We start from the raw sequence: 484,769 nt of genomic DNA, 5'->3' as shown, positions 1-484,769 counted from the left end.
CAGTTGGCCCTCCTGAAAACATGGAAAAGTTGATGTGGCTCCTAGTAGCGTGCTTGCTCTGCTCTTCTCAGCTCAAGCGGAGGAAAGATCTTAAAACTATAAGAAATGGAGGCCCAGTAAGGAAAAACAGACAAGCAAATCATTACAAGGTAATGTGAGAAATGCAAGGGAGTCAGTAGAGGGCACTGTGAAGCCCACAGGAGGAGGAAAGAGCCCAGCCAGTCTTAGGAGTAGTCAGGAACAGCCTCCCAGATGAAGGGGCGTCCTAAACTGACACGTGAGGGGTAAGTAGACAGGAGAGAGGTGGGCGGGGTGAGGGGGGTAGAGATGGAATAGGGGAGGGGGAAGGGCCATGTAGGTTGCAGAAGTTGGAGGAGAAAGAAGAGCATCTTACCAACTGTGTGCTCTGTGACGCCCAAGAGAGGTGGAATGAGGTGGGTGGGTGGGAGGCTCAAGAGGGAGGAAATATATGTATGAAAGTGAAGTCGCTCAGTCGTGTCTGACTCTTTGCGACCCCATGGACTGTAGCCTACCAGGCTCCTCCATCCATGGGATTTTCTAGGCAAGAATACTGGAGTGGGTTGCCATTTCCTACTCCAGGAGGTCTTCCAGACCCAGAGATTGAACCCATGTCTCTTGTGTCTCCTGCATCGGCAGGCAGATTCTTTACCACTGAGTTACCTGGGATGGCTCAGACCAACTAAGCAATTTTGTTTTCTAAACAAAGCAGGCTTTGCTTTCTTAAAAAAAAAGCAGACCAACGAAGTGACTGTTTTCTAAATAGCTACAGACTGCACACCCAACATTGCTTGCACCTGGGGAATGACTGCTCCTTCCCCTCCCCGTCAGCAGGCCACCGAGACATTCTACCCTTGTAGTAGAAGGAAAGCCTAAGGAAGCTTAGCAAGGTGGTAGGAGCAAGCCATCTGCGAGGTAAGGGGAAGCTGAAGCGTGTGGTGATTGTAGCAGAATCGCATCGGTTAAGGCTCTCACAGGTTGCAAGGAAAAGGCACAGAGGGGGTGAAGTTACGTTGCACGGAGGCGTGGGATCCAGAAGGAGCATAGGAGACCACCTCAGCAGCTGACCAGTCACTCTGGGTCCCTTAGAAAACTGAGAGGGACGACAGGCCTCAGAATTGGATGGACAATCTGAGTTCATGTAAGCATCTGTCCTCACTAGGAGAGCGTCTGATTGTCTGAGTCTGCTGCTATTCGCTGTACTGAGCATCCCTACTGGCAGGAGTTCCACTGTGCCCTCTCTGAGGAAGAAGAATCTCTGCTTTTACCCTAGCTACCTTTGTACACCTGCCCCATTGGCTTCTGCCAAATGGCACAAACCACAAACATTTTACGTGGAAAATGCTTTGTTTGGGACTGCTTTCCTCAGAAAGGTCGAAGGGCTTGCCAAGAGTACAAAGCGCAAAAGAATGCTTTCCAGCTCAGGAGAAATAGTTTCAATCAGCTGCCGTGGAGAGTGAGAAAGAACCGAGAGGAAATACAGGATGAGGGACCCAGAGGAGGCTGAAGACCGCAGGTTCCTCTTGCTAAAGTTAGAGTCATTTTTTTCTATTATGACTTCAGGAGGGGAGGGAAGGCAGATGGTTACTGTTCTCTAAATCAAGAGCTGGGAAACTTCTTCCATAAAGAGCCATGTAGTAAATACTTTAGGCTTTCTGTCTTGCATACTGCTTATTTTTACAACCCTTTAAAAAATATGAAAACCATGCATAGCTCTCAAGAAGGTCAAAACAAATTGGCCTGAGGACCATATTTTGGTAACCTTTGCTCTAGATAGTTGACAGGATCTTAAACGGAAGAGGAATCACATGCAATCTACTAGAGATAATACAGTTACTTCTTATCGTGCCAAGGCTATTTTCTTGCAAGAGGCTTGACAAGTCATTTTGAAATGGGTATGTGAAAGAATCATTTTCTTCCTACCTGTGTGAAATAAAAGTCATACTCTTATTGCAAGACAAGAGAAATTTGAACCAAAAAATCTCTGCCCTTTGGCATCCTCTCACCCCTCACTGTACATTGTATATGTGTATTATCCATCACCAGACCTCCCCATTGGCAGGACTACCTGCTCATCTGTAGAGAGCAACATTTTCCCAGCATCAGCAAGACACTCCTTGGAAGACAGCATTCCTTCTTGAGCTTGTAAGAAGTCACACGACCCACCACGATGTGGCTCAGATCTGGATTATGTAAAGTGTCAATAATAATGTCATTTGATGTAACGCCCTCTGTCTCAAAAAACGCACTTCTCAGAGCTTTCTGAGATGCTCTTCCTGGATTAAAATCCTCGAATTTGGCTCAAGTAAAATTTCCCATTTCTTTCTTAGACTGACTGATTAATTTTTCTTCTATATGAGTGAGAAAGAAAAGGGACAAATGGGCAAGCCTACGACTAAGTAGGCTTATTTTCGAAAAGAGCTAAGGCAGGTGCCCTTCAGATGGGAGGAGAATTAGAGGAAGTTATATGATGTCTTTTTTGTGTCCTAGATTTTGCTCAATGCATCTTTTCCTCTTTGGGGAATTTATGGATTAGACAAGAAACAGGTTTTTGGGAAATGGTCTGAAAAACAATTCAATGAAAAGAAGCAAATATATCCCATGATTTAAGACTCCTAAAGTGTTTAAGAAAATTAGAAACACAAGCTCCAATCTAGATAGTGAATAATCTCAGTGAGAATGGAAAGAAGAGAGAATCTGAAGGACCAATGTGGATACAGAGTTTCCCTAGGAATTCAGAATTTTTGAAGATTTATACGAAAGGTGAAAGACAATACATTCTTCAAAATGAATACAACATCAACAAAAGCCTACATGAACAGTGTTTCCAAAACTAAAACCAAGAACAAATCAAAAGTTGTATTTGCCCCCTTCAGAAGCTGAAGGTTTTGGTTAGAAGTCGTGGTGGGTTGAGTGGAGGTAGTGATTAGGCTGGGTCAGGGCCAGCCATGTATTTGGAGGACCCAGCACAAAATGAAAATGGGAGTCCCCTTCTTAAAAAATTATGAGCAATTTTAAGATGGCAACAGCAGGGCAGTAAACCAAGCACAGGACTCTTCCAAGTGACCACTCAGGTGCACGTTGAGGAAGCCAGCCCTGGGCTGACGACACAAGCCTGATCAAACCCTGGCTCAGCCCAGCCATCTCTGCTTTAAGGTTGTCAAGGGAGCTATGCAAGGTACAATGTAGAAAATACTGCACCAGGCCGCGTGCTCAGTGTGTCCGACCCTTTGCCCCCTCATGGACAATAGCCTGCCAGGCTCCTCTATCCACGGGAGTTCCCAGGCAAGAATACTGGAATGGGCTGCCATTGCCTCTTGCAAGGGATCTTCCTGTCCCAGGGATCAAACTCTAATCTCCTGTGTCTCCTGCATTGTAGGTGGATTCTTTATCACTGCGCCACCGGGAAAGCACACCACACCAGATGCTCCTTCATTTTTCAGTAGTTCCTGTAACTGCCTTCACAGGGCTCTCTGGTAAACTCAGCAACAGGACACATTTGAGGCTCAAGACAGAAATCTCTCTGCCAAACGGGAACTGAGAATGCCTGAGAGTTTATGTAAACAGAAGAGAGGAAAAGAGCAAATGACTGAAGGCACCAGCTCAATTAGAGAGAAAAGCCAGCTCTAAAGACTTCTCCCTGTGGCCAAAGCATCCTGTTCACTATTTACAACTCCAGTCAGATCAGTAGCATCTCTTCTAGGAGGGGATCAAAATTGGAGGTGAGAAAAGGACTTTCTTCAGTTCCTTTACCCCATCCTGAGGGAAAGGGCTCTTAAAAAGTATATTTGAATTGAAAGAGGAACAGGAAAAGCACTGTTCTTTGTTGCTTTTGTCAGGGGAGTGTGTAATTTCCTCGGTTCTGTCACTGCAGTAAAGATTTTAAATAGCAGTGTTACAGCTCCATTACAGCTCAGTTTTATTAGGGAAAACAAAGAATAGTACACCCTCGAGGCATGAGGGTGGGCCAACCCCAAAGGAGAGGCCTCAATCCTTCTACCCTTCCTCCTTTTAGACATTTGTCTCCTCCCTCCTGAGCCTGCCTTATGCAAATTGGGCTAGCCAAGTGTGTTTGTTTCACCTGAAGTTCTCATGCTGGTCCACGGATTTCCTTTTTTTTTTTATCCATTTTTGCTGGCTTTTTCCTTTGTCTTCTAGCCACCGCCATTTTGGATTCCTTTTTCCTATTCTAACTACCTAGCACTTTGATAAAGCAAGCATAAGTGCTAAGAGATAACAATAAGTAAGGAAAATAGCCAATTGTTTTTCTTCATCTTTTCTGTAAAGCAAGGTTTAGTAATCTGCAAAGTTTTAAAAAAGAAAAAGCAATGGAAACTTAATAAAAATGTGTAAGAGCATCGGATAATAATGCAGATGTTTTAAATGAACACTTAAAATGTTTTAAATGCAGACGCTTAAGTGTATGGAATTAGACAATGTGCATTCCAGGGATACTGTAGGAATTGGTCCTTGTGTTCTGGGTCATTGTAATTGCTCTTTGAGAAATTATAGGACATGTGAGGAGAAACAAAAAAAACTGGGGAAAAAGATCTCCAATTTTGATAAAAAGAGGAAAAAATTTAATTCTCAAAACAGGGACTGGTAATGTCAAACCCAAGTTCATGTGCCCGATGCATAGTGAGATCAAAACAGACCAAGATGTCAGAGTTTGGAGCAGAGAAAGGCTACCTGGCAGTACTCTTCATTCCAGGGGGAAAAGGGAAGTAAGCAGTTACAGGGGGAACTGACTTTGGGTTGGCTCATTGGTTACCAGGGAAACTAGCAGAGAGGCATGCCCCTCACTGCCCCTTTGTTAAGCTATCAAGGTAGAGATGTTCTGATCTCAACATAAGAAGCTGCGGCCAGAACAAGTATGTAGAATGGTCAGTTGTGAGTAGAGTGTAGGTGAAGCAGGCACTGGTTGACAGGTAATGTAGGGAGAGAAGAGAATAGTCATCTTGGGTGGCCTGATCATACACATGGGAACTCTCCAAGTTCTACCAGCCTGACAGTGAAGACACAATAGCAAATCATCAGAGAGACCTGGCATTTTAGATCTAATTCAGGTATTTTGGAAACTTGAGACACACGTTTTTGAAAGTATCTGTGAACTGGATTTAATTTCCCTATAGAGAAGGAATAGAAATGGTGATAGGATAATGATATTAGAGATCAATAGGAATGAAATTATTACATAAATTTATGCACAAAATAAGTTAAAGAACTCTGAGACTAGCATAATAGTAATTCCAGCCTGTGGTATATGTGTATGAGCTGTAAAAAAATGTGAATCTTCCTGTAATCCAAGAAATACCAAAGTGGTGATGATATAAGTATAAAAGTGCCCCACCTGCCTTCTTTCAGATTAAAAATTTAAAAGTTCACTCCCAGGTAAAATCCAGGGGGAAAAGTCATCTAAGTTTACCGTTCAACTGTTCACCAAAAATAGAGGGGCGTCTTAGCTTTTCTCTTCAATTAAAGTCCAGGTGCTGTGTACACGTTGGGTGGAATTAGTATGTGGAGTTCAATGTTGCTTTTCTTTTTTTGGTTGCACTGGGTCTCTGTTGCTGCGCGCCGGCTTTCTCTGGTTGTGACTAGCAGGGCCTACTCTTGTGGTGGGGCGCAGGCTTTTCTTGTGGTGGAGCGCAGGCTTCAGGCAAGCAGGTTTCAGTAGGTGCAGTGCACGACTCTTGGGTCCATGGGCTTCGGTAGTTGCAGCACACAGGCTCTTGTGGTGCGGGGCTACCTGCTCCGAGGCATGTGGGATCTTCCTGGACAAGGGATTGAGTCCCTGTCCCCTGCACTGGCAGGCAGATTCTTAACCACTGCACCACCAGGTAAGTTCCCAGTGTTGCTTTTCTTGCTCAGTGATTTTAGTGAAATTCACTAGTCTTGCATGGTTTATTTTTTCTTTTTTCTAAACTGCATTCCCATGCCTACTGAAGGCATGCCTCTAGTATTGGCTATTATGGTATTTCAAAAAGTGTTTGAGACATTTCTTTATATATAACCCAAAATGGTGATGTTTTGAACAGCTATTGCCTACTGCATTCCTTAATTCTTTCTGCTATTTGTCACAACTGTTATTTAAAGAACCAAATAAGTATTGCATGAAGATGTGCCCTTTTTCTCTTAGTTTAAATAAACACCAAGGTACCTGGAAAAAAAAATTCAAGTGGAAAAATTCAGTAAGTCTCAGTGTGATCTGCATTCCATTAGGTATGACTATGAACATGAATCATAACTTTTCAGTTGTAATTTTATGTTCACAATATATTTGAATACCTCCCAATATTTTTGAAAGAAATCTTTCAAACATACATATACATATCCACAGATATCTTATGCTCTTTTTATTTTTAAAAATTTCAGCTGTACAAGAAGATGGAAAGACTAGCACAATGAAAGCCTATACATCTTTTACCTAGATTTCAACACCATGTTTTTGATCTCTCTGCCTATAGTATTTTTTTTTAACTGAACAATTTGCAGTGCTTCATGACACTTTTGCTTCTTTTTCTTCCCTTTCCTCCTGAGCTTTTTCTTCTTCTTCTTTTTTTTTTTAATATTTATTTATTTCGCTGCACCAGGTCTTAGCTTCTGCACACGATCCCTTTGATCTTCCTTGCGGCATGCAGGATCTTTAATTGTGACATGTGGGATCTAGTTCCTTGATGAGGGATCGAACCCGGCCCCCTGCGTTGGGAGCCTGGAGTCTTAGCCACTGGACCACCAGGGAAATCCCTCCTCCTGGGCTTTTAATTGTCATTGCTCAAGACCCTTCACCAACTCTGCCTTCTGTTTGCCTCTTGAAGCACGCATTCTAAATGGCTCCAGCTCCATCTCTAATTAAGCACTAAAACATTTTGTCCCTTATCAAAGGACTACCAAGTACCAATAAGAACATGGAAAGAAACTGCTTTGTGTGGGAGAACTCAAGAGAATGTTCTGGCCTTTGGGTGTTGGTTAAAAAACTGTACGCTGAAGCTATTCAGAGGAAGGAATGTAGGTGAAAAGAAAAAATGATTATGCATGTTAGAGACTCAGGAAAAAGATCTGATGGTGAATGAGGCAGAATATCATCTTTCTCAATTATAACATCGTAGATGTCTTCTACCCATGATAAAGTCCTGACTCCCCTATCTCCACACATGAGGTGGACAATTGCAAACCGCATTAACACAGTACACAGTGTAATCCCAAATACACCGTGTACGTTGATCTCAGCTCCTAGTGCTTCACAAAGCTAATCAGTCTGTTTTGCTTGAAAGGACTGCATCTAATCCTTTAAGCATTAGAGAATGGGGTGCTAGTCCAGAAGCAAAAGAGAAAAGCAAGTCCAACTCTCTGTGCTACCTGAAAGGTAGGTAGGTAAATCCTCCATTCAGGAGTCCATTGCTATTAAGGAGGTAATACCTGTGTTGAGAATTAAGCCTAAACTGAGGTGAAGTGGACCTTGAGATTAGGAGAGAAAAAAGAACCAGTACACAGTGTTGATACATGAGATAAAGAACAAGGAAAGAGACAAGCTGAGTCCTTCAGTAAGTTTATGTGTGTGTGTTTTAATGGAATAAGAAAATTGGATATTTAAATCAACAAAATGCAGAAGATAAATTAATGTGTAAAATGGGCATTAATTAGCAATATATTTGTTTATCATTGGAAGAAAGTTTTTTAAAAAGGAACTACTTTAAAGCAAGATAGTTATTTTTTTAATTTACCAAATATGGTAAAACTGTAGCAGTTCGATTTAACAGAAGTAAAACAGATGATGTTATTAGGAAGTCACAAATGCACTGGTTTTAGATTTTGTTGGCTTTTAAAAATAAAACAGTTGCCCTTTTTATTTTCCATTCCACATTACATATTAAATTCCCTCACAAATCTAGTTAAAGGATACCAATCACAATTTTTTAATAATCAAATAATCTTGATGGGGCTTCATTCTTATGAATTTACTAAAATAATTAAGGAAAGAGGAAAGAGTCCTTAAAAAGATATACCCTGTGACTATAATCTACTTTTGATTTAACTAGAGACTAAATTAATTACTAATCTTTTATGCCTGATTTATTATGAAATGGTAGCCCAGTTGTAACAACTTTTTCTGACTTTATATCAAAACACTAACACAGGTGAAATCCCGGGCAGAAGTTTGTCCCTCCTTCATGAATAAGCCATATATCTAGTTCCATTATCAAAGTGAAAAGCCATCTTCTTACCAATATCCCAAGCAAGAAAAATCTCCCTTGTATGTCACTAGAAGTCCCAAGTGCCTACATTCGTCCCAATTCCCATCTGACAATACAGGAAATATATACTGTAATGAAAAATAGTTGGGAGATGAAAAGTGACAGAAAGAGAGAGGTTATTAAGTTGTGTTGATTCAATCATTTAATAGCCAGGAATAAAATAATTATTTTTTATTTGATCAATCAAAAGTAGTAGAGAAACTACATTTAAAAATGTAAAGATAAATACTAAAAAGAGCAGAAAGAGGGAAGAAGTGTTAATATAATAATTTCATCAGTGCTGATAGTATGGGGTCAATTGGCCATGTCTAAAGAAAGAATAGATTAAGTGTATTATATAAATGTATACTTACACAGGTACCACTAAATTGGAGTTTGGGACTAACATTTATACACTGCTACATATAAAGTAGATAATCAACAAGGATCTATTAATAGTATAGGGAACTATACTCAATATTTTGTAATAACCTATAAGGGAAAAGAATCTGAAAAAAGAGTATATATATACATATATACACATACACACATACATATGAATCACTTTGCTGTACATCTGAAACTAACTTAACATTGTAAATCAATTATAATTGTATTCTAAGATAACCAGTAGAACAAAAATGCAAATATGTATTTCCTTAAAAGAAAAAATACCCACCTGCACCCACATCCATAGCCACAGAAGAATACGCAGTCCAAGCAGTGAAAGATTTAAACAGTAACAAAACAAAACACCCCAAATGAGCCCCAAAAAAAACAATTTAGAAAACATCACACAAATTATGATGCAGAATTAAGACCAAACATATGCGAGTATGGGCTTGCCTACCCAACAGGCCTCTTCCCTTTTTTTTTTTTCCTGTGGGGGTGCCCACCCTGCTTTTGTTGTGGGGCACGTACCCAGCCTATGGGATGAGTCACTATTGCTAAGTCAAACATGGGTACTCTGTGTCTTTTTGTCAGCACCCGTTACACCTAAGAGTAGCCAGGAGTTGACTGAAGAAAAACGTACAACCTAAAAGTTTCAAGTTCTGTTTTAATCAGACCTTCCTGAAGACTAGCACTCAGGAGACAGCCTCTCAGATAGCTCTGATCAATGTTCCAGAGAAGGAAAGTAGGAGCCAGGATATATACGGCTTTTTGTTGGGAAACAAAAACACTCCCCACCAAAAAAAACCCCATGTAGTCAAACAGCAAAAGATGACTGCTAATCACAAACCAAACAGGCATTTCAAGTTCATGATTTTGGTGCTTTTCTATGTGTAGGAAGATGCAAAAGTCTGGGCTCACTGACATTATTCCTTAATGTGTCTCTTAGCTATCTAGGGCTAGTGTCCTGTTCTTCTCCATGTTGAACGCTCCTCAGGGTAGGTAGATAGTTGTTTTTTTTTTTTTTTTTTGTATGCACAGGTATATGACCCATTTGTATAGGCAATGAGATTTAAGGGGATATCTACTGCAGGGCTACTGGGAAATATCATTTTTTCTCTCTGATAAGAGACGCCCCAGGAGGATAAAGGCTTTTACCCTATCCTTTGTTTCCTGCCTTCGAAGGTGCTTGTGATGTTAGCTGTGGGAACCATCTTGTGCTCATGAATCAACGAGAATAAGCGCTGGCCGACAGAAGGAAGCAGCCTGAGATCCGATGACACTGCTGAATGAAGGCCAGCTACCGAGCTGCAGGGTGACTCATATCTTTCCTTACAACTCTCATTTCTTCCTTCAGCCCTATAATACAAAGAATCCATGATTAATCTTGCTTAGCAAAATATTCCTCTCCAAAGCTTTTAACCACGTAACGCCTTTGCAGACCATTTAGATATTTCACTTGTATAACAGAAGAGTTGACTTTGTACTAAAAATCTCCCTAGCAGAGAGTCTTCCCAGCTTCGGATTACATAAATGACCTTTAGCTTGTGGCACAGAATTCCAGAACACTGGAAATGGCAATGCAATAACAGAAAATGATTCAGGAAGGAGCTTCTTGAGGTCACACACATGGGTTACATAAGCTGCTCCAAGCAGCTCTTCTTTATTCTTCTAAATGCTCAAGCTCCTGTTAGTCACTGGGTATTACTATTGCTTGGTATTTCTTAACTGATTTCTTATTGATGTCCACTAAATTCGTAATCTCTCTAACAGATCTTTGCTCAAGCTCCCTCTCCACTCAAGGGAGTGGCTATTCATTGACTTCCTAGTAACCCTCAAGCTCCTACAACTATTCTAATCCTTAATTCCCGTAATTCTTCACAGTCACCTTCCCTCCTAGCTCCCTGGATGTCTAATCCACATTCCTTTCTGAAATAAAATTCATCCACAGTGCGCACACCCTGTCGATGCAATCCTAGAGGACTTCACTTCTGCACAGGCTTCTTTCTGGTTTTCCTGCTTCATTGGTGCCTTTCCCCTTTTATCTTGAACCGTGTGACAGATTTCTGTGGGTGATCAATCCCCACTCCCTCCTCACTGTTCCTCCCTCGGGCAATCTAACCCTTAAACTTGGGACATGTGCCCTGGGGTTCTTTTCTCTCTTGTCTAAGCTCTTACCCACTGCATACTTGGCAGTCTGGTTTCTTTCCCCACAGCTACACTGAAACTGTTCCCTTAAAGATCAACAATGACCTCTTTTCAGCTAAATCCATGATTCTTTTCTGGTTCCTCATTCTCTTGACCTCTGTATTGCATTTTTAGAAAACAATTACTCCTACCCTCAAATGCTCTCTTCCTTGGCTTCCGTTCTATTTGCTAGCAGGTCCTTCTCTTTTTCTGTCAGGAGATAGTGAAGGCCAGGGAAGCCTGGTGTGCTGCAGTCTGCGGGGGTGGCAGAGTTGGACACGACTGAGCGACTGAACACCACCAACCTCTCTTTTTCTTGCCTTTGGTTCCTCCTGCTGTCCCTTCACTGGATATTCCCCTTCCCCAGTCCCTGACTCCCTAAATTCTTTATTCTTTCAAGGTCACATCAGCTTCCCTACAGCCATTACTGTTGAGGCCGTCTGAGCACGGAATTGGAAAAGAATTTCCAGACACAGAGCATTTCAGAAGGGAGTGAGTTGATTAAGAACAAAGAGCAGAGATTAAGTGGGCACTGGAAGCACAGTGAGCTGACAGCTCCTGACAGACCAGGGAGAGTCGACAGTTTTCGTGGGTTAATAGCCAATTTTTACAGTCTAAAGACAAAGAAAATTTCTGCTGGAAGGTTGGCGTTAGGTGATTGGTTGGGACGTTATAGCATTGGGAGCCAAGAAGCTTGTTAAGTTATTCTCAGGTGCTTTTTGCAAGGTTACAAAGGGGCTCAGTCAGCTTTGGAGGTGACCTTGGTTCTGGGCTCCACTTCTGAGGCCTTGGTGCAAGGCCTCGCATCTGTGGCCTTGGGGCAGGACTCAACAATTGCCTCTGTGCTAACGAAGGTCTGTGCTACTTTCTCATAGGAACTGTAGTCCTCCACTGTTCAAGCACTTCAGTTGTGTCCAACTCTTTGCAACCCTATGGACTGTAGCCCTCTAGGCTTCTCTGTCTGTGGGTTTCTCCAGGCAAAAATACCGGGAATGGGTTGTCATGCCCTCCTTCAGGGAACCTTCCTGACTCAGGGACCGAACCCAAATCTCCTGCATTGCAGGCAGATTCTTTATCGCTGAGCCACCAGGGAAGCCCAAAGGCCCCCGCTGCTTATTGCTTATTTACTCTTGGATATTTCACTGGTACTTCAATTTGAACATATCTCTTGTCTCAAACCGGTGCCCCTTCCCATTTTCCTGCCTCTGGTCATGCCACCATCATTTTCTTAGTCTCTGCTGTTTGCCAGAAACAACAGAAATTTAAGGTGGCTTCAGTTCAGTTCAGTCGCTCAGTTGAGTCCGACTCTTTGCGACCCCATGAATCGCAGCACGCCAGGCCTCCCTGTCCATCACCAACTCCCGGAGTTCACTCAAACTCACGTCCATCGAGTCGGTGATGCCATCCAGCCATCTCATCCTCTGTTGTCCCCTTTTCCTCCTGCCCTCAATGCCTCTCATCATCAGAGTCTTTTAAACAGCGGTAATTAATTTTCTTAACTGCTCTGGAGGCTAGGAGTCTGAAACCAAGGTTTTGGCAGGTTTGCTTCTCTTGAGGGCTCTCTCCTTGGCTGGCAGACAGCTGCCTTCTTGGTGTGTCTCCATATGGTCTTCTCTGTATCCACACACATCCCTGTGTCTCTCCCTTTTTTAGGACACCAGTCCTATCGGATTAGGGCTTACCATAATGACCTCATTTAACCTTAAAAACATCTTTAAAGGCTTTACCTCCAAATGCAGTCACATTCTGATGTGTGCTGGGAGTTAGGACTTCCATATATGAATTTGGAAGGAACATAATTTAATTCATTATAGTCACCCAGGCCATAAAACTTTGTTGTCCTCTTGACTCATCTCCATTATATTTTATCCAGACATTTAGTCTTCTAGATTTTTCTTATTAAATGTCTAAATCTATTTCTTTACCACCATTTTCAGTGCCATTCTCAGATCCTAATTAATCTAAATTTCCTTGCCTTGTTTTTAGCCTTATAATGACTCACCTTATCTTTTCTTTTGGTATTTTTATCAAAGCCATTCATGTGTGTAAGAAACATAAATACTACTAACAAAAACGAACAGGCCTTTGCCCTAACCCCAGGCCCATCACCCAGGTGTAGCCTCCATGTTGAGCCAAAGACTGTACCAAGAGTACATTTTTTCCTTAAGATCCACTGTTCTTAGAGACTAGCAGCAAGATAGTTTGTGACACATACGTACTCCAAAAACTAGGATAGATTTTTTTACTGAATAGTAGTATATTCTTGTCATGTGTTCAGTATATAGTCATCGTATATGTTTCCTAAAGGTCCATATGTAATTTTTAAAAAGCAGGGGAAAGGAGCCACTGTTAACAGTCCCTGGGCCATCCAAAATAAAGTGCTCTTAACAGCCATACAAATACATCCTCTGTCACTGCAAAAATCTGCCATATTTTAGTTCACTTCATATTTGGACATTTTCTAATTATTCTTACAGCTCCTAGTGATTATTTTTTCTATTTTAGGAGGTATACTAGTTTCCTAGGGCTGCCATAACAAATTACCACAAACTAGATGGTGTAAAACAGCATACATTTATTCCCTCACAGTTCTGGAAGTCTGAAATCAAGGTGTTGGGAAGGGCATGCTTTCTCTGATCTCTAGGGAAGAAGCTTTTTTCTTCCCTTGAAGGTGACCTATTTTCCCTCATCTCTGAGTGCTTTCTTCTCTTTTCCTTAGTACATCTAATGTTATCTTGCTTATCTTTCAGCATACTTTTTCAGTCCAAAGATTCATGGCTATCATTTTTTTGGGCACATTTTCTTCAGTGATTTCTATGGCAACTTCTATGGTTGCACTTTCTCTGAGCTTTCTTTCTGGAACTCCCATTGGTTAAATCTTGGATCAATATTGGACTTCTACTTCTTTATTTTTCACTTTATTTTTTATTTGTCTTTTTTTTTTTCTAACGATATTTCTTTCTAGAAAACTTTTCAGTTCGGCAAGCATATTTTTAATTTCCAAGTCATTGTTCTTGACTTTCTTGTTTTCCATTGGTTTCTTATTTATAGCACCCTGTTTTTTACATTAGGTGTTCATTGTCATCTAGAATACCTCTGAGGATATTAATTGGAGGTTTGAAAAAAATCTTTTCCTGTTACCTAAATTGGTTCTTGTGAGGTCAGCTTTTATTTTTGCTTAGTCTGTTTTGTTTTTTTTAATCCTAGTTTATGCAGCTAATTTCCCTTGTGTGTCCAGTGATGTGGGGGTGCTTTTAAAAAAATATTTGAAAAAGAGGAAAGAGGCTGACTATTTTTCTCTACTGTTATATATCAGGCTGTTAGTTAACTGCCCAGAAAACAGAAGAGATTAACAGGAAGTTCTGTGTTCATGAACACAGCTTGCTAACTAGTTACAAGGAAAGGATAGGGAAGGAGCCAGAGAGAGCAGGGTTTACTTAGTGTCTGCTACTCATCTTAGCATTAGTTCATCAGTATTTACAGATATTTCTGTTTATTGTCCTGTTCTCATTTCTCTTAGCTTTTATAGCTTTATTTACTTAAAAAATTCTTTACTGGCCTTTCAAATTGTGTTTTGTAAGGGAGGGGAGACAAAATGTGCTCAGGCTGCTATTCTGAACCAAAGCATCTGTCTCCTGAGGCTTTCTTGATAGCTCAGTTGGTAAAGAATCCACCTGCAATACAGGAGACCCCAGTTCGATTCCTAGGTCAGGAAGATCTGCTGGAGAAGGGACAGGCTAACCACTCCAGTATTCTTGGGCTCCCCTTGTGGCTCAGCTGGTACAGAGTCTGCCTGCAATGCAGGAGACCTGGGTTTGATCCCTGGGTTGGGTAAATCCCCTGGAGAAGGAATAGGCTCCCCACTCCAGTATTCTGGCCTGGAGAATTCCATGGTCTAAAGAGTCAGACACGACTGAGTGACTTTCACATCTATCTTTTAAAAAGTATTTCCTGCTCTTTCTAAGTGGGCATCTTCCACTATATTTAGGTTAATATCCTTACTGTCTCATGGATACACCAAGCTAGTATCAACCTTCATGCCCTCAGTTGTGTTTCTTTTCAAGAAACTTCCTTCTTCTCATCCCTCTCTTCTCCCACCTAAGCCTAATGAAATTCTTCCCCGTTTTGAAGCTAATTTGAGTACACTTCCTCCATGAATCCCATCTGTTTAATCCAGCTTTCATGGACCCCCACCCCTTCATCTTTCTACTATCCAACTCTGTACCTGTCACTCACAATTCAGCTTTAACTCTAAGTATGAACAGAAGGGGGCTCAATAATACTTTTGGTTAAAACCTGTAAGCATAAAGCATAAGAAGTGGAAAAGAAAAGAGCAAAATTAGGATAGAGAAATAAAGGAACTGGGGGAAGAAGAAGAGGTTAAACAATAAAGAAAAACTGTGGTGCAGTATAGGTACTTTCTAACTTATTCCCCTGGTTCTTAACTGTGTTCCCAAAATAAGGATAATGATGTTACCTGGCCAAATCTTATTTTCCAAACTTGTAACTCACGTTAGGCCTTCAGTAAATATTCAACTATTAGGCAGCAAGTAAGTACTAACCTCCACAGATTCGAGCCTACGTGAAATTAGGGTAAGAGATAGCTCAGACGATAAAGAATCTACCTGCAATGCGGGAGGCCTGGGTTTGATCCTTGGGTGGGGAAGATTGCCTGGAGAAGAGAATGACTATTCACTCCAATATTCTTGCCTGGAGAATTCCATAGACAGAGGAGGAGGGCTGTAGTCCATTGGGCAGCAGAGTCGGATATGACTGAGCAACTAATTCTTTCTTTTCAGAGGGGAAATTAACTATTTTCTTATGCTCCCCTCCACCCCCTGAAAAGACCTCAAAACTAATAGAATTTCTCCTTCCTATATCATTTCTGTTTAAAAATTATGTAAATGTGACTCTCTTGCGGATGGGAGAGTTGTATGTATCAGAGTGGGTGCTGTGAATAAACCCTACTGAACTGTGGAATTTTATTGCCCCATATTATCAGTTACCTTAGATAGTACACTCGTAATGTCGAAACCTGGAGACCAGACCTCTGGTGTGCTGCTTTTAGGATTATACTGGAGAGTTTCAGAACTAGATCTCTAGGCATGGATTGACTTAAGTCTAAACTTGTTCTGTATAGATGCTTATCGTGCATATTAAACTATTAGTCATACATATGACCTATACACAATGAAGGCCCATGTCTGATAGACATTGATGAAGGGAGACAAGATATTTGAGAATTCCTGAAACAGGTAGTAGGCTTACCAGCCATGACTGTAGTTACAGAGAAACACCAAGCCAGAGGTGTTTCCTTCCTCCAGGACACATTGTTGCTATTTCTTGGTCCATCTCAGGGATATCTGACACAGACCCACAGCACACAGTGTCTCAGGATTTGTTCAGCTTGGACCAGGTGTCTCCAATTCTATTTCATGGTAGTGGAAACAGAAAACTTCATTTTTTTAACCTCAATATCTGCTCCATCTTATTTTTTTTCATGATTATTATCAGTTAAGTTCAGTCACTCAGTCGTGTCCAACTCTTTGTGACCTCACGGACCACAGGACGCCAGGCCTCCCTGTCCATCACCAACTCCCGGAGTTTACCCAAACTCATGTTCATTGAGTCAGTGATGCCATCCAACCATCTCATCCTCTGTCGTCCCCTTCTCCTCCTGCCATCAATCTTTCCCAGCATCAGGGTCTTTTCAAATGAGTCAGTTCTTCGCATCAGGGGGCCAAAGTATTGGAGTTTCAGCTTCAACATCAGTCCTACCAATGAACACCCAGGACTGATCTCTTCTACGATGGACTGGTTGGATCTCCTTGCAGTCCAAGGGACTCTCAAGAGTCTTCTCCAACACCACAGTTCAAAAGCATCAATTCTTTGGCACTCAGCTTTCTTTATAGTCCAACTCTCACATCCATACATGACTACTGGAAAAACCATAGCCTTGACTAAATGGACCTTTGTTGGCAAAGTAATGTCTCTGCTTTTTAATATGCTGTCTAGGTTGGTCATAACTTTCCTTCCAAGGAGTAATTTTTTAATTTCATGGTGAAATGAAATTAAAGTAAGTAGTGGTTGGGCTTACTCCTTGGAAGGAAACAGTTATCATAGTAGTATAAAAAAATTTCAGTGGTTTCATAGTTAGGACACCAAAAGCACAAGTAGCAAAATTGAAAACAGATAAAATGGATTTCAACAAAATTTAAAACTTCTGTGTTTCAAAGACCACCATCAAGAAAGGGAAAACCCATAACCTGTAGAATGGGAGCAAATATTGGCAAATCATATATCTGATAAGGGACTTGTAGCTAGAATAAAGAACTCTTACATCTCAATAATAAAAAGACAAGAAACCTAACTCCAAAAATGGACAAAATCTCTGATTAGAAATTTCTCCAAAGGAGACAGAAGAATGGTCAAAAAAATGTTCAACACTATTAATCGTTGCTGTTGCTGCTAAGTCGCTTCAGTCGTGCCCGACTCTGTGCAATCGCATAGATGGAAGCCCACCAGGCTCCCCCGTCCCTGGGATTCTCCAGGCAAGAACAATGCCATTTCCTTCTCCAAGGCATGAAAGTGAAAAGGGAAAGGGAAATGGCTCAGTCATGTCTGACTCTTAGCGACCCCATGGACTGCAGCTTACCAGGCTCCTCCATCCATGTGATTTTCCAGGCAAGAGTACTGGAGTGGGGTGCCATTGCCTTCTCCGATGAATCCTTAAGGAAAGGCAAATGGAAATCAACATTGAGATACCCACTTCACACCCAGTAGGATAACTATAATAAAAAAGACAGATAATAACAAGGATGTGGTGAAATTAGAGCCCATATACACTGCTAGCCAAAATGTAAAATGGTGTCACCACTTTGTAAAAATAGTTCGGCAGTTTCTCAACTGATTAAAGTTAACATCTGCCCCTATAATTTTACCCAAGGGAACTGAAAATAAATGTCCACACAAAAACATTTACATAAATGCTCATAGCAAAATTATTCTTGATAATCAAAAAGCAGAATAACCTAAAAGTCCCAAAACTGGTGGATGGATAAACAGAATATGGAGGAGCCATACAACGGAATGTTATTAAGTAATAAAAAAAAGTACTGAGACATGCTACAACATAGATGAACCTTGAAAACATGAGGCCAATTAAAGAAGCCAGTCACAAGGACCATGTATTGTATGATTCCTTTTATATGAAATTTCCAAAACAGGAAAATCTATGGAGACAGAACACAGAGTAGTGGTTGGGCTGGAAGAGGAAGGAGCCAAGTGATTGCTACTGGGTATGGGGTTTCTTGTTTGAGTGTTGAAAATGTTGGAAATTTCTGGTGATGGCTGTACAACTCTGTGAATATAGTGAAATCAATTGAAATGTGTACTTTAACTCAGCACATTTTGTGATGTGTGAATTATATTTCAAATAAAGCTGTTATTAAAAAAAAACTCTTCTAAGGAGCTTTATTTTGGGGGGCTCCAAAATCACTGCAGATGGTGACTGCAGCCATGAAATTAAAAGACGCTTAGTCCTTGGAAGAAAAGTTATGACCAACCTAGATAGCATATTCAAAGCAGAGATATTACTTTGCCAACCAAGGCCCATCTAGTCAAGACTATGGTTTTCCCAGTAGTCATGTATGGATGTGAGAGTTGGAATATAAAGAAAGCTGAGTGCCAAAGATTTGATGCTTTTGAACTGTGGTGTTGGAGAAGACTCTTGAGAGTCCCTTGGACTGCAAGAAGATCCAACCAGTCCATTCTGAAGATCAGCCCTGGGTGTTCTTTGGAAGGAATGATGCTAAAGCTGAAACTCCAGTACTTTAGCCACCTCATTCGAAGAGTTGACTCATTGGAAAAGACTCTGATGCTGGGAGGGGTTGGGGGCAGGAGGAGAAGGGGATGACAGAGGATGAGATGGCTGGATGGCATCACCGACTCAATGGGCATGAGTTTGAGTAAACTCCGGGAGTTGGTGATGGACAGGGAGGCCTGGCGTGTTGTGATTCATGGGGTTGCAAAGAGTCGGACACGACTGAGCGACTCAACTGAACTGAAGGAGCTGATCATGCATACAAATCAAGCCCAGATTAAGAAGACATGAACCTTTTCTATTTTAAAAATATCTTTCTTTAAAACCAGTGTCCTCAGTTCAGTTCAGTCGCTCAGTCATGTCTGACTCTTTGCGACCCCATGAATCGCAGCACGCCAGGCCTCCCTGTCCATCACCAGCTCCCAGAGTTCACTAAGACTCGCGTCCATTAAGTTAGTGATGCCATCCAGCCATCTCATCCTCGGTCATCCGCTTCTCCTCCTGCTCCCAATCCCTCCCAGCATCAGAGTCTTTTCCAATGAGTCAACTCTTCATATGAGGTGGCCAAACTACTGGAGTTTCAGCTTTAGCATCATTCCTTCCAAAGAACACCCAGGGCTGATCTTCAGAATGGACTGGTTGGATCTCCTTGCAGTCCAAGGGACTCTCAAGAGTCTTCTGCAACACCACAGTTCAAATGCATCAATTCTTCGGTGCTCAGCCTTCTCCACAGTCCAACTCTCACATCCATACATGACTACTGGAAAAACCATAGCCTTGACTAGACGGACCTTAGTCGACAAAGTAATGTCTCTGCTTTTGAATATACTGTCTAGGTTGGTCATAACTTATCTTTCAAGGAGTAAGCATCTTTTAATTTCATGGCTGCAGTCACCATCTGCAGTGATTTTGGAGCCCAAAAAATAAAGTTTTGACACTGTTTCCACTGTTTTTCCATCTATTTCCCATGGAGTGATGGGACCGGATGCCATGATCTTCATTTTCTGAATGTTGAGCTTTAAGCCAACTTTTTCACTCTCCTCTTTTACTTTCATCAAGAGGCTTTTTAGTTCCTCTTCACTTTCTGCCACAAGGGTGGTGTCATCTGCATATCTGAGGTTATTGATATTTCTACCGGCAATCTTGATTCCAGCTTGTGTTTCTTCCAATCCAGCGTTTCTCATGATGTACTCTGCACAAGCAGGGTGACAATATGCAGCCTTGATGTACTCCTTTTCCTATTTGGAACCAGTCTGTTGTTCCATGTCCAGTTCTAACTGTTGCTTCCTGGCCTGCATACAGATTTCTCAAGAGGCAGGTTAGGTGGTCTGGTATTCCCATCTCTTTCAGAATTTTCCACAGTTTATTGTGATCCACACAGTCAAAGGCTTTGGCATAGTCAATAAAGCAGAAATAGATGTTTTTCCGGAACTCTCTTGCTTTTTCCACAATCCAGCGGATGTTGGCAATTTGATCTCTGGTTCCTCTGCCTTTTCTAAAACCTGCTTGAACATCAGGAAGTTCACAGTTCACGTATTATTGAAGCCTGGGCTTGGAGAATTTTGAGCATTACTTTGCTGTTGTGTGAGATGAGTGCAACTGTGCGGTAGTTTGAGCATTCTTTGGCATTGCCTTTCTTTGGAATTGGAATGAAAACTGACCTCTTCCAGTCCTGTGGCCACTGCTGAGTTTTCCAAATCTGCTGGCATATTGAGTGCAGCACTTTTACAGCATCATCTTTCAGGATTTGAAATAGCTTTACTGGAATTTCATCACCTCCACTAGCTTTATTCGTAGTGATGCTTTCTAAGGCCCACTTGACTTCACATTCCAGGATGTCTGGCTCTAGATGAGTGATCACACCATCGTGATTATCCGGGTCATGAAGATCTTTTTTGTACAGTTCTTCTATGTATTCTTGCCCCCTCTTCTTAATATCTTCTGCTTCTGTTAGGTCCATACCATTTCTGTCCTTTATCGAGCCCATCTTTGCATGAAATGTTCCCTTGGTATCTCTAATTTTCTTGAAGAGATCTCTAGTCTTTCCCATTCTGTTGTTTTCCTTTATTTCTTTGCATTGATCGCTGAAGAAGGCTTGCTTATCTCCTCTTGGTATTCTTTGAAACTCTGCATTCAGATGCTTATAACTTTTCTTTTCTCCTTGGCTTTTCGCTCCTCTTCTTTTCACAGCTATGTGTAAAGCTTCCTCAGAGAGCCATTTTGCTTTTTAGCATTTCTTTTCTATGGGGATGGTCTTGATCCCTGTCTCCTGTACAATGTCACGAACCTCATTCCATAGTTCACCAGGCACTCTATCAGATCTAGGCCCTTAAATCTATTTCTCACTTCCACTGTATAATCATAAGGGATTTGATTTAGGTCATACCTGAGTGGTCTAGCGGTTTTCCCTGCTTTCTTCAATTTAAGTCTGAATTTGGTAATAAGGAGTTCATGATCTGAGCCACAGTCAGCTCCTGGTCTTGTTTTTGTTGACTATATAGAGCTTCTCCATCTTTTGCTGCAAGGAATATAATCAATCTGATTTCAGTGTTGACCATCTGGTGATGTTCATGTGTAGAGTCTTCTCTTGTGTTGTCGGAAGAGGGTGTTTGCTATGACCAGTCCATTTTCTTGGCAAACCTCTATTAGTCTTTGCCCTGCTTCATTCTGTACTCCAAGGCCAAATTTGCCTGTTACTCCAGGTATTTCTTGACTTCCTACTTTTGCATTCCAGTCCCCTATAATGAAAAGGATATCTTTTTTGGGTGTTAGCTCTAAAAGGTTTTGTAGGTCTTCATAGAACCGTTCAACTTCAGCTTCTTCAGCGTTACTGGTTGGGGCATAGACTTGGATTACTGTGATACTGAATGGTTTGCCTTGGAAACAAACAGAGATCACTCTGTCGTTTTTGAGATTGCATCCAAGTACTGCATTTCGGACTCTTCTGTTGACCATGATGGCTACTCCATTTCTTCTGAGGGATTCCTGCCCGCAGTAGTAGATATAATGGTCATCTCAGTTAAATTCACCCATTCCAGTCTATTTTAGTTCACTGATTCCTAGAATGGCAACGTTCACTCTTGCCATCTCCTGTCTGACCACTTCCAATTTGCCTTGATTCATGGACCTGACATTCCAGGGTCCTATGCCATATTGCTCTTTACAGCATCGGACCTTGCTTCTATCACCAGTCACATCCACAGCTGGGTATTGTTTTTGCTTTGGCTCCATCCCTTCATTCTTTCTGGAGTTATTTCTCCACTAATCTCCAGTAGCATATTGGGCACCTACTGACCCGGGGAGTACCTCTTTCAGTATCCTATCATTTTGCCTTTTCATACTGTTTATGGGGTTCTCAAGGCACGAATACTGAAGTGGTTTGCCATTCCCTTCTCCAGTGGACCACATTCTGTTGGACCTCTCCACCATGACCCGCCTGTCTTGGGTTGCCCGGCAGGCATGGCTTAGTTTCATCGAGTTAGAAGAGGCTATGGTCCTAGTGTGATTAGATTGACTAGATTTCTGTGAGTATGGTTTCAGTGTGTCTGCCCTCTGATGCCCTCTTGCAACACCTACCATCTTACTTGGGTTTCTCTTACCTTGGGCGTGGGGTATCTCTTCACGGCTGCTCCAGCAAAGCACAGCCTCTGCTCCTTTCCTTGGATGAGGGGTATCTCCTCCCGCCGCCCTTCCTGACCTTCAATGTGGGATGGCTCCTCTAGGCCCTCCTGCGCCCGCACAGGCACCACTCCTTGGGCGCGGGGTTGCTCCTCCTGGTCGCCGCCCTGGCCTTGGGCGTGGGATTGCTCCTTCCTGCCGCAGCCCCTGGCCTCGGGCGCCGCCCCTGGCCTCGGACGAGGGGTAGCTCCTCTCCGCCTTTCTGAAATCCTGAGTTTTATCCTTGGGAGTTTTCTGCAGTTATTACTATGTGATTCTGAAAATCAGGGAAGCACTAGCAAAATGCTGTATTTATTAAGGCTTCTCTGGTAGTTCAGACGGTAAAGAGTCTGCCTACAATGGAGAAGACCCGGGTTTGGTCCCTGGGTCAGGAAGATTCCCAGGAGAAGGAAATGGCAACCCACTCCAGTATTCTTGCAGCCTGGTGGCCACACCCTATGAGGTCGCGAAGAGTCCAACACGACTGATCGACTAACACACACAGTAATAATTTGGAAATCCAGAAATCTTTTAGTTGCAAACAATTTATTTTGAAGGGTGGGTATAATTAATCTTTTGGTTCATGGGTTATAAAGCGGGGGGAGTCATTACAGGTAATATATTTTGATTTTACCGAGTGAAGAGCAATAATTTGGGGAACCAGTAGAGTTCTAAAATTTCATCACAGAGTAGCTCATAAAAGATTATTTAGCCTTTGCTTTCGTTGAATGTTGACCTTTGCGGATTTCTTATTTATATACCTTCGTTTTATAGGTACATTGGAGCTCTGAAAAATGGGACCAATTGCTCTTTGGAGCCACAGATGTGATTCGAAGACGTGTGGGTCCGTCCTACACATACGCTCTTCATATTTGGAAGAACCACCTAAGGGACAGGTCCCAGGGTGTAAGGTCCTGAGTGGCGAAATGCCATAGAAATTGTGTTCTCCATTTAGAGTTAAAATGATGCACGGGGCAGGTTCGGCAGTTTTCCTCCTAAGCGACAAGAGCAACGCTCCAACGGCGTCTTTGACCTTCTTCGGAGCTTGAGGACCGCCCCCCTCCCCCACCTTCTCTGCGCACGTGGAGAGGTGGGAAACAGAGAGCCACGTGGGACCAACATAAGTCATTTTTGGCGGCTTAGCCGTTTCAAGTCCAGGTATTGGAAACGAACGCTCAGCTGCACGAGACCGCAGGGCAGACCCAGAAAAGGCCTGCCAATCAGTGGTTGAGAATCAAAACCGCGACGAACGGACGTCAGGATCTCCGCCTCCCCTCCCGACAAACACTTCCCTTTTCCTCCTCCACCCCGCCCCACCTTCGCATTCTCTCCGCCCACCGGCTCTGCCCACCCGCTCCGCCTCTCCCGCGCCCCGGCCGAGTCCGAGGAGGGCACGAAACGAGGGCAGGGCGATTCCATCCGGGTGCTCCGTCGGGGAGGGCGTAAGGGCGTGGCTTTATGACGATTGCGGGGGCGGGGCGAGGAGCCAACTCGGGTGCCGGGCCCACCCGACAGAGAGGGCGGAGGGAGATTGGGTCGTCCCTTTTCACGCCCCACAGAAACTGCATTCTGGACAAGAGGGGGAGATGTTTAGTCTCAAACTCCCCTTTTGAGGCGGGAGTGTTAACCAAGAAGCTTCAGCTCGGAGAGTCACCCATTTCAAAGCTTTCTCACACCCTCTGCCCCTGCTCTTCTCTCCTCCCTCCTTGAGAACCATGTAAACCTCCCCGCCAGCCGGTCTTCTCTCCCCCTTTGCCCCTGCGCAGATGGTGGCGGCCCGCGCGGTGCGCAGCCGCAGAGCGTTCGGGGCGGTGCCGGTGAGGGGCGGGTGACGCAGCGGCCGTCGCTGCCATTTTAAGTTGTTTGTTCTCGCTTCTCGTCTCAAACGCGACTCTGCCCCGGACCTGGGAGGCGTCGAGGCCGCCGCTGTCGCTTCCGCAGCCACCGGTGGGGGGGAAACCAGGCTGTGCCACCGCGGACGCTCACCCTCCGCTTCGGCTTCTCCCCCCTCCGGGTCTCCTCGACCTTCTTTCCGAGAGCCGGAACTCGGTCCGTGCCGAGAAGAAAGACTCCAGAGCAGATGCTTGAACTGAAATAACTTTTTATTTTGGGGGGTTTTCTTCGCTGACAGATCCCCTTTAGCGCAGGGCTCCCCCCACCCTTCCTCTCTTCCCCCTCCTCGGCCAGTACAAATCCAGCCCCCCCCTCCCCCTTCCTCCTCGTTTCTCCTCTTTTCTCTCGCCGTCGCCGCCGTCCCCGCGTTCTTCCCGTCCGCCGCCGCCCGGGGCGCCGAGCCAGACTATGGGTCCCAGGTGGGGGCTGAGCGGCGGCAGCAGAGCGGGCGGCCCGGTCACAGTGCGCACTGCAGCGGGGATGGAGGGGTTCAGTTGGCTGGTGGTTTTCTCTTGACATGGCTCCTGCCCGTGCAGCGAGCAGCGCCCCCACCGCCGCCGCCTCTTCCGCCGCCGCCACCGCTCCGCCCGCAGGCTGCGGCTAGAGGGCCCGAACCCCGCCCGAGAGTCGGTCCGCCGGTCCCGGTCTCCGCGGGGACTGGGAGGGGACTTCCCCGTCACCCACCCCGCCCCAGCCGCCTCGAGTCCATCTCCCCTGTTCCTTCCGGAAGCCAACTAACGACCCCGCCCTAAACCATCCAAACTCGGGAAACATGGTCTGTTCAACGTGAGAGCTGAATCCGGAATCCCGGAACTTTTTCTTTTTTTAATTTTTTCTTTCCTTGGGTGGGGTGGGGTGGGCATACTTTAAAAAGTAATTAATATTAACGCAACTATTTTCTTTTCTTCCCACTGATCCTTCCCCTTTTCCCTCTCCCGCCTCCTCTACCTGGGCGGGGATTGTTTCCACGATGAAATGAGTGAAAACCCGAGTGATCCACTGTCTCCCGTGGTGCGAGTGAGTCGCTGCCGCTGAAGGCAAAGGGTGGGGGTGGGACCTCCGGGGGGTGGAAGGCAGGTGGTCCCCGGGCACTGCCTGGGCTTTGGGAAAAAGAACCCGCCACCTTTGCCTCAGCAATGCTCACAGGAAGATAAGTCTCACTCCCCACGGTCTTGCACGCGGGCAGATTCATAGGGAACGGTCCCTCGGGGAATGTAGGACTCATTGCAGGACTTGGGGTGTTGGGATCCCGGGCATTAATCAGGTCTAACCACAGAGCCGGAATCATTATTATATCGTATTATATATACCCCTTTTTCTTCTGCCATCATGATTCTCCTTGGCAGCAGCATTAGCAGCCGCCTGATGGTGAAAATGTGGGTGATGGGGAAATTGGTAATGACTCCGCTGTTTTTTCTTATGGCTCCTTTGGGCAACAGCTGCCCGCCCCCGGTATACACTGTAGTTGATTGCAGGGAAACCCTGAACCTCTCCCCTTCTTTCTCTACCGATTTTGCACTTTTCTCTTTGCTCACCACCAAGTGTAATCAATAACACGCACTGATAATACATAGCAATAGTGAAATCTGAAATAACTAAGAGTTAATTAGGTACTACAGCCATGAATCTGGCTGGGTAAAGTTCAATTGGATATTTCAGTTTCATTCACCTACCCTGTTTTGGTTTTGGGGGGAGGTTATTTTGGTGGCTTTTTTTTTTCCTTTTTGATATTTGGAAAGTAAGGATCACAGTCCCCATCCTCATTTCTTTTCATTACTCCTCTAAAAAGAGGGAAAAATCCGGATGGATTTTAAGGATTGGACTGGTGTCAACTGTGTTTTATTGCACACCTAAATCCTATTAATAGGTTTATCCGTTCCCCCACCTTTATTTTGGCAGTTAAGCCAAATGTGTTTTCCAAAAAGTTAGTTCAAGTATTTTCTCTTTCCTGCCTGCCTTCCCTTCCTTTTTCCCATCTGACCCCAACCATTCTTGTCCAAACATGACTGGACAGCAGCTTTTGTTTCTTGACCCTGTAATATGACAGTCTCCTAATATTGCCAGAAGGTGCAGTTTTGGGGTTGCAGTCGTGATTTTAGCTATACAATCATATTAGGGAAAAAAATGACTTGTTTCTGTTGTACTTGAGTCTTAAGAAAAAGTGCCCATAGTTTAGTGACAATTTCCAAAGGCTTTAGTACCACCTGTATTTCAAAATGGGGGACCCAAACTCCCGGAAGAAACAAGCTCTGAACAGACTACGTGCTCAGCTTAGAAAGAAAAAAGAATCTCTAGCTGACCAGTTTGACTTCAAGATGTATATTGCCTTTGTATTCAAGGAGAAGGTAATTTAAAGTTCTTAATGTGATTTAGCACAAGGTTTTTTGTAAGTGTATGGTTAGGGTTAAAGAGTGGTGGAAAAAAGTCTCCATTTATATGCTTTAACTTTGACCCTTAAGGTAATTAACCTCAGTCAAAGCAGTTAAGGTGTAACCATGAATGAAAGGCTTGAGTGCTCATTGGTTTGGAAATAATATAATTTTAAAGCTGAGTAGGATCCCCTTTAGTTAACGTGGGGTCAGTAGCATTGTAAAACTCGCATTTTTCTTTTACAATAAATTTTATTTAGGTGGAGTTACATAGAGCACTTGGTTACTGAATTTAAAGATTATGTAGGTATCTAGAATGTTTGAAAGTAGTAATTGGAATCAAAATGTTTACTTGCTAAAAGCTTTCTGGTTAATCTCCGTGCTGTAGTTTACCTTTTCTCATGGCACATCTAGTGAAATAGAATGCACTTTTATTTTTAGGAGTAGTTGATTACTGCAATGGTTAATTTGTGTTTAGAAGTACAGCATGACCAAAAGAAGTGTACAGTTCTTTTGGTGTTAAGAGTTAATCCCACAGTAAAACAGCAAAAAATGAGTTGTGAGTAGTCATGAAAAACATGATAAAAACTTTTGGCAACTGAAAATAATGGACAGTTTCTTAGATAATCAATTTCTATTTGACATGAGGTTAGGTTTTGAATATTAAGGAAACACTGCTTTGATTTTGTGCTTAAGTTGTGAGCTAATTTCACATCAAAAACACCATCTTGGCATGGTATATCTTTAATTTGAAAGTATCTCACGTATTTATTCCCACTATTAAAGTTACTAGTATTTAAGATACCAATACGAGTATAGCTGCTAGGTATAGCATAAAATGTGGTTTCGAAATCGTTTGTTTTGAAATGATTGTCTCCAGATTGAATATCACGGATTTGCTTTTTTCTTTCTTCGTTAATTGCAGAATTGATAAGACCAGATTTTAATGGACACTATTACAGTGTAGGCTCACTAGAAATACGAGATAAAAATAGACTAGATTTCTGAATTTATCAGATGCTGCAAATTGTGCCATCTAGCTCTTCTCACACCTGTGGAAATCTTTGACTGGACAGTATCCAGACAGTTGTCTTGAGCAGTTCATGAATTTTATAACCTAAATTGATGAGTTCTTGATCTTAATTAAGTTTGAAGGTTTGGTGGACATTTTTTTCCTTTCCTTTTGAATATTGACATTTGTAGTTAAATGATACCCAGAAGGGATAATGGAAATTGACCCTAGAGCCTTGATTTTAAACTGCTGAGAGTTTGATTTTGCTGTATGTAGAACCAGTTAAGAGAACTTGGATCAGGAGTAAATCACTGTTTTGTTTTTTTAACTGCAGGGGTATCTGGTGTTTTTTTCTCATTGTTTAAGAAATACTGTGCAAAATAAGTTCTTGGTATGGTTACCATACTGCTAAAAAAAACATGCAGTTAAACATTCTGATAATAGCCTATTTGTGTGTGGTTGGGAAGTAAGGGAGTTGAGGGAAGAATAGTGGGATCCACCTAGTTTGAAAATCTGTGTTTTCTGTATGGAAATAGCTTCAGTTAAGAATTTTGCTGTGTTAGAATAATGCTACAAAACATTGTATTATGAACTCTGGGTGTTAGACAATGTGCTACCAGTAAGTTAACACGCTGTTTTTTTTTCCTTTTAGAAGAAAAAATCAGCACTTTTTGAAGTGTCTGAGGTTATACCAGTTATGACAAATAATTACGAAGAAAATATCCTGAAAGGTGTGCGAGACTCCAGTTATTCTTTGGAAAGTTCCATAGAGCTTTTACAGAAAGATGTGGTGCAGCTCCATGCTCCTCGATACCAGTCTATGAGAAGGGTGAGTTCTGCTTTCAAGTCTTGATTGGGTAGGCTTTTGTGAGTTAAACTTGGCCTTTCTTTTTTTTCTTCCTAAGAATGGGTGGTAAATGGTGATCGTAAATGTTTTTAAAAACGGAATTTAAATAAAGCATGTGTAACTTTCTTAGGCATTACTCTGTTGGTAATAGTGTACATTGTTGTGATTCATGTATTATATTACTGAGATTTCCTTTTTCAGGGGAGAATAAAACATCTTGCCCCTTGTAAATAAGGAAATTTTGAGGCGGTTTGTCTAAACTTCTGCAACTCGTTGAAAGTTACTGTGGGCAAAGTAACTTGAACAAGAGGGCCCCATCATTAGTAGGCTTGGGGGGCAGCTGGAGATAACCATGTAGTGGTCTGGAAGAGGTTAATTGGCCTCAATAATCGGCATATGATAAAAATAGCGTTTCACCTGTAATAAGGTGATTTAGAAGTTCCAGGACACCTTTGCTTAATTAGGCTCTGATTTTGAAGAGTGGAAATAATGGTACAAGAACTTAAAAGACAAAAAAATGAGAGGTTCAGTTGCAGTTTTCACAGTGCCCTGATGAGTTTAGATCTCAATATGATGAACCTTGGACTGATTGGTTATATGTGAACTCTACAAAATAAAAATTAGAATTCGGTCATAAACTATTCAGATTGTATACAGTCCTATTACTGTCACCTCTTAAAAGACATAATATGTGGTAGACTCTTAACATGGATTTGCAGCAACTGTCAGGGCCCACTTATAAGTGTGTTTTTTTAAATAAATAATATACAGTACTACTCAGTCCACAGTTGGTTGAATCCGCAGGTGAAGAACTGCAGGTATGGGGGGCTAGCTGTAAAGTTACATGCATAGTTTTTGACTCTCATTAGTGTCTCTCCTGCCCAGGTTGTTTAAGGGTCAGCTGTATAGTGAACTTTTTGCACTTGAAAATGTTTTTGTAGTCAGACCCTGTAATTTGTGATATTGCTTGTTATGGCTTTGTTTATTTGAAAGTAATGTTTTGTGTGTGTGTGTGGCATTTTACAGGATGTAATTGGCTGTACTCAGGAGATGGATTTCATTCTTTGGCCTCGGAATGATATTGAAAAAATTGTCTGTCTCCTGTTCTCTAGGTGGAAGGAATCTGATGAGCCTTTTAGGCCTGTTCAGGTATTTTATTCTAAAATAAGTGTGGTGAACACATAAATAAGTTGAAAACTCAGAGAATAGGTTCCAGTTTAAGAAATTCCTTAGGAATATGCTTTCTGATAGGTTTTCCTTCACGAGTCCCTCCTGGCCTTTTGACTGTTGTAAGAATGGACAGCATTTGGATTACAGAATCTCTTGAGATTGAAGTGGTTCTGACTACCCAGTGTGTCTTTGAAATTATGGTCAGAGCAAATGTTTTAAGGTAGACATTTATTGATTTATAGTGGGGCCCATAGATAAACTTTAGAAAATCTCTTCCCCTCCACCATACTCGCTTCTAAAATATTTTGTATGTAACTCTGGTTCTCAGAGGAATCTCATCTAAGAAATGAATGAAGAAACCCTTTCCTAGGAGTTGATTTGCATATAAAGCTTCATAGGAGAAAAGAATTTGGTAGTGGTTCTTAACTAACTTTCCTTGACATTTGGCTATGTTTGACTTGTCATTTAATGTGCTTGACTATTCCTAATGTTTTATTTAAGGGAATTTATGTGTGTGTTGATATAGTTTTATTTATAGTATATCTGTGTGTGCATGGTTGTAAGTACAAGAGCCACCAAAATGTTAATTGTGGTTAGTTTTAGGTCAGATATAGGTATCTTTTCCTTTTTTACTTAAATATATATCTATGCTTAATAAATGTCTACAATGAACATACTTAGCAATCGGACAAACTAAGAAGTAATTAAGTTTATTTAAAGACTAAGTATACCAAACTAAATTTTAGAAGGCTTATTTTGAACTAATTGCTTAGGACTATGAAAATTGCCATTGAAAAAATTTTGCTTTTATCCATTCTAACGAAGTGTCTTTATAGTGCTTTTGGGTGTAACAGACTAATTGGTATCCTCCTCCTGTCCCCAGGGTAATGTTGCTACACATTAGCTCAAATAAGTTGTCATTTTTCTAAGGTTCATTTGACGGTAGGCTAGATAGAGGTGAACGTCCTCTGTGGGTTTTAGTTGATGACATCTGACTAAGATGAATGCGCTGGAGAATTGAAGCTGAATATAGAAGACAGAAATGGAAAAGGCATGTTATGTTATCAGGGCAGGTCTTACACCTTAATGGTGCTGCTCTCCAGAAGCACTGTTAGGTTTTTGCTTTTTTCAGTTCAGAATTTCCCATTTGAAAAACTTAGATCTGCTTATCACAGTATATATTTTAATTTCTAGTACCCTGTCTTTCAGACCTTGTTTTAACAAAATAGTTGTATTAAAATAGTCTTCTCAAGTATTACTTTTTAAAAAAATCATGGCTGTTATATTGAGTGTTGACTGCTAGGCTGTCTTTCAAATAAAATTTGATGTATACTGAATCTCAGTCCTTAAACTAGGTAGATAGGAACCTCCTTTTGCAAAGAAGCTGTCAGATAGGTAAATAATCCAAGGTCATGCAGTTAAGTGGTAGTCAAGACTTAAGTCTAGACTGACTATAAAGCCTGCGCTCTTAACTCACTACCCGGTACTGGGGAAAGTTTCCTGAATGATAAAACCTTAAATTATGGACTGAATATAAGCAGTAGGGTACAGGATTATCTAGGATATAGATAATATTTTTATAATTAGCGGTATAAAAACAAACATACTTCTTTGGAGTAATTTTAATATAAATATCCTGAATCAGGGGAGAAGGCAATGGCAACCCACTCCAGTACTCTTGCCTGGAAAATCCCATGGACGGAGGAGCCTGGCAGGCTGTGGTCCATGAGGTCACTAAGAGTCGGACATGACTGAGCGACTTCACTTTCTTTTTTCTCTTTCATGCATTGGAGAAGGTAATGGCAACCCACTCCAGTGCTCTTGCCTGGAGAATCCCAGGGATGGTATATTTTAGAATAGTGAATTGTAAAAATGATTATTAGCCCATTTGGTTCAAACAATCTTTGAATCTTTCTCTGGTGGGCTGCCGTCTATGGGTTCTCACAGAGTCGGACACGACTGAAGCAGCTTAGCAGCATCCTGAATGAGAAACCTTAAATAAAAATAACAGGGTTTATTCTCTCAAGATTAGTGAAGGAAAGGCAAACTTTAATTCACACACCTTTTTTTCTGACTCAAAGCATTTTAAAAGCAGAATACTTCAGTAGTGAGATTTAGTAGAAACCACAGTAAAGATTGTTTTAAAATACTGAGTTCTGCTCTGTTCATAGTACTGTGAAGCACAGGGAGTGGTGTCCTCTTTCCTCTTCGTTCCTAATGCTTTTGCTGCAGGTTAGCTCTTCATCCCGCTATTACAACATTCATTACTTTCCTTCCGGGAATTGTTTCTTACATGCTGCCTATTAGTTTTCTTTTTTGTGTGGACCATTTCTTCCCAAAACTCTGGATATTCAGACAGGATAGGATTGATGTGCCACAGAAACACAGGCAAAGCCTTTTTCAGTCTCACTTGAATTTCTTGTCAGTGTGTTATCTACTGGCCTTTCCATCCACCCTGATATATGCCATAGTGAAACATTTGAGGCTGTCTTTTTTGAGCAGCATCCTGATTTTGACACACTTGTGTTTGTGTAGGTTCTGTTTCCTAGAATGGCATTTTCCAAATTGGTTACCATTTTTATTTTCCCCAGGGAAAATTACTGTCATCTTTCAAGGCCCAATCCAAAATCATCTGCCAATACTGGCCTCATTGTCTACTGTTGGTTATTTATTCTTTCTTCTCATGGTGCTTTTAACAGTAAGAACCCATTTTAAGATTTTTTTTTTTTTTTACAAATAACCACATCGTATCCTGGGAAAGGTTTGAAGTAAGTTAGGGTTTACATTTTTATGTTGCTTTTCCTCTTCAGCAGTATGTGAGTCCCTTAAGATTGAGATAATCTAATTTATATTTGTCAGTATCTAATAACATGCTTTTTGTATCGAGTTCAATACATATTTGAATTGTGCAAAAGTATAATTCAGTATTTTATGTAGAGTCATCTGTAGGGGATACCATGTTTTATGTTATGGCTTATGAGAAAAACTGCTGGGTAGTAAAACCCTAGACAGCAAGATCTGATGCTTTTTCTATGTTAGTATTTTCTACTGTCTTTGACATAATGGGAGAATAAAGATTGTTTGAACTAAATGGGCTAATAATCATTTTTACAATTCACTATTCTAAAATATCAGATTGTTTAAGGTTTCCAGGTTTCTTGAATTCCCTGTTAGCCTGGTCTTTTCACCTGTCATTGGGCCTCTCCATAGACATTTTGTTGGATAATCTTCCTCATGTTAAAAGATCAAAAAAATGTTATGACTGACTTGATAACTGTTTTTCATAATGTAAAAAACTTTACTGATATGTGAGACCTGGAAGTATATTTCAGATGTGGGTTTTACATTTCATTTACTCCTCTTAACTGATGGGTTAGAGCCGTTTTATTTTATAGGTGAGGAAGCTGAAAAATAGCAAAGTTAAGGGGTTTGCACAGGTCATGTAAGTAGTGAGGTGTGCAGCTGGGATTGGAATATAAATAGATTTCTTTCCAAGAGCCATCTGTAGCATTCTTGTTATATAAGAGAAAGATGGGTGGTATTATTGGACTAAGTACTAAAGCAGGAGTCTTGAGCTGAGTAGGTCTGAAAATCTCATTTAATGGTATTTGGCTTAAAAGGAGTATTAAAGTTTAGTCACTTCGGTATAGTTTTACTTGAAGGTCAAATTATGAAGTGTAAACAATAGAACTTTCTGTGATGAAGGAAACTTGTGTATCCCAAGAGATTATTTAGAATGGTGGCCAGTAGCCACCAAATGAGACTATGGATCATTTGAAATGCGGCCAGTACAACTAAAGAACTGAGTTTTCAATTCCACTTAATTAATATGAATGTAAGTAGCCTCTATTGGTTACCATATTAGAGAGCACAACTGTATGCATGTGGGTTCAGTAGACGTTTTAGGTAGTGTAACATGGTTGCAGTTACATGTAAACGTCTTATTTCTTAGGCCAAATTTGAGTTTCATCACGGTGACTATGAAAAACAGTTTCTGCATGTACTGAGCCGAAAGGACAAGACTGGAATTGTTGTCAACAATCCTAACCAGTCGGTGTTTCTCTTCATTGACAGACAGCACTTGCAGGTAAACTTTTTTTTTTGGTAAACCACACAAGGGCTCATTTTAAAAGTTTACTGGTTAGTAAATTGTTTTCTGTATGTTATTTAATTCTGATTTGCCCCTTCAGTATTGCATTATTTTTGAAGTTATTTAAAAACCAAGAAACAGATTTCCTGATCTTAACCTGGAACATTGATTCCCAAACTGCTGCATGTTAGATCTACATGGGGAGCTTTTCTAAAAGTCATGATTTCAGTTTGCAGTAATCAGAATCTGTATTTTGAATAAAATCCTCAAGAGATTGATAACACATTTATGTATTGAGAAGCACTGGCATAGATCTTTTAAATATCTAAAAGGATGAAAGCACATCTGTATTTAAAAGGTCCACATGTATTAAGTACTTCCAATTTAAGTAGCAATCCAAGTATTCCAAATTGATTTTTATTCTGTAAAATGTTTATTCTTATCGGCCTAAGCCTAACAAATGTCATCATTTAGAATTCATAGTGGGTAATAGATACTTTGTTAATTGTTAAAAATAGCATTGTAATTTATTTAGCATTCATTCAACAGATGAGTGCTAAGTGTCAGGTATTGTATAGCAGTGAACAAGTTAGAAATTCCTGCCCTATGGGTTGGCATTTCATTGTGGGAAACCTAGAAGTAGGTAAGTAATAAATACTACTTTTTTTAAAGTACAATATTAATTGCATTGTGTAGAACATTTTTGTTTTTGTTTGAGCAAGTCTGTGCAAGACAAGGTACTAGAGAATTAGAAATGGGAGTCATACTGCTACCTTCAAGGAGCTGATAGGCTATTTGGGAAGATTGTACATTTTGTACCTTATAGAAAGTGTACTTACAAGTAAAAGAAACTGGGAGTTAAGAAAATTAATTTCGCTGGAAGCATGTGATAAAACTGATAGAAAAGTATACAGTTTAGGTGGGGTGTTTTTTGTTCGGGGCCTTTTTTGTTTTTAGCTTCTTATTTACCTTACTGCTCCTGGGGTGAATATTTTTTGGTTGACTCTTTTATCCTTTTTAATTGCTTATAGTGTACTTTCGTTTGAGTTACTGAGAAAATACTGTAGAGCAGGATATTTGACTAGTGTCTACAGTTGACCCTTGAATGACACAGGTTTCAGCTGCCCTCATCCACTTACACGTGACATTTTTTCAATAAATACATAACTGCTCAGTCCAGTTGGCTGAATTCATGGTTTGTTCAGTCAGCTGATGTGTAACTGTATATATGGAGGGAAGACTAAATTATACATGGAGATTTTCAACTGCATTTAGGGTCTGTGTTCCAATCCCTGTGTCTTAAGTGTCGTGTCATCTGTACATAACATTTTATGCATTCATGACATTACCTTTTTCCTTTTTTGATACTTTTAGGCTATGTGGTTTATCTGTGAATTTGTTCAAATTTTCACAAATCTCAAATGTTTTCTAATATGTTTATCGAAAAAATTTACTTATATGTGGCCCTGAGCAGCCCAAACACATGTTGTTTAGGGGTCAACTGTATTATGCGCCAAACTCAATACTAAGAGCTTTCTGTGTATGAGCTCATTTAATCCTCATAACAGTCTTTTGATGTATAGATCTTACTATTCCCATTTTATAGTTAAGGACATTAAGAAATTTGATTGAAATCATCTAACAGAGATCACCCCTTTATATTCTAACATAATATATATGATAAGGGCTAGACCAAAAAAATTTTGAATGGGTGGTGGTATAGAAGCTCATGCCTAGAATTCAGATTCTAACATACATGCAGTAACTTACTGGCCATGAGACCTTGGACAAATAACTTCTGTGATCATGTTCTTTTCTATAAATGTAGTAAATGAAAGTCCTAGGTTTTAAACGTTAAAATGAAAAAATATATATGTATGGGTTCATTTATGTACATAGGTATATAGACTGCTTCAGACATTGGCAAAGTCCACCTTCTGTTCCTTTTGCCTTTTTTTTTTAAAGAGGTGCTGTAGTGAAAAGATGGAAAACTTTGAAGGCAGTTATGGGTTCAGACTTCATCTTCCACTTACCAGCCGTAGTTTTTTGTGAAAGTACCTAGCACTTGTTTATCAGAAGTTAGATGTTAAAATGGTAACTGCTTTGTTAAAATACTCAACGAGTGTGATTTATCTGTTAATACTTTGGTCTTGTCCTTACCTCAGCATATGCTTAAATCTCTTAACCTATTTGATTTCTCTACCTTCTTCTCTCAACACATCTGCTGTCTTTCTGTATACAAACGTGATTGCAAATTATTCAAATCTATCTTCATGATATGCCTTTAATCCTAATTTCTTGTAGCTACTAGTCTGATTTTCGTACTTTAAAGTCTGCATAAATTCTGTGAACATTTAGTATCTTATTGACTCTTTTTCTGTATTTCGTATGTGAAGGTTCTGTCCCAGCTAGACTAAGTCCCCTGTGAATAGGGACCGTAATTTCTTGCCTTACTCTATATGCTTTGTTACTGTGTTCTTAAGTGCTTAATAAATTGTGGGAGATTTTCATGTGATAATTGGCCAGTTACGTTGAGGTCCTTCTTAAGAATATTCTACAAATTTTTTCCCCTGCCAGACTCCAAAAAACAAAGCTACAATCTTCAAGTTATGCAGCATCTGCCTCTACCTGCCACAGGAACAGCTTACCCACTGGGCAGTTGGCACCATTGAGGATCACCTCCATCCTTACATGCCAGAATAGAGTGCTGACCAGCAAAATGGAGAAGATCAGAGAGTGCAGCAGCAATTTTTTTTTTCTTACCACTTGATTCTTTCAGAGTTAAAGAAAAATGGACTCATGCACAGAACACTATGCATTTTGAAACTTGTTCATCCTGGATTTTTTTTTTTTAATCATTTGTATCTCAGAACTTAAATTAGATGTCTTCTGCACGGACTGTGTGAAAGAAGATGCTTTGCATATTTGCTGCACTGCATCAGCATCTTACTAAAAATGTGAAATGAAAGGACTATTGTACACTGAAATGCTTAAATGTTTCTGAAAGCACAAGGTGATACTCATTTTTGATGGTCTTTCCATTTGTGCTGGTGTTGGCCTCTTTGACAACCTGTCATCAGAATTTGGAGGGTGAGAAGTGAATGTAACAGGTATAAACAACGTTTTTAAAACTTACAGCTTTGCTATAATCACTGTTGTTCAGAGCAGTGTCAGATTCATTCTAATGGCCAAAAGTGGTTGTTTAAAAAAGAAAAAGAAGATACAGCCATGGGAAAGAAATCTTTAAAAAGCATCTCATTGTAGGCAGTCTTGCCTCATATATTACTGGGTCATGTTTGTTTCCTGGTACTCATAAATGTATGTATTTTATTTCCAGATCTCTTTCCCCAAGTTGCTGTTACGAAAGAGGATTCTGCCGAGTGTGCACACAGTTACACACGTTAAAGCAGATCTGGAGTCTGAAGTAGCTAAGTGGCTATGAAACAGAAATACATTCATAGCTGCAGAAACCACAATAGGTAGAGGACTTTCCTTTTGGTTTGTTTTTTGGTTTTGAAAAGAAGAGATTTTTATTATAAAGGAAAACAATTCCAGTGAATTGTGCAGAAATACTGGTTTTTACACCACCCTAAAGGAAAACTTAGGGGTTTTTTTGATGTAGAAAAGTTATTAAAGTTGGGATCTTAAATTGTGCGGGGAGGAAAAAAAACACCATCGAGTGTCAAAGTTCTAAAAGCAGAACTCATTTTGTGCAATGAACATAAGGAAAGACTACTGTATAGTTTTTTTGTTTATTTTTCTTTTAAATGAAGAAAAGCTTTGCTTAAGGGTTGCATACTTTTATTGGAGTAAATCTGAATGATCCTACTCCTTTGGAGTAAAACTTAGTGCTTACCGGTTTCCAGTTGTATTTAGCTTCTGGTTGGAATTTGAATAAATAAAAACCTAAATAAAATAGGTGAAAGTTCCCTGACTATTCAGGTGAATACACAAAACTTGAAGTGGTAACTTTTCTTCTAAGTCACCTGGGTACCTGTTATTGAGACCTTAGCCCATGGCTAAACCGTAAACTCAGAAGCAAAGTTGGGTTTGTAATTTCAACAGGAATGGGAATCAAAGACATTTTGTCAGCTTTTAACAGTTACCTTCCTGGCCTTATACATGGCTTTGTGGAAAAGACAAAAATACTCTTATTCACAATGCACTTCCATGTTTTCTGATCAATTGACAACTGGAATCTATTTGAAATGAACACTTACTGATGGTCAGGGACTGTTCTAAACTCTACCTAACTGCCCTGAGTGTAACTAGGTGCAAAGGTTTAGGAACTTGCCCCCATCGTCAAGTTTTGAAGGGTTCAGGCCAATTTTTTAAAAAAAAACCAATGTCTTTATTTGGTATTTGAGTGATTGCCTTTGTGGTTAAATTTGGATTAGGTATCCTGGTCATTGCCCATTGTGAGTGATGTTACACCCCCTGAAGTTAATATCCAGAAACACACTGCTCGTGTGCTCTTTATTGATGTCCACGTCCATTGGTGAAGGTGGTGTCCTATTTCCCCATTTTGTAGTTACTATTTTATATTTATTCTACATGTGCCAGCATTCTGTTAACAAGAGCTCTCCTGTCTCAGCCATTTATTGTTACCTAAACAGTATGGATTCACTTCTTTTCAGAGCCATATTGTTTATTTGTAATTGGAAAAGAATTGCTTTACAATAGTGTGGGTTCTGCCATACATTGGCACGAATCACCCATAGGTATACATGTCCCCTCCCTCATGAACTTCCACCTCCCACCCCTCTGTTATTACAGAGCACTGGGTTTGAGCTCTCTGTGTCATACACTGCTATGTAATTTTCACGCCTTGTTTTATTGAGCACTTCCTGACTTTCAAATACAAGATAGGTTCATCTTGTTATTTCCCTATCCCACCCCCCCAGCTCTGAAATCAGCTCTTTCTCCAAGGATCCCAAGTTACTTTTCATGGGCAATACTAGATCTGGGTTTCCTATGTGCTCACTGCTAATATCAAGTCTGCTTCTGCCCTTCAGCAAACAGGGCTATATGTATTCTGATGTATTCTACTACAACCAAATAATCATCAACCTTTAACTGTTAACTGTTTCCAACTTCCAAAGGAAATTACTCCCTTTCTTTATGATCATCAGTTGTGAAATGTTAGAACTAAGACCCTGATGCAGAAACCAGTTATAAATACCACAGTTGACAGAAATTTGAGAAATTGACTAAACAATTTGTGAAGTTGGGTCTTTCTAATACCAAGCATTAGGAGGTTGAAGATCTGCATGGCTTTATCCTAGGTACTAGAAAAGGGAATTCTGTACTCCCCACTACCACCACTATAAAATATACTAATCCTGAACTGGGCTATTTATCCCACTGGGCTATTTATCACTAATCTGCTTTGCCTGAAACTTTATTGAGGACTGCTCACTCTTATTTTTCAGTGTGGCCTCTGGTTCATCTACTTTGAAGTTCCATAATGATGGAATTGGGGTTTGTTTTTTTTTTTAATGTACCATTTTAGAGCTGAGAAGGACCTACAATTTAAGGATTAATCATTAATTTGACCTTTAGCTTAATCATTGATTTGACCTTTAGCTTGATACTAGGTTTTAGTTTTAAGGTAGTCATACCTCAAATGGCCCTGTGAGCTTTGCTTTACCTGTTTTCAAAACACTCTGAGCTAAAAGTGTTTTCATCTAAGTATCACGTATGATTACAGACTAAAACTTAACTCGAAATCAAAGAATATAGACAACCCCCCGTCCTGTATTCCACTTGATCTCTGGCATCTTCCCCAAAGACTATTTCTTGGCTACTTCTAGTTGTGGTAATTTTGAAAATTACATTTGTCCAAGTCAGGTTTACTCTGGACACTCATTGCTGGGCTTCTTCACGTATCCTTCAGATGGTCTGTTTCCCATGTGTTTGGTATGTCTGCCTTGTGCTATTAATTTTCCCGTGGCCTTGTTAGTCAGATCCACAGAAGCAAATGAAATTGATCTTCCTTCCTTCAAAACATGTGCTGTAATCAGTATGTCTTCCCCCATTTTAGCAGGTGATATGTACCTTGAAAGGAAATATTTAAATTTAGTTAACAATAGTTTTTAAAAGGTTGAGTGTATCTCATAACAGCCTTGTTATTTTTTTTCCTAGATAGTTCAAGAATAATATCAGTAAACTTTCTGTCCTTTCTAATTTGAATGGCAGATCCTGAACCAAGTTCTCTCTCACTGATTCCTTACATGCACACAAGTTTGTTTTCCCATAAATACAGGGGTTTTCAACTGCTCCCCAGCCCTGCGGCCCTTCTTTGTTTTTAGGTTTCCTACTTCATATTTATTTGGGGCTAGTGAAAGATTCCCCCAAGCTTTCATTTAATTTGCTTAACTTCCAATGTGAGGTAATACTTGCTGTTTTGTTATCAATATGCAGAAGTTACTCAGCTCTAAAATGATTTTAAAACAACTAATGGCAACCCACTCCAGTACTCTTGCCTGGAAAATCCCATGGATGGAGGAGCCTGGTAGGCTGCAGTCCATGGGGTCGCTAAGAGTTCGACTCGACTGAGTGACTTCACTTTCACTTTTCACTTTCATGCACTGGAGAAGGAAATGGCAACCCACTCCAGTGTTCTTGCCTAGAGAATCCCAGGGATGGGGGAAGCCTGGTGGGCTGCCGTCTATGGGGTAGCAGAGTTGGACACGACTGAAGCGACTTACTTAGCAGGAGCAGTAGCAGCATAAGGAATTAATATCAGGCCCTCTTGGATCTCAGGCAGCTCCTGATGGCAGCCAAAACTTCGGCCACACAGACTTTAAAGGCCAAAATTATGTTTGGCTTATTAAAGGTGCTTTATGGTTGTAACAGCAGTATCTTGGAAGATCATGAAGTGCCGTGCTAGGTTGGAAGATCTCTGCTCCTAACAGTCTTGAGGCAAAGCAGGGTCATCAGGCGGTCTTAACCCTCAGGACACGGAATAAGGGAAGAACTGAGTATGTGCTTCAATGCCGTAGCAGTTCTTTTTGTTCATTTTAATCTCAAAAGACCCTTTGCATTTTAGTCTTGTGATTTGCTTATTGCATGCTCATTTCCATAGTAAAGACAGACTAAATGTTAAGTTAGCCTAAGGAAAGATTTAGATTGAAACCTGATGACTCACATCATTTACACAGCAGCAGCAGCAGCATGTCAAATAACATTGGCTTTCCCACCCTAACTTCTGCCTCCCCTTCCAACAAAAATGATATCTTCTGTAGCTTAGGTGGAATAATTGATCGTCTTTTCCAACACCACATTTCAAAAGCATCAGTTCTTCCAGTGCTCAGCTTGCTTTATAGTCCAGCTCTCATCCACACATGACTACTGGAAAAACCATAGCTCTGATTCGATGGACCTTTGTTGGCAAAATGATGTCTCTGCTTTTTAGTATGCTGTCTAGGTTGGTCATAGCTTTTCTTCCAAGGAGCAAGCATCTTTTAATTTTGTGGCTGCAGTCACCATCTGCAGTGATTTTGGAGCCCAAGAAAATAAAGCCTGTCACTGTTTCCATTGTTTCTCCATCTATTTGCCATGCAGTGATGGGACTGGATGCAATGATCTTAGTTTACTGAATGTTGAGTGTCAAGCCAGCTTTTTCACTCTCCACTTTCACTTTCATCAAGAGGCCCTTTAGTAGTTCTTCGCTTTCTGCCATAAGTATCTGCATATCTGAGGTTACTGATATTTCTCCCCGCAATCTGATTCCAGTTTGAGCTTCATCCAGTCCAACATTTCACATCATGTACTCTGTATATAAGTTAAATAAACAGGGTGACAATATACAGCCTTGACGTGCTCCTTTGCTGATTTGAAACCAGTCTGTTGTTCTATGTCCAGTTCTAACTGTTGCTTTCGACCTGCATGAAGATTTCTCAGGAGACAAGTGAGGTGTTCTGGTATTCCCATCTCTTGAAGAATTTTCCATAGTTCATTGTGAACCACACAGTCAAAGGCTTTGGTGTAGTCAATACAGCAGAAATAGATGTTTTTCTGGAATTCTCTAGCTTTTTCTATGATCCAGTGGATGTTGGCACTTTGATCTCTGGTTCCTCTGCCTTTTCTAAATACAGCTTGAACATCTGGAAGTTCTCAGTCCACGTATTGTTGAAGCCTGGGCTTGGAGAATTTTGAGCATTACTTTACTAGCGTGTGAGATGAATGCAATTGTGTGGTTGGTTGAGCATTCTTTGGCATTGCCTTTCTTTGGGATCGGGATGGAAACTGACCTTTTCCAGTCCTGTGACCACTGCTGAGTTTCCTGATGGCATATTGAGTGCAGCACTTTCACAGCATCATCTTTTAGGATTTGAAATAGCTCAGCTGGAATTTCATCACCTCCACTAGCTTTGTTCATAGTGATGCTTCCTAAAGTTCACATGACTTCCCTTTATCACTGATTATATATTCCTGATTATATTATTATTACTAATATATACTGTACTTAGAAATCCCTTTAGTTCCAGATTCTAAACCCATGGAATGTTTTTAAGGCAAATCTGTAGCTGCACTTGGGGATGACCAGCTAAGGGAAACTCATGCTCTATTTCTGTTACAAATGTGTGTAGTCTTAGTTGTTTGAAATGAGTTATCACATTGAAAAAAGTTATTTGGGGTGCAGTTTGCATACGTACGTTATGTTCATATCAATACTGACTCCGGCCATACCCCTTTCTGTGCACAGCAGAGCAAGCGTTGATATGACGTCCACTAAGGTGGCTGTCATGCCGCCATGGAGAGTGCCCATTTGATTGGTATGCTGCTCTTCTACTTTCATTTCACAAATCACTTTCCCAGGGGCAGCAGAAACAAGAGTCACCTAAGTGTTAAAAAAGAAAAAAAGAGAATTTTGAATATTCGGTGGTATTAGAAAAGCACAAACAGCTCTACCAAGAACTGTCATTGGATTAAACCAAGCCACCCCCAAAAGTTGATTCGGAAACTGAAAATCAAGTTACTAGTCTCTCTTGATAGCAATGAACTCTGGAGTAAATTGTTTTGAAATAAAAAAGGAATATTTAGGGAAAAACGAGTAGTTTTCACTCCTCTGCAGAAATCAAACTTTCCATCTGAGCTTTTGAGCTCTATGTACAGCAACCTGGCATCTCTTAATGTCTTCTCAGAAATTTTGCACTAACAAAGTCAGGTGGTCCTTGTGATCTGTTAGTCCATTGTAGATTTAGGTTAAAGCGTCTGCCTCCAATGCGGGAGACCCGGGTTCGATCCCTGGGTCAGGAAGATCCCCTGAAGAAGGAAATGGCAATCCACTCCAGTATTCTTGCCTGGAGAATCCCATGGATGCAAAAGCCTAGTAGGTTACAGTCCATGGGGTCACAAACAGTCGGACACAACTGAGCGACTTCATCTTACTAGTTACTGCACAAAGTAATTTTTAGAATGACTTCATAATGAATGGTTTAAAACAATTTTTAAAATAGGCTGGGAGAAACTCAATACATTATGAGAACAAGCTTATACCACAAACCTATTTTAGTATAAAAAAAGTTTAATAGAATCCAGCAAAGTTAAATTGCTGCTTTTAAGGTCCTGCCCCGTTTATAGTATCATAATGAAAAAATTACATGAAAGATAAAATGAGGAACAATGAAATTAAAATGTTATATCAAACATCTTTAGAAAGGAAACAAAAATGACAGAAATGTTTCTTATATCCTATTTAATTTACTAGGAAAAAACATCATAGATAACATTTAGAAGTTGGAACTGAACTGTGAATGGAATGTGTTGCATCCAGTGCAGTAATTCTTGCTGTCACTAGAGGTTTTCAGACAGAACATGGATGACTGTGTGAGGTGTCTGCTGTATTTTGGGGAGGGAGGGGTGTCTCATGCATTAAACGATTCGATTCTAGAGAACTACCATTTATTGAGCACTTTCGTAAGTCAGGCACTGTGCCAGTCTTTCCATGCACTATGTAATAAGGGAGAGATGGTTTCCATTTTGTAGTAATTTAAATTCAGACTGGTTTACTCTCAAGATCACCACGGATATGACAGAATTGAGATCCAGGTCTAAGTCTATCCACCTCCCAGTCTCCCCTGTCGCTAACCGTAGAATCTCTAGATATATACAGCGGCTTTTATACTTCCACCAGGAAGGCATTTTGGAACTTCACAAACTAACTTGTTTGCTGCTGTTTATCCCCTAGAAGGCGCTGATATAAAACAGAAACAGAACCATAAAATACAAACCATTCTAAATAATATGTCATGTTTTGCTTAACAGGTAAATCAATGGAAAAGTGAATGTTAGAATGGGATCATTATCATTCAATAAATGATCTAGCCATCAGATGTCCTTATAAACTAATAATGCACAGCAAGGAGACCCAAGATAAAAACTCACTAGGGCATTTACTAGACTGTGAAGCACTGCAGTCTAAAGATGAACAAGATCCAATCTCTGCTCTTAGGGGGTTTCCAGTCTACAGGAACAATACATGCACACTGCAGTTCAGTGAATGACTGCCGACAGGATAAATACAGGTTGCTGGTAAGGATCTTACTCATCCAAGTATGTTTTCAGGGAAGAGACATTAGGAAAGGCATCCTGTGAAATTATTTGCAGACTGAAGGATGGGCTGAATTTAGCCAGGTAAAGACAGTTTGAAAAAGCTAGGCAGTTCAGGAAAGCCTCAGAGTCACCAAAGGTGGGTGCGTGTGTGCGTGTGCATTTTGTCACATCTGACTTTTTGCAACCCTACAGATCGTAGCCTGCCAGGCTCCTCTGTCCACGGGATTTTCCAGGCAAGCATACTGGAGTGGGTTGCCATTTCCTTCTCCAAGTCACCAAAGGTAGTTTAGTGTCATTTCAAGGTACAGTGTATTTAATAGAGATCAGCTCTTAGTGTTCCATTTGATTATCTAACTTTGGCTGGGAGGACAAAAAGTAAAGAAATGTCAAGTTGACTTTCTACTGAAGAATACTGATTTTAATACTGATCTTCTCCCCCATGCTGGTGGCGCAGATGGTTAAGAATCTGCTTGCCCAGGGGAACCAGATAACAAACTGCCAACATTCCCCGGCTCATAGAGAAAGCAAAAGAATTCCAGAAAAAACATATACTTCTGCTTCACTGACTACACTAGAGCCTTTGATTGTGTGAATGACAATAAACTCTGGAAAATTCTTAAAGAGATGGGAATACCAGACCACCTCATTTGTCTCCTGAGAAACCTGTATGCAAGTCAGGCAGCAACAGTTAGAACTGGACATGGAACAACAGACTGATTCAAAATTGGGAAAGGAGTACAAGTCTATATTGTCAAGTCTGTACCTTCTGATTCCTTCACCTTTTGTCCACCACCCACTCCTGCCTCTGGCAATCACCAACTGTTCTCTGTATCTCTGAGCTCCGTTTGTCTTTTATTTTTCTTAGCTCTACATAAAGTGAGATCATATGGAAAATAAAAAAGAATCTGCCTGCAATGCAGGAGATCCTGGTTTGATCTCTGGGTTGGGAAGATCCTCTGGAGAAGGAAATGGCAACCCGCTCCAGTATTCTTCCCTGGAGAATTCCATGGACAGAGGAGCCTGGCAGGCCATAAGTCCATGGGGTTGCCAAGAGTTGGACATGACTGAGCGACTAAACCCACCCACCCAACTTGAAAGGCCAAAGGGTATACTAAGATACAAGATTGGCTGCAAGTGCATACTGGAATAGAAATACTCTTGCACTAGTCACTCTGATATGGCAGAGAAATACTTTTATGTGTTACCAATTCTTTTTTTTTCGACCCTGTTGCACAGCTTGTGGGATCCTAGTTCCAACCTGGGACTGAACCCAGGCCCTCAGAGGTGAAAATAGAGTCCCAACCACTGGACCATCAGGGAATCCCTAGTGTTGCCAGTTCTTGTCTCCCTAAGTAGAATAAGTAAACCAATGGAAGATAACAATGAAGACTGCTTCTTCTTTCAAATCAGAAGACTGATTTGCTACCCAACTTCCCAGGACTAAGAAACATGTCTTGTGGGGGAAGAAACCAATGGAGAACTACCGCTCTGTTGAACAAATGGGGCTGAAGAGAGGACACTGTTTTTTAAAAAAAAAAGATTTTGGTTTCAGTCAAGATACAGGCTGTAGGGAGCACATGTATTTATTTGGTTATTAACTGTGGCTAACTGTGTTAAAGACCATGCTCAGAAATGTATATGCATGTCTTACAGGCCCTGAGACACCATCTCAGTCCTCACAAATCTTTCAAGTAGACAGTGTTTTTGTCTCCATTAGACTCAGGTCCACTAAGTAAACCTGCTTCCCTTGAGTGAAGTCACTCAGTGGTGTCAACTCTTGGCGACCCCATGAACTGTAGCCTTTCAGGCACCTCCGTCCATGGGATTTTCCAGGCAAGAGTGCTGGAGTGGATTCCTATTTCCTTCTCCAGGGGATCTTCCTGACCCAGGAATTGAACCCAGGTCTCCCGCATTGCAGGCAGATGCTTTACCATCTGAGCCACCAGGGAAGCTTGAAAAGAACACTGAAAGATAAAGGTAAAAATGGAGGCAGTGAGAGGCTACTTTTTGGGGCTCCAAAAATCACAGCAGATGGTCACTGCAGCCATGAAATTAACAGATACTTGCTCCTTGGAAGAAAGCTGTGACTAACCTAGACAGCATTTTAAAAAGCAGAGATATTACTTTGCCAACAAAGGTCCATCTAGTCAAGGCTATGGTTTTTCCAGTAGTCACGTATGGATGTGAGAGTTGGACTATAAAGAAAGCTTGAGTGCCGAAGAATTGATGCTTTTGAACTGTGGTATTGGAGAAGACTCTTGAGAGTCCCTTGGACTGCAAGGAAATCCAACCAGTCAATCCTAAAGAAAGTCAGTCCTGAATATTCATTGGAAGGACTGATGCTGAAGCTGAAACTCCAATGCTTTGGCCACCTGATGTGAAGAACTGACTCATCTGAAAGGACCCTGATGGTGGGAAATATTGAAGGCAGGAGAAGGGGATGACAGGATGAGATGGATGAGATGGTTGGATGGCATCTCCGACTCAATGGACATGAGTTTGAGTGAACTCTGGGAGTTGGTGATGGACAGGGAGGCCTGGTGTGCTGCAGTCCATGGGGTCACAAAGAGTCGGACATGACTGAGCGACCAAACTGACTGAGGAACCAGTAGAGACTGTCAGAGAAGACCAAACACAAAAGTTAACAAACGGGTGCCAGGGGAGGCAAACAAAGCACTAGGGAACAGCTGAGAAGAATTTAAATATTCCCTGAAGATTTAACCAGCTGAAGTACCATTCCACTCATGTTCACTGGCAGGGTGGTGATGGTGATGAGAGATGTGCTAAGCAGGGTTATAAGCAGTATTTTTCCCCAAAGGCTGGTAAATGGCAGATTTTATAGAATCATTCTAGAATGCCTACAAAGGTAGATGCTATGAAAGTCTATATTCACAATAATCATGTTGGCAAGGTTTCTCTCTATTACAGCTCCTCTGCTGCTTTCAACCTGGAAAAGGGGCTAATAGGGAAAGACCTTCCTCACCACCTATAGACTGAAGACTAGGGTGATGTCTCTTCACTCCTCCAGATCTTCTCTCAAGAGGGAAAGCACAAACTTGGGGAGAATTTCGGCAGCTAATTGAGTATGTAGAACTGGAATAGAGTCCTTCCCAGGAACAAGTGATGCCCTGCACGAATGTAAATATGATGAGCCCATTATGATAAAATCACAAATCAAACAGCAACAAAGAAGTCTAATCTGTTCCCTGAGAAACAGTAGTCCAGGTATACGTGTTGGCATATCACATTGATAAACTTTAATATCACTGTCCTTTTGTGGTAGAGCCAAAGCCTCAAAGTTTTTCTACTAAGTATAAGGTCTATTCTTACTTTCCTAAGCATTTCTATTGTCTTCAAAGGCTACTTACTGTTCTCAACCCTGTATGTCCTCGGGGTTCAGCCTTAAGTCCTTAATGCTTCTCTCTAGTCTGTGCTGTTCCTCTTGAGACAGCTCACTCACCTACACTTTACCTCTCATTTCCACAAGGATGACTTGATACAATCTAACCTGGCTTCTGAACTGCCTGCCCTTATTTCTTGGTGTGTTGGATTTCACCTGGTTATTTCCAGATCTCACCTGAGACTCCTGAAGTATATACTTTCACATGTGTTATTATGGTGGTGGTTATTATACTTCCACTGGCAATTAACTTAAACATGATAAGGTGAAACATGTTCTTTACTGCAGAACTAGTTGAAAGCTTTTGGAGAAGGCAATGGCACCCCACTCCAGTACTCTTGCCTGGAAAATCCCATGGAAGGAGGAGCCTGGTGGGCTGCAGTCCATGAGGTCCCTAAGAGTCGGACACGACTGAGTGACTTCACTTTCACTTTTCATTTCATGCATTGGAGAAGGAAATGGCAACCCACTCCAGTGTTCTTGCCTGGAGAATCCCAGGGACGGGGGAGCCTGGTGGGCTGCCGTCTCTGGGGTCGCACAGAGTTGGACACGACTGAAGCGACTTGGCAGCAGCAGCAGTTGAAAGCTTTAATATATAAAAGGGATACAATGGCTTCATTCATACGAGGTACATAGAGTAGTCAAATTCAGAGACACAGACTATAGATAGCGGTTGGCAAGGCTGGGGAAAAAAGAGAATGAGAAGTTACTGCCTAAATGGTAGAGTTCCAGGTCTGCAAGATGGAAAGTGTTTTGGAGATGGATGGTGGCGATGGTTGTACAACTATGTGAATGCAAAAATTACTACTGAATTGAATACTTTAATATGGTTAAGATGGTGAACCTTATGTTGTGTGTGTGTGCACTCAGTCGTGTCTGGCTCTTTGTGACCCCAAAGACTAGCCAGTCGGCTCCTCCACGGGGGTTCTCCAGGGAAGAACACTGGAGTGGGTTGCCACACTCTCCTCCAGGGGATCTTCCCAACTCAGGGATTGAACCCAGGTCTCCTGCATTGCAGGCAGATTCTTTACTGTCTGAGCCACCAGGGAAGCCCCATGTGGTAAAATATGTGTATTATACCACAATTCTAAAAACGGGGATACATCCGTGCTTTCTGAAATTATTTGGAGGACTTTTTTTTCCCCCTCAGGGCACATCTGATGGGACTGTTCCTTGGAACCCACTTTTTTCCTCTCCTCGATGATAAACTCCTGGAGGGTGATGAACTGTGACGGGGAGAGTGGTGTGTGTGTGTGTGTGTGTGTGTGTGCACACTCTCAGTCGTGTCTGACTCTTTGAGACCCCATAAAATGTAGCCTGTCAGGCTCCTCTTGTCCATGGAATTTTCTAGGCAAGAATACTGGAGTGGGTTGCCATTTCCTCCTCCAGGGGATCTTCCCAACTGAGGAATCGAACCTGCATCTCCTGCATTGGCAGGTGGATAGTTTACCACTGTGCCACCTGGGAAGTCGATGGGTATTTCTTTAAAATCTCATAGTACTTAGTTTGTTGACTGATTTAAAAGTGATCTTATAGCAAGATCAGGACTTTGAGTGTTAGTCTTTCTGTATCAGTGTTTCATAAAAGATAGGTTTTGTGGGTGTTTATAAACACGGATAAAACAGAGGTTTTTTTTTAAAGAGGACAGGCTAAAATGAAGTGCAATGTATGATCTCATACATTGACTTAACATCTATACCAGAACTAATTGTCAATTTGCTTTATTCAACAGATCATTTGTAGAGGGACAAAAAATCACCATCATTTATCAGATTCTATATGCTATCTCCAAACGTCTGTCCCAAAAACAAAATCCTCTTTGGAATATTATCAGCCAAATTTTCCAGTGTTTTTGTACTTGATTCATTGACTTTGTGGGAGTGGGTAATGGGGCAGACTTGACACAATAGTTCTGTACATCTCACTTGCTTCTTACACCCAGAAACATTATTCCTTCTAGTCTTTACAAAACCAATGGGGTAAGAGGACAAGTGTGTCTGAGAGACCATGTACATCTTTTACTCCAGTTTAACAGTAATCTTGCATTTTAAAATCCTGTACTAAAAGAGCATTTCTTGCCTTGAATCTCTGGTGTCATATTTAAATCACCAAAAGGACAATTTTTTGACGTAAAGTGATTTTATCAGTCAAGATCCCATAAGGCACAAAAACTACACTTCTTTTATTCAGAAAGAGACTAAAGAATTATTAACCAGAGATTTAGAGAAAGAAATCATATGACTTGAACAGCCAAGTCCAAGTCCAGTGCAAAGTCATGGTTTATATGCATATAGAATAAGAGTAGCAATTTATCTAGTTTTGACCTAGATCAAAGTGAATGATTAAGAGCATGGTTTTAAGTCAAGTTTTCAAAATCTCAACGCTTTTGATATTTGGTCTGGGCCATTCTCTGCTGTGCGGACAGGGGGAGGGAATCTGTGCACTGGGGATGTTTGGCAGCATCCCTCCACTCTGCTCAACCACCCCCAACTGAGAACCACCGGTTTAGATCAGATTAGCTTAAAACTCACAGTAAAAGAAACCATGTTCATGACTAGATTTACAGATCACTATGCATAAACCTATTTAGCCTGAGCAAATCTGCCCACAGGAAACAACTGCAAAATCCATTTTTGATCAAATAAACACACAGAGCACCTACCATGAGACCAATCTGTGCAGTTAATAGGATAGTCACCTGTCAGTCGTGAGCACTTGAAACACAGCTAGTATGAGCTGAGATGTGCTCTAAGTGTACAGTTCACACGAGATTCCAAAGTACAGAAAGTTAGCCCTCTTTGTATTGACTACATCTTAAAATATTTATGATGTTAAACTATTTTCTAAAATTAATTTAACATTTCTTTTTAATTATACAATGTTGTGATTATAAAATTTTTATTATAAAACACCTCCTTCCAAAGAGGGTCGTGAGGCCCTAAAGGGGGAACTTTCCCCCACTTACCACTCCTCCCAGTTTACTTTATAAATCCCAGCAGGAAAAACGAAGATTATATCAGCAACAAGCTAAGAAACCTCTGCAACTCAACCAATGAGACACCACTAGGAACCAACTCTCCTCTCTTCCAAGGAACTTGTTCAAAATAGCCCCTCCCAACTGTCTCCTATTCTCTCTATAGAAGAACAGCTGAGGACTTGCCCATGGTTAGCCTCAGTTTGCAAGTCCCAACGTGTAACTCCTCTTCCATTCCTGAGATGAACCCATTTTGCTGACTTATAAAACGGACAGATTAACGTAGGCACACCTACCACATAACTCTACTCCATCAAAGCAGTAATCATTACTACTAAGGTGAATTTAGGGACTCAATCCAAAAGAATCTAGCCAGAGACTACGTATCCAGCGTTTACCCACGAACCAAGAAGGGCGTTTTCTTTCCCTTCGTGAGAAACCGCGCCTTCGCCTCTAATACCTTTTCCAGGTTTCTATCGAAACTGTTAAATTTGCCTGAGTGCGTTAGACGCTCCACCAGAGTCTTTGCCTTCTTCATCCAGATCATCGTGGACCGTTCGCCGGCTCCCAAGCGCCACTTAAGACTGAGTCTTGGAAGAGCAGGGGAGCCTCGAAGTTCCCAAAAGAACAAGGTCAACAGCCTTCTGGACCCGAAGAGCGTTCCGCGTCCGCCGTCGAGAGCACCCGCCACCACTGTCCCTCACACCGACAGCGGGCGCACTGACGTCTAGCACCTCGTCACGGACGTTCCAGCCGCGTTGTGACAGCGCACGCATGCGCCGTTTGGCCCTCGCCATCCCGGGCCGACTTTCTCGCTGCGCAGGCGCTCTGCCGTTCCGAGAGGCGAGGGTGATTCCCAGCGGGTGGTGGTTGATGGGCCAGCACCGCGGGCGCTGGGCCCCTGTGCAGAGTCTGGCGGCTGGCCGTCCCCGCCCCCTCCACCATCCACCCCACCATCTCCGGGCCAGGTTCAAGGTGCGGGGAACCGATGGAGCGGAACAGCGGTCCGGAGGCTGGGCCGGAGGCGGAGCTGGAGGAGGGGGAGCCCGAGGTGAAGAAGCGGAAACTCCTGTGTGTGGAGTTTGCTTCGGTCGCGAGTTGCGACGCCGCTGTGGCTCAGTGCTACCTGGCCGAGAACGACTGGGAGATGGAAGTAAGCTTTCGCTGCTTCTCTCTTGCCAGCTCTTCACTTTGGTGATGCAGGCGTACGTCCCATCCCTGTGTCTTTGTTTTGCAGAGAGCGCTGAACTCCTACTTCGAGCCGGCCGTGCAGGAGAGCGCTTCAGAAAGCCGTCCCGAGTACCCCTCTGAGCCCAAGTCCTGGTGAGTGACGACGGGCCAGGGACCCGTTCGGGCGGAGGCAGTCGGGTACCAGGTTGCGTTGGGCATCCGGGACCTGCCATCGAGTCAGGCGGCGGGTCTGAGTAGCCGGAGAAGGAGGGTTGGTGTAGAAGAGACCTGCCCCAGTTGTGGGGCTCGCGCTTCTCCCGAGAAGTCCAGGCTGTGTCACTTCGGATGTACTTTGGAGTCCTAGGGAGAAATATCAGAAATGTAATTTTTTACTCCAGGTGTAGGGCATACCTAAGCGAGCGTTTCGAAATGGATGAGACACAAAATCCTCTACTGAAGAATGGTAGCTTGGAAGTCTCCTTGCTTCCCGTTGTTGTTTGTTTACTCTCAGCTGGCCGGCCAGGATAATGGTTTTTGCTCTTAAAGTCCGTATGCCTTACAGGTTTCCCCACGATTTGACCACTGCCTCTCCTTTTCCTACCCCTACAAAACTTCCAGGCGTGTCAGTCAGTCAGTTCAGTCTCTCAGTCGTGTCCAACTCTTTGTGACCCCATGGACTGCAGCACACCAGGCTTCCCTGTTCATCACCATCTCCCGGAGCTTGTTCAAGCTCATGTCCGTCCAGGCAGTGATGCCATCCAACCATCTCATCCTCTGTCGTCCCCTTCTTCTCTTGCCTTCAATATTTCCCAGCGTCCGAGTCTTTTCCAGTGAGTCATTTCTTCTTATCAGGTGGCCAAAGTATTGGAGTTTCAGCTTTAGCTGAATATTCAGCACTGATTTCCTTTAGGATTAACTGGTTGGATCTCCTTGCAGTCCAAGGGACTCTCAAGAGTCTTCTCCAACTCTGCAGTTCAACAGCATCAGTTCTTTGGCGCTCAACTAACTTTATGGTCCAACTCTCTCATCCATACGTGCCTACTGGAAAAACCATAGCTTTGACTAGACAGACCTTTGTCGGCGAAGTAATGCCTTTGCGTTTTAATGCTGTTTTGGTTAGTTACAGCTTTTCTTCCAAGGGGCAAGCGTCTTTTAATTTTGGAGCCCAAGAAAATAAAGTCTTTCACTGTTTCCATTGTTTCCCCATCTATTTGCCGTGAAGTGATGGGACTGGATGCCATGGTCTTAGTTTTTTGAATGTTAAGTTTTAAGCCAGCTTTTTCACTCTCCTCTTTCACCTTCATCAAGAGGCTCTTCAGTTCCTCTTCACTTTCTGCCATAAGGGTGGTGTCATCTGAGGTTATGATATTTCTCCTGACAATCTTGATTCCAGCTTGTGCTTCATCCAGCCCAGCGTTTCTCATGATGTACTCTGCATAGAAGTTAAATAAGCAGGGTGACAGTATAGAGCCTTGACGTGCTCCTTTCCCAATTTGGAACCAGTCTGTTGTTCTATGTCCAGTTCTAGCTGTTGCTTCCTGACCTGCATACAGATTTCTCAGGAGGCAGGTAAGGTGGTCTGGTATTCCCATCTCTTGAAGAATTTTCCAGTTTGTTGTGATCCACACAGTCAAAGGCTTTGGCGTAGTCAATACAGCAGAAGTAGATGTTTTTCTGGAATTCTCTAGCTTTTTCTATGATCCAACAGATGTTGGCGATTTGATCTCTGATTCCTCTGACTTTTCTAAATCCAACTTGAACATGTGGAAGTTCATGGTTCACGTGCTGTTGAAGCCTGGCTTGGAGAATTTTGAGCATTACTTTACTAGCGTGTGAGATGAGTGCAATTGTGCAGTAGTTTGAGCATTCTTTGGCATTGCCCTCCTTTGGGATTGGGATGAAAACTGACCTTTTCCAGTCCTGTGGTCACTGCTGAGTTTTCCAGATTTGCTGGCATATTGAGTGCAGCACTTTCACAGCACCATCTCTTAGGATTTGAAACAGCTCAACTGGAATTCCATCTCCTCAGCTAGCTTTGTTCATAGGCCCACTTAACTTCACATTCTAGACATATCAAACTTTTCCTTTCTCCAGTGGGTCTTTTTTTCTTGCCTTTCAGCTCTTATAAAGATATTTATCACCTTTGCCTAGAACCTTTTTCTTCCTCCTTTGTTGCTTTTCTTATAATTGTACTAGGGTATATATGTATGTCCTTATCTTTAGGTGTGTGTGTTGGCGCACTCAGTCGTTTCCAACTCTTTTTGACCCGATGGACTGTAGCCCACTGGGCTTCTCTGTCCATGGGCTTCTCCAGGCAAGAATAGAGAGTGGGTTACCATTTCCTTCTCCAGGGGATCAGTGCATTCAAAATACTTATGCAATTGTTTCTGAATAACAGGTAAAGCAGGTAAATGTTAAATAAGTAAAATGTTAACATTTATTTGTATGAATGGTGAGTAGAATTCTTTTTACTCTTTTCTGAAAGTCTGAAATTATTTCCAAAGAAAGTTTATAGTTACAGTGGTGAGTATTTTGCAGTATATTCAAATATTGAATCATTATATTGTGTACCTGAAACTGGTATAATGTTTTATATACATTATACTATGTGACACAGAAGTGATACGGTGTTCTCCTCAGTGCGGTAGATCAGGAGGCACCTGATATGGATTTGTCCCCAATACTGGTTAATTATATTTTGATTAAAACAAAAAATGGGGGGGAGTTCCCTGGTGGTCCAGTGGTTAAGACTTGGAGCTTTCACTGCTGTTGCTGGGTTTCAGTCCTTAACTGGGGAGCTAAGATCCTGCCAGCTGCATGGCAAGGCCATAAAATAAAAAACAATTTTCTAAAAGAAGTTAAAATACTGGCATTCAATATATTAAAATTATAAATACAAAACCCTAGTTCTTAAATTTGTGTATCTTTTATAAATGTTTAAGAGTCACCTTTTAGTAACGTTTGTCCCTCCACTCAAATGTCCAGGCCTTGGTGGGAAAGGTGGAGTCAGGCAGGCCTGAGGCCTGGAAGCCACGCATGTGGTCTCTCCAGCATGGCAGTCACAGAGCAGTCAGACTGCCATGTGAGAGCTCAAGATTCTTGGACAGAGGTTCCAAAAGACTGGAGTGAAAGCTGCAAGGCTTCTAATGGCCAAACCTCAGAAACCCTACAATATCCTTTTCACTGTGTTCTGTTGATGAAGTAAGTCACTGAAGCCCAGATTCAAAGAGAAGGGTGTTCATTGGATTTCACCTCTCAGTGAGGCGAATAACAGAATTGTAGCCATTCCTTATCTGGCACAGTGAAACCATATTTCAAATATGATTTAAGATGAATCCAAATAAATGTGGAAATCTTATGTACTTAATCTAATTTGGGGTTGTAGTCTATAAAGTTATTTTAATGACCTATATCATTGGGGGATATCAAGTTGGTTCTAAGTGAGCAGACTTTTGCATAACACAGAATCTAGTTTTCTGTAGTCATCAGACTCTTGGTCTTCCATAGGCAGATAGTTTTAGGACTCTTAAAATGTACTTACCCCCCTGCCCAACTTTGCAATGAGGAAGACTAAGAATAAATGTGAAATCCACAATTGATCATGAATTGCAATAAAAATAACATAAATACAATTTCAGCAAGAGAATTTTACTTACCTGTAAAACGAGGGCTACAAAGATTTGAAAAATGATTTTTAAGTTAATCAGTTTCTAGATTATTTGCAGAGTTGTGTTTCATTCTGCTCTTGCCAGTGTTGACCTAACCAAGGAAGAAACAAATGATTCCATTAGTTCTAAAACCAGCGCATCTGAAGATAAAAATGTCCAGCAAGAAGATGGCAGCGTATTCTCTTTCATTACCTGGAATATTGATGGACTGGACATGAACAATCTGCTAGAGAGGGCTCGAGGGGTGTGTTCCTATTTAGCTTTGTAAGTATTATTACATCTGTTTCATGATAGTGATAATGTGTCTTACCTGCCTACAAGGAGGGTAGTAGATCAAGGTTATGGGCTTTGCAATTGGTCTTGACTTCAGATCCAGCTGTCAGAGGAAATATCAGAAAGAATCGGCAGTGATTGCCTCTGGGAGCAGGACTGTGGGTTGGGGTTCAGAGGGAACACTAACTTTTGTTTGAAGCCTTCTGGTACTGTTTTACTTACTAAACTTGTTATATAATTATTATCGTGAAAAGAAAATTGCCAGTGTGATCCGTATCTGCCACACACTGGCTCTGTGACCCTGTGGAACCACTTGAGAGCCACTTCAATTCTCTGGAGCTCGGAGCTCCGTTTTCTTCATCATGAATAATAACTGTTTCAAGAGGACAGAAAGAGACAACACTTCAGGCATCTATTAGAGTATAAGACAATTGGAAGCTCTTAATATTACTGGGTGTCTACGATCAGTGATTCCAGTTCTTCTGACTTTAAAGAGTTGTCATATATATATATTTTAATTTGATTTTACAGTATTATGTGTTAAGTAACACAGATCTTTCTCATTTTATAGTTATCAAAGATCAATGTAAACATCAAATAGTAGGTGTCCTAGAGGACTATAATTTTGTGTTTCTTTTATGCTGTGGTATTTTCCTAATAGGTAGCTGCAAATGAAATGGTATACCTGGTACTTATCATGAATTGATGTGTTTAATTAGGTACAGCCCGGATGTGATATTTCTACAGGAAGTTATTCCCCCATATTATGCCTACCTAAAGAAGAAAGCAAGTAGTTACAAGATTATTACAGGTGACAATTTTTATGTTATTTAATTTGTCTTTTTTTTTTTGAAAAACAAGTCAAGGAGAGAGATAAATCAAAGTTAAACAATTGGAACATAGGGGGAAAAAGCACAAATAAAGTAAGCTTGAGACAAAGAAGTCACACTCTCTGATACTAAAAAAATCATAGGGCCTTTCAGTCTGGAGGTTCATAACCTTCGGTTCTAGAAAATTCTTTTTTCTCTTTCTCCTTTCCTCCCTCTGTCTCCCTCCTCCCTTCCTCCTGCTGCCTTGCCCAGCTGCTGTCTTCCTAGTCTGCTGCCCTCCTCCGTGCCCCTCCCTCTCCAGTCCTTCCTCCCTTCTCTCCCTTTTCTTCTTTTCCTGGTTTCCCTCTATTCTGATAAACCAGTCACCCCTTCTCCATCTGCTTTGCTCTCTGAGAAACCTGGAAGCTTTTATTCACTGCCCCTCCACTTCTGTTCTCTTTTCTTCTTGCAAGTTTTTACTTTCTAAATTTTTTATTCACTTACTATGATTTTTCTGGTGCTTTCAGAGTTAAAAGTAAGTTCCTATCAAGTTGCCTTAATTTGTCTTATACACTTGCCTTTCAAAATTTTTTCAAATTTTTATATTTGGTATTAGCACTGTTGACTGTTTGGGGCATTTATGTAAATTCATTTTTATTTTTGTATTTCTTCCATATTTCCAGCTACATTTTTGTATTTCTTCCATACTTCAGTTATGTCGGGACTTGGTTGGCCATCTTCAACTATTCTGAAGTAATAGTTTACTCTTACGATGTAGATCCATTTGAATTCTGTACCTGTTTGTTAAAATAGAATTTTTAGTAGGGAACTTGGGTAAACTGCAAATACCCCTGACCTCTCAGTGTACATTCTTTTCCACAAACACTTGAAGGTCATGAAGAAGGATATTTCACAGCTATAATGTTGAAGAAATCGAGAGTGAAGTTTAAAAGCCAAGAAATTATTCCTTTTCCAAATACGCAAATGATGAGAAACCTTTTGTGTGTGCATGTAAGTAATTTTTTAAAATTGACTTAAAGAGAATGAACTAATTTTTTCATAGCTCCCTGATGATGTCTTAAAAAAAATATAAAACATTGTATTTAGAGAAATATTTACTCCTCCCAGATTCTTTTAAATAGCCTTAAAGAACGTTATATATTAAATTTTTTAGACACATTTCAAATATAGACAAATTTGTAAAAATAAGATCCTTGATTCATTAGATATTTTCTTAATATATGAGTTTGCTAACATTCCACATTTGCTTTCTAGTTTTTTTTTTTTTTTTCATTAAAGGCACTGTAGTTGGTACTGTGTTGCATTCTGTGAGTCTTTCAAAAAGTAGCCAAATAGGTCTTGCTCTCATAGAATTCCTCTATTAGCAGGGGAGAGATTATATGTATAGTAACTAAAATAAAGGAAAGGCATAAATGCTGTAGGAGAGGTGTAATCATGTGCCTTGAAAGCTTAGAGGAAGAAGAGATGACTTTTAGCCACATTGTTTAGTGACGGTTTCACGATGGAAGTTGTATTTGAATTGGGCCCTGAAAAATACGTCAAATATAGACATTAAGAACATGGTGGCAGAACCACCATGAGCAAACTTGTGCAAATTGCAAATAGCAGGGTATGTTTATATGAAAGAGGGCATGTACAGCTCGAAATGAGCGTTCTATTCAGTTGACTGTAGAGGGTACAAAGAGGAGGGATAGTGTGATGAGAGGCTAGTAAAGTAGGTTGGATCCAGATTATAAGAGATCATGAATGCCCAGTATAAAAGAATTTGGACTTGACTGTGCAGGCAATTAGTGGAAATATTGACAGATCTTACATGTTGGTATCTTCATTGCAAACGGTATGTGATTCTCATTCATTCATTGATCATTTAACTGACATTATTTGAAATTAGCTATGTGTCAGGCTCTCACTACTATAGTAGAAAACAAAAGAGCCTTCTTTGCTTTGAAGTGATTGAACAGCTTTGTAGGAGAGAGGTAATGGGGCTGCAATTTAATCTGCGGGACCTTATGAACAGTCTACAGCGTGCTGTAGGAGGATAGAAGAGGGAGCCACTGAGACCTGGGACATCGGGAAAGGGCTCACAGTGGAGCGGACATTGGGGTTAGGTCTTGGAAGTATTAGTGGGTACTTGCTCAGTATTCTTTGGGAGTCTTCTTTGACCTTTTAGAGATAAGCTCATTGCTGATGATACAGTTTCACTTTAATAAATATTACTATGTAACCAATCAATTGAATAATTACTGATTCTGCTAACAAAGTTCAGTGTTAACAGTGGATCATTTTCCCAGCTCTCATCATTTATTTATCCTGTTGCAGGTGAGTGTGTCAGGAAATGAACTTTGCCTTATGACTTCTCATTTGGAAAGCACCAGAGGGCATGCTAAGGAACGGATGAATCAGTTGAAAATGGTTTTAGAGAAAATGCAAGAGGCTCCAGGATCAGCTACAGTTATATTTGCTGGAGATACAAATCTCAGGGATCAAGAAGTGAGTGATGAAGTCAGTTCAGTGTTTATGGGCAGTTTGTTGCTGTGGAAATTCATTTAGATTTTCTTGTGTTTTTGGTGTTTTTTTTTTTAAATTTTGTTCATGGCTACACTGAATCTTCATTGTGGCATGTGGGGTCTTTAGCTGCAGCATGCGAACTCTTAGTTGAGGCATGTGGGATCTAGTTCCCTGACCAGGGATCACTTAGGGGCCTCCTGCATTGGAAGCGCAGAGTCTTAGCCACTGGACTACCAAGGAAGTCCCCTAGGTTTCTTTTGACTAAAGCTATTAAAACTAGGACCTTCATTTGTTCATTATTTGTAAGTGGCCTTGCAGATGCAGTTCAGTGAATAATTATTTAGACTGTACTACTTGCCTTGCACAGGGAAAGCAGAGGCAGAAGACGCTGTTACGTTATTAGTGAAATATATATATATATATTGCATATGAAAAGGACAACACAAAACAATATATGTTGATTAAAAAGGGGTGTAGAGAAAATAATATTAGAAGAGTTTAGCAAAGGTCGCTTTATTTTCAGTTTCTCTAGTTGCAGGGTGAGAAGAACAAAGATTTGACCAGCCTACTTTTCCCTAACTCTTCCTACTGAGATTTTCTTTTTTCAACCTTTATTTTTTTTAACCTTCATGACATTGGATTTGGCAGTGATTTCTTAGATATGCTACCAAAAGCACAGAGAACAAAAGAAAAAATAGGTAAGGTAGACTTAATCAAAATTAACTTTTGTGCATTAAGGGATATTATCAGTGGAGTGAAAGGCAATCCATGGAATGGTAGAAAATATTTCCAAGTCATATATCTGATGAGTGAGTGATATTCAAAATATACAAAGACCTCCTACAGTTCAAGAAAAAAAACCTCATTAAAAAATGGGTAAAATACACATGGAATTCTACTCTGTTATGTGGTAGCCTGGATGGGAGGCAAGTTTGGGGGAACATGGATACATGTATATGTATGGCTGAATCCTGTCTCTGTTCACCCGAAACTATCACATTGTTAATCAGCCATATCCCAATACAAAATAAAAAGTTAAAAAGGCAAACGATTAAGATATTTCTGCAAAGAAGACATACAAATGGCCAATAAGTACTTGAAAAGATGTTTAATATCATTGGTCATGAGAAAAATGCAAATCAAAACCAAGATGAGATACCACTTCACAGACATTAGCATGACTATTGTTTTTTAAAAAAATAACAAGTGTTGGCAGAAATGTGGAGAAATTGGAACCCTATGCCATAGAACTGTAATGTTAATGTCATACATTTTATGTATACTTTACCACAAGAAAAGTTTCTTTTAAATCCTAAAGTGAATGGGAGGAAAAGTAAATGTTAGTAAATTTCAAATAAAACTGCAGCTATTTGACATTATTAGATCATATAAAATGGTATACGTCTAAATTTAGGTTACGTCTAAATAGCTTAGAGTAACAGTTTTGCCTTCTCTACACTTATGTTCATTTTTTATAAACTGCTAATAACAATAACTGAGGCCATGGGTTGTCAGTCTTCTGGGTTTTATCTGATACCCACAATTAGGGATCTATTTATGTTAGAAGAGAAAGGGCAAATTTCAGACCTCTCTGGCTCTCTTGATATCTTTACATTGCCTACTTACTATCATGCAGTAAAATACTTGTATAAAATATCTAGTTGTACCCGGTTTTGCATTTGTGCATCAACAAATAATCTGTGGCATTCTGACTGGACAAACTGTACTTAGATGCAGTCATGGTAAAGACCTTTTTAATTTAAGGGAAAAAAGACTGAAAAGAGTTCTTTCTTTTTCTTTTCAGGTTACCAAATGTGGTGGTTTACCCAACAACATTTTGGATGTCTGGGAGTTTTTGGGCAAACCTAAGCATTGCCAGTATACATGGGATACACAAATGAACTCTAATCTTGGAATAGCTGCTACTTGTAAGCTTCGTTTTGATCGAATATTTTTTAGAGCCGCAGCAGAAGGTGGCCACATTATTCCCCAAAGTTTGGACCTGCTTGGGCTGGAAAAACTGGACTGTGGTAGATTTCCCAGTGATCACTGGGGTCTTCTGTGCAACTTAGATATAATATTGTGAACTGCTTTTCAAATACTAGTTTTAAATGTTTGAAGTGATTTTGTTCTGTGATTATAATTTCAATTAAATTTCTATTTGTTCTGGAAAGGTAGTTTACCCAGGAGGAATTATAAACTGGATCATTGTAACAGAAGGAAAAACTACTGTGATTTTGTTTTGTGGATTGTGTCCTCAGATTTCAGAACTAAATCTTAATGTTCATTTCAGCTAAAGCATACCTGCGTTGAAAACATGAGGCCTCTTAATGCAAGGTCACAATGGCTACCAGAGCTTTTAATAGTGCTCATAGCTGCTGGCTGGATTTCAAGCAGCGCCACATTTTGTCTGTGGACTAGCCTTTATATTAGATTTATTTTTTAAATCAGGTACCAAAATAGTTATATTTTAAGTAAGTCTTCAAAAAAAAAAGGTTACAGAGTCCTTGGGATTGGATCTTTTAATACTGTTTCATAAATCCAGATAATCTGATAGTTATCGTCCCATCAGATTTTTTGTCAAACTTGAGTTTGTAGTTATGTCACTGAACAGAGGCAAAGTTAGGGTTGATAATGATTAAAGCCAGTTTTCCAGAGGCATTGGGCTTTTTTTCTAAGGGAAAAATGTGTAAAGAGAAATAGACATTTAGTTTTACTGCTTGTAAAACTGAATTTTTCTCAGGAGGTGAATAAGGAACACTTCTACGTGTGCTTTAAGGAAACATTTTTTTTTTCCCCATAAGAGGGTATACTCTAAATAAAGACTTTTGCTTGTTTGTAGTCTGTGTTAACATGCTTTTGTGCTCGTGATGGAATTGAAGTCATTCCCTGCTTCCTATTTCTGGCTCCACAGCTACTGCAGCTTCACCTTTGTGTGGAAGAAAGCAGCTTTTTCATTACTTCTCACTCTGCCAAGAGTTACCAGGAATTGACTTCCTCAATATACAGAAAGGAAAACTGGTGGTAAATAATTGGAATAAGTGGCAGAACCTTGTTTTCATCAGGAGTGTCAAAATTAAGATCCAAAACACCTTTAAAAAGACAAACTGAATGTGTACATATGGTTTGTCACAATAGAAAAGAGGTGTATATGTTAATTGTTTAAGAAAATGAGAATTAATGCTAAAATTTTAGCATATATTATGGAAGCAATAGTTCATTTTTTGTGGGAAAAGGATGTTTGGGGCACAAACTGCTTATTCACTTGAAAGAAGAGTTAGAATAACTCTACCACAGTTCATATTACCAAAAAAAAATCTGGATAAGTGACAGGCTACATATAAAAAAAAATGTAATACTATGTGTTCGATTAAATAATTACTAAATTGTTTTAAAAACTGGAAAGGAGTATCATTTCCTTAATATGACTCAACATCCAAGTTAAATACCTTCCCATTTACTGCTTATAGTGACAAAATCTAAAAAACAAGTTAGAAGTTAATAAAAACAATAAAGCTACTTTTCATCTGCTTTCCATAGGCAATAGTTCTTAATGCAAGAATAAAGACACTACTACTCAGTACCTTTTTTTTAATGTTTATTTTTAATTGATGATTGGTTTACAGTATTGGTTTGATTTCTGTTGTACAACAACATGAATTAACCATAGGTGTACATACGTCCCCTCTCTCTTGAATCTCCCTCCCACCTCCTGCCCATTCCCACCCTCCTAGGTTATTACAGGGCCCCTGTTTGAGTTTGAGTTTTTACTTTGAATCTCAGGTTTTCTCAGTATAGTAGCTTCGTGTACCTTATTTCCGGTCTTGTTGAAATTCCAACTCAGAATCTTATATATCAATGTGGTAAGCAGCATCTTTGTCACTGATATGGAAAGTACTTGAATCATGCTAGACCTGTTTGTCCCACCTTCAAAAAAATGTTCGTCCTTGTCTTTTATTGTGCAGTTTCGTAAGAACAGATGTCCCAACCAACAGCATATAAAGATCAGATAAAGTCTGGAAAGCTGTACTAAAAGTACATCATTTTATCTTTAGTATTTATGATAGTGTCTGGCATGTAGCAGGAGCACAATAAATGCTAAAGAGAAATGATAGTGGCCTCTCATTTGTGTCTTACAGAGGCAGCTAATATTTTCACAATTCAGTATGAAAATAGATACTATATGTATTGTGAAGTGAAGTTGCTCAGTCGTGTCCGACCCTTTGCGACCCCATGGACTGTAGCCTACCAGGCTCCTCCATCCATGGGATTTTCCAGGCAAGAGTACCAGAGTGGGTTGCCATTTCCTTCTCTAGGGGATCTTCCTGACCCAGGGATTGAACCCAGGTCTCCCGCATTGCAGGCAGATGCTTTACCGTCTGAGCCACCGGGGAAGTTCCCCGATTATATGTATTACATATGTGAAAATAGATACTCATTGTAATGACTCTGAGTTTAAAAGTCTAGGCTAAACTTGCATGTATATGTAAGCATATATATATATATATATATATGTAAAAAAAATTTTTAAACCCATTACTTAGTTTTTAGTTAGAGACTCCTGGGAATAGCCTTATTGTCTGAATACATCAGATTTCTTGATGTGGGGAGAAAGGGCACTCGGGGGGTACAATGGAATGCCACTGTAAGAAGAGAAAGGACGGAGTGTCTTGTAAGGTTTGGGTTTCCTCTGAAGGAGGGTCTTGGAATCAGAGATCGGTCCTGTTGGGTTACTCTTTTTCAGAGCCATGTTGGGAGAAGCAGGGATTAACTATGAATTGGGCGCTGTCATGAGGGAAGGAGAATTCAGCAATGGGGTATCACTAGTTACTAACAGAAATAGTGAAGAAAAGGGGGTTGGCTGGTAGGAAAGCAGTCATTCTAAGAGGAGGTTGTTATGTCATTTTACAGCTATTGCATGACTTTGGGAGAAATATTTCCTGTTAATTTCACTTCTGGGTTAATCTGTACCTGTCCTCCCAGTGTGATCAACTGGTGTTTCCACTCTTTCAGTCCTGAATAGTTTTTGTTCTTTGTGCACTCCTCATATCCCCACAATCATCTTATACAAATGCTATTACCATCTCTATTTTATAATTGACAAGAAAGGTTTAGCAAGTAACTCATTCAAGGCCCAGCCATACCCAGGGCATAGCCTAGAAGGGGATTGATTGTTCATCAAAAACTACTCAGGACTGAGAGTGGAAATAGTTGATCAGGCTGGGAGGACAGGTACAGATTAACCCAGAAGCAAAATTAACAGGAAATAGTTCTCCCAAAGTCATTGCTTCCAGTAGCACTGCTCTAAACTTAATAGTCATGGGAATGTACAAGGAAGGCCTCAGCAGTGCCCTGGCTTCGTTTTCGGTCCTATATTACCATACCTCGATGTGTGCATCTTTCTTACAAAGAAACTATAAATGCAAGGGAGAATCTTTCATAGGAGTTCTATTGTTGCAATGATCACCTTCCCATAATGCAATACTTCCTAACACCGGTTTCCTCGTTTTAGAAAGCAACACGTGCTCAAAATTCGCGGGAAGCCTAAAGAGGCTCCCGCTGGAGGAGCAGGACGTGTGCGTCTGGGGTGACTTTGCTTTGGGGGAGGCATTTGCAAAGGGTCTTTGACCCAAGTACTGTGCTCACGCCTCCCTTGAACCTGGCCCGGGCATTTGGAAGAGGTACTTATCCTCTCAGGCTGTTTAGGACCAAGGTGGCCTGAGGGGTTGGTGAAGGAAAGGTGGAGCAATGCAGGCCACCCTGCTGCCCGAAAGCCTTCTGCTTGGTCCCCTATGTGGTGGGAGTCTGGGTGGCTTGCGTACCCATCTTTAGAGCACGAGCTGGGAGCCTAGAGCTGGGTAAAGACTGCTGCCTTTCCATCCCTGGGGGCACGGGTGCGCGTGCGCGCGCGTCGCCGTGGTAACCACGCAGCAGAAAGGCGCTGAATCACGGGCGCCCGCTATCCCAGCTCCAGCAGAAGCTGCAGCGAGGGGCGGGCGGGGGCCTTCCTGGTTGCATCTTGGCTAGACCCGTGCCAATCCCGGCGGGACTGGCTGGCCTCGCGCAGAGAAGCGGTGACCACAGTCGCTGTCACTGCTGGAGGTACGAGCGCAGCGGTAGCCTCATGCCGTCTCCGGTTTGGGCAAGAGTCTCTCCTAGCCAGCAGCGCCTCGATAAAATACCCCCTTCCCAACCCTCTGGCCGAGTAATGGGAAGAGAGGGCAGCAAGTAGGCAGGTTATGCCAAAGAAAAATAAAATCAAGACGCCCTGAGTTAGGAGGTGAGTTTCTTAAGGTTCTTCTGGCCATCTAGGAAAGGGCTTATTCTTGATTGCTGCACCGAGTGATTGTTTCTTAGTAGGGTGGAGTCGAGAAAATTTGCATCTTTTCCCAGTCTCGTGAATTGCATTTCTTAGCCCTGTAGAAGCGGTTTTCTTTAAACTTCGTTTGGTATTATTTATGTGATCGTTACTATCATTTGCTAAATTCATTTTGTCTGTGTATCTTAACCATAATTTGAAGCTAAAAACCTTTCATGGCTTTTTCCTCCTTCCCTTTGAACTTCCTCCACAGAGTGGATATTCATCACTACATTATTAATCAAGAGCATAAACTTCGTTTGTGAAAGTCATTATTCTTTCCATCATTCATTCTCTTAAGTATATGGAGTGAGAAAAGAATATGATATACACACTCATCCATTTTTATTGCTAGATTTCTCATCTAAACATTTTTGTTTGTGGGTTAAATGTTAGTGTTTTTCCAGGACTTAAATAGAAAAATTGAATGATATCTTTGATAATAATAGAAAATGTCAATTTCAGACAACCCCCTCAAAAGAGCAGGAAATTGTGAGGGGAGTGTTAGTGTTTATTTCTTTATTCCTGAAATGTATGTTCATTGTCCAGATGTTTCAAATTGTTCATTACAAGAAGACCACAATCATGGAGACTCCTGAAATTATGCCAAATGTAAAATTTTATCTTGTGCTTATTATTATAGATGATTTTTCATATAGACAAGAGAAACTGGAAATATCAGTTCAGCTGTAGACTTTTGTTTCATATGGAAAGCTGAATTCCTCTTTGAATTTGAAAAATTTGAAAAAGAGAAATACAAATATATATCAAGACTTTTTTAGGACCTCAGGTGATAGATTCATCACACCTTTGCCATCTAAGGTGCTAATTTAGGAAATTAATTTCCTTTCAGAATAACAAAAATAATTCAGCCGAACTCACTATGCAATGAAAATACTCAAAAGAGAGCTTCAGTAATTTTTAATTGTAAAAGAATGGATATGCTGTTAAATTTTCTTTATTTTTTCTAGCCAAACAGAGAAGATACATTTTCTTTAAATAAATTTGTAGAATCAAGCATGACTATTTCTGGGGCAGTGATGTAAATTGCCAGGTCAGATGGCCTGGGTTTGGTCATTGCTCTTCCACTTAGTGGCTGTGTCACATTTGACAAATTCCTAACTTCCTCTTAGACTCAATTTTTTCATCTGTAAAATAGGGATAATAATAGGAACAACCTAATGGAATTCCTATAAGAATGAATTAAAGCAATACATATAAGAGCTCTTTACTCATTGCCAGGCATGCAGTAACACTTCAGTAAAAGGTGAAAGTCAAAGTCTCTCAGCTGAGTCCGACTATTTGCAACTGTGTAGTCCATGGAATTCTCCAGGCCAGAATACTGGAGTGGGTAGCCTTTCCCTTCTCCAAGGGATCTTCCCAACCCAGGGATCGAACCCAGGTCTTGCGCATTGCAGGCAGATTCTTTACAGTTAAGGCACAAGGGAAGCCCACTTCAGTAAAAGTTAGTTGTTATTATTGTTCTCAACATAAATTTTCTTTTCAAAAAATATTTTCTATGTCTTCAGAATAATTTGGCACTAAAAATAGAAATATTTTATTATGACCAAAACTTGTTCTAATTTGTAATATCAAATCATCAGAAATGCATAAATATTTCTTTGTAGCATCTTTACAACAACAATAATAAATATAATCACAATCTTAAAGGCATGTCAATTCTAGGTAATTATATTTGATACCATAAGGAAGGAGCTTCACTGTAATGGGCCTGGAGTAATTGGTGAATTATTGCTCTATTTATTTTTTTAAATGTGTATTTTTAGACACTATTCATGTGAATTCCATAGTGAGAAGCTTTATTTCTGTTAAGCAGTAAATATGGTTGGACCAAAATAGCATCTATTTTTGCATCATTTGGCAGAGTCTTTTAACCATAGGTGGTGGTTTCAAAATAAGTCTTCTTAAATGACACACAGATAGATTAAAGATACGATGTTTGACTGTAACCCCTTCCAAATAACATTGGTAGAATATGTTACCTGTTGGAAAGTGGTATTATGTCTAGCCTGCTGTGCATTCTTTTCCTTAAGTTCATAAAAGCAAGGGATTCTAGGAAACATCTGTTTAATTTAAGCAATGTAGCTAGAGACAGGATAATTTCAATTTCAAAATAAATTTTCAAAGTTAGTTTTCTTCTGTGCTATAATTTAAAAAATTATTAAGTGTGGAGGGTAAATTAACTCAATTTCGCCACCTACAAATTTTATTTTTTCAAATATTTGTTTGGCTGCACTGAGTCTAAGTTGCATGCAAGCTCCCAGTTGCGGCATGTGGGATCCAGTGCCCTAACCAGGGATAGAACCCAGGTCCCCTGCATTCAGAGGCAATGCCGGGGACCACATTCCCTACACCACCAGGGAAGTCCCCACCTACAAATCTAAAGTGTTAGTGTGTGTGGTATGTTTTTTCATGTGATGGGGAAGTACGGCTTACTCCTCTCTAGGATAAAGAGCCTGTTATTCTAAGGTTGTGATTATCAGCATATTTTACCACTTGTTTTCTGTCCCCCTCATTAAAATAAAGAGTAGGATGTCTTCTGGTCAATATAACATAGTTTTCTTTCTTGAAAATGTCTTCAGTAACCCTTTCTTAAGATGACTTATCTTCAATAAAACTGCTGTCTTTACTATCTCTCTCATCGTATTTCTACTTAGCAGGAGGTTGAAATATTTTGTTAATTCAGTGTCTTCAGCCTCCTTATCTTAAAACTACAAGACGTCCAAATTCTAGGTGCCAAATGCTCAACATTTTATTATCCTGTGGGAAAGACTTCTTTCCCAACACATACGTGTTTAGGATTATGCTGCTAGTTAACTAGTCTTCACTCTGTATCAGAATTTCCTAACTACTCCTGTGTAGCAACTGCTCCTCCCAAATCTGGAGAAACTTTTTCTGATCTCATCTTACGAGACCTCTTACCATTCTCACTGTCTTGAAACAAAGTCTTCTCTTGGTTCACAAATAGATCCTTCAGTCCCCTCCTAGGGTTACTCTAAAGCAGATATATGAACATGTCACACTTCTGCTTCAGAATCTTCAGTGTCATGTCCATTAGTGGATAAATGGATAATCAAAATGTGATCCTTACATACAATGGAATATTATTTGGTCTGGAAAAGGAAGGAAATTGTAACATGAGCTACAATATGGATAAATCTTGAAGATATGCTACGTGGTGTAAACCAGATACAAAAGGACAATATTGTATGATTCCACTTATTTGAAATATCTAGAAGAGTGAAATTCATACATATAGAAACTAGAATAGTGATTACTGGAAACTGCCACAAGTGGCTAATGTTATGATTTAATGGGCACAAAGTTTCCATTTGGAATGATGGCAAATTCTGGGGATGGTGATGGTGATCGTTTCACAAGATTTAATCTCTGTCTTTCCAGTTCTGCAGTTTTGTTTCAGGGAGAATAGAAATAGAACTATTTTCAACCTGCTCAAAACTTCTTGTACTTCCAGGATATGAAGATTTCTGTCTTTCATTGATTCCAGAACCTTCTTGGCTGTTTTCTCTTTACATTTTGTTTCTTCCCAATTCTTTTTTTAAAAATTTTATTTTGTTTTGGAATATAGCTATTTAACCCTCCCAATTCTTTTTATTCTTTCCTTTTGGAGTCATCAGAAGATGTATATTGGGCCCTTTTTTTTTTTTTTTTACTCCAGGACTTTATTCTGTCCTTTGCATTTTCAGCTTATTTCTTTGAATTGCGTTTCAGCTTATTTCTTCAGTTAGAGCTTCCATTTCATTTCATTGAGTTTTTTAAAATTAATTTATTTTAATTGGTGGCTAATTACTTTACAATATTGTAGTGGCTTCTGCCATACATTGACATGACTCCAGTGACTTTAATTATACAACTTCTGATTGTGTCTTTTAATTTTTGTCTCCTCTTTTCACTTTAATCTGCTTTACCACTTCAAACATACTTACTCTGTAGTGTCTCTTAGGTACACTTTTTACTTCTGTTTCTTGCTCTCATCTGTTAACATCTGCCACCTCTCCTTTGTACTGGTTTGTTCCCTAAGGTGTATTACTCTTGTTATTACGGTGGTTCATTTTCAGTGGAAGTTGCTTTTCTGGTGGAGTTCTATGTGCTTCGTATCCAGGACTGTCCCTCTAAACAGACTTTTGCTTTGCTTCTGCCTCGGCACTTAGCTTTGTGTTAATAAATGTTTTGTTGTTGTTACGTATATGTATGGTCCACTTAGCGTGGAAATAGAATTTATAAATTGGTATTGTACCAGGTTGTGAAAGGGAAGTCCCCAGAGAGAGGTACATCTTGGCCACCTTCCTCTGTTTTCTTTCAGTCTTGTCATGGCATGCCTCTGGTTTCCTCTAGCCCCTATTCCTAGGATGCATTAGTTCTTCTAGTCTGCAGTGGTGTTTGTGAGGCTCCTCATAATATTTTATAATGTCAATAGATGTTCAGCTACTTTCCTGCTGCATTAGTCTTTGATAATATCTAATTCCTTAATTAATCTAAATTAATTTTGTCCCTGCGTTTGGAACTAATATTGTATTTTTCCTTCCTTCTTTTTCTTTTTAAAAACTATTCCCGTTAAGTTTTTCGTTTGTCTTTTGAACATTCAAGTACATTTTCCTTCTTGTTGGAAACATATATTCATTATCATGCTGGCACTTCTTAAATAGTGATTCCCATCCCACTGTTTTGTTACTCCTAGTTTGTTATAGAGTAGTAGTGAGTGGTGCATGCATACTTAGTCGTGTCTGACTTGTTGTGACCGCACAGACTGTAGCCCGCCAGGCTCCTCTATCCATGGAATTTCCCAGGCAAGAATACTGGAGTGGGTTGCCATTTCCTCCTCCAGGGGATCTTGCCGACCAAGGATTGAACCCAAGTCTCTTGTGTCTTCTGCACTGACAGGAATATTCTTTACCACTGGAAGGGAAGCCCCATTATAGAGGAAGCCCTAATAAAAAGTCATTTTAGCACATATATTTTAATAGATGAGTTTTGATTTATAATGAGTTTTAGAATCTACCATGACCTCTTCTTTTATTCCCCAAATATCCTTTTGCCTGTTTGTTTCTTTGCAAATGAATTTTGCTAAGTACTTTAAAGCCATCTGTTGAGTTTTAGTTCATTTTTTGTTTCTTTGTTAACAGTATTATTATCTTTAATGTCTTTTGTCTTTCCAGATTATACAAGGTTTTCCTCCCCCAGTATTTGTATCTCCTGTTATCTCTCCCAGTAGAGTTTTCTTATTGTATTTTAATAGATTCTCTTCACATTTTGAGTCTTTTTGCATATTTTAATGCTTCTGGCCATGCCTAGAAATGGGATCTCTCTAATTAGTGCTCTATCTGGGTATTTGTCTGCTTTATACAGAGATGCTGTTGCTTCAAAGAACTTTGCTGATCTTCACCAGCCTAGTTGTATTAACCCTTGTGCTGATATTTCTTTCACTAATTTGATGTGTCTAATGATGAGGAAACATCTTGTGTTATTCTCTTCACTGTCTCCTTAATAATCTGATTCTTAAAACATTGTTAAAAGAGTGATTTGACTTTTCTCTTTTTTTTCGGCTTGTTTTCCCTCCTATTTATTGCCTGGTCTACCCTTTGGAGCATCACAGAATCTGTTCACTCGCCATTCCACATGAATGCCCATCCTGTGTTTAACAACCAGTGCTGGATCATGTTTCCCTTAATTCTGCTTGATCGCCTATTAGGAAATCATTTTATACTGTAATTGTAAGGCATTATCTCTGTTGCCAGTAAATTCCTGGGTAGTCCTCTGTTTAGGTTGGCACAGGTTTTTTCTAGGACTAGTTCTACTTCATCCTCTTTCAGTGGAGAAATTCAGACCATAGATTACTGTACTGAAACCCTGCGAAGTTTTTACCTTCCTGGCCTGGCATCTAATCATATCTGGGCTTCCTCCACCACCTCGCTTCCTTGGTTTGTTGGTGAAGATCTGAGACCTTGAGAGCCCTTTGTAGATGCAAGAGCAGTGGGTTGAAGCTTCTTCCACAGGTACTTTCTGAGCTTCTTTATCTTCAAATCCACTCTCCAGGCTCAGGCAGGCCCAGGGTGAAGGAGTGTGACTCATGAAGAGTATATCAACTGCCTTGGCAAAGGCAGTGTTAAAAGTGAAAAAGATCAGGAAAAAGCAACCTTGACTCTTTTTCATTCTTTGTGTTCTTTACCTATTGAAACTTAGAGACTTGCTTTGGAGAAACTGGAAACTAACTTCTGATTGATGAACCACAGAATTTCAGCTAATTCAACCAGAATATTCTATATACCTGTTGTGGATGACACGTATCTGTCTTACTTGTCTCAGATTCTTAGTGGGAACTTCAAATAATATGAAAATAGTATGTAAAACTGCCTTGTGAATAAAAGGACTATTATCAATGGCTATTGTGATGGTGATGATGAATATTACAAACCATTTTTCTTGTTATTAATAGGATAGATTATTAACCTAGAATATTCTACCTTCTTTCTATTTTATTCCTTTTCTTTCATAGGGAATAAATGAATAATTATTTACCTAATGCCAGAAAGTTAAATTCTAAAGGAGAACTCTTTTTTTTTTTTCAAACAAAGTATAGCTGATTTACAATATTGTGTTAGTTTTAGGTATACAGCAAAGTGATTTGAATCTTTTCTTCCAATTCTTTTTCCACTATAGTTTGTTACAAGATATTGAAGATAGTTCCCTGTTCTTTATAGTAAATCTTTGTTGTGTAAAGATCTCTTAGACCAGCTGATTATAGACATGTTGATAAATATTAATAGAATTGAGGACTTGAACAGTCTCAGAATTGATGAACAGTTTGCTGGTTTCAGAAGTTTGGTAATCATCACCTGTCTTTAGAATTTGGTATAAAGCAGATTCACTGTCGTTGACACACAAAATCTCTAGTATCTGAGTTTAAACATCGCTGAGCACTGACTGGGTTCTCCCCTACAGTGGGTGGCAGATGGTGTCTGCACTCTTCCTGGCCTTGCCTCGTGCATGCTCTCTAAAGGTGATGATTTAATTTTTAGAGTACAGGACAAAGCATTTATTTAGAAAGCAGTGTTGACCCCATTAGTAAGAATGAAATTTAGGGAGAAACAAAAATGCTGAGCCAACTGAAAGCTAAGCTATTCCCATAATTAGGGAGACTATTTAAAGCTCCAAGATGTACACTCAAGGTTTCACCTTCTGAAAAATTTTCCCTTAATGTAGGAATAGTATCTCCAGAAATACCAATGTCTGGTGTTATTTATAATATGAGGACCCTGAGACAGTGTGTCCATTTCCAGAAGTTCAGAAAAGATGGTTTACTCTAGGAATCAGTACCTGAGTAACTATAACTTCTCTTTACCTTTTCTTTCTTCTCACATACAGCCTTTCACTATCCACCTGTCCTTTGAATTGTTCTCGTGACTGTTTTATCCAGTTACTTCCAGGAAATCACCATGTTCCTCTCTAGTGTCACTTTGACTCCTTGAGTGCAAGATGCTCAGATGGTAGCCCAGGGCCTGCAGTCACCCCTGTGGATAAAGACTGCCTCAGCAAAGACAGCTTTTGTCACAGTAGTGACTGATAAAGCTTGGAGGTTCAGATGGTATAAGAATAATATGACAAAGAGAGCATCTCCAGCAGCTCCCAGGGGCTAAGTCGAAATAGCAAAATACAGCTTATCTTGTTTGAGTTCACTGGCTCTGCAAAGCAAGAGTTCACCAGCCTACTTTTGCTAGCCAGTTAACTGCAAACAGGACCAACTGTAAACACAGCCTGTTCCTGAAAAGCCCGCAGGAAAATACTGTCCAGAAGATCCGTTGAGTTCTTTGAAATGATGCCCTATTTGAGCTGTTTTCATTTCTTTCAGGCAGACATGCTAGAGCTTGTTTTCTTTCTGAGCCTGTAGAAGCATTTCACTGCACCATTATTGATAAAGGCCAAATAGCAGAAACAACCAATCATCCAGCAATAGGGAAATGGCAGCCCACTCCAGTATTCTTGCCTGAAGAATTCCATGGACAGAGGAGCCCGTTGGGCTACAGTCCATGGGGGTCCCAAAGAATCGAACACGACTGAGCAACTAACACTTTCACAAGGAAATGGTGAAGTCAGTTATAATAATCACCTCCATGGGATATTGTGAAATAACAGAAAAGAATAATGAATAAGAAAGTAGCAATGAAGGATAATGAGGGATAGAATGTGAAATGAAAATGAGAGCTATATTTCACTAAGAGAATAGCTTTGGTGAAGTATACGTATACATAATAAATGGAAGGAGAGCCTGGAAAGAGAAAATAGCCGTTCATTAGTATGATTTGATCATAATGTTTTCAGTGTACATTTTGGTCATCGCAGTTAAAAAACAAGTTATTTCATGCACTCGGCCTCCATCCGGGCAGTGTGGCAGAGGTTGGAGACACAGACAACAACTAATAAAAGGCAGTTCTCCTGGGTTTTTGTAATATATCATTTTAAAAAACAAACTTTTCCTTTGATCAGAAATGTTAGCACAGAAAAATGGGAGCCTCGGTGGAACAGCAGTTTCATCACGAAGTTGATCTTTCATAGCGCCTTCTGGCTTTTCATTTCAAAAACTAGCAGCCCGTCACCATGCAGTGTCTGTAACTTCCGGCTGCCGTGTATCATGGTCTGGATTGGAATACCCTGAAGTCCTTCACCATTCACCCTACCTTGGTTCTGACTTGACTGGTTTCCTTTGGGCAGAGATGAAAGAATATCCCCAGTGTGTGAAGACCTGAGTTATTCTTTCTTCTCCTTGTAAAATGGTTGGCTTTTTTTTTTTTTTTTGTCCACCCTTTAACTTAGAAAATGCTGTCTGTTTTAGGTACTCTGTGGGGTCAGTAATGGGACAAAGTGGGAACATTTCACAAAGCGCTTCTGTCGAAAAGGACAAAGGATGGTGTTGAGTATTGCGTTGTGTCCTCCCCAAAAGATAAGGTGAAGTCCCAGCTCCTGGTGCTTGTGAATGTGACATTATTGGAAATAGGGTTTTCACAGATGTACTTGAGCTAGGATGAGACCATTAATCCAGTATGACTAGTGTCCTTGTTAGCAGAGAGAAATTTGCACACAGAGGCAGCCTGGGGGAGCATCATTTGACAACAGACGCAGACTGGAGTGATGTAGTTGCACCCCCGGGAATATCAGTGACAGAGGCAAAGAGGGATTTGCCCGAGTCTCAGAGGGGCTGGGACCCCTTGATTTCAGACATCTGGCCTCTAGAATTGTGAACGAATAAATTGCTACTGTTTTAAACCACCTCGTCTGCTGTGCTTTATAACAGCACCCCCAGGAAGCTAACACAGATGTGAAAAGCAAGGGTTATAGTCAGTAAATAACCACTTTGATGATCACCCGATGGGAGCAGAAATGGACAAGGCATTATCATTATGGACCTGGTCAGGCTTTTAAGCCCCTCCAGGATAATGATGCTTCAGAACTTTAATCTGAGTCAAACACAACATATTAAAACAATTTAAAGAAGAGAACTTCCAGGCTAGAAAACGGGAACATGTAAGGTTGCTCAGAAAACTTTTTTGCCCTGAAAGCCAACGACTTTAAAAGTGGGAAAATTTCCCTCCAGTTAGGTGGGTAGGGACTCCCCAGGTCCTACCATGGGGAGGAGAGCTCTGCTCTTGAGGTACATGGCTTGGGGAATGGTATATGTTTCCTTCCAGGACAGTCTTCACATTCTCTTGGTTCTGCTTTTTTCATAGGCCCTCTATTGCCACTGACACCCTATGAGGACCAATCTCTCTCTCTTTTCTTTTTAGAGATTAAAAAATATATATATAAATATTTAGTTTTGGCTCCACTGGCTCTTTGTTGCTGTGCACAGGCTTCTCACTGTGGTGGCTCTCTTGTGGACACAGGCTCCAGCTGCACGGGCTTTAGTCATGGCAGCCTGCGGGCTCAGTAGTCGGGGCACACGGGTCCAGCCGGTCCTCGGCATATGGAATCCTCCTGGATCGGGGGTTGAACCTGTGTCTCCTGCATTGGCAGGCGGATTCTTCTCCACTGCACCACCAGGAAAGTCCCAGATCTCTATTTCTTAAGAGAGAAGATTCCTGGCATACGCTTGAGATCTGGCTTTCACAGAGGTTGTCCATTGGCCCATCTTGTCTTGGCTTTCATGGGCTCAGGGCTTAGGGCTCCTCCAGTGCCCCCTGAGAGTCCTGTGCTTCCCCAGTTTTTAGAGAATGGGTTTCCTTTATCTCCTCGGTTCCACACCACGTGCTTCCTATCTTCCAGGAATTCTTTGGAGTTTCTGGTCTATTAGTAGTTCTCATTCTTATTTTTCCGGTGTTTTATGATTTTATGGTTTCTTTTCTCCCATCTGTTCATATGCCTTGCCACCTTTCCCCTTTATTTTCATTTTTCAGTAGAAATGTAGGAAAGAGGGGAAATAGATGTTATCTATCCAGTCTGCAATTTGGAACTAGAAAGTTTTCTTTTTCTTCTCAGTTATTGGTGAAGCTGATTTCAAAACTCCCAAGTCCTATTAATCCTGTTAATGAAGCCAATTCCCCCCAAGGAAGATTCATGTGAATATATTTGCTCTGTGGGCTGGGTCTCTTGGTATAATGGTGACCCTTATCTCCAGGATCTGCCTCTTTGGAGAGCTCAAACAGCAAGGGTGAAATGGTCCTTCTCTAAGGAACACCTGGGGACTTGGTCTAGTACTACAGCATCCGGCTTTTCTCAAGCTGCTTTGAGAACAAAATGGGTGTATTAAGAAGCTGTGATTAGAGAACTATAACAAAGACACCTATCCTCCAGCTATCTCCCATACCCTTCTGTCAAAAATACCTAAAATAGCCTTTGGTCACCAGGAACCTCCTGTGACATCCTCATAAAGAAAAAGACCCTAAGGTTTAATCAAGTAATAACAGCCAATACCTTTGCCCAGAAGCTTGGGTTTATAGAGACCTGCAGGGAGGGGATCGATGGAGGGGAAGGGGAGACCCTGACCAAGACTCCCTAAAAGGGATGGTGTTGGTAGTGTAGTCGCTCAGCCGTGTCTGACTCTTGCGACCCCATGGACTATAGCCCTCCAGGTTCCTCTGTCCATGGGATTCTCCAGGCAAGAATACTGGAGTGGCTTTCCATTTCCTTCTGCAGGGCATCTTCCCAACCCAGGACTCAAACCCGGGTCTCCTGCATTGCAGCTGATTCTTTACCGACTAAGCTACAAGGGAAGCCACCCCCCTAAAAGGGGAGATAGGTATAATTGTGTGCTTCTCAGTTCTGTGTGCCAACACTCACTGGCTGATCTTGTTACTTCCATTTCTTGCTTTGAAATGAAATACCAAAGAGAATTGGCAGCAGGAAGATGAGTGCTCTGCATGCACAGCCCCAATGGATAGGGCTAGGTGTAGGGCTAGGTTGAGGATACAGAAAGCAAAAACACAGTTATGGATCGTCAGCATTCCCTCCAGGGTAAAAACTGCAGAGGCCCTCATATTTGGAATCTTCCAAGCTGAGATTACAACCAAGCTCCGAATTGCTGCAGCCTGCCTTACCAAAATGCCCTTTTAAAAGTTTCTGAAGTAGAATTGCATAGTTTTACACAACCTAATGTCAAGCTCATGAAGCCTGACTCTCCTGCTCTCCTGCAGCGTTGTTCAGTTCAGTTCAGTTCAGTCGCTCAGTCATGCCCGACTCTTTGGGACCCCATGAATCACAGCACGCTAGGCCTCCCTGTCCATCACCAACTCCCAGAGTTCACTCAAACTCATGTCCATCGAGTAGGTGATGCCATCCAGCCATCTCATCCTCTGTGATCCCCTTCTTTTCCTGCCCCCAATCCCTCCCAGCAATGTTGTTAAAATATATTAAAATAAATGTCTAATTTTCCCCCAGTGGTATATTATTAATGGAGGAGATACAAAACTGGGTTTGACATCAGTTCATCTGGTAGTGGTAGAATTGGCAGTGATCGGAATCCACTTCATGGTCCACGTTGTTAGTTCTTTCATCCGACCAGAGCTCTGTTTGGTTTGCTCTGGCTGAAGTAGCCAGGGAGCTGCTGCCGTGGGATTTGCACTCCCATTGACAGCAAACTGCGGTGCTCTCCGAATCAGAAGGCATTATTTTAAGTCCCCCCCCCCCCCGCCCCTTGCACATTGAGGCCTCCCCATGGCTCCACCTGACTTGGGGAGAGCGGTCATTGATGGACCCCTTTGGAGACGGACCAGTCCCTGCACTCCACGCTCAGCTTTACCACTCAGGCAGTTCTCCCCACTCTTCTCTTTCCTTTCTGTTTATACTTCTCCCCCTCAGTGCTGTTAGCCAGTCTTGCGGCTTTTAAACCCACTCTGTGGCTCCCCGTTTATACCTCTGGGTCGTCTCTCCTCTCAACTCCAGACCTGTTTATCCAGTGCCCTGATCAGCACTCCACTTGACTGTCTTGAGTTGCTCCCCATTTCAAGTCATTCCAACCCCATTCTTCCAGCTGCTCAGTCATCCTGACCACTTGTCTTCATCTCAGGCCCTCCACCACATCCAACAGCAAATCCCGCAGTCTCTACCTGCAAAATAATTCAGGTATTTTGAGACCCAGACCCTCACTCCTGCCACCTCAGGGCAAGATGCCATCCCCCCACCTAGATAAGTGCTTGGGCTTCTCACTTATTTCTGTGCCTTCTACACTCCCTTCGACATGGAAGCCTCAGCCAACAGAGTTAATGCTGCACCACTTCCCATCTCAGAGGCAATGCCAGAGATCCTTGTATTGACCTATGAACCAGTGTGGCCTCCAGTTGCCTCCCCAACCTTTTCCTTTAGCCATGCTGACCGTCTTGTAGTTTTTGGAATACAAGGCACATTCCCTCCTCAGAGCCATTGCGTTTCAGGTCCCCTCTGCCTAGAACTCTTCTTTCTGTCCACATGTTTCATTGTCTCATCTCTTTAAGACTTGGCTCCAATAAGACCTTTTTTTTTTTTCAAGTTTATTTTCTTAATTGAAGGAAAATTGCTTTATAGAATTGTGTTGGTTTCTGCCAAACATCAACATAGTCAGCCATAGGTATACATACGTCAAATAGGACCTTCTGAGTTCATGAGTTCTTCAGTAGTGTCTAACCTGCTCTTTAACTCATCTGTTGAGCTTTTGATAGCAAAAGTATCTTAATTACTTTTACCCTTGTGCTTGGTGATTTTTCAAATCTGCAGGGTCTTTTTTTTTTTTTTGTAGTAATCTTACATCCTACTTTTCGTAAACATTTTAAGTGTCTTATATTTGTAAGTCAGTATTTTATTATTTTAAAATCTCAGGAACCGGATTCTCTTATCTTTCTTTTCTGTTGCCTTTCTTCCTGATGTCTGTGTGTTTTTTTAATTTGGATCTCTAAGCTCATGTTTATCTGAGTTCTCCCTGAGAGTTGAGGTGAATTCTTCCAAAAAGGATCTGTGATTGTCTCTGCCAGGTATCTGTGGGTACTACCAGCCCAGAACTACTTTAAGGTAATTTCTCCCCTTGGTTTTAATTGAACCAAACTTGTAATGAAAAGTGGAGCCCAGACCTATGAGGAGCAAACCTGTGGATGTCAGTTCTCAGGGGAGAATTATTTCTTCCCACAGAGCATGGTGGCCAGGGTTTTATTTTTATTTTTTTCTCAGTTCATCCTTTCACCCACAAGGATGCATCTCTTAAAGGTTCCTGGTTTTCCAAGGCACCTTAGTTCCAACCCCTCGTCTTGAATGTGCCCAAGGTTCCAACTTCTGTATTGTAGCCATTAGATTCCTGTCTCTATGTTCTAGAAATCAACAGATATCTCAGGCAACTACAACCTCAGCATCAACTTCCAGCTTTCTGTTCATTTTCAGCCTTAGTGGATTTCCCTTCTTTCCTTGTGAGTGCAGTTATACATTTGAAAAGTGTCTGTTCTATTTTCCCCCAGAAATCTCAATATTGTAAGTGTTGCCATTTTGCTAGACATAGAAATCTAGACTTTCCTCATGTATTTTCTTTTTAAAATATGCAACTTCCATGAATTGATAATACTCGACCATGGGCTTCATAGTAATAATACATGGGTATTATATATCCATAGGATATACAATTATATTTACCTGTACCCTAATATTGGATATTATTGTTTTTATACATTAGAAGAAAACCCAGTTAGAGTTTTTTTTTTTCTTTTTTTAATGGAGAGACTCATAAGGCAATATAGAATAGTGGGAAAAACATATTCTGTGGTGTCTGACACACTTGGATTGGGTTCCAGTTCTTGGGCATTTTAGTTTTTCTGAGCCTTGATTTCATTGAATGATAATATGCAGTTGGAGGGATTTAAGAGGATTAAAATGAGTGCCAGGGACAAACAGATGTTAATTGTACTTCATATAGTGTTTACCTGTGAGAATAATCTAGCCTAGGAACATGTCCTGAGAGGAGGGAACAATGACTTCAGCTTGGAGGTTATGTTCAGGAAGCTGAGGAAGGCTTCTTTTTTATTTTATTTATTTATTTATTTTTTACTTTACAATATTGTATTGGTTTTGCCATACATTGACTTGAATCCTCCATGAGTGTACATGTGTTCCGCATCCTGAACCCCCCTCCCACCTCCCTCCCCATCCCATCCCTCTGGGTCATCCCAGTGCACCAGCCCCAAGCACCCTGTCTCATGTATCGAACCTAGACTGGCGATTCATTTCATGTGTAGTAATATACATGTTTCAATGCCATTCTCCCATATCATCCTGCCCTTGCCCTCTCCCACAGAGTCCAAGAGACTGTTCAATACATCTGTGTCTTTTTTACTGTTTCGCATACAGGGTTATCATTACCGTCTCTCTAAATTCCATATATATGTGTTAGTATACTGTATTGGTGTTTTTCTTTCTGGCTTACTTCACTCTGTATAATCAGCTCCAGTTTCATCCACCTCATTAGAACTGATTCAAATGTATTCTTTTTAATGGCTCAGTAATACTCCATTGTGTATATGTACCACAGCTTTCTTATTCATTTGTCTGTTGATGGACATCTAGGTTGCTTCCATGTCCTGGCTATTATAAACAGTGCTGCAATGAACATTGGGGTACAGGTGTCTCTTTCAATTCTGGCTTTGAGGAAGGCTTCTTTGAAGAACTGATTTTTGAGCTGGATATAGGCAGGGTAGAGGAGGTTGTGGATGTTGGAAAGAAGACTGGGAAGAGGGGGACATGGAGGGTCTTGCTATGAATTTGCTCTCCTCTCCCAAGGTGTCTATCCTGGCATATTTCAGGAGTTTGTAATAACACTGGCTCCAGTCAGCATTTGAACCAGTCTATGTATTGGGTTGGCCAAAGAGTTTGTTGGAGTTTTTCCATACCATCTTATGGAAAAACCCAAACGAACTCTTTGGCCTACCCAATAGCATGCACGCAATCACCATCCTCCTAGGAGACCTGCCATGGGCCAGGAGGTGGTTCCTACTTGGTTGAACTGAGTTCACTGGTCACAGCTACTACAGTGATTTTTTTCTAAGATCAAAAGTGAACTGCAGTGAAATGGAAAGAGAAATATATGAATAATATATTTCCTGCTATTCTCCACAGATTCGTTCTGGGCAAACCTTACCAGAAAGTAAGGCAGTTAGGAAGCAAGTATCAGATATGTCGGGTTTTGGCTGTCACAGGATTTCTTTCTTTCTCTTTTTCATACACTTAGCTCCAGCTGAGATGAAATCTGTCAGCTGACTTTGAAAAGTCATTTGTCCCATTTGAACCATGGTAATTCTATCTCTCTGAAATAGAGATTACTGAGTTTAAAAGTCTCAAATTAAAATATGAATGCAGCCCCTTTTTTCAGTGACTTGTTTTCTAACTCTTCCCCTCACTTTGGTTCTTTCCCTGAAACTGAAGTGTTAGTCACTCAGTCATGTCCGACTCTTTATGACCCTATGGACTGTAGCCCACCAGGCTCCTCTGTCCATGCCTGGATTTTCCAGGCAAGAATACTGAAGTGGGTTGCCATTTCCTTCACCAGGGCATCTTTCTAACCCAGGGATCGAACCTGGGTCTTCCGCATTGCAGGTAGATTCTTAACCATCTGAGCCACCCAAGGGAAGCCTCTTTGCCTGAAATGATGGTAACTCCTTGTGGTCTTAGCAAGTTTTTCATGCTTACCTGAAATGATTTCACAGATCCATGGGGAGTCAGCATACTGTCTGAATCTGGGTCAGACTGTTTCTTCTAAGGTGAAGTATAAATGTCAGCTCTTTCTCTCCATAGTGTTGTATATATAGACCTTCTGAGCAGAGATGTATACTAGTTGTAGTTCTAACTAGCTGCCCAGGAAAGCCCAGGCATTTTCTCATAGATTGGGCTGCCTGACAAAATACAGTACAGACATGTCTCAAATATTGCATAATAAAAATTATTTGTTATTTATCTGAAATTCACATTAGATTGGGAATCCTGTGTCTCTTTTCGCTAAATCTGACTGCCTTTCTCATAGCCCGTCCCCCTCTGCGTTACATGCCCAGGTTCCTTTCCTGCATGGAACCTTTTGTGTTATTTACTGAGGTCTTGATGCTCAGTAGATCTAAGCCTCCAGACCGAGCACAATGGCAAGAATATTAAACTTATTTATTTACGTATAAAACATTGAAGACATTCACGTGATTCAAGAGGCACGAAAGACTGCTTGTTGAAAAACATTCTCTCTTCCTGCTCCCTCCCTCATCATCAGGCATTAATAACGGTTTCTTGGTTGTGTTCTAACAGAGATAGTTAATGCCTTTTCAAACAAATTCATATTTATGTTTTTCCACAGCCCATTCTCTTTTCCCACAAATGGTGAATACCATTGATACCGTTCTGTAAGTTGCTTTTGTCATGTAATGTTAGGTCTTGGTATATTACCAGCGCGTGGAGAGCGTCGCTCTTTCTTCTTCACAAATGCAGAGAATTTCAGGGTATGGGCAGCCTTAATTTGTGTAACTACTTCCCTGCTGATGAAAGTTTGGTTGTTTCCAGTCTGTTTGTTAATACCAATATTGCACCTTAGCAATACACTAGTGTGCGTATGATTTCATGAGTGGTTATGTATATTCTGTAGAATAAATTCCTGGAAGTAGAGCTGCTGAAATGGGCTTGGTGCTACTTTGCCCTCCATAGAGATTGGTTTACATTCCCATTAGTAAGAATGAGAATGTCTGAGTAACCAAACTCTCACCCACACCATGAAGTATGAATGTTTTTTCATATGTGACAATCTCATAGATGAAAGAATGGTATCTCTTAGCTTTAATTTATGTTCCTCTTCTTATGAATGAAATTGAGTATCTTTTGAGGTATTTAAAATGCATTTAAAACCTTTTAAATGTTGTATCTATTGATGGACTTTTCTATTAGAGGACACTTTTATGTGTTAGGGAAATTATCTTTGTGATGTAAGCTGTAAATATTTTTCCCATTTCAGTTCTGTTCAGTTCAGTTGCTCAGTCGTGTCCGTCTCTTTGTGACCCCATGGACTGCAGCACGCCAGGCCTCCCTGTCCATCACCAACTCCCAGAGTTTACTCAAACTCATGTTCATTGAGTCAGTGATGCCATCCAACCATCTCACCCTCTGTCGTCCCCTTCTTCTCCTGCCCTCAATCTTTCCCAACATCAGGGTCTTTTCCAAGGAGTCACTTCTTCTCATCAGGTGGCCAAAGTATTGGAGCTTCATTCAGCTTCAACGTCAGTCCTTCCAATGAACACTCAGAACTGATTTCCTTTACAATGGACTGGTTGGATCTCCTTGCAGTCCAAGGGACTCTCAAGAGTCTTCTGCAACACCACAGTTCAAAAGCATCAATTCTTTGGTACTCAGCTTTCTTTATAGTCCGACTCTCACATCCATACATGACTACTGGAAAAACCATAGCCTTGACTAGATGGACCTTTGTTGGCAAAGTAACATCTCTGCTTTTTAAAATGCTGTCTAGGTTGGTCATAACTTTTCTTCCAAGGAGCAAGCGTCTTTTAATTTCATGGCTGCAATCACCATCTGCAGTGATTTTGGAGCCCCAAAAAATAAAGTCTGTCACCATTTCCACTGTTTCCCCATCTGTTTGCCATGAAGTGATGGGACTAGATGCCATGATCTTAATTTTCTGAATGTTGAGCTTTAAGCCAACTCTTTCACTCTCCTCTTTTACTTTCATCAAGAGGCTCTTTAGCTCTTATTTGCTCTCTGCCGTAAGGGTGGTGTCATCTGCATATCTGAGGTTATTGATATTTTTCCCAGCAGTCTTGATTCCAGCTTATGCTTCATCCATTTCAGCGTTTCTCACGTTGTTGACAATTTAACTTTAGAAATGATATTGCTTCCATGAAAAGTTTTATTTATGCATTTTTTTTGTTAGTGGACATGATTTTTTTCAGGCTTCCCAGGTGGCACTAGTGGTGAAGAATCTGCCTGCCAATGCAGAAGATGCAAGAGACGAGTTCCATCCCTGGATTAGGAAGAGTCCCTGAAGGGGAAAATGGCAACCCACTCCAGTATTCTCGCCTGAAAAATTCCATGGGCAAGAGGAGCCTGGTGGGCTATAGTCTATGGGGTCGCAATCGCAAAGAGCATAGTACATGATTTATTCACGTTTTCTATAATGATTTCTGAGTTCATTTCATGCCTAGGCCTTCCTCACTCAGAGATTACAAATATAATCTCCCATAGTTTCTTTTCATTTAAAAAAAAAAAGCAACTTTAAGATACAGTTCACATATCATACAATTCACCTATTTAAATTGTAGAATTTAGTGGCTTTTAATATATTCACAGTCTTGGGCAACCATCACCACAATATATTTTAGAACTTATGAACTTACTGTTTCAAAAAGAAACCCCATATACATTATATGAGATAATAGAAAAATATATATATATTGGTCTCTGCCCCATTGAATTGTCCTGGCATCCTTGTCAAAAACCAACCTCACAGTTTCTTATAGTGCTTTTATGGTCTTATTTATACATTAGGAATTTATCTTGGTATGAGATGTGCGATAGGGATACAACTTACTTTTTTTCAAATGGCTCTCTATTTTTCAGGATCATTTGTTTAATAATCTACCCCCTCCACTGATTGAGATGGCATTTTTAATCATGTCCTATAATCTTTTAAATATTTGGATTCATTTTTTTAATATCTGTCCATTCAGTGATCTATTTTTGTACCTGTACTGTCCCATTTTAATGATTCTTACTTTATAATAGGTTTTGCTGTCTGGTAGGACTAGCTTCCCCTTAATTCTCTTCTCTTTAAGTTTGTTGGCCTTCATATCTTACTGATTCTTCCATGTGATCTGAGGAATCATCTTTGTCTAGTTTTGCATTTGCCCAAATAAATTTCTATTTTATTTTAAAAAATTCACTGTTTTTATTAGGAACATAGAAATTTACTTGTCAATTTTGGAAAAATGATCATATTTCTGATATCGTTTTTTCCAAGAATATTTATTCATGTTTTTGTCTATTTATTTAAGCTTTTTTTGTATTTCTCACCAGAATTTTAAAGTTGTCTTAAAATAGGCAAGTATCTTGTAAATTCATTCTTAGATCTTCGTTATTTTTTTTGTTGTTTGCTATTCTCTTTTATTATATTCCTTTTGTTGTTATTTTCTTTCATTTCTTATTCTAACTGGTTGTTGTTAATGGTAAAATTTTAAGAGAAATTGCATGCAACTTAATTTTCTATTTTTAAAAAATCATTTGCTCCTTGAGGTTTGAAAATAAACATTTTCAAATGTATCTTCTGTGTTCACAGTTGAGATTGAAAAGGTACTTGTCATGCATGCAAGTAATTTTTAAATCATCTGTCACTTTACCTAGTTTTCACCTAAAGAAACATTTTTATTTAAAATGCATTAAACATTAGCTCTTTTATTTTTTCTTTTAAATTCTCTTTTCTTCTAGTTTTATTGACATATATTGACATATAACACTATATAAGTTAAGTGTACAGCATAATGATTTGAATTTCAGACACCATGAATTGATGACCACAGTAAGTTTAGTGACTATCCATTATCTCACACAGACACACAAGAAAAGGGAAAAAAATGCTTTTCCCTTTGTAATGAGAACCAGTGAACCAGTGAAGTTTCTCAGTCGTGTACGACTCTTTGCGACCCCATGGACTGTAGCCTACCAGGCTCCTCCATCCATGGAATTCTCCAGGCCAGAGTACTGGAGTGGGTTGCCATTTCCTTCTCCAGGAGATCTTCCCGACCCAGGATCAAACCCAGGTCTCCCGCAGTACAGGCAAACGCTTTACCATTTGAGCCACCAGGGCAGCTCTTGTAATAAGAAGTCTTATGATTTACTCTTTTAACAGCTTTCACACATAATATACAGCAGGGTAAATTATATTAATCACATTGTACATTACATCCCCAAAACTTACGTTTCTTATAACTAAAAGTTTATACCTTTTGATCACCTTCAAGCAGTTGCCCCTCCCCAACCCCTGCCTCTGGTAACCACAGATCTGACCTTTTTTTTAATGCCTTTGGTTTTTGAAGTATTATTAGCCTCCAATACTATTTTAAATGTGGTGTACAACATAGTGATCGATATTTCTGTACATTACAGCCTGATTCCAAACATTAGCTTTCTTAAAACCTAAAATTGTTAATGTTGGTAGATGAGAAATTAGTAAACTTGAAGCCAAAATATAGTCAAGCTGTGTTTTAAGATTGATGATCTTTCCTCAAGAAGTTTGTAGTTTATTAGAGAAAAAATATACATGAAAAGTTAATTAATCCTGCAAGGAAGTGTTTGCTGACTCTCATATAAATGGTTTCAGATTTCATGGGCATATCTGCCACTTTAAAAATGATTAAGTTGGGACTTCCCTGGTGGTCCCGTGGTTGAGACTTTAAGCTCCCAGTGGAAGGGAGCATGGGTTCAATCCCTGGTTGGGGAACTAAGATCCCACATGCTGCATGTGCAATAAATGTATAAAAATACTCTTTAAAAATGATTAAGTTATTGGACTTCCCTGGTGGTCCCGTGGTTAAGACTCCATGCTTCCAATGCAGGGGCTGCAGGTTTGATCCCTGGTCGTAGAACTAAGATCTCATATGCCATGCAGTGTGGCCAACACAAATTATTTTTTAATTACTATTATAAAGGTTTGGCCTTTTATAGTATTTGAAATCTCCATGAAGCAACTGAGCTTACCTGAACCTAAGTATTTTATAATCCATAAGCTAAAAAAAAAAAGTAATCCATAAGTAATGTCACTTATGGATTAAAATGGCACCAGGTGCCATATAATGGAAAGTGCAATACAAGCAGTGGCTTAAATGAGGTAAAAGTTTATTTCCTTCTCAGAAAAACTCACAGGTTGGCAGTTGAGGATCAATACATCAGCTCCACATCATCAGGGACCTTTGATCGTTCTAGACCTGGCTTGCCTCCTCAGGGCCTGTACGTGGAAGTAGACAGCTGCTGGGGTGTTAGCCCTCGGGTCCTCTTCCAGCTCTCAGGAAAAAAGAGGAAGAGGGCAAAAGGAGCTTTTTCTGGAAGTCCTCGCCAACAATTCCTTTATATTAATATCTCACTGACCACAGCTTAATCATGTGTAACCCCACGGTGCTGCTGGGGGTGTTGGGAAATAGTCTTTTAACTGGGTTCCCTTGTGTCCCAAATAATTATCTGAAATTTTGTTACCAGGGAATAAGGGGAGGACATTACTGAACAGACAGCAGCGATCTTTGAGCCTCACCCTTCCTGCTTCCTTGACCCTCCTTCCCTTCCTTGGCAAGGACGAGATGTGTTCATCATTACTTGTTGAATACATTTCTCAGAGCTCTCTCTGATATCACTCCATTCCTACAGTTCATTCACTCTCTGACCCCATGCCTGAGCTTTATATCATCCAAAGAGAAAGGACAGTTGGTGTGAGGCTTCTGGGATGGTTATGCTTGGCAGGAAGCTCAGAGATGGGGTGATGCTTATGAACAAAATCAGGCCAGAAGCATCAAGAATCAGAAATAGCCCTTTTACATACATCTTGGTAACTTAAAAAAAAAAAATGCTATGTTACAACAACCAAAGCTTGCTTTATTTTTGAAATTAAAAAATATATATATATTTGTTTATTTATTTGGCTGTGCTGGGTCTTATGGAGAAGGCAATGGCAACCCACTCCAGTACTCTTGCCTGGAAAATCCCATGGACGGAGGGGCCTGGTAGGCTACAGTCCATGGGGTCCCGAAGAGTCGGACACGACTGAGTGACTTCACTTTCACTTTTCACTTTCATGCATTGGAGAAGGAAATGGCAACCCATTCCAGTGTTCTTGCCTGGAGAATCCCAGGGACGGGGGAGCCTGGTGGGCTGCCGTCACGACTGACGCGACTTAGCAGCAGTAGCAGCAGCAGCTGGGTCTTAGTTACAGTATGTGAACTCTTGATTGCTACATGTGGTATCTAGTTCCCTGACCACAGATCGAACCCAGGCCCCCTGCATTGAGAGTGTGGAGTCTTAGCCACTGGATCACAAGGGAAGTCCCCTAAAGCCTTCTTTAAAAATGAAAATACAGTTGTATTTTATTAATACAAAGGGAGGATGTATTTATTGTATTAAAAAATAGAATTTACAGATAAGAGAGGAAGGAAGAAAGGAAGAGACAAGAAATCATCAAAAGGAAGAAATAAAAATTATTCTCACCAGTTTTCACCTTGGAGGGGCATTTCTTTCAGATCTTCATGTGTATAAAGTTGATCCATGCAGAGTTTATATAAGGATCTATGTATTTGTACTATTTATAGCCTTTTGAACTTGTTAAGCCTTATTTTAAAAGCCCTATTTTACTGCTCAGGTTCAGCGCTGCCGTTGATTGAAGTTTTTAGGAAGCTAGTGAGGTTTTCTCTGTGAATTCTTTAATACTTTTCTTTCATTTAATGAGAACATAAAACCACAGGAAGGTAGGCAAGGCAAGCAGCTGAGAGGGCAAGACTCTATCAAGAGAATCCAGCAGTTCAGGGATTGAATAATAAGTAAAAGAGGTCTTCTTCAGTCACCCAGAGTAGAATGTTCTTACTTTCCAAAACGATAGAGGAGGACTGGGGCAGCTACAGGGCAGGTTTGAGATCCAGAGTCTCAAGACTGACCCCAAAACTCAGTTTCCTTTTGTGTAAAGTGGGGATAATAAAACCTCCTATCTCAGAGAGAGTAGTTATAGGGATCAAAGGGGAAAATATATGTCAAAATATGATTTAATCAATGAGGTGCTATATATATATTAAAAGAATAAGGTCAGGCTAGAAATATCAAGAATACCTGCAAAACCTACAAATTGTTAGAGCAGAGAAGACTTGATAACATGAAGTCTGTGTGCCTTTAAATGTTGAGGAAATAGAGATCCATTGTTTGCTTATATTAATGTGCTGAACGAACCTTATAGACAGTGTTGACAGTCCAGTTCAGTTGCTTAGTCGTGTTCAACTCTTTGCAATCCCATGGATTGCAGCATGCCAGGCCTCCCTGTCCATCCCCAACTCCTGTAGTTTACTCAAACTCACGTCCATTGAGTCAGTGATACCATCCATCCATCTCATCTTCTGTCGTCCCCTTCTCCTCCTGCCTTCAATCTTTCCCAGCATCCGCGCCTTCCCCAGTGAGTCTGTTCTTCGCATGAGGTGGCCAAAGTATTGGAGTTTCAATTTCAGCATCAGTTCTTCCAATGAATATTCAGGACTGATTTCCTTTAGGATGGACTGGTTGGATCTCCTTGCAGTCCAAAGGACTCTCAAGAGTTTTCTCCAACACCACAGTTCAAAAGCATCAATTCTTCGGTGCTCAGCTTTCTTTATAGTCCAACTCTCACATTCATACATGACTACTGGAAAAACCATAGCTTTGACTAGATGGACCTTTGTCGGCAAAGTAATGTCTCTGCTTTTTAATGTGCTATCTAGGTTGTTCATAACTTTCCTTCCAAGGAGTAAGCATCTTTTCATTTCATGACTGTAGTCACCATCTGCAGTGATTTTGGAGCCCCCAAAATAAAGTCTGCCCCCGTTTCCACTGTTTCCCCATCTATTTGCCAAGAAGTGATGGGACCAGATGCCATGATCTTCGTTTTCTGAATGTTGAGTTTTAAGACAACTTTTTCACTCTCATCTTTCACTTTCATCAAGAGGCTCTTTAATTCTTCTTTGCTTTCTGCCATAAGGGTGTTGTCATCTGCATATCTGAGGTTATTGATCTTTCTTCCAGAAATCTTGATTCCAACTTGTACTTCATCCAGCTTGGCATTTCGCATGATGTACTCTGCATAGAAGGTAAATAAGCAGGGTGACAATGTACAGCCTTGATGTGCTCCTTTCCCTATTTGGAACCAGTCTGTTGTTCCAAGTCCAGTTCTAACTGTTGCTTCCTGACCTGCATACAGATTTCTCAAGAGGCAGGTCAGGTGTTGACAATAGGAGATGCTTACTATTGCTGAGCATTAAAATTTGGCTCTAAGATAATTGCTTTCCAAGTAGGATATGGTTTTCAAGGTACATTGCACAAGGGCATCTGCCAAAGGGGTTGGAAATTTGGCCCATGGCCCGTTTGCCAGGCTGTGTGCCTTTGGAGCAATGTCTGCCCAGAGATTCACCTTTTATTAATTTGGCTGAAGTTATCCTATGGTACAGCAGGGGCCTGGTCTTGATCCATGGGGTTCTCAGCCAACTGCCCCTGGCTGATAGCAACTCTGTTCTTCTGGGCAGTGTCTTGGCAGCAGGCCGAATGCCATCGCTGGAGGACCAGTTGCTCTCCTGTCTTTTAGGGCATGGTCAATCACCGCAGACGGGATATGGCCAATCTTTTCTTCTGCCCACTTTCCATCCCAAACCACATTTTCATTGCTTCAGAGAAAGGAAGTTATTAGTGGCAGACAGTTTGCACCAGCAGGCGGTCTTCCTCTGGGTTTTTAGGCCTGAAGCTTATGGGACTCTGAATGTTCATGTTCTCTGCTTCACCTTATGGAAGCTTGTGTTCCGATGGCCTCTATTATCCTGACACACAGAAACAACCTCCTGAATATAACCATGGCCACCTTCACTGTGGTTCCTGTCCAGTCTTTTGATGTGACTCAGCTCAGTAACACGGGCCAGGGAGGTCCCCCTCTCTCCTTAGTGGGCACTGGCCAGTGATGCTTGTAGGCTGTGCAGCAACCTGTTCCAAGTGGCCAGTGACAGAGCCATCACTGCAGTTCAGTGGGTAGCCTTCTTGTGGTTTGAACTGTTTCTTGAGAAAGACTCAAAGCAAGGTCCAGTGGTTCCCCAGCCCTTCTTCCATAGGATCCCGGTTTGACTGTGTTGACCGGCTCCTTGTCCTTTCTGGTTTCCTCTCTCGCTCAGTGGTAAAGAATCTGCATGCCAGTGCTGAAGACGCAGGAGACACGGTTCACCCCCTTGGTCAGGAAGAGTTCCTGGAGAAGGAAATGACTACCCACTCCAGTATTCTTACCTGGAGAATCCCATGGACAGAGATCCTGGCAGGCTACAGTCCACGGAGTTGTAAAGAGTCAAACATGACTGAGCAACTAAGCCCAGCTCAGCTTAGTTTGCTCAAACACCTCACCCTAGAAAACAGGACCTGCTTGCCTTGTAAGAAAGGAAATCTCTGACCTCCTAGTCCGTCGTGCCCTTTTTCAGCAATGCTGCTTCTAATGTTCAATAAAACTCATTCTTGCCCCAAATCTAAGAGTGGTTCACTGCTTAGATGCCCTCTACTCCCTCGATTCTTGGATTGTGTACCACTCTTTGTCATCCCTGCTCCCCTTGTAAGTTTCTGAATGAGATGCTTCTGGAAAGGGGACTTGAAGAGGAAAAGTCAGGTGTCTTTTTCTCTCCCAAAAGCCTGAGTGTAAGTGTGCTTGGGGAGGGAACCAGGGATGGGTGGGAGAGAGTGGTGTGAATTTGAACTGAACTCTAGCTGACCATAGTGTATCAATTTGCAGCTCACTGCAGGGCTATGGCACACTCATTCAGTTCAGTTCAGTTCAGTCGCTCAGTTGTGTCCGTCTCCTTGCGACCCCATGAATCGCAGCAGGCCAGGCCTCCCTGTCCATCACCAACTCCCGGAGTTTACTCAGACTCACGTCCATTGAGTCAGTGATGCCATCCAGCCATCTCATCCTCTGTCGTCCCCTTCTCCTCCTGCCCCCAATCCCTCCCAGCATCACAGTCTTTTCCAATGAGTCAACTCTTCGCATGAGGTGGCCAAAGTATTGGAGTTTCAGCTTTAGCATCATTCCTTCCAAAGAAATCCCAGGGCTGATCTCCTTCAGAATGGGCTGGTTGGATCTCCTTGCAGTCCAAGGCACTCTCAAGAGTCTTCTCCAACACCGCAGTTCAAAAGCATCAATTCTTCAGCGCTCAGCCTTCTTCACAGTCCAACTCTCACATCCATACATGACTACTGGAGAAACCATAGCCTTGACTAGATGGACCTTAGTCGGCAAAGTAATGTCTCTGCTTTTGAATATGCTATCTAGGTTGGTCATAACTTTTCTTCCCAGGAGTAAGTGTCTTTTAATTTCATGGCTGCAATCACCATCTGCAGTGATTTTGGAGCCCCCCAAAATAAAGTCTGACACTGTTTCCACTGTTTCCCCATCTATTTCCCATGAAGTGATGGGACTGGATGCCATGATCTTCATTTTCTGAATGTTGAGCCTTAAGCCAACTTTTTCACTCTCCTCTTTCACTTTCATCAAGAGACTTTTTAGTTCCTCTTCACTTTCTGCCATAAGGGTGGTGTCATCTGCATATCTGAGGTTATTGATATTTCTCCCAGCAATCTTGATTCCAGCTTGTGTTTCTTCCAGTCCAGTATTTCTCATGATGTACTCTGCATATAAGTTAAATAAGCAGGGTGACAATAAGCAGCCTTGATGTACTCCTTTTCCTATTTGGAACCAGTCTGTTGTTCCATGTCCAGTTCTAACTGTTGCTTCCTGACCTGCATATAGGTTTCTCAAGAGGCAGGTCAGGTGGTCTGGTATTCCCATCTCTTTCAGAATTGTCCACAGTTTATTGTGATTAGGAAGCCCTTATCTAGCTGTGCTCGCTCCTGGGAGCCTTGTTACGTTAACAAGTACTTGGAGTCCAGACCTTCCTTGTACTGGTTCTTCTTCACCCTTGAGCAAATCAGTGAACTTTTGTGAATCGCAGTTTCATCATCTTCATATTATCTTAAGCACTGATAATAATGCCACCTGGGTTACTGTGAAGATGATATTGAAGAAAGTGACAGGCAAAAACAAGATGCTCATATTGCTCTAGAGCATTGAGTCTAAGATGCTTGCAATTAGAAGGTGCATCATTATTTTAAATACCACAAAGGAAGAAAGAAAATCCTGTCAATTATACCATAGCACATCCCTTTCTTATCCTGTAAACTGTTTCTACACACTGAAAGAGGTTTTGGGGAGGTTGCTTCAGGCAATTTTTTCTCCTCAGTCATTCTCGGGTGAAGGGTGAAGTCGCTCAGTCGTGTCTGACTCTTTGTGATCCCATGGACTGTAGTCTAGCAGGCTTCTCTGTCCATGGGAATTTCCAGGCAAGAGTACTGGAATAGGTTGCCATTCCCTTTCTCCAGGGGATCTTCCTGACCCAGGGATTGAACCCAGGTCTCCTGCATTGCAGGCAGACGCTTTACCCTCTGAGCCACCAGGAAATATATGTGAATACACATTAAGATATTTTAAAATTTCCTGACAGCCTTAGTGCATTGCTGCTGAGTCACTTGTGAAGGCATTTAGTGAGCTGTGTTTTTTCTGTACAATCTTGCCTTTGTGTCGTCGTGTGCATTGGGGGTGTAGCATTTCTGAAAGAGGGCTTTGCATTGCTTTCTTTCAAACCTCTGACGCCAGTTCTCTTTTATTTCCTAGGTTTGGGCTTATAAGGGGAGAGAGCATGAGAAACCCTATGCCCCTTTTTAGGAACTGTTCTTTCTGTTTAAACAAACTTCAGGTGGATGGTTTGCCTGAGAAATGGTTGTCAGGAGGGGCCCTCTTTGTGTGTTTGGTCAAATAGTTATAATGACATAAGACAGGTTGACAGGAGAAAACCAAATTTAATTGCCTATTAAATTTGCAATTTAATAAGAAATCCACATAATGTGAGAGATTCCAGATAAAATGAGAGTCAGGTATAATGAGGTATATTTGTCCTCCTGGACCAAGGAGAAGCAGGTAGAGATCTGGGACTTCAAAGGGAAGGAAGGCAATTCACAGGAAGATGAAAAAGAGCCAATATTTGGAAAATGGATGTTTTCTGTGTCCTAAGGAGATAGTGGGACACAGAGAGGAGTTTTAACAAGCAGACTTTGCTAGGTTCCTCCATGTCTGCCACGCCTAGCTCATATTATACTGCCTTTATTCGTGGTGATAGCTGCCTTCCTCAAACAGGTCCTGTGTCTAAATCCTTTTCGGCAGTTAGAGGGACGGACAGAGTTTCATCCCGAGTCCTTTGGAGTTTGTTGTTTTCATCTTGAAATAATCCACATGCCAGAGTGGCACACCTAGGGGTGTCCTGCCCTGAACCCCACTATGACCCTGGGGTGTTCCCACCAGAGGCTTCCCCTTGCCATGAACAAATGATAGAACTGCGTGTGTTTCTGCATTTACCTATTCTTTTCTTCCTTCCTCTTTCCTGTTTTTCCTTTGAAGTTCTGAGGCCAAATCTGGCTCCTAAGAAGCACAAAGGAAGCCCGCAGCAAAGACCTCTCAAGCCTGTCCAGGAAGCCTGCCTGCACCCGCTGTATGAGGCAGAATGGCACCCCCCACAGGTGCACTCACTTCATTGCTGCTGCTGGTGACCTTTACAGGTAGGAAACCGTTACCCTGGAGACACCAGCCTCACGCTTGAACTTCCTCTCTGACTTAAGCAACTCAGATCAACCTGAGATGGAGGTGCTGTGTGTTTGCTTTCCAACAGACTTATTTCACATATAAAAAGGAAGGCCTCATGCATAAGTGGTTTCTGGAAACAGGCATTTAACTTTTTTGTCATGACTATTTTGGGGAAAAGAAAATCATATTTCGTATATACTAGGAAAACTTCATGTATTTATTTCAAAGAACCGCATAGTAGATCTTTTTAAGAAAGCAAATAACAGGCTTTTTTTTTAATCTTAAATCTTTATTTTCATATAGTCTGTTTACTTATTTTGGTCACACCATGGCATAAAATCCTTGATGAGCATCAGCTCTGGTGATCCATGCCCCAGCTAGGCCAGCCAGACCCCTTTAAACTTACTGAAGACTGAGGATGGAGATATGGCTAGGGAAACTGATTTAATATCCAGGGTTTGTCACAATGTAGTAAAAACACACTGAGGTTTACCTGGGAGTGACCCTTGTTAAAATGTGTCTTCTTAGGCCCCATCCAGACCTACTGAATCAGAACTCCTAGTGGGTGTGACTTAGGAGCCTGAAGCATCTAAATTTTAAGAAGCACAGTTTTAGGTCATACAAGAGCCACTTGAGGAAATACTACAGTCAGGAAAGCTTTCTCATTTCCTGCATATTACTCTCCTCGTGCCAAACGTCCGTCTTATTAACCTCACCACTGCTTAGTATACAAGGCAAAATGACCCTTTGTCCCATGCTTGATGTACTCTGGAAAGTGCTGTCATTAACGTCTGAGCTCTTTTTTTTCTCTAAAATCCCTGCCTTTTCACTGCTTTTTGTCATTTTCTTATGGAGTGTTTTTCATTCATTCAAAATTCCTGAGTTAATTGAGCCCCAGTAATGTTATTTAGGGCTTGTCTGTCTTTTCTCTCTATCCTCTTTACCTTTGACAAGATGCTAACCATTGATTTTGTTGATTTGTCAATACCCGTGGAGTGCTTACTATGTTCATGGATAGGACTGGGGCTTTGTAGAACAAACCTATGAGTGTTCTCCTGTTTCTTCAAGAACTTTCTTGAGTGAGTCTAATAGATGGTTTAGTTGTTGTGATACTCAACTTCTCAAACTTCTTTGTTTACTATTCAGATCCACTCTTAAAGTATATTTATCTAGATAAACAGCCCATTCAGGTGATTTTTTGCAGAACAAAATGATGATCTGCCCTAGAGGCTTATGGAGACCACCACCGGCAACCTGGGGGAAAACTGCTTTTAAGTTTTGTGTTGAAGACTTCTGCCAAGCTTCTCAACCACATGGAACAATTTGCTTGTTCCAGGGTCACAGCCTTTTTCCTGTTTAATGATTTCTTTGACACAGTTTTACACGTTGACTTTTAAGCTTCTGGTGTCCAAAGCCAGAAGTGAAACATGATAGTTCTTATGAATCATATTTTTCAAAAGGAGGTGACCCAACAGTTGTTCAAGGGAAATAAAATGTATCCTGCCATTTGTGTTTGAAAGAAATTTCTAGCTTGGGTCTTCATTTAAAGGGATGTAGTGATATCTTTACAAGCAAAGACAGTATTTTTGAGAGTAGGGCTGGGAGTTGTAGATTTATCTACCTATTTTATCCCCTTTATCATCTCTTGACCTTGATTATAAAGGTTATATACTGTTTTGTCATGTTCAGCACAGAGTATTTTCCCCCTCTCCATATCTGATAAAAGATTAAGCTTTTCTTTAGAAAACAAAAGGCTAAAACTATTAAAGTGATTTTTTTAAAAAATAGATTTGGTTTGAGAAAATATCATTTCAGTTGAAGTAAAGCAGTTTGCCTGCTTATTTACTGGGAAAGATACATATTTATGTCTAATTCTTATTGGATGAGACCAGTTAGACTTTCCTATTGAGTCAATATTTGGTACTGAATGATTCTTAAAAATTTATAGTGGTGATGATGTATATACAGGTGAAAAAAAGAAATGATTCTTATGTTGATGTGGACCATTTTTTAAAGTCTGTGTTGGATTTGTTAGAGTGTTGCTTCTCATTCATGTTTTGGTTTTTTGGTTGGGAGACATGTTGGGTCTTAGCTCCCTGACCAGGGATCGAACTTGCACCCCTGCCAACAGACTGCCAGGGAAGTCCCAAATGACATGAATTCTTGTACTGTGTTTAACCATTTATCTTACCTCTAGTTAGAAGTCATCTCTAATTGTCATTATGAAAAATGTAACAGTTATTATGAGAATGATCAATGATGAGCACTTACTAGAAAGATCTTTTGCTCTTTGGAGTTCAGCAGAACTGCATTCCTGGAACTATATGTGATAAGGGACCAATTTGTTTTTATTTCCAATCTACCACAGACAGACTCTTTGGTAAAATATCAACAAGTTGTCTACTGGAAGAAAAACACTCAATGCAAGAGCTGTAGGTTTCAATTTTATTCAGGGACCTTCCTGAGGACTATAGCCCAGGCAACAACATCTCAGTAGCTCTGAGGGAACTGCTCTGAAAAACTGGGGAGAAGAAGCCCGTGTGTATATTATTTGGGGCAAGAGAATGCATGCCGCCAAGCACACCTCTTGGTACACCACTGCTGCTAGTCACAAGGAACAGGTATCTCTGCTGACGATTTTAGTGCTTTTCTATGTACGGAAAGATGTAAGACTCTGGGCTCATTAAAATTCTTCCTGAGACATGTGTCCAACTATCTAAGGGCCTGTTTTTCCAAAGCACAGAGTGCCTCATCCTGCTTTTCATCCTGAATTCCTTTCTGGGTACACTGTCTGTCAGTGACTGCAGTGGGCAATGACTTCATCCTTGTAGAACCGAATGGTGGGCAACATTCTTTATTTTTTCTAATTAATTAATTTTTATTGGAGTGTAGTTGATTTACAATGTTGTGTTAGTGTCTGCTGTTCAGCAGAATGAACCAGTTATACATATATACCCTCTTTCTTTAGATTTTATTGCCACATAGGTCATTACAGAGTGTTGAGTAGAGTTCCCTGTGCCATACAGTAGGTTCTTAATAGTTATCTATTTTATACATGTTAGTTCTGTATGTGTCAACCCTAGTCTCTCAGTGTATCCCTCCCTCCCTTCCCCTGCTTGGTAACTGTGTTTGTTTTCTACCTCTCTGATTCTGTTTTGTAGATAGGTTCATTTGTACCATTTTTTAGATTCCAATGTCTGCTTTGCTTTACAACATAAAAAAGGAGAAAAGTGATTTTGTCCTTGGGTGCCAGGGAATGACAAATTGCTACCAAGTTTTCTAAAAGCCCCAGATTCTCTTACCATGCCGTGGGCTGGTCCCAGAGTTTGTGGCCTGCCCCTCTGTGTCTGCAGATCACACTTAGGTAGCACCACTCTTCTGCCTACTGATTTGCCAGTTGGCAACGTTTCTGGTTCATTATTTAGAATCGGCTTAAAGCTAGTTGTTCTAGACCTATATTTAGGATGAGTGTTTCTTTCTTTTGATAATTCCCTGTTATCAGAATAAGCTGAGATGTTTAAAAATTCAGTTAACAGCAACAACAATATGACATTGTTCCTAAAGTAAACCTTTATAACTGGATTTTGGGCGAGGAACAAAATGTTACAAACAGTGTAAAAGCAATACATGGGTAGAAAAGAACGCTTCTCTTCACTAAGTGGAGAAGCACCGTATAAAGAGAGAAGATGGAAGGTTAGATGGACACATGGAAGACTCTATGGATGGATGGGTTGGGGTAGAAAGGTGCGAGGACAGGTGTACAGATGGGGGTGTTGATGGGTGGGCTGTACGATAAGGCAGGGGACTTCCTGTAGGAGATGCTGGTGGTTTATTTGCTTGCCAGAAGTGACCTGCCATGTTTCCTTATTGGTGGCTGGCGTGTTTGCAGGTTGTGCCTGGACGCAGTGCAGTGAGGGGAGGACATATTCCAATGCCATCATCTCTCCTAACTTGGAAACTAGCAAAATCATGCCGGTGCCTCACACCACCCCCTTGGGGGACTGCACATCCGCCTGCTGTGACCTACCCAGCTGCGACCTGGCTTGGTGGTTTGAGGGCCGCTGCTACCTGGTGAGCTGCCCGCACAAAGAGAGCTGCGAGCCCAAGAAGATGGGTTCCATCAGGTCTTACCTGACCTTTGTGCTCAGGCCCGCCCAGAGGCCCGCACCGCTGCTAGACTACGGGGAGGTGATGCTGAACAGGGGCGCTCCGTCGGGAATCTGGGGGGACTTACCTGAGGATATCAGAAAGGACCTACCCTTCCTGGGCAAAGATCGGGGCCTGGACATGTCTGAGTACTCAGATGACTACAGGGAGCTGGAGCAGAACCTCTTCCAGCCTGTCAGCAACCAGGAGCCCCGGGGCAGCGCAGAGTACAGGGACTGGGGCTTGCTGCCCGGAGGTGATGGAGGTTTCAACTCCTCTGCTGGAGACAGCCTTGCAGCACCAGCAGAGAAGCAGCTGGAGGACCCAGAGCTCCATAAGCCAAATGAGTCAGCATGGACCCCGGCCCCGAAACCCTCTCCAGAGAGGTTGTTGCTTCCTTTGGTCACTGCCCCACCTCCAGGAGAAGAATTGGAGAGAGAGACTTCTCAGCTCCACGGGCAAGCTGGCAACAGCTCTGGGAAAGAGGTGGGTGTGGCTGGTGTGTGTGTGACTGGGGGTGCTGAGTTCACTTTGGAGGCAGGCTCAGTGGTGCAGGAGGCGCCTCCCTGGATCAGGGAAGATCCCCTGGAGAAGGAAATGGCCACCCACTCCAGTACTCTTGCCCGGAAAATGCCCTGGACAGAGGAGCCTGACAGGCTACAGTCCTTGGCGTCACCAAGAGTTGGGCACGACTTAGCGACTAAACAACACAGCCTCATTAGGCGGAGGACACAAGAAGTTTCCTCTTAAGGGCACCTATTAAGGTATTGGCAAGAAAGATGGCTCTCAGAACCTTCCAGACCTAACATCTTATTCCTCTGTTGGGCTCTTGTGACCAGACTGTTTAAAAGAGCAAATAGTTCTTTTGCCTTCACAAGTCAGCCACCTAGTGATGATTTAGATGCCTCTGCTGGTATCTACGATGAATGAGGGTTTTTTAGAAGTTTTGAAGCCAGCCCATATAATGCAGCATGTATAGACAGAGGCTTTGCAAATCTCTTGTGGTAGGTTTTGTAGGAGCAGAAAAAATTTTTTCTTCTAAGTTGTTTTTTTTTTTTCTTCTGATTAACAGGAGAAACAATAAATCTGTGAAGAATTGACAAGCCAAAGAGGTTTAGGCTTGGGGTAGTAAATTGGTGACAAAATATGTTAAAGATAAGTATCTGTTAAAAAATTAAGCTGAAGCATATTAACATTATTAAGAGTTTGAACAAATATATATGCATTCAAATCAGGCAGCATCCAGTGTAGCAGAGAGAAAGGAGTTCCGAGGAGCTGTACAAAATGAAAGACATTTTTAGGCAGAATGGAGTTGGTAACAAGGAAATTATACAAGGCAGGCAAGTGGGTTGACTATTGCAAGGTTACTTTCCTTTAAGGGGCAGTGGGAGTTTATCAAGCAGATTACCTTAAGATTATTCCTGATTGACTGGTTTAAGCTTCATTTTCTGGGAGAGCTGAAACTGTAAGTCTTGCTTTAGGGACTTGTCATAAGTGACTCTATTTTGGGCCTGTTGTTTTAACACAAGGTTTGTTTATTCAGCCTTCTCAGCCCTAGATTTCTTCTCTCTGGTGGAAAGGTTACCTTCTATCCTCCTGGTACAATGCTTTATTTTCCACTAAAATACAAATTTCCCCCTACAGTCACAGTTAAATTTTTTTGAGCTGCTTTAAGTTGTAGATAATCCTTGAAAGGAAAGGTCCCTTTCCCATGGAGATTTGCCTCTTGCTTTCAGGGGGACAGAGGAGGGTCAGAGTGTTCTTTTTACACCGACGGTTTTCCAAGTACCTTTAATTCAAAATAATCGGTTTGCCAGAGTGTCTTATTGGGGGATGATGTATTCTCAACCCCCTGCAGTTTCTTCAAGACCCAACAGGTTCTGTGGTTGCTAGAAACTCACTAGTGACATGAATCAGTTGGATCGAGGGAGCGAGGTACCAAGGAGAGGACATAAACTGTATGGAACTTTCCATGAAAAACACAGGTGAAAAGAGAGAGAAGACGTACCGAGGCAGAGAGAAGTTTCAAGGGCTAAGAGCAGAAGCTCAGGGAGGTAGACACGGAGGCTGCCCTGTGGGGAGAACAGTTGAGAGTCCAGAGGGTGCTCGCTTGGGAAAGACCGGGACTCGGTGAGATGCAGTGAGCGAGCTGATCAGGGGAAGCCAAAGGCAGCTGGCAATACAGTGACTGGAGGACAGGTCATGGGAGAATTTAGTGTATTTCAAGGTACAAGAGGGCACATCAGAAGATAACATAAACCAATTAAGACTTCTTTTTTTAAAAAAAGAAGAATGCTATTTAAGATATCAGTGCTTAGGTTAGAATAAGTAAGGAAAGCTGGACTGAACTGACTGTGTATTATAATCTCAACCATTACAAATTGCTAAACAGCCTTTTAAGTAGTGATATTATCCGAAGTGGGTTTTTTTTTTTTTCCCCCACTTTGGTATATGTTTCTTTTCAAAGTTTCCATATTTTTCTGTCCTTGTAATTGTCTTAAACACTTTAAGACTTTCCATTAAAATATTAAGTATCACAGGTTAACCGTGTTCTTTTCCCCCACCACTAAGTATTAACACATTTCACCTTTTATGTGGCTAAGTGAACTGCAAAAGTGAGTCCCTTTTCAGTAAATACCAGTGCCCCCTTCTCCAGTTAATGTTTGAGTGACAGCTTTTCTTTCTGTGGGTTTTGCACTCCAACTTCCCCCTTTGGGTCCCCTGTCTTATTAGCCTGAGTTTTACTGACCTGGCTGTATTTAACCTTGTTTCCCCTCTATCAACTTATCCTTGTAATCGATCGCCTAGGTCCTACTGCCATCCCATGATCCTCCTCCAGCCAGCCTGGAGGTCAGCCCCGCCACTGTGGAGAAGAGCCTGGTTCTCACAGTCACCCCGTGGAGCACAGAGCATAGCATTCCAACCCTTCCCACCAGCACCATCCCATCTGAGCAGCTCAGATCTGCTCCCACTGCTGCCAGGACAGGTAAGTTAAAAAATTCACCTGGAAGAAATGTGCTGAACACATGCTGTGTTCATACTATATTTTATATTTGTATACTATGAATAGTATATTCACAGTAGTGACAACTTTTAAAGTTTGCTCATTCCCTCTGCGCACATTGTTGAGCATCTGTTGTTTGCCAGAAATAGTGCTAGGCGCTGGGAATTTTAAAAAATGAATAGATATTGTCTTTTCCCTCCATGAGTCTATGATCTAGAGGACCAGTCTAACAGATAAATAGATGGTTTGATACATATGGCAAACAGTATGGCAATACAGGATCTCATACAATATGCTGTGAGAGGCTGCTCTGGGAGCAGAGAGGACGCTGAGGTATATAAATACCTGGAACTGAAAATTAGCTGAGTAGTTGGGCTGAAGATAAAGGGCTAGATGTCACTGGTGGAGAGGTGATCGATGAAGGCTGTCCCGGGAGAGTGGGGAGGTGAGCTGGGGAGAGGCCTGAGGGGTGGAACACTGAGCTTGTCGTTGAATTAGGAGCTGGGAGAGCAGAAGGAGCCTCCGGAGCTGACCAGGTGGTCATGGTTGACAGGTAGGAGCGAGCGAGCAGATGTGGACTGACGGAAAGAGAGAGGAGCGGGCTCCACGTTGGAAGCCAAGTGATGAGGGGGCTGTGTTATAGGGCGACTGAAAAGCTCCCATTAGATTTAATACTCAAGAAGTTACTAGAGACTTTTGTCATGTTTCCTGAGCCTTTCTGTGGGTGATATCCTTTCAGGATTACCCTCTCTTCTTTTGGGCTTCCCTGGTAGCCCAGTTGGTAAAGAACCTGCCTGTAATGCAGGAAACCCTGGTTCAATTCCTGGGTCAGGAAGATCTGCTGGAAAAGGGATAGGCTACCCACTCCAGTATTCTTGGGCTTCCCTGGTGGCTCAGCTGGTACAGAATCTGCCTGCAATGTGGGAGACCTGGGTTCGATCCTTAGGTTGGGAAGATCTCCTGGAGAAGGGAACAACTACCCACTCTGTATTCTGGCCTGGAGAATTCCATGGACTGTATAGGGGATGCAAAGAGTCAGACATGACTCAGCTATTTTCACGTTCACTCTCTCGTTATTTACTTTGATCCTGAGCTTCAGTAGAGAGGACAATGCTGGAGGAAATGCTGGATAGTACTATAATGAAAAGGAAACTGGCCTGGGAATTAGCATCCTTGGGTTCTATTAACATCTATTGCCTAGCGAGCTTAGAGGATGAAATGAATTGATCATTTTAAAGCCCTTGGCAGTGTTCAGTCTGGTAAATAAGCAACTGTTGAAATGAATACATTTAAATTAGTTATATATCTGTTGCTGGTGATCCACATAACCTTGGGCAACTCATATTGCCTTTCTAGGGCTCAATTTCTAAAGTGAGGGGTTGGAACCAGTGTCCTTTCTTAGTTCACAATTGCTGATTTTTCTTACAAAGAGGCAGTGACAGGGAAGAGGTGCCAGAGAGGGCAGCAAACCCTCTATAGCTGGTCTAGGAAGGCACTCAAGGGATTGGATACAGACCAGGAGGAGAAACATGGATTTAAATGAGCCACATGTCCCTCTAACATCTCCAAGTAGCTGGGACCTCTAGAGAGCACTCAGCCTTTTTTTTTCAGTCTTTGCTTTTCTCTGTGTGATATCTTGACCTATCTCAATTGTGTTTTACAAGTGAGGCTGATGTCCTGTTGAGTCTAGTCAATTGAATGTATCAGTGTAATCTTGGCTATAGAGCAAGGAACCATTGTTCTGAATGCTGATTTAGCGAGAGTGGATGTGCCTACTGCTTGAGTTAAAATAGCCTTTTTAGCATTGAGGTTGCCTGGATTTATTTTCTCTTGGAAATGTTCCAAGAGCAAGGCCATTGCAGCAGTGCATGAGGTTACTATCAGAAGAACTGAGTGGTGTATGAATAATGATTCAGAAACACTTATGATTATACTCCATCTTTCTATGGCTAAAAATAGCACCTACTAGAGAGTCAAGCAAAGCTGGTGGCAAGAGGGAAAATTAGCCCGGATCCGCAGTATCCCACCTGTTTCTCACAACTCTTGTCACTGACACCTTGCTCAGTCAACCTGAAGCATTATTTTCCCCACAGTGCCTACTCACATAGACAGTTTTAAATTGATGAAATCTACCCTGCAGCCTAATATGGGGTACAGTTCAGTTACTAGTCAGAGGGGAAAAAGTATCTTTGATAAAGTCAGATGAAGAACTATTACAGAAGTGTGTTATTTCATGGATACTTAAAAAATCTATTATAGGGCAGTAATGTAGCATCATTAAAGTATATGATGAAATGGACAATTTCTGATTAACTTTCAGTGAAACAGCTCATGGTGTCTGCTGGCGAGAACCTAGTCATAACTTCACCAGTAGATGAAGTTGAGCTGAAAGCTTCTGTTGTGCCAGCGCCACCTGCAGGTGAGAGTTTGACTTTCCTCTGGGACCAGTGGGTTTCCCTGGTGGCTCAGACCGTAGTGTGGAGAGAGCCGGGTTCGATGCCTGGGTCGGGAAGATCCCCTGGAGAAGGAAACGGCAACCCACTCCAGTATTCTTGCCTGGAAAATCCCACGGATGGAGGAGCCTGGCAGGCTACAGTCCATAGGGTCGCAAAGAGTCGGACACGACTGAGAGACTTCACTTTTCTTTCTTTCTGGGACACTGGGCTTCCCTGGTGGCTCACGAGATTAAAAAATCTGCCTACTCTGCAGGAGACACAGGTTCCATCCCTGGGTCTGGAAGATCCCCTGGAGAAGGGAATGGCTACCTACTCCAGTATTCTTGCCTGGAGAATTCCATGGACAGAGAAGTCTGACAGGCTACAGTCCACGGGGTCGCAAAGAGTTGGAGACGACTAAGCGACTAACACACTGGGATCCGTAGGGGGCCCATTAGCTGGTGTGTCCTTAAGGAGTCTTTACTGGGTTTGTACAACTTGGATTCCTTTTCATAACCTGGAAATGTCACTCTTGAGGCTTTGATAATCATAAGCTTTAAAGTTTGTTGAAATAGTTTAAAATGGAGTAAGAGGATAGGAATTAAATCCAGTACATTTCCTTTAATTGGTCAGAATAAAAAGTCATGCATTTTCTTTTTTTTTTTAAGTCGAGAATTATGTCTTTTAAAATATACTTATCTATTTATTTGGCTGCATTGGGTCTTAGTTTCAGTACGCAGGATCTTTGTTGGGGTGCATGAGCTTTTCAGCTATTGCTCATGGACTCCAGAATGCTCAGTCGTTGCTTTGCTTGGGCTTAGTTTCTCTGCGGCATGTGGGACCTTAGTTCGCTGACCAGGAATCGAACCCACGTCCCCTGCATTGCAAGGCAGATTCTTAATTACTGGATCACCGGTGAAGTCCCAAGTCCTACATTTCCAATGATGCAAACAGAGTGATAATCTTAGGACAGGAGAGGTTTCCATATGCTTGCTTTTTACTTGCAATAAGAGGGCTTCTCAAGTGGTGCTAATGGTTAAGAACCCACCTCCCAGTTCAAGAGACATGAGAGACACAGGTTCAATCCCTGAGTTAGGAAGATCGCCTGGAGAAGGGAATAGCACCCCATTCCAGTGTTCTTGCCTGAAGAATCCCATGGACAGAGGAGCCTGGCAGGCTGCAGTCCCTAGAGTCGGACACGACTGATGTGACTTAGCACGCACAGCCCGCGGAACCTGGAGCGATTCTCCTGTCGGCTGAGGGAGGTCTCATGTGCACACAGGTTTGTTTTCAGACACTGTAGTGATGACAGCTGTTCAAAAACGTGTTGTTTAAAATGCTCTTTCTTCTACTGGTCCAGCACTCTGCTGTTCAGCAAACATTTGACCTTGTGACCTGTCAAATACATTCTTTCTCAAAATATATTCATTCCTCTGGCGTTTGAATATTTCTCATTCAGGTTAGCTCCTTTATTCGTTTCTCCCTGTCACACATGGATCAAAATTTAGGCAAAAATGATAATACTTGGCGTTTTTAATTTATTCCTTTCAGCTGAAGTACATCATGCCTTAATGACTAGTATCACAAAGTAGAAGATAGTTTCGTCTTAACATATAGAGGTTTAATCTGTTCTTACGTCCTTATATAAACCCCTACAACAGATGAATTAAAATCTTCTTGCTTTTTGTTAAAAGGAGAAAAATAAAGGAGAAATAAATCCATAGCACTGTGGATTATACTATGTTAAAATTTATATTGTATAGGCAGGTGTAACAGTCCAGAAGGAAAGTCATCAAGTGCAAATAATGAAATTGGGCCCCTTTTTTAAAAAAAAAAAACTTTCTATATTTTCTCAATTTTTATAATTTATGTGTTCTTATAATAAAGAAATTTTACATTCAAAAGATACATAAACCTTATTATTCCTTACTTGGATGATATTTGAAAGTTGGGTTCAACATGCCTAAATTAATTTCTGCTAAGAGATTGAAGACTCTCACTTTCTTTCCTCTGCCCAGATTATAGTGACTTCTAAGAATTTATAACTACCCATACTTCTCTTTGGCTCTCAGAAACAACTTACAGCTATGAATGGAGTTTAATAAGCCACCCTGAGGACTACCAAGGAGAAATAAAACAGAGACACACGCAGGCTCTTAATGTCTCTCAAGTAAGTAACTGGTGACTGGTTGTAATTGACAGCATACCTAAAAATTCAGTGTCACCTTCTTAGCTGTTGAACCCAGAAGTCTGTTATGGTTAAGATTAAAAGAAGAGCTGTGGACAGAGGAGCCTGGTGGGCTACAGTCCTGGGGCCACAGAGAGTTGGACGTGACTGGGCAACTGAGCACACACATTAATGAATTATATTTCAAGCATGTAGGTAGACAGGCAGATATGAATAAAGGGGCTTTCAGGAACTTTTTCTTCGTTTGACTTACTTGGCATATCAGTCTGGGGAAGAAGGCTGATTGCCCAGGCTGATGTGGGTCTCTGTAGTGAGGTTAAAGCCTGTGTTCCAACCCTTGCCCCTTTGGCAGTGTCAGAGACACTCTGGTCATCTCTGATGCTTAGGCACAATTCTAGGATTGCCAAAAATTCATTCCAGTTCACAAATGGTTTGACTACCAAATATTGCTCCAAGATGTAAGCCATCACAGGAGGAAACATGTCCTCATTTTAGAGGGCCACAGACGATTATGTTGTCTTCATTTCTGAGACCGCACAGCTACGGGTACAACACAAGTTAGCATCACCGTCCCCTTGTCACTGAGCACTGTTTCTCAAAGATTGGCACCTGGACCACTGACAGCTGACCCACCAGCTTGGTAAAAATGCAGGATTCCCATACGTACAACTTTGCGAATGGCTGCCTTTGGCTGGTCCATCTCACGAATGCCTCTGTAAGGCCTGTGAACGTCTGTAATGAAGCTGAAGTCCTTCCCAGGTGATTGTCAGTGTTCTAGAGTACAGGCTTCAGACGTGGCAGTGTGTCCCTAGGTCTCAAGCCTCCGTTCTGTGCTGACTTCAGGAGAACAGCTTCTGGAATATTTAAGGATCTTCCAGGCAGTGGACCCATCCTGTTGTTTGCATGTTTGCTGGTGTAACTTTTCTTTATCTTGCAGTTGTCAGTAGGACGTTATGCCTTCAAAGTAGCGGTTTCTGGTGAAAATGCCTTTGGAGAGGGATTTGTAAATGTCACCGTGAAGCCAGGTAAGCTTGTGGAAGAGAATAGCCTCCTGTGGTACAGGTCTCCCTCGCCTTTTGGTGCCTGAACTACATGGTAATATATTATTTACTTTTACATTGGACACCATTGTAGAGACCATGCAAAGATGACATTGTTTTTTTTTTTCCTTTCTGCTTTCTTAGTATAGTTCTTAGTACTCAATTGACACTGCCATGCAGGGTTGCAGGCTTGTTGCTTTCTCTTCTTAAGTGTTAGTCACTAAGTCTTGTCTGACTCTTTGTGACCCCATGGACTGTAGCCTGCCAGGCTCCTCTGTCCATGGGATTCTCCAGGCAAGAATACTGGAGTGGGTTGCCATTCCCATCTCCAGGGGATCTTCCCCACCCAGGGATCGAATCTGGGTCTCCTGCATTGCAGGCAGATTCTTTACCATCTGAGCCACCAGGGAAGCCTCAAGTCAGTGGCACATTGTCTGTGCCTTAGCCTCCTCCATCTGACACTCTTCTACCTTGGTTCGCTGTGACTCAGCTTGACCTTAGGTGAAAGAGCTTTTCAAATACATTTAACTGAGCGCCTCAGGGGTCAAGGAAAATGCATGCCATGGGCTTTCAAGCCCCCTGGTCCTTTCAGGCCAACACGAGCCCATAGGTCAGTGCAGTTGTGTGAGTTAGAAACAGTGGCCCTTTGTCAGGGTGGGCACAGTTCTGGCTCTGTGCATGGAGCGTGGTGTGGTCTTGAACCTCCTCCATCCCCTGCACTGGACATAAGGGCAGTGGACCAACTGGGTGCCAACCCCTGCTCCAGCCTCTACCTCAGGGGTGATGAGGGAGCCTTCAGTCAAAGATTGAAGATCCAGTTAATCATAGGAGCTGGAGCCATACTCCAGGGCTCCTCTTCTGCAGCTGCTGCTCAAGCTCTGTCACCAGCGCCTTGGTTGTTATTACACGTGTTCATTGAGCCTGGGGATTTTGTACAAAAATCTAAACCCGCAGACATGCTCCTAAAATGTATGGAAACATCCCAAAACATTAACAAGCCCTCTGCACACTCAAGGCCTGTAGGGTAAACACCGTCTGGACAGGATACTGATGACCAGTGTGTTTGAAAGTCAGATGGTTTATTTCGGGGATGGTGTGTACAGAACACAACGTGACTCAGTCCTTGTCATTTTTTTCTGTCTCGCAGCCGGAAGAGTCAACCTGCCTCCCACAGCAATCGCTTCTCCCGAGAGACAGGAGCTCTCCCTGCCGTTGACAGCGGCTCTCATCGACGGCAGCCGTGGGTACCCTGCCCCATGTCGGGGGTCTGGCCCCATGAACCATGAAATGTAATGGGAACTCTCTGCTGAAGCTGAGAGGACTTAATAGATGGGCATCTGTCTGTATATTCAAGTCCTTCAGCTCCTTTAGCACAACTTCTCTGCCTTGGGCTGAGTTTCCCTTCAGTTATGTCTCATTTGTCTATGAGAAAAGTCCTTTAGGGCCTAGCTATTGCATGGGAATTAAAGCAATTAGGAAAGACTCTCCTTTCGATGCAGTCTATGTGATGAGCCTTTGGAAAGTCACTTTTAACAAATGGTAGAAGGAGTGTCTTTAGTGCGGGCAGGTAGAGTTTTGTTCATTTAATTCAGAGTTCATTCCTTCAATTAGTCTATGTGGAAGGGGCCCCAGTGTAACTTCGTGGGTCCAGGCAAATGAGAATAGATGAAAACATATCCCGTGTTTGACACTATATTCAAAATATGTTCAGCAGTATCGGTGTTACTGGTATTTGCATTTATGTCTGTCAAATCACAAAGCTAATAGCAAATCTGGAGAGTGAAGAAATACTTGCCTTGGTTCCTAGGAGAAGAGTACCTGTCAGTCACTAGTGTTGCTCCAAGTCTGCATAGATACGGAAATATCTACAAATCACATTGACACAGTCTTTTGCATCTATTCCAATATAAATGTCTATATTGCCCCCTTAGCAACATGAAAATAAAGCACATTTTAAATGAAAATATTTATGAGAGAATGCATGATGTCTTGATTCCTCTAATTCAGTGTAGCTTGGTTATAGGAAACTGTTCAGGATTAATCTGTCACATGGAAGTTTGTTTCCATAAATGAGTGAGATGAAACTGGCTCCCTTCTAGGTCTAAATTACTGTTATTCTGCATAGTACATTTTGTTTATTCTCTTTTGAAGTAGAGGTGGGAGGTTTTCATGTAGGGTACAGTCTTTCTCTGGATTTACACTTAATGATTAGGGTGGTAAAAGGTGTTTTGTAATTATATAGAAGCACCTCTCAATTCTTTATGAATCTGTCAGTCATATACTTACTTAAATTATCAGTAAGATATCATGTACTGTAGTTAAAGTGAGTTAAAAAAAAAAAAAAGCAATAGTGCCTGTCACTGTGCCATTTAAATTCACAACTGAGTGCAGACACCCTGACTCAAATCTGGTGGAAATCCGGGAGAAAAATCATGATGATAATTTAGGGAGAAGAAGAAATCTTCCTTTTAACACATATTATATGGCCATTGAAATCTTTGCAATTAAATAATTTCAAATAAATACAAATTTAAACACCCAATGATATTAATCATGAAACTGATGTTTTAATATCCTTGTATTTAATTCTAGTTTTCATGTATTTTTCAACCTTTCTAGAAAGTACAGATGATACTAAAATAGTGAGTTATCACTGGGAAGAAGTTAATGGGCCCTCCCGAGAAGAGAAGACCTCAGCTGATTCCGCCGTCTTACATCTGTCTAACCTTGTTCCTGGCAACTATACTTTCAGGCAAGTGGGCTCAGTTTCCAGCACTGATCATTTGACTCTTTCCTTAAACTGATGCATCTTTTCATTTTCATCAGGAGACAGGGCAGATTTGGTTTTGTCAGGGGTTTTGGTTGGCAACCACTTTGTACTCTGATCAGTAATATGAACTACAAGTGTCTGTGTATGGGAAACCTCTGGATTTGGTTGTCAGTAACAGTATGGGATGGCACCTATTTTGCTGTGTTGAGAAACATGAAAGAAAGTTTCTATCTTCTGAGTCAGTGTGAGGCAGAGTTATGTGATTTATCTATTTATCTTTTTATAACTTTTTAAGGTATAGCTAAAGTATAATAAACTGCACATATTTAAGATATAAAATTTGATGAGTTTTGACATATGTATATACCTGTTGCATCATTGTCAGAATCAAGATAATAAACATTTCCATCATCCCCAGAGTTTTCTCATGCCCCTTGGCGATCCCTTCCTCCCTCCGTCCCTGTCTCTGGGCAACCACTGGCTTGCTCGTCCCTGTCTCTGGGCAACCACTGGCTTGCTCTCTGCCACTTTAAATTATCCCAAACTTTCTAGAATTTCATATAAGTGGAATTGTACAATAGGTGCTCCTTTTTGTTTGGTTTCTTTCACTCAGCAAATGATTTTGATATTCATCCATGCTGTTGTCTCTATCAATAGCATGTTCTATTTAATTGCTGAGTACTATTCCAATGTATGGATATACCACAGTTTGCTTATCCTTTCATCTAGTATGGACTCTGGGGTTTTTTAGCTTTGAACTATTATAAATAAAGCTGCCCTGAACATTTGCATACAAGTCTTTTGTGGACATATATTTTCATTTTTCTGGGGTAAATACCCACCAATGGAAGAATTAGGTCTTGTGTTGAGTTTGTTCAACGTTTTAAGAAATTTCCAAGCTCTTTCCCAAAGTGAGTATATTATTTTACATTCCCACTCTTAGTATTTGAAGTTTTCAACCTCCACATCCTTACCAACACTAATGTAATCATTCTTTTAAATTTTATCTACTTTGATGGATGGTGATATCTCATTATGGTTTTAATTTGCATTTTCCTGATAACTAATGATATTAAGCATATTGTAGGGGTTTCTTGGCCATTTGTGTAACTTCATTTGTGAAGCTCCATTCAGATCTTTTTCCTATTTTAAAAATTACATTGTTTGTCTTATTTAGTTGTAAAATTTTTATACATTCTGAAACAAGTTCTTTATGTTATATATGTGTTATTGATATTTCCTCCCAGTATATGAAATTTTGTTCTCTTAACGGTACCTTTTAAAGGGCAAAAGTTTTAAATTTTGATTGTCTAATCTATCAGTTTTTTTCTGTTTCATGCTTTTTGGGTTCTATCTAGGTAGCTGTTGTTTACTCCCCAAATTGCAAAGATCCTGGTTTCTTTCTTTAAGTTTTTGTATTTCTGGGTTTTATATTAAATCTATGATCTATTTTGAGTTAGTTTTATGTACTGTGTGAGATTTTTGAATGTTAAGTCAACCTTACATTCATGGAGTAAGCCCTATTTTATCATGGTATTCTTTTTATATAGCATGGGCTTAAGTTGATAATATTTTTATAAATATTTATAAAATATTTATAAAAATAAATATAAATGTCCTCATGAAAGATTTGGTTTATGCTTTTTTCTGTCTTTCTCTCCCTCTGCATTTGTCTTTGTTAAGGTTTGGTGTGAGGATTATACTGGCCAAATAAAACAAGGTCATCTCCTTTATTTTCTGAATTATTTATGAATAACTGGTGGCATTTTTTTTTCTTGAATGTTTGATGGAATTAACCAGTAAGATCATCTGGGCCTGGAATTTTCTTCTTGGGAAAGTTTTGATAATAAATTTGATTTCTTTAATAGATGTAAGGCTATTTAGATTTTCTGTTTTTTACTTTTTCTTTTTTTAAGTTTTATATTGGAATATAGTTGATTAATAATGATGTTTATCTGTTTTTTGCCTGTGTCAGTTTTTAGTAAATTGTGTTTTTCAACAACTTTGTGGATTCCTACTAAATCATCATGTTTTTTGGAATCAAGTTGCTCATAATATCTTCATATTATCCTTTTAAGTCTTTAGGATCTGTGATGATGACCCCTTTTTCATTTCCAGTATTGGTGATTTATGTTCTCTTTTTCTCTCGATTATTTTAATTAAGGGGTTTGTTAATTTTATTTATCTTCTCATAGAACCTAACTAGAACTGCTTTAATCTATTTGCTTGTTTTCTAATTTGTTCTTTTCTGTTCTTATCTTTACTATTTATTTACTTCTATTTACTTTTGATTTACTTCGTTCTTTTTCTTCTACTAATGACTTCTTAGAGTAGAATCTTGGGTCATTTTTGAGTCATTTATTTAAGGACTCAGAATGTATCCTGACTAAACTTGGTTGTGGAGGAAGGATCTTAGGTGTTTGGTTTCCGGTCAGAGTGAGAACTGGAGTTTGGATCTTGGTTGTATGGAATATGTGGGCTCAGTTCAGTTCAGTTCAGTCACTCAGTCGTGTCCGACTCTTTGCGACCCCATGAATCGCAGCACGCCAGGCCTCCCTGTCCATCACCAACTCCCGGAGTTCACTCAGACTCACGTCCATCGAGTCAGTGATGCCATCCAGCCATCTTATACTCGGTCGTCCCCTTCTCCTCCTGTCCCCAACCCCTCCCAGCATCAGAGTATTTTCCAATGAGTCAACTCTTCGCATGAGGTGGCCAAAGTATTGGAGTTTCAGCTTTAGCATCATTCCTTCCAAAGAAATCCCAGGGCTGATCTCCTTAGAGGCCCAAAATACCTGGGCCCCCTGTAAGTACCTTACCTACAAATATGTCCTGTATTCTTTCCAGAGCTTCATTCTCATAGTCCTGTTTATATCTGTTAAACATGCACTGCTACCCTGAATTAACATCTTTATTGCAGAAAGATACAGTGGCCTTATCTCACTGATCCAGTTGCCACATAACCAGTGAGTTTACTACAGGAGGTCAGTGCAGCTCTTTCTCTGTTTGTGTAGGTCGAGTATCATTTGTATCTGAAAGTGCTTAATTCTAAAATTGGAGAAGGCAATGGCACCCCACTCCGGTACTCTTGCCTGGAAAATCCCATGGATGGAGGAGCCTGGGCTGCAGTCCATGGGATCACTAAAAGTCAAGACACGACTGAGCAACTTCCCTTTCACTTTTCACTCTCATGCATTGGAGAAGGAAATGGCAACCCACTCCAGTGTTCTTGCCTGGAGAATCCCAGGGACAGCGGAGCCTGGTGGGCTGCCGTGTACAGGGTCATACAGGGTCGGACACGACTGAAGTGACTTAGCAGCAATTCTAAAATGGCTTTGCAAGGAGTGTCCTGAAAACACTTAATACTTAGTCCTCTAGGAAAGAATGAAAAAATTAAAAGGCTTTGTATCTGAAATTTGTGAGTGATTTTCTGCCTCTACATGTTCAGGCCTGAGAGCAGGACTTAAACTGATATATTCTGAATCTCAGGTAATAGAGAGAGGCTTCTGTGTTGGCCAGGGTTGTTTTCTTCATCCAGCATCTAGAAGAATCATGAGAAATCCACATAAAAGAAAACCCTATCATGTGACTGTATTGCTAGCTAAAAATAAATCAACAGCAAAAAATATATCCTCAGGTCTCTTCTTTCCTCAGCTTCATCCTCAAGTTTCTGCTCTGAGCTGTTCTGAGAAATATACATAGGCAGACTCAGTTGACCACTTGCCTTAAGATTTGGCATATTCATGCAGTATAATAGCCTCCTGTCCTTTCACTAGGTTGACTGTTACAGACTCAGATGGAGCCACTAACTCCACAACGGCAGCCCTAATAGTCAGCAGCGCTGTGGACTACCCACCAGTTGCCAATGCGGGACCAAATCAGACTATAACTTTGCCCCAAAACTCCATCACTTTGAATGGAAACCAGAGCAGTGATGATCACCAGATTGTCCTCTATGAGTGGTCCCTGGTGCCTGGGAGTGAGAACCAAGAGGTGGCTATGCAGGTGCGTTCTCCATCCTGCCTACAGACTTCTATTTCTCTAGCTGTCTGTTCATCTGTCTCTCAGACTATCTCTTTTTCCTTCTGTCTTTCTTTTTGTCCATCATCAATCCATCCATCTAAAATATTGGTACAAGGGGAAAGCTAAATTCGGAAAACATGTTTTATAAAGTCGCCTATTATAACCATCAGGAGAGTAGCTAAACTCACAAATCTTCTAAATTTATGTCGCTTTCCCTCACTCACTGTATGTAAGCCCGGAATAGCCACTAAGCAGGTCCTAGTTGAAATGTCGACCTTGAATGTTGAAAACTTGACCTTGAGGTTCGTTTGGGAAAAGGCTGACCCAACATTTGCTACAGAAATATTATTTTAGTACATATTAGGATAAACATTAGAAGTAATCTAGTCTAAACCTCATTATCAGAAATTTCCTGTGTATTTTGTTCCTCCTCGTTTTATAAATTGCATGTTGTCGTCTCTAGATTCAGCGGTCTCTTGTTGAGATCTCTTTGTATTTACCTTTTGATTGGTTCCAATCTCTAATGTATCTGTCTATAATAACCTTGAAATGTTGCTATATTTGTATGCGTGTATGTGAGCTGCTTACTTATTGCTGCTAACCAGCTTGGTACCTTTGAAGTTATGTTGTTATTTAAGAGTTTAATGGAAAAAAAGATAGTACCTTACATTGCTCCCTTCCTTTTCTCCTTCAAACACCATCTCACCAGTCCAAGACAAATTTCTTGTTAGTGTTTGTGATGAAGTCAGACAGTCCATGAAGACTGACCTACTTTACTTTTTTGATCTTTCTGGGAAGAGCTTTGTGATTATGATGAATTAAAAATGACCGATTGGATGCATGGAACTTGAGAGAGCTGTGAGTCCTCTGGCTACCCTTAGAGAGCACGTGATGTAGTGTTGATCTCTACCTGAGAGTTGTGGCAAATGCTGTTTGCAGCTGTTGGGTTAAGAATTCAGATTCAGAGGAGTTTGGATACAAACAAGAAGATGGACTATTTTGCATTTTTTCAGTTAAAAAATATTTCAAAATTTCTTTCCCTTAATTTCTGAGAATGATGTGTCCAGAGCTAATGGGGCAGTGCATCCATGTCTATGGGACCTGGATCCACAGGAAGTCACTTGTGCCAGACTGCAGGGCTAAGCTCGTTGCTCTGTGCACCTGCCCACTTGCTGTAAACACTCTCAGATTAGCCACAGTAAGGATGCTGCTGGCTTTTGGTTGACTGATTAAGGTGTCGAAAGGAGTAATGCTTTTTATGAACTGGGACAATCACAAAGATAAGCTCTTAAACCAGACTCCTTTATACTTAGACTAAAAATTCTCAGTAAATTTGTCTGCTCAGTTCCCATTTGCTGCAAGCTTCCTTTTAACTGTGTGCATAGCATTCCTGTAACCATGTTAATTTTGAGTCATGTACTGGAAATTATACTTTCTCTAAGAGCTTTCCAGAAAAAGAAATACTTTGCTCTGTTGAGTCAAAGTAGGGGAAAACCCATTTTTAAAGTCTTAATGTATTTCAAATAACTCCCCTTGTGATAACATACTTGATTTTCTATTATTAAAAAATTTTTTTTCCTTTAAAACTAAAAGAAAAACATGAACAGAAATTTATAGATAATCATAGGATCTGTGAAAGTAAATACATTATGATAGGACTTAAATTTAAAAATCCTTTCCAGGATGCCATAAACTTTAAGCACAGGCAACAGCTGGGAATATTTCCAACAAAGGAGCAAAAATAACCAAAGGGATATTAACCTGGAGGCAACAAGGTTGAACTACTGTCTACTCAAACTGAAAAAAAAATGCCTTATTGAAAAGTTTTGTTGTCCCAGCATTTAAAAAATGTATTTTACATCAAGGACCTACTGTATTGGGCTTCCCTGGTGGCTCAGATGGTAAAGAATCTGCCTGCAATGTAGGAGACCCAGCTTCAATCACTGGGTCAGAAAGATCCCCTGGAGAGAGCAAGGCAACCCACCCAGTATTCTTGCTGGGAGAATTCCATGGACAGAGAAGCCTGGCAGGATATAGTCCAAGGGTAAACTACTGTATACTCAACTGAAAAAAAAAAAAAGCCTTATTGAAAAGTATTGTTGTCCTAGCATTTAAAAGAGTTATTTTACATCAAGGACCCACTGTATAGCGCAGGTGTTGAACTCTAATCAATATCTTGTAATACACTATAATAGAGAAGAATCTGAAAAAGAATATGTGTATGTGTAACTGATTCACTTTGCTAGACACCTGAAACATTGTAAATCAACTGTACATCAAAAAAAAATTAAAAAGAAAGAATACATGCACAAAAAGAAAAATTCAAGAGATGATAATATATGGGGGAAAATAACAAAAAATTATTTTTGATCATGATTGATTTCCTGTGGTTAAAAAAACTCAAATTCTGATAAAGCGGAAACACACCTTGACCTCAACCAAGTCCCTTTATATGAGATAATTACTGTGATGAGTTTAACCTGTGTGTGTCCAGAATCTTTTCTCTGTGTTTGTATGTGTGTAAAGTACATATATTAGTATCTACCACACTGTAGCCATTGTTGCACAGTTTTCTTTGATTCATATTATATCTTTGATATCTTTCCACTTTTTAATGTGAACATCTACTTCATTCTTTTAAACGTCTTTCTTTGCAGCTAGCATCCCATAGTGTATCATGGTGGGCTTGGCTGTTTCTCTTTTGATGATCGTCTGGGTTGTTCCCTTTTCTTTTTTTTTCTGTAGGCAATATGTTAGCATCCATGGGCGAGTCTCCATTATTACACATGTGGGCTTTTCTTTAGGGTAGATACTCAGTAGAAAGGCTGGGTTGAAGAGTGTGTACTTTTAACATTTGAATGGATGCCACCATATTGACTTCCAAAAAGACTATATTAATTTATATTCTTTAAACAGTGTCTGAGGATATACTGTGGACTTTAGATCCCATTTTCCTGGGACATGTATATATTTTTTAAAAGCAGGCTCTCCACATTTAGTAAAATCACTAGTTTTTCATTCTGTCATGCTGATTTCTTGTGCTTCTTTAATATTATTTTTTCTTTTTCATTTCTGTATTTGCTATGACTTAGGGAGTAAAGACACCATACCTTCATTTGTCTGCAATGGAGGAAGGAGATTATACGTTTCAGCTGATGGTGACAGACTCTTCGAAGCAACAGTCCACGGCTGTGGTCACCGTGACTGTCCAGCCTGGTAGGTGAAATAGGAAAGGAATTTAGCCCCAGAGATTAAGACAGAAATGACATCTGGGCTTCTGGGCTTCAGACCAGTCAAATTTGGTGGAAATTCTCTTAAGTAAGTCTTTGAACTGTCAAGAAATTGGGGCTGCAGGAGCTAAATCTTAATATAAAGCCAGTTTTCTTTTGTGGTTCTGAATTGTGTCCTGACGGTGTCCCTAAACTACAGCACAAGGGACAAATGAGAGCCATCTGCAGAGTCACTGTGGGCTCTGATGCCATGCCCCACTCTGCCCCAAAGCTCAAGGGCATTCTTGAAGAGGCTGGTAGTTATGTGTGGCTTGATACTTAGAAGGCTTGTGGCCAGACTTTGGCAATTGACTAGAGTTCCACTCCATGACTTTTGAGGTCTCTTCAAGAAACCAGAGATGTACATATTACAGAAGAGTATTTCTTGCTATCTGTCATCCCAGTCTAAGCTTGGAATATTTAATTCCTGGGTCAGCTAAGAGACTGCATGTATCCCCCCAGGGACAGGGCAAACTCTAGTAGCCACCTGATGCGAATATGAGTAATTTGCTTAAATCAAGAAATCAGAGGATGGCAGACTTCATGCAAAGAGATGTTACTTCTTCACACCATTTCTGTAATTCTAGAAAACAACAGGCCTCCAGTGGCTGTGGCCGGCCCAGATAAGGAGCTGATCCTCCCAGTGGAAAGCACCACCCTGGATGGGAGCAGGAGCAGCGATGACCACGGCATTGTCTTCTACCGCTGGGAGCGTGTCAGGTAGCCCGCCCATCTCATCACCGAGTGCTGGGCTCACACCCTGGCTCAGTGCTAGTACTACCCGTTCTCTGGAGGATCCAGAGTAAGCAATCAACTTGAGATTGTTGAGGAGTCAGGATTTCAGCTAGTTTCTAGAAGAGGAGGGGCACCATCGTTTAAATTCTCCATCAGGTGTAGATGGACAGGATGGGCATTTCTTGACAGTGGAGGGCAGGTGGACAGGGCAGTCTTGGGGTGAGGTGAGCTTCATGACAGAGGAGGTGCAGGGGAACCTGGGTGGGGGTTCCTCATGAGAGTCCCCCGCACCTACACACTCTCAAACCACCTGCAGTGACTACAGCAGAAGTGCGGAGTTCAAGGGGATTCCTGTATCCTCAGACATTTTTTTTTGTACTTTACATGCTTAATCTTGTGGAATGCTAGAGCAGTTCTTAAGAGGTAAATACTACTATTCCCATTTTAAAGGTAAAGCAACTGGGGCTTGCAGAGATAAGTGAGATCACAGGGCTTACAGTTGTCCAGACAGAGCAAGATCCCGGAGTTAACCTGGGTCTTCCCTGGTGGCTCAGAGGTTAAAGCGTCTGCTTCCAATGCGGGAGACCCGGGTTCGATCCCTGGGTCGGGAAGTTCCCTTGGAGAAGGAAATGGCAATCCACTCCAGTATTCTTGCCTGGAGAATCCCATGGACGGAGAAGCCTAGTAGGTTGCAGTCCATGGGGTCGCAAAGAGTCGGACACGACTGAGCGACTTCACCTTCCTGACTATAGAGCACAGTCTTCACAACTCTGCTGTAATTCCTCTCTTAAATCAGTTACCTGGCTTGATCACCACCTCTTCCATATTCTCCTGAAAGATAGCTGAGGATTTTAGCAGATTTTATTTAAAGAAGAAATAGCAGAGGGAATTCCCTGGCCATACACTTGTTGAGAACTGTGCACTTCCTCTGCAGGGGATGCAGGTTTGATCCCTGCTCAGGGAGCTAACTAAGATCCTGCGTGCCACACAGTACAGCCAAAATAAAAAAGAATGAAAGAAGTAGGAGTGGTTTCTAAGGCTCCATTTTCTAAAAACAGATCATTTCACTGACAGCTCAATTAAAAAAAAAACAAAACAAGAACCCCCAAATCCTCTTCCCAGGAATCAGCAGCTTTTGTCTGAAATAGGATTTAGCTTGTGCCTCTTACACAGAACTTGAGAATCTAAATGAGTAAAAAGTTATCTTAGAATTCTCTAGATGGTATATATTATTGTCATTAAAAAAAAAAAGTTTATAACAAACAACATGCCTGGCATCCTCAGACTTTATACCCTAAGCCCATTGTTAATGACTGTCGTGTTTCATAGAGGCCCCAGCGAAGTGGAGATGGAAAACTTCGACAAAGCTATAGCCACAGTAAGCGGTCTTCAGGTGGGTACCTACCACTTCCGTTTAACAGTGAAAGACCAGCAGGGATTGAGCAGCATGACCACCCTCACCGTGGCCGTGAAGAAGGGTGAGTCAGGGCAGAGGGCGGGTGGATCCGCCGGTGGAGGGGACTGGGCGCCTTCTGCTTCTCAGTCTCCCAGACCCCTCAGTTCAGTTCAGTCGCTCAGTCGTGTCTGACTCTTTGCGACCCCATGAATCGCAGCACGCCAGGCCTCCCTGTCCATCACCAACTCCCGGAGTTCACTCAGACTCACGTCCATCGAGTTGGTGATGCCATCCAGCCATCTCATCCTCTGTCGTTCCCTTCTCCTCCTGCCCCCAATCCCTCCCAGCATCAGAGTCTTTTCCAGTGAGTCAACTCTTCACATGAGGTGGCCAAAGTACTGGAGTTTCAGCTTTAGCATCATTCCTTCCAATGAACACCCAGGGCTGATCTCCGTCAGAATGGACTGGTTGGATCTCCTTGCAGTCCAAGGGGCTCTCAAGAGTCTTCTCCAACACCACAGTTCAAAAGCATCAATTCTTCGGCACTCAGCCTTCTTCACAGTCCAACTCTCACATCCATACATGTCCACTGGAAAAACCATAGCCTTGACTAGACGGAATTTAGTCGGCAAAGCAATGTCTCTGCTTTTCAATATGCTATCTAGGTTGGTCATAACTTTGCTTCCAAGGAGTAAGCATCTTTTAATTTCATGGCTGCAATCACCATCTGCAGTGATTTTGGAGCCCCCAAAAATAAAGTCTGTCATTTTTCCATTATTTTCCCCATCTATTTGTCAGGAAGTGATGGGACCAGATGCCGTGATCTTCGTTTTTTGAATGTTGAATTTTAAGCCAACTTTTTCACTCTCCACTTTCACTTTCATCAAGAGGCTTTTTTAGTTCCTCTTCACTTTCTGCCATAAGGATGGTGTCATCTGCATATCTGAGGTTATTGATATTTCTCCTGGCAATCTTGATTCCAGTCTGTGCTTCTTCCAGCCCAGCGTTTCTCATGATGTACTCTGCATAGAAGTTAAATAAGCAGGGTGACAATATACAGCCTTGACGTACTCCTTTTCCTATTTGGAACCAGTCTGTTGTTCCATGTCCAGTTCTAATTTTTGCTTCCTGACCTGCATACAGATTTCTCAAGAGGCAGGTCAGGTGGTCTGGTATTCCATCTCTTTCCGAATTTTCCATAGTTTATTGTGATCCCCACAGTCAAAGGCTTTGGCATAGTCAATAAAGCAGAAATCGATGTTTTTCTGGAACTCCCTTGCTTTTTTGATGATCCAGCGGATGTTGGCAATTTGATCTCTGGTTCTTCTGCCTTTTCTAAAACCAGCTTGAACATCTGGAAGTTCACGGTTCACGTATTGCTGAAGCCTGGCTTGGAGAATTTTGAGCATTACTTTCCTAGCGTGTGAGATGAGTGCAATTGTGCGGTAGTTTGAGCATTCTTTGGGATTGGCAGTGCTAGACTCACAGCAAATCGTAAATGTTGGCTCCTTCAGTAAATGAGTGAATGAATGATGTATTGAAGCTCAGAAATGTAAAAGAGCGTGGCTGGATGGGAAAATCCAGTTGGATATTAGGGATCAGCAAGAGTGTCAGAACACTGGGGAGGGTGGCTGAGCCTCAGGCTCAGCCAAAAGAGACTGTACACGTCGTGTCGTGCTGGAGAGTTGGGACTTTATCGCGCATTTGGGAGAGGCTGAAGCAATTTTCTCAGCACAGTGACATCAATTTGAGTTTTTTCCCAAACGTTTTATTGTGTAAGTTTTCAACCGCATATAAGAGTAGAGAGGATAGCCCTAATGGACCATTATGCACCCATTACCCAGCTTCAACAGTTAGCAACATTTCCCCCTTCTTATTTCATCTATCACATTTTCTTTGATCCTGGTCGAAGCATTTTGAGGCAAACCCTAGCATCATGTCATTTTTACCTGAAAGATTTGGATTTTTAAAAAGATAATGCTTGTGGAGAAGTGGAGTGGACAAAATGGAAAACTAAAAGTAGCACCAGTTGGCTCTATTCTAGTCTCTGGCCAATTTTTTAGGAAGAAAGTGGCCAGTGACCAGTGGGATGTGAATTACTCCTTTGGGTCAATATATGACTACCCTCACCCGTTTTCTATTGACTGATTTATTAAATCCCAGAATCCCATCTAAACAACCCCATCTGCCTCACAGCATCTTCTTTATATCAGAAATGGCTCTTACATTGTTCCTTATATTTGATACCTAGTCAGAACAATGAGGTCTAATTATTTCTGACTCAAGTTCTTTATGGTATTTAGCACAATCAAAATTTGGCATGACTAGAAACATAAATATTTCTGTGGCCAGATAGTATGGACCAGTACAGAATGATCCAGAGCATATTTTAAGCCAAAATATTTTCCTTTTCCAGATTCCAAATGTAAATAAGATTATGGTTTCTCTTTTCAAAAAGGGAAAAACTGTAATGATAATCGAAAACTGTCCAACATATTGGCTGCCAAATTATAAGTAGCTGAGTGCCAAGGGATGTTAAAGAAAGTCTTTAGTTTATCTTATGGGTATTTTGGGTAAGAGATGATGCTTTCTGGATACTTTAAATCTACTTATCTGCAAGATAGAATAGTCATGGATATTTTATTACACATTTATCACAAGTATTTTAAATCCATTTCTTTGCTTTCATTTCTGCTGTATTTGACTTAGAAAATAATAGTCCTCCCAGAGCCCAGGCTGGTGGCAGACATGTTCTTGTGCTTCCCAATAACTCCATTACTTTGGATGGTTCAAGGTCTACTGATGACCAAGGAATTGTGTCCTATCTGTGGATCCGGGACGGCCAGAGTCCAGCAGCTGGAGTGAGTACTTGAAGAGAATTGCCCCTGGACCACTAATCGTTACGTCTATGTTAGTTTGCTAGGGCTGCACAGCAAAATGCCACAGGCGGGGTAGCTTCAACGACAGATATTTGTATTCTCCCAATTTTGGAGACTGGAAGATCCAAGATCAAGGTGGTAGATGATTGGTTCCAACTGCCTTCTTGCTGTGTCTTCACATGGGAGCGGGGCTGGAGAGGGAGAGGAAGTAGGGGAGAGAGAGGGCTCTTGGGCATCTCTTCTTACAAGGACGCTAATCCTATGGGATCAGGACCCCACCTTTATGACCTCAGTTCAGTTCAGCCGCTCACTCATGTCCGACTCTTCGCGACCCTGTGGACTGCAGCACGCCAGGCTTCCCTGTCCATCACCAACTCCTGGAGCTTGCTCAAACTCAAGTCCATCGAGTCAGTGATGCCATCCAACCATCTCATCCTCTGTCTTCCCCGTCTCCTCATTATGACTCATTTAACCTTAATTACCTCATGATAGACCTTATCTCAAATAGAGTCACATTGGAGGGTTAGGACATCAACTGTTGAGGGGACGCAGTTAATTCCATTTCTGTGTCTTTGTTATCATCTCATCTCCCTTTCCATGCCTCCCTAAGATGTTTATGATTCTAGGTTTCCTCTGACAGCTGGGTGCAGGAAGCTGCTATTCAATTTAAATAAATCTGAAGTCCTTTCTGATTTTTTCCCTACCCAGACTTTGACAGAGTCAGAAACTGTAGCCTGGAATCTTCTCATGGGACTCATTCTGCTCCTCAGCTTTCCTGTTGTTCCTATTTTGAGCCACGTGGATTCTTTCCTTTTCTTCCGCATTGTACCAGATAGGTCACTAAACCCAGGATTGCCATTCCCATTGCATAAGTACAGAAAATCAGATGCAGAGATGGAAAGTTGATTAAGTCATCTTTAACCAACCAGATAGGCTTAGGTGTTTCGTTCCTAGCAGGCATTTTTCCACTTTAGAGCACCCTGCCTTTTTGGCTATAAATGTAGGTACATCTTCATTCCTGCCGTTGCTAAGGACTTGAAAGATGAAAATTTACTCTTGGAGATGTACCGAGGGAGTGGTCCCAGGGAAAGAACTGAAAGTGCTTTATAATTTCCAAAGTAACTCTGGAATGAATACTGTTCAGCCAGATGGTGGATTGGCTTCTAAGTGTAGTTATAATAGCTCCCTGATCAGAGCACTTGTTACCGTTGGTTGCACCCTCTTCTGGTAGCAAGTTCAGGGCAGGGGTCTAGGAGATTCTTCTCAAACGTTTTCAGCAGAGATGTCTCTAGGGAGGCTCGTGGGTCATCAGAGAAGGTGAACAGGACACACCACGAGGAATCCTACACACTGCGAAGCTGTCTTTGAAAATAAGACCCAGAAAACTCTTCAGAAAGAGTGCTTCACACTCCAGGTCTTTGCCCTAATTTCAGGAGTTTCTGCCTCTGCTGGGTAGAATTTGGACATTCCTAGAGCCCTTGGGAGGAGAAGGCAATGGCACCCCACTCCAGTACTCTTGCCTGGAAAATCCCATGGACGGAGGAGCCTGGTGGGCTGCAGTCCATGGGGTTGCTAAGAGTCGGGCACAACTGAGTGACTTCACTTTCACTTCTCACTCTCATGCTTTGGAGAAGGAAATGGCAACCCACTCCAGTGTTCTTGCCTGGAGAATCCCAGGGACAGGGGAGCCTGGTGGGCTGCCATCTCTGGGGTCGCACAGAGCCGGACATGACTGAAGCGACTTAGCAGCAGCAGCAGCAGCAGCAGCAGAGCCCTTGGGAAGGTCCTGTAACAAAGTCCTGTCTGAGTCTTGTGTCTCCTGGTGCTTTAAAAGTGAAAGAGGGACTTTCCTGGTGGTCCATTGGTTAAGACTCTTTTCTTCCAATGCAGGGGACATGAGTTCCATCCCTAGTTGGGGAACTAAGATCCTACATGCTGTTAGCTGTGACCAAAATATAAAAAAATTTTAAAAACAAATAAAAATAGCCGTGGAAGAGACACCGAGGATTACCCAGACCTTCGCTAACCTCCCCTCCCCACTTCCTCCTCAGCCTGTCCCTTAGAATCATGCCTCTGTGACAAAGACAAGAGGCTGAGGTTTGGGGTCTGCAGAGGCCTGGGTTGGGAGCTGAGTGCAGACTGTGAACGTGTTATTTCTCAGGATGTCATCGATGGCTCTGACCACAGCTCGGCCCTGCAGCTCACCAACCTGGTGGAAGGCGTCTACACTTTCCACCTGCGAGTTACTGATGGTCAGGGGGCCTCAGACACGGACACCGCCACAGTGGAAGTGCGGCCAGGTGTGCGCTGGGCTTCTGGGCCTGCGTTTGTAGGGCTGGCCTGTGAGCCGGGGTCGGGCGGGGGGGGCGGGGGGGGGGGCGGGGTCTGCCTTTGGGGCTCTTTGCAGGTGGCAGTGGAACCCAGTGTGGGAGGCCAGGCCCACCTGTGGTTTTCTCTACATGTGGTCATCTACCCCCCAACAGATCCAGCCTCTGAACTCTTAGGGAGAACTGGGCCTGACAGCAAGACTTCTTGGTCACTTTGGTTTTCCTACCAGAAGACAAAGAGGTCTTTCAAAGACAAAAGACCTCGTGAGGTGTACATGAGGGCTTCAATCCTGGGAGCGCCAGGAGGGCAGCTCCAGTGAGGTGGCCACACCGAGCCCCGGCATGAACTAGGCTGGGCCCACAGCCCTCAGGGACTGAGTTATCTTTCTGCATCAGGGGAGGTGTGTGAGGTCCCAGAACATTAAGTGAGCCCCAAGGCTGACTAAGCACACCTGTCTATCATCTGGAGAAAAATTAGTAGACAGCGAGCTGATATAAAACAGGGAAGAAGTCCTCACAGATAGTGGCCTCCGTGGTTTTTGGGAGAATTGACCTGAGCCATAGAACCCAAGCGTAGAACTCAACACAGGGGTGACTTAAAGCCCTGTGACTCTTGTGTAGGCCTTGCGCCTCCTGCTATCAAGCCTGGGGTTTTCAAGTGGAAACAAAGCCTGTGTCTTCTCATTTCCCCAGACCCAAAGAAGGGCGGCCTGGTGGAGCTGATCCTGCAGGTCGGCGTTGGGCAGCTGACGGAGCAGCACAAGGACACCCTCGTGAGGCAGCTGGCGGCGCTGCTGAACGTGCTGGACTCAGACATCAGGGTTCAGAAGATTCAGGCCCACTCAGACCTCAGGTGTGAGCCGCACAGTCCAGTCTGATGGTGTTCGGCTCCCCTCTCGTTCTGTGTCTTTGCATACACGTTTATCCCATTCGTATTCTTTTTTTTTTTCCTCAAAGGGCAGCAGCAAGGGCATGATTGTAGAGGTCCTTCCCGCAAGGCTCAGTAAATGTTTGCTGATTGAGAATGTTCTGACTGAAGGAGTTAGGGACCATCAGAGGGAGCTGGGTTTTAGTTCTGGTATCAACAGAGGGCATGCAAATGGTCTGAGGCATGCACGGGGCATGTCTCATAGCCAGATTCCATTCCTGCCTCATGTTCATGGGGCTGAGACTTCTCCCACTCTGAGAGGACCTTGGATTACTACTTTCCTCATAGCTCAGTTGGTAAATCATCTGCCTGCAATGCAGGAAACCCAGGCTCGATTCCTGGGTTGGGAAGATACCCTGGAGAAGGAAATGGCAACCCACTCCAATATTCTTGCCTGGAGAATCCCATGGACAGAGGGGCCTGGCAGGCTACAGTTCATGGGGTCCCAGAGTTGGACACGACTTAGTAACTAAACTACCAACCCCCTCCTGAGGGTCTGTAAGGTTCAACCTCTGCATTGATTTCTTACAGGATTTATCATTTTAATTGAATTTTAAAAAAACCTTTATATACCTAATTTGTGGTATGATTTTTATGGCAACATTTGGAGAGTAATATAGATTTGAATAGAAATTTCTCCAAAGATGATATACAAGTGGCTAATGAGCATCATTAGTTAGTAGGGAAATGCAAATCAGAATCACGTGGAGATACCACTTCATACCCACAAGGATGGCTTTAATCCAGAAGAGACTGTAACAAATGTTGGCAAGTATATGGAGAAATTGGAACACCCATATATTGCCAGTAGGAATGTGAAATGATGCAACCACTGAGGGAAACACTTTCACAGTTTTTCAAAATGCTAAACATAGAATTACCATATGATTCAGTAATTCCACTCCTAAATATATATGCACGAGAAATGATACACATATGTCCATACAAAATCCAGGACGTGGACATTCACAATGGTGTTATTCGTATGGCCCGAAAGTAGATACAGCCCAAATGTCATCGACTGATAAGTGGATCAGTTCAGTTCAGTTCACTCACTCAGTCGTGTCTGACTCTTTGCGACCCCATGAATCGCAGCACACCAGGCCTCCCTGTCCATCACCAACTCCCGGAGTTCACTCAGACTCGCGTCCATCGAGTCCGTGATGCCATCCAGCCATCTCACCCTCTGTCATCCCCTTCTTCTCCTGCCCTCAATCCCTCCCAGCATGAGGGTCTTTTCCAATGAGTCAACTCTTTGCATGAGGTGGCCAAAGTACTGGAGTTTCAGCTTTAGCATCATTCCTTCCAAAGAAATCCCAGGGTTGATCTCCTTCAGAATGGACTGGTTGGATCTCTTTGCAGTCCAAGGGACTCTCAAGAGTCTTCTCCAACACCACAGTTCAGAAGCATCAATTCTTCAGCGCTCAGATTTATTCACAGTCCAATAAGTGGATAAATGATATCTATTCATGCTGCTGCTAAGTCGCTTCAGTCATGTCCGACTCTGTGCGACCCCATAGACAGAAGCCCGCCAGGCTCCCCCGTCCCTGGGATTCTCCAGGCAAGAACACTGGAGTGGGTTGCCATTTCCTTCTCCAGTGCATGAAAGTGAAAAGTGAAAGGAAAGTCTCTCAGTCGTGTCTGACTCTTAGCGACCCCATGGACTACAGCCTACCAGGCTCCTCTGTCCATGGGATTTTCCAGGCAAGAGTACTGGAGTGGGGTGCCATTGCCTTCTCCGATCTATTTATACAATGGAATAATAGTGGGCATTTTGAAGGAGGGGGATATACATGCTACAACTTGGATGAACTGTGAACACATTATACAAAGTGGAAGAAGCCAGGCACAAAATGCCTCATACATATTGCGTGTATATCAAAAGTCCAGAATAATCAAATCCACAGAGACTGAAAATAGATTAGTAGTTGGCAGGAGCTGGAGTCCTGGGAATGATTGCTGATGGGTGTGGAGTTTCTGTGATGATGGAAATGTTCTGGAAATGCACTACTTTGTGAATATGCTAAAGGACACTGAGACACACACTTACTTTAGAACAGTGACTTTTATCGTAAGTATATCATATCTCAGTGAAAAGGTAAAAATGAAGATGCATCTGAAGGTTCTCATGTTGTGTGTGGTTGTGCCTGTTTGTACACATTGCTCTGGGGCCCCCCCAGGTGCCTGCCAAAGCAGGAGATGTAAGAGATGCAGGTTCGATCCCTGGGTCAGGAAGATGCCCTGGAAGAGGGCATGGCAACCCACTCCAGTATTCTTGCCAGGAGAATCCCCATGGACAGAGGAGCCTGGCGGGCTACAGTTCATGGGGTAGTAGAGTCAGATATGACTGAGTGACTTAGCATGCATGCAGTCACACATTGCTCCATTTATCTGAGGATCTGCCCCTCATCAGTTGAATTCTGGGACCAAAGAGCCTTTATTTGTGAAGAGAAGCCGATCAACTCCTTGCCCCCCAGGATACACCTGTGTCCTTGCCAGGCCGCGGAGCTGTGGCCGCCTGCCTTCTCAGCAGGTCCCATGGCTGGAGTGGATATGTCACACCGGGCACTGGCTAACCATGTGGCTGGCCCCTCTCTGTCTCCTCTGCAGCACCGTGATTGTGTTTTACGTACAGACTGGGCCACCTTTCAAGGTCCTCAAAGCTGCCGAAGTGGCCCGAAATCTACACAGGCGGCTCTCAAAGGAAAAGGCTGATTTCTTGCTTTTCAAAGTCTTGAGGATTGACACAGCAGGTATGCCCCCTATCAGAAATATCTTTATTTTCAGAGGTCAAGTAATGTAAATATATAATTGTTGTATATTCAGAATTGGATTCCACTGGGCTAGACATAAGGCTTCCCAGGTGGCTCAGTGGTAAAGAATCTGCCTGGAATCCAGGAGACCCGTGTTCAATCCCTGGGTTGAGAAGACCCCCCCTGGAGAAGGGAATGACTACCCATTCTAGTATTCTTGGCTTGAGAATCCCATGGACAGAGGAGCCTGATGGGCTATAGTCCATGGGGTCCCAGAGTTGGACACGACTGAGTGACTAACACTATGCAGTAGACATGCCATCCAATTAAATGCAATGGTAATATCACAGAAACATAAGTAACTACCCAGATTAAAGGAAAAGATTTCTTGGAGGAGGTGAAATATGATTTGATTCCAATATGGCAGGACTATAGCCAGGTCTCATAGTCTTTTTTAAATTAAGTGGAAATCAAGTTCAGTATTTAATTATCTTTCTAATTAATTTCTCCATGTCAACTTCTATGGGAATATTCTAAAAGAATCAGATTTGCTAATCAGGGCTACATTTTGCTGGCACAGAAAGAAGACGTGTGGACAGCTTCACTTTAGCATCCAGGGATTTGTTTTGCATTTATTTCTTAAGTCGGTTTCCTGCAACACACATTTGTCGACTGTTCTTTCTCTTTGAGGGAACCTGGAGAGAAACAAGTCATGGTTCGTTTCTAAAACTATAGTCTCACGCACTGGTCATTGTTGGAAATTTCGGACTTAAACAGTCAGAATGTTGTTAAAGACAGAGAAGTATTAATGGCTGGAAAATTGATTGACCTGGGACATTGTGGCTTAGGTTGTGAATATGTAGATTATTGGGAATTTTGTTATTCTTTAGTTGCTAAGTCATGTCCAACTCTTTGCGACCCCATGGACTGTAGCCCTCCAGGCTCTTGTCCGTGGGATTTCCCAGGCTAGAATACTGAAGTAGGCTGACATTTCTTTCCCCAGTGACCTTCCTGACCCAGAGATTGAACCGGTGCCTCCTGCGTTGCAGGTGGATTCTTCACTGCTGAGCCATCAGGAAAAGTAAAATTGTTAGTCATGCAGTCATGTCTGACTTTTTGGGATCCCATGGACTATAGCCCGCCAAGCTCCTCTGTCTGTGGGATTCTCCAGGCAAGAATACTGGAATGGGTAGTCATTCCCTTCTCCAGGGCATCTTCCCAACCCAGAGATCAAACCCAGGTCTCCTGCATTGCAGGTTAATCCTTTACCATCCGAGTCACCAGGGAAGCCCATTGGAAATTTAAGATAGCTTATAGTGCCTTCCAGTGGGACCTCTTTTCCCAACCGCTTGCTTGCTGCCTCTTCCTGGTACCAAATCCATTCACGTGTGTGGATAGAAATGTAGTCTTTATCCCAGGTCTCTGTCCCCACCTTCCCAGGGACATGAATACCTTATTATGTTAAAAGGATCATTTCAGTAGACACTGGGGACCGTGATAATATTTGGATAGTAAAATTTAATTTGTCTCAGATGTGGCTCTAACCACAGTTGACTTTTTTTATAATGTGGAGTAAGTTAATTTTTAAGAACTTTTTTCTTGCTACAGAAGTAATCCTTGTTTATTGGAGGAAATTTGGGATACACAAGAAGACAAAAAACTAGAATAATCCTAGAATAATCCTCTAGATTCTAGAGTCCAGAATTCCCACCATTCAAAGATAACTTTTGTTAACAATTTGATGTTTTTCCTTCTAGTTTCCCCATCTCTAGACACATGTAATGCAATCAGGATAATTTGATACATATTTTTAAGTCTGCTTTTTTAACTTCAAACCATATTATGATCATTTTCTCAAATCTTTTAGAATTTATCCCTCAGTAAGATATTCGTGGTCACATAGTACTCCATCCTGGATGTGTTCCACGGTTTATACAACTAATTCTGTACTCGCAGACTGTCAGGTTGATTTTAAGCCTTCAAGTTTGCAGTCATTTGTTACAGCAGCAATTGGAAACCAATGCGGAGAGAGTATTCCCTGGTGGCTCAGACGGTAAAGAATCTGCCTGTAACACAGGAGACCTGAGTTCAATCCCTGGGTCAGGAAGATTCCCTGAAGGAAATGGCAACCCATTCTAGTGTTCTTGCTTGGAGGACCCCAGGGACAGAGGAGCCTGGTGGGCTACAGTCCATGGGGTCACAAAGAGTCAAACATGACTGAGCAGCTGAGCACCCACATACACAATGTAGATAAATGTTTGTGCACCTCCCCAATCATTTTCACTGGATAAATCATTAGAATTTATCATCCTTGGGCCAGAGGGTGCTGCATTTCCGCTACATGTTTAAGGCTTTTGTTTCACAGTGCAGGTGTTCACATGTTTCTGCCATTCACTTCCCAATGAGATTGTCAGTATGAGAGACGATCCCTGGACCACTGTCCATACCGTAAGAGGCACTTGACTCAACAAGGTGCCTCGCTTCTCTCTATGGAAGAAAAAGACACAGCTGAAGCCAGGGAGCCTCCTTTGCTCCATGATGACCTCTGCCTCACTCGCCTCCTTGCAGGATGCCTTCTGAAGTGTTCTGGCCACGGTCACTGTGACCCCATCACAAAGCGCTGTATTTGCTCCCAGCTGTGGATGGAGAACCTGATCCAGCGTTATATCCGGGATGGGGAAAGCAACTGTGGTGAGTCCTGGCATGGTGGGTGGCTCCGGGTGAGGAAGCTTCAGACAACTCATTCTGACCTGTCAGAAAGACCTGCCTGACTGTACAGCTGTAAATTCATCCCTTTTCTCACCCAAAGCCCATTGAACCAGCTCATGTGGTGGTGGCTCAAGATATTCCCACAGTTCACCTTGAGGGTGTGTTTAAGACTTTTCCTTAAAACTTCCTGCTGAGGAAATCCACCTCGGCACAGCAGATGTAGCCAATCAATGCTGAGAAGGTCGCTTTGGGCTACATGGACCCTATGTCCAGACTGTACCTGCCTTGGCTTGAACTGAGTGTGACCTTCTGGAGAAGTGGCCCCTGGTGTGGACCTGGCTGGAATCAGATGAGCAAGAAAGTTGACCCACTCACCAGACTGTCTGCTCAAGCAGGCTCCAAACATTGGAGCCACCATCTCAGCCAGCGTCGGCCTGAGCCACCGCCTATCTCTTCTGAGGAGGAAACTGTGTTTTAATGCCAGTCTGCCTCTAAGAGTCATTTTGTCTTCTTGGGGATGCAGATGGACATAATTGGCAGAAAAATTGGGACAAGCTCCCTGCCGAATTATGTTCCTGTTTCTACTTCTTAAGAATTTGAAAATAACCAGCCCTTGAATCATTATTCCAAGTAGTGTAACGTTTAATGGAGTTAAACCTTGTGTCTTTGCTCCATTGGTTTCTCTCTCCCTGGGTGGTTGCAAAGCTTTTTGCACTGGATTTTTGTAAGGATGTGGAAGAAGTGAAGTGAAGAGGAAATCGTTTCTGAATGACTGTCGGGCTCTATGATAAGTATCTTCCTGTCCCAGGCAGCCATACAAATAAACACCTTATTTGCTTTATTGAAACCAGACCAGAACCAGTTTTGAGGTTCTGTATTTCTGGAATGAATGTTTTGGTGTGCCTTACTTGGGTGTTTAAGAAGCCTTCGTAATTGATGGGTTTATTTTTTTCAGTTTCTTCTGAACCAGTTGGACAAATGTAGGATGGTTTTAAGTTGGTCTTGATTTGTTAGTATTTTACCAGCCCCTGCAGCCAGCCTGGTGAGGTGGTCACAACAGCACAGATGGCCTTTGCTTGTAAGGATTCAGAAATATTCATTGAGAGTTATTGAAATAAAGCCATTTTGCAAAGGGTATGTAACGTGTCCGCTCTGGTTTTCCTCTTTTTCAGAGTGGAGCGTGTTCTATGTGACAGTTCTGGCTCTCGCTCTCATTGTGCTAACAGGGGCTTTAACATGGCTTTGCATCCGCTGCTCTAAGAGGTACCTGGCATACTTATTTATTTCTTTGAAAAAAAAGATGTAGGTTTAAGGGCTGTTGCTTGGGTTTGTGAAACTGCTCAACTTTTGACAATCCCTCTTTTTATGAAGAGAGACTCGACTTTAAAACCACATGATAATACGTTCTCCCCCACAAGGGCTTACATGCCTACTAGTTAAATGGAATAATACTAGAGGCAACTTTTTTTTTCATTGAAGCTGTCATATTTTCTAGAAGATTCAATGCTTCTGTATCAAATCGAATCCTCTTTTCTACCAGTCTCATGTTACTAGAACACTAATCCACTCTCATTAGAGAAAGGAATTCTAGAATATACTGATCCAAACGGGAGGTTTTCATTAGTTTTCATCTGTGAAGCAACAAATCTACCTGAATTCTTTTTCCTAAATGCAAAACTTTAGGTGGGACCATCACCAAAGAGAAGTTTTGCTTTAGGTTTTTCCTTCTTTTTTTTTTTTTTTTCCCATGAAGCTGACTGCTGAGGAGCCCCAGACTTACCTTATGGTCTGAACCTTCCAGAACCCCATGCCCAACCCTCTGTGAGGACATTCATACGAATAATGATTACTCAAGTCCTTAGAAGGCAGCATTACATCCACTTTCCTACATGGAACTCTATGAATGCTCTCCGAAGAAGATTTGATAAACAAAACATAATGTTATACCGTAATAATAGTTATTTTTCAGAGATCACTTATCAATTTTTGTAGTTTTATTTGTGATTACTTTCCCAAAGGTCGAACCAGTGAACCAGTGCATAGGAAGAGGTACTTAGCGGCCTCTATCACATTACCTTTTCCCAGAACCATCTGGGATGAAGGTCACCCTGCTGTGCTTGGCTTTCAAAATTCTACAGCTTTGTGACATTTGTATCAAGTAGATGATGATTATGACAAGAGTGACTGGGCATTTATTAAGTACTTGCCATTATAATGAATGCTTCTAAGTGCTTTCTATGTGTTATCTTATTGAGTTTTCCCATCAATCATATGAGAAAGGAACTGTTCTTATTCCCATTTTACAGGTGGGAACTTGCAGTCAAAGAGATGACAATAAATGGCCTCACAGTCACCCAGCTAGTAAACCCAGAGTTGGAAGCCCATGCTCTTAATCATCAAGTTCTCAGAATATTGCCTTTGTTCTCTACAAATCTTAAACCATAGTGTTGATGTGTATTTTCAAATTATCCTCTAAAGCACAGGGTGAAGTCCATAGGATCAGCCTGGGTGTCTTGATGTGTTGTGAAAAAATGAAGGACTGAGTTATTGCTTATTCCTTTGGGAGAATTTATTATAATTTCTGTTGATTTTTTTTTTTTTCTGATTGCTAGTTATGTCATCTTATCATTCTTGCCTGTTTCAACATCCCAGGGTAGTATAGGTTCAGGGGGAAACTTATTCATCCAGGTTTTTCTGAGGAAGGAATTCCTCATGGAGAAAAGCTTGCTGGGCCAACACACAGAGTTGCTGGAAAGGTCCCTGCACCTCAGCTTGAGGCTTGGGTGAGAGCCTGCTGCTGCTGCTGCTAAGTCACTTCAGTCGTGTCCGACTCTGTGCGACCCCATAGATGGCCTCCTACCAGGCTCCTCTGTCCCTGGGATTCTCCAGGCAAGAACACTGGAGTGGGTTTCCATTTCCTTCTCCAACGCATGAAAGTGAAAAGTGAAAGTGAAATCGCTCAGTCGTTTCCGATTCTTAGCGACCCCATGGACTGCAGCCCACCATGGACGGAGGAGCCTGCAGTCAGGTGATAACAGCAGTGCTGCTCCGACATGTGTTTCTCCAGGATGCATGGCACAAATAAGAAGAGACTCACAGACTTAGAGTACGGACTTATGTTTGTCTGGGGGAAGGATGAGGGGAGAAAGATCGTTAGGGACTTTGGAATGGACAGGTACACACTGCTGTATTTAAAATGGATAACCAGCAAGGTCCTACTGGACAGCACCTGGAACTCTGCTCGGTGTTATAGGGCAGCCTCGATAGGATGGAAGTTTAGGAGAGGATGGATCCATGTGTATGTATGGCTGAGTCCCTTCGCTATTCACCTGAAACTATCACAAAAGTGTTCATTGGTTGGGGCAGTGGTAAAGAATCCACCTACTACTGCAGGAGACGCAGATGCAGGCTTAATCCCTGGGTCAGGAAGATCCCCTGGAGAAGGAAATGGCAACCCACTCCAGTATTCTTGCCCGGAGAAACCCATGGACAGAGAAGCCTGGCCAGCTACAGTCCATGGGGTCACAAAAGAGTTGGACACGACTTTGCGACTAAATAACAGAAATATCAAATAAAAAGTTAAAAAAAAAAAAAAAGGTACATGATGTATGTCAGATTCACCAAACCCAGATTTGGCTGTGACACACATCATTAATAAAGAAGATTGTTTGTGTGTTAGACACTCAGTCGTGTCCTCTGGGCTCCTCTGTCCATGGAATTTCCAGGCAAGAATACTGGAGTGGGTTACTAGTCTCTTGTCCAGGGGATCTTTCCAACTCAGGGCTCAAACCTGGGTCTCCCACATTGCAGACAGATTCTTTGCCATCTGAGCCACCAGGGAAGCCCCACATATCATTAATAAAAGATGCCAATTAATAAAATGAAATAGCATTCTAAAGGCACAGCATTTCCTTTAGTGTCCTCCATGTGTTTTAAATCCTGGATCCCACCTACCTCTCTGAGAATCTGAGTTGACTTTTTTCTTTGTCCTTTTCAGACGAAAAAGGACAAAAATAAGGAAGAAAACAAAGTACACCATCCTGGACAACATGGATGACCAGGAAAGAATAGAGCTGAGGCCCAAATATGGTAAGTCTCCAAGACAGTTTTCCAGTGCCTTGCCAGTGTTTAATCCCGGCGTCTGAGAGTCACTCTGTGAGAACGCAGCTGATAAGTGACGGAGCTTGGGCTCAGGGTCAGGAGTGATTCCACAGTCCCTGTTAACACCCACCGGGGAATCCCAAGCGCCTGCTGCCTCGTAAGTGATGGCTTTGCAGGTGCAGAGCGCAGGGCTCAGTGCTTGGGACCAGAATGATGGATGGCGGAGAGGGAGAATGCTGCTCCCCTCCAGAGGCGTCTGTCCACTTCTCCCTAGGAATCAAGCACCGAAGCACAGAGCACAACTCCAGCCTGATGGTGTCTGAGTCTGAGTTTGACAGCGACCAGGATACAATCTTCAGCCGAGAAAGGATGGAGCAAGGGAATCCGAAGGTTTCCATGAACGGATCCATCAGAAACGGAGCTTCCTTCAGCTATTGCTCAAAGGACAGATAATGGAGCGGTTGGTTGTGAAACAGAAGGACGCCTACAGGAATCCTTTAATCCCAAGAGTCGGTGGGAGTTACAGACAAAACTCACTCTTGTTAGAATAGCGCGTTCCTGTCCTTTCACCCTGGGCTGGAGGTGTGTCCCCATAATTGAAAAGACATGTCTTCTTGGGGTTTTCGAGACACAAAACAGAATGAAAACAATGCTCTTTTCATTGAGATGCTTGTTAGTAGGAGTAAAGGTGGGGTAAGACGCTAAGGTATATGCTTAAAAGAGGTCTGTGTTTTTGTAGCTAACACAGCATTATAGTCCTATGTTAAGAAAAAGATGAATCTGTTTCTGTCTGCAGACCCCTGGGGAAGGTGAGTTCAGTACAGCTGCAGAGAGGACTGACTTCTCTTAGGAGCAGTAATTGCCTTTAAAGATGACTTTCCCAGCGTGGTTTCTGTCATAGGAGTCTTGGAGCCTGAGGTCTGTGTGTATTAAGCTGATTTATCTGCGGTGTGGGTTGCCCTCTGTCCAGCCAGTTTCCTGTGCTAAAGAGACACACGCACAGAGCTGAGGTCTCCTGTTTTGCTGCTTCGAGACAGCCAGCCACCATTTCTGTGCTGTTTCTAGCGAGTAGCTCTAGGAAGTTTGAGAGCTCAGTAAGAATTGTATTCTGAGGACCAGAAGCAACAGAGAGCGAGGTGGGGTTTGCTGACTTGTGGGTTGAAAATCGAAGATAACATTTTAACAGGTTTCCGAGAAAAACAAACTATTGCTGAGGCCTCTCTCAGCTCTAGTTTACAGGAAACAAGAAAAGTGATTAGTAATTCATCAGTGGTTTATCATGTGCAATAGGCCATGCGTTTGGACCTCCACCAATAGGAATAAAGACTCAGCAACTTGGTAATATACACGGTCAGGGATGTGGGCCCCGTGGATGCAGAAGTGGTAAGGGGGAGGGCTGAGTGTATTCTCAAACTCTGAAATACCACCAGTCTTAATGAGAATGGTATGCTTTTGATACTCAGCCCCTGTAGTTACTCTTCCTAATAACTTGACATAGATATCCACTTAATTTGTTTAAAACTGTATTTATTCTGCCATTTTCTACTAAATAGCTTATTTTAAATGTATGAAAAAAAGCATTTCTAATCACAAAGCCACATCCTAGAGCAAGGAACTACAGTGAACTGTAGCCTGAGAACTCAGCTGGCTGCTGATCCTTTGTGATCCACCGTGGTCCTGAGGCTGATGGCCTGGGCGGTGCCCTTGGCGTTCTTTGTGAAGAGATCAGCATGAGAGATGGGGCCCATCGCAGATAGAACCAGGGTTGTGGCGTCAAGCATGACCACATTTAAGCAATATTCTGTTGCACAAGCTTTTGTCACAGGAAAGGGAAACCGGGATTGCTTTGCTATGATTAAGTGGAGAAGCAAGGCCATTAAATCATGAGGTTTAAATCATCAGGACAGGACAATAGAGAAAACAGTTCCCATGGGCCACTGGAAAAAAACGAAGCTTTCCGGTGCTGCTGTTCTCGCTGCTAATATCCATCCTCTTGAGACCGTCTTGTTTTTAATTATCCTGTTTTCTGGGAAATGGCAAAGTAAAAAGCATACAGGTATGATTTTATTTTTAAGCATTTCTTTATGTGTACACTTTCTGTCTAGCCAGCCAGTTCAGTCCTGTTGATGGTGTTAAAAGGAAAATGTGATGCTTTTTACATAAATATTTATCTTCATAAACTTAAAATCTGCCCTACCCAGTGGCCAGTTATATTATCTTTGTGCACAACTGGAAATTTCTGGTACAGAGGATGGCAGCCTAAATATGATGTCGGCAGAGCGCAGTGATGGAGAAGAAGTGATCCTGTGTTAAGTGCTATCTGTGTACATAATATATGTATTTTTCATACTCTATTCATCCTTACAGTCAAGCTGGAAAGGTAGCTATTATTCTCATATTGAACATAATAAAGGCCCAGAGAGTTTAAGTAACTTGCTCACGGTCATGGCCAGTCAGTGGTGGATATAGGAATCGAATGCAGATTTTGTAAGATGCAAGGTCCATGCCTTCCACCCTCCTCCCCTATACACAAAGAACTCCCATGCCCAGTTATTGGAGGGCAAATTCTGGTGTGTCTTTTGGACCACTTGGAAGTTTTGTTCCTAGGACCAAGAATTCCCTCTGTGAAGGGAGCAGAAGGCAAAGGGGGAGAAGACTTCATCTTTTCTGCGGGATCATCCCCGAGGCTGCCCCTCTGGGTGGCTGAGCACTGCTTTTGCCTCTGCTCCCTTTCTGACCCTGTCTCCAGCCCAGCGGGTCTGATCCTTCTGCCACCAGTGGCTCTTGAATCTATGGTGGATCAAACATAAACACCACACCAGCGATCAGAAAGTGAGTCGTCTCTTGTTATCCCACTTCTCATCAGAGGAGCCAAGCGTGAGGTGGAATGCAGCCAGCATTCCTCACTTGTGCACTTTGCATCAAGGGCCTTGGGAAGATGAAGCTCTGCAGGAGCTTAGATGAGCAAAGCAGGGCCCAAGAATGTGGGAGAGGCCAGTGGTAGGGCTCACAAGATGACTATTAGTTGCTGGCTAAAAATATCAATGGTGGAGCATTCAAACCCACAGTATTAAGAGGTCAAGCCTGTGTATGACTAAGGAACCTGCTGAAAAAGACAAAGTGAGGTAAGGAGTAATACCATGTGGCATGCCAACACCACCTCCTTTATGGGCAGAGAGGAGGGGCAGTACCATTCTCTTCTGTGTGTGACCAAACCATCATGGACTTTGGCTGGAGTATTGGTTTTCTTTACTTTGTTTTTTAATGTCTTTTCCCCATGTATTGACAAGGTATCATTTCTAATATAACACTATTAAATGTATGTGCTAATCTGAATAAAGGTGTCTGTATTCTCTGTAATGCGTCCATGCTGTTGTGTGGGTTGGGAGGATATTCATTCTTTATACCTCTGTATAGAGGGATTTCCCAGAGAGGAGGCAGCAGACTGGCCCATGACCTGTTTTCCTGCAGCCAGTGAGTTAACAATGGTTTTTACATTTTTAAATGGGTGAAAAAAAATCATGTTTCTCTGACGCTTGAAACTCACATGGAATTCAGATGTCAGTTCAGTTCAGTCATTCAGTCGTGTCCAACTCTTTGTGACTTATGTACTGCAGCATACCAGGCCTCCCTGTCCATCACCATCTCCTGGAGTTCATTCAAACTCATGCCCATTGAGTCAGTGATGCCATCCAACCATCTCATCCTCTGTCATCCCCTGCTCCTCCTGCCTTCAATCTTTCCCAGCATCAGGGTTTTTCAAATGAGTCAGTTCTTTGCATCAGGTGGCCACAGTATTGGAGTTTCAGCTTCAGCATCAGTCCTTCCAATGGTGTCAGTGTCCCTAAATAAAGTCTTACTGGAACACAAGCACATTCATTCCTTCCTTTGTGCTACAAGAGTAGAAGTGAGTAGTTTAAACAGAGACTGTGTCCTAAGAATATAATGTAATGTAATATAATCCGGCAGAACACCTGAACAATCACTCTTGCCCACTAACCCACTGGGACAGTGGTGTTGTCTGTGGTCTAAATTGTGGCCACTCCTTCCTGGTTAGCTGATAAAATGGATGGATTATAGGTAGATTTACAGACCACCAATTTCCAAACCCACTTCCACTTACTCATAAATAACATACAAATAGAATATAGCCTTTCAATATTCACACCTAGCATGACCAATTTTTTTTCCCACCAGATTTCCCACTAGTTTGATAAAATGAAAATGAAAACCACACTACTTGGCATTTTAATTTGTTGCAAGTTAAGTCAGAGATAAAGAAACTGTAACAGGTGAAAATTTACTGCTGGAAATAGTAGGAAGAAGAAAATACACTTCCAAGCGAAGGCCTAGACTAAGCATGGAACAAACCCACAAATTGAGTGTAAAAAATAAACAGAAACATCAATAGAGTCAGGCTACCAGAAGAGGGCGCTTTCACGCCCTGTGATGATGCAGAGCCGGCCAGGAGGAAGGCCTCTCTTTCCTGATAAGGACTCAGCCAATGAAAAGCCACGAACACTTTAACCCGCCCAACTTCTGTTTCCTCCCCAGAAAAGCATTTTTCTTCTGTTGATGTGCAGGGACTTGACTTGATGCAGCTGGCCATGGTTGCAGATCTCAAGTTACAGTTAGTTCTCTGCTCGTCCTAACTAAACCCATCTTGGCTGGAGCAATATCTGGAAGTTTGTTTCAGGTCACAAGAGGTAAGTGGATCATTTCTCCTAGTAATTTAAAAAATCAAAAGCAGATTAAGAGAATGCATGGAATAAATGGGATGATAAAGGGAGATGGGTATCCAGGAATGCTGTTCTTTTTTCCAAAGAATGCTATTTTTTCTTATTTTGTTCAAAGCCTACTGATGTACCTTGGATTCAGTGAGGCCTACGTGAAAATTTTGAAAATATAAACGAACACTGTATGAAAGTATAAGATATGCTGTCTAAATAATTAACAGTGATTTTATATGAATAGCAGGGTTTCAAAAAATGTCTTCCTCATACATTTCTGTAGCCAAAAAACCCAAACTTTGAAAAAAGTACATAATGGATAACAGTGGCCTGTGTAGCAGAGAGAGATTGGTGAACTTGAGAAAGCTGGAGGATCCTCCTTTCTTAGACAGCCACACCTGCAAACCAGGTAAATTCCAGTTTCATTCAGCAAGCATGTAATTAGCACAAGCCATGGGACAGGCTTAGACTCAGTAAGCCTGTACTCAGTAACCTTAGACTCAGTAGAGTCTAAGCTCCTACCGCTCTCCCTACATAGGCCAAAAATTGAGGGATGGGTTGTTGGGGCAAGAAATAATGATTTTATTCAGAAAGGCAGCAGGCTGTGAATATGGAGGGCTCATGTTCCAAAGAACTATCTTGCTTGAGTTAGAATTCAGGCTTCTTTTATACTAAAAGAGGAGAGAGTAAACTCAAACACTTCCTGGTTTCCATCAGCCTCTGAAGGGGTGTGTAGGTTTCTTCCTACAGCCATTCACAGATGGGCCTGGTCAGGATATTTCCTCTGAGCTAAACAGAGTTATTTTAGGTTAATGCTTATTACCTGGGAAGCAGGGTTCTCAGAGACAAGCCATTACAAGTAATTTAAGCTTAACTTGCTGCTATTTTTTAGTCACTAAGTTGTATCTGACTCTTGTCTGACTCTTCTGCGACCCCACGAACTGTAGCCCACCAGGCTCCTCCATCCATGGGATTTCCCAGACAAGAATACTAGAGTGAGTTGCCATTTTCTTCTCCAGGGGATCTTCCTGACCCAAGGGTTGAACACATGTCTCCTGCGTTGACAGGCAAATTCTTTACCACTGAGCTACCAGGGAAGTCCGATTAACTTGTAATAGAATACTACAAGTTTCTTCCCTGTTACAGTCCCTCCTGTATGAATGTGCTAGGGTACCAAATTTCATAGGCTGGCTCCCTGTCCAGGAGATTCACAGACAAATCAAAGGAGCATTGTTTATACATGTGGCAGAGAAATAATTTTCCCTCTCCCTTTCTGAGTTGTTGGCTGAGACCACTGCCATAAAAGATTAACAAGAGAAAAGCAGACGTTTTAATAAACTTCTCATGTATATTTCAGAGAGAAGTGATAACTGAGAGTGGCTTAAAGCATCAGCTTACATAGCATCTTCAACAAAGAAGAATAAATCTCTGGAGAAATGACAGGCTAGAGGAAAACAGTTGTAGGCTTTCAAGGGTGGAGCCAAAGGCTAGTTAGTAAAATTTGTTATTTAGAGTCCAGGCTGATTGGGCCTGAAGTTGTCTCTGGGAATTAACCTTTATCCCATCCTCTTGATAGAAAGGGGGCACCTTTGTAAATTTGTATCCTGCTTTTGGGGCTTCCCCGGTGGCTCAGTGGTAAAGCATCCACCTACAATGCAGGAGACACAGGTTCGATCCCTGCAGAGGAAAATCCCCTGGAGGAGGGCATGGCAACCCACTCCAGTATTCTTGCCTGGAGAATCCCATGGACAGAGGAGCCTGGCAGGCTACAGTTCATGGGGTCGCAAAGAGTCGGACACGACTGAAGCGACTTAGCACTCTTCCTGCTTTTAGGCAAATAGAGGGGTAACAAAAGACAGAGTGCTCTTCTTTTATCTGCTACTTAATTGTCTTCAGCTCACAAAAATCCTTATGCCAAAGTGGCACATTTTGGGGTGGTGAGTCCTGAACTCCTACAGTCATATTGTGAGGAGGGCATACATATCCAAACTGGTCTAATAAACTCCAAAGTAAACTCAGATGATGAACTGGCAAGAAAAATCCCACAAACCAGAAACCTTCACTTAAAACAGGAAATTCTGTTAATTCAACCTTTATTAATCACACACGCACAACTCCGCTGCCTTGACATACACAGTTATCAAAAACCGGAAAGTGAATTACATGTACATTTTTAAAAAACAAAATGTTTTCACAGTTCCAACTACACTTATCCCCAAGTTTTATCCCGCAAAATACAGCGTGAAAAAAACCCAAAGCATAAATATTATTCAAGTAAAATGCTATCTATCATAGCCGTATATGAATAATTAAAGCCCTGGGCTTCAGCCTGCAGAGAAGGCAGTCATGTGGCACAGTTTAAAGTTAATGATCTAAGTTTACAATAAAACAGATTTATCTGCATTGTGCTTCTGATCTTTACTTTCACTAAGTCTTTCCATAAAAATTAAAGGTAGATGAGCCAACACTTGACATAAAATTATATTTAAAAGCTGCTCAAATGGATAAAGATAACAGGTACAGAGGAGGTGTAAAATGAGAATCCCTGCATAGCTGGGGAAAGTAAACTGAGAATTGTTTTCTCAAGGCCAACAGACTCCCGTTATCTGGGTGATTTCGTATGAGTCATGTGATGATTGCTGGAAAGTTCTTGGTGAGGATTCACTGGAGCAAGACCTGGAAAAGTATTTTTTTACACAGTAGGTGTTCAATAAAATGAAATAATGCCTCATTAACATGGGAAAGTCAGTATCTCCCTCTTGGTTTAGATCAGAGGTTGGCAAATTATTTCTGTAAAAAGCCAAAGAGTTTTGTGGGCAATTCTGTCTGTGGTGCAAATAATTCTGCCTAGGAGGTAGCCACAGATCATATGGTAACTGAATGGGCGTGGCTGGGTTCCAATAACATTTTATTTGGGGCTTCCCTGAGGGTCAGATGGTAAAGAACCTGCCTGCAATGCAGGAGACCCGGGTTTGATCCCGGGGTTGGGAAGATCCCCTGGAGAAGAGAATGGCTATCCACTTCAGTATTGCTTGGAGAATTCCATGGACAGAGGAACCTGGCGGACTACAGTCCATGGGATCGCAAAGAGTTATGGACACTGATATCTGAATTTCAGAAAATTTTCATGTGTCATGAAATACTATTCTTTTGATTTGTTTTCCCTTAACCATTTGGGAATATAAAAACCATTCTTAGTGCTGGGTTGTACAAAAGCAGGCAAGATTTGGCCTGTGAGCCAATCCCTGGTCTAATGGTCCTTTTCTATTTAATGTTAAAACACACATTTTTAACAAATCCATCACATATTCCATCACATAATCAATCACCTTACTGAACAATAACCCCCAAAAATGTTCATTTAAAAAATACGTCTTTCCCCACAATCCAGATCAATTTTACTAAACAGTAAGCTATTTCCTTTTCAACTTACTTTAATTCCAGAATTAATCAAGGATGTTGCAGTGAGTCTCTGGCCCTCAGTTTATGTACCTGGTCAAACAGATATACTAGAAAACAAAATCTGCCATCAAGCCAAAGCATCTGCGGAGTTACAAAATTAACAAATGTATTTGAATGTATTCCTCCAAACATTTCAAGCACTAGTATTCTGGACTTCTAAATACTATTTAGAGCATTTTTATCGTTAATAGAAAACAGATGGACACATCCAAACATTAAGTAATTAAAATGTCACATGAAACAACCCCAGAACTAGTAAGTGCAAATTCACGGTCAATATGATGTGTATGTGATTGTGGACAGGGTCTGAGCAGTGCCTGTCACTAGGTGGACTTCAGCTGATTGCTTAGCTGGGCCTCAGGGGGACGGCTGATGTAACCCAGGGCAAACAGAAGGCAGCTCTGGGACTGGCTGTGGTACCCTCTGTGCACAGGGACATCTCAGACCTTTAGCTGTTTAGCTCCCCGTGGCTCAGTGAGGGGTGCTACTGGTCCAGGAGCAACTGCCTCCAGCACTCCTTTCATTCATGTTTTCCTTCCGCTCCCCAAAACATCCAGAGGATGTCAGTGAAGCACACACACACAGACACACAGACACACACACAGACACACACAGACACACACACACACAGACACACACACACAGACACACACACAGACACACACACACACACACACACACACACACACACACACACGGAAAGGGGGAGCTTCGTCCCTATCTGTTCCACCAGGACCAGCCTCCCCTTTCCTCATGTATCAGGACGTTTAGAGACACAGTACAGAAAAGCCTACTGTTTATTCTTACAGTTTTTCTTTCAGAGCAACAGGAAACAGTGATCGTTGGGCTTTTTGTTTTTAAAAGAAGAACTATAAAAACTCATTGGATAAAAAGCACCTCTTCCAACTGGCAACTATGGAAATTCTTTTCCCTTTTGAGATCACTGTGCTCAAAGTGCTTTCGCGCTCTCTGCAGGTGACGGAGCAGCATGTCACAAAGAGCAGGCTATGGGAGACCAGCCCGCCCTCGGGCTCAGGTGCCGAGCAGGTGGGTACCAGCCTCCCCTCACCTTGGCAAAGCCACTGCTGGAGACCCAAGCCGGGCTGGGAGGTGCCACCCATAACAACGATGACTCCCGCACTGAACATCGAATTTTCACTTTTTGGCAAATACTATATGTTTGCTTTCTCTTAGGTTCCCAGTATCCCATGGAGCTAAGTAAGGCATGAACAGAATCTCCACTGTACTGAGGGCTGGGTGTGGGGGGTAGACAGCATGTCTGTGCAGATAACGCCCGGCCAGGCCGTTACCCGTGGATAGAGCGCCACCAAGCCGCTGCTGCTGCGCTCTGCTTTATGCTTATTTTCTCTCAGAAACATGATGTGGAAAAACAGCACAGAAGTGAGCACAGAATCTTCAAGCAGTTGAGGATGATGGAGCTTTCAGTTTAAAAACTAGTCAAAAAAAAGAGAGGGGTTCTTTCACTTCTCAAAGAAATTCAGGCAATTCTGTGCTATGTCTAAAGTTCTTAAAAAAAAAAAAAAAGAAAAAACACTGATTCAGCCACTGCAGCAACACCTCCGAATACCCAGCTGGCGGGTCTCCAGGCATGCAGTGGCATCCTGCCCAGCCTGTCAGTCACACTCAAGAGATGTCCCCCGCAGCCCCCTGGGTCTTAGCTCCGGAGCCACGTGGGTGCTGGCTATGTCATTGCCCAGGCTGTGGCCCCACCATGATGAGGGGGCTTCAGGACCAGCTTGTTGCACTTTGCTCTGAGGCAGATGGGGTCATGGGTGGGGAGGGTGAGGGCTGGCGATCCAAGGCCTCATCCTATAAACCCACTGCTGGTTCTCAGGGATTTGTGGCCACAGGCTTGTGGCATGTATTGGCCCCAAGCCAGCTAGGGGGAGGGATAGGCTTTGTATCTGCTTATAAGGATTGGATGATTCGTTTTTTAAAATTCCTAGTTCACCTACCCTATGGGTTTATTTAAAATAACAGATGGCATGTCCCCATACATAGGTAAGCCTCCCTTTTTATTTCTTGAAGAATCCTATAAGCCTCCGAAGCACACATACTTGAGCTCCAGATACTCGTCAATGCCGTACTTGGAGCCCTCTCGCCCAAGGCCGGACTGCTTCACCCCCCCGAAAGGGCACTCCACGGAGGAGATCAGTCCTTCGTTAACGCCAACCATGCCGACCTCCAGCCGCTCCGCCACCCTCCAGATCTGGGCCGGGTCTTGAGAGTAAAAATAACCTGTTGTGGGGATAAAAGACACAGATGTAGTCGTTAAAGACGTCATGTCCACAGCTGAGGGTGCCATGGATGACCAGCTACCTAGTCATGCGGGCTGGAACCTTCCTGCTTCCAAGCGGAGCCCCTAGTTGGTTCCATGTATGTCTTCATCTCACAACCTTTAGAAGTCATCTTTTTGCTTCTGTTCCACTCTCGCTAGCTCTCTCACCATCTCCAGCTAGGACTGTAACAACAATGAACCTGGCTCCTATGGCCTCCTAATCAATCCACCCTGCACACATCTGTTAGGTTATCCATGTGATGTTTTTACCCAGACCTTCCAATGACTCCTTCTTACCCATAAATAAGGTTAAGTTCCTGGGGAGTATTCGAACTCTCCCTAATGTGCTTTCAATCAACATGTCCAGCTTTATCTTCCATTATTCCAGTCACCGACCATCTCCACCAAACTTGTCCACCCAGTTCTCCTTGTCCTGGTTTCACTTAACTCCCTAGGGACCCCTCTGCCCAGAACCTCTCTTCTTCAATCTGCACCATCAGAGTCTTGCCCAGCATGGATGCCCTGGTTTGGGATGTGGCTTCCTCCACCATCATCCCATCAAGAAGGGACGAGAAGAATACTGAGCTCAGTGTTACGGGGGCACTCGTGCACACATCTTACTCCAGCGTTAGGCCCTCTGAGTCGGCAACTCGGAGTCTTTGTCGTAGAATAAGGGACTACAGTGTGGACATCCTTTCTCTGGTTACCAGTGGTTCTTGTCCGCCCAGAGAAGCGCCTGTAGAGCCACGGCTGAATCTGTCTTTTTATCTTTGCCGACACTTCCTTCACTAGTGGATGCTAAAGACAGATTTGTTGAGTGTCTTTATGCACACACAGTTTTGTCAGGGACACAGGGTACACACTGTGGCCGCCTTGACCATGTCCAAACTGCAAGAATGGCAGCCACTCCCTGAGGCTCCCTCTGCCTGGGCTGTCTTCCCTTCCTTCATCGCCCCGATGCTGTCTGTGAAGTCAAGCGCTATCTCTTGTTCAGGCTTCCAGGAGGGATGCGAGGAGAAGCACTTGGAATTTCCAGGCATCGAGCCTCTGGGAACATGGGGCTTAAGGGGTGTGGGTGGTTCTCCCCAGAACGGTCGGCACTGCTGTTTCTCCCTCCACCAAGCCCAGCTCCGACCAGGGAGCTCCCATCCCACATCCTGCAGACACAGCAAAGAACCTGGACTGGCACAAACCCACCCTCGCCCCTTGGAAAGCAATGAAACACGTGCTGCAAAGAAGCTGACTTCTCAAAACCCCGGGTGACATTTAAAAGGCACAGCTGGAGAAGTGACTGTGATTGTCGCCAAGCGAGGACAGACACCCACCTGCCAGCCCGACGTCGGCCGCGTTAGCGATCGCCACCGCCTCCTCCTCTGTGTTGAACCTGCCAAAGTCAGGGTGGGTCATCAGCAAAATCCCACAGGGGAAGGAAAACCAGCTGTTTTTCCTTCTGATCTGTTTCCCAAATAAGAGCCAGGGGTCAATCAGAGTTTTGCAAGGAGCAGAGAGGAAAACACCTTCATTCACTGCACATGCTGAGTTCAAGGCTAAGGAGCTTGGATCAATACCGGTTCATCTCTTCTAGGAGAACAGGAGACACACAGGGAGCTACAGTGTGTTCAGAATGTTGAATAAAATGCCTAAGAAAAAGGGTTACTGCTCTTGTTCTCTCTTAAGACGTGCGCCAATCATAACTACTTCAGAAGCAGCCGTGATGTGGGAGAAAGCCAACAGCCAGGGCCTGCTGGGGCCCAGGGTTCCAGTGTTGGCCCCACTGCTTAACAGTGCTGGGGGTCTGTTCCCCTTGGAAATGAGACTACTAGTATGGAAGCCTAATGCAGTCGCTTCCAGCTTGATCATCTTATTTCTGAAACTAGATTTCAGAGGCCTTTTTCTATTGCCCCAGAACTGTAAATGGAGGGCAGAACATTCTATGCATCCCAGCTCCTGAAATCAGAGACCCAGCAACAGCCAGCCCTCTGAAGGCTCGGGCAGAGCTGGCAGACCCCGGTCAGTGCAAGAGGATGAGTGGGAGAGAGAGGAGGGGGACCCCAAGAGAATCACTTGTTCCAAGGATGAGCAGCTCTTGTCTCTCCACTGTAGAGAGCAAGCCGTTCTATCTATCTGCCAGAGAATAAAAACCAGGGCGTCATCCATGTCCTCACTGCCTACATGTCCCTCGAAAATGCACTCATCACAGTATCAGGTGGGACATCCTCGACGATTTCACCTTTTGAGTGTGAACTCCCTGGTGGCTCAGATAGTAAAGCGTCTGCCTGCAATGCTGGAGACCCAGGTTCGATCCCTGGGTCTGGGAGATTCCTTGGAGAAGGAAATGGCAACCCACTCTAGTATTCTTGCCTGGAGAATCCCATGGACAGAAGAGCCTGTAGGCTATAGTCCACGGGGTCACAAAGAGTTGGACATGACTGAATGACTTCACTATTTACACAATAACAACCACACTGATATTAGGTGACGTGCTTTATGTATATTACATCATTTAAACCTTACAGCTGTCCTGTGAGGCAAGTTTTTTGTTTGTTGTTGTTGAGTCACTAAGTCATGTCTGACTCTTTGCAACCTTATGGACTATAGCCCACCAGGCTTCTCTGTCCATGGAATTCTCCAGGCAGGAATACTGGAGTGGGTTGCCATTTCCTCCTCCAGGGACTGAACCTGAGTCTCTCAGGTCTGCATTGGCAGGCAGATTCTTTACCACTGTTCCACCTGGGAAGCCACGAGGCAGGTACTAGTTTTTAGTCCTTTTCCCATGAAGGACCCTGGGGCTCAGAGAAGTTAACTCATTCAAGGGGACACAGGTATAAAGTAGCAAAGCCTGCATTCCTAACCCCTGCATCCTTTTGGAAAATGTCAAGTTCATATTCTAGGTAAAAAATTTTTTACTAAAAGATGAAAGTTCTCCAAGTGGTCCATTCTCCCAATGTCAGATTAATCTGTAAATTTCATTAGCAATGGAGGAGAAAGAAATATTTGGAGAAATAATGACCAAGAATTTCCCAGGACTAAACAGACACCTCAGATTTTAAATAAAGGCCTTGGGATCTCAGATTGAAAAAAAAGCTCACAATATACCATACCTAAGCTACCATGGTAAAATTTAAGAACATCAAAGGCCCTGAGTCTCTGAAGAAAAAAAGTTCCCTTCACAGGAACAAAAAGCAGACATCAGCTTTCTCAATAACAACCCTGAAAATAAGCAGACCAACCAGTGATATCTTGTGAAGCTAGATTTTTACGCAGGTAGATTATTATTTACTTGTGAGTGTGGGATAAAAGGTCCCATACGAACACAGAGTTCATTTCCCACAGACACCCTTGAAAGAAGTCCTGAAGGATGTATTCTGTTATGAAGAAAAATGAGTTCGGCAGGGAGCAAAGTAGAGAATTTGGTAAATTTTGTGGTCTAAATGGGCAATAATGAAAACCAATGTTTAAAAAACCATGCCTTGGTCTTGGCCCTTCCCCTGACACAGCCCCACTCTCTGCTCCTGTCCCTCTCCTGCCGGCCGCAAACGACACAGGAACTGGATTACTCTCCAGGCTTCCTTTTCCTTTCCTACTCTTCCTCCGGTCTTCCTACACGCTGGATGGCCTTACTTGATAACAGGTGCCACAGGCCCAAAAGTCTCTTCCTGAGAGCAGAGCATGTCTCGGGTGACGTTGCTGAGCAGGGTGGGCTCGAAGAAATTTTTCCCAACGTGGTGTCGCTTCCCACCTGTCACAATGGTGGCCCCTTTGGAAATGGCATCACGCACGTGTTTCTCTACCTGTGTGAGGGAGAAAGGAAGAGCCTTTGGGAAAGGGGATCCAGGATGCTTGGAAAATGTTTAAACTGTCAAAAACGGTAACTGGACTTTTCTTTCTTTTTCAAATAGGTTTGAAACCATGTACCCCAGTTCCTTCTAGGTTGGAAGAACCAAATACACAGATATGGAGTCAAGAGGGCAGGTCTTATATACAATGCTGCTTCCTCCCCACTCGTTGGAAGGACTGAAGCTGAAGCTCCAATACTTTGGCCACCTGATGTGAAGAGCCGACTCCTTGGAAAAGACCCTGACGCTGGGAAAGGTTGAGGGCAGGAGGAGAAGGGAACAACAGAAGATGACATGGTTGGATGGCATCACCGACTCAATGGACATGAGCCTGAGCAAACTCTGGGAGCTGGTGATGGACAGGGAAACCTGGCGTGCTGCAGTCTATGGGGTCGCAAAGCGTCGGACATGACCTAGTGACGGAACAGCAGCAACCCTGCTCTGTGGGTTTCTGGCTGTTGGGTCTTACTGTTTGCCGAACGGCCTAATAAACATACACTCGTGTCTTTCCAGGCCTGATGCTCAGCTGCCTTTCTGGGATTTGCTCTCCTTGCCTTCCTGGGTTAGTTCCAGGCTCTTGGATTCCACGCTGTTCTTGTCCCTTCTCTTTCACTTTGTTCTAATATTTTCTCCTCAAGTACTAGTTATTTCGAAAAAAGGTGCACTGAAGGTGGTTTATATTCAGAGTGTTCTGATAACTGCAGGTCGGGCTGTTTTATCTTGCACTGGCTGGTAATGGAATTTGGACCCCAAATAATTTTCCTTCAGAGTGTTGAGTATATTTCAATGAACATTCTAACTCAAAAATAGTTCTCACTCCTTTATGGGTCGATTTTCCCCACTCTAGAAGCTTCTTGAATCTTCTTTGTATGTTCCCGACATTCTAAAATTTTAGCAAAACACACCTGGGTTTTCTCTTTATTCTAATTCTATATACTTGGCAATTGACAAAGTCTTTCAATCTGAAGAATCAAGTTATTTCCCCCTAGCTCTGACAAGTTTTCCTCTAGCATTTGTTTGATAGACCTGTTTTTTCCACTTCAAGTCTTTGTAGAGCTTCTATCACTAAAATGGATACACCCCTGTGTGGGTGTGGGTGCATGTTCAGTCGTGTCTAACTCTTTGTGACTCCCATGGACTGTAGCCTGCCAGGCTCCTCTGTCCATAGGATTTTCCAGGCAAGAGTATGTCCCGTCTTCTCAAAACTCTCGGAGGACAATATTAGATTCCTAGAAATGTCTGATCTCAAAAACAAAAAGCCTTTTTCCTCTCCTTTTAGGTGTTCCAAAGATGAAAGAACTTTGTATTTCAAGATGGTAATTCCTGAAGCAGCAGGATACAGAATTATCACCACTGCAAGAGAAAATTTAGCAGAACGAAAGTGGCAGATCTCATGGGAACTCAGCTAAATGACAAAGCTGGAAAAGCTTATAACCTGACGATGCCACTTGATTCATACAAACTGGCAGAAATTCACTAGTTTTTCTAATTTCTCCATGTTTCCAAAACCACCTTGCTGGGCACCTTACCAGAGTGGTTTTTGATACTGAAACCAGGACACTGAACAGGTAATAAGACAGACTTACCTTTTCTACAGCTTTTGCATTAATTAACGGGCCTTGAGTAGTTCTCTCTTCAAATCCATTACCCACATGCAGGTTTGTTTTAATTGCCTCAGCAAATTTTTTCACAAAGGAGTCATGGATACCGCTTTGCACCAAGAAACGGTTGGAGCACACACACGTCTACGCAGAAAGAAAGAAACTCACATCGACAGTTCATCAGAAGCTACTGACCCAACCAATAAACCTATGATTGCTGCTACCTCTGAATGTAAATGTACTTCCCAGGTGGTTCCTGTCCTGGGTCCCACCTCCATACTCGAGCTTAGCCCTAATGACAAACATGCAAGAGCCTGTACTTCTCCAGGCCCCTCCACAGGCAGCACGCCTCTGTGGTCAAACAGGTAAGCGAGCATAAATAATCTGTGAGCAAAAAGCCACTAGCCCAGGTTTTTTTCAAATGGCTCATATTGGAATGAGAAAGCCAACACAAGAAATATCTCCTTGAGACAGTGATACTCAGCGACAGAGAGGAAAAGCTAGAAGGAAAAGGATTCAGAGGCTAATTGATGTCCTCTAGCTTAGTGAACCTTTCAACAGCTTGGCAGAATCCAACATTTTGAAAATGGACACAAGACCATTCTTTCAGCCTAAATTATTGAAAAGCCCTTTGTTTATTATATTTTCTAGTTTAGACCTAATATTTTCAAGTTATACAATATAAACACATTATTGGAAATGAGGTTATCCTTGATACATTTTCTTCTTCGCTTTTTTCTTAATTGTGTATTTTCTAATAGAAACAGTTTGTAGATAATTTTGTACCCTGTGCATTTTTATTGGCTTAAAGCAATATACCCCAAAGTTGTAGCTTTGTAAGTGTAACTCCTGAAGGCTATACACCTTTGCATTTTGTGTTTCCAAAAGGAAACATACCTATTTCAGAAACAACCAAGCTTATCTAGGTTATGTGAAAGAAGAAAAATTAATTACCAATGGTCAAAACAGGATGAAAACTATTTAATAAAGAATATTATACACTTCACCTTTTTCCTCCTAGATAACTTTCCAGTTTTTATTCCTTTTTTGGAATGCATTTAAAATCGCTTATTGATGGTACTCTAAGATGAAGTGCTTACCTTGTATGAGATAACTTGGAAGGTCCCTGCTGGATCTAATGCTCTGGGATTCCCTAGAAGGTGTGAGTGCAGGCCACCAGTCTCCCGGGGACAAGCTGGACTCTCCTTGGCCCACTGTGGTGTGTGTGGCCCTCTAGTGGAGGCCTGTCTTGGCCCCCTCATTTCGTGAAGAGTAAGACCCAGGCAGTAGGGTTTTGAGTTTTTCAAGGCACCATCTCAGCATTTTCCAACCTTCTTTTCCTTAACACTGTGGGCTCCAGATCCTAACTGAGGCTATTTTGTATCTGAGGAGATGTTTAAACCTGTTCAGCAGAGAAAAGTCCAGCAAGGGAAAACTATGAAAATAACCAGATTCAAAGAGGAGATGAAAGAAGAGAACGATTTGATTGAAAGGCTTCTGCTGTTCGGGAAATTTTCCTCGAAGCCAGTGAGGAAAACACCTTATTTCCCTTCATACCCTGTGAGCCTAGCAGAGTCCCAGACAAAGAGAGGGCACTGACTAAACATCCGATAAAGGACATGCATGAAGAATGAAGGAAGGAACCCAGAAGTGCCCTTTCTCCCAGGAGGTGAGGAAGGGGGTAGGATCTTTGTAAAGCACACAACCCAGAAAAATGCTCCGGGACTCACCTGTCCAGAGTTCCTAAATTTGGAGGCCATGGCCCCAGCGACGGCCTGGTCCACATTGGCACTGTCAAAGACGATGAAAGGGGCATGGCCACCCAGCTCCATGGACACCCTCTTCACAGAGTTTGCTGCGTGGTGCAACAGGACCTGGGAGCAGACAGAGGATGCTTTGAGCGCCCAATCAACAACAGGGACCGGTAAGGCTTTTTTCAAAAAAGTACCCAATAGAGGAGGAAGCCAAGTACACAGCAGTATATATGGGATGACAGTTTGCACAAGAAATGGGGAAAATTATATATATATATTCATACTTGGTTATATTTGATAAACATGGAGAAGATGACAAGAAACTAAAAATAATTATGTATAAAAGGGAGGAAACCAGGAATGGGGTAAGGGTGAAACTTCTGAATATAAGCATGTTTATATTGCCCTGATTTCTAAACCATGTCAGTGTGTGACCTACTCAGAAAATTATAAACAAGCTTAACAATCACAGAGATAGGATAATAAAATCACCCAGAACCCAAGAACCCCTAGTTTGCCACTGATAAAATCCTAAGGTATATCTATCCAGAATTTGGCTATATACACAGAGGGATATGTACCTTTTTAAAAAAAACCAACTTTGTATTTTATATTGAAGTACAGCTGATTAATAATGTGATAGTTTCAGGTGGACAGCAAAAGGACTCAGTCACACACATACATGTATCCATTCTCCCCCAAACTCCCCTCCCATCCAGGCTGCCATATAACATTGACCAGAGTTCCCTGTGCTAGACAGTAGGACCTTGCTGGTTATCCATTTTAAATATAGCAGTGTGTACACGTCCATCCCAAAGTCCCTAAGTATCCCTTTCCCTAAGTCTGTGAGTCTGTTTTGTAAATAAGTTAATCTATATCATTTCTTTTTAGAGTCTTCACATAAGGGATGTCATACAATGTTCGTTTCTCTGACTTCACTCAGTATGACAGTATCTTAAGTCCATCCATCTCGCTGCAAATAGCATTACTTCATTCATCTTAGTGGCTGAGTTATATCCCATTGTATATGTGTACCACATCTTCTTTATCCACTTATTTGTTGAGGGACATTAGGTTACTTCCATGTTTTGCCTACTATGAACATAGGGGTGTGTGTATCTTTTCAAATTATGGTTTGGTCTGGATGTATGCCCAGGAGTGGCATTGCTAAATCATATGGCAACTCTATTTTTCAGTTTTTTAAGGAACCTCCATACTGTTTTCCATAGCAGCTGTACCAATTTACATTCCCACCAACACAGTGGGAAGATTCCCTTTTCTCCATACCTTCTCCAGCATTTATTGTTTGTAGACTTTTTAATGATGACCATTCTGACTGGTGTGGGTAAACCTGTTTCTTTATTGGACTCAAGATAACTATTTTCTTTAGAAGTTTTAAGAAATGCTCTTTGCCAGGCTATTGGTTTTCCCAACTCGGTTTGCTCTTGGGTCGCTTGCCTCCATGTGTGTCCTCTAACTGAGTCTTCTTCACACTCAGCACCCATGATGAGAGCTTGAACCCGACTCTGGCCCCTGCTGCCTACAATCCTGCTATGTCCCGAGGAGTTCTTTCTGTTCCCATTCCTCCTGCTGACCTTCTCGGGACTTCAGCCTCCAAAGCCTTAGAAAGGGAGCATGACTGCCCAGATTACCTTTCTATGAGACATTGGCTCTTGGTCACTGGCCAGCCTCTGAATCTGTTTTCCTCAGGTCAAATGCCCATTCATTGCTGAATTCTCTGTGGGGAGCAGACGAGGCACTCTGTCCCCTCCCCAGGAGGAGCAGTCCCCCTGGAAGGGTAAGGGCAGGCCCACATCTCCAGAAGAGGCTGACCGACGGGGGTTCAGTTAGAGGCAAGATTCTATGTGCCAAGATCCAGAGCTGAGCCACTGATTCTCTGCAAAGATCAGCTCTGAAGAGGCCGTTGGTATGGAGAATGGCTGCTTATCAGTGATTCCTATCACTCTTCCCTTTAAACCACTTGAAGCGAAGCACTGTCCCGTGTAAATAACTTAAAAGGACAGTTGGACTTGGCAGGAACGCAGTCAACGTTTTCCTGGGGGTCTGTCCGTTGGGGACAGTTTGCTGAGCAAAGTAAGGTTAAATAGTGAGTGGCTGGCCTTTGCCCAGCGTCTGGGTACTTCTCTGGCTCCAGTGGCAAAGGTTTATAACCCTTCTTCTCCCAGGCCTCTCTCTTTTTCTCCAACGACTTTGAAACCCTCTGAGAATAAGTTTGCTCTGCATATCCCTGGAGCAGGGTGGTAGCACTTTGTGGATCTAAAAATTCACGCTTCTGAAATGAATACGTGGCAGGCTTCCCAAGTATGAGTTTGTGGCATGTCAAACATGGTTATGGCTGGGAGTCACTAAAATTGGTTTATTTTCTCCTGCTTCTCATGGTGTCCAAAAAATGACCAGTTTCACCAAAACTTTCAGATTAGGTTTTTATTATTTTAATCTGATACGTTTATGTACTTCTCTAATATGAGCATATGCATGCATGTATGTAAACACTAGCAGCAAAAATGTGTACTATCTGGAGAGAAACACCATAACTAAGAACTTTTGCTCTACTCTGCCTTTTTCCTGTTTTAAACATTTAAAAGGATAAATAAAAATGCACTCACAGGCACACAAATGAGGTTTTGAGGAAAGAACTTTTCAACATATAAGGGAGAAGAAAGCTAGAAAAAAAATAATCTTTCTGTAAGTATCTTTATACTAAACACAATTTTTGTTCTAAGGCATCCATTTCTTTAATTCTAGATTATAAAAGAAACACACATTTGAGAGTTATGGGAATATGATGGACCACTTTCATCTACTTCACATGCGGAAATAATGGGAACCTTGTCTACCCTTAAACCTTCAGTTTTGTCAAACAGGAACCTAGATCATGTCACAATGAGGAACACCATCCAAATATTTCTGGAAGATGATCAGACATTATGATATGGGACAGAGCTTCTAACACTCTGCTGGAAACCTTCCTCCAAATGGTGACAGAGACGAAGTAGTAGTTTTGATACTGTATAAAGAGAAGTTATTAGAATGACACTTGTTTCCTTTGAGACTTAATTCACATACCTTTCCAGTGGCTGTCGAACCAGTAAAGGAAATTTTAGACACGAGAGGATCTGTACAAAGTGCTTCCCCTACTTCCTTGGCCTTCTTTTGAGAGCAAGGAATCACGTTGTACACACCTGGGGGAATTCCAGCCTGGTTTGCAAGCTATAAAGACAAACAGCAAACATGTGGCGGCAAATGAGCAAACTGGAAAAACAGAAAAGAGAAATCAATGTTTTAACCCAGAAAGCAATGGCAAAAAAAAACAAAACATAGGCTGACTTTGGGGATAGAATATATTTAGAACTGAAGTAAGATTCTTACTAGTGCTAATGTGGTATTCAGGCTTCCCTGGTAGCTCGGATGGTAAAGAGTCTGCCTGGAATGGAGACCCGGGTTTGATCCCTGGGTCAGGAAGATCTCCTAGAGAAGGAAATGGCAATGCACTCCAGTTTTCTTGCTGAGAAAAATCGCATGGACAGAGGAGCTCAGCGGGCAGCACTCCATGGGGTTGCAGAGAGTCAGACACGACTGAGCAACAATGTGGTATTAATGTACTGCAAGTTTCTGCATGAATTTTAAGCAGTGTTTTATCATGTGCATGTGTGTGTACACACATGTATGTATATTTCCCAGCCCTGCCACTAATAACGCCTAGAGACAGTGACCAGCCAGTAGCAATGATCATCCCTGGTGCCCTAAATGTAGTCTTAAAATATCATTTCCTACCAGAGGAAAAAAAGACGCTTACTCCTTGGAAGAAAAGTTATGACCAACCTAGATAGCATATTCAAAAGCAGAGACATTACTTTGCCAACAAAGGTCCGTCTGGTCAAGGCTATGGTTTTTCCTGTGGTCATGTATGGATGTGAGAGTTGGACTGTGAAGAAGGCTAAGTGCCGAAGAATTGATGCTTTTGAACTGTGGTGTTGGAGAAGACTTTTGAGAGTCCCTTGGACTGCAAGGAGATCCAACCAGTCCATTCTTAAGGCAATCCGTCCTGGGATTTCTTTGGAAGGAATGATGCTAAAGCTGAAACTCCAGTACTTTGGCCATCTCATACAGAGAGTTGACTCATTGAAAAAGACCCTGATGCTGGGAGGGACTGGGGGCAGGAGGAGAAGGGGACGACAGAGGATGACATGGCTGGATGGCATCACTGACTCGATGGACGTGAGTCTGAGTGAACTCCGGGAGTTGGTGATGGACAGGGAGGCCTGGCGTGCTGCGATTCGTGGGGTCACAAAGAGTCAGACATGACTGAACTGAACTGAACCGAACCAGAGGAAATAAAGGCTTTCTGCCGAAATAGTTAATCCCAGGTCTGGGACAAGAAATATATATGATAAGTCTAAAATATCTTGTCATATTAGATAGCAAAGAAGGTCTCAAAAACTATTAAGAGTTATGTTAAAAGATAAAAGAGCCAACTCTAAGAGGCTGCTATTGGCCAAAAGTGGGAGCAATGTGAGCTTCATCAAGGATAATAACCACAAGAAAGTGAAACTAATCAAATACCAACCCATTAAAATCTATTAACACATAATGCTCCTTAAAAAACAAATTGGGAACCTTTGGCAGATGACAGGAATAGATTCATTTATGTGAAAAACTGGTAAATGAATCAAATATGCTGCCTTTCCTCTGTGAATTCACTGCCGGGTAACCACAGAGTTGATGGGAAGCTTTGATTTATAGAAGTGGTCTGGTGAATAAACGAATGAAAAAGGAAAGAATTCAAATGTTACCATTTGGGCAACTCCTAGTGAATTAACAGACTGAGCAGCATCATACAGCAATGGGTGCAGACGTGAAATAGACACGCCCAGACCTTATCCTCCTGACAAAAGGACACAAGATGGGATTGATCCCGAGTCTGATGAGGTGTCTGGATACAGCTGTCAGTTTGGAAAGCGCAGGAGACAGAGGAACATGGTTCCTGATGTGCTGTCTGCAAAGCCCGGCTGATGGGGAGCTCTACTGGTCAGATGTCCAGCTTCCTCAAAAGACAGATTGTAAGGGAAAGAAAAGGATGGAGGGTAATCTGCCGAACAGAAGGAACTCATCAGATGTCTGCAGGAAGTCTGGATCCTACTCTGCGTGACATGAGAAGCCATTAGAGGGTTTTAAACAGAAGAACAAGATCTGACTGAATGCAAATTGAGCTGGAGAGGGAGTGGTTAATAAGAGGTGCCCTCAATGTGAGAAATTCCCAACTTTTAGTCACATTACTATGACTTAATTAAAACGATGGCTAGATACCATTGTTGGGGTAGCCTATAGATGTCAGAAAATTCCCCTTACTTTTTTCTAAAAAGAGGAACATCTGACCTAAAATAATGACTAGTGATTTAAAGCATAGCACCATCAAACAGGAGATGCAGGCAAAGAAGGAGGCTTCGACAGTGCTTCCTCATGTCCCAGCTAGATAACGTCGTTTTTTTGGACCCAGTGCATAGAGGCTCACCTCAGCCAAGGCCAGGGCAGAGAAGGGCGTGTCCTCGGCAGGTTTAACCACCACCGTGCAGCCGGCTGCCAGGGCGGCCCCCACCTTCCGTGTGATCATGGCGCTGGGAAAATTCCACTGGATCAGAAGAGAGAGGAGGTGAGTGAGAGGAAGGGCTGGTCCAAAGGCAGGCGGGTCAAGACACCAGCCCGCAAGTTCTGCACACCTGCCTGGCAGAGGCGTTCTTACATTCAGGAGCTCAGAACACCTGACACCCGCTGGCTCCAGGGACTGTGGAGACAAAAACACCTTCAGAGTTTAAAACACTATAAAATTATCTACCCTGGGTGACAGCCAACTCTCCCTGTAAAGGGCTGGGTAGTAAAGAGGTTTTGTGGGATGCCCAGTTTCTGTCACAACTAGACAACGTGTATACAGATGGGAGTGCCTCTGTCCCGGTGAAACTTTATTTACAAATATAGGCCTGAGGGCTGTGGTTTGGTGACCCTTTGGGGAAAAATACTAGCAAAGGTGATTTTGAAGATGGTATATGATATATTACTTCCCTCTCTAGATATTCATAGATAGCTCCCTGTGGATATTTATAGTCATATTTTGTTTCAACAAAACCTTGTATAGTGCTTATTCTGACCTAAGCACTGTTGTACGTACTATTATACTATTATAATTAAATCCTCATCGCAACCCAATGAGGTTAGTATTTTTCGTATTTGCAGGTTTGGAGACAGAGCAGTTAAGAAACTTGCTCAAGGTCACACAAGCTAGTGGAGGCTGAGTTCTGGGTCAAGCCTAGTCAGTCCAGACAGCGAGGGGAATGTTTCTCTGTGACTGTGGTGAGCAGGGAAGGACAAGCAGTCCTGAGACCAGCTGGCAGACACCGTAGAGAAGTTAATACGGCATCTAGCAGAAGATGGACCCAAGAGAAGCAACTCAGGTAGAGAAAGCTGGTTGCCCCACAAGGATACTGCAGTCCTATCCAGGCAGATGCAGTATCTTATTTCTCAGCCTTTTAACTTTCAGAATATGGCCCAGTGCCTGCTGAAAGGCACATAAATACTTTGAAAGTGTCACATCTTAAGTCTTTTTTTAAAAATGATAAACACCAGAAGATTGTTTTAGATGTACTAGACAACGCCAAGAAGCCTTTAATGCCAAGTCAGAGAAGCCCCAGGGTCCTCCTGTGGGTCATCCCCGTCCTGCAGGCATTAGGAAACACTGGCCACCACCACACCTCTCATTATCACAGACACCAGGAAACACGCCTCCACCTCCAGCAGTGGCATCAGGAAGCCAAGCACAGGTGCCAGAGATCACAGGATGAGCACAGCTGCTCCAGCCCCATTCATCCTCCTCCCCTGGATCTCACTGATTCTGCCACATACCGGGGTGATGACTGCGGCCACACCGAGGGGCTGCTTGAGGACCAAAGCCCGCCTTTCTTTTGTTGGAGTGGAGATAATGTCTCCATAAACACGGCGGGCTTCCTCTGAAAACCACTCCAGGAAGTTGGCAGAATAGAGAATTTCTCCCTGTGCCTCCTTCAGTGGCTTTCCCTAAATTAAATCAGAAGAGGACACACTCATTACCTTCTAATAACGAAAGCGCAATTCTGTGTTTCTCAATTCTTCAAGCAGAGTACAAGAGTCCCATTACAAAACTCACTGGGTGGTGGAGAAATTTCTAGCCTCAGTGTGAGTCTTTGAAAGCAGAATCACAAATGGTGATGGAAGGAAGCCTGCCAGGTCACCCTGAGCCACAGTCGTCATTTACCTCCTTAACAGGTTACAGTCAGGAGGAGGCACCTAGAACGGCCTCTTCAAATTTTTTTTTCCTTCTGATATTTCTAAATGTTGTGAACAGTGGAAAGTAATTTATCAGAGTGACCAAAAAGCTGGTACCTTTGCAAATATACAAAAACAACATAAAAAATCAAAGCAGTCATGTGGGGGAAAAAAAACCCAGAATGGTGGAAAAGCAGTATTCACATAGTTCCACTCAAAATCGATTTCTTGCATATTATTAAAGAGTAAGTTACAACACAGAAATTTTGATTTAGAAAATATGTGTGGCTGATTTAATCAGAAAAATCTGTGCCGAAAATAACAACTGATATCTGATCATGAAGTAAAGAAATCACATTTTCTTTAGCTACCTAACAGTACTGAAGTTAGAGACTCCTCCAAGCTTTCTTCTAAGAACTCTTGGACAGTTTCTTCAAGTACTGAGTTAGGTCCTGAACTTACACTTTCAGCTGTAATTATCTTGGCAAGGTCATCCTTATTTTGTATCATTAAGTCATACCACTTGCGAAGTAAAGAACTCCTCTCCTGAAAAAGAAATACAAAACAGTAAAATGCCACGTATAAGAGAGACTACTAAAGTCTTCAGTTTTCTAAAATATTTGCTGTGCATTCTCATTCTTGGGGAAACATATATTGACCTGTTTTTTTTAAAACTGAGGTATAACTGACATGCAACACTGTATTTGTTCCAGGGGTACAGACCTTTCTTTGGTGAGTAATATCAGAGATTCCATTTTGGGTGTGCTGAGTCATAAATTGTAAAAGCGGAAAAAAAGTTTTGTGGAACGACTGTTACTATTTATAGTAAATGCGAATAATGAATTTCACCACACAAAGGTATTGTTCCTTACTTTTTGCAGTAAAATACACGGAACACAACATTTACCATCTCAATCACTTTTCAGTATGCAGTTCAGTGGCATTAAGTACAACACTTTCACATGGTCTTGCAGCCGTCACCACCCTCCATCACCACCTTTTCAGCTAGCAAAACTGAGTCTGGACCTGTCTCTCCATTCCTCCCAGCTGTGACAACCACCATTCTATTAATACTTTCTGTCTCTATGAATCTAACTACCCTAGGAATTTGATATAAGTAGAATCATACAGCCTCTGTCCTGTGACTGGCTTATTTCACAGTGTCCTCAAGTATAGTTCTTTTTAAGTTTTTTTCCACTAAGGTTTTTACACCCTTCCCGCAGGCCTTACCACCTCTCCTGCAACACAGCACAAAGGGTGCAGACGACACCTGCAGCCGCAAGAGGGCGCCCGGGGGCACCAGCAGCGCGCATGCACCCGAGTCGGGTCACGATCCACTCCCTTCTGACCCTTTCTCTCCATCGCAGTTCCTGCTCTGCTTCTTGGCGCCCCACTCGTAGCCCGGGGCGCGCTCCCCAGAAGGCCCCCTCGGTCGTCACTCCCCGCCCTGCAGGTAGTTCTCGGGAGAGAGGTCATCATCCACACGGGGTCTGGCCTTCCTCTTCCTCGTCTGCTTCCTGAGCTCAGCCATGTGCTCTGGCCACAGGGGGCCCACGATCCCGTGCCCTTTCTCTCTCCTCCTCTTGTACTCCAGGATCTGCTTGTTGAGTGCCTCGTGGTCAATCCCACTCAGATACGAGTGTGCCGCAGGGCCCTGGGTATCACTTGGCAAAGCAGTGTCCAGGGCCTCGGGATCGCTGAAACCACTTTGCACAAAGTCTTGTCATCTCGGGGTCCAAAATCAGCAATTGCCAGTAGCCGATAAATCTCCATCATAGCTGCATATTTTTTGTCCTGAACAAACACTCTGGGCAGCACGTTCCTCGGGGTCTGCTGGGACATCAGAAGATGCCCCATGTGTGCAGCACTCTTCGCAGGACGGCCTCTGGTGTGTGTTCTGGGCCTCAGAGAGGGTCGCCCTCCAGAAGAGGCGGCAGGCAGAGAAGCCTGAAGCCAGAGAGACCATGCAGAGCTCCGCGTTCAGGTTGCACAGCTCCTGGCTCACTTCAGGGGTGCATAGCAAGCCTGAGAGTGCTTTGTAGAGAAGGCCGTTCAGCGCCCCCAGGCACCCTGGTCTTCCTTTCGGGTTCTCCTGGAGGTGCTCTTAATCAAGGACTCCAACCGGGATGGCTTGTAGGTCAAGTGAGAGCCCAAGGAAGGACCTTCACACCAAAACTCCCTCCATACGTAATACAATGTAAATGCTAAGAAAACAGTTGCCAGCAAGGCAAGTTTAGGTTTCGTTTTTTCAGAACTTCGTGGAATTTTTGCAGAACATTTTCAGTCCAAGGTTGGTTGAATCCGAGGATTTGGAACCTTGGACCCACGGTGGAATGTAAACATCACCACACTTCAGAGGAGAGGCCAGGCACAACTCTGTGGATGTACTTAATGCCACCCAACTGTACACTTGCAAAGAACTAAAATGGTAAATTTTACATTATGTGCATTTTCCCACAATTTAAAAATTTTTTCCAAGATAAAAGGATGAACAAATAAACTGGATTAAGTATATTGTGGAAGAAATGATTTCTTAAATATTTTTTTAAAAAGGAATTCATTTATATAATAAAAAAGAGAACCCAGGTCAAGCAAACCACACAGAGGTGCTCTGAAGGAAGGCATCCCCAGAGCTCTTGCCTCCTGCATCTAAACAGGTGTACATGAAGCAAAGGAGACTCTGTGGTTTATTCCTACCTGCCCGAGGGGTTGCCCATAGCAACGAGCAAACCTGGTTTGTCATTCTGTCCTTCTAATCCATTTAGTAGGTGTAAGATTTAAATTATTTTTCTCATACCACTCCTGAGCCAAGAGCCTGAGGCTGTGGAAACACCACCTACTGTCTTTCTCTGGGTTCCTTCCCCTCCCTATTTTGGATAAGCTAACATGCTTTGTTATCTTAGCTCTCAGGGGTGTTGTTGAGTCATCTGAATCTCAAACCCCCAGAGAGGAGGCCTTAACAGCTCTTAAAACAATATTACTACAGTCATTTCACCCTCTCTGTAGAGTGGTGGTGGTGTAGTTGCTAAGTCTAGTCCGACCCTTGTGACCCCATGGACTGTAGCCCACCAGGCTCCTCTGTCTGTGGAATTCTCCAGGCTGCAATACAGGAGTGGGTTGCCATGGCCTTCTCCAGGGGATCTTCCCAATCCAGGGGTCAAACCTAGGTCTCCTGCATTGCAGGCGGATTCTTTACCATCTGAGACACCAAGGAAGCCAGCCACTGAAAGGACGAGAAGCACCAAGAACAGTGCTCAGCTGTGGAGGGCACAAGAGCGGCCCTCAGGGCGTTCCCCTCCTAATTCCTGGAACCTGTGACTACATGTATAGCTTCACAAGGCCAAAGGGATTCTGCCCACGTGATTAAGGTCAGGTGAGAGCGGAGCCTGAGTTATCCAGGTGGGCTCCATATAATCACTAGGAGGACTACAAAGGAAGGCGGAGCCACAGACCACTGACTCAGGGAGGCCTCTGGGGGGTGGGGGTGGTGGTTTAGTCGCTAAGTCATGACGGGGTTCTCCAGGGGATCTTCCCAACCCAGGGATCGAACCTGGGTCTCCCGCATTGCAGGCAGACTCTTTACCAACCGAGCAACGAGGGAAGCCCTGGGATGCCTCTAGAAGGTGGAAAAGCCCAGGAAACCCCAGAGCTTCCCCAGGAAATGCAGCCCTGAAAACCCCTCTTGGACTTCGGACCTCCAGGACAGTAGGTATTTGCGTTGTTGCGTCATGTTAAATCCCTCAGTCTGGGGATGGCTCGTCCCAGCGGCCAGAGGAAGCGAATGCACCAGGTGAGAAGGTGGTCAACAAGCGTCAGCTCCCTTCTCTCTCTGAACCCCTCCAGGGGTGCACAAGGTGGGGAAGGAGGTGGGGGCCATGCCACGGGCTCAGAGAAGCAGAAGTGACTGCAGGCTGTGCAGGCCGACGGGCTCCCTGGCAGAATACAGGAGCCACCACCCCTCAGGAACCCGGGACATGAATGGGCCTAGAGAGGGGAGAGGAGAATAGCTGGAGGTGGGGGACAAGAGAGCCGCCTTACAACCTGCGTTTGCACCCTGCCTTCCAGACAGCAGAGGTGGGAAGCTGACCCTACCACTTCCTTAGTAAGTCACTCCGAGGTCCTCTCGAGAAGGAGGGTTCCCCAGAGGGCCCCAGGGAACCGTCTGACTGCACCTGGAATTGCTCCTGGGCCCCTGAAACAGCCCAGCGGGGCAGGCTGAGTCTGCAGGCTCCGGTGCGGGGCAGGGGGAGCTCCCAAAGGACTTCAGAGGGCCCAGGGCTCGCCTCGGTGCACATGCTTCCTGCAAGCTCGGAAGCTCCTGTCTCCCACTGCTGTTAGCACTCCTGTGCGTTCTCTCTCTAGTTCAGGCGCTCCTGTCAACATCCCCCTTATACCCTCACTTCGCATCTAAGAGACATCTCAGACTCAGTGGGGCCAAAACTGAGCTCCAGTTTCTTGCCTCATGCTCCTCTCACCCCTTCCCCATCCCAGTGTGTGGTTTTTCCTTCTTCCTCCAGTGGCTCTGGCCAAAAGCCCTGGAGTCATCCTTCAGTCCTGTCTTTCACCTTCCTCCCCCTCTCCCGCCCTCAGTCTTGTCTTTCATCTCTCTCTCTCTCCCCTGTTAACAGTCTGTTGGGGAAACCAGCTGCCTTCCACCTTCAAAACATATCTTTTATCAGAACACTCCTCACCGCCCCCACCACGAACTCTAGCGCCGGCCACCAGCATCTCCCATGTAAATCACCACCTCCTAGCGGTCCCTGGACTTCCACCATTGCCCCCACTACAGTCTATTCTCAGCATGTGGCCAGAGCATCCTTTCTGAAGGCAAGTTAGATCTCTCCAAAAACCCTGAAATGAAGCCCCGCCTCACTTAGAGTAAGACCCCACTTAGTCCTTAGAATGGCTACACACCCCACTCCATCCAGCCCTCTCCTAATTCTTCCCCACGTCAGTCTCCTCAGCACACGGGGCTTCTTGCTGATCTACACGTGCATCAGGCACGCTCCTGACTTGGTTTTTGCTCCAGCGGAATTCTCTCAACCCCTTTGGTCTTTGCATCTCATGTCCTCAGTAAGACCTACCCTGATGTTACAGCCTGGATTCAGTTCCCCCCAAATTCACGTAACTCCCCAGTACCTCTGAATGTGACTACATTTGGAGATAGGCTCTGGAAAGAGGTCATTAACATTAAATGAGGTCATAAGAGTGGATCCTAACCCAATATAACTGCTGTCCTCTCAAGAAGAGATTCGGACACTGACAAGCTCAGAGGGAGGAGCATGTGACGATGGGGAAGACGGCCACCCACAAGCCCGAGTGAGAGGGGCCTCAGGAGAAACCAGCCCTGCCCTCATGTCTTGAGAGCAGGCTTGTAGCTTCCAGAACTCTGAGACAAGAAACTCCTATTTAAGCCACTGAGTCTGTGATACTCTGTTATGGCGGCCCTAGCAAATTAATACAGTTGTCCACACTATTTACTTTACATTTTGCCCCTCTTCTCTGGCCTCTGATCCTGTTAGCCTTCTCTACTTTTTCTCATAGCATTCATTACTTCTAACATACTTATTTGTTTATTGTTGTTCAGTCACAAAGTCGTGTCTGACTCTTTGTGACCCCATGGACTGCAGCACGTCAGACTTCCCTGTCCTTCACCATCTCCCGGAGTTTGATCAAACTTATGCCCACTCAGTTGGTGATACCATCCAACCATCTCATGCTCTGTCGTCCCCTTCTCCTCCTGCCTTCAATCTTTCCCAGCATCAAGGTCTTTTCCAACGAGTCAGTTCTTCACATCAGGTGGCCAAAGTATTGGAGCTTCAGCATCAGTCCTTCCAAAGAATATTCAGCATTGATTTCCCCTTTAGGGAAAATTGACTGGTTTGATCGCCTTGCTGTCCACGGGACTCGAGAGTCTTCTCCAGCACCACAATTCGAAAGCAACAGTTGCTCAGCACTCAGCCTTCTTTATGCTCCAGCTCTCGTACCTGCACACGACTACTGGAAAAACCATAGCTTTGACTATAGGGAACTTTGTTGGCAAAGTGACATCTCTGCTTTTTGATACTGTCTAGGTTTGTCATAGCTTTTCTTCCAAGGAGCAAGCACACCCTGTGTGCACCAGGACCCAGGGGAAAGGAGAAGTGACTTGTTTGTTTAGCTATGCTATTTGTCACAGCTTAAATCTCCTCCCTCCCCTCACCTCCAAGTGAACTCCAAGAGGGCAGGAATGTTTCTTTTGTGGAACTGCTGTATCCCCAGAACCTCCCACAGTGGCGGGCATAACAGGTGCTCAGAAAATGTCTGATGGATGAATCAGTGTTAGATTCCCTTGGTACTTGGACCTCATTGCTGCACTGTCTTCCTTCAGACAAAGGATGCTGAAGGGCACGGTAGAAAATGACCTCTGGGCTGACTCCGGTGTCATAAACTAAATGGAAGAGGAAGGAAATCTCCCTGCCTCAACATCGCTGGCAATCTCTCCCCCTCTGACACCACCCCACCCCCAATTCTCTACTCCTGTCTATGTCGGTTAAAGGATGTATCTGCCTATTCAGGCCCCAAACCTGGAGGGTGGTTCTGGGCTTGTCTCTTCCCTTGCCCAAAGCCCCCGATTTTTTCCAGTTCTCTCCACTCCCCAGCTCATGACTTGGCCCCAGCACTCATTACCAGCCTTGCTGTAAACCACCCCATTAGCCTCCTGCGTGGTGTTCCTGCAGCCAGACAGGTACTTCAGATGCTCTGAAATCACACGTGCTCTCACCTTCCCCGAAACCAACCACCCTTCCCCCGCGGTCTGCTGGCTTATCATTGCAGGTTCCTGTTCTGCTCCTCTACCCGACCCTTTATGAGGCTCGAGGGCGGGGCCATACTCCCTAACGCCCGCACCGGGCTTGGCACAAAGCCGACGCTCCAAACTTCTTTATTGTTATTGTCTTTCCACATGGTGTATCCTGGAGCACTGGGGAGGGGAGAGGTGACACAGCTGGTTTCACTAGGGTACAAAGCCCCGATCGCCCCTGCATCCGGCGCGCACTCACCTTGGCCGAGACCCCCCTCCAGCTGCAGAAAGCCTCGTAGGCAGCGCGCACGGCGGCGCGGGCCTCAGGCACCCCGCAGTCGGCCACCAAGCCTAGCTCGGCGCCGCTGGCCGGGTCGTGCACCGGGAAGGTGGCGGCTGCCGAGACCCAGAGGCCGCCCACGAAGCCGTCGGTGCGTAGCAGGGCCGAGGAGAGGCCCGCCGGGCCTCGGGCGTAGCCGCGGATCGGGGCCACTGGGCAGTCGGTACGGGGGTGGCAGATCCGGCTGGGAGGTGCCCGCCGGAGGTGCGGAGCCGAGCAGCTCCGCAGCCGCAGGCAGGTCGCCATGGCCCTGGAGGCGACGGCAGGAAGCAGGCTAGCGAGCGTGCGCACCCGGGACCCAGGCTGCGGCGGGGGCGCGCCGGGCGGCGGGGACGCGGAGCAGCGCCCTATTCCCGCGCCCTTAGCGCCGCACAGCCGCGAACTCCAGACCTTGATTGACCGAGAGCGCCAGCAGCCTCGGCTTCCTGCGCGACCTGGGAAGGATCGCGGATGCGAATGGGCAAGCTCGCTGGTAGAGGCGCCTGCGGACCCGCGTCAGCTTTATAACTATTCATTCCTTAGCCCCTCCGCCGCTCCCTCTCACCACCAACCCCACAACCAGCTTTCCCCGCCGCTGGAATTAGTGCTTGGTCCATGGATGTGCCGACGCCAGCCCCAGTTTCTTAGGACGTGAGCAGGATGCTTCACTGTCGTAGCTCCTGTGCGTTTAGAATTTGGGGCAAGTGTTCTCGGAGGGGGTGCAGTGTGGCCCAGCGTTCTGCTGCCTGGATGCTTGTCTATTTCTGCGTTAACTGGGAGCAGGGATGCCCTTGATATAAGCGCCTTTGGAGAGGAACAGACTTGGAGCAAACTCAGAATCTCTTGTTGACAAGCCGTGTGACCTTCCACAAGCCCTTTACCCTGGGTCCACTGCTTTGCGGGATGGAATGATAACCTGCCCCATAGGTTTGTTGTGAGAGAAGGTATAAGGCTTGGTACAGTTGCTACCTTAAATTCAGCTTAGTGTTAAAATCCATGCTAGCTGACCTGGGTCAAACAACTAGTGAGATTAAAGTGTCCAGTAAAAAAGATGCACAATTTGAGAGTTTCTAGTTAAGTTTTATTTGGGGCAAAATGAGGACTGGAGCCTGGGAGGCGGCACCTCAGATAGCTCTGAGAGACTGCTCCAAAGAGGCGGAGGGGGGAAGTCAGTATATAAGATTTTGGTGAAGGAGGGAGTTCAGTACAATTAAATGCTCATTTTACAAAAGGTTTTCCGCTAGTCGGACTTCCCTGGTGGCTCAGCTGGTAAAGAATCCTCCTGCAGTACAGGAGACCTGGGTTCGATCCCTGGGTTGGGAAGATCCCCTGGAGAAGGGAAAGGCTATCCATACCAGTATTTTGGCCTAGAGAGTCCAGGGGGTCGCAAAGAGCCGGACACAACTGAGCGACTTTGACTTTCACTTTTCTGCTAGTGCGGAGGCTTTGCTGTCACCGTGAAGAGATTTAGTTCTTTCAGCGCCTTTCTAGATAAGAGGAGATGCAAGTATTGGAATCATGAAATCAGTTCTTGAAAATATCCAACTGTCTAAAGACCTGTCCCACCAGACTCCCTGGAGCACAGAGTGCCTCCCACCACCCTGAATTCCCTCTGGGAGTGTTGAAGTTCAACAGCTGTGGCACCAGGGGGTTCAATCTCCGCAGAGGCCGATGGCAAATGCCCTTGTTCGGTCACTGACAATGCTCTTGGCAAGTGCCAATTTGTAGCTGACAAAAGTTAGGCCACCAGGGAGTCAACATCAAGCAACCAAGGTATGATCACAATTAGACTTTGCCTAAAACTCTGGAAGTAGCAAGGAAGCCTCAACTTTGATGAGGATATAAATAGCAGGCCTATACTCAGAGTCTGTGGGTTCAAATGAAACCTAGTTCTCCGAGTTGATTTAGGATCACTAGTCCCAAAACACTCCCTGTATTTCTACTAAGAGGAGAGGCTCTTGTTGGCTTTGGTAGAGCCTGTGGTGTTTCACAGAAAGTTTTCACTTCTCAGGTTCAAAGGATTGTTAACAAAATAAGCCACTCATTATATACAAACAAATAATACCAATATATATTAGAGAATTATCCAGCTTATTTTCAATATACTAACATTAAGAAAGAAATAGAAACAGCAGAGGATACATCATCAAAATGGCTTTTGACCAACATCCAGACTTAGCACTGGGAAGTCCCATGACACAGCTCATCTGGAGTCCCAGTTGGGAAAATGTCCCAGAAAGTAAGTCTGATGTGTGGGTGAAAAATTACAGTTCAGTAGTTGTTCAGTTGCTTAGTCATATCTGGCTCTTTGCAACCGCATGGACTGCAAACTTCCAGTCTTCCCTGTTCTTCACCATCTCCTAGAGCTTGCTCAAACTCATGTCCATCAAGTCGATGATGCTATCCAAGCATCTCATCCTCTATGGTCCCCTTCTCCTCCTGCCTTCAATCTTTCCCAGCATCAGGGCCTTTTCCAATGAGTTGACTGTTTCTATCAGGTGGCCAAGATATCGGAGCTTTAGCATCAGTCTTTCCAATGAATATTCAAGGCTGATTTTCTTTAGGATTGACTCATTTGATCTCCTTGATGTCCATGGGACTGTCAAGAATATTTTTCAACATCACAGTTCCAAGGCATCAATTCTTCAGTGCTCAGCCTTCTTTATGGTCCAACTCTCACATCCATACGTGACTACTGGAAAAACCATATCTTTGACTATTCAGACCTTTGTTGGCATTGCCTCTGCTTTTTAATACACTGTCTAGGTTTGTTATAGCTTTTCTTCCAAGGAGCAAGTGTCTTAATTTCATTAAATTTCTTTTTAATTTTACAGTTCAGGGCTCCTGCTTATAATCCCAGGACATAAACTGGTATCATCATCAATCTGTGAGCAAATTGCAGCTCTGATTTCATGTTAAGGCTATTTGTTTTGTCTTGTAAAACTTGAAATTTTCTTAAGCCTGGGGCTTGGTTGGCCTGATCCCCTCCAGGGAAGGTAGGTCCCCTATCTTATGTATGGGGCCTATCTATCAAATCTTGCACTCAGAGTCAAAGTAGTGTCCAGGCAGGTTAGAAGCAAGGTCAGAAGCCTGCCCTGCTTTGTCTCTGCAACCTAAAAAGACTATTTAGTTTCCCTAACAGTGGGCTCTTCAACTTTTTCTAGATTATTTTTTTTTTTTTTTTGCAAAAGGCCAAGGTTGTACTTTATATTTTGACTTTGGTTTTTGCTGAGTTACTGTCGTTCATTCTTGAGTCGGTCACATTTGTAGCAGAGATGGGTATAGCATTGGGTTCCCTGGTGGCTCAGATGGTTGAAAAATCCGCCTATAATGAGAAAGACCTCGGTTCAATCCCTGGGTCGGGAAGATCCCCTGGAGAAGGGAACAGCTATCCACTCCAGTATTCTGGCCTGGAGAATTTCATGGACAGAGGAGCCTGGCGGGCTAGCGTCCATGGGGTTTCAAAGAGTTGGGCACAACTGAGCTACTTGCACTTTCAAACAGAGTTTAATCTTTCATGTATTATATTCAAGGAATTGTGGGTGAGAGGCAGTGCTGAGTTTGAGTAGGCTCCGGGTGTTGGTGATGGGGAGTCGGGACAGGGAGCCTGGCATGCTGCAGTCCATGGAGTTGCAAAGAGTCGGACATGACCGACCGGCTCAACTGAACTGGACTGGGGAACTGATGTGTTTCCATCTCCTGCCTGCAGAGGGAGCTCTACGGATGGTTGATTTCTAAGGTTTTGGGAAATCTGTTTTGTTGAGCAAACTAAGGTCCAGAATAATGAAGTTGGCTGTGTTGCTTCTCTTGATCCGAAACTACTCTTATTTTTCCAAGGTTCTATTTCAAACGGTTCCCACTCTGCCTAGGGCCCATAGTATTTTTATGAGAACATAAAAATGTTTCCCTTCTTATAAAGTCAGAATTAAAAAATAAGATTTTACTTTAAGTATTAAGATATTAACCTTGATACCAATGAAGCTGTAAAATGTAATTTTTTTAAGAAAAATGTTTATTCTTTTTTTAAAATTTTACTTTATTTTACTTTACAATACTGTATTGGTTTTGCCATAGAAAAATGTTTATTTTTATGAAAGAGGAGGCCCCCACCAAGGCAAAAGTGCCGAGGGCCTAGGAAATTCACCATGTGCCTTGCCTGACTCCCCCACTATTCTGTGCTATTTGCAAATTTCATTCAGAGCAGGAATGATTCCCTCCTGACTCCCATCTTGCTTCTAGGCTGCCCTGACACTTCCCAGAGCTGGCCAGGTGTGTTCACCAGGGCTTGAAAGGATAAGACCATCTGGTGACAGGGACCTTTCTTCCTTTCCCCTCAGCTTTCCCCTTTGCTGAGCACCTCCAACTCCTAGCTTTTACCTTTCTTCATCCTCTCTCCCTTTCACTCTAACGACACTATGAAGATAGCAGCATATTAGATTGTGTAGACGTGAGCTGAAAGTGTCTGCTTTATTTCAAACGTTTCTGGACCTTAAAATTGTATTTCATTTATCTACACAAGGAGATCCAGCTTCACTTTAAATGCCCTACCCAGTGTTGGATTTATACACGAATCTATATTGTTATTAAAAATGTATTGCTGTCTATCTTGAGTGTAAAATTATTTTTCTTATTTTTGAATTCAATAAGGAACATAGTTACACAGTAGAAGTCTTTTGGGGGAGAGAGGCGCTTGTGGGATCTTAGTTCCTGACTAGGGATCGAGCTGGGCCCCAACCACTAGATCACCAGGGAATTCCCTCAATAGAAGTCTTAGGTATATCTTTTAAAAAGGGAAAATTCAAATTCTTTTGAATGATGATGATGTTGTTGAGTTGCTAACTCATTTCCGACTCTTTGCCATGCTATGGGCTGTAGCCCGCCAGGCTCCTCTGCTCATGGGATTTCCCAGGCAAAAAATACTGGAGTGGGTTGCCATGTCCCTTTCCAGGGGATCTTCCTGACTGAGGGATAGAACCAGCATCTCCTGCATTGGCAGATGGATTCTTTACCACTGAGCCCCTGAGGAAGCCAACATGTATTAAACACTTAAACTGTGTACCAGTCTCTATTCTAAGCATGTTACAGTAATCATCTAATCTTCATGACGACCCTATGTGGTGGGCAGTATTATTACTCCCATTTTTTATGGATAATTTTATAAGTAAGAAAACTGAGACAAATAAACTTTTAGTAACTGTCCAATGTTACCCCAATAGAAGGCAGTAGAACAAGGACCCAAATGAAACCCAAGGCCTTGTGCTCAAGCTTATACTTCCTGCCCCCATTCCTTAATAGACCTGCTTGTTTACTTCTCAGCTTGCATCTCTATTTATAGAAAAGGTCTGAATGGTAGACTGATGCTCTTTATTTTATGACAAAGCCACCTGTATTAGGAAAGAGGGCAGAGGGGTGGAAAGAAAAATAATTCCATACACATTTGTCAGATAGTTTTCTTAATATTGCAAGCTGTATTTTAACTTTCCTTTAAAAATCGTATCTTTGTTTTCATGGTTACAAAGGTAATACAAACTTCACAAAAGCTCAAGCAGTATTGTCCTGTAAAGGCCCTATCTCATAACTATCACACTAGACTGCCTAAGCAAGTAATTACCTCTCATTCTGTTGCATACATAAAATTAAGTCATTCTGAACCATAAACACAAAAATTATATGTAATGAGAAACTCGGGATTAGTATTGCTTAGTTACAGATCCCTGAACCTGTTTCTTTCTCTGGAGCTTTGTGGATGGATTTGTTTTTATTAAATCTGATTAGATATCGTTTTCAGGCAGTGCTTCATCTTCCCTGTTGACCCTTTGCAGCCCTCTTACTTTGTCAGTCACTGTATACTCCTGAGTCTTCTGGGCTTGTGAAGTGAAGTTGCTCAGTCATGTCTAACTCTTCGACCCCATGGATTGTAGCCCGCCAGGCTCCTCTGTCCATGGGATTTTCCAGGCAAGAATCCTGGAGTGGGTTGCCATTTCCTTCTCCAGGGGGTCTTCCTGAGCCAGGGATTGAACCTGGGCCTCCCGCACGGCAGGCAGCCTATTTACCGTTTGAGCCACCAGGGAAGTTCTGGGCTTACCAGAGCCACTACCCTCTCATATCGCAGAAGGCAATGGCACCCCACTCCAGTACTCTTGCCTGGAAAATCCCATGGACGGAGGAGCCTGGTAGGCTGCAGTGAAGGGAGCAAACTCCACAGCCTCTGGTGGCCAGAAGGGTCCGGCAGGCTGCACGCATCATGTGGCTGGTGGGGACAGGGGAACGTGGGGTGGGTACCTCTGTCTAGGGATAGAGACCTGCCAGCTGGATGGAGTTCCAGCTGATGGTCCTCGCATATAGGGGAATCAGTTCATGAAGCCAGTTCTTTGTTTGTTTTTTAAAAACAGCTAGAAGTCAGGTTTTTTTGTTTGTGTTTCAGGGGTTGTGCTGCACAGCTCTGGGGATCTTAGTTCCCGCACCAGGAATTGATCCTGGGGCTCTCAGCTAGTGAAAGCACAGAATCCTAGCCAGTGGACCAGCAGCGAATTCTCAGAAATCTAGATTTCTATGCAGATTTTTCCTGTAAAAAAAAAAAATGGCCTAAGTTTATAAAACAGTCCATTTGCCAAACAAAACACTCAGTTTATGGCCTCTGACCTACAGTTTGGAGCAGCAGGGCCGCATGCCATTGGGGTTGGGGAAGAGCTGTTAGCACTGTTTTCCTTGGGGCTTTGCAGGAGCAAAGGAAACTTGGCAGACACCTGAGGGTCTCAGACCATCCCATCTTCTCTTCTCTTCCATTTGGCTAACCTGAGAATGAACACTGTGTCCTCCCCCTCTTTCAAAATCAACTTTCCTGCTTCTAATGTTATGCGTCATTCGAGCTTTAAGATCACCACCATTTCTACAAAGAGTTACACCTAAGTTCTCCCACGGATTAAGTACAATAGATTGCATACTTGTATGTCAGGTGTATTCTGAACCTCTCATTTTCTGAATCCTTCTTTCTTGGTCCAAAATCTGTCTCTCCCCACTCACACTCCCCTCTCTCCTGCTGAAAGTGTTAGCATCTTTGCTTGCAGGAATCTGACCAGGCAGCAGGTTCTGGATAAGCACTATAAAAACAGCCGGGGAAAAAGAGACCAGGAGTAGCTGTTGTTGTGTAATCCCATACAAGTGTCATTATCTGTTGCCAAATACTGCAAGGGAAGCTGGTTCCAACTGATCATCATAAAAGCTTTCCCAGCACTTGTGGCTGCAGACGCCGAGGAAGCAGGGCAACCAGATGTATGCGTGGAAAGATGCAAGAGAAATCGACTCTTGTGAGGTGAGGTGGTCCAATATATGGATTATCAATAAAATCAATATCTTTTAAAGATAAATGTTATCAATATCTTTTTTAAAAAAAAAAAAAAGAAAGCAAAGAATATTTGGAGACAACTTTGCTTGCATCTCCATCCAAATGTCATATTAAAAAGAAATCTAGGAGAAACCAGGGTCAGATGATGGGAATGCTCCTACCGGGAGGCATTGAGATTTCAATTTATCCCTTTTTTTTTTTTCTTTCCTCTCCCAGGTGGAGTTTGTTTGCTGTCCTGGTGAAGTTAAACAGTAGTTAAACAGTTGACTTCACTGGGAAATGATATTATTTTGAAATGAGGCAGGGTTTCTCGTGTCAGTGACCTGGTTAGAGGGAGAGCAGCTGGTCTGGGCCAGGCTTCTAGACTCCGTGCTGCCACAGCTCTGAGCATTGCTCGTCACCATAGGAGCGGGGAGTAATGAGAGCATGTCCGCTTTCAGATTCTGGTCAGGACCGCTGATGCTGCTGGGCTTCCTCTGCCCTAGAAGTTCACCATGTGGCATTTCGACACACATAGAAATAGGTAAGTGGCAGCCTCTTGTCACGGTATGAAGGACAGTGTATCTGTCAGAAACGTTAAGGAGGGGATTTAAAATCTATCCCACGTGTTGACAACAAGTTCCCCTGCTGCCCTGAGCCAGGCGGCAGAGAAAGGGAGAAAGCCCAGGCTGGAGTCGTCCAGGGTTGGGGACTGACTATCGGAGTGAAGTCCATGGAGAAGCAGGAAGGCGCTTTGAACACTGGGTCTCGGGCTGTTTCTCTGCAGGGGGAAATAGGAACTGGATAAACTTGGGTAGGGTGTGGGGGGCGTCCCATGAAGCAGAAGAACTGATAGAAGGGGAGAAGGGAAAAATGGGGGTAGTATGGTAGGAGTAGAGGAATCTATTTTTGTTTTTACATTTCCAAGTATACGTGAAGGACCACATATAGCCACTGGACTGGGTCCCCTGAGTCAAATGGCTTTAAAGATGGTTGGGTTCAGGGAGAGCAAGGAAGCAGGGGAATTTGAATAATCCCAGGTATTAGAGATGCCCAGAATGATGGCAGGATTTGGGGAGCCCAGGGATATAATAATCCGATGCCTATGAGCTCGGGGCAAAGGCTGAGTGATCTGGTAAAGGTAGATGGTAGCACAAAAGGTTGGTTCTTGGATGAAATGTATTCGTAATGTTTTTTCACTCTTCAGATAAAAACAGTAACAATGTTTTAGTTATGCTACCTCTAGAAGGTTCAAAGCAGAACAAGATTATGAATGAAAAATGAAAATTTGGAAAGGGGGCAGGGCGGCTTAAGAGGGAGGGGATATATGCATATTTATGAGTGACTCACGTTGTTGTATAGCAGAAACGAACACAACATTGTAAACAACTATCCCCCAATTTAAAAAAAATATGAAAATTTATCAGGGCAAAACAGAATATTGAGCTCTGTTAGGCAGGAACTATATGATCACAGAATTATGATTTGATGGAATACTAGAGGTCACTGAGTACAGTTCCTTTATTTTACAACAGAGGAAATTGATCGCAGAGAGTTTTCACAGCTAACTCGTTAGTAACCTAGTCTAGAATTACATATCCTAACAGTTGGTCCAGTGTTCTTTCATGAAACATCTATGCTAAAATGTTAGAGTCATTTAACATCTAAAATGTTAGATGTTAGAGTCAGGAGGCAGTGAAAAAGGGAATCGGGCGTAGGTTTTAATACCAGCTCTGCTATAAACTACGTCAGTGACTCTGGGCAACTCACTTTCTCTTTTGCAAAATGAGGGGGCTGAATTTCTTAATGAATTCTAAATTATCTTGCACATCTAAGTTCTGTGAAACTGAAATTGCTAAAAACTCTAGCAGTGGGCCAAAGAGGAACAAATATAAGTGAGGATATTCAACTTTTTAATCTTTAGAGTTAAAAAATTAGCAAGACAGATGAAATTTCAAAATTTTTAAAATTCAGATAATTGCTTGCCTTTCTTCAGTAGGTGCCAAACAAGGGTCTTAATAATTAATATGTTAATATAAATATAACATGTTTATGTGGACATAATTGAAGGCAATTCCAAATCTGCACAGATTGTGAGGATTCTTATACGAAGAGATTAAAACTTTGATAATTATTTGCCAATAACTTACCTGATTTCATAAATATCTTGGTTCTTGTTGTCACTTCTTATATAAGGGCTGTGTGGATGGTTGACATTTGTGTGAGTTAATTAGAATTGGCCTCCTTCATTGGTTTCAGTCTGTAAACCTCTATAATCCTATATACCTGTTATTTCTGTCTGCTACGACTTTGTCTCTTTATGACATAAATGCGTCTAATATGGTAGTGGCTAGATTTTTGTGGATATGACTTCCAATAGAAATAAGGTGTCACTGTCTCTTCACAAGGAGTGTTCCTGTTATTGATACTGAGAAGATTGAGGGTGTGGGTGTGCATATCTTATGGGTGTGGGTGTGTGGGTGGAGCACGTGGCTTTTTGAGACTTTTTTTCTCCTTCTAAGGTAGTCCAATGATGAGAAAACATTTGTAGGTCATTGATTCAGTCCATGGTTTACACCCTGTATTGTACAGATAAACTTGGTTTGTCTACCCCAGTGGGTTGTTGAAGCAAAATATAACTTCTGTTTGAGTTTTTGACATGTGTCAATCATTAGCACATCGCTTAGCCTTTTTCTTTTTTGTGTTTGATTCTCTCACCAAACCTATAAGGTGGATGTTATTTACTTAATTTTACATAGCGGGGAACTGAAGCCTAGAGAGGTAATGTAACTTAGCCAAGGTCGTAAGAGCTAGCTAAGCAGAAACTGTAAGTTTGATTTGTATCATAACAATATAAATATTGTTTGAATCGAACTATTGGCTAATGAAAATTACTAGTACAAACTAAATTTTCACGTCCCACTTCCTTGACAGTTACAAGCACAAAATTATATCTTTTCCTTTTAAAATGATCTTCAGGCAGTTCTGTTTTCAGTTATACTTGGATTTAATTCATTTACATACTCATTCTTTCAGGACATAGAGCCCTGGAGTTTCTCCACCTTCAGGATGGGAGTATTAACTACAAAGAGGTAAGAAGTTTGATTTTTTTCTTTTATTCCTTGGGCATTAGCTTCCTCTCATAGGTGACAAAAGTCCTAACAGATACTGAAATATCTGGTTTCAATTAAAAAGATGAGTCCTTTTTATGTCTTTATAAAATATGAATATTGGGGGTTAAAATATATATCTCCTTTAGCACTACTTGAATATATATAATAATGAAATATTTTATATAAATTATAGTTTGAAAAACATTTGAAAACAGTGTTTGAGAGAATTTCTTAAAATGGTACACCTTATTTCTTTTTGTAAAGAAAAGTTATACGTAAGCCACTTTTTCCCACTTCTTATCTCTGTGTTATGTAAAAATTGCATCATCATGGGAAGAAGTAAGTATTGAGAGCTATGCTTTGAGATTAAGACTTTTCTGCCTACTGTATTCTTGGTACAACTAGCTGATGACTTACCTTTATCCATCTTCAAATTAGTTGAACCCATTCTGGCACTATGCACTCTTTCTAATTCTATAGCTAAATAAAACTGCGTGACAAAGATGATTCTTAAATATTACCTTTGAGAAGAGTGGTTAAATCCTCTATGCCTTCAGAATTGGATCAAATTATTTACCAGTGAGTGTTGGTAATCCAGTATGGAAAGCGGGATGATGCAATGACTGAAATCTAGTATTGTTCATAAACTGCTTGTAGTCATTAGTTTCAACTTCCTTATTCACCAGTTGAACAAGCCCTCTAGGGGAAAAAACAGCGTTTATATTTGTTGTCTTCATTGACCCTTATAGAAAGTTGGTAGGAAAGAAGAGAAGCAAGAATCTGCCTGATTCATGGTGTGAACAATCAATCCTGAGTGTTCCCAGGGTGATTTTCTAGTAGAGGTATTCAAGCTTGCATCACTAACTTAAACATGTGAAATGGACACACATCCTTCCCCTCGGCACTGGTCCTAATCCATACACTGATGTCGTCACTGGGAATGGCTTGAGTGCCCTGAGAACGCACATCTCCCCCTTTTAACTCATGAAGACAGGGGTTATGTTAGCTTTTCTCACATTATCAGAAAACCTCTTTTCAAAGATTGAGGATCTGTTTTATAACTTTGTATGTGGAGTCTTTGGAGTTTCTCTTTCTGTGTATCAAAACCTGCTCTCTGGTGAGTGCTGGACTCATTGGTCCAGTTTGGTGAAAGGATCCAGAGGGAGGCTACCCCAAGGATGCTAGACAGACCCCACTGGCTGGCGGTGCTCAGCAAGCCCTGCACACTTAGGGTCTGGATTCTGTTGGTTCTGGGATTATCTTGCTGATCCATCCTGAGGTGACTGCATTTGTAATGACTTTAACTTACCGTGGCTTCCCTGATAGCTCAGTTGGTAAAGAATCTACCTGCAATGCAGGAGACCGTGGTTCAATTTCTGGGTCGGGAAGATCCCCTAGAGAAGGGATAGACTACCCACTCCAGTATTGGGCTTCCCTTGTGGCTCAGCTGGGAAAGAATCCGCCTGCAATGTGGGAGACCTGGGTCCGATCCCTGGGTTGGGAAGATCCCCTGGAGAAGGGAAAGGCTACCCACTCCAGTATTAAGAAAGTGAAAGTTGCTCAATTGTGTCCGACTCTTTGCCACCCTGTGAACTATACAGTCCATGGAATTCTCCAGGCCAGAATACTGGAGTGGGTAGCCTTTCCCGTCTCCAGGGGATCTTCCCAACCCAGGCCTGGAGAATTCCATGGGCTATATAGTCCATGGGGTTGCAAAGAGTTGGACACGACTGAGCGTCTTTCACTTCTAACTTACCATAATCAAGTTGATAAGAGACTAATGCATAAAGCTGAGAAAATCCGTTTATTAATGTATAAGAACTGTAAGAACCAAACGTATCTCACATTGGTGGTAATTTTGTTGTTCAGTCGCTAAGTGATGTCTGACTCTTTATGACCCCATGGACTGCAGTGGGCTTCCCTGTCCTTCCCAATCTCCCAGAGTTTGGTGGTCATTATTGCCCTGATTTTAGTCCTTCTACAAGAATAAATAGATAAATATATAATAATTTATTAGATAAATAAATAAATGTGGTGTATTAACCAGGAAATTAGAACAATGGTGTTTGGTTGGTTGCTGTCTTTTCTTTGCTCTGCTCCTCCCTCTCTGCCCGTAGAATAGGTTTGGTCGTTTCTGATCATAGAACTAACAGAAACTAATAGTAAACAAATTTTTAAGTTACGTTATTTTGTAAACTTGCCTTTTCGTCATTTACTATATCAGAGAGATCATATATTTGTTCATGTCCATATCAGTAGAAGTCTTTAGAATAATTTTTAACAATTGTGTAATTCTCTGTACCAAAATTTATTTAACCAGTTCCCTATGTTAACTTTTTATTTTGAAATAATTTAAAACTGATAGAGAAGTTGAAAAAAATTAGACAAATACTTTCTGTATGACTTTTACCTAATTCCCCCAATTGTTGATAACTTATCCTATTTGCCTTCTGAGCCGATGTATGCATATGATTTTCCCCTGAGCCTTTTGAGAGTTAATTGCTGAAGCGGTTGTCATCACCCTTCAATGCACTCTTGTGTACAGTAATCCCCTTTACTCTCAGGGGATATGTCCCAAGACCCTCAGTGGATGCCTGCAACTGTGGACAGTTCAGTTCAGTTGGGTCGCTCAGTCCTGTCTGACTCTTTGCGACCCCATGGATCACAGCACGCCAGGCCTCCCTGTCCATCACCAACTCCCAGAGTTTACCCAAACTCATGTCCATTGAGTTGGTATGCCATCCAGCTATCTCATCCTCTGTCATCCCCTTCTCCTCCTGCCCTCAATCTTTCCCAGCATCAGGGTCTTTTTGAATGAGTCAGCTCTTCACATCTGGTGACCAAAGTATTGGAGTTTCAGCTTCAGCATCCGTCCTTCCAATGAATATTCAGGACTGATCTCCTTTAAGATGGACTGGTTGGATCTCCTTGAAGTCCAAGGGACTCTCGAGCGTCTTCTTCAGCACCACAGTTCAAAAGCATCAATTCTTTGGTGCTCAGCTTTCTTTATAGTCCAACTCTCACATCCATACATGACTACTGGAAAAGTACCTCATATATACTGTATTTTCCTACACATATGTACACACTTATGATAAAGTTTAACTTATGAATTAGGCACAGTAAGAAACAACAGTGACTAAAAATAGGACAATTATAATAATATATGTAATAAATATTATGTAACTATGGTCTTCCTATCAAAATAATTTACTGAACAAATTTATTGTCTTTTCCATTTTATCTAAGCACTTAATTGCAGTTTGAGGTGCTGCAGCAATACTAGCACAAATTTCCTTTTCCTTCACAATTTCATAGCTAGAATATTTCTTTCCTTATTAAGTCTACAGCATTCATCTTTTTACTTAGAGAAATTCCTTTACGGCTTCTCTTTGGTATGTCCAAATCGCCAGCACCACTCCTCTTGTGCTTTGGGGCCGTTACTGAGTAAGGTAAGATCTACTCGAACACAAGCACTGTACTACCTAGATCGCAGGTCTGATGATGGAGACTAACAGGCAGGATATAGTGGACAAAGGGATGCTTGATAGAGCAGGATGGTGTGAGCTTTCATCATCATACTCAGAATGGTGGCCCGTTTAAAAATTAGGAATTGCTTATTTCTGGAATTTTCCATCTGAGATGATCTATTTTTGGCTGTGCTGAGTCTTCACTGCTGCACATGGGCTTTCTCTACCTGTGAGGAACGGGGGTCACTCTCTTGGGGTGCACAGGCTTCTCACTGCAGTGGCTTTCCTTGTTGTGGGGCATGGGTTCTAAGCTCATGGGCTTCCGTAGTTGTGGCACGTGGGCTCAGCAGTTGCAGGCTCACAGGCTTAGTTGCTCCGTGGCATGTGGGGTCTTCCTGGACCAGGAATCAAACGGGGTGTCCTCTGCTTTGCAAGGCAGATTCTTAACCACTGGACCACCAGGAGAGCCCCATTTAATATTTTTGAACTTGGGTAACTAAACCAAGAAAAGCAAAACCATGGTTAAGGAGGGACTATATTTCCTAAAAACAAGGACTATATATATGTGTGTGTGTGTGTGTGTGTGTGTGTGTGTGTGTGTACATATACACATACTATTATATACATCTATATAACTACAGTAAGATAATAATGACAATCAGGAAATCAACACAGAAATAATACTATTGCCCAATCCCAGGCTCTTACAGATTTCAACAGTTGACTCAACATACTTCATAGTTCCAGGACTGATACAGAAGCATGTGTTTAGTTGTCAGTTCCCTCTGGGCTTCTCCAACCTGGAACAGTTCCTTAGGCCTACCTTCTCTTTATTGTCCTCAATAGTTTGAAAAAGTACAACCCAGGAACGCTGTAGAACGCACCTTCATTTGGTTTTGTTTGATGTTTCCTCATGATTAAATTCTCCTGCAGGTTAGTTTTGGGCAGAAATACTGTCACCGTTGAAGTGACGCTGTACTCTTCTCATTGTGTTTTACCAAAAGGCCCTTAATGTCAACTTGAACCATTTCTGGTGATGTTAACTTTTATTTCAGCTGTTGTATTTTTCATTCAGTTCTTTATGTCTTCTATTTGAGAGAACTTTTTTCTTTCTTCTTCTTTTTTTTTTTTTTGTTTCAGATGTGTTTGCAATTGTTCACTGAAGCATTTTTCTGAGGGTTGCTATAAAATATTTGTCAGATAATTCAGAAATTCCTGCCATCTCTTTGTGGGCATCTGATGATTGTCTTCTTTCATTCCTTTTGACGTATTACTAGTTCTTGGTATGATGAGTGATCTTTGATTGTAGCCTGGACATTTTAGGTATTAGGTTATGAGACTCTGGCTCTTCTTTAAACTTCCTGTTCTAGTTGTCTTCCGATACCACTCAGGTAGTAGAAGGGGTCAGAGGACACTTCTTCCTAACTGCCAGTGGGGGTTAGAATTCAAGGTTCCTCACTGGGCCTCTCTTGATGCCTCCCTGGCCAGGATGGGTAGGAGTACCTAATGGCTGCTCCTCACTGTGGTCTTTACTGATGTCAGAAGGCAGAGGTGGCCTCTTACCTGAGTGGAGGTGGATGTCCTGATCTCCCCTGGGCCTCTTCTTATACTGACCCCCTCCCCACAGCAGGGAAGGGGAGAGATCCCTTGTTCCAGTTAGGATTGGATGTCCAGACTCTCCTCATGGTCTCACTGATACAATAGGGTAAGGGACAGGATGGCAGGGATGAAAGTCCTGCCTCCCTCCTTAGCCCTCTCTGATACCCCTGCAGTGGGGGAGCCAGGGCACCTCATCGCAGCCTGGGGAGGGGGCAAGCCTAGACTCCCCACAAGATCCTAGCTAGTGGTGAGGAAGTATGGGGCCATAGTTTTTCCTTTGGTGTTTGTCTAGAGCAGAGAAGTTACTGTGCAGAAGTTCTGTCTTGCTAGGCTGTCCCATGCCTGGTTTTGTGGCCTGAGAGTTGCAGGCTTTTGTTTTGTCTATACCCATTGGAGTTTCTAGGCAGCTGGCTTTTCCAATATCCAGTTTGGACTACATGAAGCAAAAAGAAAATCCACAGAACTCACCACAGTGTTACTCTTCAGCTCCTATTCAATGTGTGTACTTTTATCCACCTTTGAGTCATAAGTTATATTCTTTTCGTAGACAGTGTCCAGGGTTTCAGCTGTATTTAGCAAAAAGAACAAGGATAAGTACACCCACTCTATCTTCCTGGAAGCAGAAGTCCTATTGCTGTTAATGATAAATTTGGTTAAGATGGTGTCTGCCACATTTTACATTGGAAAGTTAATAAATATTTTTTACTTTTTAAAATAGTAACTGTTTTGTAGGGAGATATATTGAGGTAATGCAAATATTCTGTTTCTCATTAAACTTTTTAGCATCCATTGATTCTAAACATCCATTGACGTTTGCCAAATATCTATCTGATTCTGTCATTCCTTGTACATTTATAAATTTGGATTCTGCTATAAGGTAAAGCCTCTTCTTCCCCATTTATCTATCTCTTTATATTATATATTCATGGATTCCTATTTTATCAGTGGTTTATATCACATTGTGTGCAGTGCTTAGTCGCCCAGTTGTGTCTGACTCTTTGTGATCCCAAGGACTGTAGCCCGCCAGGCTCCTCTGTCCATGGGGATTCTCCAGGCAAGAATACTGGAGTGGGTTGCCATGCCCTCCTCCAGGGGATCTTCCCAACCCAGAGATCAAACCCAGGTCTCCCACATGGCAGGCAGATTCTTTACCATCTGAGCCACCAGGGAAGCCCTATATCACATTACAAATATTATTTATCTTGATGCTCAAATTGTCCCAGAATTCATTTCAAGTTGGCTTTTGTGTCTGTTTCAAACCCTGAATTCACATGAAAACATCTCCAATTCCAATCCATCAGCACAGGATCTAATCTAATCTTCTCCAGGTTCCTATCTGTAACTCCTTTCTGCAACAGTGAGAAACCTGACCTCCATTATCCTTAATACAAGTTCTGGTTCTGACATGCTTGATCTCCTTGTAGGTAATCCAAGGAGCAAGTCCCTTTAGCCCTGGTACTGGTGGTCGAATCCCCTTGGCCCAGAAACAAATGAAAAATGAAAACAAAACAGGGAAGACATATGGGACCGAGAGAGGATTAATATCCTTAACTGTTCCTGTAGTTCATTGAAATTTCTTTATCTTCAGCTTTGGAAACAGATTCACTTTTAGAAGTCTGTTCTTATTATTTTTTTCATTTTTGCCAATATGTGGAAATGGTATTTTGTTACAGGTTATACTGACAAATTGTTGATTTATTATCAGTGAGGTTAAATATATTTTCAAGTGTTTATTGACTGTTTCTATTGCTACTTCTATGAATTGCCTGTGTCTTTGCTAATTTTTCTATTAGGATATTAATCTTGATGTGAAGAATGACTTTTGTTTTACTAAAGATAGCATCTTACCATGTGTCAAATGATTCTTGTGGTTATTTATTTTTCTCTTAAATTTGTTTCTGGTTCTTTTTACCATGCACAGCATTAAAATTTTTTGTGTAGTTAAGTGCATCAGTCTTTTCTTTCATGGTTTCTGCCTGTATGTTTTGCTTAGAAATATCATTCCCATTCTGAGATTATACAATTATTCACTTAAAACGTGTCTTGTTATTTTCATGGCTCTGTTTTTGACATTTAACTCTCTAACTCATCTTGTACTTAATTTTTGCATAAAGCATGATAGGGATCCAGTGACCTGTTACTGAAAATGTCAATTTCAAGTCAGTGTCACATAGGTTAAGTATGGATTCCCTGCAAGAATGGAGTGTTCATTGCAGTGGGGTTGTGCCAACAGAGTTGTCAATTACTCTATCCTTTATTCAGCTCTATCACGCATTAAGTTATTGTGGTTGAATCTATTTCTTTACTCTTTATTCTGTTTCATTGATCTGTGTCTTTTGGTGCATTTTTATATCTGAAGGACATATCCTCCTTCTGTACTCTTTTCCCCCTGGCAGTTTCCTGATTTTTTTTCTGACACCTTTTCTTAAAATTTGTTTTTAACTGGAGTTTAATTGCTTTACAATGTTGTTCATTTCCGCTATACAACAGCATGAATCAGCTATATGTATACGTGTATCCTGTCCTCTTGAGCTTCCCTCCCACCTGACACCTTTACTTTTTAAAATTTGCTTTAGAATTATTTAAAATTTGCTTTAGCATTATTTTTCCCTGTTAAATAACACTATCTCACCAGGAGATGCAGATTCAACAAGTCTTAATACATATAAAGGGACCATTACAGTGGCTGCTAAGATAAATATTCAGCAAAGTTAATTATTACTTTTAAGTGGCAAAAGTCCAACTCCAACTGTTTTTAGAAAAAAGACTTTTTTCATGTAAGGGTTCATGTAACTGATAAGCCTGGGGCAGAGCTGGACTAAGAGGTCTAAGTGGTACTCTCTCTCCTAGACACTGGAAGACACTGGCCATCCAGAACTCAGTTTCTAAGTTTAAAATCCCTGGAGAGTTGAAGACTTCCTGGCAGTCCAGTGGTTAAGAATCTGCGCTGTCACTGCAGGGGGCACAGGTTCAATGATCCTTGGGGAACTAAGATCCCGGTTACCTGCAAGGTGTGGCCAAAAATAAATAAATAAAATAAGACGGAGAAAGAGCATCAGTTTAAAACAAACAAAACCCCGAAGAGAAGAAAGCATCTTTCTTCTCCCCACAGCTCTAGCTGAAAAGTCTTGGGGGACGTTCTAGCTGAAGTAGCTTTTGTCAAGCAAACGTCTCTGAGCCAAATACTGTAGTGGGCATGGATATGCCGCCCTTGTTCCCCTGTGGTCAGTCTGTCTCACCTGCTCAGTATGGAAGTGGTTCTGTCTTTAGAAGACTGGGGATGAGACACTATTTGAAAAAGCAAAAACAAAAAGTAGGTGCTACTGTATTTCCTTCTGTCTCAAGTTCTTTGAGGTACTTCTTTGTTGCTTCTAGATCTAGCCTATGTTATTAGTAAGTCCCTATTGAAAAATTAAAAAGTTGGATTGCCAGACTTTTCTCTTGTCTATTGGGTCAAAGTTCATTTGCAGATAGTGGAGGGGTTTCCACAAGAGGAAACTCCTCTTACGTGGAGAGGGGTACAAGACCACGTATTAGGGGATTCAGTGCTGAGAAACTGAGAAATGGAGGAGCAGACTCTAAGCTGAGTATCCGGAAAGGACTCCCAGAACAACATACAGAACTGGCCTGCCAGAGCCACTAAGCAGTCAAACGAACACTGTTCCATTCACGAGCTCCATGTCCAACTGTCTCCTATGTGGTTTGGAAAGTAAGAAGCCGCCATCTTGACTGTTGGCTCCGGGACCTCATCACCTCAGCCACGTTCCTTAGTAGCAAAATAGATGCCCTCTACTCTGCCTGTAATCACCTGGGCCCCCTCTACTTCTGCTGCAGAAAGGCCACTTCCATGCTGGCTGGGAACAAACAAGGGAGAAGTGGCCCCTCAGTAGCAGCTGGGGAATGTAGTCTTCATTTTCTAGGCCCTAGCACTCATCTGGGTGTAGCCATAAGGGGATTGGAATGGGATGGAGTGAGCCAGGCCACTAAGGAAGAATGCTGGGAAGAAATCCTGTACCACCAACTTATGCATCATTTTGGAAATGGGAAAGGGTATTTTTGTAACCCTCCAAAAGGTTATAATCTTACCCTTTTATCTATAAAGGATATCATCTTACTGTAAAGCACAGGTAGCAACTATAAACATATGCACACACACAAATAGATATGAACTAATATATGTATATGTGTATGTATATATACACACGTGTGTTGGGGGGGGGCCGTGTTAGTCGCCCAGTCACGTCTGACTCTCTGTGACCCCATGGACTGTAGCTCACCAGGCTCCTCTATCCATGGGATTCTCCAGGCAACAATACTGGAGTGGGTTGCCATTTCCTTCTCTAGAGGATCTTTCTGACCCAGGGATCAAACTTGAGTCTCCTGCACTGGCAAGTGGGTGGCTAGTGGCAAGTACCCCTAGCGCCACCTGGAAAGCCCCAATAAACATGTATGTATACATGTCTGTATTCTTCTCATTTTACTGGTTGTCACTAGGTCATCAAAAAACTCACCACATACCAATTCTGGGTCAGTGAAATAGTCTTGGAGAAATCTTTTTCTTCTGGGTGGACAGAAAAAAGCAAAAGATTTAATTTAAATAGGTGACTTTTTTTTTTTTTTTTTTTACTGCTACTTGATCAGCTCGTTTGGTTTTGGTAGGAAAGAACCTGAGATTACATTTGGTAGGGTGCTGTTTGAATTATATTGATATAAGAGTGAGTTATTTATGCCTGCCTTCCTTCACTTCTTCCTTCCATCACTTCTCCCCTACCATCACATCATTCTAACTTCCCACACCTGGGCCTGCTTTTCCCAAGCTGTTGACTCTTACCCTGTAACCTCTGTATTTTCCTGCTCCCCAGCTGTTACTTAGGCACCAGGATGCGTATCAGGCTGGATCCGTGTTTCCTGACTCATTTTACCCTAGCATCTGTGAGAGAGGTAAGATGAAGACTTACACACCAGATGATGTTGCTTTTCCTTGGTTGATAGGAACAGCTCAGACTCGAACAAATATCAAACAACACATTATATTTTCCACTGTTGTTGATCAATGACTTAGTTCGGTTGTGTTTTCCATTTAACCGAAACTTACTTGCTCAAGGGTAGAAATTCTGAAAGCTTTATTCTAAGCACTCTGAATTACTCTCCTGCTTCGTGGCAGAAGAGAGAACATTTTGAAGGAAATCAAAAGGTTCGAGTTTTTATTCCTTGAATGTTGTCTGTTAGTGTGTGACCTTGAAAAAGCCCCTTCCATGCTGAGTCTCAGTTTCCATGTCTGCCACATAGTCATATCTAAATTAGTTACTATTTAATAGTAATAATTAACGCATGCCTGGCTGCTATACTGAATTGCTGTTGGCATTAACGTATGTTATTTTGTCAAGTGTTATGCAAACCCAAGATAATATTAAGTTAAATGTGCTTCAGTTATACTTTAAACAAAAGTTGTTAGGCTGTTTTTAGTTTAATAATGATCTCAAAAATTTGACTTGAGGGATCTGAACTCTGGGATTTTGCTTTTCATTGCTTCTATGGCATGTGACACTCCACGAAGAATCTGGCACTTGAAGGCTTAGAATAGATGTCCGTTCCTGTTTTTTTTCACTCACCCCTCCTGTGGGAATAAAGAGGCATATAGCACACCCCATTTAAAAATATTATAAATTCAAATACTTGAAAGCTGTTGGAATATCTGCTTTTTTTCTTTTGTGCTGTTAGGGAGGCTGACTGTGATGGAAAAGAAGATTAAAAAAAAACACACCCAAATTAAAAAAGGAACAGCTTATTTCTTTAGCTTTAGGGTACAGAACTTAGCACTTTCAGCTTCTCTTGCATCCCAACTATTTCTAGATGCTATGAGGAGTTAAGGCCCCTGTTTCTTTTGGCTGGCCGTTCTGTCCTAGAGGCTTCCTTTGAATATTGACTCAGGAAGCTAAGAGGCTTGGAGGGAAGGCGGAGGAACGCAGCCACACAGCAGATGGTGGTAGAATATTTCACTGAGAATCTCCAACTTTTTAAAAAAATTGGGGTATAGTTGCTTTACAATGTTGTGTTGGTTTCTGTTGTACGTTGATGTGAACCAGCTATTTGTATGCATAGATCCCGGTTTTTGTATTTCCTTTCCGTTGAGGTTACCGTAAACCCTGAGTAGAGTTCCTTGTGCCATCCAGCAGGTTCTCATTAGTTATCTCTTGTGCATATTCGTGTCTGTATGTCAATCCCAATCACAGTTCATTCCCTGCTTCTCTCTTGGGATCCATATGTTTGTTCCCTACATCTCTGTCTCTATTTCTGCCTTGCAAACAGGTTCATCTGTACCATTTTTCTAGATTGCATGTTTATGTATTAATAAGCAACGTTTTTCTCTGACTTACTTTGTGTGATAGTCTTTAGGTTCATCCACATCTCAACTAATGACCCACTTTCATTCCTTTTTATGACTGAGTAATATTCCATTGTTCAAATAGACACAAGTACCCCCAGGGTTTGTTGAAGCACTATTTATATTAGCAAAGACATGGAAATAACCCAAGTGTCCACAGATGAATGGATGAACAAAGATGTAGTGTGTATATACAAGAGAATCTCCAACCTTTTAAGAAGGAGCTCTGACGGTTGCCTCTGTTTTGTCAGGACAATTCCATGACGTGTCAGAGAGCACTCACTGGACTCCATTTCTTAACGCAAGTGTTCATTATATCCGGAAGAACTATCCTGTTCCCTGGGATGAGGTATGCACAGCCTGTAACCCTAAAAGTACTCCATTCCAGACTTGCCAAGTATTGTTGTTGCACCCGTATAAACTCCATTTCTAACCCCAACCCTTAATCCAGACTCTGAGGGCTACTCACCCTTCTGCCTCAATACCAAACACAGCATATGGGACATAGTAGATAGCTAATTAACAGTTGAACAAATGATATTTCAAATCTTCAGTTTTATTTTCAATAAACAATGTTGTTAAAATTTGGGGCATGTCACGTGGTCATTTTGCTCCCCTAGTAAATAAATCTGAAAGCAGTTTCAAGGCACTCAGAAACATTTCCAAAAAAGTCCTTTGTGGTTCGGGGGTAACTACAACATACCTGTCTCAGATGTTTTGTTAAGTCTCAGTAATGGAAATGAATTCATATTTGTTAATCCTTTTAATAAGATTGTTATAAAATAACTACCTTTCCCCACCCCCAACTCTAATTTGCTTGTTTGCAGGACACAGAGAAATTGGTAGCTTTCTTGTTTGGAATTACGTCTCACATGGTGGCTGATGTCAACTGGCATAGCCTGGGTATCGAACAAGGATTCCTTAGGACGATGGCTGCTGTGAGTATATAGCTTCAGGTTAATGACTTTGTGGGAATGATATTGTCCCATCCAAGATTCAAAACTGACTCTTTTAGGATAGTTAGGGACTTTGGAAAGGGATTGTACACACTTCTGTATTTAAAATGGATAATCAACAGTGTTATGTGCCAGTCTGGATGGGAGAGGGGTTTGGGGGAGAATGGATACATGTATATGTATGACAGAGTCCCTTCGCTGTTCACCTGAAACTCCCACAACATTGTTAATCAGCTATACCCCAATACAAAATGTTTTCAGTGCTAAAAAAATGAAATTAAAAAAAATGTATTAAAAAAAACCTATTTGAGGGAAAGAAAAACTTAGGTTATTCAGATCCATATGGAAATAAGACTCTTTGCCCAATGCAGTATTCATTAGATTTCCATCTCTTCTTGTTCATTGCTCTTACACATTTGCTACCCCGGGTAAATTCATCCACGTGGGCAGATTGACTAATGTGCCCTGAAAACAGCCATGGATGTCATGTTCTGTTTAGTCACAACAATATTTGAGACATTTTATGTTTTATTCAAGCTGTGCATCTTAACAGTAGAGGTATAAACCCCTACTTTCTGGTTCTATTTAAAAGTAAGTTAGCATGCTTTTGTTTTTTTTTCCTTTTTTCTTTTCTGTATGAAGATGCCATATCCCCACTGGAAATTGTGACCTTGCCTGATGAAACTCCCCTCTGGTTATTCACTGATGTTAATACTATTCTGTAAAAAATTTAAACTTGCACTTGGAGACTGTTCATGTATCCTGTTAGAGACAAATGTTTGCAGCAGCTTTATCTGTTAAGACATGAAGCATACAACTCAGCTGCCAGTATCATTTTTTTTAAACAAATAATAAAATTAAATGTTTCTTTGAAAAGTGAGTTCAGTCACTACTACGTGTCCTCAGCAGTCATTGGGTTAGGTTATCACCTCCCACGCCTCACTTCATTGCAGGGTAGGAGTGTGGGCTTCAATTTGTGATATATACTAGATGGTTCTCTTTTTTCCTTCAGATTGATTTTCACAACTCCTATTCCGAGGCACATCCGGCTGGTGATTTCGGTACTATTTACATTTGCCAGAGTTTCTTTCGTGGTAGCTATATTTCACGTGTAGTCACTATTGTACCCTATGTATGTATGCTTTTAGTTTCTTGCCACTAGCTTTCCATTTTAACATTGCAATTGTTTAGAGCACAGGAATTCTTCATTTAATATAGAGATGCAATATGCAAAGATTATAAATATATATGTATATATGTGTATGTGTATCTATATGTATATAATATATAATATTATATATGTATTTTGTAAAAACCAAACAAAAAAATGGGGATTTCCCTGGTGGTTCAGTGGTTAAGACGTCTCTGCGCTTCCACTGCAGGGGGCTCATGTTCAATCCCTGGTCAGGGAAATCCACTTGCCTTAAGGTGGAGCCAAAAAAAGAACAAAGCAACCAAAAAAACACCATTATATTTTATCATTGACTTGTGCCACTATTTTAGAAAAGCATTACTTTTAAAATCAGATTTAAATTAATTTCCTAGTGTCTCCTAATACTTTAGCTTTAAATGGATAAACTCCATCTTTTTCTATATTTAATTACCTTTGAATATGCACAGTATCAGTGAGTAGAGTTTATTTAAATAGAAGAATCTTTATGGTCCATCTTAAAGTAAAAAACCTTTTGGTGAGGTTCTTTATATGAGTTTCTTTATTCTCTGAATTAATTCTCTTTCTTAATTTGTGTGTTTCACTAAGATTTTAAAAGATCATTTTTCTTAAAAATGTGCTTATGCAACTAAAATAATGAACAGAAACCTATAACAGTGTGAAGAACTGATAAACTGGATTGTGCAAATTTATGTTCAAAGAAGCTTGCTATGTATTGTCATTAATTCTCCAAAAGCAAATATTTTTCTCATATCATAGGAGGAGACGTGTTGAGCCAGTTCGAGTTTAAATTTAATTACCTCTCACGGCACTGGTAAGAGCAATGTACATTTAAATATGTGATACCCAAGTGGCAGTTAGGAGCTTGACTCTTTTTTTCCTTAGAAAATAAAACTTACAATGTAATAAGGAGCCTTCTACATTTGGACATGTTGGAAAGTATAACTAAAGATTAGACTAGTCTAAGTAGATTCTTTTAAAAATCTGTGAATTATGCCAAACATATAAAATAATGTATTTTTTATAAATAAAAAATAAGATGATCCACACTGTTTAGCTGCCAGCTCTGTTAAGAAGTAGACCATTGCTGGAATATAGAGGCTCCCTGCCTTTCCTTCTGTCATATCACCTTTTCTCCCACTAGGTATAGCCACAACCTTAGGTTCGCTTAATCACTTAGTCGCTTTTCCCTTAGAGTTTTACTACATGTAGCCATATTTATGGGCTCCCCAAGTGGTACCAGTGGTAAAGAACCCGCCTGTCAATGCAGGAGACATAAGAGACGTGGGTTCGATCCTTGGGTCAGGAAGATCCCCTGGAGTAGGAAATGGCAACCCACTCCAGCATTCTTGCCTGGGAAATTCCAATGACAGAGGTGGGTGGCTGTCCCTGTGGTCGCAAAAAGTCAGATACAACTGAGCACATAAGCAGAGTCATATCTGTATGCAAAATATTATATGGGTTTTTACTTTAAATAGAATTATACATCATGCATTTGGCTTAAAATTAAATTTTAAATTAGAATTTAATTTAAAAATGTTTCTTGTTTAAAATTATTTCCCTAACATTTAATCATATTGATATGTTCGACGATAGTTCATTGATTTTCACCATTGTATGGTCCTCCCTTGTGTAAATCTACCAGAATGACTTGATTCTAGTATTGATGGACGTGTAGGTAGTGTTAAGTGTTTTTGCTTTATACGTCATGTTGCTATGTGCATTTTTGTACATGCATTTTTGCACTAGAGGGGAATCTCTTTCAAGTAAATGGCACCAGAAGTGGAACTGTTGGGCCATAGGATTTAGGCACATTTAACCTAAATAAATAATCCCTGGCTGTCATTTAGAATGGTCTTCCCAACTTGTCCTTCCATCAGCTTTATTCTCCCTCTTCTGCATTCTCTAATACTTGGTACTGTCCAGCTTTAAAATTTTTCTAACCTATTTGGTATAAAATGGTATCTCCTTAAAGTTTTAATTCGCATTTCCCAGGTTACTGTTATAATAAGGTTGAATATTCTTTCATATTTTATTGATTGTGTTTCATTTTCAGTGAGAAACTTGTTTGGTTTTTAGCCTATTTTTCTGTTGGGTTTTCCTTTTTATTTCTGAGTATTCGTGGTATATTCTGGGTTCTAATCTTTTGTCAGTTTATCAATTATTTGTTATAAATATCTTTTAATAGTTTGTGGCATGTCTTTTTACTTATGGTATATCTTGATAAATAGAATTTATTAATTTTAATGTAGTTGAATGTATCAGTCTATTCCTTTGTAATTTGTACTTTTAACATCTTATTTTAGAAATCCTTTCCTACCTTGAGGGCATGAGGTTATTCTCCTACACAGCCTTCTAAATATTTTATAGTTTCATTTTCTTTCTTTTTGCTAATTTATTTTTTAAATTGTAGGATAATTGCTTTACAGTATTGTTGGTTTCTACCATATATCAGTATGAATCAGTCATAGGTGTACATATATCCCCTCCCTCTTGAATCTCCCTCCCACCCCTTCCCACCCTTCTAGGTTGTCACAGTATAGTTTCATTTCTTAACTTTATATCTTTAATTTACCTGGAGTTAATTTTTTGTATATTCTGTGATAGAAATTTTATTTTTTTCCTACAGGGATAACTGATTGTCTCAGAACCATTTATCAGTAGTCTAATTTTATTCACTGATCTGTAATGTTCTCTCTGACATAAAATTCCAAGTGTATGTGGGTCAGTTTCTGGGCTTTCTATCATGTTCTATTGGTCTAATTGACTATTCCTGAGCCATACTGAGTTTTAAAACTAAGACAGCTTTAATGCATTTTGACATCTATCAGGGCTGATTTCCCAACCTGTCCTTTTTCTTCAAATGTACCTTGAAGGAATGTACTTTTCTTCAAATGTATACTCCTCACCTGATTCATGAAATCAGGTGAGGAGTATACCTTCCTTTGCTGTTTTCTGGAAGTTTGTGTAAGATTATAACTTTGATTTCTTGAATGTTTGGTAGAACTCATCTATAAAGCCAGATGTTTTAAAAAGTAGTGACTTTTGGTTTTAGGACTGTACTGGTTTTCAGTTTCTTCTTAAAGAGTTTTATTATTTTTCTAGGACTTTTCTTTTTATTTATTTATTTACTTTTTAACTTTATTTTACTTTACAATACTGTATTGGTTTTGCCATACATTGACATGAATCTACCATGGGGGTACATGAGTTCCATACATTTTGGCATAAGGGAGTTCATAATATCTTCATTTTTTCCCCCTCATTTTTCTTGTACTTCTGTTCGTTTGGTATAATTGTTATTTATTATGCCTTCTCTTATGTTTTCAAACAATTAATCATGGCTAATATTTTTCAGTTTTATTATTGAAAAACTTTTGGCTTTATTGATCCTTTCTATTAATACTATATGGTTTTTTTCTCTTTTATTACTTTTTCTTATATTTGTTTTTTCCTTCTACTCTTTGGTTCCTGTGAACTTTGAGTCTTGACTTTAAGGTCTACCAAATGATTAATTTTTATCTATTAGCATTTATTTAATTATTATTAATTTTTCATCTGTACTTGAAAAGAATGTTAATTCTCCAATTTGTGGTTTAACACTATATATATATATGTATTAGCTCAAGCTTTTTAAATGTACTGCTCAAATCAGAAGATTCATAAGTTTTAAATAATATAATCTTACTACTTTTATCTGGACAGTCTCACAATTATTGAGAAATTCATTTAAAAATCTTCTATGATGATGAAATTTTTCAATTTCTCCTTGTAGTTAGGTCAAAGTTTGCTATACATGTACTTGAACATATGTTGTTAAGTATATTTACATTTTCAAATCTCATGTCTTTCTGATGAATCGAACTTTCTATCTGGTGGCTGTCTTTATATTTTACAATACTTGCTGCCTTCCAGTCTGATTTATCAGATATTACTGTTGGATACACTGTTCTTGTTGTTGTTTCTTCACATGTTTACTAAACAGATGGGAGGTGACGTGACTCTGTCCCTCAGTCTTAGTCTCTGAGTATGGAGAGCTGGAAGCAGGGAGGAATGCTTACGGAACAAAAAAGAACTAGAGCTGGGGGCCTGGCAAGTTGTCCATTCCCATCCCTGGTCCAGCTGCCTCAGAACTAAGGGAGACCCAGAACCAACAGGTCACTCTCAAGGCAGTTGAGGACAACTGGCCTTTGGATGCCCCAGGAAGAGGTGGCGGCAGCAGGGACCTGAGGTTCTCCACCGACTCTCCACACAGGGTGCTCTGCACTGGGTGAGATGCCCATTTCACATTGCGCATCATCCAGGATCTGGTCTTCTTTCAGTTTTATTCAGTGGTGCTTGAATTCCTCAAGGCTTAAGTTACAGTTGTATTTCTCCAGGGAAGGCTTGTCTTGCATTCTGCAGGCTACCTCAAGGCATCATTAACTGGGACCACATTTAAATGATATTCAACCCTAGAAGTTTTTCTTACTACGCAGATAGCATGAATGCAAGACCAAACATTTGTAGGGCTGGGTAGTGGTTACTGATTCTAGGGGCAAGACAGCTTTCCCTCTCTCTATCCATTTCCAAGATGAAGACAGAGGTTTCTTTGCTGTCTTTGTTAGCATGTTGGATTTATTTCTGGCTAATGTTCATGCAGAAGGTATAGCCTTTAATGAGGAGTTTCCTGTGAGAAATGGCCCACTTTGGGTGATTCCTATACTTTAGCTCTCGTCTCTTGTATGCCACACAACTATCCAAAAAAAAAAAAAAAAAGAAATCTCCTAGGTTCCCAGGTTTAGCAGATGTCTTCAGGGCAAAAACTGGCTTTCCCACTCACTTACCTGCCAAAGTTTCCAGCTCCAACTTATTTTGGGCCATTGGAAAATTTCACTTTCTTGCTAACTTGGTGATTCATCTCAAAAAATATTTTTGTTAGGCTTTCTGCTAGACTTCTAAGCTATATTTATGCAGAAGATCATTCTGGTGTGCTTGTAAAGTAAAAAATGGACATCTCAATAGATTCCTTCTTATAGATACACTAAATTAAGTTTGTTTGTATTTATATTTATATCTGGTATAATCTAAGGTTTCTTAAAGATAAAAGATAACAGTATAAACTTAATTTTTAAAATGTGGCTCTTCCTCCAACTGAAATAACTAATACCTCTGAATCAAAAACTTGACTTAGACTTCTCTTTTACTACCTACCGCTGTATATTCTGAAAGTAGGATGTTGGGATGAAGGGTTATTTTGGAGCGTTTTTAAAAAATGATTCCTGAGAATGATGCAACTCGAAAGAATAAAAATATCTTCTATTGCTCTTGGAATTCACAAAACTAAACATTCCTTTTATATGTTGTTGTTCAGTCACTAAGTCCTGTCTGACTCTTGGTGACCCCATGGACTGCAGCATGCTAGGCTCCCCTGACCTTCACTGTCTCCTGGAGTTTGCTCAAATTCATGGCCATTGAGTCGGTGATGCTATCTAAACATCTCATCTTCTGCCACCCCCCTCTCCTTTTGCCTTCAGTCTTTCCCAACATCAGGGTATTTTCCAGTGAGTCAGCTCTTTGCATCATGTGGCCAAAGTATTGGAGCTTCAGTTTCAGCATCAGTCCTTCCAATGAATGTTCAGGGTTGATTTCCTTTAGGATTGACTGGTTGGATCTCATTGGAGTCCAAGGGACTCTCAAGAGTCTTCTCCAACACCACAACTCAAAAACATCAATTCTTTAGCACTCAGCCTTCTTTGTGATCCACGTCTCACATCTGTACATGACTAATAGAAAAACCACAGCTTTGACTATATGCATCTTTGTCAACGAAGTGATATCTCTGCTTATTGATATGCTGTCTAGGTTTGTCACAGATTTCCTTGAAGGAGGAAAGGAGCAAACATCTTTTAATTTCATGGCTGGCTGCAGTCACAATCTGCAGTGATTTTTTGAGCCCAAGAAAATAAAATCTGTTACTACTTCCACTTTCCCCACTTCTGTTTGCCATGAAGTGATGGGACCAGATGCCATGATCTTAGTATTTTGGATGCTGAGTTTTAAGATGGCTTTTTTACTCTCCTCTTTCACCCTCATGAAGAGGCTGTTTAGTTCCTCTTGACTTTCTGCCATTAGGGTGGCATCATCGGCATATCTGAGGTTGTTGATATTTCTCCTGCTTCTCTTCTTTCCTTGGCTATTTGTAAAGCCTTCTCAGACAACCGCTTTGCCTTCTTGTATTTCTTTTTCTTTGGGATGGTTTTGGTCACTGCCTCCTGTACAGTGTTACGAACCTCCATTCATAGTACTTCAGGCACTCTGTCTACCAGATCTAATCCTTTGAAACTATTCATCACTTCCACTGTATATTCATGAGGGATTTGCTTTAGGTCTTACCTGTATGGTCTAGTGATTTTCCCTACTTTCTTCAATTTCAGCGTGAATTTTGCAATAATGAGCTCATGATCTGAGCCACAGTCAGCTCCTACTCTTATTTTTGCTGACTATATAGAGCTTCTCCATCTTCAGCTTCAAAGATATAATCAATCTGATTTCAGTATTGACCATCTAGTGATGTCCATGTATAGTCTTTTCTTGTATTTCTGGAAAAGGGTCTTTGCTAGATGTTCTCTTGACAAAACTAGATGTTCCCTTGACAAAACTAGATGTTCTCTTGACAAAACTGTGTCTTTATTCTGCTTCATTTTGTACTCCAAGGTCAAACTTGCCTGTTACTCCAGGTATCTCTTGACTTCCTACTTTTGCATTCCAGTCCCCTATGATGAAAAGGACATCTTTTTTTTTGGTGTTAGTTCTGAAAGGTCTTACAGGTCTTCATAGAACTGTTCAACTTCAGCTTCTTTGGCATTAGTGTTTGGAGCATAGACTTGGATTACTGCGATGTTGAATGATTTGCCTTGAAAATGAACTGAGATCATTCTGTCATTTTTGAGGTTGCACTCAAGTACTACATTTCAGACCCTTTTGTTGACTCTGTGAGCTACTCATAGTTTCTTATCTTTGTATAAATATTTGATTAGGGTTCCAGTCATTTGCTCTGCAGCCTTGGGCAAATTATTGAACTGTGCCTTAGTCTCCTGTATGTGAAGTAGGACTGTGATAGTATCAATCACCCAGGGTTGTTGGTAAGATTAAATGAATAATGCATGTAAAGTCCTTTGCATGGTGTCTGGCACCTATTAATCCTGGAATCACTGGTAGCTGCTGTGACTGTTGTTATCTTGAACTTCAGAATCAAAACAGCCCTTATTTGATTCTAATGCTTTTCTCAGGTATGTGCCTGTTGAAGATCTCCTGGGAATTTATAAAGAACTCTACGGCCGAGTAGTCATCACCAAAAGAGCCATTGTTGACTGTTCATACCTTCAGTTCTTGGAAATGTAAGTGTAACTGGAGGAATATTTGCAAGTGATTTTATTGTGACTTCCTTAACACACTTTCTGATGCTTTAGCTGCCTGAGTGTGGGTATTGGATTTATGGATTTTGCTTGTTCAAAGTCAGTTGCGTGATAGTGGGTACCTGTTGCTGGAACTTTTTCTTCATTCGTTTCATTTCTTCGTGGAAATCACAACTTACAGTCTAAATTATTGCTTATGTTGCAGGTATGCGGAGATGTTAGCTATTTCCAAGGTAAATATTCTTCAAAATCTGAATTGAAAGTGTTATAGATACCATGAGAAGCACTTGATTCAGTTATTAGATTATTTTTCTTTCTCTTTGCCATAGCTTTATCCCACTTATTCTGGAAAATCCCCATTTTTGGTGGAACAATTTCAAGAATACTTCCTAGGAGGGCTGGAAGATATGGCGTTTTGGTCCACTAATATTTACCATCTGACAAGTTACATGTTAAAGAATGGGACCAGGTGAATTCTTACTCTTTCTTCTGCCAGTCACTCCCTGAGTTGCTATTCCATCCCCATCATAACTCCCAGGTTTTTCAGTTGATCAAATGAGGACAAAGTCTCAGGAAGTGCTGTCATGCCCTAAGGAAGCAGGGGAAGAATGAAAACTGTCACTTCAAAACTCCAACTCACTCCCATCTGGTTGGGTTTGCTGATGTCTCTCCTGTCTTAGGGATGGAGAGGTACATTCTGCCAAGTTCATGACCTGGGAGAAATGGCTCAAGTGGGAAGGAATCCGCTTCACCAGCTGTGCAACATCTGTTTCTTTTGGGAGACCCCATGCTGTGGGCTGGGATGCCCACCTCCCCAAGCTCCAGCAGTCGATACAGCCATCTTTTCCTCTCCACCCTGATTGAGCTCTCAAGGCTCCAGGGTTTCAGAGGACATTTCACTTAAGGCCCATACTCCAAAAGAAAGTCAGAAATGAAGGCATTTGTAAGGCACAGCCTTCTGTTGGAATCTGACATGCAGCCCCGATGGGAGAGCATCTCAACCTCCAGCTCCTTTTCTGCTCTGCCCCAGCACACCCAGGATGAATGTCAACCAGAGACTCAGATGCAGACCAGGGTAGACTGGTCTTGTCCCCAGTTCCAACTGCAACATTAGACATTTCGGCTCTCACAGGATCTGTTCATGGTCTGAGGGAACCGAGGTTCTCTCAGAACCCATTTCCAACCACACCACTCAGGATGGAGCCCCTCCCATGCTGCTGAACTGGGCAGGGTAGGGCTGGGTCTGGATAGGGACCACTGGAGGCAGACCTTCTGCAGGGAAAGGACAGCTTAAGCATCAGCCAGCAGGGGGAAAGAGGGTCTGTGGCAGCTCCTCTGTCCATGGGGTTTTCCAGTCTTCCTCTCCCTCCAGATAGTCTTCATCCTAGAATAAACTCTTATGTAATCATCCCCACTCTCTTAGTGCGTCTGTTCAGTGTTAGGGAGAAAGTTCACATCTTACATTCTATCAGAGCCTTTTTACTTGTAAAAAGGGAGACTTAGCTACCTACTTAATTATTGAATTTGTAAATTTTTGTTTTTAATTTTTATTAAAGCAAAGGTTAGAGGTGCTGCAGCTATTTTTATTTGTTTTTTTTGGCTGTGCCCAGTGGCTTATGGTATCTTAGTTCCCCAACCAGGGATGGAACCTGGGCCCACAGCAACAAAAGTGCAGAGTCCTAGCCACTGGAACACCAGGGAATTTTATTTTAAAAATTAAAAAAAAAAAAGTTATTTGGCTGCACTGGTCTTAGTTGTGGCACTCAGGATCTTTGATCATAGTTACAGCATGTGGGATCTAGTTCCCCAACCAGGGATCGAACCCAGGCCCCCTGCACAGGGAGTGTGAAGTCTTAGCCAGGGAAATCCCCACCAGGCAATTTTAAAAAATTTAGCTTTGAAAGGAATGAGACTGAGAAATTATAACACCAGACATCGATGGGCAGAAGGTGACACAGTTGGGAGTGATTTTCTTTCAGTCTCTAACTCTGAGATGGTTCCTGTCAGCAGGGAGAACTCAGCAGATGGAATTGGGAGGGAAGGGGGAAGCTGAGTCTGGGGGTGACCAGGGGTTTGGGGTGGCCTGTGTTACCATGCTACCACCTGCCTATCCACCCTGATCAAGTAGGACTCAGGCCCTTCACCAGTCCTGTCTGGCTAAGTCATAAACACCTCTACACTAAGACTTTGGGGAGATGGCTTGAAATGTGACACTGATTCTCAGAAAAATTCATGCTTGAAAAGAAGGTAGAAAAACACCTAACTCATCTGGCTATTTCCCTAGTAACTGCGACCTCCCTGAGAACCCTCTGTTCATCACATGTGGCGGTCAACAAAACAACACCCAGGGGTAAGTGGATTCCCAAATGACTCACAGAAAAAAAGCATCTCACTCAGAGGGGTGCTCAGTAGACTCTGAAAGCATGGGCTTTGTAGACAGAGGTTCCAGCTCCGGGGCTGCCATTGTGTGATTTTTAAACAAGTTGCCTAATTATTTTTTGAGCTGCAGCTTCCTCTGGCAAATTGTAAAAATTACATATCCATACTCCCAGAGCTGTGGTATGTGCGTGAATGGATAGAAGCAATTACCACCTTAGTTGGGTTTCCAGGGTGGTGCCAGTGGTAAAGGACCTGCACGCCAGTGCAGGAGATGCAGGAGACGTGGGTTTGAGCCCTGGATCAAGAAGATACCTTGGAGAAGGAAATGGCAACCCACGCCAGTATTTTTGCCTGGGAAATCCCCCGGACAGAAGAGGCTGACGGGCTACAATCCATGGGGTTGCAAAAGAGTTGGACACGACTTAGTGACTAAACAAAACAGCAAACCACATTACCAAGTTGCTCACTAACTAGTAAATGATAGCTAATCATATTATTATCATCACCATTATTGCCATTACTCGTAAACTGTGACCGTATTCTTCCCTGAAAAAGTAATCATCAGTGATACTGGTGGGGAGAAGCCCTTTCAGCTAGTTTCTGAGGAAAAGAGCCAGAGGATCTGATTTGTACCCTAAGGGGTGGTGTTCCCTGCTGGAGTTGGGTACCAACCATTTATTCATGTATGTGATAACTATATTAGCCCTATAAATATTATATTACTAATAAGCTAGAACAAATTATGATATTTCCTCCTCACCAGGAACTAGTTTAGGCGTCTAGAGACCTCATTGTGAATGAGACAGAAACAGCTTCTGCTCTCAGGATGGATGGCCTGGCAGGTGGCCAGATAGATGGGCACTGAACGAGAACTTGTCGGTACCCTTGAGCGTTAGGAAGCGCAAGCACTGGGCACTCAGGTGGTAATTGCTTTCTATCCATTCACGCACATACCACAACTCTGGGAGTATGGATATGTAATGTACCACAGAGTGTCCTAACTCAGCCACAGGAGACTTCCTGTGAAGAGTTGATGCTTCAGCCAAGATATTTAAGGGTGAGCAAGTGTTAGATACTCAAAAAGAAAATCATTGCAATAAAAGATGCTAAGGAGAGAGTTCAGAGCTTCAAGAGAATTGAAAATGTGCAAAAAAGAGTTCAGGTAAGCCCACACTGTTTAAATTATTCGAATTAGGTAAGTTTCATTTTAAGATAACTGAATGTCTTTAGGTTGGGTTTAAGAACTCTAGATTGTTGGGGTCCCTACACTGGCTGATATCTTAGGCCCTCTTTGTTCATCTGTGGCCTATCTGTAAGCATTTCTGAAACCTGCCTGCCTTTTTAGGCATCTGATATGTAGACTTGTTAAAACATATGATTTAAAAATGTATTTTTATTGTATAATTAATTCTCCTATGTCTTTAAAGCAAAATCAGTCCACTTGCATACCAGTTTCCTGAATAGCTATGACCATTTCTGGGTCATTAATATGAATATGTTGATTTAACTTCTGATTTTTTTTTTTCAGTAATCTGGAAAGAATCCAAACTCATACACTTATAGAACTTTGAGGCTAATGAAAATATTTTTGTAAAGACTGGCTTTTTCAACCTTAGAAATGGGTTTATTAAAAGGTGTTGTGGAATATCCTATAGAAGTTTTTCTAAAAATTTCCTTTTTGTGTTGCTGTTCCTTAAACTTGCAGATGTTAAAATTTTATGACCTTTTAACCTGGGGTTAACTTGATTACATCTTAACTCAGTTATTCAGGGTGAGTTGCTATTTCCTCAGTCTTAACTATTTCATTCCTCTCTCTCTCTAGCAGCTCAAAAGTACAGAAAAATGGTTTTCATAAAAATGTGACTGCAGCCCTAACTAAAACTATTGGAAAGCATATAAACTATACCAAAAGAGGAGTCTTCTTTAGTGTGGATTCCTGGACCATGGTAAGAATTTTCTGCTTTTAATGGAGAGGTGCAGTGTGCTTCCTGTGATACTGTGTTTTGTAGGATCACTGGCTGTTTAATTGTTCATTGAAAGTCACCTGGGCATGAGCCAGGCTTACAAGTATTCTTGGTCTTCAAGTCTGGTTTGTTCTGGAGACATCCTATGACGAAGGTCTGAACCTCAGTGGCCTTTGGAAAGCCCAGTGGAGCTCAAGGTGGCCCTTGGGTCACTCCTGCTCTCTCCTTAATGCAAAATGTGTCAGCAGTATTGCAGGTTCATAGTGCAAAGCCCCACACCAAGGGAATACCACTGCCTATCAAGTTCCTCCACGAGATTATCTTAAGTGTCAGCCATTCTGGTGGGGGGATAGAAGATGAAAGGGAAACAGTCTCTGATGTTTAGAAAATTTTAGTCTAATGGGGTTATAAATACAAAACTAACCATTTCTAAGGAAGATGCAACTAATACCATGGTTGGTGGGAGGAGAGACACAACCTATCAGATTAAAAAAAAATTATGTAGCTGCCATCAGAGAAGGTTTCATGCAAAAGCTGGAATCTGAGTTAGGCCTTGAATAGTATGTTTCATGCAGAAGCTGGAATCTGAGTTAGGTCTTGAATAGTAACCAACTAATCGTTTTTCGTCACTGAGCAAGTATTTCTGGTAATGGGTTAGGAAAGTTTCAGGATGTTTGGAAATTTGAGCAGTCTTATTTGCCTGGAACACAAGACAAGAAATCAAAGTACTTGTGAGAGTTGGGAAGGGAAGTTGGCGTCAGATTGTAGAGAAGGGTTTAAACGATTTTGTGACCTGGGTGAGGGTCCCAGTAGAGCCTCCTTCACGGTGTGCAGCCTGTGCAGTCATGTAGAAGGTGCCCTTTGTCATGCTTAGCAGGGCCCCCTACTTGGCTTATTTATTCATTTTAAAGTTTTTAAATATTTGTTTATTTGGCTGCACTCGATCTTTATTGCAGCATGGGGGATCTAGTTCCCTGACCAGGGATTGAACTGATGCCCCCTGCACTGGGATCATGGAGTCTTAGCTACTGAACTACCAGGGAAGTCCCTCCCCATATTTGGTTTAATGTTCTGCTGTTATTGCCTTAAAATTCTTATCTTTTTTAAATATAAATTTTATTGTATATTGAAGTATAGTTGATTTACAGTGTGGTGTTACTTTCAGGTATATGGCTAAGTGATTTAGTTATGCATATATATATATATAGCCTTTCTTTTTCAAATTCTTTTCCTGTATAGATTGTTACAGAGTATTGAGTTCCCTGTGTCCTTGTTGATTATCTATTTTATATACAGCAGTGAGTATGGGTTGATTCCAAACTCTTAATTTTCTCTCTCCACACTGTTTCCCCTCTGGTAACTGTAAGTTTGTTTTCAAAGTCTGTTAGTCCGTTTCTGTTTTGTAAATAAGTTCCCTGTATCATTTTTTGAAGTTTCCACTTATGATATCATATGATATTTGTTTTTCTCTGTCTGATTTATTTCACTTTGTATGATAACCTCTAGGTCCATCCATCTGGCTGCAAATGACATTATATCGTTCTTTTTTATGGCTGAGTAGTATTGTGTGTGTGTGTGTGTGTAAATATATATGTACACACACACCACATCTTCTTTGTTCATTCTTCTGTCGATGGACATTTAGGTTACTTCCATATCTCGGCTATTGTAAATAGTGCTGCAATGAACATTGGTGTGCATGTATTTTTCTGAATTCATGGTTTTCTCTGGATATTTGCCCAGGAGTGGGATTACTGGATCATATAATAAATCCATTTTTTACTTTTCTGAGGAAACTCCATACTTGTCTCCATAGTGGTTGTATCAATTTTCATTCTCACCAGCAGTGGAGAGGAGGGTCAAATTTTTAATAACTTTTGAACAAGCAGCTCTGCATTTTCATTTTGCAGTGAGTTCTGCAAATGGTTGTACCGAGACTTAGACCAGGAAGCTCTGTCCAAACACACATCATGCGTGCTGCAGTTATTTGTATCTGTCTCCTTCACAAAAGGAAAAGTTGTGTAAGAGAAGGACTTTACATTCCCAAGGCCTGGCGTGATGCCTGGCATGGTGATTTCTGAATGAAAGAGGAAGCCAGAAGTGGGCTTCAGGTGAGCAATCCGGGGGCGACCTGCCAGAGAGGTTAGACTGGAAAAACAGAAGGCTGAGTCCCTTCCTGCAGGGCCCTTCTAAGCTGTGCTTCTCTGGAGCCTGGGCGTCCAGGGCTGCCCCATAGCTCTGAGCTGAACCTGCTCTGGGGCAGCCGACAGTTCTCATTTGATCTTATGTCACCTGGGGTGGATTTTGAGTTGTGTTCCCTGAACTTGGATGGATCCAGTGCCTGACCAGTTTGCTTGGGGCCACTCTGGCCTGTGTTTGTGTGTCCGCAGTAACCACACTAAGAACAATTCAGCACCCTAAGCTGGGGGGCTTGCTGCCCACCCCCCACCCCCCCATTTCTCTTGCACACAGCTTCCAGCCCTCCACACGTGACCCCTCATGCCTTCCCAGCTTCTTGGGACTCGAAGCAAATCCAGCAGGCTCTCAACCTGAATATGGTTGGGAGGGTTTCTGGCATCGTGGTGGCATTCCAGTTCATTTGTTTGCGGGGAGAAAAGGCAGATATATATACACAAATATATTTATAGTTCTAGATTTGAGTGGACTTACCTTCTAAAAACTTTTTATTTTTTAACAATTGTTTTGTTCAGTTACATTCTGCACATTAATAGACTATCCTAACTTGGTTGGTTCAGGTTAATCTCAACTGACTCTTTCTTCTCGTGATGGTCCTGACCTTTAGGCTATAACTCCCATCCCTGAGCATATATTACGGGTGTGATTTCACTCTCGTAATTTCCAGTCTTAAGTCTCCTTTCAGGTTGATAGGAGTCAATAAGTTATTTTTCAGCACTTGTGCAAACTTGTTTCTTAGGACTTCCCTGGTGATCCAGTGGCTGGGACTCTGTGCTCCCAGGGGCCTGGGTTTGATCGCTAGTCAGGGGGCTGGGTCCCACATACCACAACTAAGAGTTCAGATGATGCAACTTAAAGACCCACGTGCTGCAATGAAGACTGAAGATCCTGCGTGCCCCAACTGGGACTCAGTGCAGCCAAGGAAATAAATAGATATTAAAAAAAAAAGCTCAAACTTATTCCTTAAAGTCTAATGCCTTTGACACGAAGTGGTAACTTTGTTGATTATGCTGTGTCTTTTTCTGTCTGTAATCATTTAATTTCAGGATTCCTTATCCTTCATGTACAAGTCTTTGGAGAGGAGCATACGTGAGATGTTTATTGGCAGCTCTCAGCCACTGACACATGTTTCTAGCCCCTCAGCATCTTACTACTTGTCCCTTCCCTACACGAGGCTTGGTTGGTAGGTATGAATATATCTAATTCCTGAATATTTTCATCAGTATTGATTTCAAGCGGTCATTCACAAATGTTTAACATGGTACCTGGTAACACTTCATTTTCCAATCAATTCATCAACAAAAACGTGAATTTATTGCTTAATTTATGCTAAAGATAAAACTATCTCCTTAAAATTGATTAAAAATGTTTTTTTGTTAAGCCTTGATTTTTTAAAAAAATATTATTTATTTTTCAATTGAGGATAATTGCTTTATAGAATTTTGTTGTTTTCTGTCAAACCTCAATATGAATCAGCCTTAGGTATACATATGTCTCCTCCTTCTTGAACCTCCCTCCCATCTCCCTCCCTGTCCCACCCCTCTAGGTTGATACAGAGCCCCTGTTTGAGTTCCCTGAGACATATAGCAAATTCCCATTGGCTATCTATTTTGTATATGGTAATGTAAGTTTCCATGTTACTCTCTCTATATGTCTGACCCTCTCCTCCCCTCTCCCCGTGTCCATAGGTCTGCTTTCTATGTCTGTTTCTCCATTGCTGCTCTGCAAATAAATTCTTCAGCACCATCTTTCTAGAGTCCATATATATGTGTTATTATACGATATCTATCTTTCTCTTTCTGACTTACTTTACTCTGTATAATAGGCTCATTCTATCTAATACATAATAGGTTCATCCACTTCATTAGAACTGCTTCAAATGCATTCCTTTTTATGGCTGAGTAATATTACATTGTGCATAGGTACCGCAACTTCTTTATCCTTTCATCTGTCTATGGACATCCAGGTTGCTTTCATGTTCTAGCTATTAAATAGTGCTGCAATGAACATTGGGGTACAAGTGTCTTTTTTCAGTTTTGGTTTCCTCAGGATATATGCCTAGAAGTGGGATTACTGGGTCATATGATGGTTTTATTCCTAGTTTTTTAAGGAATCTCCATACCGTCTTCCATAGTGGCTGTATCAATTTACATTCCCATCAACAGTGGAAGAGGGTTCCCTTTTCTCCACACCCTCTCCAGCATTTATTGTTTGTAGACTTTTTGATGATTGATTCTGACCAAAAAATATGTTTAAATATAAGGAAGTTTGACTTTATTAAATAACCACAGCAAGAAACTATCACTTTATAGAATATTTTTAAAACTTCAGTGTTTTTTGGAGATAGATTATTACACATTTTTGGGCATCTAATGACATTAGGATAAAAGTAGGTGGCTATTATACTGACAGGACTATTATAACTTCATAAGGCAAAAGCCTGGAACACCACAATAATAAAGAGAATTTTAGGGGTTGCTCTGATTTTTAAAGAACAGCTGTTACCAAACTCAACTCAGGTTTCCATCACCTGCTGCACAGCAAAGTCAGTGTACTGACAGCAGGTTGTGGTGAAGGAAAGCACAGCGTTTATTGCAGGGCACCAAGCAAGGGAGATGGGGATAAGCCTCAGGTCCACTCCAATTTGGTCTTTGAGTTAGAGTGTTTTAAAGGGGAAGACCAAGGAAGCTGGGATCAATGTCCTGTGACATTTCTTAATCATAACTTTAGGGGTCAGGATGTTTCTGGTTTGCAATTCTCCAGCCATGGTTTGGGGATCTGTTAGCTTATCCTGCCCTGAAGAAACAAGCTGTGTTTGTACGTTAATGATGACATCTGCAATACCAACTACAGTACATTAACAGTGTTATGGACAGTAGTGGTTTTAGTCATCTTGCTCCGGTTGATTAGTGTTCAGTTAGCACAGGAGGCAATGGCACCCCACTCCAGTACTCTTGCCTGGAAAATCCCATGGACGGGAGAGCCTGGTAGGCTGCAGTCCATGGGGTTGCTAAGAGTCGGACACAGCTGAGCGACTTCACTTTCACTTTTCACTTTCATGCATTGGAGAAGGAAATGGCAACCCACTCCAGTGTTCTTGCCTGGAGAATCCCAGGGACGGGGGAGCCTGGTGGGCTGCCGCCTATGGGGTCCCACAGAGTCGGACACGACTGAAGCGACTTAGCAGCAGCAGCAGCACAGGACTGAGGTCAGAGGGCACAAGGAAGGGAATAAAGGTTTGGATAGAGAGATTAATCATAAACTTGATAAGGGAGCTTTGTTTTAGGGGGACTCTGTTTCACAACCAAACAGCCCAAGGATGTAAAAGTGACTATTTTGGGGGGAGGTTTTTATAAAGTGTCTTTTTAAAAATCACACTTTTAAAATACAAATAACGTTGCAATTTCCTTGGAACAATAAATCAACAGCCCTTCCTCTTCAGGCTGCTAATGTATTCAGCTCCAGCACAAAGAATGGGGGGTGAGTGCTGTCTTTACTGGCCATTCATTTGTGAATAATGAATGGCTCTTCTTGGCCGCCTTCCTGAAAATCCAAATGAGGGCCTTCTGCTGGGCTCCTTGCCACATGGAGAGGGGTGCAGCACAGAGCTCCTTCGTGGGGGCCATTACTGGCCAGAGTCCCACCTTGGGAATACAGACCAGCAGTGTCTCCATGGTGTGTGTCTGACCCCATCCACCAGGCGTCACACCCATTAGAAACTGCTCTTCTCTTTTTCCTCTCTTCTGCTGTTTCTTCTTCTTCTTTTTTTTAAAATTGTTTTTGCCTATGCTAGGTCTTCATAGGCTTTCTCTAGTTGCAGCAAGTGGGGGCTGCTCTTTGTTATGGTGTGCAGGCTTCTCATTACCGTGGCTTCTCTTGTTGCAGAGCAGGGGCTCTAGGCATGGGAGCTTCAGTACTTGCAGTACGTGGGCTCAGTATTTGTGGTGCACTGGCTTAGTTGCCCTGCGGCATATGGAATCTTCTGGGACCAGGGATCGAACTCATGTCCCCTGCATTGGCAGGTGGAGTCCTAAGCACTGAACCACCAGAGCAGTCCCTGCTATTTATTCTTTATGTGGCCATCAGAGCCAAAATAAATAAATGACTTGGTCATTCCAGCCCTAAACGAGACATTTGAACAATTGACTCAGTTTGTCCCTCTCTTTAACCAGCAGGTCATAGACTCTTATTTAGAAACATCCACTAAGTCTCTAATTTTTTCCAATATAAGGCATTCTGTGTAGCTCTGGTAGAAATAAAGTGGTCTACTTACCACCAGCTTGTCTTTGATCAGGTGACAAACTGAGATGAATCGAGCCAGTTGTAAAACAATCTGTGCCATTGGCCCAAGGTGGATTTCCTCTCTGTTCTCAGGTGGAGCCCGGAATTGTGCTTTGTCTGCTCTGGGTTTTGCATGTAGAACAAGAAGCTTTGTGAGGGTGCTTTTTGTGTGTTCAGGTTCTGTGGTCCAGAAATGCTCAGAGGCCTTGATTTGTTCAATTTCGGCTTTGTTTCTTCCCTCCAGAGAACAAGACTGAATCCCGCAAACAATATAACCTCAGTGGTGAATGTAACCTCTGAATATTTTCGGATGGAAAAACCAATGAGCGGAATTTAGACTCTAGAGTCTAGAGTGGAACAGGAGACAGTTCTGCCCAGAGCTCTCAGTAGACGCTGCAGTGGGTTCCCTCTTCTTCTTACAGGGCGATGACGTCGGCTGATCTCAACCAGGATGGATATGGTGACCTGGTGGTGGGCGCCCCTGGCTACAGCCACCCAGGCCGCATTCACGTGGGGCGTGTGTACCTCATCTATGGCAATGACCTGGGCTTGCCCCCTGTCGACCTGGACCTGGACAAGGAGGCCCACGGGATCCTGGAGGGTTTCCAGGTGAGGCCGCATCTCATATTTTCCCTTTCAAAGTTGATAAGTCACTGCCTGCCTTTCCCGGCACACTCTCCAGGATAAATGTCCAATGGCGAGATTGATGATAGTAACAAACAGCCCGGGGCCTGCATCTGTGGAGTGACTTTTATTTTGAAAAGCATGTTCACTTCATTGATCTCATTGTCTCTTTATCTTTTAGTGGTTTGTCCGACACCTTCCGAAATACCCCTACTATTGAGTGCCTTTGAATAACCAATCAAGATGTGATGTCTTGATAATATGATAATATAAAACCTTGTTTTGTTTTGTTGGGGTGTTTTCTTTTAATATAAATATTTTTTATCTTGTAAGAATTTTATTTAAAAAATTAAAAAAAATTATTTTTGGCTGTGCTGGAGCTTCATTGCTGTGGATAGGCTTTCTCTAGTTGCAGTAAGCAGGGTCTACTCTCTAGTTGAGGTGTGTGGACTTCTCATTGTGGGGCTTCCCAGGTGGCTCAGTGGTGAAGAATCTGCCTGCCATTGCAAGAGACGTGGGCTCGATCCCTGGGTTGGGAAGATCCCCTGAAGGAGGAAGTGGCAACCCACTCCAGTATTCTTGCCTGGAAAATTCCATAGACAGAGGAGTCTTATGGGCTATAATCCATGCGATTGCAAGTGAGACACATGCATGCATCTCTTGTTGGAGAGCACGGGCTCTAGGGGGCACGAGCTTCAGTAGTTGTAGCACTCGGGCTTAGTTGCTTCAAGCATGTGGAATCTTCTGGGAGCAGAAATCGAACCCATGTCTCCTGTATTGGCAGGTGGATTCTTAACCACTGGACCACCAGGGACGTCCTCTTGGAAGAATTTTAGGTTCACAGAAAAGTTTTAAAGACAGTCCAGAGAGTTCCCATGTACCATTGACCCAGTTTCCCCTTTGTTAACATCTTACATAATTATGGCATTCTTGTCCAAATTAACAGACCAACACTGGGAAATTACTATTAACTAAACTCCAGACTTTGGTCGGATTTTATTCCTTTGTTTTAAGTGGTTATTCATTACCAGAAAAATCCCACAGCAACTGTACAGATGTTCCATATGAAGGCAGCTCGAGTTCCTCTTGGGAGCACTAGAGACCTGGAGGGTTTTCCTCCTGGACGTCGTTGGTATTCGTCCTTATGTGAGGGATAAGTAAGGAGGGGCCGATTGAACCCTGTTACCCACCACAGATGAGTGTGGGGGCTTTGGTGGCAAACTCCAAATATCAAGCATCAAAGGAGTTGGGGGTCAGACTTTTACTTGTCCCAGACACCCTACTAAACCTTTCATCGTGGAGTTAATGCTGTGAAAAAATAGGATGGTGCTCCTGAACATACTTTAAATAATGAAAAGTCCAGTGGTTTATCATCTAGTTTAAGCTCTGATAGGTCTTCCCTGGTGGCTCAGATGGTAAAGAGTCTGCCTGCAGTGTAGGAGACCCAGGTTCGATCCCTGTGTCAAGAAGATCCCCTGGAGAAGGAAACAGCAACCCACTCCAGTATTCTTGCTTGGAAAATCCCATGCATGGAAGAGCCTGGCAGGCTACAGTCCATGGGGTTGCAAAGAGTTGGACAGGACTGAGGGACTTCACTTTGGCTTTAAGCTCTGACGGAAGGAGCCCCTGAGTCCAAGAGGTGTTACTAAGTTGATGGCAGAGTATGTGATCACACAGTCCCAGAGGGACAGGGACAGCATTTTCTGGGCCCTTCTGACACCACATGAAAAAGCTCCAAAATAAATTAACCTATTCCTGTTGCTTCTTTCTTCTTCACCAAGCCATTGCCCTGTCAGACTATGGTGTAAAGTTTATACACCACAGTGTATAAACAGTATATCCTTTGGGCTCCTGTAGACAAGGAGTGAGAGAGGCAGTGGCTTCCTGTGGATGGGAAACTCCATCCAGGATCCTTGGGGTGAGGAAGGAGGTAACTCCATGCCTTTGTCTCCCAGTGTCCTTAAGTAATGGGGAAGATGCTACATTATGGAGTGCACTAGAGATGGGAATCTTGTAGCCATCATTCTTGGTCTGCAGTTAACCTTTCTGGTCCTTATCTATAAAATGGAAGATTAGGATAGACATCTCAAATTCAGTTCAGTTGCTCAGTCGTATCCGACTCTTTGCAACCCAGTGGACTACAGCACACCAGGCCCCCCTGTCCTCACCAACTCCTGGAGCTTGCTCCAACTCATGTCCATTGAGTCAGTGATGCCATCCAACCAATCTCATCCTCTGTTTTCCCCTTCTCCTCCTGCCTTCAATCTTTCCCAGCATCAGGGCCTTCCCCAATGAGTCTGTTTTTTGCATCAGGTGGCCAAAGTATTAGAGTTTCAATTTCAGCATCAGTCCTTCCAATGAATATTCAGGGTTGATTTCCTTTAGGATTGACTGGTTTGATCACCTTGCAGTCCAAGGGACTCTCAAGCATCTTCCCCAACACCACAGTTCAAAAGCATCAGTTTCTTGGCACTCAGCTTTGTTTATGGTCCATCTCTCACATCCATACATGACTACTGGAAAAACCATAGCTTTGACTAAATGGACCTTTGTCAGCAAAGTAAAGTCTCTGCTTTCTAATATGCTGTCTAGGTTGGTTGTAGTTTTTCTTCCAAGGAACAAGAGTCTTAATTTCATGGCTGCAGTCACCATCTGCAGTAATTTTGGAGCCCCCCAAAATAAAGTCTGTCATTGTTTCCATTATTTTCCCCATCTATTTGTCAGGAAGTGATGGGACCAGATGCCATGATCTTCGTTTTTTGAATGTTGAGTTTTAAGCCAAATTTTTACTCTTCTCTTTCACTTTCATCAAGAGGCTCTTTAGTTCTTCTTCAGTTTCTGCCATAAGGGTGGTGTCATCTGCATATCTGCGGTTATTGATATTTCTCCTGGCAATCTTGATTCCAGCTTGTGCTTCATCCAGCCCAGCATTTCGCATGATGTACTCTGCATATAAGATAAATAATCAGGGTGGCAATATACAGCCTTGACATAGTCCTTTCCCAATTTGGAACCAGTCTGTTGTTCCATGTCCAGTTCTAACTGTTGCTTTTTGATCTGCATACAGATTTCTCAGGAGGCAGGTAAGGTGGTCTGGTATTCCCATCTCTAAGAATTTTTCGGTTTGTTGTGATCCACACAGTCAAAGGCTTTGGCATAGTCAGTAAAGCAGAAGTAAATGTTTTTCTGGAACTGTCTTGCTTTTTCTATGATCCGGTGGATGTTGGCAATTTGATCTCTGGTTCCTCTGCCTTTGCTAAACTCAGCTTGAACATCTGGAAGTTCACGGTTCATGTACTATTGAAGCCTCGCTTGGAGAAGCCTTGCTTGATCATTATTTTGCTAGTGTGTGAGATGAGTGCAATTGTGTGGTAGTTTGAACATTCTTTGGCATTGCCTTTCTTTGGGATTGAAATGAAAACTGGCCTCTTCCAGTCCTGTGGCCTGTGCTGAGTTTTCCAAATTTGCTGGCATATTGAGTGCAGCACTTTAATAGCATCATCTTTTAGAACTTGAAATAGCTCAGCTGGAATTCCATCAAGCATCTGCCTATTTTAGAATGCTATGCTTTTTCTTGGAATGAGTTACCCTGCAGGGGGGCTTGTAGCTTTCTTGTATCTCCAGGCAATCTTTTCTCATTTATCAAGTACCCACCCCGCCTCCCCCCACCCAGTAGAAAGGGGCTGTGTTCTCAGATGCCATTGCACATCTGAGATTAACCAACAAATAAGAGAGAGATTAACCAACAAACAAGAGATGTGGGTTCTGGGGTGTGTGTGTGATGTAGCAAGCATCATTTGTGCAAGACTCTTCATTGTTAGATAAGTTGTGAAAGGATAGGAGAACCTCATGAGTTACCTTTAGGTCTATCTAGGCTGATTCCAGACACCAGGAGATGGAAGATCTATAAAACCCACCTTGGAAGAGAATGATACCTGAATGGGCTGAGTTTTCCATCTGTAAACCATGAAATTAGGGGCTAATAATCCATGTAAAATGCTTGAACAGTGTTTACAACAGAATCAATAGACACTTTGGTAATGATGGAGATGCTTTAAAGCTGTGCTGCTCAGTATAGGAGCTACTCAGTGTTTTGGTTTCTGAACATTTGAATGTGGCCAGTGAGACTGAAAAATTGACTTAAGTAATTTAAATGTTACAGCCACATTTATCTAGTGACTTCTGCACTGGTCAGTACAGCTCTAGAACATCTTGCGTATTCGACAGACATTAGCTGCTGTTAAGTGAGTATTATCTTGGGTACTTTCCAAGAGGAGTCTAGTCCTTAACAAGGATACACAAGACCATTTTCTGAAAACCTAGAGCTTTTAAGGACCTACATTCTTTTTTAAAAAATTTTAATTGGAGGCCAATTACTTTGCAATATTGTGGTGGTTTTGCCATATGTTCATATGAATCAGCCATGGGTGTACCTGTGTTCCCCACCATCTCTCAGGGTCATCCCAGTGCACCAGCCCTTAGCACCCTGCCTCATGCCTCGAACCTGGACTGGCGATCTATTTCATATATGTTAATATACATGTTTCAATGCTATTCTCTCAAATCATCCTACCCTCGCCTTCTCCCACAGAGTCCAACAGTCTGTTCTTTACATCTGTGTCTCTTTGGGACCTACATTCTTCTCTCCGGCACCTTATCTTCCCCTTGAGGCAGACAGATGTGCCAGAAACATCCTTAGGGTGAGCTAGCCATCTGGAGGGTCATGGATGTGTTACAAGCAGGCTACAGTCTGGTTCCTCAGTCCTGGGTGCTCGATGGGGTCCCCAGGGAGTGAGGTGTGCTCTTCGGAAGGTTGTGGCCCAGCCCAGGGGGAGTAACTGGTGTCTCCTCAGCCCTCAGGTCGGTTTGGCTCAGCTGTGGCTGTGCTGGACTTTAACGTGGACGGCGTGCCTGACCTGGCGGTGGGAGCCCCCTCGGTTGGCTCCGAGAAGCTCACGTACACAGTAAGGAGGCTGGTGGGGAGGGGGGGATAGTGGGGGCGGAGGCTGGTGCCCATGGAGCCTCCAGAGAGAAGCAGGCAGAAGGGGTGCCAGGCAGTGTTTGTGGGGAGATGATCCCGGCTCTCCATTCAGGTCCTTGTTGTGACCTCAGGTTACCTGGCAGATCCTGTTCCTGCCTCCCTGGCCTCGGTTTGGCTTCACAGGTGGGATTTCCCAATTCCACCAAGTCCTGCATTCTCCTTCCCTCCTTTCCTCCCCTGGGGATGCTGAGAGATAGTGAGGGGAGGCAGAAATTCCAGCTAATCCACAGCTTCCTGTCATGGGGCAGGGAGGTGAGTCCCTGGATCCTTCCCCTCAGGCACGGAATCCAGCACGTTCCCTCTTTTCCTCCCTGAGAGTAGAGCTCCTGGGTTCTGGCCCACAGGGCTCTCCTCCCCGCAGTCCACACCGTAGCTGAGCATCGTGAGTGGCTGTAGAGTCAGAGGCCCTTCATCACCCTCTCCCGCCGGGTTCACCTCTTTCCTTCTCTCGTCAACTCTTGAGTCGTGGGAACAATTTGTCATCCAGACCCATCGGGCGCCCTTGTGTTAGGACCCATGCTCATCCAGTTCCTTCTACCTGGAAAACCCTTTTCCATGTTTTTTCCCTGTGGGGGGTAGCGCGTCACTTCTTGGAGGGAGTGTGGGCTAGACCTTGCTGCAGGGGACTCTGTCGTCTGCTGCCCCTTTGTAGCTCCTCACACTGCAGTGTCACAGTTGCCCCTTGGCCAGCTTTCGGGGAGGGTAGAGGTTGGTCTTATCCATCACTGTGTCCTCAGTCCTCAGCTCACCGTGGAAAGGAAGTGATTCTAGAAGGAGGAGGGATGGAGAGAGGCAAGTTGTACGATGGGAACAGGTTCGTCACAGTATGGCCTGTGTCCCAAGGCAAGTGAGCGGTACTGACAAGGTGCACCGGTGTTGAGAGAAGTGATGGGCTGGGTTGGGGTGGTGGGGATTCGTGGAAGAGCCAGCAACTGAGCTGGGCTTTGAAAGGGTCGTGGGCAGCTGAGTAGCTCATTCTGCAAATATGTTGAACAATTATGGATGGCAGACCCAGAGCAAGATGCGGGGGAGACTGTGATAAAAATGACAGTTTCTGCTTTGGGGACTCTTAACAATCTGATGGAAGAGGCTGATGCAATGGACTGGACACTGACTTCAGTCAGTAACTGAGCTCCTGACCCTCCAGGGCTCTGCTGGTGATTTATTTCATCATCAGTCATCTTTATCTTGCTCTTGTTTAAGATTCCCAGGTCTCATGATCGCGAGTCTCACAATCATGCTGTGGTTTGTCCTTGTCTAGGGTGCAGTGTACGTCTACTTTGGTTCCAAACAAGGACAACTATCTTCTTCCCCCAACGTCACCATCTCTTGCCAGGTATGTTGACCACCTTCACCGGGTACAGAAAACGAGAGCTCACTGCATCCTAATTGCCTCAAGGCTGAGTTAAAGGTGGTTGGGTTCCCGTTTTCTCCTCAGGATACCTACTGTAACTTGGGCTGGACCCTCCTGGCGGCAGATGTGAATGCAGATAGTGAACCGGACCTGGTGATTGGCTCCCCTTTTGCTCCAGGTGGAGGGAAACAGAAGGGAATTGTGGCTGCGTTTTACTCTGGCTCCAGTTACAGTGACCAAGGTAGTGCTTGCTGGGGTGGGGGTGAGGTGGGTGGAGACCCCCACTGCTCTAGTCTGTGGTGCCTTCTCTTGCATAGGGATTTTGGTCCTATTTTCCTTGTTGTGTGTGGTTTCACCTGAATTCTCTAACATTCTTAGTCTTCCAGATGTTCCAGCAAGTGATGTGGACAGATTTACTGACTATACAGAAGGATCCAGTGTGTCGACCTGGATCCAAAGTTGGGGGAGGAGGGTGGGCAGTAGTTACCCTCATAGTGTCTCAATGGAAGAGTGAAAACACTCAAGCATCCCAGTGACGCTCCAGCTGTCCAACAGGACTTTTTTTTGGGGGTGGGGTGCACGCAGTTTGTGGAATCCTCAGGCAGGGATTGAACCCAGATCCTCAGCAGTGAGAACACAGTGTCCTGACCACTGGACTGCCAAGAGCATTCCCAACAGGTCCTCTTTTTAAACAGCACCCTCCACTCCACAGAGGCTAGCTCTAGAAATGTATTTTTTGTATGAAGCGTCAGTCCCATTTCCGATGCTGGGGCGCTGACATAAGAGTTGTGGCAAAAACAGCCCAATGAACCCATTTCTCATTGTCCTACACAAAGGGCCACTCTTGCCATTCCTGTAGTCTTTCCACGTAAAGCAGAAGGCACTGCTTGTCTTGTGCAGAAAAGCTGAATGTGGAGGCTGCCAACTGGATGGTGAGAGGCGAGGAGGACTTCGCTTGGTTGGGGTACTCCCTTCACGGTGTCAGTGTCAACAACAGGACTTTGCTCCTGGCTGGAAGCCCGACCTGGAAAAACACCAGTAGGTGAGCCCTGATGTGGGATGCAGGGACCAGTGACACAAGGGCTGGGTGCCTGAAGCCTGGGGAGCCCACTGAATGTGGGGTTCACAGGAAGTGGCTCTGAAATTTCCTACCCTTCAAGGAAAAGCAAAGACTCTGGGTCAAGTTGCAAATGTTCCTTTTTATAAGTTTGAGAGAGAGAGCTGTGTTAGTTTGCTAGGGTTGTCTGGGTGGCTTAAGCAGCAGGAATCGATGATCTCACAGTTTCAGAGGTTAGAGATCTGAGATCAAGATGTCAGCGGGTTGCTGTCTTCCAGGGTGCCTCTCTGTCACCTACAACCACCTTCTCCCTGCGTCTCATGCAGCCTCTTTTCTGTGCATCGATCCCTGGTGTCCCTCCCTCTTCTTATGAGGATGCTAGTCATATTGGATCGGGGCCCCACCACGATGACCTCATTTTAGCATAATTAATTACCTCTTTAAAGACTGTCTCCAAATGCTATCACATTCTGAGGTATTGGCGGTTAGGATTTGAACATACGAATTTTGGGGGACACAATCCAGCCCCAAACGAGGTACCCCCATTTTGTCAGTTGGGAAGTAGAATGTGAACCTCTTAACCTGGAGAGCCTTGATATTGGGGTTCATTCTGAAAGCTCCGCCACACCGATGACAAGGACCAGCAGCATGGGGTGGAGGGGGTGCTGTGAGTGGGGAAGATGTGGGTCATCTTTCCTTGGACCTGAGCACCTGCCCAGCGCGGTACCCTGTGTCCCAGCACCTAAGCCCAGTGTGCTTGCTTCCAGTCAGGGCCACTTGTTCCGCACTCGCGATGAGAAACAGAGCCCTGGACGGGTGTACGGCTATTTTCCGCCAAACTGTCAAAGCTGGTTTACCATTTCCGGAGACAAGGTATGGTGGCCCCCTCCCTCCCCAGGGAAGCAGACACCACAGAGAAAGTTTCTCAGCTGGACTGTAGTGATTTACTGCGTTTCACAGGCAATGGGGAAACTGGGTACCTCCCTGGCTAGTGGCTACGTGATGCTGAACGGGACCCGGACCCAACTGCTGCTGGTGGGGGCCCCGACTCAAGGTAGGTCGCCCGCCATGAAACGTCACTGTTTCATGAACAGCTCTGCCACTCCTTGACCGTGTCATATGGAGGGAAAGTTATGAGATCTGGAGGCAGACAGACCTGAGTTTGAACATTTATTTTTCTCATTAATAGCAACCTGGGTTACCTTGGAGGAAGTTACTTTTTACACTCTCTGAATGCAAAATACAGCTTACAGTATCCACATTCAGAGATCTGTTGAAAATCACACGTGAAAGTAACTTGGTGTGTTTTTAAAACTCCTATCCCACCGAGCTTGGAGACATAGCAAATTTTATAAACCAGTTCACCGGGAACAGGTCCACTTTGAGAGTTTATGTTAATAAAACAGTATTTTGTTTACTTTATGGGAAAGTTAAAAACAAAACAAACTAGCAAAAAAATGATTCCCTCCAAGAGTATAAAAGTGGATTATGCTTATTGTAGAAATTTGTGAAAATATAAGGAAATATATTTTCACACCTAATATTTTATCTTGAGCATTTTCTCATTAAGTATTCTAAAATATGATTTTTGATACCTGTATCACTTTTTTTTGCATATGTACATGCCAACGTTTACTGTCGGATGGCCCAGTCTTAAGGCTTTTAATACATACTATCAAATTATTTTTCAGAAAGATTTTTGTTTCATATAATGTATTTGAATAGTAAGCAGAAGTGAATTGGGCAAAGGAATGGTTAAATGCTTCAATGCACAAATTAAGTCAGCAACTTGTTATAAAGCTGTGTCCTAACTCTACAATATTTTTTTGTTTTTTGTTTTTTTGGTTACAGAGTCTAGGTAGTGTGACTCTTGGTTACAGAGTCTAGTTAAACTCCTGCAACACAAATTACTAATTTTGTCTCACCGTTGTTGGTGTCAGAGTGCTGTGAATTAGAGCATCCCAAATTTTCTTAGTCTTGGCCCCTTTACTGCCTTAGTAATTTTCTCTGTTATAAAATACTGTATAAAACATAAAACAGAAAGGTTAATTATATATATCATGATATATGTGATATATAAATGATGCTTTTTGAGACAGTTATATAAATTCACCTGCAGCTGTAAAAAATAATAGGTCACGTTGCATTTTATCCAGTTTTCCCCAATGGCATCTTGCAAACCATAACCAGTGTCACAACCGTGTTATCAATATAGATATAATCCACCAACCTTGTTCAGACGTTCCTCTTTTTACTTATATTTTGCCCATGTAATTTGAGGGGTCCAGGGAAAATAAAAACCTGTTAAATTATCCAGAACTGCAGGTCAGTCATAGGGTTGCAGAGTCGGACACGACTGCGCAACTGAACTGAACAGAGCCTAAAGCCAAGCACAGGGCCTTTCTCAGCACGGGGCCCCGTGTGACTGAACAGGTTGCACACTGTGTGTTTCTGTCCTAACCGCTCCTTTGGGGCACTGGGCCACTTCCCAAACCCTGGCATCGGATCATCCTCATTTTGACCTGCACTGCTTTTCCAGTGGTGCCTGCATTTTATTGTAATAACCCCTGTTATGATAAAACTCCAATTTTGCAAAGATATGACGTCACTGAAAGGACTCTAGGGATCTGGTGTTGAAACTGTGACCTCCCCCAGTAGGCGGGTCATGTGGCATCAGACAGATGTCACTGTCTTACCGGCAAAAATTAAAGACAATTGCAGTATACCCGTGAGTTCACCGAAATGTTTCAGTGTAGAGTTGGGGAATCACAGCTCTATGGACAGATTTGAGTGAAACGTGAAATATCTGACCTCCTTGCAGGGCGAGTTTGAGTAAACGAATAATTAGAGTTAGGCCTATCCACCTCACTCTCTCCCCCCAGCCTCTGGCTCAGCAGGATCTCTGGGTCCGACTGTGGCCACGACACACAGCCGTTTAAATATTCAGTGGAGATTTTACGGTACTTATTAAAAGCTACAAAGTATTTGTGGTATGAAAAAGAATACTTGAAGGCAAGGTGGCGGTGACACTGGGAACTCACACACTGCTGGTGAAATGTAAACTGATGTACTTTTTCTAGTAAGAGGTTTGGCAAAACGGCAAGAGCCTTAAAAATAATATTCATTCCCCAAATCCAATGCTAGATGGATCCCTTCTAAAAAATCTGTTCTCAGAAAATTAAATTTTATTTTAATAAAGGGGGAAGGATCATAGTAATTGATAAATATCATTTATCATAGTATTAATTATAAAACCAAAACGTTGTAAAAGGAGTTTTGTAATCTGCAAAAAACCCCATTAAAATGTGTATGTATGTATGCTGCTGCTAAGTTGCTTCAGTTATGTCCGACTCTGTGCGACCCCATAGACGGCAGCCCACCAGGCTCCCCCGTCCCTGGGATTCTCCAGGCAAGAACACTGGAGTGGGTTGTCATTTCCTTCTCCAAGGAAATGTATGTATGTATGTGTGCTTATATATCACTCTCCAGAAACAAATATATGCATTATATACATTTTCTTCCTCATACTCTTTTTGGGTGTTTTCCACACCTTTTGCAATGATCATATATAGTCTTGGCATTCACAAATCTGACATAGTTTCGCCTGTGTCACGCAAGTCTGTGTCCTCGCTTCATTCTTGTGATGGTGGCAGCTCCTGTTCCGTGGTCTATTTCAGATGTCGTGTCTAAGGTATCATTCCTGACCATGACCCTGCACCAAGGTGGGAGCACTCGGATGTATGAACTGACACCTGACTCGCAGCCTTCTCTGCTCAGCACCTTCAGTGGAAACCGCCGCTTCTCCCGATTTGGTGGCGTTCTGCACTTGAGCGACTTGGATAACGATGGCTTAGGTAGGAAAGGAACGGTGTCTCTGGCCAAGAAGATGGGTCCTCCGATAGGATGACCCCTGTTCTAGCCTCATAATGAATCAAGACCAGAGCCGGATGTACAAGAGTGAGCTGTGCTTCTGGAACACGGTGCCCTGAGAGCCACCCAGATCAATGATGAAACAGGAAACAAAAGCCTCTGACTGCGCTGGAAAGAAATCAGTGTAGACCAGTGAAGGACGCATTATCATTAGTGGGAGGCTGGGGGAGGATCCAGCAGTGGAACAATAGAAAGGATGACAGCAAGGAGTAAGGCACTTCCTTCTGCTGGTTTTCATTGTTCACAGATGAAATCATCATAGCAGCCCCGCTGAGGATCACAGACGCAACTGCGGGACTGATGGGGGGAGAGGATGGCCGTGTTTATGTGTATAATGGCAAACAGATCGCCGTGGGTGACGTGACAGGCAAATGCAAATCATGGGTAACTCCATGTCCAGAAGAAAAGGTAAGTGTTGTACGCAATTCCACACCAAACTGGGAAAGGACGGCTCCTTGCTGATGCCTTGGTAAACTATGTCCACCCTAGAACTCTCAGTTTCTTCTTGGACTCAGATGACCTGACCCATACCTCAGGTCAGAACACAATCACTTGCTTGAAAGCGGCCTGCTTTCCTGCAGTTCTGGTGTTTGCCCCCACAGCTGGAGTTCAGCTGATGTGGTGTCATGCCGGCTCCTGGTCAGGAGCCCACAGCAGGAAACAGGCCATGGCCACTGGAGTGTCATGAAGACTCCAGCTCTCCTTATTTCATCTTTCATTGCTTAAGTTCCCTGGACCTAAAACACTTGGCTGTTATTTTAAACTTAAAATTTAATTTTCAAATTGGAAAAAAGAAAGTTTATTGCAAAACTATTAGAAAATGCAGTTTAAAGAAAATGAAAGTCTACCTAGAATTCTACTCTGCAAGATGTCTAGTAACCTTTTGATGTGTATCCTGCTAGAATTTTTTTTCTATGAATTTAATTACTACCATTTATTGTGCATTTACTCTCTCTGTGCCTGGGCTTCCCAGGTGGCAGTAGTGGTAAAGAATTTGCCTGCAGGAGACGTGGGTTTGATCCCTGGATCAGAAAGATCCCCCTGGAGGCGGGCATGGCAACCCACTCCAGTATTCTTGCCTGGAGAATCCCATGGACTGGCAGGCTACAGTCAAAGAACTGGACAGGACTAAAAGTGGCAAAGAATGGACAGGACTGAGTGAACTCCGGGAGTTGGTGATGGACAGGGAGACCTGGTGTGCTGCGATTCATGGGGTCGCAGAGTCGGACATGACTGAGTGACTGAACCGAAGCGACTTAGCATACGCACTTTGTCCCTAGCGCTTTATATAAACATATAAAATCTAATTCACATCAAAGTTATTAACTTGCTATTCTGTTCATTATAAAGAAACTGAAGATCAGAGAAGGAAGTTGTTACAGGTCACACTGCTAGGAAATGGTAGAACAGGGACTTGAACCAAGAGCTGGTTCTGAAGCACACCCTTAAACCGTTACACTGTCTGTGTGTATATATTAATGGCTGTGATCCTATTGTACATGATTTTGTATACAATTTTATAACTTTATCTCATTTTACCTATCAATGTAATAAGTCTTCTATGCTTTCTATATTCTTATACAATATATCTACCAGATACCTAGCAGTTTATCTGTAGATAAACCGTTTAAGTGACTAGTTAGTCACTTAGTCTATTTCAAATTTTTGCTGTTATAGTAAGATAAATATTCACATAAACATATTTATACCTCTGTTTTTCTGAGCTAAATTCCTGTAAGCAGAATTTCTGGTGACAAAGGGCTTCTCTAAGATGTAGAAATTTGAGTGAGTATAATTAAAACTGGTTAAAGAAAAAAATCCATGAACAGCAATAACATTAACAATCTCCCTTTCTTATCACTCTCTTTCAGGCCCAATATGTACTAATTTCTCCTGAAGTAAGTATCTTCTAAAAAAAAAAAATGCCCTTTCCCTTAAGTTGATAAAATCATATGGTATGTTTTCCAAGGCCATTAACAGACAGTGTGTTTCACAGGCAGGCTCAAGGTTTGGGAGCTCTGTGATCACTGTGAGGTCGAAGGAAAAGGTAAGTGCCAAGACTGTACAGCTTTGGTGTTTGATTTTTTTCTAAGTCTGGGATTTGGGAGTGATCTCATTTTGCATGTATTTTAGATTTTATTTGAAAAACAAGGTCTCACAAAAAAGAAAACACACAATCCCACCATTTCTTGGTGAAAGGTTCTCCTCACTACCCCTCCAATTTCATCCTCTACAACAGGGGTTGGCGAATTACAGCCTTTTGGCCAACTCTAGCTGGCTGCCTGTTTTTGCGTAATCCACAAACTAAAAATGTTTGACATGTTGAAATGATTGGAAAAGTGAAAATATTTGGTGACACAAGATATTTATAAGAATTCAAACTGCAGTGTCTCTAACAGGCTTTGCTGGAATTATAGATAGCCACATTCATTCTTTTCTCTTCCTTTGCTGCTGCTTGTTCAACAGTCGCTCAGTCGTGTCTGACTCTGACTCCATTGACTGCAGTCACCTCTGCTGCTGCTAAGTCTCTTCAGTCGTGTCCGACTCTGTGCGACCCCATAGACGGCAGCCCACCAGGCTCCGCCGTCCCTGGGATTCTCCAGGCAGGAGCACTGGAGTGGGGTGCCATTGCCTTCTCCAGTTACCTCTGCTACTCTACCACAATTGCAGCTGACTGATGTACCACAAAGCCTAAAATATCATCCTGGTCCTTCACTGTAAAATTCTGCCAACCCTTGCCACATTGGCTAAGCATTGTTAATATATTTTGGTTCTTTAGGAATGAACCAAATATATACTAACAATATATTTGTTATATATTTGTTTCTTTTTGTATGACTTTAGAATAATTGTGCAAATATCTCTGCTGGCTAGATTCCTGGAAGACTACTAGGTCAAAGGGTATACACATTTTGAATTTTAATAGCCATGACACATTTAAAGGATTTTATAACATAACATAAAAACAGCTAAACCACTTATTTCACTCAGTTATTTAAGGACATGACATTGTACAGATCTGTGCTAGGCTGCGGGAGAGAGAGAGACCAAGTGTCTGCTCTTGTGGAAAATTAAGATTTATTTAACACGTGGGAAGTTAAAACGCAAACAAGTATAGTAACAAATGCTAACTGGAAGTGTGAACTGTGGTATGAAAGGCTAGAGAAGCCGTCATAGATTTTTGAGTACAGAACCAGATCTGCAGGGCTTGGTAGGGGCTGTGGCTTGACTTGTAAGCACTGTGGTGAAACTGCCCTCTGCTGGCCAACAGTTCAAGTAGCCCTTTAACTCATTTATAGCCAAGCTTAACCACAACAAAAAAAAGAGATGGATTATAAATTTACGGGGGTGCTTCTCAAGAGATATGATCTTAAGAATATCGTAAATTTGGTTTGCATTTTAAATTTTATCCACTTTCCAAGAATCAGACGTTACTAAGAACCCATGAACCGTATACAAATAATGAGCCACTGTTTACACCAACTGAAGGGGGTAGAGTAGATCATCTAAAAGTAATTTGGTTCCTTTCTGTTTAACACTGCAAATTCAGCTCCCTAATTACAGTTCACGAGTCAATATTAACTCCACTTTCCCAACACATACCTGAGGCTGGGGGCCCTGAAGAACTTTTGAGTGTGAAGATAAATCAAAGGTTATGTTTTAGAAATGGACACAATCTGAGGAGGATGAGTGGGTGGCCTCTTACCGAGACATGAGTAAAAGTTATGATTTTGAAGACTCCTCTCTTCCTTTCTCTGTGTGAGCATTAAGTAACCAACTAGAATTAGGAGGACCACTTACCTCTGTGGTATTGCCACTGTGTTTCTGAAACCTCCAGTGGGGCTGCCTTCAGCCAGCCTGCCAGCCCTGGTGGAACAGTCGACAAAGAAACCTGAGACATGGACCCTGCCCCCCAGGTGCTTAGAATCTAAGAGGAAAAATGAAACATGCCCATGAGACCATCCAGGCCCATTTATGATGACTCAAATCCAACGGCAGTCAGAGATCAGTGGGAATCGGCTGGGGGAGTTGGGGAAGGCCTTGCAGCACCCCTGGGGCCTGAGTGGATCTGGAAATCAGAGTAGGCTGACTGGGCAGAGAGAGAGCAAGAGCAGGGGAAGACTTGATTTTAGGAATGAAGATGGGTTTACAGGAGGCAGCTTGTGGCCAAACTACAGATGTATCTAGTAAACGAGCAATTCCACAAGTAAGAATTTACAGCTTTTTTCTTCCCCTCTTAATCGACACTGTGGTATTTAAAAAGATACACACAAAGGGTTATGCATACTACCCGACAGGTCTGGATTCCATTGGGAGGTTTCAAAATTAAGTCAGTGAAAAACTTCACAGGTTTGCTCACTGTATGGTCACACCCTGCTCTACCCACCAGTCAGTCTGATCAGCCACACCTCACCTCATCAGCCATGGTCCAGAAACACTCTTGGTAGTTTCAAAACTAAAATCCACTTCCAAAAATGTTTAAAAACTTGTATAAGCTTTGAAGGCAACTTTGAAAGCAGCAGGGGCAGAGGTGGTGTGAACACACTGACAAGGCCAGATTACTCCAGATCTGCCGTCTACACTGCACCACAGCTAGGATGCTGAACAGACGTGAACAGATGCACTTTTCCCTTGTGTACCTGAGAAGGAACTAGTGAGAACTTCCTCCTCCAGCTGTGGTTTTCTGAACCTACAGAGCTGAGAAAGAAGGTATTGAAACCCAGGGAGAGAGGCATTTAAGCTCAAGCCCTTGAGTCTGGCCAGTCTAGCTTTATTCTAGCTCGGTGCGTAACATGATGCCTGAACTACAGCAGGAATGCGACACAGGTTGTGAATGAATCTGGTTTTGTGTCTCCTACAGAATCAAGTCGTCATTGCTGCTGGAAGGAGTTCTCTGGGAGCCCGACTCTCTGGGGTGCTTCACATCTATAGCCTTGGCCAAGATTAAAGGTTTCACTCCATTTTCCTCACCTGTCCCCCTCTCTCATGCTGAGTCATCTTCCGGGTGAGCGTTCTGGGGGACAGACTGGCGTATCCAGAGGAGCCCTGGTAGACCGTACGACAGGTGGGGGCTCCTGGGGGTGGAGACACATACACAGGCTGGCTGCCCACAGGCCACAGGAAGTGTTGGCAGCATCCGAAGGATGTGACAGTGGATGCTCTGGTTGTGTGTGTCCCTTTGCAAAGCTTGTTTCCTGTGCACCTGAACTTAATTCCTAACTGCCTTCCTGTGCTCAGACCTGCTGCACAACCTGTTTCCTCTTCCACTTGAGCACCTGTGTCTTTCTGATGCCTTGAAAGGCCTGTCTCTAGTTATCTTAGGAAAAGCTCTGTAGCACAATTCTTGCTAAAAATGTCCTTTTAAAACTGGTGACTCATTCCAGAGTGAAACAGAAAGCACAGCACACAGGAAAAAAAGCATGAGGAGAAAGAGAACCAGGAGAAAAGTATGGGGGGTGAGGCATAACCTCACAACTCCAAAATCATGTTGTAAATGATACAGTCCTTTCTTATGAGGACTATTGTATTTTCAGTGTTTCATATAGTGAAGCACATATATAAGAAGTAAAATGTCACCTGACTGTGCCCTCAGATGCTTTTGGAGAAATGATTGTGCTAACAGCCGATACACCTAATGATCCTGCTATCTGAAGTCATCTCAGGAAGCCTCAGGCAGCGGGAGGCTGCCACAAGCCTCACCAACAGAACCAGAACAGGAAGGAGAGAGCTCTGTCTTGAGCTGAAGGTGACTGTGCAGGACCAAGAGGAGTGAGGCAGGCTGGGCCTCCCTACTTCCTGGGCTGGTCTCAGTGGAGCAGGCCTCATCTGCCAGGCCTGGAGGGTGGCATGTTTACGGGAAAGGAATGGACCACAGGATTTCAGCTTCACTAAAAATCTGCGGGCACTGTTATCCGTAAACTGTAACTAGCTGATTCTCTATCAGGGTAGAACCTCTTTTCTTCGGACACTAATGAAATGATACTAAAACCAGGAAAAAATTAAAATGACCAGAGCCCTTCTCTTAGCTTCTCTTGGGGGCAGTAAAGAGACTGGTCAAAGGACACAGGGTTTTGGCTAAAGAGTAAAGTTGAATCCAAAATCAAAGGAAAAACCAGCAGAATTACAACTGTGAGACTATAGTGAGTGTGTATATGAGAGAACAGCAGCATAACCAGACTCATACCTAGACAGGACCTCTGGCTCACTCCCACGACGTCTCATCTTTTTCAAAGAGGTGTACTAGTTGCATGGTTCCCTATGGCACAGCACAAAGCACACACAAACACCATTTGCTTTTCGGTTAACAACTCTTGGCTGCTCAACCTATTTGAAGAATTGTTTTTATTAAAGTTTATCTTTAGGGGACCAGGAACGCCTTACTCATATGCCCTTATTCTGAGTGAAGACCAAACTGATGTTCAGTAAAGGCATGCTCTCGTACTGTGTCTCTTCTTTTAGAAGGATGCCTACCTTTATTGGGCTGCTGCTAAACAAAGTGTTATGCTTTCCTAAATGATTGGGCCAGTGTTTAAACATGATTATTCTTTACCTGAGGAGTTTTATTTTTCTTAATGCCTAAACATAACAGCAACCAGCAAGAGGAGACGGTTAAAATTTACTAAGTTAGAAGCAGATCTTCATATAGGATATTTAACCATGCTAAGCCGTATCAACAAGTTATACAAATTGTATCCTACTGCATATATGGAAAATAGGTAAAAACCTGGCATACAGAAAAATCTAGTATCCAACAGACTAATGTATTATCTTAACAGGTGGATTAAGTTTCCATTCTACACTAAATTTACTGTAATTCTAAGCACTGGTTCTGACTTCACTTCAGTTGCTCAGTCATGTCCGACTCATTGTGACCCCATGGACTGCAGCACACCAGGCCTCCCTGTCCATCACCAACTCCTGGAGTTTACTCAAACTCATGTCCATTGAGTCAGTGATACCATCCAACCATCTCGTCCTCTGTTGTCCCCTTCTCCTCCTGTCCTCAATCTCTCCCAGCATCAGGATCTTTTCAAATGAGTCAGCTCTTCGCATCAGGTGGCCAAAGTATTGGAGTTTCAGCTTCAGCATCAGTCCTTCCAATGAACACCCAAGATTGATCTCCTTTAGGATGGACTGGTTGGATCTCCTTGCAGTCCGAGGGACTCTTAAGAGTCTTCTTCAACACCACAGTTCAAAAGCATCAAGTGACGCATTTGGATTGATTCTGACATACTTAATACTTTATAGGGTTTAAATCTCTCAGGAACACAAATCTGAACTTATGCAACAATTCAAAATTACCTTTATGATATCAGAACACATTTACATATTTGCAATTTTTGTCTATTACCTGTATATGCAAAGGCTGTCTTACAGGCTTCAAGATTGGAACTGATTTATGCCTTTGTTATCACAGGCCTAGGGAGATTTGAATCAGGTCTCTGAATTCCCTAGTCCATGCTCCAACTACGTAACTATTACTAAAGAAATGACAGTAAATCCTGAATTTAAAGTGAGTTTAATATTTAATGTTAATTTTCCAAAACATAAAGCTGTGTACAAATCATGGAATAACTCACCGAAATATATGGCTTTTTAATGATTATTCAGTGGTTATCAGTCTATCAAGAGTAAAGCAAGTATTAATAGTATCTTAAAATGACACCTATTTTTGCTACACTTTCTTAGAGGTCTTACAATGACAACAGGTTAAGAATATCATTCCCTGTACATGTTAAAGAGGATACGATTGCCTGCCTTTTCATAACTGAATGTTTGGTATTCTTTCACCTTATTTACAAATAATTTATATACTCTTTATTTAAATTCAATATTTAAAACTGGAACTTTTTTCTTTTTGGCATAGGCTGTTTTATTATTTGATAGATAGCAGGCTGCTTCTTACATTAAAGAGCTATCGCCAAAGCAGAGGCAGCCGACATCTAGAAAGTAACTTGACTGAAATGTTCAGAACTTTATAAACCTTTAGTACCCTCCCTATATCATCCTTGTGAGGTAGTTGCGTTTATTTCCCCTTTTACTGATGAGACACTGACTCAAAATTATTTTAGCCAAGCCCTCAAATGATGTTACTTAGCTAAGTAACATCAGAAACAAAAGACCAAAATTCTATCCCGTACCTGACCTTAAACAAAATGACATTTTGCCTCTTGGACTTCCAAGTTTTCATCACAGTTAAGTAATATTTATTAATATTACCTATTTTACAGTGATAACCTGAAGATCAAAAACAACATAGTGCTCTGAGGTATACCAAAGAAGAGTGCCCTGTGAAATATAAATATTGTCAAAGATACTTTATCTTAGAAATCAAACAGATGTATGATGGTATTCACATTCCACAGCCACACCATAAGGCATGCTCCAAGACAAGCCCAGCATGTTTCATGCTCTTCTAATGTCCTTTCATAACCACACATGGAACTGGGAAACTTCATTTGTTCCCCTTCAGATCAGCAACTGGAAAAAGCATTTTAATTCATTTTTACCCACCTGGTAAATGGACTCTATTTACTAATTTTGTAGTGCAAGAGCTGCTTTAGACTCTAGAATTGTCTGTTACTTTTGGAGATAAATATAACTAATGTTCTACTGTGTAACTTTTTAACCTCCAGAAAATATAAAAAACATAGAAGATATCAGGTGGCACAGGTGCTTGAGACCTAGAAATATTAGCCATTTGTTTTAAACTCAACTCTGTGAAAATAAAAAGGGAACACAATTTAAAAATTTACCCTCTTGTTTTAGGAAGCCCACCAGTCAGCCTCTCGGGTGTAGCCAAACAGATGAAAAATGCGCAGCCTAGTTAATCTTGCTACACATTTTCCTTTTTGGTGTGACATGTCTGTCCTAAAAACCAAGGAATGGTCAAACAGCTATAAAACAGTAACAGAATGGAAATACTTTCAACTATTTCCAAAAGCTTTAATTACAGTCAAGCAAAGAAAGATAGTTTCATAGGTTGAGGAAGTAAAATTCTGAATAATTGGAACCTATACAAAGCTAATATTGGCGTCTCATTTCCTTTCTGTATTCCTTATATAAAAACGGGCAGGGACTTCCTTGGCAGTGAAAGACTTGAAGTGCCACACTTCCGCCGCAGGGGGCATGGGAGCTATGTTCCCACGGGAGCTGGTTCCCCTGGTCAGGGACCTGAAAGCCTGCATGCGGCCAGAAAGCCGGAGAAGGAAAGGCGGGGGTGGGGCACAAACATAAGAGAACACAGTTATGTCAGAGACTGGTTTGAAGTTTAAGGTTAATGTATATTATGCTAGCTTTTTAGTCACCTGAGAGTCAGGAAATTCATAAGAACATGATTCCTTACAGGAAGAACTGTGGTTACCTAATCTCACAACTACGGGTTTGGCAAGTTTCCCAGCTTCATTTGGCATGAGGTTGCAGTTTTGTTAACATGTATAAATTAAATAAAATCAATATCACAATCTAATCCTGGATTAAGTTAATCTCTCCATGTCTTACATCTATAAAAACAGCCTTTTAAGTTTGTAGGAAACAGAATTTTGGCCTTTTACAAAGCAAGCACGAAAATACAATTAAGTTCTAGTACTATGACTGCCATAATAGTTTATCCTCAGACATAATATAAGTGTCAGTGATTTTCTTTCAAGTCTCTGACTCCATAAAATAATAAAAAGATACTAGAATTTCCCTGTGACTACCATAAGAAAAATTGTTCAGTTTCCATCAGGTTATTCCTAACGATTTGTTAGGATACCCCTGCTTGATCCAAGTCCATCCGGCCTGAAGCTGTGTTTCATTTCTAGCCTTCTGTCGGCCTGCAGTGTCTTCTTAGGTAAAGAGGCCATCTAAATAAAAGCAGAAAAAATTCATAATTTTAGTTGTGTGGGTTTAAAAGAAAAACCACCAGAAAAACAATACATTAACCACTAAATGAGGGAAGGACTGCCAGCCATGTATCAATGTCCTGAGTACTTGCTCCAGGGGTATAAACTACAAGTAGAAAGCTATGAAAAAGAGATAAACTGTATCTTTTCCTAACACTTGGTAAGTGTCTACATTTTAACTTTGGTTATGACAAAACCTGCACCAAAATTACTAACAGCTGTCTAAATGTATAATGCCTGTCACAGCATTCCACCAAAATAAACTTCTTACTTACTCTGCCACTGCTTTCCACATAACATCTAATTCTCCTTTTAACTACCTGAAGCAGGTGGCACTGACTTAAGTGGGAAAGCTGGGCGAGGCTTAAAGAAATTAAAAAACCTGCTCAGTGTCTCAAAGCCTGTGACAACTTAAGCCCAGGCCGCAGGACTTCAGGCTGGGGACTGCAGCCCCTCTGCGGTACTGCACTGAGTCTGACCCTTCATACCAGAGGAGGTAGGGGTGCTTCCAGCTGTCGTCCGAGGAATGACAGCAAGCGCCTCCAGATGAGGCCGCTTCCCATAAACATAATTCCTGTGATCAGCCAGAACACTCTATGGTCCTAGAAGAGAATACAGTCAATTTCAACCACAAAGGCTAGGTTCCTTCGTGATAAAATTTCCCAAACTTGTTATTGCGCAAGAGTTTAAAAGGAATTTTCAAGCCGATTATACAGAGTGAAGTAAGCCAGAAAGAAAAACACCAATACAGTATACTAACACATATATATGGAATTTAGAAAGATGGCAATGACGACCCTGTATGCAAGACAGGAAAAAAGACACAGATGTGTATAACGGACTTTTGGACTCAGAGGGAGAGGGAGAGGGTGGGATGATTTGGGAGAATGGCATTCTAACATGTATACTATCATGTAAGAATTGAATCGCCAGTCTATGTCTGACGCAGGATACCGCATGCTTGGGGCTGGTGCATGGGGATGACCCACAGAGATGTTATGGGGAGGGAGGTGGGAGGGGGGTTCGTGTTTGGGAACACATGTAAGAATTAAAGATTTTAAAATTAAAAACTAAAAAAATAAAAAAAAAAATAAAAGGAATTTTCAAACTCTGTGCTGCTCTTTCCAATAGGAACTAAGAACAAGTGCCCTAACAGCATTCAGAGACCGAGTCAAAACATAAACTGGAAGGAAAACATGATTTAAGAGTATTTTATGATCATCAATGAACCAATATAACTGCTTTTACTCTGTGTTTCCTTCCAGTCTTTGTTTACATTCACACAGATTTTAATATATAGGACATTCTGCTTATGGCCACCCTTGCTGAACTGTGAGGTATCCTGGCCTTACAGCACCTCAGAGTATTTTAAATTTTCAAGGAAAACACAAGTGTCATCTGTGCAACACGATGACAACTGCTACTCTTAAACTTTTTCGTAACAGAAACTCTTAGGTAACACGACAGAAACTCTAATATAATAAACGAAACTTTTGGTCTTGGATGCTGTGAAACAATAGTTGTTGCTGTTCAGTCACGTCCAACTTTCTTGCAACCCCATGGACTGTAGCCCACCAGGCTCCTCTGTCCATAGGATTTCCCAAGCAACAATACCGGAGTGGGTTGCCATTTCCTTCTCCAGGGGATCTTCCAACCCACGGATCAAACCTGCGTCTCCTACATTGGCAGGCGGATTTTTTTACCACTGAGCCACCAAGGGAAGCCCCAAACACTAAAAGCATCATGAACCAAGAAAGTTTGGAAACCTCAAAGTTATAGTAAACATTTTCCCTCTCATTTTCTTTCTTTGTGGCCATGCAACATGGCCTGTAGGATCTTAGTTTCTCTGCCCAGATCTTGAACCGGGTCCTGGGCAGTGGAAGCTCAGAGTCCTAACCATTGGACTGCCAAGGAATTCCCATGTCATTTTGAAAATTGTATCTTTTGCAGTGCTGTGCTTTCAAGTTCATGTGTGAATATACAGAATCACAGAATTTAATCTCCCACATGTTAGGAGCCTCAGCTATAGAAATGCCATTATTTATTATCAACAATGGCTTGGTCTTCAATGACTGGGAGCCCAGTTTCCTCCAAGACAGCCATTGCATAAACGACCAATAACCACTGATGGAAATTCAAGCCATATATGATGCAGAAATCTGCTTCCTTTTAACATGAAGTTAGATGTTAGACATCATTTATCAAGAAGACAAGTGCTAATGTCAGTTAACTGCCTGGATGAATACATTTCCAGTTATTCTAAAAAAGACCCTAATTTATTAAGTAAAAATTATGTTCCAATAAGATTTAACATACCCAGATTACTGTTCTTTCCTGTAGACTGGTTCTGTAATGCCCTATAAATGAAGTCTGGGATGGCTAAAATATGATGAACTTGAGAGGTAAGTAATTTAAAAATTCCATGTGTCATTAAAACATACACAGAGCAGAGTGTGAGACCTCTAGGAAATTAAGGGAGGGGAATGTGTCTGAAAGTTGGATTTTCAGTGTCCCCCCACCCCATTGCTTTGGGTATTCCCTATAGTATTATGGCACGCTTAAGTACCTATGTTTTGAGCTCTTCATCTCTACCGTCTAGCCTATCTACTCCTTAGAAATAAGACACCTACAGCATCCTAGTATGCCAAAGGCTACTAAAAAAGCCCTAAACTGATGGGGACATGTCAAAAGTACTTAGAAGATGGTATGAAAGCAACAATTTGCATATCAAGATAAATAATGAGGGCAGTGTGACAGACTGTAACTCACTGATTAAATAAGATTCCATGAGTCCATACTGACACAAATGAATAAATAATTGGGAGAGAAGGAAGGCTCTGACAAAGAACAAAAGCAGGAAGAATGATGGGATTAGCAATGACCATGTGGTAATCATCCCTGTAGTATCTGATTCAGGCATGAAGCAGTTTTTGGATCAACAGCAGATACTAAAACTAGAGGGTGCAAATATTAAAGAGATGCACAAAGCTACAACTAGGTGCCATCCTGCACTGGTCAGAATGGCCACATTAAAAACTGTACAATTAGCATATGCTGGAAAGGGTGAGGAGAAAAGGGAACCCTCCTACACTGCTGGAGGAGTGTAAGCTGGTGCAGCCTCTATGGAAATCAGCAGGGCAGTTCCTTAAAAAACTAAAAGCAGAACTGCCATATGATGCAGAAATCCCACTCCGTGGCATATATCCAGAGAAAACCATAATTCAGAAAGACACATGCACCCCAGTGTTCACTGCAGCGCTACTCATGACAGCCACAAGACACGAAAACAAGCCGAGTGTCCACAGACCCGTGACTGGACAAAGACGTGGCGCCTACATACAGTGGAGTACTACTCAGCCACAACAAGAGTGAAATAACACCATCTGCAGCAACACAGATGGACCGAGAGATTACCACACGAAGTCAGAAAGAAAAAGACATGATGTCACTGACATGTGGAATCTGAACTACGACACAAATGAGCCTGTCTACAAAACACAGAGAACAGGCTTGCGGTTGCCAGGGGATTTGGGGGAGAGAGGGAGTGGCAGTTTCAGGTTAGCAGATTTAAACTATTATATACAGAATGGATAACAAGGTTCTACTGTACAGCACAGAAAACTGCATTCAATATCTTATTACAAACCACAATGGAAAAGAATATTAAAAAATGTATTATATGGATAACTGAATCACTTTGCTGTAGAGCAGAAATTAACACAATCAACTATATTTAATTAAAAAAAAAAAAACAAACTAGAGGGTGCAAATTTGATGAATGGCAGGGTTCTTAGAAGATACTTAATTCCAGAGAAAGTAACTTCACAGGACAGAAAATTAGCAGACACCACCTTAACCAAATGATCAGAGTTAGTATCACCAGTAATGAGAAAAACTGACATCAAGGGTCTCCTGATGGGATTCAATGTGAAGAACACTGACAAAAATGTGTCACAATCAGAATCTAGTAATGAACAGTAACCAAGAGCCAAACAACTGACCTACGTTCTTTGTAAGCATCAAGGCCATGAAGACAAAGTTTGAAAAACTGGCCTAGATTAAAGGAACCTAAGGAGACACAATAACTGTTAATACACGCAACACACGATTTAAGATTTTCTATGAGGTAAAGGGCTCTACTGTGCTAAGTGGTGAAACCTGACCAGGGTCCACAGATCAGAAAAACAGTGTTGTTTCAACGATTTTTTCTGATTTTCACAAGTGAGCTGTGGTTATGTAAGAGAATGTCAGTGTTTTTAGAAAATATAGACATCTAGACATCGGGAGTTTCATATTTGTTGTTTATTCTCAAATGATTTAGGAAAAAGTATATATATACTGACAGAATGATAAATACGATAAAATGTTGCTGTTTGAAGAATCTGCGTAAAGGCTGTATGGGAATTCTTTTACTATGCTTGAAATAGTTTGATATTATCTTAAAAAAGAAACAGAAAGGAATTTCTAAAAATTCTTTTAAAAAGTTAACAACAACAACAACAGGCATTTAGAAACAAATATTAGAGTGAGTATAAGATGGAGTTAGCTTGCAGAAAGAGCGTGTACATAAACGAAATGACTTGGGAGAAGGACAGGAACTTGTACAGAGTTACACAGTCACGAGCTGGGAAACTGGCAAAGGTCTTCGGAAGGACCTTCTGAGGATGTCCAGGGCTGGTTTATGTCGCACAAGATAGTTTGGTAACTACGGACTTTTTATTAGATTTGGGACTAAAAGCCTCTAAGAGATTCCCATCACGCTTAGAATAAGCCTGAACCCTTACCAAGCTCCAAATCAACATGCTCTCCCTCTTCTGTCCTTCTGACCTCTCACTACCATTTTCCTTCCAATTGACACCCCTCCTCTGACCACTCTGGCCTTCCTGCTGCTCCTTCAACAAGCTCGGTGCACCCTTGCCTCAGTCTTCACATGTGTGGTTCCCTCTGCTTAGGTCACCCTTTCTCCCAGGTCATTCCACGTTCTCCTTTCATTCAGGCTCTGCTCTAGGGTCACCTTCAAAACCACGCTATCTCTACAATGCCCTCTGTCTCTCCTCCTGCTAACAGCCTCTCTCCCTCTACCTAGCTTTAATTTTCTTTATGCTTCAGTTCAGTCACTCAGTCATGTTTGACTTTTTGCGACCGCATGGACTGTAGCACGCCAGGCCTCCCTGTCCATCACCAACTCCTGGAGGTTGCTCAAACTCATGTCCACTGAGTCGGTGATGTCATCCAACCATCTCATCCTGTTGTCCCCTTCTCCTCCTGCCTTCACTCTTTTCTAGCATCAGGGTCTTTTCCAAAGAGTCAGTTCTTTGCATCAGATGGCCAAAGTATTGGCCAAAGCATCAGTCCTTCCAATGAATATTCAGGACTGATTTCCTTTAGAAAATTTTCTTTATGGTACTCATCACCTAACCTACCACGGATCTGTTTCTTCTCTCTCCCCCACTGAAACAGACTCCATAAGGGCAGGGATTCACTGCTATACCCCCACAGCTAAAAGCAGTGTTTAGTGTGTAACAGGCACCAAACATCGTATCTGTAAGATGAATGAATCAATGTACTGCATTTACTTTCCTTTCACATCTTATAAGGAGGTGACGAACACTGCTGCAGGGAGCTTATGATCTTTTTCAGGTGTGTGTGAGTGAAAGTTGTTCAGTAGAGTCCATGGAATTCTCCAGGCCAGAATACTGAAGCTGGTAGCCATTCCCTTCTCCAGGGGATCTTCCCAACCCAGGGATCAAACCCAGGTCTCGTGCACTGCAGGCAGATTGTTTACCAGTTGAGCCACCTATGATCTTTTGCAGACAAGCAATTCCAAGTCTGAGGATCATCGCAAAGGGAAGTGTAGGATTATTTTGGCATAAATAACTAGAAGAGTAATTTTACTCAGGTGGGTTGGGGTGCAGTCAGTGAAGAGTCTTCTTGGAAATAACACAACAGTTGAAATCTGGGAGAGAAAGAGACATTAACTAGGCAAAAAAAAAAAAAAAGGGGGATTCCCTGGTGGCTCAGTGGTAAAGAATCCTCCTGCCAACGTGGAAGATGCAAGTTCAATCCCTGGGTCAGGAAGATCCCCTGGAGAAGGAAATGGCAATCCACACCAGTATTCTTGTCTGCAAAATTCCATGGACAGAAGAGCCTGGTAGGCTACAATCCATGGGGTTGCAAAAAAGTCGAACATGACTTAGCAACTACAGACCAGACCAGGCAAAAAAAGGTGGGAGGTAAGAAGAGATGTGTGGAAGCAGTGTGAAAATACTGATGAATCAACGGACAGTGAGGACAAGATGGCTGCAGACAAGATGGGGATGTGGGCACAGCAGGCCAGGAAAGCCTTACAGGCCAGGGAGTTTCTATCTTAAGGACAATCAATACCACGCCTGCCACACCCGAACAGTTTTACACAGAAGAGTGACCATTAGAACTGCTTCTTTTAAAGACCACTTTTTAAAAGGGACCGCTTTAAAAGAGACATAGAGAACACACCTGTTAATCAGGACACAGAATTCAGCACCAGAGTGTGCCTGCTGAACGCAAATGCAAATTCATTTCTAAAGAAATTTCACCGTAGGTGCTCATGTTAGCACCACATATACTAAAATTGGAACAATAGAGAAGATTAGCATGGCCCCTGTGCAAGGATAACATGCAACTTCATGAAGCATTCCATATTTTTCTAAAACAGAAATATAGACCAATGAAAGCCCAGAAATAAACCCATGCACCGATGGGTACCTTATTTCTGACAGAGGAGGCAAGAATATACAATGGGGCAAAGACAGCCTGGACAGCTACATGGAAAAGAATGAAATCAGAACACTTCTTAACACCATACACAAAGATAAACTCAAAATGGAGTAAAGACCTAAATGTAAGACCAGAAACTATAAAACTCTTAGAGGAAAACATAGGCAGAACATTCTATGACATAAATCAAAGCAAGATCCTCTGTGACCCACCTCCTAGAGTAACGGAAATAAAAACAAAAGTAAACAAGTGGGACCTGATAAAACTTAAAAGCTTTTGCACAGCAAAGGAAGCTAGCTATAAGCAAGGTGAAAAGACAACCCTCAGAATGGGAGAAAATAATAGCAAATGAAACAACTGACAAAGGATTAATTTCCAAAATAAACAAGCAGCTCATACAACTCAGTATCAGAAAAACAAACCAATAAAAAAGTGGGAAAAAGACCTAAACAGACATTTCTCCAGATGACATACAGATGGCTAACACATGAAAAGATGCTCAACATCGCTCATTGTTAGAGAAATGCAAATCAAAACTACAATGAGATATCACCTCACACTGGTCAGAATGGCCATCATCAAAAAGTCTACAAACAATAAATGCTGGAGAAGGTGTGGAGAAAAGGGAACGCTCTTGCACTGTTGGGGGGGAATGTAAACTGATACAGCCACTATGGAAGACGGTATGGAGATTCCTTAAAAATCTAGGAATAAAACCACCATATGACCCAGTAATCCCACTCCTAGGCATATACCCTGAAGAAACCAAAATTGAACAAGACACATGTACCCCAATGTTCACTGCAGCACTACTTACAATAGCTAGAACATGAAAGAAACCTAGATGTCCATTGACAGATAAATGGTTAAAGAAGCTATAGTACATATACACAATGGAATATTACTCAGCCATAAAAAGGAATGCATTTGAGTCAGTTCTGATGAGGTGGGTGAATCCAGAACTTACTATATGGAGTGAAGTATGTCAGAAAGATAAATACCGTATTCTAAAGCATATGTATGGAATCCAGACAAATATTACTGAAGAATTTATTTACAGGGAAACAACAGAGAAACAGACATAAAGAATAGACTGATGGACATGGGGAGAGGGGAGGAGAGGGTGAGATGTATGGAGAGAGTGACATGGACACTTACATTACCATATGTAAAATAGATAGCCAATGGGAATTAGCTGTATCTCTCAGGAAACTCAAACAGTGATCCTGTATCAAACTAGAGGGGTGGGATGGGGAGGGAGGTTCAAAAGGGAGGGAATATATGTATACTCATGGCTGATTCATGTTGAGGTTTGACAGAAAACAACAAAATTCTGTAAAGCAATTATCCTTCAATTAAAAAAATCAATTAAAAAAAAAAAGAAATCTCACAATAGGACATCTTCTCAAAGTACAAGGCTACAAGGACATGAAAACTCTGCCAGTCAGTGTTAAATATGGAGCAAAGTGAAAGATGCAAGTCTTGGAGTCTAAATCCTAGTTTTGTTGTTTCCTAGCTCTGTGCTCTTGGGCAAATTATATTTTCTGAGCCTGTTTTTCTACCTATAAAAAAACCAGGGAAAATACATTCACTTTCAAACTTTTGATGACTGAATCAAAGCATGCAACTGCATGGCACATTGCCTGACATGTAAGTTAAAGAAAAAAAAACAAAAAACCCTCATTAACCCTGCCTCACAGTGTAATACTGTTGTCAGATCTCTCCCATGTGTACTTATCTGTTATAGGAAACATATGGTAGTCCCAACCTGCCCTATGTGACAGTTTCCTGAATCCTAGCCCAGGCTCTGGTCTGTTCAAACCTAGGCCATTCTACATTACAGGGTCTAACAATATTGTTTGAATTTCAAACGATTTACAGTCCACATTTTATTCCAATAAGCAACTATATAGGTTAGAACTTTCTTTTTAAAATCCATTAAAGTAGTCCAGGGGTAAAGAATCCACTGTGCAATGCAGGGGACGTGGGTTCAATCCCTGGTCCAGGAACTAAGATCCCACATGACTTGGAGCAACTAAGCCTCTGTGTCTCAGTCACTGAGCTGATGCGCTCTGGAGCCCCCAAGTCACAACTAGAGACTCCCTGCACTACAACGGAAGATCCAGCATGACAAAAATGAAGATTTCGAGTGCCACAGCTGAAAACTGACTGAGTGAAGTAAACAATGAAAACAAAATAAAATCCATGAAAAAGAAATGATCTTCAAAACATTAAAAACCATCCCTAGATTATTGAAATAATACATTCTCACCTCCTCAAGGGAAGATTCCAAATTCATTCCGAAAGCAACTCCCATTAGCCCAAAGAGGGAAAGGGAGAAGGTTCCCATGGTCAACTGTAGGTTCAGCCTCATCATCACATTACGGTGGCTGGGGAGGAGAACAACCGCTTAGATCAGAAGGGCCCACCAACCGAGCACCGCAAATTCACTATTAAAGGTCACATGGGCTAAACATACACCTTAAAAAGACACTCCCGTGTAGTAGTTACAAATGATAATGATGGGATAATTCTTTCCAAAATGGAAAAACAAAGCTAGCCTTAAACACTTTATTACTGTGCAATAATTACTTTATTAAAAAAATATGGATAGTTTTCTATAACACCGTCTTACCTGTCCAGATTGATGAATATGATACTCTGTGAATCATCGATCAGTGCCCTGAGTTCCCGAGCTGCGTTGGAAAGATCCTCAGCTAATCGGTAGTAGTTTTCCAACAGCAACTCCATCTCCTCTGCATGGTCAATCCCAGCGCTGCTCTTTTCACTTTAATTAAAAGAGTTCACATAACTAACATGCCCCCAATACATGTGTTATACATTTAGTACCACAAAGCTTCCTGAATTAGTATACAATATTCAGTTATCCTCCGCTCCTTGTGGCTCCTGGGTGGAGGATTGGCCCCAGGGTGGCCAGTGGCAGCAGAGAGGCCAGGGAGCCCTCTGCTCCTGGGTGTCCTCCAACATCGAGCAGCTCCAGGCTTCCCTGGACCCCCTTCCCAGCATCTCCAGCAGGGCCTTTGCGCAGGTCCCCAGGGGCTTCCCTGGTGGCTCAGAGGTTAAAGCGTCTGTCTGCAATGCGGGAGACCTGGGTTCGATCCCTGGGTTGGGAAGATCCCCTGGAGAAGGAAATGACAACCCACTCCAGTATTCTTGCCTGGAGAATCCCATGAAATGAGGAGGTTGGTGGGCTACAGTCCACGAGGTCACAAAGAGTCAGACAAGACTGAGTGACTTCACTTCACTTCCAGGTGGTATGCTGACCAACACCCAGCAGCCAGTGAAGGTTTACACACTCAAGAGGACCAGCAGTGGGACAACCAGGGCGCCAGGCTATGTGGAACAGATGGAGGGCATGTCCTTGCTAGTTGCTACTAAGTCACTTCAGTTGTGTCCGACTCTGTGTGATCCCGTAGACCGCAGCCCACCAGGTTAGGGCCTGACAAAACATGGTCCACTGGAGAAGGGAACGGCACACCACTTTAGTATTCATGCAGTGAGAATCCCATGAACAGTATAAACAGGCAAAAAGATATGACATTAAAAGATGAGCCCCCCCCAGGCAGTAGGTATCTAATATGCCACTGGGGAAGAGCAGAGACTTAGCTTCAGAAAGAATGAAGAGGCTGAACCAAAGCAGAAATGATGCCCAGTTGTGTCTGGTGGTGTAAATAAGGTCTGAAGCTATAAAAAACAATATTGCATAGGAACCTGGAACGTCAGGTTCATGAAGCATGGTAAATTGGATATGGCCAAACAGGAGATGGCAAAAGTGAACAACAACATTTTAGCAATCAGTGAACTAAAATGGACAGGAAAGGGTAAATTTAATTCAGATGGTCCTAGATTACAAAATGAAGCTGGGCAAAGGCTAATAGCTTTGCCAAGAGAATGAACTGGTCATAGCAAACACCCTCCTCCAACAACACAAGAGACGACTCAACACATGGACATCACCAGATGGTCAATAGCGAAATCAGACTGATTTATTCTTTGTAGCTAAAGATGAAGAAACTATACAGTCCACAAAAACAACACCTGGAATTGACTGTGGCTCAGATAATCAGCTAATTCAGGCTCAAACTGAAGTAGGAAAACCGCTAGGCCTTTCAGGTATGACCTAAATCAAATCCCTTACGATTATACAGTGGAAGTGACAAATAGATTCAAGGGATTAGATCTGGTAGACAGAGTGCCTGAAGAACTATGGACAAAGAAAGGTTTGTGAATCTATACAGGACCTAGAGACCAAAACCATCCCCAAGAAAAATGCAAGAAGGCATAGTGGTTTCTGAGAAGGCCTTACAAATAGCTGAGAAAAGAAGCAAAAGGAAAAGGAGAAAATGGAAAGATATACCCAACTGAATGCAGAGTTCCAGAGAATATCAAGGAGAGATAGAAAGCCTTCTTAAGTGAACAATGCAAAGAAACATGAAAACAAAAGAATGGGAAAGACTAGTGATTTCTTCAAGAAAATTAGAGATACCAAGGGAACATTTCATGCAAAGATGGGCACAATAAAGCACAGATTAAGAAGAGATAGCAACAAAACACAGAAGAACTATACAAAAAAGATCTTACAACCCAGATAACCACGATGGTGCAGTCACTCACCTGAGCCAGACATGCTGGACTGTGAAGTCAAGTAGGCCTTAGAAAGCATTACTACAAAGCTACTGGAGGTGATGGAATTCTAAGTGAACTCTTTCAAATCCTAAAAGACGATGCTGTGAAAGTGCTACACTCAATATGCCAGCAAATCTGGAAAACTCAGCAGTGGCCACAGAACTGGAAAAGGTCAGTTTTCATTTCAATGCCAAAGAATGTTAAAATTACTATACAACTGCACTCATTTCACATGCTAGCAAGATTATGTTCAAAATCCTCCAAGCTACCCTTCAACAGTATGTGAACCAAGAACTTTCATACAGATTTAGAAAAGGTGAAGAACCAGAGATCAAATTGCCAATATCCGTTGGATCACAGAAAAAGAGAATTCCAGAAAAACATCTACATCTGCTTCACTGATTACGCTAAAACCTTTGACTGTGTGAATCACAACAAACTGTGGAAAATTCCTAAAAAGAAGGGAATGTCAGATCACCTTACCTGCCTCCTGAGAAATCTGTATGCAGCTCAAGAAGCAACAGTTAGAAATGGACATGGAACAACAGACTGGTTCCAAATTGCGAAAGGAGTACATCAAGGCTGTATACTGTCATCTGCTTATTTAACTTTTAGGCAGAGTACATCATGTGAAATGCAGGGCTGGATGAATCACAAGCAGGAATCAAGATTGCTGGGAGAAATACCAACAACCACAGATATGCAGATGATACCACTTTAAACACAGAGAGTGAAGAGGAACTAAAGAGTCTCTTGATGAAAGTGAAACAGGAGAGTGAAAAAGTTGGCTTACAACTCAATGTTCAAAAAACAAAGATCATGGCATCTGGTCCCATCACTTCAAAGCAAATAGATGGGGAGAAAATGGAAACAGTGACAGATTTTCTTTTCTTGGGCTCCACAATCACTGTGGATGGTGACTGCAGTCTGAAATTAAAAGACGTTTCCTTGGAGGAAAAGCTATGACAAACCTGGACAATGTATTAAAAAGTAGAAACATCGCTTTACTGACGAAACTCTGAATAGTCAAAGCTATAGTTTCTCCAGTAGTCATGTGTGGATGTGAGAGTTGGACCATAAAGAAGGCGGAGTGCTGAAGAATTGACGCTTTTGAAATGTGGTGTTGGAGAAGACTCTTGAGAGTCCCTTAGACTGCAAGGAGATCAAACCAATTGTAAAGGAAATCAACCCTGAATATTCATTGGAAGGACTGATGCTGAAGCTGAAGCTCCAATCCTCTGGCCACCTGATGCGAAGACCTGATTCACTGGGAAAGACCTTGATGCTGGAAAAGATTGAGGGCAAAAGGAGAAGGGGTGACAGAGGATGGGAGGGTTGGATGGCATCACTGACTCAATGGACATGGGTTTGAGCAAACTCAGGGAGATAGTGAAGGACAGGGAAGCCTGGCATGCTGCAGTTCATGGGGTCAGAAGAGAGTCAGACACAACTTGGTGAGTGAACAATAGTAATTCAGGTATCACAAAAAAAATTAGCCTCTGCTTTTTCTATTATTGTGATTGAGACCAGTCTGAGTGGCTTTGCTAACTGATCCTAATCATGGCACAGGTAAGTTAAGGACACAAGTTTATCCCTACACAGGCTTTACTGTATTCCACATCCCTGAAACCAGGGACTCTCATGCAAATACACACACTACCATTTACAGGAAAATCCAGACGTGTGAATGCTGACAAATGAGTGCAAAGTCTAAATCACTATCAGGTAAAACACAACCAAAAAGTAAAATGAGCATAATGAGCATTTCCTTTCCAAGGTAAATGTATAGTATCACTTCCATATAGGAAGAAAACTGGTTCTGAAAAATGTAAATACAGTCAAAACAGCTCAAGACAGCAGAGGAGTGGTATGTTGCTCTCACATTCTCCCACAAATACATCAAAATACATCCACTTGGGACAATTCTCACGGAACATCTACTGAACACCGCAGATCTCAGACTTCCAAAATGGTAAGAAAACCTTCACATAACTGGGTAGGACAAAAGAAAAGGGGAAAAGATAAAGAGAAGGGAACTGGGATGGGACTGCTCCTGGGAGGGAATGGTGAAAAAGAAAAGGTTTTCATCCCTGGGGAAGGCACCTCACTGGTGGCGAGATCAGCTGGGATGGGGGAGAGGCAGCTGGGGAGCCTTGGAAGAGAGCACAGCAACAGGTTTGTGGAGGGCAAAGTGGAAAGACCTGCATAGTTGGTTGGTATGGGTGCCTGGCACTCCCCAGCCTCAGATGTTCCTTCATGGGACAGGTGGAGCCTGGGTGCTGAGGCTCAGGTTTCATCATGAAAATTACCCAAAGCAGTAGACAGAAAGCCAGACTGGGGGAAAAAAAAAGCAATGTAAGAGACCAATGGGATAACAGAATACAGTGTGCCAATCTACACAGAAACGTGATTCCAGAAGAAGAGAAAAGGGGATGAAATATGTATTTGATGAAATTGTAGCTGAAAACTATCCAAACCTAATGAAGGACCAGATACAGAAAGCAGAGGGTCCCAAACAAGAAACAAATCCACACCAAGACATATCATAAAAACAGCAGAAGTCAGAGAGGATTCTAAAGGCAGCAAGAGAAAAACAGAGTTAATTACAAGGGAACTGCCAAAAGGCTATCAGTTGATTGCTCTACAGAAATGATGCAAGCCAGAAGGGAGTGGCAAACTATGTTCAAAGTTTAAAAAGGGAAAAATCTGCAACACAAAGTCCTCTACCCAGCAAGAGTATCATCAATGATGGGGAAATAAAGAATTTCTCAGATTAGCAAAAGGTAAAGAATACAGCAATACGAAACCTATTTTAAAGAAATATTGAAAGGTCTTCTCTAATTAGAAAAGAAAGATACAGTAAAGAGGACCTCACAGTTGGAAAGTAAATCACTTAAGTGAACCAGTACAGAGGTCAAATAGGAGAAAAACCTATTTACAAAAGGAAGATAAACACAAGGAACAGTAAAAGGATAAACAAGATGTGATATAAAAAGGACATCAAAATCATAAAACGTGGGGAAGGAGAGTACGAAAATGTTGATTCTTATTTTTTAGAATGTGTTTGAGCCTATATGACTATCAGCCTAAAGCAAGCAGATATAGGAAAGGGTTAACATACCTGAAAAATGGGGCAACCACAAATCAAAAACATATAATAGTTTAAAAAAAAAAAACCCAAAGAGAATACAAGGGTAAGAGAAAAAAAAGGAAATCATCAAACCACAAAAAGAAACAGAAAAAGACAAAGGAACAAAAAGGAAACAGAATAGACTGGGAAACAAGGTTTAAACTGGCAGTAAATATATAAGCATCACTAACTACCTTCAATGTCAATGGACTGAATACTCAAATCCAAACAATGGCAAACTGGATAAACAAATAAGAGCCTATGATATGCTGCCTACAAGACAGCCATCTTAGGGCAAAGGACACACACAGATTGAAAGTGAAGGGAAGGAAAAATGCATTTCATGCAAATGGAAATGACAAGAAAACAGGAGTTACAATCATCTTATCAGACATATAGACGTTAAAACAAAAGCCATAAAGGAAAAGAAGGAAAATATATAATGGTAAAAGGATCAATGCAAGAAGAGGATTTTACACTTGTCAACATATATTGCCCCAAACACATAAAATACTAACAGCTAAAAAAGAAGAAACTGATGAGAATATAACAGGAGACTTTATCACCCCATTCACATCAATGGGCAGGTTTTCTAGACAGAAAAATCACTAAGGCAACAGAGATCCTAAATGATATGACAGTTAAGACTTAACTGGTATTTTCAGGACCTTATTTCCAAAAAACCCAGAATACACCTTCTTTTCAAGTGCACATGGAGCATTCTCTAGGGCTGACCACATACTAGGACATAAAACTAACCTCAACAACCATAAGAGTAAAGAAATTATTTCAAGCCTTTTTCCTCACAACAGCATGAAGCCAGAAATCAACCAAAGGAAAAGAAATCCATATGTTACTACCCAACAGGTAAATGAGGAAATCAAAAAGGAAATTACACACCTACCTCAAAAAACAAGAAAAAAATATCTCAAATTAACAACCTAACATATGACCTAAAAGAATAAGAAAAAACAAAAAAACAAAACCTCAAGTCAGTAGGAGGAAAATAATAAAGATCAGGAAGGAAATAAATTGAGATTAAAAAAAATAGAAAAAAAAACAAAACCCAACACCAGGCTTCCCTCATGGCTCAGAGGTAAAGAACCCGACTCCCACTGCAGGAGACACAGCATGGGTTTGATCCTTGGTTTGGGAAGATCCTACATGCTGCAGAGCAACTAAACCCGCATGCCACAACTGTGCTCTAGAGCCCAGGAGCGGCAACTGCTGAAGTCCCGAGCGCCTGGGAGCCCGTGCTCCGAAGCCTGTGAACCGCTACTAGAGTAATCCCCACTTGCCAGAACCAGAGAAAGTCCATGCAACAACGAAGACCCAGCACAGCCCAAAATAAATAAAATAAAATAAAAAAATCAGTAAAATCAAGAACTGGGTCTTTGAAAGGATAAACAAAATTGACAAACCTCTGGCCAGTCTCACCGAGAAGAAAAAAAGATAGAATCCAAATAAATTAGGAAGTGAAAAAGGAGAAATTTCAACTGATACTGCAGAAATACAAAAAACCCTTCAGAGAATACTATGAACAATTATATGCCAACAAATTCGACAACTTAGAAGAAATGGACAACTTTCTAGAAAGATACAGTCCACCAAAACTAAATCAAGGAGACAAGATAACCTGAACAGACTGATCACTAGAAGTGAAATAGAATCTGTAATTTAAAAAAACAAACAAAAACTCCCTACAAACAAAACTACAGGACCAGGTGGCTTTAAAGGTGAATTATTCCAAACACACAAAAAACTTCTTAAACTATTCTAACACTGGAGAGAGGGAATCACTCCCAAAGACATTCTAGTAATAGGAAAGTGTGTTAGTCACTCGTAACTGACTCTGACACCATGCTCTGTCCATGGAATTCTCCAGGCAAGAATACTGGAGTTGATTGCAATGAAACCACAATCAATCACCTGCTAACAAAACTAAACAAATACCACCAAAACAGAAAACCACAGGGCAAATACCTTCAATGAATACAGATACAAAAATTCTCCACAAAATATTAGCAAACTGAATCCAACAACATACAAAAAAGATCATGTACCAAAACCAAGAGGGATTTATCACAAATTCTCAAGGATGCTTCAACATATGCAAAACCAATCAATGAGTGCTCAGTCACGTCCAACTCTTTACAACCCCATGGACTGTAGCTTGCTAGGCTCCTCTGTCCATGGGAACTCACAAGGCAAGAATACTGGAGTGGGCTGTCATACCCTTCGAGGGGTTTTTCTCAACCCAGGAATCGAACTTGAGTCTCTTACATCTTCTGCACTGGCAGGTGGGTTCTTTGCCACTAGTGCCACTTGGGAATCCCCAATGTAATACACCATGTAAATAAAAGTCAAAAACCATATGATCATCTCAACAGATACAGAAAAAGCATCTGACAAAATTCAATCCATTTGTAACAAAAACATACTAAAAGCCACTTATGACAAACCCAAAGCCAATATAATATTCAATAGTGAAACGGTGAAAGTCTTCCCACTATATCTGGAATAATAAAACAAGGAGGCCCACCCTTACTACTGCTATTCAGTGTAGTAATGGAAGTCCTAACCACGGCAGACAGACAAGAAAACGTATTCAAACTGGAAAGGAAGAGATAAAATTGTCATCATATGCAGAAGACATGAAAATGCATAGAAAACCTTAAGGACTGCAGAAAAAATCTACTAGACCTATAAATGAATTCAGCAAAGTAGCAGAATGTAAGATTAACATTTGTAAATCCGTTTTACACTAACAATGAAATACAGAAAAGGGAATGTTAAAATTAAAGAGGATTCAAAGAAATGGAAAGATATCCCATGCTCTTGGATTGAAAGAATATTGTTTAAAGGGCAATACCACCCAAAGTTATCTACAAATTTAATAGAGATCCCTATCTAATTACCCATGACATTTTCACAGAATTAAATAATCCAAAAATTTATATGGAACCATAAAAAGCCCAGAACTGCCAAAGCAATCCTGAGGAAACAGAAACAAAACAGGAGGCATAACTCTCTCAGACCTCAGACAATATTAGGAAGCTACAGTAAAACAATGTGGTAACTGGTACAAAAACAAGACTAGGGATAATGGAACAGAATAGAGAACCCAGAAACAAACCCACACATCTATCGTTAATTAATCTTTGACAAAGGAGGCAAGAATACACAACTGGAAAGACAGTCTCCTCAATAAGCAGTGCTGGGAAATTTGGAAGGCTGCATGTAAGTCAATGAAGTTAGAATACACCCTCACACCCTACACAAAAATAAACTCAAAACGGCTTAAAGACTTCAAACCTAAGACATGATATCATTAAACTGTAAGAGAGCAAAGGCAAAACATAACCTGACGTAAATCGTACCAGTATTTTCTTAGGTCAGTCTCCCACGGCAACAGAAATATTGATAAAAAAGAACAAGTGGTACCTAATCAAACTTAGAAGTTTTGCACAGCAAAGGAACAACTAAAAAAAAACAACCCGAAAAGACAACCTACAGACTGGAAGAAAATATTTGCAGATGATGCAACTGACAAGGGCTTAATTTCCAAAATATACAAATAGCTCATACAATTCCCAAAACCACATAACCCAATCGAAAAATGGGCCGAAGACCTTAATAGACATTTCTCCAAAGACATGAAATGGCCAGTAGGCACATGAAAATATGCTCAACATCACTAATTATTAGAGAAATACAAATCAAAACTACAATGAGGTACCACTTCACACTAGTCAGAATAGCTATTATCAAAAACTCTACAAAAAACAAAAGCTGGAGAGAGTGTGGAGAAAGAGAATCCTCCTATTCTGTTAGTGGGAATGTAAATTAGTGTGGCCACTATGGAAAACAGTATGGAGATTCCTTAGAAAACTAAAACTAAAATAAAATTATTGTATAATCCAGCAATCCTAGTCCAGGGCATATACCTGGACAAAGCTATAATTCAAAAAGATATATGGACTCCAACGTAGCATATTCACAGTGTAGCAGCACTATTTACAACAGCTGAGACACTGCAACAACCTAAATGTCTGTGGACAGATGAATGAATAAAGATGTGGTACATGCATACAACGGAATACTACTCAGCCATAAAAAGGATGAACTAATGCCATTTTTGCAGCAACATGGATACAACTAGGGATTATCATACTAAGTGAAGTTAGAAAAACAAATACATGATATCATTTATACGTGGAATCTAAAATGTGGTGTAAATGAACCTATCTACAAAACAGACGTAAAGAACAGACTTGTGATTACCAAGGGGGAGGAGGCGACAGAGAGGGATGGACTGGGAGCCTGTAGTGGATGCAAACGATTACATATGGAATGGCTAACAACCAGGTCCTACTGTACCGAACAGGGAACTATAACTGATCTCCTGGGATAAACCACAACGGAAAAGAATCCTAAAAAGGAATATACATAGGTGTGTAACTGAGTCGCTCTGTTGTATAACACAAATTAGGACAAAATTGTAAACCAATTATACTTCCATTAAAAAAAAAGTTACTAGTTTTTTCCCCCTCTTTAGTTATACCCCCAGTCCTACCAAAGAAGATAAGCATGAATGAAGCACTCTGGAAAAGACACTTATAAAGCATATCAGAGACAGACTGGCTTAAGAAGGAAAGCAAACAGGAGTTCAAGTGTTCGAGTTTCTGCTACTATATCTATCTGTTAGAATATCAAGGGTTACAAAGCCCTTTTCATTTTGTTTCCTTATTAAGATGTAGATAACTAATTTCTCAATTAAAAAATCTGTACACACTACAGAAACTATGAACATTACAAAGGTGTCTGTATTAATCTCTGATAATGATAGTTACAAAGAACAAAAACATTTGAAAAGGCAGCATTTAAACTTGTGTATACAGAAGCAGCATACATGATTTTTAAGTTCCTAAGAGATGAAAGGTCTGTAAGATGAGTGTTTTTATGTTAACCAGACTTACAGAATCTGTGCCAGTGTCTCATTCGCCTCCCTGCACTCCATCCACCCTTTGCCCCACCTCTCCTGCTGACCTCTCCAGCAAAGTTAGCCATGTATGTCACTCTGTTGGTCAGGCATTTGAAGATAAAGGCAATGGTGTGTTTATCTTTATAGCTGTTGTATACAGAGCAAGCACTTAACAAGTCCTCATTAAATTCAGTTAGATGCAATACGGAAAAGGAAATAATGCAACTGGGGATGAAAAGTCCATCCTCTATTCCAGAAAAATGTTCTTCTTTATAAAAAGTTATCTGAAGAAGACAACTGATTCTAAGGGAAAAACTAACAAGGCATCACTGTTCACTTACAAGACTCGTGGGTCACTCCACTTTGTCAGACAGAGCTCTTCCAGCAGCTCTTCTTCATCCAAGATCTCTAAAATGGACTCTTTGAAGATTTTAATATCTGTTTCTAACTCTGACAGGCTGTAAGAATAATTGTATAGAAATGATCAATAACATAAACCTGTAAAAAATTTTCCTACAGGAGTAGTGCCTTTCTAATGTCTTATCAAGCAGACTCCCTTATACACTCATGATAAACACAGACTTGTAAAAAGTTTTTGGTATTTACTAGGCAGTTTGAGAATCAATTCCCAAGACAAGACTGTTAATATATTAAATGATAAAATTAAATGATGATATAATTTTCAGCATATGTTATTTATCTCAGAAACATACAATCACTGTGATGTAAACTTTTGGGGCCAGAAATTTACTTTTATTCTTAATTATGGGAGTGATAATACAAGAAGAGGCCATTTACTTTTATTTGATAAGAACATCCTAATATTTTTCGACAAAAAACTGACTCAGGAATTTTAACTGTTAACTCTTGAAAGTATTTTAGGGGGTACAAATCCTGAGGGACTGATCATTCAATCTGTAATACAAATTAATATATTAAATTCTGGAATGCATTATGATCAACTAACAAAAACTTCATGAACTTTGGAGGGAAAAAAAAAACGATTTGAATATAGATCTGTCATTTAGTAGCTATTAAAGTTTAGACAAGTTACTTAGACCTCGATTTTCTTATCTTCAAAATGAGGACCATGTCAACAGGACTGATGACAGGTTGAGATGAGATCACACATATAAGGGAGACTGATAGAGCATTTCATTGAAAATAGCTTTTCAATAAACATTTGTTTGTGGGCCCCCTTTAGCTCAACTTCCCACCTAGGCTACTAACCCTAACCCTAATTCTTTATAAAAAGCTGTTTAAAGTAACCCTAGGCTACTTTCCTACTTTAAAGTTATGAAAGATTTTTAAGAATAATGAAAACCAGATATGGCAATGAAGGCATTGAGAGTAAGTTTCAAAGTAAATAATGTCATTACCATTTGCAAGACTAGTTGGTATTTTTAAGATAGTTAATAACTAACTAATTTTGGATCTGAATTTACCTTAAACGTTTCACTCTAAGACTACTAAAAGAGAAGTTTAAGACATTTGTGTCTAATTCCCAACTTGGTAAATCAACCATATTTACCTTTTGCCATTTTGTAGCAAGATGTGCAGTTTGCTTCTGTCTATGGAAGAATGTTTGGGATCCACCAAAGCGTCCAATGTCTCAAGGATCAGTGGTTGTAAAATGCTAAGTTTCCCCTGAAGGGTGTTGATCTAGATAACAACATGACCTTTCATAAGAATTAAAACAATCTTTTTAGAATACTCAGGGTCAGTGAATCCTCTGATTAAATACAGAAATCGAAAATAGCTAGGAAGGTTGGTAACATTTCAGAACATGGTACTGTTGGAATGCCTATCCCAGATGATTAAAAAACTAATCTCCTAGGTTAAAAGATACTCATGCATAATGTTGCCAGGCTCCCATCTGGGTGACAGGAAATTAATTCCTGTAAGAGTCCTCCCCCTACAGACACTTAGTATGAAAGGAATGGAAGACTGATTAAAAGAAAAGCTGCCATTCCCTGGTTAAAACAAACTTCACGTCTGGTAAACAATACCCACGTTCTTTGTAACAGAATAGGATGTAGTTCAGAATTCCTATGAACAAAGTTATTTTGCAAAAAATAAAAATGCTCTTTAAAAAAACAAAACGTATCTTAAACTTTAAAAAGAAAAGTTGAAGAGTCAAATGTATATTTATTATTCATGTTAATATAGGCACAGCAGGATTAACCAGCAGGTATTCATTGATACAGATATGTGTATGTGCATGCTAAGTCGCTTCAGTTGTGTCAGACTCTTGGCAACGCTACGGACCATAGCCCTCTGTCCATGGGATTTTCCAAACAAGAATAGTGGAGTGGGTTGCCCTTCTCCATGATATAGCTATACTATCTGTTAAAATATTAAAATACTTCCAATAACTGTTAGTATGCAGTGTAACAGTAGCTGAATTAAGTAGTGAAATTAATAGTGTAAATTGCAATACACTCTCCACCCCAGCATGAGCTCCTGAGAGCTGGCTCAGTCTGTGTCGCTTCAGCACTGACCACTGTTCATGTACCTTCATTTCTTTCCTTCTATTATTTCCCTGCTCAGTGAGTGGGCTTCAACTAGCCACCATCTCATTGGCTGGTACTAGCCGGTGCTGCTGCCTTACTAAGCCCAGGAAGGAATGGAGCCATCTCCTACTACCTCAACAGAGCAAGGCAGACAAAGAGAAGGGTGCCAGGTCCCACCAACCCCCCACCCACCTCATGCCCCCTCTACTCTCCCCTCCTCTTCTCCAATCTGGTTAGGATGGCACTGGCTCTTGCTTGTAGCCAGGTCCTGAACAGTACTATCCTGACTGATGGGGGAAGAACAGATGACAAAAGATTTGTCACAGCCCAGAAAGCACTGACCATCCTTGTTCACAGCTTGACAGGATCCCCAGACCCTCAGTGATTATCAATTTAATACAAGCGCTGTGAGAAGTGTACACGATTCCTAGGTCAAACTAGGTCTCAAACAGAGGCATCATTTAGCTACCTCAGACAAAGGATTGTACCAACAAATCAAAGAATGGTTGGTAAGTATCAGAATGATCTGATGAAATATTTGTATTATATTTATCATGTGTAGGGCTTCCCTGGTTGCTCAGACGGTAAAGTGTCTGCCTGCAATGTGGGACACCCAGGTTCGATCCCTGGGTCGGGAAGATCCCCTGGAGAAGGAAAAGGCAACCCACTCCAGTATTCTTGCCTAGAGAATTCCATGCATGGAGGAGCCTGGTGGGCTATAGTCCATGGGGTCACAAAGAGTTGGACATGACTGAGTGACTTCACTTCACTTTATCATGTGTAAGCAGTTACCCAACATACAATTTAGTTAGAGAATAAAATGGCATACAGCTAAAACCTTTTGGTATGTTCATTTATATCACATTTAAGATAAAGTATTTTGAATTAGCATCCCTGAACAGGATGTCAGGACAGACAACCTGAGATGTGTTTCACTGAATGTCATAACATGACTGTTAAAGAGACTCTGTATACTATACCTAGAGACTTTAGATCTATTTGAGTCATAAAGTTTAAGAATTAAGCACTTTCCACATATAAGACCCTGAGATGTTTCTATTTGGGGGGAGGGTGTGGTTACGGCAAGTGCCATTAGAATACCAGGGCTTCCCTGGTGGCTCAGTTGTAAAGAATCCATCTGCCAGTGCAGGAAACATGGGTTCGATCCCAGATCTGGGAAGATCCTACATGCCGTGAGGCAAGTCAGCCTGTGCACCAGAGCTACTGAGCCTGTCCTTAGAGCCCAGGAGTCACAATTACTGATGCTGAAGCCCTAGCACTCTGGAGCCTGTGCTCAGAAACAAGAGTTGTTGTTTAGTGGCTAAGTCATGTCTGACTCTGCAATCCCATGGACTGTAGCCCACCAGACGCTTCTATCCATAAGATTTCCTAGGAAAGAATACTGGAGTGGATAGCCATTTCCTTCTCCAGGGGATCTTCCCAACCTAGGTATCAAACCCCAGTCTCCTGCATTGCAGGCAGATTCTTTACCATCTGAGCCACCAGGGAAACCCTGAGCAACAAGAGAAGCCACGCTATTAGAAGCCTGTGCACCACAGCTAGAGAGAAGGCCCCGCTTGCTACAACTAGGGGAAAGCCCACACAGCAACAAAGACCCAGCACAGCCAAAAACAGAAAAAACCAAAGGGTCTTCCTCCTCCACAGCACTGTAAAATCAGAAGACATTCAAGAAGCTGGACAAACACAGGCTTACCCGATACTGCAAGAGTGCTTCTATAGCTCTAAACTCAAAAGGTAAAGGGTATGTGACAAGTTGACCCTCTCCAGCCAACTGTGAAGGGAGTTCCCGGAAAAGCCACTGCTCCAGATTTAAATTACGATAATCTAGTATCAGAAGACACTCCGGAGTTATCACAGCTTTCAAATACTGTTAAAAAAAAAAAAATATATATATATATATATACACACACACACACACACGCACGCACATATCTGTAGATAGATATATGTACACAGGCATATATGTAAGTTTTAGAGTTGTAGGGAAAAAGTAACATTCAGAAAATATTTAGAATATAATACTTTATTAATTTTTAAAAGCTATTTATTTGGCTGCACCGAGTCTTAGCTGCAGCACATGGGACCTAGTTCCCTGATCAGGGATCAAACCCAGGCCCTGCATTGGGAGCAAGGAATCTTAGCCACTGGATCACCAAGGAAGTCCCAATACTCTTATTAATTTTGGATTAAGCCTAAATCAAATCACTGTTTATTTGGTTTTTCAAAAACAAATCAACAAAAACAAAAAACCAAGACATTTTTTTTTAAAGAAAGGAAGCCTAAAATAAATGCAAGTCTTAATACCTCTAACTCACTCTCAACAGAACTAGAATTAAGGAAATTATGTATTTACTAGGATTTCCAGGGTAATCAAGAGAAATATAGAGAACAAAGGAAACAAGACAAGGTCTTAAAGTCAAGCATTCAGCAGATTTTTAGAAAAGATTAGTTTAATCATGATTGGTTTGGTTGGAGTGGGGAAATTTCCTTTTTAAAATATCATCAAAACATACTAAGCTAATCTGAAATCATAAAGTGCTCTAATTTAGAACACTATGATGTTAAAAATTTACTCTGAAAAGAAAGGCTAACATATTCTGTTTGGGTCATTTTATATGCAGATGTTTTTCGGTAGTAAATACCACACAAATACACGATCTGCGGTGGCTGAATCTGAGGACAGCAGGTATGGAGGAACTCTATCGTACACATGTATTTTTTACTGCTTGGAGGTTCAGTGCCCCCACCCCCATGAGGCTCAAAGGTCAACTCTAATACGAACATTTTTATTCAAAAAAGTTGAAAAATTATACAGTGAATACCTATACACATACCAATTAGATGCTATAATTAACGTTCTTCTATAATCCATGTAAAATGAGTTCTACTCCTAACATGTTATATTATAAAATAGTTCGCTTTATCACATACTTCTCTATTAAAGAGGCACTTTTTAAAAAGTTTTGAAAAATGCTAGTTATAAACTTTAGGGACTTTCCTGGTGGTCCAGTGGCTAAGATTCTGTGCTCCCAATGCAGGGGGCCCCCAGCTCAATCCCAGGTCAGGGAACTAGGTCCCACATGCAGCAACTAACATCCAGCAGTCAAATAAACAAATATTTAAAAAAAGATGATAAAATATAAAGGCTACTTCTAGGCTATTTCAAAAACTAGAATATATTCTTAGTAGCTGAAGTTACAATGCAATTACATATATACTGTATATGACTGAAAAAGTCTGTTATAAACCAAGAATCTTTCTCTTATTTCAGAAACTAGAGACTAAATTCAAAGGAGAAAGGAGACCGCAGTCAGACCTTTTCCATGATTAACAGAGCAGTGCTCCACCTGGTGAGCACAGGTACACAATTCAAGTAAAATGAGTTCTACTCCTAACACCATGTTATATCACATAATAGTTTCACACATCTATTTTTTTAATTACAAAATTACTTTTAAACTACTGATCAAGATAGTAAGGAAGGAACTTTAAGACTGCAGGGGAGACATGGAAATGAAATACAATCCTTTACCTCCATTCGCATGATAATCCTATTGTTTCTGGTTGTGATGCTCATTAAATGCTGAAACCTCAAATCTCTGGCTTGAAGACCTAATTCTTGATATAAGTCAGTTTTCTTCCTTTCTAAAAAAGAAATGTATTCAATAAAGAGTGGGTAAACTTATAAACCAAAAAGTTTAGATTTTTATATCAGAGTACCCATCCCAACACCATTGAGATAATCTTCTATTACTACCAGAAACAAGAGCTAAAATGGGTCTTTTTGCTTTTTTTTTTTGCAATTTATGCCACTGCACTTTTTTAACTTTTAATTTTGTATTGGGGTATAGCTGGTTCACAATGTTGTGACAATTTCAGGTGAACAGCAAAGGGACTCAGCCATATAGATACACATGTATCCATTCTCTCCCGAACTCCCCTCCTCCCATCCAGGCTGCCACATAACATTGAGCAGAGTTCTATATGCTATATGGTGGGTCCTTGTTGGTTATCCACTTTAAATATAGCAGTGTGTACATGTCCATCCCAAACTCCCTAATTATCCCTTTCCCCCGACTCTCCCCACTCCCCCTACAACCGTAAGTTTGTTTAAGTCTGTGAGTCTTTCTTTTTAATGGCTAAGTAATCAAAGTGGGTCTTTGTAACACCCATTTCTACCTCAAAAACATTCAGGCTAAATCTGGTCAAACTAATTTTTCTATTCTCCCCTTAACCATACTTCATAGAATTTCTCTGCACTTACAGAAACCCCTTGGGACCAGTATAAAAACCATAGTTATACATCATTAGAACTTACAGTAACAATTCCTAGCTCTAGATGCAGGGATTTTTAAATATGAACTGTACAGAACTACATTTTCTATTGTTTCCTTACTATATTATTAAGTTCAGCATTTTAAATCTATGAACAGATGGTCCAATTGTCTTTGTTCTTCGACTAATACAAAATGAGAAAATAAAATCACTAGATTCTCCTACCTGAAAACTAAATTTATCACCTAAGAAAAAGCAAAAGAGATGAACAAACTCAAGAAATCATGCTGGTAATGGGAGCATCTATTCTTATAGTATCAAGCCACACCTGTGATAGAGCTCTAAACAGAACAACCTTTTGAGGCGATTCGGAGCCAAACAATACCCAATATACCCCACTAGGATTTCAGCAACAGCAGGAACAGGACTAGAGGGTGGGAAGGACAGGGAGACTTGAAACCTGCACCTGAGGTCAGATGGTAAATTAATGCTGAGTTTCATTTTAAAAAGAAACCGTCCACAAGAGCCATCGTTGGCAGAGTTTCAATGACTGCCACCCAGTGCCCTGTCCCTCCTGTCCGCCATCACCCACTGCACTGCAATGGCAGCAGTATTACTTGATTCTGCCCTCAAAATGGCACAGGGGGAGATGACCATGAGGACCAGGGCAGTGGAAGGGAGACTAAGGAAGAGAAACACAAGGGCAAAGTGTTTCTCTCTTGGCTGCATACCAGCCAACACTCTTGCTTGAACATTCTGTTAGAGTGAGTGGCTTCTCACCTCCCCCCCAGCCCCCGAAAATTGCAGTACAGGTCAAATGCTGCCAGTAGTTAGGGCTAATGGACAAATGCTTAAGAAAGATCATCTTCAACACATCCACATAAGCAAACAATATTCTACTCAAAATATAACAGTTTCTTTACTTCCAGTGGGTTGATTTAAAAGAAAATTACAGATACTCACCAAAAGAAGTCACCTTTCCTTCTTTGTCAAATTTTGTCTGGAGACAGATAATAACAGCATTATTTTCTCCCAAATCAGCACATGATTTGTGGTACCATATCATATGGTATTATGAAAATAACTCTAAAATAATGAAGATATAAACCATATCTGCTGTTCTTAGGTTAAATTCAGTTATGAGTTCAGGATTAAAACAAAAAGTCCCCTTTCCTTTGCCAGGACAAATCTGACCTTGGATTAACTATCTAACTTGGTTCCTCAGAAGATCTGATGAAGGAGTGTCAGCTGTGTTACTAGGCCGTATCATTCATGGTGAAAATGCCCAATCACTGCTTGACGGGCTGCAATGGGGAGACTGAGAGTGGATCATGATACCTGGCGGGGAGCCACAGTTCTGCCTTCCCGAAGACAGTGGCTCTCATAACTGACTGCTCCTTGCAGGAGCCTGGGATATACCTCTGGGATGGTGACAAGAGATACTGACAAGAGGGCCTCGAGGGATCTAAGCCAAGGTGGATCTCGCACCCACCTTTGAGAATATCCTCTCCTCATACCTGAGCTTCACACAGGGGGCCACAGGAGCCCCTGGATGGCTGGAAGGACTTCTTTTGAAGAGAAGACACCAAATACTGCCCTTGTGAATTTCCTATCCTTTTGCCTTCTGAAAAGACTGGGATCAAACGTGGCTTATCTTGGGAATCTAAGTATTAATATCTGTGGGATGCTATGAGGTCTCTCTGATGGGTGCTGCAGAATCAAAAAATATGTACAGAAAAGACCTCTTCTGATAGTGCAGCAAGGACACAATGCCGAAACTGTACTTACTTCCTATAAAACAGAAGGAACATTTTCTTGTAATACTTGTCCACAAGTCAAGTCTGAGGACATCAAAATAATGTTAAATGAATCACTATGTGCTGGGCTGCATTAATTACTACTTAAATATGTATTTTCAGAAGACACACTCTAAGATATACTCGAGGTACAAGTCCTAAATATGCATGCTATGTTAATAATACCACCATAAAACTGAGTAGTATATTTCAGCTTGCTTCTTGTGAGCAAAGATAACATCAATAGGAATACATAAGCACCATAAAACATCAGAGTTAAAGGGAAACCTACATCAAGGGAAGTTTTGTTTTGTGTAATATATACTAGGTTTCCTCCTTAAGCTTATTTCAAATACATACATCTGCTGCAGAAAATTCGCAAATAAACTATCCAGTCACAAATTTTAGAGAAAACCATGCTAACATTTTACTAAATGCCCTTCCAGACTTATTCTTACCAAATACATTCACGCTATATACACTTCTTTGCAGTCTCTCCTCTGCTTTCAACTTAACAATGTATGATGAAAATTTTTGCATCTCCATATTTATCTGTATCATTTTTAATGGGATTTTTTAATTAAAAAAAATGAGATCATACAAACTGATTTTTTTTTAATGTTTACCTTGAAAGGAACTCACATTATTTCAAAGAGCATCAACTGATTTTCTTAAGTGTTCTTGGTAGACAATGATTTCACCTGCAAAGAACCTTCTTTCAATATTTAACATCTGACTTTGTACTGTTTAATTAAACTGGCTAACTCCCAGAAGAGTGAGTAACAGTGACAACCTCTCCGTGCAGTTCTGGGAGTTGTCTTGTTCTGTATAGTTCATAAAGAAAAGCTGTTAAAAAGCCTAAATAATAATGACGATATATAATGGCTAATATATACACTGAATGCTTACCATGTGTGAGGTATTACTTTTAAGGGTTTTACATATTTAAATTAATTTAAATCTCATAATTCTACAAGGTAGGTACTACTACTCCTAGTTTCAGTTTAGTCGCTCAGTCATGTTCGACTCTTTGTGACCCCCATGAACCGCAGTATGCCAGGCCTCCCTGTCCCTCACCGACTCCTGGAGTCCACCCAAACACATGTCCATCGAGTCGAAGATGCCATCCACCCATCTCATCCTCTGTTGTCCCCTTCTTCTCCTGCCCTCAATCTTTCCCAACCTAGTTTACAGATGAGAAAACCAAGGCACAAAGATATTATCGTAACTTCTCCAAGTCCATCTAGTTAGTAAGAGTCAGAGTTGAGATCTGAATTTACAAACTCTGGCTCTTTCTCTAAAACATACTTTCTCTAAAAATTAAGATTTAAAAAAAGTAAAAGCCTACAAAAATGTTACAAGAATATTAAAACCAGTTTCCATGTAACCTTGACCTAGAGTCTCTCTTTGTTAATATGTGCTCCAATGGCCTTATTTTCCTCTAAATATGTGTGTGTGATACACACCAGTTATGTTGTTTTATTCTATTTTTTTCTGTGAACCATTTTAGAGAATGCTGCAGAGATCAAGACCCAACAAAGCTTGCAGTTTTAAGTAATACCCTGTGCTACCTTCAAAATGCTTCTGCATATATTATGCTGCACAGCGCAGGTTCAAGCCATTTTGTGGCTAATAGCCTTCAAGGACTTCTGAATAGATTTCTGGAGAAATCTTGAGTTTCAACCAGGAAGCTCTGAAATGTGATTTGAGCCACTTGTTCTAGTACTAAGACAAGCTCTGCAGATATTAGCAAAGACTCAAGAGTGCTATGCAGCAAATCTAGCTGGCACTCAAGTCACTGGCTAAACAAAAGAGAATGACTTATACATTATAAAACTAAGTAAGTATCATGGCTGATCTGTCCAGCCCAGTTAACGTAATAAGTATGTACTCTCTGTAAGTCATCAAATGGACCATACATACTCACCACAGTAAACACTGGGGATACACTGGCTAAAGTGGCTTGAGACACATCTGAAGTTCTCTTCCGGTAAATTTCACCTGAAGAATGAATTAGAGAATTCCTTGTGAGCATATGATTGGTTTTCACATATAGCTAAGATACAGCTCTCACAGTCTGTAGAGTTTCACTATGTTTCAAACTATTTCACTATGTTTTGAATTTTTTTCCCAGAGGGGAAAATAAGAAACACTTTTAACATTTACAGGGGATTATGTTAGGTTTGGCAAAACATGGTTTTTAAAAGTAATAGTTTAGGTGAGGCATTAGAAGAATTTATGGATTCCAACCACCCCTTTTCCTAATTATTATATCTTGTAGTTGGACATCAAATGTGTAACGATGTTCTGAGATTAAAGTAAAACGCCTATTCCTTTTCATACAATGTATGTAGAAAGGTTCTTAATGAAAGTTACATTGGAAGACATAGTTTAGAAAACATACATTCCAAGAACTACCTGACCTCTCAGCATTCCAAATATCAGGACTATTTGATTAACCTATAAATTATGAAGCCTACAGACTTTAACTCTATATTTAATTTCTTTCCCACTGATACACTTTAATTTTTAAATTATTTTTAAAAATGGGAGTATAACTGCTTCACAATGTTGTCTTGGTTTCTGCTGTAGGTGAATCAGCTATGTGTACATATCCATCCCTTCCCTCTTGAGCCTCCCTGCTCCCGTCCCAGCCCTTTCAGTCATCACAGAACACCGAGCTGAGCTCCCTGTCTATACAGCAGCTCCCCACTATCCATTTTACACATGGTGTGTATATGCCGATGCTCCTCTCTCAATTCATCCCAACCTTTCCTTACCCAGCATTTTCACAAGTTCGTTTTCTACATCCACTGATATACTTTAGAGTGAATACTTGTGAAATAATTCACTGCACTGGAATAAAGACAGACCCCGGTGAACTGGAATAAAGGCACACTTTTTAAAATGTGATTAGACTAAGTTGACGAAAAGCTCTCAAGTATAACCAAGTAAATTTAATGCCTGAGAAAGGACACTGTTCACACTACTAAACACAAGAAGCATGGGCAAAATTCCTATCCATAGAATAGGAAGCTATATTCTCATTTCTGATCTTATTCTTTCCTATACATTCAAAGACATAATTTGTTCTTGTGAAAATGATGGGTAAGGAGAGGGTGGGATAAATTGAGAGAGTAGCATCGACATATACACACCATGTGTAAAATGGATAGTTAGTGGAAGCTGCTGTATTTAACTTCTATGCAGAGTACATCGTGAGAAACTCTGGGCTGGAAGAAGTACAAGCTGCAATCAAGATTGCGGGGAGAAATATCAATAACCTCAGATATACAGATGACACCACCCTTACAGCAGAAAGTGAAGAGGAACTAGAAAGCCCCTTGATGAAAGTGAAAGTGGAGAGTGAAAAAGTTGGCTTAAAGCTCAACATTCAGAAAATGAAGATCATGGCATCCGGTCCCATCACTTCATGGGAAATGGATGGGGAAACAGTGTCAGACTTTATTTTTTGGGGGCTCCAAAATCACTGCAGATGGTGACTGCAGCCATGAAATTAAAAGACGCTTACTCCTTGGAAGGAAAGTTATGACCAACCTAGACAGCATATTCAAAAGCAGAGACATTATTTTGCCAACAAAGGTCCGTCTGGTCAAGGCTATGGTTTTTCCAGTGGTCGTGTATGGATGTGAGAGTTGGACTGTGAAGAAAGCTGAGCGCCGAAGAATTGATGCTTTTGAACTGTGGTGTTGAAGACGACTCTTGCGAGTCCCTTGGACTGCAGGAGATCCAACCAGTCCATTTTAAAGGAGATCAGTCCTGGGTGTTCTTTGGAAGGAATGATGCTAAAGCTGAAACTCCAGTACTTTGGCCACCTCATGTGAAGAGCTGACTCACTGGAAAAGACTGATGCTGGGAGGGATTCGGGGCAGGAGGAGAAGGGGACGACAGAGGATGAGATGGCTGGATGGCACCACCGACTCGATGGACAAGAGTTTGAGTGAACTCCGGGAGTTGGTGATGGACAGAGAGGCCTGGCGTGCTGCAATTCATGGGGTCGCAAAGAGTAGGACACGACTGAGCGACTTAACTGAACTGAGGTTTGTTGGTTCCCCCTGTACAAACCACCTTATGAGGGTCAGCTGAATAAAAGTTACAGTGCTACAAATCAGCATTTGCTAATAAGTCACAAGTTAGATAAAATGTTGCCTGGAGGGAAGAGAGTCAATTTCTAGGGAGATTGATAAGAAGTCCATGGTCCCCAAGGAGGAGAGAGGGGTCTGGGGCTCCTGAAGAGGAGATAGGGGTCTGGAGTTCTCAAGGAGGAGGAAAGGACAAAGGTCTTTTTTTCCTCTACATTTCTTAGTCTTAGTCCCATAAAACATTCTTTTCTTTAAGCCTGGAACTGATGATTACAAAACAAAACAACTCAGTTTAAACTCCGTACTAAGGATTATATAACACCAACATATCCTGCCTGAGGACAGTTTCTCCTTCCTGAAAACCTTCTGACTAATACTGTTATCTTAAAAGGTGTATTATGGGAGTGGGTCTGGTAAGATCTTTCCATTGTTAAATTCTAATCCTGTTATTCCAATCAGTCCACCCTAAAGGAAATCAGTCCTGAATATTCACTGGAATGACTAATACTGAAGCTGAAACTCCAATACTTTGACCACCTTTGAGGTGAAGAATCAATTCATTTGAAAAGACCCTGATGCTGGGAAAGACTGAAGGCAGAAGGGGATGACAGAGGATGAGATGGTTGGATGGCATCACTGACTCAATGGACATGAGTTTTAGTAAGCTCTGGTAGTTAGTGATGGACAGAGAGGCCTGGTGAGCTGCAGTCTTTGGGGTCCCAGAGCCCAGACTGAGCAACTGAACTGAATCCTGTTATCTTAAAATGTAAACTGTGGGAGTGGGTCTGGTAAGATCTTTACACCCTTGAGACATTCTTTTGATTTACTGTAATAATTAATTAAAACAGTATACAGCTCTCTTGCTAAGACTAGCAAGTGGGGCACTCCCCGCCCCCTTCTGATGTCTATGTCAGAAGCTTTCTCTGTCCCTTTTTCACTTAAACTCTGCCACACAAGAGCCCTGAGTGGTCAAGTCTGGTCTCTGGTCCGAAAGCTAAATCTTCAGAGATCAGGAATCTGACATCCTTCACCCTAAGGTATCAAAGGGAGATTCTCAATTTCAATGCTTGTCCTAAAAGGTTAGATCGGCAATGTAACCCAATTTGGAAAGACTCTCCAAACGAGTATAAGAAAGCAGGTGGAGAAAGTGAGCTACTTTGGGAGCATTTTGAGAGTACAATTGAGAAAACTTGTTTGAGAACATTTTTGAGAAGCCATATATGTCTTGGGTTTTGGAACAGTATTAGTACCCACATGGTCACATTTCTGAAAATGTCAAGGTATCATCTTGGTTTATCATTTAGGGGGGAAAAACAATAACTCAGACTTCTACCTCCATCCCCTTCTATCTGGCTACGCAGTACTTGAAGAAAAGTCAGATATTTCTCAGAAGCAGTTTCTGAAGTCTTCAGCCTCACTCTCCCTTTCCTGAGCAACTGGACAAATGTCTAAATGTGTCCGTTCAAAAGAAAGAGACAGAAAGGAGAAATACTTCTAAAAAACATTCCAGGTAGATAAGCCTAATATTGGTTTCGGCACTATCATGGTGGATCGGAGCGAAACTCTTAAAAACCTTCTCTCAAGCGCACTCAGCCCTGTTTGCAGCCGGACCGGTGGGGAGGACAGAGGGCTGGCGGACTCTAGCAGGGGCCAGGGGGCGATGCTCAGTCGAGTTCGGAGCTGGTGGGACACAGCTCCGCCCGCAGACCTGTGCAAGAGAGCAGGACCTCGGCGCACAAGGGCGGACCTGGAGGCCGAGGACGGAGCAGCCCGCGGGGCGGGCAGCCACAGCCTCGTGGGCTCGGGCGGTCGGGTCGGGCCCTGGGGTCACCGCAGGCCCGGCGTCCCGAAACTGCAGGGCGGGGAGAGCGGTACCTGTCACAGGGAGCCGGCGGGGCCAGCACAGCGGCGCGGCCCGCCTCCTTCCGAGCAATTCGGTGACGCGGCCGTAGGCGACGACGGGGCGAGTGCCGGGGGTCAGGCCCAAGGCCAGAGCGCACAGGGTGCGCCGGGGCAGCCCCACCGCGCGGGGCAGAAGCTGGGCCAGGCTCCGCAGGCATTCCATGGCGCTGGAGCGAGGAGGAGGGAGCTGCGAGACCCCAGCCCTTCATGCCGGACAGTGGCGGGGCGGCCGGCACTTCGCGACCCCGCGCCGGCGCCCAAGCTGCGACGGAGGCATACTGAGCATGCGCCGGCGCGCCGCGCCTGCGTCTAATTTCCCGCGCATGCTCCGAAGGGGCCTCTGCGTGCGCGTCCCGTGACGCTCGGCCAATCAGAGCTTTGCCTTCTGCACCGGTGTGTGTACTTGTAAAGCGTGTATGGACCGGCTCCGGGGTGGGTCGGGGGCGTGTATCTGCGTGGGTTGAACTGCCTAACCTAGGTTCGACCCTTGGGCCTTTGCAGTGGTCTGGTCGGCGCGTACAGTGTTGATTGCTTCTATTAACTAGTAATCATTAAATGTGAAAAAATACGCTGGATATATATATATATATAATGTTTTAAAGTTTCTGTAGCATTTTGGTACAGATGCAATCTACAGTTTGGAAGTGAGAAGTTATTACCCATTCCCAACTCAAGTTATAATTAAACTTAATGCAGCAAAAGTAAACTTTCATATGGAATGATATATTAAACTTTTGCTAGTGAAGACGGAGGAACATAAACGCGGAGGATTTATATTCTGTATTTAATCAAATGTAAGCTAATATCAATTTCAAGGTGCCATTATTTTATTTACCACCAAGAAGGAAAAGTCGCCGAAAAAGTTTGCTCTCTAATTGTATCATGTAAGAGTGACCTCAATTTCAGCCTTGAAAATATGAGAAAAGTGAGGCTTAGAATGGATTAAATACAACATATATGCGTATTTTAAAAGTGTGAGTTAATAGACTTGCCCTTCCAAGTAGAAATGCACGGTAGACACAAGTTTCACAGATTTCCATCCAATCACTGTGTATGAACACAGAGCTAAAGAAACATAGAAAAATCTTTTTTTTTTTTTTTTTTCCTCCCTGTAGGGTACTGAGACTGAAGGTGATTAGGAGGCCAGTAGACAGAGGCTTCACCTAACGGGATGTTCGGCTTGAGCATTGAGGGCAAAGGACTTTAAGCACTGCTTCCCTGGCCATGGGGTGGGGTGAAGTGGGGTTTAGAATCTCTGGGAAAAAAACCCTGGGTATATAGTACATGGCTGGTAGATTTTTCATTTAACTAAGGGCGACAATGATGAAATACATCTTTCAAAAACAGTGCATGCCATAAGAGACATAAGGAAACGGTATGTGATAACTCTTAAAACTTAAGTCATTAGCATGATGAGATGGGTCTGTCTAAGGTGACCTTTACAGTCCACAGGGTCACAAAGAGTCTGAGCCACTTCACTTTCACTTCACAAAACCTTAGAAAAACTTAGGGATGTGACCAGACACATGGCCTTATAATTCCTGTCAAGGATTTGGAATTTAATCTGAGAAGGGTGGGAGCTATGGGAGGGGGTACTTTGAATAAAGATGTAAATCTGATTTACATTTAAATGGATTGTTTTGGCTGTGTGGGATTATGCAAAGGTATGTGTGGAAGCAGAGAGATGGTGATGGTTTGGGTTAAGGCGGGGGTGATGGAGGAAGGGAGATTGGTTCGGTTTGGTTCAATTAACTGAAGGCTGAGTTGACAAGATTTGTAGATGGGATGTAAATAAAGAGGCACAGAAGTCAACTTCAAATTTTTTTGGCTCAAACAAATGGGCCATCATGATGCCATTTACCGAAATAGGGAATTTTGGTGAGGGGCAAATTTAGATGTAGGGCAGACTGTGGCTTGGCATTTGTTTCTTGGCATTTGTTACATTTGAGAGCTCTGCCGGATAGATATCTGAGCATAGACAGCAAGTAAGCGGTTGGAGTTTGGGGGAGATTTTGAAGCTAGATATACACATTTGGGATTATAGAGAAATATTTAAAGCCACATGTCTCCTCTTAGGAGAAAAGTTTTCTCTCAAAGAGAAAAGTTCCTGTGATTCAGTTCTAGGTCTTCTAACATTAACTGATTAAGAAGAGAAGATGAATCCAGCAGAAGAATATGAGAGGGCATGGCCAGGAAGGAGGAATAAAATTAGAGGGTGGGATCCACGAAATCAAATGAAGAAAGTGTTTAAAAAATGAAGTGCTCAGTTACATCAAATGCTACTGCTAGGTGAGAAATGAGAATTGCCTGTATAGGATATGATGCTGTGGAGCTGACCAGTCATCTTGATAAGAGCAGTTGTTGTGGGATGGTAGGCCTCCCAGGTGGCTCAGTGGTAAAGAATCTGCCTGCCAATGCAGATGACACAGGAGACGCGGGTTCCATCCCTGAGTCAGGAAGATCCCCTGGAGAAGGAAATGGCAACCCACTCCAGTATTCTTGCCTGGAAAATCCCATGGACAGAGGAGCCTGGTGGGCTATAGTTACGACTGAGTACACATACAGAGGAAATGAGCATCACCTTTCTTTTCATCCTAAGCTATGAAAGGATCCCAAAAGATTTCTGCAACTATATAACAATTTGATTTTAAGATCCCTTAATCTCTTTTCCTACCTTTTTTTTTTTTTTTTTTTTTAAGATTTATTTCTTTTGACTGCACTGGATCTTCTTTGCTGCTAACTTTTGCCAGTTGCAGAGAGTGGGGGCTGCTGTTCATTTTGGTGTGAGGGCTTCTCCTTGTGGTGGCTCCTCTTGTTGCAGAGTACAGGCTCTGGGCGCATGGGCTTCGGTGATTGGGGCACGTTGGCTCAGTAGTTATAATGCACGAGCTTAGTTGCTCCCTGGCATGTGAAATTTTCCCAGACTAGGGGTTGAACCCTAGTCTCCTGCATTGGAAGGTGAATTCTTAACCACTGAGCCACCAGGGAAGCCCCTTTCCTTACCTCTTGAACTTCAAAGCAGGTCGGTGATCTAACCCCAGGCTCACACTGGGTTCTCACCCAGAACTGTTTCACCTCAGAAATGTTATTCCAGTTATGCACACCATAGCCTCCTGGAGACTCTACACCCACAACGATTATATTCTCCCAGCAGAGCCATCCTGGCATTTTCCCCTTCTCTGCCCAACCCAGTTTATGTAACTGATCACTGAAACCACTGTGGCTTGTACTTGGAGCACATTGCCCTCATGGGATGTAATCACAAAAGCCACTTTATTTTTGTCTCTTTAATTCTGCTGAGTGGGTCTGGTCTTTCTCCTGCCTCTTGAAAACTTGAGCAGGTTCCATGACTTCTCCGGTCTCTCAGTCCTTATGTTCATTCTAATCTCAGTTCAGCAATTTAAAACATCTACTCCCTATTGTGTTTACTGAAATAGGTCAGACAGAGAAAGACAAATATTGTGTGTTTCCACTTACATGTGGAATCTAAAAAAATAAATGAATATAACAAGACAGAAGCAGACTCATAGATACAAAGAACAAAGTAGTTGTTATTAATGGGGAGAGGGGAGCAGGAAGGGGCAGGTCAAGCAGAGGGGATTAAGAGGTACAAACACCTACCTATAAAATAAGTGAGCTACAAGGATACAGTACTGGGAATATAACAAATATTTTATGATATCCATAAATGGAGTATGATCTATAAAAATTTTGCATCACTATGGTGTGCACCTGAAACTAATGTATTGTAAATCAACTCTACCTCAATGAAAATAAAACATCCACTCTATATAAACCAGTAATTTACACTGCCAGAGCCAGTATACTAATTGCTGCTTCACTCTTCATTCAAAGGAAAGACTTGATTCTACACTCCTTGTCAGGCCTGGGGACAAATAGGAAATTGAGGTATAGGCAGAGATTCTGGGAAGCTCCCCCTGCTCCTTTCCCGCTGCCTTTCTTACTCCACGGCTGCTGTCTCTGACTCTGCTGGGCAGTGAAGCCAAGAATGAACCAAAAGTGTTTATTGAATGATGGCTCCATGCTGTCTCTAGGCAGGGCGGATTTTAAGCTGATTTCCTTGTGGGCATATTCAAGCGATCTCCAGAGGACCACCTCCCTCTCTCTCCCCCACCCTCCCCTCCCTCCTCCCCACCACCACCCAGACACATCTGATTGGCATTCCTTTGATGTGGGCAGTGACCCTCCCGATCACTTTCAGTTTCTGCCCCTTCTTGCCTCAAGCAGGTTCCCCTCTTCCGGCCATGCTACTCTTGGGGGGCAGGATCCTATTAAAAACAAGCCCAGATTGATCTTCCTGTTGTCAGGCCTGCATGCAGGATCCCATGCACTTTTAGAGGGAATGCAGTTACTTGTCGGCAGAGTTGGTCTCCCTTGCCCGCGTGTGAGTCTAGGATCTCTTCAGGCTGTTGGAGTGCTCTAAAGAGGTTTGTCTCACTAGATTTGGAGTGAGAGGACAACACCCTCCCTACCCCTCTCTCCTGATGGTCATGGTAGGGGTGGGATTTCCCAAGCACAGATTTTTCCAAAATCTTCCATATGATACTTGTGCCTAAGTCTTCAGTCTTTCCATCCTTCTGTAGCCTCCATCTGGATGGGAGGTGGAAGAGCTCTACGACAGCTGCTCAAACTATTCCCTGGGAATCTGCATCTGACAAGGCATCTGGTGGCCGGCTCTGCTGCAGATACCCTATCTTGGCACCTCCTGGAAGCACCTGTGATCCCCAGCACCTCTGACTCTGTTGTACTTCTTTTATTTACTTATTTATGCAGTCATTTATCTCACAGATATTTATTCAGCATAAACTACATGTTTAATTAAACCATTATCCCTGATTCTGGGAGAAGTAAAATAGTGAATTACAGTGCTGTGTACTGAGTGACAGGAGAAGGCAATGGCACCCCACTCCAGTACTCTTGCCTGGAAAATCCCATGGGCGGAGCATCCTGGTAGGCTGCAGTCCATGGGGGTCACTAAGAGTCGGACATGACTGAGTGACTTCACTTTCACTTTTCACTTTCATGCACTGGAGAAGGAAATGGCAGCCCACTCCAGTGTTCTTGCCTGGAGAATCCCAGGGACGGAGGAACCTGGTGGGCTGCCATGGGGTCGCACAGAGTCAGACACGACGGAAGCAACTTAGCAGCAGCAGCAACAGTACTGAGTGACGGCAACCTACAGGAAGAGATAGTTTAGAGGAAAGATCGGGAATTCTACGTTGGACTGGTTGAGACTGCCAAGTAAATATCCAACCGAATAAAGAGTTATTAATAGATGGTTGGTTTGGAGTTAAGATATTTGCTAGATGGGTAAATGAAAGGGCTTTGGCACATAGGTAGTAGGTGAGGCTGTGGGAGGGCAGGAGATGCCTGGGGGTGGTGGGTATAATAAAGAGGGGAGAAAAGTGTCCAGATCACAGTCACCAAGGCACATCAACCAACACCGGAGAGACAGAGGAAGAGTCAGTAAAGGAGACTGTGGGTGGATTCTGTGCCTGTTCTTAGCATGTACTGGCCTAAACAGTTGTGACCCCAAATAAAACAGTGGAGTTTCCCTGAAAGCACACTGTTTTTGACTATGGTGGTGGAGCAGTGACGGTGAGGGCCTAGAATTTACTAGAGCTCTAAATTTCACTAAAGCTCCACAAGGGAACAACCCATAGGTCCTTGATTAAAAACAAATGCAGATCCTCAGGGTCGATGTGAGAGCAGGGTTCTCTGTGATGGGTTTAGGAGTCAGTTCCATCATCCCTCTGTTGTTTCCCTTGGAGTTTTCTTATTGCCATCACCACCACTTTGAAGTTGAGGTGGCTCTACTTCTTTTTAAAGTCCCGGCTTAAGCCAGAATATTTGAATTTATCATTATATACCAAGCACTGTACTGGGCCTCCCTGGGCTCAGTGGTAAAGAATCCAATGCAAGAGATGCAGGTTCGATCCCTAGGTTGAGAAGATCCCCTGGAGAAGGCAATGGCAACCCACTCTAGTATTCTTGCCTGGAGAATCCCATGGACAGAGGAGCCTGGTGGGCTACCGTCCACGGGGTTGCAAAGAGTCGGACATGATGGAGCAACTAAACGACATCCAAGCACTGTGCTTAAGCACTGCAAATAGTAAACTAGAGGGAAAAAAATCAGTGCAATAGTGTGTTAGGATTTTACTTCTTCACACTTATCTCAAATGCTAGCTTTCCTTAGGCAGTAGTTTCTAACTTTTTGTTAACCACAAAGGACTCCTTGTATTATTTTGTCCCCAAGGATCTTGAAATTCCTACAATATTATGTCAGATGAGATGAACTTGTATGTATGATAAGTATCTACATACTGTTTTTAGTCTGACATTTTCTTATACATGTTCAACTGTTATTAGAGCATTTTTAAAATGTTGAAAATAGCTTTCAGACTCCTGTTATTTTCAGAGCACCTAAGGATTCAGAGATCCCAGACTGGGGCTCCTGGTCCTAAACAAATTGTTTTTCCTTGGTTGCCAGAGGGGTAGCTAACCATGTTGCAGTCAATCTTTTCTCTCTCTTTTCTCCAGCTCTCAATGCATCTGCTGCTAGCAGGCATGTTTTTCTAATGAAAATATTTCAGGTCCACCTGGAGTTAATTTAAAAACTTCTCTCTCCAAGCATTTTGCTGAGAAAAGAATATCTGAATTTTGATCTCACCGTACCTAGCAACCAACACATCCAAATATACTTTCTGTTTTGAAGAACAGTGGCTAAACATTGTAAATATATTAGATTATAAGACAAAATGCATACTCCGAAAGTATGAAGTCAGATATGAGACTGAGTTCATAAGAATATTCTTTTTTCAGTTCTTTTTAAAACCTCAGTTCTACTGATATATTGAACCAGATAGTTTGCGGGTGAGGGCTGTCCTGTATTATGTGGGATGTCTGGTAGCATCCTTATCCTCTACCCAGTAGGTTCCAGTCTCCAGACATCATCACTCTCCTGGGGGACAAAAATCACTCCTCATTGAGAGCTACTTACTGTATTTTATCATAAAGAGAAGAATCCACAAACCCCAAGACTGTTTTTGCCTTTAGAAGATATGTTCTTTTAGACATATTCTTCACACATGGTAGACATTAAAAAGTGAAAATATAATATTATCAGACTCCAACACTTACATTTTTTCCTTGTTTTTATGACTTAAAGGTGTGTCCTGATTTATTTGTGTCCATTATCCCAAACCCAAATCCCAGCTTTTAAAATCACATTCCCGTATACATCTAGCACCTATACTGGGAAGTGGGGCTTCTCTGAGGTCTGGGTCCACAACACACCTGGGGTCTGCAAGAGGGCGCGTTCCCTTGCTGGAAATTTTTCAAGAAATTCGGCCACAAGAGGGAGCACTATTCCTATGCTTGCTTATTTATTAACTGTTGTAACACATGTTTGTCCCACAGAGTTCAGCGATGCAGGGAATTCCTAATACAGAAATCAGAAACACAGCTGGTATACTAGTTAGGATTTTTCAGAGAATTAGAACCAAAAGGATAAAAGGAGATTTATTATGAGGAATTGTCCCACATAATAATGAGGCCTGAGAAGTCTCATGAACTGCCATCTGCATCCTGGAGACCCTGGAAAGCCGGGGAGACAGTTCAGTCTGAGTCTGAGGCCTGAGAACAGGGGAGCCGATGCTATAAATGCCTGTCTAAGGGCAGGAGAAGAGGAGAGTAGACGTTCCGCTTGAATAGTAAGGTGGCGGGGCGTGGTGGGGGGGGAGGTGAATTCTTTTGCTTTTTTTTTTTTCCTAATCAGGCCCTCAGTGGATTGAGTGACACCCACCCACATTGGGGAGAACAATTTACTGAGTTCATTGATTGAAATGCTAGTTTCACTTGGAAGCACCTTCGAAGATGCCCAGAAATAATGTTTAACTTGTGTGGCCTGTTTCAAGTTGGCAAATAAAAACCACCATAACTAGTTTACACATCAAGAATCTAACCACATCTGTAGTTTTAAAATCTAAGCTCAGACCTTCTTGCCATTTCAATTATTTTTTCAGTTATACTTTTTGAAACTAGTAGTGTAAGATAGCACTAGAATGCCTGTGCTAGCCCAGCTTCAAGATCTAAGAAGCAGCCAAGTCAGCAACCAGAGATATCAGAGGTTTACAGGATGGGGTAGCTTACATGACTGAAGCAAGGTCCTAAAGCTGTATCCCACTGTGTGTTGTGGAAGAGGGACAGGATCTGGTGGCAGTCTTCACTCTTGGGGGGAAGGGAAGATTACCAGTTATAGGGGTTATTAGTTATTACCAGTTGGGCTTATTAGTTGCCAGGGAAATCAGCAGAGGGGCATGCCCCTCACTGCCCTTTTGATAAGCTATCAATAACTGGGGCTTGGGCTAAGTTCCTAGGAAGGTCAGTCATGTGAATAGGGTGTAGGTGGGACTTCCCTGCTGGCCCAGCATTAGAGAATCTGCTTGCAATGCAGGACACCCAGGTTTGATCCCTGGCTCCAGAAGATCCCCTGGAGGAGGGCATGGCAATGCACTCCAGCGTTCTTGCCTGGAGAACCCCATGGACAGAGGACCCTGGCAGGCTGCAGCTCTTAGAGTCGCACAGAGTTGGACATGACTGAAGCGACTTAGCAGCAGCAGAAGCAGACCCCAGTGGGGCCAGAGAGCAAGAGAACAGCCATCTTGAGTGGCCTGTCCGTACACCCCTGTAGATGAAAGATTGCGGCACCACACAGACGTTTTAAAGGATTTCTCAGAATAAAAGTGCTAGAACTACCATCTTTGGAGAAAACACATAATGAATGTCTGATAACTGGTGCAGTCTCCACCCTGATGTACTAATTATGCTGCTGCTGCTGCTGTTGCTGCTGCTGCTAAGTCGCTTCAGTTGTGTCCGATTCTGTGCGACCCCATAGACGGCAGCCCATCAGGCTCCCCCGTCCCTGGGATTCTCCAGGCAAGACCATTGGAGTGGGTTGCCATCTCCTTTTCCAATGCATGAAGGTGCAAAGGGAAAGTGAAGTCGCTCAGTCACATGCGACTCTTCGCGACCCCATGGACTGCAGCCCACCAGGCTCCTCTGTCCATGGGACTTTCCAGGCAAGAGTACTGGAGTGGGGTGCCATTGCCTTCTCCAGTACTAACTATGGGTGTATTGAAAAGGTATTTAATATAAAGAAACAATTTAAAAAATTGTATAAACATTCAGCATCTGTCAAAATGTTTACAATTTTGGCTTGTGAAGGTAATAGACCTTATTCTGTATTCTTTCATAAAATAAATCTACGTCACACTGTCATGTGCTTGAATTGGCTCCAGGCAATAGCCAAGAATGATATGGCAAATTTGGTGAAAATTTACTCTCAAGAAATTTAAAAGTAGGGGAGATAGAGTTAAGTAGAGGTAAAACCTTGCATGACATGGTGTATAATTTGTTAAACTTTATCATCTAATTTTTTTAAAGAACTGAGCTTGTACTTCTTACACGCTCTGCCAGTACTAAGGGAAGCCATGTTCGGATATGAATCATCTAGAAAGATGTTAGAACTTAAGCACACTTTTTCAGGAATGCTGGGCATGTTCTAGACCTTTCCCAGTTTACCAGACCTGAAAGTGAAGTTCTGAAACTGACAGACATGCATCCAGACATTTTTAATAATATAACCCTAATGCCTAGGGCAAGGTCTCCCAGGATCCAGCTTATAATACAGAACGGCATGATTGAAGTTTACCAGAAAGTGTAGGGGATGGCTTTCAGATTTAGCTGATGGTGAATTGGCTAAACACCATTTTTGTTTCATCCTCACTTCACAGATACAAACGTGGCAGGGGGGGGGGGGGGGGGGGGGGGGGAGGGGGGGTGTGCGGGGGTGGGGTGGGGAAATGTGCGTCTTAAACGCAAGTCATATGATGGTTTTTGTTTCTTTTTTCCTCTCTCTTCTGGCCTGAGTAAAGTTTCTGAACTTGTTTTTGTCATTTGTCTCTTTCAGACTAAATTTGAGTTAATCATGGGAAAAAATTAGTTAGGCAGGGTTCAGGGTGTGCTGAGAAGGGCATGGCAACCCACTTCGTATTCTTGCCTGGAAACAGAGGAGCCTGGAGGGCTACAGTCCATGGGGCCGCAAAGAGTCGGACACGACTGAGTGACTACACACAGCACAGGGTGTGCTGGGTTCTTTCATCCTTGTTTTTAGACACTGTGCTGTCTGCAAGGCTCAAAAGATCCTAGTTTTCCAACCAGAGAGTGAACCTGGGCCCTCAGTACTGAGAGTGCATAGCTCTGACCACTGGACCACCAGGAAACTCCCTGGGGTCTTCTTAGGAAAAGTTTTTACTGCATTTTAATTTAAATGGTATTTAAATCTTGTTCTCTGTTCACACGGATGTTTTAAGTGCTTTTCAGATCTGCACTCAGTACGGTTTTGATCTACTATTTGAACATGTCATTGGGAAGTGATCAAATAAATAGGTCATAAAACGGACAGCTGAAAAAATGTTATATTGTGCAATCACTGAAACTTCAGTAGTTTATAACTAAGTTAGAAATCGATATATGTGAATAAAAAACATTAGGGCATCTAGCCTCAATAATGCTATCTTCTGTGGTGTGGCGTGTGTGCTAAGTTGTGTCCGACTCTTCTGTGACCCCATGGACTGCAGCCCGCCAGGTTCCTCTGTCCATGGGATTCTCCAGGCAAGAATACAGAGTGGGTTGCCATTTTCTTCTTCAGATCCTCCTGACCCACGTCTCCTGCATTGGCAGATGGATTCTTTACCACTGAGCCACCTGGCTTTTATGCTAGTCATGGTCTTATTGAGTGATAAAAATTTTTAAGTTAGAATTCCCAAACTTTAAATAACATCAGAACATCATAGTTCCCTAATGCAGCTGTTTCCACTAATTCAGAAACCGAACTGCAGTTAACCAGTAACTTCTGTATTAGTGACATAATTTCCTGCAAAATTGTTCCTTTGTAATGGTTAACTTCTCTCTTGCTTGTTCACAGCAGGGGGTAGTTTTCCTTCATTAAAATCTTGTATTTATTATAAATACCACATTTGACCCTCAAACAAAACCAAACCCTCCCCAGGTACTAAGAGATAGTATTGTTTTACCTCAGTAATTATCAGCAACCTAAGGAAAATCCTTTAAAATGCTGAAAAAGTTGTTAGTTCAAACTAGACATCTAAGATTTCTCCAGCGGTAACCTTTTAATGATGAGAGAGGCAGGCACTTAGCCACTGAAGCTCACTTGGTGGTGTTAAAGGATGGCGATTTTCACTTTGTTATGAAGAAAAAGGAAAGAAAAGAGAACTGAGTTTGTGTAGAATTACAATCTGTGGAGAAATGTAGTCTGTTAGTAGTGTGAAAATATGAAAGAAACCCCTGGAATGTTGGAGACAGAACTAACCGACTTTCATTGTTCTTCTATTGCTCCAAATCTGAGGTATAAAAGGATTAGTGTGGTTGACCAACAAAAGAATTAACCTTAGGTGAGCATTATTCTACTTTTCACTTTAGTGAAATCTAATAATAACTTGGAGAGACAGTAAGCTAGTCAGAGACCAGAGTACTTTGAATTCTCTGGGGTGTGGGAATCTGGGGGAAGACATTAACTGATTACTAAGTTTGGCTTTATTTATTTTTAATTTATTTCTTTATATTCAAATATAAATATACTTATTTTAAATTTATTTATTTATATTTAAATTTGTTTATTTGGGGCTTCCCAGGTGGCGCTAGTGCTAAAGAACCCGCCTGCCCATATAAAAGACAAAGATGGAGAAGATCCCCTGGAGGAGGGCATGACAACCCACTCCAGTATTCTTGCCTGGAGAATCCCATGGACAGAGGAGCCTGAAGGGCTACAGTCCATGGAGTTACAAAGAGTCAGACACAACTAAAGCAACTTAGCACACACACATATTTATTTTAAAAATATCAATTCTGACTTATGTAAATAAGATAGTTATACCCAGTTACTTACTGGGAAATAGAAAAGCAAACTTAGTTTGGCATAGTGAAACCATTCTTAAAGTATTTGCTGGTTTGTAGCATCAAGCTGAAGAAAATGAGTTAACAATTTTTATTAACTCGGCATCAAAGGGAGTCTTGCTCCTGTTGAGAGTGACAAAAATCATTTAAGTTGAAGGGAATGGAGAATTGCCTGAAGTGTTGAAAGGATTTTGAGCTTAAGTTACCTAGGTTTGTGAAAGCTTTATTTTTCTCCCCATAGTTGGACAGTTAAATCACCATGGAAGAGAAAGTGCTTTGTTTAAACAGCTTTTCTGTTCTAAGAATCAAAGTATCACAACAGACTCCTTGTAGGAGAGAGTAGATTGTGTTGTAAATGGAATTACTTAAAAGTATCAACATTACATCTGCTCCCAGCTGTCCTGCAGGCAAGCAAAGTCAGGCTAGCAGCTTCTTACACCTCCCACTGAGGCAGAAATCCTTTCAAAAGCGAAGCTCTTTGCTCTCATCCTCAGTTGTCATAACTGATCGAGTCTCAAAGGGGTTCTGGTTTTCTGTAAAATACTGCAGTACCTCGTTCTTCAGTTTCCAGAAACTCTAGTGTATAAGAACAAAACAAATCGATGATACAAATGATGTATATTGCCAACAGATACACTGAAACAAATCAAAGCGTGAGTAAATTTGGTAATGACTTGACTGAATGAATTGGAAATCACTGCAGTTCAAATTGTGCTGTATCCCTCACTGGTGCCTCATGCTGCTGAGCAAGTATTTAAAGACTTGTTGACACATTTGATGGTTAGTGTTTTCCATCCATCATCAGCTTTAAACTCAGCTTGAGTTTAAACTAAGACCTGTGTGTGCTAAATCACTTCAGTCGTGTCCGACTCTGTGACCCTATGGACTGTAGCCTGCCAGGCTTCTCTGTCCATGGGATTCTGTAGGCGAGAATGCTGAAGTGGGTTGCTGTGTCCTCCTCCAGGGGAATCTTTCCAACCCAGGGATTGAACCCATATCTTTTACATCTCCAGCAGTGGCAAGTGGGTTCTTTCCCACTAGCGGCACCTGGAAAGCCCAATAGATGTGAACTAGATGTTCTTTAGAACAATGTGTAAAACAGAGTGATGATTTGCCAGAGTTAGCACTACTTGATTTGCAAATAATGTATGTTATGAGCTTAATTGTATACTTCCTTAGAAAGTCATATTTTGAAGTCCTAAGCCCCATTCCCTCAGAATGTGGCTCTGTTTGGAGATCTTTAAAGAGATAAGTGGGGCTTCCCTGGTGGCTCAGAATCTGTCTGCCAATACAGGAGACCTGGGTTCAAGATCCCTGGATTGGGAAGATCCCCTGGAGAAGGAAATGGCAACCCACTCGAATATTGTTGCCTGGGAAATCCCATGGACTGGAGATTGACAGGCTACAGTCCATGGGGTTGAGTAAGAGTCAGTCATGACTGAGTGACTAAAGAATATAACAACAAAAGAGGCAATTATCATTAGGGTGAGTCCTAATCCGATACGTTTGGAATACTTTGAAGAAGAGGAAATTAGCGCACCGAAGGTGGAGAAAGGACAGAATATTGACTACATAAATGAGAAACAGAGCTTTGCCCAGAGTAGGTTCTGAGCTAGTATTTGATAATGAATGAATGAATGCGTTAGGCAGCTAAGGTCCAGGTCAGGAGATTAGAGAGTCAGAATGGGCAGCGTCATTTAAAGTAACTGGTAAGAAGCCAGGTAATGGTGTGATTTCAGGCAATATCCCACTGAGAGTGGCTTCAAGTTGATTCCACAGGGGAGCTGTGAAGTGTACTTTATGCTTCAGGATTAACTCGACCTAAAGCAAGGGAGGTTGGCTTTCATACTCTTCACTGGTCTGTCACAGGCTGAGGGTATGTGTGGCGTGGTGGTAGGTGACAGATGGAGGTGGGGGTGGGGAAGGGTAAACTCTCAGGCATTCCAGCTCTCAACAGTCCAAATGCTGCTGCTTCAGGAGCCCAAGGTTGCCTGCGAAGGAGTCACAGGTATGGCACATAGAAGTCAAGGGTAGGACACATGGGGTCACAGGGATCCGAGAGGAACTGGGCTGAGCGCTGATGCTATCCACCTTGGGGCAGTGATGCAAGTGGCCTCGAGACTAAACCCTAAGCAGGACTGTTTCTCTCTGGTCTGTTATATTCTACTGCATGTGTGCTAAGTCACTTTACTTGTGTCTGACTCTTTGTGACCCTATGGACTGCAACCCACCAGCCCATGAGATTCTCTGGACAAGAGTACTGGAGTGGGTGGCCATATAGTACTGCAGAGCCCTGGTGACAGAGCTACTAAGTGATGGAGCCAAGATTCAAAACCAGGCTTTAAGTATCATGTATAAATAAAACCATACAACCAATCTACTTTGAAATATATTGGCATTTTCAGTGAAGCAAGTTAAAATCCATCTTGAGACCATCCCTGTGAGATGGATACAACTCTTTCCTAAATCTGACATGTTTATTGACTCCAGTGAATTTGACTGGTTGGAAACCTCATGCGATTTTTTTTCTTCCTTGCTGTGAAATAATTGTCCAGAGACAGGGGAATTCTCCAGGTGGCTAGTTAAACGCCTCCAGAAGGCATAAAGGGCATTGATGAATCCCTCTGAGGATTTCTGTAGTTTACAAGTGGCCTTATTGGCCAAAGAATCTCATTAATCATACCCCTTAGAATGAGATCTCCAGAAGTGGCATGTGTGAAGCAAGCATAAAGCAGATGTGATCTGCATCTCAGAATCTCCACATGAAACTCTCTAATAGAGAGTTGTTTATCCTTGATCCTTGGCTTAGGAAGATCCCCTGGAGAAGGGAAAGGCTACCCAGTCCAGTATTCTGGCCTGGAGAATTCCACAGAATGTATAGTCCATGGGGTTGCAAAGAGTCGGACATGACTGAGTGACTTTCATTTATCTTTAAAAACACACAAAAAAACCCACACTGAAATTTAAAACAGTTACTCTCTTGCCTTTTTCAGCATTACTAGGTTCTATTAATTATTTTGCATGTACCTCTCCTCCTTACTTTCAGCGTCTCAAACCCCTATATTTTCTCAGGTTGTATCAGGTCAGGGGGTGAAACTGGTCAAAATGATTAAAGCACAGCCTGGCAGGCTCTTGCGTCCTACGAAACATACATGTGCAGCCCCATAACTGTCCCCCCGAAACTTCCCCCAGTTACTTTTAGGAGTTCCTAGGGAGTGAGTTCTAAGCCTGTCCAGTCTCTGCATGGCCTTCGTTCCCTGCTGGAGCTCCTTCCTTTTGGTATTCTTTCCTGCTGAGGCCTCTACTGCTTGTGAAGCCAGGTACCGCCACCTGGGTACCATCACCTCAACAGGGTGATGCTGTCTCTTGCCAGGTCCCAGAGCCATGGATGCTATGTTACAGCCCACAGGGTCAAGGGAGGCACTGCCAAGGTGACTTTGCTCCCTGCACGAGCATGCCTTCTTCTCCATCTCCCTTCCACATTACATTTTGCAGATAGCATAAAAGAAGAGCTGTTTGTGCTCAATGCTGTATAGAATTTACAGTGAAATACTGATGGCAAGTTTTGCTAATAGCCACATCCAATTCCTTGTAATGATTACATGGGGACTGGAACCTGGCAGATGAGATGCTAAACTTCAGATTGCCCCTCTCCCACCAGCTAGCCTTTGTTACCGGGTTGACTTCTCTTACAGTCCTTTACTTTAGGATGAATTTATTTTCAAGTGATGCCTCAGTGTTTCCTAAGGATACATTCCTGGTGGGTCCAACCAGACGCACTCAGATATATGTGAATCCCTGTAGGGGACACAGTGGAGACCTGAGCTAGGACACCTTCCTTTCTCTGCCGCCTCCTCCCCTCTCTTGCTCCCTTCCTTTCTCTCTCCTACTGCCTTTTCTCTCTTTACACACACACACACACACACACACACACACTATGCATCTGCTCAACTCTATGCCAGGCACTGTTCTCAGTACTTCATATGGAGCAGTCAGAGATCTGACAATGGGCCACTCTCCTGAGCAGAGTGGCAAGTGCTACAGACGGGAAACAGAAGGTGTGCTGTGACCTACAGTGACTAAAGGATACTCCGCATAAGGCTATCAGGGAAGGCCTCTCTAATGAGGGGAACATGGCTCAGTGGTAAAGTATCCACCTGCCAATGCAGGAGACACAGGTTTGATCCCTGATCTGGGAAGATACCCCGGAGCAACTAAGCCCACTGAGTTCAGTTCAGTCGCTCAGTCATGTCCGACTCTTTGTGACCCCATGGACTGTAGCATGCCAGGCATCCTCGTCCATTACCAACTCCCAGAGCTTGCTCAAACTCATGTCCATCGAGTCGGTGATGCCATCCGACCATCTCATACTCTGTCGTCCCCTTCTCCTCCCTCCCTGTGGCACAACTAAGCCTGTGTGCCACAGCTGTTGAGCCTGTGCCAAGAGCCCGGGAACCAAAACTACTGAGCCCACATGTGGCGAGTACTGCACTGCGCCCTAGAGCCTATGCTCCACGACCAGGGAAGCCAGAGCAATGAGAAGCGCGCACACTGCAACAAAATGCAGCCCCCGCTCGCCGAAACGGGAGAAAAGTTCATGCAGCAATGAAGGCCCAGCACGGCCATAAATAAAAAAATTAAAAAGAAAAAAGAACCGAGCAACATCCTTTCCTCTATTAAAAAAGAAAGACACACCCATACTTAAAAACCTGGTACCTAAGCAGTCTGTGCAGAGAAAATGGCAGTACTTATACCTTTATTTATGGCAACCCACTCCAGTTCTTGCCTGGAAAATCCCATGGACGGAGAAGCGTGGTAGGCTACAGTCCATGGGGTTGCAAAGAGTCGGACACGACTGAGACACTTCACTTCACATACCTTTATTGATTGTATGTTATCCTCTTAGAGAGCACCTCTTGTCCCTAGAGATGCACAAAGTGGGATTGTACCCTGAACCCACTCCCAGGTGACCTGTTCCCCTCACCCAGGTAGCACGCTGGGGTTCTTCTTGTCATGCTATGAGGGACCCTGACTCACAGGGCCCTCAGCTGGAGGGAGCCTCCGTAGGTCCCTCCTGGGGTGCAGCCATACTCCCAGCTCACCTGCACACTCTAATGGGGCCTCTGGGCATATGGTTTTCAGAGTTTCTAACCTCATCCCACAGGGAGGGGAGCTTCAGGGATGTCCCAGCCCAGGCGCAGGATCGTGGTGAGAAGGCAGTGGAAGTCCACATCCTCCTTATTCTCAGGGAATTCCAGATGCCACAAAGTTCAGTGCGAAACGTTGAACAGCGGGGGTTTCTCCAATCACTGTGGGCCGTTTCCGACAGAGCAGGAGTATAGAACTTGGATTCCTCGAGATGGCTCTGAGCAGGAGGCTCTGAGATTCCTCAGAGTGGACACTGGCCACCACAGGCTGGGCCTCCTCCGGCAGCCTCTGATTCCTCCTGGCTTCTGAGACTCTGCCATCCAGCATCACTGACCTTCACCCCAGGCTCCCCCCACAGACACAGGCCTCCCCAGCCACCTTCTCCCAGGCCAGGCCTGGGTCAGAGATGACTGTCTGCTCTTTGGATTCTTTCCTAGCTTATTTCTCCACCTTGTCTTTGCTTATCTTCTTTTCCTCATGAAGATCCCTTTAACTTCCTTTCCAGCTCTTCAGTATATCACATCCAGTCAATTCTTCATGGCCCACCTCAAGACTCATCTTCCCTGGGAGGCACCATCCAATGGCTATTGCTCCCATTCATCTCTTCTTTGCTGAATGCCCACAAACACTCCTTCCCAGGTGGCGGTAGTGGTAAAGAGCCCATCTGCCAATGCAGGAGACATAAGAGACACGGGTTTGATTCCCAGGTCAGGAAGATCCCCTAGAGGAGGGCATGCCAACCCATTCCAGTATTCTTGCCTGGAGAATCCCGTGGACAGAGGAGCCTGGCAGGCTACAGTCCCTGAAGATGCAGAGTCAGATAGGACTGAAGCGACTTAGCATGCATGCCCAAACACTCCAAATCTTCCTCTTCTGCCCCCCTCCCAGTTCCTCTTCCTTCTCTTACTTCCCTCCCCCACCCCTCCCGCTTTCTTCCCTCTCTTCCTTCCTTCTAAATAAGAATTAGCCTATTTATTAATGTGACTGTTCCAGCTTTGAGCAAATGGGCTAGATGGGGGTCCATTCATGGAGGTAGGTAAGGATCTTAGGAAAAGAGATTTTGAAGAAAATGTGAGCTCCTGTGAGCATTCTAAGTCCAGACTGCCTTTTTGATGGTCTAAGGATGTTGTCCAGGAGAAAGGATGGGCTGAGAACCACCTTCTACTGACTTGCCAGACTCAGTGGTTAAATTTCCAGGAATTTTAAACACGGTCATTATTAAAAATTAAATTGCATAAATGTACAATGAAATAAATAAAAAAAAACAAAGATAATAATGACTCAAAACTTATCACCACCTCCATTTTACTATTATCTCCGAGGTTAGATGTCTATTGGGCTTCCCAGGTGGCTCAGATGGTAGAGTGTCTGCCTGCAATGCAGGAGACCTGGGTTCGTTCCCTGGCTCAGGAAGATCCCCTGGAGAAGGAAATGGCAATCTACTCCGGTATTCTTGCCTGGAAAATTCCATGGACAGAGGAGCCTGGTAGGCTATAGTCCATGGGGTCGCAAAGAGTCGGACACAACTGAGCAATTTCACTTTCCTTTCCTTTCCTTAGATGTCTGCTGCATCTGTATGGAGGAAATACCATACCTGTGACTACACACTCATGCCTCCAGGGATGTCAGATTGGAGCTGGAAATTGGCCCAGTTTGTGCTTCTGAAACTACAAAAGTTGGCAAATGTTGTGAATCAAGGCCTTCCCCACTCTGCAAACCAGTAGTTAAACATTTATCAACATATCACTGTCTAAGAGGCAACTGGATAAATGAGTCCAGGCTCAGGAGACAAACCTGGGCTAGAGATACTGTTGGGGGAGGCATTAGAATACAGACATGAGGCTGCCTCCTGGGCTGGCGACAAGGGTTCACGCTTGGAAGATCCTCGTGCTTAGTTTATTGTTCTGCTGCTGCCATCTTGAAGTTTTGAATTTTTGAACGAGAGGCCACGTGTTTTTATTTTGCTCTGGGCTGGTATGGGTATGGGAACAGGGAGGTTTAAGTGGTCTGGGGGTTGCTAGACTTATTGCCATTCTCCAAAAGTGATTTTCTGTCCTATTTACCACTTGGCAGCACATCTTCACTGATATTTTCCTCTCAACCTGTGTATTCTTAATAATCCTTTAAAAAAAATTATTTGGCTGCATTAGGTCTTTGCTGTTGCCTGTGGGCTTTCTTTAGTTGTGGCTGTCCATTTCTAGAGCGTGGGCTCAGTAATTGCGGTGCACAGGCCGATTCTTCCCAGAGCAGGGATCGAACCTGTGCCCCCTGCACTGGCAGGCGGATTCTTAACCACTGAACCACCAGGGAAGTCCAACCTGTATTCTTCACAACCAGCTCACAAAATTTCCTTCCTCTATTTTCCCTCTGAATTCTTCTCTTCTCTTTGGTCTTTTCAAAACTGTTAACTTTCAAGGCATTGATGTATTAAGTAACTTTACTTAATAACATTTCTGCCCCAGATTGCAGTGTCCCGTACATTCATCTCTCAGATGGTTATGTCATGGTGGTTAAAGTGGTCCTGGCATCACAGAAAACTGGCTTTGAATTTTCCCATGTGACCTGAGGCTTCTCTACTTCTGTTTCCTCATCAGAGGAAAGAATGTTTACCTCTGAAGGCTCTGAACATTAAATGAGATAATCTATCTAAAGCGCCTCACACAATGCACATGATACGTGTTCAATTAATGGTAGTTATTATGACCATACTTTTTATTCATAGATGAAGAATTCGGTACGGCCTGTAATGATATTTGCACGTGACACATAGTACTGATGTCTTAGGAGGGAATAGGGGAACATTGGCAGAGACGAGCTGGAAGATTTCACCTTTTTAAATAACATTTTCTTGTTCCACAATATATACGTCCCAGAGTAGCTTGGACAAAGCACCCTTTTACTGAAGTTCTCACCCCACCCCCCAGCCTCCCTGTCCCAGGAGCTTCTTAACCCACAAGTTCAGTTCAGTCGCTCAGTCGTGTCCGACTCATCCATACACGGATCCAACCGACACAAACAGCATGGATGTAGGCTCCTTTTCTTGCTACAGAATTACACACGCACCTGGTAGGGACTCAAAAATGCTGGGTTTTTCTCTACACCGCTGTATCCCCCAACTTCTAGCACAGCGCCAGGCACCCAGCAGGCGTCGGTTTATAGAGTGACAGCTTGATACTGCGACCCGGGCTTCCTCTTCTTCCCCCTAAAACACTCACTTTTTCGAGTCGCTCCCGGACGCCGAGGGCAAAGCCCAAGGGATCCGCGAGCGCGCCAGGCCTACTTTGCCGACTTCGCTCCCTGCGCGGGGCTGCAGTTACTATGGAAACGGCGGGAAATAACAACTCCGTTCCCCCTGGGATGAGGGAGGCCCGCAGAGACAACGGCTGCGGGAGGAACAGCAGCAGCGACGCGCGGCCCCCGGCGAGTTCACCGCGGTGCCAGCCGAGCCGCAGCGCCGTGCCCCCGCCCCACCCCCACCCCGCCCTCCTGTGTCGGTAGGTACCCGGGCCGCGGGCGCCTCCCGGGGACCTTGCTTTTCCCCAACCCCCGCCACCTTGGGACTTGATTGCGCGCTCCTGTTCGCTGTGTTCAAAGGATGCCCACGGGAGCTTCGCTGGGGGCGGCGCAGGTCTTGGCTGCGGGAGGGGCGGGGGCGAGGGGTCTCGGACGCTCGACTCTCCTCTATCTAAGTGCACTTTAGGCATTTATTTCCCAGCGAGGAAAAAGCTGGGCAGTTTCAGCGCAAACCCTAATTACTTGATTTCGGAAACAAACAGGAGATTGAGAAGTGGGAGCCAGGAAAGAAGTTTCGGCATATTTATAATTATATAGTTCGTGCACGTGCTCTGTGTTCCCACCTCTCTCCCACCCGGGCGCACGCAGTCTGCCTGTTTCGCTCCCCCGGCGCAGCTCCGGTGCAGAGGTGGTTACACCTGGATTCCGCCGGTAGCGAGAGAAACAGGTGTGTGCGCGCACGGCGAGCGCTGATTGGTGGTGCAGACTCGGGTGAACCACTTGAACGTGCCCGGTGAGTCCTGCAGCGGCAGGGTCTCCGCCCGGTGGACGCCGGGCGCGCGCTGTTGCTTCGCGGTGACCCGCGGGCTTGTCTGTTTCGCGTTCGTTTCAGGACGCGACCCCGCGCCGCGCGTGTGCGGTGAGGCCGCTGGGGCAACCGCGGTGCCTCCCCTCGGAGAAGCGAGCCGCGCGGGAGTCCCGAGGGGAAGATGAGCCGCACCAGTGCCAGGTCCGGGCACCTGTCGCAGCCGGTCGTGAAGAGCGTGCTGGTGTACCGCAACGGGGACCCCTTCTTCACGGGCCGCCGCGTCGTCTTCCACGAGAAGAGGGTGTCCAGCTTCGACGTCTTCCTCAAGGAGGTGACGGGCGGCGTCCAGGCGCCCTTCGGAGCGGTTCGGAACATCTACACCCCGCGGACCGGGCACCGCATCTGGAAGCTAGACCAGATCCAGAGCGGGGGCAACTACGTGGCCGGGGGCCAGGAAGCCTTCAAGAAACTCAAGTGAGTCCGTCTGTCCCCGCCGCCCATCGTTTCAGGGGTTGCTAAGGTGGAGAGGAGCAACCCCCATCTCGGTGGGCTCAGGGGCTGTGGCTGTGCGAGTTGGTGGCCCTCAAAGCTCCCGCTGCAGTTGCATTACAGGTTGAAAGCGTGGTTGGAGAAGAAAGCTCACTTAGGGAGCAGTAGGAACAGATTTTAAAGGTGTGATGATGGATGAGAATCTTTAAAAAAATGTATTCAATGACTAGCTGTTTGGAAAGAGTAGCACATACGTCATGTTAGATATTTCTCATTTCATGTTCTTTTTCCACTTTTTTCTTGGGACCTATCATTTTATTTTTAATTTTGATTAGAGTATAGTTGATTTACAGTGTGGAAATCTATCAATTTAGTTGAAATAATGTTCTTAAAAATGACTGGGAAAAACTGGATACTGAAATGTCACCAGTGGAGAAAGTGCTCTCTGCACATTCTCCTCACTGTTGAAATTCTTTAGACTTCCATTCCGAGCAGAACTGACCACGCCCCACTTTGTGCTGCCCCTCCTCCCACCACCTGTACATTAAGGCGATTGCCTTGATGCTTGGAAAAATTAACTGGCTTGCTATATTTGTCTGTAAGCCTGTCACCAGATGCTTGATGGGTAAATCTTGAAGGACAGGGGTCGTTAGTGATGCTTGTCCCCAGTTCCTGGCTGGGAGCTCACTTACTGTGGGTGTTCAGTGCATTGGCAAACTGTGCCTTTGGTCTGTGAAGGGAACAGAGATAAGACACAACTTGTTCTTTTGGAGGTCACAATCTAACAGGAGACAGACTATGTGCACACCAGTAATTTTAATGCAAAATACAAAGGGGTGAGTGCAGTTGGAAAAGTAAAATTATATGGGAGTTGAGAAAAATTATTCCTCGTGGGGGTGGGTACTGTGGGACAGTTAGAATCTAATATTCCATGGTGTTTTTTTTTTTTTTTGTGCAGTTTTACTGAGGTAGATTTCACATAACATAAACCACAGTGGTTTTAGTATATTCATAGTTTTGCAACCATCCCCACAAACTAATATTAGAACATTTCCATCACTCCCCGAAGAAATCCTGTACCTTCCCAATTTCCCCGTCTCCCCTTCCTCTGGTAACCACTGATCAGTAGTGATTAGTTTCTCTGTCTCTATGGATTTGTCTATCCTGGGCATTTTATATACAGGCAGACCTTGCAGATATTGCATGTTCTATTTCAGACCACTGCAGTAGTGCAATACAGCCGGTCACAGGAGTTTTTTGGTTTACCAATATATACAAAAGTTGTGTTTAAACTATACTGCAGTCTGTTATGTGTGCATATGTCTAAAAAAAGTACATGCCTCATTTAAAAAATATTTTATTGCTAAAAAATGCTAACCGTTATCTGAGCTTTAAGCAGGTCGTAGTAGTAACATCAAAGATCGCTAACCATAGATCACCGTAACAAATACACTAATATAAGAAGTGTGTAATATTGTGAAAATTACCAGAATATGACACAGAGACCTGAATTGAGCAAATGCTGTTGGAAAAATGGCCCTGATAGGCTTGCTTTATTCAGGGTGGCCACAAACCTGATTCAATTTGCAGAAAACCACAATATCGGTTAAGTGCAATGACACAAGGTCTGCCTGTAAAAGTAGTCATATGTGACTTTGTGTGTTTCTGTCTTCCTTCACTTATTTCATGTTATAAAGGCCCATCATGTTGTAGTATGTATCAGTACTTCCTTCTTTTCATGACTGAATAATATTGTGTAATATAGCTATAGCACATTTTGTTATCCTTTAATCGATTGAAGGATATTTGGTTGTTTCACTTTTGGCTATTATGAATAACGCTGCTATGAACAATTATGCGTAAGTTTTCATTTCTCTTGGGTATATACCTAGGAGTGGAATTGCTGGATTGTATGATAACTCTGTAGTTAACCACCCCCACAATAGTTTTTAATGTATTTTAATTAAAAGTCACCTTGGGCCTCAGGATGGCCAAAAAATCTTTACCATAAAATCTGTGCTTGTGAATTCTGGTTTTAACTGTATAGAACTATTTCCCTAAATATCACTAAATTTGTGTAATATAGTGCCCATGTGTTTGTTTCAGTTGAGTTCTAAGTGTTCTGCTTTTTGTTATGCCAGATATTCTTTTTATGGGAGGTGAGGGATGCATTTGGCTCTAATTTCCCTTCTCTGAAACCTCCTTTAGTATGCTTTGTCTAACTTTCTTAGAAAAGCGCTACATGAAACTATGTTTCAAAGAAACTTAGAATTAAAACTGAGAATCAGGAGACTTGAGACTGAGCCGTTTATTAGCTCTGTATCGTTGTGTAGTTCAGTTGATAATCCTTGTGAATTATCAGTTTCCTAATACAGAAAAGGGACATAACCATTCCTACCTCAGAGGGTTATTGTAGAAAGTAAATGCTGTGGATGTGAAGGTGTTTTGTAAACACCAAAGTGTTCTACGAAGGCAAAGCATCTCGGTGTCCAGGCTCTTTCATCATATACTTCATTAATTTTTAAAGTTAAATAACTTTCATATAAAGCAATTTCATGGGGATGGAAACCTGCTTCAGAATCTATTAACAGCTCAAAGTTCAAGGCTCACTTTAATAATAATTCATATTCTCCTTTGTTTATTTAGCATTACCAACTCAAAAGATAAAAACATGTACAGTTCCAAACCAAATAGAAAGTGCACTTCAAATCATTCTTTACACACACACACACACATACATATATAATAAGAGATTTACACGGCTGTTTTTGCTTTTCACTCACACACAGAAACCCAGAGTTTGTTATAACAGTGTCCATGGTTTATTTTCCATGCTGACAGATGAATAATTTATTTGTGTTAAAGTGGTAGTATCTATGATTATAGTGATAGAAGCCAAGAAGATTTAAATGCTGAATATATTTGCTGAATATACAACTAGCAGTTTTCAGTTGATATAACAAATTAGGAAACTGGCAGAACAATGGAAAATCCAAACATATTGAGGGTAATTCATGTCAGGTAGACCCCATGATGCTGGGTAAGATAGCCATGGTGGAAAATATTTTTCAAATGAAAATGATCAACTTTCTTCTTGAATATCTTTTACTCATATTTCTTCTAAAATTTTTGAAAGCATGATTAAACTTCAGGTAGCTATCAAACTGTTTATTTTATAGAAGAGACATCTAGAGATTGTTATTTTCCACAAAGTTTTCCTTATGCATTTTGGGAAGTTGATCCTATTGCATTAATCCGGTGGATCTGAGATGACTTTCCCGCACATGACAGTTAGACTGTGTTGTTATTTTGTCAGAAACCAGTCCCTGAAGATTTCCAAAAGACCCATTGTATGCTAAACAGAGGGAGAATTTGCACTGTCTTATGCAAGTAATAACTGTTTATGTAAGGGAAATAGATGATAATTTCTAGAGGCATGATTGACTGAAGCGTTCTATCCAAAAAACAACAAAATAAAACGTAGCCAAAATTAATTCTGATATAAGCTTTTTTGGGGGCATCTCAGCAATTATGGTAGTTGAGGTAGAGAGTGTCTCTTTCTATGGTTGTAAATTAAATGCTAGATTTATATTTATTTTTAATATTAAAACATTTATTTAGCACCTTCTGTGTATGAAGCACAATGGGACCAGATCACAGTGATGGATATATAGCTTGGAAGTTGACAAAGGTATAAAGCTTTTAGGTTGTGCTTATGCTATAGCTAAAGAATGATCAGTAGTTAATGTATATAGCAAATAGTAATGGAATAATAGGGGTAATGGGACCAGATCACAGTGATGGATATATAGCTTGGAAGTTGACAAAGGTATAAAGCTTTTAGGTTGTGCTTATGCTATAGCTAAAGAATGATCAGTAGTTAATGTATATAGCAAATAGTAATGGAATAATAGGGGTCTCCAGAGGTTAACTAGTTCACCCATCTGTCTCTTAGCTGAACCAGAGCCTAAACCATCCCACATGGCTGAGCATTTCTGGATCATTAAAGTGCTCTCCTAGGGAAAAACTTTCTCAGCCTTTCATAGTTGTTACTCTAATGCATGGCATCTGTACGACTCTCTTTGGCCTAAAGTCTGTGATTCATAGAACCATTAAGGAGCTTTATACACAAACTGCTCTTTGTATCAAAATTGATATAAAAATGAGAAATAATGTATATGCAGTAAGTAGCTAGCCATGGTGGGGAAAAATGTTCCACAACAGAACTATGTATCTCTAAGGCTTCAATTTCATTCAGGTTTAGAGTAGACATGTGTCAGCTCTGAGAGCCATTCCTGTGACTCTCGTGGCTTTAAATTAGTAGCGATTGACTTTTGCTTCTGGCTTAAGCATTTCCTATGGCTTTCTTTACTTTTTAATAATTTTTAAAAAGAAATTTACATAGCTGGTTCAAAAGTAATAAAAAGAATCCTTATTCTTTTTATTCCCCCCAGTTACTTGGACATAGGAGACATCAAGAAAAGACCAATGGAAGCTGTGAGTACAGAGGTAATGCAAGTAATAGTAACAGCACCGCTTTGTGTTTCTCACGCTGTTGTCTTTTAGAGATTTGGATGGCATTCTGATCGTAAGAGATGAATTGTCTAATGTGTATGAATTGGACATTACATGCTTTAAGGCAAAGATAACTCTTCCTTTGCACCATTAGTGAAAACAAACAGGCCGAGTAGTTGTCCTCAGACATATAGGACAAGATACAACATGCTCTTATTCTCCCATTTTCTAGCTGTGTATTATCTGGTTGGAATCTGTAGGCGTTTTCCCTGTCAAGTGAGAAGAGACTGTTAGTAACCGTGATACCAGTCTTTGCCAAAACTACCCCCTGCACCCCGCTCCTAAACGACTCCTGACAGCTCAGTGTAGGATGAGCTCAAGTAGGATCACCCTGATTGACCCGGAAGCTTTCAGGGGAGCGTGTTAAGACTTGCTGTAATATCAGGAAAACATCTCCATTTTAACTGGCATTCAAGTTCACCTGAGCAGTGGTCACCAAAAACTGACATGAAGACTGGCAATGAGCCTTGAGAAATAGGTGTTCCTAACACTACATTCCCAGAGAAGGCAATGGCAACCCACTCCAGTACTCTTGCCTGGAAAATCCCATGGACAGAGGAGCCTGGTAGGCTGCAGTCCATGGGTCGAAAAGAGTCGGACACAACTGAGCGACTTCACTTTCACTTTTCACTTTCATGCATTGGAGAAGGCAATGGCAACCCACTCCAGTGTTCTTGCCTGGAGAATCCCAGGGACGGGGGAGCCTGGTGGGCTGCCATCTCTGGGGTCGCACAGAGTCGGACACGACTGAAGCGACTTAGCAGCAGCAGCAATACTATGTTCCAAGTAGCACCTGGGACCTCTAGTGGAATCATCCCTGGTGAGTATTCTACTGGATGGATTCTTAGCTCATGGATGAAAAAATAGATTAAAAGCAAAGTTAAGGCTACAGCCTTAACTGTTCCAGTGAGAGGGAAAAAAGATAGTTAAACCCAGACTGGGATTCTGTTCACCAGACCGGACTTCCCTCTCCCATTTTAACCCCCACATTGTTGATTGCTCCTGGTGGGTGTGTTCTGCCAGTGAAGAAATGGTTAACGATGAAAGGAGGTCTTCCTCTTTCGTAGTGCTGCGAAATATCTTCAGCGAAATATCCCCAGGGAATGTCCTCAGCTCTCTCCATTTCCTCTTATACTGTGTTTATGCCCAACAGGATCATATAGGTCTCTCTAGAAAAAAACACATAGGAAAATATTTTAATTGTGCAATATTTTTAATAATGTGAGGTTAAGTTCATTATTTAAATAGTTTGCGAGAAGAGGTGGTAATCCCAGACATTGTTTAAGTAATTAATATTGTTTGTACTTTTGATTTTCAATGTGTGAAATGAATTGACCCAATGTGTGAGAAGCTGACACAATGTGTGAAAAGTTGAACATGAATGTGATAAGATTTATAGCTTAAAATAGACAAAAATAGAAAAATTTCAGGCGGTTCTTATGTTACAGGGAGAGAATGACCGATGGTTAGAATCTGTAGCAAGTGGTAAAAAAAGACATTAGGAAATTAGTTCCGGATATAATTTTGTTCGAAGGCCACACAACTGGTTGAAGTAAATCACCTTGCTTGAGGTTGGTGACTAAAGCCGACTTTCTGCAACAGAATTTAAAATGTGTGAATTCCTAAAAAAAGTAGGAGTGTGTATTTATTCTGGATTCTAGTGCCTTTGATGAAGACATTATGCCTGGAAAATGCAAGAGGTGTGCAAAAAGATTTGGGAATATACTTAAAAAAAATATTAACCTTAACAGAAGAAGCATTCACAAGGACTCTATAGTTAATTAATTATTTGCTAATTGTTCTTCCACTTTGGAGCAGTAACTATTGATTTCTCTTTGGGCCAGTGCCCAGGGTACACAGACAAGATTTTGATTTATGAATACACACGTTACATGTGACAAACCCACCTCTCATCTCCAACTAGATGTTAGCATCTCTCCCTGTTCTGGAACACCACATCTCTCCCACTTTACTTCTTACTGGTGATACCCACCCCTTCTTATTTCCTCTAACTTCATGGGATATGCTGGAGCCTTTCATATCTCCATCCTTCCCCACACAGTCTTGCAAAGGGGAGCCAAAAAGAGACATTTTGAGGATGCAAAGGAGATGGGAGGAAAAGGTAAGAAACTGTGACCTTCAGCACTTTCCTTTACCTACCCAAGTCCCCCCTCTCTCTCTTTTGTTCTCCCTGCTCTCCCCCCAATCTTTGCTTCCCTTGTGGGTCAGCTGGTAAAGAATCTGCCTGCAGTGTGAGAGACCTGGGTTCTATCCCTGGGTTGGGAAGATCCCCTGGAGAAGGGAAAGGCTACCCATTCTAGCATTCTGGCCTGGAGAATTCCTTGGGGTCGCAAAGAGTTGGACACAACTGAGTGATTTGCACAATCTTTTCTCCCAGTCTGAACAGTGTTTTCACTTCCCTCACTGTGCATTTCTACTCTATTTATTTATTTATTTTTTTGCCTCACCTTTGCTTGGCAAGCCAGATCTTAGTTTCCCACAAAGGGTCAAACCCATGCCCCTGCAGTGGAAGCTTGGAGTCTTAAGCACTGGATCACCAGAGAAGTGCTATGCATTTCCAGTCTTGGTCTTCACAGAGACCCTCCTCCCCAATGTCCACACCACGACCACACTCAAAGCCTGCTTTGAGCAAAGGAAGCCCTGCTTTCATTGTCAGAAAGGGAGAGTTTTGGGTTCTTGGCATCCAAAACAGGGAAGCTGAATGCATTTCCCCATAGAGATCTCACTGTCACTGTTGGTTTTATGGCCTTATTGCTGCTATTTTAGGTGGAGCATAGGTCAGAAAAGCTTTCATGGGCTGCACTGAGAACCTCACTTTTGTCTGTGAAATTCTTACTGGGCATAAACACCTCCCTTTTTTTCTACAGGTGATTTACCATCAAACTTATAGAGTTACAGGAGACGCAGGTTTGATCCCTGGGTCAGGAAGATCCCCTGGAGGAGGAAATGGCAACCTACTCCAGTGTTCTTGCCTGGAGAATCCCATGGACGGAGGAGCCTGCTGGGCTACAGTCTATGAGGTTGCAAAAGAGTCAGATTCAGCTTAGTGACTAAACAACAACTATAAGAACACAACATGTTATAGTAGAAGGACCTTCACAGTTTTGTAGAATGTGTGGCCTTGGGTCCCAGCTGTGGTAGTTAGATTTTCACATGTGGAAGGAGCACCCAGCCAATGGGTGCTTGGAGTCAGTAGCATTCCTCCCCTCCTCCCAGAACACCAGAGTCCATAATACAATTTGGTTCTTTGTTAGATGGTTAATAATTTAGACGCAACGGTATCCACTTGCTGACTGCAAGTCATGAAATGAGGCATGCCACCTTGATGTCCTAGGGTCTGTTGTGGTTTCTGCCATTACTTTTCTGTTCCATGAGGCTCATTGTTGAAAAGACACTAAAAGGACATCTAGTCCTTCTCTGTACCCATGTCATCAGGACAGAAAAAGGCAGAACTCTAATGCATCCATTCCACTAACCTGAAAGAAGTATGTGGTCTTATTTGGCCAATACTTTTTGTAACAGGAAGAAAGGAGAGAAAGCAGGAAGATGGATGGAGAAGAAAAGGAGATGGGAAAAAGGAAAAACAAAAAGGTGGCTGGTGGTTTGGACCTGGTCCAAAGTTGGGCAGCGCTGTGGGTTCTGAGCCAATGTCCTTTCCTTTGGAGAAGGCAATGGCACCCCACTCCAGTACTCTTGCCTGGAAAATCCTATGGATGGAGGAGCCTAGTAGGCTGCAGTCCATGGGGTCATGAAGAGTAGGACACGACTGAGCAGCTTCACTTTCACTTTTTACTTTCATGCATTTCTCCAATGCATGCAAGGACATGGCAATCCACTCCAGTGTTCTTGCGTGGAGAATCCCAGGGACAGACGAGCCTGGTGGGCTGCCGTCTACAGGGTCGCACAGAGTTGGACATGACTGAAGCAACTTAGCAGCACCAGCAGCAGTCCTTTCCTTTCCTCTCTACATATAGCTCTTGCTTTTACTAACAGCCAGCTCAAAAGATCTTCTAGGCTCTCCTTGGACTCCTGCCTCTATTCCCCTGTCATTGTGTTGAGCTGTATTTTCATCTTTCTTCCCACTTTCCCTGTTATCAGTGGTTTTAATGAAGACTGTTCTCATCTTCTGACCTTGGTGTTCATCCCTTTATTTATGTCCTCTCAGTCCTCTCTTTGCCTCCTTTCACCTCTGCTCTCTCTCCAGTTTTAGATCTCATTCTGTGCTTCCATGTTCCAGCTTCCCCCTTGCCTCTGTCAGGGAAGCAGGCAACCTCCTGCACTGGGAGCCTCTGGTCTGCATGTGGACACCTTTCTTCTTCCTTACCAGCCCGCACTGTCCTTTTAGCCTTTTGCCTTAACTGAAGGAGGTTCTTGATTTTCTACTTTATCCACTTAGCTTTCACGTGACCACACTCCCATACTGTGCAGCATGGTAGGCAGAGGGCAGGGAAGCAAGATTAACAGGACATACATAACCTCTTCAGTTCAGTTCAGTTCAGTTGCTCAGTTGTGTCCGACTCTTTTCGACCCCATGAACTGCAGCATGCAAGGCCTCCCTGTCCATCACCAACTCCTGGAGTTCACCCCAACCCATGTCCATTGAGTCGGTGATGCCATCCAACCCTCTCATCCCCTGTCGTCCCCTTCTCCTCCTGCCCCCAATCTTTCCCAGCATCAGGGTCTTTTCAAATGAGTCAGCTCTTTGCCTCAGGTGGCCAAAGTATTGGAGTTTCAGCTTCAACATCAGTCCTTCCAATGAACACCCAGGACTGATCTCCTTTAGGATGGACTGGTTGGATCTCCTTGCAGTCCAAAGGACTCTCAAGAGTCTCCTTCAACACCACAGTTCAAAAGTATCAATTCTTCAGCGCTCAGGTTTCTTTATAGTACTCTCACATCCATACATGACTACTGGAAAAACCATAGCCTTGACTAGAGGGACCTTTGTTGTCAAAGTAATGTCTCTGCTTTTTAATATGCTATCTAGGTTTGTCATAACTTTCCTTCCAAGGAGTAAGCATCTTTTAATTTCATGGCTGCAGTAGCCATCTATAGTGATTTTGGAGCCCAGAAAAATAAAGTCAGCCACTGTTTCCACTGTTTCCCCATCTATTTCCCATGAAGTGATGGGACCAGATGCCATGATCTTAGTTTTCTGAATGTTGAGCTTTAAGCCAACTTTTTCATTCTCCTCTTTCACTTTCATCAAGAGGCTCTTTAGTTCTTCACTTTCTGCCATAAGGGTGGTGTCATCTGCATATCTGAGGTTATTGATATTTCTCCCGGCAATCTTGATTCCAGCTTGTGCTTCTTCCAGCCCAGCGTTTCTCACAATGTACTCTGCATATAAGTTAAATAAGCAGGGTGACAATATACAGCCTTGATGTACTCCTTTTCCTGTTTGGAACCAGTCTGTTGTTCCACGTCCAGTTCTAACTGTTGCTTCCTGGCCTGCATACAGATTTCTCAAGAGGCAGGTTAGGTGGTCTGGTATTCCCATCTCTTTCAGAATTTTCCACAGTTGATTGTGATCCACACAGTCAAAGGCTTTGGCATAGTCAATAAAGCAGAAATAGGTGTTTTTCTTTAACTCTCTTGCTTTTTCGATGATCCAGCGGATGTTGGCAATTTGATCTCTGGTTCCTCTGCCTTTTCTAAAACCAGCTTGAACATCTGGAAGTTCACGGTTCACATATTGCTGAAACCTAACCTCTTACCTCCAAGAAATTTACAGTTTTGCTGAAAGGACAGATATGTGAACATTTCCAGTACTGCGTACTAAGCAATTCAGGGGTCCAACCCTGTTTGTGTTGAGCTATTTATTTCCAATGCTTTCAGCTATCAGGTGGCAACAAAGTCATCCATGAACTCATCAAAGGAAAGCATCATTCTTGACTTGGAGTTGTAGCTGCTGCCGGCCGGCTCCTCCATGTTGCCTCCATGTAGCGAGTCCTTTAGATTACGACATTCTTCAGTGGTTATTTAGGGCCCAAAATCTGTTTCGCTGTGTAAGAGGCCCTGAAGCACATTCTCTACAGCGGTGACAAGCAGACAGTGTGCAGAGCACTTAGGGTGTGCTAGGAGCTGTGACTCACTAGATGTAAAATGAGTACTTTCAGGAGTTTGGAGTCTAGAGGATGAGACAGGGAAGTTAGTCAATTATTATTATTGAGGGCACATGTGCTGGGCTGGAAGAATGTTTAGAGGACTGAAAAAGGGTGGATGGGTTTACATAATCCATTATCCATAAGTTTATGGATTAAGTTTAAGCCACTTTTGAAACGGTTTCAAATATCTTTCATTTTTGGCCCACTTTTCTTAGCTTAAAGTTTTGAGAATGTCCCTTTCTCCTCCTTGATTAAGGAGGATAATTTAATATTTATGTCTGTATGGGGATCACAACCTGTCTCTAATAAAAATAGTGAAAATCAACTGGATAGAAAAGCAAAAAGGCAGCCTTGCCATGAGTCAGGCTCAGAGGACAGACACACCCCAGGTCAGCTGTCTGTGCTGTCGCCTTCCAGACTTCTCTGTCTATGGGATTCTCCAGGCAAGAATACTGGAGTGGGTTGCCATGCACTCCTCCAGGGGATCTTCCCAACCCGGGGATCAAACCCAGGTCTCCTGCATTGCAGGTGGATTCTTTACCGTCTAAGCCACTAAGGAAGCCCAAGAGTACTGGAATGGGTAGCCTATCCCTTCACCAGAGGATCTTGCAGGCAGATTCTTTACCAGCTGAGCTACCAGGGAAGCCCACAGTTAACAGAGAACACTGCTTCTCCCAGTCCTGCTCTCTCGGTAAGATGCCCTAAGGGCCTCCCTTCCTGTGATTACTGCATTCTTGCAGATGACACTGTAGACTTGCTGTACTGCTCCTGTATTTTACTGGACATCTTTATTTTTTGGCCAGGCCACACAGCTTGCAAGATCTTAGTTCCCTGACCAGGCGTTGAACCCCGGGCCACAGTGGTGAAAGCACCAAGTCCTGACGGCTGGATCGCCAGGGAATTCCCTACCCGGCATCTTTAATTGCTAAACCGCCCTCACCTCAGAACAGCCCCTAGTTAATCCCCACTCGTAACTTCACCTCCAAACTGCCCTCAGTCCAGAAGTGAATCTGCTTCCTCTAGACTCGCTTTAAATCCTCCAGTGAGAACCCAGACCTTAGGAAAGATGATTCCCTTTGCCTCTTTCTCAGCATCATTTTGTGACTTCTCCAAGTGCCATCCCCCACTGCACCAAATCAACAAATCTGATTTTGTCTGACTACAGATTTGTTCCTGTTTCTGATAGTCTTCACCTGATGAGGCTTTAACACATGCATCAGAGCTGCTGGTTAGATTGTAGTCTCTGGGAGGTCTGCTCATTCTGTATAATACTTAGCATTAAGAGGCTGGTGTGTGTGTGAGTCGCTCTGTCGTGTCCGACTGTTTGCGACCCCATGGACTATAGCCCACCAGGCTCCTATGTCCATGGAATTCTCCAGGCAAGACTACTGGAGTGGGTTGCCATTTTCTTCTCCAAGAGATCTTCCTGACACAGGGATCAAACTCAGGTCTCCCACATTGTAGGCAGATTCTTTGCTCTCTTAGCCACCAGGATTCTCTAATAGGCTGGTAGTTGTTTTAATTCTCTATAGCTTTGAACATTGCTTATATAGTTAAGGGAGATATGTGTTTTCCTTGTGTGCCTCGTGATTCTGTGTTTCATGTATGAGTGGGATGTCTCAAATCACTTATAAGTCTTCATGGCCACCATCTAGCATTTCAGGGATAAAATTAGTTGTAATTAAACCTTTGTGTATTTATTGTCTCTTAGAATCTGCTCAGTCACGATTGTAGCCTGCCAGGCTCCTCTATCCATGGAATCCAGGCAAAAATACTGGAGTGGGTTGCCATTCCCTTCTCCTTTAATGTCTCTGGTGTACATTTATTGTCTCTAGTATACTTTGTGGAGAAGGCAATGGCACCCCACTCCAGTACTCTTGCCTGGAAACTCCCATGGACGGAGGAGCCTGGTAGGCTGCAGTCCGTGGGGTCATGAAGAGTCGGACACGACTGAGCGACTTCACTTTCACTTTCATGCACTGTAGAAGGAAATGGGAACCCACTCCAGTGTTCTTGCCTGGAGAATCCCAGGGACGGGGGAGCCTGGTGGGCTGCCGTCTCTGGGGTCGCACAGAGTCAGACATGACTGAAGCGACTTAGCAGCATCAAGAGTATACTTTGAAACTGTATTGAATGAATGCTATTTACTTAACAAGGATTTATTGTGTGCCTGCTATGTCCTCCCTGGTGAAAGGTTAAAGCGTCTGCCTCCAATGCGGGAGACCTGGGTTTGATCCCTGGGTTGGGAAGATCTCCTGGAGAAGGAAATGGCAATCCACTCCAGTATTCTTGCCTGGAGAATCCCATGGACGGAGAAGCCTAGTAGGTTACCGTCCACGGGGTCACAAAGAGTCGGACACGACTGAGCGACTTCACCTTCACCTTCACCTTCTGCTATGTCCCAGGGACTATATGCTTGTCACCCGAGAACCAAATAATGTGGCCCCTGTCCTCATGGAGTTGACTGCTCTTTAGCCGTCCTTGCTTGTCATGCCTTACTTTTAACTCTGCCAGCATTGATCTTTGTTGTAGGTCTTGTGGATTTCTTTAGCTCATAACCCTACATTTTAAGGGCTAAACAGTTTTTGAAGAAAAATCAGGGCTCTGTTTGGTTTTCTTCTTCATTTGCCTGCTCTTCTTCACCTGCTAGTGGAGAGCCAGTCATAGGTGCAGTAACAGCTAAACAGAGAGAGCTGGTCAGGTCTCACCATCTTCAAAGTGACCCATCCATGATGAAGTATGCTCTCTGCAGTTGGGAGAACTGCTATCTTAAGCAGAAATCTTCAGATTAAGATCTAAAGACACTAATGAATGTCTTCTCAAGGAGTGGATCCTCTTGAATACCCTTCTCTCATTTTATATTTTCATCAGTGGAGAATTTGGGTAAACTTTGTTTCTTCTTTGTCGGGAGGAGTGCTGCAGAAGAACCTTGGAGAGGAAGAAACAAAGGAAGTGAGGTTTTGAAACCTCAAAACTTGACCTGGTCTGAAACTGTGGGAGCATGTGTTGTACTTCGGGTCAGTCACACCAGTGAATGTCTTTAAGATTTTGAATATCATTATTAAAACTTCACATTTCAGTTTAATCATTAGGCATCATCTCCATAAAACATACTATGAGGTTTGCTACTTAAAGGCTTTGGGTTGGGAATGGGTTTCTAGACATCAAATCAGGTGTAATTATTAACCTTACTGTGGGAAAGCTTGGGACTCTGTGGTTTAACTCACTAATCTTTAGCCTTGGAATTCTAGGTTCAAAGAGGGGACTATGAAATAGTTAAACTCCTAAATGTTTCTTTCTTTAACTTGGGGAAAGATTTCCAGATTATGTTAGTCAAGTTTACTAATTTATCAAAACATCAAAGAAAATGAAACTCACTTTTGTGAGTTCTTCCAACAATAATTGAAGCCCTTTTCCAGTCTTTTATTTTACATCTCCCCCCATCTCTCTAACGTAACTGCAGAGTAAGAAGGATTCTTTTAAGGACAGCCAGTTCACATCAGTGGTGATGGTGATTCCATGGTGACTATGACCTTGCCAAGGCTCTAGGAAGACAGAATTTTCTTTTAAAGAACAGCTGACATATTTCATTTTTCTTTCACACTTTCCTGTCTTATCTCTTTTCTTGGTATTGAACTGTGTGTGTGGGGAGGGGGCGTGGGGAATAAGAGGAAGAAACAGAAGTGTTTGTGTCAACCTAGAAAATATTGATCTAATGAAAAATATCCATTAGTAACCCATATCATATTCAAAAGCAGAGACATTACTTTGCCGACTAAGGTCCGTCTAGTCAAGGCTATGGTTTTTCCAATGGTCATGTATGGATGTGAGAGTTGGACTGTGAAGAAGGCTGAGTGCTGAAGAATTGATGCTTTTGAACTGTGGTGTTGGAGAAGACTCTTGAGAGTCCCTTGGACTGCAAGGAGATCCAACCAGTCCATTCTGAAGGAGATCAGCTCTGGGATTTCTTTGGAAGGAATGATGGTAAAGCTGAAACTCCAGTACTTTGGCCACCTCATGTGAAGAGCTGACTCATTGGAAAAGACTCTGATGCTGGGAGGGCTTGGGGGCAGGAGGAGAAGGGGACGACAGAGGATGAGATGGCTGGATGGCATCACTGACTCGATGGACGTGAGTCTGAGTGAACTCCGGGAGTTGGTGATGGACAGGGACGCCTGGCGTGCTGCAATTCATGGGGTCACAAAGAGTCGGACACGACTGAGCGACTGAACTGAACTGAACCCATATCAGTTCTGAATAAAAGTTAGAAGCTGGGGTCTTAATTTTTCCATTAAACATGTGCTGTGGGATTGCTCCATATATCTTGCATTCTCTGCTTGGCATTTAGGTATGATTTAGAATGTCTATGAAATTGGAAGACATACAAATTAGAGCATGTTTATATTTTTTATTTATAGTAATAAGCTGTTCTAAGCAAAGACAGACATTTAACAAGAAAACATTTATAAAATGATTATCAGCCTTTTAGGAAAAAGTATGAAAAGTATCTAATAAAATAGTTAAATTGCTAGCTAATTGTGAATATTTAAAAAAATCACTTAATCGAAGTATTGAAATACTCTCAATAAGACATTTTATTTGCCCCCAAGATAAAGTCCTTTTGGCAACACCAACAGCATCCCCTGTGGAACAGAGAAGAACATCTTGTTCTTATGATGCATGAGATTTAGAAACACAGATGTTGAATTTTTAGGGATATGTATTATAATTTGAAGTTCTGCCAAGGTATACCAAACTTTTCATTGATGGATACTATGCACCTACTAGAAAATCAATACTTAGGTTCACATTTTATGGTAATTGTAATGAGCTTATTGCATTTTCTCATGAGTCAAAGGGACAATTCATGATGGAAGTATGATTTTTCCATGTGGTAAGAATAAGAAAATGTAACCAGATAGCAAGTATGGCCAAGGAGACAAATTGTGCTCAACCATTTATTGAATGCTGCTCAAGTATGCTTTTACATTGAGAATGTTTATCAAGAGCCTACTGAATGCCAGGCAGTGGGCTGGATTCTAGCCCCATGAAGACACTGAGTATGTACTAATCAGAAACAACAAAGGAATTGTCATTGGAAGAGACTGAAAAGAGTTTTGAAAAAGTATAAAAGGGTGGAAAAGTAATACCAGCGGTTGTTAATCTGAAGAAAGACAGCTATTTATTTAGACCTGATTAATAATTAGCTTCAATGCTTATAAAGAATGTGGTGACTAGATCATTTCCATCACAGCTGGGTACCAAAAAAAGGGGAAACAAAATTAAGCTGTGGTGTGAAGTTTGAAGGATTTCAGTCAGATTGAAAGAAAGATTTTAAAGAATTGGTAAAGATTCCTAGGCATTTATTGAAAGAAGGTGTCTTATCTTTTTTTCATCTATTTTAAAATATAAACCCCTTCATTCCTTTGGCTGGCACATTTCGCTTGTATACCAAGATGACAGGGTTAACTGAGGTTGCCCTCTCACCTAAGGTTTGGTGGGGCAGGTGGCTGTCAGAGTCTTCCTGGGAAGGCCAGGTTGTCACACTCCCTCATGGAGGCAGTTTGAATTGTCACTTTCTGTCATGATCTCTCAAGTTTCAGAGAGTTCTTCAGGGTCAATAAGCCGGTGGTGCTGTGATTTGCTGGCACTTTCAGTCAGAATTTTTAAAAAGCAAGAAAATCTAAAGCCGCACCACGAGAGTAGAGGGTTTGGAGAAGATTCCTGGTTTTGGAGTGTGATTTTTGTATTTATAACTAGAGTTAGCCTAGTATCCTGATAGATATAACAACCATCCAAAGAGATGTTTCTGTTTTCTTCCACACATGGTACATCCAGAAAAGAAAACCCGAGAGAATGATGTGTTAAAGTGCAACTCAGAGGAATCGGTAATAAGAAACTAAGCATATGAGGTCACCCTGTGGTGATGTTTCCGTTTTTGATTAGGATGTAGAAACGTGTCAGTTTAAATTATATTTCTCTTTAATTTAGAACAGATTTGCATGTGTGTGTGTTTACTCTTCTTTTTTTGAAATTAATTTATTTTCGGCTGTGCTAGGTTTCGTTGCTGGGCAAGCTTTCTCTAGTTTAGGGGAGTGGAGGCTACCCTCTCCTTGGTGGTGCACAGGCTTGTCATTGCAGTGGCTTCTCTCGTTGTTGAGCACAGGCTCTAGGCCCACGGACTTCAGTAGTTGCAGCATGCAAGCTTGGTAGTTGCAGCTCCCGGGCTCCAGAGCACCGGCTCAGTAGTTGTGATGTGTGGACTTGGTTGCTCTGAGGCTTGTGGAATCTTCCTGGATCAGGGGGTCAAGCCCGTGTCCGCTGCATTGACAGGCGGGTTCTTATCCACTGTGTCACCAGGGAAGTCCCGGGTTTAATCTTAAACACCTAACTTGTAGAAACTTTGTTTCAAAAACTCAGAGTAGCACAGAGCAGCGATAAATCCGTGGACTATTCCTGGTCGAGCAGCATGGTGAGCACACCGCGCTGATGAAGCCAGGGACTCGGACTCGGACCCCACGGTCCCCTCTCAATTCCATTAGGTCCTCGGCCCGAGATTGTCCCCCCAGTATCCAGCTGTCACCTCAAGTCTGGCGTTGGTTAAAGCATAGGTCAGAATATATGTGAGATTCAGCTTACATCTGTCACCATATTGGAGATCAACTAGAAAGGTCTGTGTCCGCAGGTAGTATGCTAACAGTCTTATCTTTATGTACAAAATAAAGCATATTTCACTGTACTTGAAAATGGATGGATGGAGGACATAAGGCAGTTTTTTTAAGGTTAGGGCGATTTGTTTGCATTTGTTTGATTACAGCATGAAGAATAAAGGCGTATCTAGCTTGGTCAACAATGAAAATTCCCATTTATAATTGTGAAAGACTCCAAAGCAGGCAGCCAGATCCAGCTCAGATGTCATCGCATGATTACATAGTTTGGATGTTTGGTTTGTTGAAAGAAGGTTGATTTCAGTCCACCTGTTAGCTGGGGCCAAAACTAGATGGTGAGGGCCTATGGGAGAGTGAAAACAAAATGGACGCAGTATATTTGCAATGTCTAATGTTTAATGTGGGACCTTTCTCTCTAGGAAATTTCTAATGGCAGTCAGTCCTTGATGCTTTGTGTTTTTTTCCTCCCTTTCTGGCAGTATTTTTGAGTTTCAAAGATTTATGAACCTCCATGCCTATCTTTGCTATTTCAAATTATAAAATGTAATGTAACCAGGCAGCCAACTTTTAGCAGTATTTATAAAAGGAGTTATAGAATGTTACCCAAGTTGTGTTTTGTAAATTATATGCTGATTGATAAAATGCCATAGTCACAGCTTGTTTTTCTAGAACTGAACAGAGAACTCAATTTCCAGTACTATGAGTTTTGTGTTAGCTTGCATGGGATCTCCCACAAATGATTTTTTTTTAAATGATTTTCAGTACCAAATTTAAAATTATAGATATATATATTTACCATAGCATAGAGAGTTTTTTTTTGTATGGCTGTTGCAAATGTAGCTGATTTTTCATGAACTGTCAATTGGCTAATATTTAAATTAGTCAAATAGTATGTGGAAATTGGATTGAATTATCTTTCCTCTAGCTGGCACTTCTTCTAATCAGGTCGCTATTCCCTTGTGTTAATCCTATTTCCATTATTTTATCAATAATATTAACATTGTCTTCTCTTCTTGCCTGTTATCTAAACATGCATACATAGATATGTGTATAATGAAGTACAGGCAATGTGATTTGCCACTGGGGTTTTCAGCATTTTTACTGATCGAGTCTTATTTATTCCTAAACTTTCCTCCTCTCCTCTGCTTTTCTAATTCACTTGCTTGTATAGAACCATATTCATATTATAGTTCCCTGATTAGGAATTTCTTTTTCTCTAGTTTATGGTATCAAGTTAGCGGAGTTGTGTGCATCAAATTTGGTGTCAAGAGAATATGTCCAATGCTTATTATAAATGAATTTATCCTAGAAAGGCAGTCTTGGTTATATGTCTAAGTTGTTATCTGTACCAGTGTCAGTTTAGCTTGTGTTCCAGGCCCTATGGGATTACTCCGAGTATATAGACAGAATTATAAAATCATAACGGCACTCTTTCTACTCCATCTAAATGATCCTAAAGGATTATGTTAAAAGAAGAAGGCTTTGTTAGCGGAGTCTGGAGAGGGGGAGTCTGGCAATGAGTTGCTCTCTGTCTCTGCTGTTATTTCAGTCCTCCTTGCATGTGGGAGGGTTTGGAGCTCGATGGAATGACACTAATCACAAAGTTTAGGGCTCTCACTTTTATTTTTTTAAACTTGGAATTGGCTTTTATTTATTTATTTTTGACCTCACCAAATGGCATGTGGGGTATCAGTTCCCCGACCCCCTGCCCTCTGGGATTGGAAGCACAGAGTCTTAACAATGGGCCACCAGGAAGTCCCAGCTCTCACTTGTTGATAGTAAAAAAAATTAATATCACAGATTTTTTCATCAGAAAATTTCTGACCATTGATTTATGTGCCAGGCATCATGCTAATGTGACTTACAACAGCAAAGAAGTCAGACAAGGCCTCAGGCTTCACGACGCTTGTGTAGTGGAGAAGACAGATAGGCAAGCAAGCACTTGTAATGGCATCTGCTGGATGGGAGAGGGCGGAAGGGACAGGGTGCTGGAGCGGCAGCTACCATTGGGAATCCTCAGAGCTTCCAGGAAGAAATGACATTTGAGACCTAAAAGAGATGAGTAGATGTCAGCTAGGCAAACAGAGGGAGGAACAGTATTCCCGGCAGCGGGAACAGCATATGTGAATGTCTGCAGATGAGAGATTATGGCACATTTGGAAAACTTACACATTCTGCTTGGCTGAAGCATGGGATGGAAGGGTTGGAAAAATGTATGAGCCAAAGAGACTTAGCAAGTAGAGAGAGACCAAGTCATAAAGGTTTTTAAAAGGAGTTTTGACTTTCTCCTAATACCAATTTGGAAGTTGTTGATAGGGTATCAGCAGGGAATTGATATGATCACTTTTGCTGCCCCAGCAAGGTTGGAGGTCAGGAGACTTAATGGAGATAAATGTGGTGCTCATGATGGGTGAGGCTGTGGAGATGGTAGAAGGATCAGAGTCGAGAGACAGGACTGTGACTGGTTGGATGTGGGGTGAAGAGAGATAAGTTGGATGCTTCTTGGGTTTCTGGCTCAGGCAACTGCATAGATAGTCATTGCCCTTCACTGAGATGGGGGAATGGTTTGTTTTTTGGTAACACTGACAATCAGACATATTTGAAGTATTAACTGTTTGAACATTGAGCCAACATAAAAAAAATGTTGGAAGATGCACCAAACCAGAACTTATTGTGAGTGTGAACATGTGTGTATTTTTCTTTACTGTGTGCTTGGGTAGTGTTCTTCTTGCTGTTTAGTTGCAAAGTCATGTCCAACTCTTTTGGGACCCCGTGGACCTTGGCCTGCCAGGCTCCACTGTCCATGGGATTTCCCAGGCAAGGATACTGGAGTGGGTTGCCTTTTCGTTCTATAGGGGATCTTCCCAACCCAGAGACCAAACCTAAGTCTCCTGAATTGGCAGGTGAGTTCTTTACCACTGAGTCACCTGGAAGCCCTAGTAGAGCTCTAGATACTATATAAAAATTATCTAGTTTAATCTTCACAGCAACTGTATCAAGTAGGGACTGTTATTATTCCCATTTTATGGAGGAAGACATTGATGACTGAGACATGGTCTTATAGAGCTCAGAGTCAAGAGGAACTGTGAGTAAATATATTGTGTTAGTGCGAAGGGAAGCATATTCTACTGAGTTAACAGAATTTAATTGATGATGACGACCATGCAGTGTCTTTTTGCTCTTGAAAGGGAATTTGGAGGGCAAAGGGTTTTGTTTATTTACTGTACTTTGATTTAATAATGATAGAAAGAAAAAGATATACAAAGAAGACTGAAGGAAGTAAGTCCAGAAGAGAGGCACAATTTTCTTTTAATTTCCTTAATATCCTTATTTAACAAGTTATCATTAACCACAAAATTGCCTAGTTATTTTAGCTGTATTCTTAATTGACTTGCTTTTTTTTTGCCTTTGTTAATATCCCCTATAGTACAGATATTTATGTTGAATGTTTCCAATACAGTACTTGAAATGGCTTTGGCATGTCTACTCCTAAAAGGATTCCCACAGGAAACCAAAAATATCTTTACATGGAAATTTACTACAGAGTGGAAGAGATTGGAGAAAGAGATAATGAGCCAAGAACCATGAATGAGTTTTTAAACTTTCATCATGTTCGCTGGCAGAGGACCAAGCAAAGGTCACATTCTGATGGCTTAGCTACAATAGGGCTGATGAAGTGAACATCAGCTTTTCTCTCTTTGTGTGGCTAGTGGTGTGGGGTCTACCTCTCTCCCAGCTTCCTGTGGTGGGAACTGTATTCATTCATACAGAAAGTGCATTCAGATGCCCGAAAGCCAACATTTGACAAATAATTGTCACACATCTTTAATGGTCCAAAGCAGCATATCTTTTGTTTCTGCCAAAATCAATGCTAATGTTTCTTAAACCTCTGAAAACATACACATCCTCTTCTTCAGAAGGAGGTTACCCATAGTCTCTTTATCTACTGTATCTTGTTCCTAGTCAGGATATCTGGATGATGTTCTTTCTTTTCCTAGTTCTACTACTTTCTCAACTCAATATTTTGATATAAAGATAATTACTATTACCTCATATAAGTCAATGAGATAAAGGGGGTGGGGAAGATGCAGTGATAGACAATATCCAAGATATACATGACATCACAAGAAAAGAAATGAAGGTATTTCTTCAGAGAATCATGAGACTACAGATGGTATTCATGACTTCCTTTCCTACCATCCTTAGCTGCCTGACCAGGGATTGAACCTGCACCCCTGGCACTGGAAGGGGAAATCTTAATCCCTGGACTGCCTGGGAAGTCCCTCATCCCTCTCACCTTTAGTTAACACTTCACCTGCTTAGGATTCTTAACCAGTTGGGTGGTCCAAATATTTGTTCTGGAGGGATCTGAGCTCTTGGTAATGTTGTCATTACAGGATTGCTGATGCCTTCCATAACTTCACTGTTTTTTAAAAGAACTATAAATTACATTTAACATACAAAAGAGAAATCATAGCTACAGTTTGTAGAACAATAAAATGAACATCTGTGTGCTACATTCAGCTTAAAAAACAGAACAGAATATAGTTAAATCTCCTCTCGTCTCTCTCTCCTTAGTCCCATTTCTTGCTTCTTTCCAAAATGTAAACACTATCTTGAATTTTATATTTATCCTCCCATTGCCTTTTGTTTTCCTTAATAGTTCTACTACATGTGTATATAATCCTAAACAATATATAGTTAAATTTGGAATTTATGTAAATGAAATCATACTCTATTTGCTCTTTTGCAACCTGTTTTTTTCCCTCAGAGATATTTGTGGTATTCATCCATTTAATTTGATTTTCTGAAATTTAATTTGTCAGTAGAACTGAGTAAACACTTATTACTAATATGTAGATTTATTTAATATTATTCATCTGATAAATTTGAACACTCACATGCAGATAATCTAAAAAAATGACTTCATATAATTATGAGGAAGTAGTTGAAAGAATTTAGATATTTCTAAATGTATTAAGTATTTTTATTATGTCAAAATATATGTATTTAGCTGTAAGTAGTAGAGCGAAAGTGATTTTAAATCTAATTAATAACTATTGTGCTTAATTTTTAAAGATTAAGTCATATTTATATTCTTTCCAAATATTATTTTCCCTTCTTTTAAATGGTTTATACTTTACATTTTGGATATCCCCACCTTCTTCTCTCAATTAAAAAATTTTTCTTTCATTTCTTTATCTTTTTTATTTACTGTTCTTTATTTTTTTATTTTTTTAAGATTATAAATATATATATATACTTTATTTTTTATTTTTATTTTTTTTTAATTTTAAAATCTTTAATTCTTACATGTGTTCTCAAAAATGAACCCCCCTCCCACCTCCCTCCCCATAACATCTCTCTGGGTCATCCCCATGCACCAGCCCCAAGCATGCTGTATCCTGTGTCAGACATAGACTGGCGATTCGATTCTTACAGGATTATTTACTGTTCTTTAAACTCTTCCTGTGTTCAACTTCTAGCCTTTACTTTGCTTATTAAACATGATTAAAAAAAAACTTCAGCTGCCAGCTTCTCAATTCATCTCTGTCCAGTGTGCTTCATGTCTTATTTTCAAAGATTAAAAATGTATGCTGTGATGTCTTGATTAATATGCAGATTTTTTTGACCAAGTGCATGTGTCATTGACCACCTCTTTGCCTCCCCACTCCAATCACCTTTTATTTCTTGATAATATTTTTATTAACATGTTAATTTTGGTGAAAAATACTCCATGTCATTTTAGCAAGTGGCATTTGTGGTTGACTTGAATTAATGAGTAGAATAGGAAATGGGAAATGGATTTGAAATACCAGGGAGTCAAAACTATAGGTAAGATAAAAACAAATCACAATTAGCAACATTTAATGAATGAAAGAGCTGCTTAAGAAATGAATGAATGATTGAATGAGTAACTAGATAACTCCTTGTAATACCATGCTGAACTGACTGTCATCTGAATGTCAGAGTCTGCACCATGTTTAGATAATTTTAGAGATTGTTATTAAATTAAGGATCGGTTTTAAACATTACCATTTTATATATGTGTATATGTATCATCCATTCTCATTAGAGGAAATATAATTTTCTGTTGCTGTGTTGAAGACTATTTTGCTAAAAATGGTTGGAGTCAGGTAGCTGGTAAAGAATCCACCTGCAATGCAGGAGACCCCGGTTTGATTTCTGGGTAGGGAAGATCCCCTGGAGAAGGGTTAGGCTACCCACTCCAGTATTCTTGGCTTCCCTGGTGGCTCAGCTGGCAAAGAATCCGTCTGCAATGCAGGAGAACTGGGTTCGATCCTTGGGTTGGGAAGATCCCCTGGAGAAGAGAACGGCTACCTGCTCTAGTATTCTGGCCTGGAGAACTCCGTGGACAGTATAATCCATGGGGTCACAGAGTCGGACACGACTGAGTGAATTTCACTATACTATAGAAGATGATACAAAATCTTTTCCTATGTAACTGGAAGACATACAGAGAATTCACTCTGTAATTTGTCAAAAGTAATTCCTATTTCCTTCCAAGAGGAGAGATGTGGATGTGATTTAGAAGTTAATCAGAGTTAAAGGGCCTCACATGGTGCAACTGCAGACAAGCCTGTGTCAGTTTCATTTGTTCTTTAAACCACATAAAGTTTTTTTTTCTTAATTGATCTGAGATACATTTACTTTTCAGAAGCAAATACTTGTCAACTTTGTGATTTCTTCATTATTTAAAGAAATTGAAAACAAGACTTTACCATAGAATTACAAAATACAGCAGTTCATATCAACTCTTTGCACTGCACCCGCGCGAAAATCTGCTGCTGTCTTTTGATGTTTCTGAGTCATCATGCTGCCCTGCCAGACTACTTATCTAGAAGAGAGGGTGGCAGTCATTGAGGAGCTTGTAATATGAGACAGGTAGGGCTGATAAGGGTATAAGACAATTTAAGAAACAATGAACTAGGACGTTGATTGATTTATTAACATTGTGTAAAAGCAATGGTCCCATCACTTCATGGGAAATAGATGGGGAAACAGTGGAAACAGTGTCAGACTTTATTTTTTTGGGCTCCAAAATCACTGCAGATGGTGATTGCAGCCATGAAATTAAAAGACGCTTACTCCTTGGGAGAAAAGTTATGACCAACCTAGATAGCATATTGAAAATCAGAGATATTACTTTGCGAACAAAGGTCTGTCTAGTCAAGGCTATGGTTTTTCCAGTAGTCATGTATGGATGTGAGAGTTGGACTGTGAAGAAAGCTGAGCACCAAAGAATTGATGCTTTTGAACTGTGGTGTTGGAGAAGACTCTTGAGAGTCCCTTGGACTGCAAGGAGATCCAACCAGTCCATTCTGAAGGAGATCAACCCTGGGATTTCCTTGGAAGGAATGATGCTGAAGCTGAAACTCCAGTACTTTGGCCACCTCATGCGAAGAGTTGACTCATTGGAAAAGACTGATGCTAGGAGGGCTTGGGGGCAGGAGGAGAAGGGAACGATAGAGGATGAAATAGCTGGATGGCATCACTGATTCAATGGACATGAGTCTTAGTGAACTCCAGGAGTTGGTGATGGACAGGGAGGCCTGGCGTGCTGCCACTCATGGGGTCGAAAAGAGTCGGACACGACTGAGCGACTGAACTGAACTGACTGATAAGCAATGGCTCAAGGCATATTATAGGACTGTGAGTGAAAGGAGAACTGGAGGAAGTTAAGAAACCAAGGAGAACTCTCTGTCCGTCTCTAATTAGATAGAATGGCTGCAGTTTCAGTAGCTCTTTGAGTGAAAGAAGGGAGACATCTGGAGAGCCGGGAGCCCAAGAGGACAAGCTGATGTGTGTGTTGTTGTCATACCAGAAAGAACAAGGGAAGCACACCTTCTTTTTATTTTAGTATTCCCTTCCCGCTCCCCCAATATTGTGTTTTTAGAGTAGAGAAAATGCTCCAGCTGCTTTTTATTGTAATTCATTTTAATAATGAAACTGCCAAATTTCTAAAATTGCAATTTAAGCCTTTTGGGAACACAAACAATCTTCCCCCTGTGCTTGGGAAAGTTGAAAAATATGATTAACCCACAGCCTGTGTATGCATGCATAGTCACTTCAGTGACTTCAGTGTCTGACTCTTTGCAACCCCATGGACTGTAGCCCGCCAGGCTCCTCTGTCCATGGAATTTTCCAGGCAAGAATACTGGAGTGGGTTGCCGTGCCCTCCTCCAGGGGATCTTTCCAAACCAGGGATCAAACCTGCATCTCTTACATCTTCTGCATTGGCAGGTGGGTTCTAGCGCCACCTGCAAAGCCCAACCTACATCCTAACCTCTGAGTAGTGACCCTTCAAAGCATCATTCTGTTGGATCCTATTTCCCTCCGCCTCTGTGGCTGTGGTTCTTTCTTCTCTAGATGCTCTCTGTCCCTCTTGAGTTGTGGGATCCTACCTGCCCCTATCAGTCTCTAAAGAGGGGGCCCAATGTTGAATCAGGAAGATAGCCTGTCTTACACAATCACAAAGCAAATTTACAAGATTCAAATCCCTTAACTGTTCTTCGAGGTGGTCCACTTTTAAAGGTCAATTTTTCAGATAGTTTGGGAGGCCAAATTCCTCCTCCTTTGAAGCTAGACAGAATGATTTTACTGCAAGGTTGCCCAACCAATACTGTTTATACAGAGTGACTCTTTCCTTTGACTTATTATTCTACTCCCCACGGGTGTGAAGATTAGGATTTATCACTAGATGCATATGGCAGATTTTAGAATCTTTGGAACAGTATATCTAGAAGTTACATTGAGTCCAGGGTTGTTTGGTCGTTGGTAACCTGGAAACCTAATTGCAACAACAAGCCATCCAAACAGAGTTATTCTTCTGAGTGCTCATAATGAAAGTAATACCAGGAGGGATCAGCCAGCAATGGACTCGACATCCCTGGCAAACAAAACTGACTTCTAGCTTATGGTTATCGCTAATTGGGGTACAGTAATTCTGAAGCATGTTTAGTGGAACTTAAAAAAAAAAAAAATTCCACAGTTCCTGGTAATGTGTTCACTGAAGACTTCCTGGATGAAGTATCATTCTTTTTCATTTACAGGTTAAAATAGCTGGGTGTTTTCCTCCATATCCAAGCAAGTGTAAGAGTTTTGCTTTCTTAAATAAATGTACTTTATTTTCTTCAGTATTTCATACTATCTCAGCACTACAGCAAAATGGGAAGGAACACCGAATGGTAATTTGAATACCCCTTGCCCATTTTATTCATTCATGTCTTCATTTTGGCAGTATAAATACAAACCCAGGTGGAATAGAAGCTAATACAGGGAAGACAGTGTTCCATGTGGAAAGGATTTTGTGTCATCTCTTGGATTTCTTGAGCTATTTGTGTTGAATGTAATTAAGGCACAAAGTAAGTGAAGCCTCTTATAAAACCTAGATTAATCATGGAAGTTGATTGGTTTCAATTTGGGGGTGATAGAAGGCATCCCTCACCAATTTTCCATTCCTTTTGGAACGTTAGGTGGCTAATATTGTTGCTTATTTGTCTCCACTGTATTTTCAGTTCCAAGCTATCACCGTTCTTCTTTACCTTTTCTTTGTAGTTTGGGGACTGCAGGGTATAAATGAGTTGAAATGAAGTAAAAATGCAGTGGTAGTTTTTTCAAGCTCATCTTCCAGCAAACTTGAGTTTATCAGAGATGTCGCTGAACTTGTTTTTCTTGTTAATATAACAGCTGATGCTCAGGGAAACAGACAAACAAACAAACTTGGTAAAGGCTTTCCAAGAAGTCTGTTTCACGTGGCAAGGGAATGAGGGTAAACATTCTTCTTCAGTTGTATTATTTATTATTTCACTTGTGTTTCCTCCTCACTCCCTACTTACTGGCTCAGTGGTAAAAATCTACCTGCCAATGCAGGAGATGCAGGAGACGTAGATTTGATCCCTGGGTCAGGAAGATCCCCTTGAGAAGGAAATGGCAACCCACTCCAGCGTTCTTGCCTGGAAGAATCCCATGGACAGAGAAGCCTGGTGGGCTACAGTCCATGGGGTCACAAAGAGTTGGACGCAGTTGAGCTACTGAGCATGCATGCATGCCCTGCTCAGCTCTACATCTATATGCATTTTGGGTAACCAAACCTGTTGAGCCTGAATTGTCTGTCCGCAATTTGTATGCTTCCATCAGTAGATGAGTGGCAATCCATTTTTATCTAAATGCTTCAGTTTAATGTTGTTTTTTTCATTGAGAGAAGGCAGGGCTTAGTGGAAAGAGCATGAACTTTGGAACTAAATAGGCCCAAGTTTCAATCCTAATCCTTGGGCCTAATATACTGTCTCCTCTTTGGATAACAGGAAGAAATGATCTCTGTCTTGAAGTTGTAGTTATTAAGAAATATTAAGTAAATATCATGTGTCAGATGCAAAGCTTAACAATTGGGGTGAAGAATGAGAACTATGTTACCCTACTTTCCAGGGAAGAGCTTGTTGTTTTGCAGGAATGATATGCATGCAGATAACAGTAGTAAAATGTGATAAATGCACACGGTGTGTAAGCTCACTGTGGATGAACACAATGGAATGCAAAGGAATGCAATTAATATTGCGTTGCAAGGGGGTCAGAGAAAGGACACTTCAGAGTGGAGCTAGATCTTGAAAAATCAGTAAATTCAATAGACATCTTGAGGGTGAATTATGAAGGCCATGAGCAAGTACATGTATGTATGTATGTGAAGTCGCTCAGTCGTGTCCGACTCTTTGCGACCCCATGGACTGTAGCCTACCACACTCCTTTGTCCATGGGATTTTCCAGGCAATGGAGTGGGTTGCTATTTCCTTCTCCAGAGGATCTTCCTGACCCAGGGATTGATCCCAGGTCTCCCACACTGTAGGCAGACGCTTTATCATCTGAGCCACTAGGGCAAGTACATAAATGCATAAAATTTCATAGTTGCATTGGCCAGTAGTTTGAGCAATGACCTCTATGGTAAGCCATGGGCCTTGAACTTGACAAAAATGTGCTTTTGGCTATGATAAGTCCGCAAAGCAGTGATCCTCAATTCTTGGGTTATTCTAGCTATACAAATTACCCCTCTGCCCAAAGATCATTCAGATACTCATTTATGGACCCAATGAGTTGAATTCATAAGCACCACATATTCAGATATCCAAAGCTCAGCTAGTTTAATGTCCCTTGTAGTGTACTTTACAGGAATCCAAACTCTATTACCTTGAGATCTAATAACTGTAAAGGTGAATCTCCACAGGGGAATCCACTGTAAAATCCACAGTTGTCAACAACTCAGTGCCAATAGGCAGGGGACTTAGAATTACTCTGTGACTGAGCAGGCAGGCTTCTCAAATTTCTGTAGATGTGGAGGGGATGTATGCTCTTGAAGAAAGTATTTCCCTTTGCTTCCTGAACAAATACTATTTGTTAGACATCTTCTGACATGCAAACTATTCTTGTTCATTGTCAGGGAATTTATACTACACTCAGAAGGTAGTCTATATTTTCTTCCTTGAAAATGGAAGGATATTCATCTGGACCTCATTTCTTTACGTTTGCCATCTTAGCCATCTGTTGGAGAATAACAAATATGGGGCATTAAAGTATAAATCAAGCTAAATATATATTAAGCAGAGACAAAGAAATGTAAGTGGGAAGACATATTAGCACATCCACTAGGCTGTGTTTTCTTGTTGTTAAAAGAATATTCATTTTGTTTGCTAGTAACACCCCATATCTTCATTAGTGTTAAGGGATTCGTTAAAAATGGGTCACTGCAATGAAAACTAATGATGTATGTGAAATTCACATAAATCACATGCTGTCAGTTGCTAAAGATGCTGAAGACACTAGAAGAGATTAGTTTGAAGTAAGTGTAGGGTTCACAGAGAAAGTGTCAGTAGAAATGAAAATAAGATGCTTATTATGTAAAGTAGAAAGATCTCAGGAGTTAGAGTTCGAAGTCCTCGCTGGGTTGCTATATGGCCTCAGTGTCCTCAACTCTGAATTCTTGATGACAGCAGCACCTGTTCTAACCTGGGTTTCCTTTTAATTCAGTTCAGCTCAATTCATCAAACACATACTATGCAGTTAATCGTAAGCTCTCATAGTCTAGGAACCCTGACTGACTTGTTCAGGATCATGTGGGGGGTTCCATATGCTGTTGTTGCCTGCAATGTGCTGCAGAAACAGAGATGTGGAAAAACACAGTCCCTGGACTGATGGAGTGAATTGTCTGAGGAGACGGCGGGCAACAAATCCTATAACCAGAATAAGCAAGGGTTAAATTAGAATGTCAGTAGAAGTTCTGCATACATTCTTGGTTTTCACTGATAATGAATGATACCATTTTTTGATATCATGTTTTTTGTTTTTCTCCCACTAAACTGATTTCTTTATCTGCTCTCCTTGTAAAGATATATGTCAGTCCTTTTAATAGCTCTTAATGTCTGTGGAATTTTCAATGTTATGGATCATCTACAGTAAACTTTAAAATTTGGACTGGTTTTTCTACTATCCTAGAAGTGGTGAGGGGACATCTTTTTGCTGGTTTATGTATTCTAGAAATAAACATTCACAGATGTTAGTTTCAGTCAAAAGGGGAGATAATACATTGGCAAATTAAAAAAGGCTGATTTAGGTTTTAAATGACTTTTGTATTACTGAATGCTTTGATTATCTGTATCTCTTTTCTTCTCCATCAACAGGGAGAATTGGAAGTTTTGTACACATGTGCTTACTAACAAAATTGCCAATTATGCATAGGTACATATGCTGCATCCATTATTTCAGGTGACCAGAACAGAAATTTTCTCTTTTTTCCTTCTTTCTTTTTTTGGGGCTTTGAAACTTTGCACGAAACTTGATCAACAATTGAAATTGCACTGTCCCATGTGTGATGGTAATAAAGAGAAATTATATTAGTTTTGTGGCCTGAGTTTTGCCACAGCAGTGGAAAAGGGAGACCTGAAGTAATAGCAAGTAAATATTATGGTATTCAGAATAGGGAGGTAGGACTTTCCTGGTGGTCCAGTGGTTAAAACTCTGTGCTCCCAATGCAGGGGGCCTGGGTTCGATCCCTAGTTGGGGAACTAAGGTCCCGCATGCCTCCCAGCGCTGCCAGAAAAAGAAAACCAGTAAATGTCTTTAAAAAAAAAAGAAGAAAAAAGGAATAGGGAGGTTGTGAGACTGACATGGTTTTTAGTCTTTTAAATTTTATTTATAAATCAGAGATGTGGTCAAATAAATGTGACTCCTCTCCCACTTAATAGTGTAGTCACTGAGTCGTATCTGACTCTTTGCACCTCCATGGACTGTAGCCTGCCAGGCTCCTCTGTCCATGGGATTCTCTAGGCAAGAATACTGGCGTTGGTTGCCATTCCCTTCTCCACAGGATCTTCCTGACCCAGGAATTGAACCCAGGTCTCCTGCATTGCAGGCAGATTCTGTACCATCTGAGCCATCAGGGAAGCTCCCATCTCCCACTGACATGTATAGTATTTTTTTTTTTTAATAAACAGGGCCTTGATATAATGCTAATATAAACCCTATTGTAAGCTGAGATCTGAGTGTGGTAACAAAGAAGAGAGAGAGATGTCATGAGAAAAATGTGCTGGATTTTCTTTTGTCATTTATTTTAAAAGATAATAACAATCCTCTCCACCTGCTAAATGTACCTTGGAGTAACAAAATTTTGTGGAACACATGTGTTTAAAACTTTTGGACTAGAAGTGCTAATGTAACTGAAATCTTTGACTCATTCTTTGCATAACTGCCTTGTAGAGATGGGGACAGCAGGACTCCCCTGTGATGTCTTTAGAATGTGAGGGACATCTTGTCTTTCAGGGTAGAGGACAAAGCCTCCTCTGTCTTTTCAGGTGGATCAAAGCCTAAGTTATCCTCCCAAGGTAGATAGTTTGAGGTTTCAAGACTTTCAGAGTTTCTCCAGAGGGTGTCAGGACCTACATTCCATGCTGCTTTTCCAATCAGAAGGACTTTATAATTTATTATTTATTGTAATGCACAAACTATTCTTGGAGAGAAGAGAATAGGAGAAAATATTTGCAAGCAATGTTACGGACAAGGGATTAGTCTCCAAAATTTATAAACAGCAGCTCAATATCAATAAAACCACAAATGACCCCATCAAAAAATGGGCAGAAGACCTAAAGAGACATTTCTTTGAAGAAGATATACAGATGGCCAAGAGGCATTTGAAAAGATGCTCAATATTTCTAATTATTAGAGAAATGCAAATCAAAACTACAATGAGTTATCACCTCACACCAGTTAGAGTGGCCATTGTCAAAATATCTACAAACTGTAGGTGCTGGAGAGGGTGTGGAGAAAAGGGAACCCTCTTACTCTGTTGGTGGGAATGCAAATTGGTATAGCCACTACGGAGAGAGGTATAGAGGTTCCTTAAGAAACTAAAATAGAGCTACCATTTGATCCAGCAATCCCACTCTTAGGGGTGTATCTGGGGAAAGACATGGTTCAAAAGGATGCATGCATCCCAGTGTTCGTGGCACCACTGGGTTTACAATGGCTGAGACATGGAAGCAACCTAAACGTCCATTGACAGATGAATGGATAAAGAAGATGTGGTGCACAGATACTGGGCTGGCCGAAAAGCTCATTCGGATTTTTCCACAAGATCTTACAGAAAAACCCAAACTTTTTGACCCAGTGCAATAGAATAGACTATTACTCAACCATTAAAAAGAATGAAATAATGTTATTTGCGGCATCATAGATGAACATAGGGATTATCATACTAAGTGAAATAAGTCAGTTCAGTTCAGTTCAGTCACTCAGTCATGTCCGACTCTTTTCGACCCCATGTACTGCGCCATGCCAGGCCTCCCTGTCCATCACCAACTCCTGGAGTTTACTCAGACTCATGTCCATTGAGTCGGTGATGTCATCCAACCATCTCATCCTCTGTTGTCCCCTTCTGCTGCCTTCAATCTTTCCCAGCATCAGGGTCTTTTCAAATGAGTCAGCTCTTTGCATCAGGTGGCCAAAGTATTGGAGTTTCAGCTTCAACATCAGTCCTTCCAATGAATATTCAGGACTGATCTCCTTTAGGATGGACTGGTTGGAGCCCCTTGCAGTCCAAGAGACTCTCAAGAGTCTTCTCCAACACCACAGTTCAAAAGCATCAAGTCTGACAAAGACAAATATCATATGATTGATAGCTTATATGCAGAATCTTAAAAAATAGTGCAAATGAACATATTTACAAAACAGAGAAAGACTCACAGATTTAGAGAACAAACTTATGGTTACCAGGATGGGAGGGGCACGGGGGAGGGATAGATCAGGAGTTTGGGCTTGACATGTACACACTGCTATATTTAAAATAAAATGCCTTTTCATTATTATTAAAATTTTCTTTTTAAAAAACCTGAACTGTTCATGGAGTGATTAAAGATGGTGGCCTGTGAGTGAGTCCCTTTACTTGAGAAGGAAAGGGGCAGTATATGAGGAAGTGAACATCTTGTTCCCTTACTAGGTGGAGTGTTTGAGTTTGAACCACATGGGTTCTCTGAAGATTTTGGTTTTGGATTAATTCAATTCACTTCTGGGACCTCCTGATTCCAAAGCTTTCCTTGCAGCAGTCAGATTGGAAGTAGAATGAACTTGGCCGTATTTAATTGCCTTTGATATGAAGCCCTTTCTTCTGTCCGTTGTGTTGCAGCCCAAATAGTTGAGACACCATGCTAAGTGTGTGCTAAGTTGCTTTAGTCGTGTCCGACTCTTTGTGACTGTATGGACTGTAGCCTGCCAGGCTCCTCTGTCCATGGGATTCTCCAGGCAAGAATACTGGAGTGGGTTGCCATGCCCTCCTCCAGGCAGTCTTCCCTACTCGGGGATTGAACCCATGTCTCTTATGTCTTCTGCACTGGCAGGCAGGTTCTTTATCACTAGCGCCACCTGGGAAGCCCAGTTTAGATACCAGAATGATCCAAATGCCATTGTTCTTGAATGGGTTGCCCTCATCCAAGCAGTCCAGATAGAGAAGGAAATGAAGCATGAAAAAGATGGGACAAAGAGGGGAAAGACTTTGATTTTCTTACTAACAGTGATTTACAAGCAAGACACAAAGGAATCATAAACTATTGTTTTTTTTTTGTTTTTTTTTTGAAGATCTTAGGTCTTAATACAAGGTCTGGGCCAAATATAGATTTTACTTCTTTGTGTGTTTTACTTAAAAGAATTACACCGTCATTTGTCTTGGTTCTCCAGCGAAGGTATTTGGTTCTCCGGTGGAGATATTTTTTTGCAGAGGTGGAGGGGGGTGGTGGCAGGGGGTGGGAGGGGTGGGGAGTAGGGGTCTGGGTTTGGGCGGCCTGGAGATAAGCCCACAGAAGGGAGGGTTCCTTACAGAGGGGAGGGTCATTGTACCATCGATAGTCTTGAACTGCTGCTTTTTGAGAAATAAAACCTCACTGAACCTTGAACATTCTTCTTTATCTACATCATGGGCTTTGACCTCCTGCACGGTGCAATTTTGATGTGGAGGTGAGGTTCTTTTGACCTAGTTCTACCCTAAGGGATGGCAAATATTTTCCCAGTTAAGTGAGGTTCACTGGTTAACAACAAACCATTGTTTCTTATTGTTCTGAGCTAGTAGGCCTGGTATGTGAAACAAGATCCTCCCTCCACCACTTTTTGCCAACAAGGGACAAAACTCAAGACTGATCTCAGAGATAACTGTGCTTGCTTCTCTGTTTTAGTGGTGCAAGAAATTATTAATTTAGTGTCAAATTTAGGGTGACTTTTGTTGTTGTTGTTGTTCTTCCAAATTGTGTCTCTTGGTTTAATAAAGTAATAGAGGGTCAAGTTTCTTTGAAAAAGAAACCAAAAACCAGATGTAAGCATATGACACAAATGCTTAAGTTTACTCTAGTTACAAGTGACAACCGTTGCTGGTTACCTCAGGAAGTATTTTTGTACATTACATTTTAAGTGCAGAGTTGGGCACAGTTATTGAGAGAAAACAGGGCGAAGGAGGGGAAGACTGGGCAAGGGAGGACTCCTGTGTATCAGATCTTTAGTTGTTGTTCAGTCACTGAGGCGTGTCCGCCTCTTTTGCAACCCCATGGATTGTAGCCCGCCAGGCTCCTCTGTCCATGGGATTTCCCAGGCAAGAATACTGGAGTGGGTAGTTATGGTAAGGGATATTTACGATTATACTTGTTTAGCTTTTTATTTTGAAATCATTTCAGATAAAGGTTGCCAAAGAGTACAGAGAATTTCTTATATGCTTTACTTTGCCCAGCTTCCTCAGTTAACGTCTTCCATAGCCATAGAATCACTACTGAAAGCAGGAAATAAAAATTGATACAATGACCTAATTTACAAATCTTATTCAAATTTAGGAGAGTTTAGCGCCAAAGTCTTTTTTTTCAGGTCCAGGATCCCATCCAGGGTTCCTCACTGCTTTTAATTTATCATGTTGCCTAAGTTTTTACTAATGGGTTTACTAATGGCTCCTCAGTTTTTCATGACCTTCACAACTAAGGAAGTGGCAACCCACTCCCGTATTCTGCCTGGAGAATCCCGTGGACAGAGGAGCCTGGTGGGCTACATACAGTTCACGGGGTTGCAAAGAGTCAGACACGAAAATGACTAACCCTTTCACAACTGTGAAGGACAGCTCTTTTGTAGGATGTCCCTTTAGTTTGGGTTTGCCTGATGTTTTCTTGTGATTGGATTGAGGTTATTTATTTTTTGACAAGAATTTCAAGAAATGATCTTGTGTCCTGCTCAGTGCATCCCATCAGAAGGTGCTGTTGGAGAAATGTAACATACATGTTTTCAAGATAATAACTGGTCCAAAGTGTGAGGACTTGAAAGCACCATTGGTCACACACTGTTCATTGTCAATTCATCTGGTATTTGGGGTGACTATCTGGGTTAATTTGACTATCTGGGTTAGGTTTATCCAGAAGAAAAGCTATAATACTCATATCATTATGAAAGGAACTAGCTTGCAGCTTGAAGTAACGTATCCACTGAAATTAGGCTTCTATCCCCCAACAGAAAGTGAAAGATAAGGGTGTTACCTCCCTTGATATTTATGTACTAGGTCTTTAAGAGAGACATTATCAGGTCATAAAGTTGGCAAAGGCCTATCTTAATCTTCAGAAAGATTGTACATACCTTTCAAAGAGAGGAGAAAGTGCTTATAATTGCAAGTTTTCTAAAGTACATGCTCTAGGAAGAAGTTGGGAAGGGAAATCTCTTGATTGCATCATGGAGAATTAATCCTTTTTTAATTTATATTTTTTCTTAGAGTATATAATGCTGATATGTCTTCTGATTAATGATATCCGTTTTGATCTCTTGGTTAAGGTGGAATTTAATAGCTTTCTCCACTGTAGAGTTAGTGTTTTTCCTTTGTGATTATCAAATATTTTGAGGGGAGATGCTGTGAAACTATGCAAATATACTTTTTCTTATCATTCAGGATTTTACCCACAAATTTTATCATCCACAGATAGTTCCTGCCTGCAACAATTATTACAGTGCTGTTTACCTAATGGTAATTTCCTGTGTCCATTGTGCCTTCTACATGTATTTGTTGGAATTCTAGCGTATGGGAGAGTTGTCCTTTTCCTCACATTTATTTGTTCATTCATTCATTCAGTTATTTCTTTATACCAATATGGACTTGTGGATATTTATTTTATTCTCTGGGATAAAATCCAGCACCAACATGTTTCATTTTGTTACTTAAATTATTCCTGCTTTGCCCATGGGGACGCTTTCAAGATGGCTTCTCTGTGGCATGGTTCAGACAGTAAAGATTCTGCCTGTAGTGAGGGCACCTGGGTTCATCCCTGGATCAGGAAGAGCCCCTGCAGAAGGGAGTGGCTACCCACTCCATGTACAGAAAGAATCCCATATGCAGAGGAGCCTGGTGGGCTACAGTTCACAGGGTGGCAGAGTTGGACACGACTGAGCAACTAACACTAGATTAACACTTTTTTGAGCACTTCATTACTTTCTTGGCTTCCCTGCTGGCTCAGATGGTAAAGAATCCACATACAATGCAGGAGACCTGGGTTCGATCCCCGGGTTGAGAAGATCCCCTAGAGAAGGGCATGGCAACCACTCCAGGATTCTTGCCTGGAGAATCCCCATGGACAGAGGAGCCTGGCAGTCTACAGTCCATGGGGTCTCAAAGAGTCGGACACGACTGAGCTACTAAGCACAGCACAATTACTTTCTAGCATCATAAGATGTAGGTTAATAGCTCTCTTAGTGTTTATGAAGGATTGCAGGTAGATCCTGTACAGTTGGCACATTCTTCAGTGGGAATCCTGGGGACTAAATGACTTATTTAAATGCAGGTGGAGGTTGTACTCTGCCCACCTGGACTGCTCCTGCATGCTCCACATTGCTAACTTTCATCTTGCGTTGTTATGTATACACTTCCAGCTGCTCTGCATTCTTAGTGGAAATTTTACAGTCCACTGCCTGCATTGGTTTGGCAACCAGAATCCCATTTGGGAAAACAAACCAAACAAAAATGACAATGGTGAAATAGTAAGCAAGGGATAGTAAATTAAGAAGAAATATTAAAGAAAAGTCTGACGATAAAAACATTTTTTTTCCAATGCTTTGTTAGTGGTGGTTCCCGTAATTTCTCCTAAGGGTGCTCTTGAGTTAATTGGTTATTTTTTAACTTTATGAGGGTCATATTATTCTCTTCAGCATAGCATTAGGGAAACCCATGCTGACTTACTTATGAATGCCTTAAAAATGACTCAAGTCCTATTTGGTTTTGCTATAAGATAGAGTTCCCATTGCAAATAATTATTTTAGAATAAAGTTAGTAAATGAGAGGTTTAACATTATACATTCAGAATGCTTAGGATTATCTGGTCTTTTAAAATATTCCACAAAGCACAGAAGAGAGAAAATTACACCAGAATGCCAATAGTTTAAAAATTTGTGATATGCTGGGAAGTTAATTTGGTGGTTCAAAATTTGATGAAAACTGGTGGTCATTTGTTTTTGCAGACAAAAAGATTTAGCAGTATATACACATTTAAATATATGGTTACACTTGAGTTTTTCAAGAAAGGTATTACTAATGATGGATATATTATCTTTGGGGTCACTTTTAAAAGTTAAAAAAAATTTTAGACATTATGTTTTAAAGCAATTTTAGGTTCACAGCAAAACTGGGTGGGGGGTGGGGCGGGCAGTACAGACATCTCCCATATACCTTCTGTGTGCATGGGCATAGCCTCCCTCTTATCAGTGCCATCCACGAGAGTGGTAAATTTGTTACCATTGATGAACCTACACTGACACATCGTAATTATCCACGGTTCATAGTTTACATTAGGGCTCACTCTTTGGGTTACATATTCTCTAGATTTAGACAAATATATAACGACTTGTAACTTTGTGGTCACTTTTATGCTAAAGAGAAATCTTTTACCTTGCTGTTTTGAATAGTCATATTCTTTGTGAATTTGAGTTGTTTTCCTGCTTCAGTGAAGAGAGACATTCATTTAGAGAACAGTTCAAAAGACAAATATGCAAACTGATGCTAAGATATCTGTTATTGGCAGAAAAATGACCCTCTGAATAAGATGATAATTCACACCTGACAGATGAATCCTAACCTTTCTTCTGGGAATCAGCCCCTGGACTGGGTATAACAACATGGGGACCTGTAGAGGACCGAGGTAGAGATGAGTGGTTTCATCAGCTCAGAGAAACTAATTGGACCCTTCTGGGAATGTTCTAAACAGCTGGTTCATTATAATTAGAGACATCTCCTATAACTAGATTGTCACTGAAGTTAGAGTGGTTGGAATTTTTCATTATTATACAACAATGCTGATGAAAATATTTCATTGGCTGTGCTGATTTTGTCACTGCCTTGCCTTTCTGGAATTTCTAAAATTTCAAGGGTTAACAGATTTCAATTTTTATTCCATTGAAGTCCCATAAATTGTACTGATATAATCATGTAAGGAATACTAACCCTAACCCTAACCCTAACCCTAACCCTAACCCTAACCCTAACCCTAGCAGCAAAAGGGAGAGAAACTTGAATGATCTTGAGAAGATACTGGAACCACTGAATAAGGGTGGTCTAGATATGCCAATATATAAAAATGTTTATGGATATTTAGTTGTATATAATTCAAGAAAAATCTTATTTAAATGGGTGCAAATATGTGTCTGCTATTTCTGCCTTGAGCAGCATTAGTAGGAATGAACCCTAGGCTGGAAATCAGAAGTGGACCCATGAGACTGTTGCTTTGCTTTCTGTGTGACCTTGAGGGGTGGATAGGGTCATCTTTTCCTTTCTATATAATTGGAATAATACTAACCTCTTGATATTATTTTGAGGAACAAACATCACTATAAATAAAAGCACTTAATAAATTCTGATGTATTTTACAATTATAAATTTATCTGAAAATAACTAACAAAGATATTGTGAAAAATCAAGGTAAATATGGACAGTGTTTGATGCAGTTCTGGGCATGGTATGTGCTCAAAATAATTGGTCCTAATTTTATTTAATTTTTTGCTGACGATATCCCCCTCCCACACCTACACATATACACACACGTGCACACACATACACAGTGGACTATTACTCAGCCACAAAAATGAATGAAATAATGCCATTTGCCACAATATGGATGGACCTGGAGATTATCATTACAAGTGATGATCATTAAGTCTGACAGAGAAAGACAGATATCATATGATATCACTTAAATGTGATATCTAAAACAATTGCACAAATGAACGTATCCACAAAACAAAAGTAGGCTCACATCCGTAGAAAATAAACTTATGGTTACCAAAGAGGAAAGGAGGGTAAACAAATTAGGAGTTTGACATTAATATACAAGCACTACTATATATAAAATAGATAAACAGCAAGGACCTACTGTATAGCACAAGCAACTATACTCAGTATCTTATGATAATCTATCAAGGAAAGGAGTGTGAAAAAGAATATATACATGTGTGTGAATCACCTTGCTGTACACTTGAAACTAATACAACACTGTAAATTAACTATACTTCAATATAAAAAAGTATTTACTGAGTGAATTCTATGTCCACAGCACCATGAATGGATATTTGAGTTACAGTTGAAGTTCTATACTAAAAATAAACAAATAAAAGAGAGATGCAGTACATGAAAATATTGATAATATAAGGGAAATATGTTATACCTGTGGAAAATGCCTGAGAGATTCAGACAAGGTGATATGGAATTTCTGAGGAGAGAATTATATCCAGATGAGTGAAGGGTAGGTGGTAAGATAGTGAGAAATGAGGTTAGATTATGAAGAAGTGGGGCCAGAGTATGAAGTGTGTGAAGAAATGAGGTTAAGAGTATGAAGAAATGGGGTGAGCTCAAATACGATCTCAAATACGCAAGTCCAGGATGCATGGACTTGGTCTAAAGTCAGTGGTGGCCTCTGGAGGAAGATGGAGTTGAAAGCTCTTTGTGTGGGTTGAGCTGTATGTTGCCAATGAGTAACTTCAGTATGTTTTTATCCCTAAAAGCCTAAGTCTTCTGGATTTAGTTATAAAAGGACAGTTTTTATATGGATGGTTATAAAAACATGATATATTTTTTAAAAAGCAGTTTAAAATTCAATCTTTTAATTGTATCAAGTTTTTTTTTTTGTTGTTTTTTTGTTTTTTTTTTTTTTTTTTACCGGAGACCAGTGATTTTCATGAGGGTGTCCTTTAACAGCATCATTTCCTCAGGTCCTTAGCCTCACATTGGTTTACTTGGCCTGGGGTTTCAAGAGGTGGTGAGTGCTGAGTTTTGAGGCTGGTGGAGTCTCTGAAGCATTCAGCCTAACAGCCCCAGGGAGTGGTATTGCCACTTCATTAATTAGCTCATGGAGCATCCCTTTGGGCAAGTTTAGCAGGATTATTCTTATTTTTACAGAGTAAGAAAATGAGGTGTGAGGCATTGAATTGGCAATCAGTCCTGGAGTTCAGAATTTCAGGCCTTTACTCAGTTCCTCAGTTTGTAGATCTTGATTTTATCAATCCGGGTATGTATTTTCACAACCACAATTTTAGTTTCATTGAGTTTATTTTTAATAAAATTAATATTTTTAAGGTCATGCAGGTTTTAACTTGAATTTGACCCAGCTGCAGTAAGGTCCAAGTGTTACATGGAATTTGACTAAATTAAATGATAGACATCAAATTCACATAACTTTTTTTTTTCCTGCTTATTATTATTATTATTTTGCTTTGGTATGGCCACTTATGATATAAACACAATCTAAATAAGATACCAGAGGGAAAGTGATATATTGGAAGGTACATGTGCTTTACGTCCAGAGACCTGGCTTGTTTCATTTTAGCAGAGTGAACACAAGTTAAGTCGCTTTGCCACCTTGGACTCTGAAATATTTCCAAATTTATGTTTGGACTATTTCCAAAAAAATGTTAGCCAAGTATTTAGTCTGTCTGTCTATCTATTTCTTTATCTATCTACCTACCTAGTTTCCACTCAGGGAATGACTCCTGTCTCTGATTCACCAGGCTAAGCTCCTTCTCAAACTGGGTTTTTCTAAGACAGTGTTGAACCCTGTGGAGAATCAAGACGAGAGGAGCGCTATAAGCATGTCCTTCGTTTGCTTGGTAGTGGTTCCCTCACTCACTGGTAAAGCCAACCAGGAGTATGCATTCTGCTGGGTCCAAAATGAAAGTCTGGGTTTTGCATGGATGCTGTTTCATTGAACTTGCTTCCATAGTCACAGACCACACACCTAACACTGGCCAGGATGCTCATCAATGAGACATTTCTGGTCCATGGGGGTCCAAGTGGGAGCACCGGTACTCTGTCCTTTGGGGCAGGTGTATTGATACTTAATGTTATTTTCATCTTTCAAACATTATTTTCAAAGGGCATGGGAAAGTGTACAGGCTAATAAGAAAATGTACATTTAAAAATATATATTCTAATTCATTATTACGCTTCTTTTATCTAAGCCGCAGTATCTCTTCTGCTGCTGCTGCTGCTGCTGCTAAGTCGCTTCAGTCATGTCCGACTCTGTGCGACCAGAGAGATGGCAGCCTACCAGGCTCTTCTGTCCCTGGGATTCTCCAGGCAAGAACACCGGAGTGGGTTGCCATTTCCTTCTCCAATGCATGAGAGTGAAAAGCGAAAGTGAAGTTGCTCAGTCGTGTCCGACAGATTAGCACCAAGTGACCAACACTTGATTCCTGATATGAGCTCTCGGAAAGTTCCTTTTATATGTAGTTGATTTGCTTAATTCTTTTGTGATTTAAGTTATTATTTAAAATGACAATTAGAAAAATTGCATTTTTAGTGAAAAATGGTACTTTTTTCCCCTCAAAAATCCTATTTGTTTTATACAATGGTCTTACATATTTTTTTCAATTCAAATATATTACTTGGATTGTGTTTTCAAATTCTTTTATTACCATATCTGGAAACAGACATTAGTTAATTACATATAATGATTCAAAGAAATGTATATTTAAGGTTAACCTTCAATTTGCACTGGTTAATCATGAACATTTGGGGAATATTTTTGTCATACTGAATGAGGAAAGCAGCTTATTCAAGACAGATGGTTTGATTTAATTCAAGAAACAATATATACACTTAGAATAAAGTTATATAATTATTCAAAAAATCATCTATTTTTGAATTTCTGTGTATAGTAACTATAGACAAGTATGCAGTCAAGAAAAATAGCATGTATCAGACAACTCACCATGCATTTTCAAAAGTTATTTGTTTTTATAATGTATTCACCTTCATCTTTAATTCAACAATCCAACAGGGTATTAAGCAATCAAGGTCAAGCAACCATTTGAAAAAATGACAATAGGTATGAAGTATGTGCTTAGTACCTTACTAGTTAATGTTGAGAGTTACTGTGAAGTAACAGTAGGGACAGTAAATTAAAAACTAGATTAAGTAAAGTGTATGATATGTTAGATGATGGTAAATGCTATTTAAAAACCAAAAAAGGCAGGGAAGGGCAATAGAGAACCAGGGATGTGGCAGAAGTTTTAAGCCCAGTGGCCAGGGCGGCAGTATTCAGAGATGGACAGGGTATCATGAGGAAGATACTGCATAGATGTGGAATCAGAAAGGCCTGTTCTTTACACACGCAAAGATTCATTTGCAGTTAAATAATTCTGGAATATTTTCTGGAAAATAGCATATCTATCAGTTCAGCTAAGTTGCTCAGTATGTTCGACTCTTTGCCTCCCCAGGGACTGAAGCACGCCAGGCTTCCCGTCCATCACCAACTCCTGGAGCTTTCTCCAATTCATGTCCTTCGAGTCTGTGATGCCATCCAACCATCTCATCCTCTGTCGTCCTCTTCCCCTCCTGCCTTCAATCTTTCCCAGCATCAGGGTCTTTTCCAATGAGTCAGTTCTTCGCATCAGGTGGCCAAAGTATTGGAGTTTCAGCTTCAGCATCAGTGCTTCCAATGTCAGGATTGATTTCCTTTAGGATGGAGTGATTTGATCTCCTTGCAGTCCAAGGGACTCTCAAGAGTCTTCTCCAGCACCACAGTTTAGAAGCATCAATTGTTCACTTATCATCTTTCTTTATGGTCCAACTCTCACATCCGTACATGACTACTGGAAAAACCATAGCTTTGACTAGACGGACCTTTGTTGGCAAAGTAATGTCTCTGCTTTTTAATATGCTGTTTATGTTGGTCATAGCTTTTCTTCCAAGGCTATACTATAGTATGAGCTAAATAAATCAAGTGACTTGGGATCAATCAATAATAAAGCTTGCAGTACATTCCATTAAACTGAAAAAAACTGCCTCTTCTTTATTTCAGCAGTTTCTCAATTCTAATAATGTATTCTATAGATACACTGTAGAATAATGTATTCTACAGATACAAGAGTATATTCTACAGATAAACTCATTGCAAGATTCAGACTTAAGTTGAAGAAAGTAAGGAAAACCACTAGACCATTTGGGTATGACCTAAATCAAATTCCTTATGATTATACAGTGGAAGTGACAAATAGATTCAAGGGATTAGATCTGATAGACAGAGTACCTGAAGAATTATGGATGGAAGTTTGTAACATTGTACAGGAGGCAGTGATCAAAACCATCCCCAAGAAAACGGAATGCAAAAAGGCAAAATAGTTGTCTCAGGAGGCCTTACAAATAACTGAGAAAAGAAGAGAAGCAAAAGACAAAGGAGAAAAGGAAAGCTATGTCCATGTGAGTGCAGAGTTCCAAAGAATAGCAAGGAGAGATAAGAAAGCCTTCTTCAGCGATCAATGCAAAGAAATAGAGGCAAACAATAGAAAGGGCAAGACTAGAGATCTCTTCCAGAAAATTAGAGATACCAAGGGAACATTTCATGCAAAGATAAGCACAATAAAGGACAGAAATGGTATGGACCTAACAGAAGCAGAAGATATTAAGAAGAGGTGGCAAGAATACACAGAAAAAAAGATTTTAATGACCCAGATAACCACAATGGTGTGCTCACTCACCTAGAGCCAGACATCCTGGAATGTGAAGTCAAGTGGGCCTTAGGAAGTATCACTACTAACAAAGCTAGTGGAGGTGATGGAGTTCCAGTTGAGCTATTTTAAATCGTAAAGGATGATGCTGTGAAAGTATTGCACTCAATATGCCAGCAAATTTTGAAAACTCAGCAGTGGCCACAGGACTGGAAAAGGTCTGTTTTCATTCCAGTCCCAAAGAAAGGCAATGCCAAGGAATTTTCAAACATCTGCACAGTTGTACTCACCTCACACACGAGTAAAGTAATGCTCAAAATTCTCCAATCCAGTCTTCAACAGTACATGAACCAAAAACTTACAGATGTATAAGCTGGATTTAGAAAAGGCAGAGGAACCGGAGATCAAATTGTCAATATCTGTTGGATCATCAAAAAAGTGCAAGAATTCGAGAAAAACATCTGCTTCATTGACTACGCCAAAGCCTTTGACTGTGTGGATCACAACAAACTGGAAAATTCTGAAAGAGATGCCTCCTGAGAAATCTGTATGCAGGTCAAGAAGCAACAGTTAGAACCGGGCATGGAACAACAGACTGGTTCAAATGGGAAAGGAGTCCATTAAGGCTGTATATTGTCACCTTGCTTATTTAACTTATATGCAGAGTACATCATGTGAAATGCCGGGATGGATGAAGCACAAGCTGGAATCAAGATTGCTTGGAAAAATATCAATAACCTCAGATATGCAGATGACACCACCCTTATGGCAGAAAGCAAAGAGGAACTAACCAGCCTCTTGATGAAAATGAAAGAGGAGAGTGAAAAAGCTGACTTTTTAAAACTCAACATTCAAAAAATAAAGATCATGGTATCTGGTACCATCACTTCATGGTAAATAGATAGAGAAACAATGGAAACAGTGACAGACTTTATTTTCTTGGGTTCGAAAATCATTGTGGATGGTGATTGCAGCCGTGAAATTAAAAGACGCTTGCTCCTTGGAAAAAGAGCTATGACCACACCTAGACAGCATAAGAGACATTACTTTGCCAACAAATGTCCATCTAGTCAAAGATATGGTTTTTCCAGTAGTCATGTATGGATGTGAGAGTTGGACTGTAAAGAAAGCTGAACAGTGAGCAACTGTTGCTTTTGAACTGTGGTGTTGGAGAAGACTCTTGAGAGTCCCTTGGACTGCAAGGAGATCCAATCAGTCTATCTTGAAGGAAATCAGTCCTGAATATTCATTGGAAGGTCTGATGCTGAAGCGGAAACTCCAGTACTTAGGCCACCTGATGCGAAGAACTGACTCATTGGAAAAGACCTGGATGCTGGGAAGAATTGAAGGCAGGAGGAGAAGGGGCGACAGAGGATGAGACGGTTGGATGGCATCTCTAACTCAATGGACATGTGTTTGAGCAGGCTCCGGGAGTTGGTGATAGACAGGGAGGCCTGCTATGCTGCAGTCCATGGGGTCACACAGAGTCAGACACGACTGAGTGACTGACCTGACTGACAGATACACTTACATATTCATGCAAATAAATATTGTGAGGAAATCTATCTTGGCATTATTTGCAACAGCAAAAGTTTATTACCTATTTTGGCTATACCATGTGGCATTTAGCATACCTGCCAGGGGTCCAACCTGTGCCCCCTGCAGTGGAAGCATGGAGACTTTACCACTGGACCACCAGGGAATTCCCTGCGAGAGCAAAAGCTTTGAAGCAACTGGAAGGATTGTCGTTGAGGGACAGATTAAATAAATTATGGTACATTCACAGTGCGGATATACATAACTTTTATAAAGAATGAAGCAACTTTTACCAATGTGGAACAGTTTCCCTGGTGAATTGTTAAATGAAAAAAAGCAAGATGCAGAAGAATAGGCATAGCAAGTGATCCCTGTTTAAAAATTACATGTATAAAATGTCTATGTAAAACAGTATGCATATGTAGATGTAGGCTGTCTTTGAATGAACATCGTTAAGTTAGTTGCAGCTTTGTGGTTGGGGAACCGGAGGTGGGGATATTTCTCCTTTTTACTGTATCCTCCATTTTACCACTTGAATTTTGGTCAAGTGCATACATTATCTGTTAAACTTTAAAAAAAAAATCAACATCACTGTAAATGTTAGCTTAGGGCCAAGAATCTCTGGGTTTAAAATGAAAGAAAATTATTATGATTGATTAAAAAAATTTTATTCTAAATTAGTTTTTTTAAGTTAAATTTCAATAAACATTTATTTGCAACTAACAGGAGTTGCTAAGCACTGTTTTAGGCACTGGCAAGTCAAGGATTTTACCCCTTGTTCGTCTCGAAATGGCATAATTTGGCAGAAGAGAGTTGCATAAATTATTTAGGGTTAATTTATCTCTAAAATAACTACCAAAGTGCAAAGCAAGTAGAGGTTCATAGGTATGGACAACTCTGACCCTTAGAATGTGTGACTTTAGGCAAAGTGAACGATTAACCTCTAGTTTCTTTGTTTGTAAAATAGGGTTAAATAATAAGTACTTAGTTCAGGGCATGGTTTTGATGTTTTAATGATATAGAACGCATTTCCTTAGTATAGGGCTTGTCATTAAATATAGTGCAGTAAATGTTGGCTATTTTCATTTATCAGTTCCCTTTCAAATCAGGAAGAAAAAAAAAGCCCTCTAAGCAAGTGTGATCATCAATCCTGTAGTAGCTGTAGCAGTTTGAGACAGGAAGGTAAAGAAAGATGAACATGGAAGGACTGGTGATAACCAAGCTGGGTATTGATGAGCGAGTGCAATTTCAGAAGCTGGAAGAAAGGGGAGGGCATTTTAGGCAGGGGCAAGATGAGCAGAGGTGTGGAAGAGGATTCAGAGTGTGTTTGGACAATGGATTGGGACTCGGCTGGTTCGACCTAGAGCACACCTAGGCTAGGGGTTGGGGAGGAAGGAGCATTTGGCGGAAGATGAGGGAAGCAAGTAAGCAGTGTTGGTCATGGGGGGACCTTGTAGGCCAAGCTTAAGAGTTGGGATTTAGGGCTTCCCTGGTGGTCCAGTGGTCGAGGATCTGCCTTTCAAGTAGGAGACACAGGTTTAATCATGGTCTGGAAAGATCCCACACGCCACGGAACAACTAAGTCCATGTGCCACAACTGCTGAGCCCATGCTTGAGAGCCCGTGAGCTGCAACTGCTGTGCCTGTGTGCTGCAAAGCTGAAGTTCATGCACCTTAGAGCCGGTACATGAACCAAGGAAGCCCAAGCACAGCCAAAAATAAATACAATAACTAATAAAAAAAAAAAAGAGTTGGGATTTATCTTTCACTGGAATCCAGATTGTGGAAGACTGAGGAGAGGATGGGGTGGAAGGAAATAGGAAGAGGAATGATGAAGAGAAGAGAAAGGGCCGCAGGGTCAAGGGACAAATTGAAGACAATGGGGATGGAGGGCCTTAGATATTTAATGGAACAGGCAGCAGGGGACGAAATCAAGACATGCAGGCTTAGCTTTGTAAAGCGGTCAGGATCCTTCTGAAACAGACAGCAAAGGGGAAAAGTGGTGAAGATGTAGATGAAGTGAGCATGGAGCGAAGTGAGGTTGAGAGCCTTCATGCCTATTGAGCTTTATTCTCTTGAAGTTTGGAAGGAGATGATGTGCTGAGAGTAAATGTGCTTGGAGTGAGATTTTAGGATTTAGGGTGAAAGGTGAGGATTTGGACAATCCACTGTGTGAAATGTAAGAAATAGTTGATTCGGGAGGAGGAGAGGCTTGACAAATGCCAAAGCCTTGTCTTAGTCGAAGGTGCCTGAGGGGCCGTGTGGTTCTCGATACAACAGCTTGGACCCTGGAAACAAAAGGGTCCAAAAAGATGACCAGACCTACTCAGATGCAAGGGGGTTGGGAAGGGAACATGCTGTTTAGAGTGTGGCTGGTGAACAGAGGAGGAAGTGAAGCTGAGAAAAGTTGATGGAGTCAGTCTTAGGAGAACAGGAGGAGGTTAAGTGCCTGGCAGGGACCCAGTCACTCTAGGGAGTGGGTGGATGGGCAGAGATGACCAAACACTCTGTCGTGCCTGGACGGGGAGGGCATTTCATTCAAGATTTTATACATTTATGTACTTTTATTTGACAGAAAGGAACTGTTTTAAAAATGGCGTTGGAATTCTCATAGTAGCTCAATAGTTTCAATTTTTGGTACAGATCATGAGCAATATGCCCCGGGCTTAAAGGAAATTTTTCTTGAGAGCTCTGTTAAAGCTATATGCCATCAATAGAAGGTAAGCACAGAGGGTTTATATAAGTAGGGGGGAAAAAAAGCAAGGTTTTAACAAAGGCATCGCAGTTCTCAGCCAGCTTCCTGGAAACCTCTAGTTTTTCCTCATAGGAAAAAAACACTAACATAAGTACAATGATTTTTATTTCTTTATTTTTAAAGGTAAAACCAGTAACCCACAGCAGGATCAATGTGTCATCTCGCTTTAGAAAACCACTTCTGGAACCCTGCACTATCTTGTAAGTTGGAATCCTTCATGTTTTGGGTCAAAATTAGTGTGGTGGTTTCCTTTTGGTTTGGGACTTCTTTTGTAGTTTAAAGGCATAACTGTGTCAAATGGTTTACCTCTGGCTTTGCCTTTTTTTCAGCTTGATTGCAAATGGAGACCTCATAAACCCGGCTTCTCGACTCCTCATTCCTAGAAAAGCCTTGAATCAGTGGGATCATATACTGCAGATGGTCACGGAAAAGATAACTCTGAGAAGTGGGGCTGTCCACAGGTATGTCAGAGTAATCTTCTTGCAAGTGTATGGGATTCAGAATTATTGAGGATATTCCCATGAGGCCCTGGAGACACTGGTCCCTAGATCTGAATTTCAGGTCACTAGTTTGTCTCTATGTGCCTCAGTTTCTCTGTCTGTAAAATGAGCATATAATTATTCATCCCTTGTAGGGTTATTTTCCAGTTTATATTTTTGTTACTTTTTATGTTGCTTTTCTCATGCAGTTATGTTAAATTTTGATGCAGTCAAATTTTCAGGCTTTCATTATGATCATTAAGTTGTATGATTAACTTAGGTTCTCTTCACTCCTAGATTATAAAAAATTATCCCACATTTTCATCTTTCAAGTTTTAACTTTCGTTTAAACCTTTGATCCTTTTGGATTTTATTTTGGTATCAGGAGTAAAGGCAGATCTCAATAGTTATGTACTGATTTTTTAAAAAAAGATATATTGTTTTGTCTTTTGACACATACACAGATGTAAACCCACTCAGTAAATGTTCTGAAGCACACAAAGATATATAAACACAATTGCATGCCCAGATACGCCTATTCATACATATATTGATGTGAACAAATTGATAAATAGAAATAAAATACAGGCAAGGACAAACACAGAAATGAGAATATAGTTATATGTCCCCTGAACATGTGAGTACTTGGAGAGGCTTAATTCTTTTTTTTTTTTAACTTTTAATTTTGTATTGGGTAGAGCCAACGAGCAATATTGTGATAGTTTCAGGTGACATCAAAGGAACTCAGCCATATAGACACATGTATCCATTCTCCCCAGCCTCGCCTCCCACCCAGGCTGCCACATAACACTGAGCAGAGTTCCATGTTGGAGAAGCTTACTTCTTAGTGTAGTGCCAGACATGAGTGAGATTTGCATGTTGCTCACTTGGGACACCACCACCCTCCCTTAACAGAACATGGTGGGTTAAAAATATCTGCTGGTGGTTTAGTCGCCAAGTCGTGTCTGACTCTTGCAACACTATGGACCAGCCCACCAGGCTCCTCTGTCCATGACATTCTCCAGCCAAGAAGACTGGAGTGGGTTGCCATTTCCTTCTCCAGGGAATCTTCCTGTCCTGGGAATTGAACCTTGGGTCTCTTGTATTGCAGGCAGATTCCTTACAACTGAGCTAAACAGAACATGAGTAATTATTATGGTTGGACCATTCCTGGGCATCAGTATACATATCAAAAACATCCCACACAAATTCGTTCAACTCCCTGTTTATAATTCTCATGTTTTGTATCAAAGGAAGAAAGCAGGTCAGCAACAGTCACATAAAAGAAGGCTAAGTTCACAGCCTAGAATTTATTCAGTGTCCTTTACCGGTCTGTAGAGAAAACCAGTCAAATCTTGGCTGTTGCCAGATCCACAACTTTGCTGTCTTTTAATTTCTAGCTGTAAAAGTTAATGATGGATTCAGATCTTCCTATTTTGAAGGTAAATGAGAGAAGAAGAACATATGGGTCTAGGCCTCCATCTAGGGGTTGGTTTCCAACAGGTGCTCCACCAGGGGCAGATTTACCAGTAAGGGCTGCTGGCAGTGTCCAGAGTCATAGGGATTAGAGGTGGCTACTACTCCCATCCCATGGGAAGAGGCCAAGGGTGCTGTTGACATCCTACAGTTCCCAGGACAGCCTCCCACCTCTCCTACAATTATCAGATTCAAAACATCAATAATGTCCAGAGGCCTTGGTCTAGGTCAAGGCAGGAAAGCCAGATTATCTGGGTTAAGTGTTGGTATTTAGACTTGTAGGGATAGAAGTGCGTTACTTTAGCATCTTCATACTAACTCAACACTAACACACTTTAGGGGGTTAAGTGGCTGCTTTTATTTTACCTCTTGACTCCATACGATACGGACTTTTACATAATCAGTAAATAAACAGACAGAGCAATGGATTTTTTTTTTCTTTGCAAATGTCACTACCCTTAATTTTGTGATATAAGAAGTCTGAGAACTTTTAAAACGATTATCTTAAAATCCTTCCAGTTCCTAACTCTTGTTTATCACCTTCCAAAACATGCATTGTCTTCTTTGTGGCATGGTTTTCTAAGCCGTCTGTTTTTTTCTAGCTCTTTAAACAAACTGTGTGGACACTTTAAATCGTCTAGTAAGGTTATCACTGTTCTCTTAATAAGTAACACATTGTAGTTTGCAGCAACAGTTTTACAGTAAAGGGAGGTTCTTGTGAAATCCTTTGATTCTGGGAAGATGACGGAAGGCAAAAAAAGAGAAGCATGCATGCTATGCAGTTCTGCATCATTAATGCTGGCAATGGGTTCTTTTACCTCCTGCCCTCGCACCTCTTGTTTTCTGACCTAGTTCTGTATGTTTCTATGTAAAATTCTGTCTGATGGCTGCTCTTGGATGTTAACCTAAACAGTGCATTAAGAAAATAAATTTTCTAAGTGCTCGCAGAATATAAAGAGAAGAATCAAACTTCAGTGGAAGCCAAGCTTCATTTAAAGTATGACATTCTCGAAACAGCAACCCACTCCAGTATTCTTGCCTGGAGAATTTCATGGACAGAGGAGCCTGGCAGGCTACAGTCCATGGGGTTGCAAAAGAGTCGGACATGACCGAGCATGCGCACACACACACACACACACACACACACACACACACACACACACATTCTCTACAAGTTAATTCTCTCCCTCTAAGCTCTAAATATGGCAGCAATAGGGGATCCTTATGTTAGACTGTCAGGTTTCTGTACAGCTAGACTGTAATTGCATCTGCACTGGTACTTAGCTGAGTCTTAAGACTTTGAGACATTTATAATTCAGTGTTTAGCATAGTATCAAATGAGCCAATTTAGGAATAGAGTTTTTAATTGACTGTGATTTTAACGGTTCTTGAAATGCTTGTTAACATTTGAATTGCTGGCATTCATATTTTGGCAGACTCTACACTTTAGAAGGAAAACTGGTTGAGAGTGGGGCAGAGCTGGAGAACGGGCAGTTTTATGTGGCTGTCGGCAGAGATAAGTTTAAGAAGTTGCCTTACAGTGAATTACTTTTTGACAAGTCGACGATGAGAAAGTCTTACGGGTACGTTTGCATCCTCACTCATGTCTCATAGTTTAGTTATCACTTGAAATAGCATTGAATCTTATGCTGTTATTTAGAATCTTGTTTATCGGTTAGAAAGGAAAGGATGTCCAATACATGTTGATCACTATTTATTTTGCTGTGATTGGAGGTTGAGAACTATTGCATAAAAATATAATATTGAGGAATCTGTGATAGACTATATAGTATTTTTTAGCCATTCACTTATGAATTTATAATAAATATAAAGTTTTTTTTGTGTGAAAAAGGTACAGGGCAGTGAGCTTCTCTACAACATATGCTTTTAGAAGTCTTAAAAATGTTAACTTTATTGAATAATTTTTCAGTTGATGCGTAGAGAAATATCTACAGGTGGTTAAGAAATAATATTTTCTACTTAAAAATAATAATGGTAAAATACAGAAATGATATTTCTTTTATACAAATAAGTGGAGCGCTGGGTGTATAGTTATTTCAGGCACAATTTTAAGGGTTACCCTTATAATTGCACACAGTGCACAGAGAACCCTTTTGCTCTATGAGATGTCGTACATTTGTGAAGAATGCCTTCTTTCAGCCCAGCAGGTGGACTGCCCCGGCATGCGTTTGCATGAAGAGCCTCGGTCCCTGCTTGCAGGGACCCTTGGGCTTGCTCATGGTGCCCTGCGGTCCATCACCGCTGCTTTTCCATGTCTACTTGGCTGGAAAACTGACTTTGTGTAGTTGCTCCTAATCGGATGGGTGACATGTGACAGAGATAGAGCAGCATGTCACCACTGTGTTCTCCATTGATTTGTCATCCCGTGTAGCTTGATGGAGAGACTAACCAAGGGTTTCTCAGTATGGAATAGGTGGAATGGAATTTCAAGGGTGGTGTTTGAAGTATCGCAAAGAGCACATTGCTTTCTAGCACTTTAGAACTATTTGCCAGACTTATTGCCAACCATCCTTACCCATCCATGAGGTCAAGTACTTCACAGCATTGCTCTGAGAAGCAGCGCGGGGTTAGACTGCTATGGGTTGCAGTACGCACTGCAGTGAGAGCTTGTGCTTGTCCATGATGGTGGTGAGAAAACTTGCTCACGGGGGCCTTTCTCAGGCAGGTCAGCGAAGTTTGCCTTTATCTCTGTGGCTTCTTATTTTCAGAGAGGTTCAGCTGGGTTTCGACCTGGATCTTTTCCTATAAAAAGACATCTGGGAAATACTTAGGGCCAAAGAGCAGTTTTTAAATTTTTTGGTGAGAATGACTGGTTTAGAAACTCCCTGAATATAAATGCCAGTGTTTTACCATTCTGTGCTTCTACCAGATATGATAGACATGATAAAAAAAAAACTTTATCATTTTTAGTTTTAAGCACAATCTGGCAAAATCGTCACTCAGCTTGGGAGATGCCTTTTTTTTAAAATTTGAAATGCAAATAAAAAATTTAGGGAGTTTATTTTAAGTGGTATGAAAAAGTTAAAGGTGGTACTAAATTTATTTGTAAGTATCAACTAAAATGCTATACAAGAAAACATTAAGAATCTTTTGGACAGCGGAAACTAACACAACATTGTAAAGCAATTATATTCCAATTAAAAAAATAATCTTTTGGAATGGAATTTGGAAATGTTTTGGTGGTCTTTGTGAAATTGGGAAAGTCAGTGGTACTTTTTGTGGAACACTGATGTCTATAAATAGTTGAGTTCCAGGTCGGGGTGACAAACAGAGGTTAATTATCTTGCTTTGCATATTATTTGTGAATAATATTCAGATTTCTAAATTGTAATTTGTTTTTACAGTCAGAAAACCTCTTCACTACCTCCAATTGTAGGATCCAGAAAGTCTAAAGGCAGTGTGAGTATCATATACTTTACTCATTAATGTTCTGTATTTCTGTACCGTAACAGAGAGGCTGTCTGTTGGGTTTCAATTAAATTCGAAGAAATAAAACGTAGCCACCTTGTGGTATATAAGCAATTATGTGAAACAACATTAGAACATTAATGTTACAACTAAGTTTCTAGAGGAGAGCTAATATTTTTAAAATATGGATTTCAAAAGAGATTATTTTTTTCCTAATATATAGACTTGATAAAATTTATACCAACTTGAAATCTAGGCAATAATGCATAAATGAGAAGAAATGCTGTTTTAGGTCACATCACTGGTCTGCCCAGCGTTGTTTTCTATCACTGACAAAGACTAAAAAGAAAGTGTATGTAACAGAATGGCAATCCTCAGTTATATTTTTAAAAAAGATTGAGAATCACTCTAAATAGTTAGCTCCTTATCAGAATCTTTTTCATCCACCATTCATTCATTTATTTGTTACTTCAGCATCATCTATTGAATACCCATTATGTGGGAACTGTGACAAGCATTTAGTAGGTAACTTCTTAACCTGTTTGTGTGTTTTGTCTGTACCCCCTCATGGGGATGAGCTTCATGTCCTGCTGGAGTATTGCTTTGACAGGTCTTCTAGCTGAAATTTCTCTTTCTGCTCTTTTGGTTGAATTTCCTGACCTGTAGAGGTCAGAATTGATCTGATATTCTCCCTTTCTGAATTAAATAAGCAGAACTCTTAATTGGCGTCTTGTAAAATAAGTGGCTGCTGGACAATGATATTGTCTCCTAATGATGATTTAGATATTTCTTCCCCTCCCCTTTTTTCTGTAACATTGTGTGAAATTCTTGAAAAATAGTTTTTCTTGTGTGTGAAGAAATAGTGCTGACCTTGGCCAAGTTTCTGAGCTTGGATGCCTGAGAAAATGGTGGTACTATAGCTAATTAGAGGGCAGCTGAGGAAAGAATCACCTGCTTAATTTCTAATGCATTGAGTTGTCAGTGTCATCATGGAGTCTAGCTGCAGACTGTTCAGCAAGTAGTTGTAAATGGCAGAGACTGAGGACATCAGATGAGAATTTGCAAGTTCATCCACGTGACGGTCATAGTTGAAGAGCAGAGGCGTGTCATGGTGACGTTCTTTCCTCACACTCATCACAGCCTGTCGAGGAGCTGGCTTCATCACACTGTTGAGTGGGAGGATGGGGAGGTGGCAATAGAGAGGGTTGGGGGCACAGCTCACAGTGAGAGCCACAGAGTACCCATAACTTCATGGATATGGAGAGCAAGGGGAGAGAGAGTGTTCCAGTAACTGAAAAATATATTGTAACCATCATAAAGCTAAATGTGTGCTTGCATACTAATCAGTTGTGTCTGACTCTCTGCGACCCTATGGACGGTAGCCCGCCAGGCTCCTGTGTCCATGGATTCTCCAGGCAAGAATACTGGAGTGGGTTGCCGCGCCTTCCTCCAGGAGACCTTCCCGTCACAGGGAGCGAACCCGTGTCTCCTAGTCTTCCGCATTGGCAGGCGAGTTCTTTAGCACTAGCGCCACCTGGGAAGCCGTAAAGCTAAATAAAGTCCAGGAATTTAGATTCGGGAGACTACCCTTCTTTTCTTCAGGACTTTGGAGTGGAATCTCTTCCATGTACCATGCACAGAGGAGCTCATTAACCCTCACAGTATAGCTGGAAAGGTGATGGTTAAACAGAGACCAAGTGTAGTTGAATAACTGACTCAGATCACAGGGAAGTTCATGTCAGAACCAAGATTAGGACTCAGGTCTTTACATTCACAGTGACTGAACTTTGAGATTAGGTGCCTATTATTCTTCTGAAATTTAGAATGATTTTTTAAAATTAAAAATGCGTTTCCAATTTTCAAATCCATACACAGGAGGCACATGTGTACCTCTTCTTGATCACTTGTTTGGAAGTTCTTTCGAATCTGTGCTGTGAATACTGGGTCATCTAATGATGACCGGCTATGTCTTCCGTGTGTCTGGCCTAGAACTAAGCCCCAGGGAGACAGTATTGAGCAAAAAGACGCAACACTCTCTCTTAGCTCTGTCCTACTCAAGGAGACAAAGTTATACAAATGATACCACAAAGCAGTGTATAATTGCAAAGTGTGATTAAAATGAGAGAAAAGGATAGAACGATATGCAGGAAAATAAAAGGAGAATTTATTTTATTTTATTTTATTTTTTTCTTATTGTTTTTAAAAAGGAGAATTTAGATATGTGTGTCAGGAAAAGGTCTCTTTAAGGAAGGGACCTTTAAGGACTCAAAGTTATGTTTTGAGATGAGTTTCTATCTCGTACACAAGCAAAGACCCAATGTTATATTGCCATGCTCTGATTTAGAGTAACACAGTGATAGCAGAGTCTGTCTCTTTTCTCACAATGCTTTCTCACGAAGCATTCTGTAGATTCATCAAGCATTCTGTCCATTTATCCGGTCATCCAGCCATCCATCCAACACATGTTTAACAAGCACCTACTGAGTGCCAGGAATTCCTTCAAGCAGCTGGCAGAGAGTGGTGACAAGCTTTCAGACCGCACGGAACTTTTGTTCTAGTGCCTGTATGTGTGTGGGGCGGGGAGGGGTGGAAGAACGGGGGTAGACAGACTATCAGTGTCTAAACAAATATATAATTTCAGGTGGTGATCAGTGCCATGAGGACAATAAAATGTGGCAGGGCATTTGCTGATATAAAATGCTCTGAGACTGAGACTTTAATGAGGTAAAGCAGCCAGCCATACAAGGTGGGGGCAGGGGAGAAAGAGCCTCCATAGCAGGCCCTCAGGAAAGAGCTTGGCATAAAGAAAGGGGACAGAAAGAAGGCTGGGGTGGTCTGTGATGAGATTGGAGAGGCAGGCAGGGCCCAAGGGTGCAGGCCGTGGGTGGAGTTTGGATTTGATTCCCTACCATTTGAGAGGCAGAGGAAGGGAGAGATAGCATTTGATTTCTATTTTTGAAAGATCATTCTGGCTGTGGTGTCTGCAGAGAAGTGGGTGGGGCAAGAATAGAAGCAGGAGGCAGTGGGACGGCTGGAGTCCTGAGTGATGCGGGCGACTGGGACAGAAGGCAGCAGGGAATATTGTATGTTGTCATTGATGGCTGCATTCATCCAGGGGCCATTTATTGAGTCCATACTATGTCCCGAGCACTAGGAGAAGGGGGACAACAGAAGATGAGATGGTTGGATGGCATCACCGACTCTGTGGACATGAGTTTGAGTAAAATCTGGGAGTTGGGTGATGGACAGGGAGGCCTGGCGTACTGCGGTCCATAGGGTTGCAAAGTCGGATATGACTGAGTGACTGAACTGAACTGAACTGTTTTAGTGCTTGTGGGGAAGGGGAGGCAGAGATTCCAGAGAAAACCATAAATGTCTGAAGCCTCCATTCTGGAGGAGGAAAAAGACAAACTGATACACAGTTGATATTAACCAGGGATAAACTTGAAGAAACATGTATCAGGATATGGGGGGAGAAAGAGAGGGTGCAGTACCCCCTGGGTGGCCAGGGTGGGCCTCTTGTAGGAGATTATATTCAGCAGAGGGGCATAATCCCCTGGGCACACAGTGAGGTTCCACGAAACCTATCTAGTGGATTTGTGAGTGACTGGCTGTGAACCACACGGAGAGAATATTCTACATCGGGCATTCCAAAGTCACAAACTCACGAACTTTTTAAGGGAAGGGTCAGTTTGCTCCTTTCGTTTAACTAATTGGTTCCCTGGAGAATGTACATATTTTCAAGATCCTTAACTGCTTGGCGCGGAGTTGGGGTGAGTGTAACTGAAGGGGACGATGGGTGAGCTGGCTTACAACTTAAGGAGCTACTTACTGTTCAGTTCAAGGGAAGGCATCCCTGAACTCGTGATGCAAATCAAAGGGGACCCAGAGTTGGACTTTTAGGAATTCTTTTCTCCACAAGCTTTCTAGGAATGGCTGTATTGCATAAGGAAGGGAAGTGTGGGTGGGGGCCTGATAGAGCTTAAAAAAAAGAGAGAGAAAGCTGCTACACTCTCCATAGAGGACCTGCTGTGCAGAAGTGATGGGTCAGCAAGGCCCCACCCTTGTGGCAGGAAGTGTAGGTAATAGGGTTTGGGGTAAAGGTGAGGAGGTTCGGTGGGGGGGTCCAGCAACCCTTTCAAAACAGCCAGGCAATGCCCTGTGCAAAGCAGGAAAAGACCAGAAGTCACCCCTCATACAGACTGGGGGGGTCACAGAAACAAGTACTTTGAGATTCTAGCCTGGGAAACAAAAGGAAGCGATAAGTGAATCCTCTGAAGTTCTATTAAGTTTGAAAAATTCCAGAGGGAGGGTGTCTCTAGCTGTGAGGTTTCGGCACACAGAGTCCAAGCGCCCTCTAGTGGAAGAGACATAAAATCAGGGACATGCTTGAAAGTTGGAGCCAAAGGCTACCTTACATTGTCCTCTGCCGCTGCTGCTTCTGCAGCTGCTGCGTCGCTTCAGTCGTGTCCGACTCTGTGTGACCCCATAGACGGCAGCCCACCAGGCTCCCCCGTCCCTGGGATTCTCCAGGCAAGAACACTGGAGTGGGTTGCCATTTCCTTCTCTAATGCAGGAAAGTGGAAAGTGAAAGTGAAGTCGCTCAGTCGTGCCTGACCCTCAGCGACCCCGTGGACTGCAGCCTTCCAGGCTCCTCCGTCCATGGGATTTTCCAGGCAAGAGTACTGGGGTGGGGTGCCATTGCCTTCTCTGTACGTTGTTCTCAGTTGTCCTTAATTCCCAAGTGGCTAATGCATCTTGTCATCAACAATTTACAGATTCAAATATGGCAATTGCTCAGGTTTTGGTGAGAAAACATGATTATCCGTGTATCACAAAGTCACAGTGAAAGGTCGATTCTGAAGTTTCCAGAACTCCATTTTGCCTTTTGGGAACCTGTGTCCAGTTTGGATAAAAAGGTTTCTCACACTTCCCATCAGCAAATACGCAGCGAAACACCAGCCTGAGTCTGAGTGTGGTCCCCTGCTCACAAGGTCTCCTGGATGCTCCGCTGAAATACACACACTGTGAGTGCTGCTGTGTGCAGCAAATCCCTCACAAAATCACTTTACGAGGGATTTTGTGATGCATTATGGCTTTTGTGTCTTTGGCACATGTTCATGAAGGCTTAAAGTGAGTTTACCATGGTAATGACAGAAACCTGAGTTGACTGGATCTTGTTGGGAAGAGCCTAGGGAATTATCCAAAACAATCCCAATTTGAGTAGAGCAAGGGGGTGATCAAAGGGCTCTTTTTAGTTTTCTGTTGGTCTGAGCCAGAGGTTTGCTGTTTCTATCAGGTATTTTGATATGTGTGTGACGGAAAAAACAGGACAGTGCTTGAGTGATCACATAGGGTCTAGTGTTTGCATGGGATGCCCTGTAAAATGACGCTGCTGTTTGATTTCTTCCACTTAGGGATAAAATCGCAATCTATTACTTCCAGGTGACTTTTTAAGGGAATCAAACCATATGATAGCTGTTTCTAGTCCCTTGGGAACTAGCAAGTGTCAGTGTAGCAGAAAAGTCAAAACTGGGTAATTTTGAGAAAGTTAATTCCTTTATGTGAAAAATAGTAGTAGAAAAATCAAACCTGGGTAATGTTGAGAAAGTTAATTCCTTCATCTGAAAAATGCCTATCTATGCATTTGGTAAATATTTGTGTTTATGAGTATTTAGCACACAAGCTACTCAGTAATGTTATCTTATCAACTAACATAGCAGTATGAGATGACAATCTTATTCCCTATGCCCCATAAATAGCAATGACTACCCCATTTATGAGTCATATGTAGAAGTCTCAAAAAAGAAAGGAAGATCCCTCGTCTATTCCTCTGCCCTTCCCTCTCTCTATATAATTTGTTTATGTATTATCTATAATTTATATAATGAACTATGTAAATAGATAAGTATATAATTTATACTATATAATTTATTTATATTTGTATTTATTGTACATGTTTTTATTTATTAGATGCATCTTGTTTTCTTTTTTATTGTATATCAGAGTATAGTTGATTTACAGTGTTGTGTTAGATTCAGGTATAGCAAAGTGATTCAGTTATATACATATGTCCATTTTTTTCAGATTCTTTTCCCACTTAGATTATGACAGAATATTGAGTAGAGTTCCTGGTGCTATACAATGTGTTTTCTTTTTAAAATAGAAAACATCTGAATTCTTTCCCATTTTCTAATTACAAAGCAATTATTTTTTTCTAAGTTTAATTTGTGTGGTGTTAGTCACTCAGTCGTATCTGACTCTTTGCAACCTCACGGGCTGTAAACCCTCCAGGCTCCCGTCCATAGAATTTTCCAGACGAGAATCCTGGAGGGGGTTGCCATTCCCTCCTCCAGGGGATCTTCCCCACCCAGGGATCGAACCTGGGCCTCATGCATTGCAGGCAGATTCTTTACTGCCTGAGCTACCAGGGAAGCTAAGTTCAGTTTAGTTCTTGTCAAGTGCCCGGCAATTAGTCATTAATCAGTATTTGAATGCATGTGTGTGCATTACCAAAGCTATGCCTCATATAGTTATTGGAATCAACTAGTCTTTCTTGATGCTCCAAAATCGGTCTTTTGAGTGTCCCTGGCAACCCAATCCAGTACTCTTGCTTGGAAAATCCCATAGACTGAGAAGCCTGGTAGGCGACAGTCCATGGGGTCGCAAAGAGTCGGACACGACTGAGTTACTTCACTTTCACTTTCATCAGAAACGCAGTAAATCAGAACTTCTTGTACATTCAGCAAGAGAGTTGATGCTTAAAATCATGTGAATTCTCAGTCTCCCCAGGATGCAGTGTCTGCTTCTCCCTTGTTTTACCCCTTTTGGAAAAAAAAACAACAACCAAAAAAAACCCTGTCATGATGAGATCCAGAGTTTTGCTTTCTTTGTTTCATTTTAGTCCTGATAAATTGAACAGCATCTCTGAACATTCTAGTAGGCTTGCTAGAAGGGTTACTCCTCTCATTCAAGGCTTTTAAAGTTTTAGAATCTTGAGATGAATGGACTAATTTGAAAATAGACTAGAATGTGAGACCAGGCTGATGGTTCCTTCTCATATGATGGTTTTGGAATCTCTACTGTAATCACATTAGCCATTTCTGCTGCCTGGCAGTTTATGGCTTTGCAAGAAATAATCATTGAAGAAAAGGAAAGAAAAAAGATGTCAACTCTGGTTGCAGTTAATGCAATAATTAAGTGGAAACTGTATGTTTAAATTGCAGTTGGAATAGGAAATTAAATTATGCCAAAAAGTGTTATAGATTTGGACAAGTTTTCATACTGTTAATAAATCTATGCATAATTCATTTTCTTGTAGGCTATGACAAAATAGCATAAATAACTTCATTTGTAAAGCTGTGAAATTTTCTATTCTTAATTGGGTGATAGCTAAAGCTATTTAAACACTTCTGGATGACTGAATATCTAAATGTTTAAAATGAGCAGTTATAATAGGTTTCTAGGCAGATTTGTTTATTTAACATTACTACATTTATTTTCGGATTCTAGCATAGTACAGATGTTGCATAAAACTGCACCCAATATGGTGTAAATTTGATATGATTTTTAAGAAAAAGATATTAACTCTCTGCTCTTGGAGGAAGCCCTCTGATAGTCCTTGATTAAAACTGCATGCCAGACACTGGTTTTTTTTTTTTTTTTTGTTTAGTCGGTAAGTCGTGTTCAACTCCTTTGCAAACCCATGGACTGTAGTCTGCCAGGCTTCTCTGTCCTCGGATTTCCCAAACAAAAATTCTGGAATGGGCTGCCATTTCCTTCTCCAGGGGATCTTCCCTACCCAAGCATCAAACTCACGTTTCCTGCATTGCAGGCAGATTCTTTACCACCAAGCCACAAGGGAGGCCCGCCAGGCACTATACCAGTTACTTTATAAATGTTACCATTTCATTTCATGTAAGAGACCTAACAGCAGGCACATTAACCCCATTCAATTGACAAGGGGTCCGTGGGGTCGCAAAGAGTCAGACACGACTGAGCGACTGAACTGAACTCAACTGAACTGATACGGAAATAGGTTCCCAGAAGGTAGGAACTAGTTACCTCACGGTCCCATTGGTGCTTGGTGGCAGTGCAGTGACTCTGAGTCAGGGTCTCTAAAACTCGCATTATTTCTGCTACCTGCAGCCTCACACATCACATACTCAGGTAGGTGCAGCACCTGAGAGTCCTAAGGCCAAGGCTGTCTTGTTAGGAGGGAGTTTCTTGCACTGAGAATCAGCACAGCTGTTCCTTGGGTACAGGGGCCACCACTGTAGTGGCTCTTATGCGGCTCCCCAGGAGCTGTACGTATGCCCACCACAGCAGCCGCTGAGCTCAACCTCACCTTCATGCCAGGAATCCCCCTTTTCACAGGCAAGGTCTTCATTTCGAGATGCACGTGGGAATCAGAGGCAACCACCATAGGCGTGGTCAGTGGGGTTGTCTTACAGGAATGGTGGCAGGGGGTATGTCGTCTTGAGCTGCTTGTGTCTATGTTGCACTGGATTTGTGATTCATAGAGATGGAGGAAGTCACCAACAGATGAGTCAGTATTGCAGGTTTTCTTTAAGCACAGTGCGCATCTGCTTGTATGATGACACCTGTGTGCTCACTGTGACAACCCGTTAAGAAGGTATTTCTCGATTAGCTGATCAAACTGGGTTTTGTCATCATTCCTCATCCAGTAGTTATCTGCTGATTCTTCTGAAAGGTGCAGGAGGAAGAGGATGGGTGAGACAGCGGACTGGCTCTGGTCTTTGCTGGCTATGACCTTGGCCAGGCTTAACCTCTAAGCCTCATTTGCTTGTCTATACGATGGGGCGATAACAGTACCTGTTTCTCAGGGTATAAGGACTGAGTGAGACAGTTTCATAGCAACACCTGGTACATATCAAGACTCAGCAGTTGTCAAGTGCTATTACTTGTTTAAAAATATTTTTTGATGTGGACCATTTTTTAAAAGTCTTTCACATTTATTGCAATATTGCTTCTGTTTTATGTTTTTTTTTTGGACTGCAAAGCATGTGAGAGATTAGCTCCCTGATCAGGATTGCATCTGTACGCCCTGCATTGGAAGGAGAAGTTGTAGCCCCTGGACTGCCGGGAAGTCCCTCAAGGGCTATTGTTTTTATTCTCCTTCCCCTGGTAGACCCTTCCTCTGCCACTGGGAAGAATTTAATGTAGGTAATGGACAGAAGCAGAATCGGCACAGAACACCCACCGCTGGCCCCTGCCCCTTTTATCACGTTAGTGACTTGTACTTATCACTCAAGGCGTTCATCAGCCAATAGTTAAGAGTTAATCTTTTGCCACGTAGGGAAATGATCGCCAGTCTAAGTCGACAGTTGGATCCAGTGACAACTCATCTCCTCAGCCCCCAAAGAGGAAAGGGAAAAAAGATGGGAATTCAGAAAAACCCACGAAAGGGAAACAAAATGCCAAGTTAAAGAGTTCACCACAAACAATCCCAAACAGTGGTAAGTTCGTTATTATTATTATATTGTTATTACTGATGATCATTATTTTAAGGTTGTGATACAGTTTTAATTTGTAAGTAGATCTGTTTGTTTTCCTGGACTCACATAGTATTTGTCACTTATGAGAGTTTTCAAAGAAGACTTTCTGTCTTTCTGTGTATGAGAGATTGCTGGTGTTTTTCATGCTTAATTTCTAGTTGTAATTAGCAATTGTGCTATGAGGATATGCTTCAAGAGAAAATATTTCTTGAGTGTTCTTATTGAGAAAGGTAAATTTTGCCATCCTGTGTTCCAGCTAAAAGTGCTTGATTACCATTTTTACCACCTACTTGTGATCTCTCTTATTTGTGTGTCTACGACTCTTGTTCACATTTATTACTAACTGCTTTCAGTCACAGATCACTTTTTCAAAAAGATGTTTCACTGATATCCAAGAGAACACCCAACACAACTTTACCAATAACGGTATATACTGAATTATTAATAGTTACATACCTTGCATTACCAGGTGAGAGACAGTATGAAATAATTTAAAGCATTTTGCATTAATACAAGATTATAGGATAAAAGTGTGATAAACTAGGGCTTCCCTGGTGGCTCAGCTGGTAAAGAATCCACCTGCAATGTGTGAGACCTGGGTTCGATTCCTGGGTTGGGAAGATCCCCTGGAGAAGGGTATGGCTACCCACTCTAGTATTCTGGCCTGGAGTATTCCATGGTCTGTATAATCCATGGGGTTGACTAAAGAGGCATGCTGTCAGAATTGTGACCTTTTCACGTTAGCTTTTTATAAAGATAGGCTCTTTTTGGTTTCACTCCAAGCGTGGTCTCAGTTGGGTGAAGACATGTGTGTGGAGTGATGCTGTGGGCAGCTGGGCTGGCTGGGACACGGCTGGAGGAGTGACTGCTTCTCCCTCCCCCTGGGATCCACTCACCTCCGCAGGAAGACATGCTGGGCTGCTCTGAAAAAGGGTGAATGGGATCAAGGTTCAGATTCATGGCCAGAGCTCTGTCTTCCTCCTGAGAGCTCCAGCTCATTTCAAAGTCCATACAAAGCGTCACATTAGAATCACAGCTCACATGGGGTTCACAGCTAAGGAGACAGCACAAATTTGTGTGAGGGCTTAGAAGATGCTGCTCAGATGGTTACAGGGTCAGAAGAAGTGCAAGATGAAGTTAAAAGAGCAGGTGAAATGAAGGAGTCGATTCCACAAGAAGAAAGTGGAGGGGGCTTAAGGTTTCAAAGATTTAAATGATAATTAGCTGGAAGCCCAGAGTCCTAGATTCTTGTCCCAGTTCTGCTCTTGACTTTGGGCAAGTTATTTAACTTTCTTTGGCCCCATTAGCTTTCTGCAACATGTGGGTTCATATTAAGATTTATCTTTATAGTTTTAATTTTATCTTTAAGTTTGTTCAGTCCTTTCCAGTGACCATGAAATGTGGAAGCCAGGATAAAATGTAGTCAATGGATGTTTCATGAATGCTTGTTGTATGGAAAAAGTGAAAGTGTTAGTTGCTCAGTCGTGTCTGACTCTTTGAGACCCCATGGACTGTAGCCTGCCAGGCTCCTCTGTCCATGGAATTCTCCAGGCAATAATACTGGAGTGGGGTTGCCATTCCCTTCTCCAGGAAATCTTCCTGACCCAGGGATTGAACCCAAGTCTCCTTCATTCCAGGCAGATTCTTTACCATTGTTGTATGGCAGGCATCAAAGGAAAAAGCTAGCCTGAAAAAGCATGCCTTACATGTGAACATTAAAAATAATAGAGGGTTTATTTTAATCAGTATATATGAGACTGCAAAACCATCAAGGCCATGGGATATGTCTTACTAGTTTATTTTTTTCAATCCCCAATAACTAGGTCTGAGAGATGAGACACTTAATAGATACTGGTGAATGAATGATGGAAGTTACAAAATAGATGTCTCTGTAATATTTTAAAACCCACTAAGAAACAAGACTCATGTTAAACTTTTCATGAATCATTTTCGATTAAAGGCTTCCATGAAATGTTACTTGCTTATTTTCTGTGTGGCTCTTAGTAGCTTATGAAAATCCTAGGTCCTACTCTCATTTTATTTTTTGAAAATCTTTAGATTTAGCAGTTTTCCCTCAAGAGAGAGGGGACCATCATCTCTTCAGGTTATTTCACTCATGGAAATATGGAAACACAAGAAGCTGAATCAGCATTTCCATGTTTTACAGGAAAGTAACCATTATTAAAAAGTCAAATTATCAGTGTTTTTGCCTTTGTAGAAATTCATAGTTTTCTCTTTTTTTAAAGATTTTTTTCCCTGATGTTTTCAAGGATCTCTTTAAAAGATTTGTTGTTGATGTGGGCCAGTTTTAAAGTGTTTATTGAATTTGTTATAATATTGCTTCTGTTTTGAGTTTTTTTTTAGTGTTTTGGCTGCGAGGCTCGTAGGCTCTTAGCTCTCTGACCAGGGATCAAACCCGTACCTGCTGCTTTGGAAAGCAAAGTCTTAACCACTAGACTGCCGGGGAAGGCCCCACAAATAGTTTTCAACAATAGTTTTATCTGTGGGAGTGAAACTAACCAAAACATGTTGAACATGAAAACAAGTCACATTTTTAAAGTGCTAAGAAAAGGTAGAAGACCTCCGCTGTTCTTCTCCAGTCTTCAGAGAATCTGCACTGGTTTTAATTGCTCACGTTAAGTGTACATTTTGCAATGTGGTTTTATAATGTGTAGATAGTAGGTTTTCACCTACTGTATCTCGATGTTACATAGGACAATGGCTGGTGTCTTTTAAATGAAGGTTTGGGGAATTTTTGTTCCCAGTAAGAGGCTTTTGGGCTTCCCAGGTAGTGCTAGTGGTGGAGAACCTGCCTGCCAGTGCAGGAGACGTAAGAGACGCAGGTTTGATCCCTGGGTCAGGGAGATCCCCTGGAGAAGGAAATGGCAATCCACTCCAGTATTCTTGCCTGGAGAATCCCATGGATAGAGGAACCTGGCGGGCTACAGTCCATGGGGTCACAGAGTCGGACCCAACTGAAGCAACTTAGCACGTACATGTGCACAAGAGGCCTATACCGTGGATTTAGAAGCATATACAAGAGTTTAGATGACGCATCTTGTATCTTTTCATCTTGATAGAAAGAACATATGACCTGGAAAATGAATCTTGGCTTCCAAAACAATTTTCCCAGGGAAAATTAAAAAAAGCTTTTGTACCGTTTATGAGATTAAATCATCATTTGGTAAGTTTAAGGATATTAGCTTAAATCCCTACTTTTGAAAATTGAGCTATTTCTCCTTATCAGATCTCCCTCCAGATGTCTTTGGCTTTAGGAGATTTTCTAGGTTATATTAGCAAAAGTAATGGTCTTTATTTCTCTCTCTCTCTCTCTCTTTTTCCTCTTTCAATCTCCAAATTCAGTTATTATTGCAGTTGCTTTTTGCTTTAATAGCATCTGTTTTAGTAATTAGAACCAAGTGTGTGATTTTGGACATTTGTGCCTCCAGAGGGCTCTTATTCTTTAGAAAGGGAAAAGCAATAAAAACTTGAAACAAAATGAAAGGGAAGGTATATAGAGAGTCAAGATAATGAGCCAAAAATGCAGGAAATTAATACTGCATTGCATATTTGAAAGTTGCTAAGAGGGTAGATCTTAAAAGTTATTACAAGAATAAAAATTTTGTAACCATGAATGGGGACAGATTTTGACTAGACTTATTGTGATGATCGATTCTCAATATATACAAATATCACATCAAAAAACGCAACAATTCTATTTTAGAGATTAAACAGTTTTTGATGTTTAAAATATTTTAAATTTGAAATGATGTAATCTATCCAATTTTGTTTCTAAGTGTTAAAATTTTAGAGTTAAGATGCATAACTATGCTTCCTTCAGAGCATATGTTAAATTGTGAAGATTTTTTATCAGTGTTCTTTAGTGTTCTCATATTAATTAGAAAAAAAGAGAGACTTCATAGGCTATCTTGATTTTTGCAATCATTGCGATTATAGTTATACATTTTGGCCTTTTATGTTTCTGCTGATATTTATTGATATTCTGATATCTAGTGCTTCAGGAATGAGCAGTGCTGATAACAGTCTGTAGATGGCAACCTGGGTCTAATTTTATTTCTTTTTCTATTTTCTTCATTTTTTTCCCCGACTCAGTTTCTCTCTATAACAGTAAAGCTTAATAATTCAGGCAGAGCTTTGACATATTTCTTCAGGGAAACAAATCTCATTTTCTTTTGGTAGCCAAGATGCAAAGTAAGATTGGTTGGTGATTGATGAAGTTGGGCGTGAAATGCATTTTTAGTGCTGCATTTAAATACCGGCTTAACTGACCAGCGTATGTTTTCCTTACCCTTTCCACCTGAGTGGTGCCTGAAGATGGGTTTCAGAGGCTGTTAACTAGTTATGGTCTCCTCTCTGAGAAAAATTTTAATAATGATTGCTTTAAAGTGTTTTGGGATTGATTGCATTCATTGATATTTTAAATAATTTTTACATTAAAAAATTTAGTGTTTTTAGAACTCTTGGAACACAGGAAGTATAGTGGGTTTAAGGCTCCTTTGAAATACTGGGAAAGCTACAGAGAAAATAGCTTAGTCTGTACTGCTGTGGTTTATGTGGTATTGATAGCTATATATTTTTTAAAGCAGAGTGTTAAAATGTAAGCTTCCCCGGTGACTCAGTGGTAGAGAATCTGCCTGCCAGTGTAGGAGATGTGGGTTTGGGAAGATCCCTGGAGAAGGAAATGGCAGCCTACTCCAGTATTCTTGCCTGGGAAATCCCATGCACAGAGGAGCCTGGTGGTCTATAGTCCGTGGGGTCTCAAAAGAGTGGGAGATGACTAAAGTAACAACAATTAGAATGTAAGCAAAACCAAGACCTGTTCCTTCTTTTTCTTTTGCCACACAGTGCAGCAGGCGAGGTCTTCATTTCCCTGCTGCTGCTGCTAAGTCGCTTCAGTCGTGTCCGACCCTGTGCGACCCCATAGATGGCAGCCCACCAGGCTCCTCCGTCCCTGGGACTCTCTAGGCAAGAACACTGGAGTGGGTTGCCATTTCCTTCTCCAATGCGTGAAAGTGAAAAGTGAAGTCGCTCAGTCGTGTCCAACTCTTAGCAACCCCATGGACTGCAGCCCACCAGGCTCCTGGATTTTCCAGGCAATAGTGCTGGAGTGGGGTGCCATTGCCTTCTACCAGAGAGCAAACCTGTGCCCCCTGTAGCGGAAGGACAAAGTTCTAACCACTGGACTGTCAGGGAATCCCCACGATTAGTTTTCTTTTGAAGGATGCGATTCCCTTTCTGTTTCCATGTGTGGGCATGCTTGTAGAAACACACGGGCTAGTACCCTTGATGTAGTTCCTGGCTTGTTCCCAGAATAGTTCAATGAATTTCCAAGGATCGTGTGATGTTTAGACTCATGAATGATGGGGGGCAGGTGCACGGCTGGGGAAGGATGTCTGAGTATTGTGACTTTACTGGGTGACCGCCCTTGGGTAGTCATGCTCTTGAATTTTTCTAATACTTACAACCTGCATGGGGTTTGCTGCGTCACTCTGAGCCTGAAGTGTTACAGCAGTCCATCCTCAGAATCGGATCAGGGAACATGGAAACTTGAACTGCTTTTGTTCAGCTGATGAACCAGCTCAGGCACTTGCCTGGTTCCTCATCACAGGCGACTCAGGATAAAAATGGGAAGCAAGGGACTTCCTGGTGGATTCTGATATCAGGAATGTCTGTGATGCCGATAGTGGGAGGTGACAGGGTGGAGGGAGGGGGAAGAAGTAGTCATGGGATTTATTACATTTCCTCCTCCCCAACTTCCTCTTTCTGTTGCCAGCCCTGCAGTGAAATAAAACCAGGAGAGGGGCTTGGTCTATTGGAGGATCAGCAGCTGTGAGGGCATCATTTACACTCGAGACACAGATAAGCTCTGGGTGGAGAAGATGCCCTGGAGGAGGAAATGGCAACCCACTCCAGTATTCTTGCCTGGAAAATGCCATGGACAGAGGAACCTGGTAGGCTATACAGTCCACAGGGTTGCAAAGAGTTGGACACAACTGAGCTCACACACGTGTACACGTACACACACAGATAACCAGCCAGCAGATTATTGTGCTCAGAGTAGCACACAGTGTTGAGAGTGTGTGTGTGTTTGTGTGTGTGTGTAGGCTGGTCCATTATGCCTACACTTGTGGTGATGATTGAAATTATGGGTGACAAATTCCAAATGCAGAGTAACGGTGCAATTCTGAAGTTTATGTCCCATCAATGTGGTGGTCTTCCTTCAGTCACTGTCCCTAGTTCAGTGTCAGAAACCTTGTGTGCACAGCACCAGGAAAAATAAAAATCCATTAACATCTCAGATCAAAAACAGAAGCAGAGTCATTCTGTAGAGTCATTGAACACCAACAAATAATAGCAAGAAAATGGATTTAAACAGTACTTAGAGATTCAAAGAAAATGATAGTTCAGAATTCTAAAAAAATTTTGTTTTTGTATGAGATGAAATTTCACAGTCTGAAAATGAATGATTATTCCTCCATATCTGTAAAGCTACCAAAAATATCCAATGGAACGAATAGACAGTTCCCGTGTAAGATGAGCCCAACTTGTATTAAGAGCGAAAGGGAACAATGACTTTTACTTAATTAAAGAAGACCATCTTTTGCTCCTCACTGGCATCAGAGTTCTCAGTGGCTTTATCTAATTTCGGAATGAGTGGTGTGGGCTGTCATTGTTCTGAAAGATGAGAGGGTTAGCCATCTAGGACAGAAACTTAAAAGGAACCAGTAAGCGCTATTACTAACAAACAATCTCCATATTTTCTCTGGTGCTTTTCACCCTCGCATGTTTTGGATCCATTACACTTTCAGCTTGGTAAGGTTTGCTAACTGAAACAAGAGTTCCAGATCTAATTACCATGACACTTGATAGCATTTGGATGGATGAGTTCACCCCTTAGGAATTTTTATTTTTTGAGCAAACGTCAGATGGAAGGGACAAAAGGAATAAAAATTTTCTGTAGTAGATAGATAGATATAAGGCAATTTTTCATTCGTGAGGCAGGCAGGTTTGCTGTCTAATTTTTAGAAATTAGTTGAGAGAATCATCAAATTCTCTTTAGACTTTATTCCCAGGTTCACCCTGAGGTTCTAATTTAGAAGAACGATTATGGTTATTTAGCATTTTCATCATAATGAAACGTTAATGAAAATGAATGTGAAAACACTTCGATAAAGTACGAAGTGCCTGAAGAGGCTAGTGGTTAATAGCAGTATCTATGTAAGGAGATATGAATTAGTTTGAAATGGTCTCCACGTCAGAAATGAAGAACTTTAGTATCTAGAATTAGGGAGCCTGGAGATGGCGAAGTGAGGAGGGTCCTTGTTGTTTTTTAAATTCTTTAACTTTTAAATTTTATTGAAGTATAGTTAATTTACAATTTCTGTTGCACAGCAAAGTGATTTAGTTATATATATATGCATATATATCTTCTTTTTCATATTCTTTTCCAGTTTGGTTTGTCACAGAATATTGAATACAGCTCCTTCTGCTAAACAGTGGGACCTTGTTGTTTATCCATCCTATATATAATAATTTGCATCTGCTAATCCTAAGCTGCCAGTCCTTCCCTCCCCAGCACTTCTCCTCCTTGGCAGCCCCAAGTCTGACCCATCTTCTATGAGTCTGTTCCTCTTTTATAGATACATTTCTTTGTATCCTATTTTAGATTGTACATATAAGTGATATCATATGTTATCTGTCTTTCTCTTTCTGACTTACTTTGCTTAGTTTGGTAATCTCTAGGTCCATCCATGCTGCTGCAGATGGGACTATTTTGTTCTCTTTTATGGCTGAGTAGCGTTCCTTTATATATATAAATCTACACCACATCGTCTTTATCCATTCATCTATCGATGGACACGTAGGTTGTTCCCATGTCTTGGCTTTTGTCAATAGTGGTGCTATGAACATAGAGTTGTGTGTATCTTTTTGAGTTATAATTTGGTCTGGATATATGCCCAGGAGTGGGATTACTGGATCATATGGTAGCTCTATTTTTGTTTCTTAAGGAACCTCTCTATTGTTTCCCATGATGGTTACCCCAGCTTACATTCGAGAGGGGATCCATTATTAATTCATGTTGCCCCAGGTAACTGCCTTCTTACTGCTTCCCTTCCTCTCCCTTTAAAGACTCACTTGCCACCCTGGTCTGAAGCTCAAAGCTAAGGAAATCTCTGCAGAATGATGAAAAGCTCAAAGAAGGTTGGTAGGCTTAGAAAGAAGTAGGAGGAAAGAGAAGAAGAGAAAGGTCAGCAGGGGACGGGGTGGGGGGCGGGGGGCAAAAATCATTCCTTCTAAAAACATTTTTAAAAGCCAAAAATATCCCTACTCATTCATTTTCTTCACTCCAGTCAGTTTCTAGGTTTGTAGGTTCCAGTCAATAGGTTTTTCTACTCTATTTGCTCCATTGCATTTTACTGTCAGCATGATGAGTCTGCTCCTTGGAGGAGAGGCATAAAGATGGGGAAAAACATGGCTTTCTTCCCATGAAGATTAAAATTGAGTTGGAGACTCAAAAACTTCTGTAGGTCAAGGTCATATATTATGGATAGCAGAAGAGGGTTCATGGAAAAGGCTTTGAGAGCAGAGGAGGGAGGCTACATATGACTGCTGCGATTGGGAATTGATATTTGAGAGATATTCTGGGCATAGAATTGGGGGTGGGAGGAAGGAAAACCAAGACTGAGTTCAGCATTTTTAAATCATGAATGCATTTTAAACCCAGAGTAGTTAAATGTCAATTGATCTTCCAAATTAGAATAGTAATTTAATTTAACATGGGCAGGGAAGGACAGGGATTTCACAGATTTGTTTATTGGACAGTGGAGAATTGCTGTGATTTTTTGTTTGTTTGCTGGTCTTTTTTTCCCCTCCAGGCTTTTCCTGGATGGCTTAATCTTATAATGTGATTTTTTATATCCTTTCTCAGATTAACTCAGAGGTGCTTATGTACTCTTCTTAAAAATCATAATGGTGACAGAGAACATCACAGTTTACATTGAAGGCCGTTGCACATAAAAACAACAAAAATGGTGACTTCTCCTTAAAGTGACTGAAGGAGTTCCATTATTATGTATACCTCACCACGAAATACCCTTAACGCATCCTTATGGATAGGACATGGGAATTTGTCTCCAGGTTCAACCACTTTTCTTAGACTAAGGGTTCTATTTCTGACTACTTGCAACGTCTACCTTGATTTCTCCCAGGCACCCTACATGTGCATGTCTAAAAAAAAATTCTCCAAGCCTTGAATTGCCTCTGTATATTTAGTTTTCCTCACATATTCCTTGTCTCACCATACTGTGAAGCCAGAACGAAACCTGGGAATGATTGTTCGTGGGCAGGGTCAGAGGAGGAATCTGTAGTTCCTGCCAGCTGGCAGTGGAAATTCAGGACAAGACCAGTCCCTGCTCCATTCCTTTCTAATCCCCTTCCCCTCATGCCTCCCATCATTTTAACCCTGTTAACGTTAGAGTCAGCCTAGACTTTTCTTTGTCCCTCAGTCTCCCTTGTCCCTCCTTGTCCCTTCAGTTCAGTTCAGTTCAGTTCAGTCGTTCAGTCGTGTCCGACTCTTTGCGACCCCATGAATCGCAGCACGCCAGGCCTCCCTGTCCATCACCAACTCCCGGAGTTCACTCAGACTCACGTCCATTGAGTCAGTGATGCCATCCAGCCATCTCATCCTCTGTCGTCCCCTTCTCCTCCTGCCCCCAATCCCTCCCAGCATCCCTTAGTCAGGGCTAATTTGCACAGAGTCTCTTGAATCTGGTTCTGCTCCCCTGGTCCCTCCTGATTTAAGCTCCCTGTTTATCCTGTAGACTTCTGCAGCCTTCTAGGTCAGATCTCCTGAATGCCCTCCCAGTCTGTCCTTCATAACTGCCAGCCATGTCCTAAAACTGCAAACCCGTTTCTAATGGAATTCCTTTAGGAGCGTCTCTTGTTCATGGCCTTCCTTTCCCACTTCATCTTCCACCAGCCTCTGGCATGCACGTCACAGAACTCATCTAGAGCTGATGGCGTGAGCTGCTGCATGTCCTCTGTATGGGCCTAGAATACCCTCCCAGTTCCCATCAACTTTATCGTCTGTAAGACTCACTGTGGCCTCGTGGTTTCTGCCACGTTGGTCCCGACACTCTCAGCGTTGAGTCTTCCTCTCTCTGGCTCCCACAGCAGTACGTGACTGTGCCACAGTGGATGTTACATGGCCTTTTCCCACTGGTCTCTGAACAGTTCACGAGCCAGGACTCTTTATCAGTGCATTGTTCATCTTCTTCAGGGTCCAGCATCTGGCTCAGTTGCTAACATATATTAATAGTTAGCTCTCCATGAAGTGTGATGAGAGCATGATGGAATTTTTCCAAACATACTTTCCAAAGTATGACTTTTTTTTTTTGCTATGCTTTTATTTGAATTTAGGCATTGCAATCATTTATGATGACATTTCTTGATGAGAGTTAGCTTGATTAAATCAAATTGGCTAATCAGATATCTCCCAGTAACATAGAGATTCACAAGGTCTCTGCCAGAGTGTCCAGGCAAAAGAGATATGCATCCACGTAAGTGGAGATATTTCGTTTAAATTCAAGGGGAGGTAATTGGCTAGAAAAAAAAGACTGTTTACTTAAGGAATCAATATTAAAGCTGAGGTGCAATATATGGCTCTACATGGGGAAAACTGAAACATTAATCTCATTATAATTTGATTTAGAAAATCCACCTGGTTCGATGGCCCCTGAATTGGTGTACTGTGCTGCCAAGATAACAGTTTTAAGAAGATACCACTAAAATACTGAGGCTATTAAAACCAAGCTGAACTGATAAATTTTCCTCAATTTATAATGTGAAATTATTCTTTGTGTAGTACTGTCTACATATCGAATTTTCCATTAATAGAGGATTTAAAAGCCACTTTGGATTGGAGATTATTTACTTTTCTATTTTCTCACTTTAAATGGTGGAGCATAACTTTCAGTCGAGCGCCCCCACCCCCGCCATGAAATTTTACAGGAGGCTCGGTCAGCCTCCTGATGAGTCTCTTGTTCCCACACAGACCCAGGCTACTCACTCTTCTCTGTTATTTTTCTCTTGTACTCTATTCTCTTAAGCTCCAAGGAGAAGAAATGTCTGAAGTTTTGGAGATCTTTCTCTTTCCTTGAGCAGCCCAGGATCTGTCAGAAGAGCGAGTGGCTACATAGACACATACACTGTTATACCCTGGGCACATTTTATAAAAATAAACTTCACAGGAACATATAACATATTTGGGCTCCCCTGTTAACTCAGTTGGTAAAGAATCCACCTGCAATGCAGGAGACCCCGGTTCAATCTGGGTCAGGAAGATCTCCTGGAAAAGGGATAGACTATCCACTCCAGTATTCTTGGGCTTCCCTGGTGGCTTAGCTGGTCAAGAATCTGCCTGCAATACAGGAGAACTGGCTCCGATCCCTGGGTTGGGAAGATCCCCTGGAGAAGGGAAAGGCTACTCACTCTGGTGTTTTGGTCTGAAGAATTCCATGGACTATATAGTCCACGGGGGTCGCAAAGAGTTGGACAGGACTGAGCAACTTTCACTAACATATATACAGAAGAGTGCTCAAATAAGTCAACAGTTTGATGAATCTTGAAATTGAGTGAAGTCGCTCAGTCATGTCCGACTCTTTGCAACCCCATGGACAGTAGCCCATCAGGCTCCTCCGTCCATGGGATTCTCCAGGCAAGAATCCTGGAGTGGGTTGCCATTTCCTTCTCCAGGGGATCTTCCCAACCCAGGGATTGAACCCAGGTCTCCCGCATTAGAGGCAGACTCTTTAACCTCTGAGCCACCAGGGAAGCAATTGAGTAGATCCATGTAATTCGCAGCCAGATTAAAAAAACAGAACATTATCAGTGCGAGGTCTTTTTTTTTTTTCTTCCTTTTTTTTCCCTTCTGACACTAAATACATGGTCTTTTGCACACCATTTCTCCAACTCACCAACACCAACTGGGTGTCCTACAATTCAATTCAGTCCTGACTCTGACTGCCTGAGTTAGCATTAGACTCCATAGGTTTAAGGGATCAGCCCTGCAAAGCAGCTCTCATTTCAGGTGACTGTTGCAAGTATCAGGACCCTGAGTTATCTTCACATTCTGTCTGACTTGGCTATAAAGTTGGGGGTTTCTATACCATACCCTTGCACCCCCGCCCGAACTCAGGAAAGTGCTTTGCTTACTATTACTGGTTTATTTTAAAGCATGCAACTCAAGAACAGTCAGGTGGGAGAGATGCAAGGTGAGAGGAGGTGGAGCACAGAGCCTCCATGCCTTCTCCAAGGGCACCACCCCTCCTCCCACCCCAGCAACCTGATGGGTTCATCTTCCCAGAGGCTCTCTGTACCCGCTCATTTGGGGTTGCATTATGATTGATGAAATCACTGGCCGTTCATGATTAACTCAATTTCCAGTCCCCCAGTAATAAGGACGTAAGGATGTGGGGGCAGAATTTAGACATGAGGTGTCAGAATGGTGCCAAGACCAGAAAGTTAGAAGCACTGCTGTATATAGCTATGGATGAGATTAGACAGGCTCTAATAATGTATAAATGGTGTGGGTGTTGACACAGGTTTTGGGAGGCAATGAAGTTGGTGTAGCTTGCCTAGAGTTGTCTTGAAAATAGTGGAGTTTCATGAAATTTCTCATGACTTCTGTCTGCCACTTCAGCTGTGGAAGCTCATGTAACCTGACATTGCAACCCAAATTCCATAATCTCTAAAGTAACAGATGAAAATCCATGAAGAGTTAGAGTAGCCCTAGTTGTAACAAGTGAAAAGCATGGCCCTGCTAAACCATCAGTGAGACTCATTTGTGACCATGTAGGGTTCAGTTTTAAAGGAGCAATCTGTTCTACACATACGTGCCTGTCCGTTCTGAAAGTTCTGCAACTATCCAGTTTTGCCTTAACAAAGACAATTTGCTAAGGAAACAGGGCAGAATCCTAAACTCCAATTAGTCCCCTGCTCTATCAGAGATTAATAACACTTTAGACCTGCTGGAAGCGACTTCACATTTGAGCCCCTTCCTACTGTGTCACGGCAACGACTTGCAAATTTTAATAATAGATGTCCTCTTTGAGAAATTGCCTTTCCTTATGCTGTGGGAGTTTCTATGATTAGAACTATGCCTCTTCTCATGCGGTTGTTTTTGAGGCATTTATGTTACCATTTTTGCTTATCAGGAATGGTTCAAACATTTTCTAACACAGAGCAATTAATATCTGTCAGTAGAAATAAATTACATTTTTCATCGCTTGTGACACATTCTCAAATGCTGTTTGAAAGTGCCATAATTATGCATCATCATGCTATGTAATTTTGGTGCCTGGCATAGTAGTGCTTTAGGGGTATGATTTATATTTTCTGTTTTTTTTTTTAAGTACTGAATTAATAGGGTAGGTGTCAGGACTGGAATGTAAGTTGGGAAATGACATTTTGCAAAATAATTTGGAGTATTTCCATTCCAGTCTTTTTAAAGAATTGTTCACATATCTTACATATATATATCTGTGTATGTAAATTATGTGTATTATGATTGTACCACCAATAACTTTTGCCTTAGAGCACCAAAATGCATAAATTTCCATTTGTAAAGTTGTCTCCCCCTCCCATACTGGGAAGAGAACAACTCTTAATCACTGGGGAAGGCTCATACCTCTGGAGAGGGCACTGACTTAAGGCTGTAGAAACAAACCTTGCTAAAATAACCCTTATCCTCCATTAGTTTTGCCCACATAGTTACCATCTACCCCTAGACGCCCCAGCTCCTGGTTCTTTGTCTACTCACTTTACTGCCCTTTGTTAAAATGGTATACAAGCCCCCATCCTAAGCACTTTTTTTCCATTTTCACTTCTTTTTTGTGAAGCCTCCCCATGCACATGAACAAACCTTTTCCTTTGTTCATTTCTTTTTGGTCAGTTTAATTCGCAAACCCCAGTCACAAAACATTAGAAGTGTCAACTGAAATAAAACAAAAAACCAAACACAATGTAGGAGTTGTGAGTTAAGTTTTATTTGGAGCAGAATGAGGACGGTGATCTCTCAGGTAGCTCTGAAGAACTGTTCCCAAGAGGTCAAGGGCCGGTCAGTGATTTTAATGAAGGGGCTTTACGTGTAGTCAAGTACACATTTTGGGCAGAGGCTGGCTCTCGTAACAAGTCCCTGTTGGTGATTTAGTGCTTTTCTAGATATGAAAAGATGCAAGAAACTGGGCTTATGAAATCTCCTGAAAATATCTTATCTATCTGAAGGCCTATTCTGCCAGTTTTTCCCAGAGCACAGCCTGGGAACTCATTCCTGTTTCCCACCCTGAACTCCTTTCAAGGTATGTTGAAGGTCAGCTAGTGATTTCATTCTTACGGAACCTGGTAGCAAAGGACAATTTTTTAGTTGGCAGAGGGCAGAATGAAAGTTCTTTTTCCTCCCCTACATAACGTATTTCATCCTGTTAGACTGTAGTCAGTGATCCCATTGAAATCACTATTTCCTATTGAAAATAGTGCTGTTTTCTATTATCACTATTAGAAAATAGTCTTATTTCCTATTGAAATAGGAAAAAAGGAGCTTTAACTCTCAAAATTGCAGTTCAAATAATTTTTGCTGCTTAAATGTAGTTAGCATAAAGGGAAATGGGGTCAGGGTGGGACCAGAATCACTTACTCAACAAGTCTATCTCCAAGCACTGGGCTAAGTCTACAATATTTATGAGAAATGTGGTTCTCCAAGTAAGAAATGGTCAGTCCTTTCAGTGAAGTCTCTCCTCACTCTCCATCACTTAACTTTTTTCTTTTTCAATTGAATAATTTTGGTTGGGTTTATTTAGTTTTGGATAAAATATGCACAGGGGTCTAATTAAGCTAGATACTTAAAATATAGGCATTTTGTAATGAACACATCCATCCCTTATGTTGAAACTGCTGAAATTATTCGTTCAGGAAAGGCTATGTTACTGTATGACATAGCAGCATGGCTGTGAACAAAGTTGGGGCTTTACTATGTGAAAATTTTAGAAAAGAAGCTGTATTGAACCTCTCAGTTAAGTAAATTAAAAAAACAAAAAACTTAGTGAATAGAAAATTGTCTTCCTACAGGGAATTCAAACCGTATGATCCCTATGTAGAATTTTAGTAGTTTATACTAGTTAAATAGGTTTCAGCAAATCTAACCCATCTCCACAGAGTCGTGATTGTAGTATATTTTTAATTATGGAGGCATTGAAAGCAATCAGCTCACATTAACTTTCTTTTAAATGGAATCGTACAGCACAGCCTTTCACGTTACTAATTCCTTTGTTTAGGGAATCACCCAGTATTGTTAAATGAGTCAATTCAGAATGAATGGTTTTTTTTTTTTGGTAGGACTGAGTTTTAATATATTGAATGAGCATAACGGAAATCAAAGTAGAGGAACCTTCAAGATTACGGTCACCTCATTTTACACCTTTCTATTTCATTCCTGAAAACAAATACCCAAAATGATTAAACAGAAAAAAAGAAACTAAAGCTTTTCACGGGATGGCACGTTGGTAATTGGCAGTTACAGTTTTAAAGGAGCGAGGGCACTAGGTTAATTGGCATTCTGTGAAGACAGATGCTTTATATTTTCAAACATCTTTCTAGCGATTCCCCCCTGAGCTCCCATTTTAATTTAACATGTATGCAGAAGTTCATATTTTGAAAGTGTTTATAGTCATTTTTATTTGTTGGGTTTTTTCTATGAGATGGATCGGCACATCTTTCTGTATGGGCTAGTCCTCAATACATGGAGTATCAGGCGTATAATAAACAGATATTTCTGCCTGCAAGGGAATTACCAATTAAAATTTGCCTCTCAGTGTCTTACTATTCCAGAGGTCCTATGGTGACCCTTGTTTAATCACACATCCCCTGCCGCTTAAATTGGCTTTGGCGAATTGTGCCCACTACCGATTGAGGACTTCTGTGTGCCAGCCACTATGCTGAACTGCCTGTGCATGTTGTTGTTGTTTAGTCATTAGGTCATGACCAACTCTTTGTGACCCCATGGACTGCAGTCCGCTTGGCCCCTCTGTCCATGGAATTCTCTAGGCAAGAATGCTAGAGTGGGTTCCCATTTCCTTCTCCCTCTATGCACATGGTATAATTTCATTTTCATAACAGTGCCATCAGGCAGTTACTATCTCAGGTTTATGGATAAGGGACCTGAGACTTGAAGAAGTTCAAGCTGTGTAACTTGTGTGTGAAGTCCTGGATCTGGTAAGTGAAGGGGTCCAGGTTTGCATTCAAAGCCCAGCTCCCCAGAACTCCCTCATGTCATGTCTTGCAGTAACAAAGACGGCTAAATTTTTGAGCAGCTGCTTAGTGCTGGTGTTCCGCAAAGTGCTTTCAATGTATTTTCTTTGAATACCCACGACAACTGAAGGTGTTTCATTTCCAACCTACCAATGAGTTGAAGAGAAGTTAAAGAGCATACTGAAGACTGCACAGCTATTAAGGGATGTAGCTGCATTTCAAAATAGGTCACTGGCTTCAGAGCCCATTGCACTGCCTGTATTCCAAACTGCTCTCTTTTAAACCACTTTCTTTTTGTGTGTGATGATACATGACCAGTTCTCATTTGAATTCGAGAGAGCCCAGCATATATTCAGTTCAGGTTCAGTTGCTCAGTCGTGTCCGACTCTTTGTGACCCCATGGACTGCAGCACACCAGGCTTCCCTGTCCATCAGCATATATTGGGTAGGCCAAAAAGTTCGTTTGCGTTTTTGCATAACATCTTACAGAAACACCCAAACGATCTAATTGGCCAACCCAATATTTGTGAGTGACCGAATGGAGCTTTTCGGGGGAAGTTTGGCAGATTCTCTTTTCTCTCTTTCGGTATCTGTTTCCATTCTTTAGTGCATCCATCTTTAGTATACTTCATCTTTAGATGACTAGAGCCCTCCAATTGACTGTTGTTCCTCCCCTTCCCCAATAAAATTACCTGTTGAAGAAGACTACATTTCAGTTCAGTTGCACCAAATTCAAAATAATAATAATATCTTGCTGATTGGCATTTGCTGAGATTATTTTAGTGGAATTCCAGATCTTGGGCACTGGCTGGAAAAGATTGTTCATGTGGTCTTCTTGGGATTCTTCAAAATGTAACTGTAGGTAACTCTTTTTATGTATATTAAGACCAGTCTGAACCTCAATAAGCTGTTTTACAGAATGTTTTAATCTCTTTTGGGGTTATCTTTTTCTATGGATATGCACTTCTGATTTTATAATGAAAACTAGTGAGAAAATAGGACTTCACAATAGTTTCTCTTCATTAAATGTGCACTGTGAACCAGAGCAATAGGAAGCATATTTATGCATATAGGAAAGATACATGTTACTTAAAAACAAACAACCCCCCCCCAAACTGGCTCTTTTCCATTTACCAGTCTGAGGCTTTTCATCATTATCTAAGACAGATCTTACACTGAGGTTCATCAAGTAAATATCTATATGCTGTTCAGTTGCTAAGTCATGTCTGACTCTTTACAACTCCATGGACTGCAGCACACCAGGCTTCCCTATCCTCTACTATCTCCCAGAGTTTGTTCAAGTTCATGTCCAAATCATATGGCACATAATTACGTGGGTTCAGTTCAGTGCAGTTCAGTCACTCAGTCATGTCCGACTCTTTGCAACCCCATGAATCGCAGCACGCCAGGCCTCCCTGTCCATCACCATCTCCCGGAGTTCACTCAGACTCACGTCCATTAAGTGGGTTAGGGAATTAATATTCTCTAAAATTTGGCTGCTAAAAATCTAGTCACTTGGAATAATAAATTTTTTAAAGAAATATAAATAATCTTTTGAGAGTAAGCATTACATACTTTCCTGATTTATAACTATTTTATGGGAAAGTATGCAACTTGCTCTTTTAGAATTTGGACAGATGGAATTTGACCTCTTGTGATTTTTATTCTTTTGTCTTGTGAGGCGCAGGTAGATTAGATAACTTGTCCAGAATCACACAGCTAACAGGTGGAAGAGCCTGGATTAAACATAGACCGTCTGACTCTGCAGAGGTAGGCAGCTTCCCACCAGGCCTGACTTTGCTCCCTATTACAGATGGGATAAGACTTGGTTAACCCTCAGGTATGGTGTTTCTTATACTAATTACATTTTCTAGAAAAGGAACTTGCAAGCCCAGGGTTTTCACCCTACTTACCACTTTGACTTGCCTGTTCCATTTTTGATTACTGAGAGCTTTAGTTTAATTCTGAGTCTGGCTCTCTTAAAATTTTTTTTTCTCCCTCATTTTTGTGTGTATATTTATTAAAAAAAATTTTTTTTTCGCCACACCATGCAGCACATGGGATCTTAGTTCCCCGACTGGGGATTGAACCTGCACTCTGCAATGGAAGTGGGGAATCTTAACCACCGGACTACCAGCAAAGACCTCCTTGCTATATGCTTAGACTGAGGAGATTCCTCAGAGGATAGACTCCAAGGCTGTTTTGACTGGAAATCTCCATGCCCGTCTCAACAGGACATTTTATTCATTCATTCATTCATCTCTTGATTGTCTGCCTCATCAGGCTTTGTGGTGGATGAACAAGGGGCAGTGTCTGCCCTCTAGGAGCTGAGGGTCCCATGTGGGAAATCAGCTATGGCTTCCGTACTGTGGTCTGTGATGTAACAGAGGCTTGGTTCTGTCTAGAAGATCGGTGAGGACAGGGAGAAGTCAGGGAAGACTCTAGAACTGAGACTAAAATAAACCTTCTCCAGGTAGACAAATAGAGAAGGAAAGCGTTCCAGGCAGAGAACTGGCATGTCGGGTGAATGCAGTGGGTTGAGGGAGCTGGTCAGGAAACTGGGGGAAGAGAGTGGAGTGACATGAAGCTGGAAAAGGAGACCACACGAGGAGCTCAACAGGCCCTGGGGACCCGACTGAGGGGTTGGGATTTTATTCTGCAGATGATACTGGAGCTGTGAAATAATAACAAAATATTAGCTGACAAAATTGGGCCATTCCTTTTTGAGAAAATTGTATTTTCCAGTTGTGAAGCCAGTGAAATACGAAACATACTCATATCCTACAATCTTTTAGGAATAAGGCGTTAAAATATAGAAAGACATACCATAAATAATCACAGATTGGAAGAATTTTGAGGAGGGTGGCCCATTTAAATACCTTCTTTTGAGATTACTCTCTGAGTGCTTTGTAACACTGCCAAACCAAAAAAGGTAGTTAGGTATTCTCCCTAGTGAACTTTTCATGAATATGGAAAAATAGTGGGTTTTTTTTTTTTTTGCCCTAGAGTTTTTATAGCTAAGGAATATATTTGAAATTATTTTACAGTTCCAAAGGACATATGGTATTTTATGATTTACTGCATACTTTTTCTCCAAATCTTTTAATTTTTGCTTCTTCATTGAAGTCTTCCCATCAAAATATGAAGCAAGCTGGGTGCTTGTACCTTTAATTTTGACAGATAAATGAGATGTGATTTGTCAAGCTTTCATGAGCAGTGACATGAAGTGTATTTTAAGTAAAATGTCCTGCCCTCCTGGAAACTCCATGTGGAAAACACTAACATTGTACAAGCTAAAGACTCATAGTTCTTTCTGTCCTTTTTTGGTCATAGCCTTGGAAAGGCCTACAGGAGAATTATTGATACCAAAGTAAAACACAAGCCATTTTTGTTTCCCCTTTACATGTTTATGTTCCTTATGCATAGCTATCACAGATCATCAAACTGCTTCCTTTCCAACCCCAGTTGGCTGAAGCTCACAGACTTCTAAACTGATGGTGAAACTTCAGCTTGTATACTCTTTTTAAACATTAATTTATTTTTGGTTGCGCTGGCAGAGGCTACTCTCTAGCTGTGCGTGGGCTTCTCATTGTGGCTTCTCTTGCTGCAGAGCATGGTCTCTAGGTACACGGGCTTCAGCAGTTGCAGCACGTGAGCTCGGTAGTTGTGGCACATGGGTTTATTTGCTCTGTGGCATGGGGAATCTTCCCGGACCAGGGATCAAACTTGTGTCCCCTGCACTGGCACGCAGATTTTTATCCACTGTACCACCAGGGAAGTCCTCAGCCTATATTCCGTGACAGAGATGGACAAGCACTTGCATCCCGTAACTAGGGAAAAGAATGACTTACATTGTCTCTGATTGTCTCAATACCAGTATCAGGCACTTTGTCAGCAGACATTCTGACTTCACACAAAACGTTGTGCACAAGCAGGAGCCCATTTTCTTGTTATAATATTCAGTTTCCTTCCCATTCTCTTAATGGAGATGAAGTCGCCCCTGCTGCTTTTGAGCAGTGGAAGCTTTATGAGTATCGTTTATTCTCAGCTGCATAAAGGATTGGTTCTTTGTCTTCCCAGCTTTTTCAGGTACTTCCCTGTGGGGGCGATGTCTTATTTCTGCCCCCAGCATGATGCTACTAAACATATTCTATCAATCCAGCCCATATGTGATGGTAGAGCACTAATTAGCCCCTTTGGATTATTTTGATTTTGAAATGGACTGTTCCTCTAGTCTGTAAGTCATTTATTCCAATATGCCTTATAATCAAAGTAATAACATTAATGATTTTCCACCACCAAGGCCCACAATGTAAATTATCTCACAGAAAGAGCTTGAAAAGCAATGCAACTGAATAGGCCTGTTCTTACCTTGTTGACCAAAGCAGTTTGTCAAAGTCCACCCATTTCCAAATTTAGCCCAAAAGCCCCCATGGAAAAAACTTTACAGTTCAATTAGCAAAGGAGAGAAATTGCATGATGCCTGTAATCAGAAAAACTGGCATGAACTCAATGTTCAATTATTACCTCTCACCTCTTCCTACTTTCTGATGTATCCCCTTAAAGTCACTGAGGAGTTAAAGAGGATAATTAATTTTTAGGGTAAATTAAAAAAGTATTCTGACTCTAATCAGGGCTGATTTTCAGCTGGTACTTATCACTACGGGCAATAGCTGCACTAGTTGTTTATGGTTTTCTAACCGGTCAGTGCCGCTGTTGATTGGTTCTCAAATATTTTTACTCTTTAACCTACAAATAATGCCATGTATAATCTTTATGCATATTTTAACTACATGACATCTACACCAAAATCTTATATGCACTTACATTGTCCGTACCTGTACTGGCTGGTTTACATATCTGTTTTCCTTATCTCCAGTACCTACATATCACCTGCCGCATTGTTCAGTTCAGTTCAGTTCAGTTCAGTTCATTTCAGTCGCTCAGTCATGTCCGACTCTTTGCGACCCCGTGAATCACAGCACGCCAGGCCTCTCTGTCCATCACTGTCTCCCGGAGTTCACTCAGACTCATGTCCATCAAGTCCGTGATGCCATCCAGCCATCTCATTCTCGGTCATGCCCTTCTCCTCCTGCCCCCAACCCCTCCCAGCATCAGAGTCTTTTCCAATGAGTCAACTCTTCACATGAGGTGGCCAAAGTACTGGAGCTTCAGCTTCAGCATCATTCCTTCCAAAGAAATCCCAGGGTTGATCTCCTTCAGAATGGACTGGTTGGATCTCCTTGCAGTCCAAGGGACTCTCAAAAGTCTTCTTCAACACCACAGTTCAAAAGCATCAACTCTTTGGCGCTCAGCCTTCTTCACAGTCCAACTCTCACATCCATACATGACCATTGGAAAAACCATAGCCTTGACTAGACGGACCTTAGTCGGCAAAGTAATGTCTCTGCTTTTGAATATACTATCTAGGTTGGTCATAATTTTTCTTCCAAGGAGTAAGCGTCTTTTAATTTCATGGCTGCAGTCACCATCTGCAGTGATTTTGGAACCCCCCAAAATAAAGTCTGACACTGTGCTCAAAAATATTCTTAGTTGAAAAATAGAAATACACAATTTATTTTGTTTCTATTTTTTGTGAACCTTACACCAGCTTGGGTTGGTGTGTTACTTCTTAAGTTTTGTTTTCTAGAATGATCTCTTTAGAGAGAAAGAGAAAGTTGAGAAAGACGGCTGCATCTTCCTATCCTGGTTACATTCTACCTGCAAACTTTTGGGTGTTTCAGTAGCTACCTTAATATGAGATGCCTGAAATGGAACACAAACATCCAAGGTGTGGTTTGATTTGTGCAGAATTTGCTATGGGCTGATTACACCCTAGGATCAGTCAGTGGTTTTGGGAGTGGAACTCTTCGGAAGCGGAACTCTTTCATTAGAGGAAATTTTACCAAAATCCCCCTTTGTGTAAAACATAAAGGGAGATCTATTCTAATCGAAAGGAATTTTCTGAACAGGTGGGGAGGCGCACCTACTCATGCCTTTCCTCCTCACGTACTGTGATGCCGCTGAAATATTTTTATGGAACTCAGGATTTTGTGGCCAACATCAATCTGGAAAATGTATTATTAAAAATATGTTACATGTTTCTATGAATGGAGTCCAAGTTTTCAGACTCAATATAGGTTATATAAAGTTTAAGTGCTACTAAGATTTCCATTTATACTCCAGTACTCTTGCCTGGAAAATCCCATGGATGGAGGAGCCTGGTGGGCTGCAGTCCATGGGATCGCTGAGTCTGACACGACTGAGCGACTTCACTTTCACTTTTCACTTTCATGCATCGGAGAAGGAAATGGCAGCCCACTCCAGTATTCTTGCCTGGAGAATCCCAGGGACGGGGGATCCTGGTGGACTGCCGTCTATGGGGTCGCACAGAGTCGGACACGACTGAAGTGACTTAGCAGCAGCAGCAGGAGCAGCAGCAGCAGCAGTAGCAGAGAGCTATCAAGTTACATACTCCCACCCAAAATGCAGGATTTTTCATGTTTTCCTATTAAATTTAATTTTGTTGATGTATATTTCAGCCTGACCACATCGTTTGGGTTCTGATTTTGTAACTTATCTTTTCCATCTGGATATTTGGCAGTGTGTTATCTACATAGTACCCAACTATTTTTATATGTTTTTGAAGCAAATAGGAGTCCATGAGAGAGACTTTGCTTCAAAATGACAATTGGATGTGGTTCAGCATTTTTGGGGGGGTGCTTCAAAGACTTTGTATCCAACATTCCTAACTCTACAACAGCTGTCTCCCACCCCAAGACTTTCTGTCTTGATCAGCATCATCACTGTCTACCTGTGCCTGAAATTTAGGCACAATCTTGACTTCTTGCTTCCCACTGCCTCCTATTCCCAACTGTTCACCACATCCTGTTGATTTTACTTCCTAAATATTAGGACAGTTTCCCGATTTTCATCTCTCTGCTGCAGCCCTCGTTTAGGCATGTGTTTGCTCTCAGCAGGTAACAGTATCTTCTAACAGATGTCCTTTTCCTTGGTCTTTGCTCCCAAGTTCTATCCTCATTTCCAATGTCACTTGTCTGAACCAAAATTTGACTGTGTGAGGTTCACATGCTTAAGACCCTCCGGTGGCCCCCTGTCACCTACAGGACAAAGCTGAAGGTCTTCAAGTTCATGACCCTTTTGGATCATCATGTTCCTATACCCTCTAGCCTGGGCTTGATACCCTCACAACATTAAATGGCTTGGAATTTCCTCCTTGCCCCATACTCCCTCTTTGTTTTTACTGGCTTCTTTGCCTGAGATTCTCCCCATTCGTGTGTGTGCGTGCTTAGTCACTTCAGTCATGTCCAACTTTTTGCAAGCCTATGGCCTGTAGTCCTCCAGGCACCTCTGTCCATGACATTTTCTAGGCAAGAATACTGGAGTGGGTTGCTATTTTCTTCTCCAGGGGATCTTCTCAACCCAGGGATTGAACCTGGGTCTCCTGCATTGCTGGCAGATTCTTTACCACTGAGCTACAGGGGAAGCCTCTCCCTATTCATACTGCAACCCAAACTTCTTTTTCTCAAAACTTACTTATTTTAAAGATTTGGCCTATGTGTGCTCCTTCTTGAGTTCTGCAGCTGCATATTCAACCAATTGAGGATCGAAAATATATTAAAAAAAAATTCCAGAAATTTCCATAAAGCAAAATTTGAATTTGTGCATACTGGCAACTGTTTACATAGCATTTACTTGTATTAGGTATTATAAATAATCTATGGTAGGTTATATGCAAATACTATGCCATTTTATGTAAGGTACTTGAGTATCCACAGATTTTGGTGTCCACGGAGATCTTGGAAATATTCCCCTGTGGATACCAAAGGAAGGGTGACCATAATTTGCACTTAATCATACTAGATACTTAGCAAATATTTGTTAAATAAAATAATGGATGAGTGAACCCACTTAAATACACATACGCTTGTTATTTCCCAACCTGAATTTTACCATCATATACACAAAGATATGGGCTTCCCTGGTGGCTCAGTGGTAAAGAATCTGCCTGTCAATGCAGGAGACGTGGGTTCGATCCCTGGTTCAGGAAGATCCACTGGAGAAGGAAATGGCAACCCACTCCAGTATTCTTGCCTGGGAAATCCCAAAGGACAGAGGAGCCTGGTGGGCTACAATCCATGGGGTTGCAAAAAGTCAGACATGATTTAGGGACTAAGCAACAACACAAAGATATATAGATTAGTGAATCTGTTAACTGCTGTGTTGAAATGCAAATATTCTGTGTTTGGTGCTTTCTTCATCTATCAAACTAGCAGCCTTGTAAAAAAGAAAGAAATTCCCTCAATAATGAAATGCTAAGTGAACTTATTTTGGACTTCTTTCCATTATTACTTCTTTCCTAAACACACACAAACAATTCTGGAAGGAGTAGATTTCTAATTAAACTGCCTGACTGGAGAGCACTTTTTACATAGTTCTTTCTTTCCAATAGCTTCAAACAATTAACCTGGAGGTAAAATAATATGAATTCATTGACTACTCCCTCTGATATTGTAAATGTGCCTCTTGACAGTAAGCAATTTATAATTTCCTTGGCAGAAGGAGCCGTACATATGAAGCAGGTAACAGTAAATTCAGGAAATGGTCCAATATCAAAGAAGAATGGCACTATGATAAGTGTTTGGCATTTTTATGAAGCAGTGGTGATTTAAACAAAGAGAAAACAGGTAACCAACCACGTCACGTATGAATGGCCAGAAGCTTAATTTACAAAATACATATATTATCTAGGAAGGGAATCTGGTGGAGGTCCAGGAAGCAGAACCTCTCTTGATTTTATGTTGAGGGAATGGTGAGGCTACCAGGGTTATTCTAGAAATGAGCACATCAGTACACCGAAATTGAAAACTGGTCTACTATTTGGAATTGGGCTTTATTTATCAGAACTTTCTCATGAAGACTGATACCACTGTAATCAAGTAAGAACCTCTTGCCAACTGAGTTTGCATCCACTTGAAACCCCTTTAGAAAGAAAAGAAAATAGTGAATTCAACATAGGGAGAGGCATCAAGTGCTACCCAGGAGAGTCATGGTCTACTGTCTTCAGACGGAGGAAAGCTGTTTGCTAGGCTGCTCCTTGGCAAGCACATTAAAGGGAAGTTTGCCAGGTTTTCCCCATGGCCAGAAGGAAGTGCACTTTGAAGCAAATAGACTTTTTCCAAGAACTCCATCACTTAGCTATCATTTACCAAGCGCTGACTCTCCAGAAGGCACTGTGTTAAGCCATAGAGAGAATTCCATGGTTGCTAAAGCAACACCGTGAATTGATTTTCCATGTTCCGCACCCCTTTGCCCCCCAATAATATTTAGTCTATCAACCAGATACAGCCTCCTGTAAATTAAAGAGCATTGCCTGTGTTAAGTGAGAAATTTAGGTCTAGTCATGCCTTGGGCAAATTATCGCGCAATTCTGCTCTCAATTGGAAAATGAAAGGGTTGAACCATTTGCTTTCTCGAGTCCTTTGAGGCTCTAAAACAGAATGATCTAATTAATTTTGATGGCCTTCTGGCTTCCATTTTAGTATTTGTGAGTGTGTGGAGTGCCCGAACATGCTGACTGAGTTAACTTTGTGAACTTGCGCAGAAGACAAAGTTCTGAAATACAACGGCAACAGTGTGTTCATTTAAATGGGAAAACAGCCTTCTCCTCACAGGGGAGGCATAAACCTCTATTGCTTAGGTGTTTGGAAACTTAATGAGTTAATATTTATTATGCTGTACAATAATCATTAAAATATTTCCCTGCCTGGTTCGTTGAGATGTGGTGCTTTGATTTTTACGGCATTTTATATGAACAAATTTTTAAATGCACTACTTCACTGTATGGATATTCCTGACGCTTCAGACGCAGCTGAGACATATATCTTTTTGTATCTGTTACAGTGTATGAAATTGCTATAAAAAGTTTAAACTGCTCCATCAACGAAATTGAGCATTTTAGTGAAGGAAACTTAGTATGTGTGTGCATAAAATTACCAAAGTCACATAGCAAATATTATCTTGAAGTCATTTCTGAAAGGGAGTATTTTAATGTTCCCAGTGAATAATTTCTCTCTGCCCGAGAGCTACTCTTGTATCCTGGGAAATAATCAGAGGAGAAGGTAAAATTATTTAGATTTGCAGCTTCTTGTCATGGGAGGTGAAGGCCTTTTTATTATTATTATTAATGCGATGGGAATAGTTTCATCACACCGTGTCTCTGCATAGCACAACCTTTTCATCATGTAAATAATTATAGTTCTGAGTTTCTTAATGCCTCCTGCTGATACTGCACCTCCATCTCAACCACTGTCTATCTGAGCGAGAAAGATGGCTCTCTTCTCAGATGAAGGTTTCTCCAGGTCCTGACACTTGGGGGCAGTGGTGCGGTGGGGGAAGGTGCTTTCTCTGCCTCAACACGGACCCAGGTCTGAGCTGACTGGAAAGGTGTGCACCAGGAAACAGGAGCTTGTTCTTTGCAGAGTAAACTTTTCTTCTGTGTAGAAATTGCAGTACTTTTTCCAGAGAAAGGCTGAGCTTGCGGTGTCTTTTCTTTGCACAGAAGCTTGCTTCTGTACCCAGGGCTCCTGGCCTGGTCTCAGAAAGGACAGCCTGTATATCCTGGGACTAAGGGCTAGACCGGGCGGGCCAGAGTCCTCTTGGTGATCCAGGGATGTCAGGTACCATTTCTGCTCTTGGGGAGCTAATGTTCTCACATTCTCATGAGGGAGAGGGATGGCGAACCAGGAAACGGAGAAGTAAGGCAGGTAAGAGAGCAGGAATGCTGTCCATGTGATGTGGGAAGAGGTGCCCTGAGCACATGCCTCCTCACGGCTCCATCTCTGCATTTGGAGACCAAATCATGGGTCAGGCAAGTGTGTCTTTCATACAACCCTCCCCCCAACCTTTTCTGTATCATTTTTGCCCCTGGGGCAATGACTTCTTCCCAGGTAACTGAAATGGTAAAGAATCTGCCTGCAATGTGGAAGACCTGAGTTAGATCCCTGGGTTGGGAAGATCCCCTGGAGAAGGGCATGGCAATACCCACTCCAGTATTCTTGCTGGAGAATTCCATGGACAGAGGAGCCTGGTGGGATACAGTCCACGTGGTTGCAAAGAGTCAGATACGACTGAGTGACTAACACACACTCAATGACTTTTTCCAGTTTCCCTTAGGTCCTTGGTTGAGCCCTGCCATTTTGGAATGGAGAATGGCAGGATATTTGGTGGTTAAAAGAATAGACAGTCTTCAGATAAAAAAAAAAAAAAAAGAACAATTTTAGGGGAGAATTAAAAAAAATCAGATCAAATCTTTTTGCATTGAAATGAATTTTAGCCTTTTTGTTGTGAACAATCTATACCCTCCTAAGACTTAGTAACTCCTTGTGTGTTCTGTCCCTCCTTAGGACCTTTGACCCAGCCACTCCCTCTCCCTGAAATGTGCCCCCCGCCCCCATATCCATTCCTCATGCTTTTTAAGTCATGTTATTTTTAAAATGAGGCCTCCCCTTAGTGCTTCAATATTGCACCCTCTCTCTAGCACTCCATGGCACTCATATGACCTAATATCTTGCTTATTGTATCCATTGAATGTTTCTCCTGCTCCCAACCTCCATGAGGCCTTTAGATTTCTGCTTATATTCACTTCTGAATTCCTAGTTCTTGGAAAAAAGCCTGGTGCATAGTAGGTGCTCAGTAAATGTTGTTGAATGGATAAAAGTTTTTTTTTTTAAATTTATGATTAGTTTTTAAAGGTTGATTTAAGCATCTGCAATGTTGACTTCAACCTCCATTAGGGCTCAGTGCTGGTGGAAGTCACCTTAACAATCCCAGAAGGACTGTGCAAGTCAGTGAGTCACCGGTGGGTCCACCCCCTCCCTCTGAAAAGCACCCCAAGGCTTAGAAGCTACACCACAAGCTTTTCTTGTAAGTGATTCTCAGAGTTTCAGTAGGCGTCTGAACTGTTCTTTCACTTTGAGATTCTTTTCCTTTGTGCCTCTAATGGAATCAGCGCACACCTCCAAAGATATCACCTTGTCACTGTTTTGGCGAATCCCCACCTCTGGTTCCACACGTGTCTTTCTGGTATCTTTCAAAGCCGTGTGGTGAGGCCTGGCTGCTTCCTGAGGACTCGGTCCTGGGTGAGAGTGCAAAACAGTAAGGCAGGAGGGCAGGCAGCCCTGCACTCTGCCCCACCTCTTTCTTAAAGAGACAAAAGATTAAAAAAAAAAGAAATCAGCAAAATCCAAAACAACAGCAAAAAACCCAGTGAGGTCCCTTAGGAAAAATATCACAAGGGCTGTTTGTTTGTTTGGGGGACTTAGGGCTTAGAAGCAAGTGCTCGTCTATTCCTGACCCAGGTAGGGGGGGCACAGTATCCACGTGGCGGGGGTGGGTGGGGTGTGTTTGTGTGGGTAGAGGTGGTGGGGCAGGGAATCCAATGGCCCAACCTTGGGGCATCTCAAAGCAAAAATGGCATGAGTGGGAGCTGGCCATCTGCTGGGCTGGAGACCCTCTGATGTCTCCTACTGTCTTGAGGGTGTCAGGTCTAAGTGTCCACGGGAAACTCCTTCCTCTGTGGTTTGGTTCTAAAGGACATGAGTGTAAAACAATGGAACCGAGACGCACTTACGGTTTACCTTCATTTGCAAGTTGTAAGAAGACATGGTCATAAGCTTGGTATTTTTTTAAATCATATTACAAGTGTGTGTATGTGTTTTAAAGTTTATTTGGCCTTGTTGGGTCTTAGCGCTGCACACTGAATGTTCAGTGCATCATGGGATCTTTCGCTGCGGCTCATGGGCTCTCTAGCTGTGGTGCATGGGCTTAGATGCTCCGAGGCCTGTGGGGTCCTGTTTTCCTGACCAGCTATGGATCCTGCGTCCCCTGCATTGCAAGGCGGACTCTTAACCACCAGTGAAGTTCCTAGTGTATGTTCTGAGGAGACTGCTCCTACAGATGAAACCAACCTTGTCTATTTGACCAGCTGATTTACTTTAGCTTTGACAAACTCTGGTGCTCCTTTCCTGAAAAATTTAGTGAGAGTGTGGCAGGCAGAATAATGCCCCCCATCCCAAATCCGTGTCCTAATCCCCAGGATCTGTGAATATGTTGTGTTAAAGGGCAAGATGAGAGTTAAGGCTGCTAATCTACTGACCTTAAAGCAGGGAGATGATCCTCAGTTACCTTGGTGGGTCCTAGTGGACTCATAAGGACCCTTGAAATGTGGAGTGAGGCAAAAGAGTTAGAATCAGAGAGATGGCATTGTAAGGAAGGCTTGATGATGGGCCGCTGCTGGCTTTGAAGATTGAAGAGGACCACAAGCCACGGAATGCAGATGGTTCCTGGAAGCTGGAAAAGGCAAAAAGATGGATTGTTCCCTGGAACCTGCATAAAGGATCACAGCCCTGCTAACACCTTGCTTTTTAATGCAGTGACATACATTTCAGCCTCTGACCTCAGAACTGTAAGATAATAAAACTATGTTGTTTTAAGTCATGAAGTTTGGGGTCATTTGTTACGGCAGCGGTTGGAAACCAATACAGAGAGAGTAAAGGGAAACTTGTCTTTGTGTGCGGGCCACACGCGCCCTTCCCAGTGATGTGGTTTTCAGTATTCTTCCAGGGAAAATGAAAAGACAAAGACAGAACTACAGAGCACGTTTGTTAGAAGTCTGTGATGGCTGAACCTGGCGTTGACCACTATGACTTCCCTCCGGGGACTGGAGTCAGACCCTCACTTCAGGCCAGTGACTAGAGCTCGCGAAAACAGATTCCCGCTGGCAAGGCCTCAAGCCAAGATTCCTCCACCATGGCTGGGATTAGGGAAAGAGATGTATACGGGAATATTAAAAGTTAGTGCACAGTGCTGCTCTTGGAATTCTTCATTAGCAGATGTTTAAAAGTCAGTGCTCTAAAATTACTTGCAGAAGCTTATAAATATGAATTTCTTCTAATTCACATTTTATAAGAACTCCTATCAGCTGTATCACAGCTTGAAAAATACCAAGAATGCATTAGAAAAATCTTTCTGTTTAAAACTAGATTGATCCCACATTTACATGGCAAAAGAAGGCCATTACACGGCAGGCAGTAAAAGCTTCATTTCAGAGAGCTCGAGGAAAAAAACTCAAAATAATTCACTTCTACCCAGGCCATTTGACAACTGTTAGACTTTTCCTTACAAAATAAAATGAAATACCACCACCTGCTGCTTAAAATCTCCAATTAATGCTATAAAAAGTACCTTCATTTAAAAAGCCAATGTGTAAATTTCTCCAAGCTGGGTGCAGGCGTTTCTTCCAATTTACTGTAACCTTTTGCTCCTGTCTGCTTTCAGATTCCAAAGAGAAGCCAGAACTGATTTTCACCTAATTACTTAAGAGTGAAACCCCTTCCTGTTCATTGGGTTCAGTTATTTAAGATACTGATAACTCACATATAATCTGCCGCTATGTGTGTTTAGTAGAAATTGCAAAAGATTATTGAAGCTTGCCAACATTCCACCTACAAATTAAAACAAGGATGTTTTTGCAGAACCACGGAAGAGAAAGAAGAGGCTAGGAGAAAAAGTGAACAGTGGTCTTTCTGACCTTGCAAGACTCTTTGTTTTTAAATTTTGATTCTTTTTTAAATTGAAGTATAGTTGCTTTACAATGTCATGTTAGTTTCTGCTGTACAGCAAAGTGAACCAGCTAAGACTTTGGGCTTCCATTACAAGGCTCTTTTAAGATCAAATCAGCAGGTGTGAGATTCACCACCTTCCAGCAGTTTTTAAGGGATGAGGAAGCGCAGGTCTTTTATCTCTCTTTCCCACCCCGATAGTCAGGTTAATGAGAACTTCTGAGGGGTGAGCCCCTGGACACCTTTGAAATGCACCCTTCTGTTTACCAGATGAATCGAGGGACAGTCAGCTTTAAACACTGGCTAGGCAGGGTCAGCTGAAAAATCGGCATAAGGGGTCATTTGCAGCCTGTGTTGAGAGCAAAGCCAGCAGGCCGATTCTGACATTCTGTTTCCTTGTGTGGCCAGTGTGCAAGACAGGAGCTAGTATGGAAACAGTTGTCAAGAGTCATTTGGGGCTGTTGCAGGAGCAAGGAGAAACTGGTAGACAAGACTGTGGATGGATGTACAGCTTGACCTAGGACAGTCCTGATGCCGAAAGCTCAGCTACTTTATACCCTGGTGCCAAATCAAATCTCAGAGACAGAGTTTTGTGTGAAGTAAAAAAGAGTAGCTTTATTGCTTTGCCCGGTAAAGGAGACACAGTAGGCTAATACCCTGAAAGCCAAGTGTCCCAACTTGGGGAAGATAGTGAGAAGTTTTATGGTAATTGTCCAAAGAGGGCATGATCAGCTCGTGGACATTCTTCTGATGGGTTGGTGGTGAGGTAAGTAGGAGTCAGCAACATCAACCTTCAGGTCCACCTGGGCCAGGTTCTGCATGTTTGTGGGTAGCATACCATTGTTAACACTTCTGTCACATGGAGGGGGTTTCAGGATCTGTCGAACAGTTCAAAGATACCATTGTGTGTATCCTTTGATGGGGAAACTAGGATCTTGCCCCAAGGCTGCTCTTGACTGTTTCTCCCTGATCTTCCATCCTCTCCCTTCCATAATCAGCAACTGCTTAAATCTGCTCTTTATATCTCAGGGAAGGTCCTGGAGGCTGAATGAAGGCAGTTTTCTATCATCAAAGCAATGGGGTGCTCAGGAGCCCCACGGGGCCTTGCACGGTGGCAGTCCCAGCATCTCTGCTTGACCCTCAGAGCTCTTCATGATAGCCTTGGAGATGACTAGTACTCATCTCCCCCTCCCCCTCACCATTAATCCAAGAGGAGTGATCTCTTTAATTAGGTGCCTTGATGATCCCTGCCCCTCCTGTGCTCTGTTCTTATTTTTAATTCTTGCCTGGCATGTCCTGCCCTACCATATCTCTTTTCCATGGCTTCCATGCTCCAAGCGTCCAGAGGAAGTGGTACAGCTTCCTCCAGGGAAGACTTTATAATCCTCACTTGAACTGACCTTAACCTTTCATGGTTACTTCCTGAGTCACAAAACTGGCATCTAAGCTAGAGGTTTGTTCTCAAAGAGGTATCCATGTTATTTTTTGCTTAATTAGATCAGTAGATCAAGCTGATATGTGGTGGGCACCCTGCCATCTTCTCCACTGTCTTCCGTGGGTTTTGGTGAGATTTCTGTCTGTTGCCTTTTCCTTTACCCTTATGTTCCTTCTCAGTCTGGGAGGAAAGGTCAACCCCTTTGTGTAACAGTCTATCTTTAAGTGTAGTGACCCTCAGAGTTAGGTCAAAGGATCTCTCTTTGTATCTGCATCTCTCTGGAACACGAGTCCTGCATCCCAGCTACCTCCTGCATGCTTTCACTGATGTCACAGAATTTTCAAGCTTAAATTAGGTTCTAAATTGAGCCCCTATGTGGATCCCCTCCAGTTATGTCTTCCTCCTATATTCTCCACACACGCCTATGTGAGAAACTTCAGAGTCATCTGTTGGCTGGGTTCCTTCCTTGCTTCAGCCCACAGGTGCTGTCTGGTCTGTTTCTAACATCTCTGGAATCAGTTTTGCCTTTGGCTCCCGACAGTCATTGCTCTGGGTTGTATCCTGTCTTATCTGTGAGCAGTCCCATCTCAAGGTTCTCAGTTTCCAGACCTGTTCTCCCTTCTTCTCTTCTTGACAGTCACAAGTTATCATCTGAAATGCAGAGAGGATCAGGACTCTATCTCAGAAACTTTGGTGGCTTCTTGCTCACCAGAGCCCACCCTGTTTCTTTCACAAGCTTTTAAGTCCTGTTGAGTCTGCTCTCGTCTTCTTGGCTTGTACTCAAATAAGGATGGTCCAGCCGCTGGGATCCTGAGTGCCTTGCGAGAGTCTGCTTAGATTTTGGTGTCTCTGTCAAACCTTCATTGAGCCCTCAGTCAGAAATAAACATTCCTTAAAAAAAATTATTTATTTTTTATTTATTTGGCTGTTTCAGGTCTTAGTCATGCCCTGCATTGCGAGGGCTTAGTTGCCTTGTGGTGTGTGGGATCCTAGTTCCTGGATCAGGGATTGAATCCATGTCTCCTGCATTGCAAGGTGGATTCTTAACCGCTGGACCACCAGGGAAGTCCCAGATATAAGCACTCTTCTTTTAGAGTACCGTTTGCCCTTTGCACAGACCTTCATTATGGTACCTGTTATATAAAATGTTATTTATCTTGAACATGATCTATTCTAGGGCAGGGACGTGCCTTTGTTCATCTTTATGTCCTGAATGCTGGCCTTATACCAGGATCAAAGTGGGTGAGAGGCAGGTATCAACCGAAGTTTGTCAGTTAGCGGTTGTCCACTTCTAATTAGAATACATATCCATTATTGGGAAAGTGTTACATGTTAAATGTCTTTTTATCCTTATACAATGCTAAGCACACAGATCACAAAGAATAAATACTTGTTGGCTAATTTGTGATTAGAACTATAAGCAGGAGAAAGTGGAACTGTGGGACCTAGACATGTGGCAGAAATATTGGATGTCAGTGTTGCACAGCGTTATGTGGGAGTGTATGGAGATTTGCTCATTATGCTTTAGTGTGATATACTGTTTTTTACTGCTTTGGTATGAATGGAAGCACATGATTTTAAAGCAAGAAATTGCCATGATTTGGGGAGGAATATATATTTAGGTGAAATTAGTCAAATTAAAAAGGAAAAGGGAGGCTTCCCTGGTGGCTCAGTGGTAAAGCATCCACCTACCAATGCAGAAGGTACAGGTTCGATCCCTGATCTGGGAAGATCCCACATGCCACAGAGCAACTAAGCCCAGGCACCACAACTACCGAGCTTGTGCTCTAGAGCCCTGGAGCTGCAACTGCTGGGTCCACGCGCCATAACTGCAAGGCCATACACCCTAGAGCCCATGCTCTGCAACAAGAGAAGCCACAACAATGAGAAGCCCACGTACCACAGCTGGAGAGTAGCCCCTTCTTGCTGCAACTAGAGAGCCAGCACAACCATAAATAAACAAAAAGAAAATCTAGAAATATCTGAGAATTCAAAGTTTCCTTAAAAATAAAAAGAGAGCTTCGGGTCCACCAAAGAGCTACAGTCTCAGAACATGCATAATAGTGTGTGTGTATGTGTGCGCATGCACACACAAGTGTGTATGTGTGTGGGTAGTCATATAGGTAAACCCTCCTATTTACAAGTTCTTTTTATGCAGTATATAAAATGTAAGTAACTCATGGCATCATTAATTTGCCAGTGTGTACCCTCTCTGACAATTTGAAGGCCTTTCTAAATTTAAGGTAAAGTTGTTGCAAGCCACATGAATTTTGTAAAATATTGGGAAAGTGAGAGGGGATGCTGAATACACAAAAGGTAGTTTTGCAGTTGCTAAATTAACAGAACAGTGAATAGCTGTCTTTGTTGGAGTGGAGTTCCCCAGCTCACAGGCATACAGAAATATCATCCTGGTCTCTGCTTCCTTTGTGGCCCCTTAAGACCATTGCATATGGTTTTATCATCTCACTTAAAAATGTGCAGCCTAAAATATACTTAAGAACAACATGTAACACATTTAAATGTCAAATTGGACGGTATGAATATTCTTAGAATAGCATTCATAAAGAAGTCAATTCACTTCGACACAATCGCAATGATATAATGAGCTCTCTCTTTGCTTAAAAGCCCTTTCCAAATGTTTTCTGATAGGGGGTTGCTGGATTCCATTTATACCCAGGTGTGGATTTCATTAATGTGTACTCAGTCCATTTGGCCATGGACTTTTTGTGGAAGAACCTCATGATCTTTTTTAATGCACACATACTCGTATGAAAATACACATTTTAATCAGTCCTTTTTTTTCCATGAAAGTTTAGCTTTTGCTCCCTCCAAAAGAAAATATATCCAATAAGCAAATATTATTGGAAATAAAAATAACTTTGATTATAGTGAAACTTTGTGACTTCACTGTTTAAACGGTGATTTGATTTTTTGATTATTTTTATTTGTATTCTAGTTGATTCCACTGCCTTATGGATGTACTGTTATTTTATAGGGATCTCAGCTCTCCTTTCAATGAGAAAGGATATACAAAAGCTTCAGGAACATCTAAGGAAAACAGTTGGTTTTTCAGAATTTCTTTAACACTGAAATTAAATCTGTTGCTTTTCACTTTTGAGCTAAGAATAAAATCGTTATGGATGTTCTCGTACTGTGTATTAATGCCTGTTACACTCGAATCCCACATTAACATTTTTATTTCCACTGAGATTTCTGATATAATCAGGTATTAAACCTTGTGGTTATTTTGACAATTATGCTTTTTATGGAAGGAGTCTAACAGTTAAACCCTCAGTTAGGAAAAAATGTTTTACTTCATCTGGAAGAAAAATTATTCTAAGAGATGGTTAGAAGATTCAATAGTAGGTTAAAGATTTTAAAGAAAAGCTCACAGATAGAGTCCTTTATTTTCCATTCATGAAACAAAACAGATGAAACATTTTTCTTTGTCCAGCTCCCTCCACGGCATATGCCGGGCTCAAGCTCATGCCTTGTGCTCTATGCCTGAGCCATCAATTTTAAAAAATTGACAGTTCTCTGTTATTCTTCCAGAGTTTAAATTCCCACATTATCCTATAATTTTTATTTATTTAAAAGAGTATTCTCTCCCTTTGTCTTGTTTGTCAAAACTACTCACCCTCCTTCACATGCCGTCCACCTTCTCACCCAGACCTCCTATTTGCATTTTCAAATTTGAATTTGCCTTTTTTTTCATCCATAACTTAGAAGGCAGCCTTAAAGTTCAACAAACAAACAAACAAACAAAAACAGCTCTTCCCTGTGACTTAGAAAGAATTTGCTCAGGTTTGGTCTAATTAGCATGATTTGTTGTTCATTACCTTAATATTTTCCAAGGTACCATTTAAAAGGCAGAAGCTTGGGAGAAGCTTAGGCCTTGGTCCTAGTTCTATGAAAGTTGGGCAAGTTATTTAAACCTCAGGTTCTTTATCTGTAAAGTCATCCACAGACACCTACTTCACAGGGTAGTCACGGGGAGTGTGGTTAGCATATTTAGTAGATGTTCAAAAAAACTGCGTTGTTTCTCTGTCTCCTGGCTCCATAGTGAGTGCTGTATGTAGCCCAACCACTTTGAATGTCATGGGATGTGGGAGAAATGAGTATGAGATAATCTCATATCTTTTCTAGGGCAACATCTGAATTGTCCATAATGTGGTACCGTTACGGTACAGGAAGTAAGTATAAAAATTTCAAACACGCGAAAGACAAAGACACTGGGGGAAGGGGCCCCTGAGTTGTGTCTGGAAGGAAGGAAGGATGGGCCGGTGCTGTGGCTGGGAGGAGATTGCTTGAATAGAGGCCGGGAAATGAAGAGTACAGGGAAGTGAGTGCCATCATGTTCCCCTGGGGTTGAGGGGTCAAGTTGCAGAGCTATGGAAAGTCAGTAGGAAAGTCAGTCCTAATTATGAGGGTCTTTAGGAATTGAACCGGAGAAGGCGATGGCACCCCACTCCAGTACTCTTGCCTGGAAAATCCCATGGATGGAGGAGCCTGGTAGGCTGTAGTCCGTGGGCTCGCTAAGAGTTGGACATGACTGAGTGACTTCCCTTTCACTTTTCACTTTCATGCATTGCAGAAGGAAATGGGAACCCACTCCAGTGTTCTTGCCTGGAGAATCCCAGGGATGGGGGAGCCTGATAGGCTGCCGTCTATGGGGTCGCACAGAGTCTAACAGGACTGAAGCGACTTAGCAGCAGCAGCAGCAGGAATTGAACAGAGGAGTTTAGATTTGAAACAGAACGTAACAGGGAGCAGGAATTCAGGTAACTACATTGTCCTCGTTAAGTGGACTATCTTCCAGGGTGGCAAGAAGTGAGCGTTTTTATGCCTTTTATTTTCTCTAGAGTAGTGAAGTGATTTTTTAAACTCTCTTTGACTCATCATATGAAAAAAACCTTTTCTTTACATCATGAGACAGTACACCTGCATATACTGTTTTGTCACTAAATTGTGTCTGATTGTTTTGCGACCCCATGGACTGTAGCCCACCAGGCTTCTCTGTTCATGAGATTTTCCAGGCAATAATACTGGAGTGGGTTGCCGTTTCCTACCCCAGGGAATCTTCCCGACCCAGGGATCAAACCTGCATCTCCTGCATTGGCAGGCAGATTCTCTACCACTGAGCCACCAGGGAAGCCCTGCATATTGCTTGTGTATATTTGTTTCACGAAATAAAAGTTTTGTGAAACAGTGGTTACCCCGGTATGTGTACTGCACAGGGCTGACGCTATAATTTGCAGGGTCTTATGCAGAATAAAGATGTGGGACCTTTTGTTTAAAATGCAGGAAAAAGGTGCTGTTAAAGGTACTTAAATATATACTTTTTCCTTTCTTCCATGGTCTCTTTCTTTCTCAGTTTGTCACGATGTTTTGTTTATTCTGCTTTTGTTGTCATTCTAAGTAAAGAAAAATTAAATTAGATGTTTAAATTATTAAGATGAATTGTACCATTTGTCTTTATAACCTGCAAGGCCAGAATGTTATAGTATAAGATCACTTAGCTCATATATGAAATCACCAAAATTGTACAATTTGTATGTCTTAGCTCATACTTGCCTGTGCATTTTGTTCTTATCAGAACAGTGGAAGTACCATATAAAACTAACACAACTATTTGTTTCATTTTTAATGTGCACATTCTATAATGCTCTCTGCCTTAGGGGTACTGATGAGTAAGGAAGGACCGAAAAGAACAGGACTCTGGGTTGCCTTATGTTTCTCTTTCCTTCTATGTCATTTTCAGCAGAAGTGATTGACTACTACAGGAAAGTAACATGAGTAAGAAAGAGTAGGATAGGATTATCCTCGGTCATTCTTATTTCTTAGAAGGCCATTGCCTTCTTTCTTCTTTGGAAGCAAGTTCTGGTTTTCTTGGAAAGTGTGGTCCCACCACACCTTTCTTGGATACAGATGTAATGTGCTTATCCTGTATTCACTTTGGGTCTTGACAGTCACCCATGCATCCTGGGTCCACCTGAGTTCTGTACTCACCAGGCATCACCTAAGACAGGGAACCATGGGCACATGTATCGTGCACGCATCCTCTCCTCATGAACGTGTTGCATTGTCTCATTGGACTTCCCTTCAAAACTAAAATTATTCAGTTTCAAGATGCTGGCCGCAGATCATTAAGCCAAGTTGGAGGCTTTTCATAGAATGGGGCCTTATGAGACAGTATAGATCACAAGCCCATGAAGCTGACAATATATTTTCTGTTTTCTTCTATCTTATTTAAAAAAACATAGTTGCAGCGCATTACATTGATGCCACAATTTACTAATGAGCCATGATCGGTAGATTGGGAAACCTGCCATTAAAAACACAGACTCTAGTGTCAGATTGCCAGGTCTGAATCCTGCTTCACTGCCCGCTGCCTACGACCTTTAGAGGACCTCTGTTTTTCATATATAAAATGCAGGAAATATTGGTAATTACTTCATAAAGCTGCTTTGGTATTAAATGAGTTAATACATGTAATATGCTTAGCATGATGAATGTCATATAATAAGCATCCAGTAATTATTAGCTGATCATCACCATTAATATTGTTACCATTATTATTAATCTACATCTTGCTCTAGGTAAATGCTGAAGAAGAAAGTTTCTTTATTGAACAGTAAGCATCTCCACTTATCCTAAAATAGATACTATCTTAGGTTTACCGATCTTTGTGTTTTATCTTGACTGCACATATGTGAAATATTATAATAATCAAATGAAAGTTAATTCTTACCAGCCTTAATGCAATGAAAATACTTAAAAATTAAATGTAATGAAAAACTCAATGAAAGATATTTTATTTCTGTTCCTTCTCTCCAAGATTAAAACAAGTAGATGATTGGTATTTGTCAATTACCAGTTTAATTAAAAAAAAAGCAAGGATGTCTGAAAGATACCATTCCTTAGCTTAAGGGACCAGAATTATTCCTTTTGGAGTGAAATTCTTAGATGATAAACTTCAATCATAGGTTAAAATGCTAGAGGAAAATGTTTTCTATCTTTGCAATCATACAGCATACATTGATTTTTGCTATAGACCCAAACTAAATCCCTAAGTCACAACATTAAATGAAAAGAGTGCAGAATCTGGTGGGTATTTAGTCAATACCTGTTGTCAGAACAACATCAAATCAAAGTGAGCAAAATACTGGCTGATTCGTTTTGATCTGTTTTGAATTTTGTTCCTTGATAGTTTCATAATAAATAGTACTATTTTGTAGCTAATTTTCATACTTCTCATTATTAATTGAGGCTGTTTAGCTCTCTTCCCATTGATGGTTGAGCATTTTATGTTTACTTGAGTCTCTCAAATTTGGTACTAAGTTGATATATGGTCACTTTATATCTGATGGTCTATCAATTGCTGATATAAATCTGTACATGATATATGGACATATTTGTGGTTAGATAATCATCTTAACATGGAGTTCAACAGACTCATTTAAATGAATTTATCTCAGACTATTTAAAATTCGGGACACAGTAGATATTGCAGAGAAAAATGTATGCAAAAATTTGTTTTTATCTACCATTTATTAACAGCAGTTCCTTGAGTTGTAGACTGCATGTGTCTTCAAAGATATGCTAAATTGGGTATATTTTAACTTCCCATTTTATGTTAAGATGGAAGATTAGCTACCAATCAAAGCTAAGTTATATCTTTAGCAAAGCATTAGCTCTGATAACAATTTATCTTTCTCTTCAAAAATTGCTGAGGAACAGATAAAAACACCTGAAATGCCAAGCATTTAAAGAGATCTCACTTTGATTCTCTAAAGCAAATGGAAGCATACAAACCTGTAAAATGCTGGGTTAAATTGAGAACAAAGAATAATGCAGATCTATTACCTGTGTCAATTAGATTTGATCCACATTCTTTTTTTCCGGAAGACTGATTTGCACATTCACAGTACATGTCACGACCCTGAGTGAGGACCACAGTTCACAGCATCACTAGCACCCATCTCAGGATTAGGCTAGCTTTGAAAGTGGTGATATTATACTTACTTTACACTTCTAGCGGGATTGGTGTTTTTAAGCATAGTATTTTAAAGCATACTATTGCTAGTAAGTGGAAAGTGAATGTTAGGGCCTTAGATGATTAAACTGTAATTTAGAAATAATTGGGATTAATAACCAACTTTTTAAAAAAGGAAATTCAGTTCAGTTCATTTTTATTTGCATATCTGAGCTAGGTTTTAATCCATTAATTATATGGTGTATATGTAATTTGGGAACAATTTTTAGAAGCATGATCTCAGTCTTCCACCTTAAGTCGATCAACTGCAGATGAGAATTTGAAAATTTACAATTCTGGTTTCTCTTGGTTTTTAGATTCCTTGCATGAATTCTTAGTGGTTTCCTGAAGCTAAGGAGTTTTAATTTCTTTGTCTGAAATGATTCTGAATGACCACGCTAGTGTTAAATAGAATGCTTTCACTCAGGCATGCCTGTTGAAGGTGACTTGTTTCCTGGGATGGTTGATGCCTGTGGGCTTCTCTCCCCATATCCCTTACAACCTACAGCCAGCCTGTCATGTTGTAATCCTTTTAGGATTTTTGGCTAAGGTTCAAACTCCAATAAATGTCTGTATAGTAAGAATGGTATTTTCATGAAATAGAATTCCAGCTGCATGTATATTATCAACATGAAGATGATCCATTTGGGTTTAACTTGGCCATGGGTGAATGGGGATTGTTTGGGTTCCTGCAAGAAGGCTTGGATTTCATTAGACATGCTTGTGCATTAGGGACATAGGTTTAGCAACAACTTTATGGTGCTGACATCTGTGACAAATTTTTTGGAAGGCAGGAGTCAGAAGAAGTGGGATTTAACCCTATTCAGTTCAGTTCAGTTCAGTTCAGTCGCTCAGTCGTGTCTGACTCTTTTCGACCCCATGAATCGCAGCACGCCAGGCCTCCCTGTCCATCACCAACTCCCGGAGTTCACTCAGACTTGCGTCCATCGAGTCAGTGATGCCATCTAGCCATCTCATCCTCGGTCGTCCCCTTCTCCTCCTGCCCCCAATCCCTCCCAGCATCAAAGTCTTCTCCAATGAGTCAACTCTTCGCATGAGGTGGCCAAAGTACTGGAGTTTCAGCTTTAGCATCATTCCTTCCAAAGAAATCCCCGGGTTGATCTCCTTTAGAATGGACTCGTTGGATCTCCTTGCAGTCCAAGGGACTCTCAAGAGTCTTCTCCAACACCACAGTTCAAAAGCATCAATTCTTCGACGCTCAGCCTTCTTCACAGTCCAACTCTGTGGCATCAGGCCTCTGAGTTAGGATTTATGACTATGGTCTCTCTTCTCCAGTTCATAGCTCATCATCTTCCAAGAGTGGTTCATATTACCCTTGTTCTCTGATAGGCACACTCTTTTATTCTGCACCCCGATATAATCTGACTTTTATGTTCTGCTAAAAAGCAGAGACATTATTTTGCCAACCAAGTTCCATCTACTCAAGGCTATGGTTCTTCCAGTAGTCATGTATGGATGTGAGAGTTGGACTGTGAAGAAAGCTGAGCGCCGAAGAATTGATGCTTTTGAACTGTGGTATTGGAGAAGACTTTAGAGAGTCCCTTGGACTGCAAGGAGATCAAACCAGTCAATCCTAAAGGAAATCAGACCTGAGTGTTCATTGGAAGGACGGTGTTGTAGCAGAAACTCCAATACTTTGGCTACCTGATGCGAAGAACTGACTCATTTGAAAAGACCCTGATGCTGTGAGAGATTGAAGGCAGGAGGAGAAGGGGATGACAGAGGATGAGATGGTTGGATGGAACCACTGACTGAATGGACATAAGTTTGGGTAAATTCTGGGAGTTGGTGATGGACAGGGAGGCCTGGTATGCTGCAGTCCCAGGAGTTGCAAAGAGTCGGACACGACTGAGTGACTGAACTGAAAAGTGCTTTCACCTAGTTGACCAGATCATTGCGATGCCAAAGCTGGAGGACATTCTTTAATACTGATTACTCCTTTGCAGTTGTCTTTCACTTTGCCCATAGCTTTTCTCTTTTTTGGCTACTCCTCGCAGCTTGTGGGATCTTAATTCCCTGACCAGGGGTCAAACCCATGCCCCTTGCCTTGGAAGCTTGGAGTCTTAACCACTGGACCACTAGGGGAGTCCCCTCTATGCATATTTAGCAGTCTGTGTACCACTAGTTATGTTACCATTCTATTCTACTGGTTTTACCATTTAAGTTTCCTACCAGACAATAAGCCTCTTTTTGTTATATGCAAGTATGCCATTTATTACCATGATAGTAAAACCTAAGGTATAGTCAAAGCTATGGATTTTCCAGTTGTCATGTACGGATGTGAGTTGGATGGTAAAGAAGGCTGAATGCCAAAGAATTGATGCTTTTGAATGGTGATGTTGGAGAATACTCTTGACAGTTCCTTGGACTGCAAGGAGGTCTAACCCATCGATCCTAAAGGAAATCAACCCTGAATATTCACTGGAAGGACTGATGCTGAACCTCCTATACTTTGGCCACTTGATGCGAAGAGCTGACTTATTGGAAAAGACCTTGATGCTGGGAGATGCCGAAGGCAAAAGGATAAGGGGGCAGCAGAGGATGAGATGGTTAGATAGCATCACTGACTTAATGGACATGAATTTAAGCAAATTCATGCCAGGAGATAGTGAAGGACAGGGGAGCCTGGTGTGCTGCAGTCCATGGGGTCACAAAGAGTCGGACACGACTTAGCAACTGAACCACAACCATGATACATTTTCTATGGTAGAGAAGTAACTTGAGTATGGGTAGCTCTTTTACAGACTAAAATACACAAGGTCATTTGGAGGTAGCTGGATTAGCCAGAATTAAGAACAGGAATCGTGAATTTTAAGTCACTTATTAAGTAATTTCAAGTCACTGGGACCCAATGAGGAACAATTCAATTATTCTGATAAACTAAACCTAATTTGCAGTGTAATTTTTATATGATTACAAAATTAGAAATGAAAAAAATGAAAGCTATATATACTGGTTGGCTTAGGTAATCCAACTCAGAAGTATCTTATTTTTCTCAGATCCATGTATCTGTTATGAATTTTATAAAGTATATCAAAATTGATGTAGATTATAAAACAATTTTGTCATGAATTATAATATTTTATATATATGTGTGTTTTATTCTTTGTTCTTTGAATATTGCTGATTTTGATGAAAATCTAAAACATCTAAAAAGAATAAAATAGAAATGAAGGGATAAGAACAAAATTACCTTTGATCTGGGGAAATCAATGGTAATAATACTACTTTTATTTTCTGCCTACACTTAGCAAATTTTGTTATCCCCATTTAAAGTCAAGGTAAAATAATCAAAATGGTTAAGATTAACTCTATGCAAAGAGTTAATAGTCAAATTTAAACATCAATTGCATATCAGATGATAATATCTAGAGTAGGAGTCAGAACGCAGAAAGAAGCCAGATACCATTCAAGCTGCAGTTAAGAAAACTTAGCCTATTTAAGTGGATGGATAAAGTTTTTTTCATATAATATTCTAAATTTCCAAAGAAAAATATCACTCACTTATGATATTCTTGTTCCTGTAAAGAGTTTCCATTTGAGTTTATGGGTCATAATGAAACATATGGGGAAGATTAGTGATTAAAAAACATTCGGGTTATATGGCTGTACTAAATTAGATGTACTCAGAACATTAGCTGTTACTTGATTAGTTTTTCATTCTGCCTGATGATAATAAACCTTAATTCAGGGGAGCACTATAAAGGAGATATTGTACAAGTTGTTATGAGGATCAGAGAAGGGCTGGCCAGTACCCTCTTCATCAGGAAGTGTTATCACATGGGAATCCCTCTTCCTTCTCAAAATCACTACTTGCTAAACTTCATGCGGGGTCCACTTTCCAAAAGTGCTTTCTCTGAATTTCATTAAGATGTTGTGATGACCACAATCTGGATCTGGGAAGGGTTTTATTGGAAACTAAATATATTTCACATATGAGTATAGTTTACATTAACCATATTAGCTAATGAACATTATTTGAGTGTCACCTTCTTACCAATTTTACTTCGAATTCTGCCTCTAGTGATTGATGACACAGATAAAGACAGCATGATTTTCCTTATAAACAGAGCTGTGTACTTTTCCCTTCTTAGAATATTATCTTATATACTGAAAGCCATAAACTCCTTGCTGCTCACATTTTTTTCTCAGTAATTTACTGGGTTTAATGAGCTGCTTTTTAAAGTCAATACTTTATAGTTAATTTAATATTTTTATGAGAAAGTCTCAGTAGTAAAGCATGGTAAAGTGTTTATGGTCACACTAAACTTTCTTATTTACATATAGAGCTTCCACTTAATAGATATCTTGTATTTCCAGAAACTATTTAAAACTGGCCATTATTCTGTTATTTTTCTTTTTTTCTGTCCTGATAAGTTCTGGGTGAGTGAGTGAAGTCGCTCAGTCGTGTCTGACTTTTTGCAACCCCATGGACTGTAGCCTACCAGGCTCCTCTGTCCATGGGATTTTCCAGGCAGTAGTCCTGGAGTGGATTGCCATTTCCTTCTCCAGGGGATCTTCCCGACCCAGGGATCGAACCCAGGTCTCCCGCATTGTAGACAGATGCTTTACCGTCTGAGCCACCAGGGAAGTATCAGTTTCAAATACTGAACACATTCAATTATAGTTTATAATACGATTTTAAAAGAATTTTTAATAAATCTGGTGAGAAAGTATCCTTTAAACAAGATTTTTGTTGCTATTTAGTTGCCAAGTCGTGTCTGACTCTCTTGGGACACCATGGACTGTAGCCTGCCAGGCTCCTCTGTCCATGAGACTTCCCAAGCAAGAATACTGGAATGGGTTGCCATCTCCTACTCCAGGGGGTCTTCTCAACCCAGGGATTGAACCCACATTGCAGATGGATTCTTTACCACTGAGTCACAAGAGGAGCCTTAAACAAGATTATTGGGCTTACATACTGATTATCACCAATTACATGAACGTATCATTCATTATTTGGCCTCTTTTCTTACTTAACATTTACAGTTTTAACATATTAAAATTCTGCAATGTTACTAAACTAAATACTGATGCACTGAAATAAGGAAATGCTTTCATTTCTGCCATTGTAGTTGTGGAAAGGCTAAAAATGCATAAGCATTTGTATCCCATTTCTGTAGGGGAAACAGGTTCGTATTTATTACAAACTACATGATGATGACATGACTGCCCTCCCTCAGCAGCTCTGCTTTCATTTTTTAGGCAATAAAATTCATAAGGGATAAGTGAAAAATAATTGAGGAGCATTTTTATTTTTACTAGAGTGTTTGTTATTGCTTTGCTGTGTAATATACACTAAAATGTCTATTCATGATTCAAAGGAAAAAGATTAGAGCTGAATTTCACTGTAGTGTGCATCCAAGCATTGAATTTGATCCTCAGTGTAGTAATTGAATGAAAGCAGTATTGTGTATCAAATTTATCCTCGCTCTTTAGTTTGTTAGCAAATGGCTTTTATAACGAAGATTTTAGGGTAGGGGAGGACTTGAAAAAAAATCGAATCCCTTCTCCTTTCTGGCAAATGTGTGGGTATCTTGGGGTGGGTGTTTTTTTGTGCATTGTAGGGGAGTGAGAAATGGAGGTAATAACAGAGAAGGAAAACAGAAGGCTGCACACTTGCAGGAGGTTTTTTAACCAGTGCCTTCAGACCAGGAGGAACGGGGTGTCTGCCCTCCCTCAGCAGGTGTCTGCAGGAGTCAGAAAGCTGATTTGTGAAAGCTCTTGCCCCTGCTATTCTTTCCAGATCATTAGTTTTGAGCAGTTGGTGTATTAGTTGCCTGTTACAACTGTAACACATTACCACAAACGTGGTGGCTTGAAACAACATAGAAGCTATCATCTTACCATTCTGGAGCTCAGAGTTTCCAAAATGGTCCTCACTGGGCTGTAATCATGGCGTTGGCAAGGGCTTAGTCCTTCTAGAGTCTCTAAGAGGAAACTTTCTATTCTTGCCCTTTGCTGGTTTTGATGGTTGTTTGCAATTCCCTGGTTTATGGCCTCCTTCCATCTTCCAGGCCAGCAATGACCCCATGGTCCTTCACCTGGCACTGATCTCCCCGCCACTCTCCTTCATTTCCAAGGACCTTTGTGATGACACTGGGTCCACAAGAATAACCTAGGATAATCTCCCCATCTCAAGGTCAGCTAATTAGCAACGGTTATTCTATCTGCAATCTTTATTCACCTCTGCTACATGAAGTGACTAACTGGGTGGAGAGATCTTGGATAGCATGTTATTTTGCCCATCACACATAGCCTCATTTGTATTGATCCTGTGTAGCTTTTATGCCAGTCTTCTTTCTGTTCACTTCCCTCTATCCCTCTCCTCATTTAAATGCTATAGTGCCAAGTGTGGCCAGACTAGGGCAAAAACCCTGTAACAACACAAAGAATTAATGGACCGGGCTAGTGGCTTTTGGAGAAGGCAATGGCACCCCACTCCAGTACTCTTGCCTAGAAAATCCCATGGATGGAGGAGCCTGGTGCGCTGCAGTCCATGGGGTTGCTAGGAGTCGGACACGACTGAGCGACTTCACTTTCACTTTTCACTTTCATGCATTGGAGAAGGAAATGGAGACCCACTCCAGTGTTCTTGCCTGGAGAATCCCAGGGACGGCAGAGCCTGGTGGGCTGCCATCTATGGGGTCGCACAGTCGGACATGACGGAAGCGACTTAGCAGCAGCAGCAGCAGTGGCTTTTACATTGTACTGTCTTTATATTCTGTCTCCATGCAGCAAATATTTTTGAGTGCTTGCTCTTCATTCTTTCAACAAACACCTTTTCAACTCCTGTGTGCCAAGCTCTCTTCTATGCTAGGTACAGAACCATGGACAGTAGGGTGTGGTACCTGCTCTCTTGGAGCCAACACTTTGGTGGAGACTGAGAAACACTAAGACACCAAATAAGCAAGAAAAATACCAGCTAGTAATAAATGCTAGTGAGAGAGTTAAAACTGAGCATTGTGGTGAATGACTTGAATTGGAACAAGGCAGGTTTCCTGAGATCTGAATGAGAAGGAACAGCTAATCATGGAAAAAGGGAGGGAAGAGCATTCCAGGTAGAAGGTGTGAAAACAACAAAGGCATAAGGTAGCAATGAGTTTGCTGTTGGAGAAACAAAATGCACCTGGAATTTAATGGGCAAAGAGAAACTGATATGAAACGTGGTCTAAAAGGGAGTTCAGGACCAGATTACATCTCTGTAAACCATGGTAAGGAACCTGGATTCTGTGTATGTTGGAAAGTGTTAGAGAGTTTCTTAGTAATTCTGATCATCTGTTAATATTACTTGACTATTGTGTGGAGAACAATCTACAGGAAATCAAGAGTAGAAGCAGAGGGACGCTACTTTGCAAGCTGTTGTAATAGCCCCTCCAACCAATAGTGGTGATTGAACCAAATTGATAGTGGAGCTGGAAATAATATTCACATATTTGGGGTATATTTAAAAGGATTGAATTGACAGGGCTAGAATGGAATGGATATAGGGAATGAAAGCAAGATGGGAATGAGAATTCCCAGGTTTGGGATTGAGTGGTGGTGCTGTGTTATGGGATGAGGAATATAGAGGATGAATAGTTTAGGCTCGGGACCCAGAGTTCTCTTATGACCATGTTAAGGTTGAGATGCCCATTAGACATCCAAGGTGAATTGTCAAGTTAGGTAATTGGATATATGAACTTGCGGATCCATGAAGAGGCTGATATAGACTAGAGAGTCTTTGGCACATGAGCAGTTGAAAATTATGTTAAAGCTTGTGATAAGGGTTAGAAGAAATCTTGAATGTGGGTAAGATGATTATTGGTGCACCAAAATTTCACAGGCAGGCGGTATATGACAAAAAGGGGCACTTGTTGATATTGGGATGGAATAAGACTAAATTTCTGTTTTTATGTAAACTTGAGGGACAATAAAAGTAATTGTGTGTCCCATTAGAGGCTAAACCCCTTCCTCTCAGTGGATTGTATACTCAGTCTCTCAAGCATGTCTCTGCAACCCCATGGAGTATAGCCCGCCAGGATCCTCTGTCCATGAAATTTTCCAGGCAAGAATACTGGAGTGGCTTGCCATTTCCTTCTCCAGGATACCAGGATATCTTCTCAACTCAGGGATAGAACCTACGTCTTCTGCATTGGGAGGCAGATTCTTTACCACTGAACCACCTGGAAAGCCGACCCTAGGTAGCACCTACCCTTAATGAGTTGTGGTTAGGACATCTGAACTATTGGTAGCAATACCTATACAATCATTGCACATAATGGTTGCCATTATGATCTAACTTTACTGTGCAAGTTTAAATAAGCAGTCATAATAAAGGGAAAGTAGTTTGATTTTGAAGTGCTGCATAATATTATATTGAAACACTTAATATTTTCACAAAAATTTTAAATTTCTTGGGTTATCCTTGCAAGCAGGTGTTTTAAGTTTTTAATGTTTTATGTTTGCCTTCTCCATGGGGTGTGTGTTTAGTAGCCTTTTTTTGTGATTTTCTTTTTTAAAATTTGTTTTTATTGGAGTATATTTGATTTACAGTGTTATATGTTAGTCTCAGGTAAATAGCAAAGTAAATCAGTTAAACACATATTCACTTTTTTTAAGGTTCTTTTTGCATATAGATCATTAAGAATATTAACTATAGTTCCCTGTGCTATAAGTAGGTTCTTAATAATTATCTATTATGTATATATATGTATATCTATAGTAGTGTGCATATGTCAGTCCCAATCTCCCAGCTTATCCTCCCCATCTGCCCCATTTACTGTGGCACTTACAGAAAGGGAACATACTGTATCATTCTAATTCTTTACCATTGTATTTTGGCCTTGTTGGCAATTCTTTGGTGCTATTTTTTAGCTTTCTAGTTTTCAGGCCTGCTCTTGAACTTTCACCTTTAACATTCACATGCCTTTGAACACTCATCATGAATGTTTGTCATATTTTTGAACATCCGGTTTGGCCCTGAATGAAGTACAGTAGTTTCCCTTTATCTGTGGTTTTGCCTTCTGCAGTTTCAGTCACCCACAGTCAACGATGATTGGAAAATATTAAATGAAAAACTCCAGAAGCAAACAATTCATAAGTTTTAAATTGCATGCTGTTGTGAGAAGCACGATGAAATCTCACGCCCTCCTGCCTCTTCCTGCCCAGGAGGTGAATCAGCCCTTTGTCCAGCTTATCCCACTCTTTAAACACTTCAGTAACCTTCTTGATTACCAGATGGATTGTAGAGGTATTGCAGTGCTTGTGTTCGAAGGAACCCTTATCTTACTTAATAGTGGCCCCAAAGTGCGACAGTAGTGATGCCGGGGACTTGCCTAGTGGTCCAGTGGCTAAGACAACCGTGTTCCCAATGCAGGGGACTGGGTTCAATCCCTGGTCCAGGAACTAGATCCCACATGCTGCAACGAAAGATCTTGCATACCACAACTAAGACCTGGTGCAGCCAAATCAATCAATAAAAAGAAAATATTAAAAAAAGAAGAGTGGTGCTGGAAATTCAGATATTCTCTTGTGCCTAATTTATTGATAGAAATTAAACTTTATCATAGATATGTTCATGTAAAAAAAAAACAAACGTAGTGATTTCAATGAAAAAAATTTGTCAGTAGTCAATCTAAGAAAGAAGTGGAGAATTTTATTTGAGCCAGTCTGAGGATTTTAACCTGGGAGGTAGTCTCTGAGAGCTTGAAGAACTGTTCTGGAGTGGTAAAGGGGAAGCCCAGTACATATGTGATTTTGACAAAGGGGTATGTTCAATCCACCACTCATCTTGGTAGAAGGTCAGTGCTATTTTTGAGGAACAGATAGCTTAGTTAATGGTTTTATTTCTTTTCTAAGTATGGGAATATGCAAGAATCCAGGTTCATCATCCGTTAATTACACTATGGACCCATCAATTTATTATGTGTTCTAATAACATTTACTGACATGAGAAATACTCACGACATGGTTTTAAAGTAAAAAAAGTCTTTTGAAATTATATATACATTAGGATCTCAGTTTTATGAGTGTGTGTGTGTGTGTGTGTGTGAGCATGTGAGAGGTAGGGGAGAGAATCTCTGGGTCATGGGATGTTTATTTTCTTCATCTCCCAAGTTTTCTAAAATGCATGCATGCATATTAAATAATCTATAATCAAAAAATGCTATTTAAAAAATTTCCACTAGAAATTTGTATTCCTCTATTTTAAATTTCATACATTTTTAATAAAAATTCAAGTCCTTTTTCTTATCATAAAGTAACTTTCTCGCTGTTCCTTTTTCCATCACTGTTTATTTATTTCCAACCTTCCTTTCTTGCTCCGTGCTACTGAAGGAGGTGGCTTGCACATCTCCTTTCGGTGAGGAACAAATCCTACACCACCCCTCAACCAAACACTTTTACCTTTGTGTTCTGTGGTTTTGTCACGGTACACAATGCTGAGCTTTGTTGACTTGGCTACTTGCTGTTTCTGTCCTCATGGTTGCCATTTTTCCATTCCAGTGCCCTTTCCATGTTATTTGTTATTATTGATCTCATTCTTCTTTGCTTGTGAAATGTTTATCCTAAAACACATCTGTAAGCCATCCAGAGCTCTGCTTGGATACAGTTAAACATTTCAATGAATGTGAGCACCAACAATATATTTCTTTAGTATCTGTAGGTTTCTCTTTGTGGTCTCTTTGAAAGCAAGTGCAACACTCGGATGCAAATATGTCATCCCCAAAAGTCACAGACATAGGTCATAGTCTACCGGGACCAGCATCTGTCTTTAAAGGACATTGTGTGGATTACTATGATTGTTGTCTTTTAAAGTAATTCAGAAGGCAGAAAGGAATGTCAAACACACTGAATTTTCCTTTTTCAACCATTTTGGAGATAACGTTTGATAAAATGTGCAGCCTTATTTGAAATTAGTTTATTCTGCCTTTACACATTCTCAGAATTATGAACTCCACATGTGAGTACAGGGGAATTCATTTTTCTATCATTTAATTAATGTCTTCTACCATCAATGTAATGTTTATTATTTTGTTGAGGTTCGTGTTCCAGAATTTGATGGAGAGACAAATATCCACTTACCCTCTTCTTGTTGACTCTGATTTTATAGACTTGGATTACTCCCTTTCACTTCTCTTCTTTTTGGACAGAATAATTATAAGCTGTTTTCCTTGCCCCTTGAAGTGTCCTTCCCTGTACTTCTCTTAGCTCAAGAATCATTTTGTTGAGCTTGTGACCAAAACTTTCTGCATTTACTCCAAGCTAAACATCAGTATGTGAAAACATCACCACATACATTTTCTGTTTTTCTGTATTCTTTCTTCTGATATGCTGAGCTGCAATTTCATTTTGGATTCACATTTTCAGTCATAAGAGTCAATGGAGTCAGGACATAACCATTAGATCAATTAAGTCAGACGGGAAAGACAAATATCACATGATATCACTTATATGTGGAATCTAAAATATGATCCTAATGAATTTATTTACAAAACAGAAACAGATTCACAGACACACACACACACACACACACAAACAGCAAACATGCTTGTCAAAGAGGATAGCAACTGGGTAGGGGGAGATAAATTAGGAGTTTGAGATTAGCATATATATGCTGCTATATATAAAATAGTATCGATCACTGCAAGGAGATCAAACCAGTCCATCCTAAAGGAAATCGTCCTGAATATTTATTGGAAGGACTGATGCTGAAACTGAAGCTCCTATACTTTGGCCACCTGATGAAAAGAACTGATTCTTTAGAAAAGACCTTAATGCTGGGAAAGATTGAAGGCAGGAGGAGAAGGGGATGACAGAGGATGAGATGGTTGGATGACATCACTGATTTGATGGCCATGAGTTTGAGCAAGCTCTGGGAGTTGGTGATGGACTGGGAAACCTGGCGTGCTGTAGTCCATGGGGTCCCAAAGAGTCAGACACGAATGAGTGACTGAAATGAACTGATACATAAAATAGATAAACAAAAGGGACCTAATGTATAGCACAGGGAACTATATTCAATGTTATAATAACCTACAATGGAAAAATATGGAAAAGAATATATGTGTGTGTGTGTGTGTAACTGGATACTTTGTTGTATACTTCAAACTAACAAACCATTGTAAATTAACTATACTTCAATAAAAAATGAATTAATCTATGTGAATTAATCTAACCTGTCTAATCAGCTTTGAGGGCAGCACTGTTATTCCTGGTTTTTAAAAAGGATAGTAGAGAAGTAATTAAAAAGGAAAGTGGTTTCTCCAGGAGAAATGAAAGGACTTGAGTTTGGTTGTATTTCCTCTCTCCCGTCCTTTCTTCCTTTTTCACTTGGCCGTACCGCCTAAGCTTCCACAGGGCTCTATTATAGACCTTATTCCTTTTGCATCAGGGCACTTTATTGATGATGTGTGTATATTTCTATCTGCTCGTTAGTCTGTAAGCAACTTGAAAGAAATCTGAATCTCATTTATATCTTATATGGCCACATTTGCTCCTGTTGTGTCTCACATACAACTGAGCCTCAGCGAATGTAAAGTTGTGTTTTATGCTTTATGAAGAGTGACTTCACAACTTGGACAATATGAAATATTATCATGTGGAATGTGTTAAATATTTGTGCTCTGAGAGAGAAGTTTCCATTTGAGAAATAGAAGGGGTTTTTAAGACAAAAGATGAAAACATTTTCTAGACTGAAAGGGTAATCATATGCTGTGATAGATTATCAGAGAAGGAGGTGGGATCTCCATCCCTGGAGGTTGTAAATGACTGGGCAGAGAAAACAACCGTGAGAATGACTGAAGCATTAGACCTATCCTGAGGCAAACAGATAGACAGAAAGACAAATGGTCCTGTGATTCTTTAATTACTTAGCCTGGAGAAGAGAAGACAGAGGGAAGACGTTGAAATGACTTCAAATATGGAGAACAGTCCTTATTGCTTTCTATAGGAGATCAAATCGAAGGAGCTTATCCTAACATCTTAAAGATTTGGGTTATGTTTTACAGTTAAGGATTTTAAGACATATGTTGTGAAAATCCTGTGGAAACCTGCAAAATAAAAGATTGATTTGTGTGAGATACGGAGTTAGCTCTGATTCTGTTGCAGTAAAAATATTTTTGATGTTACTCAGAATGGAGAGAATTGTTTTAATATATTAAAGGCAAATTGCTAAAAGTAGTATTTTCAAACACCAAGCATCATCACTGCTTCATGGCTAGGAAGAGAGAAAAGAGATATTAGGTGGGAAATCTTGCCCTTCTAAATAACTGTGCAGGATTGTGTTGTTTTAATCAGTACCAGAAGGTGAGAGGGAGGCTGGAACACAGCCCTGCTCCTCTGGGTCAGCCTTGTTTTGGTCACTGAACCTTTTCCCAGTGAAATTCTAGAAGAATTGGGGGCTACAAAAATCTTGCCAATACAAGGGGAACCAGAATACCTATAAAAAAGAATCATTAGGAATTTGATTGCAATTTCAACATTCAGCCACATGATGTCACAATTGGATTTTGATTTTCACTGTGTGTTTGTCTCAAATTACAGATGAAGGCGTTTTCAAAGCTGGAGAGGAGAGATCAGAAACGCGAGGGGCAGCTGAAGTCCAAGAAGATGAAGACACTCAAGTTGAGATTCCAGTGGACCAGGTAGCCACCATGCCTTTAAAAAGACGTGTGAACCAATGACTACCATTTTCTTTCAAGTTTTGTGGGATGCTGTTCTCAGGCAGATATAAGTTAAACCTTCTCAGGTACTAGCTATGTGACTGAATGACCTTAAAAATAAAACACCTTCAGTTTTTCCTAGTATTCCTACAAAGAGGAGCCATTAGGGCAGTCTTTATCACAGAAAGTGGTATATCTTCAATAAACAGCACTGAAGAATGAGGTGGGTTGGAGTCAGGTATGAGAAACAGAGGGAGAAGGTTTGATACAAAAGAGTATTGGCTTGGGGGTTTTATCTAGAAAAAAAAGTCCTCCATTTAGAACAGCAGTTTGAAAGTGCTGTTGTCTTCTGTCCTTTAGGGTCCTTGAAATGGATATGGTTGGAATTTGTTTTTTGTGAAGGAATTGCTTACATAAATGCAGCTCAAATATTTGCTAAATGTGTATTGATTTTCTTTTTCGGCCAGTGGAACACTGCTGTAGAAGTGTGTGTGTGTGTGTGTGTGTGTGTGTGTGTGTGTGTGTGTGTGTGTACACACATGTTCTTAGAGAAGAGACTAAGTAGTATTCATTCTGGCTTAAATGACACAAGAAATAAAAGTCATTTAGGCTTTTTAATACAATCCAGTAAGGTTCCTTACAATTCTAAGTGGAGGATTGGAATTTAAGTGAGGAGGGAGAATTCATAATCCCAGGCTCAAGGGAATCCAAAATCACCAGAAATTGCCACTTGTTCTCTGACTATTACGTGATGTTTCCTTTTCAAAGAGCAAATTTCACAATCCAACAAATTCCAAAAGCGATGTTCTCAGTTGTGTTTGTCTTAACAGTGCAGCAGTGAAGTTACTGCCTGATTATCCCACAGGCACTTTCTGTAAGCGTCGCCTTCCTGATGAAAAGCTTAGTGTGTTAAAAATCACACAGGTTTCCAAAATCCAATTTATTACCCAGGATTAGCTACAACTAACAATTTTTCATAAACTCCAGTTGTAGGTATTTTTTCCCTGAGGGAAACTGGGATTTTAAGTCTTCGGTGAAGCTATCATTAAATATTATATTTTAAGACAAAGAAGAGAAATCATCACGTATGTACAACACCTAATAGCAGTGGGAACCAAGACTAATTTATATCCGAGTCAAAAATGCCAAATATCAAGGGAAAGTCATAGCATTATTATGGAAGGGAGATCTCTCTGTTAATCACTTAAGTTTTGTAATCTGGGATAGGTATTTCTTTGCTTGTGAGTTGGATGATCACCGGAAAGAGGAGGGGATGTAGGGGAAATTGATCTCAATAATACTTGAACAGCCTTGGAAAGAGTCCACAGAGCTTGATTTCTTATTTGACACAAGAATGCTAGCCTATTAAAATACAAGTATGCAAGAGAGACTGATTAAACAGATTGCTAAAGGCTGGGCCATTTCAACAAATTCAGTTTGAAGAAAAGAAAACCAGGTAACAAAAGGTCAGAGTAGGTTTTGACCTATTTAGGTATTTCTTCGAACCTATTGGTAATGGAGCTAGGATTGTCTAGCTCAGGGGATTGGCACGAAATGCTTATGAAGTCGGGTCTTAGAGTCATTCTCTCTGTGGCCTGGTAATCTTTGCTCCATATAGATCTTTGCTCTAAGCAGCTATGTCATAAATACTGTGAAAAACCAAGTGAGAGTGTGGAGACATTAGTGTAAAGCTGATCATAGTAAGAACAGAAAAGAAAAAAGTGGAAGTGTTAGTCATTCCATTGTGTCTGACTCTTTGCAACCCCATGTACTGTAGCCTGCCAGGCCCCTCTGTCCATGGGATTTTTCAGGCAAGAATACTGGAGTGGGTTGCTATTTTCTTCTCCAGAGGATCTTCCCTACATAGGGATCAAACTCTGGTCTCCTGCATTGCAGGCAGAGTCTTTACCGTCTGAGCCACCAGGGATGCCGAGGACCTGCCCTAATGGTGATGTTCGTGAAGCAATAACTACAATTTATTCAGTACTTACTGAGTGCCAGGCACTGTACTGGGCACTTTTAGCTCATAGAATTGTGATGACAACCCTGTAAGGTAGGTCTTATCACCCCTACCTTAGATATGAAAAGTAAGCTCCTACAGGTAGAATTACTTGCTCATCAGTTATACTGTTGAGTAGAAGAACTGGGATTTGTATCCAGGTCTAACTTCAAAGCACTGAAGTGATCTGGGGAAAGAGTATTAAATGCCCTAAAGCATCTGTCTACAATGCGGGAGACCCGGGTTCCATCCCGGGGTTGGGAAGATCCCCTGGAGAAGGAAATGGCAATCCACTCCAGGACTATTGCCTGGAAAATCCCATGGACAGAGGAGCCTGGTAGGCTACAGCCCATGGGGTCGCAAAGAGTCGGACACGACTGAGCAACTTCACTTTCCTTTCTGCAAAAAGTTAGTTATTTACCCAAGGAAGGGAAAAAGTTCTTGCATAAGAAAGGAAATGCCCATCATAAACTCCTGGGCTCAGCTATTTCCTTTTGGGGCCTCCCTAGTAACTCAGCTGGTAAAGAATCCACCTGCAACGCAGGAGACCCTGGCTCAATTCCTGGGTTGGGAAGATTCCCTGGAGAAGGGAATCTTCTACCCACTCCAGTATTCTTGGGCTTCCCTGGTGGCTCAGACGGTAAAGAATCTCCCTGCAGTGAGGGAGACCTGGGTTTGCTTCCTGGGTTGCGAAGTTCCCTTGGAGGAGGGCATGGCAACCCACTACAATATTCTTCCCTGGAGAATCGCCATGGACAGAGGAGCCTGGCAGGCTACAGTCTACGAGGTCTTAAAGATTTGGACATGACTAAGCACAGCCTGGAGAATCTCAGGGACGGGGGAGCCTGGTGGGCTGCCATTTCTATGGGGTCGCACAGAGTCGGACACGACTGAAGTGACTTAGCAGGAGCAGCAGCAAGCACAGCACAGGAGCATATGTCCTTTTGGGCCATATCTGCTTAATTTCTTTGGACTTGTTTCTCATCATCTCAATGGTTCGTGTTGTAGCTTTAGTCAAAGGACCATGAAGAAGGGTGTGTGTGTGTGTATGTGTATGTAAATATCAAGTCCAAACTGGCCAAGTACTTTATACACGTCTGAAAAACAGATCTAGTTTCAGAAGTAAGGATTAAGGCCTCTGTTGAGAGGCAGTTCACCATGGATCTCTGGTGTTGTTGCATGTTTTGTGAGTTGAGGTACAGATTGCCTTTGTTCAGGACTGCTTTATCAAGGATATTTGCCTAGTGAACAGCCTCCAAACACAGATAGTGACTTCCTCTGGAACAGTCATCCTCAACTGAAGGTGATTTGCTTCCAAGGGGACATTTGACAATTTCTGGGCACATTTTTGCTCATTATAAATGATCAAGTGCTACTGACCTCTAGTGGGTAGTGTGCAAGAAATCTGCTCAGTATCTTCTAATTCCTCACAACTTGACTGTCCTCACAACAAAGAAGGATCCAGTCCAAAATGTCAACAGTGCTGAGATTAAAAAATTCTGGTTTGGAGCAAAGGCTAGGTTTGTTTATGGTTCAGTTTAATAAAGATAATACCTCCCTATAGTGCAAAGGTCAGGCAGGTTTACTATCCATTTTAAAAGATGTGGCGCCATTGAATTGGGAGAAGGCAATGGCAACCCACTCCAGTACTCTTGCCTGGAAAACCCCATGGATGGAGGAGCCTGGTAGGCTGCAGTCCATGGGGTTGCTAAGAGTCGGACACGACTGAGCGGCTTCACTTTCACTTTTCACTTTCATGCACTGGAGAAGGAAATGGCAACCCAATCCAGTGTTCTTGCCTGGAGAGTCCCAGGGGTGGAGGAGCCTGGTGGGCTGCCATCTATGGGGTTGCACAGAGTCGGACACAACTAAAGCGACTTAGCAGCAGCAGCAGCCGTTGAATTGTATGCTGAACACTAGCTAAAATGGTAAATTTCAATGTTATGTTTGTTTCATGGCAATACAAATATTTGGAAAAAATGATTTGGATTGCCTAAGCTTGGGGTTCTTCTGCTGTAATGCAAGCCACCATGTGTATCGCCCCCTTCACAATGCCCTGTGGGAACGGAGCCTTGGGCAGTAGGTACAAATGCTAGTCCTCTGGCTATTGCCGTTGCTGTGAGCAGTAAAGTCCTTTGTCTCTGAGCCAGTAGTCTCCTGTCTTCTGCCAGCATCCATGGAAAGATGGCAGGCTAATGTGTCAGCTTGTTGAGTATGGTAAAATTTTAGATCTCTATAGCCTCTACATCCCATCTGGCTTTGTGTTTGTGTGTTTAAGTGTATGTAATGGGGCGTTGTGTACCAATTTCAGCTAAATCTATGTTTGAGCTCTGTCCCAAGGTCTAGATGCCTAATTTTTTTTAGAGACAAGTTAATAATCCTGGATCTAATACTGCCAAATCGGTGGGAAACTGAGGAATATCACATTCTTTCATGGATTTGGGGGGGCCAAAACCAACTTCTTTTCTCAAGGAGGAGTTTAGGTCTCATAGGAATAAAATACTGTTTTAAAAAAAAATTTTTTGCATGCACATTGCAAATCAATCTGGCTTCCCATAAGCAGTGAAGCAAGTGCCTGATTAACCAGTACCTGTGGTTGTGTGCCCTGGCACTGATGACGTATGTGTCAATATGCTCCATTTACAAACTAATGTTTTTCCAAGCTAAGGAGGCAAGAAATGAGACTGTTCCATTATAGATAAGTAAAGTGTCTGTAGTAGGTAAAGATCAGGCAGGAGAAGCTACCATCTCAAAGACACAGGCAAATAAATACCTATAAAATAGGGCGAGAAGCAGTTATATTTTGGATTTTGTGCCGTTTGAGAAAAGAGAGCAGAAAACATAGATAGTAACTTCAGAGTGGTCTTGGATTGTTTTATAGCATTTTCCATCCATTTGTAGTAGATTTTGAGTAGAAAATAGCAGCCCACTCCAGTTTTTGTGCCTAGAGAATCCCATGGACAGAGGAGCCTGGCAGGCCACAGTCCATGGGGTTGCAAGAGTCGGACACGACTTAGCAACTAAAACCACTAAAACCAGTAATAAAATGAGAATTGCAAGATTTTTTTTTATGGTAAATAGTTTCTTTACATGACATTTAAGCCAGCATCATGAATCCAGGAACAGTGAAAGCTTTCTTTTTTTAATTGGAGTTTTGATATATACTATTTTCTTATTGACTAATTTAAAACTTAATAAAATCCTTAATAACAAAATTGCACATATACTTTTCTAAAAAATCAACCAATCTAACAAAAATTATGAAAAAAATAGCAACCACTTGCCCCAGCATTTCCCACCTGGATTCCTGCTCTACAGATCTGATTTGAGCTATTAGCTATTTTTCATGGAATACATGGCTATGTTTCTAAACCACGTGTTCTCTTCACTCTATTTTAATACCTCCGAGATCTTTGAGCCTTTCAAGTGATGACATGTCATAGTTTAATTGGCATTTTAAAAATTCTAAGACATATAATAGAGATCCTTCTAATTGGTGACATCTTAAATATCTTATTTTACTTTTCAAATTTAGATATTATTTATTAATTTTACCTGTAATGATGATGGAAGATGATTATTTAGATCTCTTACCAACCCCTGCCTCTCTCCTCCCCCCACCAAATCAGGCCATATTCACACACACACCTTTCTCGTTCTTTCTTTACATTCTAGTTTTATAATAATTTTTTTTTCCAAATCAGTGCTCTAGCTGCACATTATTTTTACTCTGGAAGTATTATTTCAGCTGAGCCATATAGGATAGTCACTTTTTCTTTCTCGTGTAATATTTTTTCCTCCTCCCTATTTTAGTAATTGCCTATGTTTAAAAAAATTTTTTTTTCTTAGTTTTCTAAGTTTTCATTTGATTAGTTTTGTCATTTGTGTAGCTATTTCCAAGCCATCTGCAAACTACCAGGACTGGTACACGGTGACAATAATAAATAAATCTCAAGTTCGTCTTTTCCTCAAGCCTTTCAGTCATCTGCCTCAGTCATCAGGCTGGTTAGTTGGTTTTTGGATCTAGTGTTTTGAGTTCTCCTGGTATTTTTCTTCCCCATCATTCTGGGAAGCTCCTTTGCTTCTCCAGTGGGTGGATTCCCTGTTCGGTTCTGCATCTTCCTCTTTCATGGTCATGCCTTTGCTGATTTTGTGGAGCTCACCTCTAGCAGCTGCTTGGGAAAAGCTTCACGGGAGGCACTGTCATTTCTTGAGACTCTGCATGTCTGAAAATGTCTTTTTTTTTTTTCTTTACTCAAACTTGATTGTAAGCAGGACTAGATATAAACTTGTAGGTTAGACATAGCTTCTCTCAGAATCCTGAGAGTGTTGCTCAACTTCTCTAGAATGGTTGGGAAGTCTGATGGCATTCTGTTTCCTGGGCCTCTGTAAATAATCCTTTTTCTGTCTCTGGAAGCTTTTAAGCTCTTTTCTTTGTTCTTGGTGTTCTGAAAATTTTTAGTTACGTGCTTTGGTGCAGGTCTTTTTATTTATTGGACTGGATACTTAATGGGCTGTTTTATTCTGAAAATGTTTATTTTTCAGTTCTGGAAAAAAATATTTCTTAGGTAATGGTCTTCTCTCCATTTCTCTTTCTTCTGGAGCTCCAAGTATTTGGGTATAGGACCTCCTATATCTTTATGGATTTTTTTTTTTTTTTGCTATTTTCTCAACTTAAAAAAAATCAACAAGCTTCAGAATTTATTTTCCATCTATGGATTTTTTTTCAAGCCATTGTAGTTTTAATTTTTAAGAACTCTTTCTTATTCTGTGACTGTTCCTTTTTATAGCATCCTATTCTTGTTTTATGTATGTGATATCTTCCCTTCTCTCTCCAAGGGTTAATCTATTATTTTAAACTTTCTTTTCCTGAACTATGTTTGTTTCTTTTTTTTCCCTCTCATTTCTTTCTACCTCCATGATCTCTGTTTTCATGTTAGAGGTTCTCCTTGGCTGTCTGGTTAGACTTTTAAAAAACTGCAATATATTTGACATGTATCATTGTATAAATTTAAGTTGTATGTTTGGTTAGAGTTTAGAGTGAAGCAACTAAACTCTAGTTTAGTTTAGGAAACTCTGTGTGCATTGGCAGAGCTCATCAAGCTAATGAAGTTTCACTCTCGTGGTTGATTTTGCTATATTTCATTGGCATACCTCCAGCTTTCAATATCTATGTTATTCCTTTGGGTTGGTCTGTTTCTGTTAAGTAGAATCTTTCAATCTCTTGTCATGATGGTGTAAGCTTGGCTGTGAGCATTTTGGGATCTGACTGTGGGACAGAGGCATGCATGGATAGCTTAAGTAAAAGACTGTTTAAGTAGAGAGGTTTATTCTTCTGGGTTTCAGTTTGGTGCCTTTGTTCTCACTATGCTTGAGTCCAGCCTCTCTATGGTTCAACATCTTTAAAGCATTAGCCTCTTTTATTTCTCCAAGGGCAAAAAGGGTATCTTGGAAGACTACCTCCTTTTTTCAAAGACTCTGAGCCAATCTACCTGTTTCTAGTTACACTTTATGCCCCTTCTTTCAGAGATGGATGGTGCCTCCAATCCGTTCTATAGTTTTTTCCAACATGCAAAGCTTGCTTCTTGGCTCTCCCTCCCTTCCTACAGACTCAAATTTTAGCTTCCTCAGTTCTGCTGTTATTGGCCCCATATCCACTGGCTTAGACAGTTTCCCAGGTTTGGGGGCTGTTATTTCCTTTTCAGGCTCCTGAGTCCCTCGAGGTTCGTCCGTTTAAAAATTTCCCTTACCGAAATTTTAGACGGGAATCAGACCCCACACAGTTGTTCAATCTGCTGTGTTTAACCAGAAATCACTTTCACACTAATTCATCACTGTGAATATAAACTGTCTTCATAGTCTCTGCACCTTGGATGACAAACTGACAGCCTGTGACCAAGCTTCTATGAGAATCTTTTTAGCTGGCCCAAGGCTTACAATATGGAATCTCCGTCGTGGGCCTTGTACACTCTGTCTCTCTCTCTTTTTAAAAAATTCTTTATTCATCCATTTTTGGCTGTGCTGGATCTTTGTTTCTGCACAGCTTTTTCTCTAGCTGTGGCAAGTCGGGGCCTACTCTCTAGCTGTGATACATAGGCTTCTCATTGTGGTGATTTTGCTTGTGGGTCACGGGCTCTAGGGCATGTGGGCTCCAGTAGTTGTGACCTGTGGGCTCAGTCGTGGTGGAGCCCAGGCTCTAGAGCACAGCTCAATGTTTGTGGTGCATGGGCTTAGCTACTCTGTGGCATGTAAGATCTTCCCGGCCCAAGAATTGAACCCATGTCTCCTACACTGGCAGGCAGATTCTTTACCCCTGAGCCACCAGGGAAGCCCTGTACTCTTCTGTTTACTACAGGTCTCAGTACTCCCTATTACCTCACACCGGTCCTGAATTACACATTTATGTTAATTGCTCAACCCCTGGAGGCATTTGAGTTTGTGATGCATGATCTACGCACACAGAACACAATGGCATTTTAAAGAATCTGCAGCCTAGAAGCTATCACCAGAAATAGGAGGCTTGAAGTGCAGCTATGCTCACTGACATAGTTTTGTCCCTTTTAGAGAATGAGAGGTCACTTACAGCTTCCCTTATGAATGATAAGGTCAGTGGAGAGCTTGCTTCTGTTACTTGTTCACATGCCATAAGACACACAGAAACGTGAAGAAGGCTGTTGCTTCTGACTAGACCCCTAAATCTATTTCAGTGAAATGGATTTATTAAATCAGTGAAATGTGTTTATTCATTCCTTAAGAGGTTACGGAAAATCCTAAATGAACTTTTTGGTCAGTCAGCTCAGTCGCTCAGTTGTGTCTGACTCTTTGCGACCCCATGGACTGCAGCACCCCAGGCCTCCCTGTCCATGAGCTTGCTCCAGCTCATGCCCATTGAGTCAGTGATACCATCTAACAATCTCATCCTCTGTCGCCCCCGTCTCCTCCTACCTTCAATCTTTCCCAGCATCAGGGTCTTTTTCAAGGAGTCAGTTCTTCACAATGGGTGGCCAAAGTATTGGAGTTTCAGTTTCAGCATCAGTCCTTCCGATGAATATTCAGGACTGATATATTAAAATAAGGGCTTCCCAGGTGGCTCAGTGGCAAAGGATCTGCCTGCCAATGCAGGAGACAGAAGAGATGCAGGTTCAATCCCTGGGTTGGGAAGATCCCCTGGAGGAGGAAATGGCAACCCACTCCAGTATTCTTGGAGAATTCCAAGGACAAAGGAACCTGACAGGTATAATCCATGCTGTCACAAAGAGTCAGACACGACTGAGCAACTGAGCATGCTCACATGAACTATAATATTAAAATAAGAATTATAAAATGTTGAGAACTAGAAGGGAGGCGGGTCTTGACTTCTTTTTTTGCCATGGAAGAAACAAAGCCCCTTACTGTAGTGGGAAAAGCCACTTCCCCACAGCCTGCGGCGGGCATAGGTGGGGGCCTACCTACACTGTTTGGCATTCTGTCTGGACACCTCAAGGAACAGAAGCTGGGAGATAAGGGGCTTCTGTTTCATTCCAATCCCAAAGAAAGGCAATGCCAAAGAATGCTCAAACTACTGTACGATTGCACTCATCTCACATGCTAGCAAAGGAATGCTCAAAATTCTCCAAGCCAGGCTTCAACAGTACATGAACTATGAACTTTCAGATGTTCAAGCTGGATTTAGAAAAGGCAGAGGAACCAGAGATCAAATTGCCAACATCCGCTGGATCATGGAAAAGGCAAGAGAGTTACAGAAAAACATCTACTTCTGCTTTATTGACTACCCCAAATCCTTTGACTGTGTGGATCACAACAAATTGTGGAGAATTCTGAAAGAGATGGGAATACCAGACCACCTGACCTGCCTCCTGAGAAATCTGTATGCAGGTCAGGAAGCAACAGTTAGAACTGGACATGGAACAACAGACTGGTTCCAAATCGGGAAAGGAGGATGTCAAGGCTATATATTGTCAGCCTGCTTATTTAACTTATATGCAGAGTACATTATGAGAAATGCTGGACTGGTTAAAGCACAAGCTGGAATCAAGATTTCTGGGAGAAATATCAATAACCTCAAAAAGCAGATGATGCCACACTTATGGCAGAAAGTGAAGAAGAACTTAAGAGCTTCTTGATGAAAGTGAAAGAGGGGAGTGAAAAAGTTGGCTTAAATCTCAACATTTTGAAAACTAAGATCATGGCATCTGGTCCCATCACTTCATGGCAAATAGATGGTGAAACAGTGGAAACAGTGACACACTTTATTTTTGGGGGCTCTAAAATCACTGCAGATGGTGATTGCAGCCATGAAATTAACAGGCGCTTGCTCCTTGGAAGAAAAGTTATGACCAACCTAGATAGCATATTCAAAAGCAGAGATATTACTTTGCCAACAAAGGTCTGTCTCGTCAAGGCTATGGTTTTTCCAGTAGTCATATATGGATGTGAGAGTTGGACTAGAAAGCTGATTGCTGAAGAATTGATGCTTTTGAACTGGTGGTGTTGGAGAAGGCTCTTGAGAGTCCCTTGGACTGCAGGGAGATCCAACCAGTCCATCCTAAAGGAAATCAGTTCCAAATATTCATTGGAAGGACTGATGTTGAAGCTGAAACTCCAGTACTTTGGCCACCTGATGCGAAGAGCTGACTCATTGGAAAAGACCCTGATGCTGGGAAAGACTGAAGGCAGGAGGAGAAGGGGACGACAGAGGCCCTGTGAGATGGTTGGATGGCATCACTGACTCAACAGACAGGAGTTTGAGTAAACTCCAGGAGTTGGTGTTGGACAGGGAGGCCTGGCGTGCTGCAATCCATGGGGTCGCAAAAAGGTAGACACGACTGAGGAACTGAACTGAACTGAACTGAACTGAACTGAAGTATCTCACAAACGAAAACATGTTCCACCTGAGTGGAGGGCTGCTCGGCCTCCACTGCCTTCACTGAAAGGAAAGGAATTGTATGCAAATGGCCTTTTCAGCTTCAAGTCAACCTCCTCTTAGTGATTTGTATTCCTATTTGGTGCTGCAGGCATCTCACTCTGCAGGAAGAGTTAAGATGAGGATGCTCTGGCTTCTAAACTTCTCTGTGCATCATCACTGAGGCTTTTTGTGACATCCTCTTGGTCAATCTGTTTAATTGATAGGAATGGTGTTAAAATGGTGTTAAAACATTAAAATGTTGCCTTCTGGAATTTCTGATTTAAGTGAAAGAAGATAACATTTACTTGCAAAGTGAGAAAACCTAATGGGATAGGTTTTTTTTCAAAAATAGCTATCTAAACATAAATTCTCGAAGTATTATATCTTATCCTACTAGTGTCTGGGCCCTTGTGGAATTCAATGGGTCTAGGCTAGTCAGCTGTCAGCGGGTGGCCAGGCCAAACATTCCCTCTCCGTGTCCTTACAGTGTCATATCTATGAATAGAGCCACTTTTTTTTTTTTGTAGGTCATTGTACTTCAAACCACATCCAAACCATTTTCCCCTACCTTGTGAAAGTAAGCCTCTGAAAGCTGAAAACAGGAAGCGGTACTTTGCTGTCATGAAAAATTGAAACTGATTATTTCCAAACACCTCATTCAGCTTGGGTAGAAGATGGTTTTAGTCTCCATGGGAACAGAAATAAAACAAGTGCAGTAACTTCTTTACTTTCAACATCTCTGCCTAAATTCTGCCATCAAATCCACAGAAACACCTATAACAAATCCTACTCCCAAATTTCAAAGGTAGCAAATGTTACACCAAGAAATGAACATCTAAGTTGGTATTTTTATTGGGGGGGGTGGTAGTGTTCTGAGCTCCAGTTTCTAGGTCTAAGATGTTTCAAGGATGGAGCAGGAATGATAGGCAAGAATGGAGAGGATGTTTGGTTGTTTAATAGCAAGGCTTTTAAAGTTTCAAATACATTTCTTGGGGAATTCTGATACAAGTATAAGAAAAATCAACATTTACTTCTAAAGTGGGTGGGACATCAGCTGTAGGCGCTATTTAGATGCTTTCCCATTTCTAATTTTTGGTGCCGTGGTTACGGTCAAAGGTGTGATGTGAGTTTAAAGTGTAAGTTATCTAAGCAGTCCCATCTGTCTATGAAAATGCCTTCCAAGTAATTGATGCTTCCTATATTTTGTGGCTTATTTCCATATGATTTCCATATTCCATCTTCTTTCCTCTTACCACTCAGGAATCCTAAGTTAACCTTTGTAGCTGAACACATATTATCTTGAAAACCTGAATACTTATGGTTTCCCCTGAGCCATCTGTGCTTGGATGCAACAAGCAATAATAAGTACCAGACCTCTTCTGTCTTGCCATACAAATCAATCATTTTCTCAGGATGGGCTCTTACAAAATAAATAATCAGGTATGCATGTAGGCAAATGCAGGCAAAAAGGCACTTGGAATATCAACACTGGTGTCATGTTAAGGAGAAAATCTAGTATAACTTTTCTAGTAACTATTAAGAGCAATTGTTTGTGATAGATAACGTGATTTTAAGAAGGTAAAAGTCTCAACTTACAAAAACTTCTATGTATAAGGGTACATGTTTTCTGTAACTGTCCACATGTGTGTAATATGTCTGTTAATCTAGCTGCACTCTGGATGTTCCTGATGTCAGTGAGACTGTGAGACTGAAATTTATCTGCATGATTTGTGTGATCATTATGTGTATCAGTTTAGTGAGTATAGAGAGTGAGGTATAATGAATACCTTTTCTTGACTCCAGTGAAACGTAAGAATTGTGCTTTATACAGAATACAGTATTACACAATTACTCATAGGCATGAGCTAATCTTGAAAGGTCAGGATGGAGCAGTTTTCAGTATCTACCTGAAAACTATTCTCTTCAAATTTTAGTCACAAATTGGCTAAAGTTTGACATAAACATCAAGGGAGAAGATCTTTAAGCATAGGTAAAAATATCTTCCTAGTTTATTGCCTTGGCAATGATGTGTTTCCTTTTTATAAAGTGACTCTTAAGAAAGAGTGGCAGGGTGATGTAATTAGAATAAATCTTGCAGAGCTGTCTTTATGGCTGAACATTATTCTGTCAACAGTGCTGTGCTTAGATGCTCAGTCGTGTCTGTGTCTTTGTGGCTCTGTGGACTGTAGCCCGCCAGGCTCCTCTACTCATGGAATTTTCCAGGCGAGAATGCTGGAGTGGGGTGCCCTTTCCTACTCCAGGGGATCTTCCTGACCTAGGGATGGAACCTGCATCTCATGCATTTTCTGCATTGGCAGACAGATTCTTTACCACTAGCACTACCCAGGAAGCCCAACAGTCAGTCCTATTTTCTCCCAGTGTTCAATTAAATCAATATTTTTAACTTAAAAATATGATTTTCATCTCAGTTCAGTTCAGTTGCTCAGACCCCATGAATCACAGTACGCCAGGCCTCCCTGTCGCTCACCAACTCCCGGAGTTCACTCAGACTCACGTCCATCGAGTCAGTGATGCCATCCCGCCATCTCATCCTCTGTCGTCCCCTTCTCCTCCTGCCCCCAATCCCTCCCAGCATCAGAGTCTTTTCCAATAAGTCAACTCTTCACATGAGGTGGCCAGAGTACTGGAGTTTCAGCTTTAGTATCATTCCTTCCAAAGAAATCCCAGGGCTGATCTCCTTCAGAATGGACTGCTTGGATCTTCTTGCAGTCCAAGGGACTCTCAATAGTCTTCTCCAACACCACAGTTCTTTTGGGGGGTGGTGGTATATTTATGATCTTACCTGTGTTATACATGGATTAGAGCCTCAGAAAACTAAGATCATGGCATCCATTCCCATCAGTTCATGGCAAAAGGATGGGGAAACAATGGAAACAGTGAGAGACTTTATTTTTTTGGGCTCCAAAATCACTGCAGATGGTGATTGCAGCTGTGAAATTAAATGATGCTTGTTCCTTGGAGGAGAAGCTATGACCAACCTAGACAACATATTGAAAAGCAAAGATATTACTTTACCAACAAAGGTCCATCTAGTCAAAGCTATGGTTTTTCCATTAGTCATGTATGGATGTGAGAGTTGGACTAAAAAGATAGCTGAGCACTGAAGAATTGATGCTTTTGAACTGTGGTGTTGGAGAAGATTCTTGAGAGTCCCTTGGACAGCAGGGAGATCCAACCAGTCCATCCTAAAGGAAATCAGTTCCAAATATTCATTGGAAGGACTGATGCTGAAGCTGAAACTCCAATACTTTGGCCACCTAATGCAAAGAGCTGACTCATTTGCAAAGACCCTGATGCTGGGAAGGATTGGAGGCAGGAGGAGAAGGGGACAACAGAGGATGAGATGGTTGGATGGCATCACCAACTCAGTGGACATGAGTTTGAGTAAGCTCTGGGAGTTGGTGATGGACAGGGAAGCCTGGAGTGCTGCAGTCCATGGGGACCCAAAAAGTCAGACACAACTGAGCGACTGAACTGAACTGAAGTGCCTTCTAGGGACCAGCAACATCAGCGCACCTGAGCTGTTGGAAATGCCAAGGCTTAGAAGTGCTGACTCAGAATCTGCATTAAACAAGATGCCAGGTGATGGAGAAGCACTGGCTTAGAAGACATGAGACTGGAAGTAACTGTTTAACATGGTGTTGAATTTGGGAGGTTGCTCCATACCTTATCTTGGGGAAATAGAACAGTCTCTTGATCATAAAAGTGTTCATATCCCTCTGTCTCTATTGGTGGGATTTTGAACAAGTTTAACTCTTTATGCTTCAGTTTGCTTGTCTGCAAGTTGGGATGAGAATAGCAGTTTCCTCAAATGGTGGTGAGGTTAGTGTAAGGCAAGTGTAGAGAAAAAGAGCTAGCAGGGCAGTCAGGCAAGAAAAGGGAAATTTATTAGAGGGAAGCGAGAGGGTGACTGGCCCTTCAGGAGAACCAGTATCATCCCTTTCTGACGGGGTATCTCTTATACTCTGCCAATGAAAAATTCTCTGAGGGGATGGTTAATTTTTAGCCTGTTGTTGAGTCCTGTGGTCACATAGCTGGAGGTCTAGAATTTGGTGGCCTCGTAGCTTTGAGAAGGTAGGTGCCGGTGAGAAAACAGAATGTTGTTTGGGCAGTTTGGTCAGTCTCAAGGATCACTTGAGATCACTAAAATGATCACTTGATCATTTTGTTCTTTGTTTGTGAGGTCAACATAATGAGCCATCTCAACAATGAAATCCCATGTGGGCCCTATCAGTGAGTTTAAGTATGACCATGCATATGAAGTGCATGGAACATAAGATCAGGTACTGGATGGAGTGCCCAATAGATGTGAGTCTTGTCACCATCGTCTGTCCCTTCAGGCATACATTATACTGGCTTTTATCTGTGGGAGGCACATTTGGGTTTAGTTTAAGACAACGAATTACAGTCCTGTGGGAAACGGGGTGATGGACACAAAGATGAATAAGAAAGAACCCTTGCTTCTAGAAACTTCCAGAAGGCCTCCCTAAAGCTAAGGTTGATATTTCCCCATTATTCCACAGTCATTCCAAGCATTGTCTGAGGCATCTACTCAATAGAAATTCATGAAACAAGGTCTGATGCTGTAAAGAGCAGTATTGCATAGGAACCTGGAATGTCAGGTCCATGAATCAAGGCAAATTGGAAGCGGTCAAACAAGAGATGGCTAGAGTGAACGTCGACATTCTAGGAATCAGCGAACTAAAATGGACTGGAGTGGGTGAATTTAACTCAGATGACCATTATATCTACTACTGCGGGCAGGAATCCCTGAGAAGAAATGGAGTAGCCATTATGGGCAACAAAAGAATCCGAAATGCAGTACTTGGATGCAGTCTCAAAAATGACAGAATGATCTCTCTTTGTTTCCAAGGCAAACCATTCAGTATCACAGTAATCCAAATCTATGCCTCAACCAGTACCGCTGAAGAAGCTGAAGTTGAACGGTTCTGTGAAGACCTACAAGACCTTTTAGAACTAACACCCAAAAAAGATGTCCTTTTCATTATAGGGGACTGGAATACAAAAGTAGGAAGTCAAGAAACACCCAGAGTAACAGGCAAATTTGACCTTGGAATACAGAATGAAGCAGGGCAAAGACTAATAGAGTTTTGCCAAGAAAATGCACTGGTCATAACAAACACCCTCTTCCAACGACACAAGAGAAGACTCTACACATGGACATCACCAGATGATCAACACCGAAATCAGACTGATTATATTTTTTGCAGCCAAAGATGGAGAAGCTCTATACAGTCAACAAAAACAAGACCAGGAGCTGACTTTGGCTCAGATCATGAACTCCTTATTACCAAATTCAGACTTAAATTGAAGAAAGTAGGGAAAACCGCTAGACCACTCAGGTATGACCTAAATCAGATCCCTTATGATTATACAGTGGAAGTGAGAAATAGATTTAAGGACTAGATCTGATAGATAGAGTGCCTGATGAACTATGGACTGAGGCTTATGACATTGTACAGGAGACAGGGATCAAGACCATCCCCATAGAAAAGAGATGCAAAAAAGCAAAATGGCTGTCAGGGGAGGCCTTACAAATAGCTGTGAAAAGAAGAGAGGCAAAAAGCCAAGGAGAAAAGGAAAGATATAACCATCTGAATGCAGAGTTCCAAAGAATAGCCAGAAGAGATAAGAAAAGACCTCTTCAGTGATCAATGCAAAGAAATAGAGGAAAAGAACAGAATGGGGAAGACTAGAGATCTCTTCAAGGAAATTAGAGATACCAAGGGAACATTTCATGCAAAGATGGGCTCGATAAAGGACAGAAATGGTAGGGACCTAACAGAAGCAGAAGATACTAAGAAGAGGTGGCAAGAATACACAGAAGAACTGTACAAAAAAGATCTTCACGACTAAGATAATCACGATGGTGTGATCACTCACCTAGAGCCAGACATCCTGGAATGTGAAGTCAAGTGGGCCTTAGAAAGCATCACTATGAACAAAACTAGTGGAGGTGATGGAATTCCAGTTGAGCTGTTTCAAATCCTGAAAGATGATGCTGTGAAAGTGCTGCACTCAATATGCCAGCAAATTTGGAAAACTCAGCAGTGGCCACAGGACTGGAAAAGGTCAGTTTTCATTCCAATCCCAAAGAAAGGCAATGCCAAAGAATGCTCAAACTACCACACAATTGCACTCATCTCACATGCTAGTAAAGTAATGCTCAAAATTCTCCAAGCCAGGCTTCAGCAATACGTGAACCATGAAATTCCAGATGTTCAAGCTGGATTTAGAAAAGGCAGAGGAACCAGAGATCAAATTGCCAACATCCGCTGGATCATGGAAAAAGCAAGAGAGTTCCAAAAAAACATCTACTTCTGCTTTATTGACTACCCCAAATCCTTTGACTGTGTGGATCACAACAAATTGTGGAAAATTCTGAAAGAGATGGGAATACCAGACCACCTGACCTGCCTCTTGAGAAATCTGTATGCAGGTCAGGAAGCAACAGTTAGAACTGGACATGGAACAACAGACTAGTTCCAAATCGGGAAAGGAGGACGTCAAGGCTGTATATTGTCACCCTGCTTATTTAACTTATATGCAGAGTACATCATGAGAAAGGCTGGGCTGGAAGAAGCACAAGCTGAATCAAGATTGCCGGGAGAAATATCAATAACTTCAGATATGCAGATGACACCACCCTCATGGCAGAAAGTGAAGAGGAGCTAAAAAGCCTCTTGATGAAAGTGAAAGAGAGGAGTGAAAAAGTTGGCTTAAAGCTCAGTTCAGTTCAGTTCAGTTCAGTCGCTCAGTCGTGTCTGACTCTTTGTGACCCCATGAATCGCAGCACGCCTCCCTGTCTATCACGATCTCCCGGAGTTCACTCAGACTCACGTCCATTGAGTCCGTGATGCCATCCAGCCATTTCATCCTCTGTCGTCCCCTTCTCCTCCTGCCCCCAATCCCTCCCAGCATCAGAGTCTTTTCCAATGAGTCAACTCTTCACATGAGGTGGCCAAAGTACTGGAGCTTCAGCTTTACCATCATTCCTTCCAAAGAAATCCCAGGGCTGATCTCCTTCAGAATGGACTGGTTGGATCTCCTTGCAGTCCAAGGGACTCTCGAGAGTCTTCTCCAACACCACAGTTCAAAAGCATCAATTCTTCGGCGCTCAGCCTTCTTCAGTCCAACTCTCACATCCATACATGACCACAGGAAAAACCATAGCCTTGACTAGACAGACCTTAGTCGGCAAAGTAATGTCTCTGCTTTTGAATATGCTATCTAGGTTGGTCATAACTTTTCTTCCAAGGAGTAAGCGTCTTTTAATTTCATGGCTGCAGTCACCATCTGCAGGGATTTTGGATCCCCAGAAAATAAAGTCTGACAGTGTTTCCACTGTTTCCCCATCTATTTCCCATGAAGTGATGGGACCAGATGCTATGATCTTCGTTTTCTGAATGTTGAGCTTTAAGCCAACATTTTCACTCTCCGCTTTCACTTTTATCAAGAGGCTTTGTAGTTCCTCTTCACTTTCTGCCATAAGGGTGGTGTCATCTGCATATCTGAGGTTTTTGATATTTCTCCCGGCAATCTTGATTCCAGCTTGTGCTTCTTCCAGTCCAGCGTTTCTCATGATGTACTCTGCATATAAGTTAAAGAAGCAGGGTGACAATATACAGCCTTGACGTCCTCCTTGTCCTATTTGGAACCAGTCTGTTGTTCCATGTCCAGTTCTAACTGTTGCTTCCTGACTTGCATACAGATTTCTCAAGAGGCAGGTTAGGTGGTCTGGTATTCCCATCTCTTTCAGAATTTTCCACAGTGTATTGTGATCCACACAGTCAAAGGATTTGGGGTAGTCAATAAAGCAGAAGTAGATGTTTTTCTGGAACTCTCTTGCTTTTTCCATGATCCAGCGGATGTTGGCAGTTTGATCTCTGGTTCCTCTGCCTTTTCTGAAACCAGCTTGAACGTCAGGGAGTTCACGGTTCATGTATTGCTGAAGCCTGGCTTGGAGAATTTTGAGCATTACTTTACTAGCATGTGAGATGAGTGCAATTGTGTGGTAGTTTGAGCATTCTTTGGCATTGCCTTTCTTTGGAATTGAAATGAAAACTGACCTTTTCCAGTCCTGTGGCCACTGCTGAGTTTTCCAAATTTGCTGGCATATTGAGTGCAGCACTTTCACAGCATCATCTTTCAGGATTTGAAACAGCTCAACTGGAATTCCATCACCTCCACTAGTTTTGTTCATAGTGATGCTTTCTAAGGCCCACTTGACTTCACATTCCAAGATGTCTGGCTTAAAGCTCAACATAGAAAATGAAGATCATAGCATCTGGTCTATCACTTCATGGGAAATAGATGGGAAAACAGTGGAAACACTGTCAGACTTTATTTTTTTGAGCTCCAAAATCACTGCAGATGGTGACTGCAGCCATGAAATTAAAAGACGCTTACTCCTTGAAAGAAAAGTTATGACCAACCTAGATAGCATATTGAAAAGCAGAGACATTTCTTTGCCAACAAAGGTCTGTCTAGTCAAGGCTATGGTTTTTCCTGTGGTCATGTATGGATGTGAGAGTTGGACTGTGAAGAAAACTGAGTGCCAAAGAATTGATGCTTTTGAACTGTGGTGTTGGAGAAGACTCTCGAGAGTCCCTTGGACTGCAGGGAGATCCAACCAGTCCATTGTGAAGGAGATGAGCCCTGGGAATTTTTTGGAAGGAATGATGGTAACGCTGAAGCTCCAGTACTTTGGCCACTTCATGCGAATAGTTGACTCATTGGGAAAGACTGATGCTGGAGGGGATTGGGGGCAGGAGGAGAAGGAGACGACAGAGGATGGGATGGCTGGATGGCATCACTGACTCAATGGACGTGAATCTGAGTGAAGTCTGCAGGTTGGTGATGGACAGGGAGGCCTGGTGTGCTGCGATTCATGGGGTCGCAAAGAGTCGAGCACGACTGACTCAACTGAACTGAACTGTTTTCATATCACACAAAGCAGGGGATAACAGTACACTGAGATTAGAGTTTGAATGGTGTTCTGAGGGTGTGGATAAGGAGTGACAACTGGCCTGAGGGGACAAGGATGGCTTTGAGAGAAGGTGGGTCTATCAAAGGGCAGGTAAATCCTTCCAGGCAAAGGCAGAAGGAACCTGATGAATGGCTAGTGCCAATTTTTCATTGCAACTGAAAAGTCATCCATTGCTGAAGTGCACACGCTAATCTATGGAAGTCATCCTTTTTTGATATCTCTTGCTGACACATTTGTATTACTTTTAAGAGTGAATAGAGTTCAGAATCAAAGAAAGCTATTGAATGGTAAAGTTGTCCTGAAAAGTGCCTGACATCGAACTCAGAAGCAAAGATAAAAGTGACTAACTAAAAGCAAGGGTGATTAGTTTATGAAAATCACACCCAGCCGTCTCAATGGACTGGAAGTTGAACATAAGCCTGCGTTTTACCTGTATGAACCAAAAAGAGCAAGATGACTGCCGTGTCTTGCTGTATTTTATTTGTTTTCACTGTGAATGAGATTTAGAAAGGATACTGCTCTAAGTGGCTCACTAGAATACAATTTCGTTAGTGCAAATCCTATACTATACTATCTCACAGACAACCTCTCAACTCCTTCCATTCAGTGTGAGAAAAATGGAGTGGTAACAGTAATAAACATACATATATATATGCATATATATGTAGCTTTTCCAGTTTATAATGGTCTTTCATGTGCATGATCTCATTTGGTCCTTACTCAATTCTGTGAGGTCATTATTTCCACCAGACCATAGCTTTCTCTTCTTGCACAGTATCTATTTTACACTGCCAGTTGACATCACCATTGTGGAAGACATCAGTAGGCAGAAATTTTGTCTAGGAACCACTGCCCACCCCCCACCAACACCCCCCGCCTCGTGATCTTCTTCAAGCCTGAACACAGTCCTTTGGGATCACAGGGGAATTGGCTCTTGCAGGAAGGAGAGGTGACGTCATGTATGAGAGCTCTGCTTCCCTTCACTGTAAAAGGGACAATGTGATCGGACCTGGGAAAAAGGGCTCTTCCCTGCTTGTCTCTCTTCCTCCTTCTTCACTTTCTCAAGTTGAACTTGAGGTTCTTACTCTCACCTTTTCCATTTCTTTCTCCCCAGACCCTCTAACCCCGCCCTTTTGGTGCTGTGTGTACTCTCCTCTATTGAAACTGTTAACCTCATCTGGATCTTGTAAGGTTCTTTGGGTGAGTGGCGGCGTGGAACATGGGCTCCATGTACAGGTCACCCCCGCTCAGTGAGCTGACCCTGGCGTCTGGTGGATGTGACTGTCCCTGTTTAGCTGGGCAATCAGCCAGGTTCAGCTTAACAAGCAGAGGCTCGGAACTTGGGGATTTTGAAGAAATTAAATAGTTGCTAAGTTTTTGTTTTTGTTTTTTGATGAGGTGGAATGAGAGCACACTTAAAATATAATGTGGCTGTCTATTAATGGACGCCCACTCTCTTATAGAAGCAGTGTTTTTTTAATTTTTTACCTCTTTGCAAGCCCTTACTCACTATGGTATAGATTTTATCCTTGTGTGTGTGTGTATAGGTATAAAACTCAGTGTTCCTTCTGGGGATGATTTGATTGATGTATACACTGGAAACATCTTTAATAATTGAATGCTTGCTTCAAAGGAGATTACACCAAAAAGCGCATTGCTTTTCATTTATTCATTACAGATCTGTCATAGAAGCATTTTTTCTTTCTTTTCTTTTTTTTTGCCCTGAATTGTAGTGTTGTAGTAATAGTAAATTTCGTACACTCAGGATATTTTAAAAGATTATAAGCCTTTTAGCTAATGTTATCGTCCTATTTAAATTGATCAAATTGGTATTTCAGCCCCATAATCTTGCATTTCTGAAAGCTGAGCTAACCAGATATGGCTTCTTTTGATGACTACTAAAATAGCTGTGCTGGGGAAAGTCTAATAGAAATAATGGGGTGAAACATAACACTGCTTGTTAGTAGTTGTGACAATAACAGCAAAGAGAACAGAGCCTGAATTTAGGGCTGAGTATCTCTGTCCATAAAAGGAGATTAGTGTATGTCGCAGCCCAGCTCTTTTCATTAAAGGGGAAAAAAATGAATATACATTTGGGAGTAAAGAAAAGAGTAGGATGAGAAACTCAAAACCAGAAACCAACACTCTATCATTTGGCAACTTTTAGATATAAATCCAGATGTCAGTAAAGGAAAACAGACTTTTCCCCATTGAGACAGCAGTAGTCACCTTAGCAGACTTTAGCAAGCTCTTGTTATATATTCTCAGAAGCAAGGGACCTATCTAGATTCCTGAATGATTACACTAAAATTTGAGTTTTCTGTTGTTTTTATTAAAGATTTTGTATTTAAAAAATGCTAACTTTTCTTTAAAACCAAAACCCAAAGTTGTTTTGAATAAGGCGAGTTTTGTTGTTGTTGTTTAGTGGTAAAGTCATGTCCGACTGTTTAAGATCCCATGGACTGTAACCTGCCAGACTCCTCTGTTCGTGGGACTTCCCAGGCAAGACTACTGGAATGGGTTGCCATTTCTTTCTCCAGGAGATCTTGCCGACTCAGGGTTCGAATCCCAGCCTCCTGTATTGCAGGCTGATTCTTTACCGTCTGAGCCACCAGGGAAACCCTAAAGCAAGTTTAGGCATAGTGAAGATTACATTTTCCAGGAGACAAATAGACAATTATCCAATTCTCAGAGATAATTTGCAAAGAAATCGTTTTATTCTTACTGGCTATTAGTGCTGTACTATTTCTGGATTTTGTCCTGTCCTGCTTCACATACTCTGCCTAATAATCTTCATAATGTTCCTTCCCTCGATCGGCTGGTCTCTAATAGAAATCCAGAAATGTTTTGTTCTCAGGTCAGTAATTCTTTAAACAGTAAAAGTATTATTGTCAGCCACCCTTGAGTGTGCTTACAGCAGCAACTAGGTAAATTATCAACTGCTTGTGTTATTACTGTGAGGAAGAATACAGGACTTTGGGACAAGATTGCCTTGGCTTCCACCTTAGCCGTGTGTATTCACCTGCTTTGTGATGCTGGCAGCATTGAGTGATTTCTCATTTTCCTAATTCATATAATGGGCATCAGAAGCCTATTTCGCAGGGTGCCCGGGAGGGTTTTAGGAAATGATGAATGTATGAGGACTGAGAGTGACGTTTGGCTCTTACGGGTGATGGGCGCTTAGTGTGCTTGCTGCCTGCCTTTTGCTCTCCACCTGTAAATGCAGTTCATGCCGTCCTGTACAAATCTCTGTGCACAGATGTGTGAGCTCTGGCCTCAGGCCACCTCACCCCACCTTGAGTTACTGCTCTCTTCGCCTGCCCTGCGATCACGTGATGTGTTAACTGCCCTGCTCTGCATTCTTTGATGTCTTTTCCTGTTCAAAATAATGTGTTGAGTTTTATCCGGAATTTTTAGTCTACTCTGCTCCATTTCCTCCCTTCTTTACTTCCAAAACTGAGCGCATAATGGTAACTTATAAGAAGACTACTTATGGCTCCATAAGAAGAATTTGGGGCTTCCCTGGTGACTCAGATGGTAAAGAATCCACTTGCAATGTGAGAGACCTGGGTTCCATCCCTGGGTTGGGAAGATCCCCTGGAGAAGGGAACGGCTACCCACTCCAGTATTCTGGCCTGGAGAATTTATTCCATGGACAGAGGAGCCTGACGTGCTACAGTCCATGGGGTCGCAATGAGTCGGACACAACTGAGTGGCTTTCACTTCACTTCACAAGAATAATTTGGGCAGTTAGAGGAGAATGGGCTTTCAGAGTTAGAAGGGAGGTCAGAGTTATTGCATCTCAAACCTTCCTTTTCCAGATTCCAGAAGATTAAGGGACCTGTTCAATGTCAGATAGCTGGAAAGAGGCAGGTGTGGGGTCATAACATAAAATAACTTCTATGTTCTTTCTACCTGATCCTTAAAAAAAAACAACAAACTATTATTTTATTTATGGCAATGAAGAAATGTGGTAGGTTCAGCAAAGAATGAGAACGCAAATGAGAAAATATTTTATTATTATTATTATTTTTTAGGATCATGCAGTGCCAAGTGCTTTGCTAGGTACTACATATAACTTATTTACTCCCCATGGAAGTTTTATTACATTCTTCTTTTTTAAAAAAAATTCTTGTTTTACAAGTGGGGAATCTGAAATTCAAAGAAATTGGGTAATAGTACCTGGCCAAGACTTGAACCTGGGTCTATCTCTCTCCAAAGTCTTGCCTCTGGAATTTTGTCTCTTGTTCTCTTTTAAAATAGACTTACATGTATCCAAAGAACAGTAAAAACTCCTTTGGAGTTTATAAAGTACTTAAGCATTTTTATAGAAAGAACTTATTGTTTCTTGGCTTTGGATCTTCACGACAATCAATTTTTGTATTTGCAGATATATAGTCAGCTTTCTTAGGCATTATGTGGAAAGCTGTCCACATTTCTTTTTTTAGAAAACCTGGATTCACATCCTTGGCATCGTCGTCCCCTTTTTTCACACTTAAAAATTTAAATATATACCAAACACTAGTGGTGGGGATGATAACCTCTCCCCAAAGAATTTATTTTTAATCTCCTCCTCTGGGCCAGACATTCCACTAAACATTGGCCAAGGATCTTTTAGTTTTATTCTCTCTTTGCCATGGGGAGTAAGAGCATTAATTTTGGAGTCACATGCTTTGTTCTCATTCTGGCTCTTCCACTTAAAAGCAGTGGAATCTTGACCTAGATACTTGATCTCCCTGTACCTTAGTTTTCTCACCTGTAAAATGGGAATACTACCAACCTTATAGGATCATTGTGAGAATTCAATGAGAAAATATTTGCAAAGAGTGGTATCTATAGCTATTCAGTAGAGGTTACACAGGACATACTGTATATGTGCAGACGTACGGAAGTTTTACTTGACAGTTATACTATAATTATTATATGATTATAATGTGCCATGGAAAAATCTCTAGTCTGCTTCTTATCTTTATCCATTATTTCTTTGATCCATCAGAGGCCAGCAGAAATAGTAGATGAGGAAGAAGATAAAGAGAAGGAAAACAAGGAGGTGGAACAGAAGGAAGACTTCTCAGGAATGAATGGTGAAGTTAAAGAGGAAGGAGGAGACCAGGAGGAGCCTGAAGCTCCAGAGCAAGCAGAGGAGATCCTGGATCACAGGGAGGAGCAGGCGGGTTCTGCTGCTCGTGTGAACGGAGGGACCGATGAAGAAAACGGCGAGGAACTGGGGCAGGTTAATAATGAGCCTCAAGAAGCGGTGGAGGAGGAAATAAAGTCTCAAGGAGCTGGCAGTGGACATGAAGAGGTATTTCTATAGGATTATTTATAAGGATTAACTATTTATAAGGGTTAAAGACAATACTGAATCATTTTTTTTCCTTGTAAATTTTATTGCCTCTGTAACTAAATATCTTTATTTTCGTCTATTTTTCCCTCAGGCTGATTTGGACCCTCAAAGACCACCAAAACCAGAAGTGAAAATCACTAGTCCACAAGAAAATGATGACAACGAACAAAACAAGGATAATTTGTCATAGCATGGATGATTTTTTAAAAGAAAGCATATTGAGGATAAGAAAAATGAAGGATTAAATACTTGAAGAAGAAGTATATAGCTATTGCTAAACATAATGTGACAATGTGGTTGAATACTACCTACTGAAATTTAAAAGCAGAGGCCTGACTAATGGGAAAGACTAGATAACTTTGAATAGCTACTAAAGGAGAGTGACTTCTTTTTATGAGCTATGTTTTTTAAAAGTCATGTAGAAAAATTAAGCGTAATAGAGGGGATTTTGCACTGGAAGACAGCCACTTGTTTTTGTAAAGATGAAAAAACACAGGACCATACCTGTTCTTGAGAAGTGAGATTATTGGATGGCAGCTTATGCTAAAGCACTTATGTAAGAGGGCATAGAATTTTTAAAAAAAAGATAATAGGAATGCATGTACTATTTTTTTAAAGCAATAAACTCTTGAATAAACTAATTGCAGCTTAGTTTCAGAGATAATTTGAAGACGGCAATAGACTGAAATGTTTCTGTGTCTTGTTGACATTCCTTTTTTTCTTCCTCCTTAGCCAAAATCCACCTTAACAGAACTAAAAGGAAAATGCAAGATATTCATTTTGGAAGGAGGAAGTATTCACTCAATGTATTCCGCGACAATATTGTCATGCCCTTCCCTGAAGTACTGCAGGTTTTAATCGTTGGCTTAAATGACACACACTCAGGAAGTAATTACAGAAAGGAACACCTAATTATATCACTGAGCCTGTCTGGGTGGTTTACAAATTCTGGTATCCTATGGATTTTAGCTGATCCAGTCTACCATTACCAATAATACTCCTCTCTTCATATTATTATATTAGAAAACTCAATATTGGGTATTCCAAAGATTGAATTTTCTCCAAACAGTTTTTTTTTTTTTTCAACAAAAAGAGCAAGGCCGTGTAGTAGAAAAAAAAAACCTAGGCTATAAGATTTTATTATGCCTCAGTTTCTCTTGCTTTTTATGTTATTTTTTATTAGAACTGCCCTGTCATATTTTTTTCTCTTAGGGGTATCAGCAAATACTTCTTTTCATGGTCAGTTATATTTAGACTTTTAAGGAGATTCTTTTCTCTATAATTTGAAGCTGTAGGAGAGAAATTGTTGAAAAAAGTTTAAAAAGTGTCATAATGAAACCAGTTCCTGATTACAGTTCTAGGGTTAATTAAATTAAACCAGATTGCCTCATCAGGTATATGTAGGGGAAAAAGGTCACGTTAGTTTTCAATTTTTAAGAGATGATATAGTTCTTCCTTAAATATAAGAATAATATGTTTTCTCATATTAAAGAATATTTTTTGTTAGTTATGTAGAAATTTGCAATTTTAACTTCTTGTGCTTTCATAGAATTCATTGTTAATGATGATTTTGAAAGATTTACCCCCCCCTCCAGGTTTTGTAACCAATCATCTTGGAATTAAAGTTATATAAAGAGCTCAATAATACTATAGAAAACTGATATATTTTTCTTAAAAACTATTTTAATATTTTCCATAAAAAGGAAGTATATGCAGTGACTATAACAGTATTGGAAAGAGATACTGATATACAGGTGTATTAATTTAGGAGGATGAATTATAAATGGGGCACTCTATTTTCAATATAAGCTCTAGATTGTTCTTTCTACTAGTAGGTTTATTTTTTCATGTGAGACAGTATAAAGCTTTGCAGGTGATAGGCAATCATCTTAATAACCTTTGTTGCTAGGGCAATAGACTACTTTGTTTTTTAATGTTAAATTCCTACACTATTACTGGGTCTAGAGTTAATGATTTCAAATAGTTTATAAAAATAAAAGGTTGCATATAAGAAATTATAACTAATTATCAAGGTGATTCTTCTTTCTTTAATGAAGATTTTATCTGCCTCTTCCTTCTTCAATAAAGATATTGTCTCTCATTTTTTTCCTGTTCTTTGCTTCATCATACTTAACATTTTGGAGAAGGGAATGGCAACCCACTCCAGTATTCTTGCCTGGAGAATCCCATGGATAGAGGAGCCTGCTAGGCTATAGTCCATGGGGTTGCAAAGTAAGACATGACTGAACGACTAATACACACACACACACACACACACACACACACACACACACTTAACATTTAGGTTTGGAGGAACTTTTTAAGAGTCATCTTAGTGAAGCACAATGTCACTTTAAATGAAACACAAAGTTTGGTATTTAAATATACTTAAGAAAGTGATAGGCTACAATAACTGTAGCAGAAAGTTTTAACATTAGGATATAATACTCGTATGTGAATATTTCACCACCTGTCTATAAGATCAGAGAAGGCAATGGCACCCCACTCCAGTACTCTTGCCTGGAAAATCCCATGGACGGAGGAGCCTGGTGCGCTGCAGTCCATGGGGTCACTAAGAGTTGGACACGACTGAGCAATTTCACTTTCACTTTTCACTTTCATGCATTGGAGAAGGAAATGGCAGCCCTCTCCAGTTTTCTTGCCTGGAGAATCCCAGGGATAGCGGAGCCTGGTGGGCTGCCGTCTATGGGGTCACATAGAGTCGGACACGACTGAAGCGACTTAGCATCTATAAGATATAATTGTGACCTAACTTGAGGAATGAACAATCACTAATGTAAGAATTAAAGATTAAAAAAAAAAAAAAAAACAACCTAAAACATAGGAAAAAAAAAATAATAATAAAGTAAGATTTTTAGGTCAAGGTCAAAAAAAAAATCACTAATGACTTTAAAACACTTTGCAAGCATATGTTACTAAGAAAAAAAAAGAAAAGTCTTATCAAAGAAGAAATCATTAACAGATGATTTCTGTAAAGGGTCATTTTGGAGATGATTTTAACACAAATGATGCAAATTAATTCACCTCCCAAACGATATTTTTCTTTTGGGAATGGTGGCCTCTGTGGCAGATTAGCTCCACAAATTGAGACTCACTGACTGATTTGGAGACCATTTATGTGAGTGAGCAGAAGGGATCTTGGTTAGGCTTCAGGTATTGTTTTATAAAGGGTTCTATGAAAAACTGATGGAGCTTTTATGTAGTGACCAGTCATGGAATGTTTTGATCTGTTATTTCTTGTGACAGTTTTCCATTTTAATTTTTTATTTTATTTTTCATAGTTTTAATTTTAATCAAATGCTTTTCTTAAATTTAATTGCATTTAACACACTTGTCAACAATGGGTTTGTTAGCTGAAATGGAACACTGGGAGTTATGTTGCCACCCCATGGACGGCAGCACTCCAGGCTTCCCTGTCCATCACCAGCTCCCGGAGCTTACTCGAACTCATGTCCATCGAGTTGAACTAAAGTCATTTTTCACGCAAAGGACAGTTTATCTGGTTTAGCTTCTATTTAAATAGCATTTGAGCATCCATGGATTTCTCATATAAAACAAGATACCCTGGCCATAAGATAACATTTTACTCATTATATTTCTCTATGATCATAGGATGACTTTTTATTTAAGACATTTTTGGAGGGGCGGTATTAGAAAGCCAGACTCATAGGAAGAGATTAATACCCTCTTGTGCCTCCCATTTTATTCTGTGTTAATTCTTGTTGTCGTCTGTAAGCATAGACCCATATATATATATATATGACTTGGAGTCAGTCAGGTCTCTCTGTAGGCTCACAACTGTGAAGCCATACTAATATGAATTTATGTTAACTCTTCTAGTTTATAGTTCATAAACCAACATCCCCCAAAATTTCACTGAATACCCTGTCTTCTACCCAAAGGATAAAGCAAATTCACCCAGCTAAAATTGTGGCCACTGAACAACAGGAAGTCTTCTTTATTTTGTTAACTGACTCTCCTAAAGGATCAGCTCTGTCCTTTCATTTTTTGCTCAACAAGGAGCCAAGGCAAAAATTTAGAAAGTAGATTAATTGCTAAACAGAAAGCTTCACATCTGAACTGTTGCCAATCTGAACAGAAATAGACCACATAGATACACATAGACACATAACAGACACTCACACAGATGCACTCACACACTTTAAAAGGTTGAAAAAGACTTCCTCAGGCACAGCATTATTAATGCAATAAGGCTCTTGAGAGAAGCAATGGATATAAACTGTTAGGAAATGCTAAGAAATGATGTATATCATGGTGCTTTAAAAGTTAGTTCCCAAAGACTATAGGATATTTTAAATTCTTCTCAAAATAAAAATCTACCAGCATTTTAATGGAAAATTCTAGGGAAGGGTGAGATATGTATCTATCTCTATAAGCTTATTTTCCCAAATTAACTACAGAGTACAGTTCTTCAGTCATCAGTCTTAAGTACCAAAAACTTTAGGTGCAGAATATGTCCTGCCAACACAGGATCTGGGAAAAGTCATTACTGCTTGTTAATGTGTGTGTGTGATTTCCACGAACATCTAGAGAGGACTCTGGTATCAAGTAGCCAAGTTCACTACAAATAGAATAAAAGTCTGACTTATTCATCTATTAGTTTATCTAATTTTCAAATTCAGGGCAGAAGATTTTTAGGTTCCTTGTATGAGTGATACATCCTGAAATGGAACAGTTTTTTTTTAAGGTTAGTCTGCTTTTCTGAGGTGACGAGCATGTACAGTTCTTCATTATTAAATACCTTTTTTATAAAAAGTGTAAGATTCTTGCTTTTCAGAAAATATCCTGGTATTTGGATGGGTCTGATTTTGTTCTTACTACATGAAATGTGTATATTTCTTACCATGAAAGTCTAAGTGACTTGGATGGAGAACAAATATGTGCCCCCACATGTTGATGAGGAAGAAAAATACTGTTTTTGAAGAGGCATAATGTCCTGTAGCATATGGGGAATTAGAAAAGAATTTTAAAAAGTCTTGATAACAATAAAGCATTTATAAAATCAGGAGATGACTAATGCAGGTTCATTGACTTGAGCCAACAATGACTTAGCTTTAATCTATGAATGGGACCAAATGAGTTCTCCGTAGTTTCATCTGCTTAAACCATATATTTTAATTGAAGGTTTGAGTTTTTGTTAATGTAATGGCATATGGCAAGAAGAAATGATAGTAGTCAATTTTAGAAGAAGATAGCAGAAAACCTATTTTTTGGCTTCAATGTTTTTCCTTTGTCTTAAATCCTTAATATGTCCAAAGATAATGGGTGATTATTGAAGTTTTATGTAAAAATTAAGGTGAGCTCATCATTTTTGTATGATTTATGTTTAGAACTCTTCTTTATAAGGAAACTTATTTATGTTTTGATCAAATTATGAGCATTTAGGTTTTTACTTCTGTATCAGTGCTCACTCTAAAATATGTTTGCTCTATTTTTTCTCACTCTAAAATATGTTTGCTGTATTATTTTTAGCAAATAGACCTATGTTTTATATAATTAAAATGTGTTTGAATAGTTTGTTTATAATGTTGTGTTGCTAATATTTCATGTATTAATTTGTATATGATATTTTTCACAAGCATAATAGTAACTTTTGATTTGAACCATGTGGAAATTCAGCATATTAAAAGATACTTCTGTTTCTATTTGGCATAGGTATTAAACCTCATTATGTAAAGAAAATTTTTTATAGCTTCATATACATGTTGTTTAGCTGATAAAAATTTGAGGAATTTTAGAAAAAAATTGTTTTTTTCTTTTATGAAATGATATTAGAGAAACACAGGTTCAGAATTTTTGCTATGATAAATATACATATCTTTAAAACAGAGAAAGTTACTCACGTTTTAGTAGCTAGAGCTATAGGAATAAATTCACAGTTTTACAAAGAGATTGGTTAAAATTCTGCTTTGGTTTGTGAGAGATTCACTGCGTTCATTCTATTGAGTTAAAATTTTTTTTTTCCTTTTGCGCTTGAAAAACAAAAGCAATTAAGCACACCCATTTTGCCTTCTTGACACATAATAACAACGTGTGTGATTCAGTTACCATAACTGAGAGCACATTTATGTACCTGTCAACTGTCAATGTGCAGTTGAGCTCTGTATCTTTGTTATTCCAAGGGCAAACCTGAGCAATGGAGGAGGCATCTAGATTGCTGGTCAAATCTCTTTAGACCATATGACTAATTGTCACTAGAAACTTCCCACAACCAACAAGGACTGTAGTTTCTACAAGGTATTGTAAAATGGTTAGCATGCATTGGCTATAAAATTCTTATTTATGAAAATAAATATACAGCTTTCCTGCAGGTTTCTAAGTATTTTTTTTTCCCCTTGGAATGGAACTGTAATCTATTAGATCATTGTCCAGGTCTCTCAAATACCCTCACAAACTAGATCTTTCATTAACAAGACAAATAATTCAGATATGTCCTACACTTCTGTTTCCATTTATTATGGGTTTAGTAATAACAAAAATGATTTTGAATTGCAAAAAAAAAAAATACACTTCAAGTTTAAAATTCAATGAGATACTCCTCTTGGTTTCATTGTATTTGTTCTTTTTGGATGCATAGAACTCTGGTGACTGTCCTGGCCTTCCCCTGACTCTGGTTGCTAATATTCTGACTTCTCTTCCTTCTCCTCAGAGTTTCTCTGAGCAATCTGCGGGACACATTTCCCACCCTGTCCCCAGGCCTCTAGCTCACTCAAGAACCAAGGGCCTGGAGAACCCAGGGGAGAAGGATTTGATCCGACTCACACTGCACTCTCTGCGACGAGGACCACTGTCAGGCTGACCATTGACAAAGTGGCTCTCTAATTGCACTCTGGGTCTCACCCTAACTGTCCCCCGACCCAGGTTCTCACGGTATCTGGTCTAGCACTAACAGTCACTAACGGCTGTGGGCCAGCCCTGCCCCTATTGCACTAATACCATTGATTGAACATGCTATTTTCCCCTCATTAATTTGTAGTGGGATCTACCCCAAGTTCTCACTTGTTTTAGGGAAGTTCTTGGCCCAAGACTGGAGGACGGTCCTGTTATAGACTAAGTTACATCCCTCCAGATTTGCAGATTGAAGCCCCCAACCTACAGTGTGACTGTATTTGGAGAGAGGGCCTTTATAAGAGGCTGCTGCTGCTGCTGCTGCTGCTAAGTCGCTTCAGTCGTGTCTGACTCTGTGCGATCCCATAGACAGCAGCCCACCAGGCTCCCCCGTCCCTGGGATTCTCCAGGCAAGAACACTGGAGTAGGTTGCCATTTCCTTCTCCAATGCATGGAAGTGAAAAGTGAAAGTGAAGTCGCTCAGTCGTGTCCAACTCTTAGCGACCCCATGGACTGCAGTGCACCAGGCTCCTCCGTCCATGGGATTTTCCAGGCAAGAGTACTGGAGTGGGGTGCCATTGCCTTCTCCACTTTATAGAGGCAGTTGGGGTTAAATGAGGTGGGATTCTGTTTTATAAGTCTGTCCTTATAAGAAGAGGAAGAGGCTCTGGAGGAGCTTACTCTCTTTCTGTGCAGAAGGAAATGGCAACCCACTCCAGTATTCTTGCCTGGAGAACCCCATGGAGCCTGGCAGGCTACGGGTTGCAAGAAGTCGGATATGACTGAGCAGCTAAGCACATACACACACTCCCTCTTTCTGGACACATGCAGAGGAAAGGCTCTGTGAGAACACAGCAGGAAGGTCACCATCTACAAGCCAAGAAGAGAGGCCTCACTAGAAACGAAATCTGCCAGAACCTAGACTGTGGAATTTGAGCTCCGGAACTATAAAAAAATCATTGTTATTTAAGCCACTCAGTCTGTGATATTTTGTTATGGAGGCTGAGCAGCCAAGACACATCCTTTCTCTTTGTTGAGTCCTAAATTACGTGATAGGATTTTTTTTTGGTGGGAGAGTGGGGAGTCAGTGAATATACAAAGGAAGATACTAATTTAGAAGGTGTTTTTTTTTTTTTTTTGACAAATTCTGTTTATTTTATACTCAAGAAAACGTGAAGTTTTTATCTTCCGCTAATGAGTGCTCTTCCTTAGAAGGGTATTAGATTAGAGGCTGTGACTGTGGAGAAGTGGATCCAAAGGGAGCCGTGTGGGGTCAGGCTCCTCAGATTTAATCTGATGCTGCTGCTTCACCAGTGTGGTAATTATTATTTTTTTTTATCTCAGGATGGCTGACAGTAATGAGATACAATGGAAAGCATGTCTTATCTAAAGTATCGAAAGGCAGGGTTTTTGTCTAATGAAAAATTAGAAAATAACAACAGTATTCAATATAAAAGGGCATGTGCTGCTCCGTGTTTTATTCCTTCCCTCTTTTAGAACTATTAGCTGTGATCTCTTGGGCTGGGAATGACCAAGCCCGCAGGTATCCAGCTCTCCTTGTGAAGCATATCTATTTCTTATATTCATAGATGCAGGAAACATTATTCATGACAAATGGCCCATCAGTTCAGTTCAGTTCAGTTGCTCAGTCGTGTCCGACTCTTTGCAACCCCATGAATCGCAGCACGCCAGGCCTCCCTGTCCATCACCATCTCCCGGAGTTCACTCAGATTCACGTCCATCGAGTCCATGATGCCATCCAGCCATCTCATCCTCGGTCGTGCCCTTCTCCTCCTGCCCCCAATCCCTCCCAGCATCAGAGTCTTTTCCAATGAGTCAACTCTTCTCATGAGGTGGCCAAAGTACTGGAGCTTCAGCTTTAGCATCATTCCTTCCAAAGAAATCCCAGGGCTGATCTCCTTCAGAATGGACTGGTTGGATCTCCTTGCAGTCCAAGGGACTCTCAAGAGTCTTCTCCAACATCACAGTTCAAAAGCATCAATTCTTCAGCGGTCAGCCTTCTTCACAGTCCAACTGTCACATCCATACATGACCACAGGAAAAACCATAGCCTTGACTAGACGGATCTTAGTCGACAAAGTAATGTCTCTGCTTTTGAATATACTATCTAGGTTGGTCATACCTTTTCTTCCAAGGAGTAAGCGTCTTTGAATTTCATGGCTGTAGTCACCATCTGCAGTGATTTTGGAGCCCCCCAAAATAAAATCTGACACTGTTTCCACTGTTTCCCCATCTATTTCCCATGAAGTGATGGGACCGGATGCCATGATCTTTGTTTTCTTAATGTTGAGCTTTAAGGCAACTTTTTCACTCTGCTCTTTCACTTTCATCAAGAGGCTTTTTAGCTCCTCTTCACTTTCTGCCATACGGGTGGTGTCATCTGCATATCTGAGGTTATTGCTATTTCTCCCAGCAATCTTGATTACAGCTTGTGCTTCCTTCAGCCCAGGCTTTCTCATGATGTACTCTGCATAGAAGTTAAATAAGCAGGGTGACAATATACAGCCTTGATGTACTCCTTTTCCTATTTGGAACCAGTCTGTTGTTCCAATGACCCATACATGGTGCTAAGTCACTTCAGTAGTGTCTGACTCTTTGTGATCCCATGGACTGTAGCCCACCGAACTCCTCTGTCCATGGGATTCTCCAGGCAAGAATACTGGAGTGGGGTGCCATTTCCTTCTCCAAGGGATCTTCCCAACCCAGGGATCAAACCTGCGTCTCTTTTGTTTCCTGCATTGGCAGGCAGATTCTTTACCACTAGGGCCACCTGGGAAGTCCATGAGGGCAACCGTACAGGGTGGTTTTCCCCTAGATTTTCTGGTCTGATGGTCTGCTTCCATTCTGTTTTAATTGGGCTCCCCATGCCAAAACTTCACTTTTTAAATTACTGACTGTAGCTTTATAAAAAGAAGTGATGTCTGATTGAGTGATTCTGCCTACTCAATTCAAAAATATCTTGGTCCTTATAGAATCAGCTTGTCAGGCTCTGTGAAAAAACCTGTTGAGATTTTGATTTGAACTGCATGGGTCTTTATAACATCCAGGTATCTTATCTATAAATTTTAAACAACCATTTACCTAAGTGTTTAAAAAGTTCCTTCCAAACGTTTGTAAAGGTCTTGAACATCTTATAATATGTTCACCCCCAGTCATCTTATTTATTGTTGTTACTTGGTCACTAAATCGTGTCTGACTCTTTGTGACCCCATGGACTGTAGCCCACTGGGTTCCTCTGTCCATAGAATTTCCCAGGCTAGAATACTGGAGTGGGTTGCTGTTTCCTTTTCCAGGGGATCTTTCTGACCCAAAGATTGGACCTCCCATCTCCTGCGTTGGCAGGCAGATTCTTTACCACTGAGGCACCAGGGAAGCCATCTTACAGTTATCTTACAGTTCTGTGGCTATTGTGAATGGAGTAACTTAAAAGATTGTTTTCCAATTTTTAATTAATGGTATCTAGAGATGTCACTGATTTCTGTGTATTGATTTTGTATTCAGCGCCATGCTAAACTTTCTTATTAGAGGTAGGTTTGTTAGTTTCTGCAGGACTTTTATGAAGATTACAATACTATCTGCAATAGTAACATTTGTTTTCTTCTGTTATGGTCTTAAGCATCATCTTTTTCTTACTTTATCCAACTAGCTAGAACCCCTAGCATTTCTTCAATGGAAGCAGCAATAGTAGTTAATTTTGTCTTCTCCTGATGTTTAGGGAATTCTTTTAGTATTTGCTTAATATTTGCTTATTTTTTAATAGATACCTTATATCCAGGTAAATTTCTCTTTAATGCCTAGTTTTCTAAGAGGTGTTTTATTTGAAAACTGAAAGAATGAACTATGAATGAATTTTATAAGACTCTGCATCCTTTAAGATTTTCATTATTTTTCTTTAGTTTGTTAAATGTTATGAACTTCATTAATTTCCCCCTAATAAACCATTCTTACATTCTTCAGACAAACAGTAATAATTGGTAGTATGTATATTCATTTTTACATGTTGTTGAACTTGCTTTGTTAATATTTAGAGCTTTTATATAGATGTCTGTAAATGGAAGTGATCTATTTTTATTGTTTCTCATTTGACCTCTTCCTGGTTTTAGTATTATTATAGTTGTTCATAAAATGAGGAAGAAAGCTTTTCCTCCATTTCTACTCACTGAAACAATTGTAGGTATGGGTGATATCTTTCTTGATTACCTGTAAAACCTTTCAGCCTGGGGTTGTGTTTGTATGTTTGAAGTAGTTTTTTAAAAAACTCGACTTCTTTTAAGGTTATATATCTATTCTGGTCTTCTGTTTATTGAATCAAATTGGCAATTTATATTTATCTAGAAAGTTCATTACTTTCATGTTTTCAACTTTATTTGCCAAAACTATTTATAGTATTATTTTAGAACTTTTAAAACTACTTGTGTAAATCTAGTCATATTCTCTCTTTTTTCATTTCTAATATGGTTTATATTGCCTTTCTCTTTTTTGTTCAATAATACTGGTTATTTTTATTCATGTTTTTAAAATATAGAATTTTTGATCCTCTATGCTGTTTTTCTATTTCATTATTGCTCTCTTTTCTTATCACTAATATTTCTTTCCTTCTACTTTCTGTGTGTTTTCTGTAACTCAAGTTGAATGCCTTTCTAATATATTTTGGCTTTATTCATTTCTAACATATGTTTTTGAGGCTGTAAATGAACCAGTATGTATCACATTAGCTATAACTACAAGCTTTGATAGAGAATCCTGTTTTTTGTTGTTGTTGTTGTTGTTGCTGTTGTTATTTGGCTCTAAATAGTTTTTTTGTGATTTTATCTGTTTCTTCATTGACTCATGGGTAACCGGGTATGTATAGGAGACACTTTCGGTGCCCCATCCAGACCCCATTTTCCTTGGCCAAGGCACCAGTCCCCCAAATGCTATGAGTGCTGACTACACAGAGAATTCCCCTCAGCCAAACAGAAGCTGCCTTTTCCTGGAGGTTATATTCTCCCCCTGGTGACTTATAGTCAATGACTGACTGACATGGGTGGAAAAGATGGCCACCCTCTCTCTCAAGGTGGGACTAACTCTGGTGCAGTCTGTGCTCCAGAACTCCCTGTGGGATCAGCTTACGTGTTAGCTGAGATATATCGTTGCTCACCTTTCCCCTCTGCCCTCTCCTGTTTTCACTATTCCTCTTATTCTAAGAATCTTCCCTCAACAAAGCATATGAAAATCTCCATCTCGGGTTCTGCACCTAGGGCGGCATAACCTAAGACAAAGAACTCAAAGCTGAGGCAAGTGCCCTGGGGCATTGTCAGGTCCTCGGTGGGGAAGAACTAGGACCCCAGGAGTTGCTACAGAACCATCTTTGGATTCTTTACTTCCCGTGAGACACAGATGCCATGGGTGGACACATGTGGCCTTGGCTCTTGGTGTGCTGCTGAGCCAGAATACCTCATCCACCGAGGGCCCGGATGACCAGGGCTTGTCCTCCGTCTGCTGCTTCTTCTACTCCCTTCTCTGAGTCACTTCAACTGTCCCTAGAGCTTAAACACGGCTTCAGCACCAAGCAGATCTGGTGTGAATTTTGTCTTTGAACACTTACTATGTGACAACACTTACTATGTGACAACACTTACTAGACAATGTTTTCAACTTCTGTGAGCCTGTTTGCTTATCTACATAAAAGAGAAAAGAATAGCAGCTACCTTGTTGACCTGGGAGGCCATACAGAAAGAGCGCACGCACAGTAGTCAGCAGAGAATAACCATTCCACAGCTGTTAGATATTAGGATTATTAGCTTTCTAACTTGGATTTTGGCTGCTGCTTTTGAAACTCCTGCCAACTTTCCCTGGCTTCTTACTACATCTTTACTATCTGTCTTTGAGCCAGAATTGATTTCTTTATTGGTACTTTTCCATTATTGACAAAAATACTTTCCAAAGCTCATATTTTCAGTCTTGCTGTACATAGATTAGCTTGGATCAGCTAGGTTCACAACTTTTGACTAATACTAAAGTTGCTGATTAACTTTCAGGATGTTTTATCTTGAGATGGTGTGGATGGTGATGCTAGTGTGTATCTCTATGGATGAGAATGGGGTGGATCAAACTGCTTGACGTTTTATCATCTTGGCATTAATTTTGGGAAGATTTACTTTGATCACACTTCCCTGGTGGCTTGGTGGTTAAGAACCCACCTGCAATACAGGAGATGAAGTTTTGATGCCTGGGTGGGGAAGATCCCCTGGAGAAGGAAATGGCAGCCCACTCTAGTATTCTTGCCTGGGAAATCCCACGGACAGAGGAACCTTGGTGGGCTACAGTCCATGGGGTCGTAAAAGAGTTGTATAAAACTTAGTGACTAAACAACAACAGTGATAACACAAGCTGTTTATAGGTAAAATTCAGAGGTTTCATCTTTGTATTTGCCTTAGAGCCTTAGTTGGGGCTTCCCTTGTGGCTCAGCTGGTAAAGAATCCACCTGTGTGGGAGACCTGGGTTTGATCCTTGGGTTGGGAAGATCCCCTGGAGAAGGAAAAGGCTACCCCCTCAAATATTCTGGCCTGGAGAATTCCATGGGCTGTATAGTCCATGGGGTCACTAACAGTCAGATATAACTGAGTGACTTGCACTCACTCACTCACTAGAGCCTTAGTTACTGTTAATTCCAACTCATGAGCCCAAGTGAAATAACCACAGGATGCATACTGGAAACTTTCTGTTATGTGAATGTGGTTATCTGTGAAGTGACCAGAGTGGTAGACTTCCTATGAAATGCTAGTGAGTAACCAGATACTGCTATGGATATCACATTAGTATGACGCTTTAAAACTTATCATCTACATCATTAATGAAATGTTTATTTATCCTTATATGCTTAATCTTTCAGTCACATCTGTCTCTTTGTGACCCTATGGACTATAGACCGCCAGACTCCTTTGTCCGTGGGGTTTTCCAAGTGAGAATACTGGAGTAGGTTGCCATTTCCTTCTCCAGGGGATCTTCCCAACCCAGGGATCGAACCCACATCTCCTATGTTTCCTGCATTGCAGGCGGATTCTTCACCTGCTGAGCCATTGATGTCTAGCATATACAAATACAGATATAGATGTAAATTATGGTGTTGCTTAAGGAGTTTTGTTTTAACTGTGTAAGGGTTAATCACAGGGATAATACTTTAAATGGAGCATTGATCAACAAAATACAAGGAAACTATTAGGGACTAGAAATAACAGCAAGCATGGCAGTTGGGGCAAATTATGAACAGAAAGGTACAAAAAGGCCAAAAACCTTGGGTTCTGGGCATGATCCTTGTACACGGCACCACCAAGTGGGTGGGCAGACCATCTAAGCCATCCCTCCAGCCCGACCCTCCAATCTGCCCTTATCTGCACTCCAGTGCAGGGACCAGCCCTCCCTCCCTCCTTGTTTTTGCTCTGTTGTGCTGTGGCAGGAGTCCAGATAAAGCCTTGCCTGAATTTGTCTGGCCTGTTACCAATTTCTAGTGATTAAAGTGTCCAAAGACCCTAAATAGGTAACACCTGCATTTATAGCACTGTGCCTCCAGGCTCCATCCTAGGCTCTCTGCTCCTGTACATATAAGTGACCCCAACACAATGAGGGCATCACCAGGGGTGCACACACTTTCCAACTGCAGCATCAGATCCTCCTTTGGATTTCTGAAATGCAACCTCCAGTTAGAAATTAAAACATAATCATGATGACGAGTTGGGCTATTCAGGTGAAGTGGAATTTTGCCCTTCATTTCTAGGAGTGAAACTTTTAAGTCCACTGAGATTATTTCAAGGTCCATGTTCATTATATCCATTTTCTGAAGAAAATGTCTTAGCAAGAGTGTCTGGTTACTTCTGCCACGGAAATTGCTTTCCTCTCCTTGGCTGGAGACCATCGTCCTCTAACTAATTTCCTGTTTAGTGTTCAATATTTGAAAGCAGGAAATTGTCATAATAAATAGGAAGCTAGAGATGATGGTGGAAATGCATTCAGAAATTTGGTTGCTAGGGAAATCATTTTTGCCTACTTTAGTTTATTAAAAACCCAGACCTTTTTTGGCATTTTCTCCCCTCTTTCTTATCCTCATCAATAGCCATTATCCAAAGAAGCTTATTAAATATCTATCTCTGCTTGGCCCTATGAGTGGGTGATTGGACCCCTGCCCACCAGCAGCTTGTGACAATAACAACTGCAACAACACTGCAACAACAAACCTGATAGTATTAAAATCTGATACTTAACTGTTGATGAACAGTCTTTCTAAGCACCTTTAATTGGTTTTTCAAAAATTTAATACAACAGCCATATGAGGAAGGTACTATTATGACTTCTACACCATTGTCAAAGTGTGAGAGACATGAATTAAATAATTTGCTAAAAGTCACAACTAGTAAAAAAAGTGTCTGGATTCTTCCCTTCTCAGCTCACCTTATTAACCACTATATTTTACTGCTTCTAAAATCACTGCTGATGGTGACTGCAGCCATGAAATTAAAAGACACTTTTTACTTGGAAGGAACATTATGACCAACTTAGACAGCATATTGAAAAGCAGAGACATTATTTTGCCAACAAAGTTCCGTCTAGTCAAAGCTATGGTTTTTCCAGTAGTCATGTATGGATGTGAGAGTTGGACTATAAAGAAAGCTGAGTGCCAAAGAATTGATGCTTTTCAACTGTGCTGTTGGAGGAGACTCTTGAGAGTCCCTTGAACTGCAAGGAGATCCAACGAGTCCATCCTAAAGGAAATGAGTCCCGAATATTCATTGGAAGGACTGATGCTGAGGCTGAAACTCCAATATTTTGGCCACCTGATGCGAAGAACTGACTCATTGCAAAAGACCCTGATTCTGGGAAAGATTGAAGGCGGGAGAAGGGGACAACAGAGGATGAGATGGTTGGATGGCATCACTGATTCAATGGACATAAGTCTGAGTAAATTCTGGGAATTGGTGATGGACAGGGAAGCCTGGTGTGCTGTAGTCCATGGGGTCGCAAAAAGTCGGACACTTCAGTGACTGAACTGAACTGAGTCTAACCAGAGAACAATAGAAAGAACAGAGAGGAAGCATACCTTGACAAACAATGCAAATGCAGATTTACTATTGCCCACTGGAGTTAAGCACAATTTTCAGGTTGGGAAGTGAAGAAGTGAAGTGAAATCTGTTCAGTCGTATCTGACTCTTTGCAACCCCATGGACTATACAGTCCATGGAATTCTCCAGAATAACTGGAGTGGGTAGCCATTCCCTTCTCCAGGGGATCTTCCCAACCCAGGGATCAAACCCAGGCCTCCTGCATTGCAGGCGGATTCTTTACCAGCTGAGCCACAAGGGAAGCCCTGGTGGGTATGGGGGTAAGAAAGAAATTTGGGGAATTGTATATTGAAGAGAATTTCTGCTGCTTTCAAAAACAAACTAACAGGAGACATCTGCAACTTGATAGAAGAGATAAGGTGAGGCAGATGGGGAAGCAGCTGAGGTCGTTTTAGAACTGGACACAGTCCGATGGGCTAAATGCAGAGGGGGGTGAATTAGCTTGAGTTTAATGGGCTCAGACAGTTGGTCTTCAGGAAGCAAGGTCAGCACATCCCAGGAACCCAATCTCCCTGGCACCGGATTCCTCAAACACCAGCAACACTCCATAGCAAGGAGAAGCGGGAGAAGGTTCTAGCCTGACGGCCTCACCTTGACACATCCACAGCCTTCTGCAGTCACTAGAGGCAGGTGAGTTTTAATCAAGCTCCACACTTGCTTAAACTTTTGATCCTCCTGTTGGAGTAACATGGTCTAGAGACTCAAATGCCAGCCTAGGAAGTCAACCCGGTCAGATTCTATTCTTGGCCCTCACTGGGAGAAGTGGCTGGTTGGAAAGAGCAGTCATTCTGAGCAGCTGAAAATAACTAACAAGACATTTTAATGAGTTAATAAATCTTTCTCACTGAACTACATGGAAAGACATGAAACATTTCATGTTAGCTCCTCACCAGCCTTAATTAAACTTGATGTTGAAAAGGTCAGTGCCCTGTCTGGCACATTCCAAATCACTTCAGTGGGACAGAAGGGGTGACTGGAGAGGTGTCTGCAAATGTGTGGAGAGGAGCCTCCTGCCTTCCCTTGGAGCCTTCAACAGGGCATTTTAAATGAGCCACACCTCATGAATAACAGCTAGCTTTTAAGAAGTGCTGGCTCTGCGGAGAAGGCAATGGCACCCCAGTCCAGTACTCTTGCCTGGAAAATCCCATGGATGGAGGAGCCTGGAGGACCGCAGTCCATGGGGTCGCTAAGAGTCGGACACGACTGAGCGACTTCACTTTCACTTTTCACTTTCATGCATTGGAGAAGGAAATGGCAACCCACTCCAGGGTTCTTGCCTGGAGAATCCCAGGGGTGGCAGAGCCTGGTGGGCTGCCGTCTATGGGGTCGCACAGAGTTGGATACGACTGAATCAACTTAGCAGCAGCAGTGGCTCTGTGTAAGTCACTGTTCTGAGTTACTTTAGCTGCATTAACTCATTTAATCCTTCACAACAACCTTTGTAGATGCCTGCTCTTGTCATTCTTGATAGTGGAGGGAACTGAGGCATGGGGATTTGTAGTGATTTGGCTAGAGTTCTGTAGTCTACAGAGTGATGAGGTCTGACTCCAGAGCCTGTGTCCAGAACCTGTAGGCTCCCATGCGCCCTTGGTTAGCGCTGGGCTTTACTCACATAGTTAAAGAGGCACAAGCCTCCCATGGGTTTCAAGGCTCTGATACCTTTGGAAGTTCCAGCAAATGCACTTTAGGACAGAGCAAAGCATGCAAGGCGCTCAGGTGCTGCTGGGGATTCATGATTCTTACCAGTGCCATCTGGAGTGGTGGAGGTCACCAGGAGGTTAGATTGGAGAGAACAATTTTTTTTTTTGGAGCTAAAACACCTAGCTTCAGCAAACTTTTATTGAGTTTCTAAAGGGAACTAGATACTGTGTTAGATATTGGAGAGAAATACAAGTTAAGACAAAGTGTTGACCTCAAGGAGCTCACAGATTCACAGATTTGCCCTTTACCAAATTTCTGGGAAAACTGAAATAGCAATCTGGGTGGATTTTTAAAATAAATTTAGTGCTTGAGTTCAGAGGGAGTCTTGCCTTGCACAGGTTTAAATTGAATTCCATGTAGTGGTAATGTACGTATATAATGTTTCCTGCCCATTTTTTTTTAATGCTCTATAGAAGTGTAGAGCTCTGTGATGAAGGGCATGTTTAATCTGGGACATTTTGAACAGAGATAAGATGCACCTACTTTCTCATCCTTTTCAGAAGAATCTGTCCACAGGGAGGGAGATCTTTGAGTCACTGTGTGTTCTTGTGTGCTAAGTTGCTTCAGTCGTGTCCAACTCTCTGCAACCCCTGCTGCTGCTGCTGCTGCTAAGTCACTTCAGTCGTGTCCGACTCTGTGTGACCCCATAGACGGCAGCCCACCAGGCTCCCCTGTCCCTGGGATTCCCCAGGCAACAACACTGGATTGGGTTGCCATTTCCTTCTTCAGTGCATGAAAATGAAAAGTAAAAGTGAAGTCGCTCAGTCGTGTCTGACTCTTAGTGACCCCATGGACTGCAGCCCTCCAGGCTCCTCCATCCGTGGGATTTTCCAGGCAAGAGTACTGCAACCCCTACCTGGGAGTAAATGCTAGTTTGATCACTTTCTGTCTGTCTGTTCTTGGGTGAATTACTTTATCTCTCTGAGCCTAGATTTTCTTATCTGTAAAATAGAGGAAGTAATAGTAGACAGCCTTAAAATTCTTTCAAGAATAGCTTAAATAAAATGCAAAAATGTGTAAGTATGTTGTCACATTGCAACATTCTTGCAATGTGCAAGAACTGCACAGAGAAAGCGCTGCTTTCTGTTTCTCTGCAACAGAGAAAGCTCTTAATATAAGCTTTGTTTATTTTCTGGGCATTGTTTCATTTCTTAGTCCCATGGCATCATGCAGGACTCTGAAAGTGTTGCTGTTTAGTAGCTAAGTCATGTCCATTTCTTTGTGACGAGGACTGGGGCCTGCCAGGCTCCTCTGTCCGTGGAATTATCCAGGCAAGAATACTGGAGTGGGTTGCCATTTCCTTCTTCAGGGGATCTTCCTGACACAGGGGTCAAACCCGTGTCTCCAGCATTGGCAGGCAGATTCTCTACCACTGAGCCACCCGGGAAGCTTCACTCTGGAAGAGACTGTTCAACAAAACAAACATGATCGATTCTTTGTTCTTTTACCCCTCCCCTGGAGCAGATAGTAGATTTATCCAGGGACAAGATATGGGCATGACAAGCTCAGAGTTTCTTACTGGCATTTTTCCTATGGACTAGACTCTGAGGTTGGCGATGTGCTGGAGACGGAAGACTGAGAGGAAGCCAGAGTCCTCCAGCACTGGGGCAGCGGTCATCTCCTCCATCAGGTCCCTACTCACTTCTGATTGACCCTCGGCTGCTTTCCCCACAGTGGCTGATCTAAATTGTCCTCTGCGATCCTCAAGCTGCTCTTGCCTCTTCTGGCCTGATCTTTGTTTTCTGTAGGAAACCTTACCCTGCACCGTGCTTACTCTCATCATCCAGTACAGCCTGCTGCACAACTCTAGGGGGCGTTGTTCATGTTGGAGGTTGGGGGGTATGCAGCTGGGTGGCCTTGGCATCCCAGACGCTCTGTGCAGAGCATGTGGGCTGTTTCATCTAGAACACAGTTCTTTTCTTTTTCCTTAGTTCATGGCCCCCTTCCCCCAACACAAGAAGAACAAATTCCTCCTTAGGCCAGGATCACTCTAGTTAACTTCTCATATTTCAAGATACAGATTAAATATCATTACATCAGTGAGGCATTCCCACAACCTTAATTTAGGAAAAACCCTTTTGTTTAAACAATATATATCCCCTGATACTCTTTTTTGTAACATCCAACACAACAGTGATTTGCTTACAGTCTATACAAAGGCCGCAGTGGCAGGAATAGAGGCTATCTTGTCTTCATTATGTGAGTCAATAGAGTCTGACCTTACCCCTGGCCTCCCCTAGTCTTTCTCAGAGGCAACCGCTGTTAATGTATCCTGTTTGAAATTATTCTAGTGGCTTCTTCCATGACCCTAAATAGTGTAATTATTTATAGCATCTTGATTGAGGGCAGGAGGAGAAGGGGACGACAGAGGATGAGATGGTTGGATGGCATCATCAACTTGATGGACATGGGTTTGGGTGGACTCCAGGAGTTGGTGATGGACAGGGAGGCCTGGCATGGTGTAGTTCATGGGGTCGCAAAGAGTCGGACACAACTGAGTGACTGAACTGACTGACTGACTGACTTATTAACTGATACATTAATGATTGATTTCCTATAATGAAAGATGAGAGGTTAATTTACTTTTTCTACATCTCATTTTATTTCATCTCTTCTTTCCAGTGTTATGTTTCATTTTTAGTGGCTTTATAATCTCTAATTTGCAGAAGGAAATAGTAACCCACTCCAGTATTCTTGCCTGGAGAATCCTGTGGACAGAGGAGCCTGGCAGGCTACAGTTCATCAGGTCGCAAGAGTCGGACACGACTGAGCGACTAAACCACCACCATCATATACTCTTTCAGGGTGCTGGTTTTTCCTCAGGTGTCTGATGATTCGGACTTTACTTTCATTTAAGGATGAAGATCTGAGTGTTTATTCAGGACTGCAGGAGACAACTTAACTTGCTCATGACTAGGCAGGTCTATCTTTTCCATCTGTCTCTCCCAGGATTGGAAAGTATAACCTGAAGCTCTGTGTCCAAGAGCAGGGTTGGTTGGCTGGAGAATTTTGCTTTTACAAGCAAAAGTAATGTAATACTTTTGTACTAAAGTAATGTAGTAATAACCAGCTTTGATCCCTGGGTTGGGAAGATGCCCTGGAGAAGGAAATGGCAACCCACTCCAGTATTCCTGCCTAGGAAATCCCATGGACAGAAGAGCCTCATGGGCTAAAGTCCATGGGGTCACAAACAGTTGGACATGACTGAACAACTAAGCAACAACAACATCAAATGACCAGCTAAACATTAGACCAAGCTCCCAGCAACCCGAACGTTAGATCAAGGAGAGTTCTACACATATGTACCCAAGCCTATGCAGTCAGTTTTTAGTTCTCTCCAAAAATCCATTTTCACCTCTGCACACACACACACACACACACACACACAGACACATCAGATATGCAGAAACTTTAGTGCCCTTATTAATCATCTTTTTCTGTAGTGCCAGCACAATGCCTGGCTCTAAGTAAAAATGCAGTAATTGTTTTAAATGACCATATAATAGCACACAGCTTTTTATATATTCACTTCTGAGGGTTCACCACTCATTAAGACACACTCCCTGTACCCAAGCAGCTAATAGGCTAGCTTCTAATGGAAGAAGCAGATATGTAAACAAATCACTATAATAGAGATAAGTGCGATAGAATGTGTTTGCACAAAATGCTGGCACTTGAGGAAGAGACATTAAGTCTGAACCGTGGGGAGAGTAAAAGAGAAAGAGAGAATGAAAGCCAGAGAAAGAGAGAGAATGAGAGAGGGGGCGCATGCATGCAAGAGAGAATGAGAGCCAAAGACAGAGAGAGATGAAGGAACGCTGCGTAGAGAAGGTGACATTTCTAGAAGCAGAAGAGAATAAAATTGGATGAAAATGCAGCCTGTAGCCTCTGGAGCCAGGCTGCCTCTGTCACTTACTAGTTCTCCTTGGACAAGTTATCCTCTCTTTGCGTATTTTCTCCCCTGTATCATGGGCATATGATAATAGCCCCAATCTCATATCATTTTTGTGAGGATAAAATGAATTCTATACACAAAATGCTTCAATGGTGCCTCCCACTCAGTATGTATTAGTTCTTCCCAGTGTTGCTGTTGTATCTTGATGTGGTCTTGAAGGACGTGTTCAACAGTCAGAGACTGGGCAGATGGTTATTTCTGGTAAAATAAGCTTGGTGAGTGAAGGCACACTTAGAGCAGAGAGTGGTTGAGTATAGCTATTGATAGAACGTAGGGTTCCAGGGTGGAGAAGGCAATGGCGACCCACTCCAGCACTCTTGCCTGGAAAATCCCACAGATGGAGAAGCCTGGTAGGCTGCAGTCCATGGGTCACTAAGAGTCGGACATGACTGAGCGACTTCACTTTCACTTTTCACTTTCATGGATTGGACAGGAAATGGCAACCTACTCCAGTGTTCTTGCCTGGAGAATCCCAGGGATGGGGGAGCCTGGTGGGCTGCTGTCTATGGGGTTGCACAGTCAGACACGACTGAAGCGACTTAGCAGCAGGAGCAGCAGGTTCCAGGGCAGATGCCAGAATAAAGCTAGAAAGGAGCTGGACCAGATGACAGGAGGCCTTGGAAGCACATAGAATTGCTGCTTACACAATCTCTCATCATCAGTTTTCCATCTTGAGGTACTGTGCACATAGTAAGACAATTAATGACTTCAGGGAATCTGCAACCTATTGAAGATCACTTGGAGAAGGAAATGGCAACCCACTCCGGTATTCTTGCCTGGGAAACCCCATTGACAGAGGAGCTGGGTGGGCTTACAGTCCACGGGGTCGCAAGAGTCATGACTTTCTGACTAAACAACAACAGTAACAACAGGGATTCCATTTAATAGGTGGCATGTAAAGCCGAATCCAGCCCCTCTACCCTGACACCAAATAAAATCTCGGAGACAGAGTTTTGGGTGAAGTAGAAAAGATACAGCTTTATTGCTTTGCCAAGCAAAAGAGACCACAGCAGGTAAAAGCCCTTAAAACTGTGTATCCCGCCTTGGCGTGGTGGGGTGGGGGTGTAGTGAGAAGTTTTATGGTAAGGGTTCAAAGAGAGTGTGATCAACTTGTGGACATTCTTCTAATGGGTCAGAGATAAGGGAGGAACCGTCAAAAAAAAAACACAATAGTGCAGCTTTGGGGGCAGGATCCTGGTTTCTCCTCAGTGAGTGAAAGTCGCTCAGGTCGCATCTGACTCTTGGATACACATAACAACACCTATGAGCTGTCCTGCAGATACTGAAACCTCCACCAGTTGGGAGAATTTAGTGGTGTATTGCCCACAAGCACTAGAGACCAGACTGACTGGAACCAGAAGAATGTATTTTTCATCCTGGAAGCTCTTAAAAGTCAAGTCTCATCCTTGAAGATTCCTTGCTACACATCACAGAAGTCAACATAGAAAGCCTCACAGTGTTACCTTGCACAGGTACCTGGGAGCTTGAATGAAGCTTGAATGAGGCTTCTGAGAACACAAGTAAAATGGCATTGCCAAGGGAAGGTAAGAACCCCAGGAAACTAGAACAGTTTCTCCCAAATGTGGCCAGCGATCCTTGTGAAGGATGCTGATCTGCTGCCTGTTTGATGCTGGACGATGCAAAAGAAACATGTGCACAAGAGCACTAATTGCTTCATTTATTCTTCCACTTCGCCAGGGGACCTGCAGAGCTCACTCAGCCTCAGAATGGAAAATTACATGTTGGAGAGAAACAGCCACACTGAAGGAATGACAAGGCAATTCGGGTTCTGCTTGTTCACATGTTTTATTTATCCAGTGAAGGAAGGAAAAAACAAAAAGACAGAATTTGAAGGTGGCACAGGTTCTGAGAGGGTATCAAGCTCACGTGTTCTGTTTTCCTCAGTCTAATTTAAATCCACAGATTAAATAGAAGTGCAAAGGGATGAGACGAACACTTTACAGGAGAAGAAAGTGTCTTTTTCGAGAGAAAACCCTCTTAAGGTTTATATCTACTCAGGGGTTTCTTAGTGGAGGATGGCTTACTTTTGTCTCTATAAAAATATGACAGCATTGTATAAACTGCTGGGGTTGGATATTTAGGAGTAGGTGGCATGGAGGATCCTGACTTGGCAAGTTTCTGGGAGTCCAGATCTGAAAGAATCCCACTGTGGCAAGAGCCACAGGAACACTGTAAACATCCTTGGTCATGGACACACAGCGACACATGGCAAAACAAGACATCACAGACCAGGACCCCCATTCTACAGATGGGGAAACTGAGGCCTGGGAGGTTAGGTGCTTTCCCCAAGATCACGCAGCTAGTTAGTAATAGGAACTCAAATTTCTTGACTTCTACTTCAGTGCTTTTGGTCACTGCATAAATAGATTCTCCTAATAGTAATTTCTTTCCCAAGATTCAAAAGTTGGCAATTTGAGCTCTTTAAGTGGAAAAAACTGGAGAAAACAAAACAAAGAAAGGTTTGTGGAGAATCCTGAAAAGTTTGTTTCTGATCTTCAGTTCAGTTCAGTTCAGTCGCTCAGTCGTGTCCGACTCTTTGCGACCCCGTGAATTGCAGCACGCCAGGCCTCCCTGTCCATTTCTGATCTTAAGGACTCATATTATGTTAGAGCTAAAAGACCAATGTTTGGGTCAAAATCAGGGAATCTGATTTTTCTATGAACACACACGACAATATCTTACATGTAGTGAGACCAGGAATAGAAGGCAGCACCACACAGGAAAGGTTAGAAAATTAGAAAAAACAACACAGGAAAGTAAAATGGACCATGTTAGCCATTGGTAGGCTGGTCTGAACTGTTGAGTGCTTTCCAAGAACACGGGAAATGTCACAAAGTCACACTGTGTGAGAGAGGAGATCCAGAGAGCTCCTGGTGGGCACCCAGCCGCACCTCTTTAGGCAGCTGGGTGCATGTGCCCACGCTGACCCACTGCATCAAGGGTCCCCAGGGCCACTGAATGGAATGAGCCTGAGCTCAGTCACCACTCTGCCCACTGTCCAGCACAGCTCTGGGGCAGATCAACGCCAAAGCCTTGTCATCTCCCAAACTGGCCTGCTCCCTTGCAACACTGGGTGTAAATTAGAGAGGGGAGGGTTGGGTGGAAAAAATTTCAGGTTGCCGCTAAGGGCTGGACATTGTGAACCCTGGACAAAGTGACTGGTATCTTTGTTTCTCCCGGGCCTGGAGCTCTTGTGATGGGCTGAGTGTGGGCCTTGATGTCTGCGATTCGCTCTTTAAACCTTTGCTGAAGGAATTTCTCTTCTTTGGAGTAGCTTTTTGCTAACACTGACATCAGCAGGCACCCTGCCATGGATGTGCCCCCTATGCAGAAGAGCACAGCGCCCGCCAGCTGGCACATGTCAAGGGCTCCGTTAAACTGGACAGCGTGCGTGTCCACCACCACGAAGTTGGCCTCGCCAAAGGCTTCGATTTTGGGGGGCACAAGAAAGCCCACTGCCAAGACAGTCAATCCGAGAATCACGAAGACTGTGCCCGAGATGAGTCCGACCTAGAGAAAGACACAAATAAGATAGAGTGAATGTGGTACTTCAGCTCCCTAGGGCAGGGCGGGTCTTGTTTGAAAGGAGAGATTTTTCCCAGTTGGAAGCCGACATGATTTTCTTTTTAAAAAAGAAGATGAAAAGAGGACTTTTCTGATTTTGATACCAGCCAGGTGCTGCCTCACTGACTTGATTTTTCCTTTGAGTTTTCTGTTTGTCTGATGCTCTGCAGTTGACAAAACCCCTTTGGCTTATGTTGTCTCATTTGGTCTTGAGCAAGAGAAGAACAGCCCCATACCTAAGAGCTGGCATCACTCTACCTACCAGAAGCTGGCCTGGGACCCCCATGGGTGCCATGTTGTTCTGTTGGCACCATCAACCTCGCAGAACCTCAACATCAGATAAGCTCATTCTGTACTCATGATGAAGTGGGACAAACCAAAACCACTTCACAATTTTGTCTAAGCACAGACAAAAACAAGGTCATTTACAAACCAGAAAATGCTATGCTCTTCCCACCCTGCATAATATGAATGATTGTTGATTCTTTACCAATTACAGTTTTATTTAGTCTTACTCTAGTCTGCCCTGGAGAAGGAAATGGCAACCCACTCCAATATTCTTGCCTGGAGAATCCCAGGGACAGAGGAGCCTGGTGGGCTGCTGTCTATGGGGTTGCACAGTCGGACACGACTAAAACAACTTATCAGCAGTCTGCCCTTGGGATAGATAAGATTTATTATCTTATACCTAATCATAGAATTGTCCCTGATAATCCAAAGTAAACTCTGGCTCCTGTAGACCCTTCAGTCCCCCATGCCTACCCCACCCCCCTCAAATCACCCAACCAAAGCCCACACCCTATAATCCTTTCTCATATTCTCTTATTGAAATGCCCTTTGGTGTCATTTTCTCTCACTGTGGTGAGCAATAGACTCAACTTGTTCAACACAGAAGTGTGTTCCTGGTGATTTTGGCTGGAGGCCATTGACAGTGTGGAACAACTCACCCTTTCTCCAAGTTGGTGGAGAAAGAACCATGATTACCAGTTAAAGGCAAGGGAATGTAGCCTCTTGGAGGGTAGATCACTGCCCCAAGGAGGGACAGGGAGGACAGATAGTGAGTAGCATGGGATGGGCTAGAAGCCACAGGTCTGACCCCAGGCCAGTGCTCTTTCTCCTCTAATATATAGCTGTTTGGACTTTACTTGTGCAGAGGTTGAGAAACGTTAAGAGCAGCAGATGGAGATGAAACTGCATTAGCTCAAGTTCCAATTAAGTGTAACCCAGTGAAGATGGAGAGTGATATACCATTTGGCGGTTTAAGCTCAGAGGTTTGGAATGAACAGACTCAGGCTTGGATTCCAGCACTGCCAACTAGTACTTGAATCGTAAAAGGAAAGCTACTTACACACTCTCATTAACTTTCCCACTTATAAAATGATAAATGATAATAGTACCTACCTCATAAAGTTGTGAGGACTAAATGAGAGCATGCATGAAGGCTTTCAGCCCTGGGCCTGGCTAAGTCACACATTGCAATAAGTAGCTATTACTACTATTATTTGGAAATGTGCCTCTTGTAAAGTTATGCTACATTGGCAAGAGCATTGCAACAATCTGTCAGTACTTGGGATAAAGAACAGCTAATATAGCTTATTTTTTAAACACATTTTTCATTTCCTCCTGTTCCGAATTGCTTTTAGTTAGAATAACAAGGTTGGAAAAATAACCAAATGCATAACAACATTTAATCTTGAACATCTAAAGTATATTTATCTAACTTACTTATTATAATTCAAGGAAATACACCTCATTAGATACTTCTTTAGTAGAAAGTTGGGATAACAGAAGGAAAACATTCGTAAATCCATCACTCTAACAAAGAGGGGAGGAGAGCTAATGTTAGTGAGCACTGATCATGACCCAGCCACTGTGATTGTCTCTTAATCCTCACTAGCGTCTCATGAGATGTAGATACTTTTACCCCTATTTCACCTATAAGAAACTGAGGTTTATAGGGTTGAAGAAACATAGTTCAAAGTCTTTTTATTAAGCAGGTGGTGTGACTGAACTCGATCAGCTCTGTGTGACTTCTAAGCCCCACTTCCCACTTTCATTCTTCCATGAGACTTCGCCAACTGATATTTTGTACATTACCTTTACTATTTTTAAAAAAAATTACAATAGAGTTTGTCACCATATATAAACAAATTTCCATTATGTAATACTGTAAAGAAACTGAAAAACAAGAGTCAGTCATCTGAAAAAAAGTATTCTACATAAGATACAAGTATTGCAGGAAAAAATTGGGTTGTAAAATATCACATTTTGGATGGCTTTCTACATTTTTCCAAGAATGGTGGCAAATCAATTCACCTTCAAAGACTAACCGTTATTTATAATGTTTAAAAAATGACTCATGTTGGAAAATTCTGAATGCCCAAACTAAATTAACTTAAATATCCATGGTGACATGCTTTGTATGTCACTAAATTACCTCCCTCCTCAAGAACTGGCACTAATTCTCCAAAATTGAGGGCAGCAAAAACGTATCCATCTTCGTTTCTAAGGTTCTTAAGAGCAAGGGAGGCCAGGGCGCTCCGTCTCCTATTTCTGTCCTGTCTCTCTGCAGCAGTCAGTCTAGTCTTGCGCCCAATAAATATTCCTGACGGACTAACTTAAACCACCAGGCCGCTGAACTTGGAGCCAGGTGATTGATTCTCAGAGCAGTTTGCTCCTCAACCGAGCAGTGTTTTATAGATTAAAATCTACTCTTGGAATATCAGTCAGAAGCTAAAAGGCAAACTATGCCTTGCAGATGGCAGAACTGCTCACTTCAAGAACTGGAAAGTGGCTGGCCTCCCTGAGCCTTGCCCCGGTTCCCGGTTGGAGAGAGAGGCTTGCCATCTGTGGAGGGGAGCATGACGTAATGAATAGTACGTAATCCCCAGGATTCTGAGGGTGCCACCAGTGCAAGTCTAATGAGGATCTCCAAAAGAGGTGCCCAGAGAGTGACTCCAAACCTGTTCAAACACATCAGGAAGAGCTTGGGGTGGTAGACATGAAGGAGAAACACTGAGAACACTGAGAGCGTCATAGTGGTGAGGAGGGATACTGAGATACATCAGTGTAATCCTGGTGCCATCTAAGCGTGCTGAATGGAATAAGAAAGAACTTTGGAGTGATGCCATACAGTATCAAAAAATTTGTCTCTAGACATGACTCTGACTTGCAGTAGTTCTAGGTCTAAGAGAAAAGAGGTTCTATTAAATAAAGTTTAAGAAAGGCAACACAGGCTTTTCTTTTAAAGGTTCTAAGAGAGTACACCAGCTCTGTTTGGGGTCATGCAGAAGTCTTGCAGGGCTGCTGGGAGAGGGGCTGCCCAGAGTAGCTGGGTGCTGTGGGATGGTTAAGTCAACACCCCTAGTGAGAGAGAAGGGCCTCTCCAGGTGATGACACACTGACTATAGAGACAGCAGCAAGGGCAGTTTTCCTTGGAGAAGGAAACGGCAACCCATCCAGTATTCTTGCCTGGGAAATCCCATGGACAGAGGAGCCTGGCGGGCTACAGTCTATGAGGTCATAAAGAGTCGGACATGACTGCGCGACTACACACAAGGGCAGTTTTTGTGCTGTGACTTCTGATGACTCTTGACTCTGGGGAGGAGCGGTGAAAACCCAGTCTCTGCTGCTGGAAAGGAGGACTGGACAGGGAAGCGAGCTCGGATTCCAGAAATTCTGCTGCCGGGGGCTGCGAGCCAGAAACTGCTGTTATTTTGACCAACGTCCCCTTCGTTGTTCTGTCTGTGAGCTGATGAGATCTGAAAATGCAGTTTACTCCAAGAAGCACAGCTGGCAGCAGGAGCAAGGCAGCTGTTCTGGCAGAGAGGAGGCAGTCATGACTGTTGGAAGCCAGAACCAGCGTGGCAGGGAAGAGCAGCATGTGGGGGGAAATTGCTGGATGGAGCTAAATGTGAAAGGAGCCATCTGGATTTGAGGTAAAATCCAGAAGAGGTGCAGCAAGAGTGAAGATGGGCTTTCCTTCATCCTCCTCTGCCCCGAGGGCTGCGGCTGACCTCTCCTTAGCAGCACCTGAGCTCAGAGTGGTGTCTCCTGCCAGACTGATGGCAGATTCTAACTCATCTGGCCTGACCCTCTTGTAGGGACACTGAGATTTACAAAGCAATGACCAATGTGAGGCTGGAATCCAGATCCTTCTGTGTAGGCCTCCCCTGGTACGATTTCCACAGCCCTTCTGGACAGCGGGATCCCCCACTAGTTCCTCTAGCTCTGTCCCTCTGGCCAGTCAGCACATTCAATCACTTCCATCTTCAAAAGCTATTCCAGAACCCTGCGTTCCCTTCTAACTACTGCTTGAACTCATTCCTACCCTTGGCAGAAAAGCTTAGTCCTCTACCATTGCACTGAAACCCGTTTCTCTGAGGTCACTGATGACCTCCCAAATGTCAAATCCAGTTTTTCTTCTCCATGTGTATATCCTGTAGTCAGTGATTTTCAGCGCTCAGGCTTTCTTAAGACCATCACCAATGGTTTTCCGTGACACATTTCTCTCTTGCATCCACGTCTACATCTTGAACGACTCACTCTTAACCTGCTTTGCCAGAAACTCCTAAATTATTGGTGTTCCCCAGGGTTCCAGCCCTGACTCACATCGCTTACTCAATATGTTCTCTCTAGGGTTTAATTTTGTGGCCACAGTTTCAACTCCCACCTATATACCAATGGCTTCCAAATCTCCAACTCCAGTCTAGATTTCTCTCCTGGGCTGTAGCCCCATATTTATGATAGTCAATGGGAGGATCTACACAAAGATGACCCGAAGGCTCTTCAAATTCCAAATATTCAAAATGATATTTTCTTCTTTTCTGCCTAATTTCTCTGCATTCCTGCCATCCACCCATTCATTGAGTCCCTCCTCATGCTGGTAGTCAATGGACAATTAAATCTTGTTAATTCTACCTCATCAGATTCTCTTGAATCTTCTCTCTCCACCACCACAGCTGCGCTAATGGTAACAGAGCACTATTAACTCTCGCCCATGTCATTGCAACAGCATTCTGACCGTCCCCCTGGCTAGGCTCATCTTTCCTCATCCATTTTTCACATGCCATCTGAGAAAAATGCTTTTTAGAAAATAATACCACGTGGTTTCCTCTTAAGGGGTTTCCTTATTCATTTTTAGCAAGACTTTGCAAAGAAATCCAAGATGTAGGCTTAAATTCTGATTTAGCTTATTCAGAATAAGGGGGGAATCTGGAGAGACTGGAACAGGAAGGAGGGGGGTCTAGGGAAATGGGAGAGGTACCAGGATCATTTTCACTGTTACTAAGTCTGAGGAGGAAACAGTCTTGCCTTGCACCTGCCCACTGCTGTTGAACATCCTTTGAAAGTGAAGGGCTCAGTCGTGTCCAACTCTTTGTGACCTCACGGACTATAGCCTCCGTCCATGGGATTTTCCAGGCAAGAGTACTGGAGTGGGTTGCCATTTCCTTCTCCAGAGGATCTTCCCAACCCAGGGATCGAACCTGGGTCTCCCACATTGTAGGCAGATGCTTTACCGTCTGAGCCACATCCTTTGGGAAATTTCTCATATCGGCTGAGGAGGAGGATAATCCTGGGGTGAGGGAAGAATGATTGGGGTGAGAAGACTGCTTCCATTAGTTCATACCTGCTGTATTTTGGCTGTTTGCTGCACAATGATAGTGGCAGCAGTCTTAGTCAAGGTCAAGTGCAAGGATGAAAAAGAAAAATTCTACGCCAGCCTGTTAGGTTCTTGGCCAGAGGCAGTGGGTGGCAGGGGGTAGGTGGGACCGTGTCACGCAGGATTTTGCAGACCCCAGCAGTTGCAGGCACTGGGAAGGTTAGCAGTGCCAGAGGCAGTCATGCAGGCATCTAGAATGTGAGGCCCAGAGCGTGGGTATAACACTGTGTGTGTGTGTGTGGTGCTGATGGGGTGAGGCTGTTTGTTCCTGGTTGTGAGTCGACCTTCCCAAGAGTCTTGACTTATTCCCTTACCCTCTCACTGTACTCAATCAAGCTGGAAGGTTCTGGAGACATTTCTACTTCACGGCCTTTCAAAGTCTCTGTGATCCAGCTCTTGTATACATTCCCATGATCTCTTGGTTCATCCCTTGGCCTCTGTGCTCCACCCTTAGCCCAGTCACACTGAACTGCTGGCATCTCCCAAGCCTGCCATCTTCTCTCACGATGCAGCTTCTGCAATGCTTTTCTTTCTCTTGGGAAGGATGCCCTGTTCCTGTGAACTCCTCTGTGGAGTCACTTCCTCCCCAGGCTGCATCAGGTTCTCCCTGCCCCAAACCCTGGGCTCCCAGTAAGTACTGCGATGCTGTCACAGTGGATTGTAACAATCTCTGTACACAATCATCTTCCTTATTTGACTGTGAACTCTGTCAGGTCAAGGCTATACTTTATTCACAAGCAAAGAAATGTGTTCACAACTGAACCCAGAGCCTTGTGCATGGTAGAAATATAAATATTTGTTTGTTTGTTTGTTTTTAAAAAAGAACAGCATTGTGGAACAAGGTTATGTCAATCCATGGATAGAGCAAAGCTTCTTTGGGACCCCATGGACTGTATGGACTGTAGCCTTCCAGGCTCCCCTGTCCATGGAATTCTCCAGGCAAGAATACTGGAATGGGTTGCCATTTCCTTCTCCAGGGAATCTTCCCAATCCAGGGACTGAGTCCAGGTCTTCCTGCCTTGTAGGCAGATTCTTTACCATCTGAGCCACCAGAGAAGTCCCATAAAGTTTCTAACTCAAGCCCGACTGATTCCAGTCTCCATTCTCATTAAGCCCCCTCCCATTGCTGCCCACACTAAGGAGCTGGCTCAGCAGCAGAGTCCTGCTGAGGCTCTGTGAATGTGGCCCCAGTGAGAGACCCCTGTGGCCTTAGCAACACTATAGTGGAAGAGGGGTCAGGGGGAGCCCACATCTTGAACTACTTACAAGATGCAGTTTGAAATTAAAAAAAAACACATAAAAAAGAATCATAATGGAAACATGCATAATCAATGCCTTTCTCTGTGTTGATACCAAGTACTTCACACATTCACTGGCAAGAGTTCCCTTATATTCCCTAGGAGGCAACCCAGGAGTGGCTGGGGTATTCCCTTGGGAGAGATGAGGTCTCTAAGACAATCCATTCTTGGGTATTTCTGGTTGACTGTAGGCTTCTCAAAGCCCCGCCTGGTATTTTATGATTAGGATGTGAGTTTAGGATTTGGATTTTGCTGGCATATAACCTCTATGAAGCCATGGATGTTTGCTTGGCTTTATTCTCTGAACTAGGTCCAGTACTACAGGGAACAAATATTTTTGGATCTTGTTTGTGTGAAACAGAAGAGAGAAAATACTGAAATCTGAATTCTGGGGTTGGTAATTTACTGAGAGTTCTTTATTGTAAATCCATACCCATATATTATTTGATGGATTTATAGCTTCACAAATCGTACAACCACTAGTGCTTTAGAACCACCAGCACTTGCAATATTCTGTATGTCAGAGGCATTTTAGGCTCTTGGCACAACAGACCTGTCAGGCAAATATTTGTTTTTTTGACACATAGAGAAGCAACCACCCACTTATCTGGGTAAATACAAGATGTGCCAAGCTTGGCTGTGTATTTCATTGGTCCAGGCCAGTACCAATTCCTCAGAGGTAACACTTGTACAGAATAAAAAGGCTGGCTTGACCAATTCTAATACAGAGAACCTGCCAGTAGTAAGATTTTGAATCAACAGAGGTCTTGGGTAAACCATAGTAACAACTATATTACCCAATATTTTACTTATTAACTAAATTTCCAGTTTTATTTCTATTTCAGACCTCAGTGTTCCATATGACATCTGATAATAAGAGCGAATACATCAAATGCTTATTGAGTACCTGCCAGACATTGTACTAAGCTCTTTTCATATGTCATCTTACTTAACTCTCACAAGTGTGTGGCAGGTATTATACGTATCACTGTTAGAGGCTCATTAAGGTTAAGTTTCTCATGTTCGTGCTTAGCCATGTCCAACTCTTTGTGACCCTATGGACTGTAGCCCGCCAGACTCTTCTGTCTGTAGGATTTATCAGGCAAGAATACCGGAGTGGGTTGCCATTTCCTCCTGCAGGGGACATTCCTGACCCAGGGACCAAACCCACATCTCCTGCATTGGTAGGTGGATTCTTTACCACTGAGTTACCTGGTATAATAGCTATAGCTATTAAATGAAAAAGTTGAGATTTGAATCCATGTCAGCCGAGTAATTGGTGTCTTTGAACTGTGGTGCTGGAGAAGATTCCTGAGAATCCCTTGCACAGCAATAAGCTCAAACCAGTCAATCTTAAGGGAAATCAACCCTGAATACTCATTGGAAGGACTGATGCTAAAGCCGAAACTCCAGTATTTTGGTCATTGATGTGAACAGCCGATTCACTGAAAAGTCCCTGATGCTGGGAAAGATTGAGCGCAGAAGGAGAAGAAGGCATCAGAGGAAGAGATGGCTGGATGGCATCACCTATACAATGAACATGAACTTGGGCAAACTTCAGGAGATGGTGAGGGACAGGGAGGCCTGGTGTGCTGCAGTCCATGAGGTCACAAAGAGTCAGAAATGACTGGACAACTGAACAACAACAGCCGAGGACAGAGTCCATGCTTATAATCGTTACTTTGTTAACTGCCTCTTGTTGAATTCTATTGCCAGTACATTGGAGGTTTATGTCAGTATCAGTGTCTAAATTTCTGTGATATTTCGGGAGAAAGTTGGGGATGATTGGAAATCTCTAAAACACAGAATTATAGACTGGAGGGAATCTGAGGCATCATCTAAAGCTGAACCTTCTCAGTAGCCCTTCCTACATCCTTGTCCTTTTCCTGATTTATAAACGTTGTAACATCCAATGCCTTCTTCTCTTTTATGTCTGTACTCTCTTCTTGGATGACCTTTTCTAGTCTGGTACCTTATATACATTCTATAGGTCAGTGACTCCCAATTCAGGAGCTGAAGACTGGTATATTTAAATACTTCTGTAGATCTCCACTTGTGTGACTAATAGGCACCTCCAATGTGGTGCTCTTGTTTAGTCACTAAGTCGTATCTGACTCGCCAATGTAGCAATGCCAAAATCAAACTCTTGGTTCATCACCCACCCCATTGCTCTCCTGGTGTTTGCCATCCAAGTGAGTTATAACATCATCCACTAAAGATCTCAGGCTACAGGTCTTGGAGTCAGGCTTGACTCTTCTTTCTCTTATGTCTAATTCGCCAGTGTGTCTTAACAGCTGGCCTTCAAACTTCATGTTAAATCTGACTACACTTTGCCATCTCCATTAACACCATCCTAATCTAAGCCACTATTATCTCTTGCCCCTGGGTACTTCAATAGACTCTTAAATAATGTAACTACTTCTATCTTTGTGTTCTGTAATATATTTTCTGTGCTATAGCCACAATGATCCTGCTAAAATATTGGTCAGGTTGCATCACTCATCTACTTGAACATTCTGGTGGCTTCTTGTGTCTCTCAAGGGGAAAGCCAAAGTCTTCACAATCACCTCTGAGGCTCCATGCAAATCATCTGTGTCCTGTCATTTTTCTGAATTTGTCACCTGTTCTTTCCTCCCTCTCATTCCTCTCCACCCAGACTGGATCTCTTGATGTTTTTCAAACACACCAAACTTGTTCCCATTTCAGAGCTTTTGGACTTGCTATTTTCCCAGCTGAGAATGACCTTCAGCCAAATTATTTTATGGTTTCCTCCCTCAGCTTATCCTGGTATTTGTTCAAAGGCCATCTTCTTTGAAAGGCTTTCTGTGATCAGCATAACTAAATATCAGTTCTCTATCCCTCCTTAGCCTCTTATTCTGATTTAGTTCTCTTCATAGCACTTGCCACTATTATTCTTGCTACTTGCCAGACTAAAACTTGCTACTTGCTACTATTATTGTGTGGTTTATTTGTTTATGGTATGTTTTCCATGACAGGTTGTAAATTTTGTAAGGGCAGGGACTTTTTCTTCTCCCATTTACCGCTTTAATTTCCAGCACTTCGCAACTTTTTGAATGGAGTAGGTACTCACTAATTACATACTGAATGATTGAATTTCTTGTCCAGCAAGTCTCCTACCTTTCAAGGAAGCTGAAGCTCATAGAACTTTATGACCATATATCTAGTGGAAGTAGGGCAGGTAGACTGACCACTGTATTATGCCTCAGCATTAACTCTCTCCAGTACTCAACTATTTCTTTTAATAATAATTATTGTAACTTTTAAAATGATACCATCCAAACCTGTAGGGGAGGCTTAAAGCATGTTTTGCCTTTGAATGGCTTTCATAGTTGGTGAATTTATGTGGCACATTAATAACAGTAGCAAAAATAATAATGATGACGATTATACTTATTTACATTTCACCTGAAAATCAACAACTGTGCTGTGTTTAGAGGCTTTCTTCCCAAGATTTACAGTCTCCTTTCCTAAGGAAGAAAACTGCACTTAGTATCACCAAGAGGAATGCACATACAGAATCCCAGATCTCTCTGTTCTCTGCAGCTGAATTACTTACCGTATGAAATGACTTCTCCATTTCCTGAGTTAAATCCGTGCTCTTTACTTACCTTCCAGAATACTGAGCTCCACCTGTTGGGTGATCTCTGGATCTGGAAATCATCCTCATACTCCCAGATGGAAGTGGTACAGTCCTCATAAAACTGGTGCAGGTAGGACCGGACTCCGTAGCGCTGGCGCCCGGCCTCTGTAGCAGCCTGTGCCTGCCTGGACCCACAGACGTTGCTGCAAGAACTCATCCTTCTTGGCTGGAATGACAACATCCACAGGCATCAGCTCAATGAGCTCTGGCCTCAGGATCAAAAGGCATATTAAAGGTAAGAACCAGGCTGAATAATGTCAGCCTAATTGAACAATGCTCTTTTTCTGGGCAGAAAAGATACCTTTAAAGACTTGTCTTTCTTACCCAAGCTGGTCTTCTTTACTGAATGCAAAATCACCCCAAACACTCAGTGACCTGAACTGGTTCTCCATAAGTGAAATGAGACATTAACAGTGCAGCACACTTAGATGATGCAAAAATTTAAGCTGGAAGCGCATGAGAAATGCAGCAAGGTAGCTGAGATTTTCCGTTGTCTTGACAAGAAATCTTCAATCTCTTAGAATCCAGTAGTGTTTACACTTTCATGTTAAAGAATTAGGCAGGTACGCTCACTTGCTACAGATGAAATTTGTCTTGGACTGTCCTTTTCAATGCTTAACCATGTTCCCTTGTGGAAGCTACATGGTGTTACATAGCAGTTTGAAACTCTGCCTTTGGATCTCATGTATCTTCTCCTAACAATGGAGAAGTTGTACAGAAGCTTCATTAAAAAGTTGCTGAGCAATTTGTGCTTCATACTTTATTAATCACAAATGGCTTGGTCAATAATTAACACCTCACTGACTCTAACTCCAGATATTTCAGGCATTATTTGTTGATATATCTGATTACATGCGATGCTAGAGCATAATGTAGAGAGTAGACCTGCTTTTTACTATTTCCATTTAGTGTCCACTATAAATAAAAATTCATGTAACTGTTTAATGAAACCAAGTTCTAGGTAGGTTGTTTAGGATGCTGCCTTCTTCAGATGGAAATTTCAATTTAATTTGATCTAATTTGACCTTAAAGAGAGGCATTTGTTATTAATACATGGCAAAAACAGACAAACAAGGCATTACTGAAGGACAGAAATTTTGGTAAGAGAATTCTCATTCTGTTTTTTCTTTAGTTTTCTGATCTTCATATAAGCAGACCAATAGGTAGCTGGAAATGTGAAATACTTTTTTAGATTTTTCAATTATCCTTTAGACGGTTTTCCCTGTATGGGCACAGTTTAAAATCTAGATAATTTTCCCTGTCTCAACATGACAAAGCAAGGAACAACATTCAAAGGTATCTTCCTACTGGAACAGGGTTTCTCAGGGCCTACGTTGTATAATACAATAAAAAGACACATTAAGTGTTTTCAATTACTTGTCATGAAACCAAAGCAGTATTGTTTATATACAAGAAAAACTTAATCTAAAATTCTAGGAGGTGTTCCTGTGTGGCCACTTAGTTTGGTTGGATATTATCATGGGGCTAAAAGCAAAGTTGAACCAAGGGATTCACTGACCCATAGCCACAAAGTGAACCCTTGAGAATAGCTTGCAACTGTGTGCCCTCAGCCACAAGTGGATTTTGGCTAAAAGTTGTAGTCAGATTCAGGAAAATATGGCCCTGATCTTAGAAAAACGATGCAAACAGGTGTCACTGATGGTGACTGATGACCTCATCTCTTTAAGTGTTGGTCAGTGTTACGTTTAGTGCCTGCCTTCCAGTGGCTTCTTCCTGTCTCAGGTCCAATTACCTTCTAAAGAAATCAACCAGGAGGAGAGAGCAGGGAAAGAAATTTGTGTGTGTGTGCGTGCTTGCTTTTTAACATTTCGGAAGGATATTATTTTGTAACAATATCAAGATTTCAGAGTGTATTCTGCCTGATTAGAGCAATAACATCTAATAGACCAAATTCTTTTGTTAACCTAGTTTTCATATTTTAAATGCTAGGATGACCTCTTTAGTACCTTTTATTTCATGCTTACACAATGAAGATGATTAATAAGAGCCTATTAGTGATATAGTGATATAGAAGTAGAATAATTTTAAAGGCACTTTCTTCTAAGACATTCTAATAAACTTTCAGTCAAGGGAAGAAGGGATTAGTATTACTAAGTCTGCTTTGTCATTGAGGAAATTGAGGCATAGAAAAGTTATCTACTAAAGGTTATATGAGTCAGGGAGTAGATGAAAGATGACAAAACAATAAATGGGAGTATGGATTGATTAACAGATTTGCATAATCAGAACCAGCTCATACAAATACATATGTTCAGGTTTTCTATAAAGCAGTAGAGACTTTAACATTAAAAAAGGCCAAAAATAGATATGATAGGTATAAAAAAATTCCCTCATAACAGTAGTAAGAGTTATCTTCCTTTGATGCTGAAGTTGTCCTTTCTTAGGATTTAGCTTTGGTGCAGAGCAGGACCTTGTGGCATACTGGAGTCATTCCCCGCACAGCTTGTTTCCAGAGCTCTAGGTTAAGTGTTTCTGCTTTAGAGGATGAGACCCAGCAGTCCAACTTGGCTGAACACGAAATGGGTAACATCATAAAAGAGAGAGAAGATGTCATAAAACAAATGCTTTTGAGCCTGAGTGATAGATGGCTCTACTCTAAGTCAGAATGGATTTTCAGTGATGTTAGATACATTTCAGAAGAGAAATCCCAAGGAGTCTTATTCTCTTCTCTGGGCATACAAAGTACAAGGACATGGCTTTGGCTGTGACAGCCACACAGAGCAGAGAAAGGGCTCTAATGCTAGTTCTTGATCTGCAGCTTACTGGTATTGACATCTTAGGCAAGCTTGGTAACCTCTCTGGGCTATGGTTTCATCCTTCTGAAAATAAGATGGCTGGACCTGATGACCTCTAATTTCTTCCAGATGTAGTTTTTTCAGGAGTCTTTGGCCATGAATTTACAGAATGAGTTGATTTTTGTTGGATAAACAACTAGGTTTGGGAATTTCCCTCCTCCTCCCAAGTTCTGAATGATTGGTTGTTAGAGTGGTTTATTATCATGTGCGTGAAGCTTCAGTTTAAAAGAGCATATAAGCTACTAGTTAGATTAGTTACTTGGTATTCAGGAGACTGAACAGTTGTGTGTTTGTTTAATGTTATTTCAGTAGAGGTAGTCCCTGGGTTTCATACATCTTTCCAAACATATCATTTGTTGGGATTCACTCTTATAGGAGATGGATCACTTGGTAGAACATGATTTTTAAAATATAACATGTTACAGTAGAAATTTTGCACCTACAAAATCTCAACAGAGAGTTATATTCCTCATAGGAAAGTCAGTAACTTTTTGTCCTAGTATAGAAAATGTCACAGTTATACTTGGTTGATTGACACCTCCAATATTATAAAGAGGATACAAAGGTCATTTCACAACATCACTTTAAAAGCTGGGTGATAATTACATGATAAAGTAGAATTGAGAAGAAAGTGATGGTATGTGCAAAGGCACTTTAGCTTGTCTTAGCATTTATTTAATGAGTAAGGTTTCATGAGGATTCTGGTTTGTGTTTCGATAGGTATAGTAGCATCAGCAAAAACAGTAATGTTAAATCTATGACTGTTGTTAAGTGATGGATCCTCAAGGGGCTCCTTTCTTTAGAGAAAGCTTTAACATCCCAAGAAGTGTATGCATAGGGGAGGTGAGTGAAAATAGTCTCTGATAGTGTATTTAAGTGAGTCCGTACGAGTATTCATTTCCTACACATTCTAGAGAAGCCTGCTACCTCCTCACTGCCAGCATGGCCTTCATGATGGAGAACAAGCAACGTTAGTGTCTGGCTACTTGGTCCTCTATGGAGTGGGAACTGCCTTCATTCTTCCAGAAGGACTTTCTGGGTGTGGATAAGTGAGGATACATCCATAGTCTTCTTCTTTTTCTTGTATATGGTATCTATCTTAACTGTTGTACATTAAATGGATATTCAATTCTTAGCAACATATCCTACCTATTATACACCAGGGACTCATAGAGACAGAAAAATCATTCCTTAACTGCCCCCACTCCCCAACTCTTCTGAGAGGCTTTCAACAGTGAGCACGATAAATATCAGCCCACTATCACTCTCTATCCCCTTATCTAGATTTGTTCATAGCACTTGTTATTACCCAGTCCTCTGTGATGTGGTTTATCTGATGGTCTAACAGACTGTATACATGATAAACTGAAAACTTCTTGAGGCCAGGGACATTGTCTATCCTGTTTACCATTTTGAAATTTCTTGGCACAGAGTTCTAAATGAGTAGGTGTGGATGACGGTCTGAGTGGTCCTTGATTTTTCATTCCTCTTTTCCTTCGGTGCTTTTAAAGCACTAGTTATATGCTAGATTATGTGAGACACTGGTTACAAAGATGAGTGGGGCACACATTTTGCTCTCAGTTGACCCTTGGGCTAGAAGAAGAAACACTTCTGAAGTAGTATGTGCCACAAAATGGGCGCTGAAACGAGGTATTTACAGCAGGAAGAAGTATAAATACTGAGAATCCCTTGAATGACTATTCAGCTAACAAACCCATGCATGTGTTACCATGATCCTTATGTGTGCCACTACACTAGATATCTGTTTTTGGAGATTTGAATTTCAGTCTAATAGGAACAGTTACTTTTTATTTTACTTGAAAAATGTTCACAGCCATGAAAATAGAAATAAGGTTTTATGCCTCATGAAGCCTTAAGAATACCAGAGATTTTATATTACTTGTCTTCATGGTCTCCTCGAGAGAAGTGAGGGAGAAAATCGAGGCCCAAAAAGTATGAGTGTTTTCCCATGGCTCTGTGTGTGAGTCAGCTGTGAAGCCAGGCACAGGCCTTGTTCTTTTTATTCTCTTGGAAAGATCATTCAATTTTTTCATACTGTTTTTCTCTCCCATAAAATCATTCTGAGATAATGAGAGTGAAGTTCTCATTAGAGCCACTTCTGGGCCACAGATGCAAGGTATATGTACAAAGCTGATTTAAATAATTTATCCAATACTACACCAAAAGGTCAATTCACTTAAAAGAATCAGTTAGACTCAGAATGGATGCAGGATGGCATGAAAGCCTGCTAACAGCTTCTTTTTCACTTTTAAATCAAGCATTCTGGAATTAAATAAGCATGAACTTAAAACTTGAAAATGTGTTTCTACTAATGAATGATGGTTCATTCAGAGATACTTCATTGTCTTGGGACAGTGGTAGAGATGGCGGCTCTCCAGTGTTAATTTTTATTCCTTCTAAGTTAGTGGATAAGCAGTCACTCCTATAATTTTTAAAGAGGGAGAGGGGATAATGAAATGCAGTTATCTTATGACTTTACCTCTTTGAGATGTATTTTTAAATTAGATAAAACAAAGTCCCAAACCAAAATGAGCCGAGCAAAAGAATCCATATTCACGCTAAATTTCTTTATCGGTGTGCAGATCACAAGGTGCTTACCAATTTACATGTGACAAAGTTTGAGTCTTACCTATGAAATTTTCCTCTTTCTCTTCTTGTTGCTTACTCTTTGACCTTTCCTTTTAATGGCTCATTCTTCAAACCTAGTTAAGAATAAAAATCTCTGCAGAATGTGATCCAGACAAAAGTCTAAATTTCATAAGTCATTCTTATAACTTGTAAGGAATCATTTAACATCGACAAAAACATTGACAAAGGACTTCCTGTTCAAGAGCAGAGATGGTTTTTTTCTTTTTAGAAAAGTACAACATATTTTATAACTTTTTAATGGGCTCTCATGAGAGTTTATAAAGGAGATAATGTAAATGAAAAGGACTTTGTAAACCATAACACATTATACAAATATATTCTTATTTTGATATAATTCTATTCCATGCAGTCAATAATACCAACTAAACTGACCCACTTGTGTTTTACAAATTCTAAAGAAAAAGATTACTAGCTTCTGATAGAGACTCCAGACTTGATCTCTTTGGTGCCTGTTCCATTATAATGTAAAATAATCTTATAGCCATTGTGTTTTCTAATCTATTTACATGCATTTTAGACTCATTAAGGCTCTTTGGATGATTTACTCAAGAGGTTGATTTTTTTACTCCTATATCCATTTTCTTCCTATCATGATCATTTTACTTCTCATCTGCCTAAGAAAAGCAGGTGCCCATGCAAGATTTAATTAAAAAGCCATTGCCAGCTCTAGAGCTATTGGTTTCCTACATTACTCTAGTCATGTGAAAGAAAATAAGAACTGGGGCGATATTTCTCAAGAGGCGTTAAGAATTCTTTCTGATGAACAGTTCCCCATCCATCTTCAGGAGAGTCTCAAAGGCTTGAGGTGGGTAAGCATGGCTGAGGCCTGAAAAACTGTTTTCAAAATTTTCCTGGTTCCCTTTGTATGTACCATGGCCAAACCAACCTTCTTCAAGACATTAGTTTGTTCTGAAATTTTATTGTATTTCTGGGTCTGGATAAATAACAGAAAACAAGTCTGTCTGTCTTTCATCTGTGCCTCTCTCTCTCATTAAGTGATTCCCCCCCCTTTTTTTAAAATCTGTCGTCGTCCTCTCTTTCTTTGAAAAAAATTGACTCCATACATGCCCGTCACCAGAGGCTGGCCTGGTCTGGAGTCCAAGGAGCTGTTCAAGGTGCTGAAAATATTTCTGCTACAGAGCCAGGAACCAATTAAGTAAATAAAAGCTGTTCAGCTGTTTTCTTTGAGGTCATCAGCTTTGGTCGGACCCGCACCCAACGCCCCATTCTAACAACACAAAGAAGTAGGTGCTGAGATCATATAAAAAGTCAAAGATCTTTAGATAAGGCGAAGGAGAGGAAAGGGCAAGGAGCGGATATATTCAGCCTGGAAAAGAAATCAATTCAGCTTTGCAAACCCCCAATACACATCTTTTTACTGTCATCTAATATTACAACTTTTTTTGTCTCACGGGAAAGAAACTCCTGAGTTCACCCCGTATACCTCCCAAATTCTTACATAACATAAACCACAAACCGCCAAAGAATGGAGTTGGTTACTCCTAATTTGTACATATTGGTGGATTTTAACATGCATAGATTTCATAGAGATTTGTGCCCATATAATAAACATAGTCGAATTAGGTGTGTGTGTGCGTGCTTGCCTGTGTGTGTGCGTGTGTGTGAAAGACAGAGAATATGAATATTTGTGCATGAGGAGAGAGAAAGGAAAGAAAAAGGGAGGAGAGGGAGAAAGACAAATCGAGCCTAGAAAACCTCACCCCTGGGCTCCGCAAGGCTTTACCTGCCCCCTTGCGATCCCCTGACCCGTGGAGCAAATGCAGCCAGTTAGCCGCAGATCTCTCGCTGGGGTCCCATCGCCGCCGCCGCCGCCGCCGCCGCCGCCGCCGCCGCCGCCGCCGCTCCCGCCTCGCCGAACTCAGCGGGCGCGTGATTGACAGCTGGGCGTCCCGCGTGCCCGCGCATCCGAGGCCCGCGCAGCCGCTGCCGCCGCCGAAGGGGCGCGGATGTGCAGCGAGTGGGCGGGGCCTGGACTGGCCAGCCCTGCTTCCTGCCTGCGTCCCAAGTCTGGTGGTCCCTGGGCCTTCTGGAAGCCGGGGTACTGTGCCTTGTGCAAGCGCGGGGCTGGGCACCCTCTCTACCTTGTCCAGTGTTCTCCTGCCCAGCACCATGAATGGACCTAGCGGGCTCCACACGCGTATGTTTTTAGGTGGTCGGAGAGGCAGACTCACACCACCCCCATTGGTAGAGGCTTCTCCGGAGCCTATTTTTTTGTCCTTGATGAGACACGAGGTGAGGAACTGTGCGGCTGGCAAAGCGCTGTCCACCTGAAAGAACCTTCTCACTTCTGTCAGCGGTTGGACACTTTCAGTGTCTCCTCTTGTCCCTGACCCCAGGGACTTACGTGGATGAGATGGAAGAATGATTAAGAAATGATGATATTTAAGAAACACACACAAATACACGAAGGCAAACACCCTAGAAAATTACCTGTGAGCACCTCAGAAAAATGTGTGTAGGTATGGGCAGCTTAGCAGATAAATACAACGACCCCTGCTTCATGAGACTTTCTGGAGACCCCTGGTAAGTGGTCTATGATGAAAATGATCACTAAAATAGTTAATATTTGCACAGCCATTCTACACATAAAATAACATCCAATGTTTGCACAGTGTTTTCTATGTCCCTTTGGATTTCCTTCTATCTGAAGTGACTTGAATCAGTGAGATAAAGTAAGATATCAGTTACATATGCCAAGATGTCTTTAAAATGTGAATTATCAGCATTATTTTGCCTTGTACAATCCATGGTTTTTATTTGTCAGCTTAACAAGCATTAGGGAACAGAGAAGATAATTTTGAAGCAGCTAAGTGTTCACTTCAAACACACTGCACAATTTCCCTGAGTTATATTACATAGAAACATTTACCAGTGAATATCTTATTAATTCATTATTCAACACACATTTGTTGAGTGTCTGCCATTTAGAGCACAAACGGAGAGATACAAACAGAAGCATTTTGGAAAGTCACAGAGAAGAGAGGTCAGGCGAGGTTGCAGACTCCTGAGCTGTTTTCCAGAGGGAAGCTGTGATTTGGCCTCAGCCTGCCTCTGTAACTTTATATTTCATGGCTTGCCTTCCAAGTTCATTTCTCATCTCACTGAACGTATTCTGTGTTCTTCAAGCACAGCTTGCACCTACTTCCTTCCCTTTATTTACTTGAGTGGTTTTCTGTGCTTTCCCCCTCCTATCTGTGTCTCCAAGCGCTGTCCATTTGGTCCTAGCATGACCAGCTTCTTTTTCATACAGGCTGCTTTGATACGCTTGAGTACGATTCATTGTTCTTTATTTTGACTATATATACACACATATATGAAAATCTCTATCCTTACCTGTCTTGTACTGCTACGTTTATTTTTGCCGTGCATTCAGTTCAGTTCAGTTGCTCAGTTGTGTCCGACTCTTTGTGAGACCATGGACTGCAGCATGCCAGGCCTCCCTGTCCGTCACCAACTCCCAGAGCTTACTCAAATTCACGTCCATTGAGTTGGTGATGCCATCTAACCATCTCGTTCTCTGTTGTCCCACGCTCCTCCTGCCTTCAATCTTTCCCAGCATCAGGGTTTTTTCCAATGCGTTAGTTCTTTGCATCAGATAACCAAAGTATTGGAGTCTCAGCTTCAGCATCAGTCCTTCCAGTGAATATTCAGAACTGATTTCCTTAGGAATGACTGGTTGGATCTCCTTGTAGTCCAAGGGACTCTCAAGATCTTGTTTTCTCCAACACCACAGTTCAAAAGCATCAATTCTTTGGTGCTTAGCTTTCTTTATAGTCCAACTCTCACATCCATACCTGACTACTGGAAAAACCCATAGCTTTGACTAGATGGACCTTTGTTGGCAAAGTAATGTCTGCTTTTTAATATGCTGTCTAGGGTGGTCATAGCTTTTTTTCCAAGGAGCAAGCATCTTTTAATTTCATGGCTGCAGTCACCATCCACAGTGATTTTGGAGCCCCCCAAAATAAAGTCTCTCACTGTTTCCATTGTTTCCCCATCTATTTGCCATGAAATGATGGGATGGAATGCCATGATCTTAGGTTTTTGAATGCTGAGCTTTAAGCCAACTGTTTCACTCTCCTCTTTCACTTTCATCAAGAGGCTCTTTAATTCTTCTTTGCTTTCTGCCATAAGGGTGGTGTCATCTGCATATCTGAAGTTATTGATATTTCTCCTGGCAATCTTCCAGCTTGTGCTTCATCCAGCATATTTCATATAATGTACTGTGCATATAAGTTAAATAAGCAGGGTAACAATATGCAGCCTTGATGTACTCCTCTCCCGATTTGGAACCAGTCTGTTGTTCCATGTCCAGTTCTAACTGTTGCTTCTTGACCTGCATACAGATTTCTCAGGAGGCAGGACAGGTGGTCCTGTCAGAATTTTCCATAGTTTGTTGTGACCCACACAGTCAAAGGGTTTGGCGTAGTCATTAAAGCAGAAATAGATGTTTTTCTGGAATTCTCTTGCTTTTTCAGTGATCCAGTGGATGTTGGCATTTTGACCTCTGGTTCCTCTGCCGTTTCTAAATCCAGCTTGAACATCTGGAAGTTCACAGTTTGTGTACTGCTGAAGCCTAATTTGGAGAATTTTGAGCATTGTCCTGCTAGCGTGTGAGATGAGTGCAATTGTGTGGTAGTTTGAACATTCTTTGGTGTTGCCCTTCTTTGGGACTGGAATGAAAACTGACCTTTTCCAGTCTTGTGGCCACTGCTGAGTTTTCCAAGTTTGCTGGCATATTGAATGAGGCACTTTAACAACATCATCTTTTAGGATTTGAAATAGCTCAAGTGGAATTCCATCACCTCCACTAGTTTTGTTTGCAGTGATGCTTCCTAAGCCCTGGACTTCACATGCCAGGATGTCCAACTCTAGGTGAGTGATCATCATCATGGTTATCTGGGTCATTAAAATCTTTTTTGTACAGTTCTTCTGTATATTCTTCCTACCTCTTCTTGATATCTTCTGCTTCTCTTAGGACATTTCTGTCCTTTATTGTGCCTATCTTTGCATGAAATGTTCCCTTGGTATCTCTAATTTTCTAAGACATCTCTAGTCTTTCCCATTCTATTGTTTTCCTCTATTTCTTTGCATTGGTCACTGAGGAAGGCTTTCTTATCTCTCCTTTCTATTCTTTGGAACTCTGCATTCAAATGGGTATATCTTTCCTTTTCTCCTTTGCCTTTAGCTTTTTTCTTTTCTCAACTATTTATAAAGCCTCCTCAGACAACCATTTTGCCTTGCATTGGCATTTTTTATATATCTATTTACTCTCCCTTGTTATGCTTGTAAACTCCTGAAGCAAGGATTTACCCGTCATCCACTATGTAATCTACACTATGTCTAGTACCGTCAATTTGTAAAAATTGAGTACTCACTTATGGTAAATGAATAAATTAGTAAATGAGTGATGGGATCTGGAGATGAGCCTTGACAGGTTGATATGGTTTGGATAAATGGAGGAGAGAAGAGAGTGTTGTGACAGTCTCAGGGAATGAAAAAGCAGAAGATTCAGCTTGCAGGCTCAGTTCTCATTTTTGCTCCTGGGATGTAGGATCCTTAGGAGGATGGAGAAGGGGCTCCATATAATTTGTTTACTCACTGATGAAAGGCAGAGCCTTCAGCCACTGGACACTTTGGTGGTGGCCTCAGTTGCTTCTGGGTTGGCTGCAGTCTGGTCAGTCTCTGCCTGCCTGGCAGTGAGCCTGCCACACCAAGGCCGCAGTGTTCTGTACCAGGCAGTAGCTTGTGATTAGTATGCTCTCTGTGTTCCTGGACAGAACAGATGTCTTGTCTGCTTTTTTCTGCTTCACTATGATGGCAGGTTCCCAAAGATCAGGATCCAGTTTCACATTTTCTGAAATCCTGGGCTGAAAAATTCTGTTTGGTCAGTTCTGAGATCCAGCCTCCCTCTTTGCAGGAGATCTTTACAGATTTGTGTGGACAGAGGGTGCAACAGTGCTTAGCCTTGAGTGAGTGGGGGCAGGTGACAGGATGGAGCACTTTCTTCTCTTTCAGAGATTTCACTGTTTGTGTATAGTCACACCTTGGAGATATTGCAGATTTGCTTCCAGCCTATTGCAACAAAGCAATTATAGCAATAAAGGGAATCCTAGCAATTTTTTAGTTTCCCATTGCATGTAAAAGTTATATTCACATTATACTGTAATGTATTAAGTGTGCAGTAGCATTATATCTGAAAATTAAATAATTTTAGATGCTTTATTGCTGAAAAATTCTAGCCATCATTTGAGCCTTTAGCAAATTATAAGTTTTTTGTAATAGTAACATAGAAGATCACTGATGATAGATCACCATAACACATGTAATAATAATGAAAAAATTTGAAATATTGCAAGAATTGCCAAAATGTGACACAGAGACACCAAATGAGCAAAGCCTGTCGGAAAATGGCATTGATGCACTTGCTTGATGAAGGGTGGCCACAAACTTTCAGTGTGTAAAAAATGTAATTCTGTGAAGCACAGTACAGGAAAATGCAGTGAAATGAGAGGTATATCTGTATGTAAACACAACTTACTTTAAAATTTTAATTAATTTATTTATTTGGCTTTCTCTGGTCTTAGTCGTGGCATGCTGGCTTTCCGATCTTCTCTGCGGCATGGGGGAGCTTTAGCTGTGGCATGCAAACTCTTAGTTGTGACCTGTGGGGTCTAGTTCTCTGACTTAGGATGGAATCTAGGCTCCCTAGATTAGGAGGGGATGTCCCACAAGGGAAGTCCCACAACAAACTTTTGTACATTTATTTTGTCTCCTAAAACTTTACTGAGTTTATTGATCAGTTCTAACATTTTTTTTTTTTTGGTAGAATCTTTAGAAGTTTATACAAGATCATATCACTCTGAAACAAAGACAACTTTACTTCTTCCTTCCCATTTTTTTCTCTATTCCTTCCTTCCTTCTTCTCTTTCTTTCAGTTCTAATAGAAACTGATAGTCTAATTAGTGCTTTGAATTCTTGGAGAAATGAAAGCATGCTTGTATCATGTAAAATGCCTAAGTGTGTGTGATAGCTTCATTCTCCCAGCTTACCTTGGCTCCAGCTTTGCTGGTTGCATACACAAGCCCTAAAAAAAAGCCATCTAACTAAATGACAGACCTTGTATAAAGCAGCTTCTCTAAGTTCCAGAGAATCAGTGCCAAAGGCTTCCTCTGTTTCAGATTGCTGTCATGGAGACAGATAAACATAAGCTAGGTGCTTTTCAGCAGGTGTCCAAATACCTGGGTGGAATACTTGGTCCTCCAAAGTGTTCAAACAATGAACATATAAAACCTATTTCACAATAAATAGCAATTCAGTTAGACTTAGGGGGAGTAGTGGAGAGTCAGTAATGTTAAAGTTTCTTGGGAACACATTTTAAAGAGGAGCTCATCAGGGATGACTGGAGGGACTTTTGCAAGAGTTCCTCACTAGCTAGAGACAAACCTTTAACTAAGACCCACGCCTCCTGATTCATAATCTACTTCTATTTCCACTGCTTCCTGGTGTGGTATCTGATTCATTCCACACCCAAGGAGGAGGAGGTGTCATTAGTCATCGTTTGCCCAAGGTCCGCTTGAACCCACTGTAATAACAACAGTACAAGAGAGTTACGTATCACTATGATGAGGCCCATATGCCCAGCGAGACACTAATGGAGAAACGGGACTTTGGAGGGATGTCTCTTCTATCAGGAAGCAGCAAATTTGAAGAGCAGTGTGATTTGCACAAGTTAGAAACAGTGCTGTTAACTTGGCCTGTCAGAAATAATGAATGTGGTGCAGAATGTAATCCAGTCAGGGTCCCCTGGTTTCACAGGCTCAGAACTTGAGTACTGTATTTTTGAAATAACAAAGAAAGAGTATTGTGACTTTTAAAAAATGTTTTGAGTTTCTATCAGCCTCATTTTCCCAGGACTGAGGAGTTATTCCAGCTGCTGTAACTGCCATTCCACCTTTTGCCAGGTGGCTCAAAACATTGGCATAAGGACCACATCTTTGGGGATATTTAAATAGTCTTACAGTTGCCTGGTCAAATATGGGTCAAAGTAATAATGCTGTATACTGCCTAGAACCTTGGCATTAGAGAGAATGGCAGAGGACTATGTATTCTTCTTCATAAGTGTTCATAAATCCATCTAAACCTAAGATTCATTCCTTCTCGACTTCAGATTCTATGCTCTTTCAAATATTTTAATGAAATCTCCTTTATTCTTATCTCTAATTATTTCCTTCCTTGCACTAATACTTTCTTTTCTAGGTCTTCCTTTTGATATTTCTTCTTTCTATCTATTAGCCGTCTCCCTTCTACTATCCTTCCAGTTGAGGTTAGCTTAACTCAGTTTGAAAGCATTTATTAAACTGTCTATAAAATACTTATGCAGATTGTTTTGAAAGATATTAAGGAAAGAAAGATGCAGTCTCTAGCTTGTCCTGTGAGATCAGAACTAAGGCAAACTACACTAAGCATCCGTATAACATTTCTGAAGCCATGGATGACCTGCTGTAGGGGTGGAATTAAGGCAGATACATGGATCTTAACAAAGTGCCCCCAGTTCTGTACATACTCAATGTGTTTGCTGAATGAAAGAAAGAATGATTGGAGTCAAAGTAGAGAACAGACGACAGTCCAATGACTATGCTCATTATTTATCATCATTGTGCTCAGTTACCTGGTTGTGTCTGATTCTTTGTGACCCCATGGACTGTAGCCCACCAGGCTCCTCTGTCCATGGAGTTTTCCTGTAAGAATACTGGAGTGGGTTGCCATTTCCTACCTCAGGGGATCTTGCTGACCCAGGGATTGAACCTGAGTCTCCTGCACTGGCAGGTGGATTCTTTACTACTGTGCCACCTGGGAAGCCCTCTGCTCACTATTGGTGAAGGGCTAATCTGAAAAAATGCTTTAATTTTTTGTATCTTTCCATTGTGTCCTTTGCCTATCTTATACTCCAGCCACAGCAAGCGAATTACGGTTTTCCAAAGACTTGCTTGTGCACCATCTTGTGCCGGTTCTTGTATGATTCCCCCTTCCATTTGATGAAATCATAATCATCTTTTAAGGGTTAATTAAAAGATCAGCTCACATGAGAGACCTTCTCTAAACTGTTCCAAGTACTGCACCGTAAGGGTATCCTGATTATTCCTGTACCTCTTTCTACATGTCCCAGTTTTGGACTGAAGATGTTCAGATTAAGCTTTTGATAATCTTTTTCAAAAAAACAAAAGAACATTGAGTATATCAAGCACATACCATGCAAGATAAAGCCAGGAAGACACAAAATTAGTAAATCATGACCCTGAACCTAAGAGCTCATAGTCTAGTATGGAAACCTATGCATTACATCAAACCATGTATATACATAAAGCAACACAACAGGGCTATAAGGGTTTATACTCGATAGCTACTTTGAGTATTCCCAATTTGAGAATCATTAGTTTGGGATTAAAACTGATAATAGGTTACTTGTGAAAAATTTTAATGATTGCCAATTATATAATATAGGAGGGTGTATAGTTTGAAGCTACTTATCAAGCAACTGATACCATAAAGTATCTCCTGTAAAATGATCATGCCCTGCCCCTTTATCAACAGCCTTGCCCTGTGGCCAGCTTCCTCTGGGGAGGGAGAGGGGCTGGGGCTTGCTGAAGATGGGAAGGGGCCTGGAGTAAGGCTGAAGATTCTCATGCCTGTGAGTTCCCACTCCACAGTGCTGGGGTTTGAGGGTAGAAAGCTTGTGTGAAGAAGGAAAGGAAGAGAAGGGTATCTGCATCTTGGCCAACTGGACCTATCTTAAATTCCAAGGAAGTTCAGCCAAAAGCTTGACAGCAGTGAGTCCAATCAGGCAATTTATGCAATGTTGAATTCCAAGCTATGGTACTTGTATTGATTCTGTAGTCCTGGAACCGGAAATGTGTTTGAAACACTGGGAGTAATTTAAACTAAATAATTTTGCATTAAATCTGTTCTGTGCCAAAGAGGAAGCTCAGGTCAGTGACCAGACCAGCTCTTGGAAGGAAACTAAGAGGCAATGGAAACAAGATTTTTAACCCTCAGAGCGCTGAGTTCCTGCTCTGAGTAGAGCAAAGGAGACTCGAGGGGCTGGCCAAATGGTCACCCCTGGAGTGCCCAGAGCCCTGGACTGGAGTGCTAACTCTCAACCTCAAGAATTACCTTTCCTGAAAGTGTGAACAGATAATTCACATAAGAAACTAAGAGATCCAGTAAATATATGGTGAAAAATACACTAATAGCTCACCAGTTAGCAAATGAAAGTTGTGTTGTTTTCTATTTCTTTTTTTCATTTAATGATAGGTGGTGAATTTATTAGTTTCCTAGGTCTGCTGTAACAAAGGACCACAAACTGGATAGCATAAAGCAATAGAAGTGTATTCTGTTACAGTTTCGTAGACTGTTTAAGTCCAAAATCAAATTGTCAGCAGGGCTTGTGACTCTGGATGGAATCCTTCCTAGACTCTTCCTAGTTTCTGGTGATGGCTGGCAATTGGCTCTACTTTCTTTGCCCTACTCAGAGCAGGAACTCAACGCTCTGAGGGTTAAAAATATTGTTTCCATTGCCTCTTAGTTCCCTTCCAAGAGCTGGTCTGGTCACTGACCTGAGCTTCCTCTTTGGCACAGAACAGATTTAATGCAAAATTATTTAGTTTAAATTACTCCCAGTGTTTCAAACACATTTCCGGTTCCAGGACTACAGAATCAATACAAGTACCATAGCTTGGAATCCAACCTATGACCTCTGCCTCTGTCATCATATAATGTTCTGTCCCTGTGTCTGTGTCTTCACTGGTATTTTTCTCTTTTTATAAAGACACTTATAATCACTGGCACTCACCTTAACTGACCTGATCTCAACATGATTGCATCTGTAGTGACCTTATTTCCAACCAAGGTCACATTCACAGGTAGTGATGGCTTGGGACTTCTACGTATCTTTTTTGGAACACAGTTCAAGCTGTATCAGTATTGTCTTCTGTCCCTGTTCTTCCAAAATTCGATTTTTAATGGCTGAGTGCTATTCCATTGTATGGCTTGAGCTTAATTAAAATATCTACTGAAGTGAAAAATTAAAATGATAGTCCTCAGTCTTGGTAAAGAGTTGGAGAAATGTGCATATTTTTATTTTTATATTGCCAGCACGTATAATACTTGATACAGATCTCTTTGGCTGATTAATTTTAATCTTACTTCCTATCAGAGATGTGGCTTGAGGACTGGGCTGGGAGCGGATAGGCACGAGTGAAAGCTCATTTTGCACACCAGTCAGGCCCTGAGACCCTGACATCTGTATAGGAGCTTTGCAATCTTTGAGACAGAAAATAGAATTAAAGTTATCTAAGTAGTAAGCAAAGTGAACTCTGTTCCCTTGCCCATTCCAATTCCAGCCTCGGAAGACAGGTCTGAAGAAGATGATTCTTCTTGTTGTCACTGCCAGCCCTGGGAAGCTCTTCTGCTCCCTGCCCCTGTCCCCCCACCCTGCCTTCCATGTGCCCTGAGAGTCCAGACGAGCCCCTGCTTCATCTCTGAATCTTGCACACAGCCTGAACTATGTGAGCAACAGGTCAGCGGGTGGACCTTCTTCTTTTTTGACCGCACTCCACGGGGTATGCGGTATCCTGGTTTCCCAACCACTAGCAGTGATTGAGGCCTTACCTCCTGCAGTGGACGGAGAGTCCTGACCACTGGACTGCCAGGGAATTCCAAGAACCTTCTTGGAAGGTGAGTTCCTCAAGGGCCAGGCCTGGCTATGCTCATTTTTATTTTCTAGGGTTAAGACAATGATCTGTGCATTTAGTGTCCTAAAACCAGAACTTCTGTGTTGGTCTTTTCAGGAATATTGCTTGGAGACTACAGCAGACATCTCATGGAGAGACTATTGGAAGCGGCCACCCTGTATGCTTTTACCTTAACAATACTCAGCCAACTCTCTCTCCCTCCTCACTGGCCTCCTCAACCCTATGGCTTTCTGCATTAATATGTATCAGATTCCCAGGGCCTCTAATGCCCTTAAAACAGACAGATGACCACGTGACCCTACTCCCTGATAAAGGGTAGGCAGCCTCCACTGGTCAGTGCAGTCATTCCCCATGTGTGCTCATCAGAATTCTGGCAGGCTGGTGAGGAGTATACCACAGCTGCCCTTGTTTCTTTTTTGGGAGGAAACAGAAAGCAGCAGAAATTTTGCTGGAGATACGCTCGATTTATGAGCAAGGGTGCTGGGGAGGCTCATGATTGTTCTGGAAAGTCTCCCCTTCCTCTCTGTTGCCTGTGCCACTCCATGACATTTTTTAAGATCTTGTGTTAGAGGATTGTAGTGAGAATGATGGCCCAGCCCAGGCTCTGCCCTCTGGTGCAGCGTGCTCAGAGTATCATGGCAACGTTGCCAGTGGGAAAAATGCAGCTGAGTCCCCGTGATTGGCGCTGCTCTATTAACAACGGGAATGTGAAGGATCTCAGGTGGGAGATGAGAGTGATAACAGAAAAGCTATTTCTTTTCATTTCCCCAGTGTTTATAGACTCTGAGCAAAATTGCTAACAGAGGCATCTCCAATTTGAAGTGCTAACACTTTGGTACCATGTTGGAATAGAGACTCTTGATTAACAAACGTGATTGAATCACAAAAGCACAGCAAATTGTGGCATCGCTTTCATTCTTTACAATAATCAGGTAACGAAACATCACTACTTGGGGGGCTGAATGATGGAACAGCAAGCTTCCAATTAGAATGCCTTCTTCCTACAGGAGTCCCGATTGTTCCAATGTGTGTGAAAGGATGTTAGAGAGGCCGCTCGGGTAGGGAAGAGCTGCCTGGGGCGACTCCAACCTTTAGTCTGGGCCTGAGAACTGTCTTAATGGTTTTCCAAAAGGGCAGTAACACAGTTTGAGAATCTCTCTCTTCAGAGAGCTTCTTTGAAATAGCCTTTTTTCTGTTACCAAACACACTAGACCACCTCTGCTTAGGACCTTGGCTCCTTGCTCTCCTTAAACACACACACACACAAACACACACGAATGTATACACGTGCACACACACATTTGTACACATCCGTCTTTGCTTCATGTGTTCTCTGCAGGGTTTCTGTGATATTTTTGATGTTTTCCCTACTGTGTCATAATTAGAAACTAATTGCAAGCTACTGAGTGTTTGCCAGGTATCAGATACTGTCCTTTACCTACATGATCCCATTAATGCTTCATATACCTGCTGGGTAGCAACTGTGAGCATCTCTCTTTTGCAGATGAGCAAACAGACTCAGAGAAGTTACAGGATGTGCCTCCGTCCATGAAGGTAGAGGGGAGAGAGCAGAGTTGTGAAGTCAGGTCTCTGCAGCACTCCCCCCCCCCCCGTTTTGATGCAAGAGGCATCAAGGAGTAGGTGGGAGCTAGGACTCACAGAAATGGCTGAGCCCGAGTCTGTCCTGTCGGCATCTGCTGGCCTACGTAAGCCTGCACCTCTGCTGCAGAGGTGCTCAGAACTAGGTGCCTTTGCTTCTGCCCTACAGAGTTTGGCTCTCACTACTGTAGGGGATGGGGATGAGGCCGCCGGACATTTTGGTTTCTGTTCCTGCGATCTTGTCTCATGGTGATCACCTCCTGGCTGCCTGCCTCCTGGCAGTGGTGGCAGCAAGTGGAAATGGGATAGTTTAGGACCTGGGACCCTTTACCGGAGCACTTACACCGAGATCAACATCTCCTCGAGCAGCAGAATACAAAGAGGCTATAGGGAACTAAAAATAATTGTATTTATTATGATAACTAATTATTTACAAATAATTATGAACAGTAAGATACCAAAAGGCCAAAACCCAACAACTGCTTCTGAAGCGCCAGGAGCCAAAGCAGGGTATTGTGCATGAGCCCTGCACATAGCACCTCCAAAGGGGTCTGCAGGCCTCCTAGGTCATCCCATCCCACCT

At 41.7% G+C, this 484,769-nt stretch overlaps 9 protein-coding genes and 1 non-coding gene across 12 annotated transcripts; 6 read left to right on the top strand and 4 right to left on the bottom strand.

Annotated features, from left to right (window-relative positions):
• The first annotated feature begins 24,205 nt into the window (after window positions 1-24,205).
• C11H6orf62 (chromosome 11 C6orf62 homolog) lies at window positions 24,206-37,636 on the top strand. 2 transcript variants are annotated; one of them, XM_052647979.1, is made up of 5 exons: window positions 24,206-25,215; window positions 28,232-28,408; window positions 29,453-29,575; window positions 33,549-33,683; window positions 36,264-37,636. In XM_052647979.1, exons 1-5 carry the CDS (start codon window positions 25,174-25,176, stop codon window positions 36,387-36,389), a joined length of 603 nt encoding a protein of 200 aa, XP_052503939.1. In that variant the 5' UTR covers window positions 24,206-25,173; the 3' UTR covers window positions 36,390-37,636. The 2 variants fall into 2 exon arrangements, with proteins under 2 accessions (XP_052503939.1, XP_052503938.1); XM_052647978.1 differs by lacking the exon at window positions 24,206-25,215 and adding an exon at window positions 25,223-26,543.
• A 468-nt stretch (window positions 37,637-38,104) lies between these two features.
• Window positions 38,105-51,327, bottom strand: ACOT13 (acyl-CoA thioesterase 13). Its single transcript, XM_052648548.1, has 3 exons — window positions 51,081-51,327; window positions 42,347-42,531; window positions 38,105-39,743 (listed from the first exon to the last, which is right to left on the bottom strand). The coding sequence occupies exons 1-3, from the start codon at window positions 51,165-51,167 to the stop codon at window positions 39,539-39,541; spliced, it is 477 nt and encodes a 158-aa protein (XP_052504508.1). The 5' UTR covers window positions 51,168-51,327; the 3' UTR covers window positions 38,105-39,538.
• Window positions 51,328-51,474: 147 nt separating this feature from the next.
• On the top strand, window positions 51,475-328,045 carry TDP2 (tyrosyl-DNA phosphodiesterase 2). 2 transcript variants are annotated; one of them, XR_008200168.1, is made up of 8 exons: window positions 51,475-51,773; window positions 51,858-51,943; window positions 55,543-55,722; window positions 56,451-56,542; window positions 57,433-57,551; window positions 58,881-59,051; window positions 60,874-61,520; window positions 328,035-328,045. XR_008200168.1 is itself a non-coding variant. In XM_052649239.1 (7 exons), the coding sequence occupies exons 1-7, from the start codon at window positions 51,609-51,611 to the stop codon at window positions 61,153-61,155; spliced, it is 1,095 nt and encodes a 364-aa protein (XP_052505199.1). In that variant the 5' UTR covers window positions 51,475-51,608; the 3' UTR covers window positions 61,156-61,910. The 2 variants fall into 2 exon arrangements, 1 of the variants encoding a protein (XP_052505199.1); XM_052649239.1 differs by lacking the exon at window positions 328,035-328,045 and having other exon boundaries at window positions 60,874-61,910.
• KIAA0319 (KIAA0319 ortholog) lies at window positions 94,233-135,468 on the top strand. Its single transcript, XM_052649233.1, has 20 exons — window positions 94,233-94,287; window positions 98,202-98,944; window positions 101,267-101,444; window positions 103,783-103,881; window positions 105,970-106,067; window positions 107,023-107,110; window positions 108,273-108,365; window positions 109,745-109,877; window positions 113,672-113,900; window positions 117,011-117,134; window positions 117,775-117,907; window positions 119,252-119,400; window positions 122,028-122,179; window positions 124,359-124,497; window positions 125,218-125,377; window positions 128,063-128,205; window positions 130,774-130,896; window positions 132,087-132,177; window positions 134,912-135,003; window positions 135,290-135,468. The coding sequence occupies exons 1-20, from the start codon at window positions 94,233-94,235 to the stop codon at window positions 135,466-135,468; spliced, it is 3,201 nt and encodes a 1,066-aa protein (XP_052505193.1).
• Window positions 141,835-167,378, bottom strand: ALDH5A1 (aldehyde dehydrogenase 5 family member A1). Its single transcript, XM_052649235.1, has 10 exons — window positions 167,052-167,378; window positions 160,474-160,557; window positions 159,613-159,783; window positions 158,231-158,347; window positions 155,785-155,928; window positions 152,674-152,817; window positions 150,929-151,087; window positions 149,128-149,297; window positions 146,832-146,890; window positions 141,835-145,466 (listed from the first exon to the last, which is right to left on the bottom strand). Exons 1-10 carry the CDS (start codon window positions 167,376-167,378, stop codon window positions 145,261-145,263), a joined length of 1,581 nt encoding a protein of 526 aa, XP_052505195.1. The 3' UTR covers window positions 141,835-145,260.
• Window positions 174,386-226,300, top strand: GPLD1 (glycosylphosphatidylinositol specific phospholipase D1). The gene is made up of 26 exons (XM_052649234.1): window positions 174,386-174,423; window positions 174,897-174,979; window positions 177,472-177,527; window positions 187,480-187,558; window positions 189,254-189,351; window positions 189,830-189,940; window positions 190,971-191,019; window positions 191,889-191,943; window positions 198,401-198,508; window positions 198,732-198,759; window positions 198,856-198,995; window positions 200,811-200,876; window positions 202,728-202,851; window positions 206,112-206,248; window positions 209,769-209,955; window positions 214,824-214,934; window positions 216,273-216,347; window positions 216,450-216,606; window positions 217,266-217,407; window positions 218,190-218,295; window positions 218,383-218,476; window positions 221,100-221,276; window positions 221,600-221,760; window positions 223,224-223,250; window positions 223,349-223,399; window positions 226,214-226,300. Exons 1-26 carry the CDS (start codon window positions 174,386-174,388, stop codon window positions 226,298-226,300), a joined length of 2,547 nt encoding a protein of 848 aa, XP_052505194.1.
• On the bottom strand, window positions 229,650-265,616 carry MRS2 (magnesium transporter MRS2). The gene is made up of 11 exons (XM_052649236.1): window positions 265,340-265,616; window positions 261,289-261,362; window positions 258,529-258,565; window positions 256,823-256,935; window positions 254,984-255,157; window positions 252,288-252,418; window positions 251,098-251,214; window positions 240,631-240,783; window positions 240,268-240,385; window positions 231,728-231,841; window positions 229,650-231,200 (listed from the first exon to the last, which is right to left on the bottom strand). Exons 1-11 carry the CDS (start codon window positions 265,527-265,529, stop codon window positions 231,090-231,092), a joined length of 1,332 nt encoding a protein of 443 aa, XP_052505196.1. The 5' UTR covers window positions 265,530-265,616; the 3' UTR covers window positions 229,650-231,089.
• LOC128057011 (U6 spliceosomal RNA) lies at window positions 237,820-237,924 on the top strand. The gene has a single exon (XR_008200209.1). It is a non-coding gene; the product is annotated as a U6 spliceosomal RNA (small nuclear RNA).
• Window positions 286,735-429,669, top strand: DCDC2 (doublecortin domain containing 2). Its single transcript, XM_052649238.1, has 10 exons — window positions 286,735-287,027; window positions 291,497-291,551; window positions 335,320-335,396; window positions 335,526-335,657; window positions 338,588-338,734; window positions 340,517-340,571; window positions 349,900-350,059; window positions 404,079-404,179; window positions 429,129-429,437; window positions 429,571-429,669. Exons 1-10 carry the CDS (start codon window positions 286,735-286,737, stop codon window positions 429,667-429,669), a joined length of 1,428 nt encoding a protein of 475 aa, XP_052505198.1.
• A 24,584-nt stretch (window positions 429,670-454,253) lies between these two features.
• Window positions 454,254-465,484, bottom strand: NRSN1 (neurensin 1). Its single transcript, XM_052649551.1, has 2 exons — window positions 465,296-465,484; window positions 454,254-454,652 (listed from the first exon to the last, which is right to left on the bottom strand). The coding sequence occupies exons 1-2, from the start codon at window positions 465,482-465,484 to the stop codon at window positions 454,254-454,256; spliced, it is 588 nt and encodes a 195-aa protein (XP_052505511.1).
• Between the last annotated feature and the right edge of the window lie 19,285 nt (window positions 465,485-484,769).

The sequence above is a fragment of the Budorcas taxicolor genome, chromosome 11, assembly GCF_023091745.1.
Source record: "Budorcas taxicolor isolate Tak-1 chromosome 11, Takin1.1, whole genome shotgun sequence".
In the NCBI taxonomy this organism is placed as follows: domain Eukaryota; kingdom Metazoa; phylum Chordata; class Mammalia; order Artiodactyla; family Bovidae; genus Budorcas; species Budorcas taxicolor.
This window is presented reverse-complemented; position numbering and strand designations above follow the sequence as displayed.

Coding starts and splice junctions, on each gene's coding strand:
- C11H6orf62 (XM_052647978.1), top strand. CDS start 26,415: ATGGGGGACCCAAACTCCCGGAAGAAACAAGCTCTGAACAGACTACGT. Junction 26,544..28,231: donor CCTTTGTATTCAAGGAGAAG/GTAATTTAAAGT, acceptor TTTTCCTTTTAG/AAGAAAAAATCAGCACTTTT. Junction 33,684..36,263: donor TTGACAGACAGCACTTGCAG/GTAAACTTTTTT, acceptor TTCCCCTGCCAG/ACTCCAAAAAACAAAGCTAC.
- ACOT13 (XM_052648548.1), bottom strand. CDS start 51,167: ATGATCTGGATGAAGAAGGCAAAGACTCTGGTGGAGCGTCTAACGCAC. Junction 42,532..51,080: donor TCGATAGAAACCTGGAAAAG/GTATTAGAGGCG, acceptor TTTAACACTTAG/GTGACTCTTGTTTCTGCTGC. Junction 39,744..42,346: donor AGTATTGATATGAACATAAC/GTACGTATGCAA, acceptor TTTCCTTTCAAG/GTACATATCACCTGCTAAAA.
- TDP2 (XM_052649239.1), top strand. CDS start 51,609: ATGGAGCGGAACAGCGGTCCGGAGGCTGGGCCGGAGGCGGAGCTGGAG. Junction 55,723..56,450: donor GTGTGTTCCTATTTAGCTTT/GTAAGTATTATT, acceptor GTGTTTAATTAG/GTACAGCCCGGATGTGATAT. Junction 57,552..58,880: donor GAAACCTTTTGTGTGTGCAT/GTAAGTAATTTT, acceptor ATCCTGTTGCAG/GTGAGTGTGTCAGGAAATGA.
- KIAA0319 (XM_052649233.1), top strand. CDS start 94,233: ATGGCACCCCCCACAGGTGCACTCACTTCATTGCTGCTGCTGGTGACC. Junction 125,378..128,062: donor CAGGCCCACTCAGACCTCAG/GTGTGAGCCGCA, acceptor TCTCCTCTGCAG/CACCGTGATTGTGTTTTACG. Junction 135,004..135,289: donor AGAGCTGAGGCCCAAATATG/GTAAGTCTCCAA, acceptor ACTTCTCCCTAG/GAATCAAGCACCGAAGCACA.
- ALDH5A1 (XM_052649235.1), bottom strand. CDS start 167,378: ATGGCGACCTGCCTGCGGCTGCGGAGCTGCTCGGCTCCGCACCTCCGG. Junction 160,558..167,051: donor GGAGGGGGGTCTCGGCCAAG/GTGAGTGCGCGC, acceptor TTTCTTTTTCAG/GAGAGGAGTTCTTTACTTCG. Junction 155,929..158,230: donor CTGCCCTGGCCTTGGCTGAG/GTGAGCCTCTAT, acceptor TTGTCTTTATAG/CTTGCAAACCAGGCTGGAAT.
- GPLD1 (XM_052649234.1), top strand. CDS start 174,386: ATGCGTGGAAAGATGCAAGAGAAATCGACTCTTGTGAG. Junction 187,559..189,253: donor CCCTAGCATCTGTGAGAGAG/GTAAGATGAAGA, acceptor CTGTTTTGTCAG/GACAATTCCATGACGTGTCA. Junction 191,944..198,400: donor AATTACCTCTCACGGCACTG/GTAAGAGCAATG, acceptor TGCTTTTCTCAG/GTATGTGCCTGTTGAAGATC.
- MRS2 (XM_052649236.1), bottom strand. CDS start 265,529: ATGGAATGCCTGCGGAGCCTGGCCCAGCTTCTGCCCCGCGCGGTGGGG. Junction 261,363..265,339: donor CCGCCGGCTCCCTGTGACAG/GTACCGCTCTCC, acceptor TTCATTCTTCAG/GTGAAATTTACCGGAAGAGA. Junction 251,215..252,287: donor TTGCTACAAAATGGCAAAAG/GTAAATATGGTT, acceptor TTATTCTTACAG/CCTGTCAGAGTTAGAAACAG.
- DCDC2 (XM_052649238.1), top strand. CDS start 286,735: ATGAGCCGCACCAGTGCCAGGTCCGGGCACCTGTCGCAGCCGGTCGTG. Junction 335,658..338,587: donor AGAAGTGGGGCTGTCCACAG/GTATGTCAGAGT, acceptor ATATTTTGGCAG/ACTCTACACTTTAGAAGGAA. Junction 429,438..429,570: donor CTGGCAGTGGACATGAAGAG/GTATTTCTATAG, acceptor TTTTTCCCTCAG/GCTGATTTGGACCCTCAAAG.
- NRSN1 (XM_052649551.1), bottom strand. CDS start 465,484: ATGAGTTCTTGCAGCAACGTCTGTGGGTCCAGGCAGGCACAGGCTGCT. Junction 454,653..465,295: donor GGAGCTCAGTATTCTGGAAG/GTAAGTAAAGAG, acceptor GTCTTTCTCTAG/GTCGGACTCATCTCGGGCAC.